The sequence below is a fragment of the Neoarius graeffei genome, chromosome 2, assembly GCF_027579695.1.
Source record: "Neoarius graeffei isolate fNeoGra1 chromosome 2, fNeoGra1.pri, whole genome shotgun sequence".
NCBI classification, from domain to species: domain Eukaryota; kingdom Metazoa; phylum Chordata; class Actinopteri; order Siluriformes; family Ariidae; genus Neoarius; species Neoarius graeffei.
The window spans coordinates 5,178,526-5,755,241 of NC_083570.1; the positions used below are offsets into that span (position 1 = coordinate 5,178,526).

Here is a 576,716-nt window from a genome sequence, read left to right on the forward strand (position 1 = left end):
ACTCAAATCCGTATAAAATACGGACATTCTGTATATTGTGCATTTTAATCTCAACGAAAGCTTCACTGAATCGATTCTTTAGAACAAACTCGTATGCGTGTGAATCAATTTACTTGATTCACTCTTGATTCTTGACTCAGAAACTACGGAAACCTTATTTGTATTCCTGTTTTCAAATTGTAAACATAACTTTCATGCTGCATGAAATTAAAGTATGAACTTTCCTCAAACCATTACGTGTGCGTGAACCAGTGGCGGAACAAGTCAGAGCCGGGCCGGGGGCGGGGCAAATGACCGGGCCCTTTATTAAAGCTTATCATAATATCATTTTAGGCTACAAAATGTCCGCAACTGCGGTGTTTACCAATTTCAACACTACCGGGTGCAACTATGTTATTTAGTACATCAAGTCCTTCAAACGAACATGTAACTCAGAAACAAAAAACATTAGGATACTGTACATGGCTCATAATAAAACATCAATAGCCTATACTGCGCACATTATTTGAAGGGCATACGAATGAGCGCTCAGAGGTTGCAACGGTGACAGGAAGAGTCAGAAATAAAAGGAGGGCGGTGCAAACCTCACTGAATGCACTGTGTTTACCAATTTCAACACTACGGGGTGCAACTATGTTATTTTGTACATTAAGTCCTTCAAACGAACATGTAACTCAGAAACAAAAAAACATTAGGTGACATAGTGACCATGAGGACGAACTAAATATGTGTCCAGTTTAAGTAATTTAGCCTTTCCCTGCTCCCTTTCTTCCCTTTCTTTTCGCTTCGCCGCTCCACTTTTATGTTTATATGAACTCATGTTAACTATCGTAGTAAAAATGCTTGTAGCATAGCCAACTCTGTTGACAAGTGACTGATGACGTTGTGGAGAGTGATGACGATTTTACCCAAAATACACTTGGAGACAATATCTTATTAAATTTGCACACTGTAAAGCAAAACGCGAGAGTGAAAAGCAGGACAGTTATACAAAACATTTTATTCTATATTTTACAGCTGTTAAATCTTGAGTGAATCTTGAGTGCAGTTTTTAGCAACTATGAGGCATAACTCAGCCTGACTGTGTCAAGCTATAAGCCCTAACACAACCCCTGAGCTACGGCAACATACATTATCTTACAACATTGTACACGCTCGCGCGCTCGACTATTTGCAACACATTGCAATGATTTTAAGGGGTGCATCAGATAACTCCCCGGGCCCTCACACGGGCCCGGGCATGAGCACGACGAATGTAATCTCGAAGGACTGAGTGTAAGTGATATATCGGGCTTATCTCCGGGCCCTCCCACGGGCCCGGGCCGGGGGCGGTTCGCCTTCTCAGCCCCCCCCCCTACGGTCCGCCCCTGGCTGTATGCTTTTGCAAACCAGGTTCAATCCAGTGCAGCTGGAATGAAGATCTTGAACTGCTGCTTTAGACACCGTCATTCCTACAAGTACCTCGGGCTGTAGCTGGACAGCAAGCTGGACTGGACTTGCAACACCAACCACCTGTACAGGAAGGTACAGAGCAGGCTGTACTTCCTGAGGAGGCTGCGGTCCTTTAACATCTGCAGGAAACTCCTGTGGATGTTCTCTCAGTCCACGGTCGCCAGTGTCCTGTTTTACATCGTGGTGTGCTGGGGGGCAGCACATCCAAGAAGGACACATCCAGGTTGGACAAACTGATCAGGCGGGTCGGCATGAAGCTGGACTCTCTGGTGACGGTGGCAGAGAAGAGGACTATGGACAAAATACTGAACATCATGGACAATGCCATTCACCCTCTGCACACCGTCATAAGCAACCAGAGGAGCCTGTTCAGTGACAGAATGCTCCTTCCCAAGTGCAGGACGAACAGACTCAAAAACTCCTTTGTCCCTCACGCCATTAGACTGTACAACTCCTCTCTGGGGGGGAGGAGGGGGAACAGGAGGACAGAGGACGGGAAGGAGCAGTAGCCTAGCCTGACAATAAGCAATACTGGACAATGTGCAATATAATGCGCAATACCTCTTCTGCTGGACTTTTCATATCTTTTTTTTGTATATGTAAATACTTAATTTATCTTGAAGTTTTCTCTATTTTCTATTCTCTGTTTATCCTGTAATGATGCTACTGGAATTTTAATTTATCTGAAGGAACCTCTCAAAGGGATCAATAAAGTTATATCTAATCTAATCTAATCTAATCTAATCTAATCTAATCTAATCTAATCTAATCTAATCTAATCTAATCTAATCTAATCTAATCATCACTTCCTCATTTCTCAGTAACTGCTGCTGTTCCACACAATCACCAGAAGAGGGAGGAAAAGATTTTACAACCCCAAATCAGAAAAAGAGCCCTGTGATAACCTGGCGACTTGTCCAGGGTGTACCCCACCTTTCGCCCGTAGTCAGCTGGGATAGGCTCCAGCTTGCCTGCGACCCTGTAGAACAGGATAAAGCGGCTAGAGATAATGAGATGAGATGGGATGAGAAATCAAAAAGTTGGGACAAGAAAAAAGAAAGCAGTGATTTCTAAAATGTACTTTGACTTGTATTTCATTGCAGACAGAATGAACCCAAGATATTTCATGTTTTGTTGGTCAACTTCATTTCATTTGTGAATACACATCCATTCCTGAGTTTCAGACCTGCAACACATTCCAAAAAAATTGGAATGGGGCAATTTAGGGCTAGTAAAGAGTTACAACAATTGATGATGAACTTTGACCTTGACAACACTTCAGCACTTTCTAACTCATGGACGCACAAACACACATTTCAGTGTTTTTACTGAATGTTTTCCATTAAAAACAAAACAAAACATAGCTACTGGTTTTATTTCCACATGAAATCAATTCATCTATTGTTAGCAAGCTACGTTTACTCGCGCTGAAGCAGAAGAGTTTACATTATATTTCGCTCGCCAATATTAGCAGGGAGCTGTGTTTAGTTCGTTAGTAGTAGTTTCAGTACCTTCACTTACTCCACTTACCCACTGTGAAGAACATGCTCTGTGTTTGCATCTGCGTCCAAACCAGAGGGTTAAGATCCCGTTTTCTGGTTCCTGGTTTAAAGTCATGGGAAAAAGAAAGTATACCCTTCTTTTCTAGGTAGAACCAATTCTATGGTTTAATTTATTATTTATCAGGGCCAAAATAACAATTGTGTGGTCCTTACCAAGTTCTGTCAAAAACCAAATAACCTCAAGTAACAACACCCCTCCCCCCCACCCAAATATCTCAAAATGTAGTTCATTTTTCCCCCAAAAAAGTAAACCAACGTTCAGAAACCGGGCAGGAATAATATGCACACTATTATTCAGTAACTTATACTAGAACCATTTTTAACAACAAAACCTTATTAAATAACTTAATAAACAGCAAATGATTTCTGTTTGAGTTTATCAGTTTGGAGAGGGGGGTTGGGGGTGGCGTACGTGGTGGAAGCTCCTTTCTTAGTGAGTCTCAATCAACATATATTTGAAAATGAGCCCGGTTTCACAAACTCGCACTCAAGGGCGGGGCCTGGGGGAAGTGGGCTGCTCACCTCTGGTTAGAGGGGGTTAACATTCTTTTTTTTTTAAATAAAAGTTTCATGATGTAGAGAAGTACCATATGGTCGACTCTACATCAGCATCAGCCTTGTGAGTTTTAGGATGATTTAAACCAGTAGGTGGCGTTTTAAACCATTTTCAACCCATAAAATGCTGGCGTTTATAAAGATGGTCAATTTGTCAATGTTAAAAGCATTGCATTTTGTGTTAAAAATGTTGGATTTAGTGGCATCTCATGGTGAGGTTCCAGAGTGCAACCAACAGAATACCACTCCTCATTCCTTGGTAAATTATGTTACATATAAACCCAAAGTGGTGAACATACCTGATCAAATGCTTAGAAACCCAACAGACATCTATTTTTATGCTCACGTTGTAATTAAGACATTGATTTTTTTTCAACTAAGTGTAAACTGCCTTGAGCTAACCACCACTCCATGGAGATTGAATGAGATTTCATGAACTAGTGATGGTTTTGGCTAACATGGTTAGCTAAAAGTTATCGCTAGCTATGTAGGGATAACGTTAACTTTATGTCAAGTTAAAAGTGATGAGCAGCTCGTGGTTTTTTTTATCGTCTGATCTAATTCACACACAGAGCACGACTACTTGTGGAACCTGAGGGCAAAACAGTACAAACTTTGGGATCTAAAAAAGAAAAAAAAACTTTCAGGAGCTCTGCCACGCCCTTTTCATCCTCAGCAGCATCTCCTGCTACCTGTCCTTTTGTCTTTTTTGCTGAGATGAGAATTAAACGATGATGTTTTTGTGATGTTTGTCTCAGTTATTAGTTACAGCATATGTGATTGAGGCTAGTAGCATTTTTAAAGAGATTTAATGTGTTTATTATTATTAACAGAATAATGCAGTTATTTTGACTTATAAATGTTCAAATAATGGTGAATTATCTTTTGCCCAGAGGATCTATTCAGTTTCGTTCCAGAAGTGAGACTTACTTGAGTGAAATAAATAAAAGCTGAAGCCAAGACAAAAGTGACACCTGCAAATGTTTCAGTGTCCATCTTTGCGGTGTCTGTCTCCCTGGCAACAGATTTGCTCTTATCTGATTGGTTGTTGCCAATTGTCTGTTGCTCTAATTAGTTGCCCTGGATCTCACCTGGCTGCCTGTTGCCTGGCAACATTGCCCAAAAAGTTGCCCCATGTATCATCACCTTAAAGCGAGCCTGCCTTTCAGATTTTTCAAGTGTAGGTCATAAAAAGAATTTCCCCAACACCCAGTTATTTTTGTTTAGTGACCAAAAGCTACTCAGTTCGAATCAGAGACTTACAATTTTATTAGTGTTTTTTTTTAAATAGAACAATTAATGAATTTATCTCCATGTGGCTCTAAATTCTCTGCTATTTTTTCCTGCTTCACCATGACCTAATACAAGATACTACGTCATGCATCACATCACGTGGTGGGCTTTCCCCATTCGTGCAAGGCATTGTGGGATACAAATTTGAACAAGGAAAGAAAAATGGAGGACGTGAGTGTGCGAATGAAACGTGAAAGACCGACTACAGTAACGGAAAGAAAGCGAGAAGAAGAAAAGACGTTATGTTATATACGAAGGAAAGGAAACGCAGGACCAAACTAATAAATATCGGCGCTCAGTGAGCACCTCGGTGTGATCAGCTGTTCGTTTAGCAACAGAATAATGGAACTGTCAGTGCACGCTCAAAGGGAAACCTGTAGATGCACACACACACACACACACACACACACACACACACACACACACACACACACACACACACACACACAAGGACTTCCTCTGTCTGCTTGACTGAGTGATTTCATGCACATTTTTTGCTTTAATCCATTCAAATTAAATAACTTCCCAGCCACAGAATGGCCTGATATTTTGTGAGATATTCCAGAAACAAACATATTAATTTTTTTCACAGTCTGGTTTCCATCAAATCCTGCGCTCTGATTGGCTGGCGAGTGGGTCCATATCCTACGATACGGACCCCAGTTACAGACCCCGGTTATGGACCTCTGGCGACTCGCTTGTTCACAACAACAACAAATTTTAGTAGCATTTTTTGTCAACATTTATCTTTTTTTTAATAAGATTTATTTATAAAATTATCAAAAATCTTATAAATTTTTGCCAGCATTTCTCAGGAGAATAGCATTAATTTTACAGCATGGATAGCGATAATGACAGTCTTCACAGCGAAAGCGAGTTTTACTACCCTGAAGAAGAAGAAATAAAAGAAAACATTTCAGGAGAAAGCTAAAAACCTGTAACTGTTGTTAACGCCGAGCAAAAACATGGCTGAATCCTGAATGACTCAATTTTGTATAAATAGTGGACTACATAGGTGGCAAAATGTAGTTTTTTTCCTGCCATGGAAGTGCACTTGTATACTGAGGAGGAAGCCATTTGCATTACAGCCATGAATGAGGATTCAAAATGGCAGCTCGGCTCAGTTTTCCCTTTCGGGCGCTCTTGTTTTCTGTTAGAATTTGGTAAAGAAAAAAAAAATATTATTTACTAGCTTAAGGTCGGTCCGTATGGTGAAATACCGTGACCTCAGCCTTGAATACTGACCTCGGTCACGGTATTTCATGATACGGACCTCCCAGCTGGTAAATAACATATATATCACAACGACCAAATTTCAGAGACAACTAAATTTCAGCGATTTTATGAAATCGAAATGCCGTCTAGCTTTAACCGCTTTATGACATTGACGTGTTTCCTTAGAGTACAGTCATAAATTTAGTTTCCAGCTCAAAAAGAAACACATTAAAGTGTGCAGGACGTGTTTAAAATTAGCCAGTGAGGTAGACAAAATAATATGATGTCACAGTACTCTGCTTGTACTCAGTGCAATATGTATACTGTTCCTACTTATTCAGGTGACATTGGGCATACCTAACAACCTGTGTTTTCTCTCTCTCTCTCTCTCTCTCTCTCTGTCCCCCCCCCAAAAAAAAAATCTGTCCCTCTGAGTTACATGTCGGTCCTGGGATTGAGATGCTGAACCTCTTCTGCTCCTCGGACCTGCCTGATGCATCCTGGTGCCCTGTGTCTGGTTGGAGTCTCATCGCATCGCTCCTGTGGAGGACGGCCCCATGTGGACAGTTGAAAGTCACACCTGGAGGACGCTCTGGACTCTTAGCCTACAGTAATGCTTTTATGGCTGAGGACTACAGTTGACTTGCTAACTTTCGGACTGCAGTCGGGTGTCATGAACAGTTTTGCACTCAAGTTTCCATCAATGAAGAGTTTATAACATCAAATGAAACTGACTTCATGTTGTCTGTTTAGAAGAAGAAACCTTTACTTCAAGCACAGTGAAATTCCTCCTCTGCATTTAGCCCAGGGGGCAGTCAGGGGTTGCTCAAGGGCACCTCAGCCCAAAGCCACCCCATGTCAACCTAACTGCATGTCTTTGGATTGTGGAGGAAACCAGAGCAAACCCACACAGAAATGGGGAGAACATGCAAACTCCACACAGAAAGGACCTCACCGGCCACTGGATTCGAACCCGGAATCTTCTTGCTGTGAGGCAACCATGCCAACCACTACACAACCGTGCCACCCAAATGAAGCCTGGTTCCTCTCGAGATTTCTTCCTCATGTCGTCTGAGGGAGTTTTTCCTTGCCACCATCGCCACAGGCTTCATCACTGGGGATAGATTAGGGATAAAATTAGCTCATGTTTTAAGTCGTTCAAATTCTGTAAAGCTGCTTTGCGACAATGTTTATTGTTAAAAGCGCTATACAAATAAACTTGACAGTATTATTCAATTAAAAGACGGACACTGTAAATGTTCAGTCATGGAGTTTAGTTATCCAGAAAGAGCATGCAGAAAAACTCAAGGCATCCATCTCAGAAAATCCTACGCGCTTTTGGTCCTCTATCAAGTCATCTACTTCTGATAGCCCCTCCCCTAACTTTCTTAGGGATGGACATAAACTTGTAACTGACAGTCGGGACAGAGCTAACAACCTGAATAAGTTTTTTAGTTCTGTGTTTAATCCAGCAAGTACGGCCTCGCTACCATCTAGTGCTCAGCTCCCTAGTGGTGTCGGAGAAGAACTGGACTCTATTGAACTTACAGTCTCTGAAGTGAGGGAGGTTCTTCTTAGTCTTGATCCTAATAAAGCATGTGGGCCTGATAATATCCCAGGATCCCTTCTGAAAAATATACCAGCTAAGATAGCACCTTCCCTGTGCAAAATTTTTAACTTATCTTTATCACATGGGGTGGTACCTGCGCTGTGGAAACCTCCAAATGTCTTTTCCGTTTTTAAAAAGGATGACCCGACTTTGGCAAAGAATTATCGACCGATTTCCCTGCTCTGTATAGTCTCAAAAGTGTTGGAAAGGTGTGTCTTCAATCACTGCTATCCACACCTTGCACCTCTACTGTACAATCTGCAACATGGATTTTTACGAGGGAAATCAACGGTTACGCAATTGTTGGAGGTATATCATGATATCCTGGACATGGTTGCTGGAGGTCAAGAGGTAGATGTTATACACCTCGATCTCTCTAAGGCATTTGACAAGGTGCCTCATGACCTCCTATTGACTAAACTTCACCGCCATGGTATTTCAGGTACTGTCCTCCAATGGTTTGTGAGCTATCTGTCAAATAGACAACAGCGGGTCATTTTTGAGGGTGCCTTTTCGGACTGGCACCCTGTAACATCTGGGGTACCTCAAGGCTCCATATTGGGGCCTCTGTTGTTCTTGGTTTTTGCAAACGAAATGCCATCCTACATACAGTATGGATCAAGTCTCGCCCTCTTTGCGGATGACAGCAAACTTTACCGGCCTATAGACTCTGTAAGTTCTCCGGCTTTGTTGCAGTCTGACCTTGATGGTTTGCATTTATGGAGCAGCGATCATAGGATGACATTTAACACCATTAAGTGTAAAGTTTTGCGTATGTCCAAGCGAAGATCTTGTAGAAGGCCCCTCAACATATATAATCTTGGCGAGGAAGTATTATTGCACTCTTCTGAAACCTCCGATTTGGGTATATTTGTCTCTGGCATCTGCACATGGAATAGTCATATCGAGCAGATGTGTGCGAAGGCGAATAGGGTACTTGGGCTAGTGAAAAGGCTGTGTGGCAGGGATATTTGTGACATCCAGACGAGAAAGTTGTTATATACGGCGCTTGTCAGGCCGTTACTAGAATATTCATCAAGTGTGTGGTCACCCTATTTAGTAAAGCATCGTAGACTGATAGAGAACATTCAGAGGCGTGCCACTAAATTCATATTGAACTATCCTCCAAGAGAAGTCAGTTATGTTAACAGACTAGTCCAGCTTAATTTACTACCTCTTGATTTTCGTAGAAAAATGCATGATTTAGTTCTCTTGTTTAAGTATAAAACTGGAACTGTTACTAGTAATTTTGGACGTTTCATTCAAACTGCCACTCTGCATTATAATACCCGTAATTTTCATCAAGCCAACTTTGACCTAATTTCTAGGCACAATCAGGAATATTATTGTAACAGCTATTTTCCTAGGATTGTTAAGTTGTGGAACAGCTTACCTAATATACTTAAGTATAGCCAGGATCTCTTGTGGTTTAGAATCCATCTAAACGACCACTTTAGAGGTTTACTACAAACCTATAGCCCGCCATGATTTGTCAATTATTATGTATACTTTTTTTCTTAATTTATTATGTAAATCAAATTCTAATTCTTGTATGAATCCCCCCTTTTTTTCTTTATATATATATATATATATATATATATATATATATATATATATATATATATATATTTTTTTTTTTTTTTTTTTTTTTTTTTTGAGCTTAGGGGATACGTTGCAATTGGGGCTCTGCCCTGTTCGTCTCTCCGGTCACGTTTTTTTTTTTGTTTTTTATTATATGTTATTTTGTGTATATATTTTTTGTGACAAACTAAACTAAACTAAACTAAACTAAACTAAACTAAACTAAACTAAACTAAACTAAGCAGCTGTGAATCGATTCACTGAAACGGGCTGTTCAGAGGAGTCGGCTCAGTGAAGTGAATCGGACCGCCCATGCTGACGGAGGGAGAGCAGACTTTGTTCCTCCTGCTCTGGGGGGCGGAGCTTCTCTGCTCGGTTGTTAGGGAAGAGTCTAGTTGTTAGGGAACAGTGTCTTCTCGCTCTTTGTTGCCTTTATTTTATTATTGTTATTATTATTATTATTGTCAGCGTGAATAATGCGGGGCGCAGCATGAACCGGAAGCAGGAGGCGGCGGGAGTGGTTCTGACCGGCTACAGCAGCAGCAGCAGCGAGGCGTTCTGTCCGGCTGCGTGTGGGAGCCCCGGGGACGAGCCTGAAGCTCCGGGACCGAGGTGAGCTCTGGAACCAGCCTTATTTCTGGGAGGACAGGAGTAAAGGACAAAGTCCGACTCACCTGCAGCTCTTTCTGGAAACGGCCCAGAGGTGTGGGAGTGGGCGGAGTCAGGGCCAGGCTCTACATGAATGCGCCTTTAAACACGCGCAGCCGCAGACTGTCATACTCCAGTGCTGTTAGGTTTATTATTATGTAGGTTTATAATTAATTGTAAGTGTTTTTGATCGTAAGGCTTAAAGGATTTATTTTTCAGTTAAAATGATGATTGAATGATTTATTCTGTTCAGTCTGTTCAGTCAAAATGACCTCAGCCACACTGTTGAAGAACATTTTGTTTATTTTTGATAAGAAATGTGTATTATTGAGATGTGTCTATACGGCGCCTGAAGGTCTACATATGATGTCAGACACACCAACACACACTCATAGCTGCATATACTATGTGTTAGATTTTAATGCCATGATTTAAGTTAGCTTATAGCTAGGATTGTAATTTAAGATGGTTAGAGTTAACCAGTCTCTTTAATGTTGAATCTGAAATGATTGAATGTTGGATTTAATTGTTAGATCTAGGATGCATTTAGTGATTTTATAGTTTTATAGTTTTAAGTTAGAAGTAGCATTTCTTTGTTTTGCCAGAAATATTCTTTGTATAAGTTGTTCTTATTTTTTGTTTACTTTCTTATAACATATCTGTGTTTAAAAATTCTATCACCATCTTAAGTATATCTGACCTGAAGGGGTGTACGTAAGCAATGACCTGCCCCAAGATCAAGATGCTCACTTGCACGCAAGTCAACACACACACACACACACACACACACACACACACACACACACACACACACACGACACAGATATCAAAACGATGTCACTCACTCACACCCCCCCATAGACACACACACACACACACCCTCTACAGTGATGTCATTTATAACAGATAACACTCACATATAATAACCCTCTGTATTCCTGTCCAATTGGGGAACTTGCGAATAAAGATGTGAACTACATTGGGGTTCCTGTCTTTCTTTGCGACTGACCTCCAGAGCTCTGGGTGGTACGAGGGCGGTGGTCTCGAGACATAAGTTGACCTTCTAACTGGGTTGAACCTAACAAGTGTCATACAGAGTGTGTCCCAGGAACACTGGGCATGAGGTGGGGACACACCCCGGGACCCCACTCCATCACAGCTCATGCCCAGGGGCCGGAGAGTGTTGCGTATCCAGCTGTGTTTGTAAGGTTTGAGGAAACCTGAAAACCTCCAGGGACCCTGATAATGTAATTACATAGCAATACATATTACAGGCAGCACGGTGGTGTATTGGTTAGCACTGTCGGCTCACAGAAAGAAGGTTCTGGGTTCGAGCCCAGTAGCTGACAGGGTCTTTCTGTACAGAGTTTGCATGTTCTCCTCCGGGTGCTTCGGTTTCCCCTACATAATGTAATTACATAGTAATACATATTACGTTATCCTAACCCGCATGTCTTTGGGCTGTGGAGGAAACGTGAAGGTTTTATGACTAAGAAAGGTTTTCCCTTCCCACTCTCTGACCCAGTCAACAGCGTTTTTCTCATTGCTATGTGTTTCTTGGATAAATATGACATCCACATGCTTTTATTTCATCAACTGAATTTTGTTCTCTTCCTAAAATCTCTCGCACCATTGATGTTTAGGGTCGCTATTTTAAAATCACCCATAAATGAAAGAGCATGAAATCAAGTAAACAAGCAAAAATAGTAAATGCAAAACAATAAATTTACCCTGTCTCATTACCACCATTTTCATCTGCTTGTTGATTGAGCTTTGTCAGTAATTTATTAAGTCTATAACCCTCTTGTTCAGTAAAGTTACCTTTCACATGCTTACAGTAAAATGCTGAACTGCCATGCTAAATTGTTTTGTGTCTGGAAAATGCTCTTCCACTTTGACCCCTCGGGTATTTTTAGTAGACCCCAGGAAACTTTTGATCATCTTTAGAGTATATACAATAGGAGAAGTGGAGCACAAAGGGGAATCGCCACCATCAGTATCAACAAGCAAGTTTTCATTCGCAAATCTCTTTGCATTTTTAGCGGATCTCCTAGTCGTTTTCCTCTTAGGTTTCTTAAACGTTGCTTGCTCAGTCTCCATTGCATTGCCAGCACACAAAAGTGGCTCGGTGTTCTCACTATTCCCATTCATTAAGTCATTAGTTATTCTATCCATCATCAGATTCATTGCATCTTCTGCGTTCTCTACGGCAACATCAAACATGATCTACAGTGTCAAATGCAGCAGTTAGGTCTAAAAGTACAAGAACAGCACATTCACCGGAATCACAATTTAAAAGAATATCGTTAAAAACTCTTAAAAGAGCCGATTCTGTGCTGTGCAGTGATTTAAAACCAGATTGGAAAACCTCAAGAATATTGTGCTCCTCCAGAAAGGACATTAATTGACTGTAGACTGTCTTTTCGAGGAGTTTTGAAGGGAAGGGCAGTTTAGAAATAGGCCTATAATTAGCCAAAACTGCAGAATCTAAACCTGTTTATTTAATTAAAGGTTGCACTACTGCATGTTTAAAGTTTTTAGGGACTACACCTGAGGACAAACTGCTATTAATAACTGCAAGCACGGATGGACCCACAGTAGGAAAAACCTCTTTAAATAATCGAGAGGGGACAGCATCATTAGGAGAGCCTGAGGGCTTTAAATGACCAACAGTGTCCTGTAAATCTGACAGAGTCACAGACTCAAACCTATCAAGGACAGCTGAGCAGGGGACAAAGACTGAAGGGTCATATGCAGAAGGTGAGATTAGAGCCCGAGTGCCAGCAACCTTGTCAATAAAAAAGTGAAGAAAGTCTTCACAAACAGCAGGCGAAGCCTCAATACCGACGGTCTGCGGAGCATTAAGAACAGAGTCGACAGTCTTAAACAGAACACGAGGCTTATGACAGTTTGACAAAATAATAGAGAAATGTTTAGTTTTAGCAGCTTTCACAGTTGTCTGATAGTTACGCCAGCGCTCTCTTAACATTTGAAAAGACACTTGCAGTTTGTCTCTCTTCCACTTGCGCTCAGCTCTACGGCACTGGCGTCTGACAGCACGAGTAGCGTCATTTAGCCAGGGTTCACATTTAGTTTTAGGCTGCCTAATTTTTAATGGAGCCACAGTGTCTAAAACAATTTGGCAGGAGGAGTGAAACCATGAACTAAGCTTGTCCGTGTCGTTGCATATGGTCCGAAAACACTGCGTCACAGATCTCCAAGTTAAAAACAGGCAAACCATATGATAAAACAAGATCGAGTGTGTGTCCACATTCTTGTGTGGGACCAGAAACAGACTGTACTAGATTAAAAGAGTCAATAAGGTTAAGAAAGTCCTTCACCATTGGCTTATTTGGGCAACACACATGAACATTAAAATCCCCAACAATAAGGACACAGTCATACTCGGGAATAATTTCAGCCAGGAAATCAGAAAAGTCACTTATAAAGTCCTTATTGTATTTGGGAGGTCTGTAGACCACTGCACACAACACTGTGTGAGGGCGAGCCAGTTCAAATAAACTCATCTCAAAGCTGGTAAAAGAGGATGACAGAGACAGTTGCTTACATTTATAATGACTTTTATAAATGGTCGCTATTCCTCCTCCTCGGCCCGAGGCCCGTGGGGAGTTAAAATAGCAGCAATCCCCAGATAAAAGTTCTGTGAGGGCGCTGGACTCACCAACAGCTAGCCACGTCTCAGTCACACAGAGAAAATCCAGTCCCCGGGAAGTAAGCAAATCCTTCAGGATGAAAGTTTTGTTCGCTATCGACCTAGCATTGACGAGCCCAAACTTGGCAGAAATCGGCGGATCCACGGTAGTAACCGTCCGGGGGGCCCGACGCAAAGGCCGTAGGTTGCACAAATTCACCCCACGCCAGCGAGCGGTGAATTTCTTTCAGTCCTTCTGTGCACTTCTCTTCATCTTTTTGTAACTGTCTTGCTTTTCTCCAATTTTCTTAAACCCTTTTCCTTGTATTCAATTTTGTTGTATTGTGGTGTTTTATAATACTTTTACTATTTTAATGTTTTTTTTCTCCATGTCGTCATGGATGATTTGTAAAAAAAGAAAAAGAAAACAAGTGCCTGGGAAATAAACTGAGTCATGGGTATACAGTTTGTTGATTTTTATTTAGTAAACTCTGTTAGTTATTATCCATTATTTTATTAGGTGGCAAAATGTCAGTAAATTCAATGTAACAGCAATTCTGAAGAGTTACTCTGGTTAGTTAGTTTTGACTCTTAACTGATCAGAAACCTCTCCAAGGGTGAGGAACATTTTGGCAGAGTAAATTTACTGTTTCTCACAATAGAGTTGATTATAACTCTGAACTGAGTAAAATGGCACAAGAGTTAATTTTAAGACACTCTGAGTCAAATAGCACCACAAAGAGTAAAATATTAACACTCAATTGAGCAGAATTGACTCTAGAAAAACAGCTCTACCAAAAGAGTAACTTTTACTCTTTTTAGAGAGGGACCAAATGTTATCTGACGCAGAGTAAAATTTTCTTCAATTTGAGTAAATTTTACTCAGGCAAATTTCCTGTGTTGTCTCACTGAAATGAAGTATAATTCAGTTAGATAATCTACCTAAGATGAATGAATTTATAAAGTTCTTTCTCTCTCTCCTTTTGAATTTTAATCTGATTTCTATGTTTTAGACCGGTCTGTAAACGATTATCTTTAACGTTAAGTGGTTATTGAACTGCACCTATTTAATCCTATTATTACAACAGGTTAACTCTTTTGTTCCCTCTAGGAGCAATTCACCAATATCACAGTTCTAAGCACAACCAAATGAACCTTATTTGTACCCAAAATCATAACAGAGGAATGAAGTAAACTTGTTAACGAATGAAAAACATCATATACTTCAGAAAAAGTGATAATGGGCGGAGACTTTAACATAGCCCCTGATTCATGGTTAGATCGAATACCTCACAGGAATCCACAACCTGTTTACAGCCACATTATACTGAATTTATGAACAACGAATGTAATTGATTTTTGGAGGTCATCAAACCCAACTTGTATTCAATATACATGGTTTAATGCTGCAGGAAACGGTCAGTGTTCGAGACCAGATTACTGGCTTATCTCTTGTGAGCTGTATAATGATATTTTAGATTGTGAAATTTCAGCCTCTCCGCTCACAGACCATTGTACGATTAGTCTAAACCTATTCATGTCTAAGCAACATAAGATCCTTCCTAATATCTGGAAATTTAATCACAACTTATTACAGAACGGTGCATTTTGTGATCAGGTGAAGTCTCTTATTTTGGAGGTTGAAGAGTTAGACATGTCTGATAGGAGTAAATGGGAATGATTTAAGTTTAAGCTCAAACAAATAGCAATTGGCATGGGTAAAAAACTTTCACATATAAGGAGACAAGAACAAAAGGATCTGATTGATAAAATTAATACATTAGTAAATAACACACAACTACCCTTCAAAAACATTTCAGAATTACAGTCACTGCAGTCTCAACTAGACGAAATGTACACAATAAAGACAAATGGAGCTTCCACTCGATCAAGAGCTGGATGGATCGAACAGGGTGAAAAAAGGTCATTGTATTTCTTCGGACTTGAAAAACAAAGACAAACTAAGAAAAAAATGAGTAAGCTTATGACCAATGATAATATAATAGAAGATCAGAAATGAGTACAGGATGGAATTTGGCTCGTTTATTGTAACTTAAATTTAATAAATCAGAATGTGACGTCTTATTTTATCCCATCAATGATGACATCAAAGAAATGGATGAAGACAAACATACACTTGATGAGGAATGAACTATAACAGAAATTGAAATTGCATTAAAACAAATGAAAAATGGTAAATCACCAGGAATCGATGGCTTAACATCTAAATTTTTAAAATACTTTTGGGTGGATATTAAAAAAAATTATTATATAGAGCATTTTTAGAATGCATTCACAAAGGATGTTTATCCCCGACGATGAAGACAGGCTTAATAACCTTGCTACCAAAACCCAAAAAAGACTTCTTGTTGCTAGACAATTGGAGACCTATAACCTTACTATGCAATGATTATAAATTACTTGCCTTAGTATCTGCTAATCGTCTAAAGCGTGTACTTGTAAAACTTGTAGACGAATATCAATCAGCCTTCATGAAGGGAAGATATATTCAAAACCACGTCCGACTGATTCTGGATATGATTGATTACCAATCAATTATTCAATTTAAGATTTTACGTGGAATCAGACAAGGCTGCTCAATTTCACAAATTTATTTAATGTACACAAATGCTACCGTACTTGACCTTGTGGAATAATAGAACATTACTATTAATAGGAAGACTTTATTTCAACAAGAATGGAATGATAAAGTTTTAGATATTACTGATCTAATGGATGAAAATGGACATTTAATGCAATTTAATTCATTTGTAGAAAAGTTTCATTTAAAATGTGTCTATAGAAAATTTAATTAAATTTGTAGAGCTATTCCACCTCCCTTAAGATTCACGATAAAAAATACCCTTGAATATTCAAAGGTGTCGGTCAAACTGCCTGAATTGAAAATCGGTGAAAGAAAATCTAATAACAAAGGAATTAGAAATGTTTTAAAATGGAAGCTATTCCCTGATTTAAAAAAAAAAAAATTAACCAAAGAATAACTGACGATGGAGGAACGCTAACAAATACACACTGTAGTTATCCAAGATGGCCAATTTCACCCACAGTGAAAGAAATTCAGTTTAAAATACTGAACAATATTTATCCAGCTGCTGAAACTCTCAGGAAAAGGTTGAATTTGCTTCTGTCTGAAAATGAGTTCAGCACAGAAACTCCATCACTGGGGGAAACTTTATTCTCCTGTGCTCTTATCTTTTATTCTGCAAAGCTTTGATTGGAATATTTGAATAAAAATCCCAAACTCACAGATAAACCTGGATTTATAAGGTTCTATCTGCGGGCCAATCATCATCCAGGCTGAATATGGGATGAACACGACATCGGCAGCCTGAACCGATCATGTACTGGATGTTCTAATGGAGTTTAAATATTGTTCAATGTTTTACAATCAAATCTCAGGGTTTAGAAACAACTTCAGATTTGAAAAAGTGAATGTGGATTTTACATCTTAGAACACAAGCAGAAAAATCAAATTCATTCCAAAAGTGATGTTTTATTTTTATATAGTGTGACCTGAACAGGTTTAAAATGTTGTTCTGTTCTGGCTTTATTACTGTTTATTAGTTATTTAATGAGACGCTGCTTAATATGAAACAAACACAACCTTATAATGCGAAGGTCATGAGATCATTTTCGTTTTAAATTTGACGAGTTTCTTGTCTGACAGTTAATTTTTAACATTTCCATTTTAATTTTTTAAATTATTCATCTGTTTAAATTTAAATATTAAAATGAGTGTTTTTGTGCAGCTGGATTGTGTTCTAGTGAAACAGACGACTGAGCAGCAATGTGGCAACGGGCAGGAATTTTACAGAAAACACTCCACACTTTTATTCTGGATCACACAATCTCACTGGAGAACCAGAATCCAAGAGCCAGAACCCAGCGTATAGAGTCTGAGTGAATGTGGTGTGGACTCTGTGGAGGAGCTTCATCGTGTCAGAGACGCTGTAGAAGGACAGAGTTCCTGCACTGTGATCCACATACACTCCTATTCTGAAGGGTGATGGAACTCTGAGATCATTCATAATGTTGTTGTGCCAGAAAGAGAGAGAAGAAGAAGAACACCGCAGACTCCAGGACTGATTGTTGAGTCCAAACAGACACTCAATACCCCATCCTTTCCTGCTGATGTCTTTATATGAGACTGATATGGCCACACCATACCCGCTCCACTCCACCTCCCAGTAACAGCGTCCACACACACTCTCCTTACACAACACCTGCCACCAGGAATCAAATCTCTCTGGATGATCAGAGTAACGCTGCTCTCTCTCACTGCCTCTCACCGCTCTGTTCTTCTCAGACAGAATGAGGCGACGATGTGCCGTGTTGGGATCCAGAGTCAGATAACAGAAATCTAAAATAAAAGAGAAAAACAAACTGAACAATGTGACCATGAATATCCGCGCTGGGGGCGTGGTCACGAAAACAGCAGTTCGGTTGCAGTGAAAACTTTTCTCTGTAGAACCCTGTCACTCCCCCCTCCCCCCACTCTGGGCTCAAGAACACAACAAAAGGGCAATAATATAACAACAACCAATCAGAATTCAGATACAACAACCAATCAGAATTCAGATACATTCTGTTGACAAGTAAAACAGTGTTGCCAGATCGGGCGGGTTTGACGTTAGTTCGGCGGGTTTTTATTAAATGTTTATAAACATTTCGCACGAACGTTCTGTGTGGGGCTTTGATGCAGCACATTCTATGTACTATCTCCGTCCACTAGTCTACATCCAATCCAATCCATATTAAACACTTCTTTGACCCAATCAGAGATCGCGGACATCACACGACACAAAGACCTAGTTTACCCAGCACCCCTTAGGTATTTTAAACAACCAAAATCGAGCATTGGCCTAAATTAATCATTAACAATAAACATTAATCTCATTCAGTATTATTTAAACAAAAAAATGTCGATGTAACTGTAAGACTAATATGAATGTGTGTAATGTAGTGCAGAAACTGAACTCATAAACTAGTAAATAAGAATGATGCAATCCATTCTCCATTTTCTCTTCTCATGTTACATTCAGCCATGCATCGCAGCCTCACTTTTTTTTAATGGAAGTATATAAAACAGGTACAATCTAACAAATCCACAAAAATCAGGATAACAGATGAAGAAAATACATGGATGTAGACAAAAATAAATTAAGCAGAATAACTAGGCCTATAAAATTAATAAAACAAACAGGATAAAAAGATAAATAAAAAATAAATAACCTCAGCAATGCAGATGTTAGATACAGTGGGGCAAAAAAAAGTATTTAGTCAGTCACCAATTGTGCAAGTTCTCCCACTTAAAAAGATGAGAGAGGCCTGTAATTTTCATCATAGGTACACTTCAACTATGAGAGACAGAATGAGAAAAAAAATCCAGAAAATCACAGTCTGATTTTTAAAGAATTTATTTGCAAATTATGGTGGAAAATAAGTATTTGGTCAATAACAAAAGTTCATCTCAATACTTTGTTATATACCCTTTGTTGGCAATGACAGAGGTCAAACGTTTTCTGTAAGTCTTCACAAGGTTTTCACACACTGTTGCTGGTATTTTGGCCCATTCCTCCATGCAGATCTCCTCTAGAGCAGTGATGTTTTGGGGCTGTCGCTGGGCAACACGGACTTTCAACTCCCTCCAAAGATTTTCTATGGGTTTGAGATCTGGAGACTGACTAGGCCACTCCAGGACTTTGAAATGCTTCTTATGAACCCACTCCTTCGTTGCCCGGGCAGTGTGTTTGGGATCATTGTCATGCTGAAAGACCCAGCCATGTTTCATCTTCAGTGCCTTTGCTGATGGAAGGAGGTTTTCACTCAAAATCTCATGATACATGGCCCCATTCATTTGTTCCTTTACACAGATCAATCGTCCTGGTCCCTTTGCAGAAAAACAGCCCCAAAGCATGATGTTTCCACCCCCATGCTTCACAGTAGGTATGGTGTTCTTTGGATGCAATTCAGCATTCTTTCTCCAAACATGACAAGTTGAGTTTTTACCAAAAAGTTCTATTTTGGTTTCATCTGACCATATGACATTCTCCCAATCCTCTTCTGGATCATCCAAATGCTCTCTAGCAAACTTCAGACGGGCTTGGACATGTACTGGCTTAAGCAGGGGGACACGTCTGGCACTGCAGGATTTGAGTCCCTGGCGGCGTAGCGTGTTACTGATGGTAGCCTTTGTTACTTTGGTCCCATCTCTCTGCAGATCATTCACTAGGTCCCCCCATGTGGTTCTGGGATTTTTGCTCACCGTTCTTGTGTTCATTTTGACCCCACGGGGTGAGATCTTGCGTGGAGCCCCAGATTGAGGGAGATTATCAGTGGTCTTGTATGTCTTCCATTTTCTAATAATTGCTCCCACAGTTGATTTCTTCACACCAAGCTGCTTACCTATTGCCGATTCAGTCTTCCCAGCCTGGTGCAGGTCTACAATTTTGTTTCTGGTGTCCTTTGACAGCTCTTTGGTCTTGGCCATAGTGGAGTTTGGAGTGTGACTGTTTGAGGTTGTGGACAGGTGTCTTTTATACTGATGAGTTCAAACAGGTGCCATTAATACAGGTAACGAGTGGAGGACAGAGGAGCCTCTTAAAGAAGAAGTTACAGGTCTGTGAGAGCCAGAAATCTTGCTTGTTTGTAGGTGACCAAATACTTATTTTACCGAGGAATTTACCAATTAATTCATTAAAAATCCTACAATGTGATTTCCTGGATTCTTTCCCCCCATTCTGTCTCTAATAGTTGAAGTGTACCTATGATGAAAATTACAGGCCTCTCTCATCTTTTTAAGTGGGAGAACTTACACAATTGGTGGCTGACTAAATACTTTTTTGCCCCACTGTATGCATCGTAGCCTAACATAGCTGACATAATATTATGCGTGTGTGCCACCTACTGGTGCATGCAGGATTCAGAACACAGCAGAGGATTGCAGATTTATAATCTGATTCAACCACACGGAGCCAAGTACCAGACAGCAGATTTTTCACCTCCAACACTGACGGGCTCATGTTGCTATTTGTTCGATTTACAAATAGTATACTGGACTGTAGCTGCATATTTTTACTTTACAAGATAGGCATCAAGTACATTTTACATTTTGGGCGGTTTTAAGTGCATGTTGGTGGGTTTTGAAGATATTTTGGGCTGGAAAACGTCAGCAGTATCTGGCAACACTGAAGTAAAATTGTAACCTGTCAAAGTTCTCGAGCCCTCGTGCTGTTTTACCGTTAGATCAATCACATATCAGCTTAAACTAGCATTCTAAAACTAGTTAAAGATCCCACAGAAGAGAGCCGACTCCCCCTGCCAGCCTCATGGAACGCAGTGTTTAAGGCTCCGGATGGGTTTTATTTCCATTTATGAGGGAAAGGAACATACACCCTCCCGACAGTCAGTGCGCTATTCGCTTGGAAAACACATTTGCAATTGGTAGAATGAGTTAATCACCACATGCAAGATTTGCAGTTAATCAAATGGATTTCATATTATTATTATTCATGAATTACTACAGTTCTGAACTTCAAATGTTAAAAGTCTGGCCTTTGGAGAGATGATGGAGACTATTTTGGTGGAACACAACGGAGCAAAATATTGTGACCCTCTAATGTTGACCTGAAGTTGGCACCACTGGGGGTTGGCATTGGGTTTTTGTCCCCACCAATGTTAATACCAAACCTACGCCCTTGCCTACATGTTATCTCGTTCTAATTGTTGTGACTTTTATCCAAATGACAGCTGGCAATACATTGTTACTTTGCACTTTTTGTTGATCTGGGTACTAATCTTTGAGAAACTGGATTGGCAGAATGTTGCCTGTGAAGAAAAGAATGTCTTTTTATTACCCTGTGCCAAGTTAATATTCACTTCAGTGCAATTTTTAAGAGCAATAAATTGTATTTTATTTATTATTTTTGATGAGTGGTTTTGTTTGATTGTTGTTTTATTTCTTTAGCTTATTTATTTATTTTTTACATTCCACTGTTGAATTGAATAAGTTGACTTAATTAAAAAAGTTTACTGTTCTTTGAAAGGGTGTATTTGCATGATCATTATTATTTTACTAGTGGCATAAAATTGTCTTGAAAAGACGTCAACAATAATATCGTTTATCGCAATAATTTCTGAGACAATATATCGTCCAACAAAATTTGTGATCATGACAGGCCTAGACGTGTGTGTGTGTGTGTGTGTGTGTGTTAGATGTACATTTCAGAAACTCTTCTCTGCTCTGTGGTTCTGGTCCTGAAATGATCTGAACTGCTGCAGCTGTGGAGAGAAAAATAGAAACATGAGTTTGTGTAAAAGATGGAAATAGTTTAAAGTGATCCAGTCAGTTTATTCATTTTAAATCAGTGTTTTAGTTCAAAGTGTCGGGTGAATAAAGTGTCTGCAGAAAAGAAAGCAGGAGCGTCGGTAAGAAATAACACATCACTGTGTTTCTCCAGCAGGAACAGCTCCTCTTACCATGTGGAGGGATTTTGTTGAATTCCAACTCACAGAATTCCTCGAGTCTCTTTTTCAGATCTGAGAGAGAATTCCTCACTCCATCAAATGAAAGATGTTGATGGACAGTGACGCTGGACGTGTGAAAATCTGGTCTGTGTAATTGAGGAGAGTGACGTCCAGAAGCTAAAACCTACAGAAAGCAAATGAAATGTAAAACCCACTTGTGATGTCAGACAGGGACATTTATTGTTCCCTTAATGAGAGGTGTTTTAGAGAGTGTGTGAGGAACAGCTGGCTCTGTAGATCAGACAGTGAGTGTTACCTGGAGGAAATGGATGTGATCGTGTGTGTGTGAAAGCTGCTCCAGCTCAGTGACTCTCCTCTGAAGATCAGCAATCTCCTGCTCCAGTTGCTCCAGGAGTCGTTCAGCTCGACTCAGTTCAGCCTTCTCCTGATCTCTGATCAGCTCCGTCACCTCCCAGCGCTTTTTCTCCATGGAGCTGATCAGCTCAGTAAAGATCCTCTCACTGTCCTCCACTGCCGTCTGTGCACTGAGCTGTTAGGACACACACACACACACACGATGTAAAGCTCATCTATCATTCCCTCTCTTACTGGGACTGTAAATGACTCGTTGTCCATGTTGTGTGTGTTTCTAGGAGCAGCTCTGTCTCTGCTCACTGCTCACCTTTATAGTGTTCACAGCCTGTTTCAGCTCCTGCACCTTCTTCTGCTTCTCCTGGATTCTCTGCTGGGATTTCATCTGCTCCTCCTTTAACTCACTCTGAGGACAAATAAAATACATTCAGCTTTTTATACAGTACGAGCGAACTGGTTCCATATTAATGTCAGTTCAAAGTACATTCATGTTTCGCTCTGAAGGTTATGTACTCTGTGTGTGTGTGTGTGTGTGTGTGTGTGTGTGTGTGTGTGTGAGAGACAGAGAAATGTTCACTAACTGATCTGGGCTGGGTTTCCCGAAAGCCTCTTAAGGCCAAGAGAGTTTTAAATGACCTCTTAAGATCCATCATCAAGCTAACGTGGTTTTCCCGAACAACATCGTAGCACAAGTCGTCCTTTAGTTTGCTCGGAATTTACGAGAGACCCGGAGCACTCGTTCAAAACAAAGAGCGACTCGCTCGCTGCCGAATCCACAGAATGCGCATGCGGCTCTGAGGGACTCTCACAGTCAGCGGGGGAAACTGGTGTTGAATCTGCTGGTGGTGTTCAATTAGTTTTCTTCTACATTGCAAGTACATCGAGTTAATTATCAGAGGTGGACAGTAACGAAGTACATTTCACTGTAAAAAGTTTCTGTAGATTTACACCAAGATTCCAACATTAACCACGGGTTATTTTGAATAAACTGGGATTTCGTGTTATCGGTGAGATGAATGGGTTAAATGACGGTCCAGCGCTGTTAACTACCACGCCCATAATGTTTTTTCGAAATACACGTTCTTCCTGTTAATCCACGCTTGGGCGAGTCGGGGAGAGGTGGAGTGGAACAGAGTTTACCGCCAAAGAGAGTAACCCTACCAAGATCTTTGTTCCCGCCTCCTGGAAATCTGCCTGCAGTTGGAGTGTGTCAATTGGAGTGAGAAGGTGAATTTTCTGTCTGTTTTTCAGTCTCTCAAAGTTTGAAGCTATCATTTCGTACTCACAATTAATTCACAGTTAAGCCTGGTTCCGGCGAAAGGTCGCATTGCCCAGAACTTGTAGCTGCTAGCTAACTTTTACTTGTTAGTGAAGTAGGCTACTTGCTAGCAAGCACGGGCTGCCCCGTACTGGCTAGCTAGTGAAGGTTTTGATTTATCTCATCTCATTATCTCTAGCCGCTCATTTCTAATATTTGTTATACGGTAATCTTTTAAAATCAGTTCTGTGAATGTTGATGTGTATGTATGAAATCGATTCAATTTGTGTTATTTGGTGGTGTAATTCAGAGCAGTGGTGTTATTTAGAGCAGTTCCCTTCGTAGGTCAGGACACTTCGATGCTTCCTTGAGCTCATACGAGCTTGCTGCATGGTACAGCATGTTTTCTTGTAAAATATGTGGGCATCAGTCCACCACAGCCATTCGTTATGTCAACCATACAAAAATCCATGCCAACATACTCAACATACAGCTTCCATGCTGTGCTCCAGACTGTCAACTCAATTTCAAAAGACACTCTGGTCTCTGGCATTTTTTAACCATACTGGACCTCACTTGCTGAAGCTTCAAAAGCCTGCTGTGAGCTTATTGCCTATAAATGTATAAAAGTCTGTATTAGGCGATGCAAATGCAAAGCAGCATCACTGCATTGCACTGCTTTATGTTTATGTGAGGGAGGTTGCCACAGACTGGAAGGTTTTTGTGCTTCTGGACTGAGATTGGTCGTTGGATTGGAATGGTGGTTGAATTCAATGTGATGTCTTGATGTACTGTACATAGGCTTATGTCATGTTGGGAGTTGAATCTAGTATGAATGTTCAAAGCTCAACTGCTGAAGGGTTGAGCCACTGGTTCTGTGTTCTGTCTGCAGTCCTACATCAACCTCTGAAAAACACCCATGGGACAGTTTGCAGCATTTTCAATGTTTACCTCCGCCAAGGAGGTAATGTTTTTGGGAGGGTCTGTCTGTCTGTCTGTCCGTTAGTTAGCAACATAACTCAAAGTTATCGACGAATTTTGATGAAATTCTCAGGGTTTGTTGGAAATGGGAAAAGGAAGAAATGATTAACTTTTGGGGGTGATCCAGAAGAAATCCTGGATTCTAGATCACTTTAAAATTTTCTTTAACATTGTGGTAAATGGGGCCCAAATTTTTGTTCCTCAATATCTCGCTTAATTATTGGCCAAAACTCATGACATTTCTCTCAGTGCCTGACAATGGGGTCCTCTGTCACATGCCAAAGGCTGATCCACAATATGGAAGGAAATGTTGTGCTTGGCGGAGGTCTGCGCTCTCCGAGTGCTTTTCTAGTTCTTATTGTGAAGTAGACATATGGCTGAGTCTTTAAAAAAAAAGGTTTTGGCAACACGGGGTGTTTGAGAACCCCCTCTGGTAACTAGACTATATGGCTGATCAAGGTTAAGTAATCTCTAGCTGAACTCCATTGTGCTTAACAGATTCATATCAGATGGTTATCTTCTCAGGTGTCTTGTGGGCATCAATCCCGAAAGGGGGACGAAGGCCAGTGGGAAGAGGAGCAGAAACTCCCCCTCTAAGGTTTCATCCTTGCTGAGGAAGGTGATGGATTACTGCTACGCCCTGGTGTGAAAATGGTAAGTGAAACGTCTTCAGAAGTACAGTTACTACAGTTACAAGTAATCAGTTTTGACTAACATAGCATTATCAGCGAATGTGCTTTTTAGCCTGTATTACTTAGGTGCATAGGTGCATGAACTTTCCATCCACGTTAAATGGAAAGAAGATTACTTCTGTGTGCTTTGTAAAATTTGTACCCTCTGGTGTGAATGTACAGTAAATCATTGGTAATTGATAATGTGTGGCACACAACACATGGATAATTTTGGCACCATTTTCCTGTTAATCAGGCTGTAATTCTCTCCCGATCCCTGCTTGTTTCTCTTTTCTACAGGCTGAATTGACCCATCAACTATCCAACAGGCTGAATTGTCCTGACCAATAGAAGAAAAAATTGTTAATTTCAGAGTGTAATTGTTAATTTCAGAGTGTAAGTGTAAAATTTTAAGTTGAAAATACACTGCAAAAGTTGATTTTACTGTAGGAGTGTAAACAAATAACAAATATGTAAGGGAAGAGTGTTGGTCTGATGTAATATTTATTTTGGTTTCCACTGCTTTATAGTTTCTGTAATCACAATTAGGCTTTCAATAATTCGTTTTGTATGTAAGGAATCAATATAACATGAGGTTTTTTATTATTATTATTATTATTATTGAATCGATGAAATATGAAAATTATAATTTTCTAATTATAATTTTATTTGAAATGTAAAGGAGGATGATCCTCCCTTTCCTCAATGGAAGAGCCTCCATGAATTGGAAGTTGTTGAAAATGACTTGAGTAATTGTGATTTTAATGACATATGTATGAATTTATATCTTAATATATGAAATAAAATTATTTTGTGTTTACATAATACTGTTTTGTACTATTATTGTCATGCTTCGTATTTAAACAAAGCACTGATAAAAAAACAGGAATCTCCTTGAAACTCTGCTGCAGGTCATTCCTGTTGTTTAACAGTATTATTGTTTTTACACCGTTTAATAACAGGAAGATACTGAAAATCATAACGGGTGATTCCTGTTAGTTTACAGTGAGTTCATGTTGTTATTTTACATGAACTTAGTGTTAAACTAGAGCACCGTTAAATAACAGGAATCTCCTGGAAACTCTGCTGCAGGTCATTCCTGTTTTTTAACAGGGTATTTTTTTTACAGTGTTACTTGAGTTCTGTACTTAAGGACACTTTTGGAGTATCTGTACTTTACTTGAGTGTTATTTTTTTTAAACTTATGACTTTTCACGGATGGCATGGTGGTGTAGCGGTTAGCACGGTCGCCTCACAGCAAGAAGGTTCCGGATTCGAACCCAGTGGCCTGCGAGGGCCTTTCTGTGTGGAGTTTGCATGTTCTCCCCGTGTCTGCGTGGGTTTCCTCCAGGTGCTCCGGTTTCCCCCACAGTCCAAAGACATGCAGTTTGGTTGACGTGGGGCGGCCTTAGGCTGATGTACCCGGGTGCTGTGTGGCTGCCCACTGCTCTGGGTGTGTGTGCGCATGTGTTTACTGCTTCAGATGGGTTAAATGCAGAGGATGAAGTGTGCATGTGACAAAGGTTTCTTTCTTTTAACTTCACTCCATTTGAAAGACAAATATCGTACTTTTTACTCCACTACATTTCTATCAAGGTCCTCGTTACTCGTTACTATGAAGCAGCTTTGAAAGTGGATGTTTTTTTCTTTTCTAAAACGTGATTGGTTTTTCCGCAGGTGACACTGAGACAGTCTATCAGTAATCACTAGGGTCACGTCACGTCCATAGACTGGATCAAAAATCAAGATCAATGATTTCTCCGCAGCATTATTTAACACGATCAGTTGATGGCAGAATGGAAGGAGGCGGTTCTTCTGGGGAATGCACACACCCACGGTTCTATAGCTAGAACCCATGGTTCAGTTTTCTGAAAGGAATAAAGAGTCGTTTCATTTTAAATGTTTGCTTTGTTTGCCTAAAACAGAGCACATCACAGCCTACAAAACCTCCCCATCCCACCTGCGGAAGCATATTGAGGGATATAAACGTTTTATTCCAAGAGAAAGCTTGCAGTGAAGTTGTCTGTGCTTTAGAGCTCGCGATAACGTTGCAATCGCTACACAGTCTGATTAGTCAAATGGCTTTCTATGGATTTGCCAAGTTGCCATCGCCTTGTCCACGTCTAATGTTTACACATAGCTAGTTAACTTGGACACTGTTAGTTAGCATGTAAAAACGGAGTTACACTAACATGAATAACGTTCAGTTTTCTGAAGTCCTTTCAGAAATGTTTTTTCATAATCTTGCCAATTAAACAAAAAAGTAGAAATCTTTATTTTCTCGTAATATTAGCTGCCCAATATGATTTTGAGTTTGAAAAGAGTTTGCTAGCATGTCAGGTGGAGCTTCACTGACATGATTCCACAGGCAGATTCATATGTGCATGAATACATACACTTAACAAATTGCTGGAATTTTTTGTTTTGATGTCAGATGACGGTCTTGCACCTTTTTTTTTTTTTTTGTCTTGCTTAAAGCAGAGTTGCTGTTGGGCCGTTATTAAGCTCGAGGTGCGGATCTGGGTTTTAATCAGGTTGGATTGTCCTTTTTATTTTCTGAGCAAGCTGCATTTACAGCTGTTCCACTGTCTTCCTGATTAACACACACATCCATGTGTGCACACACTGCCAGAGCCGGGTCAGAACACTACCATGCTGCTTTGTGGCGGTGGGGAGGAGGGTTACAATAAAAAAATGAAAATGACAATGGGTCTTTTTCAGTTCAGTTGTGTTTCATTTTGTAACATTCTACCAGGCGTTTATTCTACAGGTTCTACAAGTTAGTCAGTAAATCCAGTCAGGTGTTTCAGAGGCATTAGGTTTTGTAAGCGTTGTGGCTATAATACAACAATGCATTGACAGAAAATGTACTTTTAATACTTAAGGATTTTTAAAAGCAAATACTGCAGTACTTTAACTGAAGTAAAAATTTGACTGTCCAACTTTCACTTGTATCGGAGTAACATTTGCCCAGTGGGATCTGTACTTTGACTTAAGTAATGAAGTTGGGTTCTTTGTCCAGCTCTGTTAATTATTAAATAAATATACACAAAACACGATGAATATATTTCAGTATGTTATGGAATTACGTATGGATATCAGAATGTCACATTTATATCACTATATTTTAATCAAATTTAGCTCCATTAGGAGAGTGATTAACTAATTTAGTGTTATAAATGAGACGCATTTCTGCACCTCTAATGGTGTGTGTGTGTGTGTGAGAGAGAGAGAGAGGTTTTGATCTGTGTGTAGTGTGTACCTAAGAAGGTTGAATTGACCTCCTTCCATATAAGGTTGACTATATATATTAAACCTCCTTCGGTACACACTACACACAGATCAAAACCTCTCTCTCTCTCTCTCTCTCTCTCTGTGCACTTATAAGGGAGAACATGGCCCACTCTGCACTGTGGAGAACAGCTGAAATAATCCTGACTGAATGATCGGGGGGTAACAGTGAAATGAGCGAGCACGGGGAACACATTTACCTCATTATTTAGCTTATTATTTGCTCATTCTTTCATGTGAACGTTTGTTCATTTCATTAAAAACACGCTTGGAATAAAAAAAATTGCCAAAAACATAAAATAGTTTCGTTAATTAATTACCACATTATATATGTAATGCTTCCAGATGATACTATATATTATCTTATTTTAAAACACTTTATATTTCATTAGATTTTGGTTAAAAATGAACACCATGTGACCTTATCAACTGGATTTAGCAACTACTAATGCCTTCAGCAACGACAGTATGATTGCCTTTAGCAGCTACTAATGCCTATATCGGGGACGCGAACTGCAAAGACGTTCTTCGTCCTGTTGCTCTTTAGACTCCTTCTTATGAGTGAGTTCTGGAAAACCACACACAGAGACAACATTCGTTCCTGAAGAGAGTCTCTCACCTCTCTCTTTAGGTCTAAAGGGCACCGTTATCAGGAAACCCACCCCGAACCAGATTACGACCATCACTGAAGATAAATTTAACACTCTGTTCACCAGAACACAGACAATTTTAATCAGCTTTTACAGAATCCTTCTGATTGAGACACACATTGAAATTAAAGTTCAAATCATATCACTGACTAAAGCACCTGTTTCTAGATGGGAAACTATAATTAAGATGATTTAATTCTGGAAAGATTTCTAGTTCTCACCTGTTTCTCAGCTCTTTCTGCTGCGGCTGTGACGGTGTCGTGACCTTTGTGATGATCCATCGTACACAAGTAACAGATGCAGGTTTGATCAGTACGACAGTAGATCTCAATCAGCTTGTTATGTTCAGAGCAGATCTTCTCTTGGAGTTTTGCTGAGGCTTCAATTAATGTGTGTTTTTTCCATGAAGAAACTTCATAGTGAGTTTTCAGATGAGTTTCACAATAAGAAGCCAAACACATCAGACAGGACTTGACGGCTTTGTGTTTTCTCCCGGTGCAGAAATCACACTCCACATCTCCAGGTCCAGCGTAACAGTCAGCAGGAGAAGCGGCTTGGACTTCAGTCTTCTTCAGTTTCTCCACCACTTCATCCAGCATGTTGTTTCTGCGTAGAACAGGCCTTGTCGTGAAAGTGTCTCTGCACTGAGGACAGCTGTAGACGCCCTTCTGATCCTCCTGATCCCAGCAGCCATTAATACACTCCTTACAGAAACTGTGACCACAGGGGATAGTCACCGGATCCTTCAGGAGATCCAGACACACTGGACACATGAACTGGTCCTGAGCTACTGAAATACTGGCCTCGGTCATTTTCCTGAACTCACAGAGAGAGAGAGAGAGAGAGAGAGAGAGAGAGAGACCAGTTTGTTTTCTCTGAAATGAGGAGTTACTTCCTGGTTCTGTGTGTGAAAGAGCAATAGAGGACGAGGAGGAGCACAAACACAGAGAGATCATGAACACTCCTCTATTAACCATTTCATCTCCCTTCAGTGCAGAAATATAACCCATGTAGCTGCACTGATTAGGATTAATTTCATGAAATACTCACAGAATGGATCTTAATTTTCTGGACTTTTCCACCTACTGACACCTCAAGCACAACTTTCAGCCTTGTTGATAAATTACAATTGTTTCACTTGAGCAGCTTTTTCCTCGTGACATCTTTAAAGTGATCTTCATCCCTAAAGAATGTTGGAGCCATTTTAAAAGTGAGGAGGACGCAGCTGTCAGGAAGGAAAACCGTATTTTATTGATTTTGCATTGTTTATTGCGAATAGAAATCACAAAAGTGGATCTTTATTAAACATAACCTCCATTTCACTCAGTATGAGTGCTCCAGCCTTCACAAGTGCCTGAACCCTTCATGACATGCTGTTAATGGAAACTAATCCACTTTGTGTTGGGCCACATCCCACCACCTCATCGCAGACTAGTTTCCAGGAGCAGCATGCCTCATCCTGTTTTATTCCTGACATGTTTTATCAGGAACATTATTCTGGGTTGATGAAGAATTATTTCTCATGAACAGATTGTTGAGATGGAAATGAAGTCAGTAGATGAATATGTTTGAGATCAGAGATCCTGAGTCACCTCAATCAGTCATTAGATGTGTCTTTGAGAAGTAGGAGAACACTGGAGAACCAGGAGGAAACTGACACGGGTCATTTTACCTTTGGGTCATTTTAACATTGTTAACAGAATGAAATGAATCTCCTGAAAGGCAGAAGAAAGAAATCTGCTAGTAGTGTTAACACAAGACTTTATCTAATCCCAGTCAGTGCAGGGTTCAAACCCCATCCACCAGAAATATCATTAAAATCAAAGGGAAAGACAAAGCGAGATAATCAACAGGAGATCTATCCAGAATAAACATGGCTCACAACTGAGGAGATTTACTAACTTGAGCTTCTTTTAGGGACGCTCCCATTCGAAGTGATTTGGTGTCCTTTCAGGATTGGAACTACGAGTTCACATTTTGTGACCAAGCACACACACATTAAATACAAGTTTCTTTTTTTTTTTCAAAATTAATTTTATTTCTTTTTCAATAATAAACTTATGTCATCATAAAATTATTTATGTAAAAGTTTTTAATTTTAATATCTAATTGTTTATTTATCATTTTTTGAATAATTTTATCATGAAAGTTTGGATATTTGATACAATCTAGAAGCAGGTGTTTGACATTCTTTTACAACACAAGTTGGACACTGATTGGAGGTTATTTTTAAAAAAAGAAATTGTGTATCATTCAATAGATATTTTCCAAATCTCAGTCTTGTAATTCTCCTGTGTTTGTTTCTGTCAGAATATGTGGTATGTGTTGCAATATTTGGTTCAAGTTGGTTGAAGAATCTACCAGTTTAGCAATTTTTCCATCTGTCTTGCCATATTGTAAAAATAGCATCTTTGATATGTTTTGTGATATCAGAAATGGTAAAAGGGTAATGAATGTCATAATAGGTTTGATTTACTGATCTTTTGGCCAATTTATCAGCCATTTCATTTCCTTTAATACCCACAGGAGCTGGAATCCAACAAAAAACAACCTTACCACCCATAAGATAAAACTTGTACATAAGATATGAACAGATTGTTGAGATGGAAATGAAGTTGGTAGATGAATATGTTTGAGATCAGAGATCCTGAGGCGCCTCAATCAGTCATTAGATGTGTCTTTGAGAAGTAGGAGAACACTGGAGAACCAGGAGGAAACCCACACTGACACGGGTCATTTTACCTTTGGGTCATTTTAACATTGTTAACAGACTGAAATGAATCTCTTGAAAGGCAGAAGAAAGAAATCTACTCGTAGTGTTAACACAAGACTTTATCTAATCCCAGTCAGTGCAGGGTTCAAACCCCATCCACCAGAAATATCATTAAAATCAAAAGGAAAGGCAGAGACGAGGCAAGATCATAAACAGGAGATCTATAATAATATAATAATAATAATAATAATACATTTAATTTGTTTCACAGCGCCTTTCAAAGCACCCAAGGTCACCTTACAGATAAAAAGTCAACATTAAAAAAAAAAAAAACAATGATAAAAACATCAAAATCATAACAGCAAGTGGGTGGCTTCGAGCCCATCTGCTAATTTAAAAAGGTGAGTTTTAAGTGCACTTTTGAATTGTGAAACAGAGTCCAGGGTACGGATATGTGAGGGAAGGGAATTCCATAGTTTCAGAGCAGCATATGAGAAAGCCCTTTCACCCATTGTAGTGAGTCTGACGTTTGGTTCAGCCAATAATCCCGTATTAGATGATCGTAGTGAACGAGAGGGTGTGTAGGTCTGTAGGAGTTCTTTAATATATGGAGGGGCAAGATTATGGAAGGCTTTGAAAGTGATTAGCAGGATTTTAAAGTCAATATGTTGGGATATTGGAAGCCAGTGTAGTTGAATCAGCAGGGGTGAAACATGGTGGAAGGACTTTGAACAGGTACTAATGCGTGCCGCAGAGTTTTGGATGAGCTGTAGACAATGGGCGAGTTTGTTTGGGATGCCTGTCAAAATTGCGTTGCAGTAGTCTATGCGGGATGTTACCAGGGTATTAACAAGCACTTCAGCAGAGTGCTGGGTAAGTACAAGACACAGTCTGGAGATGTTCCTGAGATGGAAGAATGCAGTTCAACAGACATTATTGATGTGGTTGGAGAATGAGAGGATGCTGTCCAGGATAACTCCAAGGCTCTTTACCTGTTGAGAGACTGGTATAATGTTCTCACCTATAGAGAGTGATTTGATATTGCTTTTTTGAAGTGTTGTTGTGGTTCCAATGAGTAGAAGCTCAGTTTTACTACTATTGAGTTTTACATAATTTCTTGTCATCCATGTCTGTATGTCATGGAGACAGGCAGTGAGGGCACTGGGTGGGATGCTGGCAGTGGGCCTAGTGGACACATAAAGCTGGGTGTCATCAGCGTATGAGTGAAACTGTATTCCATCGTGCCTGAAAATGTTACCAAGGGGAAGGAGGTAGACAATGAACAGGAGTGGCCCCAGTACTGATCCCTGTGGAACTCCATGATGGAGGGTGGAGCTTTCAGTTCGCTGGTCGTGGATCTGGACAAAATAAGTTCTGTCAGATAAGTAGCTCTTAAACCACTTATAGGCAATGCCACAGACTCCTATGCTCATTAGCCGCTCTAACAAAAGTTGATGGGATATTGTGTCGAAAGCGGCACTGAGGTCCAGAAGGATGAGGATGGACAACAGACCAGCATCAGCTGTACAAAGAAGATCATTTGTGATCTTAACAAGCGCTGTTTCAGTACTGTGTTGAGGGCGAAAACCAGATTGGAATTGCTCAAAAGAGTTATGATATTGGAGGTATGTCAGAAGTTGAGATGCAACTGCTTTCTCAAGTATTTTGGAAATGAATGGCAGATTAGATATAGGATGATAGTTGTTGAGGTCATTACAGTCCAGTCCAGATTTTTTCAGTGTTGGTCTGATTATGGCAACTTTTAGTGACGATGGGACTGTGCTGGTTGTCAGAGAGGATTTTATAATGGAGGTTATCAAGGTTATTAAAGCTGGTAAGCATGCTTTAACTAGAGAGGTGGGGATGGGATCCAAAAGACAGGTTGAAGAGTTTGATTTAGTAATGAGCTCAGAGATGTAGTCCTCAGTTGGAAGACTGAAGTCACATAAGGCAATAGGTGAGGTTAGTTTTGTGGCACTTGCTGCCAGCAGTTCAGGCTGGATGACATTTGCAGTGGCCAGCTGTTCATGGATGTTGGTGATTTTAGAATCAAAGAATTTCAGGAAAGCAGAGCAGTGGTTATTAGGGAGGTTGTTGTTAAGGCTGGATACTGGTGGTTTCAGTAGATTTTTCACAGTGGAGAAAAGTTTCCTAGTATTCCCTTCACCAGAGCTGATGGCATTAGTAAGGTAGGAGTTTTTCGCTATTGATAGCATATTTTTGTAGTGAAGTATATGATCAGAGTACATTTGTTTATGAATAGTAAGTCCAGTTTTTGCACTAAGCCTCTCCAGGCGACGTCCTGCTGCCGTAGCTCCGGTGTATACCAAGGGGCAGAGTGGCTAAAGGAAACAGCCCGAGTTTTAACAGGGGTGAGGGCATCAAGTGCAGAGGATAGGCAGCTGTTATAATAGTCCACTAGGTTTGAATGTAGAAAAGCAGAAACAGGGCTTGGGCTTGAGGCAATTAAATTAATAAAATCCTCCTTCTCTACATGTCTGATGTTGCAAAAAGACATGATGTGATTTTAACTTACTGAGCGGTAGGTTAGCATTGAATAAGACAGGCTTATGGTCAGAGATGGGTAGGTCAGCTGAACTGATACTAAATGGGGCAATGCCAGTACAACAGATTAAATCAAGAGTGTGGCCCTTTGAATACGTAGGAAAGTCAATATATTGGGCCATATCAAAACAATCTAACATTGCCTTAAAAGCTTTAGTAAGCAAGTTATCCGAGTGGTCAAAGTGGATATTAAAATCCCCCAGTAAAATAGTGTTTGGAGACATAGCACTGAAGGAAGTTAAAATAGTTGAGAGTTCATTAATAAAAGTATTTGATGGTTTGGGTGGTCTATAGAGCGTAGCGATAATAATAGGTGTGTGTCCATGGAGTTTAACAGCTAACATCTCAAACGAGGATTGCTCAGAAGGCGTATGACATGATGTGGAAGGAGGGCCTTTTGATTAAGTTAAATCATATGGGAGTCAAGGGAAGAGTTTTCACATGGGTTATGGAATTCTTATCAGATAGAACAATAATGGTGAGGATTAATGGGGTGACAAGTGAGTGGTATCAGATAGAAAATGGTATCCCACAAGGGAGCATTATCAGTCCTTTATTGTTCTCCATTATGATAAATGACATTTTTAAGGAAGTGGAGAATTTTGTGGATGTAGCATTGTTTGCGGATGATGGTGCTTTATGGAAAAGAGGGAGAAATGTTGAATATGAGATGAGTAAGATACAGCAAGCAGTTGATGTAGTGGATAAATGGTCCATTAGATGGGGTTTTAGGATCTCTATTGACAAAACCAAAATAATGTTTTTCTCAGGAAAGAAAATGGCTAAGGATATAAAAGTGAATCTCTCTGCTAATGAATTGGAAAGGGTTGACTCCTTTAAATATCTGGGCATATGGTTTGACCAAAGATTAACATGGGCAGTGCATCTACAAAAAATGATTGATAAATGCAAGAAAGTAATAAATGTAATGAGATGTCTATGCGGAGTGGAGTGGGGAGCAAGCAGACATGCTCTAAGAACAATTTATACAGATTTGATAAGGTCTGTGCTTGACTATGGAAGCATAATACATCAGGGCTGCCAACTTTCCCAAAAATGTAGGAGTGAGATTTTTTTTTTTTTTTTGGGGGGGGGGATTGCGCGGCGCAGCCGCAAGTAGTCGGGGGGGGGGGGGGGGGGGGGGGGGGTCACAGGCGCAAGAAGACACATATTTAAGTAAACGGTTCTTTATTTCACTAAAGTTTAGACTTTTGAACATACATAAAACAAAATTATTTTGCATCATAATGTTGCCATGTTTACCACTATGTTTGAGGGTGACATGAAAAAAATAGAGAAAGCCACAAGGTGTGCAAGCATTATGTGAAATGCAGCATGTACACATCTGTCACATTCTCTTATTTTAACTTACAATGATTAACAATTTTCTTGGCGAAGGCAGCTTTATTTAGGGTTTTATTGTATGCTTTTCTTTGGAACAATATCAGTTTCCCCAAATGAGGTGGTAGCAAAGACTTTTTTTTGCAAATGTGGAGAATGCCAGTTGAGTCTGTCTCTTACAATAGTCCTTGCCCCAGCAATGCCTTTAGACAAACACTGTAAACCCCCTTTCAAGCCCATTAAGATTCAAGGCCTTCTTTGAAGTGCTCAAAAGATCAAAAATCTAATTGTGACATTCATATATTTGTTTTTTTTGTTTGTTTGTTTTTTCTTTTTTTTTTTTTTTGGGGGGGGGGGGGGGGTTCAGGTTCAGGTTTTATGTTCCTGATTATACTGGCCTGTGGCCTTCTTGGAGGCCTTGATGACACTGGGTGGGGGCTCCCATCTGAAGCAGGGCTCCAAATCAGCCATCTTTATGGCCATGATTGACGAGAGGGTGCCATCTAGAGCCAAGCTGTTTCTCATCTTTGTCTTGTTCAGGCCCACCGCAGAAAAGACCTTCTCAGCATCCATGTTGGAGTGTGGTAGAATGAGGACAAGCTTTGCAACAGCAGAAAGCCTAGGAAACTCTCTTACTCCTGTCACCTGTGCCAAATAAACCAAGAATGCATGGAAATATGCCCATACGATGTCTTTATCTCTTGACAAATAAGTACAGGTTGAATTGATTCACTGACAAAATTCAGATATACAAGCATCTACCATGATGCTTAACATGTACTGGTACGAAAAAGGTGCAAAAGGTTTTTTCTACTTTGTTCTTGAAAAATCTTTACCTTATTTTTCCGGGTAGCCATTTCAAACCAGAATCTTTCCATTTCAAGCTCTTCTGGGGGCTGCAGAGGTGGCAATGGCATGGTTTGGTACTCAAGGAATTCTTCAGCCAGTAGATCCTGCTCCCCCGGCCCATGGTATGGCAGCAGGTGGGGAAACCTGAAAGCAATGTTGTATTTGAGTTTGATATATGGTCATCAACTAACAGCAGTAAATACATTACTGCTGTTAGTTAAGAGATGCCACTTAGGGACAGCTAATGCTCCATGAAGCTAAATTCTAGGTTTAAAATGCTCTTCACTAGCCTGCCCATGTCACTGAATACTCATCTCCCTACAGTGCTAGTTGGAATAATTCAATTGAGCTTGTTGTCTCCAGTGGAAGGGAGGAGTTAAAAAGCTGAGCAAAGATGCAATCAGTCAAGGCAGCCTACCAGTCAAGGACACCTGAAATCTTTAAAAACATCAGTGGGTTGGTTTGTTACTAGACTACCTTTTCATAAAATTGAGGACATTTTATTAAAAATAAGAAGTCGCAATGGCTGAAAGGTCCTTACCTCTCAACAAAGTAATGGACATCTTGGATGTCACATTCGGACCTCTGACGAACATCCACAAATTTGGCGTGCTGCAGTAGGGGCTCCTTGAAGGGAAGTTTCTGCAAGGCATAGGCCACAGCAGTAGTCAGAAACGCCAATGCCGCCTCATGAAATTTCTCCACATGTTGTGGGGTAATGTTGCCTTCTTCCAATAGCTTGTTGACCTTTCCCCTGGTGGTGAGGCCAATGTTCAGCTTTCTTCCTGCCAAACACACAACAAATTAGTTATTAGTTAAGCTGAGTTATTCTCATGATCTACAAGACATATTGGGCAAAGACCATAGTGACTTTGGGCTAACCAAAAGCAAAGGAGCAAGACAAAGCATCATACACAGTTCCAATATAGTTTGGTTATAATGGTTCATAATCAAACACTGACCTGGTAAATGGGTTGCCTTTTCTTTGAAGGAAATTTCCAAAGCCTGCTCACAGTCCTGCAGTGCTGTTGGTACCATGAATTTTGAACACAGTTTGCGAATGAATTTCTGCATCTACAACACATACACGTACACGTAAAACAGTGGGAAAAACTTGCTCCACAAGCTCTCAACAACAGCAACATAAACCAGAATGAAAAAAGACAACAGAGTTACATTCTGCTCTCCTATTTTACCTCATCATGTAACAAATGAATTGAGGGCTGCTCCCGCTGAAGGAGGAGATTGAAGGTGGTGAATGTTGGTAAGCATGCCTGGAGGAACAGTAGGTAAACCTCAGTCATGGGGTCACTAAATGCTGCCCGAAGCCTCCTGAACCTCGGGTGACTTTCATCTTGAAAAAACAAACAAACAAGGTCGTCAGTAACAGAAGTGCACAGTTAACTGTCCAGTGCCATTTTTAGCATTTGCATATTAAAAATGATTTCAGGTGCCATACCAGCAGATTTGAAGTAGCTGGCCAGAGGGTCATACAGTCTCAGGATCCGAGTTACACAGACCTCAAGACTCAACCAACGAACCACAACATGCATGAAGACCTCCATGTACTGCAATTCATGGAGCTCACAAAAGTCTGTAACAGACATTCAATTACAGTTAGGTCCATATATATTTGGACACTGACACAAATTTTCTTTTTTTACCTGTTTACTGAAACATATTCAAGTTATAGTTATATAATGGACATGGACATAAAGTCCAGACTTTCAGCTTTCATTTGAGAGTATCCACATTAAAATTGGATGAAGGGTTTAGGAGTTTCAGCTCCTTAACATGTGCCACCCCACTGTTCGAACTACGGGGGAACTCGGGGGATCCGAGATCCCCTGAAACAGACATGAGATCCCTTGAAAACATGATTTGGGAAATGTTGGGGGGCCTCTAAAATATTGGCAAAATAATGTTTATTGACATAGCTATCATGTGTAACGGGAAGCATTTGCATATCCAAAGTGTTGTGTTTACATCAACGATAAAATAAACCGATATGACAACGACTGCTGCTGCCAGGTTGGGGACACAAACTAGTAGAAAGGAAGTGTGCCAACAGTGCCAACACACTTCCTTTCTACTAGTTTGTGTCCCCAGAATTTTCCCACGACTTCTATCCATGTTTCTGTAGTTGCCCCTCTTTCCCACGGTTGTTTTGCTACAATGTTTGTAGTGGGTGTGGCAGTAGGTTGAGAAAGTGTTTATCATTCGGTGCATCTTCAGATCATGCGAGTGCTAGTCTTCAGCGTTAGCCATGTTGAAAAGAAAACAAGGTACTCTTTCGAGTTTTGGATTTGTTAAGAAAAGTAAAAATTCCGAGGAGCAGCAAGACGGTTCTTCAGCAGATGACCTTTGGTGAAAGAAAGCCTTTGGTGCTGCTGTGGATCAGATGTGTTGAGTAGCCTGACTGTTTTTTTTCTTGCATGTGGTATCATTGTTGACGCGAGGTTGTTTTTTGAACATGCCAATGCGGACACGATTTCCCCTGATGAGTTATGACTTCAGACGCGATATGTGTGTGGAGGTGTGGAGTCTGCGTGATATGTGCGTAAGATAGGCTTCTCATGTGTTTGGAGATCTGCGCTCTGAGACAAGCGCAAGCACCCCCCCCAAGGGAAAAAAAAGGGACCCCCCGAAAATATCGGCATAGTTCGAACACTGTGCCACCCTGTTTTTAAAGGGACCAAAAGTAATTGGACAATTGACTCAAAGGCTATTTCATTGGCAGGTGTGGGCAATACCTTTGTTATGTCATTCTCAATTAAGCAGATAAAAGGTCTGGAGTTGATTTGAGGTGTGGTGGTTGCATTTGGAAGATATTGCTGTGAAGAAAACATGCGGTCAGAGGAGCTCTCCATGCAAGTGAAACAAGCCATCCTTAAGCTGCGAAAACAGAAAAAAAAAACATCCGAGAAATTGCTACAATATTAGGAGTGGCAAAATCTACAGTTTGGTACATCCTGAGAAAGAAAGAAAGCACTGGTGAACTCATCAAAGCAAAAAGACCTGGATGCCCACAAAAGACAACAGTGGTGGATGATCGCAGAATAACTTCCATGGTGAAGAGAAACCCCTTCACAACAGCCAACCAAGTGAACAACACTCTCCAGGAAGCAGGCGTATCAATATCCAAATCTACCACAAAGAGAAGACTGCATGAAAGTAAATACAGAGGGTTCACTGCACGGTGCAAGCCACTCATAAGCCTCAAGAATAAAAAGGCTAGATTGGACTTTGCTAAAAAACATCTAAAAAAGCCAGCACAGTTCTGCAAGAACATTCTTTGGACAGATGAAACCAAGCTCAACCTCTACCAGAATGATGGAAAGAAAAAAGTATGGCAAAGGCGTGGTACAGCTCATGATCCAAAGCATACCACATCATCTGTAAAACACAGTGGAGGCAGTGTGATGGCTTGGGCATGCATGGCTGCCAGTGGCAGTGGGTCACTAGTGTTTATTGATGATATGACACAGGACAGAAGCAGCCAGATGAATTCTGAGGTATTCAGAGACATACTGTGTGCTCAAATCCAGCCAAATGCGGCCAAACTGACTGGTTGGCGTTTCAGAATACAGATGGACAATGACCCAAAACATGAAGCCAAAGCAACCCAGGAGTTTATTAAAGCAAAGAAGTGGAATATTCTTGAATGGCCAAGTCAGTCACCTGATCTCAACCCAATTGAGCATGCATTTCACTTGTTAAAGACTAAACTTCAGACAGAAAGGCCCACAAACAAACAGCAACTGAAAACCGCTGCAGTAAAGGCCTGGCAAAGCATTAAAAAGGAGGAAACACAGTGTCTGGTGATGTCCATGAGTTCAAGACTTCAGGCAGTCATTGCCAACGAAGGGTTTTCAACCAAGTATTAGAAATGAACATTTTATTTACAATTATTTAATTTGTCCAATTACTTTTGAGCCCCTGAAATGAAGGGATTGTGTTTAAAAAATGCTTTAGTTCCTCACATTTTTATGCAATCATTTTGTTCAACCCACTGAATTAAAGCTGAAAGTCTGAACTTCAACTGCATCTGAATTGTATTGTTCAAAATTCATTGTGGTAATGTACAGAACCAAAATTAGAAAAATGTTGTCTCTGTCCAAATATTTATGGACCTAACTGTATAAAATCATATTCAGTGTTTACCGCAGAACATTTGTTAGTCAAGGTAGGTGCGGGAGTTGGCCGGTATCAGACACATCATCATTGGAAAGGCTATATTGTGCAGTTTTATATGAAATATGATATGGAACCCCCAAAATAAATATCTTATACAATTTTCTGTAAAGCAACTTCAGAAATTACATTCACAATATAAAATCTTTATCTTTTCAGGGGACCTAGTAAAGGTAGTAGGTGGTTGTTGTCAAATTGGCAGCCTTAACTGTAAAGTGCTGGGGGAAACTCTGATATATAATGATCTGTAGTTTGCCCTTGCAATTTTATACCATCAAATTACATACCTGTCAAGTACCCTTTTCGGTTTGTGCTGCCCTTCAACCATAGGCCAACATCAGTTGCGAAGTCCTCCCAATCAAAACTGGACACCTGCAAAACACAAACTAAACTGTAAAAACAATGCATGTAATCTGAAAAGTTCCATCAGGCCAATACTCACATCACAAAAAGCTGCCCTGGCAGATTTTGCAGTGTTGTGAACCACATGACATGGGCAGCCATGGACGTAGACATTTGGGTGCTTCTCCCGGACTCTAGAGGCAATGGAGTTGCGTGAACCAGTATTTACAGCAGCATTGTCCACTGACAGACCCACACAACAACTCCAAGGAATACCCTTTTCTTCCAGGGTGGCATTTATTTTTGCAAAGATGACCTCCGCTGTCCCGCATGTTGTGCCGCTGGTGGTGCACATCCCAAGAAACCAATGGACAACTTTGCTTCCCAGAAATATACGGACAGTTAGTGGGTTCATCTTCTCTGATCCTGTAATAACAACATGAAAGCATAAAAGGCTTGCATCTTCCTAGTGTATAGATATTTAAAAGGTAAAGCTTAAAAGATTAGAATGGAGGAGAATTATCAGATCCAACAGTTTGGGAAATACCTGTATCATTAGAGCCATCGGTAATTAGTGTGTAAGGTGCCATTTTCATTTTTTCCACCAGCTCGTCCATGAAATATGGGGCCAATGCGCCATTCACGATACATGACGATTTAGTCCGAGCACACTTGTAGTCTTGTGCTGTTTTGGAGTCTTTGAAGCACTCCCGCAGTGTCTGTGCCAGGTGATCAGCAAAAGCAAGGGGAATGTTGTGCTGAATTAATGTGGCAGTCAGTTTCACTTCAGCCCTCCTTGTCTGTAAGAGAAGAAATTTTGTTGAACCCATGACAATAACAATAAAATCATATTCTATTCTATTAGCACTCCTAGAATAACAGTTAAGTTTAAAGAGGCACCAGAAAAAAAGAAAAATCTTGAACCATGACACAGGACCATGACACATATCATACCTTGACCTCTTGTTCAGACATCCCCCCCAACAAGGGGAGCAGACACAGCATAATTTGTTATTGAGGCAGTGGACTATAGGGCTTTTTGCTTGTCCTGGTGGCTTTTAGTTTTAATGTAGCGCACCACATCAGCCACACCCTGGTGGCAACAGGTGTTCTCAACCCGGCATACTGAGCACCAGTAGTGTGTATTCAGGCTGCCTTTAGTTATGAATGGCCACATAGTGGTCCATTCATTTTTAAAACAGCAGCGGTAAGATGCTGCTCCACATAAAGCCCAATTCTTTGGGCCATGTCTGGGCTGCTGGTCTGGGAGGGATGACGCCTCTGCTGTTTCTTGCTCTGCTGTTTCTTGCTCTGCTGTCTGCTGCTCTGCGGTTTCCTGCTCTGCGGTTTCCTGCTCTGCTGTCTGCTGTTTCCTGCTCTGCTGTCTGCTGTTTCCTGCTCTGCTGCTCTGCTGCTTCTTGCTCTGCTGTCTCCAAATCTTCTTTCTGCTCTTCTCTTTGCTGTTGTACTCTCTGTCCTGTCTTCCCTACAGTATCTGTTTTTGCTGCTCTGTGTCCATTTGCCTTTTTTTGGCTGGGCTGGTCAGTAAGATAAAAAAGAATGCCCCTCTTTTGTACGGCAATTGGTTTCCCCTTTCGGGACATCTTACCTTTCTGAAATAATTCAAATAATCATGTATTTGTCATAAACCTACTCAGTCACAACAACACGCATTTTCCTGGGGGATATGTTTTTCTTATTCTGAATCTTGCTCTCTGGCAATGTATGTAAAATGTTTGTACTGTACATAATACAAATCCTGTTGTCAATGTTTTTTTTAAGGTTTTGCATTTAGCCTCTTACTTTATTTTTGTAGCATGGCTTCAAAGAAAGGCATAAATGAAGAGCTAGTTTATCAATCATCAGGCCTGCCGACAGGGGGGGGACAAACGGGTATGTTGTCCCGGGCCCAGGAATGGGGAGGGCCCAGAACTGGGCTCTCATGAAGTTGCGATTATTTTATTTCATTTCAAAATGTGTTGATTTGGGGGAGAAATGTGCTATATTTGTATTCAATAAATGATTTCTAGATCTTTTGCCTTTATTGTCTTTGAAAAAGGCGTCAAGAACCCCCTACCTCCCCTAATGCAAAAATGGTTTGGTCTGACTCTTTGATTAAGGGGAAAAAAACAACATCGTTCGATCATAGCGCTTCGACAATCAGCGTGCGTGCCATTTGCCAACATGCACAAGTCAGGAGCACAGAAAAGAAAAGAGAAAAAGAGAGGAAGAAACCAAGAGACTCAGGGGCTCACTGCATAAATATTTTAAAAAAGATTCGGATGATGCAGCAGGTACTAGCAAAGGCAGTGGGGCAGCTGAGCCAGGTAAGACACAGCCAACTTTTTCCAGCCCCGTAAAGTAACCCCAACCAAGGCACGCGCGGCACGCAATTCATGTTACAAATGAGGGGAGAGCAAGTCACACTGAACACCATATCAAACGCACAGGGCATTGAATCATTTCATAACCACAACGGCTTAATAACATTGTGTTTCATATATCTGACTGAAGCTAAGAATATTCACATTAGCCCGCAATCATATCCCGCCGTTTCTCGAGCACTGTGTTCTTCTCTGCTTTTCACACTGGACAGTATGCACGCACGCACAACAAAAGTCCGGCGCATTGCATTTCGCACCTGAATAGTTGCAGACTAAGGAAATGTTAAAATGTTAAAACTGTAAAAATGTTGAAATGCTAAAATGAAATGGTTGTTGACCGGTTGAATGGTTGTTGAATACCTGTCATTTAAGGGTTGGAGTGAGTAGAGACTGGGATAAGAGAGGTGGGTGTGGGTGTGGGTTGGCCCGGGGGGGGTGTTGGGGGGGCCCATTTTGTCCCGGGCCCAGCCAAAGCTGTCAGCGGCCCTGTCAATCATTATAAATAAAAGTAAATGTAACGTGGCCAAGGCCATTCTGTGATGTTAGCTGGAGAAATAGGCAGTAGCAACGGCAGTTTAGCTCTCTAGACATGGCACTAAAAATAAATAGACAAAGTAAGAACACTAAGCTAAAAACGACGACCTTATCTCAAGTTTGACAGCATAAACAACAAATACGCGTGCAGTGCATAACTTACAAACCTGATGGGGATACTTCTCGGACACCTTCAGAGAACGTTTCGTCTGCGACTGGAGTCAAAGAGGATGGAGTTCTGGAGTCTTCTTCCTCAAATGGGTGCATCGAATACTACCACTTCTGATCTCAGCTGCTAGGTGCGCCGCCGCCACCTACTCTACGGGAGTGGGAACGCACTGCCTGGTGTTTTGAAGACCAGATTAAAAAAAATAGATTTTCAGCGTGTGAAATCGGAAGTATGACGTGAGAGCGATGACCAAAAGCGTGTGTCTCACTCTCGGTGCGTGAGACTTGGCAGACTTGATTAATGTCTGTCTGTGTCCAAACGCAAGTGTTCCTAATGAAGTGGCCACTAAGCTGAAGTTAATTTGTCACCACTAAAATGATACCTGCGGGCATGCTAACATGCTAACGGTTCACATGCCATTTGCATGCTAAATGTATGTGCGTGTTTAATCAGACACACATGTTCCTAATAATGTGGCCATTAAGTTGAATAATACATGCTAACTGCTAGCCTGCTAACATGTTGAGTGTGTGTGTGCATGGGTTTCCACACGTGTTCCTAATAATGTGGCCATTAAGTTGAATAATATATGCTAACTGCTAGCCTGCTAACATGCTCAGTGTGTGTGTGTGTGTGTGTGTGTGTGTGCATGGTTTTCCACAAGTGTTCCTAATAATGTGGCCATTAAGTTGAACAATACATGCTAACTGCTAGCCTGCTAACATGCTCAGTGTGTGTGTGCATGGTTTTCCACAAGTGTTCCTAATAATGTGGCCATTAAGTTGAACAATACATGCTAACTGCTAGCTTGCAAACATGCTCAGTGTGTGTGTGCATGGTTTTCCATAAATGTTCCTAATAATGTGGCCATTAAGTTGAACAATACATGCTAACTGCTAGCCTGCTAACATGCTCAGTGTGTGTGTGCATGGGTTTCCACAAGTGTTCCTAATAATGTGGCCATTAAGTTGAATAATATATGGTAACTGCTAGCCTGCTAACATGCTCAGTGTGTGTGTGTGTGTGTGTGTGTGTGCATGGTTTTCCACAAGTGTTCCTAATAATGTGGCCATTAAGTTGAACAATACATGCTAACTGCTAGCCTGCTAACATGCTCAGTGTGTGTGTGTGTGCATGGTTTTCCACAAGTGTTCCTAATAATGTGGCCATTAAGTTGAACAATACATGCTAACTGCTAGCTTGCTAACATGCTCAGTGTGTGTGTGCATGGTTTTCCACAAATGTTCCTAACAATGTGGCCATTAAGTTGAATAATACATGCTAACTGCTAGCCTGCTAACATGCTCAGTGTGTGTGCATAGTTTTCCACAAGTGTTCCTAATAATGTGGCCATTAAGTTGAATAATATGTGCTAACTGCTAGCCTGCTAACATGCTCAGTGTGTGTGCATGGTTTTACACAAGTGTTCCTAATAATGTGGCCATTAAGTTGAATAATACGTGCTAACTGCTAGCCTGCTAACATGCTCAGTGTGTGTGTGTGCATGGTTTTACACAAGTGTTCCTAATAATGTGGCCATTAAGTTGAATAATACGTGCTAACTGCTAGCCTGCTAACATGCTCAGTGTGTGTGTGCATAGTTTTACACAAGTGTTCCTAATAATGTGGCCATTAAGTTGAATAATACATGCTAACTGCTAGCCTGCTAACATGCTCAGTGTGTGTGTGCATGGTTTTACACAAGTGTTCCTAATAATGTGGCCATTAAGTTGAATAATACATGCTAACTGCTAGCCTGCTAACATGCTCAGTGTGTGTGTGTGCATGGTTTTCCACAAGTGTTCCTAATAATGTGGCCATTAAGTTGAATAATACGTGCTAACTGCTAGCCTGCTAACATGCTCAGTGTGTGTGTGCATGGTTTTCCACAAGTGTTCCTAATAATGTGGCCATTAAGTTGAATAATACATGCTAACTGCTAGCCTTCTAACATGCTCAGTGTGTGTGCATGGTTTTCCACAAGTGTTCCTAATAATGTGGCCATTAAGTTGAATAATACATGCTAACTGCTAGCCTGCTAACATGCTCAGTGTGTGTGTGCATGGTTTTACACAAGTGTTCCTAATAATGTGGCCATTAAGTTGAATAATACATGCTAACTGCTAGCCTGCTAACATGCTCAGTGTGTGTGCATGGTTTTCCACAAGTGTTCCTAATAATGTGGCCATTAAGTTGAATAATACATGCTAACTGCTAGCCTGCTAACATGCTCAGTGTGTGTGTGCATGGTTTTACACAAGTGTTCCTAATAATGTGGCCATTAAGTTGAATAATACATGCTAACTGCTAGCCTGCTAACATGCTCAGTGTGTGTGTGTGCATGGTTTTCCACAAGTGTTCCTAATAATGTGGCCATTAAGTTGAATAATACGTGCTAACTGCTAGCCTGCTAACATGCTCAGTGTGTGTGTGCATGGTTTTCCACAAGTGTTCCTAATAATGTGGCCATTAAGTTGAATAATACATGCTAACTGCTAGCCTTCTAACATGCTCAGTGTGTGTGCATGGTTTTCCACAAGTGTTCCTAATAATGTGGCCATTAAGTTGAATAATACATGCTAACTGCTAGCCTGCTAACATGCTCAGTGTGTGTGTGCATGGTTTTACACAAGTGTTCCTAATAATGTGGCCATTAAGTTGAATAATACATGCTAACTGCTAGCCTGCTAACATGCTCAGTGTGTGTGTGTGCATGGTTTTCCACAAGTGTTCCTAATAATGTGGCCATTAAGTTGAATAATACGTGCTAACTGCTAGCCTGCTAACATGCTCAGTGTGTGTGTGCATGGTTTTCCACAAGTGTTCCTAATAATGTGGCCATTAAGTTGAATAATACATGCTAACTGCTAGCCTGCTAACATGCTCAGTGTGTGTGTGCATGGTTTTACACAAGTGTTCCTAATAATGTGGCCATTAAGTTGAATAATACATGCTAACTGCTAGCCTGCTAACATGCTCAGTGTGTGTGCATGGTTTTCCACAAGTGTTCCTAATAATGTGGCCATTAAGTTGAATAATACATGCTAACTGCTAGCCTGCTAACATGCTCAGTGTGTGTGTGCATGGTTTTACACAAGTGTTCCTAATAATGTGGCCATTAAGTTGAATAATACATGCTAACTGCTAGCCTGCTAACATGCTCAGTGTGTGTGTGTGCATGGTTTTCCACAAGTGTTCCTAATAATGTGGCCATTAAGTTGAATAATACGTGCTAACTGCTAGCCTGCTAACATGCTCAGTGTGTGTGTGCATGGTTTTCCACAAGTGTTCCTAATAATGTGGCCATTAAGTTGAATAATACATGCTAACTGCTAGCCTTCTAACATGCTCAGTGTGTGTGCATGGTTTTCCACAAGTGTTCCTAATAATGTGGCCATTAAGTTGAATAATACATGCTAACTGCTAGCCTGCTAACATGCTCAGTGTGTGTGTGCATGGTTTTACACAAGTGTTCCTAATAATGTGGCCATTAAGTTGAATAATACATGCTAACTGCTAGCCTGCTAACATGCTCAGTGTGTGTGTGTGCATGGTTTTCCACAAGTGTTCCTAATAATGTGGCCATTAAGTTGAATAATACGTGCTAACTGCTAGCCTGCTAACATGCTCAGTGTGTGTGTGCATGGTTTTACACAAGTGTTCCTAATAATGTGGCCATTAAGTTGAATAATACATGCTAACTGCTAGCCTGCTAACATGCTCAGTGTGTTATCTGTGGTTGGTAGAAGAGAGCAACTGGACTTGGTTGAAGATTCTTGAAGACGTTTCGCCTCTCATCTGAAAGGCTTCCTCAGTTCTGTCTGACTAATAGGGAGGATCAAGAACAGAGGTGGGTGTCTAAGACATCTTTTCATGATGCCCTTATCATTAAGTGTAAATGCACTGATTAATGTTTGAATAAAACATTCAACAGCAAGAAGCTAATTGTTGTTGCTACTTCCTGCCTGGACTATTGCAATCCTTTTTCCAGAATTACAGTTTGAATATTAAAGTATATAAGTTTACACCAGCACTTTTATACATACAAGTACTAGTGAACAGGATTGTGAATAAGATTTACTTTAAAATTACAGAGAAAAACATCAGTATGGAGGTGTTGCCACCTGTCCCGGTTTTTCCTGATTGTCCCGGATTTTCATGGTCTGTCCCGGAAAAAAAAAAAATCCGGGACACTGAATGTCCCGGTTTTTTGTACATAATGGGCAAAATGTGTATTTCAACTTGCGAGCCAGCTGAGAACCAGTTTGCTTTTCCGAGCTCGTCGTGCTAAGCGGAGCCACGTCATTACGTCGCTGAATACGTCATTACGTCGCTGTATACGTCAGTTACGGCGCTACGTTTGCATAAACCTTGGCGCGAATATCAAAGCAAAAACACAGAAGAAGCAGCAGCAACAACAACAACAATAATATTAATTAATAATGGATGACTTCGCGTTTGTACAGCTGTTGCTTCTCGTCACTTAAAAATGGCGATCTTTCGCAGTCTTTTTATTGTTGTTGGTCTTAACAACTCCGCCCCCCCACTGACGTAAGCGGTTCTTTCCTCTGGCCCAGCAGAGAGTTGGTGCTAGCCTGGAACCGGTTTTTCTGGCCCCAGAGCCAGTTCTTTGTCAGTGGAAACAGAAAACCCGGTTCCAAACTAAGCACTGGCCCCGAACCAGCCCTGGAACTGCTTTGGTGGAAAAGGGGCAATGGAGGATGCTTGGACTGATAAAAGAAACAGACTCTCTGTTGCAATGCTGAAGGCTAAACTTTCAGTTGTCCTGTACTGAGTTCAAGACATTCATTGAAAATCAGCCAGGACTCATAGCAGCAGCAAAGAAAAACACCAAATATAAATGGAAGATTAGGTAAGGTTTTGGTGAATTAAATGAAATCCAAATAGTCTTATCTGCCTACTCCTGTATGTACTGTATGTGCCCAGTTATATCAGTTCCATGTCCTCCTATGTATTTGTTTAGCCAAGAGCAGCAGAGGCACAGGCAAGCACAAGCAAAGCACACACCACACTCTAAGCAATCAGGTAAGCTGTTTGACACCTTACATTGTTACATTCAGGTATTCTTAGATACAATGAAAAATTAGATTGTTTATTTTTATTCCACATAAGCAAACAAACAACTTAATTATGTATTCCCCTTTTACTTGTGCCCACTACTGCCCCCAGGTGTCCACAACCAAAAACTGTTGGAAATAAACCAAAATAATGAAGACCGGCTATGGACCCTTTTCACGTGACGTCACGACAAACGCGGCCGCCATTTTGGACATGTACTACCAGTAGTTTACCACAGCCAGCATTGAGGAACGGCAACAAAGAAAGTGTTTATTTTCAGCAAGACTTCCATCATGCCACTATGTTGTTGTGCACCTGGATGTAGTAACCATCAACAAACAAGGCAAGGGTTATCATTTTATCGGATCCCGGTAGATGCTGACCGACGGAGAAGATGGATAGCGGCATACCAACGCTTGTGTAGTGACCACTTTGTTGGAGGTAAGACGAATAAAATTAGCCAGAAAAGGCATTACATTGCTGTTAACATTCCATTCTAGTTTACTGTAATTATGATCTGGCAGCTATTTACACTGGATCCAGTGTAAATAGCTGCCGGAGCCAACGTCCGAGGTTCCGGAGCACGCTCGCTCGCGGCCCGGCCAGAGCCGGCGGCCGTGGAGCCAGCGCGCTTGCTCGCGGCCCGGCCGGACGTTGGCTCCAGCAGCTATTCACACTGGATCCGGTGTAAATAGCTGCCAGATCATAATTACAGTAAACTAGTAAATACAGTTTTCTGCATCTCACTCCTTTTTCTTTTATGTTTGTCGCCTTCCTCGCATTCAAACCGATTTGAGCCGAAGTCCACTACATGTCCAAAATGGCGGTCGCGTTTACGAAGGTCACGTGACTGAAAAGGGTCCATATTATGTAAAGCAATTAACTAAACAAATAACTAGCAAAAGCGTCATTTTTACTAATTAGAGCAATACAATTTCAGCGTAGAAGGGCGATTTTTGTCTTGGGTTAGATGTGTGAAGGGCGCCGTTGCTTACAAGCAAAAAGGTCGATTGGATGGTCGAAATGTCCAGGATTTTTGTCAGACACAGGTGGCAACCCTAGTATGGACATGCATGCAAACCTTTATATAATGAGCTACATATTTAGAGTTTGAATGTAAAAAATATACAGATATAAAACTAATCTTTACCTTATTATAGAGAAAAACATTATATTGTTAGTATGGACATAAACCTTTATAAAAAGCCACATGTTTAATTACAAAGTTTGAATGTAAAAGTACTCATAAATCTAAAACTAATAAGATTTACTTAAATTACAGAGAAACATTAGATTGTTCGTATAGACTTGAACCTTTTATATAACAAGGAGGTTGAAGAGTTAGACATGTCTGATAGGAGTCAGTGGGAATGGTTTAAGGTCGAACAAATAGCAATTGTCATGGGTAAAACACTTTCACGGATAAGGAAACAAGAACAAAAGGATCTGATTGATAAAATTAATACATTAGTAAATAACACACAACCAGGCACGTGCACACACAGGGCTTTAGGGGTGCTTGAGCCCCTGCCCTTTTTGCCTCGAATTAAATGTTGCCCTTTTATAATAATAATAATAATAATAATAATAATAATAATAATCCAGTCCTGTTAGAAGTTTAAAACAACGGCGGTACAAAAACTCCACAGCAATCTCCCGGTGTTCCTGTAATCCGGGGTGGCTGCGCGCGCTGAGCTGCCGCTTCTCTGTCCATTGCTGCTCTGCTCGCGCGCGGCCAGTGAGAACAGAGGAGGCGGACAGTGAGGCAGCTTGAACAGTTGTTGAGGCGGTTATGGTCGAACAGTTCGCCCTTTCAAACTGTATGCACATCACATTTGGGCGTTTGAAGGGCTACTGACGTTTGTGCGAGTAATTTAAGTGTCTGTAGTTTAATAATCTGCTTGTTAACTTGTTTGGCTGGGTGACCATTCTCATAGCAGCAACACTGATAAGGCAGTGGATCTGTCACTGGTAGGAGTGGATCAGTGTGGCCCTCTGATGGACCCTTTCCACTGATGGATGCGGTAGAGAGGGGTCAGAAATTATACAACAACAAATGGGCTACAGTTACACCGAAAATGTGCACTTACTGTATTTATAAACTGTATTACGCATCATGCAAATGTAAAACAAACACTATGAAAAAAACTGAAGCATCATCTTTAATCAAAATATATTTATTTAATCATCTTTAATAAAAATATTTACTAAAAATAACATCATCTAAATATTTAAGAATAATAAAAATCTTAATATTTACAAATACAATTATCAAAATATTTACAAGTAATAAAATAATAAATCAAAATATTTACAAATGAAAAAATTAATTTACAGGCGTTAAAATAAGGAACTTAACCAAAATATATCCAATAAATTGGATATATACGTGCAGCGAGACCAGTCATTAAAATCATGTCAAACAGATGTGGGCCAGATGTGCTGAGAGATTAGCTGGAGACGGTCATCACAGAGTTGAGATGAGTCTCCAGCGGCAGTGGTGTGGACTCCTACAGCACACCTATGGACCCGTTCTCCCCGATCCGGTAGGACACTTCGTAGGGGTCGACCCACACTGTCAGCTCACACGGTAAGAGGGCGCGAACCTGCTCCATGCTGAGACCACTGGTGTAAGCAGCCTTCCCTACTAGCGGCTCCATCCTGCGATTGATTCTGAGGCATCGATATCCCGAACCTCTGAACGGTGCGTCAGGGAACCAGTGGTGCTCATAATGCTCTGGAATCAAAGAAAACAGACTTTTAAAAACTCTGTTCAACTCGCAGATTGTTTTAAGAATAGATTTGTTATTAGAATATCATGACTATCATTCACTTGGGATGAGGCTCTCGAGAAAGGCAGCATTTCTGGGCAGTGTTAATGCTCCCGAGATAAAAATCTGTCCGCCATTAAATCTAGGTCTTTATACATCACTGACTTTAACTGAATGCCACACTAATAAGCTTTCCCTTTTTCTCAGACCACAGCAAGGAGTCGGTATAATTGTAAAGGTATTTGTCCATTTCAGTGAAAATGAAAAATAAGAAGATCGAATAAAGACTAAATATGATGTGGATCCTTTTGTCAGAAGTCACAGGTGTGTAATGTGGTGTTTAATCTCACCTCCTAACGCCTCTTCCAGAGAACGGCTGAAGTGTTGGAGCTGTTTTTCGGACAGAGGTCCTCTTCCTCTCAGTAATCCGGTGATGAAGTTCACCGCTGTGGTCACCTCGACTTTCACGCTGAAATATTTTCGTAAACTGCAAAATATCATACGATACATTTTACTTCCCAAGGTACAGCTTTTATATGTTAAAATGAAGCATCTTTAAGTTCGCTTTTAGTCCTCTGGCCTGAGCAGTAGGTCGGCACTTTTCCTTTGTTCATAATACAAAAAGAAAACGACTATTAAAACACAACTCACCTTCTCCAAACTTGTCAAAACTAACTCAGGAGGACTTCAACACTCTTTTCTGATTGTAGTCAGAACAACACACCCAATACAAACGTAAAAGGAATCAACTTTCTTTTGATTAACCTTCACTCCAACAGCACAGAGGCTCAACAGTGTCTGCATTCTAAATAGATGCAGAATCGCTCTGTATATACACACAGCTAATTAAATACGGAATTTGAAGTTAATTGGCTGGGGGGAGTTTTGATTTGAAAAGTGTGTGGGGGGGGAGTTTTGATTTGAATGTTGGGGTAGAGTTTTGATTTGAAAAGTGTGTGTGTGTATGTGAGTGTGTGTGTGTGTGTGGGGGGGGGGGGGGGGGCGACAAAGTACAGGCACAAATCCTCCAAAAGGCTTTAGTTTTTCAGATTCTCCTCCCTGAGGTCTCTCTGCTGTACTCGGGTCTCTCTTACAAAATAAATCTTGATCTCAGTTAAATGACCTGATTAAATAAAGGTTGTATATAAATGAGGGAATAACGTGGAGGAAAGTTCATCCCTCCAATACACTTCCACAGACTTGGCAAGGAGCACTGAAGATATTCTGGAGACTCGTGGTGGCGTCACGACTAAGACACTTCATTTTGGTTTTAATTTGTCACCCATCTGTACCACCTTACTGCTCCATAACAAATCCCTTCCACACATGTTCGTTGATGAGTTTATAACACTCTGTGTGATGCCCTCCAAATGCCCCTGTATGCTGATACCAGTCTGTGAAAGAAAAAAACACAAATGTGACCTAATGTCAGCAGGCAACCTGAATAAGGAGTGAGGATTTCCACATAACAAACTTTAAATAAGGTGAATGAATTAGAAATAAAAGCTAGTACAAACATCTCCAGTGGAAGCATTACACATTACAAATCAAATCCTTTTTTTTTTACATGAAGCAAATCTCAGAGTACCCTGTTCAAAAAATAGCAGTGTGAACATTCTCTTCAATCTCTGTGTTTACAGTATAAACTGAAGAAAATGTCAGATTTAACTCACTGTAGATTAATTAACCAAAATTTGATCGCACAATCACTGTTTTTGATAATTACTGTGCACCTACATTACATGAACCCAACCCAAACTTGTGGCACAGGCAATTCAGCCCAGAATGAGCAATTTGGATTCCACAGTAGTTCAACTGAATTCTTTCACCAGGACTTGATCAAATTTCTTAATGGTTTGTTTTGGAACTGAATAGGTAATGCATCTACTGCTTTGGAAATGTGGAAATATTGGTTGTAATAGCTCTTATATCCACTATTCCACTGATTTTACACAATTGCATAATAAGTAGACAGGACAAGAATGAGCAATTTGAAGGACTTAAGCATCATTACACTTAAGAAGTGTTTAGTCTGTGCTATAGCTTCACCTTGATGAATTTCACTAGGCAATCACAGGCTTGTCGAGCCGAAATCTTCCCTGGTCTTTTGCGCCCTTGACTCGAAGGTGGTAGAAGGTGGACCAGCAAGAGAATGGAGGACATGTCACTGTCCCAGCCTGGAGAAATCTCATCTCATCATCTCTAGCCGCTTTATCCTGTTCGACAGGGTGGCAGACAAGCTGGAGCCTATCCCAGCTGACTACGGGCAAAAGGCGGGGTACACCCTGGACAAGTCGCCAGGTCACCTGGAGAAATAGAAAACAATGAACCAGTCCAAAACCCCAGTAACCTGTCATCTCATCTCATCTCATCTCATCTCATCTCATCTCATCTCATCTCATCTCATCTCATCTCATCTCATCTCATCTCATTATCTCTAGCCACTTTATCCTTCTACAGGGTCGCAGGCAAGCTGGAGCCTATCCCAGCTGACTACGGGCGAAAGGCGGGGTACACCCTGGACAAGTCGCCAGGTCATCACAGGGCTGACACATAGACACAGACAACCATTCACACTCACATTCACACCTACGGTCAATTTAGAGTCACCAGTTAACCTTACCTGCATGTCTTTGGACTGTGGGGGAAACCGGAGCACCCGGAGGAAACCCACGCGGAGACGGGGAGAACATGCAAACTCTGCACAGAAAGGCCCTCGCCGGCCACGGGGCTCAATCCCGGACCTTCTTGCTGTGAGGCGACAGCACTAACCACTACGCCACCGTGCCGCCTGCCAGCATCCTTATTATTGCATTGCTGCCACCTTCTGGATCAATTCCTTGCACCATAATAAAGTGTCTTGCAAAAGTATTCATCTCCCTTGGTGTTTGTCCTGTTTTCTCGCATTACAAGCTGGAATTAAAATTAATTTTGGGGGGGTTATAACCATTTGATTTACACAACATGCCAACCACTTTAAAGGTGAAAATTGTTGTTTTATTGTGCCACAAACAATAATTAAGGTGAAAAAACAGAAATCTGGAGTGTGCATAGGTATTCACCCCCCCAAAGTCAATAGTTTGTAGAGCCACCTTTTGCTGCAATTACAGCTGCAAGTCTCTTGGGGTATGTCCCTGTTAGCTTAGCACATCAAGCCACTGGGATTTTTGCCCATTCATCAAGGCAAAACTGCTCACACTCCTTCAAGTTAGATGGGTTGCGTTGGTGTACAGCAATCTTCAAGTTATGCCACAGATTCTCAATTGGTTTGAGGTCTGAGCTTTGTTCAAGCCATTCCAAGACATTTAAATGTTTCCCTTTAAACCACTCCAGTGTAGCTTTCGCAGAATGTTTAGGATTATTGTCCTGCTGGAATGTGAACCTTCATCTCAGTCTCAAACCTCTGGCTGACTCAAACAGGTTTTCGTCCAGAATTGCCCTGTATTTACTGCCATCCATCTTTCCTTCAGTTCTGACCAGCTTCCTGTCCCTGCAGATGAAAAATATCCCCACAGTATGATGCTGCCACCACCATGCTTCACTGTAGGAATGGTGTTCTCAGGGTGATGGGTTTGTGCCACACATGGCATTTCCCATGATGGCCATAAAGATCAATTTTAGTCTCATCTGACCAGAGAATGTTCTTCCATGTGTTTGGGGAGTCTGCCACATGCTGTTGGGCAAACTCCAAACATGTTTTTATGATGATTTTTTTCTGTAAGTAATGGCTTTTTTTTCTGGCCACTATTCCATAAAGCCCCGCCCACTCTGTGGAGTGTACGGCTTAAAGTGGTCTTATGGACAGATACTCCCATCTCCACTGTGGATCTTTGCAGATCCTTTGGTGTTATCTTTGGTGTTTTTGTTGCATCTCGGATTAAAGCCCTCCTTGCCTGGTCTGTGAGTTTTGGTGGGCGGGGCCTTCTCTTGTCAGGTTTGTAGTGGTGCCATATTCTTTCCATTTTGCAATAATGGATTTAATGGTGTGCCGTGAGATATTCAAAGTTTGGGATATTTTTTATGACCCAACCCTGATCTATACTTCTCCACAACTTTGTATCTGACCTGTTTGGAGGCTCCTTGGTTTTCATGTTGTTTGTTTAGTCGTGTTGCAGAGTCAGGGTCCTTCCAGAACAGGTTGATTTATTTACACAGACATCATGTGACAGATCATGTGAAACTTTGATTGCACACAGGTGGATCTTAATCAACTAATTATGTGACTTATGAAGTGAATTGGTTGGAGCAGCTCTTATTTAGGGGTTCATAGGAAAGGGGGTGAATACCTATGCACACTCCAGATGTCTGTTTTTTTAATCTTAATTATTGTTTGTGTCACAATAAAACAACAATTTTCACCTTTAACGTCGTCGGCATGTTGTGTAAATCAAATGGTGCTAACCCTCCAAAAATCCATTTTAATTCCAGCTTGTAACGCGACAAAACAGGAAAAACACCAAGGGGGATGAATACTTTTGCAAGACACTTTACAGCAGCTTGCTGACATCCAAAAAATGTCAGTTGTAGGTTTACAGTGATTTTCACCAACACATATTTAAGACACTGTAGTTATTTCCCACAGATTAAATAATCTAAAAATATCCATCCAAAGTGGAGAAAAACCCCGTTGCGTATCAATACAGCGGCTTGCTGACATCCCGACCTCAGTATTAAAAGCTTCTGTCTGAAAATGAGTTCAGCACGGAAACTTCATCACTGGGGGAAACTTTATTCTCCTGTGCTCTTAACTTTTATTCTGCAAAGCTTTGATTGTAATATTTGAATAAAAATCCCAAACTCACAGATAAACCTGGATTTATAAGGTTCTATCTGCGGGCCAATCATCATCCAGGCTGAATATGGGATGAACACGACATCGGCAGCCTGAACCGATCATGTACTGGATGTTCTAATGGAGTTTAAATATTGTTCAATGTTTTACAATCAAATCTCAGGGTTTAGAAACAACTTCAGATTTGAAAAAGTGAATGTGGATTTTACATCTTAGAACACAAGCAGAAAAATCAAATTCATTCCAAAAGTGATGTTTTATTTTTATATAGTGTGACCTGAACAGGTTTAAAATGTTGTTCTGTTCTGGCTTTATTACTGTTTATTAGTTATTTAATGAGACGCTGCTTAATATGAAACAAACACAACTTTATAATGCGAAGGTCATGAGATCATTTTCTTTTTAAATTTGACGAGTTTCTTGTCTGACAGTTAATTTTTAACATTTCCTTTTTAATTATTTTAAATTATTCATCTGTTTTAATTTAAATATTAAAATGAGTGTTTTTGTGCAGCTGGACTGTGTTCTAGTGAAACAGACGACTGAGCAACAACGTGGCAATGTGCAGGAATTTTACAGAAAACACTACACACTTTTATTCTGGATCACACAATCTCACAGAACCATAAAACAAGTAGACCCCAAACCCAGCGTATAGAGTCTGAGTGAACGTGGTGTGGACTCTGTGGAGGAGCTTCATCGTGTCAGAGACGCTGTAGAAGGACTGCACTGTGATCCACATACACTCCTATTCTGGAGGCTGATGGAACTCTGAGAACTGTCATAATGTTGTTGTGATAGAAAGAGAGAGAAGAAGAAGAAGAAGAACACCACAGACTCCAGGACTGATTGTTGAATCCAAACTCACATTCACCACCCTGTCCTTTCCTGCTGATGTCTTTATATGAGACTGATATGGACACACCATCACCGCTCCACTCCACCTCCCAGTAACAGCGTCCACACACACTCTCCTTACATAACACCTGAGGCCAGGAATCAAATCTCTCTGGATGATCAGAGTAATGCTGCTCTCTCCCACTGCCTCTCACCGCTCTGTTCTTCTCAGACAGAATGAGGTAACGATGTGCCGTGTTGGGATCCAGAGTCAGATAACAGAAATCTAAAATAAAAGAGAAAAACAAACTGAACAGTGTGAACATGTTGGGTTTAATTCACACAATATATTTACGTGAAGTGTGTGTGTGTGTGTGTGTGTTAGATGTACATTTCAGAAACTCTTCTCTGCTCTGTGGTTCTGGTACTGAAATGGTCTGAACTGCTGCAGCTGTGGAGAGAAAAATGGAAACATGAGTTTGTGTAAAAGATGGAAAGAGTTTAAAGTGATCCAGTCAGTTTATTCATTTTGAATCAGTGTTTTAGTTCAAAGTGTCGGGTGAATAAAGTGTCTGCAGAAAAGAAAGCAGGAGCATCGCTAAGAAATAACACATCACTGTGTTTCTCCAGCAGGAACAGCTCCTCTTACCATGTGGAGGGATTTTGTTGAATTCCTCCTCACAGAGTTTTTTGAGTCTCTTTTTCAGATCTGAGAGAGAATTCCTCACTCCATCAAATGAGAGATGTTGATGGACAGTGATGCTGGATGTGTGAAATGATGCTCTGTTCCACTGAGGAGACCGACGTCTGGAAGCTAAAACCTACAGAAAGCAAATGAAATGTAAAACCCACTTGTGATGTCAGACAGGGACATTTATTGTTCCCTTAATGAGAGGTGTTTTAGAGAGTGTGTGAGGAACAGCTGGCTCTGTAGATCAGACAGTGAGTGTTACCTGGAGGAAATGGATGTGATCGTGTGTGTGTGAAAGCTGCTCCAGCTCAGTGACTCTCCTCTGAAGATCAGCAATCTCCTGCTCCAGTTGCTCCAGGAGTCGTTCAGCTCGACTCAGTTCAGCCTTCTCCTGATCTCTGATCAGCTCCGTCACCTCCCAGCGCTTTTTCTCCATGGAGCTGATCAGCTCAGTAAAGATCCTCTCACTGTCCTCCACTGCTGTCTGTGCACTGAGCTGTTAGGACACACACACACACACACACACAAGATTTAAAGCTCATCTATCATTCCCTCTCTTACTGGGACTGTAAATGACTCGTTGTCCATGTTGTGTGTGTTTCTAGGAGCAGCTCTGTCTCTGCTCACTGCTCACCTTTATAGTGTTCACAGCCTGTTTCAGCTCCTGCACCTTCTTCTGCTTCTCCTGGATTCTCTGCTGGGATTTCATCTGCTCCTCCTTTAACTCACTCTGAGGACAAATAAAATACATTCAGCTTTTTATACAGTACGAGCGAACTGGTTCCATATTAATGTCAGTTCAAAGTACATTCATGTTTCTTAAAGCTGTGAATGTTATGTACTGTGTGAGTGAGAGAGAGAGAAACTTTCACTAACTGGTCGAACCAGATTACGACCATCACTGAAGACAAATTTAACACTCTGTTCACCAGAACACAGACAATTTTAATCAGCTTTTACAGAATCCTTCTGATTGATAGATACATTGAACTTAAAGTTCAAATCATATCACTGACTAAAGCACCTGTTTCTAGATGCAAAACTCTAATGAAGATGATTTAATTCTGGAAAGATTTCTAGTTCTCACCTGTTTCTCAGCTCTTTCTGCTGCGGCTGTGATGGTGTCGTGACCTTTGTGATGATCCATCGTACACAAATAACAGATGCAGGCTTGATCAGTACGACAGTAGATCTCAATCAGCTTGTGATGTTCAGAGCAGATCTTCTCTTGGAGTTTAGCTGAGGCTTCAATTAATGTGTGTTTTTTCAAAGCAGGAACTTCAAGATGAGGTTTCAGATGAGTTTCACAGTAAGAGGCCACACACTTCAGACAGGACTTGACGGCTTTGTGTTTTCTCCCGGTGCAGAAATCACACTCCACATCTCCAGGTCCAGCGTAACAGTGAGCAGGAGAAGCAGCTTGGACTTCAGTCTTCTTCAGTTTCTCCACCACTTCAGCCAGCATGTTGTTTCTGCGTAGAACAGGCCTTGTAGTGAAAGTGTCTCTGCACTGAGGACAGCTGTAGACGCCCTTCTGATCCTCCTGATCCCAGCAGCCATTAATACACACCTTACAGAAACTGTGACCACAGGAGATAGTCACCGGATCCTTCAGGAGATCCAGACACACTGGACACATGAACTGGTCCTGAGCTACTGAAATACTGGCCTCCGCCATCTTCCTGAACTCACACACTGAGTGAGAGAGAGAGAGAGAGAGAGAGAGAGGGGTTAGTTTTGTTTTCTCTGAAATGAGGCGTGACCTCCTGGTCCTGTGTCTGTGAAAGAGAGATAATGTGAGAGGAGGAGCACAAACACAGAGAGATCATGAACACTCTTCTATTAACCATTTCATCTCCCTTAAGTGCAGAAATATAACCCATGTAACCGCACTGATTAGGATTAATTTCATGACATTTTATGAACGTTGAAAATGGTTGATTCAGTGGACTCAACTAAAGTTAAATAAATAAATGTAGTGGGAAAAATCATTCAGAAAAATCTGGAAGTCCAACTCTCTTCATTTAAAGGGTTTGAACACAAACACAATCCATCTCTTTTGTTTTCTCCATCACAACACACACTTCTGACCTTCACTAATTCACACATTCCCTCCTCTTTCTTGACGAATTCAGGAAGAAACTTTCTATGCAGGAAATGCAGAAGAGAACGTCATAATATTAATGACTCAGCAGCCAGAAAGATAAAGGTTTAGATGATAAAAAGATGATGTTTTATTGATCATTTAAACAAGTTACAGGAAACTTTTCCTTTTTTATCTGTATATTTTGTGTATAATTGTGTGCAACTGTGTTCAGTACAGTTGGCAGAGACATGTTTATCGCTGTCAGTCATCTGCTTTGGTTCATTATCCTTCTGAAAAATCCACTTCTGTTGGTTGAATCATTTCTCTGCAGATTTCTGAAAGTTCATGACGCCGTTACTGAACACAAGCTCACCAACAGCGCTGTAGGAGAAACAGCCCCAGCCTCCTCCGTGCTTTATAGTACCTTAGTGCAGTTTGATTGGAATTCTTCTCCTGGCTTTCTCCACACAAACACTCGACCACCACATCCATCCAAGTTCAGTTTGGATTCATCTGAAAATAAGATGCTTCTCCAGAAGCTGCTGTGTTTCCGTGTGTTCTTTTGCAGATGTCACCTTTATTTTCTTCTTCTTGAGGCTGATGAATGGTTTCTGCTGCATTACTCTTCCTCTGTCCCCATGCTCCATGGTCCTGATTTGAATTGTATCTCATCTAGTTGTATCTGTTAATCCTCATCGAGATCAAGACTTGCTGCTGTTTCTCGGCTGTTTTTCTTCATTTTAATCACAATTTTGCTGCCCAAATCAGCTGGTGGTATTTCTAGGGCTGCCTGTATGTTGTCTGTTTTCATTCATGAATCCTTCTTCTTTTATCAAGTTTTGCTGATCAGGTGACTGGAGCGGCTTCTTTCTGCAGCCATGTTATGACTAAAGAGTGGCCTTCTTTATTCATTTAAAGCAGATGTGTATGTAGTCGATTCCCTTCAGGTTCATACAGGTGTCTCGAGCAGAGTACCCACGTGGTGGAGCATCACATTAACTATGGATTCACTGGAATGACCAGAATAATATTAAGAGTCCAAATACTTTTGAAAAATGTAATCATGACCAGTGTATCCACAACCGCAAATCAGAAAACATTGGGACAGTAAAGCATTTGCCACTTTATAATGTTGCCGTTTGAGGGCAGACTCAGCCTTTCCTGGATCCTGATTTTGTACCAGATCATGACTACAATCACTTGTTGACATCCCCTGTTTAAAATCTGTGGTATCCTAGAAGTAATAGCCGAGAGACAGTAACATTACAGTCTACGTGCTTCCCACTTTATTCTTCTTCTCCAATACAACATCATACACATGAACATCATGGTGCACTCTAGCACCCTCAGCAGATCAGAAATGTTAACAGGACACAACATTTCCTCCTTTCTTGAAGGAATTACTTCAGTAAGTCTGTGAAAGTGTTATTTAACTCAGTAAGATCAACTTACAACCTTTATCATTAGAATGGATAACTCATTAACCACAACTGGTTTTTATACTAGCAAAGACAATTTCAACATCTTATCTCATCTCATTATCTCTAGCCGCTTTATCCTGTTCTACAGGGTCGCTGGGAATTTCAACATGTTTGTGATTAAAACTAGCTTTGGTCACTTCAACCTTGTAATACCAATCTCTGTCGAGTAACCCTATCATTATGGGTGATATATTGAAACTTAAAATTATACATAGCATGAAATGAGCTCATTAGTTTATTAGTTATTATAACTCAGAACTTAGAACAGTATCAATGTATATATATTTTTTCACATAACATCAGTATTCGGTATATTGCTCCTGTTCATCTTCCCCTTACAAAGTCTGTTAACCACGGTGGTGGATTTCTGACTCAGAGGTTGTGCCTCGTGTCTGGTTCTTGCTCAGCCTGCACATTCTCAGGCACAGTGAGTCTATCAAGCATAGTATCATTGTCCTCACTGGTGCAAGCTGGAGCCTCCTTTGGGAAGTGCACCAGCTTTGTGGCATTCCATTTCCGACCATCGCTGAAAAGGTTAGCACTTGGTCCGACTGTCTTCATGAGAGTCAGAGGTTCTGTGTATCTGGATGATCCTTTGTAGACATGTTCAGCTCTCCGGGCTTGTACAGTATCATTCATTTAGAAGGTGGACACTTGCGCCTCTCTTTCTGTCTGTGTACTCCTTCACTGCAAAAAATGATATCTTAGCAAGTGAAAATATCTTGAAAATAGTTGAAACGATCTAGCATTTCTTATTAGAAGAAAACAAGACACCAATTTTGAGATTATTAAACCTAGTTCTAGATTACAACCAACTTATTCTAAGATGTCTTACCAAGTGTAATTATCTTACTGCACTGGCAGATTATTTCACTTGATTATAGTCTAAATGTTCTCAAATTTATTATGTTTTTCCTTATATTAGGATGGCTAGTTTTAGCAGTGTTTCTCTTTTGTTGATTTTGTCTCACAGTCTCTTTGACTTGTTCATGTGGTGTAATTTTGTGTGAGACAGGAAAGATGTTCAGTTTTGTGTGCATATTCCTATTTCTCAGCAACTTAAATGGAGTAGCTCCAGTAGTACCATGCAGTGTAGCACGATAAATCTGTAAGAACTCTGTCACTGCTTGTTTCCATGGCTTGTGCATTCTTTCTGCAGTCTGGAGACACTCTTTCGGCACCCTATTGAATCCTTCAATCTCTCCATTTGCTCTTGGGTAGTAGACACTGGAGTGCAGATGTTTAATCTCTCTCTCAGAAAGTTGACAAATTCATGGGAAGTAAACTAATGTCCATTGACAGAGATCAGGCAGGTAGGGTTTCCTTCATGACTGAACACTGTTGCTAAAAAGCAAATAATCACCTCTGTTATGACTGTAGAAGCAAATACTACTTGTGGCCCCTTACTGTAAGGGTCTGTGAAAGTGATAGCATAACGACAGTCCCATGTGGCATGCTCAAATGGACCAGTTATGTTAATGGCCACCGGGCGACACGGTGGTCTAGTGGTTAGCACTGTCGCCTCACATCAAGAAGGTTCTGAGTTTAAGCCCAGTGGCTGACAGGGTCCTTTCTGTGTGGAGTTTGCATGCTCTGCATGGGTTTCCTCCAGATGCTCCAGTTTCCCCCACAGTTCAAAGATATGCGGTTAGGTTAACATGGACTTGGGCTGAAGTGCCCTTGAGCAAGGCACCTAACCCCCAACTGCTCCCTGGGCGCTGTAGCATAGCAGCCCACTGCTCTGGGTATGCATCTGTGCTCATTGCTCACTTGTGTGTGTTCACTGCTTCAGATGGGTTAAATGCAGAGGACAAATTTCATTGTGCTTGAGTGTGCTGTCCATGTGACAAATAAAGGGTTCTTCTTCTTTTCCCGTGGCCCATCTGGCAATTCCACAGGTGTAAGTGGTGCAGGTTCAATCTTCACCGTTTTGTCATTCTATTGGCATGACACATATGAAGCTATCTTAGATGGTACATATTTGTCCATTTGTGGCCACCAATAAAGCTCTTGCAGTCTCTGCTTAGTGCGCACTACTCCCCGGTGCCCTTCATGTGCCAAGTCTATCACTTTGGAACACAGTGATGTAGGCACAATGAAGCGGTCAGTACCCCCCTCATGACAAGTGCATTATCTATGGCCAGTTCATCTTGCACATTAAAGTATGAAGCCAGTTCATTTGTCACATTCTTTCTGCATTTTAGCCAATCTTTTTGTGTCTGCTGTTGCAACTGAGTCAATTCAGGGCAAGGTTCACATGCAGTGGTAAACTCTGGCAAAAACATGGCATGCAAAGAATCCATAAAGACAGTAGCCACTATGTCCGGTTCCACTTCACCTTCTTTTGTTGTAGGCAGTGGAAGCCTAGACAGGCAGTCCGCTATCACATTCTGTTTTCCAGGGCGGTAAGCTACATCATATGCAAAGCAAAGTAGTTATGCTGACCACCTTGCAATTCGCAGTCCAGCACGGCCAGTACCTTTGGACATAAGCAAGGTAGTAAGCAGGGCTGCCAACTTTTCAAAATTCCTTGGAGTGAGATTTTTTTTTTGGGTGGGGGGTCGACGGCAAAATTTTTCCGCACACCACACAGTAAGTGGGAATTTTGTATTCAGTTTGATATTCATTTGTCCCCCTGCATTCTGGTGTTTTGTCTGTGGGTTGTCCAGCTGGAGATGGACAATGAAGGGGGGGTGTTGAGATTTTGGATTTAGTAGATGTTCCTGCATTCTGGTGGATTTTTGGAGTGGCCTGCTGTGCCATACCTACATTCTTACACACCCTGACTTGCCAGGCCTTCAGCTTGTGGCCAATAAAAGCACCAAGTTTTGGCTTAAAAGCCCCCACACTAGAAAACTACAGATGACCGCCAATGTTCCTGTAGCCCTATAGACCTGTGTTTCAGATTTAAAGGCAAGTTCATGTTTGAAAATATTTCATCAGCTCAGCCTAAACACCTTCTGAATTGAAACTAAATGTTTAGTTTTTAATAACTGTTGCAAAAATAAGATTAGTCAATGAGGGACATTCATTATGCATTTATGGGCTTTCCCCACCACTGGGTTCAGCAGAAGATTGGCATGGGGAAAAACATCAACAGCAAAAGAACAAATAAAATGCTTAAACAGTAAGCAAAATGTGCATGTGCAGGAGCAACAGCTTTCTAAATGTTCTGGGGATGAACCTCTGTCAGATCAGGACAGCGCATCACATTCAGAACTGGATCAAGTATCAGATGATCTTCAGAACGTGTCTGATGAGGATTACATACCAGACTCTGAGTCAGAAAATGAGGACAATGAAGATTCAGATGCAAGCATCCCCTTTCTGCCTCATCAGATGAAAGCTAAACTGATTCACATAAAACCAGTAATACCAGATGATGGGACATCTTATGGGTCAGATACAAGCATCTCAGTTGTGCACAGCACAACTCTTGAAGATCACATGGTTTCCAATGCTGCTGAAACATCAGAATCATCAAATTCTATCAAAAAGTTATCAAAGGAAAAGCCACAGGATCGAGCAGAGCGTAACAACCAAGAATCAGCATATCTGACAAGAAGTAATAAAAATTACTGCTCCATTTGTGGTAAGCCACAAAGTAAGATTTCCCGCCACTTGAAAACACACACTACACATGCTGAAATTGTACATGCTTTTACACTCCCTGAATGCTCAAAAGAGCGTAAAATATTATTAGAGAAAATGAGGAATAAGGGAAACTTTAAACATAACACTGCAGTTTTACAAGGTGGAACAGGATCACTGAAAGTGAAGAGAAGACCAAAGGCTAAAGCAGTGGGAGGAAGGTTTATTCACTGTATACACTGCCAAGGGATGTACCTTCGGAAAGAGCTCTGGAGACATGTCCGCAGATGCCCCTGCAAGCCAGAAAATGAAGATTTGACTAAAGAACCTGGGAGAACCAAAGTACTGGGTTTGGCTGCTGCTCTAGAGTCTGCATCCTGTCATCAGATCTCAAGTAGAGTGTGGAAGCTCCTCACTGCCATGAAACAGGATGAGGTTGCTTCAGTTGTGCGAAATGACTTTTCTATTATTCAGTTTGCCCAGTCACTGTACAACAAACATGGACAAGACCCTACAAAGTATGAATACATGCGACAGAAGCTCCGTGAATTTGGACGTTTGTTGCTATGTCTGCGCACAGAATTCTCAGTTCATAACATGGAAGAGGCTGTTAAACCTGCTAACTTCCAGAGAGTTGTGCAAGCAGTGAAGAAAGTTTCAGGTTTTGATGAGGAAAAACATTCCTACAGAACACCAAGCCTTGGACTGAAATTAGGACATACACTACACAAAATCTGTGACCTCATCCATTGTCGGGCCCTCATGGCAGAAGATGAAGAACTGATCAAGTCCACTGATGTATTCAAGAAATTGAACAGTTCCAAGTGGTCTGAGTTGGTGTCTCACAATGCCTTGAACACACTGAGCGATGCAAAGTACAACAAGCCATCAACATTACCCTTCACTGAAGATGTTCAGATTCTTCACCGGTACCTCGAGGAATCTGCAGAAAGTGCCTTTTGCAACTTGAAGGAGGAAGCCACTGCTCAGAACTACGCTCAACTTGCAAAAGTTACACTTGCTCAAATCATTGCATTCAATCGGAGACGTGCTGGGGAAGTTTCAAAAATGTGCCTCAGAAGTTTTTATGAAAGAGACAACACAAAGCTCCATGAAGATGTTGCCATGGGGTTGTCAAAGACTGAACAAAGACTCTGCAACTATTTCAGCCGTGTCGAAATCATGGGAAAAAGGGGAAGAAAGGTTGCAGTTCTGCTCACCCCAAGCATGGTGGATGCTCTCACTACTGACCAGTAAAAGGACTGAGTGCGGTGTTTGTGAGACAAATGTCTTCCTGTTTGCAAGACCCAAATCAGTGACCAATTACAGAGGACAAGACTGTTTGCGTGTTCATGCAAACCAGTGTGGGGCAAAGCACCCAGAGCACCTGAGGTCGACACAACTTCGGAAACATGTGGCCACACTCTCACAAGTCCTTAATTTAAAAAATAACGAACTTGACCAGGTTGCAGATTTCCTGGGTCACGACATCCGTGTTCACCGCGATTTCTACAGATTACCAGTTCCCACAACGCAGCTGGCCAAGATTTCCAAGCTGCTTTTGTCAATGGAGAAAGGACATCTTTCCAGCCTGCAGGGGAAATCACTGGATGAGATTGAAATTGAAGGTTTGCGCAGAAATTAGCACTTACAGATATTTTCTGAGAATATTTGTTTTTTCTGAATATTAATTTAGAGGCACATGGATGCTTTCGAACAGTGATCACCAAACTTTTCCAAGCAAACAAAAGGTCCAAATAAAAGCCAAGGTCTACAGCTCAGAAACACAAACATAAAAGCCTATAATAGGATTGGGCAAAAATTCAACATTATGGTTTAATGGTTCTCAGTTGTATTGTGTTAACAGCATCATACTGTGTAATAATTTTACTGATGTTGTTGTTATCCAAATTAATATTTCAATTGTAATGACCCAAATTATAGATCCATTGAAGTCCTGATATTTTTATGATGTTAATCTGTGTGCACAAATGATTAAATTCTATCTTGTCCACACAACATAATGACAGGTCAATCACAATCGTCAAGTGGACGATATTATGTATACTACATAGATTGGGCTAAAATACTATTGCCAATATTAAGTTATTAAGTTAAGTTTTTTGCCAAGCTGTTCATGTGAATTGTATTAATACCATTTCCTAGACGAAATTCCATTCAGTGACACTGATGCCAAGGACAGTGAGGGCGAATCCGATGACAGTGGCACAGCATTCATAGCATCAGAGTGTGGGACTAGTGAACCTGTGGATGCTCCCTCAGACTCTATCACAGAGCAAGTCCATGACATTAGTGATTTTGGTAAGTTACCTCACTTTATAGTTGTGTTTCTGTTGATGATTTTTTGCTCATTAAAAAAACTTTTGTCAAATTATGTGTTTGGCAGGAACAGTGTCATCTGTTACATCGACGGTAACTGAGACTGTCCCTCTGTCTGAAGGTAAGGCAAGTTTGATTGTAAAGCACCTTTACAGAAGACACAAAAAGATAATATTAAAAGCAAAATGCAGTTAGAAATTGCAAAATGGATAAAAGATAAAAATAATGTAAAGTGGAATAAACATAGGACTAGAAAACAATATTGCAGTTTCAGTACAGTGTATGATATGAATATATATGGGTGCCCCAATTGTCTTCTACTTAAAACACATATCACAATACAGCCTCCTAAACTAAAATTTTAATTTAATTTGAAAAAAAAAAGGCAGTAGCAAACTGCACCACATCTGTACAACAAGTGATCCCAATTCATAAAGTAGATGACTGTCAAAAAAGATTTTGGCACTTTAGATGTTTAGGTTCTTATCCATCATGCAGTACCACCAGTGAGGTGTCTTGTATGACAGCAGCCCCAAACATACAGCCAGATTCATAAAGCATCATCAATCTGGGATTACATGACGAGACACAATGCAGAGACACAACTGTACAACTTCTCCAGGTACCTGAAAACTGTGTGCAGGTGTACTAAGGAGAACTGATCCTTACTGCACCTTGTATAGAGTTAAGTGTTGAATTAAAAACTACATGCTATGCATTGTTTTTGAAAGCATCCTCACTGTACTTTAAGAGCTTTGTACAGTGCTTAATATACAGTACTTGTGTACCTTAAAGTCAGCTGCAGCTAATATGAAGACTTAAGGCCAATTTATGCTGACAACCCAGTCCTCGCAGATGGCGTCGCAGAAGGCGTCTGCGAAGCCCCCCCCCTTCGCAGACGCTCTGCGCGCAACTCCCAAAAATTGTGACCACTGCAGAAGCCTCGCAGACAGCGTCGCAGACAAGAGGGCTCTGATTGGTCCACTCTACATCTGCTGTACACGCACTTCCGCTTCCCTACTTTCCCGGTTTGTTTTGTTGTCACGACCGCCATTTTTAAAAACACGAGCGAAGATGGAGCAGCATGAAGAGCGGTTGATCGAGGATGTGAGGAAGTATGTACATCTATATACATCTCCAGTTCTAGTCATTATAAGTAACCGGAGGATAAACACTCCACTAACCACACCCACCAACTACTCCTAGCGATTTCACAACTTCGCGCCCCCTTGCGTTGTGGTGGTGAATAACATTGCGCACGCCTATTACTCCCCGCTCAACGATAAATTACAACTGTCTGCGAAAAGCTATCTGCGAAAGCCTTGTCACAAGAGCATGCAAAGCCCCTTAGCCAAATGTAGGTGTAAAATCAAATAAAGTGAGTAATCAACTGAAAATTTGAAAAAATCACAGAAACAAGTTAACAGAAATCTGTGGCATTAGTTCAACTAAGGTTGTGATTGCTCCAACTGGCCAACTCATTGTGTTTTGTGTGATATTTTTTTTCACTTTATGTACAACCCCGATTCCAAAAAAGTTGGGACAAAGTACAAATTGTAAATAAAAACGGAATGCAATAATTTGCAAATCTCAAAAACTGATATTGTATTCACAATAGAATATAGACAACATATCAAATGTTGAAAGTGAGACATTTTGAAATTTCATGCCAAATATTGGCTCATTTGAAATTTCATGACAGCAACACATCTCAAAAAAGTTGGGACAGGGGCAATAAGAGGCTGGAAAAGTTAAAGGTACAAAAAAGGAACAGCTGGAGGACCAAATTGCAACTCATTAGGTCAATTGGCAATAGGTCATTAACATGACTGGGTATAAAAAGAGCATCTTGGAGTGGCAGCGGCTCTCAGGAGTAAAGACGGGAAGAGGATCGCCAATCCCCCTAATTCTGCGCCGACAAATAGTGGAGCAATATCAGAAAGGAGTTCGACAGTGTAAAATTGCAAAGAGTTTGAACAGATCATCATCTACAGTGCATAATATCATCAAAAGATTCAGAGAATCTGGAAGAATCTCTGTGCATAAGGGTCAAGGCCGGAAAACCATACTGGGTGCCCGTGATCTTCGGGCCCTTAGACGGCACTGCATCACATACAGGCATGCTTCTGTATTGGAAATCACAAAATGGGCTCAGGAATATTTCCAGAGAACATTTTCTGTGAACACAATTCACCGTGCCATCCGCCGTCGCCAGCTAAAACTCTATAGTTCAAAGAAGAAGCCGTATCTAAACATGATCCAGAAGCGCAGACGTCTTCTCTGGGCCAAGGCTCATTTAAAATGGACTGTGGCAAAGTGGAAAACTGTTCTGTGGTCAGACGAATCAAAATTTGAAGTTATTTATGGAAATCAGGGACGCCGTGTCATTAGGACTAAAGAGGAGAAGGACGACCCAAGTTGTTATCAGCGCTCAGTTCAGAAGCCTGCATCTCTGATGGTATGGGGTTGCATTAGTGCGTGTGGCATGGGCAGCTTACACATCTGGAAAGACACCATCAGTGCTGAAAGGTATATCCAGGTTCTAGAGCAACATATGCTCCCATCCAGACGACGTCTCTTTCAGGGAAGACCTTGCATTTTCCAACATGACAATGCCAAACCACATACTGCATCAATTACAGCATCATGGCTGCGTAGAAGAAGGGTCTGGGTACTGAACTGGCCAGCCTGCAGTCCAGATCTTTCACCCATAGAAAACATTTGGCGCATCATAAAACGGAAGATACGACAAAAAAGACCTAAGACAGTTGAGCAACTAGAATCCTACATTAGACAAGAATGGGTTAACATTCCTATCCCTAAACTTGAGCAACTTGTCTCCTCAGTCCCCAGACGTTTACAGACTGTTGTAAAGAGAAAAGGGGATGTCTCACAGTGGTAAACATGGCCTTGTCCCAACTTTTTTGAGATGTGTTGTTGTCATGAAATTTAAAATCACCTAATTTTTCTCTTTAAATGATACATTTTCTCAGTTTAAACATTTGATATGTCATCTATGTTCTATTCTGAATAAAATATGGAATTTTGAAACTTCCACATCATTGCATTCCGTTTTTATTTACAATTTGTGCTTTGTCCCAACTTTTTTGGAATCGGGGTTGTATTTAGCAGGACAAGACACTGGTCAAGAACATGAGTCCAGAAGACTGCCGAAGAAACCGTGGTCTAAGGCTGAGGTTGCTGCGGTCATGCGGTATTTCAGGGATCACATAAGTAAAGGAAAACTGGCCACAAAAACTAATGTAGTCATTGTAAGCTGGTAGAACAACGAACAGTGCAAAATATAAGGGACTTGGTCAGAAACCGAGGAATAGCTGCAAAGAGGCAGTCACAGAAACAAAAGCTGTAACTCCACTGGGAATCCACTCTGGGTTTTTTGTATACATGTTGTGATTATGTTGATGGAGTCACTCGTTTTATAAATCCATCTGTTTCCAACATGGGTTTTCTAAATTAGTTAAGGATCTGATTTTCATTGGAAAGCTTGTGGGTTTTAAAAGGTTTTTGTTGTCTAGCTGTTAGTCACTCCCGAACAAAATGATGTTTCTGCATCAAACAAATACACCTTTAAAATGAAACTGCTTGACTTTGGCAATTGGCTGTATGAAAAAGTTCCATATGTAGCCAGATAACTTTTAAATGTTCATGCAAAAGGGCAGTCAAAAACTACTGCTGTAAACACATAGTTTGTTCTTTTTGTTGGGGTTGTGTTGATGCCTTAAGGTTTGATCAACCTTTGCATCCATTATTCTAAAATGGGTCTTTGCAAGTTGGATAATAATGGGGTATCGGCAGGAAAGTTAATGTGAGCATTCAAAGTTGTGACTGTGGTTGACTGTGTAACTACAGTTCAGTTTAACGTTCATTTTAACATAATTCAATTGGCGTTGCAAAAACAAATCATATGCAGCCAGATAATTAATAGAATTAAGAAGTGCAGTTATTTTTATACATATTTTTCAGGGTTTCCCATACATAGACCATTGTGTTGTGCAGCGCCACACAATGGATTCCTATCCCCACACAATCAGACTCGCGATTTTGAAAAAAAAAATTCCGTTGCGTATCGTTCCATTTATTCATAGTGCTCTTTCTTCTCATTCACGCGCGCGCGCACACCCACACACAGAGATAGAGAGGCGTGTACACAGGCCTGCCGTTTCGCATATACCCAGACTGCAAGTAGGCCTGTTAGGCTAATTAAAAATAATGCAGCCTTCCCGATTCACCTTCCGACCCCTTATTTTAAAAGGTAGCCTACGTCATGCTCATGATGAGCTTTATCATAGCCTTCTTGGCTTACATGAAACTGACATCCCTGAGTCAGACTATAAACCAATTTTGATGCATACAGTAGCAGCTTGACGCGAGGAACCGGCCTTATTGCATTATCCCGTTTATCCCACTTCAGCATTCATGCAAGCTATTAATAATGGCTTGACATTCACAATAAATAAGGATTTCCCACTAGCCTAAATAAAATGTTGTTATACTCGCAGGGATGCCTAGTTGATGCTATCTGAAGAATAAAATCTGAATATTTTAAGAAACATCTTTATTAGCTTTATTGGCGAAGTAGATAAACCATCACTGCACTGGGTTTCTCAGCTATGAATAGGATAAGCACATATACAAAGGAATACTGAATTTCTTTTTTTTTTGATGTAATGGAAATTTTTAGTACTTTGATGATGAAGAAAATGTACTTTTTTCCATAGATTAAAACAGACCTCAGGAATAGGCTCCAAGGGGAACACTTGGCAGCCTGCTTATGAATCTCCCTAAATGGTCCCGAACCCAATGACTTCCCTTACGATAGGGCACTTGAGGTTTTTTTTCAGGAAGCCACGCAGAATTAAATGTTCTGATGGGGCATGCAGGCTTTGCACCAATTAGGGTAATGCTTTTTCATTATTGTTAGTTGCCTTGGTGTTACCTTAAGTGGTTTCTTACATCTAATTATGATATTTTATTTTATTATTATGTTGTTGTTACATTATACTATTTATTTCATTTTAGTATTGGTTGAGGTAAGTGTTGAGTTCAGTATTTAAAATAAAAACCTCCAGCTTGTTTTTTGCAATTTATTCCTTGAATGTCAACTAAAGAATGATTGAAAGATTGCCACCAAAAAGGCAAAAAACTAAGGTAAAAACTAAACTTTAACTTCAATTTTGGTGAGTAATTTTCATCAATTTAAAAGACAGGTTTTCCACCAACATCAAGTCCAGCAAACTAATGTCCTGCCCTGTAATGTAAAGTTGGGTCGAGGAATGAAACCAGGCAGGGTTCTGGTAAAAATTTTTTAGCGGTCTTCTCTTAAAGAACGTAAAAGAATTTAGATTGAACTGAATAATCTCAAATGCATCTTGTAGCTTTAAAATAGTCCCAGCAGGTGACTCTGAAGAAAAATACTGTGTGTTTGAACACCGCCCGCTGTAAACACTTTGCATACACCCCAGTGACCGACTCCACCGACCGCCACGACACCACCGCGCATGATTCCCTCATCGGCACAGTGGAGCACCACAAATTGCTACCTGGTCTGTGGGAAACACTGAGTATACAGTTATAAGCAACAAGTATGACATCTTTCAGATATTTACCAAGGGTTTTGCTGGGTTTTTTTTGGTGTATACAGTTTGTGCGTAGCATGCACCTTAGACTGTTGTGCACTTTAATGGGGGGAAAAAGAATCATGATTTGGAAGACTAAAGTGCCCATTAGGGCTTTAAATTTTATACCAAGATGGTGAAAAAGATGAAAATCAAGGTTGTTAAAAATGACTGTTAATTTGTAGGCCTGGGAAGATATGCTTATTATGGATGCTGTGATGATACTTGGGTGTCGATTTGATTCATAAGAGATAGTTAATTGAAAGAATAGAAAAGTCTCAGTTGCCACTATATTTTGTGCCAAATTAATCACTGGTGTCCTTTTTCCATGAAAACACAATATGAAACTTAACTGGCAATTAAGATGAATGAGATAAATGGTCTGCAGCCTCTTAATTTTAAAACTGCATTAATTAATTAATGTTAAAGGATGCAATATTGTCCTGTATGAGAATAACAAAATAGAACAAAATAAGAGGCGGCAGAGTGCTCCACTATTATTAATGTTAACATAGGTTTTATCTCCAGCAATGCAGAGAAGAGAATTAATCATTAAATGAAAACATCCATCCAAACTTTACATTTTGTGAAGATAAATTTAATGCATCTGGACTTGGTTATATGTCTTTTGAAGATGTTTCACCTCTTCGTCAGTTCATGCTCGTCTGACTAGGCTGGACTAGACTAGTCATAGGTGAAACGTCTTCAAAGACATATAACCAAGTCCAGTTGCATTCAATTAAATTTCCTCGCGATAACTATGACCTGGCTGAATGAGAATATTCACAGGCTCTGAGACATGTGGTACGTATACATACTGCTCAAGTTAGGAGTCTCAGTGCATTTCTACTCTCAACCCCCTCTAATGATTGGAAATTGCATAGTGTAGCTTTGTGAAAACGTATTAACTTTGTATCTAAAGATGCTGTTTCACTGGCTTTAATGCCAACATTAGTTTTCTCTGGATGGTTTGTGTTAAATGTTCTTCCAACAGATGCATCTTCAGAATCAACCCAGATCAAGGGACCAAAGTGGAGCGAAAAGCAAAGGGACGTCAGAATGCTGTCAACCCAAGGGTGCTGAGCCTCATTTCCAAAATTGCCAATTTTGAATGGACAGAGTAAAAGGGTGAGATCACTACCTCACCAAACAAACACGTGTCCATGTGAATGCCAGGACCAAAGGTTTCCAAGTAGAACAGTGCATTGAAATAAGTTGATGAATGTTATTGAAGTGTTAATTCATTTGAGACAAACTCTTTGTAAGCACAGCCTTTTTCTATATATTGTTTCTTGTTTTTTTTTTTTTTTACTTGCAATAGATTGAAGATTTCTGTTCTTTGTCTCACTCTGCAGCTGGCGTGTTATTGTTAGATATAAGGTGCATCAGACTTGTTCATGTGTTAGGCCTATTTGGCACACACAAATTGAAGCTTCAATTTGGAGGCCCTTCATTCAAAAGAGCACTCTGGGGGTTCATGATGCCCTTATCATTAAGTGTAAATACATTGATGAATGTTTGAATAAAACATTCAACAGCAAGAAGCTAATTGTTGTTGTTACTTCCTGCCTGGACTATTGCAATCCTTTTTCCTGACTTTGCCTTTCCTCACTTTATTTTGTCAGATTCATTGGCATTATATCCAGAATTACAGTTTGAATATTAAAGTATATAAGTCTACACCAGCACTTTTATACATACCAGACAAGTACTAGTGAACAAGATTGTGAATAAGATTTACCTTAACATTACAGAGAAAAACATCAGGATGGACATGCATGTAAACATTTATATAAAAAGCTACATATTAGTTTTTGAATGTAAAAATATATATATAAAACTAATATTTACCTTATTACAGAGAAAAACATATTGTTAGTATGGACATAAACCTTTATAAAAAGCCACATATTTAACTACAAAGTTTGAATGTAAAAGTACTCATAAAACTAAGATTTACTATAAAATTACAGAGAAAAACGTTAGATTGTTAGTATAGACTTAAACCTTTATATAACAAGCTACATATTTAATTACAGGTTGAATGTATAATTACATGCAAATATAAAAAGATTTACCTTAAAATTACAGAGAAGTGTTAATATTGTTAGTATGGACATGAACTTTAATATACCAGGCTACATATTTAATTACAGATAATTACTGTCATTTTACATGAATTTGTATGTAATTTAAGAAAACTGAAAAGATCCTGTAAAATGAATATTGTATTTTTCTGTAAAAAAAAAGACATGTAGTTTATCATTACTGTCAGAATACTTAAAACAGATGGATTGTTGATTTATAGATAATGTCTGTAATTTTACAGTTTTGTACACCATTTTTAAAGAAAAGGAAAACTGCTGTAAAATTAATCATACTGTAAAAGTTTTTTTTTTTACGGTGTTCCTCATATCTGGAAATTTAATTACTTATTACAGAACGGTGAATCTTGTGATCAGGTGAAGTCTCTTATTTTGGAGGTTGAAGAGTTAGACATGTCTGATAGGAGTAAATGGGAATGGTTTAAGTTTAAGGTCAAACAAATAGCAATTGGCATGGGTAAAAAACTTTCACGTATAAGGAAACAAGAACAAAAGGATCTGATTGATAAAATTAATACATTAGTAAATAACACAACTATCCTTCGAAAACATTTCAGAATTAGTCATTGCAGTCTCGAGAAGAAATGTACACAAAGACAAATGGAGCTTCCACTCGACCAGGAGCTAGATGGATCGAACAGGGTGAAAAAAGTTCATCGTATTTCTTCAGACTTGAATCAAAGTCAAACTCAGAAAAAAATGAGTAAGCTTATGACCAATGATAATATAATAGAAGATCAGAAATGAGTACAGGATGAAATTTGGCTCGTTTATTGTAACTTAAATTTAACAAATCAGAATGTGACGTCTTATTTTATCCCATCAATGATGACATCAAAAAACTGGATGAAGAAGACAAACATACACTTGATGAGGAATGAACTATAACAGGAATTGAAATTGCATTAAAACAAATGAAAAATGGTAAATCACCAGGAATTGATGGCTTAACATCTCATCTCATCTCATTATCTCTAGCCGCTTTATCCTTCTACAGGGTCGCAGGCAAGCTGGAGCCTATCCCAGCTGACTACGGGCGAAAGGCGGGGTACACCCTGGACAAGTCGCCAGGTCATCACAGGGCTGACACATAGACACAGACAACCATTCACACTCACATTCACACCTACGCTCAATTTAGAGTCACCAGTTAACCTAACCTGCATGTCTTTGGACTGTGGGGGAAACCGGAGCACCCGGAGGAAACCCACGCGGACACGGGGAGAACATGCAAACTCCACACAGAAAGGCCCTCGCCGGCCCAGGGGCTCGAACCCGGACCTTCTTGCTGTGAGGCGACAGCGCTAACCACTACACCACCGTGCCGCCCCATTTCCTTTTTAATTATTTTTAAATTATTCATCTGTTTTAATTTAAATATTAAAATGAGTGTTTTTGTGCAGCTGGATTGTGTTCTAGTGAAACAGACGACTGAGCAACAACGTGGCAACGTGCAGGAATTTTACAGAAAACACTACACACTTTTATTCTGGATCACACAATCTCACTGTAGAAAACCAGAACCTGAACCCAGCGTATAGAGGCTGAGTGAATGTGGTGTGGACTCTGTGGAGGAGCTTCATCGTGTCAGAGACGCTGTAGAAGGACAGAGTTCCTGCACTGTGATCCACATACACTCCTATTCTGGAGGCTGATGGAACTCTGAGATCAGTCTTAATGCTGTTGTGACAGAAAGAGAGAGAAGAAGAAAAACAACACAGTCTCCAAGACTGATTGTTGCCTCCAAACCGACACTCATTACCCCGTCCTTTCCTGCTGATGTCTTTATATGAGACTGATATGTCCACACCAGCACCGCTCCACTCCACCTCCCAGTAACAGCGTCCACACACACTCTCCTTACACAACACCTGCTCCCAGGAATCAAATCTCTCTGGATGATCAGAGTAACGCTGCTCTCTCCCCCTGTCTCTCACCGCTCTGTTCTTCTCAGACAGAATGAGGCGATGATGTGCCGTGTTGGGATCCAGAGTCAGATAACAGAAATCTAAAATAAAAGAGAAAAACAAACTGAACAATGTGAACATGAATATCTGCGCTGGGGGCGTGGTCACGAAAACAGCAGTTTGGTCGCAGTGAAAACTTTTCTCTGTAGAACCCTGTCACTCCCCCCTCCCCCCACTCTGGGCTCAAGAACACAACAAAAAGGCAATAATATAACAACCAGTCAGAATTCAGATACAACCAATCAGAATTCAGATACAACAGCCAATCAGAATTCAGATACAGCCTGTTGCCAAGTAAAACAGTGTTGCCAGATTGGGCGGGTTTGACGTTATTTCAGCGGGTTTTTGTCAGATATTTATATACATTTCGCACGAATGTTCTGCGTGAGAATACACTTGTATCGCCTTAGAAGGACTTTGATGCAGCACATTCTATGTACTATCTCCGTCCACTAGTCTACATCCAATCCAATCCATATTAAACACTTCTGTGACCCAATCAGAGATCGCGGGCATCACACGACACAAAGACCTAGTTTACCCAGCACCCCTTAGGTATTTTAAACAACTAAAATCGAGCATTGGCTTAAATTAATCATTAGAATGAGATTAATGTTTATTGCTAAGTATTATTTAAACAAAACAATGTCGATGTAACTGTAAGACTAATATGAATGTGTGTAATGTAGTGCAGAAACTGAACTCATAAACTAGTAAATAAGAATGACGCAATCCATTCTCCATTTTCTCTTCTCATGTTACATTCAGCCATGCATCGCAGCCTCACTTTTTTTTTTAATTGAAGTCTATAAAACAGGTACAATCTAACAAATCCACAAAAATCAGGATAACAGATGAAGAAAATACATGGATGTAGACAAAAATAAATTAAGCAGAATAACTAGGCCTATAAAATTAATAAAACAAACAGGATAAAAAGATAAATAAATAAAAAATAAAAAACCTCAGCAATGCAGATGTTAGATATGCATCGTAGCCAGTGTTGGGCACGTTACTTTCAAAAAGTAATTAGTTATAGTTACTAGTTACGTTTACCAAAAAGTAACTGAGTTAGTAACAGAGTTACTTTGTCATAAAAGTAACTAATTACCAGGGAAAGTAATTATTCCGTTACATTTTGTTCCCCCTCAAAAAAAATCAAATTCAATTAGTGTAATCATAATAAAAGTGAATGTTAAATGTGTTTAATGACTAAAATGGACACTTAACAGAACCAATTAGTAACGTTATCTACACTATATTAATATTTTTGTGGGACAATGTGAGATAAGCCATCTATCAAATGTAATATATTTTTGCAGTTATTAAAATTATGTTACTAATTACTGGCCACTGACGAGGACAAATGCTTTGTTCCTCGACATAATGTGCATTGCACGTAAACACTCTTGCCTTTTATTTCAAGTAATGAAAAGTGCTGGCTGTATTTCCAATGTGAAAGCGCAGTGCTGGGCTGACCGCTCGCCATCGCTGGGTCTTCCGATTGAAAGAGCGTGCAGTAGGCGTGGCCTACCTACATATGTTGTCCAAATCTACTCTGATTGGCTTACTGTGCCGTTGTCTCGTGTCTCCCCGCCCCACACAAAAGCAGAGTAAAGAAAGGCTGAACGAGCAGCGTGCCAGATGAGAAAAGCTTTAATAAAGTAACGCATAGTATTTTATTGTAAGTAACGGGAACGGCGTTATAACGATGTAAAAAGTAATTAGTTAGATTACTCGTTACTAAAAAAAAAGTAACGCCGTTAGTAACGCCGTTTATTCTAACGCCGTTATTCCCATCACTGATCGTAGCCTAACATAGCCTACATAATATTCTGCGTGTGCGCCACCTACTGGTGCATGTAGGATTCAGAACACAGCAGATGATTGCAGAGTTATAATCTGATTGAACCACACGGAGCCGAGTGCCAGACAGCAGATTCTTCACCTCCAGCACTGACGGGCTCATGGTGCTATTTGTTCGATTTACAAATAGTATACTGGACTTAAGCTGCATATTTTTACTTTACAAGATAGGCATCAAGTACATTTTACATTTTGGGCAGTTTTAAGTGCATGTTGGCGGGTTTTTAACATATTTTGGGCTTGAAAACGTCAGCAGTATCTGGCAACCCTGAAGTAAAATTGTAACCTGTCAAAGTTCTCGAGCCCTCGTGCTGTTTTACCATTAGATCAATCACATATCAGCTTAAACTAGCATTCTAAAACTAGTTAAAGATCCCACAGAAGAGAGCCGACTCCCCCTGCCAGCCTCATGGAACGCAGTGTTTAAGGCTCCGGATGGGTTTTATTTCCATTTATGAGGGAAAGGAACATACACCCTCCCGACAGTCAGTGCGGTATTCGCTTGGAAAACACATTTGCAAATTGGTAGAATGAGTTCATCATCACATGCAAGATCTGCAGTTAATCAAATGGATTTCATATTATTATTATTATTATTATTATTATTATTATTATTATTATTATTATTATTATTATTCATGAATTACTACAGTTCTGAACTTCAAATGTTAAAAGTCTGGCCTTTGGAGAGATGATGGAGACTCTTTTGGTGGAACACAACAGAGCAAAATATTGTGACCCTCTAATGTTGACCTGAAGTTGGCACCACTGGGGGTTGGCATTGGGTTTTTGTCCCCACCAATGTTAATACCAAACCTACGCCCTTGCCTACATGTTATCTCATTCTAATTGTTGTGACTTTTATCCAAATGACAGCTGGCAATACGTTGTTACTTTGCACTTTTTGTTGATCTGGGTACTAATCTTTGAGAAACTGGATTGGCAGAATGTTGCCTGTGAAGAAAAGAATGTCTTTTTATTACCCTGTGCCAAGTTAATATTCACTTCAGTGCAATTTTTAAGAACCATAAATTGGATTTTATTTATTGTTTTTGTTGTGAGTGGTTTTGTTTGATTATTGTTTTATTTCTTTAGCTTATTTATTTATATTTATTTTTTACATTCCACTGTTGAATTGAATAAGTTGACTTAATTAAAAAGTTTGCTGTTCTATGAAAGGGTGTATTTGCATGATCATTATTATTTTACTAGTGGCATAAAATTGTCTTGAAAAGACGTCAGCAATAATATCGTTTATCGCAATAATTTCTGAGACGATATATCATCCAACAAAATTTGTGATCATGACAGGCTTAGACGTGTGTGTGTGTGTGTGTGGTGTTAGATATACATTTCAGAAACTCTTCTCTGCTCTGTGGTTCTGAAATGATCTGAACTGCTGCAGCTGTGGAGAGAAAAATGGAAACATGAGTTTGTGTAAAAGATGGAAAGAGTTTAAAGTGATCCAGTCAGTTTATTCATTTTAAATCAGTGTTTTAGTTCAAAGTGTCGGGTGAATAAAGTGTCTGCAGAAAAGAAAGCAGGAGCATCGCTAAGAAATAACACATCACTGTGTTTCTCCAGCAGGAACAGCTCCTCTTACCATGTGGAGGGATTTTGTTGAATTCCTCCTCACAGAATTCCTCGAGTCTCTCTTTCAGATCTGAGAGAGAATTCCTCACTCCATCAAATGAGAGATGTTGATGGACAGTGACGCTGGATGTCTGAAATGTTGGTCTATTGAATGGAAGAGACTGACATCCAGAAGCTAAAACCTACAGAAAGCAGATGAAATGTAAAACCCACTTGTGATGTCAGACAGGGACATTTATTGTTCCCTTAATGAGAGGTGTTTTAGAGAGTGTGTGAGGAACAGCTGGCTCTGTAGATCAGACAGTGAGTGTTACCTGGAGGAAATGGATGTGATCGTGTGTGTGTGAAAGCTGCTCCAGCTCAGTGACTCTCCTCTGAAGATCAGCAATCTCCTGCTCCAGTTGCTCCAGGAGTCGTTCAGCTCGACTCAGTTCAGCCTTCTCCTGATCTCTGATCAGCTCCGTCACCTCCCAGCGCTTTTTCTCCATGGAGCTGATCAGCTCAGTAAAGATCCTCTCACTGTCCTCCACTGCTGTCTGTGCACTGAGCTGTTAGGACACACACACACACAAGATTTAAAGCTCATCTATCATTCCCTCTCTTACTGGGACTGTAAATGACTCGTTGTCCATGTTGTGTGTGTTTCTAGGAGCAGCTCTGTCTCTGCTCACTGCTCACCTTTATAGAGTTCACAGTCTGTTTCAGCTCCTGCACCTTCTTCTGCTTCTCCTGGATTCTCTGCTGGGATTTCATCTGCTCCTCCTTTAACTCACTCTGAGGACAAATAAAATACATTCAGCTTTTTATACAGTACGAGCGAACTGGTTCCATATTAATGTCAGTTCAAAGTGCATTCATGTTTCACTCTGAAGGTTATGTACTCTCTGTGTGTGTGTGTGTGTGTGTGTGTGAGAGAGAGAGAGAGAGAGAGTGTGAGTGAGTGAGTGAGTGAGTGAGTGAGTGAGTGAGTGAGTGAGTGAGTGAGTGAGTGAGTGAGAGAGAGAGAAATGTTCACTAACTGATCTGGGCTGGGTTTCCCGAAAGCCTCTTAAGGCCAAGAGAGTTTTAAATGACCTCTTAAGATCCATCATCAAGCTAACGTGGTTTTCCCGAACAACATCGTAGCACAAGTCGTCCTTTAGTTTGCTCGGAATTTACGAGAGACCCGGAGCACTCGTTCAAAACAAAGAGCGACTCGCTCGCTGCCGAATCCACAGAATGCGCATGCGGCTCTGAGGGACTCTCACAGTCAGCGGGGGAAACTGGGGTTGAATCTGCTGGTGGTGTTCAATTAGTTTTCTTCTACATTGCAAATACATCGAGTTAATTATCAGAGGTGGACAGTAACGAAGTACATTTACTTGAGTTCTGTACTGAAGTACACTTTTTGAGTATCTGTACTTGAGTATTTTTTTGGAAACTTATGACTTTAACTTCACTCCATTTGAAAGGCAAATATCGTACTTTTTACTCCACTACATTTCTATCAAGGTCCTCGTTACTCATTACAATGAAGCAGCTTTGAAAGTGGATGTTTTTTTCTATTCTTTTCTAAAACGTGATTGGTTTTTCCGCAGGTGACACTGAGACAGTCTATCAGTAATCACTAGGGTCACGTCACGCCCATAGACTGGATAAAATCAAGATCAATGATTTCTCCGCAGCATTATTTAACACGATCAGTTGATGGCAGAATGGAAGGAGGCGGTTCTTCTGGGGAATGCACACACCCACGGTTCTACAGCTAGAACCCATGGTTCAGTTTTCTGAAAGGAATAAAGAGTCGTTTTATTTTAAATGTTTGCTTTGTTTGCCTAAAACGGAGCACATCACAGCCTACAAAAACTCCCCATCCGACCTGCGGAAGCATATTGAGGGATATAAACATTTTATTCCAAGAGAAAGCTTGCAGTGAAGTTGTCTGTGCTTTAGAGCTCGCGATAACGTTGCGATACACAGTCTGATGAGTCAAATGACTTTCTATGGATTTGCCAAGTTGCCATCGCCTTGTCCACGGCTAATGTTTACACATAGCTAGTTAACTTGGACACTGTTAGTTAGCATGTAAAAACGGAGTTACACTAACATGAATAACGTTCACTTTTCTGAAGTCCTTTCAGAAATGTTTTATCATAATCTTGCCAATTAAACAAAAAAGTAGAAATCTTTCTTTTCTCGTAATATTAGCTGCCCAATATGATTTTGAGTTTGAAAAGAGTTTGCTAGCATGTCAGGTGGAGCTTCACTGACATGATTCCACAGGCAGATTCAGATGTGCATGAATACATACACTTAACAAACTGCTGGAATTTTTTGTTTTGATGTCAGATGATGGTCTTGCACCTTTTTTTTTTGTTGTCTTGCTTAAAGCAGAGTTGCTGTTGGGCCGTTATTAAGCTCGAGGTGCGGATCTGGGTTTTAATCAGGTTGGATTGTCCTTTTTATTTTCTGAGCAAGCTGCATTTACAGCTGTTCCACTGTCTTCCTGATTAACACACACATCCATGTGTGCACACACTGCCAGAGCTGGGTCAGAACACTACCATGCTGCTTTGTGGCGGTGGGGAGGAGGGTCACAATAAAAAAAAAATGAAAATGACAATGGGTCTTTTTCAGTTCAGTTGTGTTTCATTTTGTAACATTCTACCAGGCGTTTATTCTACAGGTTCTACAAGTTAGTCAGTAAATCCAGTCAGGTGTTTCAGAGGCATTAGGTTTTGTAAGCGTTGTGGCTATAATACAACAATGCATTGACAGAAAATGCACTTTTAATACTTAAGGATTTTTAAAAGCAAATACTGCAGTACTTTAACTGAAGTAAAAATTTGACTGTCCAACTTTCACTTGTATCGGAGTAACATTTGCCCAGTGGGATCTGTACTTTGACTTAAGTAATGAAGTTGGGTTCTTTGTCCAGCTCTGTTAATTTTGAAATAAATATACACAAAACATGATGAATATATTTCAGTATGTTATGGAATTACGTATGGATATCAGAATGTCACATTTATATCACTATATTTTAATCAACTTTAGCTCCATTAGGTGAGTGATTAACTAATTTAGAGTTATAAATGAGACATTTCTGCACCTCTAATGGTGTGTGTGTGAGAGAGAGAGAGGTTTTGATGTGTGTGTAGTGTGTACCTAAGAAGGTTTAATTGACCTCCTTCTATATAAGGTTGAATATATATATTAAACCTCCTTCAGTACACACTACACACAGATCAAAACCTCTCTCTCTCTCTCTCTCTCTCTCTGTGCACTTATAAGGGAGAACATGGCCCACTCTGCACTGTGGAGAACAGCTGAAATAATCCTGACTGCATGATCGGGGGTAACAGTGAAATGAGCGAGCACGGGGAACACATTTACCTCATTATTTAACTTATTATTTGTTCATTCTTTCATGTGAATGTTTGTTCATTTCATTAAAAACACACTTGGAATAAAAAAAATTGCCAAAAACATAAAATAGTTTCATTAATTAATTACCACATTATATATGTAATGCTTCCAGATGATACTATATATTATCTTATTTTAAACACTTTATATTTCATTAGATTTTGGTTCAAAACGAGCACCATGTGACCTTATCGACTGGATTTTGCAACTACTAATGCCTTCAGCAATGACAGTATGATTGCCTTTAGCAGCTATTAATGCCTATATCGGGGACGTGAACTGCAAAGACGCACTTCGTCCTGTTGCTCTTTAGACTCCTTCTTATGAGTGAGTTCCAGAAAACCACACACAGAGACAACGTTCGTTCCTTAAGAGAGTCTCTCAACTCTCTCTTTAGGTCTAAAGGGCAACATTATCAGGAAACCCACCCCTAACCAGATTACGACCATCACTGAAGATAAATTTAACACTCTGTTCACCAGAACACAGACAATTTTAATCAGCTTTTACAGAATCCTTCTGATTGAGACACACATTGAAATTAAAGTTCAAATCATATCACTGACTAAAGCACCTGTTTCTAGATGGGAAACTATAATTAAGATGATTTAATTCTGGAAATATTTCTAGTTCTCACCTGTTTCTCAGCTCTTTCTGCTGCAACTGAAACAGCATCATGGTCTTTATGTTTATCCAACATGCACAAAGAGCAAATACATATTTGATCAGTACGACAGTAGATCTTCAGCACTTCATCATGTTCAGAGCAGATCTTCTCTTGGAGTTTTGCTGAGGCTTCAATTAATGTGTGTTTTTTCCATGAAGAAACTTCATAGTGAGGTTTCAGATGAATTTCACAATAAGAAGCCAAACACATCAGACAGGACTTGACAGCTTTGTGTTTTCTCCCGGTGCAGAAATCACACTCCACATCTCCAGGTCCAGCGTAACAGTGAGCAGGAGAAGCAGCTTGGACTTCAGTCTTCTTCAGTTTCTCCACCACTTCATCCAGCATGTTGTTTCTGCGTAGAACAGGCCTTGTCATGAAAGTGTCTCTGCACTGAGGACAGCTGTAGACGCCTTTCTGATCCTCCTGATTCCAGCAGCCATTAATACACACCTTACAGAAACTGTGACCACAGGGGATAGCCACCGGATCCTTCAGGAGATCCAGACACACTGGACACATGAACTGGTCCTGAGCTACTGAAATACTGGCCTCCGCCATTTTCCTGAACTCACAACGAGAGAGAAAGAGATCAGTTTGTTTTCTCTGAAATGAGGAGTTACTTCCTGGTTCTGTGTGTGAAAGCAGTAGAGTAAGAGGAGGAGCACAAACACCGAGAGATCATGAACACTCCTCTATTAACCATTTCATCTCCCTTCAGTGCAGAAATATAACCCATGTAGCCACACTGATTAGGATTAATTTCATGAAATACTCACAGAATGGATCTTAATTTTCTGGACTTTTCCACCTACTGGCACCTCAAGCACAACTTTCAGCCTTGTTGATAAATTACAATTGTTTCACTTGAACAGCTTTTTCCTCGTGACATCTTTAAACTGATCTTCATCCCTAAAGGATGTTGGAGCCATTTTAAAAGTGAGGAGGACGCAGCTGTCAGGAAGGAAAACCGTATTTTATTGATTTTGCATTGTTTATTGCTAATAGAAATCACAAAAGTGGATCTTTATTGAACATAATCTCTATTTCACTCAGTATGAGCGCTCCAGCCTTCACGAGTGCCTGAACCCTTCATAACGTGCTGTTAATGGAAACTAATCCACTTTGTGTTGGGTCACATCCCACCACCTCATCACAGATTAGTTTCCTGGAGCAGCATGCCTCATCCTGTTTTATTCCTGACATCATGATTTATCAAGAACATTATTCTGGGTCGATGAAGAATTCTTTCTCATGAACAGATTGTTGAGATGGAAATTAAGTTGGTAGATGAATATGTTTGAGATCAGAGATCCTGAGTCGCCTCAATCAGTCATTAGATGTGTCTTTGAGAAGTAGGAGAACACTGGAGAACCAGGAGGAAACCCACACTGACACGGGTCATTTTACCTTTGGGGCATTTTAACATGGTTAACAGACTGAAATGAATCTCCTGAAAGGCAGAAGAAAGAAATCTGCTCATAGTGTTAACACAAGACTTTATCTAATCCCAGTCAGTGCAGGGTTCAAACCCCATCCACTAGAAATATCATTAAAATCAAAGGGAAAGACAAAGTGAGATCATCAACAGGAGATCTATCCAGAATAAACACAGCTCACAGCTGAGGAGATTTATTAACTTGAGCTTATTTTAGGGACGCTCCCATTCCAAGTGATTTGGCGTCCTTTCAGGATTGGAACTACTAGTTCACATATTGTGACCAAGCACACACACATTAAAGGGCTGATGACACGAACATGACTCTATGCAATTTCTTAAATAAACTATACAACATGGCAAACATGTTAGATTTCTGTTATAATTACGTGAAAAGAAGCTGTTGTTACGCGAATATCCAACTTTTAATTGCACAGCGCAAGAAAACTGGGCCCGTGGCTCGCAGCCATGTTGTGATGTCAGCGGAAGAACACGCTGCGGTTCACTGGCTGTCTACTCAATGGAAATGGCGCATGAAAACGCCGGTGAACTCTCTTGCTCTTCTTCTTCTGGGAGTCTAGAATTGTGTTGTGAGTGGGATAGATCGGAAGAATCAAGTGATGATGAACACGGGTGCATCCAACCGTACAGGTTTGAACCTGTTACTGTGCAATCTGAGAGTGACTCCGACCCCGAGATGGACAGCGGACAGGCAGACAGCCCAGCATTGAACACCACAAGGTTGGATAACAAGGACTGGTAGGTCAACCTGTATTTGTTCAAAATGTTACAGAATCAGTATTTTAATATTGTGTATTGTTGTCTTGCATGTGTAAACACTGCTTATATCATGTAAGCCGTATGCTACACTGAGTACATAGTTCCTAATGGAGCATGCAAACGGCTAACATAATAAGCTTACGACTATGCCTGATCCGTGATACATTTAGGATAATATTGGCAGGCACGTCTTCTAGTTTATGGCTTCTTAGTTTTATCCTTGAATGAAGCAAAATATTTGATAACCTACATCAGCGTAAGCAAATGACAATCTGTAGCCTACTTGTCTGGCTAAGTTAGCTTTCCCTCAGTGTTTGCTTTGAGAAACAAGCTTTCACAAGCAAATACATGACTGATATCACGCCGACTTTATGATTACATTTATGATTATCATGAATGTGTACTCTATGATGTGTACTCTATGAGCGCTCTGGAGCGAGTCACTTCCAAGATGGCCGCGCAGACCGCATGGTTACTATTTTTAGCATCATGTCGGAGCACTCTATAGCTCTACGTACCTTTATCTTATGTCATTTCTCAACACATGTTCTGACAGGAGGACTGTCTTTGGAGGAGTCGCCTTGTCCCAGGCAACTGCTGGATCCAGCATAGCTACTAGTAGACCCCCTCCGGAATACTGTAGGCACTGCTGATGGTAGTAACACACGTTTGTGCTGAACTGAACACCCAAGAGATTCCTTTAAGCTGGGAAGGGTGTCAAAACAATCCAAATCAAAGTGTTCAGAGCACAGGACAGATGTTGGTTAGGGCTCCCACTTGTCATGAGTGCGCCTGACTTGCTTCACCCACTTCGCATGCAGCTCGGGATCTCTGGGAAACTTGAATAAACTTACCCCATCCTTGTGGGTTTTGGAGCAAAAGCCAGCAACACAACGCGAAGGCATAATAACTATATATATATATTATAATAATGTATAATAATGTATAATAATACTAATAATGATAAACTGAACACCTGTCGCATCAACAACAAACTGGTAAGTGAGGAGGAAAGTTCTTTCGCTGACGTCATATAGCCCCTCCTCCTCTTTTGTCTCCTGGGTGCTGCAGCCCCGTCAAATTTGCCCAAATAGCCGCGTTTTTTATCATAACTTGTAAAATAGGTGCCTTTGTGAATTAATATATGGATCATCGGGAATTACTTTTTATGTTATAAAACATCGCCAAAGATGTCAAAAACGTGTCATCAGCACTTTAAATAAGAAGGTGTAGGCATTTTTGAGGAAAAGTAATTCAAGTGTTGTTTCTATATGATTTTTGGGTGCTGAATCCATTTCTGCCATATAACATTCTCTAAAAGTTACGGTTTAGCCGTAAACGATAAAACAAACATGGCCGCCTTTGTATTTCGTGTTTGCGCAATAACTTTGGAATGGATGGATGGATTTGCACCAAATCTTGTGTGCTAATACTCTGTAATAGATACATGAACTGACAAAATTTTGGAGACCAACTCTTTCAAGATGGCCCACTTTTTGTTTGCGCAATAACTTTGGAACGGGTTGACAGATTTGCACCAAATCTTGTGTGTTAACACTCTATAATAGGTACATTAACTGATTAAATTTTGGAGGCCAATGCTATCAAGATGGCCAACTGTCAATATGGCTGATTTTTTGCTTGCACGATAACTTTTAAACGGGTGGACGGATTTGCACCAAATTGATAAGTGCATGAACTGAGACTCAAATGGTCAATATGGCAGTAGCTTTATGTATTACCCTGAGGGGTTTTTTTTTTGCGGGGGGAACAACAAAAAAAGCAAAAATAAAAAAATAAATAAAAATAAAATAAACATGGCTGGCAAAACTTTATAATGCATTTACTGTAGTTTAACCATTGCTCAATAAAACTAAACTATACATCCACAGGTTTTCAAAGATGTTGATAATGAAAACCTATATCCATGAAAACTATGTGCATGACAAGAACAGTAATATTATAAACGTGAACATTTGATCGTAAACATAGCCTATTGGCCTATTCAATCTATTCCAGCCCTTGGACAGTTTTCAACAATAAACAAAAAGACACTGTAGTGTCACCTACTGACATAACAAAAGCTATTGATTCATGCAAGTACTATTTGACATTCTGCATTTGCAAGATGCAGTACATGGGTTAGGCTTGCATCCACATCGGCCTGTCTTGCATCCCGTGGAGCAGGCACAGGAGATGAACTCCTCACAAACCTCTGGAACTGGTGGCAGTTACATGAGCTGAGGAACAAGCAAGTTTTCCTCCATTTTCCACCCCATGGTCTCAGGGGGTGGGAGAACTGGCTTCTGCAAGTTAGCTTGGCTCCAGACTAAAGCTTGAAAGTGAGAGCGCTGAATATGGAAGTACAGTGCATCCCTAGTTGGTGGCAGCCTTTCTATTGTCAGGCCCCTTACAAGCATGCTTGCTCTGACATCATTGATGTGGTTAGCATCCATTGCACCATACAGTTTGCAGACAAACTGTTCTACATTCTGAATGGTGTGTTCACTAAGCTCTGGACCTTCACCAAGTCCCTTTAAGAGATGATGGTGCTGCACAAACACATCCCAATATGACTTTTTTGTGTGCCCTGCAATGTATGAAGTTGAATCACTTCTAGTCAGTGCATGGAAAGCTGGAAGCAGCTTCAGAACCTGTGGTTCCATCTTCAATTGTTTCACAATAGCATGAATTGGGAAGTATTTTCTTTCCTTTGATGTACCTGCTTTCATCCAGAGCTTTTTGCATGGCATCATGTGGAAGTGGGCAATCAGTAGGATCAAGATGTCAGTGTCTCTTGCTGAAACAACAATGGTTGATGCCTTGCTCGTTATGCAATGGAGAACAATTCTGGTGTCTGCTTCCTCATGCTTAGCTTCCATGCAGTTGGTGTTCAGTGTTGCACTGGACACTTCGACACCCTCTTCATCACTAAAGCCACCTGCTGTCACTATGGTTTTGTTGACTGGTGCTCTCAGAATCAGCTGTTGCGACAGGAATTGAGCAAGGTCAGCCTTGTTGTCCTGATGAGCAATGAAGTTTTCCCACTTTACAGGAAGAGGCAAATCTGTGCTTTCAACAGGTCTTCGGATTGCCACCAAGGCACTTCCGGGTTCCAGTTTTGATTGAATGTGTTTGGTAGTGATCAAACAATACATCAATCCGTTGGAATTTTGCTCCGTTTGGAATGTCGAGATTTCTATTTGGCGAATGTCAATTAAGCTCACTGATTCAGATGTGGTCCAAACACATTAATGGCTTGAAATATGCACATAAATTGCATGTAAAGCTCACATTTTCAACAATGCATACTTTAGGGCATATTTACTTATTCAGGTTTTTGTTTGGTTATATTATGTTTGCATAAAACATCAATCTGAACATGTGCTTACAAAAAATCGACAGCCCATAAAATTTACTTCAAGGGCTCAAAAAACAATTTTCATGAATAATGTTTGGTTGGAATGACATTAAGACACAAGATGTCCTGGGGATGGTCAGTTTTGCAAGCATACTCAAAAAATGCCATTTAACAGAAGTCCATTGATCGCTAGGAAATTTATTTGTTTAATTCGTCCCACTTTAAATTGATCAGGCTCACCCCAATTTAATATTTCTTAATTTAATCATGAAAAAAACAATGTTCAAATTTAACAAAACAACATAGGACATGTTTATGGTTTATATCAACAAAATTATACACTAGTTTTTAAGTTTCACTTGATCTTCATCAGTTTTGGATTATGCACCTAATATTCCAGTATGTCAGGCCTCATTTGCATATGTAAACATAACATTTCAGACAACTTGTAATCCAAAAAGTGTTTGTACTAATGTAAGCAAGAAACTGGTAAAGTTTTATGGTGATATATAAAAGTTTAAAATTTTACCCTATCTGCCATTAATTTCCAGCCTGGGAAGACGACATCTATTTTTAACCAAGAATTACAAAAAACTGGGGACCTGATTTCAATGTTATATGGTGGATTTGTATGTAGAAGACATTGAATTTTCTAAAAATGCTGTATAACAACTTTTCCCCAAAAATGCCTACAGGGTTACAGACTTCTGAATATCCGGACCTGGCTATAACTGAATTACACTTCATTTCAGTGAAACAACTTTGTGTGAGAAGAGTGAGTTGGTACTCTCTATTGCCTGCAGGAATTTGAGACGGTATGTTTTCATTTCTGTATGTTCTGTGTTATATTCAGTAACGTGCCGGGATTTCCATTTGCAAGCTCTGGTTTCTGGTCGAACTCTCACTTGTCGACCCCACTCTAATAGAACCTAGAACTGGTCCAGTAGCTTCTCGAGTATCAGGGAATTGATAGCGGTGCTACACAGGCACTTACGGATGTATGTGCAGGGGAGAGTGGGAGAAGCAAACTGGGAACAAAGCCAAATCACAGGATGAGAATTGTAGTGGAAATACAGGCAAGGGTTGGTCGATCAGCAAACAGAGCAATGTAGGCAGGACGAGAGAATGAGGTAGAGAAAACGAGAACAGGGGTGGAAATAACTAGAAAGCAGGCAGAAGGTAACCGGCTCGGTATGACAGGAGTGAACACTGAACAATACTTTGCAACTCAGGAGAATGTGAGAGAGGCTTAAGTAACTGGGCTGATGACTCAAACGAGAGACAGGTGTAATTAATAAGCAGGTGATAGAGGGCGCTGTGGTTCTTGGGAGTTGTAGTTTTGAGAAGCCATGTTTGTAGTCTGTTTCAAGCTGTCGCTCCCAACGCCATTACTGACAGCAGGCACTTATGGATGGAAGCACAGGAGAGAACGGGGGTGTCGCAAACTGCAGGCTGAGGCAAATACGAAGAGCGAGAATCATAGTCAGGAACAGGCAGAGGTCAGTCGAATGGCAAACTGAGCAACATAGGGAAAACAGTAAGACAAAGTCGAGACTAAACGCAAACACTGGTCAATACAGGAAATCAGGCAGAAATCAAACGGCTCGGTAAAACTGGGCACAGAACACTAAACAATACTTCGCACTGGCAGTCTGTGAGAGCTGAGTGTATATAGGCGAGGTGATCACTGATGCATGGGAGACAGGTGATGTAATTATAAGTCAGGTGATAGAAGGCACTGTGACTCTTGGGGGCTGTAGTCCTGATTGGCCATGTTTGGAGGCTGCTCTGAAATCATGTTTTCAGCGCCGTTACTGACACTCCTCTGCGACCCATTCCCGACAGTTAGTTAATTTGCGTAATCTTTTCATCAAATCCTATTTTCATTATTATTTGCTTTATTTTGAAAGGACATTTGTGTTTTATAGTTGCTTACCCCTAGCTGTCTGTCTCTTTGTAAATATGTTCTCTGCCACGCCCGTTACAGTCAGGTGTTGGTTGAAATGTTCACGAACTCGTCTGACCAGATTACAATCCTGAATGATGACAAATAGTTTTCAGCGTGACACAAAACATGTAATAAATTCTAACAAAATCCTTTTGAGGAAGATAAATATTGAAATACGAGTTTAAATCCGATCACGAACTGAAGCAGTGAAGTTGACAATCCCAAATCAGAAATCGTTTGGACAGTATGTAGAAGTTGAAATCAAAACTGAAAACAGTGAGTTGTAAATAATCATTGACCTGTATCACACTCAGAACAAAACAAGAGCACACTATTTAATATTTTACTTCATGATTTTTTTTTTAAACAGGTATTTCACTTTTGATGCTTGCAACATGTTTCAGAAGAAGTTGGCACAGTAAAGAATTTACCATTTTATAAGGTTTCCGTTCCTTCTCACAACACTTAAAAGATGTTTCAGGATTGAAGACACCAAGTGATGAAGAATCAACTGATTTCAACTTTCATAAAGTCTCATGAAATTAATCCTAATCAGTGCGGCTACATGGGTTATATTTCTGCACTGAAGGGAGATGAAATGGTTAATAGAGGAGTGTTCATGATCTCTCTGTGTTTGTGTTCCTCCTCTCTCTCTCTCTCTCTCTCGCTCCTTCAAACACAGAACCAGTTCATGTGTCCAGTGTGTCTGGACTCATTTAAGTGACAATGATGTCGACATTTTCTTAAAACTGTGTGTTTTATTGTATGCTGATACTATAGTACAAGCAGAATCTGCAGTAGAACTGAAATTTGCGCAAAACGCAGTACATAGGTATTGTCAGGAATGGGCTTTAACTGAAATGTTACAAAAACAAAGATGGTCATTTTTTCATGAGGTAAAGTATGTAACTGTCCCTGTACTCCTGTAGAGTTCGTACAGCATTCTGCAATAATGCAGACGCTTTGAGGAGATCAATGGTCTTCTCCTGCAGTAACTTTGAGATGGCATTAGTGCACTCCAAAATCTTTGTCTGAAGGCTGATTAAAAATATGAACTGAAATTTAGTAATGGCCTGTTTAAGTGCATCTGCCTCATCTCGTTCATTCGTTTTCTCACTTGTAAGTGAGAGCTTTAATGACGTCTCCATATCTGTACTTTAACGCAACAAGCGCATCGTAGCGGGAGGACCAGCGGGTTGGGCAGAGGTGTTTCAAGGTTATGTCCCTGCTCTCTGGGCTCAATAAGTCGCCAAGTAATGCCCATCTCTTAACACTGTTGGCAACCACATCATGAAACTGTCTAATCTCTGGGATAGTTTTGACAGAATCATTCAGTACCAAATTCAGACAATGAGCCGCACAGTGCACGTACAAAGCAAGGGGCTCCTGCTCCACTATTCTCGCTTGAACACCAGAATAAATTCCGCTCATGTTCGCTGCGCCGTCATAACCCTGTCCACGGCATCTGGAGAGATCTAAGCCATTCCCTTCAATGCAGCTAATAATTTGGCCCTCCAGTTCAGAAGTGGATGCGTTCACAGTTATCTCGAATCCAAGAAAAGCCTCAACTATCCTGATTTCATAGGGTTTTTTTAATTTTATTTTTTTTAACCATGATAAGAATGTGTAGCAAAAATGAGAGATATATAGGTCAACTAGTCTGTAATCATGTGAAAACTTGTAGGTTTCAAGGAATTTCCAATGAAATCGCGTAAGGCACATTTCCCCCCAGGATTCCGCGGGCCTTTTTTGTGATTGTTGCGGGCTAAAATGTCTGATGTTGAGGGGTGTTTTCCAAAAAATTGCGATGAAAGTTGCGGTGTTTTTTAGGTTTTTGTTGCGATTACATTGCGGGAGGAAGTGAAAGTTGCGAGAAATTGTTGCAATTTTCTCTTTTTGTGATTAAAATTGAGTGATATGTTAAATATTAAGTTATTACTGAAAAACTATTGATTAAAAAAACAAAGACACTGAGAAATGGTCCTGTAAACAACTTTACCAGTATAAAAGATTACCAGGACTACAAAAATGCAGGAAAATAGGCTTTACTTATCCAAATGCACCTGTTGGTTCAAAAGTTAAAGTGCAGAGAACCTCACAGCACAACATGAAATTACCTTAAAATATAATATAAATGCCCCAGCTTTCATGTAAGAAAAAAAAAAAACTATTAATACTAGTACTGTGTGCAGGCAGCAGGGTTCCCACACCTTAGCCTAGTTAACATCAAATTCAAGGACCAATTTCCTCAAATTCAAGGACCACACGTGGCGGCATTTACTGCTACTGCTGGATATGTTATCAGTAAATGACCATAGCACTTGTAGCTCCAGCCTAGCATAGGTCATTGAATCAGATTGCACTACTTGATTTGGACACATGGAGGGACTATTTTCAGATGTGGCAGCACATTTCTGTGATTACTAAACCGGAATGAGAATATAGTTCCATGTCATATCAGCCTAGAAAATAGACACGTTTCCTTCTCTCCTCTTTCTATTGGTCTTAGTACACTTTGCAACTACAGAAGAGTTAAGTTTTAATTAGGAAAAATATCATAATTCTTAGTCACTTTTGAGCAAGATGCTGATAGGCGAGATGCTAATGGTCTAATCTGATTCCATGACCTATGCTAGGCTGGAGTTAAAACTTCTACAGTCAGACTCAGAGAACAGCTGGATGAACTGGAGAAAGCTCAATTGTCAATTGTTTAACTTGAGGGGAGGTGGAAAATTAGTATATTTCCCCAAATGGTGGCTGTATCCCTTTAAGCAGTTGAAATACCAGTTTGAAAAGCATTGCGTCCAAGCACATGTTTATTGTAGCCTACAGTAAAATTACAGCTGACTCTAGTTCAGAATGCAGATATCAGGGCTAACTGAAGTAGGTTTCATTCTTTAAGACACATTCAACACCATGCAATATCTGGATAAAGCCTAGTAATGTCAAGATGACTGTAGGACACTTAATACAATATTAAATGTAGGATAAACTATCAGTAATGACAAGCTAAACTTCTATTATAGATAAGCCATTTTCTTCGAAGCCAAACACTGCAGAGGGCCAAGGGAGATAATATAGCAATGCCATCCACTGTTATAAGAAATTAACCTGCAAGCCAGATAAGTTAAGTTTCAGTTTCAGTTTCTCGCGTATATTGATGGGATAGTGGTTAAATACTGCCCTCTAGTGGTGACAGGTGGAACTGCTTGGCTCTCACAGTTTTGGAGATTGAAGCAGCGGTAAATTGGATGTAAACAGTGCTTAGACGGAATTAATTATTCATGCTTCAGTGAACGTTCTAAATCAACACAGATTGATAGAGATTACATCTGCCTCCTTGTAAATGTTATCAGTGTATTTTGTGTTGCTGTTTATGTTGATTTGAGTGCATTTTTGTCTAAGTTTTGGAAAGACACGTGAGAATAACTAAAATTCCATCTCTCCCCACACTAGCATTACCTCAACCTATGCTGCCCTGCGGAGTCCCAACCTTTTGCTGTTTGTGCCAGGTACATATCATGCAATTTCCTGTGACATTCCTTTTGTATTTTATTTTATTCATAAATATGGCACAGTTTTGGAGACTGAGCCAGAGCATTACCGATATATTTCAACCTATGCTACCCTGCCATGTCGCAACCACCGCGTTCTTTGAGTGAAAACCACAACGCAGACACACATGAGGGGTTACACACATACCTGAGTAGGTTAAATGGAGGCTAATCATTTCTAAGACAACATAAACAGCTAACGAGTACCGATAGATATATCTATGTTGAGTACCAACAACTAGGCAGCTACAGGATACATCGGGAAAACTAAATTCCTTCACGTTAGTGCCTCGGTACAATATCCCTCGGTATGCAAATGTTAGATAGTGAAGTAAAGAAATGACCTACCTGCACTGCAAAAAATAAAAATCGTAGGAAGTTGATTTGTCTATTTTCAAGTCAAAACATCTAGCCACCCTTATTATAAGACATAATTGCCCAACTAGCAAAACCTCATTTAGCTAGAAAGGCTAGTTTTTAGACAGTCCATCTTGAAAATCTTGTATAGACAAAATGTCTTGAAAAAGTCTTATTTGGAGCACCTTTGAAAATAAAACAAGTTTTTTTTTTTAAAAAAACAAGTAAGTACATTTTGGACATTTGTCAAATGCGGTTCATCTTGTTTCAAGAAAAAAAAAGTATGCTTGTTTTGGGAATAAATGAACTTTAAATGATCTTTGAATCTTTCATTACAATTCATACATTTCAAAACATATGTGAACAACACTGACAACTTTGAAATGCATTGCAGGAATTCAGACATGTCAGACATAAAACAGTACTTTTTGAACAATAAAAATTTATTTTTGTATGCAGAGATAAAGTCTAGTTTCTAAACTATGTACTATCAGAAGGATCATACAATGGATGATTCGGTGTAAAATGGCACATTAAAAGGTCAAACTTCTCCACGTCTCGAGTTGAATGGCTTCAAGCTTGACTCGCCATGATTTAACATGCCAATTTTCATCTCATCTCATCTCATCTCATTATCTCTAGCTGCTTTATCCTGTTCTACAGGGTCGCAGGTGAGCTGAAGCCTATCCCAGCTGACTACGGGTGAAAGGCGGGGTACACCCTGGACAAGTCGCCAGGTCATCAAAGGGCTGACACATAGACACAGACAACCATTCACACTCACATTCACACCTACGGTCAATTTACAGTCACCAGTTAACCTAACCTGCATGTCTTTGGACTGTGGGGGAAACCGGAGCACCCGGAGGAAACCCACGCGGACACGGGGAGAACATGCAAACTCCACACAGAAAGGCCCTCGCCGGCCACGGGGCTCGAACCTGGACCTTCTTGCTGTGAGGCGACAGCGCTAACCACTACACCACCGTGCCGCCCTGCCAATTTTCATTGATACATCAAATCATCCCTTTAACGTGATGTACTTGTTATTTTTCAGTGTCAAATAAAAATGTGTACAATCAATAAGATTTTCAGAATCAACATTTTCCTAGCTCAAGCCAGAGATTAAAAATTCTAGTTTCTAAGTAAGTAATGCGCTAATGTATCAGAGAGATCATACTTCATTGTAATGTACTTGTTATTTTTAAATGTCAAATAATAATAAGGTGTATAATCAATAAGGTTTTCAGCATCAACAAAAACATTGGCCTGAGCTTGGTTGGGAACTTCTACCTCATAACACAAGTACTTGTCACTCCACTGAATTGTTACGAAAGGCCGGCATTCAAAGCAATGAACAGACAAATTTACAACAAATGTTTTTTACCAATGCAAATTCTGGAGAATTATTGATTATATCAGAGATAATCAAAGTCTTCCCACAAGAATACTTGTTTCCATGTAACAAAACCCAGTGAACTGACACCGCATATTGAACATGCTCCATCCCAAAGAAAGCTGAACATCTTTTCTTTAACATAATTTATGTTGTCTACTTCTGATGGTGGACCCATTTCTACCTCAACAATTGGATGTTTATCTCTCGTGTTTAGACTACATTCATATAGTTGGTAGTGCTTTACAAGAGACTTACAGATATTCTTAAAATTACTTTTTAATGACCACTGCTTGAAAAAACAGTGTTTTGATTCAAAGCGCATACACATGTGCTGCACTGCTGGACCTAGTTGTCTAATTTGAGAGGGAAGGTGCAGAAGGTAATGCTGTTTAGGAATGATGTTGATATCTGGAAACAACTGTTTAAAGTGTTTCAAGTGCTCTTCTATTAAAAGCTTCATTTTTTGAAGTGTGGAGAGAGCAATAATGGGTGAAAACAATATTTTTACTATCTCTAACAACTCAAATAGCAGTTTCATGTACTCACTTTCTGCAATACCGTCAATGAGAAATGGCATAATCTTCAACAAAACCAACATCTGCCCAGATGACTGCTTCAGTTTATTATCAGTTGATGACAAGGTATTGACAGATATGGGGCAAGACTTATCTCTCATATCTATACAGGAGTAAGGGAATCCACGAATTGCACTATTTAACATATCTAACTCCATTTGTCCCGAAAGTACAAGATGTTTCAAAATACATTTGATTTCAAATGGAGCAACACCTTCAAGAACAATATGCATAATGTCTTGTGGAGCCTGATTAATGACATCAAAGTCCGGAAATTCTGTTAGTTTGCTCTTTCTATTAATACCATATGTAGATTTTAAATTTGTTTTCAGAGACTCTGTGCTCGCCTTTTCAATGTCCCCACACTGTCTGAGATGTCTAGCCATGGTCCTTCTAACAAATAAATCTTCATCAAAATACCTTTGCATGTCTTCAAAATTGCATTCACAATGTCTGCATTTGCTGTATGCAAAACCTACCCCTTCCTTAAACCCAGCCAGCTCATGTTGACCTAAAGTGTCTCCTAGCACACACATAAGAGCTCCATAAATTGTCGTCTCACCATTAGCAGTGTTCATTTTCACACCTTTATGCAATTCATCTAAGTCACTGTGAATCCTCTCTAATATTGTGTCAACACCACAATGGGAGATGTCATTTGATTTTACAATAGCAAGGAGATGAATAGCAGCAAGTTTGGATCTGTACTTGGGGCTGATATTACCTAGAGTGTAATAAATCAATAACAACTTATTTTTGGTTGCCCGGGACCCAAGAGGATTGCATACTTCCACTTCATCTGAGTACAACATTAACTGCAATGCTGTAGGTACCTCCAAAAACAATGGATGTGACTTATATATTTCCCCATCAACTAATCATAAAAAAATCCCTCTTTGCATGGTTGCGGACCTTCTTCAATCATTTAAAAAATTCTTTGATGACTTAGTAACTGCGCCAAACTTTTGATCAGAGGTACGTAATGAACAGTTCTTTTTCATCTTTAAGGCTCTGGAGTCGCCACGTTTTACGAAACAAATAGTGGTCTTAATAGTAATTGTCTCTGGTTCAACTGGTTGAAATAGTTCCTTGATGGTCTTGTCTTGTAAATGCCCTGTTGATATCTGACTGAAAGGGTCAGTAAATTGGTCAAATACCCCAATTACATCCTGCTTCAGTTGATCCAAGTCCCCTGTATGTCTGTCCATCATGCTGCTCAGATGCTCCAAAAGTGATGCCTGATAATACTGGACGCCATTCACAACATCATTGATGGCTCTCTATAGACAAACAGAAATGAAATTAAGACTTGAATCATTTAGAGAAAAACTTATGACATGCAAATTAGTGAACAAGGAGTAGTTCATTCACTTAAAATATTATCTCAGACCCTTTTTAGTTGGTAGTTAATTGTATATGGCTTCAAACATGTTGACATATGGTTGTTGCAAATAACCAAATCTCATTAATGAGCAACAGCAGAATAAATATATCCTGGTTAGTGGTTACATTAAAACAAAACGAAACAAACTAACAAACAAACATGCAAACAAATCATGCATACTGCCTGTTGCTATTCAGAGGGTCAGACGCATCTTCCCTTCTTCTTCTTCTTCTTCTTCTTCTTCTTCTTCTACTTCTTCAATCTTATTCCTTTTCTTTTTTGTTCTTTTTTGTTTTTTTGCGCCGTGATCTTCTTGGAATCCACCCTGCAACAGCATTATTAATGGGTAAGTAATGCCTACTGACATTTTTAACACAGAGAATTGGATGGTATTGTCTCGCGGTGAATTGTGCATGCACGAAAGGAGCACGTGGTCCTTCCTGGAATAGTGTGCGATTGTGTAGTTTCTTCGTTTTTGCAGACATTCATGTCATCTTAAGAAGGCAGTGTGCTCTTAGCGACAGGCCTTTCAGGGGAAAAAACATGTCAGTTATGGGGTGCCATGTGTCACAGGGCCCATTTCATGGACGAAATGCATTTCGTCCATCACAGAATGCATTTTGTCATCACAAAATACATTTCGTCAGATGAAATGCATTTCGTCCATCACAGAATGCATTTCGTAATCACAAAATGCATTTCGTCAGACGAAATGCATTTCGTCCATCACGAAATGCATTTTGTCCATCACAGAATGCATTTCATCATCACAGAATGCATTTCGTCATCACAGAATGCATTTCGTCATCACAAAATGCATTTCGTCTGACGAAATGTATTTCGTCCATCACCAAATGCATTTCGTCCGATGAAATGCATTTCGTCCATCACGAAATGCATTTCGTCCATCACAGAATGCATTTCGTCATCACAGAATGCATTTCGTCATCACAGAATGCATTTCGTCATCACAAAATGCATTTCGTCCATCACGAAATGCATTTCATCCCATGAAATGTATTTCATCCATCACCAAATGCATTTCGTCATCACAAAATGCATTTCGTCCATCACAGAATGCATTTCGTCATCACAGAATGCATTTCGTCATCACAGAATGCATTTTGTCATCACAAAATGCATTTCGTATGACGAAATGCATTTCGTCCATCACGAAATGCATTTCATCCCACAAAATGTATTTCGTCCATCACCAAATGCATTTCGTCATCACAAAATGCATTTCGTCTGACAAAATGCATTTTGTGATGACGAAATGCATTCTGTGATGGACGAAATGCATTTTGTCCACGAAATGGGCCCGGTGACACATGGCACCCCATAGTCAGTCGAACTTACTCAGTTGCGCATTACTGAAAAGTTTTTTTTTTTTTTGCTGGGCACATAAACTATTAAATGCATGCACAATGATAAAAACGTATCATGCCACCAACATGCGTCTTCAGTGTCCAATGTCGGGTTAATCTAATGATTTGCTAAACGCAAAGAAACAACAAACACTGACAATCATTTATTGAGCAATCTGTGACTAAATTATGGATGCATGCTGGTTTTTGCAGATTGGCCTCTTTCAAAAAAACAAAAAAGAAAAGGAATAAGATTGAAGAAGTAGAAGAAGAAGAAGAAGAAGAAGAAGGGAAGATGCGTCTGACCCTCTGAATAGCAACAGGCAGTGTGCATGATTGTGATAATAGAGCCCATTCTCAGTGTAGCCAGGTGGCTAACCATAAACTGAGAATTTGCCTATTTTATGCTATTGTCGCTAGGTCTTACACGCGCGTTAATATGTGGATTGTGACTTTCAAGTCTACAAGCTTCAAACCACTAGGTGGTGTTCGCAAAAAGAATAACTTACATGTCGGATGACAGTGCTTGGTCCTTCCATTTCTGTGGTAGCAATAGTGTGCTCCATTGCTGGACAGGTTTGGCTTGTTCCATGAGCATCTTGCAATGCAGTCGTGTGGTCGTCGGTCTCTGGTCCCTCGATTTGAAGAAGGTGATTTGCATGCCTCCGTTTTATGTGGTAGTAATAGGAGTTGTATACCCTATACTCGTTTGAGCAGCCATCAATTCCACACACCACACGAAAGTCAGGGCTGCGACTGTGCATTGTGTTGATATGGCTCAGTAATTTTCTTAGGGATAATGCCACAAAAACATAGCAAATAAAGCAACGCCAAATCATTTTGAAGACTGTCTGCAAATGACACGTATGCCAGTGTGGTCGTGCCACTCACGACTCCTGCACTTCGGGATGGGCTATTACTTGTAACGTTCTTAAGTTAGCCTTCTCAATCAAGATTTACTGGATGTTCAAATAAGTGGTATATTATCTATGAAATATATGTGGTAAACGTACTAAAAGTATGTAGGATTTACAAATGTATTTAGAGAGAAGTTTTACTGCATGCATAACTACCGCATTACCCACCCCCCTCCCCCATTGAAATGGTATCAACCAGTAGGTAGCAGAGGCTGAACTTCATGTTAGTCTTTCTTTTCACTTGCCATGTTAACTATGGAAAAGCTGGATGAGATGGAAAAGCTGGATGAGATGACCGCGTCCGTTCTAAGGGGTAAATTAAACTATATGAGACACAAACATGATATCTAGGATGCTTAAACGACCATATAAGTTCATATCCAATCTTTTAAGGGGTTCAGCCATTGTATGGGGTAAATAAATCCTCGTCAGGTTCGTTTGAAGAGGTCAAGTGAAATCCATGTAAAATAGGAGATGCAATATTGCTTCTATCATAATCGACCCTGTACATATATTTTAACTGATAACTTATAACTGTAAACTGTATAACTGTAAACTGATAACTTATGACAATTAATTGCTAACTTATTTATTGGCAAGGGCATGTAAGCACGTGCCTGGCAACACTAGCATGTCTATTTCTGATTAGCATGTTCTGAAGGCACGTGGGAAGTTGTAGGAAATTATTTGCGATTCTTAGTTGTTGATTATTCATATCTTTACAGCTGCAAACGTCGATGTGGATACTTTAGCACGTGAGGATCTCCGGGATCTCTTTCCTGGCCCAGAACATTTCAACAAAAGAAAAATGATCTGGAACACACTCCACTCTGAGGTAAGTCAAGCATGCATTTCATAGTATCTGACTGCAGACTGTGTGTGCAGAGCAACTAGCTACATCATTTTGCAGTTCTAGCATTTAGCATTTAGCCTACACGTGCCCACTGAACTCGAATGGACAGAACCAATTTTGGCTTTGCTCGTCATCACGGCATCCGAATTGTCCCGTGCCCGGCTACAGCATTGAGAGGTACTTTCGTATTCGACAATTTAGCTTGTCACCACACACTGGCGGCGGACTTTATGCAGCAAACATAGCATAGCCTGTGAACTCAAAAATGGATTTGACAAAATAGACTTGAATCGTAATAAACGGGTGGCGGCAGGAGACGTAGGGGCCTGTGTGCAGGGTTGTATTGAAAACAATGGAATCAAATGTTGGCAGAGCAGTTAACCAATTTATGCAATTAAATTACATACAAAAATCCTAACTCTAACAAAGATTTGGTAAAGCAGACCCAATTTATAGCGGGATAGCTGCCATGTATGGTTACAGAAAACAACGCGGTTAACAACATGCCAAGGCAAATCGGTTGATGGTAGAACTGGCGCTGCCGTGCTTCTCCATTTACACGATACAGCTGCAGTTTCTGAAAATCCTGTAGATGGCGCCAATGTCAGCCGATTGATTTCTTCATTGGGAGTGAGCTAATATTGTATTCAGTGCAGTGTGTGTGTGTGTGGGGGGGGGGGGGGGGGTGTAGATTAATGGGCCTTATTTTGATAATTGTCTAAACTAAATGCTTTAGGTTGGTAATTCAAGATTAATAAAATTCTGACTAGATAGCCAGAAGGATGTAGAATGTTGAATATTTCAGGATTCGTACGGTCATGGAAAACCTGGAAAAGTTATGGAATGTGATTTATGTCGTTTTCCAGGACTGGAATACTCCTGGAAACACAAGCACCCTGGAAAAGTTATGGAATTTATCTGCCTTCTTTTGTGAACAGACAATATGATTTAAAATTGGTTATTGTATATTGTAAACAACTTATAATAAGAAAATCGTGCGTGTTGATTTGATTAACCGGCCAGTGCGGAGATCATTACTGATCTGCTTTTCCCCCCTCTCCGGCCACTGTTCATATCACGTGTGACGTGCGTTGCCTAGATGCAATGTAAACTTCCCTCAGTCTTTAGATCAGATCACGTGGCTTGTACTATGCCAAGAGACAAAGTACACAATGCCAGGGAAATGTACATTTAATAATGTCTGGCTTCATGCCAAAAAATACAAATCGTGGTTGGAGAGGGTAGAGGACCCTGGAAGAGCCAAATGTATCTTGTGCAGTAAAATATTCGACATAGCTAACATGGGAGAAGCAGCTCTTACTAGCCATGCTAAAGGTGCTAAGCACCAAGCTGTAGTCGCTGCCTGCCAAGCAAACTCAATCTCCAGTTTTTTTCAACCTCACACGTCAACACCCACATCCACGCCGACATCTACCTGCATTACTGCCACTTCGTCTTTGACACAAGGAATGCTTTCAAATGCTGTGACTAGAAATGACTCGCTTACTGTGGAGATATTCTGGGTGCTAAAGGTAATCAAAGCTCACTACTCCTTCAAGTCGTGTGAGGATACAGCCCAGTTGTTCCAGGCCATGTTTCCCGATAGTCAGATAGCCACAAGATTTGCGTGCAGTGAACGCAAATGTGCATATCTCTGCACATTTGGACTAGCTCCCTACTTTAAGGGTCTGACGTTAAGCCGCCTCTCGGAGCAAAGTTATGTTATGTTGTTTGACGAAAGTTTGAATCATTATTTGCAGTTGAAGTAAATGGATGTGCACGTCAGGTTTTGAAACGGGCCTGAGGTGAAAACGACGTACATTGGCTCAGAATTTTTGGGCCACTTGACAGCGAAAGATGTTGCTGAAAAATTAAATCTCATGCTCTCCAAGACCGGAATCCTCAACCTTGTCTAGATCTCGATGGACGGCCCTAACGTGAACTGGAGAGTCTTCCAAACCCTGCAGAAGCAAGTGGAGACGGATGCGGGCAAGTCTCTCATCAACATTGGCTCGTGTGGATTGCACATCCTGCATAAGGCGTTCAGGGATGGATGCAAATCCAGTGGATGGGACATTGAACACGCACTTTCAAGCCTGTACTGGCTTTTTCATGACAGTCCAGCCTGACACGAGGATTTTGTGACCGCAACTGGGTGTGATTCAAACATGCTGAAATTCTGCAAGCACCGGTGGGTCGAGAATATGAACGTTGCAGAGAGAGGATTGCGACTATGGCCGCACATCAGCACATATGTTGACATGGTGGGAAAAGGCGAGCTGCCCAATCTGAAAGTGAAATCATTTGATGAAGTGAAGAGCCATTGTGCAAACCCTCTGTTCACTGTCAAAGTGGCAATATTCATCAGCATTGCAAGAGAGCTCGACCCTTTCTTGGTCATGTATCAAACAGACAAGCCTATGCTGCCCTTCCTCTGTGAAGATATGACTAAACTGATTAAAGGTAAGATTTATTTATTTAAATAAATAAATAAATAAATAAATACAGTCTGTTAAAGCACGTTGAGCTGCATGTTTGTATGAATTGTGCTGTACAAATACAATTATGATATAAACACAATACTGCAATTGAACCAATCATTTTACACTCCTTATCTATTTTATGGTCAAGTGAAAGGCTACAGAATTATGTAGCCTATCCAATATGTTTCAGCTTACAACTTGGTAAAAATTGGTGTGATCAAGTATATATTTTGACAATGCACATAACACTGTTCCTCATTCATCACAAACACCAGTCTGCTATGATGATGCTTGTATACTGTTCTCTGGGCATAATCCAGGCTTCTAACTAAAATGAGTTAATTATTAAGGACTTCTGAATATGATTTGCTATGCAAAATAAAACTAAAATATACATTGTGTTGCTTTAAATCTTTTGCAGGGCTGATGGGACGATTTGTGGTGGGCACACACCTGCAGGAGGCATCATCCCCACTCAAGCTTCTGGAAGTGCCTTACCAGGACATCACTCTACACAAAGATGCTTCACAAGTTGACATTGGATTTGCTGCAGACAAATCCAAAATGAAACAACTCCAATCCTCGAAAAGGTTTCAGAGAGGCAGGCGCTTGAGGTGCGACTGGACAGCAAGAGACTCTTGATTAGCCTGCTGGACAAGTTGCTGAAAAAGGCTCCATTGCAGTACACATTAGTGAGAAACATGCAGTGTCTTGACCCCACACACATGGCTAGATCCAAAGAGCAATGTGTTAGACAAATGACAAGAATGCTACATACACTTGTTGAATGTAAACACATAGATGAGGCAGTGTGTGATGATACCCTCAGGGAGTTTATGGAGGTATGTGATATGGCTAGCTGTCAGGCCAATTTCCGTGATTTTGACCGCAAAGTGGATCGAGTGGACACCCTTCTCTTTGAGACAGTGGGGACAAAACCATCCTTTTCCACAGTCTGGAACGTGATGAAACTTGTACTGGTCCTCTCACATAGACAGGCCAGTGTAGAGAGGGGATTCTCTATTAACAAAGAAGTAATAGTGGAGAATCAGAAGGAATTGTCAGTGGTGGCCCAGAGGCTCATTGTTGACCATGTCCAATCTGTGAGGGGGGTGACGAAGGTAAAGATCACAAAAGAACTGCTGCAATCAGCAGCAGGAGCTAGGCAGAAGTATCATGCCTATCTGGATGAGCAGAAAAGAGTGGCTGAAAAGCAAGCAGTTGATCTCAAGAGGAAGGCCCTCAGTGATGAGCTCCATGATTTGAAAAAGAAGAGGGCTACAATCGAGGCTGATATCTGTGCCCTAGAAACATCAGCAGACAAATATGCTGAGAAAGCAGAGAAAACGGGCAACCTCACATTCATCTCAAAATCCAACAGCTTTAGATGTACGATAAAAGAAAAGAAAGCATCTCTGGTGACAGGTGAAAGACAAATAGATGAAAAGTTGGCAGAAATGAAAAAATGAATTATGAATTGTGTGTGTGGGTAGTATCACTCACAAATTGGTTGATGCACTTTGATGTAAAGTTTGCACATTGATGTCCTGTTACCTTGTACTTGTTTCTGTATGTTGAAATGGTCTTTCCGTCTTCAATCCAGACCAGTGTTACACAGTTTGAAACAGTGCATTTGAGGCTGCTGATTCATGCTTGTCAGTGGTGGTTTAAATAAATGTTTGTTTTGTATAATCCTACAATTTGTCATTATGCGTATTCTTATGCCATTTCACAGTGATAATTTTTACGTGTAGTTTAATGAATTTCATATATACTAGGCTGCCCTTGCACTGCGTTCCAATCTGCAAAACTAGACAGCTAGCTAACAGTTGAATGATGGTACATCTGCATGCATATTTATTCTTTATAATTATTTCGCTGTAAAAAGACAAATTATGTCCCAGGCTCCAGTGTTGAAAATTTCCAGTGCTTGAAATCGTGGCTTATGCAGACCTTGCAATTGCACATTTAGTCCACAATGTGGCAGTATTTACTGTACAAATAACTGAGTCACAATGAACATAATGCATGACTTCTATGGAAGGCAGAATCAATACATACATTGACATTTTAGAGGTTATGCGTAGTCATGGAAACTTGTGGCCAACTCATGGAAAAGTCATGGAAATTTGTTGGTTCAAATGTGTACGAACCCTGCTTACACTGGACACCAGAGGGAAAGTGAAGGAGGGGTCGTCCGAAGATCACATGGCGGCGGACGGTGGAGAAAGAAATGCAGCAGATGGGAAAGACCTGGAGCAGCATTTCAGTCATGGGGAAAGACCAGCAGAAGTGGAGGGATCACGTTACTGCCCTACATGCTACCCGGCGTAATGGGCATGCGTGAGTGATGAGTTGAGTTCCCTGACATCTCAAAGTACCTGGTGCTACAGACATCATTCAAGACAGACAAATAAATGAAAACCCGGAAGATCATGGAGGCATACAACTTTTAATATGTGGCTGGGTTAAAGATCTGGGTTCAGTTGTTCAAAATAAAGTTATTTCCATTAAAATTTGAACTTCCCGTTAGTTAAAAAATCGTTTCTTGAAGCTAATTGAACCAGACCATTAGCAAACCAATTGGTTTAGCCCTAACCAACATCACACCGTGTCAAAAATCAATCCCACAATGCCACGCCCACCAAGTCTCCTGACTTGGGAAAAAAACTGCTGCTTGCATAAAATCTAAGGGCAATGAGCACCTCAACAGACAATGCACGGCTTCTTCACGTTGGGCGTTCCAAATCTTTTTGAAACAATATATAACGGAGAGATTCTCTATCAAATCGGTACCGATGTCGAAGTTCTGCCTCATTGTATCAAAGTAGCTCGTTTGGTCCTCATCTGAATTGTTTTGGACGGCATGCATTAACAATCGGGAACATGCGTGTTTGCCTTTTGAGCTGTACGTAACCACTTGGGTAAAAGATAACGGAAGCTGGGAGGTGCGTTAACTTTAACGGAGTTTTGAACAACAGTTTAACAGCAGGTTATATTTAACATCATGTTAAATAGTGATTGAACCATTGGTTAAAAGATAACCATGTTTTGAACAACCGGACCCAGGGGATAGGGACACTACAAGATAAATCCTGTATCATTTTTTCCTGGGTAAGGAGGCAGTTTCAGGCTTTTTGTACGTGTCTTTGCAATGATCGCTAGGACGCTACACGGTTTAGTATCGGGCGAAAGCGAACCACAGCCACTCAATTCACAATCTTCCCTGCTCTTCTCTTCCAGATAAATCAATCACAAAGATCCACAGAAACCACTTTAAAGGAGAACTGAAGTCATTTTTAAACTTGCTTTATTTCTTAATTAACGTGTTATTCAATGACGTTTTCGGTTTTAGTAACTTTATATCGTGACTTGTATTGGCAGCTAATCGCAATTAAATATGATCCTTATCAGCCTATTCGGTTTTTAGCCATGTTGAATGTAGTTCGTTTTGTTCCCCGGCAGGCGTCGCTTATCCGCGCGATCTTCACGAGACTTGTGCGAGACTTCGAAACGTGACGTGTCAGCCAGGTGTCAGTGCCGCCATTTTGAAAACTTGGATCCTCCCTCAGACACCCTCTGAAAACTGTTTTCCAAACGAGTTGAAATGACGATTACTGCCTACTTTTTTTCAAACTTTCCTGATTGCTATCAAAACAAACAAAACTTCCGGCTTGATTATGTCAGCATTCGAAAGAGGGCGCGCGCGTCTTTTGACAACCCCTGTGTCTGAAATCACTCCCTACTCACTATACAGGGCACTATATAGTGAGGACGCCATTTTGTAGTGCTGTCCGAAACGTTAGTGAGGATTATTTACACCCTATACAGTGCACTCAAAGTATCCCACAATGCATCACAAATTGTTTTTTTTTACATTCACACAGTTGTATAATTATCATTCGAAGTCTTCAAATATTTTCAAATGATCAAATGCATTCAAGAGTGACATTGCTTTTTTTGCATTTCATCCACTTTAAGGCAGTGAGAATTTTCTACAAGATGTTTTTTGAACACAGTGAAAATAGGCTTTACTTTTTTCCATTTTGAGCAGTGAATGAAATATTTCGAGAGCAATAGTAAATTATTCATAACATAGTCCGCTTGTGAATCCTTCAGACTCGTCCCAAATGTTATGTTGTCCAGGGTAAGTGTGTCCTGTAGCTGGATTTTAGAAGAAAGCCAGTCCAAAAAGTCCTCCCAAAATGTTTTTGTGTAAATACATTGAAAGAAAAGATGGTCCGTAGTTTCAATATCTGACTCACAGAAAATACAGTTGTTATCAATACTGTCAATATTGAACCTCACTCTTAGCATTCCACTGGATGGATAAATCTCATTCAAAATCTTAACATGCGCTTCCTTCACCTTTGGACTTACAGGAAATTTTAGATATTGGGTCCTCCATTTTTTAACCTCTCCTTCAGAGAACTTCTGAAAGATGGAATTTCTATTTGAACGTATTGGGTACAGATTATTATTCAAATGATTATGTAGGATTTTGTTTGGTATCTCTTTGTTAAGAAAGTCTTGTTCCATGATGTAGAGTATTTGAAGGTTAGGAGGAGGCAAACTCTCAGGATCAATGTTTTGTACAAGTTGTTTGACTGGTTGAGGAATTGCTTTGCATATTTTATTAAACTCAGCTTTTTTGCAGGTAATATTATGAATGGAGCAGAAGTTTTCATATAACAGCCAGTTGCCCTGATTATCCATAAGGTGAGATATTAACCAAATACCTTTATCCATCCAGTGTTGCAAAAAGAGAGATTTTCCATGACACAGAACATATCTATTATTCCAAATCGGTGTTTGGTGTGGTGTAAAGTTGTGGTTGTACATCAGTTTCCAGCATAACAGAACCTGCTTGTGAAAGGACGCCAACTTGACTGGTAGTTTTTCTATTTTAAAATCACATTTAAGGACAAACTCGATACCTCCCATTTTTTCAAATAAACCTCTGGAAAGACAAAATGAAATATTATTTCGACCTAGCAGAAAAGATTTTAACCATTTTATTTTTAAGACAGCATTTAGACATTCAAAGTCAATTGCTTGTATGCCATCTTCTTTATATTATTTTATAATTTCCGATTTTTTGATATCGTGAGCTCGTCTTGTGTTAACACTACTAGCAGATTTCTTTCTTCTGCCTTTCAGCACATTCATTTCAGTCTGTTAACAATGTTAAAATAACCCGTGTCAGTGTGGGTTTCCTCCTGGTTCTCCAGTGTTCTCCAACTTCTCAAAGACACATCTAATGACTGATTGAGGCGACTCAGGATCTCTGATCTCAAACATATTCATCTACCGACTTTATTTCCATCTCAACAATCTGTTCATGAGAAAGAATTCTTCATCGACCCAGAATAATGTTCTTGATAAATCATGATGTAAGGAATAAAAGAGGATGAGGCATGCTGCTCCAGGAAACTAATCTGCGATGAGGTGGTGGGATGTGACCCAACACAAAGTGGATTAGTTTCCACAAACAGTAGGTCATGAAGAGTTCAGGCTCTTGTTAAGCCTGGAGCGCTCATACTGAGTGAAATGGAGATTATGTTTAATAAAGATCCACTTTTGTGATTTCTATTCGCAATAAACAATGCAAAATCAATAAAATACGGTTTTCCTTCCTGACAGCTGAGTCCTCCTCACTTTTAAAATGGCTCCAACATCCTTTAGGGATGAAGATCAGTTTAAAGATGTCACGAGGAAAAAGCTGTTCAAGTGAAACAATTGTAATTTATCAAGGCTGAAAGTTGTGCTTGAGGTGTCAGTAGGTGGAAAAGTCCCGAAAATTAAGATCCATTCTGTGAGTATTTCATGAAATTAATCCTAATCAGTGCAGCTACATGGGTTATATTTCTGCACTGAAGGGAGATGAAATGGTTAATAGAGGAGTGTTCATGATCTCTCTGTGTTTGTGCTCCTCTCTCTCTCTCTCTCTCTCTCTCTTTCACACAAAGAATGAGGAAGTAACTCATCATTTCAGAGAAAACAAACTGATCTCTCTCTTTCTCGGTGTGAGTTCAGGAAAATGGCCGAGGCCAGTATTTCAGTAGATCAGCTTTCTGTGGACCAGTTCATGTGTCCAGTGTGTCTGGATCTCCTGAAGGATGCGGTGACTATCCCCTGTGGTCACAGTTTCTGTAAGGTGTGTATTAATGGCTGCTGGGATCAGGAGGATCAGAAGGGCGTCTACAGCTGTCCTCAGTGCAGGGACACTTTCACGACAAGGCCTGTTCTACGCAGAAACAACATGCTGGATGAAGTGGTGGAGAAACTGAAGAAGACTGAAGTCCAAGCTACTTCTCCTGCTCACTGTTACGCTGGACCTGGAGATGTGGAGTGTGATTTCTGCACCGGGAGAAAACACAAAGCCGTCAAGTCCTGTCTGACGTGTTTGGCTTCTTATTGTGAAACTCATGTGAAACCTCATCTTGAAGTTCCTGCTTTGAAAAAACACACATTAATTGAAGCCTCAGCAAAACTCCAAGAGAAGATCTGCTCTGAACATAACAAGCTGATTGAGATCTACTGTCGTACTGATCAAACCTGCATCTGTTATTTGTGTACGATGGATCATCACAAAGGTCACGACACCGTCACAGTTGCAACAGAAAGAGGTGAGAAACAGGTGAGAACTAGAAATCTTTCCAGAATTAAATCATCTTAATTATAGTTTCCCATCTAGAAACAGGTGCTTTAGTCAGTGATATGATTTGAACTTTAATTTCAATGTGTGTCTCAATCAGAAGGATTCTGTAAAAGCTGATTAAAATTGTCTGTGTTCTGGTGAACAGAGTGTTAAATTTATCTTCAGTGATGGTCGTAATCTGGTTTGGGGTGGGTTTCCTGATAACGTTGCCCTTCAGACCTAAAGAGAGAGTTGAGAGACTCTCTTAAGGAATGAACGTTGTCTCTGTACGTGCTTTTCCCGAACTGACTCATAAGAAGGAGTCTAAAGAGCAACAGGACGAAGAGCGTCTTTGTAGTTCGCGTCCCTGAAGGCAATCATATTGGACATAACTAACAGTGTCCAAGTTAACTAGCGATGTGTAAAAATTAGCCGTGGACAAGACTATGGCAACTTGGTGGGAAAATCCATAGAAAGTCATTTGACTAATCAGACTGTGTAGCGATTGCAATGTTATCGCTAGCTCTAAAAGCACAGACAACTTCACTGCAAGCTTTCTCCTGGAATAAAACGTTTATATCCGTCAATATGCGTCAGCAGGTTGGATGGCAAGTTTTTGTAGGTTGTGATGTGCTCTGTTTTAGGCAAACAAAGCAAACATTTAAAATGAAATGACTCTTTATTCCTTTCAGAAAACTGAACCATGGGTTCTAGCTATAGAACCGTGGGTGTGTGCATTCCCCAGAAGAACCGCCTCCTTCCATTCTGCCATCAACTGATCGTGTTAAATAATGCTGCGGAGAAATCATTGATCTTGATTTTATCCAGTCTATGGGCGTGACGTGACCCTAGTGATTACTGATAGACTGTCTCAGTGTCAACTGCGGAAAAACCAATCACGTTTTAGAAAAGAAAAGAAAAAACATCCACTTTCAAAGCTGCTTCATAGTAACGAGTAACGAGGACCTTGATAGAAATGTAGTGGAGTAAAAAGTACGATATTTGTCTTTCAAATGTAGTGAAGTTAAAGTCATAAGTTTCCACAAAAAATACTCAAGTAAAGTACAGATACTCAAAAAGTGTACTTCAGTACAGAACTCAAGTAAATGTACTTCGTTACTGTCCACCTCTGATAATTAACTCGATGTATTTGCAATGTAGAAGAAAACTAATTGAACACCACCAGCAGATTCAACCCCAGTTTCCCCCGCTGACTGTGAGAGTCCCTCAGAGCCGCATGCGCATTCTGTGGATTCGGCAGCGAGCGAGTCGCTCTTTGTTTTGAACGAGTGCTCCGGGTCTCTCGTAAATTCCGAGCAAACTAAAGGACGACTTGTGCTACGATGTTGTTTGGGAAAACCACGTTAGCTTGATGATGGATCTTAAGAGGTCATTTAAAACTCTCTTGGCCTTAAGAGGCTTTCGGGAAACCCAGCCCAGATCAGTTACTGAACATTTCTCTCTCTCTCACACACACACACACACACACACACACACACACACACAGAGTACATAACCTTCAGAGTGAAACATGAATGTACTTTGAACTGACATTAATATGGAACCAGTTCGCTCGTACTGTATAAAAAGCTGAATGTATTTCATTTGTCCTCAGAGTGAGTTAAAGGAGGAGCAGATGAAATCCCAGCAGAGAATCCAGGAGAAGCAGAAGAAGGTGCAGGAGCTGAAACAGGCTGTGAACACTATAAAGGTGAGCAGTGAGCAGAGACAGAGCTGCTCCTAGAAACACACACAACATGGACAACGAGTCATTTACAGTCCCAGTAAGAGAGGGAATGATAGATGAGCTTTAAATCTTTGTGTGTGTGTGTGTGTGTGTGTGTGTGTGTGTGTGTGTGTGTGTGTGTGTGTGTGTGTGTGTGTGTGTGTCCTAACAGCTCAGTGCACAGACAGCAGTGGAGGACAGTGAGAGGATCTTTACTGAGCTGATCAGCTCCATGGAGAAAAAGCGCTGGGAGGTGACGGAGCTGATCAGAGATCAGGAGAAGGCTGAACTGAGTCGAGCTGAACGACTCCTGGAGCAACTGGAGCAGGAGATTGCTGATCTTCAGAGGAGAGTCACTGAGCTGGAGCAGCTTTCACACACACACGATCACATCCATTTCCTCCAGGTAACACTCACTGTCTGATCTACAGAGCCAGCTGTTCCTCACACACTCTCTAAAACACCTCTCATTAAGGGAACAATAAATGTCCCTGTCTGACATCACAAGTGGGTTTTACATTTCATTTGCTTTCTGTAGGTTTTAGCTTCTGGACGTCGCTCTCCTACATTACCCAGACCATCATTTCACACATCCAGCGTCACTGTCCATCAACATCTCTCATTTGATGGAGTGAGGAATTCTCTCTCAGATCTGAAAAAGAGACTCGAGGAATTCTGTGAGGAGGAATTCAACAAAATCCCTCCACATGGTAAGAGGAGCTGTTCCTGCTGGAGAAACACAGTGATGTGTTATTTCTTAGCGATGCTCCTGCTTTCTTTTCTGCAGACACTTTATTCACCCGACACTTTGAAATAAAACACTGGTTTAAAATGAATAAACTGACTGGATCACTTTAAACTCTTTCCATCTTTTACACAAACTCATGTTTCCATTTTTCTCTCCACAGCTGCAGCAGTTCAGATCATTTCAGAACCAGAACCACAGAGCAGAGAAGACTTTCTGAAATGTACATCTAACACACACACACACACACACACACACACACTTCTAGGCCTGTCACGATGACAAATTTTGTTGGATGATATATTGTCTCAGAAATTTTGCGATAAACGATATTATTGTTGACGTCTTTTCAAGACAATTTTATGCCACGAGTAAAATAATAATGATCATGCAAATACACCCTTTCATAGAACAGTAAACTTTTTAATTAAGTCAACTTATTCAATTCAACAGTGGAACGTAAAAAATAAATACATTAATTAATAAGCTAAAGAAATAAAACAACAATCAAACAAAACCACTCACAACAAAAACAAATAAATAAAATACAATTTATGGCTCTTAAAAATTGCACTGAAGTGAATATTAACTTGGCACAGGGTAATAAAAAGACATTCTTTTCTTCACAGGCAACATTCTGCCAATCCAGTTTCTCAAAGATTAGTACCCAGATCAACAAAAAGTGCAAAGTAACAACGTATTGCCAGCTGTCATTTGGATAAAAGTCACAACAATTAGAACGAGATAACATGTAGGCAAGGGCGTAGGTTTGGTATTAACATTGATGGGGACAAAAACCCAATGCCAACCCCCAGTGGTGCCAACTTCAGGTCAACATTAGAGGGTCACAATATTTTGCTCCGTTGTGTTCCACCAAAAGAGTCTCCATCATCTCTCCAAAGGCCAGACTTTTAACATTTGAAGTTCAGAACTGTAGTAATTCATGAATAATAATAATAATAATAATAATAATAATAATAATATGAAATCCATTTGATTAACTGCAAATCTTGCATGTGATGATGAACTCATTCTATCAATTTGCAAATGTGTTTTCCAAGCGAATAGCGCACTGACTGTCGGGAGGGTGTATGTTCCTTTCCCTCATAAATGGAAATAAAACCCATCCGGAGCCTTAAACACTGCGTTCCATGAGGCTGGCAGGGGGAGTCGGCTCTCTTCTGTGGGATCTTTAACTAGTTTTAGAATGCTAGTTTAAGCTGATATGTGATTGATCTAACGGTAAAACAGCACGAGGGCTCGAGAACTTTGACAGGTTACAATTTTACTTGGCAACAGAATGTATCTGAATTCTGATTGGTTGTTGTATCTGAATTCTGATTGGTTGTTATATTATTGCCCTTTTGTTGTGTTCTTGAGCCCATAGCGGGGGGGAGGGGGGGAGTGACAGGGTTCTCCAGAGAAAAGTTTTCATTGCAACCGACCTGCTGTTTTCGTGACCACGCCGCCAGCGCGGATATTCATGTTCACATTGTTCAGTTTGTTTTTCTCTTTTATTTTAGATTTCTGTTATCTGACTCTGGATCCCAACACAGTACATCGTCGCCTCATTCTGTCTGAGAAGAACAGAGCGGTGAGACACAGTGAGAAAGAGCAGCGTTACTCTGATCATCCAGAGAGATTTGATTACTGGCCTCGGGTGTTGTGTAAGGAGAGTGTGTGTGGACGCTGTTACTGGGAGGTGGAGCGGAGCGGTGCTGATGGTGTGTCCATATCAGTCTCATATAAAGACATCATCAGGAAAGGACAGGGTAATGAGTGTGAGTTTGGATTCAACAATCAGTCCTGGAGTCTGTTGTGTTGTTGCTCTTCTTCTTCTCTCTCTTTCTATCACAACAGCATTAAGACTGTTCTCAGAGTTCCATCAGCCTCCAGAATAGGAGTGTATGTGGATCACAGTGCAGGAACTCTGTCCTTCTACAGCGTCTCTGACACGATGAAGCTCCTCCACAGAGTCCACACCACATTCACTCAGCCTCTATACGCTGGGTTTGGGTTCTGGTCTTTTGGTTCTACAGTGAGATTGTGTGATCCAGAATAAAAGTGTGTAGTGTTTTCTGTAAAATTCCTGCACGTTGCCACGTTGTTGCTCAGTCGTCTGTTTCACTAGAACACAATCCAGCTGCACAAAAACACTCATTTTAATATTTAAATTAAAACAGATGAATAATTTAAAATAATCAAAAAGGAAATGTTAAAAATTAACTGTCAGACAAGAAACTCGTCAAATTTAAAAAGAAAATGATCTCATGACCTTCGCATTATAAAGTTGTGTTTGTTTCATATTAAGCAGCGTCTCATTAAATCACTAATAAACAGAAATAAAGCCAGAACAGAACAACATTTTAAACATGTTCGGGTCACACGATATAAAAATAAAACATCACTTTTGGAATGAATTTGATTTTTCTGCTTGTGTTCTAAGATGTAAAATCCACATTCACTTTTTCAAATCTGAAGTTGTTTCTAAACCCTGAGATTTGATTGTAAAACATTGAACAATATTTAAACTCCATTAGAACATCCAGTACATGATCGGTTCAGGCTGCCGATGTCGTGTTCATCCCATATTCAGCCTGGATGATGATTGGCCCGCAGATAGAACCTTATAAATCCACGTTTATCTGTGAGTTTGGGATTTTTATTCAAATATTACAATCAAAGCTTTGCAGAATAAAAGATAAGAGCACAGGAGAATAAAGTTTCCCCCAGTGATGGAGTTTCTGTGCTGAACTCATTTTCAGACAGAAGCAAATTCAACCTTTTCCTGAGAGTTTCAGCAGCTGGATAAATATTGTTCAGTATTTTAAACTGAATTTCTTTCACTGTGGGTGAAATTGGCCATCTAAGATGTGTATTTGTTAGCGTTCCTCCATCATCAGTTATTCTTACTTTTATTTTATTTTTTTTTAAATCAGGGAATAGCTTCCATTTTAAAACATCTCTAATTCCTTTGTTATTAGATTTTCTTTCACCAATTTCCACTTCACCGATTTTCAATTCAGGCAGTTTAACTGACACCTTTGAATATTCAAGGGTATTTTTTATCGTGACTCTTAAGGGAGGTGGAATACCTCTACAAATTTAATTAAATTCTCTATAGACACATTTTAAATGAAACTTTTCTACAAATGAATTAAATTGCATTAAATGTCCATTTTCATCCATTAGATCAGTAATATCTAAAACTTTATCATTCCATTCTTGTTGAAATAAAGTCTTCCTATTAATAGTAATGGTTCTATTATTCCACAAGGTTAAGTACGGTAGCATTTGTGTACATTAAATAAATAATTTTGGTCAAATTGGGCAGCCTTGTCTGATTCCGCGTAAAATCTTAAGTTGAATGATTTATTGGTAATCAATCATATCCAGAATCAGTCGGACATGGTTTTGAATATATCTTCCCTTCATGAAGGCTGATTGATATTCGTCTACAAGTTTTACAAGTCCACGCTTTAGACGATTAGCAGATACTAAGGCAAGTAATTTATAATCATTGCATATTAAGGTTATAGGTCTCCAAATGTCTAGCAACAAGAAGTCTTTTTTGGGTTTTGTTAGCAAGGTTATTAAGCCTGTCTTCATCGTCGGGTATAAACATCCTTTGTGAATGCATTCTAAAAATGCTCTATATAATATATATTTTTTTAATATCCATCCAAAAGTATTTTAAAAATTCAGATGTTAAGCCATCGATTCCTGGTGATTTACCATTTTTCATTTGTTTTAATGCAATTTCAATTTCTGTTATAGTTCATTCCTCATCAAGTGTATGTTTGGCTTCATCCATTTTTTTGATGTCATCATTGATGGGATAAAATAAGACGTCACATTCTGATTTATTAAATTTAAGTTACAATAAACGAGGCAAATTCCATCCTGTACTCATTTCTGATCTTCTATTATATTATCATTGGTCATAAGCTTACTCGTTTTTTTCTTAGTTTGTCTTTGTTTTTCAAGTCTGAAGAAATACGATGAACTTTTTTCACCCTGTTCGATCCATCCAGCTCTTGATCGAGTGGAAGCTCCATTTGCCTTTATTGTGTACATTTCGTCTAGTTGAGACTGCAGCGACTGTAATTCTGAAATGTTTTCTAAGGATAGTTGTGTGTTATTTACTAATGTATTAATTTTATCAATCAGATCCTTTTGTTCTTGTCTCCTTATACGTGAAAGTTTTTTTACCCATGCCAATTGCTATTTGTTTGACCTTAAACTTAAACCATTCCCATTTACTCCTATCAGACATGTCTAACTCTTCAACCTCCAAAATAAGAGACTTCACCTGATCACAAAATTCACCGTTCTGTAATAAGTCGTGATTAAATGTCCAGATATTAGGAAGGATCTTATGTTGCTTAGACGTGAATAGGTTTAGACTAATCGTACAATGGTCTGTGAGCGGCTGAAATTTCACAATCTAAAATATCATTATACAGCTCACAAGAGATAAGCCAGTAATCTAGTCTCGAACACTGACCGTTTCCTGCAGCATTAAACCATGTATATTTAATACAAGTTGGGTTTGATGACCTCCAAAAATCAATTACATTCGTTGTTGTTCATAAATTCAGTATAATGTGGCTGTAAACAGGTTGTGGATTCCTGTGAGGTATTCGATCTAACCATGAATCAGGGGCTATGTTAACGTCTCCGCCCATTATCACTTCTTCTGAAGTATGTGATGTTTTCCATTCGTTAACAAGTTTACTTCATTCCTCTGTTATGATTTTGGGTACAAATAAGGTTCATTTGTTTGTGCTTAGAACTGTGATATTGGTGAATTGCTCCTAGAGGGAACAAATGAGTTAACCTGTTGTAATAATAGGATTAAATAGGTGCAGTTCAATAACCATTTAACGTTAAACATAATCGTTTACAGACCGGTCTAAAACATAGAAATCAGATTAAAATTCAAAAGGAGAGAGAGAACTTTATAAATTCATCCATCTTAGGTAGATTATCTAACTGAATTATACTGCATTTCAGTGAAACAACTTTGCGTGAGAAGAGTGAGTTGGTACTCTCTATTGCCTGCAGGAATTTGAGACAGTATGTTTTCATTTCTGTATGTTCTGTTTTATATTCAGTAAAGTGCCGCCATTTCCATTTGCAATCCCTGGTTTCTGGTCGAACTCTCACTTGTCTACCCCACTCTAATAGAACCTAGAACTGGTCCAGTAGCTTCTCGAGTATCGGGGAATTGATAGCAGTGCTACACAGGCACTTACGGATGTATGTGCAGGGGAGAGTGGGAGAAGCAAACTGGGAACAAAGCCAAATCACAGGATGAGAATTGTAGTGAAAATACAGGCAAGGGTCGGTCGATTGGCAAACAGAGCAATGTCGGCAGGATGAGAGAACGAGGTAGAGAAAACGAGAACGGGGTGGAAATAACTAGAAAGCAGGCAGGAGGTAACCGGCTCGGTACGACAGGAGTGAACACTGAACGATACTTTGCAACTCGGGAGAATGTGAGAGAGGCTTAAGTAACTGGGCTGATGACTCAAACGAGAGACAGGTGTAATTAATAAGCAGGTGATAGAGAGCGCTGTGGTTCTTGGGAGTTGTAGTTTTGAGAAGCCATGTTTGTAGTCTGTTTTAAGCTGCCGCTCCCAACGGCGTTACTGACAGCAGGCACTTACGAATGCAAGCGCAGGAGAGAACGGGGGTGTCGCAAACTGCAGGCTGAGGCAAATACGAAGAGCGAGAATCATAGTCAGGAACAGGCAGAGGTCAGTCGAATGGCAAACTGAGCAACATAGGGAAAACAGTGAGACAAAGTCGAGACTAAATGCAAACACTGGTCAATACAGGAAATCAGGCAGAAATCAAACGGCTCGGTAAAGCTGGGCACAGAACACTAAACAATACTTCGCACTGGCAGTCTGTGAGAGCTGAGTGTATATAGGCGAGGTGATCACTGATGCATGGGAGACAGGTGATGTAATTATAAGCCAGGTGATAGAAGGCACTGTGACTCTTGGGGGCTGTAGTCCTGATTGGCCATGTTTGGAGGCTGCTCTGAAATCATGTTTTCAGCACCGTTACTGACACTCCTCTGCGACCCATTCCCGACAGTCAGTTAATTTGCGTAATCTTTACATCAAATACTATTTTCATTATTATTTGCTTTATTTTGAAAGGACATTTGTGTTTTATAGTTGCTTACCCCTAGCTGTCTGTCTCTTTGTAAATATGTTCTCTGCCACGCCCGTTACAGTCAGGTGTTGGTTGAAATGTTCACGAACTCGTCTGACCAGATTACAATCCTGAATGATGACAAATAGTCTTCAGCGTGACACAAAACATGTAATAAATTCTAACAAAATCCTTTTGAGGAAGACAAATATTGAAATACAAGTTTAAATCCGATCACGAACTGAAGCAGCGAAGTTGACAATCTCAAATCAGAAATCGTTTGGACGGTATGTAGAAGTTGAAATCAAAACTGAAAACAGTGAGTTGTAAATAATCATTGACCTCAGTGGTGGCTGCTGGTTTTTAAAACGGGGAAGCCCATTTTACCATAACATCTATCAAATGTTTCAGGAAGGCCCTGTTTTGAGTGACTATTTCATTATGCCTTGCACACTGTATACGAGCACTTTCATCGATGGTATGTTCCACCCTGACCCTCCCCAGACAGCTAAGTCTTGCACATGAAGTGACATGCTCATTGCTCGTTTCATGCCTTTTGCAAGCCCTTTTGAAATTCACCAGGTCCCCAAACCCATCTTTTGACCAAACTAAATTTCCCTGAGAGGGCTTCATCAAAAGACATGGCCAACAGTACATTTTATTAGTCACAGGAGACCCAGTCAACCAGTTCACATTTTCATACCAAGACACCTGAAAAGACCTGTTATGACCTGCTGATTTTTGAATCAGATTAAGCTTGGGCTTTGGTTTGCCTTGCTCTTTAATTCTCACTTTCTCCTCATATGGCAGAGTGTCAAAATGTTTTGACAAAAGCATGTCCACGATGTTTGCCATTATAGCAGATAGATACCAGCTGTTAGCAGCTCGCACTGCAGATCCCAATAAGGCTCAAGCTAGCCTACAACCACGTTGATTGAACTACAAATGAAATAAACAAGTGAATTCACGAATGATCAAACTGATAGAATGGATGAAAGTTAACGGAGCACAACGAGTAATATTTACATTTATTTACAGAGTAATGCACAGAGACATCAATGAGAAGAAACGTTTATATGAAAAGAAATTCGGACAGCACTTTGGCACACGACTACACTTTCTCAACATCCGCTAGGGACTGACTGATCATGCGCTTACTGTGTTCCTCGCCGAAGTACAGCGACTGCCCTCCTCATGTCTTTCAAACACCACCTCCAATAATTCTTTATCAGCCAGGCTTCTTGGCCTTCCCATGTCCCGTTTACCCCCAGAGATACCCGGCTTCCCTGGAAGTGATGATTTTGTCGATTTTAACCAATAACAACTAGCCGAAATTGGCTGTTCAGAGCCATCTCGTAGACTGCAACGGATACCCGGCTGCCAGTCCATAGAGCCCATTGAAATAAGAAAGGTTACAGCCTGGCAGCAAAGGTGATTCTCGTAGCGAACTGCAAGTTCGTCAGACATCACTCAAATAAGTTACAGGATGACATAGGGATAGTTATGAACGTAAATACAATCTTGGGCATATATTATGTTATGCAAGTTATTGTTTTAATGAGAATTCAATGTTGTAGACGCCGCAGTTTGGGGAGAGAATTTTAGGGGAAGTTCGGCTTCCCTTGTTGTCTCTGAGAAATCGCCCCTGATTGACCTGCATCACACTCAGAACAAAACAAGAGCACACTATTTAATATTTTACTTCATGAATTTTGTTTTTTTTTGTTGTTATAAACAGGTATTTCACTTTTGATGCTTACAACATGTTTCAGAAAAAGTTGGCACAGTAAAGAATTTACCATTTTATAAGGTTTCCGTTCCTTCTCACAACACTTAAAAGATGTTTCAGGATTGAAGACACCAAGTGATGAAGAATCAACTGATTTCAACTTTCATAAAATCTCATGAAATTAATCCTAATCAGTGCGGCTACATGGGTTATATTTCTGCACTGAAGGGAGATGAAATGGTTAATAGAGGAGTGTTCATGATCTCTCTGTGTTTGTGCTCCTCCTCTCTCTCTCTCTCTCTCTCTCTCTCTCGCTCCTTCAAACACAGAACCAGTTCATGTGTCCAGTGTGTCTGGACTCATTTAAGTGACAATGATGTAGACATTTTCTTAAAACTGTGTGTTTTATTGTATGCTGAATACTACGGTATAGTACGATCAGAATCTGCAGAAGAACTGCAATTTGTGCAAAACGCAGTACATAGGTATTGTCAGGAATAGGCTTTAACTGAAATGTTACAAAAACAAAGATGGTGATTTTTTCATGAGGTAAAGTACGTAACTGTCCCTGTACTCCTGTAGAGTTCGTACAGCATTCTGCAATAATGCAGACGCTTTGAGGAGATCAATGGTCTTCTCCTGCAGTAACTTTGAGATGGCATTAGTGCACTCCAAAATCTTTGTCTGAAGGCTGATTAAAAATATGAACTGAAATTTAGTAATGGCCTGTTTAAGTGCATCTGCCTCATCTCTTTCATTCATTTTCTCGCTTGTAAGTGAGAGCTTTAATGACGTCTCCATATCTGTACTTTAACGCAACAAGCGCATCGTAGCAGGAGGACCAGCGGGTTGGGCAGAGGTGTTTCAAGGTTCTGTCCCTGCTCTCTGGGCTCAATAAGTCGCCAAGTAATGCCCATCTCTTAACACTGTTGGCAACCACATCATGAAACTGTCTAATCTCTGGGATAGTTTTGACAGAATCATTCAGTACCAAATTCAGACAATGAGCCGCACAGTGCACGTACAAAGCAAGGGGCTCCCGCTCCGCTATTCTCGCTTGAACACCAGAATAAATTCCGTTCATGTTCGCTGCGCCGTCATAACCCTGTCCACGGCATCTGGAGAGATCTAAGCCATTCCCTTCAATGCAGCTAATAATTCGGCCGTCCAGTTCAGAAGTGGATGCGTTCACAGTTATCTCGAATCCAAGAAAAGCCTCAACTATCCTGATTTCAGAGGGTTTTTTTAATTTTATTTTTTTTAACCATGATAAGAATGTGTAGCAAAAATGAGAGATATATAGGTCAACTAGTCTGTAATCATGTGAAAACTTGTAGGTTTCAAGGAATTTCCATTGAAATTGTGTAAGGCACATTTATCCAGTCCCCTCAGGATTTCGCAGGCCTTTTCTGTGATTGTTGAGGGCTAAAATGTCTGATGTTGTGGGGGGGTTTCCAAAAAATTGCGATGAAAGTTGCAGTGTTTTTTAGGTTTTTGTTGCGATTACATCAACCAAGATGGCAGCATCAACCAAGATGGCAGCATGCAACGCTCTCGTGTCTCTGTCTTTTCGTGTTCTGTTTTAATCATGTCTCGCTAAGTTGTTTTTAAATCACGCATATACCAATTCTCTGGCGCTTATTTTTATGAATTCTGAAAACGCAGATTCAAACTGCTCCTCCGTCACCCTCTGGCTCGCGCACTTGTTTACCTGTCTGCTCCTGCTACTCCATTTCTGAATGCCCAACTGATGCACCTTCTTAGGCCTGCACCGACAGCAATTTCCTTCCCTTCCCCTTTCCTTTCCCCGTTTCCCAATACAAATTACCATATTTCGTCTTAGGCTTATGGACATATGCATCCAACACCAAAGTTAACACTCGTTGTTTACAAGCGTTTCAGTGGACTAAACTGAGGAGGTAAACAGTGGACTTAAACAAGCGGTTTGTCTGTCTGCTTCCTGTTCTCTTCATTCCAGTAGGTTACTGTTTTTTATTCATTATGCATGATTTACACATTGCCTGGATTTTATGGCTATTCTTGATGTTAAATATGGACTGATTGTCATCAACCCAGGAAGGAGTTTCCCGCAGGACTTTGGATTTTGTTTCTTACACTGCGTCAAAAAGTACACATATACACACATTTGTCTCCCAAAAGGAGTACACCGACCTTTCCACACATGGACTTGATTTAAAGCTCTCTTTCATTTACTTGCTAACAATCAGAGACTATTTCACTGTATCAAGCACAAGGCATGGTTTGTTGCACAGTGTATCTTCCTGAGATGTCATATTAAAATGTTTGGCAACGTCGTTTTATTATATTGTTGTTGCTTTTGGCCGGCAATGTTAAACCAAACCCCGGACCCGAATGTCTCGATATCCTACCATCGGATTTTGCCAGGAAACCTGGCCTGAAAGTTATGCATTTAAATGTCCATAGTTTAGTGCCTAAAATGGACTTCATTAGGCTATGGGCAGTGTCTGCAAATGTTGATGTTTTTGCCTTATCTGAAACGTGGCTGAAAAAGAGCATATTGGACAATGACATTGCAATCAATGGTTACAATGTATTTCGTGCAGATCGAAAGAGTAAAGGGGGTGGGGTAGTGTTGTATGTAAGATCTGCATATCATGTCACTTTGTTAAATTCCATGAGCGTTATGAAAAGTTTTGAGTTGTTGGCAATTAACTTAAAATTAGGGAATACCAGTCTAGTCATTGTCTGCTGCTATCGACCTCCATCAGCTAAAAGTGACACATTATTTTCCCTATCATCTGTGCTCTCTGAAATCATCGGCCAGAAAGAAGTTATTTTACTAGGTGATTTAAATTGGGATTGGATGAAAGATGACTCTAGAGACTTCAAGGCATACTGTCACTCTGTCAATTTAACCCAAGTAATAAATGCCCCAACACGCCCAAATATAAAAAATCCTAGCAAATCTACTCTGATATAATTTTAACAATTTAAACAAACCTGATAAATGTCTTTATGTTGGTATATTCCCAAATGATGTGAGCGACCATTGTGCAGTAGCAATGATCCGAAACTGTAAACTTTTAAAATCAGCTTCACGAATTATAGAGAAACGGTATTTTAAACATTTTGATCAACAGGCATTTTTGCACGACTTATATCATTGTGACTGGCATAGGGTGCCCTTAATTCCAGAGGTCGAGTTGGCATGGACTTTCTTTAAGGATCTCTTTTTGAGAGTTGTAAATAAACACGCCCCCTTGAGACGATTTAGGGTTAAAGGGAGAGACAATCCATGGTTTTCTGAAGAACTGTCCTGTCTGGTTAGGGACAGAGATCTCACCTGGGTAAAGGCAAGAAAATCTGGTTTAGATACGGATTGGACTATTTTCAGGTGTCTAAGAAATAAATGCATGGCACAGATACGTAAAGCTAAATCTCAGTTTTATCTAGACGAAATGACTAGGAATCTACAGAACCCGGCTAAATTTTGGAAAACAAGTCATTAAAGTCCAATTCTATAACATCTGCATTACCCAAACAAATATGCTTAGATTCTGCACAAATTACTGACAAAAAAAGAGATAGTGGGTTCCTTTAACCAACACTTCACCTTGGCAGGGCTTCTTTTTAATTCACTACCGAGGCAAACACAGTCTGATTTTCAGTCTCCTAGTATGAGACAGGTAAATAGGCCTACTTTTGCTCTTGAACCAATTCACAGGGAGTCAGTGTTATCAGCTTTAAAAAATATAAATAGTAGAAAGTCAGCTGGTCCTGATGGTCTTGACCCATCACTTTTAAAACTTTCTGCTGAAATTATCACTGACCCTTTAACATACATTTTTAATTTATCCCTGGAACAAAACTGTATTCCAGATTCCTGGAAATTAGCACATGTAGTACCTTTATTAAAGAGTGGCGATCCAACTTTGCTAGATAACTACCGTCCAATCTCAAAGCTTTCAGTGTTAGCCAAAATCTTTGAGTCTCTAATTAGTGATCAACTAAAAGAGTTTTTAACTAATAACAATATTCTTAGCCCAGTTCAATCAGGCTTTAGGAAGAGACATAGCACCATCACAGCAGCCGTAAAAGTAGTCAATGACATCATTAGTGTTATTGATAGTAAAAACTCTTGTGCAGTGTTGTTTATTGATCTTTCTAAAGCTTTTGATACAGTAAATCATAGTATTTTATTACATTCTCTGTATAACACTGGGATGTCTGAAAAAGCTTTACTTTGGTTTAAAGATTATTTTACAAACAGATATCAATGTGTTTCCTGTGACGGTATAACATCAGGAAGAGCTCAGATCAAAATTGGTGTTCCACAAGGTTCCATCTTAGGTCCATTATTATTCACCATCTACATAAATGACATCTGTGCATATGTAAACAATGCCAATGTACGCCTATATGCAGATGACACCATTCTATACTGCTCAGCCCCATCTCCTTCTGAGGCATTAGCAAAACTCCAAGAAGCTTTCACAAAAATACAAGAAAACTTACTTAAGTTACATCTGGTACTAAACTCAAACAACACCAAATATATATTATTTACTAATTCTCAAACTCAAACTTTGCCTCAAATAATTACTCTTCAGGGACAGGTTATAGAGAGGGTGTCAAGCTACAAATACAGTACTTAGGACTTTTATTGGATGAAGAGCTGTCTTTTAATTCTCATGTGACCAGCTTAGTGCAGAAACTAAAAGTAAAATTAGGGTTTTATTATAGAAATAAGGCATGTTTTAATCTTAAAGCCAGAAAGGAACTGGTAACATCTACATTTGTTTCTGTATTAGACTACGGTGACATTCTTTATATGCATGCATCAAAGTCTGTGCTATGGTCGCTAGATTCAATTTATCACTCTGCGCTACGTTTTATTACTGGGGCTAAATATTCAACACACCATTGTGACCTGTACAGCCTGTCTGGTTGTCACCTGCTGTCAGTACGCAGGCAGCTTCATTGGCTGACATTCATTTATAAGGCAGTTATTGGTTTGTTACCATCCTATTTATCATTGTTTTCTTGGTCCTCAAATAATCGATATAACCTCAGATCAAACAATATTATTCCCTTTAACAGACCAACTCCTAGAACCAATTTTGGAAAATTAGCCTTTCAATACAATGCCCCCTCAACCTGGAATGAACTCCAGAAACAGTTAAAGCTAGATTTGTTCATTCCATTGACTGATTTTAAGTTATGCATTGCTGACATACTAAAATATCAATGCAAGTGTTTTTAAGGTTAAGGCTATTCTATTGAACACATTCAGTGCATTATCTTTTATGTTCGGGCGGCATGGTGGTGTAGTGGTTAGTGCTGTCGCCTCACAGCAAGAAGGTCCGGATTCGAGCCCCGGGCCCGGCGAGGGCCTTTCTGTGTGGAGTTTGCATGTTCTCCCCGTGTCCGCGTGGGTTTGCTCCGGGTGCTCCGGTTTCCCCCACAGTCCAAAGACATGCAGGTTAGGTTAACTGGTGACTCTAAATTGAGCGTAGGTGTGAATGTGAGTGTGAATGGTTGTCTGTGTCTATGTGTCAGCCCTGTGATGACCTGGCGACTTGTCCAGGGTGTACCCCGCCTTTCGCCCGTAGTCAGCTGGGATAGGCTCCAGCTTGCCTGCGACCCTGTAGAAGGATAAAGTGGCTAGAGATAATGAGATGAGATGAGATCTTTTATGTTCATGTTGTAAGTATGCCAGCTTTGGTCTATGTTACCTGTAATGTGCTTTGTGTTCTTATTTCATTGTGTACCTATCTCTTACGGTAATTTCTACTCTCTTGCTGTCCAGCATGCTATGTTTATGTCCTGATTGTCTCAACCTGCATGTATTTTAAGCTATGTGTTTCTTGTCCAACATGTTATTTATGTGTCCTGCCTGTTTTTTAACCTATTGTGTGTTTTAAGCTGTGTCTATCTTGTTGCCCTGCATGGTATGTTTTTGTCCTGCTTGTCTTATCAAGTTGTGTGTGTTGTCCAGTATGATGTGCTTACGCCCTGCCATTCTTCTAAGCTATGCATGTTTTGATTATGTCCTGCATGTTTTGATTATGTCCTGCATGTTTTGATTATGTCCTGCATGTTTTCATGTTTTAATCTTTTATGTCTTTGCTCTTAATCTTTGTTATGCTTTGCTGCTGTGTTTGTCTGCATGTATGCTTTATGCTGTCTGTTTAAGCTTATTGCTGCTTTCTTGGCCAGGGCTCACTTGAAAAAGAGACAACAGCCTCAATTTGACTACCCTGGTTAAATAAAGGAGAAATAAAAAAATAAAAATTGCAGGAGGAAGTGAAAGTTGCGAGAAATTGTTGCGATTTTCTCTTTTTGTGATTAAAATTGAGTGATATGTTAAACATTAAGTTATTACTGAAAAACTATTGATTAAAAAAACAAAGACACTGAGAAATGGTCCTATAAACAACTTTACCAACATAAAAGATTACCAGAACTACAAAAATGCAGAAAAATAGGCTTTACTTATCCAAATGCACCTGTTGGTTCAAAAGTTAAAGTGCATAGAACCTCACAGCACAACATGAAGTTACCTTAAAATATAATATAATATAAATGCCCCAGCTTTCATCTCATCTCATCTCTAGCCGCTTTATCCTGTTCTACAGGGTCGCAGGCAAGCTGGAGCCTATCCCAGCTGACTACGGGCGAAAGGCGGGGTACACCCTGGACAAGTCGCCAGGTCATCACAGGGCTGACACATAGACACAGACAACCATTCACACTCACATTCACACCTACGCTCAATTTAGAGTCACCAGTTAACCTAACCTGCATGTCTTTGGACTGTGGGGGAAACCGGAGCACCTGGAGAAACCCACGCGGGCACGGGGAGAACATGCAAACTCCGCACAGAAAGGCCCTCGCCGGGCACGGGGCTCGAACCCGGACCTTCTTGCTGTGAGGCGACAGCACTAACCACTACACCACCATGCCGCCCGCCCCAGCTTTCATGTAAGAAAAAAAAAAAAAAACTATTAACACGAGTACTGTGTGCAGGCAGCAGGGTTCCCACACCTTAGTTAACATCAAATTCAAGGACCTTTCGAGGACTTTCCAGGACCAATTTCCTCAAATTCAAGGACCACACGCGGCGGCATTTACCTACTGCTACTGCTGGATATGTTATCAGTAAATGACCATAGCACTTGTAGCTCCAGCCTAGCATAGGTCATTGAATCAGATTGCACTACTTGATTTGGACACATGGAGGGACTATTTTCAGATGTGGCAGCACATTTCTGTGATTACTAAACCGGAATGAGAATACAGTTCCATGTCATGTCAGCCTAGAAAATAGCCAGTTTCCTTCTCTCCTCTTTCTATTGGTCTTAGTACACTTTGCAACTACAGAAGAGTTAAGTTTTAATTCGGAAAAATATCATAATTCTTAGTCACTTTTGAGCAAGATGCTGATAGGCGAGATGCTAATGGTCTAATCTGATTCCATGACCTATGCTAGGCTGGAGTTAAAACTTCTACAGTCAGACTCAGAGAACAGCTGGATGAACTGGAGAAAGCTCAATTGTCAATTGTTTAACTTGAGGGGAGGTGGAAAATTAGTATATTTCCCCAAATGGTGGCTGTATCCCTTTAAGCAGTTGAAATACCAGTTTGAAAAGCATTGCGTCCAAGCACGTTTATTGTAGCCTACAGTAAAATTACAGCTGACTCTAGTTCAGAATGCAGATATCAGGGCTAACTGAAGTAGGTTTCATTCTTTAAGACACATTCAACACCATGCAATATCTGGATAAAGCCTAGTGATGTCATGGTGACTGTAGGACACTTAATACAATATTAAATGTAGGATAAACTATCAGTAATGACAAGCTAAACTTCTATTATAGATAAGCCATTTTCTTCGAAGCCAAACACTGCAGAGGGCCAAGGGAGATAATATGGCAATGCCATCCACTGTTATAAGAAATTAACCTGCAAGCCAGATAAGTTTTTAAGTTTCAGTTTCTCGCATATATTGATGTGATAGTGGTTAAATACTGACCTCTAGTGGTGACAGGTGGAACTGCTTGGCTCTCACAGTTTTGGAGATTGAAGCAGCGGTAAATTGGATGTAAACAGTGCTTAGACGGAATTAATTATTCATGCTTCAGTGAACGTTCTAAATCAACACAGATTGATAGAGATTACATCTGCCTCCTTGTAAATGTTATCAGTGTATTTTGTGTTGCTGTTTGTGTTGATTTGAGTGCATTTTTGTCTAAGTTTTGGAAAGACACGTGAGAATAGCTAAAATTCCATCTCTCCCCACACTAGCATTACCTCAACCTATGCTGCCCTGCGGAGTCCCAACCTTTTGTTGTTTGTGCCAGGTACATATCATGCAATTTCCTGTGACATTCCTTTTGTATTTTATTTTATTCATAAATATGGCACAGTTTTGGAGACTGAGCCAGCGCATTACCGATATATTTCAACCTATGCTACCCTGCGATGTCGCAACCTCCGCGTTCTTTGAGTGAAAACCACAACGCAGACACACATGAGGGGTTACACACATACCTGAGTAGGTTAACTGGAGGCTAATCATTTCTAAGACAACATAAACAGCTAACGAGTACCAACAACTAGGCAGCTACAGGATACATCAGGAAAACTAAATTCCTTCACGTTAGTGCCTCGGTACAATATCCCTTGGTATGCAAATGTTAGATAGTCAGACTCTCCAGGATGTTGCGATTTGCAAATTCAACCAATCCCCGCGAATTCAGGGCAGTGCACAGTGTTGCCAGATTGGGCGGTTTTAAGTGCATTTTGGCTGGTTTTGAACATATTTTGGGATGGAAAACGTCAGCAGTATCTGGCAACACTGCACGATGTGCGAGTCAGTGTTTATGTAGGCTTAAATTCTGTTACTGAAAGTGTGTTATGTTTACAGTGAAGGACTGTGTGCACTTTACATTATTTTTTTACTTAATACAAGAAATTAATGGATGCCAACATTTTTGCCAAAATGGTATTTTCTTTTCCATTGTTTAGGCAGCTTCAGCATCATACTGTGAGATTCTGTTCAAATTGGTTTTTTTTTCTTCTATGAAGCCTGAGCCATTTATTTTATTAGTTTATAATTATTGTTTAATTTAGTCTTCAGGAGAGACTGCCTGCACACAGTACTAGTATTAATAGTGTTTTTTTTTTCTTACATGAAAGCTGGGGCATTTATATTATATTTTAAGGTAACTTCATGTTGTGCTGTGAGGTTCTATGCACTTTAACTTTTGAATCATCAGGTGCATTTGGATAAGTAAAGCCTATTTTTCTGCATTTTTGTAGTCCTGGTAATCTTTTATATTGGTAAAGTTGTTTATAGGACCATTTCTCAGTGTCTTTGTTTTTTTAATCAATAGTTTTTCAGTAATAACTTAATGTTTAACATATCACTCAATTTTAATCACAAAAAGAGAAAATCGCAACAATTTCTCGAAACTTTCACTTCCTCCTGCAATGTAATCGCAACAAAAACCTAAAAAACACTGCAACTTTCATCGCAATTTTTTGGAAAACCCCTAGCAACATCAGACATTTTAGCCCGCAACAATCACAGAAAAGGCCCGTGGAATCCTGGGGGGACTGGATAGTGGAGTAAAGAAATTACCTGTTTTCAGTTTCAGAAGTGCCTTTTTGTGATGAGCTCCTACGGCATGGCTGGACAAGGCAGCTTCGCCCATACCATCCACTTTGATCGATTTGAAGCAGGCTCTGCACCTCGCAGAATGTTGGTCTTTTGGGTCCTTTGACAACCACTCAGCATCGCTTTCTTTGGCAAGCCAAGCATCTTGAAATTTGCATTTTCCGGGCATGACATTACACGACAACTCGACGAAAACTTCACTCTGACTCATGCAATACAGTATTGCATTCAAACATGTTTTCAGTGCTGGGCAAGTTTCTTCAAAACTGCTTTGCATTATTTTTTACTTGTTACTGTCATTTTAAAGTAATTAGTTACATTACAATATTACTGTATTTAAAATGTAAGGCATTACACTACTATTGCATTACTTTTAAGTTACTCTCACCAAAATAACTGGAAGTATGGATTTGGCAATCTAAATGTAGCTCAAGACACTCAATTAGCTCATCACACATCCAGTGGAAGGTGATGTGGTATCTGACTGAGCTCGGCTTATGGTTAAAAACACTAGAATATAATAGCCACAGTGATGGCTCATGGCACAATACAAGGAACAATCATCGCAAGAACAGACAAAAGGTGAAAGTCTGGCAAATTGTGATAGAAATACTGTAACTTTAGGCCTATTCTTATTAACATTAATTTAACTGTATTGTATTGTAATGTCTAAAGATATGACAGGATACAAAATTAGCATTTCTATGCCTTTATTGTTTTCAAGTTTACAGCATTAAGCATAGTTTATGCTTCATAAAAAATGACTCCATTTCAGAAATTTAACAAAAATGAACATATTATGGCAAATCATAGTCTACAATAAAACTGGCCTGAAAAAAAAAACAAAAAAAACAAGCCTTTTAAATCACAGCTAGACAGTGACTATTAGCTATATGAGGCTACCCAGTCACATTTCGAAAAACAGAATTAGAAATAAAATCAAAGTGCTTTTAATGATATTGAAGTGCTTTGGCCTATTAGCCCTCGAAGGAAAGGCAGCTCAATCACTTTAGTCTGACTTCCGACCAGAAAAAAAAACTCAGTTATACAGGACAAAAATGTAAGTCAGCATATCTTCAACAACATACTCCGCCACAAGTCTCCTAACCTCCTGAGGCTGAAGGAGCATCTCAGAGCGGCAGAACGTTAATTTTGGCTGCTTTGTGATTTTATCGCCACTCTCATCCTCCGCTTGCTTCCTTGCTAACTTCATGTTACTGTGGCACCTCTGTAAATGTTTAGTTAAATTACTGGTGCTATTTCGGGAAGTGGACAGTTCTTTAGGTTTAGCACACAAAGTGCATTTGACAATGATGTTCTTCACATCCTTATTTTTCACAAACTTAAAGTAATGGGCGTGTGCCCATCTGGAGAATGTGCTATCCGACATTAGATCAGCTGCAGGTTCACTCATCTCTCTCTCCTGTCTGACTAGCCTAAAGGAAAAAGAAGTGAAACATTTTGCGCGGACGTTTCACCTCTGCTGATCTCACGGTGATTTTGGTGAATTTGTATGAAGGAAAAAACCCCACAACACTTCATTCCAGGTTAAAAATGCATTGTAACACGCGTTACTGACATTTGTACCGAGTAACATATTGCCAAATTTTTTTCTGTAATGCCTTACATTACTGCTTTACTGCAAAAAGCAATGCATTACAGTAATTCGTTACTTTTGTAACACATTACTCCCAACACTGCATGTTTTCAAGTGCACATTGTCACTACTAAAGTGCCATAACGGGGCAAATGCCAAAATCCATGCTGTTCAGCACTGTTAACTTTTTAAACATCAAAACAAAAACCTTCACTGAATCCTCAAAGGAGAGGCTCAGACACCGCCTGCATTGCACATGTGCACGCACTTTCAGTGTCAAAAATGTTAAAGTAAACCTAAAACTGTTCATAAAAACACAAGATGGGAAGGTCTGACATTTAAAAATAAAATCATATTCCAATAAAAAAATGCCTTCCAAGTTCTTTTCATCACATTTCTCTCTTCCACATCCTTTTTATAACATTTTGTAAAATGCCATGAAGGTCATTCATTAAGGTGACTGTTCAGCTTCAGAAGTAGTCGGCTTTCCAGATTCTTGCCCTTGAGTCGTGATCTTCTGGCACTGAAGAGAACACCCGCACGACTAAAGAGTCTTTCACATGTTGCAGAAGCTGGGAGACTTGTGTTGAGTCTCAGTGATGACTTCTTTATTTGAGCAAACGAGTTCAAGAGATCCATACCACCTGTGGACGGGCATGCAAGGTAGTTGTCAAGCTTTCCAACCTCCAAGTTTCCTGTCGTCATGGATGCGAAGAAGTCATCATCATCAGAGTAGGTTTCGTTGGCAGGAGGGTCATCGTTGCTGTTAGCAGTGAGGTGATTTTTGATGTCAAGTTCTGTGCAAAAAAAAAAAAATAATTATGCAATTTTAGAGCTGCCATTCTCCTGTAACACACTAGTGACCATACAAGCCACCAAATCTAACCAATACATAGATTAATAGTGTAAATGAGAGCCAAAGGATCCCATTTGGAATTAATGAAGTTTTATTATTTACTTTGAAGATGCTCTCTTTTGTTGTCCAGCCTGTCATCCTGAACTTTGGTAAGAGGATGCTGGCAGCAATCAGCTCTGGGTCCTTCATTACATCCCCAAAACGCTTCTGGATGCCACGTGTGCATATAGCACACTCTCCTTTTTCTCTTTGGATCTGAACCACTCTTTCAACAGCAACGTAGAGGGAGTTCCAACATGTATCATTGGGTCTCAGGAACTGGAGTCTGCATTCATGCTCTACTGTCTCGAATGCTGAGGTGGATCGGCTGCTTTTATTCCACAGTGCCTGGCATTTCTGAAAGCGGACTGAGATGATTTCTTTTATGTCTCACATTCTTGCTCTGCAGCAATGGCATCAGTGGTAGATATTAGATTCAGGAGATGGCATGCATGTTCATGATATCGTGGTCACTGAAACTTGAGGCCTGTGTCTTCACCCAAGATTGCAGCAACATCCTGATACTCCACCTCTTCACTGTCACTGTCATCTTCTGAAGGATTCTCCTTCTGTGCAGAGGCAGCATCTTCACTCTCGCCATAAACTCAAAATGCTTTAAGGAAAGTAGAGCCACTGTCTGTGGTCATCACTGGAACCTTGTCCCTGATCTGGTACTCAGAGTGGATCTCTTCCAACACTACAGCAAGAACGTCAAAGGTGTGAGGGCCTTTCAATCGCCGACAAGCCAAGACAGCTGAGCACCTCTCTAAAGACGTCTGGTCTATCCAGTGCCACGTGACTCCCAAATAACTACGCTGGCTGGCAGTCCAGCAGTCTGTTGTTTTTGCAACATGATTGACTGAACTCAGTTTCTTGATAATCAAGCTCTGTTTGACTTTGGCAGCCTCTTGTATTTTCGAGACGACTGTTTTCCTCGACATAATTAAGCAGTTAGGTTGTAACGTTTGAATCATGTTCTTAAATGAAGGCAATTCAACCACAGAAAATGGCTGGCTGCCTTCACAAATAAAGTCTATCAAAATCTTGTCAAAGGTTCCCTGCCTAACCCGTGGGACAGACATGGAAAAGGCACTTATTTTGGCATTCTTGAGGTGTGGTTCATCCATTGGGGCAGAGGAGGAATTTCATTTCCTGCTGCTTTCTATGTCGTCTGTGTAATGCTGGCGCTTGTTTGGGTGAATTCGTTGTTGGAAAACAGAGAAAAATACATTTGTGTCAAAAGAAAACATTTGGAAGCACTCCTTTTATTTTTTGCCAGATAAAGGCGCTGATGAAAACCGCCTTGAATAAAAATGTTTGGGGCGAGTCATCATTGTGAAATTAAAAAAAATAAATAATAATAATCTAAATAATAGGATAACTGTTGACTCTCATGTTAATGACTATAACTCAATTCTAACTCATTATTATGAATTTTCTCTCATGCTAATGACTCTGGCTCCAAAGTATGAATTCTATCAAATTTTTATAAACCTATCCCTGATCAAAAAGAAGTATACTTCAAGTTCATGTTATTAAGTATACTTTTGTGCACCAAGTATACTGATATCAATGTATTTACAGTATACTTGTAAGTAAACTAATCTAATACTTCTTGGGACTAAATTGGGCCACTTTTATTCTACAGTATACTTTAAGTCTAAGAGAAGTAAACTTTGAGTATACAACTAGTAAAAAACTAGTATACAACTAGTTTTTTTTTTTTATTTTGTCCTGCAAGAATACCACAAGTAAGCTTATATACTAATAATTTACTCTTTCTATACTTGTAGTCCACTCTTTAGTTTACAAAAGCATACTTCATAGTATACTGGAAATATATGATGAGTTTACTTGTTTGATACTTCTAGTCCACTTTTTAGTTTATGAAAATATACTTTATAACATACTGGAAATATACTGTTAGTTACTGGTTATATTACATCTAGTCCACTTTTTAGTTTTGAAGTTTACTGCAATTACCCTTCTAGGTATACTATTAGTTTTGGAGCCCGAACCCTTACCTCATGCACACTACCAGTAGACAACTTAAGTGTTTTGTACCTTAAGTTACAATGAAGTTATAAAGGTAAGAATTCACAAAATAACAGCAGATACTCAGGATTAAGAACATAATCATTTTCTTTAAAAATCTAATTTAAAACAACATTGTATTAAATGCCAAAGTATAAAAACACGGCAATGACAACTGAAATTGACATCCAAGCTCTATAGAAAAATAAATAATATTAAATTATCCCACTCAGGAGAAATAAAAAAAAAAAACTTATATGGATCCACAGACAAACCTCAGAGTCAACTATGCTGAATCACAACTACAGGGCAAGTCCACTTAAACATAAGACACAAATATTTTAATACTTTATTACACTTTTGTTCAATATATCTTGATCAAAAGTTTAATTTTAAGCTTAATATACTTAGATTTTTCTATATACTTTTCAGTATAAGCCATGTATACTTATGTATAACTTTATTAAGTATATCTCTGATAAGTAAATAAAAAGTAAACTGAAAGCATGCTCTCTTATTTTTAGTTTAAAAGACGTATACTAGAAGCACACTTAAATAAACTTCTTTTTTGTAGGGATGCCATACAAGGGCCCATAACGCACCATTACCACGGACATAACTGTGTCTCCGCAGTTTGTAAATTAGTTGTAACTTTAAACATATAAACTAAGCGCTTCAATCTGCTCCCTCGTCTAGATCTGCGTGCTAACTAAATTAGCTTAGCTAACTATCAGTACAGTCGTTAGCTTCCTCACCAGTTACTTACTATCACATGTTTCCTCACATACGAGGCACTGTTTTTGGTAGAAAAAGTAGGCAGCGCATAATATGACTGTTGTTCCTCGTCATTTGGAAGGCAAACAGAGTGTTAATGCTCAGCCAGGGATGGACATGAACCGCTGAGGGCCACACAGGTGCTTCTTCTTCAGCCATGATTTTCCAGTGCTGGTGTAGGAGAGAGCGGGGCCACGCCTCCATTCATTCGGTGCGGCTGCTAAGGCGGCTGTCCAACTGTCTCGGATGGAGATTCACTGTGGGATAGCTCGAACGGCCGAGTGGAAAAATTATCAAATTAAAATAAATTACACACAAGTAACAGTAGTGATGGCATAAAGCCGAATGCAACGAAGTAAAAGTGCCGTTTTTTCATCAAAATGTAACTGAGCAGGAGTAAAAACTATCCTGCAAAACAACTACTCTCAGCAGTACAATTAAAACAAAAATTACTCAAGTAAATGTAACAGAGTAAATGTAACACATCACTACCCACTTCTGTCTTTATCTCCTGCAGTGAGCATGAGACACCCGGGACACCCGTATACCAATCCACAGCGTGATGCCATTTTGAGGGATTACAAGCTGTTCTGTACTCTGCCTCATTTTAATGTGAGTGAAGATTGATTTGTTTTGTTTAATTGAACAAAAGGTTTTTGCACAGTTCACAAAGCAGTTAGAGTTGTTTAGATGAAGAGCTTGATTTGAAGCAGCTCAGAATATTATTGATAAATTACTACGACTAGCAGATTTCTTTCTTCTGCCTTTCAGCACATTCATTTCAGTCTGTTAACAATGTTAAAATGACCCGTGTCAGTGTGGGTTTCCTCCTGGTTCTCCAGTGTTCTTCTACTTCTCAAAGACACATCTAATGACTGACTGAGGCAACTCAGGATCTCTGATCTCAAACATATTCATCTACCAACTTCATTTCCATCTCAACAACCTGTTCATGAGAAAGAATTCTTCATCGACCCAGAATAATGTTCTTGATAAAACATGGTGTCAGGAATAAAACAGGATGAGGCATGCTGCTCCAGGAAACTAATCTGTTTTAATAAAGATCCACTTTTGTGACTTCTATTTGTAATAAACAATGCAAAATCAATAAAATACGGTTTTCCTTCCTGACAGCTGCGTCCTCCTCACTTTTAAAATGTCTCAAACATCCTTTAGGGATGAAGATCAGTTTAAAGACGTCACGAGGAAAAAGCTGTTCAAGTGAAACAATTGTAATTTATCAACAAGGCTGAAAGTTGTGCTTGAGGTGTCAGTAGGTGGAAAAGTCCAGAAAATTAAGATCCATTCTGTGAGTATTTCATGAAATTAATCCTAATCAGTGCAGCTACATGGGTTATATTCCTGCACTGAAGGGAGATGAAATGGTTAATAGAGGAGTGTTCATGACCTTTCTGTGTTTGTGCTCCTCCTCTGTCTCTCTGTCTCGATCACACACAGAACCAGGGAGTGGCTCACCATTTCAGGGGGAAAAATTGTTCTCTCTCTCTCTCTCTCTCTCTGTCTGTGATTTCAGGAAAATGGCTGAGGCCAGTATTTTAGTAGATCAGCTTTCTGTGGACCAGTTCATGTGTCCAGTGTGTCTGGATCTCCTGAAGGATGCGGTGACTATCCCCTGTGGTCACAGTTTCTGTAAGGTGTGTATTAATGGCTGCTGGGATCAGGAGGATCAGAAGGGTGTCTACAGCTGTCCTCAGTGCAGAGACACTTTCACGACAAGGCCTGTTCTACGCAGAAACAACATGCTGGATGAAGTGGTGGAGAAACGGAAGAAGATGTCTGAAGTCCAAGCTGCTTCTCCTGCTCACTGTTATGCTGGACCTGGAGATGTGGAGTGTGATTTCTGCACCGGGAGAAAACACAAAGCCGTCAAGTCCTGTCTGATGTGTTTGGCTTCATTTTGTGAAATTCATCTGAAACCTCACTATGAAGTTTCTTCATGGAAAAAACACACATTAATTGAAGCCTCAGCAAAACTCCAAGAGAAGATCTGCTCTGAACATAACAAGCTGATTGAGATCTACTGTCGTACTGATCAAACCTGCATCTGTTATTTGTGTACGATGGATCATCACAAAGGTCACGACACCGTCACAGTCGCAGCAGAAAGAGCTGAGAAACAGGTGAGAACTAGAAATCTTTCCAGAATTAAATCATCTTAATTATAGTTTCTCATCTAGAAACAGGTGCTTTAGTCAGTGATATGATTTGAACTTTAATTTCAATGTGTGTCTCAATCAGAAGGATTCTGTAAAAGCTGATTAAAATTGTCTGTGTTCTGGTGAACAGAGTGTTAAATTTATCTTCAGTGATGGTTGTAATCTGGTTCGGGGTGGGTTTCCTGATAACGTTGCCCTTTAGACCTAAAGAGAGTTGAGAGACTCTCTTAAGGAACGAACGTTGTCTCTACATGGTTTTCCCAAACTCACTCGTAAGAAGGAGTCTAAAGAGCAACAGGATGAAGTGCATCTTTGCAGTTGGTGTCCCCGATATAGGCATTAGTAGCTGCTAAAGGCAACATTTATCTTTTTTTATAAGATTATCAAAAATCTTATAAATTTTTGCCAGCATTTCTAAGGAAAATAGCATTAATTTTACAGCATGGATAATCATAACGACAGTCTTCACAGCGAAAGCGAGTTTTACTACCCTGAGGAAGAAGAAATAAAAGAAAACATTTCAGGAGAAAGCTAAAAACCTGTAATTTGCTAACACCGAGCAAAAACATGGCTGAATCCTTAATGACTTCGATTTGTATAAATAGGGGACTACATAGGTGGCAAAATGTAGTTTTTTTTTCCTGACATGGAAGTGCACTTGTAAACTGAGGAGGAAGCCATTTGCATTACAGGCATGAATGAGGATTCAAAATGGTGGCTCGCCTCGGCTCGGTTTTCCCTTTTGGGCGCTCTTATCTTCTGTTAGAATTTGGTAAATAAAAAAATAAATATATTTACCAGCTTAAGGTCAGTCCATATGGTGAAATACTGTGACCTCGGCCTTGAATACTGACCTCGGCCCAGAGGGCCTCGCTCAGTACTTTCAAGACCTCGGTCACGGTATTTCACGATACGGACCTCCCGGCTGGTAAATAACATATATATAAGATTAGATAAAACTTTATTGATCCCTTTAGGAGGGTTCCCTCAGGGAAATTAAGATTCCAGCAGCATCATTACAGAAAACAGAGAAAAGAAATAGAGAAAATCTTCTAGATAAATTAAAATAAATTAAGTTTTAACACATACAAATATAAAAAGAATAAGATATGGGGAAGAGAGGAACGGGGGAGGGAGAGGAGGGGAAAAATATGTAATGCTTCCAGATGATATAGATATGTGGAAATTCATTAATGAAACACTTTTACATTTTTGGCAATTTTTTATTATTCCAAGTGTGTTTTTAATTAAATGAACAAATGATCACACGAAAAAATAAGCAAATAATAAGCTAAATAATGAGGTAAATGTGTTCCCCGTGCTCGCTCATTTCACTGTTACCCCCCGATCATGCAGTCAGGATTATTTCAGCTGTTCTCCACAGTGCAGAGTGGGCCATGTTCTCCCTTATAAGTGCAGAGAGAGAGAGAGGTTTTGATCTGTGTGTAGTTTGTACATAAGGAGGTTTATATATATATATATATATATATATATATATATATATATATATATATATATATATGACAGTGGTGCTTGAAAGTTTGTGAACCCTTTAGAATTTTTGATATTTCTGCATAAATATGGCCTAAAACATCATCTGATTTTCACACAAGTCCTAAAAATAGATAAAAAGAACCCAGTTAAACAAATGAGGCAAAAATATTATACTTGGTCATTTATTTATTGAGGAAAATGATCCAATATTACAGATCTGTGAGTGGCAAAAGTATGTGAACCTTTGCTTTCAGTATCTGGTGTGACCCCCTTGTGCAGCAATAACTGCAACTAAATGTTTCCAGTAACTGTTGATCAGTCCTGCACACCGGCTTGGAGGAATTTTAGCCCGTTCCTCCATACAGAACAGCTTCAACTCTGGGGTGTTGGTGGGTTTCCTCACATGAACTGCTCACTTCAGGTCCTTCCACAACATTTCCATTGGATTAAGGTCAGGACTTTGACTTGGCCATTCCAAAACATTAACTTTATTCTTCTTTAACCATTCTTTGATAGAACCACTTGTGTGCTTAGGGTCGTTGTCTTGCTGCATGACCCACCTTCTCTTGAGATTCAGTTCATGGACAGATGTCCTGACATTTTCCTTTAGAATTCACTGCTATAATTCAGAATTATAGTCTGACTGTGGATTGGTGGAGTCCAAACTCTTTAGAGATGGTTTTGTAACCTTTTCCAGCCTGATGAGCATCAACAACTCTTTTTCTGAGGTCCTCGGAAATCTCCTTTGTTCATGCCATGATACACTTCCACAAATATGTGTTGTGAAGATCAGACTTTGATAGATCCCTGTTCTTTAAATAAAACAGGGTGCCCACTCACACCTGATTGTCATCCCATTGATTGAAAACACCTGACTCTAATTAACTGTTAATCCTAGAGGTTCACATACTTTTGCCACTCACAGATATGTTATATTGGATAATTTTCCTCAATAAATAAATGACCAAGGGTAATATTTTTGTCTCATTTGTTTAACTGGGTTCTCTTTATCTACTTTTAAGACTTGTGTCAAAATCTGATGATGTTTTCGGTCATATTTAGGCAGAAATATAGAAAATTCAAAGGGGTTCACAAACTTTCAAGCACCACTGTGTGTATATATAGATATATTTCAACCTTATATATAAGGAGGTCAATTCAACCTCCTTAGGTACACACTACACACTGATCAAAACCTCTCTCTCTCGCACGCGCACACACACACACACACACACACCCAGAGTACATAACCTTCAGAGCGAAACACGAATGTTCTTTGAACTGACATGAATACAGAACCAGTTTGCCCGTACTGTATAAAAAGCTGAATGTATTTTATTTGTCCTCAGAGTGAGTTAAAGGAGGAGCAGATGAAATCCCAGCAGAGAATCCAGGAGAAGCAGAAGAAGGTGCAGGAGCTGAAACAGGCTGTGAACACTATAAAGGTGAGCAGTGAGCAGAGACAGAGCTGCTCCTAGAAACACACACAACATGGACAACGAGTCATTTACAGTCCCAGTAAGAGAGGGAATGATAGATGAGCTTTAAATCGTGTGTGTGTGTGTGTGTGTGTGTGTGTGTGTGTGTGTGTGTGTGTGTGTGTGTGTGTGTGTGTGTGTGTGTCCTAACAGCTCAGTGCACAGACAGCAGTGGAGGACAGTGAGAGGATCTTTACTGAGCTGATCAGCTCCATGGAGAAAAAGCGCTGGGAGGTGACGGAGCTGATCAGAGATCAGGAGAAGGCTGAACTGAGTCGAGCTGAACGACTCCTGGAGCAACTGGAGCAGGAGATTGCTGATCTTCAGAGGAGAGTCACTGAGCTGGAGCAGCTTTCACACACACACGATCACATCCATTTCCTCCAGGTAACACTCACTGTCTGATCTACAGAGCCAGCTGTTCCTCACACACTCTCTAAAACACCTCTCATTAAGGGAACAATAAATGTCCCTGTCTGACATCACAAGTGGGTTTTACATTTCATTTGCTTTCTGTAGGTTTTAGCTTCTGGACGTCGCTCTCCTACATTGTACAGACCAAATTTTCAACATCTCTCATTTGATGGAGTGAGGAATTCTCTTTCAGATCTGAAAAAGAGAGTCGAGGAATTCTGTGAGGAGGAATTCAACAAAATCCCTCCACATGGTAAGAGGAGCTGTTCCTGCTGGAGAAACACAGTGATGTGTTATTTCTTAGCGATGCTCCTGCTTTCTTTTCTGCGGACACTTTATTCACCCGACACTTTGAACTAAAACACTGATTTAAAATGACTAAACTGACTGGATCACTTTAAACTCTTTCCATCTTTTACACAAACTCATGTTTCTATTTTTCTCTCCACAGCTGCAGCAGTTCAGATCATTTCAGAACCAGAACCACAGAGCAGAGAAGAGTTTCTGAAATGTACATCTAACACACACACACACACACACACACACACACATTGGGTTGCCACCATTCAGAAATGAAAATAAGGGACGCCTACCACGGCTCCTTGGGGCCATGACCACCACGGGCATGACTCCCATGGGGTGGGGTGCCCGCAGCAGTGGTATGTTTTATTTTGTAGGTGTTTTTAGTAAAGGGGTGATCAAGAAAGCAATTACTATCTACAGTATCTATCTATCTTACTCCTTGCTGCACTGAGTAACTCTTTGTCTTTCACGTGGTGGAGTCCCGGGTGCAGCAGACATTTTTAAAAGGCCCGGGTTTTTTGAGCAGCGCCGGTGTGTGTTGTCTGTCTCTAGGCAACCGTGACAGTGCCACACGCAGTGACGCAGGCAGCCAGGCACAGAGCGTGACACAGAGTGGAGGGGTTTGTGTCCTGGGTAGATCCTGCAACGGAGTATTTCCTGTTTTATTTTGTTCATTATTGTTAGATTTAGTGTTGATATGTGTGAGACAGACGTGTATTGGACATTTATAAAAATACAGAACAAATCGCGTCCCGTATCGGTTCAATACGAGACACAAGATTTAATTGCCAAATAAAGGACGATTCCGTATTTTAAGGGACGGGTGGCAACCCTACACACACCACATAAATATATTGTGTGAAGTAAACCCAACATGTTCACATTGTTGCTTGTTTTTCTCTTTTATTTTAGATTTCTGTTATCTGACTCTGGATCCCAACACGGTACATCATCTCTTCATTCTGTCTGAGAAGAATAGAGCGGTGAGATGGAGTGAGAGAGAGCAGCGTTACTCTGATCATCCAGAGAGATTTGATTACTGGCCTCAGGTGTTGTGTAAGGAGAGTGTGTGTGGACGCTGTTACTGGGAGGTGGAGTGGAGCGGTGCTGGTGGTGTGTCCATATCAGTCTCATATAAAGACATCAGCAGGAAAGGATGGGATTATGAGTGTGAGTTTGGACGCAAAAATCAGTCCTGGACTCTGTACTGTGATTCTTCTTCTTCTCTCTCTTTCTGGCACAACAACAGTATGACTGATCTCAGCGTTCCATCAGCCTCCAGAATAGGAGTGTATGTGGATCACAGTGCAGGAACTCTGTCCTTCTACAGCGTCTCTGACACGATGAAGCTCCTCCACAGAGTCCACACCACATTCACTCAGACTCTATACGCTGGGTTCTGGCTCTACTGGTCTCCTGGTTCTACAATGAGATTGTGTGATCCAGAATAAAAGTGTGTCGTGTTTTCTGTAAAATTCCTGCACGTTGCCACGTTGTTGCTCAGTCGTCTGTTTCACTAGAACACAATCCAGCTGCACAAAAACACTCATTTTAATATTTAAATTAAAACGGATGAATAATTTAAAATAATTAAAAAGGAAATGTAAAAAATTAACTGTCAGACAAGAAACTCGTCAAATTTAAAAAGAAAATGATCTCATTACCTTCGCATTATAAAGTTGTGTTTGTTTCATATTAAGCAGCGTCTCATTAAATAACTAATAAACAGTAATAAAGCCAGAACAGAACAACATTTTAAACCTGTTCAGGTCACACTATATGTTAGGGTTCTCCCAGTCAGAACGGTCAACTTACTTCTCGAGACCAATGCCCTCGTGCCACCCAGACGTCTGGGGGTTAGTCGCAAAGAAAGACAGGAACCCCAATGTAGTTCCCATCTTTATTCGCAAGTTCCCCATTAGACAAGAATACAGAGGGTTATTATATATGAGTGTTATCTGTGTGTAAATGACATCACTGTTTGATATCTATGTGTGTGCATGAAACCTTCACTCATAAGCAAAATAATATTTCAGCAATTTCATTTACGCCAAAGCGCGCGAGATGTTTTTACGACAATGTTTTAAACAAAGACTATGTTTGGTCTAACAAAGAAGTGTTCTTCTCCACTGGACGAAGGTCAGGCTACACAGGAACAGTTTAAAATCACTACCATAGTATACGCAATAGTCCAAAATAATAAAGGATCTTAAAAAGCTCTAAAATATTAAAATCATAAAGTCTTAACACTTTGTGCAGCAATAAGGCTAATATAGATCTATAAAATTATAAATCTATAAAACTAACATGAATCACTTAATGCAGCTTTAAATCTAACATTAAATCTAACATACACGTTGGATATGCAGCTGTGGGTGTGTGTGGGTGTGTCTGACATCATTGCAGACCTTGATGCCATCCAGACACATCTCTGATCAATAATACACATTTCATATCAAAATAAGCAGAATGTTCTGAAAGGGATTTTTAAACAATGTCTAGCTGAGACAGAAGGTCATTTTAACAATCCCCCCCTTTGATAATAGTATCACTATTATCACTAGGATCATGTATGATCATTATCACCCCATGATCATATATGTGATTACATCGAGAATTAGGATTAGATGTATGCTTGAGTTAATCTTTGCTCTTCTTGACGTGTATTGGTGCTCAGAGGGCGGGCATGCCCGATCAGCCCTTGTCCCACCTCACCGGAGCTTAGAGAAACTCGAAACCTCTTAATTTGTCCCAAATACACGCTACTTCCTTCAGGGTAATTTGTTCTAAAACAGTGAGGGAAAATTAAATTAGAAGGCATATCGACCTATAGTGAGAACAGAGTCCTGTAAGAATACAGAGCTTCAGAGCATAGAGACGTGTAATAATAGTAGAAAACTGCATCAGATGACAGACATAACAACTTTCATTCGTGTGGTGTGTGCTCGTGCAGTCCAGTTAGCAAATTGCCAGAAGATGTTGTCTCGAAGTCCAGCTCGAGCGGGTAACCCTGCTCCGAGTGATCACGAAACTCGTGATGAGGACTGTCATGGTTGTAGTGAGGATGATTGGTCCCAAACGGAGCGCGAGATCTCTTCCCCTCTTTGTTCACAACGCCCTGCAGGCAGCAACCCAAGGATTCTCAGTCGGCCAGAGGGCTGCACACAGATCACGTCAAATCTGTGTAGAGCTCAGAAAGAGAGAGAGAGAGAAAACAGAGACTGGATAGGGACACAGAGAAAACGTTAGTAGCAAATTTGTCATTGTAACACAACTTCGTTATGGAGCCTTCTTCGATCGCGTGGCATGGATCCACTGTGGAAAAAGATCAGTTAAAACAGCAGTAAAAGTAATGGCGACTATTTCTGCAGGCCCACTATATTTAGGTTCTCCCAATTGTCCAAATTGTTTTAAAAGTCACACCAGCACCTTGTCTCCCACGTGAAAGAGGTGGGTGTGTGGGTGCTGATGGTGGAAATGGTATTGTACTATTGACCTTAGTACAAATTTTATGCAACTTATCTATAAGGGCTGCAGAATACTCATCCATATGTGTTTTCAAATCAGAGGTACCCGGAGCCGGAGTTCCCTTCTTCCAGGGGAGAGGAAAAGGTCTTCCAAAATAATTTCTTGGTGTCATACGAATTTCAGCCAGAGTGGCTGGCAATAAGTCTACCCAATTTTTTGAACCTTTCATTCAGGTTTCATTCATTCAGAATTTTTTTTGTCTTTCAATGTTCGATTAGTACGTTCTCGATACCAGAAGATTGAGGGTGGTACGGAATGTGAAAACACCAGCTTAGTGAGAGATACTTACAAAGGTTTTGTGTGACTTTTGAGGTGAAAGGGGTACCTTTATCTGAGTCTATGGCGTCTAATAATTATTAATTATTGATTTCTTATTATTTTATTGTTGTTATTTTATTGTTCTGCTTTTATTGTTTGTTTTACTGTTCAGTGTACTTGGGTACCTTGAAAGGCACTTATAAATAAAATGTATTATTATTATTATTATTATTATTATAACTAAGTATTATTTCTTTTGCCAGAATACGAGTAACTACCTTCATGTTCTCTCGAGAACAGGGAAAAACTTCTACCCATTTAGAGAATTTGTCCACAATCAAGATGACAAAAATCAAATGAGAAAGGAAGAGCGTACGCCTCATGCACAATATCAGGCAGTGAACACACAGAGTAACCACAGAGGTATTATAAATATTATAAATTATAAATATTATACACCGTCTGAGGGTTTAGAACAAGAACCATCAACAAAGAGTACTTCCCCCATCCCTAGAGGGCTGGAGGAGAGATCAGACCTGATACGAGTACAATATCAATGTCATCCCAAGTGTCATCCCGAGAGTTAAGGAGGCGTGCGAGAGCGTGACTTACATTATCAAAAGAAGATGTGACACGAATTTCGAGATTGTTAGTAGAACAGATATATGTTAATTTAATAATAATAAACAGTCATATGTTAATTTAATTATCAATTAAATTACTGATAAATTAATTTAATGGGTCTGTACATTTTGCAACACCTGTTTAACTTGATGTGACAAGTGCAAGATCAATGGGTGAGACAAAACCAATTTTTCCGCATCTAAAACTATCAGAGCACATGCAGAGACAGCCCCTAGACACGCAGGTAAGCCTTGAGCTAGAGGTCTGCGCGGGTCGGATTTTTCAGTCCTGCTCCCGCCCGCATTGTGCAGTCCCACTCCCGCCCGCAAAGAATTATGATTTTCAGTCCCACTCCCGCCCGCGCCTGCCATATTTTGTCCCGCTCCCGCCCGCAAATCCTGCATGATGCAGACGTTCGCGTTATTTCTCAGGAAAGTTCTTGTCTTGACACAGCGTGATGGTGCCCCGCCCCCTACTTTGAGCGGATTTGAGCATAAATATCTACAGCTCACGTTCACGTTTGTTATTATTTACCTTGTTTCTGAATTCAGCATGTGGTGTCTCTAATAATAATAATAATAAGTGCTGTCAAGCAATTAAAATATTTAATCGCGAATCACACATTTTTATCACATGAGAAACCATTGTAATTCTCTGATCAGCATAAAAAAGTGAATGGGCTTGCTTTGTACCAATAGTGTTTTTTTTTTTATTGCAAAGCAGAGCTAGTAAGAGAAGTGAACTGATTTACTGCTTGCGTTAGTCTACAACTCTAATCAGAGAGACAGGTTACACAGCGACGGTAGGCTTGACTCAATGCTATCCCAGAAATCCTTCCTGTAATATGCAAATTTGGCTGTCCAATCAGAGGCGGCCAAATTTGCATATTACAGGAAGGATTTCTGGGATAGCATTGAGTCAAGCCTACCGTCACTGTGTAATCTGTCTCTCTGATTAGAGTTGTAGACTAACGCAAGCAGTAAATCACTTCACTCATGGTTCTCTTGCTAGCTGGGTGTGAACTGCGAGTCATTAGGGTGATCAATGGCAAATTTAAGATGCTATTCCACACTCAATCTGGCAATCTGACTCTCTCTGCAAATTTAGGCATCTTAAAATGTTTTTGTTAATGCCAAATAAAATATCTGGCCCAAATTATATATGATAGACATAAATTAATAATTTATAAATTTTATTTCAAACACGTTTTTAGTTCGCGGGACTGCAGCTTATCACCAATCCCGCCCGCGCCCATGCCACATATGTGCACTCCCGCTCCTGCCCGCGTGCGCATATGTGCACTCCCGCTCCCGCGTGCATATGTGCACTCCCGCTCCCACCCGCGCGCGCGCATATGTGCACTTCCAGTCCCGCCCACAATGACCTTTCAAAATTTGTCCCGCGCCGCACTGCTTTGCGGCGGGTCCCGCGAGTCCCGCGGGACTCCCGCGGGAGTGCAGGGTTCTACCTTGAGCAACAGTGTCTAATGTTTTGGATAAAAACACACAATGATGCATTCCCCCCCCCCATGCTCCCGGGCCAACAGCTGTGCCATGGTGTTCACAGGCATAGAGGTGGAAGGGCTTGAAGTGATCAGGTAACCCCAGGGGCGGAACAAAGAGTGCTTTTGAGGGAGTGATAAGCGACCACCATAGCGTCAGTCCAGGTCAAAGGATGTTGCAGTGGATCGTGATGAGAGATTGCAGAACGGAGAAGCTTGTCATATAAAGAGCAGTCAGGGATCCATTGTCTGCAGTAATTGATAAGACCCAGAAAAGACATCAGTGCATGTTTAGTTGCAGGGCGTTTTGGCATTTTGTGTCTAGAATGACAGCCTTGAGAAAGTTCAAAACTTCAAATACTTAAGTGTCCATGCAATATTGCAGCTTGGTTCTGGAAACCTTAAAGCCCTTGTGCGCCAGATGTTGGAGCAGGCGCAAGTGTCAGTGTCTTGGCAGATTTCTGGTGACTCAGCAGATACCAGAACACACAGACCACAGAGTCCTGAGGGAGGGAGAGGTCACAGAGTGCGTTATGAATTTGAATTACAGCTGAAAAAACAGCAGGAGAGTCAAATGAAACCTTGACGTGTCTATAAGTGTGCTCGTGTATTTGGGGGGTACGGGAGTAGGGGGCCAGATGAAGTCCACTTTTGGGGAAAAAAGATCCCCCCCCTCCACAATGCTGGCTATACGGGCCTGAGAGATTACTTATATTAAATCTATTATTATGTGAGAAAGTGCCAAAAATAATGAGTTTCTCTGCTCATTGCAGATATCTATGGCTGTCCTTGTCTGCTGTTCTTGCATGGACGGTTGTTTGTTTATATTATAGCTCTCTGTAACGAGTTCAGTCTGGGAGCCCTTATCTCCCAGAAAGAGACAGAGACTGTAGAGACGGAACAATTATCCAAAAGCGGCTAGAGATAATGAGATGAGATGAGATTATATTTATAATAGGACGACAATTATTCAAAAAAAATGTCAAAAATGAAGTAAAGAGCGGGTTAGCTCGCTGTTGAACTAATTGCATGTTTCCCAGACACGTCTCGCTAAAACGCGTCAGAAACAGGAGTATATAGGATATTTAAAGGTTAGAATTTTCAGCATGACCGTTACATATGATTAATAAAAATACCACTACACGATCAGTTTTAAAATGTTTTAGATAAACATTCGGTTAAACATTAAACTTTTCGGCATTTCCATTCACAAGTAGGGTAAATATATTTGATGCCTTTTATTACACTTTTTCCATATCTGTTCTATTCTAGGTGATGAACAGATGAGGCGTGTTGAATAAACTTGTGTTTTATTACACGTTACACTGGACAGCGGCGTGTCCAGCCATACAAAACACTTCCTGCTTCTCTCCCATCTAGTGCGCATGCCTAGCTCACAAGCATTATGGGAACTGGAGTTCTAATGCTATTAACACATATCACAATTTTGCCGTCACATACTTCTGTCTTAGTTTTAACTACTTCGTATTCATCATTTATAAGATCTAGACATGAAACTGCATTAATAGCTGCACTATTAATTATTAAAACACATTAATAATCTTGTAGACTGTTCAGAGATCACCTCGCGGACCACTCGTGACTTTCCAGTTACAAGTTTCGGACTATCGACACACAATGAATATAAAATAAAATACAGATGATCTACTCACCAAACGCTGAAACTAACTGATTAAGAAACAACCATTCTATGTTAAGGGAAGAGGATCTCTTCTCTCCTTCCTGAACAGTGATGAGATTCACAAACGATTCGGATCTTTTTCGAGACGAAACATAAAAATGACTCGATCGAGCGAATCGATACAGACGCATGGACTGCATTCGTTTGAGTTCATGCACACGTAATGGTTTGAGGAAAGTTCATACTTTAATTTCATGCAGCATGAAAGTGTGATTATTGTTTACAATTTGAAAACAGGAATACAAATAAGGTTTCCGTAGTTTCTGAGTCAAGAATCAAGTAAATTGATTCACACGCATGCGAGTTTGTTCTAAAGAATCGATTCAGTGAAGCTTTCGTTGAGATCATAATGAATATACAGAATGTCCGTATTTTATACGGATTCTTAAAAAAAAAAACTTCAATATTTATTTAGATTTATAATAAATTCCCACGATGATAAAAAAGCGCATAACATTTACACTTTGTGTTTTTTTTTTGTCAAACATTGAAGCTTTGTATTCATTCTTAAGGTTTATTGTTAAAAAGTAACTGGGATATATCATTGTTAATTATCATTCAAATTTTAGGTAAATTATTTTAATTTGCATCTTCTAAAGATTTTATAAGGGAAATAAGGATTTTGGAAGTTGGTTATTGTTTTATTATTTTGGGGCATATCCAGTAATGCCATATATAAATGCTGAGACAATTAAAAAATAAAATATACATTACACAGCTCCTAAAGATTGCAAATACCTGAACAAGGATAAATCAAAACTGAGCTGGCCAAATTGTCTAGAATTTGTGTAGAATGCTAAACAACAGCGATTCATCCAATCCCGTGGGTTTTTCTCGGGGTCTGGGTACCTTAATACAATTTTCCCCCATGGTGGTACGAAGGAATCAGTCCCGAGATTAATTATTATGGGTTTATGGGTCACAAAGCGTGCTCTTCCCGTGACAGCTTATTCACGAGGATAACCAATCTTCCTGTGGCTCTTCCACGAGGATAACCAATCTTCCCGTGGCTCTTCCACGAGGATAACCAATCTTCCCGTAAATCAATTATGAGGATAACAAAAAATCTTCCCGTAAACCAGTTACGAGGATAACAATCTTCCTGTGACAGCTCATTCCCGAGGATAACCAAACAATCTTCCCGTAAACCAGCTACGAGGATAACCAAACAAAATAAACAACTGTTTTTTTTTCTCTGATACTACAAACCAGGCGGAAGTCCCCCCAACTAATCAATTAAAAGAGACCCCTTCCCTGATTGGAAGTATCCCCGTATGGGCCACCAAATTGTTAGGGTTCTCCCAGTCAGAACGGTCAACTTCTCGATTCTCGAGACCAATGCCCTCGTGCCACCCAGACGTCTGGGGGTTAGTCACAAAGAAAGACAGGAACCCCACAAAGTAGTTCACATCTTTATTCGCAAGTTCCCCAATTAGACAAGAATACAGAGGGTTATTATATGTGGGTGTTATCTGATGAAATGACATCACTGTTTGATATCTGTCTGTGTGTGTGTGTGTCTGTGTGTGAATGAAACCTTCAATCATAAGCAAAATAATATTTCAGCAATTCAGCAATTTCAACATTTACGCACGTCAAAGCGCGCGAGATGTTTTTACAATGATGTTTTAAACAAAGACGATGTTTATGTCTAGTCTAGCAAAGAAGTGCTAGACTAGCACTTCACTGGAGGAAGGTCACACAGTAACTTAACAGGAATAGTCTAAAATAATAAAGGATCTTAAAAAGCTCTAAAATATTAAAATCATAAAGTCTTAACACTTTGCGCAGCAATAAGGCTAATACAAATCTATAAAACTATAAAACTAACATGAATCACTTAATGCAACTTTAAATCTAACATTAAATCTAACATTCAATCATTTCAATTTCAAATTCAACACTGAAGAGACTGGTTAAATCTAACAATCCTAAATCACAATCCTAGCTATAAAACTAACTTAAATCATGGCTTTAAATCTAACTTTTAATCCCAAATACACGTTGGATATGCAGCTGTGGGTGTGTGTGGGTGTGTCTGACATCATTGCAGACCTTGGCGCCGTCCAGACACATCTCTGATCAATAATACACGTTTCATATCAAAATAAGCAGAATGTTCTGAATGGAATTTTTAAACAATGTCATGAGACAGAAGGTCATTTTAACTGAACAGAATAAATCCTTACAATTTTGTCACAAAATAAATTACTGCCTTCTTGGTCAAGAATAAATCCTTACAATTATTTGTAAAAAAAGGAATAAAATCTTACAGAGTGTGTAGTTTTTGTTGAGTCATTATCAACTCTCTCGACTTGTGACACTAGCCTACCAACAGTGATGGTTTACAGTGTACTTACTACTAGATTAGATACTACAAGGTAAGGATTGACTCACTGGTCAGAACAGTAAATGAAAGCTATATATGAATGATATTGACTGACATGAATGTGTCCTTTTGTTAATTCAGTTTCACCCTCAGTTATGAGAGAGGATGATTCCTCCTCATTACTTACCAGTGAAATTGAAGAGGCGAGCACTGGTGAAGAATCATTTGTGTGTGTGACACTGATGATATCGACACCACGCCGAAGTCCACTGCCACAAGGAGCCCAGTCTCAGTCACAGCCATGAGAAGTCAAGCCTCACCTACTACTTCAGAGAGTGGCTCCTCACTTTTAGCTGGAGAAGATAGTAGCTGGCATTCCAGCTTTGAAATACCCTGGAATAAGATGCCCTCAAATACAAGAAGGGTGTTGGATACTGAGAAGAGACCGACTGCAGCAGAGAGAAGGGAGATTATTAGGATTGTCGCTGCTGAAATACTGACTGTATGCAAGAAACCTGGAAAGAGGCACATCACTGAAATTGCAAGGAAAATGGTAATTCACTACCCAAAATCCTTCCGAGATGAGATTGAGGGCCAGGTTGTCGGCACTGGGCATGACATGAACTGTTTCACAAGTCAATCTCAGATTGATAACTATAGACGACTCCAAGCTCCTGCCCAGAAAAGGCTTTCTGAAAGTGACACTCCTGACAATGCAAAAAAAGCATGCAGAGATGCATATGGCTGCATTAATCCTGACCCAGAGCTTCCTGCTGGTGAAACAAAAGATAAGCAAAAACAAGAACTAATGAAGATGTTCAAAGACAAAGATGCAAAGAAAATAGAAAGACTGATGGTTGAGACGTTTCCCTCACAGAGGAGAGACATACTGTCAGGACTGAAGGAGACAGAAGGGATCCTTAAGGAATGGCCTTTCCTCTGCCAGGAAATTGGAATGAGGCTTCATTTCAGAGAACTAACAGGTGTCCAGATTGATGACAGCTTTGAAGGGTCCACAGCCACCAAGTTCAGAAGAATCCTGTGGTATTTTCAGTTTATTCAAACTGAGCCGTCCAGCAGAGTAGGCACTATTCTGAACCAAGCCCTGGCAGGAGGTGATGAAACTTGTGCAGCTGTACTGATGCTTCTTGTCCATTTTAAAGGGCAGGAAGACAATATGTTAGTAAATGTCGATGACCCCGCCATTGTGACTGATGTGGACCCCACCAACCTACCATGGACACCCTGTGTTGTGGTCTGTGGTAGGTGTGTCAAAAAATAATGTTATGACTTAATATCTTTGTTTACACATATGGAGGAGTGTACCGTACACTGCAAAACATGTTTAGAGCTGGAGAAATCATTTTACGTAATTTTTTAAACACTTGGCACAGTTCTTGTTTTGCAGTGTGTGGAACACAGCTCCTGGCTTACTTAGCCATTAGGGATCCATATACATGTAGCAAACTATTTACTGGCTATGGTAATAATACTCTCGCACTGTTTTCAGGTAATAGCCCACTCACTGCCAAGATGTTCATGGTTGCTGTGGACCAGGTCATAGTCAACGAACAGCTTCACCAAAGCATTCCAGATGATGTTCTGCTCATATTACCTGCACAACATTGACTACCCAGTGGAACTCGTCACTACTCTGGAGTTCTTGCAGAGGTACACTTTCAGAATGCATGCACACGCTGCTTTACAGGTAGATAATGTAGAATTTGCCAGTTGCTGTTTGTAAACACACAGCATTCAAACCTGGCAACTCCTCCCCAGCTCATAACTCTGACCTGCGTATCTCAAGGAAATTTAATTGAATGCAACTGGACTTGGTTATAGGTCTTTGAAGACGTTTCACCTCTTCGTCAGTTCATGCTCGTCTGACTAGGACTAGTCCTAGGTGAAACGTCTTCAAAGACGTATAACCAAGTCCAGTTGGGTTCAATTAAATTTCCTCGTGATAACTATGACCTGGATGAATGAGAATATTCACAGGCTCTGAGACATGCGGTACGTATACATACTGCTCAAGTTAGGAGTCTCAGTGCATTTCTACTCCCAACCCCCTCTAATGATTGGAAATTGCATAGTGTAGCTTTGTGAAAACGTATTAAGGCCCGGTCCCACTGGCCGATGGACACAAAACGTATGCAAAAAGGACACAGCGGACGAGCACAATTTCGGGGGTGGCTCTATCCGTTTTTATCCGCTCCAGAAATGGACAAAATTGGCGAAAACAGAACGGAAAAGAACGGACGTGGGTAGTATATAGCGGGGATGTTAAACGCATGTTCATAGGAAGCCTAGCGGATGGAAGTGGATGACAGCTCCGAAGGGGTTACCGGTGATAACTGAGAAGCGGACGCATAGCAGAAAGAGCGGATGCATAGCGGGTGAAGGGGATGCATCACGTACGCCTAACGGAAACAAAGGGGATGCTGCGCGGATGTATATCGGATGCAGACCGTTCACTGCGCTAGGTGTCCTTCTACATACTCTAGACATACTCCAGACATCCTAAATATACGAGATACATCCCAGATATAAACGCTTTGTCCGTTTTGAATACTTTATATACGAGATGCATACGCTTACATCCTTTCTATTTCCGTGCTACTAACGATGAATAGACGTTTCATGTACCTTATCTTTCCTCCCTCTTTCCGTTTTCAGCTGCAGCGGATGTGAGTTGCGAGGATGCCCAGAGGATGCAGAGAGGATACAGCAGACGTTTAACGGATGATAACAGACATAGAACGTTTGTTGCTCGTATATGTCGCGGATTTACATCGTACACGGCGGAAAGTTCATCCGTTCTAAAAGTTTTGTGCAGCTCAAAACTTTTTGCGCGGATGAAATCACAGTGGACGGATGCTCGATGGATAGAGCGTATGAAGCACGTATGCAATGAGTACACAACGGATGCATAGCGTTTTCCAACGGATGGCAAAGATTTTTTTACGTTTTACATCCTCTTTGCATCCGTAAGTGCAGTGGGACCGGGCATTTAACTTTGTATCTAAAGATGCTGTTTCACTGGCTTTAATGCCAACATTAGTTTTCTCTGAATGGTTTGTGTTAAATGTTTTTCCAACAGATGCATCTTCAGAATCAACCCAGATCAAGGGACCAAAGTCGAGCGAAAAGCAAAGGGACGTCAGTATGCTGTCAACCCAAGGGTGCTGAGCCTCATTTCCAAAATTGCCAATTTTGGATGGACAGAGTAAAAGGGTGAGATCACTACCTCACCAAATAAACACGTGTCCATGTGAATGCCAGGACCAAAGGTTTCCAAGTAGAACAGTGCATTGAAATAAGTTGATGAATGTTATTGAAGTGTTAATTCATTTGAGACAAACTTTTTGTAAGCACAGCCTTTATATATATATATATATATATATATATATATATAATTTTTTTTTAATTTTTATTTTTTACTTGCAATAGATTGAAGATTTCTGTTCTCAGTGTCTCACTCTGCGGCTGGCATGTTATTGTTGGATATAAGGTGCATCAGACTTGTTCATGTGTTCGGCCTATTTGGCACACACAAATTGAAGCTTCAGTTTGGAGGCCCTTCATTCAAAAGAGCACTCTGGGGGTTCATGATGCCCTTATCATTAAGTGTAAATGCATTGATGAATGTTTGAATAAAACATTCAACAGCAAGAAGCTAATCGTTGTTGCTACTTCCTGCCTGGACTATTGCAATCCTTTTTCCTGACTTTGCCTTTCCTCATTTTATTTTTGTCAGATTCATTGGCATTATATCCGGAATTACAGTTTGAATATTAAAGTATATAAGTCTACACCAGCACTTTTATACATACAATACAAGTAATAGTCAACAAGATTGTGAATAAGATTTACTTTAAAATTACAGAGAAAAACGTTAGATTGTTAGTAGACTTACCAGTAAACCTTTTATATAACAAGCTACATAGTTAATTACAGGTTGAATGTATAATTACATGCAAATAAAAATAAGATTTACCTTAAAATTACAGAGAAGTGTTAATATTGTTAGTATGGACAAACTTTAATATACCAGGCTACATATTTAATTACAGATAATTACTGTCATTTTACATGAATTTGTATGTATTTTAAGAAAACTGAAAAGATCATGTAAAATGAATATGGTATTTTTCTGTAAAAAAAGAGAAATGTAGTTTATTACTGTCATAATACTTAGAATAACAGATGGATTGTTGATTTACAGATAATGTCTAATTTTAGTTTTGTACACTATTTTTATAGACCAAGAAAACTGCTGTAAAAAATTAGTCATACTGTAAAATTAGGTTTCTTACAGTGTTCCTCATATCTGGAAATTTAATAACTAATTACAGAACCGTGAATTTTGTGATCAGGTGGAGTCTCTTATTTTGGAGGTTGAGGAGTTCGACATGTCTGATAGGAGTAAATGGGAATGGTTTAAGTTTAAGGTCAAACAAATAGCAATTGGCATGAGTAAAAAACTTTCACGTATAAGGCAAGTTTATTTATATAGCACATTTCATACACAGTGGCAGTTCAATGTGCTTTACAGAAGTAAAAGCAAAACAGTAAGCAATAGAAAATAAAATTACATAAAATAAATGGGAAGAAAAATAATTAAACAACAGTAGAAATAAAATAAAATGAAATAAAAGTTCAATTAAAATAAGAAGACAAGAACAAAAGGATCTGATTGATAAAATTAATACATTAGTAAATAACACAACTATCCTTTGAAAACATTTCAGAATTAGTCACTGCAGTCTCAATGAGAAGAAATGTACACAATAAAGGCAAATGGAGCTTCCACTCGACCAGGAGCTAGATGGATCGAACAGGGTGAAAAAAATTCATTGTATTTCTTCAGACTTGAAAAACAAAGACAAACTAAGAAAAAAAATGAGTAAGCTTATGACCAATGATAATATAATAGAAGATTAGAAATGAGTACAGGATGGAATTTGGCTCGTTTATTGTAACTTAAATTTAATAAATCAGAATGTGATGTCTTATTTTATCCCATCAATGATGACCTCAAAAAAACTGGATGAAGACAAACATACACTTGATGAGGAATGAACTATAACAGGAATTGAAATTGCATTAAAACAAATGAAAAATGGTAAATCACCAGGAATCGATGGCTTAACATCTGAATTTTTAAAATACTTTTGGGTGGATATTAAAAAAATATATTATATAGAGCATTCTTAGAATGCGTTCACAAAGGATGTTTATCCCCGACGATGAAGACAGGCTTAATAACCTTGCTACCAAAACCCAAAAAAGACTTCTTGTTGCTAGACAATTGGAGACCTATAACCTTACTATGCAATGATTATAAATTACTTGCCTTAGTATCTGCTAATCGTCTAAAGCGTGTACTTGTAAAACTTGTAGACGAATATCAATCAGCCTTCATGAAGGGAAAATATATTCAAAACCACGTCCAACTGATTCTGGATATGATTGATTACCAATCGATTATTTAATCAGTCTCGTTTTATTTCTAGACTTTTTCAAAGCATTCGACACTGTGGAGCATGATTTTTTGTTTATAAAACTCAAAACTCTTGGATTTGGAAAAGGCTTCTGCAAGGTTATTAAAATATTTCACAATGATATTTATAGTTATATCTCCCTTAACCCTGCAATGACACCAAAATTTAAGATTTTATGTGGAATCAGACAAGACTGCCCAATTTCACCAAAATTATTTTATGTCCACAAATGCGAGCGTACTTAACCTTGTGGAATAATATGAAACAAACAGAACTTTATAATGCGAAGGTCATGAGATCATTTTCTTTTTAAATTTGACGAGTTTCTTGTCTGACAGTTAATTTTTAACATTTCCTTTTTAATTATTTTAAATTATTCATCTGTTTTAATTTAAATATTAAAATGAGTGTTTTTGTGCAGCTGGATTGTGTTCTAGTGAAACAGACGACTGAGCAACAACGTGGCAACGTGCAGGAATTTTACAGAAAACACTACACACTTTTATTCTGGATCACACAATCTCACTGTAGAACCATAAAACGCGGAGTACCTAAACCCAAACCCAGCGTATAGAGTCTGAGTGAATGTGGTGTGGACTCTGTGGAGGAGCTTCATCGTGTCAGAGACGCTGTAGAAGGACAGAGTTCCTGCACTGTGATCCACATACACTCCTATTCTGGAGGCTGATGGAACTCTGAGATCAGTCTTAATGTAGTTGTGATGGAAAGAGAGAGAAGAAGAAGAAAAACACCACAGACTCCAGGACTGATTGTTGAATCCAAACCCACACTCTTTACCCCATCCTTTCCTGCTGATGTCTTTATATGAGACTGATATGGACACAGCAGCACCGCTCCACTCCACCTCCCAGTAACAGCGTCCACACACACTCTCCTTACACAACACCTGCTCCCAGTAATCAAATCTCTCTGGATGATCAGAGTAACGCTGCTCTATCACACTCCATCTCACCGCTCTGTTCTTCTCAGACAGAATGAGGCGACGATGTGCCGTGTTGGGATCCAGAGTCAGATAACAGAAATCTAAAATAAAAGAGAAAAACAAACTGAACAATGTGAACATGAATATCCGCGCTGGGGGCGTGGTCACGAAAACACCAGTTCGGTTGCAGTGAAAACAACCAATCAGAATTCAGATACAAGAACCAATCAGAATTCAGATACATTCTGTTGCCAAGTAAAACAGTGTTGCCAGATTGGGCGGGTTTGACGTTAGTTCGGCGGGTTTTTATCAGATGTTAATAAACATTTCGCACGAATGTTCTGTGTGAGAATGCAGCCAGAGACACTTCTACAGCCTTAGAAGGACTTTGATGCAGCGCATTCTATGTACTATCTCCGTCCACTAGTCTACATCCAATCCAGTGGCGGCTGGTGGGCTTTGAAATAGGCGAAGCTCAGTTTTAGGTCTACGTAATACAATTTTTCAATTTATTTGTTATTTGTCATGAGTCAATTTGTTATGTGGGTCTGTCTCAGAAACTGGTCTCTCATTTGGGACATTATAGTCAAAAAATAAATTTTCTAATTTTACTTTTTTTTTTTTTGCATTTACCTAAAGGCCTCTGCATGCTCTTGCAACAAGGCTTTCGCAGATAGCTTTTCGCAGACAGTTGTAATTTATCGTTGAGCGGGGAGTAATAGGCGTGCACGATGTTATTCACCGGCACAACGCAAGGGGGCGCGAAGTCGCTAGGAGTAGTTGGTGGGTGTGGTTAGTGGAGTGTTTATCCTCCGGTTATTTATAATGACTAGAACTTTTTTTTTTTATAATGACTAGAACTGGAGTCGTATAGATGTACGTATTTCCTCAATCAACCGCTCTTCGTGCTGCTCCATCTTCACTCGTGTATTTAAAAATGGCGGTCATGAAAACAAAACAAACCGGGAAAGTAGGGAAGCAGAAGTGCGTGTACAGCGGATGTAGAGTGGACCAATCAGAGCCCTCTTGTCTGCGACGCTGTCTGCGAGGCTTCTGCGGTGGTCACAATTTTTGGGAGGTGCGCGCAGAGCATCTGCGAAGGTGGGGGGGCTATGCAGACACTGTCTGCGACGCTATCTGCGAGGACTGGGTTGTCAGCATAAATTGGCCTTTACACTCAATGTTTCTTTTATCATGTTTAATAAGAATAAAGATAGCGTCTTGCTTTATCTGGCCTCTGCTGTGGATTTTTTTTTTTTTATTAGAATTCAAATGTTTTTGTAAAATTTTTTGAAAATATTGAAAAATTTCCTCTTTGATTGATTGGGTTAAAAATGCCAAGTTATGATGACAATTGATTATTCACTTAAATATGAATAATACGATACCATTTTGGGTATTTGATATGGCAAAATAGGACACAATGGAAAAATCAAGAACGCACCGGAAAGATGAGAATAACGGAGGTGGTAAAAGAACAGCGACTGTACCGGCTGAAGGTCGCGCGGGTCTCTGCTGTGGCGCGCGAGCAGCGGGACATCACTACCGCACCGGACGGAGCGCGAGGCGGGGGCGGGGCAAAATGACTGGCCGTACTTTGCCATTATAGCAGATAGATACCAGCTGTTAGCAGCTAGCACTGCAGATCCCAATAAGGCTCAAGCTAGCCTACAACCATGTTGATTGAACTACAAATGAAACGAGTGAATTCACAAATGATCAAACTGATAGAATGGATGAAAGTTAACGGAGCACAATGAGTAATATTTACATTTATTTACAGAGTAATGTACAGAGACATCAATGAGAAGAAACATTTATATGAAAAGAAATTCGGACAGCACTTTGGCACACAACTACACTTTCTCGACATCCGCTAGGGACTGACTGATCATGCTTCCGTGTTCCTCGCCGAAGTACAGCGACTGCCCTCCTCATGTCTTTCAAACACCACCTCCAATAATCCTTTATCAGCCCGGCTTCTTGGCCCGCCCATGTCCCGTTTACCCCCAGAGATACCCGGCTTCCCCGGAAGTGACGATTTTGTCGATTTTAACCAATAACAACTAGCCGAAATTGGCTGTTCAGAGCCGTCTCGTAGACTGCAACGGATACCCGGCTGCCAGTCCATAGAGCCCATTGAAATAAGAAAGGTTACAGCCTGGCAGCAAAGGTGATTCTCGTAGCGAACTGCAAGTTCGTCAGACATCACTCAAATAAGTTACAGGATGACATAGGGATAGTTATGAACGTAAATACAATCTTGGGCATATATTATGTTATGCAAGTTATTGTTTTAATGAGAATTCAACGTCGTAGACGCCGCAGTTTGGGGAGAGAATTTTAGGGGAAGTTCGGCTTCCCTTGTTGTCTCTGAGAAATCACCCCGATCCAATCCAATCCATATTAAACACTTCTGTGACCCAATCAGAGATCGCGGGCATCACACGACACAAAGACCTAGTTTACCCAGCACCCCTTAGGTATTTTAAACAACCAAAATCGAGCATTGGCCTAAATTGATCATTAACAAACATTTATCTCATTAAGTATTATTTAAACAAAACAATGTCGATGTAACTGTAAGACTAATATGAATGTGTGTAATGTAGTGCAGAAACTGAACTCATAAACTAGTAAATAAGAATGACGCAATCCATTCTCCATTTTCTCTTCTCATGTTACATTCAGCCATGCATCGCAGCCTAACTTTTTTTTTTTAATTGAAGTATATAAAACAGGTACAATCTAACAAATCCACAAAAATCAGGATAACAGATGAAGAAAATACATGGATGTAGACAAAAATAAATTAAGCAGAATAACTAGGCCTATAAAATTAATAAAACAAACAGGATAAAAAGATAAATAAAAAATAAATAACCTCAGCAATGCAGATGTTAGATATGCATCGTAGCCTAACATAGCCTACATAATATTATGCGTGTGCGCCACCTACTGGTGCATGTAGGATTCAGAACACAGCAGATGATTGCAGAGTTATAATCTGATTGAACCACACGGAGCCGAGTACCAGACAGCAGATTCTTCACCTCCAGCACTGACGGGCTCATGGTGCTATTTGTTCGATTTACAAATAGTATACTGGACTTTAGCTGCATATTTTTACTTTACAAGATAGGCATCAAGTCCATTTTACATTTTGGGTGGTTTTAAGTGCATGTTGGCGGGTTTTGAACATATTTTGGGCTGGAAAAGGTCAGCAGTATCTGGCAACCCTGAAGTAAAATTGTAACCTGTCAAAGTTCTCGAGCCCTCGTGCTGTTTTACCGTTAGATCAATCACATATCAGCTTAAACTAGCATTCTAAAACTAGTTAAAGATCCCACAGAAGAGAGCCGACTCCCCCTGCCAGCCTCATGGAACGCAGTGTTTAAGGCTCCGGATGGGTTTTATTTCCATTTATGAGGGAAAGGAACATACACCCTCCCGACAGTCAGTGCGCTATTCGCTTGGAAAACACATTTGCAAATTGGTAGAATGAGTTCATCATCACATGCAAGATTTGCAGTTAATCAAATGGATTTCATATTATTATTATTATGATTCATGAATTACTACAGTTCTGAACTTCAAATGTCAAAAGTCTGGCCTTTGGAGAGATGATGGACACTCTTTTGGTGGAACACAATGGAGCAAAATATTGTGACCCTCTAATGTTGACCTGAAGTTGGCACCACTGGGGGTTGGCATTGGGTTTTTGTCCCCACCAATGTTAATACCAAACCTACGCCCTTGCCTACATGTTATCTCGTTCTAATTGTTGTTACTTTTATCCAAATGACAGCTGGCAATACGTTGTTACTTTGCACTTTTTGTTGATCTGGGTACTAATCTTTGAGAAACTGGATTGGCAGAATGTTGCCTGTGAAGAAAAGAATGTCTTTTTATTACCCTGTGCCAAGTTAATATTCACTTCAGTGCAATTTTTAAGAGCCATAAATTGTATTTTATTTATTGTTTTTGTTGTGAGTGGTTTTGTTTGATTGTTGTTTTATTTTTTTAGCTTATTTATTTATATTTATTTTTTACGTTCCACTGTTGAATTGAATAAGTTGACTGAATTAAAAGTTTACTGTTCTATGAAAGGGTGTATTTGCATGATCATTATTATTTTACTAGTGGCATAAAATTGTCTTGAAAAGACGTCAACAATAATATCGTTTATCGCAATAATTTGAGACAATATATCATCCAACAAAATTTGTTATCGTAACAGGCCTAGACGTGTGTGTGTGTGTGTGTGTGGTGTTAGATGTACCTTTCAGAAACTCTTCTCTGCTCTGTGGTTCTGGTTCTGAAATGATCTGAACTGCTGCAGCTGTGGAGAGAAAAATAGAAACATGAGTTTGTGTAAAAGATGGAAAGAGTTTAAAGTGATCCAGTCAGTTTATTCATTTTAAATCAGTGTTTTAGTTCAAAGTTTCGGGTGAATAAAGTGTCTGCAGAAAAGAAAGCAGGAGCATCGCTAAGAAATAACACATCACTGTGTTTCTCCAGCAGGAACAGCTCCTCTTACCATGTGGAGGGATTTTGTTGAATTCCTCCTCACAGAATTCCTCGAGTCTCTTTTTCAGATCTGAGAGAGAATTCCTCACGCCATCAAATGAGAGATGTTGATGGACAGTGATGCTGGAGGTGTGAAATGATGGTCTTTGAAATGGAGGAGAGCGACGTCCAGAAGCTAAAACCTACAGAAAGCAAATGAAATGTAAAACCCACTTGTGATGTCAGACAGGGACATTTATTGTTCCCTTAATGAGAGGTGTTTTAGAGAGTGTGTGAGGAACAGCTGGCTCTTTAGATCAGACAGTGAGTGTTACCTGGAGGAAATGGATGTGATCGTGTGTGTGTGAAAGCTGCTCCAGCTCAGTGACTCTCCTCTGAAGATCAGCAATCTCCTGCTCCAGTTGCTCCAGGAGTCGTTCAGCTCGACTCAGTTCAGCCTTCTCCTGATCTCTGATCAGCTCCGTCACCTCCCAGCGCTTTTTCTCCATGGAGCTGATCAGCTCAGTAAAGATCCTCTCACTGTCCTCCACTGCTGTCTGTGCACTGAGCTGTTAGGACACACACACACACACACACACACACACACACACACACACACACACAAGATTTAAAGCTCATCTATCATTCCCTCTCTTACTGGGACTGTAAATGACTCGTTGTCCATGTTGTGTGTGTTTCTAGGAGCAGCTCTGTCTCTGCTCACTGCTCACCTTTATAGTGTTCACAGCCTGTTTCAGCTCCTGCACCTTCTTCTGCTTCTCCTGGATTCTCTGCTGGGATTTCATCTGCTCCTCCTTTAACTCACTCTGAGGACAAATAAAATACATTCAGCTTTTTATACAGTACGAGCGAACTGGTTCCATATTAATGTCAGTTCAAAGTACATTCATGTTTCGCTCTGAAGGTTATGTACTCTGTGTGTGTGTGTGTGAGAGAGAGAGAGACAGAGAGAGAGAGAGAAATGTTCACTAACTGATCTGGGCTGGGTTTCCCAAAAGCCTCTTAAGGCCAAGAGAGTTTTAAATGACCTCTTAAGATCCATCATCAAGCTAACGTGGTTTTCCCGAACAACATCGTAGCACAAGTCGTCCTTTAGTTTGCTCGGAATTTACGAGAGACCCGGAGCACTCGTTCAAAACAAAGAGCGACTCGCTCGCTGCCGAATCCACAGAATGCGCATGCAGCTCTGAGGGACTCTCACAGTCAGCGGGGGAAACTGGGGTTGAATCTGCTGGTGGTGTTCAATTAGTTTTCTTCTACATTGCAAATACATCGAGTTAATTATCAGAGGTGGACAGTAACGAAGTACATTTACTTGAGTTCTGTACTGAGGTACACTTTTTGAGTATCTGTACTTTACTTGAGTATTTTTTTTGGGGAAACTTATGACTTTAACTTCACTACATTTGAAAGACAAATATCGTACTTTTTACTCCACTACATTTCTATCAGTAATCACTAGGGTCACGTCACGTCCATAGACTGGATAAAATCAAGATCAATGATTTCTCCGCAGCATTATTTAACACGATCAGTTGATGGCAGAATGGAAGGAGGCGGTTCTTCTGGGGAATGCACACACCCACGGTTCTATAGCTAGAACCCATGGTTCAGTTTTCTGAAAGGAATAAAGAGTCGTTTCATTTTAAATGTTTGCTTTGTTTGCCTAAAATGGAGCACATCACAGCCTACAAAAACTCCCCATCTGACCTGCGGAAGCATATTGAGGGATATAAACGTTTTATTCCAAGAGAAAGCTTGCAGTGAAGTTGTCTGTGCTTTAGAGCTCGCGATAACGTTGCAATCGCTACACAGTCTGATTAGTCAAATGACTTTCTGTGGATTTGCCCGCTAAGTTGCCATCGCCTTGTCCACGGCTAATGTTTACACATAGTTAGTTAACTTGGACACTGTTAGTTATGTCCAATATGATTGCCTTCAGGGACGCGAACTACAAAGAGGCTCTTTGTGCTGTTCCTCTTTAGACTCCTTCTTACGAGCGAGTTTGGGAAAAGCAGGTACAGAGACAACATTCATTCCTTAAGAGAGTCTCTCAACTCTCTCTTTAGATCTAAAAGGCAACGTTATCAGGAAACCCACCCCGAACCAGATTACGACCATCACTGAAGATAAATTTAACACTCTGTTCACCAGAACGCAGACAATTTTAATCAGCTTTTACAGAATCCTTCTGATTGATACACACCAGGGCTTTACATTAGCACCCGCCCACCCGCCAAATGCGGGTAAAATTCGGCTTTGGCGGGTAATAACTTTAGTCTCACTAGCCACTTTGGCGGGTGGTTTATTCTGTGGTATGACAATATATTTTAATTGTAGTTTTCTCTGAAGGCATCTGATATAATAAACACATTGCAATGTAATATTACACGCCTACAACTCCCATGAGCACCTGCATAAACATTCTGACACAACATGTTAGAATTGTTTAGAACGTCTCAGATAAAATCAATGATACGGTAACCTGCGGTTAATGAACGAAGCAACAAAGTTGCTGACGACTGACAAGCGCACTATGTGGCGGCATATAGCTGGAGTTTCAAACCCTGCTGCTCAGGGAAAAAGGGGCAGAGATGCGCAGGGCCGGAGCAGCTTTTTAAAATCACTGAGGTCTGTGATGCGCAAAGCGCACCCCGAAAAATGTTCACCATATTTAAATGAGAGGGGTGAATTACACGCCACACAAGAGATCGATTCCTGAAATTACTCTTAATGGTGTTTGAACTGAATATCATCAGTTTTGAAAAAAAAATCATGTATGTGGCAAGAGTAAGAATAATTTAAGCTTGTTTAATGGTTTGATCTGGCCCAAGCAATGAGGACAAAAGATGCCCTAACCATGTAGCCTATGGAACTGAGATACATTAACAACCTGGCATCCGTTACACCTACACACACACACACACACACAAAAAAAAAAAAAATTCTGGGAAAAAAAAAAATCAGTATACACCACCATGTTTTAGGCAAAGTTACCCAAGGCAAACATAAGTTGAAACTTTCCACTCTATTGCTTTGGCTTAACAAATTATTTATTTTTAAAATCACAAACAAGGCAGGCTACAACCAGAGGCGATTCTAGAGTCTGTTGTGGCCCCAAGAAAAAATTTCCAGGGGGCCCTTCTGACCAGTGTCCATCACCAATATGTTATAAATAATCTGACACCAAAGAAAAATGTATGAAACCAAATTTTTTTTTCAATTCCAAATGTGAAAATACAATGGTAAAGAACAATAAAAACAATAAAAATCAAAATAAATAAGCCCTCTGGCCCCGACTCTTGGGGGGCCCCTGGGCCAGGGTGCCCCAAACAGTTGCCTGCCTTGCCTGTTCACAAGCTGTGCATCTGGCTACAACTGCGCTGCTTCGAAAATGTAAATTGAACAGCTTGATGAAAGTGCACTGATGGTTCCTATGAAAACCCCGTGTCTCCTGCACTGCGTTCCTCCGCCGAGTCGCGCGCTCATTCGCGTTTGTGTTCTTGGTCTCAGAGCCGCGCACACCAAACAAACACAGAAGACAGAATCAACGTTTAACATAATTATCAACGCACTTTTTACAGAGATGTTTTAATGTTATTCTTTATTTTTTATCCAGTTGAATATTTAGCGTACAAATGTATTTTCAGCTCTTAAAAATGACCGAGGTCCAGACCGCGGGGGCCTCAAAGCTGGCTCCGGCCATGGAGATGAACAAGACGCTAATAGGAAGATAAGACAGTTCAATGACAAATGGAAGTTTGGGTGAGATTGGCTAGTTCATAGCAAAACCAAAAATACCCTGTACTGCGAAGACTGTAGAAAGTCTGGCAAAGACAGGCACCAGTAATTTTAAACTCGAAACTATAAAGGACCACGAAAAGTCAAATGCACACATCGGTACTATAAAATCAAAACAGGCGAAGACGGCTGGTTCACTACAGGACAGCATTGCTTTCAGTCCCTGGCTGTCATGAAGTCGGCTGAGCTGGAGAGGATGGAGCTGCTGTTTAGAAACGTTCAAGCGATTGGAAAGAAGTTGATCTCGCCCCAGCTATCAACTTATGGCCTGCTGGAAGCCTCAGGTCACGAAGACCATTTTTCATGGACCATTCAGACTCATCTGATGATGAATGTAACGAGGAAATTTAATGTCTCTCTCTACACATGTTCACACACACACTAATAGATAATACATAATATACATAATAATACTTGATAATACACATAATACTTGCATATCAAAACATCAAATGTTTTTCAGTGATAAATGTTTTGAATTGGACTTTTAATATTAGAATCAGTTCAGTTGTACTGAATGTTATTTTTCGTATTATATGATATTTCATATTGTAAGGGGCTTGAATTTGAGTTCAATAAACAGAATACTCTGTTTATATTTTTGTCTCAACTGGTTGCATGTTTTCATATAGGGAGTGACCTTAACAGCACTGAGTATTGAGTGCTACTGTAGAGATACATTATACGCTGCCATTCATAATTAAATCTAGAACTTCCGAACTTTAACGCATCATGGTGAAGAAAAAAACTGCAATTTCCTGGCAACGAAACTGTGGCTAGTGGAAAGGCTGAATGGCTAGTGACTCGGGAAAACCACTAGCCACAGTGGCCGGTGAGCAAAAAAGTTAATGTAAAGCCCTGATACACACATTGAAATTAAAGTTCAAATCATATCACTGACTAAAGCACCTGTTTCTAGATGGGAAACTATAATTAAGATGATTTCATTCTGGAAAGATTTCTAGTTCTCACCTGTTTCTCAGCTCTTTCTGCTGCAACTGTGACGGTGTTGTGACCTTTGTGATGATCCATCGTACACAAATAACAGATACAGGTTTGATCAGTACGACAGTAGACTTTCAGCACTTCATCATGTTCAGAGCAGATCTTCTCTTGGAGTTTTGCTGAGGCTTCAATTAATGTGTGTTTTTTCAAAGCAGGACGTTCGAGATGAGGTTTCAGATGAGTTTCACAATAAGAAGCCAAACAAACCAGACAGGACTTGACGGCTTTGTGTTTTCTCCCAGTGCAGAAATCACACTCCACATCTCCAGGTCCAGTGTAACAGTGAGCAGGAGAAGCAGCTTGGACTTCAGTCTTCTTCAGTTTCTCCACCACTTCATCCAGCATGTTGTTTCTGCGTAGAACAGGCCTTGTCGTGAAAGTGTCTCTGCACTGAGGACAGCTGTAGACGCCCTTCTGATCCTCCTGATCCCAGCAGCCATTAATACACACCTTACAGAAACTGTGACCACAGGAGATAGTCACCGGATCCTTCAGGAGATCCAGACACACTGGACACATGAACTGGTCCACAGAAAGCTGATCTACTGAAATACTGGCCTCGGCCATTTTCCTGAAATCACAACGAGAGAGAGAGAGATCAGTTTTGTTTTCTCTGAAATGAGGAGTTACTTCCTGGTTCTGTGTGTGAAAGAGCAATAGAGGAAGAGGAGGAGCACAAACACAGAGAGATCATGAACACTCATCTATTAACCATTTCATCTCCCTTCAGTACAGAAATATAACCCATGTAACTGCACTGATTAGGATTAATAATGAGATGAGATGAGACTCACAGAATGGATCTTAATTTTCTGGACTTTTCCACCTACTGACACCTCAAGCACAACTTTCAGCCTTGTTGATAAATTACAATTGTTTCACTTGAACAGCTTTTTCCTCGTGACATCTTTAAAGTGATCTTCATCCCTAAAGAATGTTGGAGCCATTTTAAAAGTGAGGAGGACGCAGCTGTCAGGAAGGAAAACCATATTTTATTGATTTCACATTGTTTATTGCAAATAGAAATCACAAAAGTGGATCTTTTTTTCTACATAATCTCCATTTCACTCAGTATGAGCGCTCCAGGCTTAACAAGAGCCTGAACTCTTCATGACGTGCTGTTTGTGGAAACTAATCCACTTTGTGTTGGGCCACATCCCACCACCTCATCGCAGATTAGTTTCCTGGAGCAGCATGCCTCATCCTCTTTTATTCCTTACATCATGATTTATCAAGAACATTATACTGGTCGATGAAGAATTCTTTTTCATGAACAGATTGTTGAGATGGAAATGAAGTCAGTAGATGAATATGTCTGAGATCAGAGATCCTGAGTTGCCTCAATCAGTCATTAGATGTGTCTTTGAGAAGTTGGAGAACACTGGAGAACCAGGAGGAAACCCACACTGACACGAGTCATTTTGACATTGTTAACAGACTGAACTGAATGTGCTGAAAGGCAGAAGAAAGAAATCTGCTAGTAGTGTTAACACAAGATGAGCTCAAGATATCAAAAAATCAGAAATTATAAAAGAATATAAAGAAGGTGGCGTACAAGCAATTGACTTTGAATGTCTAAATGCTGTCTTAAAAATAAAATGGTTAAAATCTTTTCTGCTAGGTAAAAATAATATTTCATTTTGTCTTTCCAGAGGTTTATTTGAAAAAAATGTGAGGTATTGAGTTTGTCCTTAAATGTGATTTTAATATAGAAAAACTACCAGTCAAGTTGGCGTCCTTTCACAAGCAGGTTCTGTTATGCTGTAAACTTATGTACAACCACAACTTTACACCACACCAAACACCGATTTGGAATAATAGATATGTTCTGTGTCATGGAAAATCTCTCTTTTTGCAACACTGGATGGATAAAGGTATTTGGTTAATATCTCCCCTTATGGATAATCAGGGCAACTGGCTGTTATATGAAAACTTCTGCTCCATTCATAATATTACCTGCAAAAAAGCTGAATTTAATAAAATATGCAGAGCAATTCCTCAACCAGTCAAACAACTTGTACAAAACATTGATCCTGAGAGTTTGCCTCCTCCTAACCTTCCAATACTCTACATCATGGAACAAGACTTTCTTAACAAAGAGATACCAAACAAAATCCTACATAATCATTTGAATAATAATCTGTACCCAATATGTTCAAATAGAAATTCCATCTTTCAGAAGTTCTCTGAAGTAGAGGTTTAAAAATGGAGGACCCAATATCTAAAATTTCCTGTAAGTCCAAAGGTGAAGGAAGCGCATGTTAAGATTTTGAATGAGATTTATCCATCCAGTGGAATGCTAAGAGTGAGGTTCAATATTGACAGTATTGATAACAACTGTATTTTCTGTGAATCAGATATTGAAACTACGGACCGTCTTTTCTTTCAATGTATTTACACAAAAACATTTTGGGAGGACTTTTTGGACTGGCTTTCTTCTAAAATCCAGCTACAGGACACACTTACCCTGGACAACATAACATTTGTTATAGAGGGTGCATGCGCACGCTGCGACCGGCAGAAAGTGATAGCTCAGCTCAGCTTGTTTGTTTGTTTGTCTGATTTATTGTCTAAACGTGAGTCCTGTTGTTTACCAACGTGAAACTGGATAGTACCGAAAGTGTTTTGTGCTGATGATTGAAGAGACATGGATCTACTCCGCACCGTTCTGCTGCTTCTGCTGGCATTTTTCGGTTACCTGGATACCAGCATACCGCCCAATCATGCTGCGATACAGCAGAAACGAACTTCTGCAACTCAATTGGAGGACTACTGGCGTGTCTGACGTCACGTTACAACTCCCAGCAGGGGCGCAGATAGGATTTTTGAACTGGGGGGGGGGGACTGAGCTGTCAGCAAATGATTCCATTTTGTGTAAATGCATATATATGTGTGTGTGTATACTGAAGCTTCAATATACATTCGAATTGTGAGTTTTCTAACTGAATGAACATTGGTAGACAAAGGCCTACCTGGTCAACATTGCTCGGTTTTTGAAAAAATGCTGTAATTGTTTTTTCATTGTTGACCCCACCAGGGATTGCCTGCAGGCCAGGAGGAATGTTAACATCTTGAATCTCATAATTTCAGTTAACAGTTGCTGCTTACTAAAATAACATTATACATAAAAATAACAACATTAAAAGATATTCACCTACAGCCTAGAATGCTGTTATTTTACATTTAGCCTACTTCAGGTAAGTCCAAATTCCTTCTTATTATTATCAGACTAGCTACTTAACATTACAAAACAAGTATTTGTCACATCTGGGAAAGGCAACAGGCAGAGGATATTTACATCTTTTGGTTCTTGAAACAAACGCTGTGATATTTTTCCCCCTCTTCTCTGGCTTAATGTGGCAGAAAGATCACCAGCTCGGTCATTAGACAGTTGTTTATGATCACTATGGTTACCGCAACAGGCAAAGTCCCCAGCTCCCCTTAGGACCCCGGGGTCGAGATGGTGCGTTACATTTACATTGGAAGTCGGAATTTGGAGCTCCGAGCAACATAACCTCAGAACTGAGCGCTTCCCAGTTTAAAAACTGGGACATCATGGAACATGGAATTCGAAAAAAATGGCCAGTTAATGAAATGAAACGAAAACCCCAATGTTTATGCTGGGAGATGCTGGATTTCAATGCTTTTCCGACTTCAAACTTCCAACTTACGAGTACAACTGAACGCACCATTAGTCGCAGCAGAAACACCGCCTTGCTTTCCCAACTCTGCAAGGATCTGCTCCAGCCTACACCGATTCATGAAGGGGAAAATGTGGATTGATCACTGACAAGGCTGCTGCTGCTGCCATTTCAACTTTGTGCTGCAGTGTAAGTTAGTCTAACTAACGGAACATTACTCCTCACTTTTTCTATGGTGTTATTTTTGCCTCATTAATATTTGTAAATGCACAGAAAGTGATCTACAAATGGTCAGTGGTTTGTACATGTGTTTTGATATCCACAAATGTAAATTTAATATTTGTAACTTGTATTTTGGTCTTTGCAAATAAATGTGTACTTGTAAATATACTGTTTTTCATTTGCAAATCAAAAATACATTTGTAAAACTGACAATTCTGTTTGTGAAATGTGAGTCGCATTTGTGGATCAGCAATGACACGCATTCACCGCTTTTCCTCTGTGGCGTATTTTTGAGACACTCTGCAAAATCCACAAATGCAGACAAGATCCACAAATAGCCTCACATGCACATTCACGTCCACTAGATGGCAGTGTGCTAAGACAAAGGAAAACGTTGAAATTGCTGAAATTGAAGTGTTGAAATGGAAACGTCTGATGGATGGGTATGTTACATTGATGAATTGTCAATAAGGTGTTGTTATGAAATTGTTAGCATACCTCATAGTCTCTTGCTAATGTAATGTAAGGTAGGCTAAAGTTTACCCTTAACAATAGTCTCGTCAGCTTAATGCTACATTGGCATAAAATATCCAACATTTGCTTTTTTTACTGTTTGTCTGTGTAGTTTAAAGCTAGTTTTAGGCTAGAATTATAGATTTAGGCTACAGTGGCTCACAAAATTTAGCAGACCAACACCCTTGACATATTTTAGACATTTCGCTATAACTTCATAGAACAACACTTTGTAGCCTGTCAGTTCAATTGAATTGTTCTTTTTTTTTTTTTGCTTGATGTTGAAGAGATCAACACTCATCAACCTCACTTTCAACTCTTTCTTAATGTTTTTCCTTTGTAGGAAACATTAAACCAGCACATCATGGGAAGACTGCATGACAGGGTCTCGCATGCTCTCCAGCAAGCCCCACTTGATCTAGACTACCTAGAATTTGTATGTGCGCAGGAAATTGTTTTCCTGGGCATTGTTTCTGAACATGTGCATGTATCCCAGGAAGTTACTGACATATTGTTGCAGCTGAGCCGTGCTCTACGCCAACATCAACAACAAAACCCTCCCCCACCCATTCAATTAGAAAGAACACATGGCAGAGGACGACCAACCATTTCAATTTGTATTGAATATCTGCAACACCTGGTGGAATTTGTTGCCTCCTGCGACAATTCCTATAACACTGCCATCTAGTGGACGTGAATGTGCATGTGAGGCTATTTGTGGATCTTGTCTGCATTTGTGGATTTTGCAGAGTGTCTCAAAAATACGCCACAGAGGAAAAGCGGTGAATGCGTGTCATTGCTGATCCACAAATGCGACTCACATTTCACAAACAGAATTGTCAGTTTTACAAATGTATTTTTGATTTGCAAATGAAAAACAGTATATTTACAAGTACACATTTATTTGCAAAGACCAAAATACAAGTTACACATATTAAATTTACATTTGTGGATATCAAAACACATGTACAAACCACTGACTATTTGTAGATCACTTTCTGTGCATTTACAAATATTAATGAGGCAAAAATAACACCATACATGAAAATGACCCGGACTCTGAGCTGCTGATCAGCGGCTTTGGAACGCCGCACCGCCTGGACCGGAACAGAGAGGTGACGCGGAAAATTCAGGGTGGAGGGGTGTGTCTGTATGTCAATCAAAGATCCTGTTCTGCAGTGACAGTAAGCGAGCGTATCTGTACACCTGATGTTGAGCTCTTCGCTGTGTCACTGCGCCCCTTCTGCTGTCACTGCGCCCCTTCTGCTGTCCCTGCCCCGCCACTTTCAGCAACTCTTCACTGCGGCTGCATAGATTCACCCGCAAGCCCCGCCCCCTCCGCCTGCTGTCTCCGATGTTGTGCATAAACTCCAGTGGATCGCTCCTGACGCTCCGGCTTTTGTGCTCGGTGATTTCAATCACGTTTCACTTAAAAAAAACATCGACCTAGGGATAAAATTAGCTCATGTTTTAAGTCGTTCAAATTCTGTAAAGCTGCTTTGCGGCAATGCTTATTGTTAAAAGTGCGATACAAATAAACTTGACAGTATTATTCAATTAAAAGACGGACACTGTAAATGTTCAGTCATGGAGTTTGGTTATCCAGTGTATGAGCAGCTGTGAATCGATTCACTGAAACGGGCTGTTCAGAGGAGTCGGCTCAGTGAAGTGAATCGGACCGCCCATGCTGACGGAGGGAGAGCAGGCTTTGTTCCTCCTGCTCTGGGGGGCGGAGCTTCTCTGCTCGGTTGTTAGGGAAGAGTCTAGTTGTTAGGGAACAGTGTCTTCTCGCTCTTTGTTGCCTTTATTATTATTATTGTTATTATTATTATTATTATTGTGAGCGTGAATAATGCGGGGCGCAGCATGAACCGGAAGCAGGAGGCGGCGGGAGTGGTTCTGACCGGCTACAGCAGCAGCAGCAGCGAGGCGTTCTGTCCGGCTGCGTGTGGGAGCCCCGGGGACGAGCCTGAAGCTCCGGGACCGAGGTGAGCTCTGGAACCAGCCTTATTTCTGGGAGGACAGGAGTAAAGGACAAAGTCCGACTCACCTGCAGCTCTTTCTGGAAACGGCACAGAGGTGTGGGAGTGGGCGGAGTCAGGGCCAGGCTCTACATCAGTGGTCTCCAATTAGTTTTCATGGAGGGCCAAATTATGAACAGTAAGTGAGGCCAAGGGCCGCAGCCACCCCCCCACCCCAAACCCACCCACCCCACATGGCCATGCAAGACACAGAAGGTGGTACTAAAAAAATAGTAATTTTTATTAGGCCTACTCGCAGTAGCAAACATTTTGCAATATGAAAAAAAAAACAAATATTAAGTGTCCAGAAGGGCTGTGTATTACAAAGTATGGACAACTAACAACCATCCTCCACACACACACACACACACACACACACACACACACACACAGGGAGGGAGGGAGACAGTGCACAGAATTATCACTTTCTTTAAAAATGTAAAATAAAACATCAGCTTTCTTTACAAATGTAAAATAAAACATCAGCTGCCACACAACTATATCTGCTGCCACACTAGTGCCAGGAAAAGCAGTATACATGGGCAATGGACAAACTATACACAACTAACCACCTTCCTAGCCGGGGAGAGAGAGAGAGAGAGGTGCAGGATTCTACAAGACCGCATCAGCCACATCAGTCACTGAAGAGAGATAGAGGATTCTGCAGGACCATATCAGCCACGTCAGTCACTGAAGAGAGAGATAGAGAGAGATAGAGAGAGAGCAAACAGACCAGATATTAAATGTCTGGGATAATAAAATGCTTACTGAGTAATAGGCCTACTACTGATAGACACAAATATTTTACTCACCAATCAGTGTGAGAGATGGCAGTGACTGGATGAGGAGGCAACCTTCATGAAGTCTGGTTTGTATTCTGTTGTGGCAATCTTCAAACAATCGCCAAGGTGTGCGTCAGACAATCTGTTTCTTGCGTCATTTTTGAGACAGTTCATTGCCGAAAATGAGGCTTCACATATGTATGTGGAGGGGAAACTTGTCAAAAGGAGCATTGCAACTGATCTGGTGTTTCTGAATCGATCACGGTCGACATTGATCCAGAATTCAGCCAACTCGCTCTCCTGGTGGTGCGCTTTAAGCGTGTCGGATGTTGCCATTTCCGAGACCTCCATCTGAAGCGATGCTTCATCTATAGAAGGCAGCAGTTTCTTGGCCTCCGATGTCCACTGGCCATCAGGCGGCACAGAGAACGGCTGTCTCAGAAAAAGGAGGATGTCACGGGAGAGCTTGCGGTTGCTTTCAAATCGCTCCTTGAAGTTCTCCGCCAGTTTGGTCACGAAGTGCACCATTGCTGGATCTTCGCGCATGCCGTTCTTTTCACAGTGCTGTTGCAAACGAGGAAAGTGCAACTTTCTCCCTCGAATGTCTCTCTCGAAAATGTTCAGCTTTCCCTGGAATGCTTCAATAGCTTCGTACATGTCTGCAACAGTGTGATTCTTGCCTTGTAGTTTAAGGTTAAGGTGATTCAGATGAGACATTATGTCGCTTAAAAAACACACGTATGCCATCTCCTTCCGATCGGTCAAAAAAGTCTGGAACTGTTGCGCTTTTTGACTCTGCAGGCTGGAGAGGAACGAAACAAGCTCGGCGTGCAGGTCACACACACGCTCCAACACACGGCCTTTGCTCAGCCAGCGCACGTCGTTCTGCAGCAAAAGGTCTCTGTGCTCAGCTGACATTTCTTCCAAGAAGGCTCGGAAAACCCGGTGTTGCAGACTTGAATTCGCTCGAATGAAATTCACTAGCCTGGTCACAAAATCCATGACATCTTTCATTTTGTTGTCGAGTTTCGCGCACAGCACTGACTGGTGAATGATGCAGTGAAATGTCAACATCTTTGGGTTAATTGCGGACAGCCTGCTCGCCAATCCCTGTCGAAGTCCCACCATGGACGGGGCTCCATCAGTGACAACTGACACAATTTTGTCCACGTCCAAGCCAGCCTTCTCAAAGAACCGTGTCAGCTCGTTAAAGATAATCTCCCCCGTTGAGCGCCCAGGTAGAGGAAGCAAACATAGCAGCTCTTCCCTGAATGCATTCCCATCAAAAAATCTGACAAAAACAGACAGTTGCTCCATATCCGTTCGGTCACACGACGAGTCTATTGCCAGGGACATGGCATCTGCTTTAACGAGATCCACCTTCAGTTTGGATGTACAATCCTCGGCTAAAACTTCGACTCGTCTTGCGGTAGTGTTGGCTGACAACGGTACCTGCTTTAATAGCTCCACGACAGTTTGCTGGGTTTTCATATCGTGGCATAAAACCTCTTCCACCATACCAATCGCACACTCTTTAACCATGGCTGCGTCTGTGAAAGGTTTCTTTGCTTTTCCGAGACTCCACGAAACACGTAAAGACGCTGCTCTTGCCCTTTGATGTGCCGTGTTACACGTTTCAATTCTAAAAACTGAGCGCTTTAAAGAAGACTGCATGGTGGTTATTTTTTGTCTGCGTTGATCAGAATGTTCTGGGAAGTTGGAATTAAAGCTAGCATGCATAGTTCTGAAGTGCCTCTTGATGTTGTCAACCTTGCAGACTGCGACAGTTTGCATGCATATCAGGCATGTTGGCTTAGCGTTCTGATATGCCGGTAAAATGAAACAAAACTCATCCGTCCATTCCGGTTTAAACTGGCGATTTTCGCGGTCAACTTTACGTTTCTTTGAAGTGGTAGCCATTGTCTGTTGTTAGTATTTCATCTGTCAATGATATATTGTTTTACTCACTCTGTGATTAGCGGAAGGCACCCAGGGATGTGGAGGGATCGCATTGCGCATGCCTGACCTTTGTTTAGACGTCACTTGGCGGGCCATAAAGTCGCTGCCCGCGGGCCGTAGTTGGCTCGCGGGCCGTGGTTTGGAGACCACAGCTCTACATGAATGCACCTTTAAACACGCGCAGCCGCAGACTGTCATACTCCAGTGCTGTTAGGTTTATTATTATGTAGGTTTATAATTAATTGTAAGTATTTTTGATCGTAAGACTTAAAGGATTCATTTTTCAGTTAAAATGATGATTGAATGATTTATTCTGTTCAGTCTGTTCAGTCAAAATGACCTCAGCCACATTGTTTAAGAACATTTTGTTTATTTTTGATAAGAAATGTGTATTATTGAGATGTGTCTAAACGGCGCCTGAAGGTCTACATATGATGTCAGACACACCAACACACACTCATAGCTGCATATACTATGTGTTCGATTTTAATGCCATGATTTAAGTTAGCTTATAGCTAGGATTGTAATTTAAGATGGTTAGAGTTAACCAGTCTCTTTAATGTTGAATCTGAAATGATTGAATGTTGGATTTAATTGTTAGATCTAGGATGCATTTAGTGATTTTATAGTTTTATAGTTTTAAGTTAGAAGTAGCATTTCTTTGTTTTGCCAGAAATATTCTTTGTATAAGTTGTTCTTATTTTTTGTTTACTTTCTTATAACATATCTGTGTTTAAAAATTCTATCACCATCTTAAGTATATCTGACATGAAGGGGTGTACGTAAGCAATGACCTGCCCCAAGATCAAGATGCTCACTTGCACGCAAGTCAACACACACACACACACACACACACACACACACACACAATAGACACAGATATCAAAATGATGTCACTCACTCACACACCCCCATAGACACACACACACCCTCTACAGTGATGTCATTTATAACAGATAACACTCACATATAATAACCCTCTGTATTCCTGTCCAATTGGGGAACTTGCGAATAAAGATGTGAACTACATTGGGGTTCCTGTCTTTCTTTGCGACTGACCTCCAGAGCTCTGGGTGGTACGAGGGCGGTGGTCTCGAGACATAAGTTGACCTTCTAACTGGGTTGAACCTAACAAGTGTCATACAGAGTGTGTCCCAGGAACACTGGGCATGAGGTGGGGACACACCCCGGGACCCCACTCCATCACAGTTCATGCCCAGGGGCCGGAGAGTGTTGCGTATCCAGCTGTGTTTGGAAGGTTTGAGGAAACCTGAAAACCTCCAGGGACCCTGATAATGTAATTACATAGTAATACATATTACAGGCAGCACGGTGGTGTAGCGGTTAGCACTGTCGGCTCACAGCAAGAAGGTTCTGGGTTCGAGCCCAGTAGCTGATGGGGTCTTTCTGTACAGAGTTTGCATGTTCTCCTCCGGGTGCTTTGGTTTCCCCCACATAATGTAATTACATAGTAATACATATTACAGGCAGCACGGTGGTGTAGTGGTTAGCACTGTCGGCTCACAGCAAGAAGGTTCTGGGTTCGAGCCCAGTAGCTGATGGGGTCTTTCTGTACAGAGTTTGCATGTTCTCCTCCGGGTGCTTCAGTTTCCCCTACATAATGTAATTACATAGTAATACATATTAAGTAATCCTAACCCGCATGTCTTTGGGCTGTGGAGGAAACGTGAAGGTTTTATGACTAAGAAAGGTTTTCCCTTCCCACTCTCTGACCCAGTCAACAGCGTTTTTATCATTGCTATGTGTTTCTTGGATAAATATGACATCCACATGCTTTTATTTCATCAACTCAATTTTGTTCTCTTCCTAAAATCTCTCGCGCCATTGATGTTGAGGGTTGCTATTTTAAAATCACCCATAAATGAAAGAGCATGAAATCGAGTAAACAAACAAAAATAGTAAACACAAAACAATAAATTTACCCTGTCTCCTTACCACCATTTTCATCTGCTTGTTGATTGAGCTTTGTCAGTAATTTATTAAGTCTATAACCCTCTTGTTCAGTAAAGTTACCTTTCACATGCTTACAGTAAAATGCTGAACTGCCATGCTAAATTGTTTTGTGTTTGGAAAATGCTCTTCCACTTTGACCCCTCGGGTATTTTTAGTAGACCCCAGGAAACTTTTGATCATCTTTAGAGTATATACAATAGGAGAAGTGGAGCACAAAGAGGAATCGTCACTATCAGTATCAACAAGCAAGTTTTCATTCGCAAATCTCTTTGCATTTTTAGCGGATCCCCTAGTCGTTTTCCTCTTAGGTTTCTTAAACGTTGCTTGCTCAGTCTCCATTGCATTGTCAGCACACAAAAGTGGCTCGGTGTTCTCACTATTCCCATTCATTAAGTCATTAGTTATTCTATCCATCATCAGATTCATTGCATCTTCTGCGTTCTCTACGGCAACATCAAACATGATCTACAGTGTCAAATGCAGCAGTTAGGTCTACAAGTACAAGAACAGCACATTCACCGGAATCACAAGTTAAAAGAATATCGTTAAAAACTCTTAAAAGAGTCGATTCTGTGCTGTGCAGTGATTTAAAACCAGATTGGAAAACCTCAAGAATATTGTGCTCCTCCAGAAAGGACATTAATTGACTGTAGACTGTCTTTTCGAGGAGTTTTGAAAGGAAGGGCAGTTTAGAAATAGGCCTATAATTAGCCAAAACTGCAGAATCTAAAGCTGTTTTTTTAATTAAAGGTTGCAGTACTGCATGTTTAAAGTTTTTAGGGACTACACCTGAGGACAAACTGCTGTTAATAACTGCAAGCACAGATGGACCCACAGTAGGAAAAACCTCTTTAAATAATCGAGAGGGGACAGCATCATTAGGAGAGCCTGAGGGCTTTAAATGACCAACAATGTCCTGTAAATCTGACAGAGTCACAGACTCAAACCTATCAAGGACAGCTGAGCAGGGGACAAAGACTGAAGGGTCATATGCAGAAGGTGAGATTAGAGCCCGAGTGCCAGCAACCTTGTCAGTAAAAAAGTGAAGAAAGTCTTCACAAACAGCAGGCGAAGCCTCAATACCGACGGTCTGCGGAGCATTAAGAACAGAGTCGACAGTCTTAAACAGAACACGAGGCTTATGACAGTTTGACAAAATAATATCAGAGAAATGTTCAGTTTTAGCAGCTTTCACAGTTGTCTGATAGTTATGCCAGTGCTCTCTTAACATTTGAAAAGACACTTGCAGTTTGTCTCTCTTCCACTTGCGCTCAGCTCTACGGCACTGGCATCTGACAGCACGAGTAGCGTCATTTAGCCAGGGTTCACATTTAGTTTTAGGCTGCCTAATTTTTAATGGAGCCACGGTGTCTAAAACAATTTGGCAGGAGGAGTGAAACCATGAACTAAGCTCGTCCATGTCGTTGCATATGGTCCGAAAACACTGCGTCACAGATCTCCAAGTTAAAAACAGGCAAACCATATGATAAAACAAGATCGAGTGTGTGTCCACATTCTTGTGTGGGACCAGAAACAGACTGTACTAGATTAAAAGAGTCAATAAGGCTAAGAAAGTCCTTCACCATTGGCTTATCAGTACAACACACATGAACATTAAAATCCCCAACAATAAGGACACGGTCATACTCAGGAATAATTTCAGCCAGGAAATCAGAAAAGTCACTTATAAAGTCCTTATTGTATTTGGGAGGTCTGTAGACCACTGCACACAACACTGTGTGAGGGCGAGCCAGTTCAAATAAACTCATCTCAAAGCTGGTCAAAGAGGATGACGGAGACAGTTGCTTACATTTATAATGACTTTTATAAATGGTCGCTATTCCTCCTCCTCGGCCCGAGGTCCGTGGGGAGTTAAAATAGCAGCAATCCCCAGATAAAAGTTCTGTGAGGGCGCTGGACTCACCAACAGCTAGCCACGTCTCAGTCACACAGAGAAAATCAAGTCCCCGGGAAGTAAGCAAATCCTTCAGGATGAAAGTTTTGTTCGCTAGCGACCTTTTACTCCTTTTACTAACTTTTACTCTTTTTAGAGAGGGACCAAATGTTATCTGACGCAGAGTAAAATTTTCTTCAATTTGAGTAAATTTTACTCAGACAAATTTCCTGTGTTGTCTCACTGAAATGAAGTATAATTCAGTTAGATAATCTAGCTAAGATGGATGAATTTATAAAGTTCTCTCTCTCCTTTTGAATTTTAATCTGATTTCTATGTTTTAGACCGGTCTGTAAACGATTATCTTTAACGTTAAGTGGTTATTGAACTGCACCTATTTAATCCTATTATTACAACAGGTTAACTCTTTTGTTCCCTCTAGGAGCAATTCACCAATATCACAGTTCTAAGCACAACCAAATGAACCTTATTTGTACCCAAAATCATAACAGAGGAATGAAGTAAACTTGTTAACGAATAAAAAACATCATATTCTTCAGTAAAAGTGATAATGGGCGGAGACTTTAACATAGCCCCTGATTCATGGTGAGATCGAATACCTCACAGGAATCCACAACCTGTTTACAGCCACATTATACTGAATTTATGAACAACGAATGTAATTGATTTTTGGAGGTCATCAAACCCAACTTGTATTCAGTATAGATGGTTTAATGCTGCAGGAAACGGTCAGTGTTCGAGACTAGATTACTGGCTTATCTCTTGTGAGCTGTATAATGATATTTTAGATTGTGAAATTTCAGCCTCTCCGCTCACAGACCATGGTACGATTAGTCTAAACCTGTTCACGTCTAAGCAACATAAGATCCTTCCTAATATCTGGAAATTTAATCACGACTTATTACAGAACGGTGAATTTTGTGATCAGGTGAAGTCTCTTATTTTGGAGGTTGAAGAGTTAGACATGTCTGATAGGAGTCAGTGGGAATGGTTTAAGTTTAAGCTCAAACAAATAGCAATTGGCATGGGTAAAAAACTTTCACAGATAAGGAGACAAGAACAAAAGGATCTGATTGATAAAATTAATACATTAGTAAATAACACACAACTATCCTTCGAAAACATTTCAGAATTACAGTCACTGCAGTCTCAACTAGACGAAATGTACACAATAAAGGCAAATGGAGCTTCCACTCGATCAAGAGCTGGATGGATCAAACAGGGTGAAAAAAGTTCATTGTATTTCTACGGACTTGAAAAACAAAGACAAACTAAGAAAAAAATTAGTAAGCTTAGGACCAATGATAATATAATACAAGATCAGAAATGAGTACAGGATGGAATTTGGCTCTTTTATTGTAACTTGAATTTAATAAATCAGAATGTGACGCCTTATTTTATCCCATCAATGATGACATCAAAAAAAAAAAGGATGAAGACAAACATACACTTGATGAGGAATGAACTATAACAGAAATTGAAATCGCATTAAAGCAAATGAAAAATGGTAAATCACCAGGAATCGATGGCTTAACATCTGAATTTATAAAATACTTTTGGGTGGATATTAAAAAAAATTATTACATCAAGCATTTTTAGAATGCATTCACAAAGGATGTTTATCCCCGACTATGAAGACAGGCTTAATAACCTTGCTACCAAAACCCAAAAAAGACTTCTTGTTGCTAGACAATTGGAGACCTATAACCTTACTATGCAATGATTATAAATTACTTGCCTTAGTATCTGTTAATCGTCTAAAGCGTGGACTTGTAAAACTTGTAGACGAATATCAATCAGCCTTCATGAAGGGAAGATATATTCAAAACCACGTCTGACTGATTCTGGATATGATTGGTAATCAATCAATTATTCAATTTATGATTTAACGTGGAATCAGACAAGGCTGCCCAATTTCACCAAAATTATTTATTTAATGTACACAAATGCTAGCGTACTTAACCTTGTGGAATAATAGAACCATTACTATTAATAGGAAGACTTTATTTCAACAAGAATGGAATGATAAAGTTTTAGATATTACTGATCTAATGGATGAAAATGGACATTTAATGCAATTTAATTCATTTGTAGAAAAGTTTCATTTAAAATGTGTCTATAGAGAATTTAATCAAATTTGTAGAGCTATTCCACCTGCCTTAAGATTCACGATAAAAAATACCCTTGAATATTCAAAGGTGTCGGTCAAACTGCCTGAATTGAAAATCGGTGAAAGAAAATATAATAACAAAGGAATTAGGAATATTTTAAAATGGAAGCTATTCCCTGATATAAAAAAAAATAAAAGTAAGAATAACTGACGATGGAAGAACGCTAACAAATACACACTGTAGTTATCTTAGACGGCCAATTTCACCCACAGTGAAATAAATTCAGTTTAAAATACCGAACAATATTTATCCAGCTGCTGAAACTCTCAAGAAAAGGTTGAATTTGCTTCTGTCTGAAAATGAGTTCAGCACAGAAACTCCATCACTGGGGGAAACTTTATTCTCCTGTGCTCTTATCTTTTATTCTGCAAAGCTTTGATTGTAATATTTGAATAAAAATCCCAAACTCACAGATAAACCTGGATTTATAAGGTTCTATCTGCGGGCCAATCATCATCCAGGCTGAATATGGGATGAACACGACATCGGCAGCCTGAACCGATCATGTACTGGATGTTCTAATGGAGTTTAAATATTGTTCAATGTTTTACAATCAAATCTCAGGGTTTAGAAACAACTTCAGATTTGAAAAAGTGAATGTGGATTTTACATCTTAGAACACAAGCAGAAAAATCAAATTCATTCCAAAAGTGATGTTTTATTTTTATATAGTGTGACCTGAACAGGTTTAAAATGTTGTTCTGTTCTGGCTTTATTACTGTTTATTAGTTATTTAATGAGATACTGCTTAATATGAAACAAACAACTTTATAATGCGAAGGTCATGAGATCATTTTCTTTTTAAATTTGACGAGTTTCTTGTCTGACAGTTAATTTTTAACACTTCCTTTTGAATTATTTTAAATTATTCATCTGTTTTAATTTAAATATTAAAATGAGTGTTTTGTGCAGCTGGATTGTGTTCTAGTGAAACAGACGACTGAGCAACAACGTGGCAACGTGCAGAAATTTTACAGAAAACACTACACACTTTTATTCTGGATCACACAATCTCACTGTAGAACCAGAAACCCTGAACCCAAACCCAGCGTATAGAGTCTGAGTGAATGTGGTGTGGACTCTGTGGAGGAGCTTCATCGTGTCAGAGACGCTGTAGAAGGACAGAGTTCCTGCACTGTGATCCACATACACTCCTATTCTGGAGGCTGATGGAACTCTGAGATCAGTCTTAATGCTGTTGTGCCAGAAAGAGAGAGAAGAAGAAGAACACCACAGACTCCAGGACTGATTGCTGAGTCCAAACACACACTCATTACCCTGTCCTTTCCTGCTGATGTCTTTATATGAGACTGATATGGACACAGCAGCACCGCTCCACTTCACCTCCCAGTAACAGCGTCCACACACACTCTCCTTACACAACACCTGCTTCCAGTAAGCAAATCTCTCTGGATGATCAGAGTAACGCTGCTCTCTCTCACTCCATCTCACCACTCTGTTCTTCTCAGACAGAATGAGGTGACGATGTGCCGTGTTGGGATCCAGAGTCAGATAACAGAAATCTAAAATAAAAGAGAAAAACAAACTGAACAATGTGAACATGAATATCCACGCTGGGGGCGTGGTCACGAAAACAGCAGTTCGGTTGCAGTGAAAACTTTTCTCTGTAGAACCCTGTCACTCCCCCCTCCCCCCACTCTGGGCTCAAGAACACAACAAAAGGGCAATAATATAACAACAACCAATCAGAATTCAGATACAACAACCAATCAGAATTCAGATACAACAGCCAATCAGAATTCAGATACATCCTGTTGCCAAGTAAAACAGTGTTGCCAGATTGGGCGGTTTTGATGTTATTTCGGTGGGTTTTAATCAGATGTTTATAAACATTTCGCATGAATGTTCTGTGTGAGAATGCAGCCAGAGACACTTCTACAGCCTTAGAAGGACTTTGATGCAGCACATTCTATGTACTATCTCCGTCCACTAGTCTACATCCAATCCAATCCATATTAAACACTTCTGTGACCCAATCAGAGATCGCGGGCATCACACGACACAAAGACCTAGTTTACCCAGCACCCCTTAGGTATTTTAAACAACCAAAATCGAGCATTGGCCTAAATTAATCATTAACAATAAAGATTAATCTCATTAAGTATTATTTAAACAAAAAAACGTCGATGTAACTGTAAGACTAATATGAATGTGTGTAATGTAGTGCAGAAACTGAACTCATAAACTAGTAAATAAGAATGACACAATCCATTCTCCATTTTCTCTTCTCATACATGTCAACCTATATGGAATGTCTGTATTTTATACGGATTTGATTCAATAAACATAGTATACGGGCGTACAAATAAAGTTATACGGATTCTTTAAAAAAACTTCAATATTTATTTAGAGCTATAATCAATTCCCACGATGATAAAAGAGTGCATAACATTTACAAACGTACTGTACACCACAGAAAGCACAGACAGCCAGTAAAGAGTCTTATGAAATCGCGCATTATCTCGTGGTAGCGAGACTTCGTTCCATTTTTGATCATGCACACACCGCATTGCGAGAATCCTGCCAACCGTGAAGTCACATTTTGTTTGAAAATCGTATTTCCACCTGAGCGACTTTCAATCGCGACTGAAAAGATTCTGAATGGGCACTCCAGCAAAGAAATTCAAAACACAATACAGCGATAGGTTTCTCCCTGAATGGAAGGACCTTTTCAATGGCATAATCCAACCGGCAGCCTCCAAAAATGAAGAATACGCACACTGCACACTGTGTGCGCGTGACATCAAAGTTGCAGCATCGGGAGTGTATGATGTGAAAGAACATTTCAAATCGAAACTACATCAGAGGAATGCAAGCCAAAGGCAAAATCAGCCACTGATGACAGTATTTGCGCGCTCAAAAACTGATATGCCAACAACTGGAAAAGACAGAAAACACAAGGTAGTGGGCGTTTTAGTTCAAGTTAGGCAGTGCTCTGTTTACCCCACAGTAATGCTGACTGTGAGAGAGTTTTCTCTCAAGTCAGGAAGATACACACAGAGAGCAGAAAGAACCTGAATGCAGACACACTGACCTGCCTACTGCAGTGTAAGATCAACACAGATACTTGCTGTGACATGCAGCCTAGTGAGGTGTTGGTGCAGAGTGCTAAAAAAGCTGTCATGGAGTACAATTCAGAACATTAGAGTGACACTTTGTGCTTTTGTCAAACATTGGAGCTTTGTATTCATTCTGAAGGTTTATTGCTATTAATATTGAATAAAAAGTAACTTGGATATATCATTGTTAATTGTCATTCAAATTTTAGGTAAATTATTTTAATTTGCATCTTATACGGATTTTATAAGGGAAATACGGATTTTGGAGGTTGGTTATACAGGTTTGATTGACCAAAGGTTGACATGTATGTCTTCTCATGTTACATTTAGCCATGCATCATAGCCTAACTTTCTTTTTTAATTGAAATATACAAAACAGGTACAATCTAACAAATCCACAAAAATCAGGATAACAGATGAAGAAAATACATGGATGTAGACAAAATTAAATTAAGCAGAATAACTAGGCCTATAAAATTAATAAAACAGGATAAAAAGATAAATAAATAAAAAAGAGATGTTAGATATGCATCGTAGCCTAACATAGCCTACATAATATTATGCGTGTGCGCCACCTACTGGTGCATGTAGGATTCAGAACACAGCAGATGATTGCAGAGTTATAATCTGATTGAACCACACGGAGCCGAGTACCAGACAGCAGATTCTTCACCTCCAGCACTGACGGGCTCATGGTGCTATTTGTTCGATTTACAAATAGTATACTGGACTTAAGCTGCATATTTTTACTTTACAAAATAGGCATCAAGTCCATTTTATATTTTGGGTGGTTTTAAGTGCATGTTGGCGGGTTTTGAACATATTTTGGGCTGGAGAACGTCAGCAGTATCTGGCAACCCTGAAGTAAAATTGTAACCTGTCAAAGTTCTCGAGCCCTTGTGCTGTTTTACTGTTAGATCAATCACATATCAGCTTAAACTAGCATTCTAAAACTAGTTAAAGATCCCACAGAAGAGAGCGACTCCCCCTGCCAGCCTCATGGAACGCAGTGTTTAAGGCTCTGGATGGGTTTTATTTCCATTTATGAGGGAAAGGAACATACACCCTCCCGACAGTCAGTGCGGTATTCGCTTGGAAAACACATTTGCAAATTGGTAGAATGAGTTCATCATCACATGCAAGATTTGCAGTTAATCAAATGGATTTCATATTATTATTATTATTATTATTATTCATGAATTACTACAGTTCTGAACTTCAAATGTTAAAAGTCTGGCCTTTGGAGAGATGATGGAGACTCTTTTGGTGGAACACAACGGAGCAAAATATTGTGACCCTCTAATGTTGACCTGAAGTTGGCACCACTGGGGGTTGGCATTGGGTTTTTGTCCCCACCAATGTTAATACCAAACCTATGCCCTTGCCTACATGTTATCCCGTTCTAATTGTTGTTACTTTTATCCAAATGACAACTGGCAATACGTTGTTACTTTGCACTTTTTGTTGATCTGGGTACTAATCTTTGAGAAACTGGATTGGCAGAATGTTGCCTGTGAAGAAAAGAATGTCTTTTTATTACCCTGTGCCAAGTTAATATTCACTTCAGTGCAATTTTTAAGAGCCATAAATTGTATTTTATTTATTGTTTTTGTTGTGAGTGGTTTTGTTTGATTGTTGTTTTATTTCTTTAGCTTATTTATTTATATTTATTTTTTACATTCCACTGTTGAATTGAATAATTTGACTTAATTAAAAAGTTTACTGTTCTATGAAAGGGTGTATTTGCATGATCATTATTATTTTACTCGTGGCATAAAATTGTCTTGAAAAGACGTCAAGAATAATATCGTTTATCGCAATAATTTCTGAGACAATATATCATCCAAAAAAATTTGTGATCATGGCAGGCCTAGATGTGTGTGTGTGTGTGTGTTAGATGTACATTTCAGAAACTCTTCTCTGCTCTGTGGTTCTGGTTCTGAAATGATCTGAACTGCTGCAGCTGTGGAGAGAAAAATGGAAACATGAGTTTGTGTAAAAGATGGAAAGAGTTTAAAGTGATCCAGTCAGTTTATTCATTTTAAATCAGTGTTTTAGTTCAAAGTGTCGGGTGAATAAAGTGTCTGCAGAAAAGAAAGCAGGAGCATCGCTAAGAAATAACACATCACTGTGTTTCTCCAGCAGGAACAGCTCCTCTTACCATGTGGAGGGATTTTGTTGAATTCCTCCTCACAGAATTCCTCGAGTCTCTTTTTCAGATCTGAGAGAGAATTCCTCACTCCATCAAATGAGAGATGTTGATGGACAGTGACGCTGGATGTGTGAAATGATGGTCTGTTCAATGTAGGAGAGCGACGTCCAGAAGCTAAAACCTACAGAAAGCAAATGAAATGTAAAACCCACTTGTGATGTCAGACAGGGACATTTATTGTTCCCTTAATGAGAGGTGTTTTAGAGAGTGTGTGAGGAACAGCTGGCTCTGTAGATCAGACAGTGAGTGTTACCTGGAGGAAATGGATGTGATCGTGTGTGTGTGAAAGCTGCTCCAGCTCAGTGACTCTCCGCTGAAGATCAGCAATCTCCTGCTCCAGTTGCTCCAGGAGTCGTTCAGCTCGACTCAGTTCAGCCTTCTCCTGATCTCTGATCAGCTCCGTCACCTCCCAGCGCTTTTTCTCCATGGAGCTGATCAGCTCAGTAAAGATCCTCTCACTGTCCTCCACTGCTGTCTGTGCACTGAGCTGTTAGGACACACACACACACACACACACACACACACACACACACACACACACACACACACACACACAGGATTTAAAGCTCATCTATCATTCCCTCTCTTACTGGGACTGTAAATGCCTCGTTGTCCATGTTGTGTGTGTTTCTAGGAGCAGCTCTGTCTCTGCTCACTGCTCACCTTTATAGTGTTCACAGCCTGTTTCAGCTCCTGCACCTTCTTCTGCTTCTCCTGGATTCTCTGCTGGGATTTCATCTGCTCCTCCTTTAACTCACTCTGAGGACAAATAAAATACATTCAGCTTTTTATACAGTACGAGCGAACTGGTTCCATATTAATGTCAGTTCAAAGTACATTCATGTTTCGCTCTGAAGGTTATGTACTCTGTGTGTGTGTGTGTGTGTGTGTGTGTGTGTGTGTGAGAGAGAGAGAGAGAGAGAAATGTGCACTAACTGATCTGGGCTGGGTTTCCCGAAAGCCTCTTAAGGCCAAGAGAGTTTTAAATGACCTCTTAAGATCCATCATCAAGCTAACGTGGTTTTCCCGAACAACATCGTAGCACAAGTCGTCCTTTAGTTTGCTCGGAATTTACGAGAGACCCGGAGCACTCGTTCAAAACAAAGAGCGACTCGCTCGCTGCCGAATCCACAGAATGCGCATGCGGCTCTGAGGGACTCTCACAGTCAGCGGGGGAAACTGGGGTTGAATCTGCTGGTGGTGTTCAATTAGTTTTCTTCTACATTGCAAATACATCGAGTTAATTATCAGAGGTGGACAGTAACGAAGTACATTTACTTGAGTTCTGTACTGAAGTACACTTTTTGAGTATCTGAACTTTACTTGAGTATTTTTTGTGGAAACTTATGACTTTAACTTCACTCCATTTGAAAGACAAATATCGTACTTTTTACTCCACTACATTTCTATCAAGGTCCTCGTTACTCGTTACTATGAAGCAGCTTTGAAAGTGACACTGAGACAGTCTATCAGTAATCACTAGGGTCACGTCACGTCCATAGACTGGATAAAATCAAGATCAATGATTTCTCCGCAGCATTATTTAACACGATCAGTTGATGGCAGAATGGAAGGAGGCGGTTCTTCTGGGGAATGCACACACCCACGGTTCTATAGCTAGAACCCATGATTCAGTTTTCTGAAAGGAATAAAGAGTCGTTTCATTTTAAATGTTTGCTTTGTTTGCCTAAAACGGAGCACATCACAGCCTACAAAAACTCCCCATCCGACCTGCGGAAGCATATTGAGGGATATAAACGTTTTATTCCAAGAGAAAGCTTGCAGTGAAGTTGTCTGTGCTTTAGAGCTCGCGATAACGTTGCAATCGCTACACAGTCTGATTCGTCAAATGGCTTTCTATGGATTTGCCAAGTTGCCATCGCCTTGTCCACGTCTAATTTTTACACATAGCTAGTTAACTTGGACACTGTTAGTTAGCATGTAAAAACTAACATGAATAGCGTTCACTTTTCTGAAGTCCTTTCAGAAATGTTTTATCATAATCTTGCCAATTAAATAAAAAAAAGTAGAAATCTTTCTTTTCTCGGAATATTAGCTGCCCAATATGATTTTGAGTTTGAAAAGAGTTTGCTAGCATGTCAGGTGGAGCTTCACTGACATGATTCCACAGGCAGATTCATATGTGCATGAATACATACACTTAACAAACTGCTGGAATTTTTTGTTTTGATGTCAGATGATGGTCTTGCACCTTTTTTTTTGCTGTCTTGCTTAAAGCAGAGTTGCTGTTGGGCCGTTATTAAGCTCGAGGTGCGGATCTGGGTTTTAATCAGGTTGGATTGTGCTTTTTATTTTCTGAGCAAGCTGCATTTACAGCTGTTCCACTGTCTTCCTGATTAACACACACATACATGTGTGCACACACTGCCAGAGCTGGGTCAGAACACTACCATGCTGCTTTGTGGCGGTGGGGAGGAGGGTTACAATAAAAAAAATGAAAATGACAATGGGTCTTTTTCAGTTCAGTTGTGTTTCATTTTGTAACATTCTACCAGGTGTTTATTCTACAGGTTCTACAAGTTAGTCAGTAAATCCAGTCAGGTGTTTCAGAGGCATTAGGTTTTGTAAGCGTTGTGGCTATAATACAACAATGCATTGACAGAAAATGTACTTTTAATACTTAAGGATTTTTAAAAGCAAATACTGCAGTGCTTTAACTGAAGTAAAAATTTGACTGTCCAACTTTCACTTGTATCGGAGTAACATTTGCCCAGTGGGATCTGTACTTTGACTTAAGTAATGAAGTTGGGTTCTTTGTCCAGCTCTGTTAATTATTAAATAAATATACACAAAACACGATGAATATATTTCAGTATGTTATGGAATTACGTATGGATATCAGAATGTCACATTTCTCTCATCTCATCTCATTATCTCTAGCTGCTTTATCCTTCTACAGGGTCGCAGGCAAGCTGGAGCCTATCCCAGCTGACTACGGGCGAAAGGCGGGGTACACCCTGGACAAGTCGCCAGGTCATCACAGGGCTGACACATAGACACAGACAACCATTCACACTCACATTCACACCTACGCTCAATTTAGAGTCACCGGTTAACCTAACCTGCATGTCTTTGGACTGTGGGGGAAACCGGAGCACCCGGAGGAAACCCATGCAGACACGGGGAGAACATGCAAACTCCGCACAGAAAGGCCCTCGCCGGCCACGGGGCTCGAACCTGGACCTTTTTGCTGTGAGGCGACAGCGCTAACCACTACACCACCGTGCTGCCCCAATGTCACATTTATATCACTATATTTTAATCAAATTTAGCTCCATTAGGCGAGTGATTAACTAATTTAGTGTTATAAATGAGACACATTTCTGCATCTCTAATGGTGTGTGTGTGTGAGAGAGAGAAAGAGAGAGAGAGGTTTTGATGTGTGTGTGTAGTGTGTACCTAAGAAGGTTGAATTGACCTCCTTCTATATAAGGTTGACTATATATATTAAGCCTCCTTCGGTACACACTACACACAGATCAAAACCTCTCTCTCTCTCTCTCTCTCTCTCTGTGTGGACTTATAAGGGAGAACATGGCCCACTCTGCACTGTGGAGAACAGCTGAAATAATCCTGACTGCATGATCGGGGGGTAACAGTGAAATGAGCGAGCACGGGGAACACATTTACCTCATTATTTAGCTTATTATTTGCTCATTCTTTCATGTGAACATTTGTTCATTTCATTAAAAACACGCTTGGAATCAAAAAAATTGCCAAAAACATAAAATAGTTGTATTAATTAATTACCACATTATATATGTAATGCTGCCAGATGATACTATATATTATCTTATTTTAAACACTTTATATTTCATTAGATTTTGGTTCAAAACGAGCACCATGTGACCTTATCGACTGGATTTAGCAGCTACTAATGCCTTCAGCAACGACAGTACGATTGCCTTTAGCAGCTACTAATGCCTATATTGGGGACACGAACTGCAAAGACGCTCTTCGTCCTGTTGCTCTTTAGACTCCTTCTTACGAGTGAGTTCGGGAAAACCACACACAGAGACAACGTTCGTTCCTTAATAGTCTCTCAACTCTCTCTTTAGGTCTAAAGGGCAACGTTATCAGGAAACCCACCCCGAACCAGATTACAACCATCACTGAAGATAAATTTAACACTCTGTTCACCAGAACACAGACAATTTTAATCAGCTTTTACAGAATCCTTCTGATTGAGACACACATTGAAATTAAAGTTCAAATCATATCACTGACTAAAGCACCTGTTTCTAGATGGGAAACTATAATTAAGATGATTTAATTCTGGAAAGATTTCTAGTTCTCACCTGTTTCTCAGCACTTTCTGTTGCAACTGAAACAGCGTCATGGTCTTTATGTTTCTCCAACATACACAAATAACAGATGCAGGTTTGATCAGTACGACAGTAGATCTCAATCAGCTTGTTATGTTCAGAGCAGATCTTCTCTTGGAGTTTTGCTGAGGCTTCAATTAATGTGTGTTTTTTCCATGAAGAAACTTCATAGTGAGGTTTCAGATGAGTTTCACAATAAGAAGCCAAACACATCAGACAGGACTTGACGGCTTTGTGTTTTCTCCCGGTGCAGAAATCACACTCCACATCTCCAGGTTCAGCATAACTGTAAGCAGGAGAAGCAGCTTGGACTTCAGTCTTCTTCAGTTTCTCCACCATTTCATCCAGCATGTTGTTTCTGTGTAGAACAGGCCTTGTCGTGAAAGTGTCTCTGCACTGAGGACAGCTGTAGACGCCCTTCCGATCCTCCTGATCCCAGCAGCCATTAATACACACCTTACAGAAACTGTGACCACAGGGGATAGCCACCGGATCCTTCAGGAGATCCAGACACACTGGACACATGAACTGGTCCACAGAAAGCTGATCTGCTGAAATACTGGCCTCAGCCATTTTCCTGAAATCACACCGAGAAAGAGAGAGAGAGAGAGAGAGAGATAGATCAGTTTGTTTTCTCTGAAATGACAAGTTACTTCCTCATTCTGTGTGTGTAAGAAAGAGAGAGGAGGAGCACAAACACAGAGAGATCATGAACACTCTATTAACCATTTCATCTCCCTTCAGTGCAGAAATATAACCCATGCAGCCACACTGATTAGGAATAATTTCATGAAATACTCACAGAATGGATCTTAATTTTCTGGACTTTTCCACCTACTGACACCTCAAGCACAACTTTCAGCCTTGTTGATAAATTACAATTGTTTCAGTTGAACAGCTTTTTCCTCGTGACATCTTTAAACTGATCTTCATCCCTAAAGAATGTTGGAGCCATTTTAAAAGTGAGGAGGACGCAGCTGTCAGGAAGGAAAACCGTATTTTATTGATTTTGCATTGTTTATTGCGAATAGAAATCACAAAAGTGGATCTTTATTAAACATAATCTCCATTTCACTCAGTATGAGTGCTCCAGCCTTCACGAGTGGCTGAACCCTTCATGACGTGCTGTTAATGGAAACTAATCCACTTTGTGTTGGGTCACATCCCACCACCTCATCGCAGATTAGTTTCCTGGAGCAGCATGCCTCATCCTCTTTTATTCCTGACATCATGATTTATCAAGAACATTATTCTGGGTCGATGGAGAATTTTTTCTCATGAACAGGTTGTTGAGATGGAAATGAAGTTGGTAGATGAATATGTTTGAGATCAGAGATCCTGAGTCGCCTCAATCAGTCATTAGATGTGTCTTTGAGAAGTAGAAGAACACTGGAGAACCAGGAGGAAACCCACACTGACATGGGTCATTTTACCTTTGGGTCATTTTAACATTGTTAACAGACTGAAATGAATCTCCTGAAAGGCAGAAGAAAGAAATCTGCTAGTAGTGTTAACACAAGACTTTATCTAATCCCAGTCAGTGCAGGGTTCAAATCCCATCCACCAGAAATATCTCATCTCATCTCATTATCTCTAGCCGCTTTATCCTGTTCTACAGGGTTGCAGGTGAGCTGGAGCCTATCCCAGCTGACTACGGGCGAAAGGCGGGGTACACCCTGGACAAGTCACCAGGTCATCACAGGGCTGACACACAGACACAGACAACCATTCACACTCACATTCACACCTACAGTCAATTTAGAGTCACCAGTTAACCTAACCTGCATGTCTTTGGACTGTGGGGGAAACCGGAGCACCCGGAGGAAACCCACGCAGACACAGGGAGAACATGCAAACTCCACACAGAAAGACCCTCGCCAGCCACGGGGCTCGAACCCAGACCTTCTTGCTGTGAGGCGACAGCGCTAACCACTACACCACCGTGCCGCCCCCAGAAATATCATTAAAATAAAAGAGAAAGGCAAAGACAAAGCGAGATCATCAACAGGAGATCTATCCAGAATAAACACGGCTCACAGCTGAGGAGATTTACTAACTTGAGCTTCTTTTAGGGACGCTCCCACTCCAAGTGATTTGGCGTCCTTTCAGGATTGGAACTACTAGTTCACATATTGTGACCAAGCACACACACATTAAATACAAGTTTCTTTTTTCTCAAAATTAATTTTATTTCTTTTTCAATAATAAACTTATGTCATCATAAAATTATTTATGTAAAAGTAAGTTTTTAATTTTAATATCTAATTGTTTATTTCTCATTTTTTGAATAATTTTATCATGAAAGTTTGGATATTTGATACAATCTAGAAGCAGGTGTTTGACATTCACGTTTCACCTCTTCGTCAGTTCATGCTCGTCTGACTAGGCTGGACTAGACTAGGACTAGTCCTAGGTGAAACGTCTTCAAAGACATATAACCAAGTCCAGTTGTGTTCAATTAAATTTCCTCGTGATAACTATGACCTGGCTGAATGAGAATATTCACAGGCTCTGAGACATGTGGTACGTATACATACTGCTCAAGTTAGGAGTCTCAGTGCATTTCTACTCTCAACCCCCTCTAATGATTGGAAATTGCATAGTGTAGCTTTGTGAAAACGTATTAACTTTGTATCTAAAGATGCTGTTTCACTGGCTTTAATGCCAACATTAGTTTTCTCTGAATGGTTTGTGTTAAATGTTTTTCCAACAGATGGATCTTCAGAATCAACCCAGATCAAGGGACCAAAGTCAAGCGAAAAGCAAAGGGACGTCAGTATGCTGTCAACCCAAGGGTGCTGAGCCTCATTTCCAAAATTGCCAATTTTGAATGGACAGAGTAAAAGGGTGAGATCACTACCTCACCGAACAAACACGTGTCCATGTGAATGCCAGGACCAAAGGTTTCCAAGTAGAACAGTGCATTGAAATAAGTTGATGAATGTTATTGAAGAGTGTTAATTCATTTGAGACAAACTTTTTGTAAGCACAGCTTTTTTCTATATATTGTTTCTTGATTTTTTTTATTTATTTATTTTTTTTTTTACTTGCAATAGATTGAAGATTTGTTATCAGTGTCTCACTCTGCGGCTGGCATGTTATTGTTAGGCCATTATTAAAAAATGTTCAGTTTCCGGTCCACCGGCCAGGTGAGTGCCGTTTGTGCAGTTGAATTTTTTTTTTTTTAACGCCGGTTTTTCAACATTTTTTTCGGGTTCGTAAATCTAAAATCGAACTTGACATTTATGCATTCCGTGCAGAATATAGAATTGAATCAGCTCTGCGCATGTGCTGTGCAGCGCAAAAAAAATGGTAGCCACCATGAATGAAGGAGATCCGGAGTTTTCAAACATTTGCTTCAGCGTGAAATCGGAAAATGGTATTCTTGCGAACAACAAAATGGTAAAGATTCAGAAAAACAAATCCTTCAGTGATCATTTTAAGAGTGTAATTTCATCCGAACTAGGCCTAACAGTTGATTTAGAACTACAAAAAGTCCGTGTGTCGGACATTTTAAGTACCTTTGTAAAAGTTTTGCAAATGTTGCAGTCAACATTTAAAATGCTAACTTAGTTTTTGTACAAGTTTCAGTTTATTAAACGGTCATATTTTATTAAATGTGTTTGCTTTTGTAATAAAAGTACTGAAAGAAAAAGCAAACACAGCATTGCGATTTCTTATCCATCCATAAAAAAAATCCTTCCCTACTGATTTTTTTTTTTTGCACATTTCAAGAGCTGAATAACTGATTCAGTTTAAACACATTTGGTCTTATGTAAAAGTATCTTTTTAAGAAATTAGTTCTTTCCGCATTAAAATAAGGACATACGAGTATATAATGGAATCCATCACCCTGTTCACACACAGTGCAAGGTTTTCTGTCTTGATTGGGTAAATATCTACCTTCAGCTATTGGCAAGTGATGGTTACCACACCTAAATTTGCATAAGTTTATTCTATTTACATCGTCTAGTTTGACTATATATTCCTCAAAAGCTATTCAATCTTTATCACATGGACAAGCCAGAAGGCTGTTGGAAAAATGTTTTGTGGATGGATGAGACCAAAATAGAACTTTATGGTTTAAATGAGAAGCGTTATGTTTGGAGAAAGGAAAACACTGCATTCCAGCATAAGAACTTTATCCCATCTGTGAAACATGGTGGTGGTAGTATCATGGTTTGGGCCTGTTTTGCTGCATCTGGGCCAGGACAGCTTGCCATCATTGATGGAACAATGAATTCTGAACTATACCAGCGAATTCTAAAGGAAAATGTCAGGACACCTGTCCATGAACTGAATCTCAAGAGAAGGTGGATCATGCAGCAAGACAACGACCCTAAGCATACAAATCGTTCTACCAAAGAATGGTTAAAGAAGAATAAAGTTAATGTTCTGGAATGGCCAAATCAAAGTCCTGACCTTAATCCAATGGAAATGTTGTGGAAGGACCTGAAGCGAGCAGTTCATGTGAGGAAACCCACCAACATCCCAGAGTTGAAGCTGTTCTGTATGGAGGAACGGGCTAAAATTCCTCCAAGCCGATGTGCAGGACTGATCAACAGTTACCGGAAATATTTAGTTGCAGTTATTGCTGCACAAGGGGGTCACACCAGATACTGAAAGCAAAGGTTCACATACTTTTGCCACTCACAGATATGTAATATTGGACTGTTTTCTTCAATAAATAAATGAGCAAGTATAATATTTTTGTCCCATTTGTTTAACTGGGTTTGCTTTATCTACTTTTAGGACTTGTGTGAAAATCTGATGACGTTTTAGGTCATATTTATGCAGAAATATAGAAAATTCTAAAGGGTTCACAAACTTTCAAGCACCACTGTAGCATTTTCTGTTGTGTTACTCTCTAATTGCCTGAGGTTTTTTTTTTATTTAATCATAAATCTGCTCCTCCTTTAACTCACTCTGAGGACAAATAAAATACCTTCAGCTTTTTATACAGTACGAGCAAACTACCGTAGTTCCATGTTAATGTCCGTTCAAAGTACATTCATCAGCATCAGCACTGGCTCCCCTCAGGGCTGTGTGCTGAGCCCCCTATTCTACACCCTCTACACCCACAACTGCATCCCTGCCCACTCCAGTAACAGCATCATCAAGTTTGCTGATGATATCAGTGGTGGGGCTCATCTCCGGGGGAGATGAGTCCGCATACCGAGATGAGGTGGAGCAGCTGTCGGATTGGTGTACAAATGACAACCTGGTCTTAAACACCACCAAGACTAAGGAGCTGATCGCAAACTGGAGAAGGAAGAAAATGAACATTCTACCCATTTATTAGTGGGAACTGTGTGGAGAAGGTCTCAGAATTTCGGTTTCTGGGGGTCCACATTCAGGACGACCTGACCTGGAGCGTCAACACTACAATTGTTATCAAAAAGGCACAGTAGAGACTGTATTTCTTGAGAGTGCTCAGGAACTACCATCTCTCACAAAAACTACTGGTGTCCTTCTACCGTTGCTCCATTGAGATCATATTGACTTACTGTTTCTGGGTGTGGTTTACGAGTTGCACAGTCGGAGAGAGGAAAGCACTCCAGAGGGTCGTCACTATGGCCCAGAAGATCATCGGCTGCCCTCTCCCCTCTCTGGAGGATCTGTGCAGTTCCCGTAGTATTAAAAAAAAAAAAACCACAAAACATTCTCAGGGACCCATCTCACCCCGGACACTCTGTGTTTGAACTGCTGCCTTCGGGCAGACGTTACAGGTCATTAACAACTTGGACAAACAGGATTAGGAACAGTTTCTATGCCAGTGCCATAAGGGCATTAAATAAAGCAAACGTGTACATTCAATAATACAAATATGATAAAATATGGGATCATGCAATGCCTTCCACACCATAGGAGGTGAACGTTTGCAAGTGATGACTGCTGTTTTAAATAACTTTTTAAAATTCTTTTATATTTATTAGTTTATCTTCTTGTATTATTTTCACAGGTTTTTAGATGCACTTTTTTCTTGCACCAAGGATTGCATTTAATTTTGTTGTATTTATTTACAATGACAATAAATATATTCTTGATTCTATTCTATTCGAGGTTTCAGATGAGTTTCACAATAAGAAGCCAAACACATCAGACAGGACTTGACGGCTTTGTGTTTTCTCCCGGTGCAGAAATCACACTCCACATCTCCAGGTCCAGCGTAACAGTGAGCAGGAGAAGCAGCTTGGACTTCAGTCTTCTTCACTTTCTCCATCACTTCATCCAGCATGTTGTTTCTGCGTAGAACAGGCCTTGTCGTGAAAGTGTCTCTGCACTGAGGACAGCTGTAGACGCCCTTCTGATCCTCCTGGTCCCAGCAGCCATTAATACACACCTTACAGAAACTGTGACCACAGAGGATAGTCACCGCATCCTTCAGGAGATCCAGACACACTGGACACATGAACTGATCCACAGAAAGCTGATCTACTGAAATACTGGCCTCAGCCATTTTCCTGAACTAAGAGAGAGAGAGGAGGAACACAAACACAGAGAGATCATGAACACTCCTCTATTAACCATTTCATCTCCCTTCAGTGCAGAAATATAACCCATGTAGCTGCACTGATTAGGATTAATTTCATGAGATTTTATGAAAGTTGAAATCAGTTGATTCTTCATCACTTGGTGTCTTCAATCCTGAAACATCTTTTAAGTGTTGTGAGAAGGAACGGAAACATTATAAAATGGTAAATTCTTTACTGTGCCAACTTCTTCTGAAACATGTTGCAAGCATCAAAAGTGAAAAACCTGTTTATAAAAAAAAAAAATCATGAAGTAAAATATTAAATAGTGTGCTCTTGTTTTGTTCTGAGTGTGATACAGGTCAATGATTATTTACAACTCACTGTTTTCAGTTTTGATTTCAACTTCTACATACTGTCCAAACGATTTCTGATTTGGGATTGTCAACTTCGCTGCTTCAGTTCGTGATCGGATTTAAACTTGTATTTCAATATTTGTCTTCCTCAAAAGGATTTTGTTAGAACTTATTACATGTTTTGTGTCACGCTGAAGACTATTTGTCATCATTCAGGATTGTAATCTGGTCAGACGAGTTCGTGAACATTTCAACCAACACCTGACTGTAACGGGCGTGGCAGAGAACATATTTACAAAGAGACAGACAGCTAGGGGTAAGCAACTATAAAACACAAATGTCCTTTCAAAATAAAGCAAATCATAATGAAAATAGTATTTGATAAAATGATTACGCAAATTAACTGACTGTCGGGAATGGGTCGCAGAGGAGTGTCAGTAACGGCGCTGAACACATGATTTCGGAGCAGCCTCCAAACATGGCCACTCCGGACTACAGTCCCCAAGAGTCACAGTGCCTTCTATCAGCTGACTTATAATTACATCACCTGACTCCCATTCATCAGTAATCACCTCGCCTATATACACTCAGCTCTCACAGACTGCGAGTGCGAAGTATTGTTTAGTGTTCTGTGCCCAGCTTTACCGAGTCGTTTGATTTCTGCCTGATTTCCTGTATTGACCAGTGTTTGCATTTAGGCTCGACTTTGCCTTACTGTTTTCTCTATGTTGCTCAGTTTGCCATTCGACTGACCTCTGCCTGTTCCTGACTATGATTCTCGCTCTTCGTATTTGCCTCAGCCTGCAGTTTGCGACACCCCCATTCTCTCCTGTGCTTGCATTCGTAAGTGCCTGCTGTCAGTAATGGCGTTGGGAGCGACAGCTTGAAACAGACTACAAACATGGCTTCTCAAAACTACAACTCCCAAGAACCACAGCACCCTCTATCACCTGCTTATTAATTACACCTTTCTCTCATTTGAGTCATAAGCCCAGTTACTTAAGCCTCTCTCACATTCTCCCAAGTTGCAAAGTATCGTTCAGTGTTCACTCCTGTCGTACCGAGCTGTTTACCTTCTGCCTGCTTTCTAGTTATTTCCACCCCTGTTCTCGTTTTCTCTACCTTGTTCTCTCGTCCTGCCTACATTGCTCTGTTTGCCGATCGACTGACCCTTGCCTGTATTTTCACTACAATTCTCATCCTGTGATTTGGCTTTGTTCCCAGTTTGCTTCTCCCACTCTCCCCTGCACATACATCCGTAAGTGCCTGTGTAGCACCGCTATCAATTCCCCGATACTCGAGAAGCTACTGGACCAGTTCTAGGTTCTATTAGAGTGGGGTAGACAAGTGAGAGTTAGACCAGAAACCAGGGATTGCAAATGGAAATGCCGGCACTTTACTGAATATAAAACAGAACATACAGAAATGAAAACATACCGTCTCAAATTCCTGCAGGCAATAGAGAGTACCAACTCACTCTTCTCACACAAAGTTGTTTCACTGAAATGAAGTATAATTCAGGTAGATAATCTACCTAAGATGGATGAATTCATAAAGTTCTCTCTCTCCTTTTGAATTTTAATCTGATTTCTATGTTTTAGACCGGTCTGTAAACGATTATCTTTAACGTTAAATGGTTATTGAACTGCACCTATTTAATCCTATTATTACAACAGGTTAACTCTTTTGTTCCCTCTAGGAGCAATTCACCAATATCACAGTTCTAAGCACAACCAAATGAACCTTATTTGTACCCAAAATCATAACAGAGGAATGAAGTAAACTTGTTAATGAATGGAAAACATCACATACTTCAGTAAAAGTGATAATGGGCGGAGACTTTAACATAGCCCCTGATTCATGGTGAGACTGAATACCTCACAGAAATCCACAACCTGTTTACAGCCACATTATACTGAATTTATGAACAACAACGAATGTAATTGATTTTTGGAGGTCGTCAAACACAACTTGTATTCAATATACATGGTTTAATGCTGCAGGAAATGGTCAGTGGTCGAGACTAGATTACTGGCTTATCTCTTGTGAGCTGTATAATGATATTTTAGATTGTGAAATTTCAGCCTCTCCGCTCACAGACCATTGTACGATTAGTCTAAACCTATTCACGTCTAAGCAACATAAGATCCTTCCTAATATCTGGAAATTTAATCACGACTTATTACAGAACGGTGAATTTTGTGATCAGGTGAAGTCTCTTATTTTGGAGGTTGAAGAGTTAGACATGTCTGATAGGAGTAAATGGGAATGGTTTAAGTTCAAGGTCAAACAAATAGCAATTGGCATGGGTAAAAAACTTTCACGTATAAGGAAACAAGAACAAAAGGATCTGATTGATAAAATTAATACATTAGTAAATAACACACAACTATCCTTCGAAAACATTTCAGAATTACAGTCACTGCAGTCTCAACTAGACGAAATGTACACAATAAAGGCAAATGGAGTTTCCACTCGATCAAGAGCTGGATGGATCGAACAGGGTGAAAAAAGTTCATCGTATTTCTTCAGACTTGAAAAACAAAGACAAACTAAGAAAAAAATGAGTAAGCTTATGACCAATGATAATATAATAGAAGATCAGAAATGAGTACAGGATGGAATTTGGCTCTTTTATTGTAAATTACATTTAATAAATCAGAATGTGACATCTTATTTTATCCCATCAATGATGACATCAAAAAAATGGATGAAGACAAATATACACTTGATGAGGAATGAACTATAACAGAAATTGAAATTGCATTCAAACAAATGAAAAATGGTAAATCACCAGGAATCGATGGCTTAACATCTGAATTTTTAAAATACTTTTGGGTGGATATTCAAAAAAATATATTATATAGAGCATTTTTAGAATGCATTCGCAAAGGATGTTTATCCCTGACGATGAAGACAGGCTTAATAACCTTGCTACCAAAACCCAAAAAAGACTTCTTGTTGCTAGACAATTGGAGACCTATAACCTTACTATGCAATGATTATAAATTACTTGCCTTAGTATCTGCTAATCGTCTAAAGCGTGGACTTGTAAAACTTGTAGACGAATATCAATCAGCCTTCATGAAGGGAAGATATATTCAAAACCACGTCCGACTGATTCTGGATATGATTGATTACCAATCAATTATTCAATTTAAGATTTTACGTGGAATCAGACAAGGCTGTCCAATTTCACCAATATTATTTATTTAATGTACACAAATGCTACCGTACTTAATGTTGTGGAATAATAGAACCATTACTATTAATAGGAAGACTTTATTTCAACAAGAATGGAATGATAAAGTTTTAGATGTTACTGATCTAATGGATGAAAATGGACATTTAATGCAATTTAATTCATTTGTAGAAAAGTTTCATTTAAAATGTGTCTATAGAGAATTTAATCAAATTTGTAGATCTATTCCACCTCTCTTAAGGTTCACGATAAAAAAATACCCTTGAATATTCAAAGGTGTCGGTCAAACTGCTGGAATTGAAAATTGGTGAAGTGGAAATTGGTGAAAGAAAATCTAATAACAAAGGAATTAGAAATATTTTAAACTGGAAGCTATTCCCTGATTTAAAAAAAATAAAATAAAAGTAAGAATAACTGACGATGGAGGGTCATTCCATGCCAATTCACACAATGCCCAAAACCTCCCCAGTGACACCTCTTCAATTTGCCTTATTTTTATTTTCTTAGTGCCTTATGATGTCAAATGAAAGAATCCAAAATTTTAGCTTCCTAGCTCGAACATTTTTTGAGTTATGGCCCTTCAAAGTTTGGGTGCCACGCCCACTTTTTGGGGTCCAGGAATTGGGCACTTAATTTGCAAGCATTTTTGGAGGCCCATATTTTTTTTTTCTAAGGGGGATATAGACCTGTAAATTGCTATATCTATGTATTCTGGCCCTGTCTATCAGATTCTGCACCTAAAAATAGCACAAGTTTACTAACTTTATAGATATTAACCCCTTAAGAGTGGATTTTTTAATGACACAATTTTTTTTTTACATTTTGGGGGTCCATAACTTGGAAAGTTTTTACGTTGATGGGGTTTCAACTGATTTATCATCATATTTGGGAACTCTACTGTGTACTTAGAGAGTTTCAGGGCACTCAGAGCATTGGTGGGGGTGCAGGAGGGCCCCAAATATGGCTTTGGGACAAAATTACCATTTGGTACACCCTACTTCAGGCCATAAGTTGGCCATGTGGGCACATGATGACTGGAAAGAACCTTTAACCCTATCAACAGACACTTTTTATCAAACTTTTAAGCCAATAAAAACTTTGATTATCCAACTCCTTCAATATAAACTAAGCATTTGTATATGGTACTATTTTTGCATATTTTCTGAAAAATCCTAAGTCCGGAAAGTAGGTCAATTGTTGTTTTGACTGCCTATTCATGTTTAAGGTAGTAAAAGCACACCCATATAGTGATTTTAATCTATGGGAAGATTATTTATACCCAATACCCCATTAGTTATATTGACAATTACAAGGGATAAACCCTTTCCCGGCTGTTTCATGATGCTGTTTTTTTTTTTTTTACATTTGACACCTTTCCCTGTATCCAACCAAACTCTGACCACTGTACACTTAATAGTTAAATCCATCTTTCAAACAGGAAAGGGAAAGATGCAAACAAGGGGATGATCCCAAGAAAAACATCCTGGTTGCTTTACTACATTTGTTCTGACATCCGATCTGGAAGTTAAACCCAGACTCATCAGGGTTTTTTTTCAAGAAAAGGGGAAGGGGCCCCTAGCCACTCATGTGGAGAAAATTAGCATATCAATTAATAAAAAGGGGAAATTATAATTATAATTACAATACCCCATTATAGTTGTTTATAGGACCATTTCTCAGTGTCTTTGTTTTGTTAATCAATAGTTTGTCAGTAATAACTTAATATTTAACATATCACTCAATTTTAATCACAAAAAGAGAAAATCGCAACAATTTCTCACAACTTTCATTTCCTCCCGCAATGTAATCGCAACAAAAACCTTAAAAACACCACAACTTTCATCACAATTTTTTGGAAAACCCCCCGCAACATCAGACATTTTAGCCCACAACAATCACAAAAAAGGCCCGCGGAATCCTGGGGGGACTGGATAAATGTGCCTTACGCGATTTCATTGGAAATTCCTTGAAACCTACAAGTTTTCACATGATTACAGACTAGTTGACCTATATATCTCTCATTTTTGCTACACATTCTTATCATGGTTCAAAAAAATAAAATTAAAAACCCTATGAAATCAGGATAGTTGAGGCTTTTCTTGGATTCGAGATAACTGTGAACGCATCCACTTCTGAACTGGAGGGCCAAATTATTAGCTGCATTGAAGGGAATGGCTTAGATCTCTCCAGATGCCGTGGACAGGGTTATGACGGCACAGCGAAAATGAGCGGAATTTATTCTGGTGTTCAAGTGAGAATAGCGGAGTGGGAGCCCCTTGCTTTGTACGTGCACTGTGCGGCTCATTGTCTGAATTTGGTACTGAATGATTCTGTCAAAACTATCCCAGAGATTAGACAGTTTCATGATGTGGTTGCCAACAGTGTTAAGAGATGGGCATTACTTGGCGACTTATTGAGCCCAGAGAGCAGGGACATAACCTTGAAACACCTCTGCCCAACCCGCTGGTCCTCCCACTACGATGCGCTTGTTGTGTTAAAGTACAGATATGGAGACGTCATTAAAGCTCTCACTTACAAGCGAGAAAAGGAATGAACGAGATGAGGCAGATGCACTTAAACAGGCCATTACTAAATTTCAGTTCATATTTTTAATCAGCCTTCAGACAAAGATTTTGGAGTGCACTAATGCCATCTCAAAGTTACTGCAGGAGAAGACCATTGATCTCCTCAAAGCGTCTGCATTATTGCAGAATGCTGTACGAACTCTACAGGAGTACAGGGACAGTTACGTACTTTACCTCGTGAAAAAATCACCATCTTTGTTTTTGTAACATTTCAGTTAAAGCCCATTCCTGACAATACCTATGTACTGCATTTTGCGCAAATTGCAGTTCTTCTGCAGATTCTGCTCGTACTATAGTATCAGCATACAATAAAACACACAGTTTTAAGAAAATGTCTACATCATTGTCACTTAAATGAGTCCAGACACACTGGACACATGAACTGGTTCTGTGTTTGAAGGAGAGAGAGAGAGAGAGAGAGAGAGAGGAGGAACACAAACACAGAGAGATCATGAACACTCCTCTATTAACCATTTCATCTCCCTTCAGTGCAGAAATATAACCCACGTAGCTGCACTGATTAGGATTAATTTCATGAGATTTTATGAAAGTTGAAATCAGTTGATTCTTCATCACTTGGTGTCTTCAATCCTGAAACATCTTTTAAGTGTTGTGAGAAGGAACGGAAACCTTATAAAATGGTAAATTCTTTACTGTGCCAACTTCTTCTGAAACATGTTGCAAGCATCAAAAGTGAAATACCTGTTTATAAAAAAAAAAATCATGAAGTAAAATATTAAATAGTGTGCTGTTGTTTTGTTCTCAGTGTGATACAGGTCAATGATTATTTACAACTCACTGTTTTCAGTTTTGATTTCAACTTCTACATACCGTCCAAACGATTTCTGATTTGGGATTGTCAACTTCGCTGCTTCAGTTCATGATCGGATTTAAACTTGTATTTCAATATTTGTCTTCCTCAAAAGGATTTTGTTAGAACTTATTACATGTTTTGTGTCACACTGAAGACTATTTGTCATCATTCAGGATTGTAATCTGGTCAGACGAGTTCATGAACATTTCAACCGCCACCTGACTGTAACGGGCGTGGCAGAGAACATATTTACAAAGAGACAGACAGCTAGGGGTAAGCAACTATAAAACACAAATGTCCTTTCAAAATAAAGCAAATAATAATGAAAATAGTATTTGATGAAAAGATTACGCAAATTAACTGACTGTCGGGAATGGGTTGCAGAGGAGTGTCAGTAACGGCGCTGAAAACATGATTTCAGAGCAGCCTCCAAACATGGCCAATCCGGACTACAGTCCCCAAGAGTCACAGTGCCTTCTATCACCCGACTTATAATTACATCACCTGTCTCCCATACATCAGTAATCACCTCGCCTATATACACTCAGCTCTCACAGACTGCCAGTGCGAAGTATTGTTTAGTGTTCTGTGCCCAGCTTTACCGAGTCGTTTGATTTCTGCCTGATTTCCTGTATTGACCAGTGTTTGTGTTTAGTCTCGACTTCATTTTACTGTTTTCCCTATGTTGCTCAGTTTGCCATTCGACTGACCTCTGCCTGTTCCTGACTATGATTCTCGCTCTTCGTATTTGCCTCAGCCTGCAGTTTGCGACACCCCCGTTCTCTCCTGCGCTTGCATCCGTAAGTGCCTGCTGTCAGTAATGGCGTTGGGAGTGACAGCTCGAAACAGACTACAAACATGGCTTCTCAAAACTACAACTCCCAAGAACCACAGCGCCCTCTATCACCTGCTTATTAATTACACCTGTCTCTCGTTTGAGTCATCAGCCCAGTTACTTAAGCCTCTCTCACATTCTCCCAAGTTGCAAAGTATTGTTCAGTGTTCACTCCTGTACTGTAAGCCTGGACTTTGTATTTAATTAAATGTTTTAATTACAATGTACGTAAAAATTTAAGTTTGATTGCATTACTAAAAAATATTAAGTATATTCTACTAATTTGTACACATAGTCAAAAGTGTTAAGTTTAAGTTGAATGGCCTTAAAATTCTAAGTTTTAGTCATGACCACACCTCTTTTTTAATCTGCACAGAGTTGTGAAGCCGCCATTTTAACTTTCACAGATCAGCAGCAGTTACGTGAGGTTTGGTAAAATTCAGAGTGAGTTTCAGCCAATGTTTGTTCTCTGAACTTAGTATTTTGGATCCTGACTGTCGGTGGGAATGTTTGTTTTAACTTTAAGAGCAGTGGAAATCGCGTGTTTTACAGTTTGACAGTTACAGGTGGTATTTTACCAATTTCATGTCATTTTCATCTGTTGGCTAAGTTGCTTTTGTCACTGTGGAGAGCTCTCTGGATTTGGAATGGGACACTTTTTTTTGAAAACTTTTCGGATAATTTAAGTATACAGCACAACCATATCATAGGTTTAATCATTATTTATTGTATGATTAAGTAGCCAACGTTAGAATTGACGTTCTTCCCCCATTAGCTAAGTGCTCACTAGCTGTTAGCTGCATTGAACACCCGACCGACAGCACAGAAAACGCGCTCTTCCCGCTGCGCAGCACAAGGGAGAAGGAGAGAAAGGAAGGCGATGGTCCGTTGGTGTATCACTGTTCACTCAATTTGGTAAGTGCTGTTGCATTTTGAGACGACCTTGAACTGAAATGGGCTAGGTTAGTTCATTATTCGGATCAAACAAAGCGAAATGGCTTAGTTAATTGGAAGTTTAATTAAATGTTTTAGCCCAAGTTTTTTGTTAAATCTTGGTTATTCCAAAAAGTGCACTCAAACCCCTTCAAGTTTCCTTAGTTGCCAAGGTACCAAACAGACAGTTTTGGAATTAGCACTTGCAACACTCGGATCCAAATATGACCAGTCTTTATTGTCCTTTCAATAATTACTCAGTTCACTTATTTTCTGAGGCTTTTCATTTTAAATATCTAACTGGTATGATTGTGTCCTGTACTGTCAATCTTTCTCTTGTCAGGATGCAACTTGCAAGGACTTGTACAGTCAGACTCCAGTGGGAATCCTCTGCATTGATGAAGAAAGTCCTCAGCTGAACCCGTCCAGAGTAGGAATCATCCTGGAAGGCAGTGTGGTGATTGACGAGCTGCCCAACCTTCCTCAGGCCTTCTGTGTCCTTTTTGGGCTGATATACAGTACGCCCTACACCTGGATTATCCAAAGTACATGAAAAACACTTTTTACTTTGTCCAGCAGGTGATGTTCAACCTGGGTAAAAGTGAGCTGGCACCCAAAATTCAGACTCTGAAAAATCAGCTTGAAGTTTAAGGGGTTTCAAGTAGTTATGCTACTGTTCCAGATGCTACTGTTCCAGATACAGTATTCTGCTGTTCCAGATATCAGGTGCTTAGTTTTTAATGTTGCTCTTTTAGAGAAGTGTGCTGCTGTTTGTGCGCTGTTTTCACTTTGTCTGATGATGTGGGCAGTGATATCATGGGTTAATGATCCAGTTACTGTCATTTGTTTGGATTTATTTGGACATGTTATTTGGTTAAGTAGGTTTTTGGTGTGTCCGTTCATCACTATTGCTTACCTTTTCCATCCTCTCTCTCTCTGCCCTCCTGTCTGTCTGTCTCTCTCTCTCTCTCTCTCTCTCTCTCTCTCTCTCTCTCTCTCAAAGTAAATATTTCAGTGAAAATCTTGTATGCATATTTTCTCAGTCCTGCCATTAAGATGAACACCATGCTGTCAGTCTTGTGAATCCAGGATTTGATTGTTTTTTCTGCTCCTTTTTTTGTAAATGTGCTATCTACAGTAAAATATAAGAGAAAGTACATTTGTTTTCTTTTTGTTCATTAAAGTTAATATTGCTATTTATATTGCATTAAGGGCGGCACGATGGTGTAGTGGTTAGCGCTGTCGCCTCACAGCAAGAAGGTCCTGGGTTCGAGCCCCGGGGCCGGCGAGGGCCTTTGTGTGGAGTTTGCATGTTCTCCCCGTGTCCGCGTGGGTTTCCTCCGGGTGCTCCGGTTTCCCCCACAGTCCAAAGACATGCAGGTTAGGTTAACTGGTGACTCTAAATTGACCGTAGGTGTGAATGTGAGTGTGAATGGTTGTCTGTGTCTATGTGTCAGCCCTGTGATGACCTGGCGACTTGTCCAGGGTGTACCCCGCCTTTCGCCCATAGTCAGCTGGGATAGGCTCCGGCTTGCCTGCGACCCTGTAGAAGGATAAAGCGGCTAGAGATAATGAGATGAGATATTGCATTAAACCAACTTGGCATTTAGTGTAATGAACTTTGTTACATTTAATGATTATACAAAGCAATTGGTTTAGCAAAAGATTAAGTTAAATCAACTTGGTATCTAGTGTGTTGTACTTAAAATAGCAATTCCATTCCCATCAAGCATTTAAGTTTAATTCACTCAAGTTATGATTATACATTAATTTTAAGGCAACCACTTTCCTCAAATTTTTAAGTAAACTCAACTTATCCGGGCTTAGTGTGTTGTACCGAGCTGTTTACCTCCTGCCTGCTTTCTAGTTATTTCCAGCCCTGTTCTCGTTTTCTCTACCTCGTTCTCTCGTCCTGCATTGCTCTGTTTGCTGATCGACCGACCCTTGCCTGTATTTCCACTACAATTCTCATCCTGTGATTTGGCTTTGTTCCCAGTTTGCTTCTCCCACTGTCCCCTGCACATACATCCGTAAGTGCCTGTGTAGCACCGCTATCAATTCCCCGATACTCAAGAAGCTACTGGACCAGTTCTAGGTTCTATTAGAGTGGGGTCGACAAGTGAGAGTTAGAGCAGAAACCAGGGATTGCAAATGGAAATGCCGGCACTTTACTGAACAGAACATACAGAAATGAAAACATACCGTCTCAAATTCCTGCAGGCAATAGAGAGTACCAACTCACTCTTCTCACGCAAAGTTGTTTCACTGAAATGAAGTATAATTCAGTTAGATAATCTACCTAAGATGGATGAATTTATAAAGTTCTCTCTCTCCTTTTGAATTTTAATCTGATTTCTATGTTTTAGACCAGTCTGTAAACAATTATCTTTAACGTTAAGTGGTTATTGAACTGCACCTATTTAATCCTATTATTACAACAGGTTAACTCTTTTGTTCCCTCTAGGAGCAATTCACCAATATCACAGTTCTAAACACAACCAAATGAACCTTATTTGTACCCAAAATCATAACAGAGGAATGAAGTAAACTTATTAATGAATGGAAAACATCACATACTTCAGTAAAAGTGATAATGGGCGGAGACTTTAACATAGCCCCGATTCATGGTTAGATCGAATACCTCACAGGAATCCACAACCTGTTTACAGCCACATTCGGGGGCGGGCCGACCGGTCAGCCGCGGGGGGCGGCGCGGGCGCGAAAAAAAAAAAAAACGGGCGGGTGTGTGTGAACATTTCGGATGGGGAAGCCCATTAGACCCTTTTCACTGACGTCACCGGAAACCGGAAGTAAACAAACCCTGCCCCATATTGGAAGACCAACAAACTCGTGATTGGGGGAAATAACGGCAGCGCGCGGTATGTGAACCCACGAGGCACTTGGTTCATCATAAACCTACAATGGTAAACTTTTGTGCTGTGTTAGGGTTCTAACAAAGCTGATGGGAAAGGTGAAAAGAAGTCTTTCTACAGAATACCAGCTGTGATTGAGACACAAGCAAACCAAGGAGCTTTCTGCCGGGAGACAGAGAGCATTACTGAGTATCTGTGAGCAAAGGAGAGCCTGAACGTTGCAACCTCCCTATTGGCTTTTTATTGGCTGTTTGTAAAAATGTATCAATTGTTGCCCCTCCCACGGGAATCATCGCGGGCTCGAGAGACGAGACCTGACGAGTTAGTTCGTTGGTAGCAGAACAAAATGTCTGGACACAAATCGGGTTTTCAGAAAAGGAAAGAAAATAAACGGAGGGTCGAAAATACAAAAAAGGAGGCAGAAAATGCAAAACGAGTTTTAAGGTAGGACAAATGGTTGCTTTTCTGAGGCAGCCCGCCGTGGCTGCCTGCAGGCTTATTTATTATAGCCCATTTAGTTAAAATAGTTGATATAAAATGTTTATAGTTATAGTTATGTGATGGTTGTCCTGATTTAGACTGTTTTTTTTTGGGGGGGGGTTGCGCGATGTTGCACAAGCGCGAAAAAAAAAAAACGGTCCCCCAAAAAAGGTCCCCCCCAAAAAAAAAAACCCGAAAAAAAAAAGACGGGCGGGGGCGCCAGCACGGGGTTTCGCCCGGGGAGTAAATCACTCGAGGATCGCCACTGATTGCCTGTAATGTAAGTTTGGCTCATAACACATTTACTTCAACAATTCTAAAATTGTGCCATCATAACTGTGGAGTTTTGTCTGACATACAAGTCAAAACTGAACTGAACTGAGTGTATTGCTGGGGTCCGTGTATCATCCGATCATTCAAGTATTCCATTCAATCTGGAAAACGAAAAAAAAAACCCTCAATATTTCGTTTTCCTGTTTTTCTGTATGACCAAAAAATGAGGGATTGGTGTTTGTTTTCCTTTTTTCAACTCAAAACAGAACAAATAATAAACAGGGAAACCCAAACGAAATAATAACTCTAATTTACGATTATTGATTTTCTCTATTCCCCACGCTACATTAGCCTTCCCATGAGCCTCAGCGACAGTCCATCATCATCTCTGCGTCTATGAAACAGAAAAATTGCATGTGCATGTATATATCAAGTAATTTATTCATACATCCTATTCATTTAATATATTAAGCTGTTATTGTTAAGCTGATGATCTCTTAATTATTATTATCTCAATATAATAGTAATAATAAATAATGATAACAATAACAACATGGCATTCATTTTGTCGCTTTCAACATATTGTGTCAGACCAACTTTGCTTTTTATTAGAGGACATGCTTAGCATTTTACGATGACTCATGTCAGGAGGAAAATATGAGGAGGAGTAACAAGTCACTGGCACTCCAACTTACGAGATTCTCCGCTTCTTTTGCTGGACAGCTTGAAAGTCAGACTCGGGAACAGCCATGATCTTCCTAGAGTTTTGCTTCCAGTAAAAGGAGCCTGAATGAGCGCAAAAAATTATAATGTATGAATAAGAACTAATTCTTGAGACTGACATGAATACAAATGAATTTAGTTTTATCTAAAATGAAAGTTAAGTTGCTCGTATAACTAATGGTAAATTAGTTATTTCGTTTTGGTTTCCCTGTTTATTATTAGTTCTGTTTTGAGTTGGAAAAAGGAAAACAAACACCAATCCCTCATTTTTTGGTCAAACAGGAAAACGAAATATTGTTTTTTGTTTTTTCATTTTCCAGATTGAATGGAATACTTGAATGATCGGATGATACACGGACCGCTCAGCTACCTGAAGTATTGGCATTTATTTACATTTCATTATCTTAAATTACATTAGAATGTAGGGCTATTAGTTCTGTGTGAAGACTATGCATTAGAGAGAGTGTGTGAGAGTGTATTATTTGTGTGTGTGTGTCTGTGTGAGTGAGTGAGAGAGAAAGAGAGAGTTATGAGAGAAAGAGAGAGAGTTACTCGAACAAGCCCGTTTACTCAGCCCTGCACAGGGCTGCCTGTGACAACGTAGTTTTGAATGTTTCTCGAAATGCTAACTAAAATGTAATAGGCAATGACAATGAAACGTTTCCCCTTGGAAAGTTGGCATGACACCGCTGAACGGTCTGCCACTGCACTGACAATATTTTCTCACCTTCCCTCCTTCTCTTTCCCTGCTCTTCTGTTGGCTGTCCAAACCTTAATTTAGTTTGTTGCAACGTTTTCATTTTGCACTCGGGTAAAGCTCTATAATGCGATGTGACTATTAGCCTACGTTAGGTTAGGTAGGCATGTGTGATAGTGTAGACTACACCCTGCCTGTTTTATCCAAAACCCAACTTCCCCGGCCTACACTAGTATAGACCCTTTTCAGTCACGTGACCTTCGTAAACGCGACCACCATTTTGGACATGTAGCAGACTTCGGCTCGAATTGGTTTGAATGCGAGGAAGGCGACAAACGGAGAACATACAAGAAAAAGGAGCGAGATGCAGAAAACACCTTCGCTATCCAGCGACGTAGGGCATTTACAGGGCGAGCAGAGGGAGAAATAACAACAGTAACGACACATTAGTACAGAAATAACGGTTTATGGCACAGACCCTTTCGGTTCTCGCTCATCTAGCTGCTACAATGACTGTTTAGACTGCAACAATAATACCTAACACACATTTAAGTATCCGTCGTAAAGACGTGAGACTCGTCGAGTGACGAGTGTGTTCATTGATAAGCTAACACAATCTAAAAGTAGACATACCATCACACTGCCCTGGCGCTGTGTACAGTTTACCTTCTATGGTTTGTGCACTCACTATTTGCCATTACTTTCTCCAACCGTTGTTAGAGTTTACAGGGAACAGCCTGGATTTAAGAGACAAATACATGTTCCTCTTGTTTTGAACACTTAGCCCATGTTTACATTAGACCGTATCAGCGGATCATCAGATTAACGTTTTTAAAAGCGATTAGTGTGCACACAGCAACACCAATACACGATTCGTCTGCACACAGCAACACCAATACACGGCTCCGCTTGGCTCCGCAGGCATCCTGCGCTCCAAATCACTCCGCCCTGAACAGCGAGTGCCCTCTGGAGGGTGCGCACTCCGGCCCTGCGCAGCTCACACAGCGCGCGAGTGAAGTGCACGAGCCACGATTCAGGACTGAGCCGCTGTGTGTGTGATCTCAGCGCAGATCACTTACCACTCACAAGTGGAAGGATGGCAAGCCTAAAGACAATCGTTTTTTTTTTTTTGTTACATAGTCAAGAGAGGTGTCAGATCACTGGATCCAGTGTAAATAGCTGCCGGAGCCAACGCCCGAGGTTCCGGAGCGCGCTCCGGCTTGCTCCCCCTCAAATTAAGCGCTGTTTGTAGGACACTGTCTCTGATCTGTCCTACAGTCTACCAACAGCAAAGGAACACAACGCTAGCTAATGTCGTTAGCTAATAGCTACTACAGAAGAACAAAGAGGTTACAATGGGTTATTTTAGCCTATTTGGTTACACACTCGCCGCCCCAGAATGTTAACAGCATTGTAATGCCTTTTCTGGCTAATTTTATTCGTCTTACCTCCAACAAAGTGGTCACTACACAAGCACTGGTATGCCGAGGGCTGCCAATCTTTCCTGTTTATGGCCGCTATCCATCTTCTCCGTCGGGATCTGATAAAATGATAACCCTTGCCTTGTTTGTTGATGGTTACTACATCCAGGTGCACAACAATATAGTGGCATGATGGAAGTCTTGCTGAAAATAAACACTTTCTTTGCTGCCATTCCTCAATGTTGGCTGTGGTAAACTACTGGTAGTACATGTCCAAAATGGCGGCCGCGTTTGTCGTGACGTCACGTGAAAAGGGTCCATAGGCTACGTCGCGTGGCGCTGCGTTAGACACGGCAACGATAGAGATAGAGGCTGAGAGATTTCAGATGACATTAGACAAATGTGAATTTTATTGGGGGGAAATACAGATGACATGTGGATGTGGACGCTGCATTTTACATTGATCACTGCTCGAATTCAGCGTAGACCAATTTCAAATTTCTGAAAAAAATACCGAGGACATGACCTCGGTGTCCTCAATGGTAGTTACGGCCATGCTCCTCTGCGACCCATTCCCGACAGTCAGTTAATTTGCGTAATCTTTTCATCAAATACTATTTTTATTATTATTTGCTTTATTTTGAAAGGACATTTGTGTTTTATAGTTGCTTACCCCTAGCTGTCTGTCTCTTTGTAAATATGTTCTCTGCCACGCCTGTTACAGTCAGGTATCGGTTGAAATGTTCACGAACTCGTCTGACCAGATTACAATCCTGAATGATGACAAACAGTCTTCAGCGTGACACAAAACATGTAATAAATTCTAACAAAATCCTTTTGAGGAAGACAAATATTGAAATACAAGTTTAAATCCGATCACGAACTGAAGCAGCGAAGTTGACAATCCCAAATCAGAAATCGTTTGGACAGTATGTAGAAGTTGAAATCAAAACTGAAAACAGTGATCTGTAAATAATCATTGACCTGTATCACACTCGGAACAAAACAACAGCACACTAATATTTTACTTCATGAATTTAGTTTTTTTTGTTTATAAACAGGTATTTCACTTTTGATGCTTGCAACATGTTTGAGAAGAAGTTGGCACAGCAAAGAATTTACCATTTTATAATGTTTCCGTTCCTTCTCACAACACTTAAAAGATGTTTCAGGATTGAAGACACCAAGTGATGAAGAATCAACTGATTTCAACTTTCATAAAATCTCATGAAATTAATCCTAATCAGTGCAGCTACATGGGTTATATTTCTGCACTGAAGGGAGATGAAATGGTTAATAGAGGAGTGTTCATGCTGGGCTCACACTAGCCGCTCACACGTGCGTAAATTGCGAAGTCTTATTCCAATTTGTGAAAAGAAAAATCATCTGTATTCGCATTTTATGCGAAAGTCATTTAAAGTTTAAGCAAAATCCATCAAACAATTGCGATTTCTCAAGATAAACAGTACCTTTTGTGTCCATCTTCGATGTTTTGATTTATAACCAACGACCCCGAGTTTCGAAGCTTCTTATTGGTTGATCGCAAATTACGTCTTCCAATAGCATCGGACCTTACATATAAAATGATCAATTTCTGAGTTGCGCTGATAATGTCGGCAATTCTCGCTCATTAGTGAACAAGATTATAGCGAGGTTTGTTTAAAATAAATTATCCGACTTTACGTATGACAAAAACTTATCTAAAAAGTGAGATAACATATTAGAATATTCTGTTAGCTTTCTCAGTTAGGGATAAAAAGACGATATAACCATTCTAAAGATGTATTTTCTACATAATATCAACCCTGGCAGAACTTTGGAAGAACTCACAGATGAACCAGGATATATCGACCAAGTGTACCTTGTTTTCAGAGCGTTTTGACGCACATGGCTCAAAGTTTTGACTGCAAGTGTTTCATTTGAGAAATTAATGGTGAATATAATTATATTTGGGTTATGAGATTAATTTATAAGAAACAACCATTGATTTTAACTCCCTGAGCTCCCTTCATCCTACCCATAAAGACACCCCCCTCCCTCTAAACACACACACACACACGGATCCCTATTATACACACACACACACATACCCACACAGGCCAGTCTGAGTCGTCCTTGCAAGATGCGAGCTGATGAATTCTCCACAGCCAATGAATGAAATTTTTGTGAAAACAATGCTGATGGAAAATCAGTTGAGTTATGATAGGGGTTCTTTGTTCTAACTGCATTTGATCAACCACCTGTTGAGTAATATTGTTGAGCAGCAGGGAATTTTTCTTTCAACTTGCCCGGCATGGCTAGTGACGTATGAAGCTTAGTGTAGAGCCCTGGTTTGCTGCTAAATTTCAGCATTACATACTCTAGTCTGTTTTGGGTTGCTGGTTGACCTTGTTATGTCACTGTGAGGAGAAAATGACTATTCTTGAATATTCATCTGAGTATTACATATTAAAAATCATCTCAATATCAGTTTTAAGAGTTTTTTCATTGGTTTGCGATCCTGCCTGGAATCCCCAGCTTGTGCCAGACTCACAAGTTCTGGTTAATTGCCCAGGCAGCAATGTATGAAATCAAAGATTTATCACACCCATAGGTGTGATACATCCCTGATAGAGTTGGAAGCCACTCACCATGCAGTTATGTTACACAGCCAGACAGCATACTACAGAGGGTGACTAAGGGCTAAAAGGTGCATAGATAGCAAGGAACGCAAAGCACATCACACCAGATGTTAGATATAATTATAATGAAAAATATGGACTCCGTAAACCAGATTAAGCGGGTTAAATTAAACACACAATTTCATTACATATATACAGTTGATGAAATGATGAAAATAAGAGGATTCAAGAATAAATAAGCATGCTATGAACATAAATCAAGAACATGGAAAGACAAAGGCAGGAAACAAGCTTGCAAACACTATTGAAACACCAACAAACTACAATAACAATTCATTTTTCAATATGATGTCAGTGCAAGAAACATTTATTAGTATAACATATCTTGCTAAAAAAAATTACTTTGCTAAAAAGAAAATTATTTCTTGATAAGCGAAATTGCAAATTGCTAAAGAAACATTTGAGTCTTTAGCACTTTTCGCTAAAACAATTTGGGTCCTAGAGTGAGCACAGCCATGATCTCACTGTTTGTGTTCCTCCTCTCTCTCTCTCTATCGCTCCTTCAAACACAGAACCAGTTCATGTGTGCAGTGTATCTGGACTCATTTAAGTAACGATGTAGACATTTTCTTAAAACTGTGTGTTTTATTGTATGCTGATACTATAGTACGAGCAGAATCTGCAGAAGAACTGCAATTTGCGCAAAACGCAGTACATAGGTGTAAGACTCCCTACGTGTGGGTGGAGCACTGAGGACGGCAGGACAGAGATCAGGTTTGCAAAATGGCTTTATTGCCACACTTTTCAGTGAACAACATTATATTGGCTAGACACAGACACACACACAGCCAGCGCCTAGTCCGGAGATCACCTCCTCTGCTCTCACTCTCCCTCCTTAAATAGGGCGCGGTCACTGGGAAGACACACACAAACACAGGTTAATTGTTCTCAGGTGTCGTGATTCTGCCACTTACCTTCCCTGACTCCGCCCTCCTGTCACAGACCGGTGCTTGACCACGCCCCCGCTGCCACATACCCCCACCGCCCGACTCAGGCCGGGCGGCCGTCCGGCCTGCAGCCGACTCCCCCCCCCGACGGGAGAGGAAGTCCGCCACGACCATCTGCGCCCCCGGCCTGTGGACCACCTTGAAATTAAAGGGTTGGAGCACCAGATACCAACGGGTGATCCGCGCGTTGGCATCTTTCATGCGGTGGAGCCACTGGAGGGGCGCGTGGTCTGAACAGAGGGTGAAAGGGCGCCCCAGTAGGTAGTACCGGAGGGCGAGAACCGCCCATTTGATGGCCAGACACTCTTTCTCGATGGTGCTGTAGCGCCCCTCACGCACCGACAGCTTCCTGCTGATATACAGGACAGGGCGGTCCTCCCCCTCCACCTCCTGGGACAAAACCGCCCCCAGCCCTCTGTCCAACGCATCGGTCTGCAACACAAAGGGGAGAGAAAAGTCAGGGGAGTGTAGAAGTGGCCTCCCACACAGTGCAGCCTTTACCTCTGAGAAAGCCCGCTGGCACTGCTCCGTCCACTGGACCGGATCTGGTGCCCCCTTTTTAGTGAGATCAGTCAGCGGGCTGGTGACGTCCGAATAATTAGGTATAAACCTACGATAATAGCCAGCCAGCCCCAGGAACTGTCTCACCCCCTTTTTGGTCTTGGGCCTCGGGCAGGCCGCAATTGCTGCCGTCTTATTAATTTGGGGACGCACCTGCCCGTTGCCCAAGTGGAAGCCCAGGTACCGTACTTCCACCCGCCCAATCGCACACTTCTTTGGGTTGGCTGTGAGCCCCGCTCGCCTCAGCGACCTAAGGACGGCCCTCAGATGTTCGAGGTGCTGCTGCCAGTCATTGCTATAGATGATGATGTCATCTAAATATGCTGCCGCATACGTGGCGTGAGGGCGGAGGACTCTGTCCATCAGCCGCTGAAACGTCGCGGGCGCCCCAAACAGCCCAAACGGAAGGGTGACGAATTGGTGTAAACCAAACGGTGTGGAAAAGGCCGTTTTTTCTCGGGATAGTGGAGTCAAGGGGATCTGCCAGTATCCCTTCGTCAAATCCAGTGTCGAATAAAATCGAGCAGTGCCGAGTCGATCGAGCAGCTCATCAATCCAAGGCATTGGGTACGCGTCGAATTTAGACACCGCGTTGACTTTTCTATAGTCCACACAGAACCGGACCGACCCGTCGGCCTTGGGTACCAAGACCACCGGGCTGCTCCAGTCACTGTGGGACTCCTCGATGATGCCCATTTCGAGCATGGTCTGAAGTTCTTCCCGAACCACCTTTTTTTGTGTTCGGGTAGCCTGTAAGGGCGGCTACGCACTACCACCCCCGGGGGTGTCTCTATGTGGTGCTCTATGAGGTTAGTGCGACCGGGCAGGGGCGAGAACACATCCGAAAACTCGGTCTGCAACTGGGCGACCTCCGTGAGTTGGCTCGGGGAGAGGTGGTCTCCACAGGGGACCGGAGAGGTACGTGATGCCAATGTTCCTTTTTGAACCTCCGGCCCCAGCTCCGCCTTCTCCGGAACTACCGACACCAACGCCACGGGGACCTCCTCGTCCCAGAGTTTAAGCAGATTGAGGTGGTAAATCTGTAGCGCCCCACCCCTGTCCGTTCGCCTCACCTCATAGTCGACATCCCCGACTCGCCGTGTGACCTCAAAGGGTCCTTGCCACTTGGCGATCAATTTGGAGCTCGACGTGGGCAACAGTACGAGTACCTTATCTCCCGGAGTGAACTCTCTAAGGCGCGTACCCTTGTTGTACAGGCGGGCTTGCCGTTCCTGGGCCTGCTGCAAATTCTCCTGAGTTAGGTGGGTGAGCGTGTGGAGTTTTGCGCGCAGGTCCATAACGTACTGAATTTCATTCTTACTTTGTGAAGGTCCCTCCTCCCAATTTTCCCGCAGCACATCCAGGATGCCGCGCGGCTTACGCCCATATAATAATTAGAACGGGGAGAACCCCGTGGAGGCTTGGGGGACCTCTCGCACTGAGAACAGCAAGGGTTCGAGCCACTTATCCCAATTACGTGCGTCCTCACTTACGAATTTTTTAATAATATTTTTGAGGGTGCGGTTGAATCGTTCTACCAAACCGTCCATTTGTGGGTGATACACGCTGGTGCGGATCGGCTTAATCCCCAATAACCCATACAGTTCGCGCAGTGTTCGTGACATAAACGTAGTGCCTTGATCAGTCAGAATCTCTTTCGGGATTCCAACTCGGGAGATGACGCGGAAGAGTGCCTCTGCAATACTGCGTGCTGAGATATCGCGCAGAGACACGGCTTCCGGGTATCGCGTTGCATAGTCCACCAGAACTAATATAAAGCGGTACCCTCGTGCTGACCGATCTAATGGCCCGACGAGATCCATCCCAATTCTCTCAAACGGGGTCTCGATTAACGGTAGAGGGCGCAAAGGCGCTTTTGGAATGGCCGCTGGGTTTACTAACTGGCATTCGCGGCATGCCGTACACCACCTACGGACATCGCCGCGAATCCCCGGCCAATAGAATCGGGCCATTATTCGGGCTAGTGTTTTATCCTGCCCCAAGTGTCCAGCCATGGGATTAAAGTGAGCCGCCTGGAATACCAATTCCCGGCGGCTTTTCGGAATTAAAAGCTGCGTGACTCGCTCTTTAGTTTGAGTGTCCTGCGTCACTCGGTATAATCTATCCTTCATAATCGCGAAGTAGGGGAAGGACAGGGTGGCGTTCGGCGGGAGCGTTTGACCATCGATTACTCTCACTTGGTCAAATGCATGCCGCAGAGTCTCGTCTCGCGACTGCTCTAATGGGAAATCCGCGAGGGATTCCCCAATAGAGAGAGGAGGAGCCGGCGGCTCCTCACTCTGACGCGGAGATGACGTAGATGGCTCTGTGACAGCTGCTCCCGCCAAAGCGACACCGGGACCTCCCCCTATCAAATGGCAGGACCCACTCTCTACTAGGTGTGTCATTAAACCCCGAAATCCTGGCCAATCAGTCCCCAAAATTAACAAGTGGGTAAGGCGAGGATTAACCGCCGCCTTCACTATAAATTTTTCCCCTCTGAAAATAATGTGGACCGACACCAAAGGGTAGCTGTGAACATCCCCGTGCACACATAACACCTTCACCCCTTGTGCTCCCCCCAATGCGTCGTTTTGAACCAGGCTTTGGCGAATTGAGGTCTGATTACAACCAGAATCCACCAACGCCTGATATGTAGCCCCTTGGATACTCACCGGTATGCGATACGCTCCAGCCCGATCGAGGGCGGCCTCTGGCGCGTCGGGGATCCGAACCACCGTGCCCACTTCCATTGCTGTGCACTGCTGATGAAGGTGGCCCGGCTCCCCACAGCGCCAGCAAACTGGCCCGGGCTTTCCCTCTGCACCGGTGATCTGGGGCTCACTCACCTGAGGTGGGGGAGAGACAGACACAGAAGGGAGAAACGGGAGGGCACCGTGGGTGCGGCGGGCCGGCTGGGGTGGAGCCGGCCCCCGCCTCCGCGGTGGGGGAATGGGGCGAGGACGGGACACAGGAGGAGAGGGAGAGAGAGAGAGAGAGAGAAGAGACGATGCCATCTGCTGTCCTGCCGCCGGGACAGCTGCCAGATGATCCTCCGCCAGCTCGACTGCCTGATCCAGCGACGCCGGGCGGTGGCACTAGACCCACTCCGCGGTTCCGTCTGATAAGCGGGCGACGAACTGTTTCAGTACCACCTGGTCGACGATTCCCTCGGCGCCACGATTGTTGGCCCTCAGCCACCGCCAGCAGGCGTCCCGGAGCTGCTGGCCGAACGCGAACGGCCGGCCAACTTCCTCCAGTCGCAGCGCGCGGAAGCGCTGGCGCTGTTGCTCTGGGGTGTGCCCCACGCGCTGGAGGACGGCCCGGCGGAGGTCCGCGTAGGCCAGCCGGCGGTCGGCGGGGAGCTGTAGCGCGGCCAGCTGTGCCTCTCCCGTGAGCAGGGGGAGGAGGCGCGCCGCGCGCTGCTCCATCGGCCACCCCGAGGCTTCGGCGACCTGTTCGAACAACGTGATGAACGCCTCGGGGTCGTCCTGCGGGCCCATCTTGGTGACGATGAGGGGAGACGGGCCCGCGGCCGGAGCGCTGGTGGACCCCGCCCATGCGAGGAGATGCCGGAACGCCTCGCGGTCTTCCTGCTGGGCCAGCACCAGGGCTTCGAAGTGCTGCTCCTGCTCCTTTCGGAGCGTGATGAGTGCCTGGTGCTGGCTTTGCTGAGCCGTGGCGAGGGCGTGGACCAGATCGGCGAACGGGGAGGATTCCATGGGGCTGCTGATTTGGTGCTCCACGTCCCGGGTTTCGGCACCACTGTAAGACTCCCTACGTGTGGGTGGAGCACTGAGGACGGCAGGACAGAGATCAGGTTTGCAAAATGGCTTTATTGCCACACTTTTCAGTGAACAACGTTATATTGGCTAGACACAGACACACACACACACAGCCAGCGCCTAGTCCGGAGATCACCTCCTCTGCTCTCACTCTCCCTCCTTAAATAGGGCGCGGTCACTGGGAAGACACACACAAACACAGGTTAATTGTTCTCAGGTGTCATGATTCTGCCACTTACCTTCCCTGACTCCGCCCTCCTGTCACAGACCGGTGCTTGACCACGCCCCCGCTGCCACAATAGGTATTGTCAGGCTTTAACTGAAATGTTACAAAAACAAAGATGGTCATTTTTTCATGAGGTAAAGTACGTAACTGTCCCTGTACTCCTGTAGAGTTCATACAGCATTCTGCAATAATGCAGACGCTTTGAGGAGATCAATGGTCTTCTCCTGCAGTAACTTTGAGATGGCATTAGTGCACTCCAAAATCTTTGTCTGAAGGCTGATTAAAAATATGAACTGAAATTTAGTAATGGCCTGTTTAAGTGCATCTGCCTCATCTCGTTCATTCGTTTTCTCGCTTGTAAGTGAGAGCTGTAATGACGTCTCCATATCTGTACTTTAACGCAACAAGCACATCGTAGCGGGAGGACCAGCGGGTTGGGCAGAGGTGTTTCAAGGTTATGTCCCTGCTCTCTGGGCTCAATAAGTCACCAAGTAATGCCCATCTCTTAACACTGTTGGCAACCACATCATGAAACTGTCTAATCTCTGGGATAGTTTTGACAGAATCATTGTTTCATAGTTTTGACAGAGGTCAGTCGAATGGCAAACTGAGCAACATAGGGAAAACAGTAAGACAAAGTCGAGACTAAATGCAAACACTGGTCAATACAGGAAATCAGGCAGAAATCAAACGACTCGGTAAAGCTGGGCACAGAACACTAAACAATACTTCGCACTGGCAGTCTGTGAGAGCTGAGTGTATATAGGTGAGGTGATTACTGATGCATGGGAGACAGGTGATGTAATTATAAGTCAGGTGATAGAAGGCACTGTGACTCTTGGGGACTGTAGTCCGGATTGGCCATGTTTGGAGGCTGCTCTGAAATCATGTTTTCAGCGCCGTTACTGACACTCCTCTGCGACCCATTCCCCACAGTCAGTTAATTTGCGTAATCTTTTCATCAAATACTATTTTCATTATTATTTGCTTTATTTTGAAAGGACATTTGTGTTTTATAGTTGCTTACCCCTAGCTGTCTGTCTCTTTGTAAATATGTTCTTTGCCACGCCCGTTACAGTCAGGTGTTGGTTGAAATGTTCACGAACTCGTCTGACCAGATTACAATCCTGAATGATGACAAATAGTCTTCAGCGTGACACAAAACATGTAATAAGTTCTAACAAAATCCTTTTGAGGAAGACAAATATTGAAATACAAGTTTAAATCCGATCACGAACTGAAGCAGCGAAGTTGACAATCCCAAATCAGAAATCGTTTGGACAGTATGTAGAAGTTGAAATCAAAACTGAAAACAGTGAGTTGTAAATAATCATTGACCTGTATCACACTCAGAACAAAACAAGAGCACACTATTTAATATTTTACTTCATGATTTTTTTTTTTTATAAACAGGTTTTTCACTTTTGATGCTTGCAACATGTTTCAGAAGAAGTTGGCACAGTAAAGAATTTACCATTTTATAATGTTTCCGTTCCTTCTCACAACACTTAAAAGATGTTTCAGGATTGAAGACACCAAGTGATGAAGAATCAACTGATTTCAACTTTCATAAAATCTCATGAAATTAATCCTAATCAGTGCAGCTACATGGGTTATATTTCTGCACTGAAGGGAGATGAAATGGTTAATAGAGGAGTGTTCATGATCTCTCTGTGTTTGTGTTCCTCTCTCTCTCTCTCTCTCCTTCAAACACAGAACCAGTTCATGTGTCCAGTGTATGGAATGAATTTGCTGACTTTACTATCTGTGCCTGTAGAAATATTTTGTGCTTGTAAAAAAAAATGTGTACACGTGGAAATATTTTGTGCTTGTGTGGAAATATTTTGTGCTTGTAAAAAAAATTCGTCATTGCGTGAAAAACTATTTTGTCTCTGTAACAAAGTTTTATTCTTGTAATAAAAAAATGTGTACACGTGGAAATATTTTGCGCTTGTAAAAAAAATTTCGTCCTTGCGTGAAAAACTATTTTGTCTCTGTGTGTCAGAAAATGCACGGGTGGGGGGTTCCTTTTTCTACAGGCACAAATCTTATTTACAAGCACGGATTCTTTTTATGAACACAAAACTTTTGTATGGGTTTAGCCAATCACCATGTTATCCCAAAGTAGCCAATCATCACACTGCTTATTGACCTTCCAGTCAGCCAATCAAATAGCTTCCCTCCTGGTAAGCATCAGACTTCGTGCGACTGCTGGCCTTACACGGTATTACAGAAGGCTTAGTCAATGCATGCTGGCTGCTCATCTGAACACAAGTCGTACCATGGCATTTATATGCATTTGTCTATTTAGCTATGCCCCCCCCCAAAAAAAAAAAAAAAACAGCAACTCCATCTGAGCTAGCAGACTTGACCCAGTTCTGGGTTGGATGGGAGATCCCAACAGGACGGATGATCATGAAGTTAGCTACTGGCTCGTTGTACCTGAAGGCCTCAACATGCTTCTCAACTTTGTACATCCCTGGCCATTTTCAAAATTACGAGGATTTTGCAATGAATGTTAGATATTCAATCAGCTCAGCACAGACCGGATTTGGAATGGTATAATTTCATCAGTAAACATGAGTGAGGCCTACACCCCAATTCATGTACGTACTGTATGTTCCAAGTCAATTCATTGCCCACCTACACTGAAATTGGTGTATGTATGTTCCAAGTCAGTTAATGTTCCACTGCCTTTCACATTGAGTATTCACTTTTTTATTATTGTTTTTTTGATGTTGCATGTACACTTGTACAAATTCTGTGCCACATATGTAGGCAATATTTGAGGATTGCCTGCTGCCCTTTTACAAACCTACATTGAAGTGTTTTCCCCTAAACTTGTGCCAATTATAGAAAACGTTTTAACATTTGAAGACAATGTTAGTTTTGAAATGTTTTCAATTCGTGTACACTTGCGTGTTTTCTACAGATATAAGATTGTCCACTACCTTTACATAACTTGATAACTGCGTTAATTTTCTGAAGATTGCAGTGTTATACCTTCTAAACTTGTTAAAATAAACTCAATTGTTGAATTACAGTGTGCCTTATTGTACAGATTACCCCCACATCATTGGCCAAGCAGGTAAAATGGTAAATAAAGATGTCTGTAAACTAGCTTAGCTAGAGTGCTCCTGCAAGGTGTCAGCTATTTGAGGTAGGCATTCAAAACATCACAATAAGCATCCATCTTCATTGATTTGTAGAGTATATAGAATATAGAAATTCTAAAACAGGATGGTGCATGACATTAAAAAGATTACACAAGATTGTGTCAAGCCAAAACAGGGTTTATTATAACACCAAACAGAACATTTTGTATTTTGTCAGAGAAATGAAAATCTGTCAGACAAAACAAACAAAAAAAAAATTACCGGTACTGTCTACAATTTGTTGCTCACCCTGGACGTAACCCTGTTCTTCTTTCGCCCCCACAAAAAAAAAAAAAAACGCTGGACAAAAATGACATTGAGGAAACATAATCCAGAAAACTTTAACTGAGAATAGACTGACAAAAATGAACAACCATCAGATAGAGATCACACCCATAACTCTCTGAGGCTGCTGTCGGGTCCACTGTTTGCTGAAGGGCTGCCATTCCATTGTCATCCAGGGGACAATCAATTGATGGCAGGACAACACCAGTGTGGGCGTCTGGAATGACACCCATGCTCTCCCAGTCTTCAGGCATAACACCAAGCCCCTTCAATGTAAACGCAGAGCTATGTTTGTAAATGTACTCACTCTTCATCAATACACAATACAAATGGAAGTGTTAATCTGGATTAATACTCAAGGTACCTTTGAATTCTTAAGCACATTAACAATATTAGTGTCATTGCAATGACCTATCAAATGCGACAGAGCATTTAGTACCTCAATGTAGTCTGGGGCCTCGACAGGTATTTGGATCATGCCCATGGTCCACAGCTGGTTGGGAGTACGGTTGCTCTCTGTGCGCATCGAATGACTGTTCCACCCTTCAATGAATGCATCCAGATCCCCTTCCCACCCTTACCTTAAAGGTCCAATGGCATGGTGGTTTGTTGATGCTTTAAATGGGCTCGTGGAGGCTTCCGGATGTTATATCCGCAGCCTTTCTCGAAATGAACCCTCGGCACGTAAATATAGCCTCCTGGGAGAAAGCCCCATTTCAGCGCTTTTCCCAGTGCATCGTTTTGCTAATGAGAAGCAGGAGGCAGGGAAGGGTAGAGGGTGGGCCATGGGGGGAGGGGGAGGGGCTTGACCAAGCTGCGCACACACATACTCGCTGCTATCAGCGCCTGTAGCCACGCTGCTAAGACAAAACCCCGTTCTCCCTCGGACTCCTTTCGTAAACTCAACGTGACACAGAGAACAGAGAGTGAGAGTGTTCGGAGTGGTAGTTTACGAACGTATAATACGCTAGGCTTGAACATGCACTCCATAACCAAAGAGGATAGAAGCAGCAACTACAGCAACATATCACTTATCCAACAGAAGACATGCATTGCGGAGCAATAGTCAAACATAAGCTCATAAGTTACAGTCAATTTCCAGACTAAACTCAGTTTAACAGAGCATGCTGCATGCTCTTTAGTTTTGTAGCGCAGAGTACCTGGCTAACTGTAGGAAGTGGTTAGCTGCACAGCTAATGTAGCCATTGCTAGGCTAACGCACTGATTTTAAAACACGGCAAAACGACCAGTTATACACTTACTTGTTCGGTGTTTGTTGCTGATGTGGCAGGGATGCTTGGTACGGACCCAGGCTTCAGTGACAGTTGATGTGCAAAACCTGCCCTGTACTGTCCCAAGTTGTGGAAACATTCATCAGGAAAATGCTTCCGACAAACATACGCCGTCTTAGGTAGACTCGACGGCGTATTATTGGAGTAAATAAAATTAAGCCACTGCGTCTTCAGGGGCTCTCCCGTCGGCAGTAAAAACAGACTCTTTTCTGTGTTGTCACATCCATGTACAGCGCAATTTCCATGTTTCGCTCGCTTAGGTGATGCCATGTTGTTGTGTCCTCTATGGTCTCCTCACTACAACTGGGCGGGCAATCCATACAGTGGGTGGGAATCCAGAGGGGGGGTGTGGGGATCATCTCCCTTGCTGATGTAGTAAAGAGAAGAGCTTAACGCGCCGTTTTGACGCGCCATTCTCAAATGTTGGGCATAGTTTGGTTTACACATTATGAAATTTCTAGCCACTGGGGTGACTTAAGAAGGTCAGAGGAACTCATTTTAACGTTAAAAAACCTCAGAAAGTGAAAATTTCATGCCATGGGACCTTTAACAAAGAAAAGACAGACAAGAAATGCAAAAAGCAAGCACGTAATAATTCCAGTTGTAGTTCTGAAGTGAGACAAGACAATATTTTAGCTTTTAAACACTTACAACAATGGATGCACTAACGATTGTAATTCATGTTTGCTTGAGCAGACAAAACCGCATCTCTGCTCCTCGGGCGCAAGCAGGCAGCCCACTACTCCTGAATAGCCCATCTTCACTAACTCAGTGGGCCACTATGTGTTTGTTTTTCATTAATACAAGGTTCATACAAATTCGGAGACGGAATTTGCCAGCATTTATAGCGTTACGTATAGGAGCAGAATATTATTCAATGACTCGGATGTTTTTTTTTTTCATCCGGGGTAAGGCAGGAATACAGTGTTGAACGAGATGCCTTCGACTTGTGTTATAAACTGTAAAAGTCGTCCACACTATATAAATAGATTAAAACAGCGTTACGTAGGAGCACAATGATGTTTATCTTCATCCTATGGGTGTGGATAAAAGAGTTTGATGTTTCTTTAATTGGGACTGAAAAAGTTTGAGAACAAGCGGTAAAAAAAAAAAAAAGTAATTTACCGTCTTAAGCGATAAAACACCCAGCAAGTTAGCAGGAGTAAATACTTTGTTGTACAGGGCTACAGAGTTCACTTACCACTGTTGCCGTGTCGTCTCTCATGGAATGCAGTTCTAGACATGATCAGGTCAGGTCACAATCTACGGGTCAGGTAGAAGTGGTGTGTCCGAGGAAAGTATTTTCAGAACCTTCTTTGGTATCCTCGCTGTTTAAATCAAGGCGGCAAACTGATTGGCCGGTGAGTAAGACGTTTGGTGATTGGCTACTTTGGGATAACATGGTGATTGGCTAATCCATACAAAAGTTTCGTGTTCGTAAAAAGAATCCGTGCTCATAAAAAAAAAAAAATTGTGCCTGTAAGAGAAGGAACCCCCACCCCGCATTTTCTGACACAAAATATTTTTACAAGCACAAAATATTTCTACAGGCACAGATAGTAAAGTCAGCAAATTCATTCCATAAAATTGGTCCTGGAAAGTCCTCGAGGTGTGGGAACCCTGCTGCCTGCACACAGTACTAGTATTAATATTTTATTTATTTTTTCTTACATGAAAGCTGGGGCATTTATATTATATTTTAAGGTAACTTCATGTTGTGCTGTGAGGTTCTATGCACTTTAACTTTTGAACCAACAGGTGCATTTGGATAAGTAAAGCCTATTTTTCTGCATTTTTGTAGTCCTGGTAATCTTTTATATTGGTAAAGTTGTTTATAGGACCATTTCTCAGTGTCTTTGTTTTTTTAATCAATAGTTTTTCAGTAATGACTTAATATTTAACATATCACTCAATTTTAATCACAAAAAGAGAAAATCGCAACAATTTCTCGCAACTTTCACTTCCTCCCGCAATGTAATCGCAACAAAAACCTAAAAAACACTGCAACTTTCATCGCAATTTTTTGGAAAACCCCCCGCAACATCAGACATTTTAGCCGCAACAATCACAGAAAAGGCCCGCGAAATCCTGGGGGGACTGGATAAATGTGCCTTACGCGATTTCATTGGAAATTCCTTGAAACCTACAAGTTTTCACATGATTACAGACTACTTGACCTATACATCTCATTTTTGCTACACATTCTTATCATGGTTAAAAAATAAAATAAACTCCTATGAAATCAGGATAGTTGAGGCTTTTCTTGGATTCGAGATAACTGTGAACGCATCCGCTTCTGAACTGGAGGGCCGAATTATCAGCTGCATTAAAGGGAATGGCTTAGATCTCTCCAGATGCCGTGGACAGGGTTATGACGGCGCAGCGAACATGAGCGGAATTTATTCAGGTGTTCAAGCGAGAATAGCGGAGCAGGAGCCCCTTGCTTTGTACGTGCACTGTGCGGCTCATTGTCTGAATTTGGTACTGAATGATTCTGTCAAAACTATCTATAGTTCTGTGAAAACTAATTTAAACTTGTATTTCAATATTTGTCTTCCTCAAAAGGATTTTGTTAGAACTTATTACATGTTTTGTGTCATGCTGAAGACTATTTGTCATCATTCAGGATTGTAATCTGGTCAGACGAGTTCGTGAACATTTCAACCCTCACCTGACTGTAATGGGCGTGGCAGAGAACATATTTACAAAGAGACAGACAGCTAGGGGCAAGCAACTATAAAACACAAATGTCCTTTCAAAATAAAGGAAATAATAATGAAAATAGTATTTGATGAAAAGATTACACAAATTAACTGACTGTCGGGAATGGGTCACAGAGGAGTGTCAGTAACGGCACTGAAAACATGATTTCAGAGCAGCCTCCAAACATGGCCACTCCGGACTACAGTCCCCAAGAGTCACAGTGCCTTCTATCACCTGACTTATAATTACATCACCTGTCTCCCATGCATCAGTAATCACCTCGCCTATATACACTCAGCTCTCACAGACTGCCAGTGCGAAGTATTGTTTAGTGTTCTGTGCCCAGCTTTACCGACTCGTTTGATTTCTGCCTGATTTCCTGTATTGACCAGTGTTTGCATTTAGTCTCGACTTTGTCTTACTGTTTTCCCTATGTTGCTCAGTTTGCCACTCGACTGACCTCTGTCAAAACTATGAAACAATGATTCTGTCAAAACTATCCCAGAGATTAGACAGTTTCATGATGTGGTTGCCAACAGTGTTAAGAGATGGGCATTACTTGGCGACTTATTGAGCCCAGAGAGCAGGGACATAACCTTGAAACACCTCTGCCCAACCCGCTGGTCCTCCCGCTACGATGCGCTTGTTGCGTTAAAGTACAGATATGGAGACGGCATTAAAGCTCTCACTTACAAGCGAGAAAACGAATGAACGAGATGAGGCAGATGCACTTAAACAGACCATTACTAAATTTCAGTTCATATTTTTAATCAGCCTTCAGACAAAGATTTTGGAGTGCACTAATGCCATCTCAAAGTTACTGCAGGAGAAGACCATTGATCTCCTCAAAGCGTCTGCATTATTGCAGAATGCTGTATGAACTCTACAGGAGTACAGGGACAGTTACGTACTTTACCTCATGAAAAAATGACCATCTTTGTTTTTGTAACATTTCAGTTAAAGCCCATTCCTGACAATACCTATGTACTGAGTTTTGCGCAAACTGCAGTTCTTCTGCAGATTCTGCTCGTACTATAGTATCAGCATACAATAAAACACACAGTTTTAAGAAAATGTCTACATCATTGTCACTTAAACAAGTCCAGACACACTGGTATGGAATGAAGCACAAAATATTTCCACGTGTACACATTTTTTTTACAAGCACAAAATATTTCTACAGGCATAGATAGTAAAGTCAGCAAATTCATTCTATACAATTTCCTCAAATTCAAGGACCACACGCGGCAGCATTTACCTACTGCTACTGCTGGATATGTTATCAGTAAATGACCATAGCACTTGTAGCTCCAGCCTAGCATAGGTCATTGAATCAGATTGCACTCCTTGATTTGGACACATGAAGGGACTATTTTCAGATGTGGCAGCACATTTCTGTGATTACTAAACCAGAATGAGAATATAGTTCCATGTCATATCAGCCTAGAAAATAGCCACGTTTCCTTCTCTCCTCTTTCTACTGGTCTTAGTACACTTTGCAACTACAGAAGAGTTAAGTTTTAATTAGGAAAAAATATCATAATTCTTAGTCACTTTTGAGCAAGATGCTGATAGGCGAGATGCTAATGGTCTAATCTGATTCCATGACCTATGCTAGGCTGGAGTTAAAACTTCTACAGTCAGACTCAGAGAACAGCTGGATGAACTGGAGAAAGCTCAATTGTCAATTGTTTAACTTGAGGGGAGGTGAAAAATTAGTATATTTCCCCAAATGGTGGCTGTATCCCTTTAAGCAGTTGAAATACCAGTTTGAAAAGCATTGCGTCCAAGCACATGTTTATTGTAGCCTACAGTAAAATTACAGCTGACTCTAGTTCAGAATGCAGATATCAGGGCTAACTGAAGTAGGTTTCATTCTTTAAGACATATTCAACACCATGCAATATCTGGATAAAGCCTGGTGATGTCATGGTGACTGTAGGACACTTAATACAATATTAAATGTGGGATAAACTATCAGTAATGACAAGCTAAACTTCTATTATAGATAAGCCATTTTCTTTGAAGCCAAACACAGCCCAACCCTAACCCTACCACAAAACCAGCCAAAAGGGATAATGTACAAAGAAAAAAAAAGGAAAAAAAAAATGTTAATCACAAGCCCTTGGATCCTGCTGACTACGCCAGATGTAATATGGTGAACACGTTTGGTTCACTAAAAGTTCCCCAAAAGATTTCAAAAGGATCCACAGAGGCAAGTGATGTAAAGAAAATAAAATTTATGTTTATTTTTACAATAAATAGAAAAGAAAACAAATCAGAGGCTGACTGGGCAGCAATACAGTGCCGATGGTTCAATAACACACAGTAGGCCTCACGATCACACAAAACCAGGCAACACCCCCCCCAACCTTGTTCAGTCTATAGTGAAGACACAGCACCCACATATGGCAACCTCACAGCAAGCACAGTACGTTTGAGGTGACTTGTAATACACATAATAAACCACAGTAAATCAAACATGCATTTTACGCACACAGAAATACACCGTGATAACTCAAGTGGACCCTTGATGTAGGCTAAATTGAGCGGATGGTAGTGGGCACAGTATAATAATCCCAGAGCCTAGGCCTTATACAAAAAAAAAAAATCAAAATAAACTTGGCCACAAAACCAAGACAATGTTTAAAACCTATGGCTTGGAGATATTAAACAGGAGGGGGGAAAGCGGCACAAACACCCCTAAGCACTGGCACCTCTGGAACAGACCAAAGACGCACATAAGCACAGAACCCCATTCACATTTTTACCGTAACCATTTCACATTTTTAAACAAGCACTGTTTCCCATTCTTACTACTCCAATAGCCTTTTAACAGCATATAAACACTTTTAATAAGTATCCATAAACATGAGTTTTTTGTAGTTAATCACCGCAGCATTTAACAAAGCGTGAGGAGGCTGGGGACAGTAAAAGAATGGTAGCTACCTGGCACGCTGGAGTCCTATGTGCTACTCCTTTGATGGCGTAGTGAGTATACCTGGCCAAACACGCGAACACCTCCCCTGTTTTTAAATGTAGACGTCCCAGTTTTATCAATTAGTATTTGTAATACCATATAGTCGCTTCACGTTTTTTTAACACTGCATCTCTTATTATAAACTACTTATAAATTATTACCATGACATTCAACAAAAGAGCGACAAATCAACACACCATAAATATGTTAAACGATCACTACCTGGTCCGCCGACTCGTTGTTTATTACTTCCTCGGTAGCATGATGAGTTACTGTTCAACACGGAACTGTGAGCACGGGTGATGTGCCGTGTGTGTGTACGCTCTAGCTTAATGGTAGCCTCGTTGCGGTAAATGCCAGTCGAGCTACCAACTGTGACGCAGCGACCCAGAATAAGTGACACAGATAGTCGCACAGCAGTGCGGATGGTTAAGCTTCGTTTTTTTTTTTTTTGTTAGCCTTAAGCTACAAACGCAGCAACTCCCCTTACACTCTGCGCAAAAAACGTCTTGAACTGTTTCTCCCCATAGACATATAAACATAGACGCCGCATTGAGCCTGGTGGCCCCGTTGCTGGGATACGTCAGAGTGTCCGCCATATTGGATGTGGCAAATCTTCCCCGTAAACCAATGCAAGTAAATGGACTGAACTTCATAAAGCCCCTTTCTACAATAATATTTAACTCGATGCCTTTTATTCACCCATTAAGACACACACGTATATATTTGGGAAACAAACAGGCATCAAAACAACACATATAACTTTTAATGTAATGGTTATAAATAGTGTGCGAAATACCCTGTACACTGCAAACTAGCGACAGATACGCGATAGATAGCTCAGGTAAGCTAATCAGTCAGCATACCGTAGCAAGCTACCAAAACCTGAGGCCACAATAACCAACCTACAAGACTGAATATGATAAATGATGGAAATAGTGGAAAAACTGGAAATAGTGAATGAAAATAAAAATGTACTGTTTTATTTATTGAGTCACCACACAGACCTACTCTCGCTGAATAAAGTGAGCTGAATGACGGCCAAACTGAGTTCGGCCAGGTTCTGATGTCATACCAAAACAAAATACATCACTGATTCCTTCACATTCAGAAAGGTTAAAAACATTCATCATACGTTCAAAAACGTTCATCATAGTGTGGCACTGTATTATCTAATTCTCACTGCTTATAACTATACACCTCCCCGGTGGAGACGAGCTGGGAAACTGCAGACTGAAGGAACAGCTCCCTCTCTGATCCTGACTGTCTGACCTGTTCTGTCAAAATCCTTCATATTAGCCACAAAGTCTGAAAAATCTGTTCGTAAAATTACGTTATAATGACCAAATACAATGAAAATTATTTTTCCAGTCTCACCTGTGAAAGGTAATCCCATGTGATTTCGTTTGGACGGTAAACCTGTTGGTACAGTTAAACGCAGCACATGAATGAGGCATCTTTATTCTCTATTCTGTTAAGAAAGTCTTGTTCCATGATGTAGAGTATTGGAAGGTTCGGAGGAGGCAAACTCTCAGGATCAATGTTTTGTACAAGTTGTTTGACTGGTTGAGGAATTGCTTTGCATATTTTATTAAATTCAGCTTTTTTGCAGGTAATATTATGAATGGAGCAGAAGTTTTCATATAACAGTCAGTTGCCCTGATTATCCATAAGGTGCGATATTAACCAAATACCTTTATCCATCCAGTGTTGCAAAAAGAGAGATTTTCCATGACACAGAACATATCTATTATTCCAAATCGGTGTTTGGTGTGGTGTAAAGTTGTGGTTGTACATAAGTTTCCAGCATAACAGAACCTGCTTGTGAAAGGATGCCAACTTGACTGGTAGTTTTTCTATTTTAAAAAATCACATTTAAGGACAAACTCAATACCTCCCATTTTTTCAAATAAACCTCTGGAAAGACAAAATGAAATATTATTTCTACCTAGCAGAAAACATTTTAACCATTTTATTTTTAAGACAGCATTTAAGCATTCAAAGTCAATTGCTTGTACGCCACCTTCTTTATATTCTTTTATAATTTCCGATTTTTTGATATCGTGAGCTCGTCTTGTGTTAACACTACTATCAGATTTCTTTCTTCTGCCTTTCAGCACATTCATTTCAGTCTGTTAACAATGTTAAAATGACCTGTGTCAGTGTAGGTTTCCTCCTGGTTCTCCAGTGTTCTCCTACTTCTCAAAGACACATCTAATGACTGATTGAGGCGACTCAGGATCTCTGATCTCAAACATATTCATCTACCAACTTCATTTCCATCTCAACAATCTGTTCATGAGAAAGAATTCTTCATCGACCCAGTATAATGTTCTTGATAAATCATGATGTAAGGAATAAAAGAGGATGAGGCATACTGGTCCAGGAAACTAATCTGCAATGAGGTGGTGGGATGTGACCCAACACAATGTAGATTAGTTTCCATTAACAGCACGTCATGAAGGGTTCAAGCTCTTGTTAAGCCTGGAGTGCTCATACTGAGTGAAATGGAGATTATGTAGAAAAAAAGATCCACTTTTGTGATTTCTATTCGCAATAAACAATGCAAAATCAATAAAATATGGTTTTCCTTCCTGACAGCTGCGTCCTCCTCACTTTTAAAATGGCTCCAACATTCTTGAGGGATGAAGATCAGTTTAAAGATGTCACGAGGAAAAAGCTGTTCAAGTGAAACAATTGTAATTTATCAACAAGGCTGAAAGTTGTGTTTGAGGTGTCAGTAGGTGGAAAAGTCCAGAAAATTAAGAGCCATTCTGTGAGTATTTCATGAAATTAATCCTAATCAGTGCGGCTACATGGGTTATATTTCTGCACTGAAGGGAGATGAAATGGTTAATAGAGGAGTGTTCATGATCTCTCTGTGTTTGTGCTCCTCCTCTCTCTCTCTCTCTTTCACACACAGAACCAGGAAGTAACTTGTCATTTCAGAGAAAACAAAACTGATCTCGCGCTCTCTGTCTCTCTCTCGTTGTGATTTCAGGAAAATGGCCGAGGCCAGTATTTCAGTAGATCAGCTTTCTGTGGACCAGTTCATGTGTCCAGTGTGTCTGGATCTCCTGAAGGATCCGGTGACTATCTCCTGTGGTCACAGTTTCTGTAAGGTGTGTATTAATGGCTGCTGGGATCAGAAGGGCGTCTACAGCTGTCCTCAGTGCAGAGACACTTTCACGACAAGGCCTGTTCTACGCAGAAACAACATGCTGGATGAAGTGGTGGAGAAACTGAAGAAGACTGAAGTTCAAGCTGCTTCTCCTGCTCACTGTTACGCTGGACCTGGAGATGTGGAGTGTGATTTCTGCACCGGGAGAAAACACAAAGCCGTCAAGTCCTGTCTGATGTGTTTGGCTTCTTATTGTGAAATTCATCTGAAACCTCATCTTGAAGTTCCTGCTTTGAAAAAACACACATTAATTGAAGCCTCAGCAAAACTCCAAGAGAAGATTTGCTCTGAACATGATGAAGTGCTGAAAATCTACTGTCGTACTGATCAAACCTGCATCTGTTATTTGTGTACGATGGATCATCACAAAGGTCACGACACCGTCACAGTTGCAGCAGAAAGAGCTGAGAAACAGGTGAGAACTAGAAATCTTTCCAGAATTAAATCATCTTAATTATAGTTTCCCATCTAGAAACAGGTGCTTTAGTCAGTGATATGATTTGAACTTTAATTTCAATGTGTGTATCAGGGCTTTACATTAACTTTTTTGCTCACCGGCCACTGTGGCTAGTGGTTTTCCCGAGTCACTAGCCATTCAGCCTTTTCACTAGCCACAATTTTGTTGCCAGGAAATTGCAGTTTTTTCTTCACCATGATGCGTTAAAGTTCGGAAGATCTAGATTTAATTATGAATGGCAGCGTATAATGTATCTCTACAGAAGCACTCAATACTCAGTGCTGTTAAGGTCGCTCCCTATATGAAAACATGCAACCAGTTGAGACAAAAATATAAACAGAGTATTCTGTTTATTGAACTCAAATTCAAGCCCCTTACAATATGAAATATCGTATAATATGAAAAATAACGGGCGGCACGGTGGTGTAGTGGTTAGCGCTGTCGCCTCACAGCAAGAAGGTCCTGGGTTCGAGCCCCGGGGCCGGCGAGGGCCTTTCTGTGTGGAGTTTGCATGTTCTCCCCGTGTCCGCGTGGGTTTCCTCCGGGTGCTCCGGTTTCCCCCACAGTCCAAAGACATGCAGGTTAGGTTAACTGGTGACTCTAAATTGACCGTAGGTGTGAATGTGAGTGTGAATGGTTGTCTGTGTCTATGTGTCAGCCCTGTAATGACCTGGCGACTTGTCCAGGGTGTACCCCGCCTTTCGCCCGTAGTCAGCTGGGATAGGCTCCAGCTTGCCTGCGACCCTGTAGAAGGATAAAGCGGCTAGAGATAATGAGATGAGATGAGATGAAAAATAACATTCAGTACAACTGAACTGATTCTAATATTAAAAGCCCAATTCAAAACATTTATCACTGAAAAACATTTGATGTTTTGATATGCAAGTATTATGTGTATTATCAAGTATTATTATGTATATTATGTACAACCCCGATTCCAAAAAAGTTGGGACAAAGTACAAATTGTAAATAAAAACGGAATGCAATAATTTACAAATCTCAAAAACTGATATTGTATTCACAATATAACATAGACAACATATCAAATGTCGAAAGTGAGACATGTTGAAATTTCATGCCAAATATTGGCTCATTTGAAATTTCATGACAGCAACACATCTCAAAAAAGTTGGGACAGGGGCAATAAGAGGCTGGAAAAGTTAAAGGTACAAAAAAGGAACAGCTGAAGGACCAAATTGCAACTCATTAGGTCAATTGGCAATAGGTCATTAACATGACTGGGTATAAAAAGAGCATCTTGGAGTGGCAGCGGCTCTCAGAAGTAAAGATGGGAAGAGGATCACCAATCCCCCTAATTCTGCGCCGACAAATAGTGGAGCAATATCAGAAAGGAGTTCGACAGTGTAAAATTGCAAAGAGTTTAAACATATCATCATCTACAGTGCATAATATCATCAAAAGATTCAGAGAATCAGGAAGAATCTCTGTGCGTAAGGGTCAAGCCCGGAGAACCATACTGGGTGCCCGTAATCTTCGGGCCCTTAGATGGCACTGCATCACATACAGGCATGCTTCTGTATTGGAAATCACAAAATGGGCTCAGGAATATTTCCAGAGAAGATTATCTGTGAACACAATTCACCGTGCCATCCGCCGTTGCCAGCTAAAACTCTATAGTTCAAAGAAGAAGCCGTATCTAAACATGATCCAGAAGCGCAGACGTCTTCTCTGGGCCAAGGCTCATTTAAAATGGACTGTGGCAAAGTGGAAAACTGTTCTGTGGACAGACAAACCAAAATTTGAAGTTCTTTATGGAAATCAGGGACGCCGTATCATTCGGACTAAAGAGGAGAAGGACGACCCAAGTTGTTATCAGCGCTCAGTTCAGAAGCCTGCATCTCTGATGGTATGGGGTTGCATTAGTGCGTGTGGCATGGGCAGCTTACACATCTGGAAAGACACCATCAATGCTGAAAGGTATATCCAGGTTCTAGAGCAACATATGCTCTCATCCAGACGATGTCTCTTTCAGGGAAGACCTTGCATTTTCCAACATGACAATGCCAAACCACATACTGCATCAATTACAGCATCATGGCTGCGTAGAAGAAGGGTCCGGGTACTGAACTGGCCAGCCTGCAGTCCAGATCTTTCACCCATAGAAAACAAACATTTGGCGCATCATAAAACAGAAGATACGACAAAAAAGACCTAAGACAGTTGAGCAACTAGAATCCTACATTAGACAAGAATGGGTTAACATTCCTATCCCTAAACTTGAGCAACTTGTCTCCTCAGTCCCCAGACGTTTACAGACTGTTGTAAAGAGAAAAGGGGATGTCTCACAGTGGTAAACATGGCCTTGTCCCAACTTTTTTGAGATGTGTTGTTGTCATGAAATTTAAAATCACCTAATTTTTCTCTTTAAATGATACATTTTCTCAGTTTAAACATTTGATATGTCATCTATGTTCTATTTTGAATAAAATATGGAATTTTGAAACTTCCACATCATTGCATTCTGTTTTTATTTACAATTTGTACTTTGTCCCAACTTTTTTGGAATCGGGGTTGTATTATCTATTAGTGTGTGTGAACATGTGTAGAGAAAGACATTAAATGTCCTCATTACATTCATCATCAGATGAGTCTGAATGGTCCATGAAAAATGGTCTTTGTGACCTGAGGCTTCCAGCAGGCCGTAAGTTGATAGCTGGGGCAGATCAACTTCTTTCCAATCGCGTGAACGTTTCTAAACAGCAGCTCCATCCTCTCCAGCTCAGCCGACTTCATGACAGCCAGGGACTGAAAGCAATGCTGTCCTGTAGTGAACCAGCCGCCTTCGCCGGTTTTGATATTACAGTACTGATGTGTGCATTTGACTTTTCGTGGTCCTTTATAGTTTCGAGTTTAAAATTACTGGTGCCTGTCTTTGCCAGACTTTCTACAGTCTTCGCAGTACAGGGTATTTTCAGTTTTGCTATGAACTAGCCAATCTCACCCGAACTTCCATTTGTCATTGAACTGTCTTATCTTCCTATTAGCGTCTTGTTCATCTCCATGGCCGGAGCCAGCTATGAGGCCCCCGCGGTCTGGACCTCGGTCATTTTTAAGAGCTGAAAATACATTTCTACTGTATGCTAAATATTCAGCTGGATAAAAAATAAAGAATAACATTAAAACGTCTCCGTAAAAAGTGCATTGATAATTATGTTAAACGTTGATTCTGTCTTCTGTGTGTGTGTGGTGTGCGCGGCTCTGAGAACAAGAACACAAACGCGAATGAGCGCGCGACTCGGCGGAGGAACACAGTGCAGGAGACACGGGGTTTTCATGGGAACCATCAGCGCACTTTCATCAAGCTGTTTAATTTACATTTTCGAAGCAGCGCAGTTGTAGCCAGACGCACAGCTTGTGAACAGGCAAGGCAGGCAACTGTTTGGGGCACCCTGGCCCAGGGGCCCCCCGAGAGTCGGGGCCAGAGGGCTGATTTATTTTGTTTTTTTATTGTTTTTATTGTTCTTTACCATTGTATTTTCACATTTGGAATTTAACAAACTTTGGTTTCATACATTTTTCATTGGTGTCAGATTATTTGTAACATATTGGTGATGAACACTGGTCAGAAGAGCCCCCTGGAAATTTTTGCTTGGGGCCACAACAGACTCTAGAATCGCCTCTGGTTGTAGCCTGCCTTGTTTGTGATTTTAAAAATAAATCATTCGATAAGCCAAAGCAATAGAGTGGAAAGTTTCAACTTATGTTTGCCTTGGGTAACTTTGCCTAAAACATGGTGGTGTATACTGATTTTTTTTTTCCCAGAATTTTTTTTTTTTTGTGTGTGTGTGTGTGTGTGTGTAGGTGTAACGGATGCCAGATTGTTAATGTATCTCAGTTCCATAAGCTACATGGTTAGGGCATCTTTTGTCCTCATTGCTTGGGCCAGATCAAACCATTAAACAAGCTTAAATTATTCTTACTCTTGCCACATACATGATTTTTTTTTTCAAAACTGATGATATTCAGTTCAAACACCATTAAGAGTAATTTCAGGAATAGATCTCTTGTGTGGCGTGTAATTCACCCCTCTCATTTAAATATGATGAACATTTTTCAGCGTGCGCTTTGTGCATCACGGACCTCGGTGATTTTAAAAAGCTGCTCCGGCCCTGCGCATCTCTGCCCCTTTTTCCCTGAGCAGCAGGGTTTGAAACTCCAGCTATATGCCGCCACATAGTGCGCTTGTCAGTCATCAGCAACTTTGTTGCTTTGTTCATTAACCGCAGGTTACCGTATCATTGATTTTATCTGAGACATTCTAAACAATTCTAACATGTTGTGTCAGAATGTTTATGCAGGTGCTCATGGGAGTTGTAGGCGCGTAATATTACATTGCAATGCGTTTATTATATCAGATGCCTTCAGAGAAAACTACAATTAAAATATATTGTCAAACCACAGAATAAACCACCCGCCAAAGTGGCTAGTGAGACTAAAGTTATTACCCGCCAAAGCCGAATTTTACCCGCATTTGGCAGGTGGGCGGGTGCTAATGTAAAGCCCTGGTGTGTCTCAATCAGAAGGATTCTGTAAAAGCTGATTAAAATTGTCTGTGTTCTGGTGAACAGAGTGTTAAATTTATCTTCAGTGATGGTCGTAATCTGGTTCGGGGTGGGTTTCCTGATAACGTTGCCCTTCAGACCAAAAGAGAGAGTTGAGAGACTCTCTTAAGGAATGAATGTTGTCTCTGTATGTGGTTTTCCCGAACTCACTCGTAAGAAGGAGTCTAAAGAGCAACAGGACGAAGAGCGTCTTTGTAGTTCACGTCCCTGAAGGCAATCATATTGGACATAACTAACAGTGTCCAAGTTAACTAGCTATGTGTAAACATTAGCCGTGGACAAGGCGATGGCAACTTGGCAAATCCACAGAAAGTCATTTGACTAATCAGACTGTGTAGCGATTGCAACCTTATCGCGAGCTCTAAAGCACAGACAACTTCACTGCAAGCTTTCTCTTGGAATAAAACGTTTATATCCCTCAATATGCTTCCGCAGGTCAGATGGGGAGTTTTTGTAGGCTGTGATGTGCTGCGTTTTAGGCAAACAAAGCAAACATTTAAAATGAAACAACTCTTTATTCCTTTCAGAAAACTGAATCATGGGTTCTAGCTATAGAACCGTGGGTGTGTGCATTCCCCAGAAGAACCGCCTCCTTCCATTCTGCCATCAACTGATCGTGTTAAATAATGCTGCGGAGAAATCATTGATCTTGATTTTATCCAGTCTATGGACGTGACGTGACCCTAGTGATTACTGATAGACTGTCTCAGTGTCACCTGCGGAAAAACCAATCACGTTTTAGAAAAGAAAAGAAAAAACATCCACTTTCAAAGCTGCTTCATAGTAACGAGTAACGAGGACCTTGATAGAAATGTAGTGGAGTAAAAAGTACGATATTTGTCTTTCAAATGGAGTGAAGTTAAAGTCATAAGTTTACAAAAAAAAAATACTCAAGTAAAGTACAGATACTCAAAAAGTGTACTTCAGTACAGAACTCAAGTAAATGTACTTCGTTACTGTCCACCTCTGATAATTAACTCGATGTATTTGCAATGTAGAAGAAAACTAATTGAACACCAGCAGCAGATTCAACCCCAGTTTCCCCCGCTGACTGTGAGAGTCCCTCAGAGCCGCATGCGCATTCTGTGGATTCGGCAGCGAGCGAGTCGCTCTTTGTTTTGAACGAGTGCTCCGGGTCTCTCGTAAATTCCGAGCAAACTAAAGGACGACTTGTGCTACGATGTTGTTCGGGAAAACCACGTTAGCTTGATGATGGATCTTAAGAGGTCATTTAAAACTCTCTTGGCCTTAAGAGGCTTTCGGGAAACCCAGCCCAGATCAGTTAGTGAACATTTCTCTCTCTCTCTCTCTCTCTCTCTCTCACACACACACACACACACACACACACACACAACCCAGCCCAGACCAGTTAGTGAACATTTCTCTCTCTCTCACACACACACACACACACACACACACACACACACACACAGTACATAACCTTCAGAGCGAAACATGAATGTACTTTGAACTGACTTTAATATGGAACCAGTTCGCTCGTACTGTATAAAAAGCTGAATGTATTTTATTTGTCCTCAGAGTGAGTTAAAGGAGGAGCAGATGAAATCCCAGCAGAGAATCCAGGAGAAGCAGAAGAAGGTGCAGGAGCTGAAACAGGCTGTGAACACTATAAAGGTGAGCAGTGAGCAGAGACAGAGCTGCTCCTAGAAACACACACAACATGGACAACGAGTCATTTACAGTCCCAGTAAGAGAGGGAATGATAGATGAGCTTTACATCTTGTGTGTGTGTGTGTGTGTGTGTGTGTGTGTGTGTGTGTGTGTGTGTGTGTCCTAACAGCTCAGTGCACAGACAGCAGTGGAGGACAGTGAGAGGATCTTTACTGAGCTGATCAGCTCCATGGAGAAAAAGCGCTGGGAGGTGACGGAGCTGATCAGAGATCAGGAGAAGGCTGAACTGAGTCGAGCTGAACGACTCCTGGAGCAACTGGAGCAGGAGATTGCTGATCTTCAGAGGAGAGTCACTGAGCTGGAGCAGCTTTCACACACACACGATCACATCCATTTCCTCCAGGTAACACTCACTGTCTGATCTACAGAGCCAGCTGTTCCTCACACACTCTCTAAAACACCTCTCATTAAGGGAACAATAAATGTCCCTGTCTGACATCACAAGTGGGTTTTACATTTCATTTGCTTTCTGTAGGTTTTAGCTTCTGGACGTCGCTCTCCTCCATTGGAAAGACCAGAATTTCACACATCCAGCGTCACTGTCCATCAACATCTCTCATTTGACGGAGTGAGGAATTCTCTCTCAGATCTGAAAAAGAGACTCGAGGAATTCTGTGAGGAGGAATTCAACAAAATCCCTCCACATGGTAAGAGGAGCTGTTCCTGCTGGAGAAACACAGTGATGTGTTATTTCTTAGCGATGCTCCTGCGTTCTTTTCTGCAGACACTTTATTCACCCGACACTTTGAACTAAAACACTGATTTAAAATGAATAAACTGACTGGATCACTTTAAACTCTTTCCATCTTTTACACAAACTCATGTTTCTATTTTTCTCTCCACAGCTGCAGCAGTTCAGATCATTTCAGGACCACAGAGCAGAGAAGACTTTCTGAAATGTACATCTAACACACACACACACACACACACACACACACACACTCTTCTGGGCCTGTCACGATAACAAATTTTGTTGGATGATATATTGTCTCAAATTATTGCGATAAACGATATTATTGTTGACGTCTTTTCAAGACAATTTTCTGCCACTAGTAAAATAATAATGATCATGCAAATACACCCTTTCATAGAACAGTAAACTTTTTAATTAAGTCAACTTATTCAATTCAACAGTGAAACATAAAAAATAAATATAAATAAATAAGCTAAAGAAATAAAACAACAATTAAACAAAACCACTCACAACAAAAACAATAAATAAAATACAATTTATGGCTCTTAAAAATTGCACTGAAGTGAATATTCACTTGGCACAGGGAAATAAAAAGACATTCTTTTCTTCACAGGCAACATTCTGCCAATCCAGTTTCTCAAAGATTAGTACCCAGATCAACAAAAAGTGCAAAGTAACAACATATTGCCAGCTGTCATTTGGATAAAAGTAACAACAATTAGAACGAGATAACATGTAGGCAAGGGCGTAGGTTTGGTATTAACATTGGTGGGGACAAAAACCCAATGCCAACCCCCAGTGGTGCCAACTTCAGGTCAACATTAGAGGGTCACAATATTTTGCTCCGTTGTGTTCCACCAAAAGAGTCTCCATCATCTCTCCAAAGGCCAGACTTTTAACATTTGAAGTTCAGAACTGTAGTAATTCATGAATAATAATAATAATAATAATAATATGAAATCCATTTGATTAACTGCAAATCTTGCATGTGATGATGAACTCATTCTACCAATTTGCAAATGTGTTTTCCAAGCGAATAGCGCACTGACTGTCGGGAGGGTGTATGTTCTTTTCCCTCATAAATGGAAATAAAACCCATCCGGAGCCTTAAACACTGCGTTCCATGAGGCTGGCAGGGGGAGTCGCTCTCTTCTGTGGGATCTTTAACTAGTTTTAGAATGCTAGTTTAAGCTGATATGTGATTGATCTAACGGTAAAACAGCACGAGGGCTCGAGAACTTGGACAGGTTACAAATTTACTTCAGGGTTGCCAGATACTGCTGACCTTTTCCAGCCCAAAATATGTTCAAAACCCGCCAACATGCACTTAAAACCGCCCAAAATGTAAAATGGACTTGATGCCTATCTTGTAAAGTAAAAAATATGCAGCTAAAGTCCAGTATACTATTTGTGAATCGAACAAATAGCAACATGAGCCCGTCAGTGCTGGAGGTGAAGAATCTGCTGTCTGGTACTCGGCTCCGTGTGGTTCAATCAGATTATAACTCTGCAATCATCTGCTGTGTTCTGAATCCTACATGCACCAGTAGGTGGCGCACACGCATAATATTATGTAGGCTATGTTAGGCTACGATGCATATCTAACATCTGCATTGCTGAGTTTATTTATTTTTTATTTATTTTATCTTTTTATCCTGTTTGTTTTATTAATTTTATAGGCCTAGTTATTCTGCTTAATTTACTCTTGTCTACATCCATATATTTTCTTCATCTGTTATCCTGATTTTTGTGGATTTGTTAGATTGTACCTGTTTTATATACTTCAATTAAAAAAAAAAGTGAGGCTGCGATGCATGGCTGAATGTAACATGAGAAGAGAAAATGGAGAATGGATTGCGTCATTCTTATTTATAGTTTATGAGTTCAGTTTCTGCACTACATTACACACATTCATATTAGTCTTACAGTTACATCGACATTGTTTTGTTTAAATAATACTTAATGAGATAAATGTTTGTTAATGGTCAATTTAAGCCAATGCTCGATTTTGGTTGTTTAAAATACCTAAGGGGTGCTGGGTAAACTAGGTCTTTGTGTCGTGTGATGCCCGCGATCTCTGATTGGGTCACAGAAGTGTTTAATATGGATTGGATTGGATCGCGGCGATTTCTAAGAGACAACCAGGGAAGCCGAACTTCCCCTAAAATTCTCTCCCCAAACTGCGGCGTCTACGACGTTGAATTCTCATTAAAACAATAACTTGCATAACATAATATATGCCCAAGATTGTATTTACGTTCATAACTATCCCTATGTCATCCTGTAACTTATTTGAGTGATGTCTGACGAACTTGCAGTTCGCTACGAGAATCACCTTTGCTGCCAGGCTGTAACCTTTCTTATTTCAATGGGGTCTATGGACTGGCAGCTGGGTATCCGTTGCAGTCTACAAGACGGCTCTGAACAGCCAATTTCGGCTAGTTGTTATTGGGTAAAATCGACAAAATCATCACTTCCAGGGAAGCCGGGTATCTCTGGGGGTAAACGGGACATGGGCGGGCCAAGAAGCCGGGCTGATAAAGGATTATTGGAGGTGGTGTTTGAAAGACATGAGGAGGGCAGTCGCTGTTCTTCGGCGAGGAACACGGAAGCATGATCAGTCAGTCCCTAGTGGATGTCGAGAAAGTGTAGTTGTGTGCCAAAGTGCTGTCTGAATTTCTTTTCATATAAACGTTTCTTCTCATTGATGTCTCTGTACATTACTCTGTAAATAAATGTAAATATTACTTATTGTGCTCCGTTAACTTTCATCCATTCTATCAGTTTGATCATTTGTGAATTCACTCGTTTATTTCATTTGTAGTTCAATCAACGTGGTTGTAGGCTAGCTTGAGCCTTATTGGGATCTGCAGTGCTAGCTGCTAACAGCTGGTATCTATCTGCTATCATGGCAAAGTACGGCCAATCATTTTGCCCCGCCCCCGCCTCGCGCTCCGTCCGGTGCGGTAGTGATGTCCCGTTGCTCGCGCGCCACAGCAGAGACCCGCGCGACCTTCAGCCGGTACAGTCGCTGTTCTTTTACCACCTCCGTTATTCTCATCTTTCCGGTGCATTCTTGATTTTTCCATTGTGTCCTATTTTGCCATATCAAATACCCAAAATGGTATCGTATTATTCATATTTAAGTGAATAATCAATTGTCATCATAACTTGGCATTTTTAACCCAATCAATCAAAAAGAGGAAATTTTTTCAATATTTTCAAAAAATTTTACAAAAACATTTGAATTATAATAAAAAAAATTCCACAGCAGAGGCCAGATAAAGCAAGACGCTATCTTTATTCTTATTAAACATGATAAAAGAAACATTGAGTGTAAAGGCCAATTTATGCTGACAACCCAGTCCTCGCAGATAGCGTCGCAGACAGTGTCTGCATAGCCCCCCCACCTTCGCAGATGCTCTGCGTGCACCTCCCAAAAATTGTGACCACCACAGAAGCCTCACAGACAGCGTCGCAGACAAGAGGGCTCTGATTGGTCCACTCTACATCCGCTGTACATGCACTTCCGCTTCCCTACTTTTCCGGTTTGTTTTGTTTTCACGACCGCCATTTTTAAAAACACGAGTGAAGATGGAGCAGCACAAAGAGCGGTCGATTGAGGAAGTACGTACATCTATACGACTCCAGTTCTAGTCATTATAATTAACCGGAGGATAAACACTCCACTAACCACACCCACCAACTACTCCTAGCGACTTCGTGCCCCCTTGCGTTGTGCCGGTGAATAACATCGCGCACGCCTATTACTCCCCGCTCAACAATAAATTACAACTGTCTGCGAAAGCCTTGTCGCAAGAGCATGCAGAGGCCTTCAGATAAATGCAAAAAAAAGTAAAATTAGAAAATTTATTTTTTGACTATAATGTCCCAAATGAGAAACCAGTTTCTGAGACAGACCCACATAAATTGACTCATGACAAATAAATAATTGAAAAATTGTATTACGTAGACCTAAAACTGAGCTTCGCCTATTTCAAAGCCCACCAGCCGCCACTGGATTGGATGTAGACTAGTGGACGGAGAGAGTACATAGAATGTGCTGCATCAAAGTCCTTCTAAGGCTGTAGAAGTGTCTCTGGCTGCATTCTCACACAGAACATTCGTGCGAAATGTTTATAAACATCTGATAAAAACCCGCCGAAATAACGTCAAACCGCCCAATCTGGTAACACTGTTTTACTTGGCAACGGAATGTATCTGAATTCTGATTGGTTGTTGTACAGAGAAAAGTTTTCACGACCACGCCCCCAGCGCGGATATTCATGTTCACATTGTTCAGTTTGTTTTTCTCTTTTATTTTAGATTTCTGTTATCTGACTCTGGATCCCAACACGGCACATCGTCACCTCATTCTGTCTGAGAAGAACAGAGCGGTGAGATGGAGTGAGAGAGAGCAGCGTTACTCTGATCATCCAGAGAGATTTGATCACTGGTGGCAGGTGTTGTGTAAGGAGAGTGTGTGTGGACGCTGTTACTGGGAGGTGGAGTGGAGCGGTGGTGTGCTCATATCAGTCTCATATAAAGACATCAGCAGGAAAGGACGGGGTAATGAGTGTCGGTTTGGACGCAACAATCAGTCCTGGAGTCTGCAGTCTTCTCTCTCTTTCTATCACAACAGCATTAAGACTGATCTCAGAGTTCCATCAGCCTCCAGAATAGGAGTGTATGTGGATCACAGTGCAGGAACTCTGTCCTTCTACAGCGTCTCTGACACGATGAAGCTCCTCCACAGAGTCCACACCACATTCACTCAGCCTCTATACGCTGGGCTCTGGTCTTCTGGTTCTCCAGTGAGATTGTGTGATCCAGAATAAAAGTGTGTAGTGTTTTCTGTAAAATTCCTGCACGTTGCCACGTTGTTGCTCAGTCGTCTGTTTCACTAGAACACAATCCAGCTGCACAAAACACTCATTTTAATATTTAAATTAAAACAGATGAATAATTTAAAATAATTAAAAAGGAAATGTTAAATTAACTGTCAGACAAGAAACTCGTCAAATTTAAAAAGAAAATGATCTCATGACCTTTGCATTATAAAGTTCTGTTTGTTTCATATTATTCCACAAGGTTAAGTACGCTCGCATTTGTGGACATAAAATAATTTTGGTGAAATTGGGCAGCCTTGTCTGATTCCACGTAACATCTTAAATTTTGGTGTCATTAAAGGGTTAAGGGAGATATAACTATAAATCTCATTGTGAAATATTTTAATAACCTTGCAGAGCCCTTTTCCAAATCCAAGAGTTTTGAGTTTTATAAACAAAATCGTGCTCCACAGTGTCGAATGCTTTGAAAAAGTCTAGAAATAAAACGAGACTGATTGAATAATTGATCGGTAATCAATCATATCCAGAATCAGTCGGACATGGTTTTGAATATATCTTCCCTTCATGAAGGCTGATTGATATTCGTCTACAAGTTTTACAAGTACACGCTTTAGACGATTAGCAGATACTAAGGCAAGTAATTTATAATCATTGCATAGTAAGGTTATAGGTCTCCAATTGTCTAGCAACAAGAAGTCTTTTTTGGGTTTTGGTAGCAAGGTTATTAAGCCTGTCTTCATCGTCGGGGATAAACATCCTTTGTGAATGCATTCTAAAAATGCTCTATATAATATATTTTTTAATATCCACCCAAAAGTATTTTAAAAATTCAGATGTTAAGCCATCGATTCCTGGTGATTTGCCATTTTTCTTTTGTTTTAATGCAATTTCAATTTCTGTTATAGTTCATTCCTCATCAAGTGTATGTTTGTCTTCATCCAGTTTTTTGAGGTCATCATTGATGGGATAAAATAAGACGTCACATTCTGATTTATTAAATTTAAGTTACAATAAATGAGCCAAATTTCATCCTGTACTCATTTCTGATCTATTATGATTGGTCATAAGCTTACTCATTTTTTTTCTTAGTTTGTCTTTGGTTTTCAAGTCTGAAGAAATACGCTGAACTTTTTTCACCCTGTTCGATCCATCCAGCTCTTGATCGAGTGGAAGCTCCATTTGCCTTTATTGTGTACATTTCGTCTAGTTGAGACTGCAGTGACTGTAATTCTGAAATGTTTTCTAAGGATAGTTGTGTGTTATTTACTAATGTATTAATTTTACATGATCTTCAGTTTTCTTAAATTACATACAAATTCATGTAAAATGACAGTAATTATATATGTAGCCTGGTATATTAAAGTTTGTCCATACTAACAATATTAACACTTCTCTAATTTTAAGGTAAATTTTTATATTCACATGTAATTATACATTCAACCTGTAATTAAATGTGGCTTTTTATATAAAGGTTTGTCCATACTAACAACCTAACGTTTTTCTCTATAATAAGGTAAAGATTAGTTTTATCTGTATATTTTTACATTCAAACTAATTAAATATGTAGCTCATTATATAAAGGTTTACATGTACGGTATGTCCTACTGATGTTTTTCTCTGTAATGTTAAGGTAAATCTTATTCACAATCTTGTTCACTAGTACTTGTATGGTATGTATAAAAGTGCTGGTGTAGACTTATATACTTTAATATTCAAACTGTAATTCTGGATATAATGCCAATGAATCTGACAAAAATAAAATGAGGAAAGGCAAAGTCAGGAAAAAGGATTGCAATAGTCCAGGCAGGAAGTAGCAACAACGATTAGCTTCTTGCTGTTGAATGTTTTATTCAAACATTCATCAATGCATTTACACTTAATGATAAGGGCATCATGAACCCCCAGAGTGCTCTTTTGAATGAAGGGCCTCCAAATTGAAGCTTCAATTTGTGTGTGCCAAATAGGCCTAACACATGAACAAGTCTGATGCACCTTATATCCAACAATAACATGCCAGCCGCAGAGTGAGACACTGAGAACAGAAATCTTCAATCTATTGCAAGTAAAAAAATAAAAATCAAGAAATATATAGAAAAAGGCTGTGCTTACAAAAAGTTTCTCAAATGAATTAACACTTCAATAACATTCATCAACTTATTTCAATGCACTGTTCTACTTGGAAACCTTTGGTCCTGGCATTCACATGGACACGTGTTTGTTTGGTGAGGTAGTGATCTCACCCTTTTACTCTGTCCATTCAAAATTGGCAATTTTGGAAATGAGGCTCAGCACCCTTGGGTTGACAGCATACTGACGTCCCTTGGCTTTTCGCTCGACTTTGGTCCCTTGATCTGGGTTGATTCTGAAGAGGCATCTGTTGGATAAACATTTAACACAAACCATTCAGAGAAAACTAATGTTGGCATTAAAGCCAGTGAAACAGCATCTTTAGATGCAAAGTTAATACGTTTTCACAAAGCTACACTATGCAATTTCCAATCATTAGAGGGGTTTGAGAGTAGAAATGCACCAAGACTCCTAACTTGAGCAGTATGTATACGTACTGCATGTCTCAGAGCCTGTGAATATTCTCATTCAGCCAGGTCATAGTTATCGCGAGGAAATTTAATTGAACACAACTGGACTTGGTTATATATGTCTTTGAAGACGTTTCATTTAGGACTAGTCCTAGTCTAGTCCAGCCTAGTCAGACGAGCATGAACTGACGAAGAGGTGAAACATCTTCAAAGACATATTACCAAGTCCAGTTGCGTTCAATTAAATTTCCTTGAGATACGCATGTCAGAGTTATGAGCTGGGGAGGAGTTGCCAGGTTTGAATGCTGGGTATTTACAAACAGCAACTGGCAAATTCTACATTATTTACCTGTAAAGCAGCGTGTGCATGCATTCTGAAAGTGTACCTCTGCAAGAACTCCAGAGTAGCAGCGAGTTCCACTGGGTAGTCAATGTTGTGCAGGTAATATGAGCAGAACATCTGGAATGCTTTGGTGAAGCTGTTCGTTGACTATGACCTGGTCCACAGCAACCATGAACATCTTGGCAGTGAGTGGGCTATTACCTGAAAACAGTGCGAGAGTATTATTACCATAGCCAGTAAATAGTTTGCTACATGTATATGGATCCCTAATGGTTAAGTAAGCCAGGAGCTGTGTTCCACACACTGCAAAACAAAAACTGTGCCAAGTGTTTAAAAAAAAAAGTAAAATGATTTCTCCAGATCTAAACATGTTTGGCAGTGTACGGTACACTCCTCCATGTCTGTAAACAAAAGATATTAAAATAAGTCAACATTTTTTGGCACACCTACCACAGACCACAACGCAGGGTGTCCATGGTAGCTTGGTGGTGTCCACATCAGTCGCAATGGCGGGGTCATCGACATTTACTAACATCTTGTCTTCCTGCTCTTTAAAATGGACAAGAAGCATCAGTACAGCTGCACAAGTTTCATCACCTCCTGCCAGGGCTTGGTTCAGAATAGTGCCTGCTCTGCTGGACGGCTCAGTTTGAGTAAACTGAAAATACCACAGGATTCTTCTGAACTTGGTGGCTGTGGACTCTTCAAAGCTGTCATCAATCTGGACACCTGTTAGTTCTCTGAAATGAAGCCTCATTCCAATTTCCTGGCAGAAGAAAGGCCATTCCTTAAGGATCTCTTCTGTCTCCTTCAGTCCTGACAGTATGTCTCTCCTCTGTGAGGGAAACGTCTCAACCATCAGTCTTTCTATTTTCTTTGCATCTTTGTCTTTGAACATCATTAGTTTTTCTTGTTTTTGCTTATCTTTTGTTTCACCAGCAGGAAGCTCTGGGTCAGGATTAATGCAGCCATATGCATCTCTGCATGCTGGTTTTTTTTTTGCATTGTCAGGAGTGTCACTTTCAGAAAGCCTTTTCTGGGCAGGAGCTTGGAGTCGTCTATAGTTATCAATCCAAGATATGAACTGTTTCACAAGTGAGTCATGCCCAGTGCCGACAACCTGGCCCTCAATCTCATCTCGGAAGGATTTTGGGTAGTGAATTACCATTTTCCTTGCAATTTCAGTGATGTACCTCTTTCCAGGTTTCTTGCATACAGTCAGTATTTCAGCAGCGACAATCCTAATAATCTCCCTTCTCTCTGCTGCAGTCAGTCTCTTCTCAGTATCCAACACCCTTCTTGTATTTGAGGGCATCTTATTCCAGGGTATTTCAAAGCTGTAATGCCAGCTACTATCTCCTCCAGCTAAAAGTGAGGAGCCACTCTCTGAAGTAGTCGGTGAGGCTTGACTTCTCATGGCTGTGACTGAGACTGGGCTCCTTGTAGCAGTGGACTTCGACATGGTGTCAATATCATCAGTGTCACACAAATGATTCTTCACCAGTGCTCGCCTCTTCAATTTCACTTGTAAGTAATGAGGAGGAATCATCCTCTCTCATAACTGAGGGTGAACCTGAATTAACAAAAGGACACATTCATGTCAGTCAATATCATTCATATATAGTTTTCACTTATTGTTCTGACCAGTGAGTCAATCCTTACCTTGTAGGATCTAATCTAGTAGTAAGTACACTGTAAACCATCACTGTTGGTAGATTAGTGTCACAAGTCAAGGAAGTTGACAATGACTCAACAAAGACTACACAGAAAACAGGACCCAAACACAAACGAAGGGGATGAGGAACAGGTTGAGAGAGGGAGGAGAAGGTCAGGTGATGGGAGCCAGGAGAACACCGATAGATGGAGAAACACTAGGAGGTAGAGAAGGACAAACCTGACAACAGGACACAGGTGAAGCAGATGCAGGCAATCACACAGGTGGGGAAAAAAGGACAAAGACAGGCAGTAAATATGAAGCAGAACACAAGGGGGCAACTACTACAAAATAAAACATGAAACAGAACACACAAAAACCACAACCATAACACTAGTATGCACACACCCTTGTAAATTCATCTTCACAAAATGTAAAGTTTGGATGGATGTTTTCATTTAATGATTAATTGTCTTCTCTGCATTGCTGGAGATAAAACCTATGTTAACATTAATAATAGTGGAGCACTCTGCCGCCTCTTATTTTGTTCTATTTTGTTATTCTCATACAGGACAATATTGCATCCTTTAACATTAATAATTAATGCAGTTTTAAAATAAAGAGGCTGCAGACCATTTATCTCATTCATCTTAATTGCCAGTTAAGTTTCATATTGTGTTTTCATGGAAAAAGGTCACCAGTGATTAGTTTGGCACAAAATATAGTGGCAACTGAGACTTTTCTATTCTTTCAATTAACTATCTCTTATGAATCAAATCGACACCCAAGTATCATCACAGCATCCATAATAAGCATATCTTCCCAGGCCTACAAATTAACAGTCATTTTTAACAACCTTGAGTTTCATCTTTTTCACTATCTTGGTATAAAATTTAAAGCCCTAATGGGCACTTTAGTCTTCCAAATCGTGATTCTTTTTCCCCCCATTAAAGTGCACAACAATCTAAGGTGCATGCTACGCACAAACTGTATACACAAAAAAAAAAAAAAACAGCAAAACCCTTGGTAAATATCTGAAAGATGTCATATTTGTTGCTTATAACTGTATACTATATATGAAAATGTGAATATTTATCAGCTGCTCACAGCTATTGTTTTACTTACGTTTAATGCAGGCCATAACCTTTCTGATTTCTATTGGCTTCAGAGAGGGATTTCTACTGGTTGCAAGGTCATCTGCCTCCACATACTTCAGGTCCTCAGCTGAACAGACTCCAATAGTTTTGATAACCTCCACTACTCGCTGTATAGAATCCTCTTGGCTGAAGACAGAACTGAGGGACGAGGTTAGGTCGCTCACCCATTCATCCATGACTACAAGCGGGGATAAAGACAGAAAACGGTCCAACTATTTTCGTTAGCTTCCGGGATACATGAAGAATAATTTTCGTTCAGTTTAGTTCACCCCTACTGATCAACAACACTGTGTTTAAGAGATATTACTTGATGTCCATTCAGACTGTACAGAGGCAATGGATAGAAATCCAGGCAGTGTTCTGCACTTATGCACTGCATATCCTCAGCTGCTTGTTTGACTTCATAGAGTCCATACGCCGACAAATACAATGAAGTGTATGGTGTCACCAGAAAGCAAACCGTTTTGTCATCTTTAATCAAAATGAGCTCAATCTGACCAAACTTGATCGACTCATCAGACTCACGTTTCAGGCAGAGAAAAGTTCCTTTTTTTTTGTAAAAGGTACCTTTAAAGTCAACCTCGGTGGACAGAGAATCCGGTTCTGGAAACGTGTGCTTCGACTGCATTGCGCACTGCATCACTGGACAGGTGAGCATGATATGGAGTTGAGTTTTTGATTTCAACACTGGTGCAAAAAAGGAGTTTGAGCAGAGGGTTGTTTGGAGGAGTTGGTGCTGGTTTGCGAGTGACTGGCATATATTCTTAAAGTTTTGAGTCCTCCTTACACACCTCTTGAAGTACGAGTGTTTACTCTCAAATCTCATTGTCCATAGCTGTATAACGGGGCCCAGTTTGAGGATCAATGATGCATAATGGAGAAGATAGTGGTGCTTGGGTTTTAGATGGTCAGAAGGAAACGCTGCTTTTCTCGTTTCCAGATATTCAACCACAACAATGTTGAGGTAAGCTACCTGGGCAGTGGTGATCTTGGGTGCACACACTAGTTCCACAAGTTCTTTCAAAGTGATCACGAGTTGCCACATTGGGTCACGAGGATCAACTTTGTCACCAATAATGACAGGCAGGAGTCTAAGGAGACACCAGTTCTCAGCTGCTTGGCCACCTACTGTTTTGGCCTTTTCATTCACCTGACAAGGAGATGAGCTGGAATCTGAGTCCTTGTTGGCAAATTGTGTGATTCTCCTGTTCAACTGAGAGTATGTGAGCCAATGTTTGACTTTTCTGAAGTAGCGCAGGTAAATGGCTAAGTCATAGGCTACAACTCCCTCAAACAAGTCATGCCCTATGCATGGAGGAAGGCCTGGCTGACATACATGGAAATATTTCAGAGTGTTGAAGATGGAGTCACAATATATGCCTTTGACATGATTCACATCACTCTCCTGCAATAACTGCACTGCTTCTTTGTAGTTATCAACTGTTCGTACAGGAAAGCTCTGACTCGCACTCTCAAGTTCGTCTCTTTGTACCTCACAATACCTGCAGAAGTACTTGGAGGTCCTGAAATTCTGAGTGTAGCCACCAATGTAGTGTGACCCCAAATTGTCACCTGCAGTAGATATTATGGTTGCTCGAACCACACGACCAGAGGGTGTCACGAGTCCATGTTCTTCAAGTTGTCTCAGGTCTGACAACAATCTCGAAAACACTGTGTCCTGACCAAAGGATTTAAAGTCTGTCTCTTTGCACAACAGTACTAACTGCATATTGTCAATACTGGAACGATGGAATGGCTTAAAGTCAGCGAGTGTGAAGTATACTCCGACAAGTTTATGTTTTCTCCTGGATGACCCCAGTGGGTTCACAACTTCAAACGCATCCTGATACAAAATCAGTTTCAGGACTATGCCACCTGCTTGTAGAGACAAGTCTTTGGATTTCAAGACAGAGCTATCACAAATATCACTTAAGCTGATATCAGAAACAGGACGATTTTGAGACTCCACACACTCTTCCCACACAACAGGATCTTTTAGAATGGCTCTTAAAGTGTCATGCAAGGGTATGTATTGTGCATAACAGTCTCTTCTATGTTCATTGGTGCCCAGGTAAACATTTTCTGGGTGCACATAGGCAAAGTTCCTCTCAAAATACTGCCTCCTGGTATGTTCAGTGGAGAGATGAGAGCTACATGCAGCATGCAAATCAGTTTCCTGGAGACTCTGAAAAACTGAATCAAGCTCAGCATCTGACATGTTACTATTAGCTCTAAGTGTCTCTTTAATCTTGTCTTTTGTGTACTGATGACAAATGGCATTCAGGCCATTAATTTCTTCAACAATCATTTGAATAGTTGACGATGGAACCAGGTACTTTGCCTGGAGTTGCATGTAAAACAGGCACAGATTCCTCATGTACAATGAACTAATATCAATATCTTCTCTAACCTGAGACTGATTTTTACTGAGGTCCATTCCAGTTTCAGTTTCGTTGGACTCAATCTGAGAGGACACAGATGACTTTAAATGCCTTGATACAATTGCGGAATGGGCAATGTATTAACTAGGGATGAGCGAGTACAGCATTATCTGTATCTGTTAACCATATGAATTATCTGTATCTGTATCCATACCATGAAGTGGGCGGGATTTAACCCAGAAGCGGGATGGATTTAACCCGGAAGTGGGGCTGGTTGTCTTGAAATGGGCGGGGCTTTAACCAGTATGTTATTTTAAGCATGCAGTTTACAGTATATGGGTTGATCAGAAATTGTTATATTTATTGCTGATTAGAAAACTATTTACAGGACAGCATCAGCATTGAGCTTCAGATTAATGGTTTTGATCACGATAGCAAACGAACTATTTACAGAACAAGTTTTGCAACAATGAATACAACACATGCGGTTGCAATTATGAAATGAAATGTAATGAACAAGAGTTTTCATACGCAACATAACTTTCTTTTTTTACTTTTAATTTTTTTATGATCAGTGTGATTTTTTTTTTGTTCTTTTTAATTTTTTTCATTTCCTCACCAGGTGTGTGAGTGTGTGTGTGTAGCTTAATTTGTAATACTTATACCACTACCCAAGTAGCAATGAGAATCGGGCCGCTTCCGTAAAACCTCCAGCGCCATCGGCTGAATAGTGGCAACCGCAATTGGGCCAGGTCTTTAATTGGCTCCGTCTGACTGAGCATCAGCTGAGCCATGGCAACCGGGAGCGTGCCATTTCCATAAAACTGCAGCTCATGCCGACTGTGATTTGGTGGCATTGGCTGAATCATGGCACCCAGGTTAAAATCTGAGCGCTCGGCTACCAGTCTGAAACCGATTGAAAATGCCAACGGTACTGCAGCAAGCATCATTTGCACACAGTTCAATCACTGACTGCATTGACTGATTATATTTCGTAAGATAAATTAAAATAGCAGACATACTATTATATATTCAGTTTGCATTTCACTAGATAGTAAACAACGAAAACCATTTTAATCTCATATGTTTATGAAATACTTCTTGTCTATGCACACCGTTCACAGTCTTGACTATGCGGTGTGTATGACTGGTAATTACTAACTCTGACCACTAGGCGGTGTGTGACTGGTAATTACTAACACTGGCCATTAGGCGGTGTGTGACTGTAATTACTAACACTGGCCACTAGGCGGTGTGTGACTGGTAATTATTAACACTGGCCACTAGGCGGTATGTAACTAGTAATTACTAACACTGGTCACTAGGTGGTGTGAGACTGGTAATTACTAACACTGGCCACTAGGCGGTGTGTGACTGGTAATTACTAACACTGGCCACTAGGCGGTGTGTATGACTGGTAATTACTAACAAACAATTACTGCATAAACAATGCGAAATCAACAAATTGTCAAATCAACATGTAACCCTGTTAAAAAAATCACTATCCATAAAGAGATAATAAATAATAAATAGTTTAATATGTTCATTGGTTGGTTAAAAATGTGATTAAAAGTGTGGAAAGGATATTTCATAAAGGTTAAAATAGTTGATAAAAGAGTAGAGTGTAATAAATACGCTAAAAAGATTTAAAAAGACACAAATGTGCAAATTTTAAGTATTTCCTTTTATTTTGAAGAATCTCCTGGGTAAAGTTTTGTGGGAGGGAGCTTGAAAGAAGCACCACGAGCAGTGTTGCCAGATTGGGCGGGTGCCCGCCCAATTGGGCGTCTTTTGACTGCCTCAGACGGGCAGAAAAAGCCTTGGGCGGGCAAATAAAATTTGGGCTGCTTTCAACAAGTTTGGGCGGGGGGTTTTGTTCTCACGCCAGCCATACATTTTATTCAATAAATAAACAAATCAAATAAATTGTGTTCCTATCCATATACACACAATCACACACAGCAGGCGACCGATATGGCCACCATATGGAGGCAGCCTACGTGAGATAAAAATGATACATTTTAGAACGTTTCTATAGTTACAGCTAAGCGCAGCTATGCAACTATTTTTAAACTAGCCAGCATGTCGTCCGAGTGGGGAAAATATAAAAAACATTATCGAAAGGAGTGAGAATCTGACGAGGCTTTGAAAGCATGGATTGCACCTGTCCTGCAAGATCTGTCCAAGGCACGGTGCAAGTACTGCAAAAGTGAGATCCGAGCTCAACTAAGCGACCTTAAAGACCACGCAGATACCTCTCACCTCAAGACGCTGACCTTGGCACCACATTTCAGGAAGAGCTCAGCGCGAGCGCACTGCCTCCTGAAATGAAAGAAACCATCTCCGCGCGGTGCTTTGCGTTCATCAAAGAACTTTTGGTGCAATACCAAATGCGCTTAACTGACTCACTGGATATGCTGCGGCAAATGGAGCTGCTCTCCCCTAAGTCAGTTATGTCCACCATGGACAGACCAAGGGTGAGGGAGTTACCGATGGAGTTTTTCACGTGTGCCGTTGACACCTTGGAGTGCCAGTGGAGAAATGTCACATCAGCTGGTTTTTCAGGCGACCAGGCCATTGACACGTTTTGGATGGAGATCGAAGCGTTCAAAGACGCAGGGGGGAATGCATGTTTTCAAGATCTTGCATTGGGTGCCATCCGACTGCTGTCTTTGCCCATATCCAATGCGCACGTCGAGAGAGCGTTTTCCCAAGTTGCGCTCTTGAAAGACAATACAAGAAATCGTATGGGACTCTCTCTCCTGTCCAGTCTCATGGAGGTCCGCTCCGGCCTGTCCAGGAATGGATGGACGTCCGATACCTTCAGACCTCCCCAGCAGCTGTTGGAGAGGTTTAATTCTTCGATGTACGAGTAACAGCTGATGATGATGGTAATGTGCTGTTCTGAATATGTAGCCTGTGTTTATGCGTAAAGAAGATGGTAGGCCTAATGCGCTGTTTTTGTTCTGAATTATAGCCTGTGTTTATGCGTAAAGAAAACTTATGGCCAGTTACAATATCTGATTCATTCATTAATGCCATAATGCCTTTTAATTAATTAATGTAAAAAGCCATATACTATAGGCTATATACTATAGCTACATGTGCTTATATGGCTAGGTTTTTATTCTATCCTGATTGTTGTGAGATTGTGGTTTCAACACTCAAACCTGGGAATGAGTGGGCCTATGTCATGAGTGTATGTTTTTCACATGTTCTCATACATGTCAACCTATACGGAATGTCCGTATTTTATACGGATTTAATTCAATAAACGTAGTATACGGGCGTATAAATAAAGTTATACGGATTGTTTTAAAAAAAATTCAATATTTATTTAGAGCTATAATCAATTCCCACGATGATAAAAGAACGCATAACATTTACAAACGTACTGCACACCACAGACAGCCAGCAAAGAGTCTTATTAAATCGCGTGTTATCTTGTGGTAGTGAGACTTCGTTCCACTTTTGATCATGCGCACACCGCATTGTGAGAATCCCGCCAACCGGGAAGTCATAGACATATAAACATAGACGCCGCCTTTTGCATAGAATCATACATCATCCTCGCCGCCAAAATGGATGGGGCAAAGTGGAGATTCTTCAGCCGTCTCTGGTATAGCTACAGTAGCCGAGAATAAAGATGCCTCATTCATGTGCTGCGTTTAACTGTACCAACAGGTTTACCGTCCAAACGAGATCACATGAGATTACCTTTCACAGGTGAGACTGGAAAAATACTTTTCATTGTGTTTGGCCATTATAACGTAATTTTACGAGCAGATTTTTCTGACTTTGTGGCTAATATGAAGTCTCGCGCATAATAGCCGCTTGGTGAAACCTGTCTCCAAACAACGAAGTATTTCCTTCGTAACTACGCTGATAACACTTTGTGTTTTTGTCAAACATTGGAGCTTTGTATTCATTCTGAAGGTTTATTGTTATTAATATTGAATAAAAATTAACTGAGATATATCATTGTTAATTATCATTCAAATTTTAGGTAAATTATTTTAATTTGCATCTTATACGGATTTTATAAGGGAAATACGGATTTTGGAGGTTGGTTATCCAGGTTTGATTGACCAAAGGTTGACATGTATGTGTTCTGTGTCACTGTCATCTATCTGTGATAAAATACCATTTTACATTTGGGCTAATACATTTAATACTGTAAATGCTTTTAAACGCACGTTTATTCAAATATTAAATGTTTTCATGTGAAAAAACGTTGTTGGGCGGTTTTTTGCTTAAAGGTGGGGTATGAGATTTTTTTCAGGAGTATTTTTTACCATATTGCTTGAAAAGCTCCTCACACCCATGTTGCAAGCAGTACAATAGAAGGTTTGATCCCAAAACGAAATATTTTAATCCAGTCTACAGTGTAAAATAAAGGAAAAACGTCATCCAATCATATCGAGGTACCACCTCAAAATGATTGGATACTGACACGTCAATCAGACTGAAGCCCGCGAGCAGCCCGGCCTTTCTGTGTGTGTGAGAGAATGAGCAGAGTGTCACACAGAGCGCAGGATTTTCTCAGTGCGCTCCCTCCAAACAATGGGGATTTACATGAAAACGGAAGGAGATATTCACAAAATTCTTTCACAGTGAGTGCCACAAGGATCTCCTGAACACACTGATGTAATTTTTTTGTCTGTATTGTAAAAAACGAGGCCACTAGAGCGAGTTAAAAATGAGTGACTTTTCTGCCAAGTTTATAATGGCAGTCTATGGGGCAGCGCGCCTGTCCTCTCCTCACTTTCAGGCTTCTCATTCAAAAACTGCAAGTCCTATCATGTAGGTCAGACCTGGGCATTTTACGGCCCGCGGGCCGCATCCGGCCCTTTGGTTCATTCTGACCGGCCCGCGTAAAGTTAATGAGAAATTACAAAATAAACGTATTTTCTAATTTTACCTCATGCATGGACTGAATGTACATTGCTTTTATTTTGAAGTTGTGTTCAACAAAAACGCAATGCACGCGACATGAAAATGACATGAAATCCCACGAAACCTAATCGCGCGATAACTACTTCCGTAATTTGTCCAGACCAACCACAAACTTGTACGTCATCCTTCAAACGGTCCAGCCAATCACATCGTGTGACGTCACCAGCAAGCGCCGGAGCCGATCTCCGGCGAAAAGCACCAAATGAGGTGATTAGACAACAAATGTGGGCATCATTATTATAATATGATGTATCTTGCTTGATATTTGGAGTAGAAAGACAATATTGTGATATCTTTTATTGTGTTTTGGGGTGAATGTGACTGAAAAAAAATGGTACAAACGTTCACATTTTGTTAACCATTGTTTTGGGAAATTTGATGGAATAAATGACATTTTTTTGTAAGGCAACCTCGTTTTTTCCATACTCTTACCAGTCTTAGCAGTTTGTAAGAACAATGTTATTTATTGCTTTATATAAAGAAATACAATTAATATTATGCAGAATTTAGTTCAGCCTTTTGGTCCGGCCCTCCACAAAATTTTCTGTTTCTCATGTGGCCCCATGGAAAAAATAATTGCCCACCCCTAGTGTAGGTAGACACATTGTGTGAATCAGGACAAGTGTGGCTACTACTTTTGAGAAAAGTATGTGTGTGGAGTGAAAATTGGGGCTGAAAACCAGTGTTGTGCCAGTTCACACCTTTTCTGAACTAGTTCAAGTTCAGTTCATACATGCTCAAAGTGAACAGTTCACGTTCAAAGTTCACAATTTTAATTCTGAACTAGTTCAAAGTTCAGTTCATTTTACTTTTTGGTGAGACATGAAAATAAAAACATTTTTCAGACCACGAGCTAGAAAATCACTATACGTTCTCTGAAACTGTTCACTGTAGACATTTGCTCATGACACTGCAATTGTGGGTTTTTTACCAGGTGATGAAACTTGCAACAGTACAGACAAGGTAGACCAGTTCTATACTTAGTGCAATGAAATATACCAGCATTTAATTAAAGAAGTAAATAATATATAGTTTAATATATAGATATATTAATTATTTGATATATATTATATAATGTGTGTGTGTGTGTGTGTGTGTGTGTGTGTGTGTGTGTGTGTGTGTGTGAAATGAGCAAAACTCTTGAATGAAGGCAATGAAGGCAAAACTGTTACAAGATGCTCAAAGGCACAAAAAACTATTTTTAAGGAAACTGCATATCTTTATGGTTGATAGAGTGATTTTAAGATGTAACTGTAAGATAACTTAATGCAACTTAATGCAACTAGGTTAACTTTAGGTAACTTTCAAACAGTATTTGGTGACCATTTCTATTCAGTGTTGGGGACGTGGTCTATCTGTTCAAAACAGGAACATGGTTACACTGGTACAAACTGACCCACACACACACACACACACACACACACACACACACAATGAACTGTAATGAACTGTAATGAACTGTAATGCCCATGAATCCCTTGTTGACAGCTGACCAGCAATCAGCTGTTGTGCAAACAAAATCAAGCTCGGCAAGTTCACTTTTTAATTTATTAATAACCTCCATAAATTCTCTGTTCAGCAGTCCCTGCACTTGCTTTCTTGAAGGCACATGTCTGGTTGGTTGCAAACCTGTCACTAGTCTGATGAACGAGGGTTTCTCAACTTTGCTTAGTGGTTGTAAATCTTCCACAATGTAGTCGATAATCAGTTTATCTACCTGCTCCTGGGAGATCACGGACCTCTTGAAGGCAGCTGGCAGTGTAATTTGCGTTTGGGGGGGTTGGCAGGGGGAGGGTGTCTTCTTTGCCTTTCCTCCCTTTTGACCCTCGAGGACGTGCATATATGCATTAACGCTGGATGGGTGCTTCAACTCGATGTGTCGTTTCAAATTCGAGAACGAAGTTGTTGAAGTCCTTATTTGTTTTTTCTGAGCAGGTGGACATATCTTACACAGAAAGGTAAGGTTTTTGCCGTCGGGGTCTTGGTGTGACAGTGTGTAAAATTGTCTTAAATGTTCATAATCAGTGTCTGTGCTCTCCGTGCCATCACTTCCACTAGCCATTTTTTTAAAATTGCAGCGCTTTCTCTCACTCTCGTCATTGGTCTCTCACACACTCCTTCTCTCGCTCCAGCCCATTTTCCTCCTCGCTCTCATCGTTGCCTGCTACGCCTACCCCGCCCTGCTGCAATTCATCATGGGTAACGTAGTGCGGAAGCCAGTATGTTATTCAACTATTCTCGGCCGGACACTACATTCCCCGCAATGCATTGCGCACACAATGTCAAAGCCATTTCTGTCTGGTGTGATACATGATTTGAGCAGCACCGGCTGCGAGAATACAGGAGGGGGAGACTTTCTCTCGTTGCGTTTCAAAAGAGAAAACAAATGCCACTCGAGTTATCAAGGGAAAACAAATTCCAACGTTCATTTACAGTGATGTCTGCCGTTCATGACACATAATGTGAACAAATTCACGTTCAAGTTCTTTATTAAAACATGTGTTGCGTTCAGTTCAAAGTTCATGAAAAAATGAGCGTGTTCAGTGAATGCGTTCTTTTGAACTCGTTCACGCACATCACTGCTGAAAACACAGTTTAAATGAGAAAGTTTGAGCTATTTTTCCAAGCTCTCTACACTCTGCTCCACTGGTGTGTAATGCAATAGACACCCGTTTAGTGGTGTGTCGTTCACGAACGAACCGTTCTTTTTGAACGAGTCTTCGAAGTGAACGACTAGAACTAGTTCGCGCTGCCTCTCGTTCTCGGTCGTTCGCGAATCAGCAGTCTCTGCTCGCTGGCAGCAGGGCGGTCGCTGAATCTCGGTCGTTGGCGAATCAGCAGGATCTGTTCAGTAGCAGAAGGGCGTCCAACTTGCATTTTGATCTGTGCAGACTGTTAAATAAGCAATTTTTTTTTTTGCTTAATGGGTTTGAGAGAACAACTGCATAGCCGGCAGACCATGGCTCTACTAAAATAAATATAATAAATATAAAAACAGCTTTATTCTCATCTACATTTAATTAACTTTCAGAGCTTTGTTTATGTAGTCTTTTTCAGATAATGCTAGGATAATGTTTTTCTTCCATCTTTTTCTCAAGCACATTGTAATGTATGAAAATCTATTGTGGATGGCACCTCTGCCGCCTCTCGTTCACTCAAGATGAACTAAACTTCGGACGATAGCCATTGTTGTGCCGCTTTGGTGTGACGTCATCAAAATGAACGAGTGAACGAATGAATTTCTTTGCTGAACTGACCGACATGAACGAACTGGGGGAAATGAATCGCCATGTCCCACCAATACACCTGTTATTAAGACCCCGTCCACACGTAGCCGGGTATCTGCTAAATCGAAGATATTTTTCTACGTTTTGGCCTGTCATCCACATGAAAACACATCAAAAACGAATATTTAAAAAAACTTCGGGCAAAGTGAAGATTTTTGAAAACTCCGTGTATGCCTTTTCGTGTAGACAGAGATAACCGGAGGTTTGCGTTTTAGAACGTCACAGTCTGCGCCAAAAAAATGACAACAAATCTGCCCTGACGTCAAACGTGCGACCTTTGTTTACTGCAGAAGCCAGATTAAGCATGGACTTAAGCTAGCCGCACACTACGGCGATCCACGCGGTACCGAACCGACCCATTTCAGAGCCGACTCCCGACAGGGCACGCACATATCCCCCGACTGTTGACGAGTGCAGTCGCGATTGAAGCGACACGTGACAACTTAATAGCTTTGTGATTGGCTATTGGATATAGTTACTGTTAAATCCAATACTTGAAGATGCTACAGGCTGAATTACAAATGACAACATGGAATATGTAGCGCACTATCTAGGCTGCATGAGCTATTATTTCCAACCTTAAATAGTGCACTTATATAGGGGAGTTAAAGCGATTTGGAATTCAGCCACACAACTTGAGCAGAGTGGCTTTCCAGCCCACTGTGTCTATGGATAAAGCTTCAGTCTATGGAATTACAGTATATACCTGCATTAGGTGCTACCAACACGTATTTCTCGCGCTAGAAATTGTGTTTAATGATGTCACGTGTTATATGCGAAAGATATGATTGGCTATTGCTAGCGACTCTCGCCGATCAGTCTGGCTCCCGATTAGTTTTTCGAATCGGCTGTGAGATGAGTCGGTACCATCGAAAACTAGTCTTTACGCCTGACTCGCGACTTCAGTTGGCTCGGTACGCTGAAAATCGGCGTAGTGTGCGGCTAGCTAAAGAGTAATGGATCGGAGTAGTGCCTTGAAAGCGTTAATTATTGTGCAGGTGCTATTTACATGTTTAATTTTAGAAGCCCAACCACTGCTCCAAGAGCACAGGCGATGTGATTAGGGGGTAGGATTTGGGGAAATAGCCATCTACAGGTTTGGAATGCTTATGAATGTGATTGAAAACGCAGATGTTCAGTTATGTGTGGAAGGGATTTTTTTCGAAGACGAGGTGGTGTGGATAAAACATTTTTATAAACGGAGGGGGGGGGGGGAATGTTCAGTTTTAAACATCTGCATTGCTGAGGTTATTTATTTTTTATTTATTTATCTTTTTATCCTGTTTGTTTTATTAATTTTATAGGCCTAGTTATTCTGCTTAATTTATTTTTGTCTACATCCATGTATTTTCATCTGTTATCCTGATTTTTGTGGATTTGTTAGATTGTACCTGTTTTATATACTTCAATTAAAAAAAAAAGTTAGGCTGCGATGCATGGCTGAATGTAACATGAGAAGAGAAAATGGAGAATGGATTGTGTCATTCTTATTTACTAGTTTATGAGTTCAGTTTGGTGGCACAGTGGTGTAGTGGTTAGCGCTGTCGCTTCACAGCAAGAAGGTCCTGGGTTCGAGCCCCGGGGCCAGCGAGGGCCTTTCTGTGCGGAGTTTGCATGTTGTCCGCGTGGGTTTCCTCCAGGTGCTCTGGTTTCCCCCACAGTCCAAAGACATGCAGGTTAGGTTAACTGGTGACTCTAAATTGACCGTAGGTGTGAATGGTTGTCTGTGTCTATGTGTCAGCCCTGTGATGACCTGGCGACTTGTCCAGGGTGTACCCCGCCTTTCACCCGTAGTCAGCTGGGATAGGCTCCAGCTTGCCTGCGACCCTGTAGAACAGGATAAAGTGGCTTGAGATAATGAGTTCAGTTTCTGTACTACATTACACACATTCATATTAGTCTTACAGTTACATCGACATTGTTTTGTTTAAATAATAGTTAATGAGATAAATGCTTGTTAATGATCAATTTAAGCCAATGCTCGATTTTGGTTGTTTAAAATACCTAAGGGGTGCTGGGTAAACTAGGTCTTTGTGTCGTGTGATGCCCGCGATCTCTGATTGGGTCACAGAAGTGTTTAATATGGATTGGATTGGATCGGGGCGATTTCTCAGAGACAACAAGGGAAGCCGAACTTCCCCTAAAATTCTCTCCCCAAACTGCGGCATCTACGACGTTGAATTCTCATTAAAACAATAACTTGCATAACATAATATATGCCCAAGATTGTATTTACGTTCATAACTATCTCTATGTCATCCGGTAACTTATTTGAGTGATGTCTGATGAACTTGCAGTTCGCTACGAGAATCACCTTTGCTGCCAGGCTGTAACCTTTCTTATTTCAATGGGCTCTATGGACTGGCAGCTGGGTATCCGTTGCAGTCTACGAGACGGCTCTGAACAGCCAATTTCGGCTAGTTGTTATTGGTTAAACTCGACAAAATCGTCACTTCCGGAGAAGCCGGGTATCCCTGGGGGTAAACGGGACATGGGCGGGCCAAGAAGCCGGGCTGATAAAGGATTATTGGAGGTGGTGTTTGAAAGACATGAGGAGGGCACTCGCTGTACTTCGGCAAGGAACACGGAAGCATGATCAGTCAGTCCCTAGTGGACGTCGAAAAAGTGTAGTTGTGTGCCAAAGTGCTGTCCGAATTTCTTTTCATATAAACGTTTCTTCTCATTGATGTCTCTGTACATTACTCTGTAAATAAATGTAAATATTACTCATTGTGCTCCGTTAACTTTCATCCATTCTATCAGTTTGATCATTTGTGAATTCACTCGTTTATTTCATTTGTAGTTCAATCAACGTGGTTGTAGGCTAGCTTGAGCCTTATTGGGATCTGCAGTGCTAGCTGCTAACAGCTGGTATCTATCTGCTATCATGGCAAAGTACGGCCAGTCATTTTGCCCTGCCCCCGCCTCGCGCTCCGTCCGATGCGGTAGTGATGTGCCGTTGCTCGCGCGCCACAGCAGAGACCCGCACGACCTTCAGCCGGTACAGTCGCTGTTCTTTTACCTCCTCCGTTATTCTCATCTTTCTGGTGCATTCTTGATTTTTCCATTGTGTCCTATTTTGCCATATCAAATACCCAAAATGGTATCGTATTATTCATATTTAAGTGAATAATCAATTGTCATCATAACTTGGCATTTTTAACCCAATCAATCAAAAAGAGGAAATTTTTCAATATTTTCAAAAAATTTTACAAAAACAGTTGAATTGTAATAAAAAATTCCACAGCAGAGGCCAGATAAAGCAAGACGCTATCTTTATTCTTATTAAACATGATAAAAGAAACATTGAGTGTAAAGGCCAATTTATGCTGACAACCCAGTCCTTGCAGATAGCGTCGCAGACAGTGTCTGCATAGTCCCCCCACCTTCGCAGCTGCTCTGCGCGCACCTCCCAAAAATTGTGACCACCGCAGAAGCCTCGCAGACAGCGTCGCAGACAAGAGGGCTCTGATTGGTCCACTCTACATCCGCTGTACACGCACTTCCACTTCCCTACTTTCCCGGTTTTTGTTTTCACGACCGCCATTTTTAAAAACACGAGCGAAGATGGAGCAGCACGAAGAGCGGTTGATTGAGGAAGTACGTACATCTATACGACTCCAGTTCTAGTCATTATAAAAAAAAGGTCCAGTCATTATAAGTAACCGGAGGATAAACACTCCAATAACCACACCCACCAACTACTCCTAGTGACTTCGCGCCCCCTTGCGTTGTGCCGGTGAATAACATCGCGCACGCCTATTACTCCCCGCTCAACAATAAATTACAACTGTCTGCGAAAAGCTATCTGCGAAAGCCTTGTCGCAAGAGCATGCAGAGGCCTTTAGGTAAATGCAAAAAAAAAAAAAGTAAAATTAGAAAATGTATTTTTTGACTATAATGTCCCAAATGAGAGACCAGTTTCTGAGACAGACCCACATAACAAATTGACTCATGACAAATAAATAATTGAAAAATTGTATTACGTAGACCTAAAACTGAGCTTCGCCCATTTCAAAGCCCACCAGCCGCCACTGGATTGGATGTAGACTAGTGGACGGAGATAGTACATAGAATGCGCTGCATCAAAGTCCTTCTAAGGCTGTAGAAGTGTCTCTGGCTGCATTCTCACACAGAACATTCGTGCGAAATGTTTATAAACATCTGATAAAAACCCGTCGAAATAACGTCAAAACCGCCCAATCTGGCAACACTGTTTTACTTGGCAACGGAATGCATCTGAATTCTGATTGGCTGTTGTATCTGAATTCTGATTGGTTGTTGTACAGAGAAACGTTTTCACTGCAACCGAACTGCTGTTTTCGTGACCACGCCCCCAGCGCGGATATTCATGTTCACATTGTTCAGTTTGTTTTTCTCTTTTATTTTAGATTTCTGTTATCTGACTCTGGATCCCAACACGGCACATCGTCGCCTCATTCTGTCTGAGAAGAACAGAGCGGTGAGATGGAGTGAGAGAGAGCAGCGTTACTCTGATCATCCAGAGAGATTTGATTCCTGGCAGCAGGTGTTGTGTAAGGAGAGTGTGTGTGGATGCTGTTACTGGGAGGTGGAGTGGAGCGGTGATGCTGGTGTGGAAATATCAGTCTCATATAAAGACATCAGCAGGAAAGGACGGGGTAATGAGTGTGGGTTTGGATTCAACAATCAGTCCTGGAGTCTGCGGTGTTCTTCTTCTTCTCTCTCTTTCTATCACAACAGCATTAAGACTGATCTCAGAGTTCCATCAGCCTCCAGAATAGGAGTGTATGTGGATCACAGTGCAGGAACTCTGTCCTTCTACAGCGTCTCTGACACGATGAAGCTCCTCCACAGAGTCCACACCACATTCACTCAGACTCTATACGCTGGGTTTGGGCTCTGGTTCTGGCTCCCCTGGGTTTCTGGTTCTACAGTGAGATTGTGTGATCCAGAATAAAAGTGTGTAGTGTTTTCTGTAAAATTCCTGCACGTTGCCACGTTGTTGCTCAGTCGTCTGTTTCACTAGAACACAATCCAGCTGCACAAAAACACTCATTTTAATATTTAAATTAAAACAGATTAATAATTTAAAATAATTAAAAAGGAAATGTTAAAAATTAACTGTCAGACAAGAAACTCGTCAAATTTAAAAAGAAAATGATCTCATGACCTTCGCATTATAAAGTTGTGTTTGTTTCATATTAAGCAGCGTCTCATTAAATAACTAATAAACAGTAATAAAGCCAGAACAGAACAACATTTTAAACCTGTTCAGGTCACACTATATAAAAATAAAACATCACTTTTGGAATGAATTTGATTTTTCTGCTTGTGTTCTAAGATGTAAAATCCACATTCACTTTTTCAAATCTGAAGTTGTTTCTAAACCCTGAGATTTGATTGTAAAACATTGAACAATATTTAAACTCCATTAGAACATCCAGTACATGATCGGTTCAGGCTGCCGATGTCGTGTTCATCCCATATTCAGCCTGGATGATGATTGGGCCGCAGATAGAACCTTATAAATCCAGGTTTATCTGTGAGTTTGGGATTTTTATTCAAATATTAGAATCAAAGCTTTGCAGAATAAAAGATAAGAGCACAGGAGAATAAAGTTTCCCCCAGTGATGGAGTTTCTGTGCTGAACTCATTTTCAGACAGAAGCAAATTCAACCTTTTCCTGAGAGTTTCAGCAGCTGGATAAATATTGTTCAGTATTTTAAACTGAATTTCTTTCACTGTGGGTGAAATTGGCCGTCTAAGATAACTACAGTGTGTATTTGTTAGCGTTCCTCCATCGTCAGTTATTCTTACTTTTATTTTTTTAAATCAGGGAATAGCTTCCATTTTAAAACATTTCTAATTCCTTTGTTATTAGATTTTATTTCACCAATTTCCACTTCACCGATTTTCAGTTCAGGCACACTCTAAGAAATATCCTGTAAAAACTACAGTAAAGTACAGGCAGCACGGTTGCCAGAACTTTACTTTATGTCAGGACATACAGCACAGTACTGTAATACAGTATATTGCAGTTTACTGTAATCTAGGGTAACTGTGGGAACAATGTACTGTACCTTACTGTATTCCCTGAATTACTGTAAATATGGATTGCTGTTGCTTACTGTACTGTGCATGTTACTGTAGCTACAGGTTACTGTGCTTTACTGGTGACTTTGTCTTACTGTAATATACTGTAATTCAATTAAATAGCTTTTTTTTTAAAACAATTGTTTTTGTTGTTTTTATTAGCTTTTTATTACCTTTTAATACAAAAAACACAATGTGGCAAATGCAGAGATCATAGAGTTTGTTGGTTTACCTACTAATAAAGACATAATCAGTCTGTAATTTTAATGGTAGGTGTATTTTAACATGGAGAGACAGAACTTCCGATGCAACTTCAACTTCATCCTGTAACATAGTTAAAACAAACAAATTAATTAAGTAGTATGTCACGATATACTTTGAAATAAAATTCTAAATGTCTTGGTAATCTAATCTAGCCACTCTACTGCTAGAAAAACTACGTATTCAATATGCATACAACTGATTAAAGGCCATTAAGGCCATTTCTCACAAGATTGCGGTCAAATTTGGAAGCATGCTCGGGGCAAATATGGCGAATTTTCACGGGAGGCTTTTCCTTATGAAAATGTACACATGTGCACGATCACATTTAACCATAAATGGCAACTATCAAAAGCTAAAATGAGTTGAAAACTGCTAACATGCACTAAAAGCATTCAATGCGAAGATTTCAACCAGAGACGGCGAAAAGGCAGAACTAAGAATATTTAGTTATCTAGCTAGCGCATTGACTGTATATTATAACTAATATACTCTCAATGAGCTAGCGTGCTGACACGGACAAGTCAGACTTCAGTGGGATGACTTGCAACTTCACCCTATAGTTAAAACAAAGGAATTAAAAAAGTGTGTCCCAATATTCTTTCAAATTAATGTCCAAATATGTATGTTGTTACTATGGAAAGTGACGAGGGGTCGAAAACGGCTTACATGCGCTAAAAAGATTCAGTTTTAAGATTTGAACCAGAAACGGCGAATAGGCAAAACTAGTCTTTGGTTAGATGCTAGTTAATTATCTAGCTAGCGTGCTGAGTAAAAGCTAGACACGGCCAGTTAAAACAAATGAATTAAAAAGTATGTCCCCGTGTATTTTTTAAAATGAATGTGTAAATGGCCACTAAGTTGCCACTATCAAAAGTGACAATAAGTTGAATGTTAGTATTTCAACCACAGACGGCCAATAGGCAAAACCAAGAATCTTTCACCTAAGGTCAGCTAAGCTAAGTAAAGACTGAAAAAAAAAAAGATTACTTTAGTGGACAATATCTGACGGGAAAAAATGACAGGGGACAGAAATACTAACAGAAATACTCACCGAATTCCAAGGGTTTTAGGGACTCAGGAAGCACTCAGTCAGGTAACGTTGCTTGCAACTTCACTTCACTCGTTAGTGTGCGCTGTATGCACGTGATGTCCAGACAACATATCAGTCAGAGCTGAATGGGCTAACACCTCTAGTGACGAAATTACAGTACAATACAGCAGAGTTGCTGAATAAGCTACAGTAAGCAACAAAAGTCAAGTACATTACTGTATAACATTCCCGCCTTGCAACATTTCTACATTAACTCCAGTACAGTGCTGTACTATATCAATACTGTATAATCCTGCAGGGTTTAGCTGTACTGCACTGTAAAAATTACAGCCATTTCGAAGAGTGCAGTTTGACCGACACCTTTGAATATTCAAGGGTATTTTTTATCATGAATCTTAAGGGAGGTGGAATAGCTTTACAAATTTAATTAAATTCTCTATAGACACATTTTGAATGAAACTTTTCTACAAATGAATTAAATTGCATTAAATGTCCATTTTCATCCATTAGATCAGTAATCTCTAAAATTTTATCATTCCATTCTTGTTGAAATAAAGTCTTCCTATTAATAGTAATGGTTCTATTATTCCACAAGGTTAAGTACGCTCGCATTTGTGGACATAAATAATTTTGGTGAAATTGGGCAGCCTTGTCTGATTCCACGTAAAATCTTAAATTGAATAATTGATTGGTAATCAATCATATCCAGAATCAGTCGGACGTGGTTTTGAATATATCTTCCCTTCATGAAGGCTGATTGATATTCGTCTACAAGTTTTACAAGTACACGCTTTAAACGATTAGCAGATACTAAGGCAAGTAATTTATAATCATTGCATAGTAAGGTTATAGGTCTCCAATTGTCTAGCAACAAGTCTTTTTTGGGTTTTGGTAGCAAGGTTATTAAGCCTGTCTTCATAGTTGGAGATAAACATCCTTTGTGAATGCATTCTAAAAATGCTCTATATAATAATTTTTTTTTAATATCCACCCAAAAGTATTTTAAAAATTCAGATGTTAAGCCATCGATTCCTGGTGATTTACCATTTTCCATTTGTTTTAATGCAATTTCAATAATAGTTAATTCCTCATCAAGTGTATGTTTGTCTTCATCCATCATTGATGGGATAAAATAAGACGTCACATTCTGATTTATTAAATTTAAGTTACAATAAAAGAGCCAAATTCCATCCTGTACTCATTTCTGATCTTCTATATTATCATTGGTCATAAGCTTACTCATTTTTTTCTGAGTTTGTCTTTGATTTTCAAGTCTGAAGAAATACGATGAACTTTTTTCACCCTGTTCGATCCATCCAGCTCTTGATCGAGTGGAAACTCCATTTGACTTTATTGTGTACATTTCGTCTAGTTGAGACTGCAGTGACTGTAATTCTGAAATGTTTTCTAAGGATAGTTGTGTGTTATTTACTAATGTATTAATTTTATCAATCAGATCCTTTTGTTCTTGTTTCCTTATCCGTGAAAGTTTTTTACCCATGCCAATTGCTATTTGTTTGAGCTTAAACTTAAACCGTTCCCATTGACTCCTATCAGACATGTCTAACTCTTCAACCTCCATAATAAGAGACTTCACTTGATCACAAAATTCACCGTTCTGTAATCAGTCATTATTAAATTTCCAGATATGAGGAACACTGTAAAAAAACCTTACAGTATAACTAATTTTTTACAGTGGTTTTCCTGTTCTTTAAAAATAGTGTACAAAACTGTAAAATTAGACATTATCTGTAAATCAACAATCCATCTGTTATTCTAAGTATTATGACAGTAATAAACTACATTTCTCATTTTTTTTTACAGAAATACAATATTCATTTTAGATGATCTTTTCAGTTTTCTTAAATTACATACAAATTCATGTAAAATGACAGTAATTATCTGTAATTAAATATGCAGCCTGGTATATTAAAGTTTGTCCATACTAACAATATTAACACTTCTCTAATTTTAAGGTAAATCTTATTTTTATATTTGCATGTAATCATACATTCAACCTGTAATTAAATATGCAGCTTGTTATATAAAAGGTTTAAGTCTATACTAACAATCTAATGCTTTTCTCTGTAATTTTGAAGTAAATCTTATTAGTTTTAGATTTATGAGTACTTTTACATTCAAACTTTGTAATTAAATATGTGCCTTTTTATAAAGGTATATGTCCATATTAACAATATGTTTTTCTCTGTAATAAGGTAAAGATTAGTTTTATATCTATATTTTTACATTCAAACTCTGTAATTAAATATGTAGCTTTTTATATAAAGGTTTACATGCATGTCCATACTGATGTTTTTCTCTGTAATGTTAAGATAAATCTTATTCACAATCTTGTTCACTAGTACTTGTATGTACTGTATAAAAGTGCTGGTGTAGACTTATATACTTTAATATTCAAACTGTAATTCTGGATATAATGCCAATGAATCTGACAAAAATAAAATGAGTAAAGGCAAAGTCAGGAAAAAGGATTGCAATAGTCCAAGCAGGAAGTAGCAACAACGATTAGCTTCTTGCTGTTGAATGTTTTATTCAAACATTCATCAATGCATTTACACTTAATGATAAGGGCATCATGAACCCCCAGAGTGCTCTTTTGAATGAAGGGCCTCCAAATTGAAGCTTCAATTTGTGTGCCAAATAGGCCTAACACATGAACAAGTCTGATGCACCTTATATCCAACAATAACATGCCAGCTGCAGAGTGAGACACTGAGAACAGAAATCTTCAATCTATTGCAAGTAAAAAAAAAATAAATAAATAAAATCAAGAAACAATATATAGAAAAAGGCTGTGCTTACAAAAAAAAAGTTTGTCTCAAATGAATTAACACTTTTCAATAACATTCATCAACTTATTTCAATGCACTGTTCTACTTGGAAACCTTTGGTCCTGGCATTCACATGGACACGTGTTTGTTTGGTGAGGTAGTGATCTCACCCTTTTACTCTGTCCATTCAAAATTGGCAATTTTGGAAATGAGGCTCAGCACCCTTGGGTTGACAGCATACTGACGTCCCTTTGCTTTTCGCTCGACTTTGGTCCCTTGATCTGGGTTGATTCTGAAGATGCATCTGTTGGAAGAACATTTAACACAAACCATCCAGAGAAAACTAATGTTGGCATTAAAGCCAGTGAAACAGCATCTTTAGATACAAAGTTAATACGTTTTCAAAAAGCTACACTATGCAATTTCCAATCATTAGAGGGGGTTGAGAGTAGAAATGCACTCAGACTCCTAACTTGAGCAGTATGTATACGTACCGCATGTCTCAGAGCCTGTGAATATTCTCATTCATCCAGGTCATAGTTATCACGAGGAAATTTAATTGAACGCAACTGGACTTGGTTATATGTCTTTGAAGACGTTTCGCCTACTAGTCCTAGTCTAGTCCAGCCTAGTCAGACGACCATGAACTGACAAAGAAGTCTTCAAAGACCTATAACCAAGTCCAGTTGCCTTCAATTAAATTTCCTTGAGATACGCATGTCAGAGTTATGAGCTGGGAAGGAGTTGCCAGGTTTGAATGCTGTGTGTTTACAAACAGCAACTGGCAAATTCTACATTATCTACCCACTGGCGGCTCGTTAATAGGGGCGATTTGGGCGACGCACTCCCAAACAGGGAGGGAGATTTTGTTTTTATCTACTCCTACTACCACGGCAACAGTAATGTCATTGTCCAATCAGGCTAAGGTCACGCCTGGTGTAGCCACGCCCTTTTGGGGCGATTTCTGTCAGGTTCAGATTTGCCCCAAAATCTCCCATTGACACTAATGGTATGTACGTTTTGTTTTTTTTCGAAAATCCTGCTCCCAATGCATTTCTATTAGGTTTTATGTGCTCGCACAAGCAGCGTGCTTACGTCATACGCCTGTTGCACTGCGCAAGTGTTGCCAGATTGTGCATTTTGGCGGGTTTTGAACATAATTTTGGGCTGGAAAACGCAACTTGCGCGGGAAATGTGTGAACATTCTATGAAGAAGATGGCGGCGAGTGTTGAGTGCAACAATACGATAGCGTCTCTGAAAGAAGTTCCCTTTAGTCGTCGTACCAATGAGGAGAAAACGGCAATCAAACAGCTAGGACCTCCTAGACCGAATTTAAACATCAAGCAAGTGTCTACGAAGGGGGAGAAGACCTGCTCAAGAGGTTTTAACAAGAACTGGTACCACCGCAAAACTTGGCTAGCTGGCTGTGATGTAGTCAATGCTCGTTTTTGCTACCCTTGCGTTCTCTTCCACCCTGGAAGTAGCACAGCAGACGGTACAGTGATATCTGATATTTGAATTTACTAGGCAAAAGTTGTTTTTGTGTGTGTATGTTACCAATGGCAGTTTAACATTGCCATGCTTGGAATATTTCAGTAGCCTCAAGTTCTCTCTGACTTGGTGTAAATTAAGCATATTTTCAGTTTTTATATATTGTACAGTATATGTGTTCATTGGAGGCAGCAGCACCTTACCTTTTTTCCAACTTGTTAAGCCAAGTTGCACTGACTACAAAACCTTGTGTAACCTTGTGTGTATATAGCTAAATAACTAAAGCCTTTTGTGTTCATTGACATGCTTGTAATACTTTAAATTTCCTTTTAAGGCATGGCTTTCTGGAGGAATTCTTGGGGGAAAAAAACTGCAGAATTTATTTAGAATTATTATTTGTTGTTAAAATAGTGCAATTCCATATAAAAAAACAAACAAACAAACACATAATTAAGCTGCACATGTTTGTTTGATGATTCTGCTTTTCTTCATCTTTTTCAAAACTTAAACACTTGTTTTGGATTTATATCCTGCCACTTTAATTGCATTCTTTAGAATTGAAGAAATTAGAATATGTTTATAATTAAGAATTTGTGTCTACTTCTTATAGAATACTGGAATAATATGAGAAAATAAATGAGTAATGTAATATTAATTGATTGTGATGCCAAATGTTTTGCTTTGAAGGCTTCACAATGAATCTTCCTTAGTTTTAGCCTGGCAAGCCAGACTAAATGTGAATATTTGCCACTCGTAGGCAAAAATATTTTTGGCCGCTAGGTGGGTGGGTCTAGTTTACTAGGCTACCTTATGGCCCTTTTCCACTACCCTTTTTCAGCTCGCTTCAGCTCACTTCAGCCCGACACGGCTCGCGTTTCGACTACCAAAAAACAGCACGACTCAGCTCGCTTCAGCCCTGCTTAGCCCCTAAAACTCGCACCGTTTTGGAGTAGGGCTGAAGCGAGCCAAAGCGAGCCGAGTGGGGCTAGGGGCGTGAGGAGACACTCCCCTGTGCACTGATTGGTGAGGAGGAGTGTCCTCACACGCCCCGCGAGCACGCTGGGATCTGTAAACACCGTAAACCCGGAAGAAGAAGAATTACGAGAATTTCTGAAGCCTTATGCGCCTCGCCTCATCTATATGCTCTTGCCAGTATCTGTTGGTGTTGTCGGCGACAACAAGCCACAGAACCACGACCAGCAACACTAACGACTCCATGTCCTCCAGCTTTATTGTTTACTATTCGGGTCGTGAGACTACCGCTTAAAAGCTCACTGATGTCACTGTTTGCGCTGCTTAACAACATCACGTAGCGTCCACCCACTTTCGCTAACTCCACCCAATGTGTCCACCCACTTCCAGCCAGCACGGTTCAGTGCGGTTGTAGTCGAAATGCAACTCCAACAGCCCCGCTCGGCTCGACTCAGCCCGACTCGGCACGGCACGGCTCAGCCCCGTTTGTAGTGGAAAAGCGGCATTAGTTTGCCACCTTTAACTTGTTTAGTGTTGCCACCTAGTGGAGAGAAGATATATTGTCTATATTGATATCTGAATTTACCAGGCAAAAACAAGTTTGGCCAATTGATTTGCTACCTAGGTCAATTTACTTCAGTCCTGTGGACATTACGGTCCGTGTAGACATAACGGGGGAAAATTGCCCCCCCTGAAAAAAAATTCAGGAGCCGCCACTGTATCTACCTGTAAAGCAGCGTGTGCATGCATTCGTGTGCTTCACTCGCATGCTCTGTGAGCTGTGCAGGGCTGGAGTGCGCACCCTCCAGAGGGCACTCGCTGTTCAGGGCAGAGTGATTTGGAGCGCAGGATGCCTGCGGAACTGAGCGTATTCGTGTATTGGCGTGGCTGTGTGCACGCTAATCGTGTATTGGCGTTGCTGTGTGCAGGATAATCGTTTTAAAAACGTTAATCTGATGATCCGCTGATACGGTCTAATGTAAACCCCACCTTAGTGTCGGTCAGGCTCTCTCTGGAGGGCGGAGCCAGATCTGGCGCGTCTTCCGGTTGGCTGTCAGCGCTGTTGGCAGCGTCACGTGCGGGGGAAGGGGCAGTCCAAAACAGGGCAGTGGCACGCTCACGTGCAATCGGTAAACTTGTGGATGGGTAAAGCTTGAATTCAGATGATGAAATAAAAAGTTATGAGTGGGTTAGCATTTATAAATTCCAATGTAGATTAAAATAATGTCTATCTATTGTGTTGCATTGAACTGGAATAGCCCTTTATGTGCTGTTCAGCACAGTGAAAATGACAGCGCCATGAAAACCTAAATGATGTCCAGATTCTGGAATGCGAGTAAAATATTGATGCGTTTGATATTTTGCTTAAATTAAGTGAAGTCAACTCACCTTTGTTTATATAGTGCTTTACACATAATGCAGTATATAGTGTGTGACAGAGAGAGAGATGCTTATGGAACTGATCAGCCTACAAATAAAAATTTCTTTTCTTTATCATCTTTTCTCAATAAAGAAAAAGATACCACGTTGCTTTGAATGTGATTGGTTGAAGTGGCTCTCATCAAGAAAACTGGCCAATGACAACTGTGCGCGCGCCTTCTTTTTTGAAAATCCGTCAGTTGGATCCGGCAGAGCGATCGGTAGATCTCTATGGCTCTGGATACGGCGCGAGCATCAGTCGGCAGTGTTGCCAGATTGGGCGGTTTTGAATTCTACTTTGCGGGTGAAAAATGGCTTGGGCTGGTTGACAAAAATTGGGCGGGTTTGACGTTAGTTCGGCGGGTTTTTATCAGATGTTTATATAGTTTCACTCCCACTAGAAAGCAGAGATGGGAGAGAATGTAAATGTGGCCCTGGGCAGAAAAGCAAGTGTTGACTAAATTTGACCTTAAGCAGAAGAGCAATTACTGACTATGCCACCAGGGGACTAAGGAGGGATCCAAGGAGGCACACCATGCAAGCACACGTGTCACACTCACTGCAAACAAATCGAAATAAATCAAAAGCATGACAAAAGGAGAATTCCACACAGGCACACGTGAACACAAGGAAAATAGGGGAACACCACCACCTAGGGGATCAGCTACCACCCCACCTTGGGCACTCAGCACCTGAAAAGTAAATAAACAGAAAGGAGCTATGAGGAGAGAAAATCAAACAAAGAAACAAAGAAATAACACAGCTTGATCACAACAAACTAACCATTTAAAACGCACAACCACACACGATGTAAACTAAGGGAGGGGAACTACGTGGACCACTGATGATCCACAGCTTACAATGGCCTCCCACCAGTACTGGCATACAGCTGGCAACAAAAGGCTGCTTGCCATGGCAGGAAAAGGTTGGCAAACATGGTTGCTAACCACACACAAATTCACATAAAGTAAGCTCTCGCGAGAATTAAACCAAATAAACAGATAAGAAATAAAGAAAAGACATTAACATAAATCAGGCCCAATAAGATAGCCCACTGGCTATCCGCAGCTATAGAAAAAGGGCCTCCTGCCAGCAGGTAGAACCTGAGCAGGGCTAAAGCAAATAAACAAAAATACCCAATTTAACAGAAAAGAAAATATCCCTCACGCCACACTCCAAGCACACATACACACACACTGATTATAGATCAATGATGATCAAACACACAAGCAGTCACACACACACACACCAAAGATTAAAACTAGTGTTAAAGTGCTGTGGTGGTTGGTGATTTTGCAGCCCTCCTCATGCAGGCAGCTGCACCAATCAGAGAAAACAGCACTCAGTAGAAACGCGTTTGTAGCTGCATGGGTTAAGAGAATGGCCACGCGTCATACAGGTGTTTACTTGACTGTTTATTTTCTCAAACTTAAGAACCATCATAAACATCGTGACAACGTTAGCGCCTTAACCTTGTGCAGAGTCCATCTCACTTTCCAAAGTAGTGCACAGCAGTGCTAATAAGTCCTCAGTATCTGCCCCTCCCATTCCCCATAATCCTCTGGTCATTCCATCAGCCCCACGTCACTTGCATATAACCAATCAATTTCTTGCACAGAGATCATAAGTTTTTAACAACATGAAATAATTTCTTTTTATAACATACATGAAATCATATCTTTTTCAAAACAAATCACAAAAATAATGAATTCAAAACAACACATTATAAATGCAAGACTTAAATGACAACACTGTCTAGCAGACAGCTACAGACGTTGTAGTAGAATTGTATGGGTTTTCCAGAAGAAAAGGTAGAAGCAGAAGTAGAACCAGAAGTAGAAGAAGAAGGTGGAAATATGGCGTTCACGCCATATTTCCGCCTTCTACTTCTACGTCTGGTTCCACTTCTACTTCTGGTTCTACTTCTACTTCTGTGCAAGCCACCAATCTATCACCAGCCAATCAGGAGACTTAATCAAACACATCCCCCGCCCACCAATCTATCACCAGCTAATCAGGAGACTTAATCAAACGCATCCCCTGCCCACTTGTGTCCGCGTCTGAGACGTTGAATTTTCACAGAAGGAGGGAAGAAGTTGACTGAGGTAAGACTGTGTGGTAAATTAACGAACGAATAAGAGAGGAATTTCAACATATAGGGCTTAAGTTTGTTACCGTTAAATAAGCATTGCTTGTACAGTAGCGTTATGTCGTTACAACATTGACCCACTTTTAACGTGCAGAGTACCGACTGTAGCCGCTAACATGCTAATTAGCTTACTGTCAAAAGTGCAAAGACCTTAAATTGATCTGTGTAAATTAGAAAATGGCGCAACTTCCTCTGTAGCCGTCAACTCAACTTGTCTTGAGTTTTGAGCCAATCACAGCAGGGCAGCACTGTGGCCTGAGGTAAAACATGATAGTTCATACATGGCAACCTATACACTGCAAAAAATGCCCTCTAAAAATAAGAAAAATATATAGTGTTTTAGGGGGAAAATCACTTATTTTAAGCTAAATAATCTGCCAGTGCAGCAAGACAATGGGACTTGGTAAGATTTCTTAAAACAAGAAAAAAATATGCAAGTAGTAAGCATACCAAAAATCTTAAATTAAGCATAAAAAGCTAGTTTTTATTTTACTTGTTAAGATTTTCTCTCTTATTCTAAGCCATTTCTTCTGATTTTCAGTAATTATTGCTTAGAAATCAATTTCATCTCAGCAAATATTGCTCAAAATAAGCATTTAATAGGCTTAAAAACAAGGCAAATGTGCTTGATTCCAGCTTATTTAAAGGCTCAAAACAAGTTTGTTTTTCTTAGCTAGAATACTTATTTTCTTATCTAGAATAAATTTCTTGTTTAGGTGTGATGAATGTATGGGAAAAATAGACTTGACAAGAACTTCAGATCTGCATTTTTATTTTTATTATATCAACAAAATGCTGCAAAACACAAGTTGGCATGAGAGGTATAGCAGGCTATGCGGCAGCAAGGAATTAGAAGAGGGCCTTCAATGAACACAAAAATAAAACTTTGTTCTGTTTCACACGATAAATCTCTCGGGCACGCACACTTCACTCACATGAATATCTTAATGAGTGGGGTAAATTCCTAAAACAGGTTAATATGGCTTGTCGTATTCTCTTGAAACAAGTAAAAATGTACTTACAGTCTAAACGTTAAAGCAACTCCGTCACCAGTGTGGCCAATTTTAAGAAAAAAGCTGCTCAGAATTAGTTGTATTATCTAGGTAGGATGCTACAAGATGAATTTTCTTGAAACAAGTCAAATAATCTTTACAATATTCAGTCTTACTAAGAAAATACATTCAAAAACAGGTTTAATGAGATTAAAATGCTGAATTCAAGTAAATTAGACTTGTACAGCTTTTCATTTTTTGCAGTGTACGGAATGTCCGTATTTTATACGGATTTGATTCAATAAACGTAGTATACGGGCGTATAGATAAAGTTATACGGATTCTTTAAAAAAACTTCAATATTTATTTAGAGCTATAATCAATTCCCACGATGATAAAAGAGCGCATAACATTTACAAACGTACTGTACAGCACAGACAGCCAGTAAATAGTCTTATGAAATCGCGTGTTATCTTGTGGTAGCGAGACTTCGTTCCACTTTTGATCATGCGCACACTGCATTGCGAGAATCCCGCCAACTGGGAAGTAACATTTTGTTTGAAAAGCGTATTTCCACCTGAGCGACTTTCAATAGCGACTGAAAAGATTCTGAATGGGCACTCCGGCAAGATCAACACAGACACTTGCTGTGACATGCAGCCTCGTGAGGGATTGGTGCAGAGTGCTAAAAAAGCTGTCATGGAGTACAATTCAGAACATTAGAGTGACACTTTGTGTTTTTGTCGAACATTGGAGCTTTGTATTCATTCTGAAGGTTTATTGTTATTAATATTGAATAAAAAGTAACTGGGATATATCATTGTTAATTATCATTCAAATTTTAGGTAAATTATTTTAATTTGCATCTTATACGGATTTTTTAAGGGAAATACGGATTTTGGAGGTTGGTTATACAGGTTTGATTGACCAAAGGTTGACATGTATGATAGTTTAAGTTTGTTTAAATTACAAAAATGAGTACACCCAATGACTGTCTCACATATACTCATACTGTTAAGTAATACAATAAAACTAATCTTTAAAAGTGGAATTTACTCAAACTGTTTGCACAGAATGAACTTTCGGGTTAAGAGTCATTGGGTGTACTCATTTTTGTAATTTAAACAAACTTAAACTATCATGTTTTACCTCAGGCCACAGTGCTGCCCTGCTGTGAATATCTCAGATCTTGAGACATGAAAGTGCTATTTTAAAAAAATAAAAGGTCAGAAATGTTTTCTTTGTCATCTATTTAGTTCATTTTATTTCCTTAATAATTTTCCTTGATTGAGACATCGGTCTGGGCTCTTATGGGTTAATAGGTAGCCTGCATGCTAGTATATGTTCCATTTACAGTCAATCATTTTGATGTACTCCAGGCTCAATTTTGATTAATCAAAAATCTGCGTAGTAGTACAGTTATGAGTAGCACGCTGTGTGAGCACAATCGCTATCAGGCACGTTAAAATGTAAATAACTTTTCTAGAATTTCACCAAAACCCATTGAATTTTCAGCATTGTAAGAGAACTCCTTAAAGTATTGTTCAGCAAAACCCCAGAATGATAGCACAAATCTAGAATTTTTAACAGAATTTTAGTTCTTAAAATTTAACGTAATTACGGACGTCACGCGTAACATTTACACCCATGAAAAATCACTTTGAATGCTGTTTTGAAAGTTTCGATCAAATATTCTCTACAATAAAAAAAATCGCTTAAATATTATAAACACAGTCTTTTAATGTATCAAAAATAATTTTGATAAAGCAAGGAAATTCGGAAGAAAATTTGTTTTTTCTTTTGCTTGTTGTGCGCGTCATGCTACCAAAATCTAACTAACCCCTTCACGAACAATTCCAACTTTCATGGACTTGTAGCGCGAATAAACCTTTAAAAAAAAAAAATATATATATATATATATATATATATATATATATATATATATATATATAAAATACTTCTCACCCAGTAAATTAGAGTCCTGGTGATTTATACCCTCGTAGCTTCAGTAGATCTAGATATTTAGTCGATTTAGTAAATCCCAAACGCTGTGAAACACGCCAGCCATCTATGGTGAGAAGTGCTGCTGTTGTTGAGAAACTCTCATTTCTCCCACTTCCAACTAACTCCGTGACCCATACCAAAATAACAATGTCACGCTCATCACTTAAGGATGATTTATGCCAAGTTTCACGGAAAAATACAGCGAAATAAACTTGCTAGAAGCATTTTTCAAAATCTCAAACATTATGAAACATTTCTTGTAGGGTTTCAGGTTACAAATTTCGAGAATAGAGAAATTGCGGCGCAAAAGTTTGCCACTAAACTCGCGAAAATACTCCATCCTAGCGAGTTTCAAAACCGAACTAGGCTACGTGACAGTCCATGACCACCCAGGAATGTTCTAGAAGGTACGCTTCTAGGCACGTGCGATCGAGAAAGACGCCACGTGAAGGTAGTAAAGGTAGTATTTCCACTGTCTTATGACGTTTTTGCTTGTTTTAGCATGATAAACAATGCATTATGGGTAATCATTAAAATGCTGATTTCAAGGTTAAAATGGGTAAAAACAACTAATTTATATAGATATTGTAAAAATTGTGCCTAATAGTTATTTCAGTACATAAAATCAAAACCTGAATTTTTTATTTTTTTTCCCTATGTTACACCATTGTGCATCTATAGCATGCTACTCATCAGTCTGAAGATGCTTTTGCACATTTGGTGTCAATTGAACAAAAATTATGGGAGGATATAGGTTTAATAAGTTTTACAGTTTTTGAAGTGAGTGATGGATTGATAAGTTTAGATGTGTTCAATATTTTCTTATCTTCAGACATAATAGTGTAGATGTTTCTTTACCTGCTTGAGAGTTTCGACTGGGACTCCAATCTTCCTCAGAAGAGTCATTAGTCCTTAAATTAAATTCATTATAGACGTGAACTCATAATCATTGTTTTGTTTTTATGGCCTTGGTGCCCTGGCTTTTGGCCTTCGTGCCCTCAAAAAATTGACAGCACAAAAGGCCAAGTGGCCTTGCCCCTACAATGACGAAATTCCAGGCCTGGTTGTGACTTTGTATCTGTACGTCAACTCAGATTGATTTTACAGTAAAATGTGTCTTGAAGTCTGACCTTGTGGTGGTTATTATTATATTATCTTTATAAAAGATGTGATGTTAATTCATCTTTCCATCCAAGATGGCGCCGCAGATGGCTGCCACGGGACTTTGCTCTCTCGTACTTTCTATGTTTTTGTATGTTTTTGTGTAATTGTTGTTAATTCTTCTCCGTGCTTCACGGAATGCTGCGCTGAGGGTTTTTTTTAATGCCTACACATTCCGGTCCTGATAGGAGCGAAATGTGTGGGTGTTTTTTCCTCTCATCTCTCGTCTCCTCTCCCTTCCTGACAAGCCTCTCTCCTGCTTTGCTTCTGCGGACTCGTCTTGTCTGAGAGACCCTTCCTGCACTGTTCTCCGAATTTGAACAAGTGGAACATAAAGCTTTTTTTTTTTACCCTGAGCTTATAAAGCATCAACTTGCCACATCACATTCTGATTCAAATGGCGATGCATTTCCGGAAGTGACCACGCCCATCAATATGACGAGAGAACAACTATGGCCAAAAATAAAACATGCTAGATCTCAGGGTAAGGTGGCTTTTTACAAAGGCCACATAGCAGTTATTGATGGGCGTGGTCACTGCCCATCCTGAGTCCTGAGTTGCCTTCCAGACCGCATCCCGGTGAAGTCTCCTCACCAACTGCAGGAGGACCTGCGGGCTCCGGCCCTTTTCTTTCTTGCCTACGCGGTGCACCGAGTCAACCACGTCGCCAATGTTGTCAGCCCACTGTGGGAAAATATTCAGCAGGAGCTCTTCGGTCTTCTCTCTGAGGTTTTCTCCTTCTTGGTCTTTGAGCCCCGAAAGTCGCAGGTTCCAGCGGCGTTTATAACCTTCAACCTCCAGCACCTTTTCTTCAGTGTGGCATTTTGTTTCTTCAGCTCTGACTGTTCTTTCTCCAAAATGTCCATGTTGGACTGCATTCCTGCAGTTTCCACTGAGTTCTGGTCCCCGCGCTGTATGACGCTGCTAAACAAGTCAGAGTTCTCTTTAAGTTGTTTTCCGAAGCATCTACTTCGCCCTCCGAGCTACAAATGGCTGCCAGGACGCCAGCTAAGGAGAGCACGGCTCCGGCTGCCATTTTCTTAGCAGGTGGCAGTTTTGTTGGCGGAGTGTTTAGCGCTCTTCTGGTGCCTGAAGCGCTAGCGTTAGCTTTGCTTGGTTTTGGTGTGTCCACCAGAATAGCAGCTTCTGTGCTTGCTGTGTGGCTAACATTAGCTTTGCCTGAGGTGTCCATCGGAGGATCAGCCTCTGCGTTTGCAGGCTCGTTATGGAAGGCGAGCGGGTTTCCCGTCTTACCATTAGCTGTCTTGAGCGGGAAAATCTTTATCTTTGAGGACAGACATCATCTTATTTTGATTCCTTTGTTCCAGCAAGTTGAAAAGGTTAAAGTGTTTCTGTCTGAAGAGGACAGTTTAAATCCAAAAGTGTGGGACCAAGCAAACGGAGCTGGAAAAGCCACTCGTGCCCTGATCGCCATCTTGCCCCTCCTCCGCATCACGAAAAGCAGCGAACAACGATGGGGATGAACCAAGGCAATATATCCCATCATGCATTGTGGTCACGCTGACAGAAATCAAATTAAAAGTCTCAAATGTGGTTTAATAAAAGGCAGCGGCGAAGAAGAAACAAAGGATTCAGCCTTGATTTAAAAGAACTGAAAGCTGCAGGGACTTTGTATTGATTAATGTGTGAAATGCGCTCAGTATAATATGGATTTATCACAAAAACACAAGCGTGTGTTTATTATTTTGAAACCCAGCAGCCGACTGATCTGGCACGTTTTAATTGTGTGACCGTAATGACGTAAAAACCTCTTAATCAGGGCTTGAATTGCGTTGAAGATGGTTTTGTTAGTGATCTCACCTGACTGTTCACATTTGTGCTTTCACTGTTTTGGGATTTGGGCTGGGCATGGGTGTGGGATCATGAAGGCTTTTCGCATTTTCTCCTCCATCGCCTCAATCTCTTCTTGATCACATGCCTCCTGCAGGCCGTCAGGCTGTAATCATGGTCTGTTAGTCCTGTAGCATTAGCCGCTCTATTAGCATTAGCATCTCACTCTCGGTAAGGCAGAGAGCAGTTTAGTGGTCTGACTCAAGAAGCTAAACTATCGTGGGGTTTCTGAGTCATTGATAGTTTTTTTTCCTCCTTTTGTTTTCCAAAGATAGCTGTTCTAGGATGGTTTGAACTATCTTTTATCAGAGCCTGCAAACATGCTCGTGCTCAGTCCGCCATCTTCCCCCCTCCTCCATCCATCTCAACAATCTGTTCATGAGAAAGTGGGACTTCTATTAGCAATAAACAATGCAAAATAAATCAAATCAGGTTTTGACTCCCCTTGTGGTAATAAAGAGGAATTTATTTCGATTCATTTTCACTCCTCACTAAATTCCAAACTGACAGAATGAGGAAAATATTTCAGCAGAACAAATGACACTGAAGTGCAGATGACAGTGAAATATTTCTGCTTTATTTCCATCCTTAATGAACACAATGTGGTAGTTTTTAGTGCTTGTAGTAAGACACGGTCCTGCTGTAAATCCTCTTGTGTGTCTTTTAGTGAAGATACAGAATTGATGTTTCAAGGCTGTGTGTGTGTTTCAGTGATGTGGTGCTACTCTGTAAAACTGAGCCTCCAAATAACTCGATTGTATTTGCATATTATAGAATTCTATCTGGAGTTCTGATTTTAAAATGTGATTTAACCGCATACACTTCATGGACAGAAAGAAAGGACAAAATGGGAAAAGAAAATAAATGACCTGAAACCCTTCGAATTTCACTTTGGGACAGGGCCAGTTTCAGGCTAATAATGAGGTAAAACAATTCAATAATGATGTGATTTGAAACAGGGGATGTCAACAGGTGATTGTAGTCATGATTTGGTAAAAATCAGGATCCAGGAAAGGCCCAGTCTGTTCTCGAACGGCAACATTATAAAGTGGTAAATGCTTTACTGTCCCAACGGTTTCTGATTTGGGGTTGTGGATACACTGGTCATGATTAAATCTTTTTTAAAAGTATTTGGTCTGTTAATATTATTCTGGTCGTTCCAATGAATCCATAGTTAATGTGATGCTCCACCATGTGGGTACTCTGCTCGAGACACCTGTATGAACCTGAAGGGAATCGACTACATACACATCCACTTTAAATGAATAAAGAAGGCCACTCTTTAGTCATAACATGGCTGCAGAAAGAAGCCGCTCCAGTCACCTGATCAGCAAAACTTGATAAAAGAAGAAGGATTTGTGAATGAAAACAGACAATGTACAGGAAGCCCCAGAAATACCACCAGCTGATTTGGGCAGCAAAATTGATTAAAATCAAGAAAAGCAGCCAAGAAACAGCAGCAAGTCTTGATCTCAATGAGAATTAGCAGATACGGTACAACTAGATGAGATACGATTCAAATCAGGACCATGGAGCATGGGGACAGAGGAAGAGTAATGCAGCAGAAACCATTCATCAGCCTCAAGAAGAAGAAAATAAAGGTGACATCTGCAAAAGAAACAGCAGCTTCTGGAGAAACATCTTATTTTCAGATGAATCCAAACTGAACTTGGATGTTAGGACTGGGACTGTTTTGGCCTCTAGAGGCCGCTGTTATTTCCTTTTCTGGTCATGTTTGTTTTGGCCTCTAGAGGTCACCACTGTGTTCTGTGTTTTGTTTTTGTCTTATTGCCTGTTTCCTGCCCCGCCCTGTCCTTAATTAGTGTGTGTATAAATACCCCTCTGTTTGTTCCCTTGTCACGGAGTCTTTTTCCTTTGCTATGCTGTTAGTGCTAGTTCCCTCTGTCCCATGTACCTTGCCTGTGTCTTTGTATTCTTGGTTTTTTGCTTCTTTCTTTTGGACTTTGTGGATTTTGTTTTGATCTTCTGAGCGTTTGAGTTTTTGCCTCTTCTTTTCTTTTTTAGATTTTGGACTTTGAACCTTGGGATATTTTATTTTTGTTTATCTTCTGAGCTTTGGATTATTCTTTTTGTTTTTTTCCCTTGGATTGTACATATTGTAATAAACTGTTTTTGATACTCTACTTTTGCCTCACGCCTCTGCACTTGAACCATCCCCCTGGTGGCCTAGTGGCGGTTTGCTGGATTATCACAACAGCGACCCGGGTTCGAATCCCAGCAAAACCCTAACAGAAAGACTCCGTCATGACCGACTCAGCAGAGGCTTCTTCAACTGTCTACCCAGCTAACCTTCAGGGAATTATGGCCACTTTAACACGCTTTGGAGCTACCATGGACACTCATGGAGGTACACTTGCAAGCCAACGTGAGACCCTTACTTGCCACGAGGTACTGCTCCAGCAGATTGGAAAAACCCTGGCACAGCTGACTTCTCTACCCCATCTCCTCCGCCGGATTCTGCTCCTGCTCCGCCATCTGCTCCGGTGCCTCTGGCCACGCTGCCTCCTTCACCTCGCGAACCCAGCCTTCCTGCACCACAGAGGTATGATGGCAAGCACAGTGAGTGTCGGGAGTTCCTTACCTAGTGCCAACTCACCTTTGAGCTTCAGCCTACCAGCTATACTATGGATCGCCGCAAGATTGCCTTTGTGGTAACCTTGTTAGCTGGTAAGGTGCGGGCCTGGGCCACTGCTATCTGGCAGAGACAGGGACCCGAGTGCTCTGATTTCCAGCTGTTTACTGAGGAGATGCTTTGTGTCTTCGATCAAGCAGACATCAGTAAAAATGCAGCCAGAAAGCTCATGTCCATCCGGCAAGGGGGAAGCATCGCAGACTACACCATCTCGTTCCGGACGCTCACAGCAGTAAGTGGATGGAACGAGACTGCCCTGGTGTCAGCCTTCCACCATGGTCTCTCTGACCCCATCAAAGACGGTCTGGCTTCTATCGGATGCCCAAGTGACCTTGAAACTCTGATCTCACATTCCACTCATCTTGACAACAGGATGAGAGAACACTGACAAGTCCTGAGCCTCCCCGGCCTCCCTGCCTCTACCTGGAGCCCGTCTACCTCCTCCAGTGACTGTCCAGAGCCCATGCAAGTTGGCTGTACTCATCTCTCCACAGCCGAGAGGGAGCGCAGAAGGAGTCAGTGCTGCATCTACTGTGGCAAGCCTGACCACTTCCGAGCATCATGTCCCGAGCTCTTGGGAAAAGGACTGCCCCATCCAGCCAAGGGAGGGTTGTGATGGGGCTTACCCTCTCTCCTGAACTCCCTGGCCAAGGAGTCTACATCCGAGTCTCCATCTCCTGGGGTGAGTCTGTCCACTCTTGTCAGGCCTTGTTAGACTCCGGGGCGGCTGGAAACTTTATGGATATTCACTTCGCCCAAAGTAACAATGTCCCGACTGCACCTCTTGAAGTCCCACTGTCTGTGTCTGCCCTGGATGGCCAAGCCTTAGGTGACGGAAGAGTCACCCAAGTAACTTCTCCAGTCTTCCTCCAGTCTCAAGGTCACAAGGAAGAAATATCCCTGCACCTGATTCCTTCACCTGAGTTCCCAGTTATTCTAGGTCTCCCTTGGCTTACCCGCCACAACCCTCGTATAGACTGGGTCACTAGCCAGGTTGTGGAGTGGGGTCCTGCTTGCTATGCCTCCTTGTCTGCTCTCTAGCTCTCCTGTGTTTCCTGCCGAGCCTCCTGATCTCACCGAGTTATCTCAAGTTCCCACAGAGTACTGGGATCTTAAGGAAGTTTTCAGCAAGAGCAGGGCCGCCGTTCTTCCTCCACATCATGCCTACGACTGTGCCATCGACTTGCTCCCTGGGACTACCCCTCCTAGTGGCAGACTGTTTTCCCTCTCTCAGCCAGAATGCAAGGCCATGGAGGAATACCTCAAAGACTCCCTGGTCTCTGGGTTCATTCGACCCTCCACCTCACCTGCTGGTGCCGGCTTCGTCTTTGTCGGCAAGAAGGATGGGGGGCTCTGACCATGTATTGACTACAGGGGCCTGAACAAGATCACTGTGTGCAACTGATATCCCCTTCCACTGATGTCCACAGCGTTCGACCTGCTCCAAGGGGCCACCGTCTTCACCAAGTTGGACCTACGGAACGCATACCACCTCATCTGTATCCGACAGGGAGACGAGTGGAAGACTGCCTTTAACACCCCTTCTGGGCACTACGAATACCGGGTGATGCCCTTCGGACTCACCAACACACCAGCTGTTTTTCAGGCCCTAATCAATGACGTCTTGAGGGACATGATTAACCTGTATGTTTTTGTCTACCTTGACGACATCCTTATCTTTTCCAAGACCATGCAGGAGCACCGCCACCATGTCCGCCAGGTTCTCCAGAGGCTGCTACAGAACAATCTGTTCGCCAAGGCCAAGAAATGCGAATTTCATGTTCCCGAGGTCTCCTTTCTGGGTTTTATTGTACGGACAGGCCAACTCCAAATGGACCCAGCCAAGACCCTGGCCGTCTGGGACTGGCCCACTCCCAAGTCTGTCAAAGAGGTTCAGTGGTTCTTAGGATTTGCTAACTTCTACCGCAAGTTTATCAGGAACTTTAGTTCTGTAGCAGCACCCATGTCGGACCTCACCAAAGGGACAGGTGGATCTTATGTCTGGTCTCCTCTGGCGGAAAAGGTGTTCAAAGACCTCAAGCACCGCTTCTGCACGGCACCCATTCTGGTCCTCCCGGACACCTCCCAACCATTCATCGTGGAGGTGGACGCCTCGGACAGTGGTGTCGGCGCGGTGCTCTCTCAACGTTCGGAAGGAAAGCTGCACCCCTGCGCATACTTCTCCCACCGCCTGAGTCCTGCAGAGTCCCGGTACGATGTGGGGGATCAAGAACTGCTAGCAGTCAAACTGGCCCTTGAGGAGTGGAGGCACTGGCTGGAGGGAGCGCAACATCCATTCCTGGTTTGGACGGACCACAAGAACTTGGAGTACCTCCATCAAGCCAAGAGACTGAACCCACGACAGGCTAGGTGGGCCCTGTTTTTCAGTCAGTTTGACTTCACCCTATCGTACCGCCCCGGCTCCAAGAACACCAAACCTGATGCACTGTCCAGGCTGTTCTCTGCCACTAACAGGGAGAGTGAAGTCGGGCCTATTATCCCTGTGTCCCGGATTGTGGCCCCTGTCCGCTGGGGTATTGAGGAGGCTGTCCAACAAGCCCAACACCAGGACCCCGGTCCTGGGATGGGGCCACCGGGCCTCTTGTACGTCCCACATCAAGCCCGGGCCAAGGTTCTCCACTGGGGTCACTCTTCCCCTCTCACCACCCACCCGGGAGCTCGGAGGACCCTGGACTTCCTGAGAAGACGCTTCTGGTGGCCTAACATGGAGAAGGAAGTAAGGTCATTCGTCCTGTCCTGTGAGGTCTGCACCAGAACCAAGAACTCGCGACAGCATCCCCAGGGTCTCCTGCATCCTCTGACCATTCCCCGGCGTCCCTGGTCCCATGTGGCAGTCGACTTCATCACGGGTCTCCCTGAGTCACAAGGTAACACTGTCATATTGGTCATCGTTGACAGATTCTCCAAGGCCTGCCGCTTTTTACCACTGTGCAAGCTCCCTTCTGCTCTTGAAACTGCTAAACTATTATTCACTCATGTCTTCCAAGTCTTTGGTCTCCCGCAGGACATCGTCTCAGACCGAGGGCCCCAGTTCTCCTCCCGAGTGTGGCACGGGTTCTGCAAGGTCATCGGAGCCACTGCCAGCCTCTCCTCTGGGTTTCACACACAGTCCAATGGCCAGACGGAGAGGCTCAACCATGACCTGGAAACCACCCTGCGAGGCCTGGCTATGGATAACCCGACATCGTGGAGCACCTGGCTGCCATGGGCAGAGTACGCCCACAACACCCTGCAGTCATCGGCCACCAAGCTGTCGCCATTCCAGTGCCAATTCGGGTTCCAGCCACCTCTGTTCCCGGACCAGGAGGAGGACGCAGGGGTGCCCTCGGTCAACCAATATGTGAGACGGTATCGCAAGACCTGGAGCAAGGTCAGGAAGACCCTCATCCAGACCTCCAGAACCAACCAGACTCAGGCCAACCGCCATAGAAGACCTGCCCATGCTTTCCGCCCTGGGCAGCGGGTTTGGCTGTCCACTAAGGACCTTCCGCTGTGGGTGGAGAACTGCAAGCTTGCTCCTCACTACATTGGCCCCTTCAAGGTGGTGCACAGGGTGAACCCTGTCGCCTACCAGCTCCAGTTGCCCCGGACTCTGAGGATCAACCCCACATTCCATGTTTCCCTGTTGTGGCCCGTACTGACGTCCACGTATGCCCCTGCCCCTAGGAACCCCCCACCCCCCGCATCTTCCAGGGTCAGACTGTGTTCACCGTGCATCGCCTGCTTGACTCCCGCCGGGTCTGCGGCGGGCTTCAATATCTAGTAGATTGGGAGGGCTATGGCCCTGAGGAATGCTCTTGGGTCCCCACCCGGGACATTCTAGATAAAGGACTATGCCGGGACTTCCATGCGGCCCATCCTGATCGTCCTGGGAATGTCAGGAGACGCTCCTAGAGGGGGGGGGGGGGGTCCTGTTAGGACTTGGACTGTTTTGGCCTCTAGAGACCGCTGTTATTTCCTTTTCTGGTCATGTTTGTTTTGGCCTCTAGAGGTCACCACTGTGTTCTGTGTTTTGTTTTTGTCTTATTGCCTGTTTCCTGCCCTGTCCTGTCCTTAATTAGTGTGTGTCTAAATACCCCTCTGTTTGTTCCCTTGTCACGGAGTCTTTTTCCTTTGCTATGCTGTTAGTGCTAGTTCCCTCTGTCCCATGTACCTTGCCTGTGTCTTTGTATTCTTGGTTTTTTGCTTCTTTCTTTTGGACTTTGTGGATTTTGTTTTGACCTTTTGATCTTCTGAGCGTTTGAGTTTTTGTCTCTTCTTTTCTTATTTGGATTTTGGACTTTGAACCTTGGGATATTTTATTTTTGTTTATCTTCTGAGCTTTGGATGATTCTTTTTGTTTTTTTCCCTTGGATTGTACATATTGTAATAAACTGTTTTTGATACTCTACTTTCGCCTCACGCCTCTGCACTTGAGTCATCCCCCTGGTGGCCTAGTGGGGGTTTGCTGGATTATCACACCAGCGAGCTGCGTTCGAATCCCAGCAAAACCCTAACATTGGATGGGTGTGGTGTTTGTGTGGCGAAAGCCAGGAGAAGAATTCCAACCAAACTGCACGAAGGTTTGATAAAGCAGAGAGGAGGCTGGGGCTGTTTCTCCTATGGTGCTGTTGGTGAGCTTGTGTTCAATAACGGTGTCATGAACTTTCAGAAATCTGTGAAGAAATGATTCAACCAACAGAAGTGGATTTTTCAGAAGGATAATGAACAAAGCAGATGATTGACAGCGATAAACATGTCTCTGCCAACTGTACTGAACACAGTTGTACACAAAATATACAGATAAAGGAAGAGTTTCCTGTAACTTGTTTAAATGATCAATAAAACATCATATTTTTATAATGTAAACCTTTATCTTTCTGGCTGTTGAGTCATTAATATCGTGACATTCTCTTCTGCATTTCCTGGACAGAAAGTTTCTTCCTGAATTCGAAAAGAAAGAGGAGGGAATGTGTGAATTAGTGAAGGTCAGAAGTGTGTGTTGTGATGGAGAAAACAAAAGAGATGGATTGTGTTTGTGTTCAAACCCTTTAGAGGAAGAGAGTTGGACTTCCAGATTTTTCTGAATGATGTTTTTTTTCCTGTTTTTTTTTTAAATGTTAGTCGAATCCACTGAATCAACTTTCATAAAATGTCATGAAATTAATCCTAATCAGTGCAGCTACATGGGTTATATTTCTGCACTGAAAGGAGATGAAATGGTTAATAGAGGAGTGTTCATGACCTCTCTGTGTTTGTGCTCCCCCTCTTCCGAGCTCTCTCTCTTTCACACACAGGACAAGGAAGTGACTCATCATTTCAGAGAAAACAAAACTGATCTCTCTCCCTCTCTTTCGGTGTGAGTTCAGGAAAATGGCCGAGGCCAGTATTTCAGTAGATCAGCTTTCTGTGGACCAGTTCATGTGTCCAGTGTGTCTGGATCTCCTGAAGGATCCGGTGGCTATCCCCTGTGGTCACAGTTTCTGTAAGGCATGTATTAATGGCTGCTGGGATCAGGAGGATCAGAAGGGCGTCTACAGCTGTCCGCAGTGCAGAGACACTTTCACTACAAGGCCTGTTCTACGCAGAAACAACATGCTGGCGGAAGTGGTGGAGAAACTGAAGAAGACTGAAGTCCAAGCTGCTTCTCCTGCTCACTGTTACGCTGGACCTGGAGATGTGGAGTGTGATTTCTGCACCGGGAGAAAACACAAAGCCATCAAGTCCTGTCTGATGTGTTTAACTTCATTTTGTGAAACTCATCTGAAACCTCATCTTGAAGTTCCTGCTTTGAAAAAACACACATTAATTGAAGCCTCAGCAAAACTCGAAGAGAAGATCTGCTCTGAACATAACAAGCTGATTGAGATCTACTGTCGTACTGATCAAACCGGCATCTGTTATTTGTGTATGTTGGAGAAACATAAAGACCATGACGGTGTTTTAGTTGCGACAGAAAGAGCTGAGAAACAGGTGAGAACTAGAAATCTTTCTGTGTTCTGGTGAACAGAGTGTTAAATTTATCTTCAGTGATGGTTGGAATCTGGTTCGGGGTGGGTTTCCTGATAACGGTGCCCTTAAGACCTAAAGAGAGAGTTGAGAGACTCTCTGAAGGAACAAACGTTGTCTCTGTACGTGGTTTTCCCGAACTCACTCGAAAGAAGGAGTCTAAAGAGCAACAGGACAAAGAGCGTCTTTGCAGTTAGCGTCCCCAATATAGGCATTAGTAGCTGCTAAAAGCAATCATATTAGACATAACTAACAGTGTCCAAGTTAACTAACTATGTGTAAACATTAGACGTGGATAAGACTATTGCAACTTGGTGGGCAAATCCACAGAAAGTCACTTGACTAATCAGACTGCATAGAATAAAACATTTATATTCCTCAATATGCTTCCGCAGGTTGGTTGGCGAGTTTTAGGCAAACAAAGCAAACATTTAAAATGAAACAACTCTTTATTCCTTTCAGAAAACTGAACCATGGGTTCTAGCTATAGAACCGTGGGTGTGTGCATTCCCCAGAAGAACCGCCTCCTTCCATTCTGCCATCAACTGATCGTGTTCAATAATGCTGCAGAGAAATCATTGATCTTGATTTTATCCAGTCTATGGACGTGACGTGACCCTAGTGATTACTGATAGACTGTCTCAGTGTCACCTGCGGAAAAACCAATCACGTTTTAGAAAAGAAAAAACATCCACTTTCAAAGCTGCTTCATAGTAACGAGTAACGAGGACCTTGATAGAAATGTAGTGGAGTAAAAAGCCATAAGTTTCCAAAAAATACTCAAGTAAAGTACAGATACTCAAAAAGTGTACTTCAGTACAGAACTCAAGTAAATGTACTTCGTTACTGTCCACCTCTAATTAACTCGATGTACTTGCAATGTACAAGAAAACTAATTGAACACCACCAGCAGATTCAACCCCAGTTTCCCCCGCTGACTGTGAGAGTCCCTCAGAGCCGCATGCGCATTCTGTGGATTCGGCAGTGAGCGAGTCGCTCTTTGTTTTGAACGAGTGCTCCGGGTCTCTCATAAATTCCGAGCAAACTAAAGGATGACTTGTGCTACGATGTTGTTCGGGAAAACCACGTTAGCTTGATGATGGATCTTAAGAGGTCATTTAAAACTCTCTTGGCCTTAAGAGGCTTTCGGGAAACCCAGCCCAGATCAGTTAGTGAACATTCTCTCTCTCTCTCTCTCTCTCACACACACACACACACACAGAGTACATAACCTTCAGAGCGAAACATGAATGTACTTTGAACTGACATTAATATGGAACCAGTTCGCTCGTACTGTATAAAAAGCTGAATGTATTTTATTTGTCCTCAGAGTGAGTTAAAGGAGGAGCAGATGAAATCCCAGCAGAGAATCCAGGAGAAGCAGAAGAAGGTGCAGGAGCTGAAACAGGCTGTGAGCACTATAAACGTGAGCAGAGACAGAGCTGCTCCAAGAAACACACACAACATGGACAACGAGTCATTTACAGTCCCAGTAAGAGAGGGAATGATGGATGAGCTTTAAACTTGTGTGTGTGTGTGTGTGTGTGTGTCCATGTCCTAACAGCTCAGTGCACAGACAGCAGTGGAGGACAGTGAGAGGATCTTTACTGAGCTGATCAGCTCCATGGAGAAAAAGCGCTGGGAGGTGACGGAGCTGATCAGAGATCAGGAGAAGGCTGAACTGAGTCGAGCTGAACGACTCCTGGAGCAACTGGAGCAGGAGATTGCTGATCTTCAGAGGAGAGTCACTGAGCTGGAGCAGCTTTCACACACACACGATCACATCCATTTCCTCCAGGTAACACTCACTGTCTGATCTACAGAGCCAGCTGTTCCTCACACTCTCTCTAAAACACCTCTCATTAAGGGAACAATAAATGTCCCTGTCTGACATCACAAGTGGGTTTTACATTTCATTTGCTTTCTGTAGGTTTTAGCTTCTGGACGTCGCTCTCCTCCATGGGTCAGACCAGACTTTCGCACATCCAGCGTCACTGTCCATCAACATCTCTCATTTGACGGAGTGAGGAATTCTCTCTCAGATCTGAAAAAGAGACTCGAGGAATTCTGTGAGGAGGAATTCAACAAAATCCCTCCACATGGTAAGAGGAGCTGTTCCTGCTGGAGAAACACAGTGATGTGTTATTTCTTAGCGATGCTCCTGCTTTCTTTTCTGCAGACACTTTATTCACCCGACACTTTGAACTAAAACACTGATTTAAAATGAATAAACTGACTGGATCACTTTCAACACTTTCCTTCTTTTACACAAACTCATGTTTCTATTTTTCTCTCCACAGCTGCAGCAGTTCAGATCATTTCAGAACCACAGAGCAGAGAAGAGTTTCTGAAATGTACATCTAACACACACACACACACACACACACACACACACACACACACACACACACTTCTAGGCCTGTCACAATAACAAATTTTGTTGCATGATATATTGTCTCAGAAATTATTGCGATAAACGATATTATTGTTGACGTCTTTTCAAGACAATTTTATGCCACTAGTAAAATAATAATGATCATGGAAATACACCCTTTCATAGAACAGTAAACTTTTTAATGAAGTCAACTTATTCAATTCAACAGTGGAACGTAAAAAATAAATATAAATAAATAAATAAATAAGCTAAAGAAATAAAACAACAATCAAACAAAACCACTCACAACAAAAACAATAAATAAAATACAATTTATGGCTCTTAAAAATTGCACTGAAGTGAATATTAACTTGGCACAGGGTAATAAAAAGACATTCTTTTCTTCACAGGCAACATTCTGCCAATCCAGTTTCTCAAAGATTAGTACCCAGATCAACAAAAAGTGCAAAGTAACAACGTATTGCCAGCTGTCATTTGGATAAAAGTCACAACAATTAGAACGAGATAACATGTAGGCAAGGGCGTAGGTTTGGTATTAACACTGTTGGGGACAAAAACCCAATGCCAACCCCCAGTGATGCCAACTTCAGGTCAACATTAGAGGGTCACAATATTTTGCTCCGTTGGGTTCCACCAAAAGAGTCTCCATCATCTCTCCAAAGGCCAGACTTTTAACATTTGAAGTTCAGAACTGTAGTAATTCATGAATAATAATAATAATAATAATAATAATAATAATAATAAATACATTTGATTAACTGCAAATCTTGCATGTGATGATGAACTCATTCTACCAATTTGCAAATGTGTTTTCCAAGCGAATACCGCACTGACTGTCGGGAGGGTGTATGTTCCTTTCCCTCATAAATGGAAATAAAACCCATCCGGAGCCTTAAACACTGCGTTCCATGAGGCTGGCAGGGGGAGTCGGCTCTCTTCTGTGGGATCTTTAACTAGTTTTAGAATGCTAGTTTAAGCTGATATGTGATTGATCTAACGGTAAGACAGCATGAGGGCTCGAGAACTTTGACAGGGTACAATTTTACTTGGCAACAGAATGTATCTGAATTCTGATTGGTTGTTGTATCCTTTATTTTAGATTTCTGTTATCTGACTCTGGATCCCAACACGGCACATCGTCGCCTCATTCTGTCTGAGAAGAACAGAGCGGTGAGACGCAGTGAGATAAAACAGCGTTACTCTGATCATCCAGAGAGATTTGATTACTGGAAGCAGGTGTTGTGTAAGGAGAGTGTGTGTGGACGCTGTTACTGGGAGCTGTAGTGGAGCGGTGATGGTGGTGTGTCCATATCAGTCTCATATAAAGACATCAGCAGGAAAGGACGGGGTAATGAGTGTCGTTTTGGATTCAACAATCAGTCCTGGAGTCTGCGGTGTTCTTCTTCTTCTCTCTCTTTCTGTCACAACAGCATTGAGACTGATCTCAGAGTTCCATCAGCCTCCAGAATAGGAGTGTATGTGGATCACAGTGCAGGAACTCTGTCCTTCTACAGCGTCTCTGACACGATGAAGCTCCTCCACAGAGTCCACACCACATTCACTCAGCCTCTATACGCTGGGTTTGGGGTTTGGTTTTCTGGTTCTACAGTGAGATTGTGTGATCCAGAATAGAAGCGTGTCGTGTTTTCTGTAAAATTCCTGCACGTTGCCACGTTGTTGCTCAGTCGTCTGTTTCACTAGAACACAATCCAGCTGCACAAAAACACTCATTTTAATATTTAAATTAAAACAGAGGAAAAATTTAAAATAATTAAAAAGGAAATGTTAAAAATTAACTGTCAGACAAGAAACTCGTCAAGTTTAAAAAGAAAATGATCTCATGACCTTCGCATTATAAAGTTGTGTTTGTTTCATATTAAGCAGCGTCTCATTAAATAACTAATAAACAGTAATAAAGCCAGAACAGAACAACATTTTAAACCTGTTCAGGTCACACTATATAAAAACTAGACAGGGACACTCTAACGAGTGCAAACCCCACCTTTTCCCTATTAAAATACATTGGGCGAAAATTTCGAAGTTCTGCCATGACCTTGACCTTTGACCTCCAAAATTTAATGGTTTCCTTCCTGGGTGATTGGCAACACATGTACAAAATTTGGTCCAAATCGATCCATTGGTTCTTGAGATATCTTGCAGACACACAGACAGACAGATACACACACAGACTGACACAGGTGAAAATAATAACCCCTCCGACTACTGTCGGCGGGGTTAATAAAACATCACTTTTGGAATGAATTTGATTTTTCTGCTTGTGTTCTAAGATGTAAAATCCACATTCACTTTTTCAAATCTGAAGTTGTTTCTAAACCCTGAGATTTGATTGTAAAACATTGAACAATATTTAAACTCCATTAGAACATCCAGTACATGATCGGTTCAGGCTGCCGATGTCGTGTTCATCCCATATTCAGCCTGGATGATGATTGGCCCGCAGATAGAACCTTATAAATCCAGGTTTATCTGTGAGTTTGGGATTTTTATTCAAATATTACAATCAAAGCTTTGCAGAATAAAAGATAAGAGCACAGGAGAATAAAGTTTCCCCCAGTGATGGAGTTTCTGTGCTGAACTCATTTTCAGACAGAAGCAAATTCAACCTTTTCCTGAGAGTTTCAGCAGCTGGATAAATATTGTTCAGTATTTTAAACTGAATTTCTTTCACTGTGGGTGAAATTGGCCGTCTAAGGTAACTACAGTGTGTATTTGTTAGCATTCCTCCATCGTCAGTTATTCTTACTTTTATTTTATCTTTTTAAATCAGGGAATAGCTTCCATTTTAAAACATTTCTAATTCCTTTGTTATTAGATTTTCTTTCACCAATTTTCAGTTCAGGCAGTTTGACCGACGCCTTTGAATATTCAAGGGTATTTTTTATCGTGAACCTTAAGGCAGGTGGAATAGCTCTACAAATTTCATTAAATTCCCTATAGACACATTTTAAATGAAACTTTTTTACAAATAAATTAAATTGCATTAAATGTCCATTTTCATCCATTAGATCAGTAATATCTACAACTTTATCATTCCATTCTTGTTGAAACAAAGTCTTCCTATTAATAGTAATGGTTCTATTATTCCACAAGGTTAAGTACGCTCGCATTTGTGGACATTAAATAAATAATTTTGGTGAAATTGGACAGCCTTGTCTCATTCCACGTAAAATCTTAAATTGAATAATTGATTACCAATCAATCATATCCAGAATCAGTCGGACGTGGTTTTGAATATATCTTCCCTTCATGAAGGCTGATTGATATTCGTCTACAAGTTTTACAAGTCCACGCTTTAGACGATTAGCAGATACTAAGGCAAGTAATTTATAATCATTGCATAGTAAGGTTATAGGTCTCCAATTGTCTAGCAACAAGAAGTCTTTTTTGGGTTTTGGTAGCAAGGTTATTAAGCCTGTCTTCATAGTCGGGGATAAACATCCTTTGTGAATGCATTCTAAAAATGCTCTATATAATAATTTTTTTTTTTATATCCACCGAAAAGTATTTTAAAATTTCAGATGTTAAGCCATCGATTCCTGGTGATTTACCATTTTTCATTTGTTTTAATGCAATTTCAATTTCTGTTGTAGTTCATTCCTCATCAAGTGTATGTTTGTCTTCATCCATGTTGGGGTTCACCCAGAAAGAGACCCCGATTCCTTCGTGAGTCCCCTCGGATCCGGGACGAATGATAGAACGAGAGAAACAGACAAGGGAACACCTGAGTTGTTCACATGCCAGTTTATTTGCACAGTCACTTCGTCAAAGATAAAAGATTACAAACACCTTTTATAACAAATCATAATCTCTCCAAATGGCTATTGTGTCTGTCAGATGTGTGTGTGTTTGTATGTGACTCAGAGAGGGGTGTGTGTGTGTGTGTGTGTGTGTGTGTGTGTGTGTGTGTGTGTGTGTGTGTGTGTGTGTCTATGGGAGGGTGTGAGTGAGTGACATCATTTTGATATCTGTGTCTATGTGCTAGGTCAGCAAATCACATCTTAATTCCATATGTATGTGTGTGAATGAAACCTTCAATCATAAGCAAAATAATATTTCAGCAATTCAGCAATTTCATTTACGTACGTCAAAGCGCGCGAGATGTTTTTACGACAATGTTTTAAACAAAGACTACGTTTGGTCTAACAAAGAAGTGTTCTTCTCCACTGGACGAAGGTCGGGCTACACAGGAACAGTATAAAATCACTGCCATAGTATATGCAATAGTCCAAAATAATAAAGGATCTTAAAAAGCTCTAAAATATACTATAATATATACTATAATAATATAAGAGTCTTAACTCTTTGTTCAGCAATAAGGCTACCATTACATCCAACATTAAAGTGTGTGGGTCGATCTGACATCAAAACAGACCTTGGTGGGTCCTTCAGACACTTCTCTGTTCAAAATACACATTTCATAAACAAAATGTTCCCAAACAATGTCCAGCCGAGACAGAAGGTCATTTTTAACTGAACCTTAAGTTAACTCTTAATTTTGTCACCATTTTAATAATAATACTTATAAGAATAATACTTATATAAACCTAACAATCCCCCCCTTTGATAATAGTATCACTATTATCAAATCCTATTATCACCTCATGATCACATATGTGATTACATCGAGAATTAATCCTGAGTTAATCTTTGCCCTTCTTGACGTATATTGGTGCTCAGAGGGCGGGCATGCCCGATCAGCCCTCGTCCCACCTCACCGGAGCTTAGAGAAACTCAAAACCTCTTAATTCCCAGATACACGCTACTTCCTTCAGAGTAATTTGTTCTAAAACAGTGAGGGAAAAATGAAATTAGAAGGCATATCGACCTATAGTGAGAACAGAGTCCTGTAAGAATACAGAGTTTCAGAGCATAGAGATGTGTAATAATAGTAGAAAACGGCATCAGATGAAAGACATAACACATTCGTGTGGTGTGTGCTTGTGCAGTCCAGTTAGTGAAGTTAGTCCAGAAGATGTTGTCTCGAAGTCCAGCTCGAGCGGGTAACCCTGCTCCGAGCAATGAAGTGGTCCAGAAGGCTCGGGCGGGTAACCCTGCCCCGAGCAATGAAGTGGTCCAGAAGGCTCGGGCGGGTAACCCTGCTCCGAGCAATGAAGTGGTCCAGAAGGCTCGGGCGGGTAACCCTGCCCCAAGCAATGAAGTGGTCCAGAAGGCTCGGGCAGGTAACCCTGCCCCGAGCAAAGATGAAGCAGTCACGAAACCCGTGATGAGGACTGTCATGGTTGTAGTGAGGATGATTGGTTCCAAATGGGGCGCAAGATCTCTTCCCCTCTTTGTTCACAACGTCTTGAGGATTCTCAGTCGAATCTGTGTAGAACTCAGAAATAGAGAGACAGAGACAGAGAGAGAAAACTGGCCAGAGGGAGACTAGATAGGGACACAAAAAGTGTTAATAGCAGCAAACTTGTTATTGTAACACAACTTTGTTATGGAGCCTTCTTCAATCGCGTGGCATGGATCCACTGTGGAAAAAGATCAGTTAAAACAGCAGCAAAAGTAATGGCGACTATGTCTGCAGGCCCATTATATTGTTTTCCCAATTGTCCAAATCATTACTTTAAAAAGTCACACCAGCACTTGTCTCCCACGTGAAAGGGGTGTGTGGTGGAGATAATATTGTATTATTGACCTTGGTACAAATTTTATGCAACTTATCTATAAGGGCTGCAGAATACTCATCCATATGCATTTTCAAATCAGAGTTACCCGGAGCCGGAGTTCCCTTCTTCCAGGGGAAGTCTTTATTTCCAAAAATAATTTCTTGGTGTCACACGAATTTCAGCCAGAATGAATTATGGATTACAGAAGCAAACCTGTGTCCTGCATGACCTTAATTAATTTGTCTTTCAATGTTCGATTAGTACGTTCTACGATACCAGAGGATTGAGGAATGTGAAAGCACCAGTTTAGTTTAGAGATACTTACAAAGGTTTTGTGTGACTTTTGACTTTTGTCTGAGTCTATGGCATTTGAAACCCCATAACTATAACAATAATTATTATTGATTTCTTATTATTTTATTGTTATTTTATTGTTTGTTTTTCTTTTTTACTGTCCAGTGTTCTTAGGTACCTTGAAAGGCACTTATAAATAAAATGTATCATTATTATTATTATAACTACCGTAGGTATCAAAACGAGTAACTACCTTCGCGTTCTCTCGAGAACAGGGAAAAACTTCTACCCATTTAGAGAATTTGTCCACAATCAAGATGACAAAAATCAAATGAAAAAGGAAGAGCGTATGTCTCATGCAGAATATCAGGCTGATATTGATTGAACACACAGAATAACCACAGAGGTGTGATAATATTATAAATTATAAAACAAGAACCATCTGAGGGTTTAGAACAAAAACCACCAATAAAGATCCCTAGAGGGCTGGAGGGAAGAGATCAGACCTGATACTAGTAGTATGTACGATTTTTTAGAGAGACAATATCAATGTCATCCCAAGTGTCATCCCGAGAATTAAGGAGGCGTGCGAGAGCGCGACCTACATTATCAAAAGAGGATGTGACACGAACTTCGAGATTCTTAGTAGAACAGAGAATAAATAGTCATATGTTAATCTAATTATCTATTAAATTACTGATTAATTAATTTAATGGGTCTGTCAATTTTACAACCATCAAACCATCAAAGCACATGCGGAGACAGCCCCCAGACACGCAGGTAAGCCTTGAGCAACAATGTCTAATGTTTTGGATAAAAACACACAATGATGCATTTCCCCCCCCTCACGTTCCCCAGAGGCCGTGCCCCGGTGTCCACAGGCATAGAGGTGGAAGGGCTTGAAGTGAGCAGGTGACCCAGGGGCGGAACAAAGGGTGCTTCTGAGGGAGTGATAAGCGACCACCATAGCGTCAGTCCAGGTCAAAGGATGTTGCAGTGGAGGAAGTTTTGTGTCTAGAATGACAGCCTTGAGAAAGTTCAAAACTTCAAAAGTTCAAATACTTAAGTGTCCATACAATATTGCAGCTTGGTTCTGGAAACCTTAAAGCCCTTATGCACCAGATGTTGGAGCAGGCGCAAGTGTCAGTGTCTTGACAGATTTCTGGTGACTCAGCAGATACCAGAACACACAGACCACCGAGTCCTGAGGGAGGGAGAAGGTCACAGAGCACGTTATGAATTACAGCTGAAAAAAACAGCAGGAGAGTCAAATGAAACCTTGAGTCCAAACGCTATCTCCTCATGTGCATGGGAAAAAAGGCAGAACAGAGATCATTAATGGCAGGAACCTGTGATAGTACAGAAGAAACAATCAATTCATTAATCTTACGTAAATCTTGTGTAAAGTGTCTCACCACGCCTTGCTCGAGAAGAGACTGTAGGATGACATGGATCCAGAGAGAGAGGTATTGCTTATTATAAACAGGATGCACATGAATAGTTTCATGTCAATTTAAGTTCCAGGTTGCAGTGCAACAAAATGCGGAAAGGTTCAAGGACAATGAGTACTTATACAAGCCAATGTATCATAATCATGATAATTTATGAAGTTTTTTCTTAATGGTTAAACAAAGATAAACCCAAGTCTCTGATTTATAAACAAAAAGTTATTCAAGTAAACGTTTAACTGTTTCTTGCTGAAAAAAATTATGGTTAACTAAATACATTAAAAGCCTATCCATTCCATATCCTCTGTGGTTTTTAAAGGCAAAAGTATGGAGGTTTAAAACTCAGCAAACAGTTAATCAGAGCATTTCATATCAATGGTTTGAAATTAGGAGGAACATGTTTAAGCTTAGCCTCATAAGGAGCAATAAGTTTAAAGAAAGATAAGGAGATAAAAAACAGGGCAAATTGAAATGACAAACAATTTCACTGAATGTAATAAAATTGAATAGCTGATAAGCACTCTTTGTTGGATTCGATATGTGACAGAGACTGAAAATACATTTTTTAATTCAATTAACAGTATTAATGGGAATGAGAATTGGTTGTCTTGGACATTTTGACTTTATGTATATGGAATTTACCTAATAATATAAAGAGATTACTTATTAAATTTATTATTGTGAGAGAGTGCCAAAAATAATGATTTTCTCTGCCCATTGCAGATTTCTGTGGCTGTCCTTGCCTGCTATTCTTGCATGAGTTGTTTATATTATAGCTATCTGTAACAGTCTGGGAGTCTTATCTCAATGTTCACTGAGAAAAGAGACAGAGCATATTGCTATGGAACAATTATTCAAAATATTATTTATAATAATAGGACAACAATTATTCAAAAAATGTCAAAAATTAAGTAAAAAGCGGGTTAGCTCGCTGTTGAACTAATTTCATGCTTCCCAGACAAGACAAGTCCACATTTCGCTAAAACGCGTCAGAAACAGGAGTATATAGGATATTTAAAGGTTAGAATTACATATGATTAATAAAAATACCACTACATCAGCGGCGGTGAGAGCGTCGAATCCTAACCACTAGACCACCACACGATCAGTTTAAAATGTTTTAGATCAACATTAAACATTAGGTTAAACATTAAACTTTTCGGCATTTCCATTCACACGTAGGGTAAATATATTTGATGCCTTTTATTATGCCTTTAAACAGGAAGTGATATAATACTCAATATTTTAAAAATGATTCCTGATAAATATCTTCAAATCTGAAAGTGATATTTGATTTGGCCTTAAATATATTTCTTCTGTTTTTACCATGTCTGTTTAATTTAAGTGAATGTTTTAAAATGTTTTTTGTGTTGTATTTGCTTGTACAGTTATTTCATTATTTAAGGTCTGAACGCATAGAATTACGGCCCAAATCTGATGAGACGAGAGTTTTGCCCTAAAGAGCTGCTTTTTCTTTCATCCAGTGCGCATGCCCAGTTCACAAGCGTCATGGGAACTGGAGTTCTAATGTTATTTTGCCGTCACATACTTCGTATTCATCATTTATAAGATCTAGACATGAAACTGCATTAATAGCTGCACTATTAATTATTAAAACACATTAATAGTCTTGTAGAGTGCTCGCGGACCACTCGTGACTTTCCTGATAACCTTCCAGTTTCAAGTTTCGGACTATCAACACACAATGAATATAAAATAAAATGCAGATGATCTACTCACCAAACGCTGAAACTAATTGATTAAGAAGCAGATGCTTCCTCTGATGATGTTAAGGGAAGAGGATCTCTTCTCTTGGGTTTCTAACAGTGATGAGATTCACAAACGATTCGGATCTTCTTCGGGACGAAACATAAATGACTCGATCGAGCGAATCGATACAGACGCATCAACGGCATTTGTTGAGTTCATGCACACGTAATGGTTTGAGGAAAGTTCATACTTTAATTTCATGCAGCATGAGAGTGTGATTATTGTTTACAATTTGAAAACAGGAATACAAATAAGGTTTCCGTAGTTTCTGAGTCAAGAATCAAGAGTGAATCAAGTAAATTAATTCACACGCATACGAGTTTGTTCTAAAGAATCGATTCAGTGAAGCTTTCGTTGAGATTAAAATGCACAATATACAGAATGTCCGTATTTTATACGGATTTGATTCAATAAACATAGTATATGGGCATACAAATAAAGTTATACGGATTCAAAAAAACCTTCAATATTTATTTAGAGCTATAATCAATTCCCACGATGATAAAAGAGCACATAACCTTTACACTTTGTAGTTTTTTGTCAAACACTGAAGCTTTGTATTCATTCTTAAAGTTTATTGAATAAAAAGTACCTGGGATATATCATTGTTAATTATCATTCAAATTTTAGGTAAATCATTTTAATTTGCATCTTATAAGGACTTTATAAGGGAAATAAGGATTTTGGAAGTTGGTTATACAGGTTTGATTGACCAAAGGTTTGACATTTATGCACACCAGGAACACAGTTCTGACTGTTCATGTCCAGAGTACTGATTTGTTGTTTCATTATTTTGTGCATATCCAGTAATGCCTTATATAAATGCTAAAACAATTAAAGATACAGCTCCTAGAGATTGCAAATACCTGGATGAGGATAAATCAAAACTGAGCCGGCCAAATTGTCTAGAATCTGTGTAGAATGATAACCACATCCAATCCCGTGGGTTTTTTCTCGGGGTCCGGGTATCTTAATACAATAATACAATTAATATAATACAATTAATATAATACAATTTTCCCCCCCATGGTGGCTGCACGAAGGAATCAAAGATTAAAAGCACGCTCTTCTCGTGACAGCTCTCCCGTGGAGTGTCTTCACGAGGGTCACCATCCCGTAAACAAATTACGAGGTTTACCAGTCCAATCCCGTGGCTCTACCAGCCCCGTCTCGTCCCGTAAACAAGAGTCTAAAAAGTCTAAAATCTAAAAAGTCTACGAGGTTCCCCAAAATGTCCCGTGCCTCTACACGAGGTTTACCAACCTGAATTATAATGGGTCTCTCTTTTTTTTTTTTTAATTACTACCAACCAGGCGGCAACCAATCAATAACCAATCAAATTATAAATTAAAATTACAATAATTTACTCACCTGGTTGGCAGTATCGCACTTCTGACACCAAATTGTTGGGGTTCACCCAGAAAGAGACCCCGATTCCTTCATGAGCCTCCTCGGATCCGAGGACGATAATGATCAGGTTGAGAAGAACAGACAAAGAATCAGAGATTCACATGCCAGTTTATTCGCACAGTCACTTCGTCAAAGATGAAAGATTACAAACACCTTTTATAAGAAATCATAATCTCTCCAAACGGCTATTGTGTCTGTCAAATGTGTGTGTGTTTGTATGTGACCTCAGAGAGGGGTGTGTGTGTGTTTATGGGAGGGTGTGAGTGAGTGACATCATTTTGATATGTGTCTATGTGCTAGGTCGGCAAATCACATCTTAATTCCATATGTATGTGTGTGTGAATGAAACCTTCAATCATAAGCAAAATAATATTTCAGCAATTCAGCAATTTCATTTACGTATGTCAAAGCACGTGAGATGTTTTTACGACAATGTTTTAAACAAAGACTATGTTTGGTCTAACAAAGAAGTGTTCTTCTCCACTGGACGAAGGTCAGGCTACACAGGAACAGTTTAAAATCACTGCCATAGTATATGCAATAGTCCAAAATAATAAAGGATCTTAAAAAGCTCTAAAATATACTATAAGTAATATATACTATAATATATACTATAAAAATATAATATAAGAGTCTTAACTCTTTGTTCAGCAATAAGGCTACCATTACATCCAACATTAAAGTGTGTGTGGGTCGATCTGACACTAAAACAGACCTTGGTGGGTCCTTCAGACACTTCTCTGTTCAAAATACACATTTCATAAACAAAATGTTCCCAAACAATGTCCAGCCGAGACAGAAGGTCATTTTTAACTGAACCTTAAGTTAACTCTTAATTTTGTCACCATTTTAATAATAATACTTATAAGAATAATAAGAATAATACTTATATAAACCTAACAGTTACTTTGTAAAGATTTAATTAATATCTAATTTATTATTGTTTTCACCTGTTCACAGCTAAAAGGTCACAGCTTCACAGTGCAAAATTGAGAGCCAGCTGCTGTTAAAGCTGAACAGTCACTTCATGGAGTGAACACACACACACACACACACACAGTGTTATGGTTTATGTGCAGACTGCCTTGAGCTTCTTGTTGTTATTGTTAATACACAGAACTACACACACACAGTTTATGTGTGAAATATATATGAAATCTCTGCCTGTTATGACATCCTGATCAATAAACAAAGTTACTCAGCAGTTACTCAGTACTTGAGTAGTTTTTTCACTTAGTACTTTTTACTCTTACTCAAGTAATTAATTGGACGACTACTTTTTACTTTTACTTGAGTAATATTATACTAAAGTAACAATACTCTTACTTGAGTACAATTTTTGGCTACTCTACCCACCTCTCCACAAGTGGACTATCTGACCGCTAATGGATTACCTGGATTATTACCTGGATTATTTTACATTTGCTTGCCATTTTATTTTGACCGAATCCAAGTTGTGGGATTTGGATGGAGAACAGAAACAGTGTGGCCGCAGTTGAAGGGTCAGACGGATGTTTGGTCAGTAAGTGAACTTCACGGTTAGAACTGTTCTCCTGCTATATGAGGTAAGAAAGCATTTCCCTGTTATTTGCTGTAAATTCATAACCAAACATTGTGTTCTTTCCCTAATTTACAGTGATGATGTTTTCAAACAGTTAGATTAGCTAACTAAATTAACTAGCTAACATTGTAAGTAAAGTCACAGGTGACAGTGTTAGTGAGCTTGTTGGCCTGATTCGTGGTGTTAATATTAAATGTGGTTTAAACGAGAGGTTTTGTATGCTCTGTTTGCAGTCTTTGTCATAGTTATATTAGGAACCTTACAGCTCTCTCTCTCTCTCTCTCTCTCTCTCTCTCAATATGCTGACTGTAAATGTATATTAAATTAAATATAAATTAATTAAATGTACATTTTACTGGGGCGGCACGGTGGTGTAGTGGTTAGCGCTGTCGCCTCACAGCAAGAAGGTCCTGGGTTCGAGCCCCGGGGCCGGCGAGGGCCTTTCTGTGCGGAGTTTGCATGTTCTCCCCGTGTCCGCGTGGGTTTCCTCCGGGTGCTCCGGTTTCCCCCACAGTCCAAAGACATGCAGGTTAGGTTAACTGGTGACTCTAAATTGACCGTAGGTGTGAGTGTGAATGGTTGTCTATGTGTCAGCCCTGTGATGACCTGGCGACTTGTCCAGGGTGTACCCCGCCTTTCGCCCGTAGTCAGCTGGGATAGGCTCCAGCTTGCCTGCGACCCTGTAGAACAGGATAAAGCGGCTAGAGATAATGAGATGAGATGAGACATTTTACTGGACATTAAAACAACACTGGAAGCTTTTGTGTGTATGTCCCCTGCCTATCCCACCCTTATGAGCTTTAGAGGACCTATTTCACACCTTGTTTTACCAGCCAAAATGTAACTGCTTGATTAATGGATATTTATTCACTTAATGAATACCTAGCAATACATCCAAGTTGGAATGAATCAACATTTACGTTAAGTTCCATGTACTTATATACATACTATATAAATTCACTGATACTTCTCATTCTAATTCCAGAGACGCTCATCAAGGCAAGGTGATGATGCTTATTTTCATGCAGTTATCTCATCTCATCTCATTATCTCTAGCCGCTTTATCCTGTTCTACAGGGTCGCAGGCAAGCTGGAGCCTATCCCAGCTGACTACGGGAGAAAGGCGGGGTACACCCTGGACATGTCGCCAGGTCATCACAGGCCTGACACATAGACACAGACAACCATTCACACTCACATTCACACCTACAGTAGGGTGAGCAGATTTCCCTAGTCTGAAACCGGGACAATTTTGCGCGCGACCATGCTCGTGCACGCACACCTTTTTTTTACATAAGCGTGACACTCAGAGAGGTGCTCTTATCATTTTGTTGAAGCTCACATTTATCAACATCTCAGATGAATAAAACAAACAGGCATTTTGTTATCTAGTAGCATAGTGGTATACAGATCAGTTAAATTATGGTCAGACAACAGATTTTGTAATGGTTGAGAATAGGCCAGGCTATGTCCATAGGCCACATTTACACTGATTTATTTCACCTGTTTGTGAGAATACCAAGAAGAATGCATATGCACATGTAGGCTATATCTCTAAAATTGTATGCACTATAGATATGTGACCTCAACATAGCCTAGGTCAGAATCAACCTTACTAACCATTCCCCACAACTGAATGAATATGTGTACAAAAGTGAACACTTTAATGGAAGGTGCAACAAGCTGTTCAACACAGCAATATGGCCAAACTGTCAGAATGGTATGTTAAACAGAAACAAAAAAGAGACAAGTGATTTGAGAATATATACTACGGAAGCCAAGAGAGGCCCTTCATATAATCCTTTTTTTTATTCACCTTGTTATCCCGAGATAACGACATAATTAATTCAGGATCTCGAGAAAACAACACAACTAATTCGAGATCTCGAGAAAACAAAACCGTTATTTCATGATCTCGAGGAAACAGCTGAGAAATGGTTCATTCAGGTGCGCCAAGAGACTTGTGATATGCTGACTTTGGGGCTATTTCTCATTCTGTATAGACGCAACTTTGGTCATTAGAATGTCTGGAATAATCGATCACCTAATAAGGCAATATCTTGATCAGGGGTTGACACAGGGAGAGATTGCATTAAGTCTTTTAATAAGGGATAATTTCAAAATTAGTCTGCGGCACCTCCGCAGAAGACTGGCCCGGCTTCGTCTCTACCGACGGAGATACAGTGATCCAGCTGAGATCATGAAATAACGATTTTGTTTTCTCGAGATCTCAAATTAGTTGTGTTGTTTTCTCGAGATCCTGAATTAATTATGTCGTTATCTCGGGATAACAAGGTGAATAAAAAAAGATTATATGAAGGGCCTCTCGTGGCTTCCATATATATACACTCAAACAAAACAGCAATAAAGGAGGAGAGGGGCGACAGCCCAAGGAAAGCTCCCACAGGAGCGCACAGCATTTGCAACATAGGCTACCCAACTCATTACAAGACAAAAAACACTTACAGTGTGTGCAGTCGGCTTCGTGCGCATTGTTCTGCACCTCTCGGAGGAAGGGGTAGGTGCCCTGTAAACCTTTGGAAAAGGTACATTTTCTTTTCGGCATAATTGCTGCGGCATTACTGCTGCTGGCTGCTACACAAAAAACATTTGCGCCAGTTAATGTTTATTTTATTGTTGCATGGCAACACATTCTGTTGTCTGGAATAATGTGGCTAAATAAACCCCCATGCCACAGGGCCAGGGGGCAGTAACCAGGAAAGTTTACGATTCCTGTCAATTCATCAAAATAGTAAATGCAGACATTTCTCCGCTAATGATTCCCACGCTGCTCAGTCGCAAACGTCGCGAGTGGCGAAAACTGGGACATATCCGTGTCCCGACAGACTTTTGTCGGGACTTGGGACACACAACCCCAAATCGGGACTGTCCCGGTAAAACCGGGATGTCTGGTCACCCTAATAATGAACCAAAGCAGATGACTGACAGCAATAAACATGTCTCTGCCAACTGTACTGAACACAGTTGTACACAATTATACACAAAATATACTGTACATATAAAAAGGAAAAGTTTCCTGTAACTTGTTTAAATGATCAATAAAACATCATCTTTTTATCATCTAAGCCTTTATCTTTCTGGCTGCTGAGTCATTAATATCGCAACGTTCTCTTCTGCATTTCCTGGACAGAAAGTTTCTTCCTGAATTCGTCAAGGAAGAGGAGGGAATGTATGAATTAGTGAAGGTCAGAAGTGTGTGTTGTGATGGAGAAAACAAAAGAGATGGATTGTGTTTGTATTCAAACCCTTTAGATGAAGAGAGTTGGACTTCCAGATTTTTCTGAATGATTTTTTTTCACTGGTTTTTTTTTTTTTTTGGACATTTTAGTGGAGTCCACTGAATCAACAGTCATAAAATGTCATGAAATTAATCCTAATCAGTGCAGCAACATGGGTTACATTTCTGCACTGAAAGGAGATGAAATGGTTAATAGAGGAGTGTTCATGACCTCTCTGTGTTTGTGCTCCCCCTCTTCCTAGCTCTCTCTCTCTCACACACAGGACCACGAAGGGACTCGTCATTTCAGAGAAAACGAAACTGATCTCTCTCTCTCTCTTTCAGTGTGAGTTCAGGAAAATGGCCGAGGCCAGTATTTCAGTAGATCAGCTTTCTGTGGACCAGTTCATGTGTCCAGTGTGTCTGGATCTCCTGAAGGATCCGGTGACTATCCTCTGTGGTCACAGTTTCTGTAAGGTGTGTATTAATGGCTGCTGGGATCAGGAGGATCAGAAGGGCGTCTACAGCTGTCCTCAGTGCAGAGACACTTTCACGACAAGGCCTGTTCTACGCAGAAACAACATGCTGGATGAAGTGGTGGAGAAACTGAAGAAGATTGAAGTCCAAACTGCTTCTCCTGCTCACGGTTACGCTGGACCTGGAGATGTGGAGTGTGATTTCTGCACCGGGAGAAAACACAAAGCCGTCAAGTCCTGTCTGATTTGTTTGACTTCATTTTGTGAAATTCATCTGAAACCTCATCTTGACGTTCCTGCTTTGAAAAAACACACATTAATTGAAGCCTCAGCAAAACTCAAAGAGAAGATCTGCTCTGAACATGATGAAGTGCTGAGAATCTACTGTCGTACTGATCAAATATGTCTTTGCTCTTTGTGCATGTTGGAGAAACATAAAGATCATGACGCTGTTTCAGTTGCAGCAGAAAGAGCTGAGAAACAGGTGAGAACTAGAAATCTTTCAAGAATTAAATCATCTTAATTATAGTTTCCCATCTTGAAACAGGTGCTTTAGTCAGTGATATGATTTGAACTTTAATTTCAATGTGTGTCTCAATCAGAAGGATTCTGTAAAAGCTGAATAAAATTGTCTGTGTTCTGGTGAACAGAGTGTTAAATTTATCTTCAGTGATGGTCGTAATCTGGTTAGGGGTGGGTTTCCTGATAAGGTTGCCCTTTAGACCTAAAGAGAGAGTTGAGAGACTCTCTTAAGGAACGAACGTTGTCTATGTGTGTGGTTTTCCTGAACTCACTCTTAAGAAGGAGTCTAAAGAGCAACAGGATGAAGAGCGTCTTTGCAGTTCGCGTCCCCGATATAGGCATTAGTAGCTGCTAAAGGCAATCGTACTGTCATTGCTGAAGGCATTAGTAGTTGCTAAATCCAGTCGATAAGGTCACATGGTGCTCATTTTTAAACAAAATCTAATGAAATATAAAGTGTTTAAAATAAGATAATATATAGTATCATCTGGAAGCATTACATATATAATGTAGTAATTAATTAATGAAACTATTTTATGTTTTTGGCAATTTTTTTATTCCAAGCGTGTTTTTAATGAAATGAACAAACGTTCACATGAAAGAATGAAAAAATAATCAGCTAAATAATGAGGTAAATGTGTTCCCCGTGCTCGCTCATTTCACTGTTACCCCCCGATCATGCAGTCAGGATTATTTCAGCTGTTCTACACAGTGCAGAGTGGGCCATGTTCTCCCTTATAAGTGCACAGAGAGAGAGAGAGGTTTTGATCTGTGTGTAGTGTGTACCGAAGGAGGTTATATATATATATATATATATATATATATATATATATATATATATATATATATATATATAGTCAGCCTTATATAGAAGGAGGTCAATTAAACCTTCTTAGGTACACACTACACACACATCAAAACCTCTCTCTCTCTCTCTCTCTCTCTCTCACACACACACACACACACACACCATTAGAGGTGCAGAAATGTCTCATTTATAACACTAAATTAGTTAATCACTCGCCTAATGGAGCTAAATTTGATTAAAATATAGTGATATAAATGTGACATTCTGATATCCATACGTAATTCCATAACATACTGAAATATATTCATCGTGTTTTGTGTATATTTATTTAATAATTAACAGAGCTGGACAAAGAACCCAACTTCATTACTTAAGTCAAAGTACAGATCCCACTGGGCAAATGTTACTCCGATACAAGTGAAAGTTGGACAGTCAAATTTTTACTTCAGTTAAAGTACTGCAGTATTTGCTTTTAAAAATCCTTAAGTATTAAAAGTACATTTTCTGTCAATGCATTGTTGTATTATAGCCACAACGCTTACAAAACCTAATGCCTCTGAAACACCTGACTGGATTTACTGACTAACTTGTAGAACCTGTAGAATAAACGCCTGGTAGAATGTTACAAAATGAAACACAACTGAACTGAAAAAGACCCATTGTCATTTTCATTTTTTTTATTGTAACCCTCCTCCCCACCGCCACAAAGCAGCATGGTAGTGTTCTGACCCGGCTCTGGCAGTGTGTGCACACATGTATGTGTGTGTTAATCAGGAAGACAGTGGAACAGCTGTAAATGCAGCTTGCTCAGAAAATAAAAAGGACAATCCAACCTGATTAAAACCCAGATCCGCACCTCGAGCTTAATAACGGCCCAACAGCAACTCTGCTTTAAGCAAGACAACAAAAAAAAGGTGCAAGACCATCATCTGACATCAAAACAAAAAATTCCAGCAGTTTGTTAAGTGTATGTATTCATGCACATATGAATCTGCCTGTGGAATCATGTCAGTGAAGCTCCACCTGACATGCTAGCAAACTCTTTTCAAACTCGAAATCATATTGGGCAGCTAATATTACAAGAAAAGAAAGATTTCTACTTTTTTGTTTAATTGGCAAGATTAACACACACACACACACACACACACACACACACCACGGGCGATTGCTCTAAGACAACGAGGGCGGCTCAGCCTCCTCTAAAAATGACGAACATCATGTAGGATGAATTGTGCTAGGCTTATGTTATAGCCGACCTTATAACATTGCAATTTCAGATCCAGAATCATAGAAATATATGTGCTCAACCCAACTACAGTGCGAAATCATTCCGTTATAACTTTCCGCAGTTCGCCTAATGTGTGCATGAGTTTCTCCCCCTCATGACAGCGCGATGCAGCCCAGCCTCAGTGGACTTCTATGGCATTTGGGAGCTATGCGCTTTTCAATCTCAAAATGCAAGACTGTTATTGGCCAAATACTGCGAAAACGCCCGCCCACCGGACAGGGGCGCAGATAGGATTTTTGAACTGGGGGGGACTGAGCTTTCAGCAAATGATTCCATTTTGTGTGTGTGTATATATTTTATATATATATATATATATATATATATATATATATATATATATATATATATATATATATATATGTATATATATATGTATATATATACACACACACAGTACCATTCAAAAGTTTGGGGTCACTTTGAAATGTCCTTATTTTTGAAAGAAAAGCACTGTTCTTTTCAATGAAGATCACTTCAAACTAATCAGAAATCCACTCTATACATTGCTAATGTGGTAAATGACTATTCTAGCTGCAAATGTCTGGTTTTTGGTGCACTATCTCCATAGGTGTATAGAGGCCCATTTCCAGCAACTCTCACTCCAGTGTTCTAATGGTACAATGTGTTTGCTCATTGCCTCAGAAGGCTAATGGATGATTAGAAAACCCTTGTACAATCATGTTAGCACAGCTGAAAACAGTTTAGCTCTTTAGAGAAGCTATAAAACTGACCTTCCTTTGAGCAGATTGAGTTTCTGGAGCATCACATTTGTGGGGTTGATTAAATGCTCAAAATGGCCAGAAAAATGTCTTGACTATATTTTCTATTCATTTTACAACTTATGGTGGTAAATAAAAGTGTGACTTTTCATGGAAAACACAAAATTGTCTGGGTGACCCCAAACTTTTGAATGGTAGTGTGTATACATGTTATTTCACCTCCCTCACTGCCATCACCAGGAACTACCTGCAGGCCAGGACAATGATAACATTTTAACATAGCCTATGGAAATCCAAAGTTTACACATTATCATCACGCACAGAAACTGCAAAACTAGTTTTAAAACCGCTAAGTTCCAACTGTTAAACATAGCGAGAGGCTGGGCTACGTGTGTGTGTGTAAAGTGTAAACCAGTGCATCCTGACTTTCTAACTATGCCTGTGTGTTGCATGAGCAGCAGTCAGTCAACAACTCTTCACAAAGTTTCCTTATGAAACAATATGATCGCTGAAATTATGGCAGGGAACGCCAGATTAAACATTAAAACTGCCTTCTGAGCACTGTATCTACAGGCTACCACCGAAAGAAGGAGGCTACCAGAAAGGCATCTCTACTCCGTACGATTTTACTTTCACTACGACATTACTTTGAACAGACTATCAAAAAATTGCAAGGTGATATGATAAAGTAAGGCACAGTTTACTTGCAGTCGTTTTTTTTTTTGAAAAAACGATGCAATCGTTTTCTGCCTTTTGGCACCCTTCATCATGCCGTGTTGGGGTCCTGAACTAGGAGGAGCTGTCCCCGATATGCCTGTCAAACTTGTTGTAGGTAACCATAGCAACCAAGCTCAAGCTCGCAACCTGTGCAGTCTGCGCAGTTGCAACTATGTATGTACTGCTGTGCACCTCAATAAACCGAATGGTAATTAGTCTTTTGATTTTTCCGTGATGTTTGCCTTATGCAAAGAAAGACAGCATAGATGTTTTTTCCTCCCTATAAGTGGGGGGGACCGAACGAGGTGAATTTAAATCTGGGTGGGACGAATCCCCCTGTCCCCCCCTCTATCTGCGCCCATGCCACCGGACTCCCAGCCTCACAGTGGGAGGGACCTGGCAAAGCTTTCCGCGAGGAGACTGATGATTGGTGAAAGCGGCCAGATATTTTCTTTGATTGACAGCTCGTTTCAACTATAGACAGGCAGCGGTGAATCTCAGTTCAGTCCCATGTGGATTCGCAAGTGCTGTGGTGTATTGTAAGAGATCAGCTTACATTTCAATTTCATTCATTACATACGGTTTCTACCAGCTTTTTTAGTTTGTATATATTTTCATTGTAAATAAAGTGTAAATATAGTGTTGTCAAGTTTGCTATCTTAGTTCCAGAAATGTTGTTTCTTTGAGTGACTGAACATGAACTTGAGGGGGCTAGTCAGCTAGCAAGAAAGCTGCACACGGATGCCAAGCATTGCTGATTTAATTTTGGCGAAGCCATTTGCCAGTCTTCCTTTTGAGGAAAAAATTAAAATTAAAGAGCAGGGTAGACCAACGCCTCAAATTGACTTGGTGGAAAAGGTAGGGAATAATACTCGTTCCTTTCAGCTCTCTTGGTACGAGAAAGTGAATTGGCTAACAGCAAGTGACCCACATCAACAACAGTAAATAGGCTACTTTAGTAATATGTCATGGATGGACCAAAAATATAGAATCTATTTAAAATGTTTATGCTGAGTATATTATATTGGAATATATATTTCTCTGGATATGAATTAAACACAGCTACAATTTGGAAAACATTTTTCAACAAAAACACAGCCGAGAACATTTCACACTACAGACCGGGATTAAAAGTGAAGGGTTATCAAAATTGTCAATAAAACATTTCTCAGTCAAAATAAGTAAAATATAGGGAAAGTGTCATGGAATGAAATGTGTGGCACCCAGCTCTATGTTTGGCTCCCCAAGGTCAGTGCTTGTGCCTATTCCAGAACACACTGCTGTTACTGCTGAGGTTCCTGACAAAGAGCTGCTTTCAATAATGATCAATTTTTAAACAACATGCCACAATTTTAAAATATAAAATGTTAAAATATACCCCCCCCCCCAACACCACCATCATGTATATTGGACAGTAGGCTAATGGGCCAAAAGAACCTGTTATTTCACAGTTTGTGACCCTGCCAACAATCAGCCAGATCAGAGGCAAGAGGATGGGCAAAATTGATGTGTTTTTTCTTTTAAAATCTGGAAATATCGTAACCGACCAGCCTCCCCTGTTTGAAAGACTACCAGCCGCCACTGGTGTGTGCATTCCCCAGAAAAAACGCCTCCTTCCATTATGCCATCAACTGATCGTGTTAAATAATGCTGCGGAGAAATCAGTGATCTTGATTTTATCCAGTCTATGGACGTGACGTGACCCTAGTGATTACTGATAGACTGTCTCAGTGTCACCTGCGGAAAAACCAATCACGTTTTAGAAAAGAAAAGAAAAAAACATCCACTTTCAAAGCTGCTTCATAGTAACGAGTAACTACGACCTTGATAGAAATGTAGTGGAGTAAAAAGTCCAATATTTGTCTTTCAAATGTAGTGAAGTTAAAAGAAAGAAAGCTTTATTTGTCACATGCACACTTCAAGCACAGTGAAATTCATCCTCTGCATTTAACCCATGTGAAGCAGTAAACACATGCGCGCACACACCCAGAGCAGTGGGCAGCCACACAGCACACGGGTACCTCAGCCCAAGGCCGCCCCACGTCAACCTAACTGCATGTCTTTGGACTGTGGGGGAAACCGGAGCACCTGGAGGAAACCCACGCAGACACGGGGAGAACATGCAAACTCCACACAGAAAGGCCCTTGCAGGCCACGGGGCTCGAACCCGGAACCTTCTTGCTGTGTGGCGACCGTGCTAACCACTACACCACCGTGCCACCAGTGAAAAGTCATAAGTTTAAAAAAAATAACACTCAAGTAAAGTACAGATACTCAAAAAGTGTACTTCAGTAGAGAACTCAAGTAAATGTACTTTGTTACTGTCCACCTCTGATAATTAACTCGATGTACTTGCAATGTAGAAGAAAACTAATTGAACACCACCAGCAGATTCAACCCCAGTTTCCCCCGCTGACTGTGAGAGTCCCTCAGAGCCGCATGCGCATTCTGTGGATTCGGCAGCGAGCGAGTCGCTCTTTGTTTTGAACGAGTGCTCCGGGTCTCTCGTAAATTCCGAGCAAACTAAAGGACGACTTGTGCTACGATGTTGTTCGGGAAAACCACGTTAGCTTGATGATGGATCTTAAGAGGTCATTTAAAACTCTCTTGGCCTTAAGAGGCTTTCGGGAAACCCAGCCCAGACCAGTTAGTGAACATTTCTCTCTCTCTCTCTCTCTCTCACACACACACACACACACACACACACACACACACACACATAAACACACACACACAGAGTACATAACCTTCAGAGCGAAACATGAATGTACTTTGAACTGACATTAATATGGAACCAGTTCGCTCGTACTGTATAAAAAACTGAATGTATTTTATTTGTCCTCAGAGTGAGTTAAAGGAGGAGCAGATGAAATCCCAGCAGAGAATCCAGGAGAAGCAGAAGAAGGTGCAGGAGCTGAAACAGGCTGTGAACACTATAAAGGTGAGCAGTGAGCAGAGACAGAGCTGCTCCTAGAAACACACACAACATGGACAACGAGTCATTTACAGTCCCAGTAAGAGAGGGAATGATAGATGAGCTTTAAATCTTGTGTGTGTGTGTGTGTGTGTGTGTGTGTGTGTGTGTGTGTGTGTGTGTGTGTGTGTGTCCTAACAGCTCAGTGCACAGACAGCAGTGGAGGACAGTGAGAGGATCTTTACTGAGCTGATCAGCTCCATGGAGAAAAAGCGCTGGGAGGTGACGGAGCTGATCAGAGATCAGGAGAAGGCTGAACTGAGTCGAGCTGAACGACTCCTGGAGCAACTGGAGCAGGAGATTGCTGATCTTCAGAGGAGAGTCACTGAGCTGGAGCAGCTTTCACACACACACGATCACATCCATTTCCTCCAGGTAACACTCACTGTCTGATCTACAGAGCCAGCTGTTCCTCACACACTCTCTAAAACACCTCTCATTAAGGGAACAATAAATGTCCCTGTCTGACATCACAAGTGGGTTTTGCATTTCATTTGCTTTCTGTAGGTTTTAGCTTCTGGACGTCGCTCTCCTGAATTACCCAGACCATTCTTTCACACATCCAGCATCACTGTCCATCAACATCTCTCATTTGATGGAGTGAGGAATTCTCTCTCAGATCTGAAAAAGAGACTCGAGGAATTCTGTGAGGAGGAATTCAACAAAATCCCTCCACATGGTCAGAGGAGCTGTTCCTGCTGGAGAAACACAGTGATGTGTTATTTCTTAGCGATGCTCCTGCTTTCTTTTCTGCAGACACTTTATTCACCCGACACTTTGAACTAAAACACTGATTTAAAATGAATAAAGTGACTGGATCACTTTAAACTCTTTCCATCTTTTACACAAACTCATGTTTCTGTTTTTCTCTCCACAGCTGCAGCAGTTCAGATCATTTCAGGACCAGAACCACAGAGCAGAGAAGAGTTTCTGAAATGTACATCTAACACACACACACACACACACACACTTCTAGGCCTGTCACGATAACAAATTTTGTTGGACGATAGATTGTCTCAGAAATTATTGTGATAAATGATATTATTGTTGACGTCTTTTCAAGACAATTTCATGCCACTAGTAAAATAATAATGATCATGCAAATACACCCTTTCATAGAACAGTAAACTTTTTAATTAAATCAACTTATTCAATTCAACAGTGGAACGTAAAAAATAAATATAAATAAATAAGCTAAAGAAATAAAACAACAATCAAACAAAACCACTCACAACAAAAACGATAAATAAAATACAATTTATGGCTCTTAAAAATTGCACTGAAGTGAATATTAACTTGGCACAGGGTAATAAAAAGACATTCTTTTCTTCACAGGCAACATTCTGCCAATCCAGTTTCTCAAAGATTAGTACCCCGATCAACAAAAAGTCCAAAGTAACAACGTTTTGCCAGCTATCATTTGGATAAAAGTCACAACAATTAGAACGAGATAACATGTAGGTGTGGGTGCAATCAGTTAATTATTGATATTAAGTGATCAATCTCGTTAAATCAGTCTCATTAAATTTTGAAGGTTAATAATTAAAATGAATCAATCCCATTGAATCGTTTACTTTGACTCCTTTGAATTGAATCATACCATAGAATCACTCTCATTTGAAGTGAATCGTTCAGTGAATCGTTCAATGAATCATTTAGTGAATCATTTAGGGAATTGTTCAATGAATCATTTAGGGAATCGTTCAATGAATCATACCATGAATCCTGGATAAATTACCAAACAGCTAGATTATGGTATATTTCCAAATTATTACAATCACTTACCATATTACATAACTTTTATATGCACCCTTTTTGAATTCTTTGAGAAGATTGGGGACTTCAGATGTTGTTCACACAAATAAACACAGTTTGTTTAATAAATGAATTTATTATACGAAGATAAAATAAATCAATATATACAAGCAGTGAGGTGTGTGTGTGTGTGTGTGTGTGTGTGAAGGACTTGACCATGTGTTTAGCCTCGTGTAGCTAACTACACGTGGTGGAGGCCTAGCTTGTTGGTAGCTAAACAAAAGAATGTTATCTAAACAGAACAAAGGATTAGCTCTGTGTTTAGCCTTGTGTTGCTAGTGTGAGTTTGCTAAAGGCCCTATGGCCTAGCTAAAGTGTGTTTGTTAGGCCTTATGAGGCCTACTGAGCACGTGTTGCTAAAGACAAGGGTATTAGCCGTAGCTAACTAAAAGCTAGCTTGTGGATTTCTAGCTGAGGTGTGGTTTATCAGGCCTGATGGCCTGCTGAGCACATGGTAGGCCTTGATTAGCTTTGTGTTGCTAAGCAGACAAAAGGGAAGCTGTAGCTAACCCACTAGCTCATAACCATACTGAATCCACTGAAATCTTAATGACATCAAGATGTATAATAATGAAATTATAATGTTAGTAAGAATAAAAGAGAGAAGCATGCGCAGCCTATCTATTAAACAATTGAGAGAACACAGAACCAAAATAAATCAACACGCTGCGTGTCTAACAGTGTAACAGATAAACCTGGGTTTAAATTCACACTATTTCAAATAAAGGCAAATTCCTAAGACTATCCTAATTATGCCCAAATGCCAAAATCTTACTTAATCCTGCCTTTAGCAAGATATGAAAAACTATTCGCCGGTGTAGTTTCGGGCCTCGCCGTGGGAGCACGTGAGCCGCTCATGATGGAGGCGCAGAAAACTTTCGGGTCCAGCGGAGCACTTGGGTGGTTCCCGTGGAAAGCAGAGGATTCTTGGTCCGAACCTCAGCGTTCGTGAGGAAAAGTCTCTGATCAGAATCAGATGCACAGCGCTTTTGAGTTAAAAAGGATTCAATCGCTTCTTAACTTTTAACTGCCTGGGCTGCAGTCGTGACGTCACTTCTAATGCAAGTAAACCGGTTGTAACTCAGGTTGAGTTTAAAGATCGCGCGACTCGAGTTTACCTTTGCCAAGGGTAAGAAGCAAAATCGCGCTGAGTGATGGATCTTGCAAGAAAGAAGACGTCTTTTTGGGTGGAGAGCGCCTCTTTATACGTCCAGATTCATCGGAAGCCAGACGTGAGAGACAAGGATGGAGGAGCTTCCGCTTGGATTTATGCGTGCATGGCAGACTAACGTAGGTGATCCCGCCCACGCGTGACGTAGGTCACACGGAAGTTGCCTGGGAATTGTAGTTCTGACACAAGATGGCGGCATGATACCTACATAGGCAAGGGCGTAGGTTTGGTATTAACATTGGTGGGGACAAAAACCCAATGCCAACCCCCAGTGGTGCCAACTTCAGGTCAACATTAGAGGGTCACAATATTTTGCTCCGTTGTGTTCCACCAAAGGAGTCTCCATCATCTCTCCAAAGGCCAGACTTTTAACATTTGAAGTTCAGAACTGTCGTAATTCATGAATAATAATAATAATAATAATAATAATAATAATATGAAATCAATTTGATTAACTGCAAATCTTGCATGTGATGATGAACTCATTCTACCAATTTGCAAATGTGTTTTCCAAGCGAATACCGCACTGACTGTCGGGAGGGTGTATGTTCCTTTCCCTCATAAATGGAAATAAAACCCATCCGGAGCCTTAAACACTGCGTTCCATGAGGCTGGCAGGGGGAGTCGGCTCTCTTCTGTGGGATCTTTAACTAGTTTTAGAATGCTAGTTTAAGCTGATATGTGATTGATCTAACGGTAAAACAGCACGAGGGCTCGAGAACTTTGACAGGTTACAATTTTACTTGGCAACAGGATGTATCTGAATTCTTATTGGTTGTTGTATCTGAATTCTGATTGGTTGTTGTTATATTATTGCCCTTTTGTTGTGTTCTTGAGCCCAGAGTGGGGGGAGGGGGGAGTGACAGGGTTCTACAGAGAAAAGTTTTCACTGCAACCGAAATGCTGTTTTCGTGACCACGCCCCCAGCGCGGATATTCATGTTCACATTGTTCAGTTTGTTTTTCTCTTTTATTTTAGATTTCTGTTATCTGACTCTGGATCCCGACACGGTACATCGTCTCCTCATTCTGTCTGAGAAGAACAGAGCGGTGAGTTACAGGGGGAGAGCGCAGTGTTACTCTGATCATCCAGAGAGATTTGATCACTACAGGCAGGTGTTGTGTAAGGAGAGTGTGTGTGGACGCTGTTACTGGGAGGTGGAGTGGAGCGGTGATGGTGCTGTGCTCATATCAGTCTCATATAAAGACATCAGCAGGAAAGGACTGGGTGATGAGTGTGGGTTTGGACTCAACAATCAGTCCTGGAGTCTGCGGTGTTCTTCTTCTTCTCTCTCTTTCTATCACAACAGCATTAAGACTGATCTCAGAGTTCCATCAGCCTCCAGAATAGGAGTGTATGTGGATCACAGTGCAGGAACTCTGTCCTTCTACAGCGTCTCTGACACGATGAAGCTCCTCCACAGAGTCCACACCACATTCACTCAGACTCTATACGCTGGGTTTAGGCCCTTGTTTTCTGGTTCTACAGTGAGATTGTGTGATCCAGAATAATAGTGTGTAGTGTTTTCTGTAAAATTCCTGCATGTTGCCACGTTGTTGCTCAGTCGTCTGTTTCACTAGAACACAATCCAGCTGCACAAAAACACTCATTTTAATATTTAAATTAAAACAGATGAATAATTTAAAATAATTAAAAAGGAAATGTTAAAAATTAACTGTCAGACAAGAAACTCGTCAAATTTAAAAAGAAAATAATCTCATGACCTTCGCATTATAAAGTTGTGTTTGTTTCATATTAAGCAGCGTCTCATTAAATAACTAATAAACAGTAATAAAGCCAGAACAGAACAACATTTTAAACCTGTTCAGGTCACACTATATAAAAATAAAACATCACTTTTGGAATGAATTTGATTTTTCTGCTTGTGTTCTAAGATGGAAAATCCACATTCACTTTTTCAAATCTGAAGTTGTTTCTAAACCCTGAGATTTGATTGTAAAACATTGAACAATATTTAAACTCCATTAGAACATCCAGTACATGATCGGTTCAGGCTGCCGATGTCGTGTTCATCCCATATTCAGCCTGGATGATGATTGGCCCGCAGATAGAACCTTATAAATCCAGGTTTATCTGTGAGTTTGGGATTTTTATTCAAATATTACAATCAAAGCTTTGCAGAATAAAAGATAAGAGCACAGGAGAATAAAGTTTCCCCCAGTGATGGAGTTTCTGTGCTGAACTCATTTTCAGACAGAAGCAAATTCAACCTTTTCCTGAGAGTTTCAGCAGCTGGATAAATATTGTTAAGTATTTTAAACTGAATTTCTTTCACTGTGGGTGAAATTGGCCGTCTAAGATAACTACAGCGTGTATTTGTTAGCGTTCCTCCATCATCAGTTATTCTTACTTTTATTTTATTTTTTTAAATCAGGGAATAGCTTCCATTTTAAAATATTTCTAATTCCTTTGTTATTAGATTTTCTTTCATCAATTTCTACTTCACCGATTTTCAATTCAGGCAGTTTGACCGACACCTTTGAATATTCAAGGGTATTTTTTATCGTGAACCTTAAGGGAGGTGGAATAGCTCTACAAATTTGATTAAATTCTCTATCGACACATTTTAAATGAAACTTTTCTACAAATGAATTAAATTGCATTAAATGTCCATTTTCATCCATTAGATCAGTAATATCTAAAACATTCCATAAAATGATAAAATATCATACCATTCTTGTTGAAATAAAGTCTTCCTATTAATACTAATGGTTCTATTATTCCACAAGGTTAAGTACACTCACATTTGTGGACATTAAGTAAATAATTTTGGTGAAATTGGGCAGCCTTGTCTGATTCCACATAAAATCTTAAATTGAATAATTGATTGATAATCAATCATATCCAGAATCAGTTGGATGTGGTTTTGAATATATCTTCCCTTCATGAAGGCTGATTGATATTCGTCTACAAGTTTTACAAGTCCACGCTTTAGACGATTAGCAGATACTAAGGCAAGTAATTTATAATCATTGCATATAAGGTTATAGGTCTCCAATTGTCTAGCAACAAGAAGTCTTTTTTGGGTTTTGGTAGCAAGGTTATTAAGCCTGTCTTCATAGTCGGGGATAAACATCCTTTGTGAATGCATTCTAAAAATGCTCTATATAGTATATTTTTTTAACATCCACCCAAAAGTATTTTAAAAATTCAGATGTTAAGCCATCGATTCCTGGTGATTTGCCATTTTTCATTTGTTTTAATGCAATTTCAATTTCTGTTATAGTTCATTCCTCATCAAGTGTATGTTTGTCTTCATCCATTTTTTTGATGTCATCATTAATGGGATAAAATAAGACGTCACATTCTGATTTATTAAATTCAAGTTACAATAAAAGAGACAAATTCCATCCTGTACTCATTTCTGATCTATTATATTATCATTGGTCGTAAGCTTACTCATTTTTTTCTTAGTTTGTCTTTGTTTTTCAAGTCCGAAGAAATACGATGAACTTTTTTCACCCTGTTCGATCCATCCAGCTCTTGGTCGAGTGGAAGCTCCATTTGCCTTTATTGTGTACATTTCGTCTAGTTGAGACTGCAGCGACTGTAATTCTGAAATGTTTTCGAAGGATAGTTGTGTGTTATTTACTAATGTATTAATTTTATCAATCAGATCCTTTTGTTCTTGTCTCCTTATACGGGAAAGTTTTTTACCCATGCCAATTGCTATTTGTTTGACCTTAAACTTAAACCATTCCCATTTACTCCTATCAGACATGTCTAACTCTTCAACCTCCAAAATAAGAGACTTCACCTGATCACAAAATTCACCGTTCTGTAATAAGTCGTGATTAAATGTCCAGATATTCGGAAGGATCTTATGTTGCTTAGACGTGAATAGGTTTAGACTAATCGTACAATGATCTGTGATCGGAGAGGCTGAAATTTCACAATCTAAAATATCATTATACAGCTCACAAGAGATAAGCCAGTAATCTAGTCTCGAACACTGACCGTTTCCTGCAGCATTAAACCATGTATATTGAATACAAGTTGCAGGGATGAGAATTTCCCGCCGATTGGCGGATTTCCGACTTTTTCAGACCAAAATGATCGTTTTTGAGATCGATGTAAATCCGTTGAGAATTTTTTTTTTTTTTTTGGGGGGGGGTATGATTAACGATCTGTGGTCACCTTATAATGCAGACATCCCAAATCTCCCGGAAGTTCCGGGAGTCTCCTGCATATTGATAGAAGCGAGCAAGAGCGTGCGCGCGCAACATTAAGGTCTGCATCACGCATCTTAGAATGTGCGCGCGCGAGGGGGTGCGCGAGGGAGCCTGTGTGCAGTGTTGCCAGATACTGCTGACGTTTTCCAGCCCAAAATATGTTCAAAACCCGCCAAAATGCACTTAAAACCACCCAATCTGGCAACACTGCCTGTGTGCCTGTTCATGTAGAGCATGCCAGACAAAGAGCATCGTGATTGGGTTACTCAGCAAAATAAGCCAATCAGCTTTCAGTGTGGGCGGGCTTTTATCTCTTTTCTCGAGGACCGGAGTTCAGTGCAGCCTACAGGATCGGCATGGCAGAGAGAGCGCGCGTGCTCCAAAAAATATATCAATTACATGCAGGGGCGCCGCTAGGGGGGGAAGTTAGGACGATTCTCAGGGCCTGGCACTGACAGGGGGGCCTGTGAGGGATATTAATATTATTTTAATAGTATTGCCTTGTGTAAGTTTTTGAAATAAAATATTTCATTTCATCTGTTAAAATATGCAAATTATACATGGTTATGATTTGCTATAACATTTTTCTTGAATTATTTATGATATTGTCATTTCACCCCTCCACCCTTTTTACTAATGGTACAGTGTGATTCTGGGCGCGGGACAGTGAAATGTGTAGCTCCGTGTGTGCACAGCGCCGCTATTAGTGCAGCTTAGACCAGCTGGCAGTTTTTCTATGTGCGCAACAGAGGTGAACATTCTAGAAGTTGCTAAGCAGGAGCAGTGTGATGAATTATGAAGTCCGGATATCACACTGTGTGTGAAAAAAAATCACCTTTTTTCATAGGTATCTTTATTGTATAATTAAGTCTAGATGTTTTGCCATTGTTCATGTGTGGATTTGTTGATATTGTTAAGTATTTAACTTTAATATTTTGCACATTAGCTGTGGTCAGAGATATCATTGCTATTGTTCATGTGTGGATTTATTGATACTGTTGCTAGGTATTTAACTTGAATATTTGAACATTTGCTGTGTTTTCTAATAAATGTGTGATGCCTAAAAGAAACCAAAAACACTTAGTGGATTTCTTGCAGTGCACTCTGTGATTGTATCAAAAAACTAGTGTAGTTATTCATCAAGGCATACATTTGATCACATACAATAAGTCAATAAATGGTGGAAACAAAGGAATACATTTTGTAATCCTGATTATTGATGATGTTTGCTGGAGGGCTCTGGAGTCTCCATAATGTGCATACAGAATATTATAAATCCATACTGATACAGTGATGCATGCAATTTCTCTCAACACAAACATTTGGATTGAATGAACTCCATAGGCTACTGAGTGGCCTAATAATAGTTGCTAATAAAAGAAAAAAATATATATCTTCCATATATATAATGGAATTTTCATTTTAAGGCAACAGTCTATTCAGTCTAATTCTGACAGTTCTGCATTTAAAATGTTCAGATACCAAATAATTGTATCACCTAAACTTGCTAGGTAGCTGATCACACGCGTAGTAAAGTTAAAGTGCCAGCCAAAAACAGACTTCAAATTCAGTTGCTTGAGCTTGAAAATTTTACCGGGGGGGCCCTAAATTGCAATCTTTCATAGGGCCTAAGATTTCTAGCGGCGCCCCTGATTAGATGTCATATATAAGTGTGTATCTTTTATAAATGGGGTTAGCTTATCTAATGTAGCATGTTGGGGAGAATCATAGTATCATATCTATATTTCTGATGAAATTTTAAGTATGATAGCATGTATAACTCTCCTACTTATTGCTCATTTCATAGGGGGACGGAATTGTTGGCATGTACCGCGTGGGAGCGTCTGCCCAAATTTTTTAGGCCGAGCTGAACTTATAGTTCATCTTATCTCATTAGCTCTAGCCGCTTTATCCTGTTCTACAGGGTCGCAGGCAAGCTGGAGCCTATCCCAGCTGACTACGGGCGAAAGGCGGGGTACACCCTGGACAAGTCGCCAGGTCATCACAGGCCTGACACATAGACACAGACAACCATTCACACTCACATTCACACCTACGGTCAATTTAGAGTCACCAGTTAACCTAACCTGCATGTCTTTGGACTGTGGGGGAAACCGGAGCACCCGGAGGAAACCCACGCGGACATGGGGAGAACATGCAAACTCCACACAGAAAGGCCCTCGCCGGCCCCGGGGCTCGAACCCAGAACCTTCTTGCTGTGAGGCGACAGCGCTAACCACTACACCACCGTGCCGCCCTGAACTTATAGTTTTTGACTTAAAAAAAAATTCCAATATGTAATGCCCATTGTACATGCCTGTTCTTTAATTCAAAATCACCATCTGGATCTTCAAATTGACCGTATGGTATCTGTATTACATTACGCAACATCCTGTCCAGAGAAAACCTCGTTAGTACACACAACAGTTGAAAGGGAAGTGATAAGCGATGTTGAATGTTGCCTGCTTAATATGCAAGACCTCCTGCTACCATGATAACATCAGAAGAAAGCTTAAGAGAATTATATGATAGAACTTTTTCTGGTTTGCACTTCATTGTAAAGGATTAGAGTATTCAAAGACATGAATAGCTAAAATGCAGAAATATAATACCGTAGAGCTCGTTTATATTAAAAGTGCATTGAATTTTTGAAATCATCAAATGTGAATTGATTAAAAACAAGTCTCTTGTACCATATTAATCATTTTCACCTGGGAGTCCACCAAGAAGGGGAATTTATTTCCAAATACATTACAAATTTTTGCTGATAAAATTAATGGTTTTGGGGTAAAAAAAAAAAGCCAAAAATCATTAGCCCCGCCCCCCGGGCCCCGCACCGGTTTTTTCAGACTTTTAAAATATTTTTCATTCTCATCCCTGAAGTTGGGTTTGATGACCTCCAAAAATCAATTACATTCGTTGTTGTTCATAAATTCAGTATAATGTGGCTGTAAACAGGTTGTGGATTCCTGTGAGGTATTCGATCTCACCATGAATCAGGGGCTATGTTAAAGTCTCCGCCCATTATCACTTTTACTGAAGTATATGATGTTTTCCATTCGTTAACAAGTTTACTTCATTCCTCTGTTATGATTTTGGGTACAAATAAGGTTCATTTGGTTGTGCTACTGTGATATTGGTGAATTGCTCCTAGAGGGAACAAAAGAGTTAACCTGTTGTAATAATAGGATTAAATAGGTGCAGTTCAATAACCATTTAACGTTAAAGATAATCGTTTACAGACCGGTCTAAAACATAGAAATCAGATTAAAATTCAAAAGGAGAGAGAGAACTTTATAAATTCATCCATCTTAGGTAGTTTATTTAACTGAATTATACTGCATTTCAGTGAGACAACACAGGAAATTTGCCTGAGTGAAATTTACTCAAATTGAAGAAAATTTTACTCTGCGTCAGATAACATTTGGTCCCTCTCTAAAAAGAGTAAAAGTTACTCTTTTGGTAGAGCTGTTTTTCTAGAGTCAATTCTGCTCAATTTAGTGTTAATATTTTACTCTTTGTGGTGCTATTTGACTCAGAGTGTCTTAAAATTAACTCTTGTGCCATTTTACTCAGTTCAGAGTTATAATCAACTCTATTGTGAGAAACAGTAAATTTACTCTGCCAAAATGTTCCTCACCCTTGGAGAGGTTTCTGATCAGTTAAGAGTCAAAACTAACTAACCAGAGTAACTCTTCAGAATTGCTGTTACATTGAATTTACTGACATTTTGCCACCTAATAATAGTGGATAATAACTAACAGACTTTACTAAATAAAAATCAACAAACTGTATACCCATGACTCAGTTTATTTCCCAGGCACTTGCTTTCTTTTTTACAAATCATCCATGACGACATGGAGAAAAAAAAACCCATTAAAATAGTAAACGTATTATAAAACACCACAATACAACAAAATTGAATACAAGGAAAAGAGTTTAAGAAAATTGGAGAAAAGCAAGAGAGTTACAAAAAGATGAAGAGAAGTGCACAGAAGGACTGAAAGAAATTCACTGCTCGCTGGCGTGGGGTGAATTTGTGCAACCTACGGCCTTTGTGCCGGGCCCCCCGGACGGTTACTACTGTGGATCCGCCGATTTCTGCCAAGTTTGGACTCGTCAATGCTAGGTCGCTAGCGAACAAAACTTTCATCCTGAAGGATTTGCTTACTTCCCGGGGACTGGATTTTCTCTGTGTGACTGAGACGTGGCTAGCTGTTGGTGAGTCCAGCGCCCTCACAGAACTTTTATCTGGGGATTGCTGCTATTTTAACTCCCCACGGACCTCGGGCCAAGGAGGAGGAATAGCGACCATTTATAAAAGTCATCATAAATGTAAGCAACTGTCTCTGTCATCCTCTTTTACCAGCTTTGAGATGAGTTTATTTGAATTGGCTCGCCCTCACACAGTGTTGTGTGCAGTGGTCTACAGACCTCCCAAATACAATAAGGACTTTATAAGTGACTTTTCTGATTTCCTGGCTGAAATTATTCCCGAGTATGACCGTGTCCTTATTGTTGGGGATTTTAATGTTCATGTGTGTTGTCCTGATAAGCCAAAGGTGAAGGACTTTCTTAACCTTATTGACTCTTTTAATCTAGTACAGTCTGTTTCTGGTCCCACACAAGAATGTGGACACACACTCGATCTTGTTTTATCATATGGTTTGCCTGTTTTTAACTTGGAGATCTGTGACGCAGTGTTTTCGGACCATATGCAACGACCCGGACGAGCTTAGTTCATGGTTTCACTCCTCCTGCCAAATTATTTTAGACACTGTGGCTCCATTAAAAATTAGGCAGCCTAAAACTAAATGTGAACCCTGGCTAAATGACACTACTCGTGCTGTCAGACGCCAGTGCCGTAGAGCTGAGCGCAAGTGGAAGAGAGACAAACTGCAAGTGTCTTTTCAAATGTTAAGAGAGCGCTGGCGTAACTATCAGACAACTGTGAAAGCTGCTAAAACTAAACATTTCTCTGATATTATTTTGTCAAACTGTCATAAGCCTCGTGTTCTGTTTAAGACTGTCGACTCTGTTCTTAATGCTCCGCAGACCGTCGGTATTGAGGCTTCGCCTGCTGTTTGTGAAGACTTTCTTCACTTTTTTATTGACAAGGTTGCTGGTACTCGGGTTCTAATCTCACCTTCTGCATATGACCCTTCAGTCTTTGTCCCCTGCTCAGCTGTCCTTGATAGGTTTGAGTCTGTGACTCTGTCAGATTTACAGGACATTGTTGGTCATTTAAAGCCCTCAGGCTCTCCTAATGATGCTGTCCCCTCTCGATTATTTAAAGAGGATTTTCCTACTGTGGGTCCATCCGTGCTTGCAGTTATTAACAGCAGTTTGTCCTCAGGTGTAGTCCCTAAAAACTTTAAACATGCTGTAGTGCAACCTTTAATTAAAAAAACAGCTTTAGATTCTGCAGTTTTGGCTAATTATAGGCCTATTTCTAAACTGCCCTTCCTTTCAAAACTCCTCGAAAAGACAGTCTACAGTCAATTAATGTCCTTTCTGGAGGAGCACAATATTCTTGAGGTTTTCCAATCTGGTTTTAAATCACTGCACAGCACAGAATCGGCTCTTTTAATAGTTTTTAACGATATTCTTTTAACTTGTGATTCCGGTGAATGTGCTGTTCTTGTACTTTTAGACCTAACTGCTGCATCTGACACTGTAGATCATGTTTGATGTTGCCGTAGAGAACGCAGAAGATGCAATGAATCTGATGATGGATAGAATAACTAATGACTTAATGAATGGGAATAGTGAGAATACTGAGCCAATTTTGTGTGCTGACAATGCAATGGAGACTGAGCAAGCTACGTTTAAGAAACCTAAGAGGAAAACGACTAGGGGATCCGCTAAAAATGCAAAGAGATTTGCGAATGAAAACTTGCTTGTTGATACTGATAGTGACGATTCCCCTTTGTGCTCCACTTCTCCTATTGTATATCCTCTAAAGATGATCAAAAGTTTCCTGGGGTCTACAAAAAATACCCGAGGAGTCAAAGTGGAAGAGCGTTTTCCAGACACAAAACAATTTAGCATGGCAATTCAGCATTTTACTGTAAGCATGTGAAAGGTAACTTTACTGAACAAGAGGGTTATAGACTTAATAAATTACTGACAAAGCTCAATCAACAAGCAGATGAAAATGGTGGTAATGAGACAGGGTAAATTTATTGTTTTGTGTTTACTATTTTTGCTTGTTTACTTGATTTCATGCTCTTTCATTTATGGGTGATTTTAAAATAGCGACCCTAAACATCAATGGTGCAAGAGATTTTAGGAAGAGAACAAAATTCAGTTGATGAAATAAAAGCATGTGGATGTCATATTTATCCAAGAAACACATAGCAATGATAAAAACGCTGTTGACTGGGTCAGAGAGTGGGAAGGGAAAACCTTTCTTAGTCATAAAACCTTCACGTTTCCTCCACAGCCCAAAGACATGCGGGTTAGGATAACGTAATATGTATTACTATGTAATTACATTATGTAGAGGAAACTGAAGCACCCGGAGGAGAACATGCAAACTCTACACAGAAAGACCCTGTCAGCTACTGGGCTCGAACCCAGAACCTTCTTGCTGTGAGCCGACAGTGCTAACCACTACACCACTGTGCTGCCTGTAATATGTATTGCTATGTAATTACATTATCAGGGTCCCTGGAGGGTTTCAGGTTTCCTCAAACCTTACAAACACAGCTGGATACGCAACATTCTCGGGCCCCTGGGCATGAACTGTGATGGAGTGGGGTCCCGGGGTGTGTCCCCACCTCATGCCCAGTGTTCCTGGGACACACTCTGTATGACACTTGTTAGGTTCAACCCAGTTAGAAGGTCAACTTATGTCTCGAGACCACTGCCCTCGTACCACCCAGAGCTCTGGAGATCAGTCGCAAAGAAAGACAGGAACCCCAATGTAGTTCACATCTTTATTCGCAAGTTCCCCAATTGGACAGGAATACAGAGGGTTATTATATGTGAGTGTTATCTGTTATAAATGACATCACTGTAGAGGGTGTGTGTGTGTGTGTGTGTCTATGGGGTGTGTGAGTGAGTGACATCATTTTGATATCTGTGTCTATTGTGTGTGTGTGTTGACTTGCGTGCAAGTGAGCATCTTGATCTTGGGGCAGGTCATTGCTTACGTACACCCCTTCAGGTCAGATATACTTAAGATGGTGATAGAATTTTTAAACACAGATATGTTATAAGAAAGTAAACAAAAAATAAGAACAACGTATACAAAGAATATTTCTGGCAAAACAAAGAAATGCTACTTCTAACTTAAAACTATAAAACTATAAAATCACTAAATGCATCCTAGATCTAACAATTAAATCCAACATTCAATCATTTCAGATTCAACATTAAAGAGACTGGTTAACTCTAACCATCTTAAATTACAATCCTAGCTATAAGCTAACTTAAATCATGGCATTAAAATCTAACACATAGTATATGCAGCTCTGAGTGTGTGTTGGTGTGTCTGACATCATATGTAGACCTTCAGGCGCCGTTTAGACACATCTCAATAATACACATTTCTTATCAAAAATAAACTAAATGTTCTTCAACAATGTGGCTGAGGTCATTTTGACTGAACAGACTGAACAGAATAAATCATTCAATCATCATTTTAACTGAAAAATAAATCCTTTAAGTCTTACGATCAAAAATACTTACAATTAATTATAAACCTACATAATAATAAACCTAACAGCACTGGAGTATGACAGTCTGCGGCTGCGCGTGTTTAAAGGTGCATTCATGTAGAGCCTGGCCCTGACTCCGCCCACTCCCACACCTCTGTGCCGTTTCCAGAAAGAGCTGCAGGTGAGTCGGACTTTGTCCTTTACTCCTGTCCTCCCAGAAATAAGGCTGGTTCCAGAGCTCACCTCGGTCCCGGAGCTTCAGGCTCGTCCCCGGGGCTCCCACACGCAGCCGGACAGAACGCCTCGCTGCTGCTGCTGTAGCCGGTCAGAACCACTCCCGCCGCCTCCTGCTTCCGGTTCATGCTGCGCCCCGCATTATTCACGCTCACAATAATAATAATAATAATAATAATAATAATAATAATAAAGGCAACAAAGAGCGAGAAGACACTGTTCCCTAACAACTAGACTCTTCCCTAACAACCGAGCAGAGAAGCTCCGCCCCCCCAGAGCAGGAGGAACAAAGTCCGCTCTCCCTCCGTCAGCATGGGCGGTCCGATTCACTTCACTGAGCCGACTCCTCTGAACAGCCCGTTTCAGTGAATCAATTCACAGCTACTTAGTTTAGTTTAGTTTAGTTTAGTTTAGTTTAGTTTAGTTTAGTTTAGTTTAGTTTGTCACAAAAAATATATACACAAAATAACATATAATAAAAAACAAAAAAACGTGACCGGAGAGACGAACAGGGCAGAGCCCCAATTGCAACGTATCCCCTAAGCTCAAAAAAAAAAAAAAATAAATAAATAAATAAATATATATATATATATATATATATATATATATATATATATATATATATATATATATATATATATATATAAAGAAAAAAAAGGGGGGAATTCATACAAGAATTAGAATTTGATTTACATAATAAATTAAGAAAAAAAGTATACATAATAATTGACAAATCATGGCGGGCTATAGGTTTGTAATAAACCTCTAAAGTGGTCGTTTAGATGGATTCTAAACCACAAGAGATCCTGGCTAGACTTAAGTATATTAGGTAAGCTGTTCCACAACTTAACAATCCTAGGAAAATAGCTGTTACAATAATATTCCTGATTGTGCCTAGAAATTAGGTCAAAGTTGGCTTGATGAAAATTACGGGTATTATAATGCAGAGTGGCAGTTTGAATGAAATGTCCAAAATTACTAGTAACAGTTCCAGTTTTATACTTAAACAAGAGAACTAAATCATGCATTTTTCTCCGAAAATCAAGAGGTAGTAAATTAAGCTGGACTAGTCTGTTAACGTAACTGACTTCTCTTGGAGGATAGTTCAATATGAATTTAGTGGCACGCCTCTGAATGTTCTCTATCAGTTTGCGATGCTTTACTAAATAGGGTGACCACACACTTGATGAATATTCTAGTAACGGCCTGACAAGCGCCGTATATAACAACTTTCTCGTCTGGATGTCACAAATATCCCTGCCACACAGCCTCTTCACTAGCCCAAGTACCCTATTCGCCTTCGCACACATCTGCTCGATATGACTATTCCATGTGCAGTTGCCAGAGACAAATATACCCAAATCGGAGGTTTCAGAAGAGTGCAATAATACTTCCTCGCCAAGATTATATATGTTGAGGGGCCTTCTACAAGATCTTCGCTTGGACATACGCAAAACTTTACACTTCATGGTGTTAAATGTCATCCTATGATCACTGCTCCATAAATGCAAACCATCAAGGTCAGACTGCAACAAAGCCGGAGAACTTACAGAGTCTATAGGCCGGTAAAGTTTGCTGTCATCCGCAAAGAGGGCGAGACTTGATCCATACTGTATGTAGGATGGCATTTCGTTTGCAAAAACCAAGAACAACAGAGGCCCCAATATGGAGCCTTGAGGTACCCCAGATGTTACAGGGTGCCAGTCCGAAAAGGCAACCTCAAGAATGACCCGCTGTTGTCTATTTGACAGATAGCTCGCAAACCATTGGAGGACAGTACCTGAAATACCATGGCGGTGAAGTTTAGTCAATAGGAGGTCATGAGGCACCTTGTCAAATGCCTTAGAGAGATCGAGGTGTATAACATCTACCTCTTGACCTCCAGCAACCATGTCCAGGATATCATGATATACCTCCAACAATTGCGTAACTGTTGATTTCCCTCGTAAAAATCCATGTTGCAGATTGTGCAGTAGAGGTGCAAGGTGTGGATAGCAGTGATTGAAGACACACCTTTCCAACACTTTTGAGACTATACAGAGCAGGGAAATCGGTCGATAATTCTCTGCCAAAGTCGGGTCATCCTTTTTAAAAACGGAAAAGACATTTGGACGTTTCCACAGCGGAGGTACCACCCCATGTGATAAAGATAAGTTAAAAATTTTGCACAGGGAAGGTGCTATCTTAGCTGCTATATTTTTCAGAAGGGATCCTGGGATATTATCAGGCCCACATGCTTTATTAGGATCAAGACTAAGAAGAACCTCCCTCACTTCAGAGACTGTAAGTTCAATAGAGTCCAGTTCTTCTCCGACACCACTAGGGAGCTGAGCACTAGATGGTAGCGAGGCCGTACTTGCCGGATTAAACACAGAACTAAAAAACTTATTCAGGATGTTAGCTCTGTCCCGACTGTCAGTTACAAGTTTATGTCCATCCTTAAGAAAGTTAGGGGAGGGTCTATCAGAAGTAGATGACTTGATATAGGACCAAAAGCACTTAGGATTTTCTGAGATGGATGCCTTGAGTCTTTCTGCATGCTCTTTCTGGATAACTAAACTCCATGACTGAACATTTACAGTGTCCGTCTTTTAATTGAATAATACTGTCAAGTTTATTTGTATAGCGCTTTTAACAATAAACATTGTCGCAAAGCAGCTTTACAGAATTTGAACGACTTAAAACATGAACTAATTTTATCCCTAATCTATCCCCAGTGATGAAGCCTGTGGCGATGGTGGCAAGGAAAAACTCCCTCAGACGACATGAGGAAGAAATCTCGAGAGGAACCAGGCTTCATTTGGGTGGCACGGTTGTGTAGTGGTTGGCATGGTTGTCTCACAGCAAGAAGATTCCGGGTTCGAATCCAGCGGCCGGTGAGGTCCTTTCTGTGTGGAGTTTGCTCTGGTTTCCTCCACAATCCAAAGACATGCAGTTAGGTTGACATGGGGTGGCCTTGGGCTGAGGTGCCCTTGAGCAACCCCTGACTGCCCCCCGGGCTAAATGCAGAGGATGAATTTCACTGTGCTTGAAGTAAAGGTTTCTTCTTCTAAACAGACAACATGAAGTCAGTTTCATTTGATGTTATAAAATCTTCATTGATGGAAACTTGAGTGCAAAACTGTTCATGACAACCAACTGCAGTCAGAAAGTTAGCAAGTCAACTGTAGTCCTCAGCCATAAAAGCATTACTGTAGGCTAAGAGTTCAGAGCGTCCTCCAGGTGTGACTTTCAACTGTCCACATGGGGCCGTCCTCCACAGGAGCGATGCGATGAGACTCCAACCAGACACAGGGCACCAGGATGGATCAGGCAGGTCCGAGGAGCAGAAGAGGTTCAGCATCTCGATCCCAGGACCGACATGTAACTCAGAGGGACAGATTTTTTTTTTTTGGGGGGGGGGACAGAGAGAGAGAGAGAGAGAGAGAGGGAGAAAACACAGGTTGTTAGGTATGCCCAATGTCACCTGAATAAGTAGGAACAGTATACATATTGCACTGAGTACAAGCAGAGTACTGTGACATCATATTATTTTGTCTACCTCACGGGCTAATTTTAAACACATCCTGCACACTTTAATGTGTTTCTTTTTGAGCTGGAAACTAAATTTATGACTGTACTCTAAGGAAACACGTCAATGTCATAAAGCGGTTAAAGCTAGACGGCATTTCGATTTCATAAAATCGCTGAAATTTAGTTGTCTCTGAAATTTGGTCGTTGTGATATATATGTTATTTACCAGCTGGGAGGTCCGTATCATGAAATACCGTGACCGAGGTCAGTATTCAAGGCCGAGGTCACGGTATTTCACCATACGGACCGACCTTAAGCTAGTAAATAATATATTTATTTTTTTCTTTACCAAATTCTAACAGAAAACGAGAGCGCCCGAAAGGGAAAACTGAGCCAAGCTGCCATTTTGAATCCTCATTCACGGCTGTAATGCAAATAGCTTCCTCCTCAGTATACAAGTGCACTTCCATGGCAGGAAAAAAACTACATTTTGCCGCCTATGTAGTCCACTATTTGTACAAAATTGAGTCATTCAGGATTCAGCCATGTTTTTGCTCGGCGTTAACAACAGTTACAGGTTTTTAGCTTTCTCCTGAAATGTTTTCTTTTATTTCTTCTTCCTCAGGGTAGTAAAACTCGCTTTCGCTGTGAAGACTGTCATTATCGCTATCCATGCTGTAAAATTAATGCTATTCTCCTGAGAAATGCTGGCAAAAATTTATAAGATTTTTGATAATTTTATAAATAAATCTTATTAAAAAAAAGATAAATGTTGACAAAAAATGCTACTAAAATTTGTTGTTGTTGTGAACAAGCGAGTCGCCAGTGGTCCATAACCGGGGTCTGTAACTGGGGTCCGTATCGTAGAATATGGACCCACTCGCCAGCCAATCAGAGCGCAGGATTGGATGGAAACCAGACTGTGAAAAAAATTAATATGTTTGTTTCTGGAATATCTCACAAAATATCAGGCCATTCTGTGGCTGGGAAGTTATTTAATTTGAATGGATTAAAGCAAAAAATGTGCATGAAATCACTCAGTCAAGCAGACAGAGGAAGTCCTTGTGTGTGTGTGTGTGTGTGTGTGTGTGTGTGTGTGTGTGTGTGTGTGTGTGTGTGTGTGTGCGCATCTACAGGTTTCCCTTTGAGCGTGCACTGACAGTTCCATTATTCTGTTGCTAAACGAACAGCTGATCACACCGAGGTGCTCGCTGAGTGCCGATATTTATTAGTTTGGTCCTGCGTTTCCTTTCCTTCGTATATAACATAACGTCTTTTCTTCTTCTCACTTTCTTTCCGTTACTGTAGTCGGTCTTTCACATTTCATTCGCACACTCACGTCCTCCATTTTTCTTTCCTTGTTCAAATTTGTATCCCACAATGCCTTGCACGAATGGGGAAAGCCCACCACGTGATGTGATGCATGACGTAGTATCTTGTATTGGGTCATGGTGAAGCAGGAAAAAATAGCAGAGAATTTAGAGCCACATGGAGATAAATTCATTAATTGTTCTATTTAAAAAAAAAACAATAATAAAATTGGAAGTCTCTGATTCGAACTGAGTAGCTTTTGGTCACTAAACAAAAATAACTGGGTGTCGGGGAAATTCTTTTTATGACCTACACTTGAAAAATCTGAAAGGCAGGCTTGCTTTAAGGTGATGATACATGGGGCAACTTTTTGGGCAATGTTGCCAGGCAACGGGCAGCCAGGTGAGATCCAGGGCAACTAATTAGAGCAACAGACAATTGGCAACAACCAATCAGATAAGAGCAAATCTGTTGCCAGGGAGACAGACACCACAAAGATGGACACTGAAACATTTGCAGGTGTCACTTCTGTCTTAGCTTCAGGCTTTATTTATTTCGTTCAAGTAAGTATCACTTCTGGAATGAAACTGAATAGATCCTCTAGGCAAAAGATAATTCACCATTATTTGAACATTTATAAGTCAAAATAACTGCATTATTCTGTTAATAATAATAAACACATTAAATCTCTTTAAAAATGCTACTAGCCTCAATCACATATGCTGTAACTAATAACTGAGACAAACATCACAAAAACATCATCGTTTAATTCTCATCTCAGCAAAAAAGACAAAAGGACATGGAGCAGGAGATGCTGCTGAGGATGAAAAGGGCGTGGCAGAGCTCCTGAAAGTTTTTTTTTCTTTTTTAGATCCCGAAGTTTGTACTGTTTTGCCCTCAGGTTCCACAAGTAGTCATGCTCTGTGTGTGAATTAGATCAGACGATAAAAAAATCATGAGCTGCTCATCACTTTTAACTTGACGCAAGAAAGTTAACGTTATCCCTACATAGCTAGCGATAACTTTTAGCTAACCATGTTAGCCAAAACCAGCACTAGTTCATGAAATCTCATTCAATCTCCATGGAGTGGTGGTTAGCTCAAGGCAGTTTACACTTAGTTGAAAAAAAAAATCAATGTCTTAATTACAACGTGAGCATAAAAATAGACGTCTGTTGGGTTTCTAAGCATTTGATCAGGTATGTTCACCACTTTGGGTTTATATGTAACATAATTTACCAAGGAATGAGGAGTGGTATTCTGTTGGTTGCACTCTGGAACCTCACCACGAGATGCCACTAAATCCAACATTTTTAACACAAAATGCACCGCTTTTAACATTGACAAAATGACCATCTTTATAAACGCCAGCATTTTATGGGTTGAAAATGGTTTAGAACGCCACCTACTGGTTTAAATCATCCTAAAACTCACAAGGCTGATACTGATGTAGAGTCGACCATCTCTACATCATGAAACTTTTATTTAAAAAAAAAGAATGTTAACCCCCTCTTACCAGAGGCGAGCAGCCCACCTCCCCCAGGCCCCACCCTTGATTGCAAGTTTGTGAAACCGTGCTCATTTTCAAATATATGTTGATTGAGACTCACTGAGAAAGGAGATTCCACCACGTACGCCACCCCAAACCCCCTTCTCCAAACTGATAAACTCAAACAGAAATCATTTGCTGTTTATTAAGTTATTTAATAAGGTTTTGTTGTTAAAAATGGTTCTAGTATAAGTTACTGAATAATAGTGTGCATATTATTCCTGCCCGGTTTCTGAACGTTGGTTTACTTTTTTGGGGGAAGAATGAACTACATATTGAGATATTTGGGTGGTGGTGGTGTGGGGGGGAGGGGTGTTGTTACTTGAGGTTATTTGGTTGTTGACAGAACTTGGTAAGGACCACACAATTGTTATTTTGGCCCTGATAAATAATAAATTAAACCATAGAATTGGTTCTACCTAGAAAAGAAGGGTATACTTTCTTTTTCCCATGACTTTAAACCAGGAACCAGAAAATGGGATCTTACCTCTCTGGTTTGGACACAGATGCAAACACAGAGCATGTTCTTCACAGTGGGTAAGTGGAGTAAGTGAAGGTACTGAAACTACTACTAACGAACTAAACACAGCTCCCTGCTAATATAGGCAAGCGAAATATAATGAACACTCTTCTGCTTCAGCGCTAGTAAATGTAGCTTGCTAAAAATAGATGAATTGATTTCATGTGGAAATAAAACCAGTAGCTATGTTTTATTTTGTATTTAAAGGAAAACATTCAGTAAAGACACTGAAATGTGTGTTTGTGCATCCATGAGTTAGAAAGTGCTGAAATGTTGTCAAGGTCAAAGTTCATCATCAATTGTTGTAACTCTTTACTAGCCCTAAATTGCCCCATTCCAATTTTTTTTGGAATGTGTTGCAGGTCTGAAACTCAGGAATGGATGTGTATTCACAAATGAAATGACCAACAAAACATGAAATATCTTGGGTTCATTCTGTCTGCAATGAAATACAAGTAAAAGTACATTTTAGAAATCACTGCTTTCTTTTTTCTTGTCCCAACTTTTTCTGATTTCTCATCCCATCTCATTATCTGTAGCCACTTTATCCTGTTCTACAGGGTCGCAGGCAAGCTGGAGCCTATCCCAGCTGACTACGGGCGAAAGGCGGGGTACACCCTGGACAAGTCGCCAGGTCATCACAGGGCTCTTTTTCTGATTTGGGGTTGTAAAATCTTTTGCTCCCTCTTCTGGTGATTGTGTGGAACAGCAGCAGTTACTGAGATAAACCATGAGGAAGTCTCATCTCATCTCATTATCTCTAGCCGCTTTATCCTTCTACAGGGTCGCAGGCAAGCTGGAGCCTATCCCAGCTGACTACAGGCGAAAGGCGGGGTACACCCTGGACAAGTCGCCACGTCATCACAGGGCTGACACATAGACACAGACAACCATTCACAATCACATTCACACCTACGGTCAATTTAGAGTCACCAGTTAACCTAACCTGCATGTCTTTGGACTATGGGGGAAACCGGAGCACCTGGAGGAAACCCACGCGGACACGGGGAGAACATGCAAACTCCACACAGAAAGGCCCTCGCCGGCCATGGGGCTCGAACCCGGACCTTCTTGCTGTGAGGCGACAGCGCTAACCACTACACCACCGTGCCGCCCCATGAGGAAGTGATGATTAGATTAGATTAGATTAGATTAGATTAGATTAGATTAGATTAGATTAGATTAGATATAACTTTATTGATCCCTTTTGGAGGTTCCCTCAGGGAAATTAAAATTCTAGTAGCATCATTACAGGATAAACAGAGAACAGAAAATAGAGAAAACTTCTAGATAAATTAAGTATTTACATATACAAAAAAAGATATGAAAAGTCCAGCATAAGAGGTATTGCGCATTATATTGCACATTGTCCAGTATTGCTTTTTGTCAGGCTAGGCTACTGCTCCTTCCCGTCCTCTGTCCTCCTGTTCCCCCTCCTCCCCCCCAGAGAGGAGTTGTACAGTCTGATGGCGTGAGGGACAAAGCAGTTTTTGAGTCTGTTCATCCTGCACTTGGGAAGAAGCATTCTGTCACTGAACAGGCTCCTCTGGTTGCTTATGATGGTGTACAGAGGGTGACTGGCATCGTCCATGATGTTCAGTATTTTGTCCATAGTCCTCTTCTCTGCCACCGTCACCAAAGAGTCCAGCTTCATGCCGACCCGCCTGATCAGTTTGTCCAGCCTGGATGTGTCCTTCTTGGATGTGCTGCCCCCCAGCACACCACAATGTAAAACAGGACACTGGCGACTGTGGACTGAGAGAACATCCACAGGAGTTTCCTGCAGATGTTAAAGGACCGCAGCCTTCTCAGGAAGTACAGCCTGCTCTGTACCTTCCTGTACAGGTGGTTGGTGTTGTAAGTCCAGTCCAGCTTGCTGTCCAGCCACAGCCCGAGGTACTTGTAGGAATGACGGTGTCTAAAGCAGCTTGGAGGTGTTCAAGATCTTCATTCCAGCTGCACTGGATTGAACCTGGTTTGCAAAAGCATACAGCAGTTGAAGTCTCAACAAAATTAAAGATTCTCTTTGGGCTTTACTCTTCCATGAGAATTTGCTCGTGTATTTCTCCTTGTGCATGTTGGATAAATGTATTTCAGTTGCAACAGAATGAGCTGAGAAACAGGTGGAAACTCGTCCTCATTATTTTTCTCATCGAAATTTAACAAGTTTGGTCAGTCAGAAGATTTAAATTGTGATTCAAGACTGGAAGAGTGAAAGTGAACTTTATATTATGAGTCACATGTTGAGTAAACGTATTGTTAGGCTACTCAGTGTTCCTTGTAGTCAGATCAGATGAGTGAACATTGACTCAACCAACGCCCATTTTACAACTTAGAATCCACACAACAGAGAGAACCTGAGTGAACTTTAACACTTTACCTGCCATAAATATTATCAACTCAAAATTTATAATCTCACTGTCAGTAAAGGCATTGAGAATGACAGCGCGAGCCAAACTACAAACATGGCCACTCAGAACTACAACTCCCAAAGAACACAGCACCCTCTGTCACCAGCTTATTGAAATCAGCTGTTGTTCATTCACAACTCATCAGCCACACTACTTAAGCCTCTATCTCACACACCTTCAATGTGAAGTATCATGTGTTTTCCAGTCCATACCAAGCCTTTCTATATCTGCCTGACTCTAGTATTTCTGACCCTCACTATCTCTATTTATGTTCCTTGTTTCTTCTACATTGCCCTTGTTTGCCTATCGACTGACCCTTGCCTGCCTTTTGACCACACTTCCTGTTTTGCGATTTGGCTTTGTTACAAGTTTGCTCCTCACTCTTCCCTGCACATACATCTGTAAGTGCCTGCACTCTGACAGGATACTTCACCTAGTATGGATGCAGCAGAGGAGGCGAAGCAAACTGCATTGAATGCTTAGGGACGTCTTTTAGGAGAACATCAACAGAGGCTTCCAGACGTTAACACCCGGATGGTGCAGCTTGCAGTTGTGATGTTGCAGGCCCTCCTAACATGTCCTGAAGCTTCTCCTAGTCCAACATTACAATTGCTCATTCTGGAGAAATATGCCAGGAATGCTCTCACTAGTAAGGGATTCTTACTTCATTGCTCCATGTACTTCTCTAACATGCCTAACCTCTCTGATGAACACAAGATCGCTAAATTTCTGTTATTTCTCACTGGCAAAGAGCTACAATGGGCAAGCGCTGTCTGGAAAAATGGCGGTGAGCACAATACTTCTAATGAACGTTTCCTCAAGTTGTTCAAAGGAGTGTCTGCCCATGAACCAGAGGGAATTGATGTTGGCAAAAGTCTGCTCACTATCTCACAGGGTTCCAGAGGAGTCACTGAATATGCCCTAGAGTTCAGAATGCTAGCAGCAGCCAGCGCATGGAATGATCTGGCTCTGAAAGCGATGTTTTGACAAGGTCTTCCTCCAGAAATTCTCAGTGAGCTGGCGTGTAGAGATGAGCAGTTCATGCTGGACTCCCTCATTGACCTAGCAATATGATTGGATCATTTGCTGGCCAACTGGCCCTCGCTCAAGGAGAACTCCAAACCAGTCCAACCCTCTGAGGAAACCACATCTATGGAGGTTTCTCACACCTGTCTGAAACATTCTGAACATGAAAGAAGGAGGAAAGAGGGTCTTTGCTTCTACTGTGGGAGTTCCAAGCACCATATCTACCAGTGTCCCATCCGTCCATCTCGCACCAGCCCAGTTGAGAGCCCAGCTCATGCGATGAGTCTGGTGAGAAGATTTAATGCCCAGTCATTTAAAGTACCTGTGTTGTTAAAATTGGTATCCTCCACACACGTTCTCTCTGCTTTTGTCGACTCAGGGGAGAGGGGAACTTCATCACCAGCAAGATCATCCCTAAGTTTGATCTGCCCACAACCCCTCTGCAAAGTCCACTCAGCATCAGGACCATTGATGCAGGACTAATAGTTGATGGTCTCGTCACCACTCATCGCTCCCGTTCACATTCAGGTGGGAGCACTCCACTCTAAACTCATCTCCCTCTACTAATCCACTAATCCAAATGGAAGAAGATTCTCTGGTCAGATGAGACTAAAATTGGTCTTTTTGGCCATCATAGGAAATGCCAAGTGTGGTGCAAACCCAACATCCTGAGAAGACCATTCCTACAATGAAGCATGGTGGTGGCAGGATCATGCTGTGGGGATATTTTTCACCTGCATGGACAGGAAAGCTGGTCAGGACTGAAGGAAAGATGGATTGTACTAAATACAGGGCAATTCTGGAGGAAAACCTGTTTGAGTCAGCCAGAGGTTTGAGACTGAGATGAAGGTTCACGTTCCAGCAGGACAATGATCCTAAACATTCTGCGAAAGCTACACTGGAGTGGTTTAAAGGGAAACTGTAGCGGTTCAGTATTGGTGGGTGGAGCACAGAGGACAGCAGGACAGAGATCAGGTTCAAAATAGCGTTTATTGCCACACTTTTCAGTCTAACAATCTTTCACATAAATAGACACACACACACAGCTGGCGTCTTGTTCAGGGGTGAGCTCCTCTGCTCTCGCTCTCCCTCCTTAAGTAGGGCGCGGTCACTGGGAAGACACACAAACAGGTTAATTGCTCTCAGGTGTAGTGACTCCGCCCTCTTGTCACAGACCGGCGCTTGATCATGCCCCCACTGCCACAGAAACATTTAAATGTCTTGGAATGGCTTGAACAAAGCCCAGACCTCAAACCAATTGAGAATCTGTGGCATAACTTGAAGATTGCTGTACACCAACACAACCCATTTAATTTGAAGGAGTTGGAGCAGTTTTGCCTTGATGAATGGGCAAAAATCCCAGTGGCTAGATGTGCTAAGCTAGCAGGGACATACCCCAAGAGACTTGCAGCTGTAATTGCAGCAAAAGGTGGCTCTACAAGTATTGAATTTGGGGGGGGGTGAATACCTATTCACACTCCAGATTTCTGTTTTTTCACCTTAATTATTGTTTGTGGCACAATAAAACAATAATTTTCACCTTTAAAGTGGTTGTCATGTTGTGTAAATCAAATGGTTCTAACCCCCCAAATCCATTTTAATTCCAGCTTGTAATGCGACAAAACAGGACAAACACCGAGGGGGATGAATACTTTTGCAAGACACTTTATAATGGTGCAAGGAATTGATCCAGAAGGTGGCAGCAATGCAATAATAAGGATGCTGGCTGCCTTTCAACACAAGAAAGAAGAAGAAGCAGACAGGAAGTGTGAAACCTTCAGGAGTGTTAGTAAATCTCAAGTGGGGTATTGACAAAGAAACAATGATCATTCTCTATAAATCTTTAATTTTATCATGTCTTGATTATGGTTGGGAAGTTTATGATAATGCATGTATTTCTAGGAAAAGAGAATTAGATGTTATTCAAAATCAATGCCTTAGAATCTGCACTGGTGCTCTTCAATGTACTCCTATCTCTGTTTTGGAGATAGACTGCTCGATTATACCTTTGGACCTAAGAAGAGAATTCAAACAAACTCAAAGTGCAATTAAATATAGATCTTTTGAAGATCATCCAACAAAAAAAAAAGTTTTTTTGGCAGAACAAAATTGTGACCCTTTGTCCTATATTTTCTAAAGTTGTTCATTTGGTTAATAGTCTTCCGGTTCCAGCTTGTAATCCTTTGGTTGATCCTTTTCCATTCTGGGAATCCCAATCTCCAAAAGTTGACTTGGATTTAGTTGCTAAAATCTCTAAACAAGAGGATAGTAGTTGCTGCATGTTACAATCGGCATTAGAACACATTCAACTCAAATACAATCAACAATTAGATATATTTACTGATTGTTCAAAAAAAGATTTTGATTCTGCATCTGGCATTGTAATTCCAAGTCAAAATATTCAAAAAGATTATAAAATCTCAAATGGTACTATTTTTAGAGCTGAGTTCAATTACAAATGCTTTGGAACTTCTTATTGATAAACCTCGCTTTCAAAGTGTGATATTTTCTGATATTCCTTGTCTGCCTTACAAAAAATTCAAAAGGAAGATAATGACAGAATTATTAGCTTTCCGATATCTTATGTACAAGTTTTATCTTATGGGTGGTAAGGTTGTTGGCCAAAATATCAGTAAATAAAACCTATTATGACATTCATTACCCTTTTACCACTTCTGATATTACAAAACATATCAAAGATGCTATTTTTCCAATATGGCAAGATGGATGGGAAAATTGCCAAACTGGTAGATTCTTCGACCAACTTGAACCAAATATTGCAACACATACCACATATTCTGACAGAAACAAACACAGGAGAATTACAAGACTGAGATTTGGAAAATATCTACTGAATGATACACAATTTCTTTTTTTTTAAATAACCTCCAATCAGTGTCCAACTTGTGGTGTAAAAGAATGTCAAACACCTGCTTCTAGATTGTATCAAATATCCAAACTTTCATGATAAAATGATTCAAAAAATGAGAAATAAACAATTAGATATTAAAATTAAAAACTTTTACATAAAGAATTTTATAATGACATAAGTTTATTATTGAAAAGAAATATAATTAATTTTGAAAAAAAACAAACTTGTATTTAATGTGTGTGTGCTTGGTCACAATATGTGAACTAGTAGTTCCAATCCTTATAGGACGCCAAATCACTTGGAGTGGGAGCGTCCCTAAAAGAAGCTCAAGTTAGTAAATTTCCTCAGTTGTGAGCCGTGTTTATTCTGGATAGATCTCCTGTTGATGATCTCGCTTTGTCTTTGCCTTTCCCTTTGATTTTAATGATATTTCTGGTGGATGGGGTTTGAACCCTGCACTGACTGGGATTAGATAAAGTCTTGTGTTAACACTACTAGCAGATTTCTTTCTTCTGCCTTTCAGGAGATTCATTTCAGTCTGTTAACAATGTTAAAATGACCCAAAGGTAAAATGACCCGTGTCAGTGTGGGTTTCCTCCTGGTTCTCCAGTGTTCTCCTACTTCTCAAAGACACATCTAATGACTGATTGAGGCGACTCAGGATCTCTGATCTCAAACATATTCATCTACCAACTTCATTTCCATCTCAACAATCTGTTCATGAGAAAGAATTCTTCATCGACCCAGAATAATGTTCTTGATAAAACGATGTGAGGAATAAAACAGGATGAGGCATGCTGCTCCAGGAAACTAATCTGCGATGAGGTGGTGGGATGTGACCCAACACAAAGTGGATTAGTTTCCATTAACAGCACGTCATGAAGGGTTCAGGCACTCGTGAAGGCTGGAGCGCTCATACTGAGTGAAATGGAGATTATGTTTTATAAAGATCCACTTTTGTGATTTCTATTAGCAATAAACAATGCAAAATCAATAAAATACGGTTTTCCTTCCTGACAGCTGCGTCCTCCTCACTTTTAAAATGGCTCCAACATCCTTTAGGGATGAAGATCAGTTTAAAGATGTCACGAGGAAAAAGCTGTTCAAGTGAAACAATTGTAATTTATCAACAAGGCTGAAAGTTGTGCTTGAGGTGTCAGTAGGTGGAAAAGTCCAGAAAATTAAGATCCATTCTGTGAGTATTTCATGAAATTAATCCTAATCAGTGCGGCTACATGGGTTATATTTCTGCACTGAAGGGAGATGAAATGGTTAATAGAGGAGTGTTCATGATCTCTCTGTGTTTGTGCTCCTCCTCTTCCTCTATTGCTCTTTCACACACAGAACCAGGAAGTAACTCCTCATTTCAGAGAAAACAAACTGTTCTCTCTCTCTCTCGTTGTGAGTTCAGGAAAATGGCCGAGGCCAGTATTTCAGTAGCTCAGGACCAGTTCATGTGTCCAGTGTGTCTGGATCTCCTGAAGGATCCGGTGACTATCTCCTGTGGTCACAGTTTCTGTAAGGTGTGTATTAATGGCTGCTGGGATCAGGAGGATCAGAAGGGCGTCTACAGCTGTCCTCAGTGCAGAGACACTTTCACGACAAGGCCTGTTCTACGCAGAAACAACATGCTGGATGAAGTGGTGGAGAAACTGAAGAAGACTGAAGTCCAAGCTGCTTCTCCTGCTCACTGTTACGCTGGACCTGGAGATGTGGAGTGTGATTTCTGCACCGGGAGAAAACACAAAGCCGTCAAGTCCTGTCTGATGTGTTTGGCTTCTTATTGTGAAACTCATCTGAAACCTCATCTTGAAGTTCCTGCTTTGAAAAAACACACATTAATTGAAGCCTCAGCAAAACTCCAAGAGAAGATCTGCTCTGAACATAACAAGCTGATTGAGATCTACTGTCGTACTGATCAAACCTGCATCTGTTATTTGTGTATGTTGGAGAAACATAAAGACCATGACGCTGTTTCAGTTGCAGCAGAAAGAGCTGAGAAACAGGTGAGAACTAGAAATCTTTCCAGAATTAAATAATCTTAATTATAGTTTCCCATCTAGAAACAGGCGCTTTAGTCAGTGATATGATTTGAACTTTAATTTCAATGTGTGTCTCAATCAGAAGGATTCTGTAAAAGCTGATTAAAATTGTCTGTGTTCTGGTGAACAGAGTGTTAAATTTATCTTCAGTGATGGTTGTAATCTGGTTCGGGGTGGGTTTCCTGATAACGTTGCCCTTTAGACCTAAAGAGAGAGTTGAGAGACTCTTAAGGAACGAACGTTGTCTCTGTGTGTGGTTTTCCGGAACTCACTCATAAGAAGGAGTCTAAAGAGCAACAGGATGAAGAGCGTCTTTGCAGTTCGCGTCCCTGATATAGGCATTAGTAGCTGCTAAAGGCAATCGTACTGTCGTTGTTGAAGGCATTAGTAGCTGCTAAATCCAGTCGATAAGGTCACATGGTGCTCATTTTTAACCAAAATCTAATGAAATATAAAGTGTTTAAAATAAGATAATATATAGTTGTCAGCCCTGTGATGACCTGGCGACTTGTCCAGGGTGTACCCCGCCTTTCGCCCATAGTCAGCTGGGATAGGCTCCAGCTTGCCTGCGACCCTGTAGAAGGATAAAGCGGCTAGAGATAATGAGATGAGATGAACTATTTTATGTTTTTGGCAATTTTTTTTATTCCAAGCGTGTTTTTAATGAAATGAACAAACGTTCACATGAAAGAATGAACAAATAATAAGCTAAATAATGAGGTAAATGTGTTCCCCATGCTCGCTCATTTCACTGTTACCCCCCGATCATGCAGTCAGGATTATTTCAGCTGTTCTCCACAGTGCAGAGTGGGCCATGTTCTCCCTTATAAGTGCACAGAGAGAGAGAGAGGGGTTTTGATCTGTGTGTAGTGTGTACCGAAGGAGGTTTAATATATAGAGTCAACCTGATATGGAAGGAGGTCAATTCAACCTTCTTAGGTACACACTACACACACATCAAAACCTCTCTCTCTCTCTCTCTCTCTCTCTCTCTCACACACACACACACCCCATTAGAGGTGCAGAAATGTGTCTCATTTATAACACTAAATTAGTTAATCACTCGCCTAATGGAGCTAAATTTGATTAAAATATAGTGATATAAATGTGACATTCTGATATCCATACGTAATTCCATAACATACTGAAATATATTCATCGTGTTTTGTGTATATTTATTTCATAATTAACAGAGCTGGACAAAGAACCCAACTTCATTGCTTAAGTCAAAGTACAGATCCCACTGGGCAAATGTTACTCCGATACAAGTGAAAGATGGACAGTCAAATTTTTACTTCAGTTAAAGTACTGCAGTATTTGCTTTTAAAAATCCTTAAGTATTAAAAATACATTTTCTGTCAATGCATTGTTGTATTATAACCACAACGCTTACAAAACCTAATGCCTCTGAAACACCTGACTGGATTTACTGACTAACTTGTAGAACCTGTAGAATAAACGCCTGGTAGAATGTTACAAAATGAAACACAACTGAACTGAAAAAGACCCATTGTCATTTTCATTTTTTTATTGTAACCCTCCTCCCCACCGCCACAAAGCAGCATGGTAGTGTTCTGACCCAGCTCTGGCAGTGTGTGCACACATGTATGTGTGTGTTAATCAGGAAGACAGTGGAACAGCTGTAAATGCAGCTTGCTCAGAAAATAAAAAGGCCAATCCAACCTGATTAAAACCCAGATCCGCACCTCGAGCTTAATAACGGCCCAACAGCAACTCTGCTTTAAGCAAGACAACAAAAAAAAGGTGCAACACCATCATCTGACATCAAAACAAAAAATTCCAGCAGTTTGTTAAGTGTATGTATTCATGCACATATGAATCTGCCTGTGGAATCATGTCAGTGAAGCTCCACCTGACATGCTAGCAAACTCTTTTCAAACTCGAAATCATATTGGGCAGCTAATATTACGAGAAAATAAAGATTTCTACTTTTTTGTTTAATTGGCAAGATTATGATAAAACATTTCTGAAAGGGGCGGCACGGTGGTGTAGTGGTTAGCGCTGTCGCCTCACAGCAAGAAGGTCCGGGTTCGAGCCCCGTGGCCGGCGAGGGCCTTTCTGTGCGGAGTTTGCATGTTCTCCCCATGTCCGCGTGGGTTTCCTCCGGGTGCTCCGGTTTCCCCCACAGTCCAAAGACATGCAGGTTAGGTTAACTGGTGACTCTAAATTGACCATAGGTGTGAATGTGAATGGTTGTCTGTGTCTATGTGTCAGCCCTGTGATGACCTGGCGACTTGTCCAGGGTGTACCCCGCCTTTCGCCCGTAGTCAGCAGGGATAGGCTCCAGCTTGCCTGCGACCCTGTAGAAGGATAAAGCGGCTAGAGATAATGAGATGAGATGAGATTTCTGAAAGGACTTCAGAAAAGTGAACGCTATTCATGTTCGTGTAATTCCGTTTTTACATGCTAACTAACAGTGTCCAAGTTAACTAGCTATGTGTAAATATTAGCCGTGGACAAGGCGATGGCAACTTGGCAAATCCATAGAAAGTCATTTGACTAATCAGACTGTGTAGCGATTGCAACGTTATCGCGAGCTCTAAAGCACAGACAACTTCACTGCAAGCTTTCTCTTGGAATAAAACGTTTATATCCCTCAATATGCTTCCACAGGTCGGATGGTGAGTTTTTGTAGGCTGTGATGTGCTCCATTTTAGGCAAACAAAGCAAACATTTAAAATGAAACGACTCTTTATTCCTTTCAGAAAACTGAACCATGGGTTCTAGCTATAGAACCGTGGGTGTGTGCATTCCCCAGAAGAACCGCCTCCTTCCATTCTGCCATCAACTGATCGTGTTAAATAATGCTGCGGAGAAATCATTGATCTTGATTTTATCCAGTCTATGGACGTGACGTGACCCTAGTGATTACTGATAGACTGTCTCAGTGTCACCTGCGGAAAAACCAATCACGTTTTAGAAAAGAAAAGAAAAAAACATCCACTTTCAAAGCTGCTTCATAGTAACGAGTAACGAGGACGTTGATAGAAATGTAGTGGAGTAAAAAGTACGATATTTGTCTTTCAAATGGAGTGAAGTTAAAGTCATAAGTTTCCAAAAAAAAAAATACTCAAGTAAAGTACAGATACTCAAAAAGTGTACTTCAGTACAGAACTCAAGTAAATGTACTTCGTTACTGTCCACCTCTGATAATTAACTCGATGTATTTGCAATGTAGAAGAAAACTAATTGAACACCACCAGCAGATTCAACCCCAGTTTCCCCCGCTGACTGTGAGAGTCCCTCAGAGCCGCATGCGCATTCTGTGGATTCGGCAGCGAGCGAGTCGCTCTTTGTTTTGAACGAGTGCTCCGGGTCTCTCGTAAATTCCGAGCAAACTAAAGGACGACTTGTGCTACGATGTTGTTTGGGAAAACCACGTTAGCTTGATGATGGATCTTAAGAGGTCATTTAAAACTCTCTTGGCCTTAAGAGGCTTTCGGGAAACCCAGCCCAGATCAGTTAGTGAACATTTCTCTCTCTCTCTCTCTCTCTCTCTCTCTCTCTGTCTCTCTCTCTCTCACACACACACACACACACACACACACACACACACACACACAGTACATAACCTTCAGAGCGAAACATGAATGTACTTTGAACTGACATTAATATGGAACCAGTTCGCTCGTACTGTATAAAAAGCTGAATGTATTTTATTTGTCCTCAGAGTGAGTTAAAGGAGGAGCAGATGAAATCCCAGCAGAGAATCCAGGAGAAGCAGAAGAAGGTGCAGGAGCTGAAACAGGCTGTGAACACTATAAAGGTGAGCAGTGAGCAGAGACAGAGCTGCTCCTAGAAACACACACAACATGGACAACGAGTCATTTACAGTCCCAGTAAGAGAGGGAATGATAGATGAGCTTTAAATCGTGTGTGTGTGTGTGTGTGTGTGTGTGTGTGTGTGTGTGTGTGTGTGTGTGTGTGTGTGTGTGTGTCCTAACAGCTCAGTGCACAGACAGCAGTGGAGGACAGTGAGAGGATCTTTACTGAGCTGATCAGCTCCATGGAGAAAAAGCGCTGGGAGGTGACGGAGCTGATCAGAGATCAGGAGAAGGCTGAACTGAGTCGAGCTGAACGACTCCTGGAGCAACTGGAGCAGGAGATTGCTGATCTTCAGAGGAGAGTCACTGAGCTGGAGCAGCTTTCACACACACACGATCACATCCATTTCCTCCAGGTAACACTCACTGTCTGATCTACAGAGCCAGCTGTTCCTCACACACTCTCTAAAACACCTCTCATTAAGGGAACAATAAATGTCCCTGTCTGACATCACAAGTGGGTTTTACATTTCATTTGCTTTCTGTAGGTTTTAGCTTCTGGACGTCGCTCTCCTCCATGGCACAGACCAAAATTTCACACATCCAGCGTCACTGTCCATCAACATCTCTCATTTGATGGAGTGAGGAATTCTCTCTCAGATCTGAAAAAGAGAGTCGAGGAATTCTGTGAGGAGGAATTCAACAAAATCCCTCCACATGGTAAGAGGAGCTGTTCCTGCTGGAGAAACACAGTGATGTGTTATTTCTTAGCGATGCTCCTGCTTTCTTTTCTGCAGACACTTTATTCACCCGACACTTTGAACTAAAACACTGATTTAAAATGAATAAACTGACTGGATCACTTTCAACTCTTTCCATCTTTTACACAAGCTTCATGTTTCTATTTTTCTCTCCACAGCTGCAGCAGTTCAGATCATTTCAGAACCAGAACCACAGAGCAGAGAAGAGTTTCTGAAATGTACATCTAACTTACACACACACACACACACTTCTAGGCCTGTCACAATAACAAATTTTGTTGGACGATATATTGTCTCAGAAATTATTGCGATAAACGATATTATTGTTGACGTCTTTTCAAGACAATTTTATGCCACTAGTAAAATAATAATGATCATGCAAATACACCCTTTCATAGAACAGTAAACTTTTTAATTAAGTCAACTTATTCAATTCAACATTGGAATGTAAAAAATAAATATAAATAAATAAGCTAATGAAATAAAACAACAATCAAACAAAACCACTCACAACAAAAACAATAAATAAAATACAATTTATGGCTCTTAAAAATTGCACTGAAGTGAATATTAACTTGGCACAGGGTAATAAAAAGACATTCTTTTCTTCACAGGCAACATTCTGCCAATCCAGTTTCTCAAAGATTAGTACCCAGATCAACAAAAAGTGCAAAGTAACAACGTATTGCCAGCTGTCATTTGGATAAAAGTCACAACAATTAGAACGAGATAACATGTAGGCAAGGGCGTAGGTTTGGTATTAACATTGGTGGGGACAAAAACCCAATGCCAACCCCCAGTGGTGCCAACTTCAGGTCAACATTAGAGGGTCACAATATTTTGCTCCATTGTGTTCCACCAAAAGAGTCTCCATCATCTCTCCAAAGGCCAGACTTTTAACATTTGAAGTTCAGAACTGTAGTAATTCATGAATAATAATAATAATAATAATAATAATAATAATATGAAATCCATTTGATTAACTGCAAATCTTGCATGTGATGATGAACTCATTCTACCAATTTGCAAATGTGTTTTCCAAGCGAATAGCGCACTGACTGTCGGGAGGGTGTATGTTCCTTTCCCTCATAAATGGAAATAAAACCCATCCGGAGCCTTAAACACTGCGTTCCATGAGGCTGGCAGGGGGAGTCGCTCTCTTCTGTGGGATCTTTAACTAGTTTTAGAATGCTAGTTTAAGCTGATATGTGATTGATCTAACGGTAAAACAGCACGAGGGCTCGAGAACTTGGACAGATTCCAATTTTACTTCAGGGTTGCCAGATACTGCTGACGTTTTCCAACCCAAAATATGTTCAAAACCCACCAAAATGTAAAATAGACTTGATGCCTATCTTGTAAAGTAAAAATATGCAGCTAAAGTCCAGTATACTATTTGTAAATCGAACAAATAGCACCATGAGCCCGTCAGTGCTGGAGGTGAAGAATCTGCTGTCTGGTACTCGGCTCCGTGTGGTTCAATCAGATTATAACTCTGCAATCATCTGCTGTGTTCTGAATCCTACATGCACCAGTAGGTGGCGCACACGCATAATATTATGTAGGCTGTGTTAGGCTATGATGCATATCTAACATCTGCATTGCTGAGGTTATTTATTTTTTATTTATTTATCTTTTTATCCTGTTTGTTTTATTAATTTTATAGGCCTAGTTATTCTGCTTAATTTATTTTTGTCTACATCCATGTATTTTCTTCATCTGTTATCCTGATTTTTGTGGATTTGTTAGATTGTACCTGTTTTATAGACTTCAGTTAAAAAAAAAAGTGAGGCTGCGATGCATGGCTGAATGTAACATGAGAAGAGAAAATGGAGAATGGATTGCGTCATTCTTATTTACTAGTTTATGAGTTCAGTTTCTGCACTACATTACACACATTCATATTAGTCTTACAGTTACATCGACATTTTGTTTAAATAATACTTAATGAGATAAATGTTTGTTAATGATCAATTTAAGCCAATGCTCGATTTTGGTTGTTTAAAATACCTAAGGGGTGCTGGGTAAACTAGGTCTTTGTGTCGTGTGATGCCCGCATTCTCTGATTGGGTCACAGAAGTGTTTAATATGGATTGGATTGGATCGGGGCGATTTCTCAGAGACAACAAGGGAAGCCGAACTTCCCCTAAAATTCTCTCCCCAAACTGCGGCGTCTACGATGTTGAATTCTCATTAAAACAATAACTTGCATAACATAATATATGCCCAAGATTGTATTTACGTTCATAACTATCCCTATGTCATCCTGTAACTTATTTGAGTGATGTCTGACGAACTTGCAGTTCGCTACGAGAATCACCTTTGTTGCCAGGCTGTAACCTTTCTTATTTCAATGGGCTCTATGGACTGGCAGCCGGGTATCCGTTGCAGTCTATGAGACGGCTCTGAACAGCCAATTTCGGCTAGTTGTTATTGGTTAAAATCGACAAAATCGTCACTTCCGGGGAAGCCGGGTATCTCTGGGGGTAAACGGGACATGGGCGGGCCAAGAAGCCGGGCTGATAAAGGATTATTGGAGGTGGTGTTTGAAAGACATGAGGAGGGCAGTCGCTGTACTTCGGCGAGGAACACGGAAGCATGATCAGTCAGTCCCTAGCGGATGTCGAGAAAGTGTAGTTGTGTGCCAAAGTGCTGTCCGAATTTCTTTTCATATAAACATTTCTTCTCATTGATGTCTCTGTACATTACTCTGTAAATAAATGTAAATATTACTCATTGTGCTCCGTTAACTTTCATCCATTCTATCAGTTTGATCATTTGTGAATTCACTCGTTTATTTCATTTGTAGTTCAATCAACGTGGTTGTAGGCTAGCTTGAGCCTTATTGGGATCTGCAGTGCTAGCTGCTAACAGCTGGTATCTATCTGCTATAATGGCAAAGTACGGCCAGTCATTTTGCCCCGCCCCCGCCTCGCGCTCCGTCCGGTGCGGTAGTGATGTCCCGTTGCTCGCGCGCCACAGCAGAGACCCGCGCGACCTTCAGCCGGTACAGTCGCTGTTCTTTTACCACCTCCGTTATTCTCATCTTTCCGGTGCGTTCTTGATTTTTCCATTGTGTCCTATTTTGCCATATCAAATACCCAAAATGGTATCGTATTATTCATATTTAAGTGAATAATCAATTGTCATCATAACTTGGCATTTTTAACCCAATCAATCAAAAAGAGGAAATTTTTCAATATTTTCAAAAAATTTTACAAAAACATTTGAATTGTAATAAAAAAAAAATTCCACAGCAGAGGCCAGATAAAGCGAGACGCTATCTTTATTCTTATTAAACATGATAAAAGAAACATTGAGTGTAAAGGCCAATTTATGCTGACAACCCAGTCCTCGCAGATAGCGTCGCAGACAGTGTCTGCATAGCCCCCCCACCTTCGCAGATGCTCTGCGCGCACCTCCCAAAAATTGTGACCACCGCAGAAGCCTCGCAGACAAGAGGGCTCTGATTGGTCCACTCTACATCCGCTGTACACGCACTTCCGCTTCCCTATTTTCCCGGTTTTTGTTTTCACGACCGCCATTTTTAAAAACAAGAGCGAAGATGGAGCAGCACGAAGACCGGTTGATTGAGGAAGTACGTACATCTATACGACTCCAGTTCTAGTCATTATAAAAAAAAAAGTTCTAGTCATTATAAGTAACCGGAGGATAAACACTCCATAACCACACCCACCAACTACTCCTAGCGACTTCGCGCCCCCTTGCATTGTGCCGGTGAATAACATCACGCACGCCTATTACTCCCCGCTCAATGATAAATTACAACTGTCTGCGAAAAGCTATCTGCGAAAGCCTTGTCGCAAGAGCATGCAGAGGCCTTTAGGTAAATGCAAAAAAAAAAAGTAAAATTAGAAAATTTATTTTTTGACTATAATGTCCCAAATGAGAGACCAGTTTCTGAGACAGACCCACATAAATTGACTCATGACAAATAACAAATAATTGAAAAATTGTATTACGTAGACCTAAAACTGAGCTTCGCCTATTTCAAAGCCCACCAGCCGCCACTGGATTGGATGTAGACTAGTGGACGGAGATAGTACATAGAATGTGCTGCATCAAAAAGTCCTTCTAAGGCTGTAGAAGTGTCTCTGGCTGCATTCTCACACAAAACATTCGTGCGAAATGTTTATAAACATCTGATAAAAACCCGCCGAACTAACGTCAAACCCACCCAATCTGGCAACACTGTTTTACTTGGCAACGGAATGTATCTGAATTCTGATTGGTTGTTGTACAGAGAAAAGTTTTCCTTGCAACCGAACTGCTGTGTTTTCATGACCACGCCCCCAGCGCAGATATTCATGTTCACATTGTTCAGTTTGTTTTTCTCTTTTATTTTAGATTTCTGTTATCTGACTCTGGATCCCAACACGGCACATCGTCGCCTCATTCTGTCTGAGAAGAACAGAGCGGTGAGATGGAGTGAGAGAGAGCAGCGTTACTCTGATCATCCAGAGAGATTTGATTCCTGCAGGCAGGTGTTGTGTAAGGAGAGTGTGTGTGGACGCTGTTACTGGGAGGTGGAGTGGAGCGGTGCTGCTGGTGTGGAAATATCAGTCTCATATAAAGACATCAGCAGGAAAGGACTGGGTAATGAGTGTGTGTTTGGATACAACAATCAGTCCTGGAGACTGCGGTGTTCTTCTTCTTCTTCTCTCTCTTTCTATCACAACAGCATTAAGACTGATCTCAGAGTTCCATCAGCCTCCAGAATAGGAGTGTATGTGGATCACAGTGCAGGAACTCTGTCCTTCTACAGCGTCTCTGACACGATGAAGCTCCTCCACAGAGTCCACACCACATTCACTCAGACTCTATACGCTGGGTTTGGGGTCTACTGGAGTTCTACAGTGAGATTGTGTGATCCAGAATAAAAGTGTGTAGTGTTTTCTGTAAAATTCCTGCACGTTGCCACGTTGTTGCTCAGTCGTCTGTTTCACTAGAACACAATCCAGCTGCACAAAAACACTCATTTTAATATTTAAATTAAAACAGATGAATAATTTTAAATAATTAAAAAGGAAATGTTAAAAATTAACTGTCAGACAAGAAACTCGTCAAATTTAAAAAGAAAATGATCTCATGACCTTCGCATTATAAAGTTGTGTTTGTTTCATATTAAGCAGCGTCTCATTAAATAACTAATAAACAGTAATAAAGCCAGAACAGAACAACATTTTAAACCTGTTCAGGTCACACTATATAAAAATAAAACATCACTTTTGGAATGAATTTGATTTTTCTACTTGTGTTCTAAGATGTAAAATCCACATTCACTTTTTCAAATCTGAAGTTGTTTCTAAACCCTGAGATTTGATTGTAAAACATTGAACAATATTTAAACTCCATTAGAACATCCAGTACATGATCAGTTCAGGCTGCCGATGTCGTGTTCATCCCATATTCAGCCTGGATGATGATTGGCCCACAGATAGAACCTTATAAATCCAGGTTTATCTGTGAGTTTGGGATTTTTATTCAAATATTACAATCAAAGCTTTGCAGAATAAAAGATAAGAGCACAGGAGAATAAAGTTTCCCCCAGTGATGGAGTTTCTGTGCTGAACTCATTTTCAGACAGAAGCAAATTCAACCTTTTCCTGAGAGTTTCAGCAGCTGGATAAATATTGTTCAGTATTTTAAACTGAATTTCTTTCACTGTGGGTGAAATTGGCCGTCTAAGATAACTACAGTGTGTATTTGTTAGCGTTCCTCCATCGTCAGTTATTCTTACTTTTGCTATTTTTTTTTTTAAATCAGGGAATAGCTTCCATTTTAAAACATTTCTAATTCCTTTATTAGATTTTCTTTCACCAATTTCCACTTCACCAATCTTCAATTCAGGCAGTTTGACCGACACCTTTGAATATTCAAGGGTATTTTTTATCGTGAACCTTAAGGGAGGTGGAATAGCTCTACAAATTTGATTAAATTCTCGATAGACACATTTTAAATGAAACTTTTCTACAAACGAATTAAATTGCATTAAATGTCCATTTTCATCCATTAGATCAGTAACATCTAAAACTTTACCATTCCATTCTTGTTGAAATAAAGTCTTCCTATTAATAGTAATAGTTTTATTATTCCACAAGGTTAAGTACGCTCGCATTTGTGGACATAAATAATTTTGGTGAAATTGGGCAGCCTTGTCTGATTCCACGTAAAATCTTAAATTTTGGTGTCATTCCAGGGTTAAGGGAGATATAACTATGAATATCATTGTGAAATATTTTAATAACCTTGCAGAACCCTTTTCCAAATCCAAGATTGAGTTTTATAAACATAAAATCATGCTCCACAGTGTTGAATGCTTTGAAAAAGTCTAGAAATAAAACGAGACTGATTGAATAATTGATTGGTAATCAATCATATCCAGAATCAGTCAGACGTGGTTTTGAATATATCTTCCCTTCATGAAGGCTGATTGATATTCGTCTACAAGTTTTACAAGTCCACGCTTTAGACGATTAGCAGATACTAAGGCAAGTAATTTATAATCATTGCATAGTAAGGTTATAGGTCTCCAATTGTCTAGCAACACCTCTATTTTGGGTTTTTGTAGCAAGGTTATTAAGCCTGTCTTCCTAGTCAGGGATAAACATCCTTTGTGAATGCATTCTAAAAATGCTCTATAATATTTTTTAATATTCACCCAAAAGTATTTTAAAAATTCAGATGTTAAGCCATCGATTCCTGGTGATTTACCATTTTTCATTTGTTTTAATGCAATTTCAATTTCTGTTATAGTTCCTTCCTCATCAAGTGTATGTTTGTCTTCATTTTTTTTTATGTCATCATTGATGGGATAAAATAAGACATCACGTTCTGATTTATTAAATTTGTTACAATAAACAAGCCAAATTCCATCCTGTACTCATTTCTGATCTGTTATATTATCATTGGTCATAAGCTTACTAATTTTTTTCTTAGTTTGTCTTTGATTTTCCAGTCTGAAGAAATACGATGAACTTTTTTCAGCCTGTTTGATCCATCCAGCTCTTGATCGAGTGGAAGCTCCATTTGCCTTTATTGTGTACATTTCGTCTAGTTGAGACTGCAGTGACTAATTCTGAAATGTTTTCAAAGGATAGTTGTGTGTTATTTACTAATGTATTAGTTTTATCAATCAGATCCTTTTGTTCTTGTTTCCTTATACGTGAAAGTTTTTTACCCATGCCAATTGCTATTTGTTTGACCTTAAACTTAAACCATTCCCCTTTACTCCTATCAGACATGTCTAACTCTTCAACCTCCAAAATAAGAGACTCCACCTGATCACAAAATTCACCATTCTGTAATACGTCGTTATTAAATTCAGATATGAGCAACACAAAAAAAAAAAACTAATTACAGTATGACTAATTTTACAGCAGTTTTCCTTGTTCTTTAAAACTAGTGTACAAAACTGTAAAATTACAGACATTATCTGTAAATCAACAATCCGTTATTCTAAGTATTATGGCTAATGATAAAGTACATTTCTTTTTTACAGAAATATAATATTAATTTTACATGATCTTTACAGTTTTCTTAAATTACATACAAATTTATGTAAAATGACAGTAATTATCTGTAATTAAATATGCAGCCTGGTATATTAAAGTTTGTCCATACTAACAATATTAACACTTCTCTGTAATTTTAAGGTAAAACATTTTTATTTGCACGTAATTATACATTTAATTACAGCTTGAATGTATCTTGATATTTAAAGGTTTATTTCCATCCTAACGTTTTTCTCTGTAATTATAAGGTAAAGATTAGTTTTATATCCGTATATTTTTACATTCAAACTAAATATGTATCTCATTATATAAAGGTTTACATGCATGTCCATACTGATGGTTTTCTCTGTAATGTTAAGGTAAATCTTATTCACAATCTTGTTCACTAGTACTTGTATGGTATGTATAAAAGTGCTGGTGTAGACTTATATACTTTAATATTCAAACTGTAATTCTGGATATAATGCCAATGAATCTGACAAAAATAAAATGAGGAAAGGTGCAAAGTCAGGAAAAAGGATTGCAATAGTCCAGGCAGGAAGTAGCAACAACGATTAGCTTCTTGCTGCTGAATGTTTTATTCAAACATTCATCAATGCATTTACACTTAATGATAAGGGCATCATGACCCCCCAGAGTGCTCTTTTGAATGAAGGGCCTCCAAATTGAAGCTTCAATTTGTGTGTGCCAAATAGGCCTAACACATGAACAAGTCTGATGCACCTTATATCTAACAATAACATGCCAGCCACAGAGTGAGACACTGAGAACAGAAATCTTCAATCTATTGCAAGTTTAAAAAAAATAGAAAAAAATCTGTGCTTACAAAAAGTTTGTCTCAAATGAATTAACACTCCAATAACATTCATCAACTTATTTCAATGCACTGTTCTACTTGGAAGCCTTTGGTCCTGGCATTCACATGGACACGTGTTTGTTCGGTGAGGTAGTGATCTCACCCTTTTACTCTGTCCATTCAAAACTTGCAATTTTGGAAATGAGGCTCAGCACCCTTGGGTTGACAGCATACTGACGTCCCTTTGCTTTTCGCTCGACTTTGGTCCCTTGATCTGGGTTGATTCTGAAGATGCATCTGTTGGAAAAACATTTAACACAAACCATTCAGAGAAAACTAATGTTGGCATTAAAGCCAGTGAAACAGCATCTTTAGATACAAAGTTAATACGTTTTCACAAAGCTACACTATGCAATTTACAATCATTAGAGGGGGTTGAGAGTAGAAATGCACTGAGACTCCTAACTTGAGCAGTATGTATACGTACTGCATGTCTCAGAGCCTGTGAATATTCTCATTCAGCCAGGTCATAGTTATCACGAGGAAATTTAATTGAACACAACTGGACTTGGTTATGCGTCTTTGAATATGTTTCACCTAGGACTAGCCCTAGTCTAGTCCAGCCCTAGTCAGACGAGCATGAACTGACGAAGAGGTGAAACGTCTTCAGAGACATAACCAAGTCCAGTTGCATTCAATTAAATTTCCTTGAGATACGCATGTCAGAGTTATGAGCTGGGGAGGAGTTGCCAGGTTTGAATGCTGTGTGTTTACAAACAGCAACTGGCAAATTCTACATTATCTACCTGTAAAGCAGCGTGTGCATGCATTCTGAAAGTGTACCTCTGCAAGAACTCCAGAGTAGCAGCAAGTTCCACTGGGTAGTCAATGTTGTGCAGGTAATATGAGCAGAACATCTGGAATGCTTTGGTGAAGCTGTTCGTTGACTATGACCTGATCCACAGCAACCATGAACATCTTGGCAGTGAGTGGGCTATTACCTGAAAACAGTGCGAGAGTATTATTACCATAGCCAGTAAATAGTTTGCTAGATCTATATGGATCCCTAATGGTTAAGTAAGCCAGGAGCTGTGTTCCACACACTGCAAAACAAACTGTGCCAAGTGTTTAAAAAAAAAAAAAAAAAAAAAAGTAAAAATGATTCCTCCAGCTCTAAACATGTTTTGCAGTGTACGGTACACTCCTCCATATTTTATTATTATTTGTTTACACATAAGTCAAAACAATTTTTTGGCACATCTACCACAATGCAGGGTGCCCATGGTAGCTTGGTGGCATCCACATCAGTCACAGTTGCGGGGTCATCGACATTTACTCACATCTTGTCTTCCTGCCCTTTAAAATGGACAAGCAGCATCAGTACAGCTGCACAAGTTTCATCACCTCCTGCCAGGGCTTGGTTCAGAATAGTGCCTGCTCTGCTGGATGGCTCAGTTTGAATAAATCGAAAATACCACAGGATTCTTCTGAACTTGGTGGCTGTGGACTCTTCAAAGCTGTCATCAATCTGGACACCTGTTAGTTCTCTGAAATGAAGCCTCATTCCAATTTCCTGGCAGAGGAAAGGCCATTCCTTAAGGATCTCTTCTGTCTCCGTCAGTCTTGACAGTATGTCTCTCCTCTGTGAGGGAAACGTCTCAACCATCAGTCTTTCTATTTTCTTTGCATCTTTGTCTTTGAACATCTTCATTAGTTCTTGTTTTTGCTCATCTTTTGTTTCACCAGCAGGAAGCTCTGGGTCAGGATTAATGCAGCCATATGCATCTCTGCATGCTTTTGCATTGTCAGGAGTGTCACTTTCAGAAAGCCTTTTCTGGGCAGGAGCTTGGAGTCGTCTATAGTTATCAATCCGAGATATGAACTGCTTCACAAGTGAGTCATGCCCAGTGCCGACAACCTGGCCCTCAATCTCATCTCAGAAGGATTTTGGGTAGTGAATTACCATTTTCCTTGCAATTTCAGTGATGTGCCTCTTTCCAGGTTTCTTGCAGTATTTCAGCAGTAACAATCCTAATAATCTCCCTTCTCTCTGCTGCAGTCGGTCTCTTCTCAGTATCCAACACCCTTCTTGTATTTGAGGGCATCTTATTCCAGGGTATTTCAAAGCTGTAATGCCAGCTACTATCTTCTCTGGCTAAAAGTGAGGGGCCACTCTCTGAAGTAGTAGGAGAGGCTTGACTTCTCATGGCTGAGACTGGGCTCCTTGTGGTAGTGGACTTCGGCATGGTGTTGATATCAGTGTCACACACAAATGATTCTTCACCAGTGCTCACCTCTTCAATTTCACTGGTAAGTAATGAGGAGGAATCATCCTCTCTCATAACTGAGGGTGAACCTGAATTAACAAAAGGACACATTCATGTCAGTCAATATCATTCATATATAGTTTTCACTTATTGTTCTGACCAGTGAATCAAGCCTTACCTTGTAGCATCTAATGTAGTAGTAAGTACACTGTAAACCATCACTGTTGGTAGACTAGTATCACAAGTCAAGAGAGTTGACAATGACTCAACAAAGACTACACAGAAAACAGGACTCAAATACAAACGAAGGGGATGAGGAACAGGTGGAGAGAGGGCGGAGAAGGTCAGGTGATGGGAGCCAGGAGAACACTGATAGATGGAGAAACACTAGGAGGTAGAGAAGGACAAACCTGACAACAGGACACAGGTGAAGCAGATGCAGGCAATCACACAGGTGGGAAAAAAGGACAAAGACAGGAAGTAAATATGAAACAGAACACAAGGGGGCAACTACTACAAAATAAAACATGAAACAGAACACACAAACACCACAACCATAACACTAGTATGCACACACCCTTGTAAATTCATCTTCACAAAATGTAAAGTTTGGATGGATGTTTTCATTTAATGATTAATTTTCTTCTCTGCATTGCTGGAGATAAAACCTATGTTAACATTAATAATAGTGGAGCACTCTGCCGCCTCTTATTTTGTTCTATTTTGTTATTCTCATACAGGACAATATTACATCCTTTAACATTAATTAATTAATGCAGTTTTAAAATAAAGAGGCTGCAGACCATTTATCTCATTCATCTTAATTGCCAGTTAAGTTTCATATTGTGTTTTTATGGAAAAAGGACACCAGTGATTAGTTTGGCACTAAATATAGTGGCAACTGAGACTTTTCTATTCTTTCAATTAACTATCTCTTATGAATCAAATCGACACCCAAGTATCATCACAGCATCCATAATAACCATATCTTTCCAGGCCTACTAATTAACAGTCATTTTTAACAACCTTGATTTTCATCTTTTTCACCATCTTGGTATAAAATTTAAAGCCCTAATGGGCACTTTAGTCTTCCAAATCGTGATTCTTTTCCCCCCATTAAAGTGCACAACAATCTAAGGTGCATGCTACGCACAAACTGTATACACCAAAAAAAAAAAAAAACAGCAAAACCCTTGGTAAATTTCTAAAAGATGTCATACTTGTTGCTTATAACTATACTATATATGAAAATGTGAATATTTATCAGCTGCTCACAGCTATTGTTTTACTTACGTTTAATGCAGGCCATAACCTTTCTGATTTCTATTGGCTTCAGAGAGGGATTTCTACTGGTTGCAAGGTCATCTGCCTCCACATACTTCAGGTCCTCAGCTGAACAGACTCCAATAGTTTTGATAACCTCCACTACTCACTGTATAGAATCCTCTTGGCTGAAGACAGAACTGAGGGATGAGGTTAGGTCGCTCACCCATTCATCCATGACTACAAGAGGGGATAAAGACAGAAAACGGTCCAACTATTTTCGTTAGCTTCCGGGATACCTGAAGAATAATTTTCGCTCAGTTTAGTTCACCCCTACTGATCAACAACACTGTGTTTAAGAGATATTACTTTATGTCCATTCAGACTGTACAGAGGCAATGGTTAGAAATCCAGGCAGTGTTCCACACTTACACACTGCATATCCTCAGCTGCTTGTTTGACTTCATAGAGTCCATACGCTGACAAATACAATGAAGTGTATGGTGTCACCAGAAAGCAAACCTTTTTGTCATCTTTAATCAAAATGAGCTCAATCTGACCAAACTTGATCGACTCATTAGACTCACATTTTAGGCAGAGAAAAGATCCTTTTTTGTAAAGGGTGCCTTTAAAGTCAACCTCGGTGGACAGAGAATCCGGTTCTGGAAACGTGTGCTTTGACTGCATTGCGCACTGCATCACTGTACAGGTGAGCATGATATGGAGTTGAGTTTTTTGATTTCAACACTGGTGCAAAAAAGGAGTTTGAGCAGAGGGTTGTTTGGAGGAGTTGGTGCTGGTTTGCGAGTGACTGGCATATATTCTTAAAGTTTTGAGTCCTCCTTACGCACCTCTTGAAGTATGAGTGTTTACTCTCAAATCTCATTGTGCATAGCCGTATAAGGGGGCCCAGTTTGAGGATCAATGATGCATAATGGAGAAGATAGTGGTGCTTGGGTTTTAGATGGTCAGAAGGAAACGCTGCGTTTCTCGTTTCCAGATATTCAACCACAACAATGTTGAGGTAAGCTACCTGGGCAGTGGTGATCTTGGGTGCACACACTAGTTCCACAAGTTCTTTCAAAGTGATCATGAGTTGCTACACTGGGTCATGAGGATCAACTTTGTCACCAATAATGACAGGCAGGAGTCTAAGGAGACACCAGTTCCCAGCTGCTTGGCCACCTACTGTTTTGGCCTTTTCATTCACCTGACAAGGAGATGAGCTGGAATCTGAGTCCTTGTAGGCAAATTGTGTGATTCTCCTGTTCAACTGAGAGTATGTGAGCCAATGTTTGACTTTTATGAAGTAGCGCAGGTAAATGGCTATGTCATAGGCTACAACTCCCTCAAACAAGTCATGCCCTATGCATGGAGGAAGGCCTGGCTGACATACATGGAAATATTTCAGAGTGTTGAAGATGGAGTCACAATATATGCCTTTGACATGATTCACATCACTCTCCTGCAATAACTGCACTGCTTCTTTGTAGTTATCAACTGTTCGTACAGGAAAGCTCTGACTCACACTCTCAAGTTGGTCTCTTTGTATCTCACAATACCTGCAGAAGTAGTCAAGTCAAGTCAACTTTATTGTCAAATATGCTATACATGCTCGACATACAGCACAGATTAAATATAAGTCCTCTTTGACCCACGGTGCAAACTGGCAATGCAATAAATAAAAATAGAATAATTGAAAAAAATATATATAAACAGTATAAACACTCTAGATAGGAACTAGACATAGACTAAACACTCAAACAATATAAACAGTATAAATAAACAGTATAAACACTAGATAAGAACAAGACATAGACTAAACACTCAGACAATATAAACAGTGTAAACACTAGATAAGAACTACACACAGACTAAACACTCAGACAGACAATATAAACAGCATAAACACTCTAGATATGAACTAGACGTAGAATAAACACTCATATATATATATATATATATATATATATATATATATATATATATATATATACACACACACACACACACAAATTGGTTCAAATAACCAAACAGTCAAGGGCACTTGAGGTATAGCAGGTAAACATGAAACATGAAATAAGCAGTGTAAAGAAACTAGCAGCTGTTAAAGGAACAGTCCACCGTACTTCCATAATGAAATATGCTCTTATCTGAATTGAGACGAGCTGCTCCATACCTGTCCGAGCTTTGTGCGACCTCCCAGTCAGTCAGACGCAATCAGACGTGCTGTCACTCCTGTTAGCAATGTAGCTAGGCTCAGTATAGCCAATGGTATTTTTTGGGGCTGTAGTTAGATGCGACCAAACTCTTCCGCGTTTTTCCTGTTTACATAGGTTTATATGAGCAGTGATATGAAACAAGTTCAGTTACACAAATTGAAACGTAGCGATTTTCTATGCTATGGAAAGTCCACACTATAATGACAGGCGTACTAACACCTTCTGCGCGCTTCGGCAGCGCATTGATACGGAGCTCAGATATCAATGCGCTGCCGAAGCGCGCAGAAGGTGTTAGTACGCCTGTCATTATAGTGCGGACTTTCCATCGCATAGAAAATCGCTACGTTTCAATTTGTGTAACTGAACTTGTTTCATATCACTGGTCATATAAACCTATGTAAACAGGAAAAACGCGGAAGAGTTTGGTCGCATCTAACTACAGCCCCAAAAAATACCAGTGGCCATACTGAGCCTAGCTACATTGCTAACAGGAGTGACAGCGTGTCTGACTGCATCATATAATGGTCATATAAACCTATGTAAACAGGAAAAACGCGGAAGAGTTTGGTCGCATCTAAATACAGCCCCAAAAAATACCATTGGCCATACTGAGCCTAGCTACATTGCTAACAGGAGTGACAGTGCATCTGACTGCGTCTGACTGACTGGGAGGTCGCGCAAAGCTCGGAGAGGTACGGAGCAGCTCGTCTCAATTCAGATAAGAGCATATTTCATTATGGAAGTACGGTGGACTGTTCCTTTAAGATGAGGTAGTGCGGAATAGTGCAAATGAGCGAGGTAAAGTGAAATGTGCGGTCCCTGAGTTCAGTGTGTTAATAAACAATGAGATGTATGTATGTATGTGTCTGTGTGTGTGTGTGTTTGGGGGGGAACTGTGAGGATGACATGTCAGATGCTGAAGGGGGGGCAGGGGTGTGTGTGAGCAGAATCTGTGGCAGGGGGCAGAGGGGGGAGGAGGGGCAGAACAGGGAGGGAGTTGAGCCTCCTGACCGCCTGGTGAAAGAAACTGTTCTTGAGCCTGCTGGTTTTGGCCCGGAGACTCCGCAGTCTCCTCCCCGACGGCAGCAGGCTGAAGAGGCTGTGAGATGGGTTGGTGGGGTCACCTGCAATCCTGATGGCTTTGCAGGTGAGCCGGGAGTTATAAATATCCATTAGAGAAGGGAGAGAGACACCAATGATCCTCTCAACTGCTCTCACGATGCGCTGCAGAGACTTGCAGCAGGACACGGTGCAGGCGCCGTACCACACGGTGATGCAGCTGCTCAGGATGTTCTCGATGGTGCCTCTGTAGAAAGTGTGCATGATGGGGGCCGGGGCTCTTGCTCTCCTCAGTTTGCGGAGGAAGTACAGACGCTGTTGAGCTTTTTTGGCCAGTGATGCGGTGTTGTTGCTCCAGGACAGGTCTTCAGAGATGTGCACACCCAGAAACTTGGTGCTGCTCACCCTCTCCACTGCAGCACCATCGATAGATAATGGAGCATGCTGGGTGTGCTCTCTCCTGAAGTCCACAACAATCTCTTTTGTCTTCTCCACGTTCAGACGGAGATTGTTGTCCTTGCAGGTCAACAATCTGTAGTGCCCTTGTAGTGCCCAGGTAAACATTTTCTGGGTGCACATACTGTAGGCAAAGTTCCTCACAAAATACTGCCTCCTGGTATGTTCAGTGGAGAGATGAGAGCTACATGCAGCATGCAAATCAGTTTCCTGGAGACTCTGAAAAACTGAATCAAGCTCAGCATCTGACAGGTTACTATTAGCTCTAAGTGTCTCTTTAATCTTGTCTTTTGTGTACTGATGACAAATGGCATTCAGGCCATTAATTTCTTCAACAATCATTTGAATAGTTGATGATGGAACCAGGCACTTTGCCTGGAGTTGCATGTAAAACAGGCACAGATTCCTCATGTACAATGAACTAATATCAATATCTTCTGTAACCTGAGACTGATTTTTACTGAGGTCCATTCCAGTTTCAGTTTCGTTGGACTCAATCTGAGAGGACACAGATGGCTCAGAGTATGTGACTCTAGTACTTACATCAGTTTCATGTCTATGCGTTCTTGCAACATGTGATGTAAACGATGACTTTACTTTAAATACCTTGATATAATTGTGGAATGGGCAATGTATTAACTCATGCTTACTCAAATGTTCCTTGAGGTGCGCAACAAGATCTCTCAGATTTATGCACTGCTTCCTACAATTAACATCATCACATACAAATGCCCTTTGTGTGTCATCCAACTGAGAAACAGGACTATTGTGGGAATGATAGACATGAGCTTTTAAGGCAGTGTACTTTGTGAATTTTTGTTTGCAGTCTGAAAAGCAACATGGATAGTGCCTATTCGTCTCATATCTATGCAGAATCTGATGATCAACATAGCTTTTGATACTTTTTAGAGAGACACCACATGAGTGGTATATATACTTTGGCATAGAATATGCCATTGTAGTCCAAAATCTCTACAATACTCCTGTAATGGAAATTTCTAATAAACACTTCAGAACGCTTAACAGTTGTCTTTTCAGTCATTTATTATAGTAGATCATATAAAGATATATAAAATAGGAAAGGAAAGAGAAAAATAGAAGAAGACATCACTTCTGATGATGCCGAGAGTACGCGCACTCTGAGTTGTGTTTTAGGAATGTTATCTATTATACTCTGAAAGCATTCGCTCACTGCTTGTGTCTTCATGTGATTGGCTCAAGATTTTCTATGAAGCTTTGTTAAAGCATGCACCTGGCATGCTCTGGTATGTGCAGGCGGATGCGAGTTAGGGAGAGCTCAAGCTCCCTGCTTATTACCACCAAGGTCACAGAAAAGCGATTACAACATGTGGAAAAACATCTCTTCTTAGTAACTAAGCCACTTTAGTTCAACATACAGAAACACAGGGAATAATAATGTTCATCCATTAAAATTCCCTCACATTCCCCCCTTTTTATCCTATAGGATACATTACTAAAAGGAAAGAAAAGAACTGTACACAGTTTCAGTGATAGGAGTTCTCAGAGAGATTCGACTTAACACGTCATTGAGTGTACAGGGATAACGCTAAGGCTGTTTTTATAAAACATAGACATCTTAAATGAATGCTAGCAAGCCATATACATAGATCAGGAATAATAGAACAGGAAACAATCATAATGAAAGTGTTTTATGTTAGGGCTAGTTTCATGTCAACTGTGCTGATGTCATCGAATGGTGGGTTATAGTCTTCGTGTGGGTTTGGAGGCCAGTCAGGTAAGTCGTCTGAGTCTGTTTTTACCATCTGGTAACCAATATTTGTCAGCTGCCTCTGAAACACAGACATACAACATTGACAGAAAACAGGGAGCAAACATAGCATCACAATCACTAAGCTCAGGACCAGTATGGTGGATAGAATCAGAGTCTTCCATCCACTGAACCAATGCCACCAGCCGTCTTTGTCTCCTCCATGTTCGTCTGCTCGTAATTGTTCAGCAACCTTGCGCATCTTGTTCAGTGCCTCAATGATGTTACCGAGTTAACCCTTGCCCTTCTTGACGTGTATTGGTGCTCAGAGGGCGGGCACGCCCTATCAGCCCTCGTCCCACCTCACCGGGACTTGGAGGAAACTCAAAACCCTAAGACTTATCTGTCAGCTAGACACTGAAATACTCTTCCCTATTGAGGGTGCGTGCGTGATTGATGTGATACTCGCACTGTTCCATGCAGTGATGCCTTTCTTCCTCACGAGCTTTAGTCAGCGTCTGGTCACTTAGGTCTTCCTTTTCCTCCTGCTCAGCCGGTTCAGGAACCCTCCTGTAGTGGCTAGCATGGATCCACTTCAGTCTGCCTGTGACTTTCACTGCCGTTGGGGTCGTGAGCAGGACCTGGAATGGGCCATTCCACCGTGGCTTGTTCCACTTGGTTTGTTGGAAGTCCTTTACCATGATCTAATCCCCTGGTTGTAGATCATGCAGAGGTCCCTCAGCGGGTTTGGGAAGTGCTTCTTTACCTGTTTGTGGATAGATTTCAAAGCAGAGGACAACGTTGCACAGTAATTCAACATTGCATCATCACACAGTGTGGTGTCCAGCAGTGTTCCTTGAGCTGGCCCTATCCCCGTGTTGGGTACTCGTCCAAACAGAATTTCGAATGGGCTTAACCTATGTTTAGGCCTAGTTTGCATCCTCATTTGTGTGAGTACTACAGGGAGGACCTTTGTCCATCCTAGCCCTGTTTCTGCACAAGCTTTGCTTAGTTTATTTTTAAGTGACCCATTTTCCCTCTCTAAGTGTCAGTTCAATGAAGTCCATTTGGAGATGATCAAATGGTTTGTCTGGTATTGGGTGTGCTGCTTGAGTTAGTTTGATACCTTGATCTGCATTATATTGTGCACATTGCTTGCAAAATTTCGCAGCATAATTTGAAAACCCCTTTGTGAACCATCTCTTTGTTACTTCTGCTACCATCCCCCCTTTTTGACACATGGGTGAGCCCATGTGCCAATTTTGCATAGAAAGAGAACATGTATTTTGGTAGACAGGGACGGCCCGAGGGACAAACCCAGACCGAGTTTGCAAGGATACAGCCCGCCTGTTTCCAGACTCGTCTCTCGTCCTGGGTGGTAGTGCTCTGAAGGTCCGCTAGCTGTAAACAAGGGGTAGAAACCTGAGGAAAGGCAAGGTTAGAGGGTGAACTGGAAGCTGAGGCTGCACACTTAGCTGCCGCGTCGGCCCTGGCATTCCCTTGAGACACAAGATCAGTATTGTCAGTATGGGCAGCACACTTACACACAGCAATGGCTCTAGGGAGTAGAACAGCATCCAACAACTCAGAGACCAGTTTATGATGTGCAATGGGAGATCCTGTGCTAGTGAGAAAATTTCTGTGTTTCCAAATAGTGCCAAAATCGTGCACAACGCCAAACGTGTACCTACTGTCCGTAAAAATATTGACAGATCACCCTGCAGCCAATTTGCATGTCTCAATAAGGGCACAGAGCTCTGCGGCCTGTGCCGACAGGTTTCAGGGCAGACACGACGCCTTGAGGACCTCGTGATCTGAGACTATGGCAAAACCTACTTTGTTCTTTCCCGTCTCTGGAGGCTGAACCATCCACATAGAGGCTCATGTCTGGATTTTCCAAAGGGTCGCTCTTTAAGTCTGCCCTGGGGGAACAAAAATCATTAGTGAGAGCAACACAGTCATGTGGCTCTCCATCGTCCTCTGTAGGAAGAAGAGAGGCAGAATTCAGAACAGAACAATGTTTCACAATGATGCTAGGCATATCAAGTATGACAGTGTTATACTTCAACCATCTCTGTGCTGACAAATATGACGTCTTTTTCTCCAACAGAAGCAGGGAGACAGCATGTGGGACCAAAAGGGTGAGGTTAGAGTACCCCACAATATTTCTGGAAGCAGTTACCACCTTTTCAGCTGCAGCAACTGCACGCAGGCAAACAGGAAGTCCAGCCGCCACTGGATCCAGCCTGCTGGAGAAGTAGGCTACAGGTCTCAATCTATCCCCGTGTTTCTGCAAAAGAACAGAGGTCATAAAACCCTTCTTTTCATCTACAGTTTGAACAAATGGTTTATTGGGGTCAGGCAGTCCCAGAGTGGGTGTGGTCTGCAGAGCGTTCTTTAGGGACGTCAGGCGCGCACGGGACAGCTGCAGCATTGACTGCTTGCAGATCTTGGACAAACCTCCACTCATCGGGCTGGGACGGTTTTCTTGCCTTCTTAACTGGAAAAATAGGAGTGCGCACTGGAGAGTCCTGGCAAGGGACAATTACACTTGCCTTCAGCAATGAATCAAAGACCGGTTTTATACCTGCGATTGCTTCTGGTTTGAGTGGGTACTGGGTCTGTCTAGGCCAGAAATCTGATTTGGGGGTGATCACCGCTGGTTCAGCATTCTTTATTAGGCCCACATCATGTTTACCCTTCGCCCAAATGGAATTTGGAACTCCCGCCAATTTGGGGTACACCTCTGCTGGAGTTATGCCTGTGGAAACAGAGACAAACAGGCCAGTATGGCCGAGGTCCCCAGGACCCTGGTCATCAGTGGCTAATATTACGCTGCGCTTAACATACACACACATAGCATGACTTTGTTTGTAGACTCCAAGCTTTTGGCAAAACAACACACTAGGGTCCTCTGTTTGGGACCATTCATTGCCATTGACTGTGCACTTCTTGACCCATTTCCCCACGTCTTTCCAATAGGTGGCTCATGGCCTTGCTAATGAGACATGGGGAATAGAATTAATGATGTCTAAGAAATCATGTTGGCAGCAGTCAACCTCAAAGTCCTCTGACACGAGGCTGCATATAACATGTTTGAGAACACTGCGATGAACATTGATGCAGCTGTTTGGACAACGAGTAAAATGGACCTGCACAGCGCAATAATGTTTAGACCAATACATAGTTTGAGGGTCAATCTTTCACGTGCGTGGAGGTCTGCAAACCAAGTTTTTTCAAACTCTACATCTTGCCCTTGGTGAACACGTGCTGTACAATGCAAATCTTCCTCTTTCATATAATCTGTGTCAACTGATGAGGTGTTCAAGTGTGCGAGCTGTACAAGGTGTTTTGGAGTTTGTGTGAGCTGATCTGAGCAGAGCTGCCAGACATACACATACAGGGGGCTTCCAAACCCATACTGCACACTGCACATTTCACTTACTTCAATAGTTAGTCCATCTGGAGTGGATGTGAGATTTACTTCTAATTTGCACATTAAATCATGTGCTAACAGGGGCGGCACGGTGGTGTAGTGGTTAGCGCTGTCACCTCACAGCAAGAAGGTCCTGGGTTTGATCCCCGTGGCCGGCGAGGGCCTTTCTGTGTGGAGTTTGCATGTTCTCCCCGTGTCCGCATGGGTTTCCTCCGGGTGCTCCGGTTTCCCCCACAGTCCAAAGACATGCAGGTTAGGTTAACTGGTGACTCTAAATTGACCGTAGGTGTGAATGTGAGTGTGAATGGTTGTCTGTGTCTATGTGTCAGCCCTGTGATGACCTGGCGACTTGTCCAGGGTGTACCCCGCCTTTTGCCCGTAGTCAGCTGGGACAGGCTCCAGCTTGCCTGCGACCCTGTAGAACAGGATAAAGCGGCTAGAGATAATGAGATGAGATCATTTGCTAACAAATTTACTGGACATGTATGTGAGATGAGGAATGAGTGGGACATAACTATTCCTCCCTCACTTTTACACGGGAGGTTGACTGAGAAAGTTTCTGTTACAGGTCGTCCTGAGATGCCCATCGTCTGAATAGAATTTGAGCAGAGCGGTGGGTCTACTGGAAGTACCCCATGTTGTATCACTGAGTGTGCTGCTCCAGAATCTACTAAAAAGGTTAACACATGCCCACATACAGTGAGGGGCATACAAGGGAGTTTAGAGAAGGGAGTAGTTGTGTATTTTAACAAACTTAATGCAACTTCAGGTGTATCTATCTGGACTGGTGTATCGGGCGTTTCTGTGTAGTCTTGCTGTTGCATGCAGGTGCTGCTACTAATGTGTTTAACGTTATGTGAATGCTCCTGTCTATGTGTATGTGTATCATCAGGTGCGTGTGTGTTACCTCCCCTGTTCTCTGTGTGGGGGCCCGTTCCCGGAGTCCGCCCATCAGTCTGCTTTGCTGTACTCCTCACGGGGCTTCTGCCTGGTACTGTGGAGACAATTTCAAGCAATGTGTCCCTTCTGATTGCAGTTGTAGCAGGTTGCATCTTTTATCCAGGACGAGTCACTCCAGGTTGTCCTGTCTCGGCCCCTACCTCGACCTCATCCTCTAGGTCCAGGCTGAGCAGTCTGGAGAAGAGTGAGAGTGGTGGCATGTAGGTCTTGGTCACTTTGTGCCGACTTTGTCTTCTCCTTCTGTTTCAGCAGCTTTTCTGCATGCACAGCGTACTGCTCGATCTTGGTGAGACTCAGGAGTGCTCTCCACTGCAGCCAGGTTCACGGGTCTGGTCAGGCCACTGTGTTTTTTTTTTTCTCTCATGCACGGCGGTGAGACGGGCGAAAAACGCTGACACCACTTCACATCTTCTTGCTTACACATACTGATCTTAGTAATGTCTATGTTCAAGGGAAAAGTACTGTCCAGACGAGCACAGAGAGCAGTGATGGTATCTCTATACTCACCATTGCCAGCCACGCTCCAGTCTGGTGTAGTCATTTGCTGGTCAGCTTCCAGCCACTCTTTGGAAACTTTGTTCCAATCTATACCCATCTTGGTCATGATTAGGCAGCGAAGTTCATGGGTGGTCAGTCGGAATTCTCTGCAAAATATCAACAGTTCGTTACCAAATCTCTTTCCTCCTACCTCTCTCACATTGGGAAGAGAAGCCATGCTTTCCTTGATATCAGCTGTCATCCAGTGTCTGTGGACTAAAAGCATGCTGTCAGCTCCAGCCACTTCCATCATTGGAAGATGAAGGACTTCAGACTTTAGATTATGGCCTTGTGGACCCACGGGTGAGCACATGGTCAGGTCCAGGAGAGTGTCTTTTCCATCGCCATATGTAAGACCGGATCTCGTGTGTGACGGAGAAGCGCTGAGAGGCGCTGATGCTGGAGGCGGCTGGTAGGCTGGGAGAGATTCCAGAGGCTCAGGTTTTTTTTTCTTTTTTTTTTCTTTGTCTTGACTTCTCCCCCTTTCTGTGGGTGAAGCGCTTGTGGGAATGATGCTCCGCCTTGCTGAGGAGGCAGTGTGTGTCAGGGTGTTGGGGCAGACTCCAGGTCAGGGTCCATCTGAAATTTCAAACACTGAGAAGAGGGTGAGAGCCCTGCCTGTTGTTTCTCTCTTTTATACTCTCTCTTAAGTGTTTCTTCTTTCCATGCAGTAAAATGCCCTCCAGTCCCCTAAGAACTTAACATTATCTGCAGACTCTTCTTTTTCCTTCTGTTTCAACTTTTCTTCTAACTGTCCTATCTGCCTGGGACTAAAACTGCCCTTTCCAGGGAATCCTAAGTCCTTTACCCATATATCAAACTGTGCCAAATAATCCTCGCCATACGAGGTTTTCATAAACTGGATGTTTGGGCTGTCATAGGAACAGCCAATTCTTATTATAGCACATGTAGCTTCACACTTACTTGCTTTTTCTTTTCTTTCTCTAACTTACTGTTTCTGTTCCTCATTGTACACTGTTATATCAATAGGTTATGACAACAATGGCTGAGTTTTTATTAGGATCACAAGAAGAGCAGGTTGGACTATGTCCAAAAATGCGACACAATAATCTTTTAGGTGTGTTCTTATTAGTAAACAATTTATCTGACATTTGCCTTAAACCAAAGTAGGTATCATTTAACACAACAACCTCAAAGACAACTCGTGCATGTGTACAAAAGCTGTTTCTCTGTTTCAGAATTTGGAGGAGGACAGTACTCTGTTAATTCATCAATATTTTGCGTGCACACCGGTGTGTCTTTGTGTTTTTGCGATCGAACCTCTCTATCCCGTTCCCCAGATGGGCCAGTTGTTCACACAGAACAAAGGGAGCAAGATTCAATTCCCACGAATCGCTGAACGTGAATCCGTCGAAACACGCACCCATACTTCCCCTCCTCAAGTAGGCGAGCGATTACCCAGTCGTCACTTAGGCGGATAATTCTCTTACACAACCCAATAAACTACTCGCGGTTTATTGTCTCAAAATTGTGTTTTATCCATTGTCTGCAAACATATTGGTGGTATCACAGCTTAGCAGTCCTCCTGGGCTCGGACAAACTTCTGTCCGTCTCTTATATCAGTCTTCCTTGACTGGGACAATCTCTGTCCATCTCTTATATCATTTTTTAAATACTAGGACAAATCTCTGTCCATTTCTTGTATCATTCTTTAAATACTGTTTCCACTAATTTCTCTACACAAGAATGCAAAGTTATCACTTACTGGTTCGGTGAGCCCTGATGGCCTGGTCTCTCGTCCAAGTTCTCAGCTCCGCACCATAGCCTTGGGAGTGTTCCGTCGTCCGAGGATGAGACGCATAGGGCCCACCCAGGGGACGCCAAATTGTAATGGAAATTTCTAATAAACACTTCAGAACGCTTAACAGTTGTCTTTTCAGTCATTTATTATAGTAGATCATATAAAGATATATAAAATAGGAAAGGAAAGAGAAGAATAGAAGAAGACATCACTTCTGATGATGCCGAGAGTACGCGCACTCTGAGTTGTGTTTTAGGAATGTTATCTATTATACTCTGAAAGCATTCGCTCACTGCTTGTGTCTTCACATGATTGGCTCAAGATTTTCTATGAAGCTTTGTTAAAGCGTGCACCTGGCGTGCTCTGGTATGTGCAGGCGGATGCGAGTTAGGGAGAGCTCAAGCTCCCTGCTTATTACCACCAAGGTCACAGAAAAGCGATTACAACATGTGGAAAAACATCTCTTCTTAGTAACTAAGCCACTTTAGTTCAACATACAGAAACACAGAGAATAATAATGTTCATCCATTAAAATTCCCTCACAGTGAATAATCAGCTGTATGTACGAATCATATTTTAATAAGCTAAGGGTCGAAGAATACTTCCATGCATACAGATGTGTGTATGGGTGTCTCCAAGGTGTACTTGATTTTGCAGATGTGTTAGCGCACACACACTGAATACATCTGCACTACCACTACTGGATTGATGTATTACTGCATGCTCAGTTTTGCACGTGCGCAGTCAACATGTACAAGTACATGCAGACACACACACACAAAAAATATTGATATGTGGTATGGACAGTCCACGTGGACATCATGTGCAGATCATGTCCACTATACTTGAGCCTTTAGAATGAGCTCTTCATATCATATCTACAGAATGAGCTGGTTCTCTTTCACAGAGCTCCACCATGTTGCACCAGGAGCCCAGAACAGACAAACCAAACACTGGTCCAAGACTTTCACCTTTCGCTTTTCATGTTTCTACAAATGCATGCTTGAATCCAGCACCAGGAGGAGGATGAAGAAGAAGAAAGGAAGATGACGAAGAAGAAACAAGGTGTTTTATTTTATTTTTATGTCACAAATTTATTGGAAAAGGTTCTAATACATACTTGGAAAGGGAGGAATAAGGAGCGGTATTCTGTTGGTTGCAATCTGCAACCTCACCGCGAGATGCTACTAAATTCAACATCTGGTGCAGATTTAAGGGGGGCTCACGTCTGTTTTTTTCTAGACATGGAACTGACCTGTGTGTGTTATTGTTTTCTTGGGTAGAACTTTAGGCAGGTTCTTGAATCTTCTGACATTTTCTGGGAAATTAGATTCAGTTTGTCATGTAATTAGCAACTAATGTCGAGTGTAATTTGGCCTTTAAAGATCATAAAAATATGCCTGGAAATAGCTGAAAAGCATCTCCAGACATCTAAAGCCCTTCAGCTTCAGGGCCCCTAAGGCAGGCCCCAGACCCCCGGCCACATTGTTCCAGGTCTTTGGCCCATCAATAGGACAGGCTGAAATTTGGATGGACAGACAACATTTCAGACTTTTCTGTCCTGTGACAGTCTGCTTAAAATTCCCCAGTGAGCTCAGATTGCAGTTGTTAAAACAGTAATAATTTATTGATGGAAGGTGTTTTGTGGTCAGTGTACTACACTGTAGTGTGTCATGTGGTGATGAATTATATGACAATGCAACTTTCATAAATATGACCATATATCAGTTGTAATGCATATAGTTCCACGCATATACCTGCAACTCTGACAGTATCATTTTCAGTGATGAATGAAATGGTTTTGAAAGTTCCTAATTTTAAACCATTTTTGATTTGGTAATTTTCTTTAAGAGATTTCACTTACAACATGTGTCTAACAGCTGAAAATGCATCTCCGGGCATTTAAAAGCTGCAGAGCTTCCAGGGGACTCTGGCGGCCCCCAGATCCCCAGCCTTACTGGGTTGACGCCCCCCTCCCATTTTCCTGGATCCGCCCCTGAACATAGTGCACTTTTAACATTGACAAAATGACCATCTTTATAAACGCCAGCATTTTATTGGTTGAAAATGGTTTAAAATGCCACCTACTGGTTCAAATCATCCTAAAACTCACAAGGCCGAGGCTGATGTCGAGTCACCAATTTGGTACTTCTCTACATCATGAAACTTTTATTTAAAAAAAAAAGAATGTTAACCCCCTCTAACCAGAGGTGAGCAGCCCACCTCCCCCAAGTGCGAGTTTGTGAAACTGTGCTCATTTTCAAATATATGTTGTTTGAGACTCACTGAGAAAGGGGATTCCACCACGCCACCCCCAAACCCCTTCTCCAAACTGATAAACTCCGACAGAAACCATTTGCTGTTTGTGAAGTTATTTAAGAAGGTTTTGTTGTTAAAAATGGTTCTAGTATAAGTTACTGAATTATAGTGTACATATTTTTCAGACCTGGTTTCTGAATGTTGGTTTACTTTTTTGGGAAAAAAAAAGTTTACATATTGAAATATTTTGTGTTTTTTTTTCTTTTTTTTGTCACCTGAGGTTATTTGGTTGTTGACAGAACTTGGTAAGAACCACACAATTGTTATTTTGGCCCTGGTAAATAAATAAATAAATAAATAAATAACCATAGAATTGGTTCTACTTATAAAAGAACGGTATATACTTTCTTTTTCCCATGACTTTAAACCAGGAACCAGAAAACGGGATCTTAACCCTCTGGTTTGGACACAGATGCAAACACAGAGCATGTTCTTCACAGTGGGTAAGTGGAGTAAGTGAAGGTACTGAAACTACTCCTAACGAACTAAACACAGCTCCCTGCTAATATTGGCAAGCGAAATATAATGTAAATGCTTCCACTTCAGCACTAGCAAACGTAGCTTGCTAACAAGAGATGAATTGATATCATGTGGAAATATAACCAGTAGCTATGTTTTGTTTTTAATGGAAAACGTTCAACAGAAACACTGAAATATGTGTTTGTGTGTCCATGAGTGAGAAAGTGCTTATAAATGTTGTCAAGGACAAAGGTCATCATCAATTGTTGGTCATCATCAATTGTTGCAACTCATTACTTGCCCTAAATTGCCCCATTCCAATTTTTTTTTTTTTGGAATGTGTTGCAGGTCTGAAACTCAGTTATGGATGTGTATTCACAAATGAAATGAAGTTGACCAACAAAACATGAAATATCTTGGGTTCATTCTGTCTGCAATGAAATACAAGTCAAAGTACATTTTAGAAATCAGATCAGAAGAGTGAACATTGACTCAGCCGACGCCCATTTTACAACTTAGAATCCACACAAGAGAGAGAACCTGAGTGAACTTTAACACTTTAACTGCCATAAATATTATCAACTCATAATTTATAATCTCCTAGATAAAATTGTTGTGTCCTCAGATTGTCTGACATCACAAGTGTGCAATGAATTTCATTTGCTTTCTGTAGGTTTTAGCTTCTGGACTTCAGTCTCCTGCATTATACAGACCAGATTTTCATTTGATGGAGTGAGCAATTCTCGTTCAGATCTGAAAAAGAGCCTCAAGGAATTCTGTGACAGGAATATTTACAGCATTATAACATGCTATAAGATTTCCTAAGCTACATAGAGATATATCTTTTTGAACTGTAGACAGATAGACTGAGACAAAGAGTGCAGTGATGACTGGGGATAACTTTTTTTGGGAGGAAGGGGGAGCAGTTCAGATTTAACTGGTACGTTTATGTGCCACCTTTATTACATGGCCCATTCATCTTGTGGGTGGCAAAATAGTGGGTTTTTTACTTGATGCAAACAACCCACTTTACCTTTTCCATGTGTTTGTGCAGATGGTGTTTAATTCCTGTCATCTCACATCCACTTAATTTAATTGGAGCACCCACTTGCTGGAGAGAAAATCACAAACTAGGGAGGAGAGAATTATAGTAACAGTCAAGAAGCAAGTTTTGAGGAATATAAGCCTCTATCCATCCATCCATTATCCATAACCGCTTATCCTATGCAGGGTCATGGGTGAGCTGGAGCCTATCCCACCTGACTATGGGCAAGAGGCAGGATGCACCCTGGACAAGTTGCCAGATCATTGCAGGGCTGACATACAGAGACAAACAACCATTCACACTCACATTCACACCTACGGTCAATTTAGAGCCACCAATTAGCCTAACCTGCATGTCTTTGGACTGTGGGGAAAACCGGAGCACCGGGAGGAAACCCACACAGACACAGGGAGAACATGCAAACTCCATACAGAAAGGTCCCCATTGGCCACTGGGCTCAAACCCAGAACCTTCTTGCTGTGAGGCGAGAGTGCTAACCACTACACCACCCGATATACACCTTCTTTTTTTTCATTTTTGGAGGATTTTATGTCCACTTTCTGAAGTTAAAACTTTACTGTCCAAAAAGGAAGTGTAACAACTTTTAAGCTTGGGCAATGAGGAACTGGGAAACAGGCATGACAGTTCAAAGAAAGTTCATTTTATTTTTCCCACAATGCACTTTCAGTGCTTTTACAACTCACACACAAGCACAACATGTTTGGGAATATAGCTAGCTCGCTCGCACACTCGCTCTTTCTTTCTTTCTTTCTTTCTTTCTCTCTCTCTCGACTATCTGAAAGACACACAGAGACACAGTAATAGACAGTCACTAATTAGACACAGGTGTAACTCATCACCTGTTTCCTGCTGGGTCAATTTGACTCCTTGCTGTTCATAGCCGATGCTCAACCACGCCCTCACTGCCACATACACCCACCACCCGACTCAGCCCAGGGAGTCGTCCAGCCTGCAGCTGACTCCCCCCTGGTGGGAGAGGTAATCCGCCACCACTGTCTGTGCCCCCGGCCTGTGGACCATCTCAAACTTGAAGGGCTGAAGAGCTAGATCCCCTCATGTGGTGGAGCCACTGAAGCAGGGAATTGTCAGAAAAGATGATGAAGGGGCATCCAAGCAGGTAATACCGGAGAGTGAGAACCACCCACCTGATGGCCAGACATTCCTTCTCAATGGTGTTGTACTTACTCTCTCACATCGAGAGCTTGCAGCTGATGTACAGCACAGGGTGCTCCTCCTTTTCCACCACCTGAGACAAAACTGCCCTCTGTCCGATGTGTTGATCTGCAAAAAAAAAAGGTCAGAAAAGTCAGGAGAATGCAACAGTGAGCCTCCCTACAAAACTGCTTTAACCTGAGCAAAAGACTTTCGCATGGCTCCATCCAGTGTATCAGATCTGGTGCCCCCTTTTAGTGAGATCAGCCAGGGGGCTGGTGATGTCCAAAAAATTAGACTTGAACCACCTTTAATAGCCAGCCAGGTCCATAAACTGCCTCACCCCCTTTTTGGTCTTAGGTCTTGGGTAGGCCGCAATTGCTGCAGTCTTATCAATTTGGGGACGCACCTGCCCATAACCTAAGTAGAAGCCCAGAAACCATACTTCCACCTGCCCGATTGCACACTTCTTTGGGTTTGTCATGAGTCCCATGCACCTCTGTGACCTCAGGACGGCCCTTAGATGTTGTAACTGCCGCTGCCAGTCATTACTATAAATAATGATGACATCTAAATAGGCAGTGGCATATGCCCTGTGGGGATGGAGGATTCTGTCCATGAGATGCTGAAATGTTGCTGGGGCCCCAAACATCCCAAATGAAAGGGTGACAATTTAGTGTAATCCAAATGGAGTGGAAAAGTCTGTTTTTTCCCAGGATAAAGGAGTGAAGGGGGTCTGCCAATATCCCTTTGTTAGATCCAGTGTCGAATAAAAGCGGGCTGCGTCTAACCAATTGAGCAGTTCATTAATGTGAGGCATTGGATATGCATCAAATTTAGAAACTGCACTGACTTTTCTATATAGTCTACCCAGAACCGGACTGGCCTGTCAGTCTCGGGAACTAAAACCGCTGGGCTGCTCCAGTCACTGTGCCACTCCTTAATTACCCCCATGTCGAGCACTGACTTGAGTTCATCCTGAACTAAATTTTTCTTGTGTTCAGGTGGCTGCGCACCACCATTCCAGGGGGAGTCTCAATGTGGTGTTCTATGAGGTCAGTCCGACTGGGAAGGGGCAAAAACACATTGCAGAATTCCTCCTGCAACCTGATAATCTGTGCTCTTTGTGATGGTGAGAGGTGGTCTCCACAGGGGACTGGGGTGAATTGGGCCACACTTTTTGGATTTACTTCCCGTCCCAGCTCTGCCCTCTTAGGAACGCCTGTCACCAGAGCCACAGGAACCTCCTCTCTCCATGGTTTCAGGAGATTCAGGTGGTCAATTAGGCATGCATCTCCCCTATCCATGTGCCTAACCTCATAGTCAACTTCCCCAATTTGCCATGTGACCTCAAAGGACCCTTGCTACTTCGTGAATAATTTCGAGCTTGACGGGGCAATAAAATGAGGACTTTATCTCCCGGTGCAGATTCCCTTAGTTGTGTCCCTCTGTTGGACAGGTGGGATTGATGTTCTTGCACCTGTAGCAAACTCTCCTGTATTAGGTGTCTCAGTGCGTGGAGTTTTGCTTTAAGGTCAAGAGCTTGCTAAATTTAATTTTTGCTTTGAGAAGATCCTTCCTCCCAATTTTCTCTCATGATGTCTCAGATGCCATGAGGCTTGCGCCCATATAGTAATTAAAATGAGGAAAACCCAGTGGAGGATTAGTCATGCACTGCAAACAACAGAGGGTGTAGCCACTTATCCCAGTTTCTAGCATCCCCGTGAATTAACTTACAAATCATTTTTTGAGCATTTGATTAAATTGTGGGGCGGCACGGTGGTGTAGTGGTTAGCGCTGTCACCTCACAGCAAGAAGGTCCTGGGTTTGAGCCCCGGGGCCGGCGAGGGCCTTTCTGTGCGGAGTTTGCATGTTTTCCCCGTGTCCGCGTGGGTTTCCTCCGGGTGCTCCGGTTTCCCCCACAGTCCAAAGAAATGCAGGTTAGGTTAACTGGTGACTCTAAATTGACCATAGGTGTGAATGTGAGTGTGAATGGTTGTCTGTGTCTATGTGTCAGCCCTGTGATGACCTGGCGACTTGTCCAGGGTGTACCCCGCCTTTCGCCCGTAGTCAGCTGGGATAGGCTCCAGCTTGCCTGCGATCCTGTAGAACAGGATAAAGCGGCTAGAGATGATGAGATGAGATGATTAAATTGTTTGACCAGCCTGTCCATTTGTGGATGGTAAACCCTGGTATGAATCGATTGAATCCCCAACAATTTGTCCAGTTTGCATAGTGTATGTGGCATGAAAGTAGTGACTCTGCAACACTATATGCAGAGATATTGCGGAGAGGAATTGCTTCCAGGTATTGCATTGCATAATCCACTATGACTAACACAAATCGATACCCTCACTCAGATCAATCTAATGGCCCAAAAAGATCCATAGCAATTCTCTTGAAGGGGATCTCAATCAAATTTAGGGGCTCAATGGCACTTTTAGTGTGGCCGCTGGATTTACCAGCTGACATTCACGACAAGCCGCACACCACCTGCGCAAATCCCTGGCCAATAGAAGTGGGCCATGAGACAATTTAGTGTCTTATCCTAACCTACTGTAAATGTCCAGCCATAGGATTATGATCAGCTACATGGAATAAAAGTTCCATGCTTGACCACACCCTCACTGCCCCAAGAAGCCTTATGTCAACTGTGTCCAAAAGCACTATCAACTTCTGTGGGCTCAGAGGCATCTGGGATGGACCACCACACAGTGGAAACATGTATTGCGGTCAGATGACTCCGTATTCCAGGTCTTTTTTGGAAGAAATGGATGCCATGTGCTGTGGACCAAAGGCAAAAAGGACCATCCAGACTGATACCAACAATCTTTTCCAGGGAGATTTCAACAAAACAATGCAAAACCACATTCTGCACACATTACAAAGGCATGTCTGTGGAAGAAGAGGCTGTGTCCCCTCTGTCCCCATACTGTTGCACACCTTAAGACCTGTTTGCAGGAAGAATGGGACAAATTAACACCTGGAACTGACTTCATGACTCAGTGTCTTCAGTCCATAAACATCTTTTAAGTGTTATGAGAATGAATGGGAACATTATAAAGTGGGAAATGCTTTACTGTCCCAACTATTTTTGAAAAGTGTTTATTTTGGGAAAAAAAAAACATTCATGAAGTAAAACACTGAATAATGTGCTGTTGTGTTGTTGTGAGTGCAATACAGGTAAAATAGAGGCACCTGTATGAAACTGAAGGGAATTGACTACATACACATCCGCTTTAAATGAATAAAGAAGGCCACTCTTTAGACATAAAATAGCTGCAGAAAGAAGCCGCTCCAGTCACCTGATCAGCAAAACTTGATAAAAATACAACCCCGATTCCAAAAAAGTTGGTACAAAGTACAAATTGTAAATAAAAACCGAATGCAATAATTTACAAATCTCAAAAACTGATATTGTATTCACAATAGAACATAGACAACATATCAAATGTTGAAAGTGAGATATTTTGAAATTTCATGCCAAATATTGGCTCATTTGAAATTTCATGACAGCAACACATCTCAAAAAAGTTGGGACGGGGCAATAAGAGGCTGGAAAAGTTAAAGGTACAAAAAAGGAACAGCTGGAGGACCAAATTGCAACTCATTAGGTCAACTGTGGTCAAATGAAAGTTATGTAGATATTTGACCACAAATTAGTGACATTATTTTATGATAAACTTGTCATTCTCTCTATCATATGAACTTTGAGAAAACATTGAAGGAATCAGATTATATTGAAGTGTAACTGTTCAAGTACAATTCTGTTTACTTCCTCATTTTTACGTGTTTCCTGTAAAAATGGTCAGATAGGGAGGGAGGTGTCATGGATATTGATTGGCGTTTACAGTATTCAATAGTGAGTGTGTGTTAGACATTATTTACACATACTGGATCTTTTCACTCTATATTGTTAACTGTGCACCGTCCCTGCACACATGAGCCACTGAACCTGCTGACCTGCCACGGCAACTACTGCTTTTTATTTTTTATTTTATAAAACAGTCGTCATTGTTGTATTAGACTCGATGGAAGTAAAATTTCCATCATGTAATTTCTGCATTAATTTGCATTTTTTTAATTAATCTCTCAACATCTGTCTCAACAGCTGCTGTGTGGGGTAGCTGCGGTTGAGACATAGTGTGGGGACCGGAGAAACACAATTCTGCCAACCATTCAAATATTTATTCTTTTTATTCTAATTAACAATGTGTTTTACACTTTTTGTTGCCTACCTCACCGACACACACATTATGTACATATGCACAGCGGCATGTCAGTGGCAGCTGCCCCACACAGCGGCTGAGAGATTAATTAAGAAAATACAACACTGACGACTGTTTTATAAAATAAAAACTTAAAACAAATGCCCATAACAGCAGCAGTTGGCGTGGCAGGGCAGTGGTAACTGCCTCAGACACTGGCAACTGCCGTGGAAGTGCCACTATTAGCTGCCGCTGCCACGAATTGAGGTTAAGGATAACTTTAGCGCACATGAGCCACTGGCCTGATCAGACCAACAGAGTGTTTTAATGTACAGCCCTGGTCCTAGTTGAGTTATAGGTTTATAATCGTGAATATAAAAGTATAATTACCTGTATTTATTGCACAATTGACGGCCGCTCAAAAACTGGACATCATCCCATCAGGCTGGAACTTGAATCATCTCGTGGCCACACGTTATTAATTCGTGGCCACCCAACAATCATCTCGTTCCCATGCATTAAGCAAGTCGTGGCAACGGAATAGGATCTCGTTCCCACGAGTTATTAACTCGTGGCCACGGATTTTTTTTGTTTCACCCATGTCACCAGAGGGGCTCCATATTCATTCTCCTTTCTTGAAACCAATAAATAATTCAGTAACGTTACACTGAGAAATTACAATTACATTTGTGAATTGTTTATTCTATTTGTGAGATATTTCTTTCAGTTCTTTAAAGCGAGTCTGAACTTGGCATTCGGTCCGCAGTGTTAGCTGACAGATCTGTTCTGAACAGAGTTCTGGGACTAAGTCATGGTTTGAAATGTTTGCGTTCATGGGGAAATTTATGACATTTATTTTAATGTAGCTCAGTACTGTGTGGTCACCGTTACTACATCATTACTGCCGTAGCTCCCGTCAGGCGAATGAAGAATTTACCTCAAGTTAGTCACTTCGCTCACAAGCTAACTCCCCAACACTAGCATTAAATAGCAAGTGTTTGTTAGTGTATCATAGTGTGTTTTCAGATGGTTTGTCTTCAGCAGTTGTAAATTGAAATACTTTAAGAATTATTTTTGTATGAGCTTGATGAAAATAAAAAACCCTTTACCTTTCATGTTTAAATATCATATTTACACTTGCAGGTCTAGTTTTCGCTTTGACAGTTGGCAATTAAAGGATCTGCTGGTATTTCATTTTGTTTCAGCCTTGCATGTAAGTCAGGATCCATTTCAGTCAGTGTTTTTATTCTTGATCCAAAATGCAGCCAGTTTCCTGCCTCTGTTTTATATTGTAGATGTTGCAGACAAAGTTAAAGTATGAGGCTAATCCCACTCGTTCAGTGTCTGTCAGCACATCGCTCGTCAGTATCCAAACACCTTTTGTTGATATGACATCAAGTGGAAATGTCATCGCTGGAGGGTTTAATTCCCTCCTGTCTCAAATTAAAACATGGTATAGATGACTATCCAACAAAGTTTCTCATCGCCGAGAGGCTTTATATGGGAAACTAACCTGCCTAATGTGCTGGCTGTTCAAAAGCAAATCCAGGAGCTGTCTCAATTGAGGTATTTCACCTGACGTCACAGGGTCACGTGACGCCCCGGTGTCCGCCATTTTGAAGGTCAAGCTAGCTAATGTCAACAACATAGTAGCTAGTATGTTACTGTAGCAATGTTTACGTTCAGTCATTTGGATGACTGTTAAAACCTTTCAGTCTCAAGTTTTTCCTTTACTGTATTTACTAGTTTACTGTAATTATGATCCGGCAGCTATTTACACCGGATCCAGTGTAAATAGCTGCCGGAGCGTGCTCCGGCTTGCTCCCCCTCAAATTAAGCAGCGCGCTCCGGCTTGCTCCCGGAGTGCTCCGGCCAAGGTTCCGGAGCGCGCTCTGGCTTGCTCCCCCTCAAATTAAGCAGCACGCTCCGGCTTGCTCCCGGAGTGCTCCGGCCGAGGTTCCGGAGCGCGCTCCGGCAGCTATTTACACTGGATCCGGTGTAAATAGCTGCCAGATCATAATTACCGTAAACTAGTAAATACAGTAAAGGAAAAACTTGAGACTGAAAGGTTTTAACAGTCATCCAAAGGGACTGAACGTAAACATTTCTACAGTAACATACTAGCTATGTTGTTGACATTAGCTAGTGCTAACAGCTAGCTGCTAGTACACTGCTACAACACAGACACCGACCCTAATAATACAGTTCTTGGTCATTGCCTGGTAACAGCAAATTTATAACGGGCCATGTCTCAACAGACTAAGAAGTTATTTCAATGACATTTAATAACATTTTGTTTATCCTGAGGACCGAAAGTAAATGAAAATGTGAACAAACCTTAGCTGTAATAATATGGCGACCACCGGCTCCAGGGACAACCCGCTGATGTAGGCATGTTACCCAGCCTGACACAAAATATTTGTAGGCATCCAAACTCTTATACGCTTTCAGATCAATACCTGTGTATGGCGATGGGTTTTTAACGACATAGGTATACAGATCATGTGGGCCGAAGTCAGGTAAAGACGAGGGCTTCGTGTACTTCCGTACGTCAGTGCACAATCCTGGTGGAAGCAGGTAAATGTCGTTCTCTAAGCCTGCTAACCTCAATTTTTGCAAATACCTCTCCCTCTGCTCGCCCTGTAAATGCCCTACGTCGCTGGATAGTGAAGGTGTTTTCTGCATCTCGCTCCTTTTTCTTTTATGTTTTTCGTTTGTCGCCTTCCTCGCATTCAAACTGATTCGAGCCGTGACGTCCAAAATGGCAGCCTAACGATGCATCACATGACTTGGTCACGTGGGTGAAAAACCTCAATAAGTTTAAGCTCCTTCATTTTCCATATAAAAACAGCAGTCTTGATTTTATTTTTGCCATAGCAAGATCTATATATGTACATACATTATGGCTGGGAAACCACTACAGTTTGCACCAATTATAGTGGCCCCATTGTACTGGATCTGCATGTCTTTGAACTGTGGGGGAAACCGGAGCACCCAGAGGAAACCCACACAGACACAGGGAGAACATGCAAACTCTGCACAGAAAGGCCCCTGTCGGCCATAAGGTTTGAACCCAGAACCTTCTTGCTGTGAGGCGACAGTGAGAACCACTACACCACCGTGCCGCCCATGGACTTCAACCAAAAGCATTCAAAGTCTCTCAGGTCAGTTCATAAACATCCATAAAATCCAGAGGTTTCACAGCAATAGTCCACAATAGCAATAATTCACAGGTTAAAACAGCAATAATTCAATGCGGTCAGCAAAAAGTAAGGCTTCCTCCATCACCCACTCTCTACTCATTCACAAACACTAGCACGTGCACAGGTGATATAATTACCGCTGCTACGAACACCATGTGTTCTTACTGTGTAAGTGAGGAATGGAGGAGGAGCAGTTCTCAGTTAAGTGTTTCAGAATCTTCATGCATATGTTGTAGTCATGGATAGAGCCCTGCACTCCCGCGGGAGTCACGCGGGACTCGCCGCAAAGCAGTGCGGCGCGGGACAAATTTTGAAAGCTCATTGCGCGCATGGGCGGGAGCGGGAGTGCACATATGCATGCGCGGGCAGGAGTGCACATATGCGGCGTGGGCGGGAGCGGTGATAAGCTGCAGTCCCGCTAACTAAAAACGTGTTTGAAATAAAATTCATAAATTATTAATTTATGTCTATCATATATAATTTGTGCTGGATATTTTATTTGGCATTAATAAAAACATTTTAAGATGCCTAAATTTGCAGAGAGAGTCAGATTGCCAGATTGAGTGAGGAATGGCATCTTAAATTTGCCATTGATCACCCTAACGGGAAATCCTTTGATCACTCTAATGACTCACAGCTCACACTCAGCTAGCAAGAGAACCATGAGTGAAGTGATTTACTGCTTGAGTTAGTCTACAACTCTAATCAGAGAGACAGGTTACACAGTGACGGTAGGCTTGACTCAATGCTATCCCAGAAATCCTTCCTGTAATATGCAAATTTGGCTGTCCAATCAGAGGCGGCCAAATTTGCATATTACAGGAAGGATTTCTGGGATACCATTGAGTCAAGCCTACCGGCACTGTGTAACCTGTCTCTCTGATTAGAGTTGTAGACTAACTCAAGCAGTAAATCAATTCACTTCTCTTACTAGCTCTGCTTTGCAATAAAAAAAAAAAAACACAACACACCATTGGTACAAAGCAAGCCCATTCCCTTTTTTATGCTGATCAGAGAATTACAATGGTTTCTCATGTGATAAAAATGTGCGATTCGTGATTAAATATTTTAATTGCTTGACAGCACTAATTATTATTATTAGAGACACTACATGTTGAATTCAGAAACAAGGTAAATAATAACAAACGTGAACGTGAGCTGTAGATATTTATGCTCAAATCCACTCAAAGTAGGGGGCGGGGCACCATCACGCTGTGTCAAGACAAGAACTTTCCTGAGAAATAACGCGAACGTCTGCATCATGCGGGATTTGCGGGTGGGAGCGGGACAAAATATGGCAGGCGCGGGCGGGGGTGGGAGCGGGACTGAAAATCATATTTTTTTTGGGTGCGGGCGGGAGCGGGACTGAAAATCATAATTCTTTGCGGGCGCGGGCAGGAGCGGGACTGCACAATGCGGGCGCGGGCGGGAGCGGGACTGAAAAATCCGACCCGCGCAGACCTCTAGTCATGGATTCTGATGGATCACTTCATAGAACCTTCATTTGAATGCGATTTGTGATTGAATCACATTATACATCTTTAACCTACAATACCAAAACGAGACGGCTCAGACACTGGAGTTCATTAAGAAGTAAGACCTCTGGAATATATATTCATGAGACGTGATTCCGCACGGGGCGGCATGGTGATGTAGTGGTTAGCACTGTGGCCTCACAGCAAGAAGGTCCTGGGTTCGAGCCCAGCAGCCGACGAGGGCCTTTCTGTGTGGAGTTTGCATGTTCTCCCCCTGTCTGCATGGGTTTCCTCTGTGTGCTCCGGTTTCCCCCACAGTCCAAAGGCATGCAAGTTAGGCTAACTGGTGGCTATGAAATTGACCGTGAGTGTGAATGGTTGTCTGGGTCTATGTATCAGCCCTGCAATGCCCTGGTGATTTGTCCAAGGTGTACCCTGCCTCTCGCCCATAGTCAGCTGGGATAGGCTCCAGCTTGCCTGTGACCCTGTAGGACAGGATAAGCATTATCCGTAAGGACAGAGAATGGATGGATGGATTCCACATGAACCTGAAGAGTCGTTTTAAAAATAATTCTCAAGAGATAACAAATCTGTTAATGATTTATATATAATCTCACAAAAAAAGTCACAGATTAAGATTTCATCTGTTTTTTGAAGGCATCAGAAATGGCTGATATAATAAAAAGTGTTTAATATACAGTAATTAGCAAGAAATCCCAAATAAAACATTTACAAGAATCCTTAATTTCTCAGAACAATACATTTTCATGGCGTTTTGTTTTGCACAGTGTTTATCATGTCACTGATTCCTGAAACTTTGGCAAAAATGTGTCCCACTAAGAAAAGTGCTAAGTCTGTTGGGAATTAATAACATTTTCATAAATAAAAAAAAATTAAAGTTATAATCAGGGGGTCCTTTGCACATATGTATGGTTCTTTTATAGGATTGTTTTTATTTTTTATTAATGATTATATGCTGGCCACTGCCTACAAAATCAGTTGTCCTCGGATTGGAGCTAATCATTTCAACTTGATTAAAAAAACAAAAAGTAATAATTTAATTGAATAATACCTTTACTACATGAAAGAATACATTGTTATATGTATTTAAAACTGCAAACAGTGAGTTTTGAACAATGTTTACTATTATTTTGTGGTTGCTCAAAATGTGTCCCACATATTCGTCACCACCGTCAGATATTTTCAAAAAGCAATAAAATCAGGCAACTACAAGGTCAACTATATCCCTGAGGACCCTCTTTTCAAACCTTCAGCTGTACTGTATGCTTCCAGATTACTCAAGCTCCTGTAAGTTTGGTATTTTCTCTTAAACTTGTTCATATTTTTGGACACTGCTACAGTCACAACCATAGCATGTCAACACCGTCACTTTTATATAAAAATATTAGATTAGATTATGACATAAATGTATACTTTTTAAGAAGAGATCTGAAGTAGCTATCAACAGAGGGAGAACAAGATGGCTAATGTGAACAACTCCTGCATATCATGTGAAAGAGTAGGTTTTTGTCACTACCATCAGACGTCACCACCTTCAGGTTTTCTGTCTGACGGTGGTGATGCACAGTCTGACGGTGGTGACAAAAACCTCCAAATGGCCCTCAACGGAGGCTAGAACATAATTGTTGATCACAATAAATACCATGACATGATGTTTCATTAACCTTTTTTATATTCATATTATGTAATTCCTCCTATATTTCTTCCCTATTGTCCAACCCTTAGGGGATGTAGTGTGCCTTTCCTCTCTCTCTCTCAATTCACTATTATGCCATGTTCATTTGGCTAATGTCATTTGGGATGCACATAGGGCACCTACTACTTACCTATATAGCACATAGTATACAGTGTCCCTTCTCCAATGACTAAAGCCAAATGGAAATGGAATGACCTTTAACCAAATCCAACATTCATAACATCTCTCTCAATTTCAGAGTCATTACACTCAACTTTGACTTTATGTATTTTAGGAAGTTATGGCTAGGCAGCAGCTATCAGTGGAGGAGAGAAAGAGAAGAAACAGGGAATATCAAAAAAAGCACAGAGAGAAAATGCACAGTGATGCAGAGCTAAAGGAGGAATACCTCAGTATGGAAAGGCAAAGATGGAAGAAGAGAGTGGAGGAAGGGAAGATTAAAAATATCAATGACTTGAATGAAAGGGAAAAGAGAAGTCAGAGATTTGATATTTGATGATATGGGGATGGAGTGCTTTTAAAAATGATATTGTTTAATTGTACCTTAGGCCTATATTCCTTGAAAAAATGTTATTACATTGCTCAGGATTGTTATTTTTTTAGACCAAATAGCAGGGGCATGTTTAGCCTATTTTTGGGGGTGCTCAAGCACCCCCAAAAACGAGCTCAGCACCCCCTAGCTCAGCACCCTCAAAAACACTGCTTTTGGATGCAATTTTCAGAAATAAGTGCCCTTGCGCACTGCGCAATGAATGTGTGCGCGGGCGTGTGTGTGTTCTTGAATTCACCTGTTACGTGATAGTTCTATGTAGCCTAGTAAACTAGACCCACCCACCTAGCGGCCAAAAATATTTTTGCCTAGCGAGTGGGTCTAGCCTTGCACCATATAAACAAAACACCCCGGGCATCAAATCATGCCCGCCAATCACAACGCAAGGTTTTTGTTTGGATTCTTTGGGCGGGCTTTTGCAGGAGTGACGACAAAGCTGCATGACGCTGGAGAAAGCACAACAGGAAAGATGGCTACGGGCTAGTGAACAGCGCGCGTTTGACTCCGCTTTGGAATCAGTTTTAGAAGAATTAAACTTGGAGTTTTCGTTGAAACATGAGCAGGAAGAGGCTCTCCGCTCATTCCTTTTCAAGAAGGACGTTTTCGCTGTTTTGCCGACCGGCTATGGCAAAAGTCTGATCTACCAGCTGGCTCCGCTCATAGCCAAAAAGATGGGGCTAGTTTGTGCAGTACGAAGAATTAATAAACAGCTTTGAAACATTACTTTTTGATTGTTTCTTATTTTCCCGTTATTTTAAATTTAAGGGAAATTATTTCACCAAACACCACTAAATAAAAACTCTCAAAAACAGTTTAAGCAAACCCTTGAAAAACACTTGAAAAAAAAAATGAGTGTATGTGGTACAGACTCCAAACTTGTGGTCATTATCTCCAAACTTCTTAATATCTAGAACCTGTTTATTAATTAATACGCATTTTGAAAAATTATTTATTTCAAGGTCTCCCCCACTGCTTTCTGTCGCTCTGACTATGTCACAGTCACTGTTGCGCTGATTGGTCAGAGCGTTGGCCTATACGCACAGAGACAGTTTGAAAGACAGCGGGTTGTTCCTCCCACCCCCTTTGGAAATGTCTACGAGCGAGGCCAGACTAAATATTCACATTTAGTCTGGCTTGCCAGGTTAAGTTCTATGACCAGTAAAATACCTCTCCTCCTTGCGTCCCCTCTGATTGGGTTGCCTGTCCACGCGAGTGCTTGCTACGACATGGTGTTTTTTTTAACTGGATTCCACGTCGATGAGGAACTCGAAGTAGCACCTGAGTATTACTGGCATAGCGAGATGTGAAAGTACGGACTGGAGTTACAATTGTTAAACACAGTAATATGCATAATGCAATATTGATGTTCCCTGGTCTATGAACAGAATGATAAAAAGGACATTTATCATCCATATTGAGATACTTTTGTGCAGAGCTGTACAAGTGCGGAATAAATGCGGAATAAATGTGGAAACACTGTCATTCAAGCCAGGTGTCTCTGTCAGCTCTGGGGGCTAAGCACCCCCAAAGATCAGATGCTAGAATTGCCCCTGCCAAATAGTTAAATAAAGTTGTTAAGCAAAAAGCCATTGACTTTGGAATTGAAATTTGGAATTGTATGTTGTAATGAGGCCACTGTCATCACCTTCAGTTCTAAAGTCACCACCGTCAGAGGAAGTTGTATTTGTTTTAAATGAATATGCTTACAATATGTTTCTTCAGTGCTGTTGAGTTATGGAAGTAATAGTCTCTTTTAATGCAAAAATAAGTTTGTTAAATAAAAAAAAACATTACTTTGTCTCCTTAGGCTGAAAGTAAGTATTGTATAATATTAGATCTTGAAAGGAGTACACGTGAAACTGTATAAAAATTGAATAAAAGTGAATATTCAACTTTTAACAGTGTATATGTGTGCTAAGAATGCCAGATAATGATTTAAAAACTCTAAATACATATTAGACCAAATATATACAAAATAATTTGCTTTTTGTTGTGTCTGACGGTGTTGACAAAAACAAAGTAATAGCTGAAAAAATGCCTAATTTATGAAAAAAATACAAAATGAGGAGCTTGCACCGGTACATTGCTGAACAGCCAAGGCCTTGTCCTATAATGATATACCTTAAGATTTTGTAATTTAAGTAACTTTTTATTTTCAAAATTAAAACCTGTTTTATCCAAAATCCCAAGAATCAGTGGTGTACTTTTTCACTGTGAATGCTGTGAGGTGCATGTGCTCTTCAGTGTTCATGACACTGTGCACAGGTTTGATTGAGAAATGCAGAAATTCAAAACAGAGGTCTGACTTTTTTCGTGTTTATCAGATCATCCATTCCAAGTAAAAATACTGGGAAACAGCTTCCATTTCTGAGGCCCAAAAGAATGAAATCTTGGTTATTTTTCCACCCAGGAACTTACATTGCTGCTGACGTCACAGCAAACTGTATGTGGACTGATGAGAGAATGGAGCCATTAAAAATTGATCAGTGAAGGGAAATCGCCAGATGCAGCTTTGCTTCTCACTTTGTTGCTGGACCCATACAGAAATCTCATTTACGACTTTAATTTATAATTTATTTCTTAATTCAGTGTCAGTCATTCAGGTTTTCTGACTTTAAAAAAGCTACACAATACGAAAATGTAATTTGTGTTCAAAGTATTGATTCTTTTGAATAAAATGACATTCAAGTGATACTTCCTTTACAATCAGATGTAATTTCATGGTCCATTCTGTGAGTTCTTGATTTCCCTGATCTTGGGCTTGTTTGTTTTCGGCGCTTCATTGGGATGAACCCCCGAGAGGGAAACAAAGGCCAGTCGTGAAAAGAAGGTGTCGAAAAAACAGGTAAGATGGTCCAAAAGAAGATGCAGACAGTAAATCCACACATCGCCACTTGATTAAAAAACCTGATGGATTTTGAGTGGCACTTCATAAAGGTGAGTTCAGTGTCTCTTCATGTTTGAAATGTTTCTCTGCCCTTAAACTTTCTGTCCTCTCTCTCTCTCTCTCTCTCTCTCTCTGCTTGATTTTCTCTCTTGTCTATATCTCCTGCAGTGAGCAAGAGACACCCATATACCAATCCACACCGTGGCGCCATTTTGAGGGATTACAAGCTGTTCTGTACTCTGCCTCATTTTGAGGTTACTGTAGAATTTTTTTGTTTTGTTTCATTGAACAAAAGGTTTTTGCACAGTTCACAAAGCAGTTAGAGTTGTTTAGATGAAGAACCTGATTTGAAGCAGCTCAGAATATTATTGATAAATTACTATGACTAGCAGATTTCTTTCTTCTGCCTTTCAGGAGATTCATTTCAGTCTGTTAACAATGTTAAAATGACCCAAAGGTAAAATGACCCGTGTCAGTGTGGGTTTCCTCCTGGTTCTCCAGTGTTCTCCTACTTCTCAAAGACACATCTAATGACTGATTGAGGCGACTCAGGATCTCTGATCTCAAACATATTCATCTATCAACTTCATTTCCATCTCAACAATCTGTTCATGAGAAAGAATTCTTCATCAACCCAGAATAATGTTCTTGATAAAACATGATGTCAGGAATAAAACAGGATGAGGCATGCTGCTCCAGGAAACTAATCTGTTTTAATAAAGATCCACTTTTGTGACTTCTATTAGCAATAAACAATGCAAAATCAATAAAATACGGTTTTCCTTCCTGACAGCTGCGTCCTCCTCACTTTTAAAATGGCTCCAACATTCTTGAGGGATGAAGATCAGTTTAAAGACGTCACGAGGAAAAAGCTGTTCAAGTGAAACAATTGTAATTTATCAACAAGGCTGAAAGTTGTGCTTGAGGTGTCAGTAGGTGGAAAAGTCCAGAAAATTAAGATCCATTCTGTGAGTATTTCATGAAATTAATCCTAATCAGTGCAGCTACATGGGTTATATTTCTGCATTGAAGGGAGATGAAATGGTTAAGAGAGGAGTGTTCATGATCTCTCTGTGTTTGTGCTCCTCCTCTCTCTATCACTCTTTCACACACAGAACCAGGAAGTAACTCGCCATTTCGGAGAAAACAAACTGTTCTCTATCTCTCTGTGTGTGATTTCAGGAAAATGGCTGAGGCCAGTATTTCAGTAGCTCAGGACCAGTTCAGGTGCCCAGTGTGTCTGGATCTCCTGAAGGATCCGGTGGCTATCTCCTGTGGTCACAGTTTCTGTAAGGCGTGTATTAATGGCTGCTGGGATCAGGAGGATCAGAAGGGCGTCTACAGCTGTCCTCAATGCAGAGACACTTTCACGACAAGGCCTGTTCTACGCAGAAACAACATGCTGGATGAAGTGGTGGAGAAACTGAAGAAGACTGAAGTCCAAGCTGCTTCTCCTGCTCACTGTTACGCTGGACCTGGAGATGTGGAGTGTGATTTCTGCACCGGGAGAAAACACAAAGCCGTCAAGTCCTGTCTGATGTGTTTGGCTTCTTATTGTGAAACTCATCTGAAACCTCATCTCGAACGTCCTGCTTTGAAAAAACACACATTAATTGAAGCCTCAGCAAAACTCCAAGAGAAGATCTGCTCTGAACATGATGAAGTGCTGAAAATCTACTGTCGTACTGATCAAACCTGCATCTGTGATTTGTGTAAGATGGATCATCACAAAGGTCACGACACCATCACAGCCGCAGCAGAAAGAGCTGAGAAACAGGTGAGAACTAGAAATCTTTCCAGAATTAAATCATCTTAATTATAGTTTCCCATCGAGAAACAGGTGCTTTAGTCAGTGATATGATTTGAACTTTAATTTCAATGTGTGTCTCAATCAGAAGGATTCTGTAAAAGCTGATTAAAATTGTCTGTGTTCTGGTGAACAGAGTGTTAAATTTATCTTCAGTGATGGTCGTAATCTGGTTCGGGGTGGGTTTCCTGATAACGTTGCCCTTTAGACCTAAAGAGAGAGTTGAGAGACTCTCTTAAGGAACGAACGTTGTCTCTGTGTGTGGTTTTCCTGAACTGACTCGTAAGAAGGAGTCTAAAGAGCAACAGGACGAAGAGCGTCTTTGCAGTTGGCGTCTCCGATATAGGCATTAGTAGCTGCTAAAGGCAATCGTACTGTCGTTGCTGAAGGCATTAGTAGTTGCTAAATCCAGTCGATAAGGTCACATGGTGCTTGTTTTTAACCAAAATCTAATGAAATATAAAGTGTTTAAAATATCTTCCCTTTCACTTTTGCTGGGACTTTCCTATCACAAATGACTCCTGAAATCCTTCTCCAACTGCTCCATCCTGCCTGCACTCTCTTTCTCATCTCACTATCGCCAGTGTTGGGGAAGTTACTAAAAAAAAGTAACTGGTTACTTTACTTTAGTTCCTGCTTTGAACTGTAATTGGATTACTTTATCTCATCTCATCTCATTATCTCTAGCCGCTTTATCCTGTTCTACAGGGTCGCAGGCAAGCTGGAGCCTATCCCAGCTGACTACGGGCGAAAGGCGGGGTACACCCTGGACAAGTCGCCAGGTCATCACAGGGCTTGGATTACTTTATTCATTACTAATTTTAAAAAGTAACTTCACTACTAGTTACTTTACTTTTTGTTTTTTCCACTCATCCAAACTCCCTATGCAGAAATACATGCACAAACAAGATAGCCTAGCCTTTCATTTAACTTTATTTTTAAAACAATTACCTTGTGCAAAGATGAACATGGTTCAAGGCATAACCTGGCTTCATTAGAATTAGATAGTTTGTAAAATGATACAAAAATAAAAATGACAACAAATGTAGTCTTTACCACTGCTCAAAGTGAAAGGTTATATAAAAGAAGGCATTTGAAACTATGCCAGTCATTTGAAAACATGACTGCATGAATTGTGCCCTGTACTTACAAATAATTGCTTCAAAATAAAATCCACAAAATAAAACTAAATGGAGGCTATACAAGGGCAATCAGGTGAGTCAACAGCAACACATTAATTTCACCGCATTGACTGTAAATGAAGAAACAGGAAATGTACTCTGTATGTTAACATATTCAATGAACAGGCCATGCAGAACATAAATTTACCACACAATTCATTTCTCGTTCTCTCTGGTGAAACAGTGGTTGTATCTCATTAGTAAAATGCTCTCAAATTTCCTGTCAGAGAGTTTGTTCCTCCTTGGGGTCAGAACAATGCCACCCTGACTGAAAAGCCTCTCAACCGGTGCGCTTGATGGTGTTGGAGTGTTGAATTGCCGTGAGATATCTTTGATCCTGGGGAACTGTCTAAGAACCTCCATGTCAGTTTTAGGTGATTTCAGGTATTCCATGACTTCTGTATCTGCAGTGTAAGAGGTCTGCTCTTCCTCCTCAAATGCAAAAAAGTCATTCTGACTGGAGGGGCCAGGAGGGGCCTCTGCTGGTCTCACCTGCTCCTCCTCAGGAATCCGAGCCCGATGCTCTGAAATGAGCAGTCTCCTAGCAGCATCCCTCCTTGTCTCATCTTTGAGCCAGCAGACCTTGAATCTGGGCAATGTGACAGCAGCAATGAGGGCATCCTTGCTGTCTAAGATGGCTGAAAACCTGTCTTTGATTGCCTGCAATATGAGACACAACATTAGACATACATGCAATAGCATGCTTTACAAGTGGCCGATATGAAAAATGCATTAGGCCCATAAATATAGGTTAATAATTGATATGCATAGATACAGCATATATTTTATGTAGGCATTTTATTGTTCATTGTATTTACCTGTACAATGGCATCAGGCATGCCAGCTGTCATGCAGGACAGGCCATCCTTAAGGGCAAGCAACTTGGACATAAGTATCTCCAGTGTTGGCAGGAGAGTGCCATAATAGCAGTCAGGGCCGGCCCAAGCCTTTAAGGGGCCCTAAGCAGAATTTGATTTGGGGGCCCCCCACACCACCAAAACTACACTGGTAGCTGCCTTATTATTTCTTAGGCTACAGAGTTAGTCTAGTTAGTCTAGCCACCCACCATAATCTGCGTTTTTAGTTGGTTTACATTATACTGCAACTTGTGGCTATTGCAATATAAAATATTCAGAGTGATGTGTGGCATATTTGTAAGTAAAACAACAAATCAGTAGACAAGACACTGTATATGTAAACAAGTTAACTAGTTTATTTTGCACTAATGTGCAAAACAAAACCTAACATACACAGTTCTTACAAACAGTACTTAGTACTTGTAACCGTTATTAAATAACAAACAAAGGGAGATCACGTGACCTACAGATGGCGACGCATGACTAAAACCTGAGCTCCGCTTGCAATTTGCCTAATTTCATATTTTTATGATAGCAAACAATAATTAATGATACCAGTCTGTCTGTAATGTCGAGGCAGACGAAATTATTTCATTCGCGGGAGGAAGATCGCTCACCAACTAAAAAGAAATTCAAACAATCCTTGATGATGTCGAAGGCAGAACTCGACGAGGCTGTGTTGGCTGCAGCTAAGCTAGCCCTTCGTGAGCAGAGGCTAGAACTACATGAGCTAGTCAAGACTTTGGTTGGAAAAGCTATTGAAAGCATCTTAACGCCGCAAATAACTGAACTGCAAACTCAACTCCAGACGACCAGTGACAAAATCTCATCCATTGGCCGTCAGATTGGTCAGCAAGAACAATCCATAAAACAACTGGAGTCTAGATGTGACAACATTCAAGCCTCAGCTCGCTCTGACAAAGCAACTGTGCAGGCTCTAAAGGCAACCGTAGCCGAACTTTCCTCCAAGCTAGCTGACATGGAGGACCGAAGTCGCCGATCGAATCTCCGCCTCATTGGTTTGGCAGAGGGCGCAGAAGGAGGAGATGCCATCTCTTTTCTAGAGACTAACATTCCAAAGTGGCTCCCATCTCTAAGTCAGTCGTCAATTAGGATAGAGAGGGCACATCGGGTGTACTCACGCAATGGCAAAAGCGATAAGCCTCGCACACTGATCTTCAAACTCCTGGACTACCGGGACAGGCAGCTAATCCTACAAGGTGCGCGAGAAGCTGAATCCATCAAACACGGTGAAAGCAAGATCAGCTTTTACCCTGACTACAGTCTGGAAACTTCAAAGAAAAGAAAGGTATTCTCCGACATTAAGAAGAAAATAACTAATAAGGGAATACAGTGTTTCCTACGCTTTCCAGCCATACTCAAAGTGACCCACTGCCGCCGAGAGCTGGAATTCCACTCCCCAGAGGAGGCTGAACGGTTCCTTCAATCGATTGGACCATCAGACGCCACCAGCAACACCTTGCATGACTTACCTGACCAGGATGACGGCCCTACACTGGTAGACACTATGGATGTTTCATCCTCGCGACCAACCTCACCAGATCTTTCCTCCTAAACGTACTCTTTCCCTCCTGCCTTGACGTAAACGGACATTCAGGTATGCCAAAGCCGCAGCAATGCTTATCAACGCAGACAACGTTTGAGAAAATTAAACAGCGTAGGCCTATATGGTTGTGTTCCTAGCCTACCTCTTTAACATTTTAAGTTATGGACTTTTCATCCACCAGTTCTCATTTTAGGCAACCACTCTATTTTAATACGTTTGCTGTTTGTTATCTTAAATACGAAGCACAGGTGGACAGCGCATCGCTATGTGAGAGTCACGTCTCTTGCTATCCCCTATCACCAAACCAAAGGGATCTGTATTCCCTTGTGTTTTTTTCATTTTGTGTATATAGTTTCTTTGTTGGTTGTATGGCAGATCGTATGTATTGTTTTTTTAGTTTTGTGTGCAGGACATCATGGGTTGTTAAATCATTTTGGGTTTTTCTGGCATGGAAGTACCTGGTTTTGTGGCATTGCATAATCCGATCTTTTTACATGGGTCTTCGCTATGGTTGATCTGAATGTCTTTAGTTGGAACGTGCGCGGCCTAAACAGCCCCATTAAGCGAACGCGGTGTCTTCAGTTTATGCACCATAATAACGTCGATATTGCTCTAATTCAAGAATCTCATTTAAAACAAGAGGACGTTCATCGCTTTCAAAATAGGCGATTTAAAATAATAGTATCTTCCTGCGCAAAATATAGATCCAAGGGCGTTGTAATACTGGTTAAAAGATCTGTCCAGCTAACAGTACATCTAACTGGGAAGGACACAATTGGACGCTTTGCCTATGCTATCGTCAGCGTCAGTAGTAAGAAAATTCTTTTAGCCTCAATTTACTCCCCAAATTACTTTGATGCTAATTTTCTCAATGGTATATCAAACACGCTGCTCTCTTTTGGTGATTGTAGTTTGTTTATAGGGGGGGATTTTAACGCTACGGTTAACCCTTTACTAGATAGATCACCAGCTTCTGACTGTTTCCCTCCCTCCACTGTCGCCCTAAATCAATTTATCACAGAGTTAAATTTGACAGATGTCTGGCGAATAAAAAACACCACCACCAAAGCCTATAGTTTTTATTCGGCTCGCCATAAATCACTGTCTCGTATTGACTACATACTAGTTAGCTCTAGTTTGTTAGATCAGATATGTGAAGCAGACATATTACCAAGATTAATATCTGATCATTCCCCACTCCAATGTCATATCAAGCCATCAACGTGACCTCCCAAATTCCGCCGTTGGCGTTTTAACCACTCTTTATTATTCAATAGTGAATTTATTGAGAACCTTCAAACACAATTACAAGAATTTGTCAGTATAAATCAGACTGAGTGCTGCAATGCACAAGTACTGTGGGAAACCACGAAATGTTTCTTAAGAGGTTTTTGCATTGCATACTCTTCTAGATTAAAATCACAGAATGCTGAAAGGATGTCACAATTAGAATCAGAAATTAAAACACTAGAAACACAGCAATCTGAATCTTTTAGTGAGAATGTAGATATTTCTCTGTCTGCTTTACGTGGTGAAAATAATAGACATTCCTCATCCAAAGCATCTTTTATTGTACATAGGACCAGACAAAAATATTATTATCAGGGGGACAGGCCTAGCCACTTTCTTGCACTGAGACTAAAAGAAATCGAATCCAAATCCTGCATTGACATAATCCGAACAGCAGATGGCAATATAACTACAGATCCCATAGCAATCAGCAACACATTCAAGTCTTTCTATGCCAAACTGTACTCATCAGAGTCTACACTAGATAAAACCTTGTGCAAGACTTTTTTGAATGGTCTTCATCTACCTGTATTAAATGACTCAGATAGAGCATGCTTGGACAAATCGATTACTTTACATGAGCTGCATGAAGCAGCAAGATCACTTCAGAGGGGTAAGTCACCAGGCATGGATGGCATTCCGCCTGAGTTATATCTAGCTGTCTGGGATATTGTTGGTCCATTAATACTTGACTCCATTAACTTTGCTATTGAAAAAGGATCTTTTCACAGAGACCAGAAATCAGCTATTATCATATTATTATTAAAAAACAACAAAGATCCCCTGGATTGCTCCAGCTTCAGGCCCATCTCACTAATTTGCGCTGATGTTAAAATTTTTGCAAAGGTATTGGTCACGAGAATCGAACCCTTAGTAAACAAACTTGTTCATCATGACCAAACGGGCTTTATTAAAGGGAGAATGGCATCAGATAACTTAAGAAGGTTACTGCATGTAATTGATCTAGCTGATTCTTCCCAGGAGCCCACTGCGGTGTTTTCACTAGATGCGTTCAAGGCATTTGATCGACTCGGCTGGGACTACTTATGGCTACTTTTGGAGCACTATGGCTTTGGAGCATCATTCATTGGGATGGTTAAAGCTCTCTATTGCTCGCCGACTGCCTCTGTGTTGACAGGTTTTTGCAAATCCCAGCCTTTTGAGCTTCAGCGAGGTACGAGGCAGGGGTGCCCACTCTCTCCCTTACTGTTTGCGCTCTCTTTAGAACCCCTCACACAGGCTGTCAGGCAAAGTCAGTCCATCTCCCCAATCTCATTGTTAGGCACATCTCACCACATCTCATTATTTGCTGATGACATCCTTCTTTATCTCTCAGATGTGAATAAAACAGTCCCTCATGTATTACAATTATTTGATAAATTTCATGATTTGTCTGGCTATAAGATAAACTGGGCAAAATCTGCATTAATGCCAATTGGTCCTTCAAAAGACAAGCTTTCTTTACCTTCATTTATTTCAAATGTGACTTCCTTTGTGTACCTAGGCGTTAAAATAAGTGGTTCCTTGTCAACCATCCTGCGAGAGAACTACTCTGAACTCACACAAAAAATAACTGCAGATCTCCTATGACGGAGCTCTTTAAAAATCTCAATGCAAGCAAGAGTCACTATCCTCAAAATGAACATTTTACCACGTTTTAATTTCCTATTTTTTATGTTGCCTATGCAACCACCTCCAACTTTTTTTAAAAATACGCACTCACAATTTTCTACGTTTATTTGGGCGGGCAAACGGGCCAGGATTCGTCTCTCAACATTACAACGGCCTAAAGAAGAGGGTGGACTAGCTGTCCCTGATTTAAAACTTTACTTTCTGGCCTTTCAGATCCGATCTATACATGTTTGGATGGATCCAGAATCAAAGATTCCATGGCGACCAATAGAAGCTAGGTTGACCTGTCCCAACCATCTCACAGATATACCTTTCATACAGACAGGACGGAAAAGTACATTAAGATATGGTATTATTATCTCCTCTACTCTGAAAGCCTGGCGTGATGCTGAAAAGACACTGGGTGGGCCATTTAAACTGACTTTGTCCTCTCCTTTATGGAACAACCCTTGTTTAACATCAGGCAAACAACCTTTTACATCCCCTATATGGTCATCCAAAGGCATCCACATAGTTGATGACATTTACAATAATGGCACCCTGCGCACATTCCAAGACCTCCAACACCATTATGATCTCCCAGGCTCATCTTATTTCCTTTATCTCCAACTCAGATCTGCGATGAAGGTGTATGGAGTGCCCTGGCACCCAATACGTTCACATCCATTGTCTATTCATATCTGTCTCAGTAGCTCTTCACAAGGCCTGGTAACAAAACTGTATAACCTTCTGATAAGGAACTCCATGAAACCTCTTTCTGTTATGTCAATATGGGAAAGGGAGCTCAGGGCAGTGGGTGTTAAACCTGAATGGGAGGAGATATGGGATAATCTACCTCTAACGTCTAAATGCTTGGCTCACCAATTAATTCATTATAAGATTATCCACAAAGCATACACAACCCCATATATACGTTTCAAGATGAATATCTCTCAAAGTCCACAATGCATGCTTTGCCAGAATGCCACAGGTACATTTCTTCATATGTTTTTGGAATGTCCCACTATAAGTATATTTTGGAAATATGTTATTGAGATGTTATCCAAGTTTCTTGACACTACTCTTGTTAGACCCCTGCTTCTGTTTACTGAATGATGATTCCTCACTTGAGATCTCTCTGCGTGACAAACGTCTGGCGTTTGCTGGCTTCACAGCTGCCAAAAAGACAATTCTCCAGCTGTGCTTTAAACCTGATATCAGTGCTAAATGCTACAGGATCAGATCCTTACTGGACATTGCATCATTAGAGGAGACCACAGCCCAACTCAACAATGCCAGTTTATCTACAGTAAATGCATGGAAAGAACTTTACTCAAGAATTAAGGACATTCTAACCAGTTGAGGCCTACTGATATGATGTCCCTGCTATGCATTTGTGATTTGTGCTTTTTTATATTATTATTTGATCTGCCGTTTTTGTTTACTCTTGGGTGCCCTATTAAGACATCTTGCTTGTGCATATTCTTCTGACAGTGCAAATAAAAAGTATAATCAAAAAAATAAACATAAATTTTAAAATCTGGAATAAACCTTACATCTTAAAATAAATCTTAAATAAATTCACAAAATGAACAGATAAATTTGCAGCATAATAACATCAACAATAACACAACCTATTATGTTGCACTTAAAACTATTTATAGGAGAAAATATGAAAACTCGCCTAAAATAACTCATTGTTCGGAAAGACAACACTTGTCCTTTTTCCTGTCATCATCAGTGCTTGATCATTTCCCTTCAAAATCTATGTTTCCTGGCTTTTCGGGAGGCAAAGTCATCAGTGATGTCATTATAGGAGATCTCCCGACCAACTTTGCTATTGATACTTAAGTGCAAGCCCACTGAGTCTTTGGAGTTTGTAAGTAAAGCGACGGCTCTCAGCTTAGAACTAAAGATGATATCCAAGGCTACATTTTGTTGTGTTGGGTAGCATAACGTTAGCTACTATGACAGACATTCTGTTAGCTAATCCAGCCAACCTAGCCAGAACATAGACAACCCTAATGACACAAAAATAGTAACATTGGACATTCAAATTTACCTTTTTCTTGCTGCTTTTTTCTTCCTCTTGTCTCTTCCTCTTCTCTGCCCCAGATGGATAATTTCTTTTTTGAGACATGGCTTAGCCATCTAGTCCACCTATCTTCCGAAGTGAATAACTCCTGTCACGTCACGTGCGTCTGGTTGTGCAGGAGCGCAGTGGCAGCAACCAGCAGCAAGGATTAGTTAACCTAATGTACCAACTATGAAAATGATACAAAAAACATTATTTTGTCTTATTTTTGTGTCTTTTGTTTCTGCTATATCATGTCATTGATATTACGTTTTTTTAATTAAAAATATTTTCACAGGTGGGCATTCCAACTGCTCTTGGGGGCCCCCTGGTGGTGTGTGGGGCCCTAAGCGGGCGCTTAATTCACTTATGCCTTGGGCCGGCCGTGATAGCAGTTATCTTCTCCTTGTAATATGTCCAATGCCACAGCAAGTGGCTTGAGCACTGTGCAGTACTCCTTCAGGAACTGATACTCTCGCTCAGTGATGGCTCTGATTTCCAGTCTAGAACAAAGGGTGTTCAGCTCTGCGATTGGAATGTCTGTGATGCAAGACAAAGCATTGTAAAGGGAGTTCCATCTTGTTGTAGAAGAGACAATGAGCTTTCTTGCGGTCACATCCTCAACCTCATCTGATGCCACAGTGGAGCGGCTAGTCTTGCTCCAGAGAGTTGAACACTTCCCAAGAGCACTTCTGTAAACTGCTCTGCATTCACTGTTAGTAGTGACCCATTTCTCTAAATTACACTGTAAGCCCGGACTTTGTATTTAATTAAATGTTTTAATTACAATGTACGTAAAAATTTAAGTTTGATCGCATTACTAAAAAATATTAAGTATATTCTACTAATTTGTACACATAGTCAAAAGTGTTAATAAGTTTAAGTTGAATGGCCTTAAAATTCTAAGTTTTAGTCATGACCACACCTCTTTTTTAATCTGCGCAGAGTTGTGAAGCCGCCATTTTAACTTTCACAGATCAGCAGCAGTTACGTGAGGTTTGGTAAAATTCAGAGTGAGCTTCAGCCAACGTTTCTTCTCTGAACTTAGTATTTTGGATCCTGACTGTCGGTGGGAATGTTTGTTTTAACTTTAAGAGCAGTGGAAATCGCGTGTTTTACAGTTACAGGTGGTATTTTACCAATTTCACGTCATTTTCATCTGTTGGCTAAGTTGCTTTTGTCACTGTGGAGAGCTCTCTGGATTTGGAATGGGACACTTTTGAAAACTTTTCGGATAATGTAAGTATACAGCACAACCATATCATAGGTTTAATCATTATTTATTGTACGATTAAGTAGCTAACGTTAGAATTGACGTTCTTCCTCTATTAGCTAAGTGCTCACTTGCTGTTAGCTGCATTGAACACCCGACCGACAGCACAGAAAACGCGCTCTTCCCGCTGCGCAGCACAAGGCAGAAGGAGAGAGAAAGGAAGGCGACGGTCCGTTGGTGTATCACTGTTTGGATTTATTTGGACATGTTATTTGGTTAAGTAGGTTTTTGGTATGTCAGTTCATCACTATTGCTTACCTTTTCCATCCTCTCTCTCTCTGCCCTCCTGTCTCTCTCTCCCTCTCTCTCTCTGAAAGTAAATATTTCTGTCAGTGAAAATCTTATACAGTATATGCATATTTTCTCAGTCCTGCCATTAAGAAAGATGAACACCATGCTGACAGTCTTGTGAATCCAGGATTTGATTGGTTTTTTTTTCTGCTCCTTTTTTTTTTGTAAATGTGCTATCTACAATAAAAGAGAAAAAGAATGTACATTTGTTTTCTTTTTTTGTTCATTAAAGTTAATATTGCTATTTATATTGCATTAAACCAACTTGGCATTTAGTGTAATGAACTTAATATGTTACATTTAATGATTATACAAAGCAATTGGTTTAGCAAAAGATTTTAAGTTAAATCAACTTGGTATTTAGTGTGTTGTACTTAAAATAGCAATTCCATTCCCATCAAGCATTTAAGTTTAATTCACTCAAGTTTTGATTATACATTACTTAATTTTTTTTTAAGGCAACTGATTTCCTCAAATTTAAGTAAACTCAACTTATCCGGGCTTACAGTGAAGAGGATATTAAGATTTTAAATATTAAAGCAGTTAAGTGAATTAGACTTATCATATTAAGTTCTGAGCATTCTAGTCTTAAGTAGACTGCACAGTTTTTGTTTAGTTCATTAATTAAGTCGTTCAAGTTGATTGTACTTGACAAATTCATTTTCTCTACTCTTCATAACTTAAACCACTTAAGGCAATCGCTTTACTAAAGTCGTTTAAGTGTACTCAACTTATCCGGGTTTACAGTGTAGTAGTAGATATCAAATTCAATGTATGGGATGCACAGCGCAGATGAGGGGGCAGAGAAAACTGCCCATCAGAATTTGTGGAAAGCACTTGATCAATGTCTGTGAAAGTCACCCCTTCTTCATCAGTGATTTCCTCATCACTTAAGGACCCTTCAGGTTGCATCTCAAACATTCAAAAGGCCTTAAGAAAATTACTCCCGTTATCTCTGACACACTTTACAACTTTTTGAGTTAGTCCATAACTTGAATGCACTTGCTCGATTTCGCTGGCTATTATGTCATAGATACCGTATGTCACCCTCTGACCCTTTTGCAAGCAATGGCAGCCTTCTCATGCTTAAAGTTCTCATCAATCCAGTGAGCAGTCATTCTGAGATAACTTTTATTGTTACAGGTAGCAGTCCACATCTGCCATTGTGGAAATATATTCCATGGTCTCAAATGTCTTTTTAAGATCCGATTCCATTACAGCATAACATCTGCTCAAGTAACTCGACAATGTTTTTCTGTCTGATATGGGTGCTTGCGTTGTTGGTATTTTGTTTAATATTTTCCTGAAACGGGGCGATTATACTGTAGACAAGGGAACCATGTCCTCCACGACATAGGCTGCTACTAGCTTATTTATTTCTGCCTGCGGTGTTACCTGCCGTACTCCTCCTCCTGTAAGTTTTGCCTGTTTTGGTGCTGGGGCAGTCTCCTCATCACTGCAGCTGAGGCCATGGGGATCTTTCGCCACGAGCTTTGTATGACTGTGCTGTCTAGCCAAGTGCTTCGACAAGTTGCTCATTGAAAGCACTGCAGTGGAAAGCTGTTTATCTCCAGGACATAGCTTGCACTTTACCGAAATGTTTTTGCCTTTACATGCAACTAACTGAAAATAATGCGAATATTTCCAGTTGATGAATGCTCCGGTGTTCTCACCCATGTCCATGACTTTGCTCTCTTCCATTTCACTGTAATCGATTTCGACAGCAACTAGTTTAGGCACGCATGCGCCATTAACTAAAACAGCGCGGTTTTAACGTGAATTCATGTAGCTCACTGGTTTACATAAATTAATTTGTTAACCTACATTTCACTGCACAAAATCATGGGTAATGCTGTAATGAACATTACTACAGTCTAGCAAATGTAATGACGTTACTGAAATTTGAACTGTAATGCATTACGTTATTAAGTTCCTGACAACAGTAACGAAATTACAGTAATGCGTTACTTTGTAATGCGTTACCCCCAACACTGACTATCGCAGCCCCCATTTTCCTGCACAGTTGACCCCAGGTACAACCCTGATTCCAAAAAAGTTGGGACAAAGTACAAATTGTAAATAAAAACGGAATGCAATGATGTGGACGTTTCAAGATTCCATATTTTATTCAGAATAGAACATAGATGACATATCAAATGTTTAAACTGAGAAAATGTGTCATTTAAAGAGAAAAATTAGGTGATTTTAAATCTCATGACAACAACACATCTCAAAAAAGTTGGGACAAGGCCATGTTTCCCACTGTGAGACATCCCCTTTTCTCTTTACAACAGTCTGTAAACGTCTGGGGACTGAGGAGACAAGTTGCTCAAGTTTAGGGATAGGAATGTTAACCCATTCTTGTCTAATGTAGGATTCTAGTTGCTCAACTGTCTTAGGTCTTTTTTGTCGTATCTTCCGTTTTATGATGCGCCAAATGTTTTCTATGGGTGAAAGATCTGGACTGCAGGCTGGCCAGTTCAGTACCTGGACCCTTCTTCTATGCAGCCATGATGCTGTAATTGATGCAGTATGTGGTTCGGCATTGTCATGTTAGAAAATGCAAGGTCTTCCCTGAAAAAGACGTTGTCTGGATGGGCGCATATGTTGCTCCAGAACCTGGATATACCTTTCAGCATTGATGGTGTCTTTCCAGATGTGTAAGCTGCCCATGCCACACGCACTAATGCAACCCCATACCATCAGAGATGCAGGCTTCTGAACTGAGCGCTGATAACAACTTGGGTTGTCCTTCTCCTCTTTAGTCCGAATGACACGGCATCCCTGATTTCCATAAAGAACTTCAAATTTTGATTCGTCTGACCACAGAACAGTTTTCCACTTTGCCACAGTCCATTTTAAATGAGCCTTGGCCCAGAGAAGACATCTGTGCTTCTGGATCATGTTTAGATACGGCTTCTTCTTTGAACTATAGAGTTTTAGCTGGCAACGGTGGATGGCACGGTGAATTGTGTTCAAAGATAATGTTCTCTGGAAATATTCCTGAGCCCATTTTGTGATTTCCAATATAGAAGCATGCCTGTATGTGATGCAGTGCCGTTTAAGGGCCCGAAGATCACGGGCACCCAGTATGGTTTTCCGGCCTTGACCCTTACACATAGAGATTCTTCCAGATTCTCCGAATCTTTTGATTATATTATGCACTGTAGATGATGATATGTTCAAACTCTTTGCAATTTTACACTGTCAAACTCCTTTCTGATATTGCTCCACTATTTGTCAGCGCAGAATTAGGGGGATTGGTGATCCTCTTCCCATCTTTACTTCTGAGAGCCTCTGCCACTCCAAGATGCTCTTATTATACAGTCATGTTAATGACCTATTGCCAATTGACCTAATGAGTTGTAATTTGGTCCTCCAGCTGTTCCTTTTTTGTACCTTCAACTTTTCCAGCCTCTTATTGCCCCTGTCCCAACTTTTTTGAGATGTGTTGCTGTCATGAAATTTCAAATGAGCAAATATTTGGCATGAAATTTCAAAATGTCTCACTTTTGACATTTGATATGTTGTCTACGGTATGTTCTATTGTGAATATAATATCAGTTTTTGAGATTTGTAAATTATTGCATTCCGTTTTTATTTACAATTTGTACTTTGTCCCAACTTTTTTGGAATTGGGGTTGTACTTGAATTCACCAACTTTCTTTATGTCTACACCTTTCATCTTCACTATACTCTCATCCCCATTCTCATTGATGCACATGTATTCTGCTTTGCTACTGCTCAACTTCATTCCTCTTCATTCCAATACATACCTCCCTCGCTCCAAACCCAACTCAACCTCCTTTCTACTTTCACCACATCACAATATCATCCGCAAACATCATGTTCCATGGTGACTCTTGCCTCACTTCGTCCGTCAAGCTATCCATCACTTTTGACGCAACAGTAGCATACTTTCCACCGGCACCCTGTTGACCAACAGTGTTGGTGGCGGCCGTTGTTAACCCGGGCCCCAACCGATCCGGTATGGTATTTCTCTTTTCCCTCCGCATGTTAGATTTGGCACAGTTTTATGCCAGATGCCCTTCCTGATGCAACCCTCTCCAATTTATCTGGGCTTGGGACCGGTACCAAGAGTACGCTTATGCACCCCCAGTGGCTGGATTATCTGGAAGCATTACATATATAATGTGGTAATTAATTAATGAAACTATTTGGCATTTTTTTTCCAAGTGTGTTTTTAATGAAATGAGCAAATGTTCACATGAAAGAATGAGCAAATAATAAGCTAAATAATGAGGTAAATGTGTTCCCCGTGCTCGCTCATTTCACTGTTACCCCCCGATCATGCAGTCAGGATTATTTCAGCTGTTCTCCACAGTGCAGAGTGGGCCATGTTCTCCCTTATAAGTGCACAGAGAGAGAGAGAGAGAGGTTTTGATTTGTGTGTAGTGTGTACTTAAGGAGGTTATAAAGCAAAAAGATCAAAACCTGTCTCTCTCTCTGCGCACTTACTGTATAAGGGAAAGAATTCCTGATCCCTTCCAGCCTTCTAAAATTTTGTTGCTGATTATATTTCACAGTTACTTTTCTTTAAGTATTTTGAAACACTATCAGACTGTGTATATGTGTGAAATATCAAGTAATTATCATATACCATTTTTGTTCTACATGAAATTTTAATTAAAAGATATTTTATATTGGGGCGAACTTGTGATTTTCTTGTTTTTGTGGCCTTGTATCTCAGTGAATACTATAGACAGAACAGAGAAACTAAAGAAACCCACTCACTAGCACCCAGAGACCTCCCAAAAATTAAATCAACCCTCTAGCTTACACTAGCAGCCTGTATGAGGCATTCAAAAATTTTTTTAAAAATCATAATTTTACAAACTACCAAATTTTCGCCTAGGATTTTGACAACTTCAGAGTGCTCTAAAATAGTCATTAGTGCAACTAGAGCTTTGAAAATGCAGTTAATTATTGTTTGGGTACCAAAGATCATGTGAATATTCTTCACAGTTACATGTACAAATTCATTGGGCAAGTATTTGATCTTAAAAATGCCAATTTTAACTAAATTTTCACTCGTGAGTGCTATTTTTGATGCATTTATATGAAAAGTATGAGGTCTGACACCTCCAATAATAATTTTATTCAATTCAGCATAAAATTCTGTGTTAATACAAGTCATATGACACTTGTAGTGCCTGAAACTGGATAAATATTGAGACCTCAAGTTGGACGTTCATTAAAAACTGCACAAATTCGCGGCACGAGAACCCCAAGAGGGTTAGGTACTAGGGGGCTGCAAAAATTTTTTGAAGCAGATCTATCTTATATCTTTCAGAATATAAAAAAATTCATGAGGGTTTTTTTGTCTCATTTTTTTCCTGGTGCAAGGTCAAAATTATCACGTTTACATGGGCTGCAGATAATGTCAACATGAAATTCTTCTTTGCGTCTAATGAAGTAGCAGCACAGGTAAAGCTTCAGTTAGAACAACGCTTTGAAGATGCTCAGCTTATTCCAGGGACCAGAGACAACCACTGCTCTGTTCCTGTCTCTGATACAGATATCAAAGTCAGCAGAGTGTCTAATGATGACACTTTCTTCATCAGTTCTGCAGGCAAACCAAAGCACAATATACAAGCAGGCCAATATGTTGCCTGTATCTATGATGCAAAATGGTGGATTGGCAACATAGTTCAAACATCTGAAGAATTTCAGGATGTTGAAGTCAAGTTCATGCACCCACCAGGCCCTGCAGCATCCTTCAACTGGCCAAGAAGAGATGACATCTGCTGGGTGCCATATAGTCATATTTTGTGTCAAATACCACCACCAGCTACCACAAGAAGAGTACGACAGTACAAACTGACCCCCAAATCAAGAAATGAAATTCAGCAGAATTTTGAGCAGTTTAACAAGAGACAATGCCACCCAAATATACCAGCTACAACTATCCAAATTAATGTGTAGATTTTTCTAATTACCCAAAGAATGCTAAGCTACCTATATTAAATTTTAAAGACTTTCTACCCATGGATGACTAGTTCTTAAAAGGCTTGATGGTAAGAATGTTTTTCTAGCAGTTGTTCACTTTGAACTTTCACAGGGATAAAATGGGGGGAAAAACCCTCATGATTTTTTATAATCTGAAAGATCTAACATAGAGCTGTTTCAAAAAAAAAAAAATTGCAGCCCCCTAGTACCTAACCCTCTTGGGGTTTTCGCACCGCAAACTTGTGCAATTTTTAATGAATGTCCAACTTGAGGTCTCAATATCTATCCAGTCTCAGGCACTATAAGTGTCATATAACTTGTACTAACACGGAATTTTATGCTGAATTGAATAAAATTATTACTAGAGGTGTCAGACCTCATACTTTTCATATAAATGCATCAAAAATAGCACTCGCGTGTGAAAATTTAGTTAAAATTGGCATTTTTAAGATCAAATATTTGCCCAATGAATTTGTACATGTAACTGTGAAGAATATCCATGTGATCTTTGGTACCCAAACAATAAATAACTGTATTTTCAAAGCTCTAGTTGCACTAATGACTATTTTAGAACACTCTAAAGTTGTCAAAATCCTAGGCGAAAATTTGGTACAATATGTAAAATTATGATTTTTTTTTTTGAATTTTTGAATGCTTCATACAAGCTGCTAGTGTAAGCTAGAGGGTTGATTAAATTTTTGGGAGGTTTCTGAGTGCTAGTGAGTGGGTTTCTTTAGTTTCTCTGTTCTGTCTATAGTCTTTACCGAGATACAAGGCCACAAAAACAAGAAAATCATAAGTTCACCAATAAACTTGAATATTGTGAATTTTAAATTCCCTGTAGCTGGAAAACTAGAAGAGATACAGATCTAATATTTGGCAGACATATTGAGGGTTAGACACCCTTTCAGAATTTTGAAAGAGAAATGTAGATAAAACATGAGCAACAGCCTCTGGATGAGATCAGGAATTCTAACCCATAAGGGAGGACATCCATTATCTGTAACTGCTTATCCTGTACAGGGTCGCAGGCAAGCTGGAGCCTATGCCAGCTGGCTATGGGCGAGAGGCGGGGTACACCCTGGACAAGTCGTCAGGTCAATATTTATATATTTCAATATTTTTTTCAACCTTATATATAAGGAGGTCAATTCATCCTCCTTAGGTACACACTACACACAGATCAAAACCTCTCTTTCTCACTCACACACACACACACACACACACACTACATAACCTTCAGAGCAAAACATGAATGTACTTTGAACTGACATTAATATGGAACCAGTTCGCTCGTACTGTATAAAAAGCTGAATGTATTTTATTTGTCCTCAGCGTGAGTTAAAGGTGGAGCAGATGAAATCCCAGCAGAGAATCCAGGAGAAGCAGAAGAAGGTGCAGGAGCTGAAACAGGCTGTGAACACTATAAAGGTGAGCAGTGAGCAGAGACAGAGCTGCTCCTAGAAACACACACAACATGGACAACGAGTCATTTACAGTCCCAGTAAGAGAGGGAATGATAGATGAGCTTTAAATCTTGTGTGTGTGTCCTAACAGCTCAGTGCACAGACAGCAGTGGAGGACAGTGAGAGGATCTTTACTGAGCTGATCAGCTCCATGGAGAAAAAGCGCTGGGAGGTGACGGAGCTGATCAGAGATCAGGAGAAGGCTGAACTGAGTCGAGCTGAACGACTCCTGGAGCAACTGGAGCAGGAGATTGCTGATCTTCAGAGGAGAGTCACTGAGCTGGAGCAGCTTTCACACACACACGATCACATCCATTTCCTCCAGGTAACACTCACTGTCTGATCTACAGAGCCAGCTGTTCCTCACACACTCTCTAAAACACCTCTCATTAAGGGAACAATAAATGTCCCTGTCTGACATCACAAGTGGGTTTTACATTTCATTTGCTTTCTGTAGGTTTTAGCTTCTGGACGTCAGTCTCCTCCATGGGTCAGGCCAGAGTTTCACACATCCAGCGTCACTGTCCATCAACATCTCTCATTTGATGGAGTAAGGAATTCTCTCTCAGATCTGAAAAAGAGACTCGAGGAATTCTGTGAGGAGGAATTCAACAAAATCCCTCCACATGGTAAGAGGAGCTGTTCCTGCTGGAGAAACACAGTGATGTGTTATTTCTTAGCGATGCTCCTGCTTTCTTTTCTGCAGACACTTTATTCACCCGACACTTTGAACTAAAACACTGATTTAAAATGAATAAACTGACTGGATCACTTTAAACTCTTTCCATCTTTTACACAAACTCATGTTTCCATTTTTTCCTCCACAGTTGCAGCAGTTGAGATCATTTCAGTACCAGAACCACAGAGCAGAGAAGAGTTTCTGAGATGTACATCTAACACACACACTTCACATAAATATATTGTGTGAATTAAACCCAACATGTTCACACTGTTCAGTTTGTTTTTCTCTTTTATTTTAGATTTCTGTTATCTGACTCTGGATCCCAACACGGTACAATGTCACCTCATTCTGTCTGAGAAGAACAGAGCGGTGAGACACAGTGGGGGACAGCAGGTTTACTCTGATCATCCAGAGAGATTTGATTACTACTGGCAGGTGTTGTGTAAGGAGAGTGTGTGTGGACGCTGTTACTGGGAGGTGGAGCGGAGCGGTGCTGGTGGTGTGTCCATATCAGTCTCATATAAAGAGATCAGCAGGAAAGGAGACGGTAATGAGTGTGCGTTTGGACGCAACAATCAGTCCTGGAGACTGTACTGTTGTTCTTCTTCTTCTCTCTTTTTCTGGCACAACAGCATTAAGACTGATCTCAGAGTTCCATTACCCTCCAGAATAGGAGTGTATGTGGATCACAATGCAGGAACTCTGTCCTTCTACAGCATCTCTGACACGATGAAGCTCCTCCACAGAGTCCACACCACATTCACTCAGACTCTATACGCTGGGTTTGGGGTGTCCTTGCATTCTACTGTGAGATTGTTTGATCCAGAATAAAAGTGTGGAGTGTTTTCTGTAAAATTCCTGCACGTTGCCACGTTGTTCCTCAGTTGTCTGTTTCACTAGAACACAATCCAGCTGCACAAAAACACTCATTTTAATATTTAAATTAAACATATGAATAATTAAAAAATAATTAAAAAGGAAAGGTTAAAAATTAACTGTCAGACAAGAAACTTGTCAAATTTAAAAGGAAAATGATCTCATGACCTTCGCATTATAAAGTTGTGTTTGTTTCACATTAAGCAGCGTCTCATTAAATAACTAATAAACAGTAATAAAGCCAGAACAGAACAACATTTTAAACCTCTTCAGGTCACACTATATAAAAATAAAACATCACTTTTGGAATGAATTTGATTTTTCTGCTTGTGTTCTAAGATGTAAAATCCACATTCACTTTTTCAAATCTGAAGTTGTTTCTAAACCCTGAGATTTGATTGTAAAACATTGAACAATATTTAAACTCCATTAGAACATCCAGTACATGATCGGTTCAGGCTGCCGATGTCGTGTTCATCCCATATTCAGCCTGGATGATGATTGGCCCGCAGATAGAACCTTATAAATCCAGGTTTATCTGTGAGTTTGGGATTTTTATTCAAATATTACAATCAAAGCTTTGCAGAATAAAAGATAAGAGCACAGGAGAATAAAGTTTCCCCCAGTGATGGAGTTTCTGTGCTGAACTCATTTTCAGACAGAAGCTTTTAATACTGAGGTCAGGATGTCAGCAAGCCGCTGTTTTGATATGCAACGGGGGGGGGGGGGGGGGGGGGTTTCTCCACTTTGGATGGATATTTTTAGATTATTTAATCTGTGGGAAATAACTACAGTGTCTTAAATATGTGTTTGTGAAAATCACTGTAAACCTACAACCAGAGCCGGCCCGTGGCATAGACAATATAAGCAAATGCTAAGGGCGCTGCGTCCATCCAGGGGCGCAGAAACGGGGGAAGAAAAATTATGACTTCCACTATTCTGAAAACGAGTCAGCATTATAATGTCTTAGCCTAATTTAATGGTACAGCAAAGCATGTAGGCAGGGTGCAATTTGTCAAAAAAAGTGGGGTGGTGGTTGTTAATCATGAAACAATAAGCGCTCAACAGTGGTTCGCCCTGTCTATAGTGTGTCTTCGGGCGCGCAAGTGCGCATCCGTGGCTATTCTCTGTTTTGGCCATGTAATAGCCTAAGTGTTGTTGGCTAAAGAGTGTTTTTGCATAACGTAGATAACTGACATAGATCTGTTGCTTGTTTTGAATATGGCCAGGCTGCACTTGGAGCAGTCTGTCAGTGTTGTTGAGCAGTCTGGGCTGAAGCAGCGCCGGCGATTGCTATAGGCGACCTAGGCAATTGCCTAGAGCGCAAAGTGTGCCCAGGGGTGCCAAGGGCGACCAAAACCCCACCAAAAAGGAGGGATGAAATTATTGAATGGAGACGTTACCAAGTGCATCAGTGGTGTACAGTGTTTTCAACCACTGTGCTGCCGAACTCTAGTACCACGGAACACTAGTGTACTGTGGAAAATTATAGAATGACTGTATATTGTAAATATTGGCAACAGCGTTTTAGTTTCAGTCAACATTTTCTATTGGTGATGTGCCTTGAGATTTTTTCATTGAAAAACGTGCGCCCTGGCTCATGAAAGGTTGAAAACCTTTTTTACAACACCTTTGATGCGGCTGGGGATGTAGAAATACGCGCTCCTTACCTCTGCTGTTACACTACCTGTGACAGTAGCTTCTGCTGAAAGAAGCTTTTCAAAATTAAAACTGCTGAAGACATACTTAAGGTCAACAATGAGTCAAGAACGTCTGAATGGGCTTGCTCTGATGAGCATCAACCAAGAGATCTCAAGAAAAAATATCATTTGATGATATTATCAAGGAATTTGCCATTAGGAAGACCAGATGAGTCCCATTGTAATGTTACTTCAATAACAAAGTACCCATAATAGCACTTTTGTTTGAAAATACAGCCCATTGATGTCCTAACAGGGTGCTTAAGTTTGCACAATTTAGAATTGTAGAATTTTTTATTCATTTAATTTGTTAGTTTTTCAGAGATGACAACTTTTAATAGCAAAAAAGAAACTAAAAACAATTTCTTGTTTATTGTCCATGCACTACACTTTGAACAGGGTGCGGAAGAGTTTTTGCCCATTATATGGAGATATGTATTGAATTTGTGTGGTCATTTTACTTTGTGACACTTTATGTGAATAATGATAACAATAATAACAATAATGAAAAAGATAAAAATGACTTCTTGTTTATTGTCCATGCACCGTACATTGTTTAATAGTAATAGAATAGAGTGATTAGATTAAAGTGTTATTTAGATGTTATTAGATGTTTTTTTTCCTTGGGGGGGCGCCAAAACTCAATCTCGCCAAGGGCAAGCAAAGACCTAGAGCCGGCCCTGCCTACAACTGACTTTTTCCTCCAAAAAACATCTCTTTTAATGTTGTCATATATTGTCTGTGTGAATAATGATGATAAATATGTCTCTGTGAACTGGATCTGTCTGTGGTCTGACTCCTGATTTAGATTCTCAACACGATTGTTGAAAAAACTTCTTTTATAAAAATCCTTTTCATTTTCAATAAAATAAAGCAGTTCTTCAGAAGGTGTTGATTAATTTTCTAGAACAGCAGCTCTGACAGTAGTGCAGGTTTATATTAATGGGCTTGCTCTAATACGTTCTTGTTTCTATAGTAACAGATAATTGAAGTGAAATTATTTTAGACCTGTGTGTTCACAAATAAAAATGAAAGAAACATGTCGATGAACACTGTAATATTTAACCTGGACATTTCTCCTCCAGCGAGGTGGCATGGTGGTGTAGTGGTTAGCGCTGTTGCCTCACAGCAAGAAGGTCCGTGTTCAAGCCCCGTGGCCGGCGAGGGCCTTTCTGTGTGGAGTTTCCATGGTGTCCGCGTGGGTTTCCTCCAGGTGCTCCGGTTTCCCCCACAGTCCAAAGACATGCAGGTTAGGTTAACTGGTGACTCTAAATTGACCGTACAGTGGTGCTTGAAAGTTTGTGAACCCTTTAGAATTTTCTATATTTCTGCAGAAATATGACCTAAAACATCATCAGATTTTCACACAAGTCCTCAGAGTAGATAAAGAGAACCCAGTTAAACAAATGAGACAAAAATATTATACTTGCTCATTTATTTATTGAGAAAAATGATTCAATAGTACATATCTGTGAGTGGCAAAAGTATGTGAACCTTTGCTTTCAGTATCTGGTGTGACCCCCTTGTGGAGCAATAACTGCAACTAAATGTTTCCGGTAACTGTTGATCAGTCCTGCACACCGGCTTGGAGGAATTTTAGCCCATTCCTCCGTACAGAACAGCTACAACTCTGGGATGTTGGTGGGTTTCCTCACATGAACTGCTCGCTTCAGGTCCTTCCACAACATTTTGATTGGATTAAGGTCAGGACTTTGACTTGGCCATTCCAAAACATTAACTTTATTCTTCTTTAACCATTCTTTGGTAGAACGACTTGTGTGCTTATGGTCGTTGTCTAGCTGCATGACCCACCTTCTCTTGAGATTCTGTTCATGGACAGATGTCCTGACATTTTCCTTTAGAATTTACTGGTATAATTCAGAATTCATTGTTCCATCAATGATGACAAGCCGTCCTGGCCCAGATGCATCAAAACAGGCCCAAACCATGATACTACCACCACCATGTTTCACAGATGGGATAAGGTTCTTATGCTGGAATGCAGTGTTTTCCTTTCTCCAAACATAACGCTTCTCATTTAAAGCAAAACGTTCTATTTTGGTCTCATCCATCCACAAAACATTTTTCCAATAGCCTTCTGGCTTGTCCACGTGATCTTTAGCAAACTGCAGACGAGCAGCAATGTTCTTTTTGGAGAGCAGTGGCTTTCTCCTTGCAACCCTGCCATGCACACCATTGTTGTTCAGTGTTCTCCTGATGGTGGACTCATGAACATTAACATTAGTCAATGTGAGAGAGGCCTTCAGTTGCTTAGAAGTTACCCTGGGGTCCTTTGTGACCTTGCCGACTATTACACGCCTTGCTCTTGGAGTGATCTTTGTTGGTCGACCACTCCTGGGGAGGGTAACAATGGTCTTGAATTTCCTCCATTTGTACACAATCTGTCTGACTGTGGATTGGTGGAGTCCAAACTCTTTAGAGATGGTTTTGTAACCTTTTCCAGCTTGATGAGCATCAGCAATGCTTTTTCTGAGGTCCTCAGAAATCTCCTTTGTTCGTGCCATGATACACTTCCACAAGCATATGTTGTGAAGCTCAGACTTTGATAGATCCCTGTTCCTTAGATAAAACAGGGTGCCCACTCACACTTGATTGTCATCCCATTGATTGAAAACACCTGACTCTAATTTCACCTTCAAAGTAACTGCTAATCCTAGAGTTTCACATACTTTTGCCACTCACAGATATGTAATATTGGATCATTTTCCTCAATAAATAAATGAGCAAGTATAATATTTTTGTCTCATTTGTTTAACTGGGTTCTCTTTATCTACTCTGAGGACTTGTGTGAAAATCTGATGTTGTTTTAGGTCATATTTCTGCAGAAATATAGAAAATTCTAAAGGGTTCACAAACTTTCAAGCACCACTGTAGGTGTGAATGTGAGTGTGAATGGTTGTCTGTGTCTATGTGTCGGCCCTGTGATGACCTGGCGACTTGTCCAGGGTGTACCCCGCCGTTCGCCGTAGTCATCTGGGATAGGCTCCAGCTTGCCTGCAACGCTGTAGAACAGGATAAAGTGGCTCGAGATAATGAGATGAGATTTCTCCTCCAGACCACCAGAGGATGCCTTTACACATATTTTGAATCACTTCTTCCACTCATTTCCTGTCTGTTGTTATAAAATGCACATGGACCGTTCAGTTACTGTGATCCCTTCCAGTGTGTTAGTAACTCTCTTGAGTTGTGAGCTGTGTTTATTCTGGATAGATCTCCTGTTGATGATCTCGCCTCGTCTCTGCCTTTCCCTTTGATTTTAATGATATTTCTGGTGGGTGGGGTTTGAACCAGAGCATTTTTTAACATAGTTACTGGGAGACCAAATGGTCTCCCAGTGGCCAGATTTGGTCTCCGAGTCAATGCCAAACCAGCTTCACTGGGAGACCAAATTTTAAACCAAGTTATGTCTTATCATTTGGTTCAATCAGTTACAATTAATTAACCAAGTACCATGTAAGTATACATTTAACAAGGAAAACTTGGCACTGCATTAACTATGTTGATATTACGCTGGCTGAAACGAGGATTCGTAATGCGGCAATTTGCATCACAGAATATGCCGCAGCAGTGCAGCCGCATGGACTCTGGGTCCTGTGATTGTATTGCCCAGACCAGTTGGTCTCCTAGTGGAAAATCCTTAAAAAATGCTCAGGTTTGAACACTGCACTGACTGGGATTAGATAAAGTCTTGTGTTAACACTACTAGCAGATTTCTTTCTTCTGCCTTTCAGGAGATTCATTTCAGTCTGTTAACAATGTTAAAATGACCCAAAGGTAAAATGACCCGTGTCAATGTGGGTTTCCTCCTGGTTCTCCAGGTTCTCCTACTTCTCAAAGACAGATCTAATGACTGATTGAGGTGACTCAGGATCTCTGCCCTCAAACATATTCATCTCCCAACTTCATTTCCATCTCAACAATCTGTTCTTGAGAAAGTGGGACTTCAATGAGCAATAAACAATGCAAAATAAATCAAATCAGGTTTCGACTCCCCTTGTGGGAATAAAGAGTCATTTATTTCGATTCATTTTCACTCCTCACTAAATTCCAAACTGACAGAATGAGGAAAATATTTCAGCAGAACAAATGACACTGAAGTGCAGATGACAGTGAAATATTTCTGCTTTATTTCCATCCTTAATGAACACAATGTGGTAGTTTTTAGTGCTTGTAGTAAGACACGGTCCTGCTGTAAATCCTCTTGTGTGTCTTTGAGTGAAAATACAGAACTGATGTTTATAGGCTGCTTGGGTTTTATGTGTGTGTGTGTGTTTCAGTGATATGGCGCTACACTATAAAACTGAGCCTCCAAGTAACTTGATTTTATTTGCATATTATGCAATTCTATCTGAAGTACTGATTTTAAAATGTGATTTAACTTTATACACTTCATGGACAGAAAAAATGGGAAAAGAAAAGAAAATACATGAAACCCTTTGAATCTCACTTTGGCACAGGGCCAGTTTAGGGCAAGTAATAAGGTAAAACAATTCTATAATGATGTGATTTTGTTGTGTCCTGTTACAATTACTGGTCTGCTGAGGGTGCTAGCACGCACCATAAGGTACGTGTGTATTGTGGTGTATTGTCAGGGGTGCACATAACTTTTTTTATGAGTTACTCAGATGAGTACCAGGGGAGAGTGTTTGGTACTTACCCCTGCGGCGCGTGGTCCTAATAAGTGCAGTCTTCCTCACTGTCGTCCTCAGTCCCCCCCCACACACTGTCCTCTGCTTCAGCTTCCTGTGTGGTGGATGATGAAGATTCACCTTCCTGTCTCTGATTGAGCCTCCAAGCAGCTGTCTCCATCCAGAGGTCAACAGCTGGCTTTGGGTCAAATGTCTCTGTGGTCTTTTTTGACAGGTGAATGTGCATCAAGGCTGAGAGATGAGCAGGTGACAGACAAGATCTGTACTTGGTTTTTATTATGTTGAGATGTGAGAATCCCCTCTCGCAAGCTGCACTGCTTAAAGGCAGTGTAAGGGACAGTTTAACCAACTTGTTGATGTTGGAGTAATCATCTGGGCCACTCGTATTTACTATTTGAATCAAGTCATACACAGAGAAGGCTCCCAAGCATTGTCCTGCCTGCTTTAAGCGCATCCATTCTCTCACAGTGGTGTCTCTGTCAAGTTTCAAGGTGGCCTCATATTTCTGAAAAATGCTGCAAACTGTTGTGTTGCCAAAACGGTGGAGTTCTTGCATTTCCTGAGGCCATGTTGAAGGATCAAATACTAAGAAATGATCACATGACTTGAGGGAATCAAATCTGATTTCAAACTGTTCAATTAATCCCTTGAGTAAGTTTGACTTGTCTCTGTCAGCATCAGCATTAGAAACAGTTTGTGTGCTGCTGTGGTGGCCTTCACTATCAAACAGAAGTGTGAACTGTCCAAAAGCCACCATGAGTTCATCCTTATATTCTCCAGTGGTCAGCTTTTCCTTCTGAAACCTAATGGATGTGGTCTTCAAAATGTTGCCAATATCAAGCATGTTGGCCAGAAAACACTGAAAACGCTCTGTGCAGACATGCTGCAATTCACTGTTATCACTTGTGGCCAGTTGCATTTTAATGGCTGTCAATAGTCTTGATATTTTTAACAGTGTTTCATGTCTCCATGCAGACCATCTGATATTATGAAACTTGCCCAGTTTCACAAAGGAGATGCCATTTTCTTCACACAATTTCTTCAGTGCTGCAGTGTTTTTTGCTCCACCTTTTTGTAAATAAAACTGCAGCAGCTTGACCACAGAGCGATTAAATGTCTCACAGTAAGGAACGTTGCGATCAGCTGATTTTGCACAGTTCTCCAATGTGTGTGCAGTGCACAGAATATGCACAAGAGAGTTTCCTACCGCCACAAGTTGTCGTAGTTTTGGCACAACACTGTTGTACAGTACGTACCGACGTTAACAGCAGCCCCGTCTGTGCACACAGCGACCAACTTCGTTATCCAATCATCCAAGCCTGCATCGTGGAAAAGCCTCACAAGTCCATCTGTTATAGCCTGCGCGGTTCGGTCAGCACCCAGTTCAATCAATCCAAGAAAGTCTGACGTAAATGCTCCGTTGCTGGACACAGACATGATGTAAACAATTTCCTGCTCGGTTTTTGTGATGTCCTCAGATCCATCAAAAAGCAGCCCCCAAAATTCAGCAGACTGCAACTTTTCTCTTAACTCCCCGCTGATAGTATGTGCGATGCTCTGCATTATCTGTGTGCCTCCTTCACGTGAGTGATAAACACCTCTGACATTCACACCGAGCCGCTTCAGTAAAGTAATATCCTCAGAATAGGAAGACATGGGACTTGTGTGTGTTTAGCCTTATGAAAGGCAAAAAGAAAAATATTACACAGGGCTTGCCGTTGTTCTTCATTTAGCTTGTCTTGCCATTTGGCAAGTGGACGAGTGGATATTTCTTCTTGACTAGCTTGTTTATTAGCAATGGCTTTTGCCACATTCATGTGCTCCTTGCTCTTTTCGTGTTTATCAAATAAAGGATGATTGAAATTCTTTGAGCCCTTATAAAACGCACCTGTTTTGTCTGCTAGCTGTAGATGCAAGCGGCAAATCTTGCACCACATTTCAGTGCGCTCCTCATTAACATCAAGCCACTGCACATCTTGGAGCCACTTTTCAGAAAAAAACCTTTTCTTCAGCTCTGGCTCGGTTTGTCGTTTCTTTGGTGTTGGTGAAACGCCAAAAAAGCTGCTTAATGTCTTTTGTTTTTTAGACATAGCTTTGTGTAGACAAGATCTCTGATGTCGGTAACTGTCAGGTATGCAAATGCGCTGTAGCGACACACGTGACGTTACGCATTTCTCATTTTCGCCGCGCATGTGTACCTGCGTACCAGTTATGTGCACCCCTGTGTATTGTGTTATATTGGAGAAGGAGAAGAAGAATCCTTCTTGTGGGAAGTAAAGTGGGAAGCACATAAACTTATGTTACTGTCTCTTGGCTATTACTTCTAGGATACCACATTTTGGCAACAAGGATGGCCATTACTGTGCCTTTACCTGCACCGTTCGTGCCTTGCCCAGGTGAACCTGCTATTTCTTTCCCTACTCATTTGAAATTGCTCGAGAATTACGTTAGTCATCGATGCTACCAGGGAGAAGTGGCCCGAGGAGAGAAAGCGTGCTGTTCTTCTCCATGCACTTGGCACCAAGGGACAAAGACCGTTTTCCTCATTACCAAATACAGGTACTCCATATACTTCTACCATGGATGGACTTAAAAAGCACTTTGTACCTAAAGTATATGTGTCTGCGGAACATCACATATTTCACCAGAGGGCACAGTGACAAGATGAGTCGATAAATCCATTTCTAGCCTCATTGTGTGAGCTGGCTGCATTGTGTGAGTTTGGTGATATGGGGGAGAAAATGCTTCATGACCAACTGATAGAGCGTGTTGCCAATACACGCGTACAAGACAAGACTTTTGCTAGAATCGGTTCTGACTCTGGCCAAAGCTACTTTGCTGGCCCTGCAGATTGAGTCTGGGCTACGGAATGCTGACATTCCCTCCGACAGTACTACAAACAAGGGGCGGCACGGTGGTGTAGTGGTTAGCGCTGTCGCCTCACAGCAAGAAGGTCCTGGGTTCGGGCCCCGGGGCCGGCGAGGGCCCTTCTGTGTGGAGTTTGCATGTTCTCCCCGTGTCCGCGTGGGTTTCCTCCAGGTGCTCCGGTTTCCCCCACAGTCCAAAGACATGCAGGTTAGGTTAACTGGTGACTCTAAATTTATGGTAGGTGTGAGTGTGAATGGTTGTCTGTGTCTATGTGTCAGCCCTGTGATGACCTGGCGACTTGTCCAGGGTGTACCCCGCCTTTTGCCCGTAGTCAGCTGGGATAGGCTCCAGCTTGCCTGCGACCCTGTAGAAGGATAAAGCGGCTAGAGATAATGAGATGAGATGATTACTACAAACACTACTGCTGCTACTACTGCTGCCTTAGTGAGAGCTATTAGTAAACAGCTTAGGAAAAAATGGCAATAAGAAACCTGCTTCACCAACTGCACCTGCTATGACCCAAACTACTGCAAGGTGTCGCTCCTGCTACTGATGTGGATACACCAACCACCTTGCAAATAAACCTTCATACTCTGCTGCCAAATCAACAGACAGTTCATGCAGAAAAGTGGGACATTTTTCCAAAGCGTACCGGTCTGCTCAAAAGGAGGTACATGAGATAGTGATAAATGAACTGACTGTGCTTTAAATGACTGATACTGTGCAAGCTAAAATTCTCTGCACTGTACAAGTGAATGCAAATGGGCTTCCTCATGATGTTGAGCTAATAGTAGATACAGGTTCATCTGTTTCTATTAATCCAGAGAGCACTTACCAGACCCTCTTTCCTACATGTGACCTTTCTGAGCCTACAGTAAACCTTTTCACATATTCAAGAGAGAAAATACCCATTAAAGAGTGTATTGCATGCCACAGTAACTCATGATGGACATTCAACCACAGGCTCATTCGTAGTGGTAAAGTCAGGCACTGCTCTGTTAGGGCTAGAATTATTTGCAGCACTGCACATGTGTGTTGAGGACACCAAAGTTGTTATAGCTGCCAGCTCCAATGATCCTCCTACTGTACAGAGGGCATCTACAGTACCACAGACTGCACTCAAGATTCAGGTACAGGAGATTGGCTGTGCAAAGGGATTTGTGCACAAAATTAAACTCAAACCAGATGCTGTGCCAGTACAATAAAAACTCAGAAGGCTTCCAAATTTTGTGTGGCAGGCTGTGAGTGATGAGCTTGAAGATCTACAGGAAAAGGGCGTTATAGAACGCATTGATGCATCTCAATGGGACTCTTCTATAGTTGTGACCCAGAGAAAGGATGGAGGAAAACTGCGCATGTGTGTTGACCTCCGGGAACCTAACAAAGCCATTGTCAGTGACTGTAACCCATTACCACACTTCAATGAACTGAGAGGAGCCACAGTTTTCTCTACCATCGACTTGGCCTCTGCTTACCATCAAATGTTACTGCATTCAGACAGCCGTGATGTAACTGCATTTATCACACATGATGGACTTTTCTGTTTCTGCCGTGTCCCATTTGGCCTTGCTTTGGCTCCATGAGTCTTTCAGAAAATGATGACAACCATACTCACAGGCCTACCAGAAGTACAGGCCTTCCTGGATGATGTGATTTGCTATGGAACCACTCAACAGCATCATGATGCCAATCTACAGAGGGTGCTGCATGCCTTGAATGAAGCTGGACTTAAGCTGAACATTCAGAAATGCAAGTTCAACCAGACTTCTCTACGCTTCCTCGGCCACACCATATCCAAAGATGGACTTCACCCAGACCAAGCTCACGTCAAAGCTGTGGCCAATGCACCAGCCTTGCATGACACATTCTCTCTGCGATCTGTCTTGGGTCTTGCATCATGGTGCAGTAAATTTTTTTCCCAATTTTTCTACCATTCTTGAACCATTATGCGCAATACTCAGGGAATCTACAGAACAGCAGTTCAACTGGACTGCTGAGGCTGAGTACAGTTTTACTGAAATTAAGAGAGTGATAGTTGAGAACCCTGCTCAAGCACTACTATATGACCCTGCACTGCCTACATATATGAGTACTGATGCATCTCATTATGGACTGGGGGGTGTACTTAGCCAACTTCATCCAGATAACACAAACAGAATTGTTGCATTTGCATCCAGGACACACTCTCCTGCTGAAAGAAAGTATTCCCCTGTTGAAAGTGAAACACTTGCATGCGTTTGGGCAGTAGAAAGATGGAGACACTATCTATGGGGACATCACATTGTGCTGCGCGTAGTTCACCAAGCACTTACTACCTTGCTTATGTCCAAAGGTACTGGCCGTGCTGGACTACGAATTGCAAGGTGGTCAGCATAATTACTTTGCTTTACATATGATGTAGCTTACCGCCCTGGAAAACAGAATGTGATAGCGGACTGCCTGTCTAGGCTTTCACTGCCTACAACAGAAGAAGGTGAAGTGGAACCGGGCATAGGGGCTACTGTCTTTATGGATTCTTTGCATGCCATGTTTTTGCCAGAGTTTACCACTGCATGTGAACCTTGCCCTGAATTGACTCAGTTGCAACAGCAGATACAAAAAGATTGGCCAAAATGCAGAAAGAATGTGACAAATTAACTGGCTTCATACTTTAATGTGCAAGATGAACTGGCCATAGATAATGCACTTGTCATGAGGGGTACTGACCGCTTCATTGTGCCTACATCACTGTGTTCCAAAGTGATAGACTTGGCACATGAAGGGCACCAGGGAGTGGTGCGCACTAAGCAGAGACTGCGAGAGCTTTATTGGTGGCCACAAATGGACAAATATGTACCATCTAAGATAGCTTCATATGTGTCATGCCAATAGAATGACAAAACAGTGAAGATTGCACCTGCACCACTTACACCTGTGGAATTGCCAGATGGGCCATGGGAAAAGAAGAAGAACCCTTTATTTGTCACATGGACAGCACACTCAAGCACAATGAAATTTGTCCTCTGCATTTAACCCATCTGAAGCAGTGAACACACACAAGTGAGCAATGAGCACAGACACATACCTAGAGCAGTGGGCTGCTATGCTACAGTGCCCAGGGAGCAGTTGGGGGTTAGGTGCCTTGCTCAAAGGCACTTCAGCCCAAGTCCATGTTAACCTAACCGCATATCTTTGAACTTTGGGGGAAACTGGAGCATCTGGAGGAAACCCGTGCAGACACAGGGAGAGCATGCAAACTCCACACAGAAAGGACCCTGTCAGCCACTGGGCTTAAACCCAGAACCTTCTTGATGTGAGGCGACAGTCCTAACCACTAGACCACCGTGTCGCCTGGTGTCCATTTACATACCTGGTCCATTTGAGCATGCCACATGGGACTGTCGTTACGCCATCACTTTCACAGACTCTTACAGTAAGGGGCCATAAGTAGTATTTGCTTCTACAGTCATAACAGAGGTGGTTATTTGCTTTTTAGCAACAGTGTTCAGTCATGAAGGAAACCCTACCTGCCTGGTCTCTGTCAATGGACATTAGTTTACTTCCCATGAATTTGTCAACTTTCTGAGAGAGAGATTAAACATCTGCACTCCAGTGTCTACTACCCAAGAGCAAATGGAGAGATTGAAGGATTCAATAAGGTGCTGAAAGAGTGTCTCCAGACTGCAGAAAGAATGCACAAGCCATGGAAACAAGCAGTGACAGAGTTCTTACAGATTTATCGTGCTACACTGCACAGTACTACTGGAGCTACTCCATTTAAGTTGCTGAGAAATAGGAAGATGCACACAAAACTGAACATCCTTCCTGTCTCACACAAAATTACACCACATGAACAAGTCAAAGAGACTGTGAGACAAAATCAACAAAAGAGAAACACTGCAAAAACTAGCCATCCTAATATAAGGAAAAACATAATAAATTTGAGAACATTTAGACTATAATCAAGTGAAATAATCTGCCAGTGCAGTAAGATAATTACACTTGGTAAGACATCCTAGAATAAGTTGGTTGCAATCTAGAACTAGGTTTAATAATCTCAAAATTGGTGTCTTGTTTTCTTCTAATAAGAAATGCTAGATCGTTTTAACTATTTTCAAGATATTTTCACTTGCTAAGATATCATTTTTTGCAGTGAAGGAGTACACAGACAGAAAGAGAGGCGCAAGTGTCCACCTTCTAAATGAATGATACTGTACAAGCCCGGAGAGCTGAACATGTCTACAAAGGATCATCCAGATACACAGAACCTCTGACTCTCATGAAGACAGTCGGACCAAGTACTAACCTTTTCAGCGATGGTCGGAAATGGAATGCCACAAAGCTGGCGCACTTCCCAAAGGAGGCTCCAGCTTGCACCAGTGAGGACAATGATACTATGCTTGATAGACTCACTGTGCCTGAGAATGTGCAGGCTGAGCAAGAACCAGACCCAAGGCACAACCTCTGAGTCAGAAATCCACCACCGTGGTTAACAGACTTTGTAAGGGGAAGATGAACAGGAGCAATATACCGAATACTGATGTTATGTGAAAAAATATATATACATTGATACTGTTCTAAGTTCTGAGTTATAATAACGAATAAACTAATGAGCTCATTTCATGCTATGTATAATTTTAAGTTTCAATATATCACCCATAATGATAGGGTTACTCGACAGAGATGTTGAAATTGTCTTTGCTAGTATAAAATCCAGTTGTGGTTAATGAGTTATCCATTCTAATGATAAAGGTTGTAAGTTGATCTTACTGAGTTAAATGACACTTTCACAGACTTACAGTACTGAAGTAATTCCTTCAAGAAAGGAGGAAATGTTGTGTCCTATTAGCATTTCTGATCTGCTGAGGGTGCTAGAGTGCACCATGATGTTCATGTGTATGGTGTTGCATTGGAGAAGAAGAATAAAGTGGGAAGCACGTAGACTGTAATGTTACTGTCTCTCGGCTATTACTTCTAGGATACCACAGATTTTAAACAGGGGATGTCAACAAGTGATTGTAGTCATGATCTGGTACAAAATCAGTATTCAGGAAAGGCCGAGTCTGCCCTTGAACAGCAACATTATAAAGTGGCAAATGCTTTACTGTCCCAATGTTTTCTGATTTGCGGTTGTGGATACACTGGTCATGATTACATTTTTCAAAAGTATTTGGACTCTTAATATTATTCTGGTCATTCCAGTGAATCCATAGTTAATGTGATGCTCCACCATGTGGGTACTCTGCTCGAGACACCTGTATGAACCTGAAGGGAATCGACTACATACACATCTGCTTTAAATGAATAAAGAAGGCCACTCTTTAGTCATAACATGGCTGCAGAAAGAAGCCGCTCCAGTCACCTGATCAGCAAAACTTGATAAAAGAAGAAGGATTCATGAATGAAAACAGACAACATACAGGCAGCCCCAGAAATACCACCAGCTGATTTGGGCAGCAAAATTGTGATTAAAATCAAGAAAAGCAGCCGAGAAACAGCAGCAAGTCTTGATCTCAATGAGGATTAACAGATACAACTAGATGAGATACAATTCAAATCAGAACCATGGAGCATGGGGACAGAGGAAGAGTAACGCAGCAGAAACTATTCATCAGCCTCAAGAAGAAGAAAATAAAGGTGACATCTGCAAAAGAACACACAGAAACACAGCAGCTTCTGGAGAAACATCTTATTTTCAGATGAATCCAAACTGAACTTGGATGGATGTGGTGGTCGAGTGTTTGTGTGGAGAAAGCCAGGAGAAGAATTCCAATCAAACTGCACTAAGGTACTATAAAGCACGGAGGAGGCTGGGGCTGTTTCTCCTACAGCGCTGTTGGTGAGCTTGTGTTCAATAATGGCGTCATGAACTTTCAGAAATCTGCAGAGAAATGATTCAACCAACAGAAGTGGATTTTTCAGAAGAATAATGAACCAAAGCAGATGATTGACAGCGATAAACATGTCTCTGCCAACTGTACTGAACACGGTTGTACACAATTATACACAAAATATACAGATAAAAAAGGAAAAGTTTCCTGTAACTTGTTTAAATGATCAATAAAACATCTTTTTATCATCTAAAGCTTTATCTTTCTGGCTGCTGAGTCATTAATATCGTGACGTTCTCTTCTGCATTTCCTGGACAGAAAGTTTCTTCCTGAATTCAACAAGAAAGAGGAGGGAATGTGTGAATTAGTGAAGGTCAGAAGTGTGTGTTGTGATGGAGAAAACAAAAGAGATGGATTGTGTTTGTGTTCAAACCCTTTAAATGAAGAGAGTTGGACTTCCAGATTTTTCTGAATGATTTTTCCCACTACATTTATTTATTTAACTTTAGTTGAGTCCACTGAATCAACCATTTTCAACATTCATAAAATGTCATGAAATTAATCCTAATCAGTGCGGCTACATGGGTTATATTTCTGCACTTAAGGGAGATGAAATGGTTAATAGAAGAGTGTTCATGACCTCTCTGTGTTTGTGCTCCTCCTCTCACATTATCTCTCTTTCACAGACACAGGACCAGGAGGTCACGCCTCATTTCAGAGAAAAAAAAACTAACCCCTCTCTCTCTCTCTCTCTCTCTCTCTCTCTCTCTCTCACTCAGTGTGTGAGTTCAGGAAAATGGCGGAGGCCAGTATTTCAGTAGCTCAGGACCAGTTCATGTGTCCAGTGTGTCTGGATCTCCTGAAGGATCCGGTGGCTATCTCCTGTGGTCACAGTTTCTGTAAGGTGTGTATTAATGGCTGCTGGGATCAGGAGGATCAGAAGGGCGTCTACAGCTGTCCTCAGTGCAGAGACACTTTCACGACAAGGCCTGTTCTACGCAGAAACAACATGCTGGATGAAGTGGTGGAGAAACTGAAGAAGACTGAAGTCCAAGCTGCTTCTCCTGCTCACTGTTACGCTGGACCTGGAGATGTGGAGTGTGATTTCTGCACCGGGAGAAAACACAAAGCCGTCAAGTCCTGTCTGAAGTGTGTGGCCTCTTACTGTGAAACTCATCTGAAACCTCATCTTGAAGTTCCTGCTTTGAAAAAACACACATTAATTGAAGCCTCAGCAAAACTCCAAGAGAAGATCTGCTCTGAACATCACAAGCTGATTGAGATCTACTGTCGTACTGATCAAGCCTGCATCTGTTATTTGTGTACGATGGATCATCACAAAGGTCACGACACTGTCACAGTCGCAGCAGAAAGAGCTGAGAAACAGGTGAGAACTAGAAATCTTTCCAGAATTAAATCATCTTAATTATAGTTTTGCATCTAGAAACAGGTGCTTTAGTCAGTGATATGATTTGAACTTTAAGTTCAATGTATCCATCAATCAGAAGGATTCTGTAAAAGCTGATTAAAATTGTCTGTGTTCTGGTGAACAGAGTGTTAAATTTATCTTCAGTGATGGTTGTAATCTGGTTCGACCAGTTAGTGAAAGTTTCTCTCTCTCTCTCTCTCACACAGTACATAACATTCACAGCTTTAAGAAACATGAATGTACTTTGAACTGACATTAGTATGGAACCAGTTCGCTCGTACTGTATAAAAAGCTGAATGTATTTTATTTGTCCTCAGAGTGAGTTAAAGGAGGAGCAGATGAAATCCCAGCAGAGAATCCAGGAGAAGCAGAAGAAGGTGCAGGAGCTGAAACAGGCTGTGAACACTATAAAGGTGAGCAGTGAGCAGAGACAGAGCTGCTCCTAGAAACACACACAACATGGACAACGAGTCATTTACAGTCCCAGTAAGAGAGGGAATGATAGAGGAGCTTTACATCTTGTGTGTGTGTGTGTGTGTGTGTGTGTGTGTGTGTGTGTGTGTGTGTGTGTCCTAACAGCTCAGTGCACAGACAGCAGTGGAGGACAGTGAGAGGATCTTTACTGAGCTGATCAGCTCCATGGAGAAAAAGCGCTGGGAGGTGACGGAGCTGATCAGAGATCAGGAGAAGGCTGAACTGAGTCGAGCTGAACGACTCCTGGAGCAACTGGAGCAGGAGATTGCTGATCTTCAGAGGAGAGTCACTGAGCTGGAGCAGCTTTCACACACACACGATCACATCCATTTCCTCCAGGTAACACTCACTGTCTGATCTACAGAGCCAGCTGTTCCTCACACACTCTCTAAAACACCTCTCATTAAGGGAACAATAAATGTCCCTGTCTGACATCACAAGTGGGTTTTACATTTCATTTGCTTTCTGTAGGTTTTAGCTTCCAGACGTCGGTCTCCTCAGTGGAACAGAGCATCATTTCACACATCCAGCATCACTGTCCATCAACATCTCTCATTTGATGGAGTGAGGAATTCTCTCTCAGATCTGAAAAAGAGACTCGAAAAACTCTGTGAGAAGGAATTCAACAAAATCCCTCCACATGGTAAGAGGAGCTGTTCCTGCTGGAGAAACACAATGATGTGTTATTTCTTAGCGATGCTCCTGCTTTCTTTTCTGCAGACACTTTATTCACCCGACACTTTGAACTAAAACACTGATTTAAAATGAATAAACTGAATGGATCACTTTAAACTCTTTCCATCTTTTACACAAACTCATGTTTCTATTTTTCTCTCCACAGCTGCAGCAGTTCAGACCATTTCAGGACCAGAACCACAGAGCAGAGAAGAGTTTCTGAAATGTACATCTAACACACACACACACACTCCACGTAAATATATTGTGTGAATTAAACCCAACATGTTCACACTGTTCAGTTTGTTTTTCTCTTTTATTTTTGATTTCTGTTATCTGACTCTGGATCCCAACACGGCACATCGTTACCTCATTCTGTCTGAGAAGAACAGAGCGGTGAGAGGCAGTGGGAGAGAGCAGCGTTACTCTGATCATCCAGAGAGATTTGATTCCTGGCCTCAGATGTTGTGTAAGGAGAGTGTGTGTGGATGCTGTTACTGGGAGGTGGAGTGGAGCGGTGATGGTGTGTCCATATCAGTCTCATATAAATACATCAGCAGGAAAGGACAGGGTGGTGAATGTGAGTTTGGATTCAACAATCAGTCCTGGAGTCTGTGGTGTTCTTCTTCTTCTTCTTCTTCTTCTCTCTCTTTCTATCACAACAACATTATGACAGTTCTCAGAGTTCCATCACCCTCCAGAATAGGAGTGTATGTGGATCACAGTGCAGGAACTCTGTCCTTCTACAGCGTCTCTGACACGATGAAGCTCCTCCACAGAGTCCACACCACATTCACTCAGACTCTATACGCTGGGTTTGGGTTCTACTTGTTTTATGGTTCTGTGAGATTGTGTGATCCAGAATAAAAGTGTGTAGTGTTTTCTGTAAAATTCCTGCACGTTGCCACGTTGTTGCTCAGTCGTCTGTTTCACTAGAACACAATCCAGCTGCACAAAACACTCATTTTAATATTTAAATTAAAACAGATGAATAATTTAAAATAATTCAAAAGGAAATGTTAAAAATTAACTGTCAGACAAGAAACTCGTCAAATTTAAAAAGAAAATGATCTCATGACCGCATTATAAAGTTGTGTTTGTTTCATATTAAGCAGCGTCTCATTAAATAACTAATAAACAGTAATAAAGCCAGAACAGAACAACATTTTAAACCTGTTCAGGTCACACTATATAAAAATAAAACATCACTTTTGGAATGAATTTGATTTTTCTGCTTGTGTTCTAAGATGTAAAATCCACATTCACTTTTTCAAATCTGAAGTTGTTTCTAAACCCTGAGATTTGATTGTAAAACATTGAACAATATTTAAACTCCATTAGAACATCCAGTACATGATCGGTTCAGGCTGCCGATGTCGTGTTCATCCCATATTCAGCCTGGATGATGATTGGCCCGCAGATAGAACCTTATAAATCCAGGTTTATCTGTGAGTTTGGGATTTTTATTCAAATATTACAGTCAAAGCTTTGCAGAATAAAAGATAAGAGCACAGGAGAATAAAGTTTCCCCCAGTGATGGAGTTTCTGTGCTGAACTCATTTTCAGACAGAAGCTTTTAATACTGAGGTCAGGATGTCAGCAAGCCGCTGTATTGATACGCAACGGGGTTTTTCTCCACTTTGGATGGATATTTTTAGATTATTTAATCTGTGGGAAATAACTACAGTGTCTTAAATATGTGTTGGTGAAAATCACTGTAAACCTACAACTGACATTTTTTGGATGTCAGCAAGCTGCTGTAAAGTGTCTTGCAAAAGTATTCATCCCCCTTGGTGTTTTTCCTCTTTTGTCGCGTTACAAGCTGGAATTAAAATGGATTTTTGGAGGGTTGGCACCATTTGATTTACACAACATGCCGACTACTTTAAAGGTGAAAATTGTTGTTTTATTGTGACACAAACAATAATTAAGATGAAAAAAACAGAAATCTGGAGTGTGCATAGGTATTCATTCCCTTTCCTATGAACCCCTAAATAAGAGCTGCTCCAACCAATTCACTTCATAAGTCACATAATTAGTTGATTAAGATCCACCTGTGTGCAATCAAAGTGCAATCATGATCTGTCACATGATGTCTGTGTAAATAAATCAACCTGTTCTGGAAGGACCCTGACTCTGCAACACGACTAAACAAACAACATGAAAACCAAGAAGCCTCCAAACAGGTCAGATACAAAGTTAGGGAGAAGTATAGATCAGGGTTGCGTCATAAAAAAATCCCAAACTTTGAATATCCCACGGCGCACCATTAAATCCATTAGTGCAAAATGGAAAGAATATGGCACCACAACAAACCTGACAAGAGAAGGCCCCAACCACAAAAACTCACAGACTGGGCAAAGAGGGCTTTAATCCAAGATGCAACAAAAACACCAAAGATAACACCAAAGGAGCTGCAAAGATCCACAGTGGAGATGGGAGTATCTGTCCATAAGACCACTTTAAGCCGTACACTCCACAGAGTGGGCAAGGCTTTATGGAATAGTGGCCAGAAAAAAAAACCATTACTTACAGAAAAAAATCATCATAAAAACATGTTTGGAGTTTGCCCAACAGCATGTGGCAGACTCCCCAAACACATGGAAGAACATTCTCTGGTCAGATGAGGCTAAAATTGATCTTTATAGCCATCATGGGAAATACCATGTGTGGCACAAACCCATCACCCTGAGAACACCATTCCTACAGTGAAGCATGGTGGTGGCAGCATCATACTGTGGGGATATTTTTCATCTGCAGGGACAGGAAAGCTGGTCAGGACTGAAGGAAAGATGGATGGCACTAAATACAGGGCAATTCTGGAGGAAAACCTGTTTGAGTCAGCCAGAGGTTTGAGACTGAGATGAAGGTTCATGTTCCAGCAGGACAATGATCCTAAACATTCTGTGAAAGCTACACTGGAGTGGTTTAAAGGGAAACATTTAAATGTCTTGGAATGGCCAAATCAAAGCCCAGACCTCAAACCAATTGAGAATCTGTAGCATTACTTGAAGATTGCTGTACACCAACGCAACCCATCTAACTTGAAGGAGTTAGAGCAGTTTTGCCTTGATGAATGGGCAAAAATCCCAGTGGCTAGATGTGCTAAGCTAACAGGGACATACCCCAAGAGACTTGCAGCTGTAATTGCAGCAAAAGGTGGCTCTACAAAGTATTGACTTTGGGGGGTGAATACCTATTCACACTCCAGATTTCTGTTTTTTCACCTTAATTATTGTTTGTGGCACAATAAAACAATTTTCACCTTTAAAGTGGTTGGCATGTTGTGTAAATCAAATGGTTCTAACCCCCCCCAAAAAAGTAATTTTAATTCCAGCTTGTAATGCGACAAAACAGGACAAACACCAAGGGGGATGAATACTTTTGCAAGACACTTCATAATGGTGCAAGGAATTGATCCAGAAGGTGGCAGCAATGCAATAATAAGGATGCTGGCTGCCTTTCAACACAAGAAAGAAGAAGAAGCAGCAGACAGGAAGTGTGAACCCTTCAGGAGTGTTAGTAAATCTCAAGTGGGGTATTGACAAAGAAACAATGATCATTCTCTATTAATCTTGAATTTTATCATGTCTTGATTATGGTTGGGAAGTTTATGATACTGCATGTATTTCTAGGAAAAGACAATTAGATGTTATTCAAAATCAATGCCTTAGAATCTGCACTGGTGCTCTTCAATGTACTCCTATCTCTGTTTTGGAGATAGACTGCTCTATTTAGGGTTGCCAACCGTCCCGATGTGCCCGGGACGTCCCGAATTTTAGGTGAATTTAATTTGTCCTGCGAGGAACAGCTCCCGCCCCGTATTCCAATCGCAGTCACAGTTTTTGATGAAATATGGATGAGATATTTTGTCCAATAGTAGCAGACTGGTGATTGATGACACATTCTGAACAGGGATCTTTGATAGGCTACTGTGATAAGGCGCCAAAACTCATGCAAACGTTGCTATGGGAGACGGTTGTTGAGTTCAGTTCAGTCAGTGGTTCTCTGCTCGTGAACAAGTCAGTGAAAATGGATGAACCTGCTCAGAAAAAGAGGCTTTGCAGCTACAACAAGGAATGGGAAGCAAAAAGCGATGCCTCGAACAAGGGAAATAGGAAAATGTTTCCAGTATGTGTGAGGTATTTCTCCGCGTTGGATGGTGTACAATCCAAGCTGTTGGATTTCTACGAAGACAGCGACGAAACTGCAAATGGAATACACCAGGCTCTTATTGCCTGCCTTGACACCTATGGGCTTAATGTTAAAAACATCACCGCGTATGCCGCCGACAATGCAAATGTGAACTTCGGAAAGCACCATTCTGTCTACAAATTGCTCGGCAGCGCAAACGATGGCATTCTAAAAGCTAACTGCCCTGCCCATGTCGCACACAACGCATGCAAGTATGCGAGCGATAAGGAACTGATGCAGCACAGAACTTATAAAGAACAAACTCCTTGTCACTGTGAACTGTCACTTGTCCTGCAAGGAATTCTACCTGGCAGTGCAGAAGGACAAGAAGATGCTGGAATCGGTCAGGAGCAGCAGGAAATATCCCTGGAAGGTGTAGGCCTTACTGGTGAGTCTTCATTTGAATTTGTCTATATATCTTATTTATGCAACCCACACACTTGCGGTGGCAGTATTTCTCAATCTAAATATAATTTTAATTTGTCTATGTATCTTGTTTATGCAACACACACACACACACACACAAGTTCATGGGGTGGCAGTATTTCTCAAGCTAAACATCATTTGGGTTTTTGTTTTTTCTTATTTACTGCAGGATAAGAGGATGTCCATGCCACTGTTCTGTAAATAGTTTGGGCTGTGCAGAAGGATGAGGAGATGCTGGAATCTGGAATAGCCATGGAAGAAGTAACTGGTGAGCCTTCATTTGAATGTCCATATAAACATCTTATTACACATAAGTTCATGGGATGGCAGTAGGCTATTTCTCAATCTAAATATCCTTTCTTTCTCTTATTTATTGCAGGATAAGAGGAGGCCCATGCCATACTGAAAAAATGCAGACCAACAACATATTCTCTTAAGTTTTAATAAATAGTTTAAAAAACTTGCATACATTTCTGTCTTTGCTTTTCCTTCAAGATATGCCCCTCAAATAGAATAACTATGACAATGGTTGGTTTAGGCCTAAAGCTTTTCAGAGTTTGAGGAATTTGAGAGACACTTGTAGGCCTAATGATTATTTTGACTATTACTTAAACACAATACAGTTTTGCTCGTGCAGTATTAATTTACCAAAATTATACTGAAATTAGTAGGATTGTGGTCTGGATAAGGAAACGTAATGATTTCCGTCATGGGGCAGTGTGGATAAGCCTGGGGAAAAAAGTCCTGCATTTGGGTTGAAAGTGTCCCTCTTTTGGGGATCAGGGAGTTGGCAACCCTAGCTCTATTATACCTTTGGACCGTAGTTCGTTTTGTTCCCCGGTAGGCGTCGCTTATCCGCGCGATCTTCACGAGACTTGTGCGAGACTTCGAAACGTGAAGCGTCAGCCAGGTGTCAGTGCCGCCACTTTGAAAACTTGGATCCTCCCTCAGACACCCTCTGAAAACTGTTTTCCAAACGAGTTGAAATGACGATTACTGCCTACTTTTTTCAAACTTTCCTGATTGCTATCAAAACAAACAAAACTTCTGGCTTGATTACGTCAGCATTTGAATGAGTGTGCGCGTGTCTTTTGAAAAACCCCGTGTCTGAAATCGCTCCCTACTCACTATACAGGGCACTATAAAACCTTAGTGAGGATTATTTACACCCTATACAGTGCACTCAAAGTATCCCACAATGGATCACAAAGGTTTTTTTTTTACATTCACACAGTTGTATAATTATCATTAAAAGTCTTCAAATATTTTCACATGCATTCAAGAGTGACATTGCTTTTTTGCATTTCATCCACTTTAAGGCAGTGAGAATTTTCTACAAGATGTTTTTTGAACACAGTGAAAATAGGCTTTACTTTTTTCCATTTTGAGCAGTGAATGAAATATTTCGAGAGCAATAGTAAATTATTCATAACATAGTCCACTTGTGAATCCTTCAGACTTGTCCCAAATGTTATGTTGTCCAGGGTAAGTGTGTCCTGTAGCTGGATTTTAGAAGAAAGCCAGTCCAAAAAGTCCTCCCAAAATGTTTTTGTGTAAATACATTGAAAGAAAAGATGGACCGTAGTTTCAATATCTGATTCACAGAAAATACAGTTGTTATCAATACTGTCAATATTGAACCTCACTCTTAGCATTTTACTGGATGGATAAATCTCATTCAACCTGTACTTCAGAGAACTTCTGAAAGATGGAATTTCTATTTGAACGTATTGGGTACGGATTATTATTCAAATGATTACGTAGGATTTTGTTTGGTATCTCTTTGTTAAGAAAGTCTTGTTCCATGATGTAGAGTATTGGAAGGTTAGGAGGAGGCAAACTCTCAGGATCAATGTTTTGTACAAGTTGTTTGGTTGAGGAATTGCTTTGCATATTTTATTAAATTCAGCTTTTTTGCAGGTAATATTATGAATGGAGCAGAAGTTTTCATATAACAGCCAGTTGCCCTGATTATACATAAGGTGAGATATTAACCAAATACCTTTATCCATCCAGTGTTGCAAAAAGAGAGATTTTCCATTACACAGAACATATCTATTATTCCCAGAGGTGTGTATTGTATTCTTGTTAGACCAATTTAGAGGAAAATTAATCCAGATGACACAAGTCAAAATTCTATCAAGTCATATTGCGATGTATTGTTTTATGAATCGTAAATGGACTGCATTTATATGGCACTTTTCTACTCCTACGAGCACTCAAAGCGCTATAGTGTATGCCTCAAGGACAGCTTGATGGGATCAGGTGGAGCAGGGCTCGAACCTGCAACCCTCTGGTTGCCAAACGACACCTCTACCACCTGCCCCACCAATGATGTTTTTTGATTCTATAATGCTATATATAGAGCAAAGCAAGGTTTAATATGACTGCATACACATAATTTCCATGTGTTATCCAACCCACTTGTAGTTTTACATTGTACATCGTTGGAGAGATCAGTACCAAAGCATTGTTGCTTCATGTTTGTAATTTCAGGCGGGCCAACCGTGGACAGAGATCCTTACAAAGAAGATAACTGGTTAAGTAATGAACGCCAGTGTCAGGAAGCAATAGCTCTGATGAAGCACACAGCAGATGAATCAGTGGTAAAGGAGAAGATGAAGTTAACCCTGGTCTATCGTCAGAAGATCTTGCATGACCCTGACAAGTCATCTGACATTCTAACCATTTTCCCACGATTCATGGACATACCTGGTCTGGTGAGTCTTACAGTAGACATACACATTTGAAATCTAGTGCTGTATTTTTGCAGTAATCCATAACTTGTTTCTATTCTGTCTTTTTGGTAGAGTGAGCAGGATTTTACACTTCTTTTTGGTGACTCAACCTCTGCAAAGCTGTTGGAGAAATGGTCCACCTACATAAAACCAAAGGTCATTGCACAGAGCCATGGCCTGACACAGACGAGGGAGCTCCAAGAGCTCGTCCAGAATGCTGTCGCTACTGAAGTTGAAGAAGGTAATTATAATGGCTATACCAAAAAATAATTTGCATAAGTCATTACTGTAACTGTAGACAAATGAGGAATCAATGTGTTGGTGGTGAGAGGTTTTTTTTTTTTTTTTCTGAAACTGCTATTCCATAACTGTAATTGTAGGCAACACAGGTTACTGGGGTTTTGGACTAGTTCATTTTGTTTTCTATTTCTGCAGGTGACCTGGCGACTTGTCCAGGGTGTAAGTAAGTAAGTAAGTAAGTTTAATTTGTATAGCACATTTAAACACAGCATACACTGACCAAAGTGCTGTACATAGTCAATATTTAAAAGACAAATGATCAAAAGAAAAATAAAACAAAATAAATAAAATAAAACTATAATAATAACAACAATAACAATAAGCTGATGGTTAAGGAAAGGCCAAGGAGTGGAGATGGGTTTTTAGCTTAGATTTAAAGGCAGAGATGGAGGGAGCAAATCTGATGTCCGGTGGGAGCTGATTCCAGAGGCGTGGAGCAGCAACAGAAAAAGCTCTGTCACCTCTCTGCTTCAGCCGCGAGCGAGGTACATGAAGAAGCCCTGTGTTAGAGGATCTTAGAGACCTTTGGACTGAGTGGGGCTGTAAAAGGTCATTGATGTAGGCTGGGGCCAGCCCACTGAGTCCCAAGGAGGCCAGAATGGGAGTGATGTGCTCACGTCTCCTGGTGCCAGTTAAAAGACGTGCAGCTGCGTTTTGGACCAGCTGTAAATGTCTAAGTGAGGTTTGAGGGAGGCCAAGATAAAGGGAATTGCAATAATCCAGTCGTGATGTGATAAAAGCATGGATGACTATTTCAAGATCGTTATGAGATAGGAAGGATTTGAGGCGGGAAATCACTCTGAGTTGGTAAAAACTATTTTTGACCACAGTGCTAATCTGTTTGTCAAGACAGAGATTGGAGTCAAGGAAGACACCCAGGTTTCTGGCAGAGGGTGTGACATGAGGAGTGAGGTGACCTAAATCATTCACTGTAGTGCATCTTGCCTTGGAGGGACCAAAAATAATGACTTCAGTCTTGTCACCATTTAGCTGGAGGAAGTTGTTAGCCATCCAATTTCTGATGTCTTCAAGACAGACAAGGAGAGATTGGATGGAGTCCCTAGATTTTAAGGGCAAATACAATTGTGAGTCATCAGCATAAAGGTGAAAGGAAATGTTGTGCTTTCTAATGATGTCACCAAGTGGGAGCATGTAGAGACTGAAAAGCATGGGACCCAAGATGGACCCCTGGTGGACCCCATAGGAGACAGAGGCAGTTGATGAGGAGAAATGGCCAATAGAAACAGAGAAGGTCCTTTGTTTAAGGTAGGACCTGAACCAGAGAAGAGCAGTGTCGCTGATGCCCACCTGCTGGTCTAGATGGCTGAGGAGAATGTTGTGGTCAACAGTATCAAATGCAGCGCTAAGGTCGAGTAAAACCAAAATGGCATTATCACCAGAATCTAAAGTGAGGAGCAGATCATTAGTTACTTTAAGCAGGGCTGTTTCAGTGCTGTGAAGGGATCTGAATCCTGACTGAAAAGGTTCAAGTATGTTATGGGTGGTCAGAAAAGGAATCAGCTGTGACAGTATAGCTTTTTCTATAACTTTTGAAAAAAAAGGGAGCTTGGAGATGGGGCGATAATTTTGCAAACATTGGGCATCGAGGTTGGGTTTTTTAAGCAGGGGTTGGATGACTGCATGCTTAAAAAAAGGTAGGGACAGTACCAGATGTGAGACATGAATTTAGAATTATTTGAATCGATGGCCCAACAGCATCAAAAACATCCTTTATGATACAGGAGGGAATGGCATCATAGGGGGATCCAGTGGGTTTCATATGTAAAACTAGTTCCCGCAATTCACTGAGAGAGATGGGCTGAAATTGGTTAAGAGTAGAAATAGCTAGTGCACAAGAGTGAACAGGTAGAGCAGTTGATAAGGAGGGCGTAAACACTGATCTGATGTTCTCTATTTTATCAGTGAAAAACTTGAGGAATTTTTCACAGGTCTCAGTGGATACATCAGCAACTGGAGAGTTAGGAGGGTTAAGAAAAGAGTTAATAGTGCTAAACAGAATATTGGGTCTGTTGGAGTGTGTACTAATTAAGTCAGAGAGGTGCTTAGTTCTGGCTTTTTTAGCTGCAGTCTGGAAGGAAGCTAAAGTCGACTGGAAAATTTCAAAGGAAACAGTGAGATGGTCTTTTTTCCATTTCCTTTCAGCTTTATGGCAGGCTTGCCTGAGTGAGCGGGTGGCCTCATCCAACCAATATTGAGACTTTAGCTTGGGGCGGGTGAATGTGAGAGGAGCTACAGAGTTAAGTATGGAAGAGCAAGAAGATTGAAAAAGACTGACTAATTCGTCTGGCCAAGAAGAGGATGATGCCGCTGTTGCAATGGTACAGTAGCTGCAACAGAGTTACTAATGAAACTATCTGAGAACTGGGATGCAGTTTGAGTGTTAATGTGACGAGAGTGACGACCTTGAATTTTGGCAGATTGCAGAGCATTTGATAAACTAACATTAAACATAATAGGTTTATGATCAGAAAAAATGGCATCCTCAATCACAATGTTATCCACAGAAAAACCATAGGATAGAACAAGGTCGAGTGTATGTCCCAAGATATGAGTAGCTTTGTTTATATGTTGAGTAAGACCAAAGGCATCTGTTACACCACAGAATTCGTTAACCATGGGTCTGTCAGGACAACAGACATGGATATTAAAGTCGCCAAGTATAAGAAGGCGATCATACAATGACAGGAGGTGAGAGAGAAGGTCAGAGAATTCTGTTACAAAGTCTTTGTTGTGCTTAGGAGGCCTGTAGACGAGTACACATACCAGCGGTGACATAGCACATTCTACAATTACGCATTGCAGTTCAAATGTAACAAAACTCCCCACAGAGAGTGTCCGTAAATTAAGACTGTTTTTAAAAACGAGCGCTACCCCGCCTCCTCTTCCAGCGCACCTGGGTGTGCTAATGAACGAGCACTGAGGCGGGCAGAGTTCAATAAAGACAGAAGACTGGCCAATTCCAGCGCTAATCCAGGTCTCGGTTAAAAAGAGGAAATCCAGGTTGTAACGGGAGAAAAAGTCATTTAGAACAAAAGTTTTGTTAGACACAGACCTGCTGTTGACCAGGGCGACTTTTGCAGTGAAGTGGCCCGTAGCCTGAGGGCAAGGGGAATATTCCAGAGAGCGGATGTTCAAGGAATTCACCCCACCGCGACGTATCCACAGTCTCGGGCGAGCAGAGCAGACAGGTGTTTGAGGTTGGTCCTCCAGAGTGATGGGAACATGGCAGGAGTACCAGCGGTCCCACGAACGACGGGCCAGGAAGAGATCTGTCCGGCCTAGATGGACTGCAGAGAGCCGACGAGGCCCAGGCTGGGCGAGAGAAACACTCGCGATTTTCCTCATTGCCACGCGGATGCCTCCACGCTTGCCTCGGCGCCTGCGGCGCTTCTTCCGTAGAGAGGTACAACAAGGTAGGTGAAGGACACAATCCAGGGTGGGGTAGACAAACAGAGGATGACATTCGATGAATTGAATAAGAGACCCATCGGTGGTCACCAGTGTGCTTCTAAGATGAAGCAGAGTCTGACAATCATAAATCCAGGGAGGGCCAGCAGAGCAGTGGCAGCATAGCATGAGTAGCAGCATAAACAGACATAGCGCAAATCGGACAGGTAGCAGCTCACGGAGCTGATGGCAAGCCGAAAGACACACTGGCGCCATCTTGCTTCCTCGTGAGTAGGAAGTGAAATGACCAACAGTGTCCTGTAAATCTGACAGAGTCACAGACTCAAACCTATCAAGGACAGCTGAGCAGGGGACAAAGACTGAAGGGTCATATGCAGAAGGTGAGATTAGAGCCCGAGTGCCAGCAACCTTGTCAATAAAAAAGTGAAGAAAGTCTTCACAAACAGCAGGTGAAGCCTCAATACCGACGGTCTGCGGAGCATTAAGAACAGAGTCGGCAGTCTTAAACAGAACATGAGGCTTATGACAGTTTGACAAAATAATATCAGAGAAATGTTTAGTTTTAGCAGCTTTCACAGTTGTCTGATAGTTACGCCAGCGCTCTCTTAACATTTGAAAAGACACTTGCAGTTTGTCTCTCTTCCACTTGCGCTCAGCTCTACGGCACTGGCGTCTGAGAGCACGAGTAGTGTCATTTAGCCAGGGTTCACATTTAGTTTTAGGCTGCCTAATTTTTAATGGAGCTACAGTGTCTAAAACAATTTGGCAGGAGGAGTGAAACCATGAACTAAGCTCGTCCGTGTCGTTGCATATGGTCCGAAAACACTGCGTCACAGATCTCCAAGTTAAAAACAGGCAAACTGTATGATAAAACACGATCGAGTGTCTGTCCACATTCTTGTGTGGGACCAGAAACAGACTGTACTAGATTAAAAGAGTCAATAAGGTTAAGAAAGTCCTTCACCATTGGCTTATCAGGACAACACACATGAACATTAAAATCCCCAACAATAAGGACACGGTCATACTCGGGAATAATTTCATTCATTCATCTCATTATCTCTAGCCGCTTTATCCTTCTACAGGGTCGCAGGCAAGCTGGAGCCTATCCCAGCTGACTACGGGCGAAAGGCGGGGTACACCCTGGACAAGTCGCCAGGTCATCACAGGGCTGACACATAGACACAGACAACCATTCACACTCACATTCACACCTACGGTCAATTTAGAGTCACCAGTTAACCTAACCTGCATGTCTTTGGACTGTGGGGGAAACTGGAGCACCCGGAGGAAACCCACGCGGACACAGGGAGAACATGCAAACTCCACACAGAAAGGCCCTTGCCAGCCCCGGGGCTCGAACCCAGGACCTTCTTGCTGTGAGGCGACAGTGCTAACTACTACACCACCGTGCCGCCCGGGAATAATTTCAGCCAGGAAATCAGAAAAGTCACTTATAAAGTCCTTATTGTATTTGGGAGGTCTGTAGACCACTGCACACAACACTGTGTGAGGGCGAGCCAGTTCAAATAAACTCATCTCAAAGCTGGTAAAAGAGGATGACAGAGACAGTTGCTTACATTTATAATGACTTTTATAAATGGTCGCTATTCCTCCTCCTTGGCCCAAGGTCCGTGGGGAGTTAAAATAGCAGCAATCCCCAGATAAAAGTTCTGTGAGGGCGCTGGACTCACCAACAGCGAGCCACGTCTCAGTCACACAGAGAAAATCCTGTCCCCGGGAAGTAAGCAAATCCTTCAGGATGAAAGTTTTGTTCACTAGCGACCTAGCATTGACGAGCCCAAACTTGGCAGAAATCAGCAGATCCACGGTAGTAACCATCCGGGGGGCCCGACACAAAGGCCGTAGGTTGCACAAATTCACCCCACGCCAGCGAGCGGTGAATTTCTTTCAGTCCTTCTGTGCACTTCTCTTCATCTTTTTGTAACTCTCTTGCTTTTCTCCAATTTTCTTAAACTCTTTTCCTTGTATTCAATTTTGTTGTATTGTGGTGTTTTATAATACTTTTACTATTTTAATGTTTTTTTTTTCTCCATGTCATCATGGAGGATTTGTAAAAAAAAGAAAAAGAAAACAAGTGCCTGGGAAATAAACTGAGTCATGGGTATACAGTTTGTTGATTTTTATTTAGTAAAGTCTGTTAGTTATTATCCATTATTTAATTAGTTGGCAAAATGTCAGTAAATTCAATGTAACAGCAATTCTGAAGAGTTCCTCTGGTTAGTTAGTTTTGACTCTTAACTGATAAGAAACCTCTCCAAGGGTGAGGAAAATTTTGGCAGAGTAAATTTACTGTTTCTCACAATAGAGTTGATTATAACTCTGAACTGAGTAAAATGGCACAAAAGTTAATTTTAAGACACTCTGAGTCAAATAGCACCACAAAGAGTAAAATATTAACACGAAATTGAGCAGAATTGACTCTAGAAAAACAGCTCTACCAAAAGAGTAACTTTTACTCTTTTTAGAGAGGGACCAAATGTTATCTGACGCAGAGTAAAATTTTCTTCAATGTGAGTAAATTTTACTCAGGCAAATTTCCTGTGTTGTCTCACTGAAATGAAGTATAATTCAGTTAGATAATCTACCTAAGATGGATGAATTTATAAAGTTCTTTCTCTCTCTCCTTTTGAATTTTAATCTGATTTCTATGTTTTAGACCGGTCTGTAAACGATTATATTTAACGTTAAATGGTTATTGAACTGCACCTATTTAATCCTATTATTACAACAGGTTAACTCTTTTGTTCCCTCTAGGAGCAATTCACCAATATCACAGTTCTAAGCACAACCAAATGAACCTTATTTGTACCCAAAATCATAACAGAGGAATGAAGTAAACTTGTTAACGAATGAAAAACATCATATACTTCAGTAAAAGTGATAATGGGCGGAGACTTTAACATAGCCCCTGATTCATGGTTAGATCGAATACCTCACAGGAATCCACAACCTGTTTACAGCCGCATTATACTGAATTTATGAACAACGAATGTAATTGATTTTTGGAGGTCATCAAACCCAACTTGTATTCAATATACATGGTTTAATGCTGCAGGAAACGGTCAGTGTTCGAGACTAGATTACTGGCTTATCTCTTGTGAGCTGTATAATGATATTTTAGATTGTGAAATTTCAGCCTCTCCGCTCACAGACCATTGTACGATTAGTCTAAACCTATTCATGTCTAAGCAACATAAGATCCTTCCTAATATCTGGACATTTAATCACGACTTATTACAGAACGGTGAATTTTGTGATCGGGTGAAGTCTCTTATTTTGGAGGTTGAAGAGTTAGACATGTCTGATAGGAGTAAATGGGAATGGTTTAAGTTTAAGGTCAAACAAATAGCAATTGGCATGGGTAAAAAACTTTCACGTATAAGGAGACAAGAACAAAAGGATCTGATTGATAAAATTAATACATTAGTAAATAACACACAACTATCCTTAGAAAACATTTCAGAATTACAGTCACTGCAGTCTCAACTAGACGAAATGTACACAATAAAGGCAAATGGAGCTTCCACTCGATCAAGAGCTGGATGGATCGAACAGGGTGAAAAAAGTTCATCGTATTTCTTCGGACTTGAAAAACAAAGACAAACTAAGAAAAAAATGAGTAAGCTTATGACCAATGATAATATAATAGAAGATCAGAAATGAGTACAGGATGGAATTTGGCTCGTTTATTGGAACTTAAATTTAATAAATCAGAATGTGATGTCTTATTTTATCCCATCAATGATGACATCAAAAAAAAATGAAGACAAACATACACTTGATGAGGAATAAACTATAACAGAAATTGAAATTGCATTAAAACAAATGAAAAATGGCAAATCACCAGGAATCGATGGCTTAACATCTGAATTTTTAAAATACTTTTGGGTGGATATTAAAAAAAATATATATTATATAGAGCATTTTTAGAATGCATTCACAAAGGATGTTTATCCCTGACGATGAAGACAGGCTTAATAACCTTGCTACCAAAACCCAAAAAAGACTTCTTGTTACTAGACAATTGGAGACCTATAACCTTACTATGCAATGATTATAAATTACTTGCCTTAGTATCTGCTAATCGTCTAAAGCGTGGACTTGTAAAACTTGTAGACGAATATCAATCAGCCTTCATGAAGGGAAGATGTATTCAAAACCACGTCCGACTGATTCTGGATATGACTGGTAATCAATCAATTATTCAAGATTTTACGTGGAATCAGACAAGGCTGCCCAATTTCACCAAAATTATTTATTTAATGTACAAAAATGCGAGCGTACTTAACCTTGTGGAATAATAGAACATTACAATTAATAGGAAGACTTTATTTCAACAAGAATGGAATGATAAAGTTTTAGATGTTACTGATCTAATGGATGAAAATGGACATTTAATGCAATTTAATTCATTTGTAGAAAAGTTTCATTTAAAATGTGTCTATAGAGAATTTAATTAAATTTGTAGAGCTATTCCACCTCCCTTAAGGTTCACGATAAAAAATACCCTTGAATATTCAAAGATGTTGGTCAAACTGCCTGAATTGAAAATCAGTGAAAGAAAATCTAATAACAAAGGAATTAGGAATATTTTAAAATGGAAGCTATTCCGCGATATAAAAAAAAAAGTAAGAATAACTGACGATGGAGGAACGCTAACAAATACACACTGTAGTTATCTTAGACGGCCAATTTCACCCACAGCAAAAGAAATTCAGTTTAAAATACTGAACAATATTTATCCAGCTGCTGAAACTCTCAGGAAAAGGTTGAATTTGCTTCTGTCTGAAAATGAGTTCAGCACAGAAACTCCATCACTGGGGGAAACTTTATTCTCCTGTGCTCTTATCTTTTATTCTGCAAAGCTTTGATTGGAATATTTGGATAAAAATCCCAAACTCACAGATAAACCTGGATTTATAAGGTTCTATCTGCGGGCCAATCATCATCCAGGCTGAATATGGGATGAACACGACATCGGCAGCCTGAACCGATCATGTACTGGATGTTCTAATGGAGTTTAAATATTGTTCAGTGTTTTACAATCAAATCTCAGGGTTTAGAAACAAGTTCAGATTTGAAAAAGTGAATGTGGATTTTACATTTTAGAACACAAGCAGAAAAATCAAATTCATTCCAAAAGTGATGTTTTATTTTTATATAGTGTGACCTGAACAGGTTTAAAAATGTTGTTCTGTTCTGGCTTTATTACTGTTTATTAGTTATTTAATGAGACGCTGCTTAATATGAAACAAACACAACTTTATAATGCGAAGGTCATGAGATCATTTTCTTTTTAAATTTGACGAGTTTCTTGTCTGACAGTTAATTTTTAACATTTCCTTTTTCATTATTTTAAATTATTCATCTGTTTTAATTTAAATATTAAAATGAATGTTTTTGTGCAGCTGGATTGTGTTCTAGTGAAACAGACGACTGAGCAACAACGTGGCAACGTGCAGGAATTTTACAGAAAACACTACACACTTTTATTCTGGATCACACAATCTCACTGTAGAACCAGAAACCCAGTAGGGTCTAAACCCAGCGTATAGAGGCTGAGTGAATGTGGTGTGGACTCTGTGGAGGAGCTTCATCGTGTCAGAGACGCTGTAGAAGGACAGAGTTCCTGCACTGTGATCCACATACACTCATATTCTGGAGGGTGATGGAACTCTGAGATCAGTCTCAATGTTGTTGTGCCAGAAAGAGAGAGAAGAAGAAGAAGAACACCGCAGACTCCAGGACTGATTGTTGAGTCCAAACCGACACTCAATACCCCGTCCTTTCCTGCTGATGTCTTTATATGAGACTGATATGGACACACCAGCACCGCTCCACTCCACCTCCCAGTAACAGCGTCCACACACACTCTCCTTACACAACACCTGACACCAGGAATCAAATCTCTCTGGATGATCAGAGTAACGCTGCTCTCTCTCACTCCATCTCACCGCTCTGTTCTTCTCAGACAGAATGAGGTGACGATGTGCCGTGTTGGGATCCAGAGTCAGATAACAGAAATCTAAAATAAAAGAGAAAAACAAACTGAACAATGTGAACATGAATATCCGCGCTGGGGGCGTGGTCACGAAAACAGCAGTTCGGTTGCAGTGAAAACTTTTCTCTGTAGAACCCTGTCACTCCCCCCTCCCCCCACTCTGGGCTCAAGAACACAACAAAAGGGCAATAATATAACAACAACCAATCAGAATTCAGATACATTCTGTTGCCAAGTAAAATTGTAACCTGTCAAAGTTCTCGAGCCCTCGTGCTGTTTTACCGTTAGATCAATCACATATCAGCTTAAACTAGCATTCTAAAACTAGTTAAAGATCCCACAGAAGAGAGCGACTCCCCCTGCCAGCCTCATGGAACACAGTGTTTAAGGCTCCGGATGGGTTTTACTTCCATTTATGAGGGAAAGGAACATACACCCTCCCGACAGTCAGTGCGCTATTCGCTTGGAAAACACATTTGCAAACTGGTAGAATGAGTTCATCATCACATGCAAGATTTGCAGTTAATCAAATGGATTTCATATTATTATTATTCATGAATTACTACAGTTCTGAACTTCAAATGTTAAAAGTCTGGCCTTTGGAGAGATGATGGAGACTCTTTTGGTTGAAGACAATGGAGCAAAATATTGTGACCCTCTAATGTTGACCTGAAGTTGGCACCACTGGGGGTTGGCATTGGGTTTTTGTCTCCACCAATGTTAATACCAAACCTACGCCCTTGCCTACATGTTCTCTCGTTCTAATTGTTGTGACTTTTATCCAAATGACAGCTGGCAATACGTTGTTACTTTGCACTTTTTGTTGATCTGGGTACTAATCTTTGAGAAACTGGATTGGCAGAATGTTGCCTGTGAAGAAAAGAATGTCTTTTTATTACCCTGTGCCAAGTTAATATTCACTTCAGTGCAATTTTTAAGAGCCATAAATTGTATTTTATTTATTGTTTTTGTTGTGAGTGGTTTTGTTTGATTGTTGTTTCATTTCTTTAACTTATTTATTTATATTTATTTTTTATGTTCCACTGTTGAATTGAATAAGTTGACTTAATTAAAAAGTTTACTGTTCTCTGAAAGGGTGTATTTGCATGATCATTATTATTTTACTAGTGGCATAAAATTGTCTTGAAAAAACATTAACAATAATATCATTTATCGCAATAATTTCTGAGACAATATATCGTCCAACAAAATTTGTGATCATGACAGGCCTAGACGTGTGTGTGTGTGTGTGTGTGTGTGGTGTGTGTTAGATGTACATTTCAGAAACTCTTCTCTGCTCTGTGGTTCTGGTGCTGAAATGATCTGAACTGCTGCAGCTGTGGAGAGAAAAAATAGAAACATGAGTTTGTGTAAAAGATGGAAAGAGTTTAAAGTGATCCAGTCAGTTTATTCATTTTAAATCAGTGTTTTAGTTCAAAGTGTCGGGTGAATAAAGTGTCTGCAGAAAAGAAAGCAGGAGCATCGCTAAGAAATAACACATCACTGTGTTTCTCCAGCAGGAACAGCTCCTCTTACCATGTGGAGGGATTTTGTTGAATTCCTCCTCACAGAATTCCTCGAGTCTCTTTTTCAGATCTGAGAGAGAATTCCTCACTCCATCAAATGAGAGATGTTGATGGACAGTGACGCTGGATGTGTGAAATGATGGTCTGGGTAATTGAGGAGAGCGACGTCCAGAAGCTAAAACCTACAGAAAGCAAATGAAATGTCAAACCCACTTGTGATGTCAGACAGGGACATTTATTGTTCCCTTAATGAGAGGTGTTTTAGAGAGTGTGTGAGGAACAGCTGGCTCTGTAGATCAGACAGTGAGTGTTACCTGGAGGAAATGGATGTGATCGTGTGTGTGTGAAAGCTGCTCCAGCTCAGTGACTCTCCTCTGAAGATCAGCAATCTCCTGCTCCAGTTGCTCCAGGAGTCGTTCAGCTCGACTCAGTTCAGCCTTCTCCTGATCTCTGATCAGCTCAGTCACCTCCCAGCGCTTTTTCTCCATGGAGCTGATCAGCTCAGTAAAGATCCTCTCACTGTCCTCCACTGCTGTCTGTGCACTGAGCTGTTAGGACACACACACACACACACACACACACACACACACACACACAAGATTTAAAGCTCATCTATCATTCCCTCTCTTACTGGGACTGTAAATGACTCGTTGTCCATGTTGTGTGTGTTTCTAGGAGCAGCTCTGTCTCTGCTCACTGCTCACCTTTATAGTGTTCACAGCCTGTTTCAGCTCCTGCACCTTCTTCTGCTTCTCCTGGATTCTCTGCTGGGATTTCATCTGCTCCTCCTTTAACTCACTCTGAGGACAAATAAAATACATTCAGCTTTTTATACAGTACGAGCGAACTGGTTCCATATTAATGTCAGTTCAAAGTACATTCATGTTTCGCTCTGAAGGTTATGTACTCTGTGTGTGTGTGTGTGTGTGTGAGAGAGAGAGAGAGAGAGAGAGAGAGAGAGAGAGAAATGGTCACTAACTGATCTGGGCTGGGTTTCCCGAAAGCCTCTTAAGGCCAAGAGAGTTTTAAATGACCTCTTAAGATCCATCATCAAGCTAACGTGGTTTTCCCGAACAACATCGTAGCACAAGTCGTCCTTTAGTTTGCTCGGAATTTACGAGAGACCCGGAGCACTCGTTCAAAACAAAGAGCGACTCGCTCGCTGCCGAATCCACAGAATGCGCATGCGGCTCTGAGGGACTCTCACAGTCAGCGGGGGAAACTGGGGTTGAATCTGCTGGTGGTGTTCAATTAGTTTTCTTCTACATTGCAAATACATCGAGTTAATTATCAGAGGTGGACAGTAACGAAGTACATTTACTTGAGTTCTGTACTGAAGTACACTTTTTGAGTATCTGTACTTTACTTGAGTATTTTTTGTGGAAACTTATGACTTTAACTTCACTCCATTTGAAAGACAAATATCGTACTTTTTACTCCACTACATTTCTATCAAGGTCCTCGTTACTCGTTACTATGAAGCAGCTTTGAAAGTGGATGTTTTTTTCTTTTCTAAAACGTGATTGGTTTTTCCGCAGGTGACACTGAGACAGTCTATCAGTAATCACTAGGGTCACGTCACGTCCATAGACTGGATAAAATCAAGATCAATGATTTCTCCGCAGCATTATTTAACACGATCAGTTGATGGCAGAATGGAAGGAGGCGGTTCTTCTGGGGAATGCACACACCCACGGTTCTATAGCTAGAACCCATGGTTCAGTTTTCTGAAAGGAATAAAGAGTCGTTTCATTTTAAATGTTTGCTTTGTTTGCCTAAAACGGAGCACATCACAGCCTATAAAAACTCCCCATCCGACCTGCGGAAGCATATTGAGGGATATAAACGTTTTATTCCAAGAGAAAGCTTGCAGTGAAGTTGTCTGTGCTTTAGAGCTCGCGATAACGTTGCAATCGCTACACAGTCTGATTAGTCAAATGACTTTCTGTGGATTTGCCCGCCAAGTTGCCATAGTCTTGTCCACGGCTAATGTTTACACATAGCTAGTTAACTTGGACACTGTTAGTTATGTCCAATATGATTGCCTTCAGGGACGCAAACTACAAAGACGTTCTTCCTCCTGTTGCTCTTTAGACTCCTTCTTACGAGCGAGTTTGGGAAAAACACGTACAGAGACAACATTCATTCCTTAAGAGAGTCTCTCAACTCTCTGTTTTGGTCTGAAGGGCAACGTTATCAGGAAACCCACCCCGAACCAGATTACGACCATCACTGAAGATAAGTTTAACACTCTGTTCACCAGAACACAGACAATTTTAATCAGCTTTTACAGAATCCTTCTGATTGATACACACCAGGGCTTTACATTAGCACCCACCCACCCGCCAAATGCGGGTAAAATTGGGCTTTGGCGGGTAATAACTTTCATCTAGCCACTTTGGCGGGTGGTTTATTCTGTGGTATGACAATATATTTTAATTGTAGTTTTCTCTGAAGGCATCTGATATAATAAACGCATTGCAATGTAATATTACGCGCCTACAACTCCCATGAGCACCTGCATAAACATTCTGACACAACATGTTAGAATTGTTTAGAACGTCTCAGATAAAATCAATGATACGGTAACCTGCGGTTAATGAATGAAGCAACAAAGTTGCTGACGACTGAGAAGCGCACTATGTGGCGGCATATAGCTGGAGTTTCAAACCCTGCTGCTCAGGGAAAAGGGGCAGAGATGCGCAGGGCCGGAGCAGCTTTTTAAAATCACCGAGGTCCGTGACGCGCAAAGCGCACCCCGAAAAATGTTCACCATATTTAAATGAGAGGGGTGAATTACATGGCACACAAGAGATCTATTCCTGAAATTACTCTTTATAGTGTTTGAACTGAATATCATCAGTTTTGAAAAAAAAAAATCATGTATGTGGCAAGAGTAAGAATCATTTAAGCTTGTTTAATGGTTTGATCTGGCCCAAGCAATGAGGACAAAAGATACCCTAACCATGTAGCCTATGGAACTAAGATACATTAACAATCTGGCATCCGTTACACCAACACACACACACAAAAAAAAAATCTGGGGAAAAAAAAATCAGTATACACCACCATGTTTTAGGCAAAGTTACCCAAGGCAAACATAAGTTGAAACTTTCCACTCTATTGCTTTGGCTTATCGAATGATTTATTTTTAAAATCACAAACAAGGCAGGCTACAACCAGAGGCGATTCTAGAGTCTGTTGTGGCTCCAAGCAAAAATTTCCAGGGGGCCCTTCTGACCAGTGTTCATCACCAATATGTTATAAATAATCTGACGCCAACGAAAAATGTATGAAACCAAATATTTTTAAATTCCAAATGTGAAAATACAATGGTAAAGAACAATAAAAAACAAAATAACTAAGCCCTCTGGCCCCGACTCTCGGGGGGCCCCTGGGCCAGGGGGCCCCAAACAGTTGCCTGCCTTGCCTGTTCACAAGCTGTGCGTCTGGCTACAACTGCGCTGCTTCGAAAATGTAAATTGAACAGCCTGATGAAAGTGCGCTGATGGTTCCCATGAAAACCCTGTCTCCTGCACTGCGTTCCTCCGCCGAGTCGCGCGCTCATTTGCATTTATGTTCATGGTCTCAGAGCCGCGCACACCAAACAAACACAAAATACAAAATCAACGTTTAACATAATTATCAATGCACTTTTAACGATGTTTTAATGTTATTCTTTATTTTTTATCCAGTTGAATATTTAGCGTACAAATGTATTTTCAGCTCTTAAAAATGACCGAGGTCCAGACGGCGGGGGCCTCATAGCTGGCTCCGGCCATGGAGATGAACAAGACGCTAATAGGAAGATAAGACAGTTCAATGACAAATGGAAGTTTGGGTGAGATTGGCTAGTTCATAGCAAAACCGAAAATACCCTGTACTGCAAAGACTGTAGAAAGTCTGGCAAAGACAGGCACCAGTAATTTTAAACTCAAAACTATAAAGGACCACGAAAAGTCAAAAGCACACATCGGTACTATAACATCAAAACAGGCGAAGACGGCTGGTTCACTACAGGACAGCATTGCTTTCAGTCCCTGGCTGTCATGAAGTCGGCTGAGCTGGAGAGGATGGAGCTGCTGTTTAAAAACGTTCACGCGATTGGAAAGAAGTTGATCTCGCCCCAGCTATCAACTTATGGCCTGCTGGAAGCCTCAGGTCACGAAGACCATTTTTCATGGACGATTCAGACTCATCTGATGATGAATGTAATGAGGACATTTAATGTCTCTCTCTACACATGTTCACACACACACTAATAGATAATACATAATATACATAATAATATTTGATAATACACATAATACTTGCATATCAAAACATCAAATGTTTTTCACTGATAAATGTTTTGAATTGGACTTTTAATATTAGAATCAGTTCAGTTGTACTGAATGTTATTTTTCATATTATACGATATTTCATATTGTAAGGGGCCTGAATTTGAGTTCAATAAACAGAATACTCTGTTTATATTTTTGTCTCAACTGGTTGCATGTTTTCATATAGGGAGCGACCTTAACAGCACTGAGTATTGAGTGCTACTGTAGAGATACATTATACGCTGCCATTCATAATTAAATCTAGATCTTCCGAACTTTAACGCATCATGGTGAAGAAAAAACTGCAATTTCCTGGCAACAAAATTGTGGCTAGTGAAAAGGCTGAATGGCTAGTGACTCGGGAAAACCACTAGCCACAGTGGCCGGTGAGCAAAAAAGTTAATGTAAAGCCCTGAGACACACATTGAAATTAAAGTTCAAATCATAGCACTGACTAAAGCACCTGTTTCTAGATGGGAAACTATAATTAAGATTATTTAATTCTGGAAAAATTTCTAGTTCTCACCTGTTTCTCAGCTCTTTCTGCTGCAACTGAAACAGCGTCATGGTTTTTATGTTTATCCAACATGCACAAAGAGCAAATACATATTTGATCAGTACGACAGTAGATCTCAATCAGCTTGTTATGTTCAGAGCAGATCTTCTCTTGGAGTTTTGCTGAGGCTTCAATTAATGTGTGTTTTTTCAAAACAGGAACTTCAAGATGAGGTTTCAGATGAGTTTCACAATAAGAAGCCAAACAAATCAGACAGGACTTGACGGCTTTGTGTTTTCTCCCGGTGCAGAAATCACACTCCACATCTCCAGGTCTAGCGTAACAGTGAGCAGGAGAAGCAGCTTGGACTTCAGTCTTCTTCAGTTTCTCCACCACTTCATCCAGCATGTTGTTTCTGCGAAGAACAGGCCTTGTCGTGAAAGTGTCTCTGCACTGAGGACAGCTGTAGACGCCCTTCTGATCCTCCTGATCCCAGCAGCCATTAATACACACCTTACAGAAACTGTGACCACAGAGGATAGTCACCGGATCCTTCAGGAGATCCAGACATACTGGACACATGAACTGGTCCTGAGCTACTGAAATACTGGCCTCGGCCATTTTCCTGAAATCACAACGAGAGAGAGAGAAAGAGATCAGTTTTTTTCTCTGAAATGACAAGTTACTTCCTGGTTCTCTGTGTGAAAGAGCAATAGAGGAAGAGGAGGAGCACAGAGAGATCATGAACACTCCTCTATTAACCATTTCATCTCCCTTCAGTGCAGAAATATAACCCATGTAGCTGCACTGATTAGAATTAATTTCATGAAATTCTCACAGAATGGATCTTAATTTTCTGGACTTTTCCACCTACTGACACCTCAAGCACAACTTTCAGCCTTGTTGATAAATTACAACTGTTTCACTTGAGCAGCTTTTTCCTCGTGACATCTTTAAACTGATCTTCATCCCTCAAGAATGTTGGAGCCATTTTAAAAGTGAGGAGGACGCAGCTGTCAGGAAGGAAAACCATATTTTATTGATTTTGCATTGTTTATTGCGGATAGAAATCACAAAAGTGGATCTTTTTTTCTACATAATCTCCATTTCACTCAGTATGAGCGCTCCAGGCTTAACAAGAGCCTGAACTCTTCATGACGTGCTGTTAATGGAAACTAATCCACTTTGTGTTGGGTCACATCCCACCACCTCATCGCAGATTAGTTTCCTGGAGCAGCATCCCTCATCCTGTTTTATTACTGACATCATGTTTTATCAAGAACATTATTCTGGGTCGATGAAGAATTGATTCTCATGAACAGGTTGTTGAGATGGAAATGAAGTTGGTAGGTGAATATGTTTGAGATCAGAGATCCTGAGTCGCCTCACTCAGTCATTAGATGTGTCTTTGAGAAGTAGGAGAACACTGGAGAACCAGGAGGAAACCCACACTGACACAGGTCATTTTAACATTGTTAACAGACTGAAATGAATCTCCTGAAAGGCACAAGGAAGAAATCTGCTTGTAGTGTTAACACAAGACTTTATCTAATCCCAGTCAGTGCAGGGTTCAAACCCCATCCACCAGAAATATCATTAAAATCAAAGGGAAAGGCAGCGATGAGGTGAGATCATCAACAGGAGATCTATAATAATATAATAATAATAATACATTTAATTTGTTTCACGGCGCCTTTCAAAGCACCCAAGGTCACCTTACAGATAAAAAGTCAACATTAAAAAGAAAAAAAACCCAATGATAAAAACATCAAAATCATAACAGCAAGTGTGTGGCTTAGAGCCCATCTGCTATTTTAAAAAGGTGAGTTTTAAGTGCACTTTTGAATTGTGAAACAGAGTCCAGGGTACGGATATGTGAGGGAAAGGAATTCCATAGTTTCGGAGCAGCATATGAGAAAGCCCTTTCTCCCATTGTAGTGAGTCTGACGTTTGGTTCAGCCAATAATCCCATATTAGATGATCGTAGTGAACGAGAGGGTGTGTAGGTCTGTAGGAGTTCTTTAATATATGGCGGGGCAAGATTATGGAAGGCTTTGAAAGTGATTAGCAGGATTTTAAAGTCAATACGTTGGGATATTGGAAGCCAGTGTAGTTGAATCAGCCGGGGTGAAACATGATGGAAGGACTTTGAACAGGTAATAATGCGTGCCGCAGAGTTTTGGATGAGCTGTAGACGATGGGCGAGTTTGTTTGGGATGCCTGTCAAAATTGCGTTGCAGTAGTCTATGCGGGATGTTACCAGGGTATTAACAAGCACTTCAGCAGAGTGCTGGGTAAGTACAAGACGCAGTCTGAAGATGTTCCTGAGATGGAAGAATGCAGTTCGACAGACATTATTGATGTGGTTGGAGAATGAGAGGATGCTGTCCAGGATAACTCCAAGGCTCTTTACCTGTTGAGAGACTGGTATAATGTTCTCACCTATAGAGAGTGATTTGATATTGCTTTTTTGAAGTGTTGTTGTGGTTCCAATGAGTAGAAGCTCAGTTTTACTACTATTGAGTTTTACATAATTTCTTGTCATCCATGTCTGTATGTCATGGAGACAGGCAGTGAGGGCACTGGGTGGGATGCTGGCAGTGGGCCTAGTGGACACATAAAGCTGGGTGTCATCAGCATATGAGTGAAACTGTATTCTATTGTGCCTGAAAATGTTACCAAGGGGAAGGAGGTAGACAATGAACAGGAGTGGCCCCAGTACTGATCCCTGTGGAACTCCATGATGGAGGGTGGAGCTTTCAGTTCGCTGGTCCTGGATCTGGACAAAATAAGTTCTGTCAGATAAGTAGCTCTTAAACCACTTATAGGCAATGCCACAGACTCCTATGCTCATTAGCCGCTCTAACAAAAGTTCATGGGATATTGTGTCGAAAGTGGCACTGAGGTCCAGAAGGATGAGGATGGACAACAGACCAGCATCAGCTGTATGAAGAAGATCATTTGTGATCTTAACAAGTGCTGTTTCAGTACTGTGTTGAGGGTGAAAACCAGATTGGAATTGCTCAAAAGAGTTATGATATTGGAGGTATGTCAGAAGTTGAGATGCAACTGCTTTCTCAAGTATTTTGAAATGAATGGCAGATTAGATATAGGACGATAGTTGTTGAGGTCATTACAGTCCAGATTTTTTCAGTGTTGGTCTGATTATGGCAACTTTTAGTGACGATGGGACTGTGCTGGTTGTCAGAGAGGATTTTATAATGGAGGTTATCAAGGTTATTAAACCTGGTAAGCATGCTTTAACTAGAGAGGTGGGGATGGGATCCAAAAGACAGGTTGAAGAGTTTGATTTAGTAATGAGCTCAGAGATGTAGTTCTCAGTTGGAAGACTGAAGTCACATAAGGCACTAGGTGAGGTTAGTTTTGTGGCACTTGCTGCCAGCAGTTCAGGCTGGATGACATTTGCAGTGGTGAGCTGTTCATGGATGTTGGTGATTTTAGAATCAAAGAATTTCAGAAAAGCAGAGCAGTGGTTATTAGGGAGGTTGTTGTTAAGGCTGGATACTGGTGGTTTCAGTAGATTTTTCACAGTGGAGAAAAGTTTCCTAGTATTCCCTTCACCAGAGCTGATGGCATTAGTAAGGTAGGAGTTTTTCGCTATTGATAGCCTATTTTTGTAGTGAAGTATATGATCAGAGTACATTTGTTTATGAATAGTAAGTCCAGTTTTTGCACTAAGCCTCTCCAGGCGACGTCCTGCTGCCTTGAGCTGCCGTAGCTCCGGTGTATACCAAGGGGCAGAGTGGGTAAAGGAAACAGCCCGAGTTTTAACAGGGGCGAGGGCATCAAGTGCAGAGGATAGGCAGCTGTTATAATCGTCCACTAGGTTTGAAGGTAGAAAAGCAGAGACAGGGCTTGGGCTTGAGGCAATTAAATTAATAAAATCCTCCTTCTCTACATGTCTGATGTTGCGAAAAGACATGATGTGATTTTAACTTACTGAGCGGTAGGTTAGCATTGAATAAGACAGGCTTATTCAATGCTAACCTACATGTCTGATGTTGCGAAAAGACATGATGTGATTTTAACTTACTGAGCGGTAGGTTAGCATTGAATAAGACAGGCTTATGGTCAGAGATGGGTAGGTCAGCTGAACTGATACTAAATGGGGCAATGCCAGTACAACAGATTAAATCAAGAGTGTGGCCCTTTGAATACGTAGGAAAGTCAATATGGGCCATATCAAAACAATCTAACATTGCCTTAAAATCTTTAGTAAGCAAGTTATCTGAGTGGTCAAAGTGGATATTAAAATCCCCCAGTAAAATAATGTTTGGAGACATAGCACTGAAGGAAGTTAAAATAGTTGAGAGTTCATTAATAAAAGTATTTGATGGTTTGGGTGGTCTATACAGCGTAGCGATAATAATAGGTGTGTGTCCATGGAGTTTAACAGCCAACTTCTCAAATGAGGATTGCTCAGAAGGCGTATGACATGATGTGGTAGGAGGGCCTTTTGATTAAGTTAAATCATATGGGAGTCAAGGGAAGAGTTTTCACATGGGTTAAGGAATTCTTATCAGATAGAACAATAATGGTGAGGATTAATGGGGTGACAAGTGAGCGGTATCAGGTAGAAAATGGTATCCCACAAGGGAGCATTATCAGTCCTTTATTGTTCTCCATTATGATAAATGACATTTTTAAGGAAGTGGAGAATTTTGTGGATGTAGCATTGTTTGCAGATGATGGTGCTTTATGGAAAAGAGGGAGAAATGTTGAATATGTGGTGAGTAAGATACAGCAAGCAGTTGATGTAGTGGATAAATGGTCCATTAGATGGGGTTTTAGGATCTCTATTGACAAAACCAAAATAATGTTTTTCTCAGGAAAGAAAATGGCTAAGGATATAAAAGTGAATCTCTCTGCTAATGAATTGGAAAGGGTTGACTCCTTTAAATATCTGGTTTGACCAAAGATTAACATGGGCAGTGCATATACAAAAAATGATTGATAAATGCAAGAAAGTAATAAATGTAATGAGATGTCTATGCGGAGTGGAGTGCGGAGCAAGCAGACACGCTCTAAGAACAATTTATACAGGTTTGATTAGGTCTGTGCTTGACTATGGAAGCATAATATATCAGGGCTGCCAACTTTCCCAAAAATGTAGGAGTGAGATTTTTTTTTTTTTTTGCGGGGGTGCGCGGCACAGGCGCAAGAAGACACATATTTAAGTAAACGGTTCTTTATTTCACTAAAGTTTAGACTTTTAAACAAACATAAAACAAAATTATTTTGCATCATAATGTTGCCATGTTTACCACTATGTTTGAAGGTGACATGAAAAAAATAGAGAAAGCCACAAGGTGTGCAAGCATTATGTGAAATGCAGCATGTACACATCTGTCACATTCTCTTATTTTAACTTACAATGATTAACAATTTTCTTGGCGAAGGCAGCTTTATTTAGGGTTTTATTGTATGCTTTTCTTTGGAACAATATCAGTTTTCCCAAATGAGGTGGTAACAAAGACTTTTTTTTTGCAAATGTGGAGAATGCCAGTTGAGTCTGTCTCTTACAATAGTCCTTGCCCCAGCAATGCCTTTAGACAAACACTGTAAACCCCCTTTCAAGCCCATTAAGATTCAAGGCCTTCTTTGAAGTGCTCAAAAGATCAAAAATCTAATTGTGACATTCATATATTTGTTTTTTTTTGTTTGTTTTTTCTTTTTTTTTGGGGGGGGGGTGTTCAGGTTTTATGTTCCTGATTATACTGGCCTGTGGCCTTCTTGGAGGCCTTGATGACACTGGGTGGGGGCTCCCATCTGAAGCAGGGCTCCAAATCAGCCATCTTTATGGCCATGATTGACGAGAGGGTGCCATCTAGAGCCAAGCTGTTTCTCGTCTTTGTCTTGTTCAGGCCCACCGCAGAAAAGACCCTCTCAGCATCCGTGTTGGAGTGTGGCAGAATGAGGACAAGCTTTGCAACAGCAGAAAGCCTAGGAAACTCTCTTACTTCTGTCACCTGTGCCAAATAAACCAAGAATGCATGGACATATGCCCATATGATGTCTTTTTATCTCTTGACAAATAAGTACAGGTTGAATTGATTCACTGACAAAATTCAGATATACAAGCATCTACCATGATGCTTAACATGTACTGGTACGAAAAAGGTGCAAAAGGTTTTTTCTACTTTGTTCTTGTAAAAATCTTTACCTTATTTTTCCGGGTAGCCATTTCAAACCAGAATCTTTCCATTTCAAGCTCCTCTGGGGGCTGCAGAGGTGGCAATGGCATGGTTTGGTACTCAAGGAATTCTTCAGCCAGTAGATCCTGCTCCCCCAGCCCATGGTATGGCAGCAGGTGGGGAAACCTGAAAGCAATGTTGTATTTGAGTTTGATATATGGTCATCAACTAACAGCAGTAAATACATTCATTTTAAGAGATGCCACTTAGGGACAGCTAATGCTCCATGAAGCTAAATTCTAGGTTTAAAATGCTCTTCACTAGCCTGCCCATGTCACTGAGTACTCATCTCCCTACAGTGCTAGTTGGAATAATTCAATTGAGCTTGTTGTCTCCAGTGGAAGGGAGGAGTTAAAAAGCTGAGCAAAGATACAATCAGTCAAGGCAGCCTACCAGTCAAGGACACCTGAAATCTTTAAAAACATCAGTGGGTCGGTTTGTTACTAGACCACCTTTTCATAAAATTGAGGACATTTTATTAAAAATAAGAAGTCGCAATGGCTGAAAGGTCCTTACCTCTCAACAAAGTAATGGACATCTTGGATGTCATATTCGGACCTCTGACGAACATCCACAAATTTGGCGTGCTGCAGTAGGGGCTCCTTGAAGGGAAGTTTCTGCAAGGCATAGGCCACAGCAGTAGTCAGAAACGCCAATGCCGCCTCATGAAATTTCTCCACATGTTGTGGGGTGATGTTGCCTTCTTCCAATAGCTTGTTGACCTTTCCCCTGGTGGTGAGGCCAATGTTCAGCTTTCTTCCTGCCAAACACACAACAAATTAGTTATTAGTTAAGCCGAGTTATTCTGATGATCTACAAGACATATTGGGCAAAGACCATAGTGACTTTGGGCTAACCAAAAGCAAAGGAGCAAGACAAAGCATCATACTCAGGTCCAATATAGTTTGGTTATAATGGTTCATAATCAAACACTGACCTGGTAAATGGGTTGCCTTTTCTTTGAAGGAAATTTCCAAAGCCTGCTCACAGTCCTGCAGTGCTGTTGGTACCATGAATTTTGAACACAGCTTGCGAATGAATTTCTGCATCTACAACACATACATTTACATGTAAAACAGTGGGAAAACTTGCTCCACAAGCTCTCAACAACAGCAACATAAACCAGAATGAAAAAAGACAACAGAATTACATTCTGCTCTCCTATTGTACCTCATCATGTAACAAATGAATTGAGGGCTGCTCCCGCTGAAGGAGGAGATTGAAGGTGGTGAATGTTGGTAAGCACGCCTGGAGGAACAGTAGGTAAACCTCAGTCATGGGGTCACTAAATGCTGCCCGAAGCCTCCTGAACCTCGGGTGACTTTCATCTTGAAAAAACAAACAAGGTCGTCAGTAACAGAAGTGCACAGTTAACTGTCCAGTGCCATTTTTAGCATTTGCATATTAAAAATGATTTCAGGTGCCATACCAGCAGATTTGAAGTAGCTGGCCAGATGGTCGTACAGTCTCAGGATCCGAGTTACACAGACCTCAAGACTCAACCAACGAACCGCAACATGCATGAGGACCTCCATGTACTGCAATTCATGGAGCTCACAAAACTCTGTAACAGACATTCAATTATAAAATCATATTCAGTGTTTCCCGCAGAACATTTGTTAGTCAAGGTAGGTGTGGGAGTTGGCCGGTATCAGACACATCATCACTGGAAAGGCTATATTGTGCAGTTTTATATGAAATATGATATGGAACCCCCAAAATAAATATCTTATACAATTTTCTGTAAAGCAACTTCAGAAATTACATTCACAATATAAAATCTTTATCTTTTCAGGGGACCTAGTAAAGGTAGTAGGTGGTTGTTGTCAAGTTGGCCGCCTTAACTGTAAAGTGCTGGGGGAAACTCTGATATATAATGATCTGTAGTTTGCCCTTACAATTTTATACCATCAAATTACATACCTGTCAAGTACCCTTTTCGGTTTGTGCTGCCCTTGAACCATAGGCCAACATCAGTTGCGAAGTCCTCCCAATCAAAACTGGACACCTGCAAAACACAAACTAAACTGTAAAAACAATGCATGCACACTGAAAAGTTCCATTAGGCCAATACTCACATCACAAAAATCTGCCCCGGCAGATTTTGCAGTGTTGTGAACCACATGACATGGGCAGCCATGGACGTAGACATTTGGGTGCTTCTCCCGGACTCTAGAGGCAACGGAGTTGCGTGAACCAGTATTTACAGCAGCATTGTCCACTGACAGACCCACACAACAACTCCAAGGAATACCCTTTTCTTCCAGGGTGGCATTTATTTTTGCAAAGACGATCTCCGCTGTCCCACATGTTGTGCCACTGGTGGTGAACATCCCAAGAAACTGATGGACAACTTTGCTTCCCAGAAATATACGGACAGTTAGTGGGTTCATCTTTCTCTGATCCTGTAATAACAACATGAAAGCATAAAAGGCTTGCATCTTCCTAGTGTATAGATATTTAAAAGGTAAAGCTTAAAAGATTAGAATGGAGGAGAATTATCAGATCCAACAGTTTGGGAAATACCTGTATCATTAGAGCCATCGGTAATTAGTGTGTAAGGTGCCATTTTCATTTTTTCCACCAGCTCATCCATGAAATATGGGGCCAATGCGCCATTCACGATACATGACGATTTAGTCCGAGCACACTTGTAGTCTTGTACTGTTTTGGAGTCTTTGAAGCACTCCCGCAGTGTCTGTGCCAGGTGAGCAGCAAAAGCAAGGGGAATGTTGTGCTGAATTAATGTGGCAGTCAGTTTCACTTCAGCCCTCCTTGTCTGTAAGAGAAGAAATTTTGTTGAACCCATGACAATAACAATAAAATCATATTCTATTCTATTAGCACTCCTAGAATAACAGTTAGGTTTTAAGACGCACCAGAAAAAAAGAAAAATCTTGAACCATGACACAGGACCATGACACATATCATACCTTGACCTCTTGTTCAGACATCCCCCCAACAAGGGGAGCAGACACAGCATAATTTGTTATTGAGGCAGTGGACTATAGGGCTCTTTGCTTGTCCTGGTGGCTTTTAGTTTTAATGTGGCGCACCACATCAGCCACACCCTGGTGGCAACAGGTGTTCTCAACCCGGCATACTGAGCACCAGTAGTGTGTATTCAGGCTGCCTTTAGTTATGAATGGCCACATAGTGGTCCATTCATTTTTAAAACTGCAACGGTAAGATGCTGCTCCACATAAAGCCTAATTCTTTGGGCCACGTCTGGGCTGCTGGTCTGGGAGGGATGATGCCTCTGCTGTTTCTTGCTCTGCTGTCTGCTGCTCTGTGGTTTCCTGTTCTGCTGTTTCTTGCTCTGCTGTTTCTTGCTCTGTGGTTTCCTGCTCTGCTGTTTCTTGCTCTGCTGTTTCTTGCTCTGCGGTTTCCTGCTCTGCTGTTTCCTGCTCTGCTGTCTCCAAATATTCTTTCTGCTTTTCTCTTTGCTGTTGTACTCTCTGTCCTGTCTTCCCTATCTGTTGTTGCTGCTCTGTGTCCATTTGCCTTTTTTGGCTGGGTTGGTCAGTAAGATAAAAAAGAATGCCCCTCTTTTGTCCGGCAATTGGTTTCCTCTTTCGGGACATCTTACCTTTCTGAAAGAATTCAAATAGTCATGTTTTTGTCAGGGTGGCACGGTGGTGTAGTGGTTAGCGCTGTCGCCTCACAGCAAGAAGGTCCGGGTTCGAGCCCCGTGGCCGGCGAGGGCCTTTCTGTGCGGAGTTTGCATGTTCTCCCCGTGTCCACGTGGGTTTCCTCCGGGTGCTCCGGTTTCCCCCACAGTCCAAAGACATGCAGGTTAGGTTAAGTGGTGACTCTAAATTGACCGTAGGTGTGAGTGTGAATGGTTGTCTGTGTCTATGTGTCAGCCCTGTGATGACCTGGCGACTTGTCCAGGGTGTACCCTGCCTTTCGCCCGTAGTCAGCTGGGATAGGCTCCAGCTTGCCTGCGACCCTGTAGAACAGGATAAAGCAGCTACAGATAATGAGATGAGATGAGATGTTTTTGTCATAAACCTACTCAGTCAGAACAACACGCATTTTCCTGGGGGATTCGTTTTTCTTATTCTGAATCTTGCTCTCTGGCAATGTATGTAAAATGAATGTACTGTACATAATACAAATCCTGCTGTCAATGTTTTTTTTTAAGGTTTTGCATTTAGCCTCTTACTTTATTTTTGTAGCATGGCTTCAAACAAAGGCATAAATGAAGAGCTAGTTTATCAATCATCAGGCCCGCAGACGGGGGGGACAAACGGGTATGTTGTCCCGGGCCCAGGAATGGGGAGGGCCCAGAACTGGGCTCTCATGAAGTTGTGATTATTTTATTTCATTTCAAAATATGTTGATTTGAGGGAGAAATGTGCTATATTTGCATTCAGTAAATGATTTCTAGATCTTTTGCCTTTATTGTCTTTGAAAAAGGCGTCAAGAACCCCCTACCACCCCTAATGCAAAAATGGTTTGGTCTGACTCTTTCATTAAGGGGAAAAAAACGATATCGTTCGATCATAGCGCTTCGACAATCAGCGTGCATGCCATTTGCCAACATGCACAAGTCAGGAGCACAGAAAATAAAAGAAAAGAGAAAAAGAGAGGAAGAAACCAAGAGACTCAGGGGCTCACTGCATAAATATTTTAAAAAAGATTCGGATGATGCAGCAGGTACTAGCAAAGGCAGTGGGGCAGCTGAGCCAGGTAAGACACAGCCAACTTTTTCCAGCCCCGTAAAGTAACCCCAACCAAGGCACGCGCGGCACGCAATTCATGTTACAAACGAGGGGAGAGCAAGTCACACTGAACACCATATCAAACGCACAGGGCATTGAATCATTTCATAACCACAACGGCTAAATAACATTGTTTCATATATCTGATTGAAGCTAAGAATATTCACATTAGCCCGCAATCATATCCCGCCATTTCTCGAGCACTGTGTTCTTCTCTGCTTTTCACACTGGACAGTACGCACGCACGCACAACAAAAGTCTGGCGCATTGCATTTCGCACCTGAATAGTTGCAGACTAAGGAAATGTTAAAATGTTAAAACTGTAAAAATGTTGAAATCCTAAAATGAAATGGTTGTTGACCGGTTGAATGGTTGTTGAATACCTGTCATTTAAGGGTTGGAGTGAGTAGAGACTGGGATAAGAGAGGTGGGTGTGGGTTGGCCCGGGGGGGTGTTAGGGGGGGCCCATTTTGTCCCGGGCCCAGCCAAAGCTGTCAGCGGCCCTGTCAATCATTATAAATAAAAGTAAATGTAACGTGGCCAAGGCCATTCTGTGATGTTAGCTGGAGAAATAGGCAGTAGCAACGGCAGTTTAGCTCTCTAGACATGGCACTAAAAATAAATAGACAAAGTAAGAACACTAAGCTAAAAACGACGACCTTATCTCAAGTTTGACAGCATAAACAACAAATACGCGTGCAGTGCATAACTTACAAACCTGATGGGGATACTTCTCGGACACCTTCAGAGAACGTTTCGTCTGCGACTGGAGTCAAAGAGGATGGAGTTCTGGAGTCTTCTTCCTCAAATGGGTGCATCGAATACTACCACTTCTGATCTCAGCTGAAAGGTGCGCCGCCGCCACCTACTCTATGGGAGTGGGAACGCACTGCCTGGTGTTTTGAAGACCAGATTAAAAAAAATAGATTTTCAGCGTGTGAAATCGGAAGTATGACGTGAAAGCGTGTGAAGATGACCAAAAGCGTGTGTCTCACTCTCGGTGCGTGAGACTTGGCAGCCTTGATTAATGTCTGTCTGTGTCCGAACGCAAGTGTTCCTAATGAAGTGGCCACTAAGCTGAAGTTAATTTGTCACCACTAAAATGATACCTGGGGGCATGCTAACATGCTAACGGTTCACATGCCATTTGCATGCTAAATGTATGTGCGTGTTTAATCAGACACACGTGTTCCTAATAATGTGGCCATTAAGTTGAATAATATATGCTAACTGCTAGCCTGCTAACATGCTCAGTGTGTGTGTGTGCATGGTTTTCCACAAGTGTTCCTAATAATGTGGCCATTAAGTTGAAAAATACATGCTAACTGCTAGCCTGCTAACATGCTCAGTGTGTGTGTGCATGGTTTTCCACAAGTGTTCCTAATAATGTGGCCATTAAGTTGAATAATACATGCTAACTGCTAGCCTGCTAACATGCTCAGTGTGTATGTGCATGGTTTTCCACAAGTGTTCCTAATAATGTGGCCATTAAGTTGGATGGTTTGCTTTCGCCCGATACTAAACCGTGTAGAGTCCTAGCGATCATTGCAAAGACGCGTACAAAAAGCCTGAAACTGCCTCCTTACCCAGGAAAAAATGATACAGGATTTATCTTGTAGTGTCCTGATCCCCTGGGTCCGGTTGTTCAAAACATGGTTATCTTTTAACCAATGGTTCAATCACTATTTAACATGATGTTAAATATAACCTGCTGTTAAACTGTTGTTCAAAACTCCGTTAAAGTTAACGCACCTCCCAGCCTCCGTTATCTTTTACCCAAATACGTACAGCTCAAAAGGCAAACACGCATGTTCCCGATTGTTAATGCACGCCGTCCAAAACAATTCAGACGAGAACCAAACGAGCTACTTTGATACAATGAGGCAGAACTTCGACATTGGTACCGATTTGATAGAGAATCTCTCCGTTATATATTTGATTTGTTTAAAAAAAGATTTGGAACGCCCTACGTGAAGAAGCCGTGCATTGTCCGTTGAGGTGCTCATTGCCCTTAGATTTTATGCAAGCAGCAGTTTTTTTCCCCAAGTCAGGAGACTTGGTGGGCGTGGCATTGTGGGATTGATTTTGACATGGTGTGATGTTGGTTAGGGCTAAACCAATTGGTTTGCTAATGGTCTGGTTCAATTAGCTTCAAGAAACGATTTTTTAACTAACGGGAAGTTCAAATTTTAACGGAAATAACTGTATTTTGAACAACTGAACCCAGATCTTTAACCCAGCCACATATAAAAAGTTGTATGTCTCCATGATCTTCCTGGTTTTCATTCATTTGTCTGTCTTGAATGATGTCTGAAGCACCAGGTACTTTGAGATGTCAGGGAACTCAACTCATCACTCACTCATGCCCATTATGCCGGGTAGCATGTAGGGCAGTAACGTGATCCCTCCACTTCTGCCGGTCTTTCGCCATGACTGAAATGCTGCTCCAGGACTTTCCCATCTGCTGCATTTCTTTCTCCACTGTCCGCCGCCATGTGATCTTCCGATGACCCCTCCTTCGCTTTCCCTCTGGTGTCCAGTGTAAGGCAGTCTTGACGATGGAGGCTTCTTGGCGGATGACGTGGCCAATCCACCTCCAGCGTCTCCTCATTAGGATGGTAGCCAAGGATTCGGCTCCATACCTTTCAAGCAGGTCCTTGTTTGAAATGGTTTTGGGCCAGAAGATGTGTAGAATTCAGCGGAGGCTCTTGGTGTGAAACGTGGAAAGCTTTGTTAAATCATTCTCAGTCAGCCTCCAGCATTCTGAACCATATAGGAGAGTTGTGAGGACACAGCTGTGGTAGAGTCTCAGCTTGGAGTAAGTGCTGTAGGTGGAGGAGCACCATACTTTGCTCATCATGCTAACAGGGAACTCAACAGATGGATAATTTTCCAACTCGTACAAAAAATCCTTTTTTACTAGCATTAAAGGATCTAATCCCATCGCAAAGATCAACTTTCTGAAGGTGTCTTGACCATGCGTCGGCCTCTAAACTGTGAAAATAGTCAGAGATGGTTTTACTATCTTTTTTGCATAACGGCAGCCAAATTGGTTTTTCTGACCACCATTTCACCGTAGCACAAGACCTTCCTCTTCTTATGGTACGTCTGTGTGTGTGTTCTAGCCGCACTGCAGAGTGTGTTCCCTCCATCAGAGCTAGCCGCCTTCATGTCTCTGCTCAGGCGTGATAAAGAACAGCAGCTGAACGAGCTCACCATGATCGTCACTGGGATTCGCCTCTTCAACAAGGACAGCGGGAAAGGAGGAGAGAGCATCGAGGACCTGAGTGCATCTCACCTCGTGTTTTGATAAACGCTCACCATCGTGATTCATTTTATAACAGCAGCTCTGACAGTCATGCAGATTTACGTTAACATGCTCGTTTTGGTACATTAACATTCTGTTAAATAATGAGACGCTCCACGTAAACCGAATGGAAAATCATTGAACGGTTCTCGAAGGTAAGGAGATGTTTATTTAACCTTCACTCATCTTCAGGACAGAAGAGTTTACGATGATGTTTTTTGACGTTCATTAACCGCAAAGGCAGGAATGTGAGTGAGAACAGGAACTCACTTGTTTCCCCACAAGTTCAAAAATGTAAATAGAAATGGATGGAAAGTATGGCGAATTCTTCTGTAAGACATTTATTGATGTAATCGTCAATAAATTGCTGTAGTGTAAGACAGAAGGGAACCATCAGGGCCTTCTCGGCGTTCAGAGAAGCCTAAACGTATCAGCATTTCAAATATTATGTTTAATTTCTTTCATAATTTCATTATAATTATTCCCTCTTAATTCTAATTCGGCCTCATTTTCTATCAAATTTGCTTCAGAAGTGAAAGGGTTACTGTCCTGAAAACATTAAAATCAAGTTCTCCAATGAGATTTTGCTTGTTGTGTCTAGGCTGAGAAGAGTTCAGACCTGCTCACTCATTGGTTAGGACTTCATTGCCGGGACAGAAGGCCATGGCAGTGTATGTTTATGTAGGAAGTGACAGATGAATTAATTAACCAATCAAATTTTGATTTATAGTTGGAGGGACTAAAAATTTATCACCCTCAGCCTTCTCGAAGGCCAACGCGAGCTTAACTGTGAGTCGGCGCAGCAGTGAAGTCACCTTCCAGCCAGTGTAACATTCATCAGTAGTGTTAGCGAATGCTAATAAAGCAGTCAAGCCGGTGCTATCTATCGAGAGCTACAGGCTAACAACCGAGAAACTAAGATTTCTGTCTCCAGACTCTTCTTCCATGCTGCACGCTCGCTACAGTATTTTTCACTCAGACTTAAGTGTAATTTACTTTGTTACTTTTAAAATCAACATCAACAGCTACACACAATGGAGCGACCTGGCAGCCTGCCGCTAATCCCTTACAAATCCTTTGCCCTGTTGCTTTTTTGGTGTGTTTGGTTAAGTTTTGGCTGAGCTCAAGTCCTATGTCTAATAGTAATAGCTCGCCGCTTGTCTAAGAGGAACTCGGTCAGGTTTATGCATTTTTGTTCCACACTGTACATTTATAATTAGGATTTAACTTAATTATTGTAACAAATGTTCAGAAATCCACACATATTGACAGAATACAGGCTTGTAAGAAACTATACATGTTTATAGAGCAAGGTTTTTTTTTAAGTAATCGTGGTAATGTCTTCTGTGTTACATTGTTGATGTGCAATCCTGGTCGTCGTGGCTCTCTCGTGAAGTGCTGGCCATCCTGAACGAAGCTCTTCCTGCTGCCAGCACAGATATAGAGCGTGAACTGGAAGGGATGCAACGTTTGGCTTGGCGCTACACCACTCTGCTGGAGAGACGCTCTGAATCCGACACTGACGCCGAGCTAAACACGGACCTGCTCACACAGGCCCTGTCCAATGTACGCCAACATGAAGCCTTCCTCAAAATCATACTGGTGAGTTACAGAGACATCTAAATGTTCAAGCCAATGATTAGAATAAATGTTATTGGAAAACATTTAAATTTCTGTTATTATTTTGTTCTTATGGCTAACTGTTGCTAATAATCGTTAAGAGTAAAAGTCACGTAACGTAATAAAACGTAGTTCGTTTGTCTCCACCAGGTGGATGTGATCACATGTGCAAAGCAAATGGAGGCTCTTCACATGGACCTCATGTTGAGAATGAAGGTGCTGAAGGCCACAGTTCATGCCAAAACTGCCGTACCAACCTCTGTCAAACTCTTTGCTAGCATCATTTTCAGTCTGATCATTTTAAATCCCTCCCATTAGCCTCATTTCACAGCGTTGGCCAGGCTGTGGGCGGGGCTTCAGGATGAGATGGTCTTGTTGAACATGCTCCGGAGCATGGCGCTCAGCCTGAGGCCGTTCCTCTCGGCTCAGTCGCAACTTCTCGAGAACGTTCAGTTGGATCAGATGCTCCGCGGTGAAACCGTCAAATCTGACGCAGAGAGAGCTGCTGAGAGCTCAGTTACATTCTGACATCACGAGCTTTTTATTCATTACAGAACAGCATCTTGTCAGTGGGCAGCTTGTTATGTCCAAGAAGTGTAGCGTAAACTCCTCTGGCCTGAAGACGTCGGAAAAAACTTGAGCATTACAGCTTTAAGTCTTTGAGTGAGTGCATTTCATTTCTACATTATCACTCATCATGTGTAGTGTGTAGCGTGGCGCTCATTTTCTCTTTTTCAGAGGAGCGGCTTGATCCAGAGGAGATGAAATCGTCCGAGTGGATTCTGCCCGAGACCACGGCGAACTTTGAGCAGCTCTTCCTGCAGTATAGGGTGTGTGTGAATACAGTCTTATCGAGAAGAACAGCCTCTTGCTCCCAGGTTCATAGTGAAGCTTTTCTTTCTCCAGTTTTACACTCTGCTTTTTTTAGAGTCCGAATATTAAAGAGCGTTCGTACAACTAGACAGTGTTTAGACCACGACGTATTCAGCTCCCCAAAAGAAACAAATTTGTGATGTAAAGTGACACTACAGCATTAAAACACTGAAAGTGAAACATCTCTGGCTGAAGCTCCTCGTTCTTCAGTCATTAATTCGACCTACTTTGTTTCCATATTTGCTTTTGGTGTTCGACGAAATCTTTTTCAGGGAAGGCCTTCCTTATTTCAGCAAGACCGCTTTCTGCACATATTAAAACTGCATGGCTCTGTAGGAAAAGAGTCCAGGTGCTAAACTGGCCTGCTGCAGTCCAGATCTGTCTCCCATGTAAAACAGTTGGCGCATTATGAAGCGCAAAATACGACAATGGAGACTCCGAACTCTTGAGCAACTGAAATTGTACGTCAGGCAAGAATGGGACAACGTTTCTCTTTCAAAACTACAGCAGTTGGTCTCCTCAGTTCCCAAACATTTATAGAGTTTTGTTAAAAGTAGAGGTGATACACAGTGGTAAACACACCCTTGTCCCAACTTTTTTGAAATGTGTTGCTGACATCAAATTCAAAATGAGCATAGATTTTTCAAAAAACTATAAAATTTCTCAGTTTCAGCATTTGATATGTTGTCTTTGTACTATTTTCAATGAAATACACGTTTCCATGATTTCCAAATCGTCATATTCTGTTTTTATTTATGTTTTACAGTGTCCCAACTTTTTTGGAATTAGGGTTGTAATTAAACTGACTTTTAAATATAATTAATAAAGGACACACTTTAAGGCAGATGTCCATATTTCTGAAGCTCAGTCTGCTGTTGTTCCTTTCCAAAGGCAATCCGAACATCGGCATCCTGAAGCACAGGGAGAAATATTACAGCTTCAGCTCCAAGCAGGCCGCGTATCAGTTCGCCTCAAATGCAGACGAGTACATCGAACTGATCGCGGAAAGAGCGAAGAGATCCCCGGAGCTGATCCAGCTGCTCGAGCTTCATCAGCAGTTTGCCAGCGTCACTCCGTACTCTCAGGTATCATGGACGTGTGACTTACTTGCGTCTTCTCCTTCACATCCTTGACCTACTCGCTGATCTCCACCACAAACTCCATTCCCCATGAACGCTCTTAGCCTACAAATATGGCTGATCCAGCACCAACATACTGATCCAACACAATCAGTCGCGGCGTATGAAGACTCCACACACACTCTGCACATTAAAACCGCTCAACTGCAATCGCATCCTTGTCCATCTCATCTGTGAGCCTGAGAGTGACAGGAAAATAATCAACAACAATGCGGTGAGCCAGTGCAAAGCAGCGTTTCTTAGAAAGTTTGTCTTCACAGATGCAGTCAGGTGAGAAATTGTTGGTGAAACCCATCAGCAAAAGTGAGAGCAGCACACAGACGGACACACACCTGCTGAAGAGCAACATCGTCAGATCTTACGAGTGGAACGAGTGGGAGCTGAGACGGAAAGCCATTAAACTTGTAAGCAGCTCCACCTGAAATACACTGGCATGATTAGATTATGCTCAAGCTGTCCTAAAAGCCCCGAAATAAGTTTAACACGTTATTTTGTTGAATGCACTCCAAGGCGAACCTGCACCATAAGGCCATTATTAAAAAATGTTCTGTTTCCGGTCCACCGGCCGGGTGAGTGCCATTTGTGCGGTTGATTTTTTTTTTTTTAACGCTGGTTTTTCGACATTTTTTTCGGGTTCATAAATCTAAAATCGAACTTGACATTTACCCATTCCCAGGGCTTTCCACTAAGGCTCATACTAGCCAGCCATGACAAATAAGGAGATGACAATTCCCAGGCTGTGTGAAATGGTGAGAGTGCTGCAGGGCACGTATTGCAGGCTATGAGGCTCCGATGCTCTGAGCCTGTGTGTGTGAGAGAGAGAGCAGCCCCGCCCCCTCTGCTCCCTGAGTGGAGCTCGTCGCCTTGGTAAAGGTGCTCAGGTGCAGGGCAGAGACACAATATAACAAGCAAAGAGCGCTTTTTCTCAGAGTTCCCTCTCCTCGAACAACAGGGATTTACATGGAAACGAAAGGAGCTATTCACAAAATTCTTTCACATTGAGCGCTAAGGCTCTCATGAACACATTGATGTAATTTTTTTGTCTCTAGTGTAAAAAATGTGGACAATAGAGAGAGTTGAAAACAAGTGATTTTGTAGTAAAAGCGCTGTCAGGATTATAATGGGAGTCAATGGGGCAGTGCACCTGTCCTCTCCTTACTTTCAGGCTTCTCATTCAAAAACTGTAAATCCTATCGCTCAGGTAGACACATTGTGTGAATCAGGACAAGTGTGACTCCCACTTTTGAGAAAATGATGTCTGTAGAGTGAAATTTGTGGCTGAAAACACAGTTTAAATGAGAAAGTTTGAGCTACTTTTTCAAGCTCTCTACACTAACGAGCTCCACTGAAGTGTAACGCCATAGACACCCATTATAAAGCCGGAATTTCTCCAGAATTGATCGGAAGGAAACACAAAATAAACTCCTGTGCACGCAGTTCCCAGGATTAAACGTATTTTCCACAGACCATTTATTTATTCACTTTACTCAAATACAAAGTAAAATGGCAGCAAATCTTCTTTCTTTTCTTGCGTATTGCATCATGAGGCGTTCCTGGCTTGTAAATCTCTTATTTTCGGTGCATGACACATTCACGCAGCTGAGCATGCTATGAATTAACAACGACAACGGTCTGCAGTGGCGGCTACACAATTAAACACTCAGCGAACATTTCTCCATTTGTGTATGAAAATACACTCCAACCACTCAGTTTGGTTTCATTTACAACCAACGGTGTCTTTTGATGCCAGCACGTAATTAAACGAGAGAAGACTGGTTTACCGGAGACAAAATAAGCGTTATCTCTGCTTCTGTTCCCTCCGACGGCCCCGACACACTACTGCCTCCGCCGAGTGTGCGCACACACACCGCATGTTGGGGCCACGGATGAGCTACTCTCCCTTGATCAAAGAAGTCGGCGGGGAATTTGTGGTTATTATCAGTACAAATCACAACTTAAATGAGTGCGGTTCAGTTTGACATTATTGTCAGTCCATTAGATAAACATTTAATTTTATTAAAATCGAAAATTAATATTTAGAGCCTGTGGGCTACAAAAATAATAGTCATTAAAGTAGCCGGCTGGACTTAATTGTGTAGTCGGCTGTATGGCGGCAGCCAGCACTTGTGGAAAGCCCTGCATTTCGCGCAGAATATAGAATTGAATCAGCTCTGCGCATGCGCCGTGTGGCACAAAAAAATGCCAGCCACCATGAAGGAAGTAGATCCAGAGTTTTCAAACATTTGCTTAAGTGTGAAATCGCAAAATGGTATTCTAGCGAACAACAAAATAGTAAAGATTCAGAAAAACAAATCATTCAGTGATCATTTTAATAGTGTAATTTCATCCGAACGAGGCCTAACGGCCGATTTAGAACTACAAAAAGTACGTGTGTCGGACATTTTAAGTACCTTTGTAAAAGTTTTGCAAATGTTGCAGTCAGCATTTAAAATGCTAACTTAAAGTTTTTGTACAAGTTTCAGTTGATTAAACTGTCATATTTTATTAAATGTGTCTGCTTTTATAATACAAAAGTACTAAAAGAAAAAGCAAACACAGCATTGCGATTTCTTATCCATCCATATAAAAAAAAAATCCCTCCCTCCCGACTGAAAATTTTTTTGCTCACCCGGTAGACAGGAAACTGATTTTTTTTTAAAGGATGGCCTCATGATCTACAGTGTCAAATGCAGCAGTTAGGTCTAAAAGTACAAGAACAGCACATTCACCGGAATCACAAGTTAAAAGAATATCGTTAAAAACTCTTAAAAGAGCCGATTCTGTGCTGTGCAGTGATTTAAAACCAGATTGGAAAACCTCAAGAATATTGTGCTCCTCCAGAAAGGACATTAATTGACTGTAGACTGTCTTTTCGAGAAGTTTTGAAAGGAAGGGCAGTTTAGAAATAGGCCTATAATTAGCCAAAACTGCAGAATCTAAACCTGCTTTTTTAATTAAAGGTTGCACTACTGCATGTTTAAAGTTTTTAGGGACTACAGCTGAGGACAAACTGCTGTTAATAACTGCAAGCACAGATGGACCCACAGTAGGAAAAACCTCTTTAAATAATCGAGAGGGGACAGCATCATTAGGAGAGCCTGAGGGCTTTAAATGACCAACAATGTCCTGTAAATCTGACAGAGTCACAGACTCAAACCTATCAAGGACAGCTGAGCAGGGGACAAAGACTGAAGGGTCATATGCAGAAGGTGAGATTAGAGCCTGAGTGCCAGCAACCTTGTCAATAAAAAAGTGAAGAAAGTCTTCACAAACAGCAGGCGAAGCCTCAATACCGACGGTCTGCGGAGCATTAAGAACAGAGTCGACAGTCTTAAACAGAACACGAGGCTTATGACAGTTTGACAGAATAATATCAGAGAAATGTTTAGTTTTAGCAGCTTTCACAGTTGTCTGATAGTTACGCCAGCGCTCTCTTAACATTTAAAAAGACACTTGCAGTTTGTCTCTCTTCCACTTGCGCTCAGCTCTACGGCACTGGCGTCTGACAGCACGAGTAGTGTCATTTAGCCAGGGTTCACATTTAGTTTTAGGCTGCCTAATTTTTAATGGAGCCACAGTGTCCAAAACAATTTGGCAGGAGGAGTGAAACCATGAACTAAGCTCGTCCGTGTCGTTGCATATGGTCCGAAAACACTGCGTCACAGATCTCCAAGTTAAAAACAGGCAAACCATATGATAAAACAAGATCGAGTGTGTGTCCACATTCTCGTGTGGGACCAGAAACAGACTGTACTAGATTAAAAGAGTCAATAAGGTTAAGAAAGTCCTTCACCATTGGCTTATCCGAACAACACACATGAACATTAAAATCCCCAACAATAAGGACACGGTCATACTCGGGAATAATTTCAGCCAGGAAATCAGAAAAGTCACTTATAAAGTCCTGATTGTATTTGGGAGGTCTGTAGCCCACTGCACACAACACTGTGTGAGGGCGAGCCAGTTCAAATAAACTCATCTCAAAGCTGGTAAAAGAGGATGACAGAGACAGTTGCTTACATTTATAATGACTTTTATAAATGGTCGCTATTCCTCCTCCTCAGCCCGAGGTCCGTGGGGAGTTAAAATAGCAGCAATCCCCAGATAAAAGTTCTGTGAGGGCGCTGGACTCACCAACAGCTAGCCACGTCTCAGTCACACAGAGAAAATCCAGTCCCCGGGAAGTAAGCAAACCCTTCAGGATGAAAGTTTTGTTGGCTAGCGACCTAGCATTGACGAGCCCAAACTTGGCAGAAATCGGCAGATCCACGGTAGTAACCGTCCGGGGGGCCCGACGCAAAGGCCGTAGGTTGCACAAATTCACTCCACGCCAGCGAGCGGTGAATTTCTTTCAGTCCTTCTGTGCACTTCTCTTCATCTTTTTGTAACTGTCGTCATGTCGTCATGGAGGATTTGTAAAAAAAAGAAAAAGAAGACAAGTGCCTGGGAAATAAACTGAGTCATGGGTATACAGTTTGTTGATTTTTATTTAGTAAAGTCTGTTAGTTATTATCCATTATTTTATTAGGTGGCAAAATGTCAGTAAATTCAATGTAACAGCAATTCTGAAGAGTTACTCTGGTTAGTCAGTTTTGACTCTTAACTGATCAGAAACCTCTCCAAGGGTGAGGAACATTTTGGCAGAGTAAATTTACTGTTTCTCACAATAGAGTTGATTATAACTCTGAACTGAGTAAAATGGCACAAGAGTTAATGTTAAGACACTCTGAGTCAAATAGCACCACAAAGAGTAAAATATTAACACTAAATTGAGCAGAATTGACTCTAGAAAAACAGCTCTACCAAAAGAGTAACTTTTACTCTTTTTAGAGAGGGACCAAATGTTATCTGACGCAGAGTAAAATTTTCTTCAATTTGAGTAAATTTTACTCAGGCAAATTTCCTGTGTTGTCTCACTGAAATGAAGTACAAGTCAGTTAGATAATCTACCTAAGATGGATGAATTTATAAAGTTCTTTCTCTCACTCCTTTTGAATTTTAATCTGATTTCTATGTTTTAGACCAGTCTGTAAACGATTATCTTTAAGGTTAAATGGTTATTGAACTGCACCTATTTAATCCTATTATTACAACAGGTTAACTCTTTTGTTCCCTCTAGGAGCAATTCACCAATATCACAGTTCTAAGCACAACCAAATGAACCTTATTTGTACCCAAAATCATAACAGAGGAATGAAGTAAACTTGTTAACGAATGGAAAACATCATATACTTCAGAAAAAGTGATAATGGGCGGAGACTTTAACATAGCCCCTGGTTCATGGTTAGATCGAATACCTCACAGGAATCCACAACCTGTTTACAGCCACATTATACTGAATTTATGAACAACGAATGTAATTGATTTTTGGAGGTCGTCAAACCCAACTTGTATTCAATATACATGGTTTAATGCTGCAGGAAACGGTCAGTGTTCGAGACTAGATTACTGGCTTATCTCTTGTGAGCTGTATAATGATATTTTAGATTGTGAAATTTCAGCCTCTCCGCTCACAGACCATTGTACGATTAGTCTAAACCTATTCACGTCTAAGCAACATAAGATCCTTCCTAATATCTGGAAATTTAATCACGACTTATTACAGAACGGTGAATTTTATGATCAGGTGAAGTCTCTTATTTTGGAGGTTGAAGAGTTAGACATGTCTGATAGGAGTAAATGGGAATGGTTTAAGTTCAAGGTCAAACAAATAGCAATTGGCATGGGTAAAAAAACTTTCATGGATAAGGAGACAAGAACAAAAGGATCTGATTGATAAAATTAATACATTAGTAAATAACACACAACTATCCTTAGAAAACATTTCAGAATTACAGTCACTGCAGTCTCAACTAGACGAAATGTACACAATAAAGGCAAATGGAGCTTCCACTCGATCAAGAGCTGGATGGATCGAACAGGGTGAAAAAAGTTCATCGTATTTCTTCGGACTTGAAAAACAAAGACAAGCTAAGAAAAAAATGAGTAAGCTTATGACCAATGATAATATAATAGAAGATCAGAAATGAGTACAGGATGGAATTTGGCTCTTTTATTGGAACTTAAATTTAATAAATCAGAATGTGACGTCTTATTTTATCCCATCAATGATGACATCAAAAAACTGGATGAAACAAACATACACTTGATGAGGAATGAACTATAACAGAAATTGAAATTGCATTAAAACAAATGAAAAATGGTAAATCACCAGGAATCGATGGGTTAACATCTGAATTTTTAAAATACTTTTGGGCAGATATTAAAAAAATATATATATTATATAGAGCATTTTTAGAATGCATTCACAAAGGATGTTTATCCCCGACAATGAAGACAGGCTTAATAACCTTGCTACCAAAACCCAAAAAAGACTTCTTGTTGCCAGACAATTGGAGACCTATAACCTTACTATGCAATGATTATAAATTACTTGCCTTAGTATCTGCTAACCGTCTAAAGCGTGGACTTGTAAAACTTGTAGACGAATATCAATCAGCCTTCATGAAGGGAAGATATATTCAAAACCACGTCCGACTGATTCTGGATATGATTGATTACCAATCAATTATTCAATTTAAGATTTTACGTGGAATCAGACAAGGCTGCCCAATTTCACCAAAATTATTTATTTAATGTACACAAATGTGAGCGTACTTAACCTTGTGAAATAATAGAACCATTACTATTAATAGGAAGACTTTATTTCAACAAGAATGGAATGATAAAGTTTTAGATATTACTGATCTAAAGGATGAAAATGGACATTTAATGCAATTTAATTCATTTGTAGAAAAGTTTCATTTAAAATGTGTCTATAGAGAATTTAATCAAATTTGTAGAGCTATTCCACCTCCCTTAAGGTTCACGATAAAAAATACCCTTGAATATTCCAAGGTGTCGGTCAAACTGCCTGAATTGAAAATTGGTGAAATAAAATCTAATAACAAAGGAATTAGAAATGTTTTAAAATGGAAGCTATTCCCTGATTTAAAAAAAATAAAAGTAAGAATAACTGACGATGGAGGAACGCTAACAAATACACACTGTAGTTATCTTAGACGGCCAATTTCACCCACAGTGAAAGAAATTCAGTTTAAAATACTGAACAATATTTATCCAGCTGCTGAAACTCTCAGGAAAAGGTTGAATTTGCTTCTGTCTGAAAATGAGTTCAGCACAGAAACTCCATCACTGGGGGAAACTTTATTCTCCTGTGCTCTTATCTTTTATTCTGCAAAGCTTTGATTGTAATATTTGAATAAAAATCCCAAACTCACAGATAAACCTGGATTTATATGGTTCTATCTGCGGGCCAATCATCATCCAGGCTGAATATGGGATGAACACGACATCGGCAGCCTGAACCGATCATGTACTGGATGTTCTAATGGAGTTTAAATATTGTTCAATGTTTTACAATCAAATCTCAGGGTTTAGAAACAACTTCAGATTTGAAAAAGTGAATGTGGATTTTACATCTTAGAACACAAGCAGAAAAATCAAATTCATTCCAAAAGTGATGTTTTATTTTTATATAGTGTGACCTGAACAGGTTTAAAATGTTGTTCTGTTCTGGCTTTATTACTGTTTATTAGTTATTTAATGAGACGCTGCTTAATATGAAACAAACACAACTTTATAATGCGAAGGTCATGAGATCATTTTCTTTTTAAATTTGATGAGTTTCTTGTCTGACAGTTAATTTTTAACATTTCCTTTTTAATTATTTTAAATTATTCATCTGTTTTAATTTAAATATTAAAATGAGTGTTCTTGTGCAGCTGGATTGTGTTCTAGTGAAACAGACGACTGAGCAACAACGTGGCAACGTGCAGGAATTTTACAGAAAACACTACACACTTTTATTCTGGATCACACAATCTCACTGTAGAACCAGAAACCCAGAACCCAGCGTATAGAGGCTGAGTGAATGTGGTGTGGACTCTGTGGAGGAGCTTCATCGTGTCAGAGACGCTGTAGAAGGACAGAGTTCCTGCACTGTGATCCACATACACTCCTATTCTGGAGGGTGATGGAACTCTGAGATCAGTCTTAATGCTGTTGTGATAGAAAGAGAGAGAAGAAGAAGAAAAACACCACAGACTCCAGGACTGATTGTTGAGTCCAAACAGATACTCATCACCCTGTCCTTTCCTGCTGATGTCTTTATATGAGACTGATATGAACACATCATCACCGCTCCGCTCCACCTCCCAGTAACAGCGTCCACACACACTCTCCTTACACAACACCTGAGGCCAGGAATCAAATCTCTCTGGATGATCAGAGTAACGCTGCTCTCTCCCACTGCCTCTCACCGCTCTGTTCTTCTCAGACAGAATGAGGTCACGATGTACTGTGTTGGGATCCAGAGTCAGATAACAGAAATCTAAAATAAAAGAGAAAAAACAAACTGAACAATGTGAACATGAATATCCGCGCTGGGGGCGTGGTCACGAAAACAGCAGTTCGGTTGCAGTGAAAACTTCTCTCTGTAGAACCCTGTCACTCCCCCCTCCCCCCACTCTGGGCTCAAGAACACAACAAAAGGACAATAATATCGTTTTTCGCAATAATTTCTGACACAATATATCATCCAACAAAATTTGTCATCGTGACAGGCCTAGAAGTGTGTGTGTGTGTGTGTGTGTGTGTGTGTGTGTGTGTGTGTGTTAGATGTACATTTCAGAAACTCTTCTCTGCTCTGTGGTTCTGGTTCTGAAATGATCTGAACTGCTGCAGCTGTGGAGAGAAAAATAGAAACATGAGTTTGTGTAAAAGATGGAAAGAGTTTAAAGTGATCCAGTCAGTTTATTCATTTTAAATCAGTGTTTTAGTTCAAAGTGTCGGGTGAATAAAGTGTCTGCAGAAAAGAAAGCAGGAGCATCGCTAAGAAATAACATCACTGTGTTTCTCCAGCAGGAACAGCTCCTCTTACCATGTGGAGGGATTTTGTTGAATTCCTCCTCACAGAATTCCTCGAGTCTCTTTTTCAGATCTGAGAGAGAATTCCTCACTCCATCAAATGAGAGATGTTGATGGACAGTGACGCTGGATGTGTGAAATGATGGTCTGTTCAATGGAGGAGAGTGACGTCCAGAAGCTAAAACCTACAGAAAGCAAATGAAATGTAAAACCCACTTGTGATGTCAGACAGGGACATTTATTGTTCCCTTAATGAGAGGTGTTTTAGAGAGTGTGTGAGGAACAGCTGGCTCTGTAGATCAGACAGTGAGTGTTACCTGGAGGAAATGGATGTGATCGTGTGTGTGTGAAAGCTGCTCCAGCTCAGTGACTCTCCTCTGAAGATCAGCAATCTCCTGCTCCAGTTGCTCCAGGAGTCGTTCAGCTCGACTCAGTTCAGCCTTCTCCTGATCTCTGATCAGCTCCGTCACCTCCCAGCGCTTTTTCTCCATGGAGCTGATCAGCTCAGTAAAGATCCTCTCACTGTCCTCCACTGCTGTCTGTGCACTGAGCTGTTAGGAGACACACACACACACACACACACACACACACACACACACACACACAAGATTTAAAGCTCATCTATCATTCCCTCTCTTACTGGGACTGTAAATGACTCGTTGTCCATGTTGTGTGTGTTTCTAGGAGCAGCTCTGTCTCTGCTCACTGCTCACCTTTATAGAGTTCACAGTCTGTTTCAGCTCCTGCACCTTCTTCTGCTTCTCCTGGATTCTCTGCTGGGATTTCATCTGCTCCTCCTTTAACTCACTCTGAGGACAAATAAAATACATTCAGCTTTTTATACAGTACGAGCGAACTGGTTCCATATTAATGTCAGTTCAAAGTACATTCATGTTTCACTCTGAAGGTTATGTACTGTGTGTGTGTGTGTGTGTGTGTGTGTGTGTGTGTGTGTGTGTGTGTGTGTGCATAGGCGCCAACTTCATGTCAACATTGGGGGGTCAGAATTATGTTCTTGCACCGTGACGTCATGACGTCGGCAGTGTATGTAGTTGAATATCAAAGACTCAGTTCTAAGTCATTTTCATTCATTACTATTCACCGTTGCAAGTGGGAAGCGCCCATTTTAACGATAACTTATTATGATGCATTAAAAAAATCTCACGACTTTAAACATTGTATGAAACACAATTTATTCAATAAACAAATTTAGTTTAATGCAATTTTCTTTGAGATGAATTCGGCAGACAACTGACAAGAATAGTGCAAAAAAAACCCGTGCACCATACTCCATAAAAAGGCTTAAGCGCGTTAAACTTATATATCCGCATCGGCTTTAACACAGACTTCAGTGTCCAAATTCTGCGCAACATGATCACCTTCATTGCTGGTGGCTGCCGGCCTATTGGTTTGGATAATCCACTTGTCCATTTTGCTTCATTTCTATGTTCACTGTTCAGTGAAAATGGCTGCGGGAGGCCACACAGAACTTTTCGCCTCAGTAGTGCTGCCTTGGTTGCTACGCAAAGAAATATTTTATTTATGTTTTTTTTTTTTGCCTGGGCCGCGTAGGCCTAGTGCTACGAAGTGTAAATTTTGCGGAGTGCAACCTGTCAATCACTCACTGCCAACCATTGGAATATTGCAAGCGGAAAAGGGGGCGGGTCATGTCCGATCATAACATTTTAGGTGACGTTTCTATAGATTACTTATTTTGCATTCAAAGCTAGGCTATTATTTGTTTAGTTGGTTTCAATCGTCAGTTAACATGAATTCATCTGTACTGTTTACTACTTTTTCACGTTTCATTATTGGGGTGTTTTTGCCCCCCCAACTTTATCTTTGGGGGGTCAAAAAGGTCCGTGCCCCCCGCAGATGGCGCCAGTGTGTGTGTGTGTGAGAGAGAGAGAGAGAGAGAGAGAGAGAGAGAGAGAGAGAAATGTTCACTAACTGATCTGGGCTGGGTTTCCTGAAAGCCTCTTAAGGCCAAGAGAGTTTTAAATGACCTCTTAAGATCCATCATCAAGCTAACGTGGTTTTCCCGAACAACATCGTAGCACAAGCCGTCCTTTAGTTTGCTCGGAATTTACGAGAGACCCGGAGCACTCGTTCAAAACAAAGAGCGACTCGCTCGCTGCCGAATCCACAGAATGCGCATGCGGCTCTGAGGGACTCTCACAGTCAGCGGGGGAAACTGGGGTTGAATCTGCTGGTGGTGTTCAATTAGTTTTCTTCTACATTGCAAATACATCGAGTTAATTATCAGAGGTGGACAGTAACGAAGTACATTTACTTGAGTTCTGTACTGAAGTACACTTTTTGAGTATCTGTACTTTACTTGAGTATTTTTGTGGAAACTTATGACTTTAACTTCACTCCATTTGAAAGACAAATATCGTACTTTTTACTCCACTACATTTCTATCAAGGTCCTCGTTACTCGTTACTATGAAGCAGCTTTGAAAGTGGATGTTTTTTTCTTTTCTTTTCTTTTCTAAAACATGATTGGTTTTTCCGCAGGTGACACTGAGACAGTCTATCAGTAATCACTCGGGTCACGTCACGTCCATAGACTGGATAAAATCAAGATCAGTGATTTCTCCGCAGCATTATTTAACATGATCAGTTGATGGCAGAATGGAAGGAGGCGGTTCTTCTGGGGAATGCACACACCCACGGTTCTATAGCTAGAACCCATGGTTCAGTTTTCTGAAAGGAATAAAGAGTCATTTTGCTTTAAATATTTGCTTTGTTTGCCTAAAACGGAGCACATCACAGCCTACAAAAACTCACCATCCGACCTACGGAAGCATATTGAGGGATATAAATGTTTTATTCCAAGAGAAAGCTTGCAGTGAAGTTGTCTGTGCTTTAGAGCTCGCGATAACGTTGAAATAGCTACACAGTCTGATTAGTCAAATGGCTTTCTGTGGATTTGCCCGCCAAGTTGCCATCGCCTTGTCCACGGCTAATGTTTACACATAGCTAGTTAACTTGGACACTGTTAGTTATGTCCAATATGATTGCCTTCAGGGACGCGAACTACAAAGACGCTCTTCGTCCTGTTGCTCTTTAGACTCCTTCTTACGAGTGAGTTCGGGAAAAGCGTGTACAGAGACAACGTTCATTCCTTAAGACAGTCTCTCAACTCTCTCTTTTGGTCTGAAGGGCAACGTTATCAGCAACGCCACCCCGAACCAGATTACGACCATCACTGAAGATAAATTTAACACTCTGTTCACCAGAACACAGACAATTTTAATCAGCTTTTACAGAATCCTTCTGATTGATACACACCAGGGCTTTACATTAGCACCCACCCACCCGCCAAATGCGGGTAAAATTCGGCTTTGGCGGGTAATAACTTTAGTCTCACTAGCCACTTTGGTCGGTGGTTTATTCTGTGGTATGACAATATATTTTAATTGTAGTTTTCTCTGAAGGCATCTGATATAATAAACACATTGCAATGTAATATTACGCGCCTACAACTCCCATGAGCACCTGCATAAACATTCTGACACAACATGTTAGAATTGTTTAGAATGTCTCAGATAAAATCAAATCAATGATATGGTAACCTGCGGTTAATGAACGAAGCAATAAAGTTGCTGATGACTGACAAGCGCAGTATGTGGCAGCATATAGCTGGAGTTTCAAACCCTGCTGCTCAGGGAAAAAGGGGCAGAGATGCGCAGGGCCGGAGCCGCTTTTTAAAATCACTGAGGTCTGTGATGCGCAAAGCGCACGCCGAAAAATGTTCGCCATATTTAAATGAGGGGGTGAATTACACGCCACACAAGAGATCTATTCCTGAAATTACTCTTAATGGTGTTTGAACTGAATATCATCAGTTTTGAAAAAAAAAAATCATGTATGTGGCAAGAGTAAGAATAATTTAAGCTTGTTTAATGGTTTGATCTGGCCCAAGCAATGAGGACAAAAGATACCCTAACCATGTAGCCTATGGAACTAAGATACATTAACAATCTGGCATCCGTTACACACACAAAAAAAAAATTCTGGGAAAAAAAAAATCAGTATACACCACCATGTTTTAGGCAAAGTTACCCAAGGCAAACATAAGTTGAAACTTTCCACTCTATTGCTTTGGCTTATCGAATGATTTATTTTTAAAATCACAAACAAGGCAGGCTACAACCAGAGGCGATTCTAGAGTCTGTTGTGGCCCCAAGCAAAAATTTCCAGGGGGCCCTTCTGACCAGTGTCCATCACCAATATGTTATAAATAATCTGACACCAACGAAAAATGTATGAAACCAAAGTTTTTTAAATTCCAAATGTGAAAATACAATGGTAAAGAACAATAAAAACAATAAAAAAACAAAATAAATAAGCCCTCTGGCCCCGACTCTCGGGGGCCCCCTGGGCCATGGTGCCCCAAACAGTTGCCTGCCTTGCCTGTTCACAAGCTGCGCGTCTGGCTACAACTGCGCTGCTTCGAAAATGTAAATTGAACAGCTTGATGAAAGTGCGCTGATGGTTCCCATGAAAACCCCGTGTCTCCTGCACTGTGTTCCTCTGCCGAGTCACGCACTCATTCGCGTTTGTGTTCTTGGTCTCAGAGCCGTGCACACCAAACACACACAGAAGACAGAATCAACATTTAACATAATTATCAATGCACTTTTTACGGAGACATTTTTATGTTATTCTTTATTTTTTATCCAGTTGAATATTTAACGTACAAATGTATTTTCAGCTCTTAAAAATGACCGAGATCCAGACCACGGGGGCCTCATAGCTGGCTCCGGCCATGAAGATGAACAAGATGCTAATAGGAAGATAAGACAGTTCAATGACAAATGGAAGTTTGGGTGAGATTGGCTAGTTCATAGCAAAACCAAAAATACCCTGTACTGCGAAGACTGTAGAAAGTCTGGCAAAGACAGGCACCAGTAATTTTAAACTTGAAACTGTAAAGGACCACGAAAAGTCAAATGCACACATCGGTACTATAACATCAAAACAGGTGAAGACGGCTGGTTCACTACAGGACAGCATTGCTTTCAGTCCCTGGCTGTCATGAAGTCGGCTGAGCTGGAGAGGATGGAGCTGCTGTTTAGAAACGTTCACGCGATTGGAAAGAAGTTGATCTCGCCCCAGCTATCAACTTATGGCCTGCTGGAAGCCTCAGGTCACGAAGACCATTTTTCATGGACCATTCAGACTCATCTGATGATGAATGTAATGAGGACATTTAATGTCTCTCTCTACACATATTCACACACACACTAATAGATAATACATAATATACATAATAATACTTGATAATACACATAATACTTGCATATCAAAACATCAAATGTTTTTCAGTGATAAATGTTTTGAATTGGACTTTTAATATTAGTATCAGTTCAGTTGTACTGAATGTTATTTTTCATATTATACGATATTTCATATTGTAAGGGGCTTGAATTTGAGTTCAATAAACAGAATACTCTGTTTATATTTTTGTCTCAACTGGTTGCATGTTTTCATATAGGGAGCGACCTTAACAGCACTGAGTATTGAGTGCTACTGTAGAGATACATTATACGCTGCCATTCATAATTAAATCTAGATCTTCCGAACTTTAATGCATCATGGTGAAGAAAAAACTGCAATTTCCTGGCAACCAAACTGTGGCTAGTGAAAAGGCTGAATGGCTAGTGACTCGGGAAAACCACTAGCCACAGTGGCCGGTGAGCAAAAAAGTTAATGTAAAGCCCTGATACACAGATTGAAATTAAAGTTCAAATCATATCACTGACTAAAGCACCTGTTTCTAGATGGGAAACTATAATTAAGATGATTTAATTCTGGAAAAATTTCTAGTTCTCACCTGTTTCTCAGCTCTTTCTGCTGCAACTGAAACAGCGTCATGGTCTTTATGTTTCTCCAACATGCACAAAGAGCAAATACATATTTGATCAGTACGACAGTAGATCTCAATCAGCTTGTTATGTTCAGAGCAGATCTTCTCTTGGAGTTTTGCTGAGGCTTCAATTAATGTGTGTTTTCTCAAAGCAGGAACTTCAAGATGAGGTTTCAGATGAATTTCACAAAATGAAGTCAAACACATCAGACAGGACTTGACGGCTTTGTGTTTTCTCCCGGTGCAGAAATCACACTCCACATCTCCAGGTCCAGCGTAACAGTGAGCAGGAGAAGCAGCTTGGACTTTAGTCTTCTTCAGTTTCTCCACCACTTCATCCAGCATGTTGTTTCTGCGTAGAACAGGCCTTGTCGTGAAAGTGTCTCTGCACTGAGGACAGCTGTAGACGCCCTTCTGATCCTCCTGATCCCAGCGGCCATTAATACACACCTTACAGAAACTGTGACCACAGGAGATAGCCACCGGATCCTTCAGGAGATCCAGACACACTGGACACATGAACTGGTCCTGAGCTACTGAAATACTGGCCTCGGCCATTTTCCTGAACTCACACTGAGAGAGAGAGAGAGAGAGAGAGAGAGAGATCAGTTTTGTTTTCTCTGAAATGAGGAGTTACTTCCTGGTTCTGTGTGTGAAAGAGCAATAGAGGAAGAGGAGGAGCACAAACACAGAGAGATCATGAACACTCCTCTATTAACCATTTCATCTCCCTTCAGTGCAGAAATATAACCCATGTAGCTGCACTGATTAGGATTAATTTCATGAAATACTCACAGAATGGATCTTAATTTTCTGGACTTTTCCACCTACTGACACCTCAAGCACAACTTTCAGCCTTGTTGATAAATTACAATTGTTTCACTTGAACAGCTTTTTCCTCGTGACATCTTTAAACTGATCTTCATCCCTAAAGAATGTTGGAGCCATTTTAAAAGTGAGGAGGACGCAGCTGTCAGGAAGGAAAACCGTATTTTATTGATTTTGCATTGTTTATTGCGAATAGAAATCACAAAAGTGGATCTTTTTTTCTACAAAATCTCCATTTCACTCAGTATGAGCGCTCCAGGCTTAACAAGAGCCTGAACTCTTGATGACCTGCTGTTTGTGGAAACTAATCCACTTTGTGTTGGGTCACATCCCACCACCTCATCGCAGATTAGTTTCCTGGAGCAGCATGCCTCATCCTGTTTTATTCCGGACATCATAATTTATCAAGAACATTATTCTGGGTCGATGAAGAATTGTTTCTCATGAACAGGTTGTTGAGATGGAAATGAAGTTGGTTGATGAATATGTTTGAGATCAGAGATCCTGAGTCGCCTAAATCAGTCATTAGATGTGTCTTTGAGAAGTAGGAGAACACTGGAGAACCAGGAGGAAACCCACACTGACACAGGTCATTTTAACATTGTTAACAGACTGAAATGAATGTGCTGAAAGGCAGAAGAAAGAAATCTGCTAGTAGTGTTAACACAAGACGAGCTCACGATATCAAAAAATCGGAAATTATAAAAGAATATAAAGAAGGTGGCGTACAAGCAATTGACTTTGAATGTTTAAATGCTGTCTTAAAAATAAAATGGTTAAAATCTTTTCTGCTAGGTAGAAATAATATTTCGTTTTGTCTTTCCAGAGGTTTATTTGAAAAAAAGGGAGGTATTGAGTTTGTCCTTAAATGTGATTTTAAAATAGAAAAACTACCAGTCAAGTTGGCATCCTTTCACAAGCAGGTTCTGTTATGCTGGAAACTTATGTACAACCACAACTTTACACCACACCAAACACCGATTTGGAATAATAGATATGTTCTGTGTAATGGAAAATCTCTCTTTTTGCAACACTGGATGGATAAAGGTATTTGGTTAATATCTCACCTTATGGATAATCAGGGCAACTGGCTGTTATATGAAAACTTCTGCTCCATTCATAATATTACCTGCAAAAAAGCTGAATTTAATAAAATATGCAAAGCAATTCCTCAACCAGTCAAACAACTTGTACAAAACATTGATCCTGAGAGTTTGCCTCCTCCTAACCTTCCAATACTCTACATCATGGAACAAGACTTTCTTAACAAAGAGATTCCAAACAAAATCCTACATAATCATTTGAATAATAATCTGTACCCAATACGTTCAAATAGAAATTCCATCTTTCAGAAGTTCTCTGAAGTAGAGGTTAAAAAATGGAGGACCCATTATCTCTAGCCGCTTTATCCTTCTACAGGGTCGCAGGAAAGCTGGAGCCTATCCCAGCTGACTACGGGCGAAAGGCGGGGTACACCCTGGACAAGTCGCCAGGTCATCACAGGGCTGACACATAGACACAGACAACCATTCACACTCACATTCACACCTACGGTCCATTTAGAGTTACCAGTTAACCTAACCTGCATGTCTTTGGACTGTGGGGGAAACCGGAGCACCCGGAGGAAACCCACGCGGACACGGGGAGAACATGCAAACTCCGCACAGAAAGGCCCTCGCCGGCCCCAGGGCTCGAACCCAGGACCTTCTTGCTGTGAGGCGACAGCGCTAACCACTACACCAGCGTGCCGCCCAATGGAGGACCCAATATCTAAAATTTCCTGTAAGTCCAAAGGTGAAGGAAGCGCATGTTAAGATTTTGAATGAGATTTATCCATCCAGTGGAATGCTAAGAGTGAGGTTCAATATTGACAGTATTGATAACAACTGTATTTTCTGTGAATCAGATATTGAAACTACGGACCGTCTTTTCTTTCAATGTATTTACACAAAAACATTTTGGGAGGACTTTTTGGACTGGCTTTCTTCTAAAATCCAGCTACAGGACACACTTACCCTGGACAACATAACATTTGTTATAGAGGGCGCATGCGCACGCTGCGACCGGCAGAAAGTGATAGCTCGGCTCAGCTTGTTTGTTTGTTTGTCTGATTTATTGTCTAAACGTGAGTCCTGTTGTTTACCAACGTGAAACTGGATAGTACCGAAAGTGTTTTGTGCTGACGATTGAAGAGACATGGATCTACTCCGCACCGTTCTGCTGCTTCTGCTGGCATTTTTCGGTTACCTGGATACCAGCTCTACCGCCCAATCAGGCTGCGATACAGCAGAAACGAACTTCTGCAACTCAATTGGAGGACTACTGGCGTGTCTGACGTCACGTTACAACTATCATCAAAAGACAATCGAACAACGGTAACAGAGGAGCAAAGGAGAAGAGGAGGAAGAGGGGGAAGCGAGGAGGAGTTCGACGTCGGATGAGGAAGTCGCAGCTTAACCGCCTTCGATGATCCTTGGAAATGTTCGATCTCTTAGAAATAAAGCGGACGAACTGCAGGGGAATGTCCGCTTCCTCAAGGATTTTAAAGAGCGCTGTCTGTTGGCGTTTACAGAGACGTGGCTTCATGAAAATGACCCGGACTCTGAGCTGCTGATCAGCGGCTTTGGAACGCCGCACCGCCTGGACCGGAACAGAGAGGTGACGGGGAGAATTCAGGGTGGAGGGAGGGGTGTGTCTGTATGTCAATCAAACATCCTGTTCTGCAGTGACAGTAAGCGAGCGTATCTGTACACCTGATGTTGAGCTCTTAGCTGTGTCACTGCGCCCCTTCTGCTGTCCCTGCCCCGCCACTTTCAGCAACTCTTCACTGCGGCTGCATAGATTCACCCGCAAGCCCCGCCCCCTCCGCCTGCTGTCTCCGATGTTGTGCATAAACTCCAGTGGATCGCTCCTGACGCTCCGGCTTTTGTGCTCGGTGATTTCAATCACGTTTCACTTAAAAAAAAAAACATCGACCTAGGGATAAAATTAGCTCATGTTTTAAGTCGTTCAAATTCTGTAAAGCTGCTTTGCGACAATGCTTATTGTTAAAAGCGCGATACAAATAAACTTGACAGTATTATTCAATTAAAAGACGGACACTGTAAATGTTCAGTCATGGAGTTTGGTTATCCAGTGTATGAGCAGCTGTGAATCGATTCACTGAAACGGGCTGTTCAGAGGAGTCGGCTGAGTGAAGTGAATCGGACCGCCCATGTTGACGGAGGGAGAGCAGACTTTGTTCCTCCTGCTCTGGGGGGCGGAGCTTCTCTGCTCGGTTAGGGAACAGTGGCTTCTCGCTCTTTGTTGCCTTTATTTTATAATATTGTTATTATTATTATTGTGAGCGTGAATAATGCGGGGCGCAGCATGAACCGGAAGCAGGAGGCGGCGGGAGTGGTTCTGACCGGCTACAGCAGCAGCAGCAGCGAGGCGTTCTGTCCGGCTGCGTGTGGGAGCCCCGGGGACGAGCCTGAAGCTCCGGGACCGAGGTGAGCTCTGGAACCAGCCTTATTTCTGGGAGGACAGGAGTAAAGGACAAAGTCCGACTCACCTGCAGCTCTTTCTGGAAACGGCACAGAGGTGTGGGAGTGGGCGGAGTCAGGGCCAGGCTCTACATGAATGCACCTTTACACACGCGCAGCCGCAGACTGTCATACTCCAGTGCTGTTAGGTTTATTATTATGTAGGTTTATAATTAATTGTAAGTATTTTTGATCGTAAGACTTAAAGGATTTATTTTTCAGTTAAAATGATGATTGAATGATTTATTCTGTTCAGTCTGTTCAGTCAAAATGACCTCAGCCACACTGTTGAAGAACATTTTGTTTATTTTTGATAAGAAATGTGTATTATTGAGATGTGTCTAAACGGCGCCTGAAGGTCTACATATGATGTCAGACACACCAACACACACTCAGAGCTGCATATACTATGTGTTAGATTTTAATGCCATGATTTAAGTTAGCTTATAGCTGGGATTGTAATTTAAGATGGTTAGAGTTAACCAGTCTCTTTAATGTTGAATCTGAAATGATTGAATGTTGGATTTAATTGTTAGATCTAGGATGCATTTAGTGATTTTATAGTTTTATAGTTTTAAGTTAGAAGTAGCATTTCTTTGTTTTGCCAGAAATATTCTTTGTATAAGTTGTTCTTATTTTTTGTTTACTTTCTTATAACATATGTGTTTAAAAATTCTATCACCATCTTAAGTATATCTGACCTGAAGGGGTGTACGTAAGCAATGACCTGCCCCAAGATCAAGATGCTCACTTGCACGCAAGTCAACACACACACACACTAGACACAGATATCAAAATGATGTCACTCACTCACACACCCCCATAGACACACACACACACACCCTCTACAGTGATGTCATTTATAACAGATAACACTCACATATAATAACCCTCTGTATTCCTGTCCAATTGGGGAACTTGCGAATAAAGATGTGAACTACATTGGGGTTCCTGTCTTTCTTTGCGACTGACCTCCAGAGCTCTGGGTGGTACGAGGGCGGTGGTCTCGAGACATAAGTTGACCTTCTAACTGGGTTGAACCTAACAAGTGTCATACAGAGTGTGTCCCAGGAACACTGGGCATGAGGTGGGGACACACCCCGGGACCCCACTCCATCACAGTTCATGCCCAGGGGCTGGAGAGTGTTGCGTATCCAGCTGTGTTTGTAAGGTTCGAGGAAACCTGAAAACCTCCAGGGACCCTGATAATGTAATTACATAGTAATACATATTACAGGCAGCACGGTGGTGTAGTGGTTAGCACTGTCGGCTCACAGCAAGAAGGTTCTGGGTTCGAGCCCAGTAGCTGACGGGGTCTTTCTGTACAGAGTTTGCATGTTCTCCTCCAGGTGCTTCGGTTTCCCCTACATAATGTAATTACATAGTAATACATATTACAGGCAGCACAGTGGTGTATTGGTTAGCACTGTCGCCTCACAGCAAAAAGGTTCTGGGTTTGAGCCCAGTAGCTGACGGGGTCTTTCTGTACAGAGTTTGCATGTTCTCCTCCAGGTGCTTCGGTTTCCCCTACATAATGTAATTACATAGTAATACATATTACAGGCAGCACGGTGGTTTAGTGGTTAGTACTGTCGGCTCACAGCAAAAAGGTTCTGGGTTTGAGCCCAGTAGCTGACGGGGTCTTTCTGTACAGAGTTTGCATGTTCTCCTCCGGGTGCTTCGGTTTCCCCCACATAATGTAATTATATAGTAATACATATTACAGGCAGCACAGTGGTGTAGAGGTTAGTACTGTCGCCTCACAGCAAAAAGATTCTGGGTTCGAGCCTAGTAGCTGACGGGGCCTTTCTGTGTAGAGTTTGCATGTTCTCCCTGTGTTTTGGGTGCTCCGGTTTCCCCCACAGCCCAAAGACATGCAGGTTAGGATAATTGGTGGCGTTAAATTAACCGTAGGTGTGAATGTGACTGTGAATCTCTGTGTCAGCCCTGCGATGACCTGGCGACTTGTCCAGGGTGTACCCTGCCTCTCGCCCATAGTCAGCTGGGATAGACTCCAGCTTGCGTGTGACCCTGCACAGGATAAGCGCTTACGGATAATGGATGGATGGATGGACATATTGCAGGTACTTGACACGGAAAAATACACTTTAGAGACACACTTTGTGCTGTGTATCAGTCCTGCGGTGAAATGGGATCAATGCATGAGCTCGTGTGTGTGAGATGATATGTGTGTCTGAGACACAGCTGTGTTCTTGTTGTGGTTTAAACCACATCTCAGTGTCACTCCTGAGGTGGGTTGAGAAAGCTGAAACTGATAAAGGGTTGATTAAGAGATGATTGACACTTTACACATGGAACAAAATAGCTTTCAAACGCCTGCAAAGTGTGTTCAAGTGCAGTAGGTGTTTCAACTTGGCCTGATTCCACCATCACAGAGCAACAGATGGGTGACAGTCAGTAACGTACACCTACAGTACACTCTGGGAAACACAGGCACAAACCCGGACTTTTCCTCGTTACTAGGGTTGTACCATTTTTTTTATAGCTTTATTATGTATCAGTTACTGGGAAATGTGAATCCAGTGTACCTTTAAATAGAGTCTAGATATACGTAATTAGATCAAAAGATGTACTTTGGTTCCTCGATTTGTGAGCGTCCTCTATATCAGGGGTTCCCAAACTTTTCCATGCCAAGGCCCCCCAAACAGCATTAGCGTGGATTAAAGTTTTCCGTCGCTACGATGGATTTCCGTCAACTGGGAGCGCTAAAGGTCAATAATGAGATTGATGCAGATCCGAGGAAGAAAAAAAAGGGGGGTAGGCCCATAGGTCTGACACTGATGTGATTTAGAACTTCACCAAGCTGCTGTGATTGCCTGTTGTTGAACCCTTTCTTGTGCTGTGTTTGAGTATATGTAAAGGAATAAGTTGTTGTGCTAGATAGGCCTAAATAAATAAATAAATACAGCCTCCGCTACTGTCTAGTCCCGGGGAGGCTGGGCGTAGGCAGCGAGCCGCGGTGCTCGGCTTGAGTTTCGTTTCTATCGGCGGCTCCAGACCGACTTTGCACGCTCGTAACTCGGCCAGGGGAGGTCCCAGCCTCCCCAAACTTGGCAGCCAGCGACCTCTGCCCTCTCCCCAACGAACCAGTGCTAGGGCGGGCCAGCCCCGCGCCTCGGAGTGAGCCGTGGCGCTCCGCACAAAAGGTCAGAAAACAGTGGAAGCCAATACTCCGAAGCTCAAACTTCAGGAGAGTGGCTCGGTCCGGTGTCGCAAGTGCACAAGAACAGTTATTTGAAAGTTAACCTAATGAATTTGTGCGTGCGCGTGCGATTTCATGAAGAACCGGGACAATTGGCATTCGGTGAAAGATTCACACCTATGACTCATTATATTCGCGCACGCCCTCTCGCCCACTGCTGCTTCGGTTTCCCGATTTACACGCGTGTCTGAAGATGGAGTTTTCAGAAATCTCCACTCTGCCCAGAGTTTGCGAAAGTTGCTGTTTTCAGTGACTGAAACCTCCGTATATAGTACCAGTCAAAAGTTTGGAAACACCTTCAAATTTGATGTTTTTATTTTTAAATTTTTTTCCTACATTGTAAATGAATACTGAAGTCATCCAGACTATGCAGCAACACATAAGGAATCATTTAGTAAACTTTAAAATGTTAATCAAACCAAAATATGTTTTAGATTTTAGATTCTTAAAGTAGGCACCTTTTGCTTAGATTACAGCTTTGCACACTCTTGACATTCTCTCAATCAGCTTCATGAGGTCATCACTCGAAATGGTTTTCCAACAGTCTCGAAGGAGTTCCCAGAGGTGCTGAGCACTCGTTGGCTGCTTTGCCTTCACTCTGCGGTCCAACTCATCCCAAACTTTTTCAGACTGACTGACCTTCATTTCTTAAAGTAATGATGGACTGTCGTTTTTCTTTACTTAGTTGCACTGCAAAAAATGGCCTTTCAAAAATAAGAAATAAAAGATTAAAACAAAGCATATTTGCTTGAATCAGATGAAAAAAATCTGCCAATGGAACTAGTCAAATTTGACTTGGTAAGATTTCTTAAAGTAAGATGAAAAATCTAACCTGCTTTTAGATGAAATAATTCCAAAATAAGATTGGGGAACTTATTATGCGAGATCTGATTAACTCAAAATAATCAAAATAGTTCTTATAACAAGATTGTACTTCTTACATTTAGCCATTCAAGTCATTTTTATTGATTTCATTTTAAGGGTATTTCACTTAAATTCATGACAGTCTTAGCAGTAAAAACTGAATTTAAGATAAATATACTAATATTAGGATTGTTAAATTCTACAACTAAGCATTGCTAGCTTAAAAGATTCTCCTTTTGTGACCTGTAATTAGTAAAATACTCTAGATATGAGACCAGAGACTATCTTGAATCAAGTTGATGACACGTGTAGCATTGCAACAAGTTTATTTTTTTTTCCCATTTCAACATTCAAACATTAAAACATCTCTTAAGATTCCACTTCCCCAGGACCTCAGGCACCAAAAAAAAAAAAGTCTACGCATTTTGACTTACAGTGCTTACACAACGCCAAAGCAACAGTGCATTTTGGGGGCACTGACTATTCATGTGTACAAGGGGTTTACAAGATCAGGCACAAAAAACCCCCAAACAAACAAACAAAAAAACACAAAAAAACCACTGAACTTAACTCACAGCATTCCAAAAAGACCTCACTAAGGCCCTGTCCACATGGCAACGGATTCAGGTGACTCCAATACAATTGCTTATCGTTTACGCCTGGCGTCCACACGGCACCGGCGTTTTGGGTGCCCAAAACGCAATCTTTTTGAGAACGGGTTCCAGAGTGGAAAGATCTGGCAACGTTGCCGTTGTGAAGTCGTCTGGATGAGTAAAACGGATTTGTTTACGATGACGTCACAACCACATGACTGTGAGTGCTTCACGCCGGGTAGAAGTGTAACGAACTCGATGCGAGTTGTCAACAAATCCTATAACTTGGTTCATGAAACGCGCTTACAAAATATTTTCACTGTGAATATTTATTGTGTAATGGTGCAAAGTGAGAGAGAGAGAGAGAGAGAGACTCTGCCCTTAGGGCAGAGTCAATCCCGCCAGCAAAAATAGGGAAAAAAAGGAGCGATCTCACCTCTTCAGATGTTGGTTTAAGTCCGACAATACATTCCTCAAAAAGGGCGTAGAAGAGCAAATTAATCCATCAATGTGTAGCATTCAATTTATTCCGGACCATTAAAGACGCCGCCTTCCGCGTAGAATCATACGTCATCCTTGCCGCCATATTGGATAGGTCAAAGCGGAGAATAAAGATTCATGTGCTGCGTTTAACTGTACCAACAGGTTTACCGTCCAAACGAGATCACATGGGATTACCTTTCACAGGTGAGAAACAACAAATTAATCCATCAACGTGTAGCATTCAATTTATTCCGGACCATTAAAGACGCCGCCTTCCGTGTAGAATCATACGTCATCCTCACCACCATATTGGATAGGTCAAAGCGGAGAATAAAGATTAGCTGCGTTTAACTGTACCAACAGGTTTGCCGTCCAAACGAGATCACATGGGATTACCTTTCACAGGTGAGACTGGAAAAATACTTTTCATTGTATTTGGTCATTATAATGTAATTTTACGAACAGATTTTCCTGACTTTGTGGCTAATATGAAGTCTCGCGCATAATAGTTTATGCGCATGCGTCCTTACTTCTTCTATTGTTCTGGTGTCTCCGAAGGGACCGTCTTACAGCGCCCCTAGAGGTGTGGCATGTGTATTGCATCGTTTTCAGCAAGCGTTGCATTGTCATATGGACCTGATATTTTACTGATTGTTGCCCATTTGGACGCGATATATTTTTAAATAACATCTCGTTGCCGTTGTCATGTGGATGTAGCCTAAAATGCCCTCCACTCACTCGTAGGCACTTGTCTGGTCTAGAGTATGTACTGTACAGCATCTAGAAGGAGCTCACTCTGAATGACTGAGAAAACAGTCACAGTAAACTTAGGATCTGTAAGGTGGAGTTGAATTGTAATGAAAGATTCAAAGATTTCAGTAAAGTTCATTAATTCCCAAAACAAGTATGCTTTGTTTTTTTTTTCTTGAAACAAGATGAACCGCATTTGACAAATGTCCAAAATGTACTTACTTGTTTAAAAAAAAAACTTGTTTTATTTTCAAAGGTGCTCCAAATAAGACTTTTTCAAGACATTTTGTCTATACAAGATTTTCAAGATGGACTGTCTAAAAACTAGCCTTTCTAGCTAAATGAGGTTTTGCTTGTTGGGCAATTATGTCTTATAATAAGGGTGGCTAGATGTTTTGACTTGAAAATAGACAAATAAACTTCCTAAGATTTTTATTTTTTGCAGTGTGAGTAGTTCTTGGCATAATATGGATTAGAGCAGTACTCAAATAGGGCCGTTCACTGTATACCAACTCTACCTCTTCACAACACAACTGATGGTCTCAAACACATTAAGTGGTCAAGAAATTCATGAAATTAACTCTTGACAAGGCACAGCTGTAAACTGAAAGCCAGTCCAGGTGACTACCTCGTTAAGCTGAATGAGAAAATGCCAAGATGTGCAAAGCTGTCATCTAAGCAAAAGGTGCCTACTTTGAAGAATCTAAAATATAAAACATATTCTGGTTTGATTAACACTTTTTTTGTTTACCAAATAATTCCATAGATATTTCTTCGTAAAGTTGATGACTTTAGTATTAATCTACAATTCAGAAAATTTTAAAATAATGAAAAACCACTGAATTAGAGGTGTTTCCAAACTTTTGACTGGTACTGTAGGTGTGAATGAGAGGTGCAACCGAATAAATAAATATGCGTCTTTTTTATCCGGCTACATGTAGGCTATCACTGCGCAAAGCCTCTAATGTTGAAATGGTAGTAATATTTGTTAAAATAATAGTAGGCTAATTTCCACATTAATTGGTAAAATGACCCAAGGGATGTGATGGGGGGGGGGGGATGGCCGTTTTTTAAGGGGGACGATTTGAGATTTTTATTTCAGAAGGGGGATGCCTCCCCCCACATCCCCCCCTCAACTCGAGTACTGCGTATAAGGCCATATTTCACCTGACATAGGCCCTTCGATTTACATCACTAGAGCGTGTCAAATTACTTTCGGTTTTGCCAGCCTGGACATGCTTCTTTTAAATGAAGGCAGAGATGTGTCAGACATCGACAAAACGGTAAAGAATAAGTGGAGATGGGCTTGGCGAAATGAAATGGACGATAATGGCAAGCTCCTGCTGCTGTGCCAAGGAAAAAGAAACAAAAACAGGCATCAGGTGTTGCCAAACTAGATGCCTTTGGCTTCACTGCGAAGAAGCAAAAAAAGTGAACTTTCACTTTAATTTTCTTGTTTCCTGGCTTTATTTCAACAGATTTTCTTATTTTTCTTTCTGTTCCACTCTTTTGAAAGCATGGTTCAAGTTTGACTGCACTTGCACTTTTCTCTGAACCAATGTTGTGCATTACTAAAGTATTGTTGAAATAAATTTGCACTTTGCGCTGAAAACTTGATGTTTCATCATGAATTGCCAGTAATGACAATGGTAAAGTCTTGCCTTAGCTTTAGTCATTGTTAAAATTATGTAAATGTACTATAAGTAGGGGCCGAGGGGATAATGGACAACACGGCATTTAAAATTTGACGCATCGCTGACGTGGTAGGGGCCAACGACATGGAGCTTTTTTTTTTCAATCAGATGATTTTTTTTGCTTTAATCCATGATTTTATTTTTTTAAGTCAGGGAATAGCTTCCATTTTAAAACATTTCTAATTACTTTGGTGAAAGAAAATCTAATAACAATTTCCACTTCACCAATTTTCAGTTCAGGCAGTTTGACCGACGCCTTTGAATATTTAAGGGTATTTTTTTATCGTGAATTTTAAGGGAGGTGGAATAGCTCTACAAATTTAATTAAATTCTCTATAGACACATCTCATCTCATTATCTCTAGCCGCTTTATCCTTCTACAGGGTCGCAGGCAAGCTGGAGCCTATCCCAGCTGACTACGGGCGAAAGGCGGGGTACACCCTGGACAAGTCGCCAGGTCATCACAGGGCTGACACATAGACACAGACAACCATTCACACTCACATTCACACCTACGGTCAATTTAGAGTCACCAGTTAACCTAACCTGCATGTCTTTGGACTGTGGGGGAAACCGGAGCACCCGGAGGAAACCCACACGGACACGGGGAGAACATGCAAACTCCACACAGAAAGGCCCTCGCCGGCCCCGGGGCTCGAACCCAGGACCTTCTTGCTGTGAGGCGACAGCGCTAACCACTACACCACCGTGCCGCCCCTATAGACACATTTTAAATGAAACTTTTGTACAAATGAATTAAATTGCATTAAATGTCCATTTTCATCCATTAGATCGGTAATATCGAAAACATTCCATAAAATGATAAAATATCATTCCATTCTTGTTGAAATAAAGTCTTCCTATTAATAGTAATGGTTCTATTATTCCACAAGGTTAAGTACGCTCGCATTTGTGTACATTAAATAATTTTGGTGAAATTGGGCAGCTTTGTCTGATTCCACATAAAATCTTAAATTGAATAACTGATTGGTAATCAATCATATCCAGAATCAGTCGGACGTGGTTTTGAATATATCTTCCCTTCGTGAAGGCTGATTGATATTCGTCTACAAGTTTTACAAGTCCACGCTTTAGACGATTAGCAGTTACTAAGGCAAGTCATTTATAATCATTGCATAGTAAGGTTATAGGTCTCCAATTGTCTAGCAACAAGAAGTCTTTTTTGGTTTTTGGTAGCAAGGTTATTAAGCCTGTCTTCATAGTCGGGGATAAACATCCTTTGTGAATGCATTCTAAAAATGCTCTATATAATATATATTTTTTAATATCCACCCAAAAGTATTTTAAAAATTCAGATGTTAAGCCATCGATTCCTGGTGATTTACCATTTTTCATTTGTTTTAATGCAATTTCAATTTCTGTTATAGTTCATTCCTCATCAAGTGTATGTTTGTCTTCATCCATTTTTTTGATGTCATCATTGATGGGATAAAATAAGATGTCATGTTCTGATTTATTAAATTTAAGTTACAATAAACGAGCCAAATTCCATCCTGTACTCATTTCTGATCTTCTATTATATTATCATTGGTCATAAGCTTACTCATTTTTTTTCTTAGTTTGTCTTTGTTTTTCAAGTCCGAAGAAATACAATGAACTTTTTTCACCCTGTTTGATCCATCCAGCTCTTGGTCGAGTGGAAGCTCCATTTGCCTTTATTGTGTACATTTCGTCTAGTTGAGACTGCAGTGACTGTAATTCTGAAATGTTTTCTAAGGATAGTTGTGTGTTATTTACTAATGTATTAATTTTATCAATCAGATTCTTTTGTTCTTGTTTCCTTATACGTGAAAGTTTTTTACCCATGCCAATTGCCATTTGTTTGAGCTTAAACTTAAACCATTCCTATTTACTCCTATCAGACATGTCTAACTCTTCAACCTCCAAAATAAGAGACTTCACCTGATCACAAAATTCACCGTTCTGTAATAAGTCATGATTAAATTTCCAGATATGAGGAACACTGTAAAAAAAACCCTAATTTTACAGCATGGGCGATTGCTCTAAGACAACGAGGGAGGCTCAGCCTCCTCTAAAAATGACGAACATCGTGTAGGATGAATTGCGCTAGGCTTATGTTATAGCTGACCTTATAACATTGCTATTTCAGATCCAGAATCATAGAAATATACGTGCTCAACCCAACTGCAGTGCGAAACCATTCCGTTATAACTTTCCCCAGTTCGCCTAATGTGTGCATGAGTTTTTCCCCCTCATGACAGCGCGATGCAGCCCAGCCTCAGTGGACTTCAATGGCATTTGGGAGCTCTGCGCTTGTCAATCTCAAAATGCAAGATGATTATTGGACAAATACTACAAAAATGCCCGCCCACGGACTCCGAGCCTCACAGTGGGAGGGACATGGCAGTTTCCGCGAGGAGACTGGTGATTGGTGAAAGCGGCCGGATATTTTCTTTGATTGACAGCTCGTTTCAACTATAGACAGGCAGCGGTGAATTTCAGTTCAGTCCCATGCAGATTCGCAAGTGCTGTGGTGTATTGTAAGAGATCAGCTTACATTTCGATTTCATTCATTACATACGGTTTCTACCAGCTTTTTTAGTTTGTATATATTTTCATTGTAAATAAAGTGTAAATATAGTGTTTATATATAAGTTATATAAAGGGGTGTTCACACGGCAACTTTTACTCCGGTGTAGCACCGCGGCTGCCCCGGTAGAGCGTTCACACGGTACAAAGTTATACCGGTGTAGCCCCTGAAAGCTGCTTAACCCTTTAGTGACTGACCCCTTGAAAATGGTTCCTCCAGGAACTATGACTTTTCAGTTGTCAAGACAACAGAAGAACTAAAATACAAAAACAGAAAGATACGTCACAATGCTCTTGTGCACAAAACAAAATGCTCTTGTATTTTAGTTTTTCCGTTGTCTTGACGACTGAAATGTCATCGTTCCTGGAGGAACCATGTTCAAGGGGTCAGTCACCAAAGGGTTAAACCGGTGCAAATCTAACCCTGCTCGGGAGGTGGTTTAAGAAATTTACTCCGGAGTAAATGCTAGTTTGCGGGGCAGCACCGATATAAAATGGGACGTCTGAACGCTACAGGGGTAGACTCGCTACGCGTGAGGAGGGTTCATTACATACGGACATTGCATAATTTGCATCCTGGTATTTTGCGCTTCCAAAATGGCGAATATCAACAACAACAGAACTGCGTGTCTTCCAGTGTTGCCAGATTGTCAGTTTTAAGTGCATTTTGGTGGATTTGAACATATTTTGGGCTGGAAAAAGTCAGCAATATCTGGCAACACTGGTGTCTTCATCCACGTTGTTTTCCCGGCGCTTGATGATGCCATGACAACCGGGAAAAGGAAGTACATTTTCACGCATGCGCATATTTCATTTCCGCATTATTACTATCGGAAATGATAGTAATAACGATAGGAAATGATAATAATAAAAGGAAATGATATCAAAACTTTATTACTATCAAAGGAAATGATAGTAATAAAGTTTTTGCTACTATTGCACGGTCGCAGAAACTGCCGTGTGACCGCAAGTGGGGCTGCACCGGTGCTGACACGCTTCTCTCTAGTAAGCAGGGTTGTGACGTGTGAACGCTCCACAAAATTTACACCGGTGTAAGATATATCGCAACAAAATACATCGGTGCAGCATCGATGCAAATATGTGCCGTGTGAACAGGGCTTTAGTTTATATATAAGTGTAAATATAAGTTTGATGTCTTAGTTCCAGAAATTTCGTTTATTTGAGTGACTGAACTTGAACTTGAGGGGGCTAGTCAGCTAGCAAGAAAGCTGCGCACGGATGCCAAGCATTGCTGATTTAATTTTGGCGAAGCCATTTGCCAGTCTTCCTTTCGAGAAAAAAATTAAAATTAAAGAGCAGGGTAGACCAACGCCTCAAATTGACTTGGTGAAGAAGGTAGGGAATAATACTCGTTCCTTTCAGCTCTCCTGGTACGAGAAAGTGAATTGGCTAACAGCAAGTGACCCACATCAACAACAGTAAATAGGCTACTTTAGTAATATGTCATGGATGGACCAAAAATATAGAATCTATTTAAAATGTTTATGCTGAGTATATTATATTGGAATATATATTTCTCTGGATATGAATTAAACACAGCTACAATTTGAAAAACATTTTTAAACAAAAACACAGCCAAGAACATTTCACACTACAGACCTGGATCAAAAGTGAAGGGTTATCAAAATTGTCAATAAAACATTTCTCAGTCAAAATAAGTAAAATATAGGGAAAGTGTCATTGAATGAAATGTGTGGCACCCAGCTCTATGTTTGGCTCCCCAAGGTCAGTGCTTGTGCCTATTCCAGAACACTCTGCTGTTACTGCTGAGGTTCCTGACAAAGAGCTGCTTTCAATAATGATCAATTTTTAAACAACATGCCACAATTTTAAAATATAAAATGTTAAAATATACACCCCCAACACCACTATCATGTATATTGGACAGTAGGCTAATGGGCCAAAAGAACCTGTTATTTCACAGTTTGTGACCTTGCCAACAATCAGCCAGATCAGAGGCAAGAGTATGGGCAAAATTGATGTTTTTTCTTTTAAAATCTGGAAATCTCATAACCGACCAGCCTCCCCTGTTTGAAAGACTACCAGCCGCCACTGGTTTTTAGCCATGTTGAATGTAGTTCATTTTGTTCCCCGGCAGGCGTCACTTATCCGCGCAATCTTCACGAGACTTGTGCGAGACTTAGAAACGTGATGTGTCAGCCAGGTGTCAGAACCTGCTTGTGAAAGGACGCCAACTTGACTGGTAGTTTTTCTATTTTAAAATCACATTTAAGGACAAACTCAATACCTCCCATTTTTTCAAATAAACCTCTGGAAAGACAAAAAGAAATATTATTTCTACCTAGCAGAAAAGATTTTAACCATTTTATTTTTAAGACAGAATTTAGACATTCAAAGTCAATTGCTTGTTCGCCACCTTCTTTATATTCTTTTATAATTTCCGATTTTTTTATATCGTGAGCTCGTCTTGTGTTAACACTACTAGCAGATTTCTTTCTTCTGCCTTTCAGCACATTCATTTCAGTCTGTTAACAATGTTAAAATGACCCGTGTCAGTGTGGGTTTCCTCCTGGTTCTCCAGTGTTCTCCTACTTCTCAAAGACACATCTAATGACTGATTGAGGCGACTCAGGATCTCTGATCTCAAACATATTCATCTACCGACTTCATTTCCATCTCAACAATCTGTTCATGAGAAAGAATTCTTCATCGACCCAGTATAATGTTCTTGATAAATCATGATGTAAGGAATAAAAGAGGATGAGGCATGCTGCTCCAGGAAACTAATCTGCGATGAGGTGGTGGGATGTGACCCAACACAAAGTGGATTAGTTTCCACAAACAGCAGGTCATGAAGAGTTCAGGCTCTTGTTAAGGCTGGAGCACTCATACTGAGTGAAATGGAGATTATGTAGAAAAAAAGATCCACTTTTGTGATTTCTATTAGCAATAAACAATGCAAAATCAATAAAATACGGTTTTCCTTCCTGACAGCTGCATCCTCCTCACTTTTAAAATGGCTCCAACATTCTTTAGGGATGAAGATCAGTTTAAAGATGTCACGAGGAAAAAGCTGTTCAAGTGAAACAATTGTAATTTATCAACAAGGCTGAAAGTTGTGCTTGAGGCGTCAGTAGGTGGAAAAGTCCAGAAAATTAAGATCCATTCTGTGAGTATTTCATGAAATTAATCCTCATCAGTGCAGCTATATGTGCTATATTGCTGCACTGAAGGGAGATGAAATGGTTAATAGAGGAGTGTTCATGATCTCTCTGTGTTTGTGCTCCTCCTCTCTCTCTCTCTCTTTCACACACAGAACCAGGAAGTAACTCCTCATTTCAGAGAAAACAAACTGTTCTCTTTCTCTCTCTCTCTCTCTCTCTCTCGTTGTGATTTCAGGAAAATGGCTGAGGCCAGTATTTCAGTAGATCAGCTTTCTGTGGACCAGTTCATGTGTCCAGTGTGTCTGGATCTCCTGAAGGATCCGGTGGCTATCCTCTGTGGTCACAGTTTCTGTAAGGTGTGTATTAATGGCTGCTGGGATCAGGAGGATCAGAAGGGCGTCTACAGCTGTCCTCAGTGCAGAGACACTTTCACGACAAGGCCTGTTCTACGCAGAAACAACATGCTGGATGAAGTGGTGGAGAAACTGAAGAAGACTGAAGTCCAAGCTGCTTCTCCTGCTCACTGTTACGCTGGACCTGGAGATGTGGAGTGTGATTTCTGCACCGGGAGAAAACACAAAGCCGTCAAGTCCTGTCTGGTTTGTTTGGCTTCTTATTGTGAAACTCATCTGAAACCTCATCTTGAACGTCCTGCTTTGAAAAAACACACATTAATTGAAGCCTCGGCAAAACTCCAAGAGAAGATCTGCTCTGAACATGATGAAGTGCTGAAAGTCTACTGTCGTACTGATCAAACCTGCATCTGTTATTTGTGTACGATGGATCATCACAAAGGTCACGACACCGTCACAGTTGCAGCAGAAAGAGCTGAGAAACAGGTGAGAACTAGAAATCTTTCTAGAATTAAATCATCTTAATTATATTTTCCCATCTAGAAACAGGTGCTTTAGTCAGTGATATGATTTGAACTTTAATTTCAATGTGTGTATCAGGGCTTTACATTAACTTTTTTGCTCACCGGCCACTGTGGCTAGTGGTTTTCCCGAGTCACTAGCCATTCAGCCTTTCCACTAGCCACAATTTTGTTGCCAGGAAATTGCAGTTTTTTCTTCACCATGATGCGTTAAAGTTCGGAAGATCTAGATTTAATTATGAATGGCAGCGTTTAATGTATCTCTACAGTAGCACTCAATACTCAGTGCTGTTAAGGTCGCTCCCTATATGAAAACATGCAACCAGTTGAGACAAAAATATAAACAGAGTATTCTGTTTATTGAACTCAAATTCAAGCCCCTTACAATATGAAATATCGTATAATATGAAAAATAACATTCAGTACAACTGAACTGATTCTAATATTAAAAGTCCAATTCAAAACATTTATCACTGAAAAACATTTGATGTTTTGATATGCAAGTATTATGTGCATTATCAAGTATTATTATGTATATTATGTATTATCTATTAGTGTGTGTGTGAACATGTGTAGAGAGAGACATTAAATGTCCTCATTACATTCATCATCAGATGAGTCTGAATGGTCCATGAAAAATGGTCTTCGTGACCTGAGGCTTCCAGCAGGCCATAAGTTGATAGCTGGGGCGGATCAACTTCTTTCCAATCGCGTGAACGTTTCTAAACAGCAGCTCCATCCTCTCCAGCTCAGCCGACTTCATGACAGCCAGGGACTGAAAGCAATGCTGTCCTGTAGTGAACCAGCCGTCTTCGCCTGTTTTGATGTTATGTGTGCATTTGACTTTTCGTGGTCCTTTATAGTTTCGAGTTTAAAATTACTGGTGCCTGTCTTTGCCAGACTTTCTACAGTCTTCGCAGTACAGGGTATTTTCGGTTTTGCTATGAACTAGCCAATCTCACCCGAACTTCCATTTGTCATTGAACTGTCGTATCTTCCTATTAGCGTCTTGTTCATCTCCATGGCCGGAGCCAGCTATGAGGCCCCCGCGGTCTGGACCTCGGTCATTTTTAAGAGCTGAAAATACATTTGTACGCTAAATATTCAACTGGATAAAAAATAAAGAATAACATTAAAATGTCTCCGTAAAAACTGCATTGATAATTATGTTAAACGTTGATTCTGTCTTCTGTGTGTGTTTGGTGTGAGCGGCTCTGAGACCAAGAACACCAAACGCGAATGAGCGCATGACTCGGCGGAGGAACGCAGTGCAGGAGACACGGGGTTTTCCATCAGCGCACTTTCATCAAGCTGTTCAATTTACATTTTCGAAGCAGCGCAGTTGTAGCCAGACGTGCAGCTTGTGAACAGGCAAGGCATGCAACTGTTTGGGGCCCCCTGGCCCAGGGGCCCCCAGAGAGTCGGGGCCAGAGGGCTTATTTATTTATTTTTTTGTTTTTATTGTTCTTTACCATTGTATTTTCACATTTGGAATTTGAAAAACTTTGGTTTCATACATTTTTCGTTGGTGTCAGATTATTTATAACATATGGGTTATGAACACTGGTCAGAAGGGCCCCCTGGAAATTTTTGCTTGGGGCCACAACAGACTCTAGAATCGCCTCTGGTTGTAGCCTGCCTTGTTTGTGATTTTAAAAATAAATCATTCGATAAGCCAAAGCAATAGAGTGCAAAGTTTCAACTTATGTTTGCCTTGGGAAACTTTGCCTAAAACTTGGTGGTGTATACTGATTTTTTTTTTTCCCAGAATTTTTTTTTTTTTTTGTGTGTGTGTGTGTGTGTGTGTGTGTCGGTGTAACGGATGCCAGATTGTTAATGTATCTCAGTTCCATAGGCTACATGGTTTGGGTATCTTTTGTCCTCATTGCTTGGGCCAGATCAAACCATTAAACAAGCTTAAATTATTCTTACTCTTGCCACATACATGATTTTTTTTTTCAAAACTGATGATATTCAGTTCAAACACCATTAAGAGTAATTTCAGGAATAGATCTCTTGTGTGGCGTGTAATTCACCCCTCTCATTTAAATATGGTGAACATTTTTCGGCGTGCGCTTTGCGCATCACGGACCTCGGTGATTTTAAAAAGCTGCTCCGGCCCTGCGCATCTCTGCCCCTTTTTCCCTGAGCAGCAGGGTTTGAAACTCCAGCTATATGCCGCCACATAGTGCGCTTGTCAGTCGTCAGCAACTTTGTTGCTTCGTTCGTTAACCGCAGGTTACCGTATCATTGATTTTATCTGAGACGTTCTAAACAATTCTAACATGTTGTGTCAGAATGTTTATGCAGGGGCTCATGGGAGTTGTAGGCGCGTAATATTACATTGCAATGAGTTTATTATATCAGATGCCTTCAGAGAAAACTACAATTAAAATATATTGTCATACCACAGAATAAACCACCCGCCAAAGTGGATAGTGAGACTAAAGTTATTACCCGCCAAAGCCGAATTTTACCCGCATTTGGCGGGTGGGCGGGTGCTAATGTAAAGCCCTGGTGTGTATCAATCAAAAGGATTCTGTAAAAGCTGATTAAAATTGTCTGTGTTCTGGTGAACAGAGTGTTAAATTTATCTTCAGTGATGGTCGTAATCTGGTTAGGGGTGGGTTTCCTGATAACGTTGCCCTTCAGACCAAAAGAGAGAGTTGAGAGACTCTCTAAAGGAACGCATGTTGTCTCTGTATGTGCTTTTCCCAAACTCACTCGTAAGAAGGAGTCTAAAGAGCAACAGCACGAAGAGCCTCTTTGTAGTTCGCGTCCCTGAAGGCAATCATATTGGACATAACTAACAGTGTCTAAGTTAACTAGCTATGTGCAAACATTAGCTGTGGACAAGACTATGGCAACTTGGCGGGTAAATCCACAGAAAGTCATTTGACTAATCAGACTGTGTAGCGATTGCAACATTATTGCGAGCTCTAAAGCACAGACAACTTCACTGCAAGCTTTCTCTTGGAATAAAACATTTATATCCCTCAATATGCTTCCGCAGGTCGGATGGGGAGTTTTTGTAGGCTGTGATGTGCTCCGTTTTAGGCAAACAAAGCAAACATTTAAAATGAAACGACTCTTTATTCCTTTCAGAAAACTGAACCATGGGTTCTAGCTATAGAACCGTGGGTGTGTGCATTCCCCAGAAGAACCGCCTCCTTCCATTCTGCCATCAACTGATCGTGTTAAATAATGCTGCGGAGAAATCATTGATCTTGATTTTATCCAGTCTATGGACGTGACGTGACCCTAGTGCACAGGTGGCCAACCCGCGGCTCGCGAGCCGCATGCGGCTCTTTGCCTGGTGTCATGCGGCTCTCACCTTCACGTCCAAGTTGGTGTTCGTTTGTGGTTTTATGTGCGTTTTCGCTTCACTGCAGTTAATTACGGTTATTTTATTAAAGGTGCTTCGCTTGGTTTCATTACGGTATTTTCACATCATGACAAATGCGCAGGTGCGTTTGGGCGCGCAAGCCTGAGTAGTGGGTGAGTGCTCATTCAGTTTTGATGCCTTGAGTGAGAGTAGAGTATACTGTAAGTGTAAATAGTCATGAGAACACAGAACACATTGAATGAGAAGGTGTGTCCAAACTTTTGTCATGTAGTGTATATACATTATGTATTTGTTCATTTGTTTTCCAGTTATCAATTTGTGTGTGCGCGTGTGTGTTCTTCTTTCAAAAATTTGAGCATTGTATTATATTTTATCTATATTTGCACTTGCACTGATCACTGTTCCCAGTGCCTATGGAGCTTGTACTGTTTGAGGAAATTAAATTAGCACTTTGTAATTTCCATTTTCGGACTGACTGTATTTATTTGAATACTTATTTATTTGAATGCAGGTCTTGTGCAGGTCATGCAATTGAGAATTCAAGCTGAACCAAAATGCAAAAGCCATTTTGAATGTTAAACAGGTAACTCCAAAATGCACTAGAATACAGGAAATTGCATCTAAGAAATCCAAAATTTTTCGGGGGAGGCCCCCCAGAACCCCCCCAATGGGGGGAATCCCCACATGTAAACAATGTCTGCCTTTGTGCCCCACCTACAATTTTCTTCACTAGTCGCCACTGTTGAAAATGACTGGCCTGTGGTCTTGGTACTGCAGTAAATGTATCATTATCATGTTGGTGTGGGGCATTGGTTAAGTTGGAGTGTGACATCAATGTGGCTGTGTGTGTGTGTGTGTGTGTGTCTGTGTGTGTCCGCACGCGCAGAAGGAAGGGTAATATTTGTGTGCCCATGTTCATGTGCCGATGTGGCTCTTTGCCGTAACACAGTAAGAATTGTGGCTCTTGGGCTCCGACTTGTTGGCCACCCCTGCCCTAGTGATTACTGATAGAAATGTAGTGGAGTAAAAAGTACGATATTTGTCTTTCAAATGTAGTGAAGTTAAAGTCATAAGTTTCCCCCAAAAAAATACTCAAGTAAAGTACAGATACTCAAAAAGTGTACCTCAGTACAGAACTCAAGTAAATGTACTTCGTTACTGTCCACCTCTGATAATTAACTCGATGTATTTGCAATGTAGAAGAAAACTAATTGAACACCACCAGCAGATTCAACCCCAGTTTCCCCCGCTGACTGTGAGAGTCCCTCAGAGCCGCATGCGCATTCTGTGGATTCGGCAGCGAGCGAGTCGCTCTTTGTTTTGAACGAGTGCTCCGGGTCTCTCGTAAATTCCGAGCAAACTAAAGGACGACTTGTGCTACGATGTTGTTCGGGAAAACCACGTTAGCTTGATGATGGATCGTAAGCGGTCATTTAAAACTCTCTTGGCCTTAAGAGGCTTTCGGGAAACCCAGCCCAGACCAGTTAGTGAACATTTCTCTCTCTCTCTCTCTCTCTCTCTCTCACACACACACACACACACACACAGAGTACATAACCTTCAGAGCGAAACATGAATGTACTTTGAACTGACATTAATATGGAACCAGTTCGCTCGTACTGTATAAAAAGCTGAATGTATTTTATTTGTCCTCAGAGTGAGTTAAAGGAGGAGCAGATGAAATCCCAGCAGAGAATCCAGGAGAAGCAGAAGAAAGTGCAGGAGCTGAAACAGGCTGTGAACACTATAAAGGTGAGCAGAGACAGAGCTGCTCCTAGAAACACACACAACATGGACAACGAGTCATTTACAGTCCCAGTAAGAGAGGGAATGATAGATGAGCTTTACATCTTGTGTGTGTGTGTGTGTGTGTGTGTGTGTGTGTGTGTGTGTGTGTGTGTGTGTGTGTGTGTCCTAACAGCTCAGTGCACAGACAGCAGTGGAGGACAGTGAGAGGATCTTTACTGAGCTGATCAGCTCCATGGAGAAAAAGCGCTGGGAGGTGACGGAGCTGATCAGAGATCAGGAGAAGGCTGAACTGAGTCGAGCTGAACGACTCCTGGAGCAACTGGAGCAGGAGATTGCTGATCTTCAGAGGAGAGTCACTGAGCTGGAGCAGCTTTCACACACACACGATCACATCCATTTCCTCCAGGTAACACTCACTGTCTGATCTACAGAGCCAGCTGTTCCTCACACACTCTCTAAAACACCTCTCATTAAGGGAACAATAAATGTCCCTGTCTGACATCACAAGTGGGTTTTACATTTCATTTGCTTTCTGTAGGTTTTAGCTTCTGGACGTCGCTCTCCTCCATTTCAAAGACCATTATTTCACACCTCCAGCATCACTGTCCATCAACATCTCTCATTTGATGGCGTGAGGAATTCTCTCTCAGATCTGAAAAAGAGACTCGAGGAATTCTGTGAGGAGGAATTCAACAAAATCCCTCCACATGGTAAGAGGAGCTGTTCCTGCTGGAGAAACACAGTGATGTGTTATTTCTTAGCGATGCTCCTGCTTTCTTTTCTGCAGACACTTTATTCACGCGACACTTTGAACTAAAACACTGATTTAAAATGAATAAACTGACTGGATCACTTTAAACTCTTTCCATCTTTTACACAAACTCATGTTTCTATTTTTCTCTCCACAGCTGCAGCAGTTCAGATCATTTCAGGACCAGAACCACAGAGCAGAGAAGAGTTTCTGAAATGTACATCTAACACCACACACACAAACACACACACACACACACGTCTAGGCCTGTTACGATAACAAATTTTGTTGGATGATATATTGTCTCAAATTATTGCGATAAACGATATTATTGTTGACGTCTTTTCAAGACAATTTTATGCCAATAGTAAAATACACCCTTTCATAGAACAGTAAACTTTTAATTCAGTCAACTTATTCAATTCAACAGTGGAACGTAAAAAATAAATCTAAATAAATAAGCTAAAAAAATAAAACAACAATCAAACAAAACCACTCACAACAAAAACAATAAATAAAATACAATTTATGGCTCTTAAAAATTGCACTGAAGTGAATATTAACTTGGCACAGGGTAATAAAAAGACATTATTTTCTTCACAGGCAACATTCTGCCAATCCAGTTTCTCAAAGATTAGTACCCAGATCAACAAAAAGTGCAAAGTAACAACGTATTGCCAGCTGCCATTTGGATAAAAGTAACAACAATTAGAACGATATAACATGTAGGCAAGGGCGTAGGTTTGGTATTAACATCGGTGGGGACAAAAACCCAATGCCAACCCCCAGTGGTGCCAACTTCAGGTCAACATTAGAGGGTCACAATATTTTGCTCCGTTGTGTTCCACCAAAAGAGTCTCCATCATCTCTCCAAAGGCCAGACTTTTAACATTTGAAGTTCAGAACTGTAGTAATTAATGAATAATAATAATAATAATATGAAATCCATTTGATTAACTGCAAATCTTGCATGTGATGATGAACTCATTCTACCAATTTGCAAATGTGTTTTCCAAGCGAATACCGCACTGACTGTCGGGAGGGTGTATGTTCCTTTCCCTCATAAATGGAAATAAAACCCATCCGGAGCCTTAAACATTGCGTTCCATGAGGCTGGCAGGGGGAGTCGCTCTCTTCTGTGGGATCTTTAACTAGTTTTAGAATGCTAGTTTAAGCTGATATGTGATTGATCTAACGGTAAAACAGCACGAGGGCTCGAGAACTTTGACAGGTTACAATTTTACTTCAGGGTTGCCAGATACTGCTGACGTTTTCCAGCGCAAAATATGTTCAAAACCCGCCAACATGCACTTAAAACCGCCCAAAATGTAAAATGGACTTGATGCCTATCTTGTAAAGTAAAAATATGCAGCTAAAGTCCATTATACTATTTGTAAATCAAACAAATAGCACCATGAGCCCGTCAGTGCTGGAGGTGAAGAATCTGCTGTCTGGTACTCGGCTCCGTGTGGTTCAATCAGATTATAACTCTGCAATCATCTGCTGTGTTCTGAATCCTACATGCACCAGTAGGTGGCGCACACGCAGAATATTATGTAGGCTATGTTAGGCTACGATGCATATCTAACATCTGCATTGCTGAGGTTATTTATTTTTTATTTATTTATCTTTTTATCCTGTTTGTTTTATTAATTTTATAGGCCTAGTTATTCTGCTTAATTTATTTTTGTCTACATCCATGTGTTTTCTTCATCTGTTATCCTGATTTTTGTGGACTTGTTAGATTGTACCTGTTTTATATACTTCAATTAAAAAAAAAGTTAGGCTGCGATGCATGGCTGAATGTAACATGAGAAGAGAAAATGGAGAATGGATTGCGTCATTCTTATTTACTAGTTTATGAGTTCAGTTTCTGCACTACATTACACACATTCATATTAGTCTTACAGTTACATCGACATTTTTTGTTTAAATAATACTTAATGAGATAAATGTATGTTAATGATCTATTTAAGCCAATGCTCAATTTTGGTTGTTTAAAATACCTAAGGGGTGCTGGGTAAACTAGGTCTTTGTGTCGTGTGATGCCCGCGATCTCTGATTGGGTCACAGAAGTGTTTAATATGGATTGGATTGGATCGGGGCGATTTCTCAGAGACAACAAGGGAAGCCGAGCTTCCCCTAAAATTCTCTCCCCAAACTGCGGCGTCTACGACGTTGAATTCTCATTAAAACAATAACTTTCATAACATAATATATGCCCAAGATTGTATTTACGTTCATAACTATCCCTATGTCATCCTGTAACTTATTTGAGTGATGTCTGACGAACTTGCAGTTCGCTACGAGAATCACCTTTGCTGCCAGGCTGTAACCTTTCTTATTTCAATGGGCTCTATGGACTGGCAGCCGGGTATCCGTTGCAGTCTACAAGACGGCTCTGAACAGCCAATTTCGGCTAGTTGTTATTGGTTAAAATCGACAAAATCGTCACTTCCGGGGAAGCCTGGTATCTCTGGGGGTAAACGGGACATGGGCGGGCCATGAAGCCGGGCTGATAAAGGATTATTGGAGGTGGGACATGAGACATGACATGAGAAGGGCACTCGCTGTACTTCGGCGAGGAACACGGAAGCATGATCAGTCAGTCCCTAGCAGATGTTGAGAAAGTGTAGTTGTGTGCCAAAGTGCTGTCCGAATTTCTTTTCATATAAACGTTTCTTCTCATTGATGTCTCTGTGCATTACCCTGTAAATAAATGTAAATATTACTCATTGTGCTCCGTTAACTTTCATCCATTCTATCAGTTTGATCATTTGTGAATTCACTCGTTTATTTCATTTGTAGTTCAATCAACGTGGTTGTAGGCTAGCTTGAGCCATATTGGGATCTGCAGTGCTCGCTGCTAACAGCTGGTATCTGCTATAATGGCAAAGTACAGCCAGTCATTTTGCCCCGCCCCTGCCTCGCGCTCCGTCCGGTGCGGTAGTGATGTCCCGTTGCTCGCGCGCCACAGCAGAGACCCGCGCGACCTTCAGCCGGTACAGTCGCTGTTCTTTTACCACCTCCGTTATTCTCATCTTTCAGGTGCATTCTTGATTTTTCCATTGTGTCCTATTTTGCCAAATCAAATGCCCAAAATGGTATCGTATTATTCATATTTAAGTGAATAATCAATTGTCATCATAACTTGGCATTTTTAACCCAATCAATCAAAAAGAGGAAATTTTTCAATATTTTCAAAAAATTTTACAAAAACATTTGAATTGTAATAAAAAAAAAATTCCACAGCAGAGGCCAGATAAAGCAAGACGCTATCTTTATTCTTATTAAACATGATAAAAGAAACATTGAGTGTAAAGGCCAATTTATGCTGACAACCCAGTCCTCGCAGATAGCATCGCAGACAGTGTCTGCATAGCCCCCCCACCTTCGCAGATGCTCTGCGCGCACCTCCCAAAAATTGTGACCACCGCAGAAGCCTCGCAGACAAGAGGGCTCTGATTGGTCCACTCTACATCCACTGTACACGCACTTCCGCTTCCCTACTTTCCTGGTTTGTTTTGTTTTCACGACCGCCATTTTTAAAAACACGAGCGAAGATGGAGCAGCACGAAGAGCGGTTGATTGAGGAAGTACGTACATCTATACGACTCCAGTTCTAGTCATTATAAAAAAAAAAAAGTTCTAGTCATTATAAGTAACCGGAGGATAAACACTCCATAACCACACCCACCAACTACTCCTAGTGACTTCGCGCCCCCTTGCGTTGTGCCGGTGAATAACATCGCGCACGCCTATTACTCCCCGCTCAACGATAAATTACAACTGTCTGCGAAAAGCTATCTGCGAAAGCCTTGTCGCAAGAGCATGCAGAGGCCTTTAGGTAAATGCAAAAAAAAAAAAAAAAAAGTAAAATTAGAAAATTTATTTTTTGACTATAATGTCCCAAATGAGAGACCAGTTTCTGAGACAGACCCACATAAATTGACTCATGACAAATAACAAATAATTGAAAAATTGTATTACGTAGACCTAAAACTGAGCTTCGCCTATTTCAAAGCCCACCAGCCGCCACTGGATTGGATGTAGACTAGTGGACGGAGATAGTACATAGAATGCGCTGCATCAAAGTCCTTCTAAGGCTGTAGAAGTGTCTCTGGCTGCATTCTCACACAGAACATTCGTGCGAAATGTTTATAAACATCTGATAAAAACCCGCCGAACTAACGTCAAAACCGCTCAATCTGGCAACACTGTTTTACTTGGCAACGGAATGCATCTGAATTCTGATTGGCTGTTGTATCTGAATTCTGATTGGTTGTTGTACAGAGAAAAGTTTTCACTGCAACCGAACTGCTGTTTTCGTGACCACGCCCCCAGCGCGGATATTCATGTTCACATTGTTCAGTTTGTTTTTCTCTTTTATTTTAGATTTCTGTTATCTGACTCTGGATCCCAACACGGTACATCGTCGCCTCATTCTGTCTGAGAAGAACAGAGCGGTGAGATGGAGTGAGAGAGAGCAGCGTTACTCTGATCATCCAGAGAGATTTGATTACTGGAATCAGGTGTTGTGTAAGGAGAGTGTGTGTGGACGCTGTTACTGGGAGGTGGAGTGGAGCGGTGATGATGCTGGTGTGTACATATCAGTCTCATATAAAGACATCAGCAGGAAAGGATGGGGTAAAGAGTGTGGGTTTGGATTCAACAATCAGTCCTGGAGTCTGTGGTGTTCTTCTTCTTCTCTCTCTTTCCATCACAACTACATTAAGACTGATCTCAGAGTTCCATCAGCCTCCAGAATAGGAGTGTATGTGGATCACAGTGCAGGAACTCTGTCCTTCTACAGCGTCTCTGACACGATGAAGCTCCTCCACAGAGTCCACACCACATTCACTCAGACTCTATACGCTGGGTTTGGGGTTTCTTATTCTACAGTGAGATTGTGTGATCCAGAATAAAAGTGTGTAGTGTTTTCTGTAAAATTCCTGCACGTTGCCACGTTGTTGCTCAGTCGTCTGTTTCACTAGAACACAATCCAGCTGCACAAAAACACTCATTTTAATATTTAAATTAAAACAGATGAATAATTTAAAATAATTAAAAAGGAAATGTTAAAAATTAACTGTCAGACAAGAAACTCGTCAAATTTAAAAAGAAAATGATCTCATGACCTCACATTATAAAGTTCTGTTTGTTTCATATTATTCCACAAGGTTAAGTACGCTCGCATTTGTGGACATAAAATAATTTTGGTGAAATTGGGCAGCCTGTCTGAGTCCACGTAACATCTTAAATTTTGGTGTCATTAAAGGGTTAAGGGAGATATAACTATAAATATCATTGTGAAATATTTTAATAACTTTGCAGAACCCTTTTCCAAATCCAAGATTTGAGTTTTATAAACATAAAATCGTGCTCCACAGTGTCGAATGCTTTGAAAAAGTCTAGAAATAAAACAAGACTATCTGATTAAATAATTGATTGGTAATCAATCATATCCAGAATCAGTCAGACGTGGTTTTGAATATATCTTCCCTTCCTGAAGGCTGATTGATATTCGTCTACAAGTTTTACAAGTCCACGCTTTAGACGATTAGCAGATACTAAGGCAAGTAATTTATAATCATTGCATAGTAAGGTTATAGGTCTCCAATTGTCTAGCAACAACAAGTCTTTTTTGGGTTTTGGTAGCAAGGTTATTAAGCCTGTCTTCATCGTCGGGGATAAACATCCTTTGTGAATGCATTCTAAGAATGCTCTATATAATATATATTTTTTTAATATCCACCCAAAAGTATTTTAAAAATTCAGATGTTAAGCCATCGATTCCTGGTGATTTGCCATTTTTCATTTGTTTTAATGCAATTTCAATTCCTGTTATAGTTCATTCCTCATCAAGTGTATGTTTGTCTTCATCCAGTTTTTTTGAGGTCATCATTGATGGGATAAAATAAGACATCACAGTCTGATTTATTAAATTTAAGTTACAATAAACAACCCAAATTCCATCCCGTACTTATTTCTGATCTTCTATTATATTATCATTGGTCATAAGCTTACTCATTTTTTTTCTTAGTTTGTCTTTGTTTTTCAAGTCTGAAGAAATACGATGAACTTTTTTCACCCTGTTCGATCCATCTAGCTCCTGGTCGAGTGGAAGCTCCATTTGCCTTTATTGTGTACATTTCTTCTCGTTGAGACTGCAGTGACTAATTCTGAAATGTTTTCAAAGGATAGTTGTGTGTTATTTACTAATGTATTAATTTTATCAATCAGATCCTTTTGTTCTTGTCTTCTTATTTTAATAAAACTTTTATTTCATTTTATTTTATTTCTACTGTTGTTTAATTCTTATTTTTCTTCCCCATTTATTTTATGTAATTTTATTTTCTATTGCTTACTGTTTTGCTTTTACTTCTGTAAAGCACATTGAACTGCCACTGTGTATGAAATGTGCTATATAAATAAACTTGCCTTATACGTGAAAGTTTTTTACCCATGCCAATTGCTATTTGTTTGACCTTAAACTTAAACCATTCCCATTTACTCCTATCAGACATGTCGAACTCTTCAACCTCCAAAATAAGAGACTCCACCTGATCACAAAATTCACGGTTCTGTAATTAGTTATTAAATTTCCAAATATGAGGAACACTGTAAGAAACCTAATTTTACAGTATGACTAATTTTTTACAGCAGTTTTCTTGGTCTCTAAAAATAGTGTACAAAACTAAAATTAGACATTATCTGTAAATCAACAATCTATCTGTTATTCTAGGTATTATGACAGTAATAAACTACATTTCTCTTTTTTTTACAGAAAAATACCATATTCATTTTACAGGATCTTTTCAGTTTTCTTAAAATACATACAAATTCATGTAAAATGACTATCTGTAATTAAATATGTAGCCTGGTATATTAAAGTTTGTCCATACTAACAATATTAACATTTCTCTGTAATTTTAAGGTAAATCTTATTTTTATTTGCATGTAATTATACATTCAACCTGTAATTAACTATGTAGCTTGTTATATAAAAGGTTTACTGGTAAGTCTACTAACAATCTAATGTTTTTCTCTGTAATTTTAAAGTAAATCTTATTCACAATCTTGTTCACTAGTACTTGTATGGTATGTATAAAAGTGCTGGTGTAGACTTATATACTTTAATATTCAAACTGTAATTCTGGATATAATGCCAATGAATCTGACAAAAATAAAATGAGGAAAGGCAAAGTCAGGAAAAAGGATTGCAATAGTCCAGGCAGGAAGTAGCAACAACGATTAGCTTCTTGCTGTTGAATGTTTTATTCAAACATTCATCAATGCATTTACACTTAATGATAAGGGCATCATGAACCCCCAGAGTGCTCTTTTGAATGAAGGGCCTCCAAATTGAAGCTTCAATTTGTGTGTGCCAAACAGGCCTAACACATGAACAAGTCTGATGCACCTTATATCGAACAATAACATGCCAGCCGCAGAGTGAGACACTGAGAACAGAAATCTTCAATCTATTGCAAGTAAATAAAAATAAAAAAAAAATTATATATATATATATATATATATATATATATATATATATATATATAAAGGCTGTGCTTACAAAAAGTTTGTCTCAAATGAATTAACACTTCAATAACATTCATCAACTTATTTCAATGCACTGTTCTACTTGGAAACCTTTGGTCCTGGCATTCACATGGACACGTGTTTGTTGGGTGAGGTAGTGATCTCACCCTTTTACTCTGTCCATTCAAAATTGGCAATTTTGGAAATGAGGCTCAGCACCCTTGGGTTGACAGCATACTGACGTCCCTTTGCTTTTCGCTCGACTTTGGTCCCTTGATCTGGGTTGATTCTGAAGATGCATCTGTTGGAAAAACATTTAACACAAACCATTCAGAGAAAACTAATGTTGGCATTAAAGCCAGTGAAACAGCATCTTTAGATACAAAGTTAAAGGCCCGGTCCCACTGCACTTACGGATGCAAAGAGGATGTAAAACGTAAAAAAATCTTTGCCATCCGTTGGAAAACGCTATGCATCCGTTGTGTACTCATTGCATACATGCTTCATATGCTCTATCCATCGAGCATCCGTCCACTGTGATTTCATCCGCGCAAGAAGTTTTGAGCTGCACAAAACTTTTAGAACGGATGAACTTTCCGCCGTGTACGATGTAAATCCGCGACATATACGAGCAACAAACATTCTATGTCCATTATCATCCGTTAAACGTCTGCTGTATCCTCTCTGCATCCTCTGGGCATCCTCGCAACTCACATCCGCTGCAGCTGAAAATGGAAAGAGGGAGGAAAGATAAGGTACATGAAACGTCTATTCATCGTTAGTAGCACGGAAATAGAAAGGATGTAAGCGTATGCATCTCATATATAAAGTATTCAAAACGGACAAAGCGTTTATATCTGGGATGTATCTCGTATATTTAGGATGTCTGGAGTATGTCTAGAGTATGTAGAAGGACACCTAGCGCAGTGAACGGTCTGCATCCGATATACATCCGCGCAACATCCCCTTTGTTTCCGTTAGGCGTACGTGATGCATCCCCTTCACCCGCTATGCATCCGCTCTTTCTGCTATGTGTCCGCTTCTCAGTTATCACCGGTAACCCCTTCGGAGCTGTCATCCACTTCCATCCGCTAGGCTTCCTATGAACATGTGTTTAACATCCCCGCTATATACTACCCACGTCCGGTCTTTTCCGTTCTGTTTTCGCCAATTTTGTCCATTTCTGGAGCGGATGAAAACGAATATAGCCACCCCCGAAATTTTGCTCGTCCGCTGTGTCCTTTTTGCATACGTTTTGTGTCCATCGGCCAGTGGGACCGGGCCTTAATACGTTTTCACAAAGCTACACTATGCAATTTCCAATCATTAGAGGGGGTTGGGAGTAGAAATGCACTGAGACTCCTAACTTGAGCAGTATGTATACGTACCGCATGTCTCAGAGCCTGTGAATATTCTCATTCAGCCAGGTCATAGTTATCACGAGGAAATTTAATTGAACGCAACTGGACTTGGTTATATGTCTTTGAAGACGTTTCACCTAGGACTAGTCCTAGTCTAGTCCAGCCTAGTCAGATGAGCATGAACTGACGAAGAGGTGAAACGTCTTCAAACACATAACCAAGTCCAGTTGCATTCAATTAAATTTCCTTGAGATACGCAGGTCAGAGTTATGAGCTGGGGAGGAGTTGCCAGGTTTGAATGCTGTGTGTTTACAAACAGCAACTGGCAAATTCTACATTATCTACCTGTAAAGCAGCATGTGCATGCATTCTGAAAGTGTACCTCTGCAAGAACTCCAGAGTAGCGGCAAGTTCCACTGGGTAGTCAATGTTGTGCAGGTAATATGAGCAGAACATCTGGAATGCTTTGGGGAAGCTGTTCGTTGACTATGACCTGGTCCATAGCGACCATGAACATCTCGGCAGTGAGTGGGCTATTACCTGAAAACAGTGCGAGAGTATTATTACCATAGCCAGTAAATAGTTTGCTACATGTATATGGATCCCTAATGGCTAAGTAAGCCAGGAGCTGTGTTCCACACACTGCAAAACAAGAACTGTGCCAAGTGTTTAAAAAATTACGTAAAATGATTTCTCCAGCTCTAAACATGTTTTGCAGTGTACGGTACACTCCTCCATATGTGTAAACAAAGATATTAAGTCATAACATTATTTTTTGGCACACCTACCACAGACCACAACGCAGGGTGTCCATGGTAGGTTGGTGGGGTCCACATCAGTCGCAATGGCGGGGTCATCGACATTTACTAACATTGTCTTCCTGCCCTTTAAAATGGACAAGAAGCATCAGTACAGCTGCACAAGTTTCATCACCTCCTGCCAGGGCTTGGCTCAGAATAGTGCCTGCTCTGCTGGACGGCTCAGTTTGAATAAACTGAAAATACCGCAGGATTCTTCTGAACTTGGTGGCTGTGGACTCTTCAAAGCTGTCATCAATCTGGACACCTGTTAGTTCTCTGAAATGAAGCCTCATTCCAATTTCCTGGCAGAGGAAAGGCCATTCCTTAAGGATCTCTTCTGTCTCCTTCAGTCCTGACAGTATGTCTCTCCTCTGTGAGGGAAACGTCTCAACCATCAGTCTTTCTATTTTCTTTGCATCTTTGTCTTTGAACATCTTCATTAGTTCTTGTTTTTGCTTATCTTTTGTTTCACCAGCAGGAAGCTCTGGGTCAGGATTAATGCAGCCATATGCATCTCTGCATGCTTTTTTTGCATTGTCAGGAGTGTCACTTTCAGAAAGCCTTTTCTGGGCAGGAGCTTGGAATCGTCTATAGTTATCAATCCAAGATATGAACTGTTTCACAAGCGAGTCATGCCCAGTACCGACAACCTGGCCCTCAATCTCATCTCGGAAGGATTTTGGGTAGTGAATTACCATTTTCCTTGCAAATTCAGTGATGTGCCTCTTTCCAGGTTTCTTGCATACAGTCAGTATTTCAGCAGTGACAATCCTAATAATCTCCCTTCTCTCTGTTGCAGTCGGTCTCTTCTCAGTATCCAACACCCTTCTTGTATTTGAGGGCATCTTATTCCAGGGTATTTCAAAGCTGGAATGCCAGCTACTATCTTCTCTGGCTAAAAGTGAGGAGCCACTCTCTGAAGTAGTAGGGGAGGCTTGACTTCTCATGGCTGTGACTGAGACTGGGCTCCTTGTGGCAGTGGACTTCGGCGTGGTGTCGATATCATCAGTGTCACACACACAAATGATTCTTCACCAGTGCTCGCCTCTTCAATTTCACTGGTAAGTAATGAGGAGGAATCATCCTCTCTCATAACTGAGGGTGAACCTGAATTAACAAAAGGACACATTCATGTCAGTCAATATCATTCATATATAGTTTTCATTTACTGTTCTGACCAGTGAGTCAATCCTTACCTTGCAGTAGCTAATCTAGTAGTAAGTACACTGTAAACCATCACTGTTGGTAGGCTAGTGTCACAAGTCGAGAGAGTTGATAATGACTCAACAAAAACTACACACTAAGATTTTATTCCTTTTTTTACAAATAATTGTAAGTATTTATTCTTGACCAAGAAGGCAGTAATTTATTTTGTGACAAAATTGTAAGGATTTATTCTGTTCAGTTAAAATGACCTTCTGTCTCATGACATTGTTTAAAAATTCCATTCAGAACATTCTGCTTATTTTGATATGAAACGTGTATTATTGATCAGAGATGTGTCTGGACGGCGCCAAGGTCTGCAATGATGTCAGACACACCCACACACACCCACAGCTGCATATCCAACGTGTATTTGGGATTAAAAGTTAGATTTAAAGCCATGATTTAAGTTAGTTTTATAGCTAGGATTGTGATTTAGGATTGTTAGATTTAACCAGTCTCTTCAGTGTTGAATTTGAAATTGAAATGATTGAATGTCAGATTTAATGTTAGATTTAAAGTGCATTAAGTGATTCATGTTAGTTTTATAGATTTGTATTAGCCTTATTGCTGCGCAAAGTGTTAAGACTTTATGATTTTAATATTTTAGAGCTTTTTAAGATCCTTTATTATTTTAGACTATTCCTGTTAAGTTACTGTGTGACCTTCCTCCAGTGAAGTGCTAGTCACTTCTTTGCTAGACTAGACATAAACATCGTCTTTGTTTAAAACATCATCGTAAAAACATCTCGCGCGCTTTGACGTGCGTAAATGTTGAAATTGCTGAATTGCTGAAATATTATTTTGCTTATGATTGAAGGTTTCATTCACACACAGACACACACACATAGACATATATCAAACAGTGATGTCATTTCATCAGATAACACCCACATATAATAACCCTCTGTATTCTTGTCTAATTGGGGAACTTGCGAATAAAGATGTGAACTACTTTGTGGGGTTCCTGTCTTTCTTTGTGACTAACCCCCAGACGTCTGGGTGGCACGAGGGCATTGGTCTCGAGAATCGAGAAGTTGACCGTTCTGACTGGGAGAACCCTAACAATTTGGTGGCCCGTATGGGGATACTTCCAATCAGGGAAGGGGTCTCTTTTAATTGATTAGTTGGGGGGGACTTCCGCCTGGTTTGTAGTATCAGAGAAAAAAAAAAAACAGTTGTTTATTTTGTTTGGTTATCCTCGTAGCTGGTTTACGGGAAGATTGTTTGGTTATCCTCGTGAATGAGCTGTCACAGGAAGATTGTTATCCTCATAGCTGGTTTACAGGAAGATTTTTTGTTATCCTCGTAATTGATTTACGGGAAGATTGGTTATCCTCGTGGAAGAGCCACGGGAAGATTGGTTATCCTCGTGGAAGAGCCACAGGAAGATTGGTTATCCTTGTGAATAAGCTGTCACGGGAAGAGCACGCTTTGTGACCCATAAACCCATAATAATTAATCTCGGGACTGATTCCTTCGTACCACCATGGGGGAAAATTGTATTAAGGTACCCAGACCCCGAGAAAAACCCACGGGACTGGATGAATCGCTGTTGTTTAGCATTCTACACAAATTCTAGACAATTTGGCCAGCTCAGTTTTGATTTATCCTTGTTCAGGTATTTGCAATCTTTAGGAGCTGTGTAATGTATATTTTATTTTTTAATTGTCTCAGCATTTATATATGGCATTACTGGATATGCCCAAAAATAATAAAACAATAACCAACTTCCAAAATCCTTATTTCCCTTATAAAATCTTTAGACGATGCAAATTAAAATAATTTACCTAAAATTTGAATGATAATTAACAATGATATATCCCAGTTACTTTTTAACAATAAACCTTAAGAATGAATACAAAGCTTCAATGTTTGACAAAAAACACAAAGTGTAAATGTTATGCGCATTTTTATCATCGTGGGAATTGATTATAGCTCTAAATAAATATTGAAGTTTTTTTTTTTTTCAAGAATCCGTGTAAAATACGGACATTCTGTATATTCATTATAATCTCAACGAAAGCTTCACTGAATCGATTCTTTAGAACAAACTCGCATGCGTGTGAATCAATTTACTTGATTCTTGACTCAGAAACTACGGAAACCTTATTTGTATTCCTGTTTTCAAATTGTAAACAATAATCACACTTTCATGCTGAATGAAATTAAAGTATGAACTTTCCTCAAACCATTACGTGTGCATGAACTCAAACGAATGCAGTCCATGCGTCTGTATCGATTCGCTTGATCGAGTCATTTTTATGTTTCGTCTCGAAAAAGATCCGATTCGTTTGTGAATCTCATCACTGTTAAGGAAGGAGAGAAGAGATCCTCTTCCCTCAACATAGAATGGTTGTTTCTTAATCAATTAGTTTCAGCGTTTGGTGAGTAGATCATCTGTATTTTATTTTATATTCATTGTGTGTCGATAGTCCGAAACTTGTAACTGGAAAGTCACGAGTGGTCCGCGAGGTGATCTCTGAACAGTCTACAAGACTATTAATGTGTTTTAATAATTAATAATGCAGCTATTAATGCAGTTTCATGTCTAAATCCTATAAATGATGAATACGAAGTAGTTAAAACTAAGACAGAAGTATGTGACGGCAAAATTGTGATATGTGTTAATAGCATTAGAACTCCAGTTCCCATAATGCTTGTGAGCTAGGCATGCGCACTAGATGGGAGAGAAGCAGGAAGTGTTTTGTATGGCTGGACACGCCGCTGTCCAGTGTAACGTGTAATAAAACACAAGTTTATTCAACACGCCTCATCTGTTCATCACCTAGAATAGAACAGATATGGAAAAAGTGTAATAAAAGGCATCAAATATATTTACCCTACTTGTGAATGGAAATGCCGAAAAGTTTAATGTTTAACCGAATGTTTATCTAAAACATTTTAAAACTGATCGTGTAGTGGTATTTTTATTAATCATATGTAACGGTCATGCTGAAAATTCTAACCTTTAAATATCCTATATACTCCTGTTTCTGACGCGTTTTAGCGAGACGTGTCTGGGAAACATGCAATTAGTTCAACAGCGAGCTAACCCGCTCTTTACTTCATTTTTGACATTTTTTGAATAATTGTCGTCCTGTTATAAATATAATATTTTGAATAATTGTTCCGTCTCTGCAGTCTCTGTCTCTTTCTGGGAGATAAGGGCTCCCAGACTGAACTCGTTACAGAGAGCTATAATATAAACAAACAACCATCCATGCAAGAACAGCAGACAAGGACACACAGAAATCTGCAATGAGCAGAGAAACACATTATTTTTGGCACTTTCTCACATAATAATAGATTTAATATAAGTAATCTCTCAGGCCCGTAGCCAGCATTGTGGAGGGGGGTCTTTTTTCCCCAAAAGTGGACTTCATGTGGCCCCCTACTCCCGTACCCCCCAAATACACGAGCACACTTCAAATCTTCTAATTTAGACTTTTTTTTATTCGTTATAAGTTCTCTGTTGTCTAACTTATTATTGTTATCTTCCTACAACTGTGCTGTGACTTCATTGCCTGTCTCTGTTCCTCACCTCAGTTGTCTGTTGTTTCTCTCTTCCATTGCCTGTCTCTGTTGCTCTCCTTTATTGTCTGTCTGTTGTTTCTCTCTTCCATTGCCTGTCTCTGTTGCTCTCCTTCATTGTCTGTCTGTTGTTGCCTGTCTCTGTTGCTCACTTCAGTTGTTGAGACTGAAATAATATCGCACAGCCCTATAAGGACAATTGATTTAAAATTGCCCAAATGCAGCAACAGCGGGTGTTTTCACACACACTGGTCTGAACATTTTCATTTTTCAGCTAGTGCACACGTTTCTTTTCACTCTGATCCAAATGCCAAACCACTGACAGGGCGTCATGTTACCATGACGACTGAAAAACACGTGCTCTTAAAGTCTCGCATTTTACTGTCTTCACACCACACCACAGCTCCGATTTCCCAAGCTGAAAAAAAAATAAAAGCAGCCCCAGGTCCGACGCTACTAGTACCTAGCCATCGAGCCACCTAACTCATCTCTGTGTGTGTGTGTCACTGACACACATAAGGCCTCTGCATGCTCTTGCGACAAGGCTTTCACAGATAGCTTTTCGCAGACAGTTGTAATTTATCGTTGAGCGGGGAGTAATAGGCGTGCGCGATGTTATTCACCGGCACAACGCAAGCGGGCGCGAAGTCGCTAGGAGTAGTTGGTGGGTGTGGTTAGTGGAGTGTTTATCCTCCGGTTACTTATAATGACTAGAACTTTTTTTTTTTTTATAATGACTAGAACTGGAGTCGTATAGATGTACGTACTTCCTCAATCAACCGCTCTTCGTGCTGCTCCATCTTCGCTCGTGTTTTTAAAAATGCCGGTCGTGAAAACAAACCAAACCGGGAAAGTAGTGAAGCGGAAGGGCGTGTACAGCGGATGTAGAGTGGACCAATCAGAGCCCTCTTGTCTGCGACGCTGTCTGCGAGGCTTCTGCGGTGGTCACAATTTTTGGGAGGTGCGCGCAGAGCGTCTGCGAAGGTGGGGGGGCTACGCAGACACTATCTGCGACACCGTCTGCGAGGACTGGGCTGTCAGCATAAATTGGCCTATAGACTGACGGACGGGCTGACGCTACCCCCCACCCCCACTGATCACTCTGACAGATCGATCTACCACTACTGTTGTAAACAAAAGAAAAACAAAGTCCTGCACTCAGCACCTTACCCATTTTGGCCCTTTTTTGGAACATGGCGCCAATATTTTGGGACAAAATAGCAGCAGATTTCTTGCATTTTCTCTCTTAATCTTCTTTTTTCCCTATTTTCTCTTCTATCCCTCTTCGGATTCTTCTTCCTCTTCTTCTTCGCTTCAGTGTATTTGCCGGTTAGCTACCAACGGAAATGGGGGCATTACCGCCACCCACTGGATTGGGGTGTAAAGCAGTCTGAACAAAACGTGTAAACATAAACATAGGAGAAATGAACCCATTTTTCTAACTCTCGTCCTCACTTAGTCTACTTTTCTTTTTTGATTAGTCTGGATTTGATATTGTAAATTTAAATGTGAATCAATGTATATTCATCAGACATGAACAAATGAATAAATCTTGAGTAATCTTGAGGGGCGTGTGTGTCCGGGGCGGGGGGGGATCGAATGAACCCTCCGATCCCCCCTGGCAACGGGCCAGTCTCTTTATATTACTCGGTAAATTCCATATACATAAAGTCAAGATGCCCAAGACAACCAATTGTCATTCCCATTATTTTTAATTGAATTAAAAATGTATTTTGAGTCTCTGTCACATATCGAATCCAACAAAAAGTGCTTATCAGCTATTCAATTTTATTCAAATTACATTCAGTGAAATTGTTTGTCATTTCAATTTGCCCTGTTTTATATCTCCTTTTCTTTCTTTAAACTTATTGCTCCTTATGAGGCTAAGCTTAAACATGTTCCTCCTTTTGAACTATTGATATGAAATGTTCTGATTAACTGCTTGCTGAGTTTTAAACCTTCATACTTTTGCCTTTAAAAACCACAGAGGATATGGAATGGATAGGCTTTTAATGTATTTAGTTAACCATAATTTTTTCAGCAAGAAACAGAGTTAACAAACGTTTACTTGAAGAATGTTGAAAAAAAATTTTTTTCCTTCCAGTGGTGTTTATAAATCGGAGACTTGGGTTTATCTTTGTTTAACCATTAAGAAAAAACGTCATAAATTATCATGATTATGATACATTGGCTTGTATAAGTATTCATTGTCCTTGAACCTTTCCGCATTTTGTTGCACTGCAACCTGGAACTTAAATGGAATTGACATGAAACTACACAAAATATGATTCAATATTCATGTGCATCCTGTTTATGTTAAGCAGTATCTCTCTCTCTCTACAATCCTACAGTCTCTCCTCGAGCAAGGCGTGGTGAGACCATGTACCAGCTCGTATAATACACCTGTCAATCCAGTACCTAAATCTGATGGTACCTGGCGTTTTACGCCGGATTTACGCAAGATTAATGAATTGATTGTTTCTTCTGTAATGTCACAGGTTCCTGCTCATCATTGCTGTTTTTCTGTTATTGATCTCTGTTCTGCCTTTTTCACATGGGGAGGTAGTATACTTGGACACGTCAAGGTTTCATTTGACTCTCCTGCTGTTTTTTCAGCTGTAATTCAAATTCATAACGCACTCTGTGACCTCTCCCTCCCTCAGGACTGTGTGGTCTGTGTGTTCTGGTATCTGCTGAGTCACCAGAAATCTGCCAAGACACTGACACTTGCGCCTGCTCCAACATCTGGCGCACAAGGGCTTTAAGGTTTCCAGAACCAAGCTGCAATATTGCATGGACACTTAAGTATTTGAACTTTGGAAGTTTTGAACTTTCTCAAGGTTGTCATTCTAGACACAAAACGCCCTGCAACTAAACATGCACTGATGTCTTTTCTGGGTCTTATCAATTACTGCAGACAATGGATCCCTGACTGCTCTTTTTATGACAAGCTTCTCCGTTCTGCAATCTCTCATCACGATCCACTGCAACATCCTTTGACCTGGACTGACGCTATGGTGGTCGCTTATCACTCCCTCAAAAGCACCCTTTGTTCCGCCCCTGGGGTTACCTGATCACTTCAAGCCCTTCCACCTCTATGCCTGTGAACACCAAGGCACAGCTGTTGGCCCGGGAGCATGGGGGGGAATGCATCATTGTGTGTTTTTATCCAAAACATTCGACACTGTTGCTCAAGGTAGAGTCCTGCACTCATCCTGTTTTATTCCTGACACCATTTTTTATCAAGAACATTATTCTGGGTCGATGAAGAATTCTTTCTCATGAACAGATTGTTGAGATGGAAATGAAGTCGGTAGATGAATATGTTTGAGATCAGAGATCCTGAGTCGCCTCAATCAGTCATTAGATGTGTCTTTGAGAAGTAGGAGAACCAGGAGGAAACCCACACTGACACGGGTCATTTTAACATTGTTAACAGACTGAAATGAATCTCCTGAAAGGCAGAAGAAAGAAATCTGCTAGTCGTAGTAATTTATCAATAATATTCTGAGCTGCTTCAAATCAAGCTTTTCATCTAAACAACTCTAACTGCTTTGTGAACTGTGCAAAAACCTTTCGTTTACTGAAACAAAACAAATCAATCTTCACTAACATTAAAATGAGGCAGAGTACAGAACAGCTTGTAATCCCTCAAAATGGCATCACGCTGTGGATTGGTATACGGGTGTCCCGGGTGTCTCATGCTCACTGCAGGAGATAAAGACAGAAGTGGGTAGTGATGTGTTACATTTACTCTGTTATATTTACTTGAATAATTTTTTTTTAATTGTACTGCTGAGAGTAGTTGTTTTGCAGGATAGTTTTTACTCCTGCTCAGTTACATTTTGATGAAAAAACAGTACTTTTACTTCATTGCATTCGGCTTTATGCCATCACTACTGTTACTTGTGTGTAATTTATTTTAATTTGATAATTTTTCCACTCGGCCGTTCGAGCTATCCCACAGTGAATCTCCATCCGAGACAGTTGGACAGCCGCCTTAGCAGCCGCACTGAATGAATGGAGGCGTGGCCCCGCTCTCTCCTACACCAGCACTGGAAAATCATGGCTGAAGAAGAAGCACCTGTGTGGCCGTCAGGGGTTCATGTCCATCCCTGGCCGAGCATTAACACTCTGTTTGCCTTCCAAATGATGAGGAACAACAGTCATTTTATGCGCTGCCTACTTTTTCTACCAAAAACAGCGCCTCATATGTGAGGAAACATGTGATAGTAAGTAACTGGTGAGGAAGCTAACGACTGTACTGATAGTTAGCTAAGCTAATTTAGTTAGCACACAGATCTAGACGAGGGAGCAGATTGAAGCGCTTGGTTTATATGTTTAAAGTTACAACTAATTTACAAACTGCGGAGACACAGTTATGTCCGTGGTAATGGTGCGTTATGGGCCCTCGTATGGCATCCCTTACAAAAAAGAAGTTTATTTAAGTGTGCTTCTAGTATACGTCTTTTAAACTAAAAATAAGAGAGCATGCTTTCAGTTTACTTTTTATTTACTTATCAGAGATATGGACCCTTTTCACGTGACGTCACGACAAACGCGGCCGCCATTTTGGACGTGTACTACCAGTAGTTTACCACAGCCAGCATTGAGGAACGGCAGCAAAGAAAGTGTTTATTTTCAGCAAGACTTCCATCATGCCACTATATTGTTGTGCACCTGGATGTAGTAACCATCAACAAACAAGGCAAGGGTTATCATTTTATCAGATCCCGGTAGTTGCTGACCGATGGAGAAGATGGATAGCGGCATACCAGCGCTTGTGCAGTGACCACTTTGTTGGAGGTAAGACGAATAAAATTAGCCAGAAAAGGCATTACATTGCTGTTAACATTCTGTGGCGGCGAGTGTGTAACCAAATAGGCTAAAATAACCCATTGTAACCTCTGTTCTGCTGTAGTAGCTATTAGCTAGCGTTGTGTTCCTTTGCTGTTGGTAGACTGTAGGACAGATCAGAGGCAGTGTCCTACAAACAGCGCTTAATTTGAGGGGGAGCAAGCCGGAGCGCGCTCCGGAACCTCGGGCGTTGGCTCTGGCAGCTATTTACACTGGATCCGGTGATCCGACACCTCTTTTGACTATGTAACAAATAAATAAATAAATAAATAAATAAAAATTAAATAAAAAAATGCAAGTTTATTTAGTGTTAATGTCTGATTTTGATATCTGTCTTGTTGGTGATTTCTCTCATGAAACGACATCCACAAAATATCTGCAGATGAACTTAATTTGCAGTGTTATTACAAAACATGCCCAGAAGCGCAGTGCAGAGCCCCCCTCCCCTCTCCTCTCCTCCCTCCCCTCTCCTCTTTTTTTCCGCACCGGAGCCGCTCATCCTCTGCGCTCCGGGACCTCCCACTTTACAAATTAAGCACTGCCTACAAATAAGTGTTCAAAACAATAGGAGCATGTATTTGTCTCTTAAATCCAGGCCGTTCCCTGTAATCTGTAACACTGGGTTGGAGAAAGTAATGGCAACTAGTGAGTGCACAAACCATAGAAGGTAAACTGTACACAGCGCCAGGGCAGTGTGATGGTATGTCTACTTTTAGATTGTGTTAGCTTATCAATGAACACACTCGTCACTTGATGAGTTTCACGTCTTTACAACGGATACTTAAATGTGTGTTAGGTATTATTGTTGCAGTCTAAGCAGTCATTGTAGCAGCTAGATGAGTGAGAACCGAAAGGGTCTGTGCCATAAACCGTTATTTCTGTACGGCGTTGCTAATGTGTCGTTACTGTTGTTATTTCTCCCTCTGCTCGCCCTGTAAATGCCCTACGTCGCTGGATAGCGAAGGTGTTTTCTGCATCTCACTCCTTTATCTTGTATGTTCTCCGTTTGTCGCCTTCCTCGCATTCAAACCAATTCGAGCCGAAGTCCGCTACATGTCCAAAATGGTGGTCGCGTTTACGAAGGTCACGTGACTGAAGGCAAGGCAAGGCAAGTTTATTTATATAGCACATTTCATACACAATGGCAGTTCAATGTGCTTTACAGAAGCAAAAACAAAAACAGTAAACAATAGAGAAATAAAATTACATAAAATAATTTTATTTTTAATCTAAAACAATTAATTAAAAGAATTAAAAGAAAATAATAAGAATTAAACAACAGTAGAAATAAAATAATAAAATGCCAAAAAGAAAAAAGAAGAAAAAGAAACCAGCGGAATAAAATAGAATAAAATTAAAGTAAATTTAAAACATGCAGAGAAAGTAAAGATTATAAAAAATGTAAAAATATTAATTATTTAACAGAAAGCATCTGAAAACAGCTTGGTCTTTAACCTAGATTTGAAGCTGCCAACAGCAGGAGCATTTTTAATGTCCTCTGGCAGTTGGTTCCATAGATGTACTGCATAGTAGCTAAAAGCTGCTTCACCACACTTTGTTTTAACAACTGGTTTTAATAGTAAATTTTTCTGTTGCGATCTGGTAGATCTGATTGGGTTAGGCTGCTGCAACATATCAGAGAGGTAATTGGGCCCTGTACCATTTAGAGATTTATACACCAGCAGCAATACTTTAAAGTCAATTCTGTAGCTTACTGGAAGCCAGTGAAGGGACCTTAGAATTGGGGTAATGTGCTCTGTTCTTTTTGTTTGTGTGAGAACCCTCGCCGCTGCATTTTGAACCAGCTGAAGTCGTTTGATGGTCTTTTTGGCAGGCCTGTGAAAAGGCCATTGCAGTAATCAACCCTACTAGAGATGAAGGCATGTATTAGTTTTTCCAGATCATTTTTTGACATAAGTCCTCTTATGCCGCTTTTCCACTACAAACGCGGCTGAGTCGGGCTGAGCGGGGCTGTTGGAGTTGCATTTCGACTACAACCGCGCTGAACCGTGCTGGCTGGAAGTGGGTGGACACATTGGGTGGAGTTAGCGAAAGTGGGTGGACGTCACGTGATGTCGTTAAGCAGCGCAAACAGTGACATCAGTGAGCTTTTAAGCGGTAGTCTCGCGACCTGAATAGTAAACAATAAACATGGAGGACATGGAGTCGTTAGTGTTGCTGGTCTTGGTGCTGTGGCTTGTTGTCACCGACAATGCCAACAGATACTGGCAAGAGCGTATAGATGAGGCGAGGCGCATAAGGCTTCATAATTCTCGTAATTCTCCTTCTTCCGGGTTTGCGGTGTTTACAGATCCCAGCGTGCTCGCGGGGCGTGTGTGGGCATGTGAGGACACTCCTCCTCACCAATCAGTGCACAGGGGAGTGTCTGCTCATGCCCCCAGCCTCACTCAGCACGGTTTGGCTCGCTTCAGCCCCACTCCAAAACGGTGCGAGTTTTAGGGGCTAAGCAGGGCTGAAGCGAGCTGAGTCGTGCTGTTTTTTGGTAGTCGAAACGCGAGCCGTGTCGGGCTGAAGTGAGCTGAAAAAGGGTAGTGGAAAAGGGCCATTAGTTTGGAAATGTTTTTTAGGTGATAAAATGCCGTTTTAGTGATTGCTTTCATGTGACTGTCAAAGTTTAGCTCGCTGTCAATGAAAACACCAAGATTTTTAACCATTTCTTTAGTTTTAATCCCTTTTGTGTCAAGAATAGTGGTAATCCTGAGTCTTTCATCTTTTTTTCCAAATAGAATTACTTCTGTTTTATCTGTGTTCAACTGAAGAAAATTTTGTGACATCCAGCTATTGATTTGATCGATGCACTGGTAGAGACATTCAAGGGGGGCATAGTCATTTGGTGATAGAGCAAAATAAATTTGGGTATCATCTGCATAGCAGTGATACAAAATTGAATTTTTATTGATAATTTGCCCAAGTGGGAGCATATAAAGGTTGAAAAGTAATGGTCCAAGAATCGACCCCTGGGGGACACCACAGGTCAAGGGCATTGACGTTGAGGAACAATTTCCCAGGGTAACAAAGAAGCTTCTATCTTTTAAGTATGATTTTAACCAATTGATAACTTTACCAGTCAATCCAACCCAGTGTTCAAGTCGATATAGCAGTATGTTGTGATCAACAGTATCAAAAGCTGCACTGAGGTCCAGTAATACCAGGACCGATGTTTTGCCTGCATCAGTATTAAGACGTATGTCATTGTGGCAGTTCGTGTAAATGGGTGGAGCACAGAAGGACGGCAGGACAGAACTGAGAATACAAAAAACTCTTTTATTCAGCTTTTCAGCTGTCAATACACACACGCACACTCGTCAGCTATCTGCTGTGGAGAGACTCCCTCTGCTCTCACTCTCTCTCCTTAAGAAGGGCGCGGTCACTGGGAAGACACACAAACATCAATTAACAACAGGTGTAATGATTCTGCCACTTAACTTCCCCGACTCCGCCCTCCTGTCACAGACCGATGCTAGGCCACGCCCCCGCTGCCACATACCCCCACCGCCCGACTCAGGCCGGGCAGCCGTCCGGCCCGCAGCCGACTCCCCCCCCCCCCTTGACGGGAGAGGAAGTCCGCCACGACCATCTGTGCCCCCGGCCTGTGGATCACCTTGAAGTTAAAGGGTTGGAGTGCCAGATACCAACGGGTGATCCGCGCATTGGCATCCTTCATGTGGTGGAGCCACTGGAGGGGCGCGTGGTCCGAACAGAGGGTGAAAGGGCGTCCCAGCAGGTTGTACCGGAGGGCGAGGACTGCCCACTTGATTGCCAGGCACTCCTTTTCGATGGTACTGTAGCGCCCCTCACGCACCGACAGCTTGCGGCTAATGTACAAGACAGGGCGATCCTCCCCCTCCACCTGCTGGGTCAAAACGGCCCCCAGCCCTCTGTCCGACGCATCCGTCTGCAACATAAAAGGGAGAGAAAAGTCAGGGGAGTGTAAAAGTGGCCCCCCACACAGTACAGCCTTAACCTTAGAAAAAGCCCGCTGGCATTGCTCCGTCCACTGGACCGGATCTGGTGCCCCCTTTTTAGTCAGATCAGTCAGCGGGCTGGTGACGTCCGAATAATTAGGTATAAACCTACGATAATAGCCAGCCAGCCCCAGGAACTGTCTCACCCCCTTTTTGGTCTTGGGCCTCGGGCAGGCCGCAATCGCTGCAGTCTTGTTAATTTGGGGACGCACCTGCCCGTTGCCCAAGTGGAAGCCCAGATACCGTACTTCCACCCGCCCAATCACACACTTCTTCGGGTTGGCCGTGAGACCCGCCCGCCTCAGCGACCTAAGGACGGCCCTCAGGTGTTGTAGGTGCCGCGGCCAGTCATTACTATAAATAATAATATCATCCAAGTACGCGGCTGCATAGGTGGCGTGGGGGCGAAGGACCCTATCCATCAGCCGCTGAAACGTAGCAGGCGCCCCAAACAGCCCAAAAGGAAGTGTGACGAATTGGTGTAAGCCGAACGGTGTGGAAAAGGCCGTTTTTTCACGGGATAATGGAGTCAAGGGGATCTGCCAATAACCCTTTGTTAAATCCAGTGTCGAGTAAAAACGAGCCGTGCCTAGCCGATCGAGCAACTCATCAATACGAGGCATTGGGTACGCATCGAATTTAGACACCGTGTTGACTTTTCTATAGTCCACACAGAACCGGACCGACCCGTCGGCCTTGGGTACCAAGACCACCGGGCTGCTCCAGTCACTGTGGGACTCCTCGACGATGCCCATTTCGAGCATGGCCTCGAGTTCTTCCCGAACCACCTTTTTCTTGTGTTCGGGTAACCTGTAAGGGCGGCTACGCACTACCACCCCCGGGGGCGTCTCAATGTGGTGCTCTATGAGGTTAGTGCGGCCGGGCAGGGGTGAGAACACATCCGAAAACTCGGTCTGCAACTGGGCAACCTCCGCGAGTTGGGTCGGGGAGAGGTGGTCTCCACAGGGGACCGGAGAGGGACATGATGCCAATGTTCCTTTTTGAACCTCCGGCCCCAGCTCCGCCTTCTCTGGAACCACTGACACCAACGCCACGGGGACCTCCTCGTTCCAGAGTTTGAGTAGGTTGAGGTGGTAAATCTGTAGCGCCCCACCCCTGTCCGTTCGTTTCACCTCATAGTCGACGTCCCCGACTCGCCGTGTGACCTCAAAGGGTCCTTGCCACTTGGCGACTAATTTAGAGCTCGATGTGGGCAAGAGTACGAGTACTTTCTCTCCCGGTGCAAACTCTCTAAGGCGCGTACCCTTGTCGTACAGGCGGGTTTGCCGTTCTTGGGCCTGCCGCAAATTCTCCTGGGTTAGTTGTGTGGGTGTGTGGAGTTTTGCGTGCAGGTCAATAACATATTGAATTTCATTTTTGCTTGGTGAAAGTCCCTCCTCCCAATTTTCTTGCAGCACATCTAAAATGCCGCGCGGCTTACGCCCATATAGTAATTCAAACGGGGAGAACCCCGTGGAGGCTTGGGGGACTTCTCGCACTGCAAAGAGCAAGGGTTCGAGCCATTTATCCCAGTTACGCGCGTCCTCACTTACAAATTTCTTAATTATGTTTTTAAGGGTGCGATTAAACCGTTCCACTAAGCCGTCCGTTTGTGGGTGATAAACGCTGGTGCGGATCGGCTTAATACCTAATAACCCATACAGTTCCTTCAGTGGTCGTGACATAAACGAGGTGCCTTGGTCAGTCAGAATCTCTTTCGGGATTCCAACTCGGGAGATGACGCGGAAGAGTGCCTCCGCAATACTGCGTGCTGAGATATTGCGAAGAGGCACCGCTTCCGGGTATCGTGTTGCATAGTCCACCAGAACTAATATAAAGCGGTACCCTCGTGTTGACCGATCTAATGGCCCGACGAGATCCATGCCAATTCTTTCGAACGGGGTCTCGATTAACGGTAGAGGGCGCAAAGGCGCTTTTGGAATGGCCGCTGGGTTTACTAACTGGCATTCGCGGCATGCCGTACACCACCTACGGACATCGCCGCGAATCCCCGGCCAATAGAATCGGGCCATTATTCGGGCTAGTGTTTTATCCTGCCCTAAGTGTCCAGCCATGGGATTAAAGTGAGCCGCCTGGAATACCAATTCCCGGCGGCTCTTCGGAATTAAAAGCTGCGTGACTCGCTCTTTCGTTTGAGTGTCCTGCGTCACTCGGTATAATCTATCCTTCATAATCGCGAAGTAGGGGAAGGACGGGGTGGCGTTCGGCTGGAGCGTTTGACCATCGATTACTCTCACTTGGTCAAAAGCATGCCGCAGAGTCTCGTCTCGCGATTGCTCTAACGGGAAATCCGCGAGGGATTCCCCAATAGAGAGAGGAGGAGCCGGCGGCTCCTCACTCTGGCGCGGAGATGACGTAGATGGCTCTGTGACAGCTGCTCCCGCCAAAGCGACACTGGGACCTCCCCCTGTCAAATGGCAGGACCCACTCTTGACTAAGTGTGTCATTAAACCCCGAAATCCCGGCCAATCAGTCCCCAAAATTAAAGAGTGGGTAAGGCGAGGATTAACCGCCGCCTTTACTATAAATTTTTCCCCTCTGAAAATAATGTGGACCGATACTAAAGGGTAGTTGTGAACATCCCCGTGCACACATAACACCTTCACCAATTGTGCTCCCCCCAATGCCTCGTCTTGCACCAGGTTTTGGTGGATTGAGGTCTGATTACAGCCCGAATCCACCAACGCCTGATAGGTATCCCCTTGGATACTCACCGGTATGCGATACGCTCCAGCCCGATCGAGGGCGGCTCCTGGCGCGTTGGGGATCCGAACCACCGCGCCCACCTCCATTATCGAGCACTGCTGTTGGAGGTGGCCCGGTTCCCCGCAGCGCCAGCAAACCGGCCCGGGCTTCCTCTCTGCACTAGTGCTCTGGGGCTCACTCACCTGAGGGGGGGGAGAGACAGACACAGAAGGGAGACATGGAAGGGCACCGCGGGTCCGGCGGGCCGGCTGAGGTGGCGCCGGCCCCCGTCTCCACGGTGGGGGAATGGGGCGAGGAGAAGACACAGGAGGAGGGGAGAGAGAGAGAGAGGAGAGAAGAGGTCGTCTGCTGTCCTGCCGTCGGGACAGCCGCCAGATGATCCTCCGCCAGCTCGATTGCCTGATCCAGCGACGCTGGGTGGTGGCACTGGACCCACTCTGCGGTTTCTGCTGGTAGACGCGCGACAAACTGTTCCAGTACCACCTGGTCGATGAGTCCCTCGGCGTCGCAGCTGTCGGCCCTCAACCACTGCCAGCAGGCGTCCCGGAGTTGCTGGCCAAACGCGAACGGCCGGCCGACTTCCTCCAAGCGCAGAGCGCGGAAACACTGATGATGTTGCTCCGGGGTGCGTCCCACCCGCTGGAGGACGGCCCGGCGAAGGTCCGCGTAGGCCAGCCGGCGGTCGGCGGGGAGCTGTAGCGCGGCCAGCTGCGCCTCTCCCGTTAGCAGGGGGAGGAGGCGCGCCGCGCGCTGTTCCACCGGCCACCCCGAGGTCTCTGCTACCTGCTCAAAGAGCGTGAAGAATGCCTCGGGGTCGTCCTGCGGGCCCATCTTCGTGAGGGTGAGGGGGGAAGGGCCCGCGGCGGTGGAGTTGGTGGACCCCGCCGACGCGAGGAGGTGCCGGAACGCCCGACGATCTTCCTGTTGCGCCAGCACCAGGGCCTCGAACCGTTGTACTTGCTCCTTTCGGAGGGCGAGCAGCCCCTGGTGCTGGCTCTGTTGGGCCGTGGCGAGGGCGTGGATCAGGTCGGCGAAGGTGGAGGACTCCATGGGGCTGTTGTCTTCTGTGCTCATGTCCCGGGTTTCAGCACCACTGTGGCAGTTCGTGTAAATGGGTGGAGCACAGAAGGACGGCAGGACAGAACTGAGAATACAAAAAACTCTTTTATTCAGCTTTTCAGCTGTCAATACACACACGCACACTCGTCAGCTATCTGCTGTGGAGAGACTCCCTCTGCTCTCACTCTCTCTCCTTAAGAAGGGCGCGGTCACTGGGAAGACACACAAACACATCAATTAACAACAGGTGTAATGATTCTGCCACTTCCCCGACTCCGCCCTCCTGTCACAGACCGATGCTAGGCCACGCCCCCTCTGCCACAGTCATTTATAACTTTAATCAACACTGTTTCAGTGCTATGATTGGCACGAAATCCTGACTGAAAATTATCAAAACGGCTGTTTGATATCAAGAAGGCAGTTAATTGATTGAAGACAATTTTTTCCAGGATTTTCCCGATGAATGGTAGATTTGATATTGGCCTGTAGTTATTTAACACTGAAGGATCCAGATTATTTTTTTTAAGAAGGGGCTTTACAACAGCTTTTTTTAGGGACACAGGAACAACGCCAGTCTCCAAGGATGTATTTATAATTTGAAGCACATCTGTAATTATAAGATGAAGAACAGACTTAAAAAAGTTGGTGGGCAGAATGTCCAATTCAGATGTTGAAGAACTGAGATTTTGTACAGTTTTTTCAAGAGTCTCATAATCAATTAAACAAAATTCTGACATTGTGTTAAAGTTATCTATCTGTGTTATCTTTTCATGGTGATTGCAGTTTTTCAATTTTTTGCAACTGAGATATATTATGAGAAATATTCTGCCTTATTTTATCAATTTTACCTTTGAAAAAAGATGCAAACTCATTGCATTTATTAACTGATAGAAGTTCAGGTGCTAATTGTGGTGGGGGATTAGTTAGCTTCTCTGCTGTTGAAAATAGCACACGGGCATTGTTAGGGCCCGAGCCCTATGGGCGAAGGCCCTATTGTTCTTGTAAGAGTTCACTATTATTAGGGCCCGAGCCCTATAGGGCGAAGGCCCTATTGTTCTTGTAAGAGTTCACTATTATTAGGGCCCGAGCCCTATGGGCGAAGGCCCTATTGTTCTTGTAAGAGTTCACTATTATTAGGGCCCGAGCCCTATAGGGCGAAGGCCCTATTGTTCTTGTAAGAGTTCACTATTATTATTCTTCCGTCTTCTTCTTCTTCTTCTTTATTTTTCTCCGCTGTTGGGCCATTTTCGGGGCGCTTGCCATGGGCGAAAACGCACCAAATTTGGCACCAGTTCCGAGAATTGCCACCGCTACTCAGAACCAAAAGCCCAAACTTGGCCGGGGCTCAGGGCCTCTATAGCGCCCCCTAAGTCGTTGTGATTTTGGTCTCCCGCATTAAGGTGCCTGGTTGCCATGTAGTTTGTAGTAGTGGCATGCCTTTTGGTACGCATATGTATCTCACTAAGCCGGACAAAAATGTAATGCCAATGCATTAGCCACGCCCAACAGGAAGTGAGGTAATTTCACTTTTGTGCGAAATGCATGGCCTCGAAGACGGCGCAACTCCTCCTAGACCGTTCATAGTAATGTCACCAAAATTGATACACATCATCTACAGACACGGCTGACAAAAGTTACTAAATACGTTTCACGTAGCATTAACCGTTCAGAAGTTATACGTCAATCAATTTTCGATGCAAAATTTATCATGCTTGAAAATTCATAACAAATCTTCTGATTGCTCAAAACTGCTCATACTTCACACGCAAATCACTCATTGGGCTTCTGACATGTTACCCAATTTCTGTGATATTTCGCCACTGGGGGCGCTATTTTTGGGCAAAAAATCCAATCTTTCCTCAAATTTGGTCAAACTTCACGGCCACCCTCTTACTACCTCCCATGTCATGTATACCACATTTTGGGAATTTTCGTCCTTGGGGGGCGCTGTTTTTGGCCGACGCAATTGCTCCAAAACGGGTTTTTGGTAAATGATTCCATAATGCTTTTCCTTCACACCACTACCTTGTGATAGTACGTTGCTGTTGTAGCCACTTATTTTTCCAAATCATAATCGCTCACGTACAGCGTAGCGCCACCTACTGACATGGGAAAAACCAAAAAATTTATTCCTCAAAAATCTATATCTCATCTTCTACTTACTCAATTGTCATCAAACTTCATACGCAAACTCTTCATAGCTCATCTCACATATACGCCAAATTTTGTGCACTTTCGCCACTGGGGGCGCTATTTTGGGGCAAAAAATCCAATCTTTCCTCAAATTTGGTCAAACTTCACGGCCGCCCTCTTCCTACCTCCCATGTCATGTATACCACATTTTGGGAATTTTCGTCCATGGGGGGCGCTGTTTTTGGCCGACGCAATTGCTCCAAAACGGGTTTTTGGTAAATCATTCCATAATGCTTTTCCTTCACACCTCTACCTTGTGATAGTACGTTGCTGTTGTAGACACTTATTTTTCCAACTCATAATCGCTCATGTACAGCATAGCGCCACCTACTGACATGGGAAAAACCAAAAAATTTATTCTTCAAAAATCTATATCTCATCTTCTATTTACTCAATTGTCATCAAACTTCATACGCAAACTCTTCATAGCGCACCTGACATATACGCCAAATTTTGTGCACTTTCGCCCCTGGAGGTGCTGGTTATGGCAAAAATGTTATTGCAGCTTCTGATTTGTCAAACTTGGCAAGCAAACTCTTTTCAAGACCCTTATTGGGGCGCTTGCCATGGTCGACAACGCACGAAATTTGGCTCCTTTTTCTTAGACTGCCACCGCTACTGAGAACCAGAAGCCAAGATCCAGGCGGGCCTCAGGGCCTCTATAGCGCCCCCCGAGCACCGTACAGTGCGAGACCCTATCGTTGCCATGTGTCCATTTCTGTGGTTTGTCGCCATTGTGGGAGTAATGTCTCTTGCCGAAGAAGCTGTGGAAGGTATTTCGCGGGGACGCATGCCCCCGCCCCCCTTGGCCGCTGGCGCGAGGGCCGGTCGAGGCCGCTTGCGGCTTTAATTATTCTTCCGTCTTCTTCTTCTTCTTCTTTATTTTTCTCCGCTGTTGGGCCATTTTCGGGGCACTTGCCATGTGCGAAAACGCACGAAATTTGGCACCACTTCCGAGAATTGCCACCGCTACTCAGAACCAAAAGCCCAAACTTGGCCGGGGCTCAGGGCCTCTATAGCGCCCCCTAAGTCGTTGTGATTTTGGCCTCCCGCATTAAGGTGCCTGGTTGCCATATAGTTTGTAGTACTGGCATGCCCTTTGGTACGCATATGTATCTCACTAAGCCGGACAAAAATGTATTGCCAATGCATTAGCCACGCCCAACAGGAAGTGAGGTAATTTCACTTTTGTGCGAAATGCATGGCCACGAAGACGGCGCAACTCCTCCTAGACCGTTCATAGGAATGTCACCAAAATTGATACACATCATCTACAGACATGGCTGACAAAAGTTACTAAATACGTTTCACGTAGGATACACCGTTCAGAAGTTATACGTCAATCAATTTTCACTTCAAAATTTTGCATGCTAAAAAATTCATAACAAATCTTCTAATTGCTCAAAACTGCTCATACTTCACACGCTAATCACTCATTGGGCTTCTGACATGTTACCCAATTTCTGTGATATTTCGCCACTGGGGGCGCTATTTTTGGGCAGAAAATCCAATCTTTCCTCAAATTTGGTCAAACTTCACGGCCACCCTCTTACTACCTCCCATGTCATGTATACCACATTTTGGGAATTTTCGTCCATGGGGGGCGCTGTTTTTGGCCGACGCAATTTCTCCAAAATGGGTTTTTGGTTAATAATTCCATAATGCTTTTCCTTCACACCACTACCTTGTGATAGTACGTTGCTGTTGTAGACACTTATTTTTCAAACTCATGATCGCTCATGTACAGCATAGCGCCACCTACTGACATGGGAAAAACCAAAAAATTTATTCTTCAAAAATCTATATCTCATCTTCTATTTACTCAATTTTCATCACACTTCATACGCAAACTCTTCATAGCTCTCCTGACATATACGCCAAATTTTGTGCACTTTCGCCCCTGGGGGTGCTGGTTATGGCAGAAATGATATTGCAGCTTCTGATTTGTCAACCTTGGCAAGCAAACTCTTTACAAGACCCTTATTGGGGCGCTTGCCATGGTCGACAACGCTCGAACTTTGGCTCCTTTTTCTTAGACTGCCACCGCTACTGAGAACCAGAAGCCCAGATCCAGGCAGGCCTCAGGGCCTCTATAGCGCCCCCTAACGTGTTGTGATTTTTGCCTCTCGCTTTAAGGTGCCTGGTTGCCATGTAGTTTGTAGTAGTGGCATGCCCTTTGGTACGCATATGTATCTCACCAAGCCGGACAAAAATGTAATGCCAATGCATTAGCCACGCCCTACAGGAAGTGAGGTAATTTCACTTTTGTGCGAAATGCATGGCCACGAAGACGGCGCAACTCCTCCTAGACCGTTCAAAGGAACGTCACCAAAATTGATACACATCATCTACAGACATGGCTGACAAAAGTTGCTAAATACGTTTCACATAGGGTACACCGTTCAGAAGTTATACGTCAATCAATTTTCAATGCAGAATTTTACATGCTTAAAAGTTCATAACAAATCTTCTACTTGCTCAACACTGCTCATACTTCACACGCAAATCACTCATTGGGCTTCTGACATGTGACCCAATTTCTGTGCTGTTTCGCCACTGGGGGCGCTATTTTTGGGCAGAAAATCCAATCTTTCCTCAAATTTGGTCAAACTTCACGGCCACCCTCTTACTACCTCCCATGTCATGTATACCACATTTTGGGAATTTTCTTCCATGGGGGGGCGCTGTTTTTGGCCCACGCAATTGCTCCAAAACGGGTTTTTGGTTAATAATTCCATAATGCTTTTCCTTCACACCACTACCTTGTGATTGTACGTTGCTGTTGTAGACACTTATTTTTCCAACTCATAATCGCTCATGTACAGCATAGCGCCACCTACTGACATGGGAAAAACCAAAAAATTTATTCTTCAAAATTCTATATCTCATCTTCTATTTACTCAATTGTCATCAGACTTCACACACAAACTCTTCATAGCTCACCTGACATTTACGCCAAATTTTGTGCACTTTCGCCCCTGGGGTGCTGATTATGGCAAAAATGATATTGCAGCGTCTGATTTGTCAAACTTGGCAGGCAAACTCTTTTCAAGACCCTTATTGAGGCGCTTGCCATGGTCGACAACGCACGAAGTGCGAGACCCTATTGTTGCCATGTGTCCAATTCTGTGCTTTGTCGCCATTGTGGGAGTAATGTCTCTTGCCGCAGAAGCTGTGGAAGGTTTTTCGCAGGGACGCATGCCCCCGCCCCCCTTGGCCGCTGGCGCGAGGGCCCGTCGAGGCCGCTTGCGGCTTTAATTATTCTTCCGTCTTCTTCTTCTTCTTCTTCTTCTTCTTCTTTATTTTTCTCCGCTGTTGGGCCATTTTCGGGGCGCTTGCCATGGGCGAAAACGCACGAAATTTGGCACCACTTCCGAGAATTGCCACCGCTACTCAGAACCAAAAGCCCAAATTTGGCCGGGGCTCAGGGCCTCTATAGCGCCCCCTAAGTCGTTGTGATTTTGGCCTCCCGCATTAAGGTGCCTGGTTGCCATATAGTTTGTAGTACTGGCATGCCATTTGGTACGCTTATGTATCTCACTAAGCCGGACAAAAATGTAATGCCAATGCATTAGCCACGCCCAACAGGAAGTGAGGTAATTTCACTTTTGTGCGAAATGCATGGCCTCGAAGACGGCGCAACTCCTCCTAGACCGTTCATAGGAATGTCACCACAATTGATACACATCATCTACAGACATGGCTGACAAAAGTTACTAAATACGTTTCACGTAGGATTAACCGTTCAGAAGTTATGCATCAATCAATTTTCGATGCAAAATTTTACATGCTTAAAAATTCATAACAAATCTTCTGATTGCTCAAAACTGCTCATTCTTCACACGCAAATCACTCATTGGGCTTCTGACATGTTACCCAATTTCTGTGATGTTTCGCCACTGGGGGCGCTATTTTTGGGCAAAAATTCCAATCTTTCCTCAATTTTGGTCAAACTTCACGGCCACCCTCTTACTACCTCCCATGTCATGTATACCACGTTTTGGAAATTTTTGTCCATGGGGGGTGCTGTTTTTGTCCGACGCAATTGCTCCAAAACGGGTTTTTGGTAAATAATTCCATAATGCTTTTCCTTCACACCACTTCCTCGTGATAGTACGATGCTGTTGTAGACACTTATTTTTCCAACTCATAATCGCTCATGTACAGCATAGCGCCACCTACTGACATGGGAAAAACCAAAAAATTTATTCTTCAAAAATCTATATCTCATCTTCTATTTACTCAATTGTCATCAAACTTCATACGCAAACTCTTCATAGCTCACCTGACATATACGCCAAATTTTGTGCACTTTCGCCCCTGGGGGTGCTGGTTATGGCAGAAATGATATTGCAGCTTCTGATTTGTCAAACTTGCCAAGCAAACTCTTTACAAGACCCTTATTGGGGCGCTTGCCATGGTCGACAACGCACGAAATTTGGCTCCTTTTTCTTAGACTGCCACCGCTACTGAGAACCAGAAGCCCAGATCCAGGCGGGCCTCAGGGCCTCTATAGCGCCCCCTTACTCGTTGTGATTTTGGCCACCCGCATTAAGGTGCCTGGTTGCCATGTAGTTTGTAGTAGTGGCATTCCATTTGGTACGCATATGTATCTCACTAAGCCGGACAAAAATGTAATGCCAATGCATTAGCCACGCCCAGCAGGAAGTGAGGTAATTTCACTTTTGTGCGAAATGCATGGCCACGAATACGGCACAACTCCTCCTAGACCGTTCATAGGAATGTCACCAAAATTGATCCACATCATCTAGAGACATGGCTGACAAAAGTTACTAAATAGGTTTCACGTAGCATAAACCGTTCAGAAGTTATACGTCAATCAATTTTCAGTGCAACATTTTACATGCTTAAAAATTCATAACAAATCTTCTACTTGCTCAAAACTGCTCATACTTCACACGCAGATCACTCATTGGGCATCTGACATGTTACCCACTTTCTGTGATATTTTGCCACTGGGGGCGCTATTTTGGGGCAAAAATTCCAGTCTTTCCTCAAATTTGGTCAAACTTCACGGCCACCCTCTTCCTACCTCCCATGTCATGTATACCACATTTTGGGAATTTTCGTCCATGGGGGGTGCTGTTTTTGGCCGACGCAATTGCTCCAAAACGGGTTTTTGGTAAATTATTCCATAATGCTTTTCCTTCACACCACTACCTTGTGATAGTGCGTTGCTGTTGTAGACACTTATTTTTCCAACTCATAATCGCTCATGTACAGCATAGCGCCACCTACTGACATGGGAAAAACCAAAAATTTTATTCTTCAAAAATCTATATCTCATCTTCTATTTACTCAATTGTCATCAAACTTCATACGCAAACTCTTCATAGCTCACCTGACATGTACGCCTAATTTTGTGCACTTTCGCCCCTGGGGGTGCTGGTTATGGCAAAAATGATATTGCAGCTTCTGATTTGTCAAACTTGGCAAGCAAACTCTTTGCAAGACCCTTATTAGGGCGCTATTATTATTAGGGCCCGAGCACCGTACAGTGCGAGACCCTATCGTTGCCATGTGTCCAATTCTGTTCTTTGTCGCCATTGCGGGAGTAATGTCTCTTGCCGAAGAAGCTGTGGAAGGTTTTTCGCGGGGACGCATGCCCCCGCCCCCCTTGGCCGCTGGCGCGAGGGCCCGTCGAGGCCGCTTGCGGCTTTAATTAGGGCCCGAGCCCTATAGGGCGAAGGCCCTATTGTTCTTGTAAGAGTTCACTATTATTAGGGCCCGAGCCCTATGGGCGAAGGCCCTATTGTTCTTGTAAGAGTTCACTATTATTAGGGCCCGAGCCCTATAGGGCGAAGGCCCTATTGTTCTTGTAAGAGTTCACTATTATTAGGGCCGTAGCCCTATAGGGCGAAGGCCCTATTGTTCTTGTAAGAGTTCACTATTATTAGGGCCCGAGCCCTATAGGGCGAAGGCCCTATTGTTCTTGTAAGAGTTCACTATTATTATTCTTCTTCCGTCTTCTTCTTTATTTTTCTCCGCTGTTGGGCCATTTTCGGGGCACTTACCATGGGCGAAAACACACGAAATTTGGCACCAGTTCCGAGAATTGCCACCGCTACTCAGACCCAAAAGCCCAAACTTGGCCGGGGCTCAGGGCCTCTATAGCGCCCCCTAAGTCGTTGTGATTTTGGTCTCCCGCATTAAGGTGCCTGGTTGCCATGTAGTTTGTAGTAGTGGCATGCCATTTGGTACGCATATGTATCTCAATAGGCCGGACAAAAATGTGATGCCAATGCATTAGCCACGCCCAACAGGAAGTGAGGTAATTTCACTTTTGTGCGAAATGCATGGCCACGAAGACGGCGCAACTCCTCCTAGACCGTTCATAGGAATGTCACCAAAATTGATACACATCATCTACAGACATGGCTGACAAAAGTTACTAAATACGTTTCACGTAGCATACACCGTTCAGAAGTTATACGTCAATCAATTTTCGATGCAAAATTTTACATGCTTAAAAATTCATAACAAATCTTCTAGTTGCTCAAAACTGCTCATAATTCACACGCAAATCACTCATTGGGCTTCTGACATGTTACCCAATTTCTGTGATATTTCGCCACTGGGGGCGCTATTTTTGGGCAAAAAATCCAATCTTTCCTCAAATTTGGTCAAACTTCACGGCCACCCTCTTACTACCTCCCATGTCATGTATACCACATTTTGGGAATTTTCGTCCATGGGGGGCGCTGTTTTTGGCCGACGCAATTGCTCAAAAACGGGTTTTTGGTAAATTATTCCATAATGCTTTCCCTTCACACCACTACCTTGTGATAGTACGTTGCTGTTGTAGACACTTATTTTTCCAACTCATAATCGCTCATGTACAGCATAGCGCCACCTACTGACATGGGAAAAACCAAAAAATTTATTCTTCACAAATCTATATCTCATCTTCTATTTACTCAATTGTCATCAAACTTCATACACAAACTCTTCATAGCTCACCTGACATATACGCCAAATTTTGTGCACTTTCGCCCCTGGGGGTGCTGGTTATGGCAAAAATGATATTGCAGCTTCTGATTTGTCAAACTTGGCTAGCAAACTCTTTACAAGACCCTTTTTGGGGCGCTTGCCATGGTCGACAACGCACGAAATTTGGCTCCTTTTTCTTAGACTGCCACCGCTACTGAGAACCAGAAGCCCAGATCCAGGCGGGCCTCAGGGCCTCTTTAGCGCCCCCTAAGTCGTTGTGAATTTGGCCTCCCGCATAAAGGTGCCTGGTTGCCATGTAGTTTGTAGTAGTGGCATGCCATTTGGTACGCATATGTATCTCACTAAGCCGGACAAAAATGTGATGCCAATGCATTAGCCACGCCCAACAGGAAGTGAGGTAATTTCACTTTTGTGCGAAATGCATGGCCACGAAGTCGGCGCACCTCCTCCAAGGCCGTTCATAGGAATGTCACCAAAATTGATAGACATCATCTACAGACATGGCTGACAAAAGTTCCTAAATACGTTTCACGTAGGATAAGCCGTTCAGAAGTTATACGTCAATCAATTTTCAATGCAAAATTTTACATTCTTAAAAATTCATAACAAATCTTCTAATTGCTCAAAACTGCTCATACTTCACACGCAAATCACTAATTGGGCTTCTGACATGTTACCCAATTTCTGTGATATTTCGCCACTGGGGGCGCTATTTTTGGGCAAAAAATCCAATCTTTCCTCAAATTTGGTCAAACTTCACGGCCACCCTCTTACTACCTCCCATGTCATGTATACCCCATTTTGGGAATTTTCGTCCATGGGGGGCGCTGTTTTTGGCCGACGCAATTGCTCCAAAACGGGTTTTTGGTAAATTATTCCTTAATGCTTTTCCTTCACACCACTACCTTGTGATAGTACGTTGCTGTTGTAGACACTTATTTTTCCAACTCATAATCGCTCATGTACAGCATAGCGCCACCTTCTGACATGGGAAAAACCAAAACATTTTTTCTTCAAAAATCAATATCTCATCTTCTATTTACTCAATCTTGATCATACTTGATACGCACACTCGTAACAGGTCACCTGACATATCTCCCAAATTTTGTGAACTTTTGCCTCTGGGGGCGCTGTTTTCAGGCAACATTTTATATCTCGGCTTCTGATTGGTCAAACTTGATCAAACTTGACACAACAACTCTTCATAGGTCCCTTGACATGTATACCAAATTTGGTGAACTTTCACCACTGGGGCCACTCATTGCGCTGTATCAGTTGCGGGAGAGGTGTTTCCAATCATGAGGCACCAGGAGTATGTTGTTTTTGTTGCCTTAAACACACATGACTTGTGGGGAATGGGTAGGCAGTCGGGAGCAAGTGTTGTAGCGTTACATACAGACTAATAGATGTCTAACAGAAGACAATCCTATGTAGCTATAGCTTGGTGACTGAGGAGGTAAATACATTAATTTGGTTGGGAAGCCATGGCATAAAATTTTCTGTCCATGACAACATCTCAGCGCACCGTGTACTCTGTGTCCGATTCTGTGCTTTGTCGCCATTGCGGGAGTAATGTCTCTTGCCGAAGAAGCTGTGGAAGGTATTTCGCGGGGACGTATGCCCCCGCCCCCCTTGGCCGCTGGCGCGAGGGCCCGTCGAGGCCGCTTGCGGCTTTAATTATTCTTCTTCTTCCGTCTTCTTCTTCTTCTTTATTTTTCTCCGCTGTTGGGCCATTTTCGGGGCGCTTGCCATGGGCGAAAACGCGCGAAATTTGGCACCAGTTCCGAGAATTGCCACCGCTACTCAGAACCAGAAGCCCAAACTTGGCCGGGGCTCAGGGCCTCTATAGCGCCCCCTAAGTCGTTGTGATTTTGGCCTCCCGCATTAAGGTGCCTGGGTGCCATGTAGTTTGTAGTAGTGGCATGCCATTTGGTGCGCATATGTATCTCACTAAGCCGGACAAAAATGTAATGCCAATGCATTAGCCACGCCCAACAGGAAGTGAGGTAATTTCACTTTTGTGCGAAATGCATGGCCACGAAGACGGCGCAACTCCTCCTAGACCGTTCATAGGAATGTCACCAAAATTGATACACATCATCTACAGACATGGCTGACAAAAGTTACTAAATACATTTCACGTAGGTTAAACCGTTCAGAAGTTATATGTCAATCAATTTTCGATTCAAAATTTTACATGCTTAAAAATTCATAACAAATCTTCTGATTGCTCAAAACTGCTCATACTTCACACGCAAATCACTCATTGGGCTTCTGACATGTTACCCAATTTCTGTGATATTTCGCCACTGGGTGCGCTATTTTTGGGCAAAAATTCCAATCTTTCCTCAAATTTGGTCAAACTTCACGGCCACCCTCTTACTACCTCCCATGTCATGTACACCTCATTTTGGGAATTTTCGTCCATGGGGGGCGCTGTTTTTGGCCAACGCAATTGCTCCAAAACAGGTTTTTGGTAAATAATTCCATAATGCTTCTCCTTCACACCACTACCTTGTGATAGTACGTTGCTGTTGTAGACACTTATTTTTCCAACTCATAATCGCTCATGTGCAGCATAGCGCCACCTACTGAAATGGGAGAAACCAAAAAATTTATTCTTCAAAAATCAATATCTCATCTTCTATTTTCTCAATCTTGATCAAACTTGATACGCACACTCATAACAGGTCACCTGACATATGTGCCAAATTTTGTGAACTTTTGCCACTGGGGGCGCTGTTTTCAGGCAACAATTTATATCTCGGCTTCTGATTGGTCAAACTTGATCAAACTTTACAGAACAACTCTTCATAGGTCCCTTGACATGTATACCAAATTTGGTGAACTTTCACCACTGGGGGCGCTCATTGCGCTGTAGCAGTTGCAGGAGAGGTGTTTACAATCATGAGGCACCAGGAGTATGTTGTTTTGGTTGCCTTAAACACACATGACTTGTGGGGAATGGGTAGGCAGTCGGGAGCAAGTGTTGTAGCATAGCGCCACCTACTGACATGGGAGAAACCAAAAAATTTATTCTTCAAAAATCAATATCTCATCTTCTATTTTCTCAATCTTGATCAAACTTGATACGCACACTCTTAACAGGTCACCTGACATATGTGCCAAATTTTGTGAACTTTTGCCACTGGGGGCGCTGTTTTCAGGCAACAATTTATATCTCGGCTTCTGATTGGTCAAACTTGATCAAACTTTACAAAACAACTCTTCATAGGTCCCTTGACATGTATACCAAATTTGGTGAACTTTCACCACTGGGGGCGCTCATTGCGCTGTAGCAGTTGCAGGAGAGGTGTTTACAATCATGAGGCACCAGGAGTATGTTGTTTTGGTTGCCTTAAACACACATGACTTGTGGACCACTGGGGGCGCTCATTGCACTGTAGCAGTTGCAGGAGAGGTGTTTACAATCATGAGGCACCAGGAGTATGTTGTTTTGGTTGCCTTAAACACACATGACTTGTGGGGAATGGGTAGGCAGTCGGGAGCAAGTGTTGTAGCGTTACATACAGACTAATAGATGTCTAACAGAAGACACTCCTAGGTAGCTATAGCTTGGTGACTGATGAGGTAAATACATTAATTTGGTTGGGAAGCCATGGCATAAAATGTTCTGTCCATGACAACATCTCAGCGCACCGTGTACTCTGTGTCCAATTCTGTGCTTTGTCACCATTGTGGGAGTAATGTCTCTTGCCAAAGATGCTGTGGAAGGTATTTCGCGGGGACGCATGCCCCCGCCCCCCCTTGGCCGCTGGCGCGAGGGCCCGTCGAGGCCGCTTGCGGCTTTAATTAGGGCCCGAGCCCTATAGGGCGAAGGCCCTATTGTTCTTGTAAGAGTTCACTATTATTATTCTTCCGTCTTCTTCTTCTTCTTCTTCTTCTTTATTTTTCTCCGCTGTTGGGCCATTTTCGGGGCGCTTGCCATGGGCGAAAACGCACGAAATTTGGCGCCAGTTCCGAGAATTGCCACCGCTACTCAGAACCACAAGCCCAAACTTGGCCGGGGCTCAGGGCCTCTATAGCGCCCCCTAAGTCGTTGTGATTTTGGCCTCCCGCATTAAGGTGCCTGGTTGCCATATAGTTTGTAGTAGTGGCATGCCATTTGGTATGCATGTGTATCTCACTAAGCCGGACAACAATGTAATGCCAATGCATTAGCCACGCCCAACAGGAAGTGAGGTAATTTCACTTTTGTGCAAAATGCATGGCCACGAAGATGGCGCAACTCCTCCTAGACCGTTCATGGGAATGTCACCAAAATTGATACACATCATCTACAGACATGGCTGACAAAAGTTACTAAATACGTTTCACGTAGGATACACCGTTCAGAAGTTATACGTCAATCAATTTTCACTTCAAAATTTTACATGCTAAAAAATTCATAACAAATCTTCTAATTGCTCAACACTGCTCATACTTCACACACTAATCACTCATTGGGCTTCTGACACGTTACCCAATTTCTGTGATATTTCGCCACTGGGGGCGCTATTTTTGGGCAAAAAATCCAATCTTTCCTCAAATTTGGTCAAACTTCACGGCCACCCTCTTACTACCTCCCATGTCATGTATACCACATTTTGGGAGTTTTCGTCCATGGGGGGCGCTGTTTTTTGCCGACGCAATTTCTCCAAAACGGGTTTTTGGTAAATAATTCCAAAATGCTTTTCCTTCACACCACTACCTTGTGATAGTACGTTGCTGTTGTGAACACTTATTTTTCCATCTCATAATCGCTCATGTACAGCATAGCGCCACCTACTGACATGGGAAAAACCAAAAAATTTATTCTTCAAAAATCTATATCTCATCTTATATTGGCTCAATTGTCATCAAACTTCATACACAAACTCTTCATAGCTCACCTGACATATACGCCAAATTTTGTGCACTTTCGCCTCTGGGGGTGCTGGTTATGGCAAAAATGATATTGCAGCTTCTGATTTGTCAAACTTGGCAGGCAAACTCTTTACAAGACCCTTATTGGGGCGCTTGCCATGGTCGACAACGCTCGAAATTTTGCCCCTTTTTCTTGGACTGCCACCGCTACTGAGAACCAGAAGCCCAGATCCAGGCGGGCCTCGGGGCCTCTATAGCGCCCCCTAACGTGTTGTGATTTTTGCCTCTCGCTTTAAGGTGCCTGGTTGCCATGTAGTTTGTAGTAGTGGCATGCCCTTTGGTACGCATATGTATCTCACTAAGCCGGACACAAATGTAATGCCAATGCATTAGCCACGCCCAACAGGACGTGAGGTAATTTCACTTTTGTGCGAAATGCATGGCCACGAAGACGGCGCAACTCCTCCTAGACCGTTCATAGGAACATCACCAAAATTGATACACATCATCTACAGACATGGCTGACAAATGTTGCTAAATACCTTTCACGTAGGGTAAACCGTTCATAAGTTATACGTCAATCAATTTTCACTTCAAAATTTTACATGCTAAAAAATTCATAACAAATCTTCTGATTGCTCAAAACTGCTCATACTTCACAGGCAAATCATTCATTGGGCTTCTGACATGTTACCCAATTTCTGTGATATTTTGCCACTGGGGGCGCTATTTTTGGGCAAAAATTCCAATCTTTCCTCAAATTTGGTCAAACTTCACGGCCACCCTCTTACTACCTCCCATGTCATGTATACCACATTTTGGGAATTTTCGTCCGTGGGGGGCGCTGTTTTTGTCCGACGCAATTGCTCCAAAACGGGTTTTTGGTAAATAATTCCATAATGCTTTTCCTTCACACCACTACCTTGTGATAGTACGTTGCTGTTGTAGACACTTATTTTTCCAACTCATAATCGCTCATGTACAGCATAGCGCCACCTACTGACATGGGAAAATCCAAAACATTTATTCTTCAAAAATCAATATCTCATCTTCTATTTACTCAATCTTGATCAAACTTGATCCGCACACTCTTAACAGGTCACCTGACATATGTGCCAAATTTTGTGAACTTTTGCCACTGGGGGCGCTGTTTTCAGGCAACAATTTATATCTCGGCTTCTGATTGGTCAAACTTGATCAAACTTGACAAAACAACTCTTCATTGGTCCCTTGACATGTATACCAAATTTGGTGAACTTTCACCACTGGGGGCGCTCATTGCGCTGTAGCAGTTGCAGGAGAGGTGTTTACAACCATGAGGCACCAGGAGTATGTTGTTTTGGTTGCCTTAAACACACATGACTTGTGGGGAATGGGTGGGCAGTCGGGAGCAAGTGTTGTAGCGTTACATACAGACTAATAGATGTCTAACAGAAGACAATCCTATGTAGCTATAGCTTGGTGACTGATGAGGTAAATACATTAATTTGGTTGGGAAGCCGTGGCATAAAATGTTCTGTCCATGACAACATCTCAGCGCATCGTGTACTCTGTGTCCAATTCCGTGCTTTGTCGCCATTGTGGGAGTAATGTCTCTTGCCGAAGAAGCTGTGGAAGGTATTTCGCGGGGACGCATGCCCCCGCCCCCCTTGGCCGCTGGCGCGAGGGCCCGTCGAGGCCGCTTGCGGCTTTAATTATTCTTCTTCTTTATTTTTCTCCGCTGTTGGGCCATTTTCGGGGCGCTTGCCATGGGCGAAAACGCGCGAAATTTGGCGCCACTTCCGAGAATTGCCACCGCTACTCAGAACCAAAAGCCCACACTTGGCCGGGGCTCAGGGCCTCTATAGCGCCCCCTAAGTCGTTGTGATTTTGGCCTCCCGCATTAAGGTGCCTGGTTGCCATATAGTTTGTAGTAGTGGCATGCCATTTGGTATGCATATGTATCTCACTAAGCCGGACAAAAATGTAATGCCAATGCATTAGCCACGCCCAACAGGAAGTGAGGTAATTTCACTTTTGTGTGAAATGCATGGCCACGAAGACGGCGCAACTCCTCCTAGACCGTTCATAGGAATGTCACCAAAATTGATACACGTCATCTACAGACATGGCTGACAAAAGTTACTAAATAGGTTTCACATTGCATTAACCGTTCAGAAGTTATACGTCAATCAATTTTCACTTCAAAATTTTACATGCTAAAAAATTCATAACAAATCTTCTAATTGCTCAACACTGCTCATACTTCACACGCTAATCACGCATTGGGCTTCTGACATGCTACCCAAATTCTGTGATATTTCGCCACTGGGGGCGCTATTTTTGGGCAAAAAATCCAGTCTTTCCTCAAATTTGGTCAAACTTCACGGCCACCCTCTTACTACCTCCCATGTCATGTATACCACATTTTGGGAATTTTCGTCCATGGGGGGCGCTGTTTTTGGCCGACGCAATTTCTCCAAAACGGGTTTTTGGTAAATTATTCCATAATGCTTTTCCTTTACACCACTACCTTGTGATAGTGCGTTGCTGTTGTGGACACTTATTTTTCCATCTCATTATCACTCATGTACAGCATAGCGCCACCTACTGACATGGGAAAAACCAAAAAATTTATTCTTCAAAAATCTATATCTCATCTTCTGTTTACTCAATTGTCATCAAACTTCATACGCAAACTCTTCATAGCTCACCTGACATGTACCCCAAATTTTGTGCACTTTCGCCCCCGGGGGTGCGGGTTATGGCAGAAATGATATTGCAGCTTCTGATTTGTCAAACTTGGCAAGCAAACTCTTTACAAGACCCTTTTTGGGGCCCTTGCCATGGTCGACATCGCACGAAATTTGGCTCCTTTTTCTTAGACTCCCACCGCTACTGAGACCCAGAAGCCCAGATCCAGGCGGGCCTCAGGGCCTCTATAGCGCCCCCTAACTCATTGTGATTTTGGCCTCCCGCATTAAGGTGCCTGGTTGCCATGTAGTTTGTAGTAGTGGCATGCCATTTGGTACGCATATGTATCTCACTAAGCCGGACAAAAATGTAATGCCAATGCATTAGCCACGCCCAACAGGAAGTAAGGTAATTTCACTTTTGTGCGAAATGCATGGCCACGAAAACGGCGCAACTCCTCCTAGACCGTTCATAGGAATGTCACCAAAATTGATACACATCATCTACAGACATGGCTGACAAAAGTTCCTAAATACGTTTCACGTAGAATAAACCGTTCAGAAGTTATACGTCAATCAATTTTCAATGCAAAATTTTACATGCTTAAAAATTCATAACATATCTTCAAATTGCTCAAAACTGCTCATACTTCACACGCAAATCACCCGTTGGGCATCTGACATGTTACCCAATTTCTGTGATATTTCGCCACTGGGGGCGCTATTTTTGGGCAAAAAATCCAATCTTTCCTCAAATTTGGTCAAACTTCACGGCCACCCTCCTACTACCTCCCATGTCATGTACACCTCATTTTGGGAATTTTCGTCCATGGGGGGCGCTGTTTTTGGCCAACGCAATTGCTCCAAAACAGGTTTTTGGTAAATAATTCCATAATGCTTCTCCTTCACACCACTACCTTGTGAGAGTACGTTGCTGTTGTAGACACTTATTTTTCCAACTCATTATCGCTCATGTGCAGCATAGCGCCACCTACTGACATGGGAGAAACCAAAAAATTTATTCTTCAAAAATCAATATCTCATCTTCTATTTGCTCAATCTTGATCAAACTTGATACGCACACTCTTAACAGGTCACCTGACATATGTGCCAAATTTTGTGAACTTTTGCCACTGGGGGCGCTGTTTTCAGGCAACAATTTATATCTCGGCTTCTGATTGGTCAAACTTGATCAAACTTTAAAAAACAACTCTTCATAGGTCCCTTGACATGTGTACCAAATTTGGTGAACTTTCACCACTGGGGGCGCTCATTGCGCTGTAGCAGTTGCAGGAGAGGTGTTTACAATCATGAGGCACCAGGAGTATGTTGTTTTGGTTGCCTTAAACACCCATGACTTGTGGGGAATGGGTAGGCAGTCGGGAGCAAGTGTTGTAGCATAGCACCACCTACTGACATGGGAGAAACCAAAAAATTTATTCTTCAAAAATCAATATCTCATCTTCTATTTTCTCAATCTTGATCAAACTTGATACGCACACTCTTAACAGGTCACCTGACATATGTGCCAAATTTTGTGAACTTTTGCCACTGGGGGCGCTGTTTTCAGGCAACAATTTATATCTCGGCTTCTGATTGGTCAAACTTGATCAAACTTTAAAAAACAACTCTTCATAGGTCCCTTGACATGTGTACCAAATTTGGTGAACTTTCACCACTGGGGGCGCTCATTGCGCTGTAGCAGTTGCAGGAGAGGTGTTTACAATCATGAGGCACCAGGAGTATGTTGTTTTGGTTGCCTTAAACACACATGACTTGTGGGGAATGGGTAGGCAGTCGGGAGCAAGTGTTGTAGCATAGCACCACCTACTGACATGGGAGAAACCAAAAAATTTATTCTTCAAAAATCAATATCTCATCTTCTATTTTCTCAATCTTGATCAAACTTGATACGCACACTCTTAACAGGTCACCTGACATATGTGCCAAATTTTGTGAACTTTTGCCACTGGGGGCGCTGTTTTCAGGCAACAATTTATATCTCGGCTTCTGATTGGTCAAACTTGATCAAACTTTACAAAACAGCTCTTCATAGGTCCCTTGACATGTACACCAAATTTGGTGAACTTTCACCACTGGGGGCGCTCATTGCGCTGTAGCAGTTGCAGGAGAGGTGTTTACAATCATGAGGCACCAGGAGTATGTTGTTTTGGTTGCCTTAAACACACATGACTTGTGGACCACTGGGGGCGCTCATTGCACTGTCGCAGTTGCAGGAGAGGTGTTTACAATCATGAGGCACCAGGAGTATGTTGTTTTGGTTGCCTTAAACACACATGACTTGTGGGGAATGGGTAGGCAGTCGGGAGCAAGTGTTGTAGCGTTACATACAGACTAATAGATGTCTAACAGAAGACAATCCTATGTAGCTATAGCTTGGTGACTGATGAGGTAAATACATTAATTTGGTTGGGAAGCCATGGCATAAAATGTTCTGTCCATGACAATATCTCAGCGCACCGTGTACTCTGTGTCCAATTCTGTGCTTTGTCACCATTGTGGGAGTAATGTCTCTTGCCAAAGAAGCTGTGGAAGGTATTTCCCGGGGACGCATGCCCCCGCCCCCCTTGGCCGCTGGCGCGAGGGCCCGTCGAGGCCGCTTGCGGCTTTAATTATTCTTCCGTCTTCTTCTTCTTCTTCTTCTTTATTTTTCTCCGCTGTTGGGCCATTTTCGGGGCGCTTGCCATGGGCGAAAACGCACGAAATTTGGCACCAGTTCCGAGAATTGCCACCGCTACTCAGAACCAGAAGCCCAAACTTGGCCGGGGCTCAGGGCGTCTATAGCGCCCCCTAAGTCGTTGTGATTTTGGCCTCCCGCATTAAGGTGCCTGGTTGCCATATAGTTTGTAGTACTGGCATGCCATTTGGTACGCATATGTATCTCAATAAGCCGGACAAAAATGTAATGCCAATGCATTAGCCACGCCCGACAGGAAGTGAGGTAATTTCACTTCTGTGCGATATGCATGGCCACGAAGACGGCGCAACTCCTCCTAGACCGTTCATAGGAATGTCACCAAAATTGATACACATCATCTACAGACATGGCTGACAAAAGTTACTAAATACGTTTCACGTAGGATAAACCGTTCAGAAGTTATACGTCAATCAATTTCCACTTCAAAATTTTACATGCTAAAAAATTCATAACAAATCTTCTAATTGGTCAAAACTGCTCATACTTCACACGCTAATCACTCCTTGGGCTTCTGACATGTGACCCAATTTCTGTGATATTTCGCCACTGGGGGCGCTATTTTTGGACAAAAAATCCAATCTTTCCTCAAATTTGGTCAAACTTCACGGCCACCCTCTTACTACCTCCCATGTCACGTATACCACATTTTGGGAATTTTCGTCCACGGGGGGCGCTGTTTTTGGCCAACGCATTTTCTCCAAAATGGGTTTTTGGTTAATAATTCCATAATGCTTTTCCTTCACACCACTACCTTGTGAGAGTACGTTGCTGTTGTAGACACTTATTTTTCCATCTCATAATCGCTCATGTACAGCATAGCGCCACCTACTGACATGGGAAAAACCAAAAAATTTATTCTTCAAAAATCTATATCTCATCTTCTATTTACTCGATTGTCATCAAACTACATACGCAAACTCTTCGTAGCTCACCTGACATTTACGCCAAATTTTGTGCACTTTCGCCCCTGGGTGTGCTGGTTATGGCAGAAATGATATTGCAGCTTCTGATTTGTCAAGCTTGGCAAGCAAACTCTTTACAAGACCCTTATTGGGGCGCTTGCCATGGTCGACAACGCTCGAAATTTTGCCCCTTTTTCTTGGACTGCCACCGGTACTGAGAACCAGAAGCCCAGATCCAGGCGGGCCTCAGGGCCTCTATAGCGCCCCCTAACGTGTTGTGATTTTTGCTTCTCGCATTAAGGTGCCTGGTTGCCATGTAGTTTGTAGTAGTGGCATGCCCTTTGGTACGCATATGTATCTCACTACGCCGGACAAAAATGTAATGCCAATGCATTAGCCACGCCCAACAGGAAGTGAGGTAATTTCACTTTTGTGCGAAATGCATGGCCACGAAGACGGCGCAACTCCTCCTAGACCGTTCATAGGAACGTCGCCAAAATAGATACACATCATCTACAGACATGGCTGACAAAAGTTGCTAAATACGTTTCACGTAGGGTAAACCGTTCAGAAGTTATACGTCAATCAATATTCAATGCAGAATTTTACATGCTTAAAAATTCATAACAAATCTTCTAATTGCTCAAAACTGCTCATACGTCACACGCAAATCACTCATTGGGCTTCTGACATGGTACCCAATTTCTGTGATGTTTCGCCACTGGGGGCGCTATTTTTGGGCAAAAAATCCAATCTTTCCTCAAATTTGGTCAAACTTCACGGCCACCCTCTTACTACCTCCCATGTCATGTATACCACATTTTGGGAATTTTCGTCCATGGGGGGCGCTGTTTTTGGCCGACGCAATTGCTCCAAAATGGGTTTTTGGTAAATAATTCCATAATGCTTTTCCTTCACACCACTACCTTGTGATAGTGCGTTGCTGTTGTAGACACTTATTTCTCCACCTCATAATCGCTCATGTACAGCATAGCGCCACCTACTGACATGGGAAAAACCAAAAAATTTATTCTTCAAAAATCTACATCTCATCTTCTATTTACTCAATTGTCATCAAACTTCATACGCAAACTCGTCATAGCTCACCTGACATATACGCCAAATTTTGTGCACTTTCGCCCCTGGGGGTGCTGGTTTTGGCAAAAATGATATTGCAGCTTCTGATTTGTCAATCTTGGCAAGCAAACTCTTTACAAGACCCTTATTGGGGCGCTTGCCATGGTCGACATCGCACGAAATTTGGCTCCTTTTTCTTAGACTGCCACCGCTACTGAGAACCGGAAGCCCAGATCCAGGCGGGCCTCAGGGCCTCTATAGCGCCCCCTAACGTTTTGCGATTTTTGCCTCTCGCATTAAGGTGCCTGCTTGGCATTCTGTCGCCATTGTGGGAGTAATGTCTCTTGCCGCAGAAGCTGTGGAAGGTATTTCGCGGGGACGCATGCCCCCGCCCCCCTTGGCCGCTGGCGCGAGGGCCCGTCGAGGCCGCTTGCGGCTTTAATTATTCTTCCGTCTTCATCTTCTTCTTCTTCTTCTTTATTTTTCTCCGCTGTTGGGCCATTTTCGGGGCACTTGCCATGGGCGAAAACGCACGAAATTTGGCACCAGTTCCGAGAATTGCCACCGCTACTCAGAACCAAAAGCCCAAACTTGGCCGGGGCTCAGGGCCTCTATAGCGCCCCCTAAGTCGTTGTGATTTTGGTCTCCCGCATTAAGGTGCCTGGTTGCCATGTAGTTTGTAGTAGTGGCATGCCATTTGGTACGCATATGTATCTCACTAAGCCGGACAAAAATGTAATGCCAATGCATTAGCCACGCCCAACAGGAAGTGAGGTAATTTCACTTTTGTGCGAAATGCATGGCCACGAAGACGGCGCAACTCCTCCTAGACCGTTCATAGGAATGTCACCAAAATTGATACACATCATCTACAGACATGGCTGACAAAAGTTACTAAATACGTTTCACGTAGCATAAACCGTTCAGAATTTATACTTCAACCAATTTTCGATACAAAATTTTACATGCTTAAAAATTCATAACAAATCTTCTAGTTGCTCAAAACTGCTCATACTTCACACGCACATCAATCATTGGGCTTCTGACATGTTACCCAATTTCTGTGATATTTCGCCACTGGGGGCGCTTTTTTTGGGCAAAAAATCCAATCTTTCCTCAAATTTGGTCAAACTTCACGGCCACCCTCTTACTACTTCCCATGTTATGTATACCACATTTTGGGTATTTTCGTCCATGGGGGGCGCTGTTTTTGGCCGACGCAATTGGTCCAAAACGGGTTTTTGGTCAATTATTCCATAATGCTTTCCCTTCACACCACTACCTTGTGATAGTACGTTGCTGTTGTAGACCCTTATTTTTCCAACTCATAATCGCTCATGTACAGCATAGCGCCACCTACTGACATGGGAAAAACCAAAACAATTTATTCTTCAAAAATCTATATCTCATCTTCTATTTACTCAATCTTGATCAAACTTGATACGCACACTCGTAACAGGTCACCTGACATATCTCCCAAATTTTGTAAACTTTTGCCACTGGGGGCGCTGTTTTCAGGCAACATTTTATATCTCGGCTTCTGCTTGGTCAAACTTGATCAAACTTGACACAACAACTCTTCATAGGTCCCTTGACATGTCTACCAAATTTGGTGAACTTTCACCACTGGGGGCGCTCATTGCGCTGTAGCAGTTTCAGGAGAGCTGTTTACAATCATGAGGCACCAGGAGTATGTTGTTTTGGTTGCCTTAAACACACATGACTTGTGGGGAATGGGTTGGCAGTCGGGAGCAAGTGTTGTAGCGTTACATACAGACTAATAGATGTCTAACAGAAGACAATCCTATGTAGCTATAGCTTGGTGACTGAGGAGGTAAATACATTAATTTGGTTGGGAAGCCATGGCATAAAATTTTCTGTCCATGACAACATCTCAGCGCACCGTGTACTCTGTGTCCGATTCTGTGCTTTGTCACCATTGTGGGAGTAATGTCTCTTGCCGAAGAAGCTGTGGAAGGTATTTCGCGGGGACGCGTGCCCCCGCCCCCCTTGGCCGCAGGCGCGAGGGCCCGTCGAGGCCGCTTGCGGCTTTAATTAGGGCCCGAGCCCTATGGGCGAAGGCCCTATTGTTCTTGTAAGAGTTCACTATTATTATTCTTCCGTCTTCTTTATTTTTCTCCGCTGTTGGGCCATTTTCGGGGCACTTGCCATGGGCGAAAACGCACGAAATTTGGCACCAGTTCCGAGAATTGCCACCGCTACTCAGAACCAAAAGCCCAAACTTGGCCGGGGCTCAGGGCCTCTATAGCGCCCCCTAAGTCATTGTGATTTTGGTCTCCCCCATTAAGGTGCCTGGTTGCCATGTAGTTTGTAGTAGTGGCATGCCATTTGGTACGCATATGTATCTCACTAAGCCGGACAAAAATGTAATGCCAATGCATTAGCCACGCCCAACAGGAAGTGAGGTAATTTCACTTTTGTGCGAAATGCATGGCCACGAAGACGGCGCAACTCCTCCTAGACCGTTCATAGGAATGTCACCAAAATTGATGGACATCATCTACGGACATGGCTGACAAAAGTTACTAAATACTTTTCACGTAGCATAAACCGTTCAGAAGTTATACGTCAATCAATTTTCGATGCAAAATTTTACATGCTTAAAAATTCATAACAAATCTTCTAGTTGCTCAAAACTGCTCATACTTCACACGCACATCACTCATTGGGCTTCTGACATGTTACCCAATTTCTGTGATATTTCGCCACTGGGGGCGCTTTTTTTGGGCAAAAAATCCAATCTTTCCTCAAATTTGGTCAAACTTCACGGCCACCCTCTTACTACTTCCCATGTTATGTATACCACATTTTGGGTATTTTCGTCCATGGGGGGCGCTGTTTTTGGCCGACGCAATTGCTCCAAAACGGGTTTTTGGTCAATTATTCCATAATGCTTTCCCTTCACACCACTACCTTGTGATAGTACGTTGCTGTTGTAGACCCTTATTTTTCCAACTCATAATCGCTCATGTACAGCATAGCGCCACCTACTGACATGGGAAAAACCAAAACAATTTATTCTTCAAAAATCTATATCTCATCTTCTATTTACTCAATCTTGATCAAACTTGATACGCACACTCGTAACAGGTCACCTGACATATCTCCCAAATTTTGTAAACTTTTGCCACTGGGGGCGCTGTTTTCAGGCAACATTTTATATCTCGGCTTCTGCTTGGTCAAACTTGATCAAACTTGACACAACAACTCTTCATAGGTCCCTTGACATGTCTACCAAATTTGGTGAACTTTCACCACTGGGGGCGCTCATTGCGCTGTAGCAGTTTCAGGAGAGCTGTTTACAATCATGAGGCACCAGGAGTATGTTGTTTTGGTTGCCTTAAACACACATGACTTGTGGGGAATGGGTTGGCAGTCGGGAGCAAGTGTTGTAGCGTTACATACAGACTAATAGATGTCTAACAGAAGACAATCCTATGTAGCTATAGCTTGGTGACTGAGGAGGTAAATACATTAATTTGGTTGGGAAGCCATGGCATAAAATTTTCTGTCCATGACAACATCTCAGCGCACCGTGTACTCTGTGTCCGATTCTGTGCTTTGTCGCCATTGTGGGAGTAATGTCTCTTGCCGAAGAAGCTGTGGAAGGTATTTCGCGGGGACGCGTGCCCCCGCCCCCCTTGGCCGCAGGCGCGAGGGCCCGTCGAGGCCGCTTGCGGCTTTAATTAGGGCCCGAGCCCTATGGGCGAAGGCCCTATTGTTCTTGTAAGAGTTCACTATTATTATTCTTCCGTCTTCTTTATTTTTCTCCGCTGTTGGGCCATTTTCGGGGCACTTGCCATGGGCGAAAACGCACGAAATTTGGCACCAGTTCCGAGAATTGCCACCGCTACTCAGAACCAAAAGCCCAAACTTGGCCGGGGCTCAGGGCCTCTATAGCGCCCCCTAAGTCATTGTGATTTTGGTCTCCCCCATTAAGGTGCCTGGTTGCCATGTAGTTTGTAGTAGTGGCATGCCATTTGGTACGCATATGTATCTCACTAAGCCGGACAAAAATGTAATGCCAATGCATTAGCCACGCCCAACAGGAAGTGAGGTAATTTCACTTTTGTGCGAAATGCATGGCCACGAAGACGGCGCAACTCCTCCTAGACCGTTCATAGGAATGTCACCAAAATTGATGGACATCATCTACGGACATGGCTGACAAAAGTTACTAAATACTTTTCACGTAGCATAAACCGTTCAGAAGTTATACGTCAATCAATTTTCGATGCAAAATTTTACATGCTTAAAAATTCATAACAAATCTTCTAGTTGCTCAAAACTGCTCATACTTCACACGCACATCACTCATTGGGCTTCTGACATGTTACCCAATTTCTGTGATATTTCGCCACTGGGGGCGCTATTTTTTGGCAAAAAATCCAATCTTTCCTCAAATTTGGTCAAACTTCACGGCCACCCTCTTACTACCTCCCATGTCATGTATACCACATTTTGGGTATTTTCGTCCATGGGGGGCGCTGTTTTTGGCCGACGCAATTGCTCCAAAACGGGTTTTTGGTCAATTATTCCATAATGCTTTCCCTTCACACCACTACCTTGTGATAGTACGTTGCTGTTGTAGACACTTATTTTTCCAACTCATAATCGCTCATATACAGCATAGCGCCACCTACTGACATGGGAAAAACCAAAAAATTAATTCTTCAAAAATCTATATCTCATCTTCTATTTACTCAATTGTCATCAAACTTCATACGCAAACTCTTCATAGCTCACCTGACATATACGCCAAATTTTGTGCACTTTCGCCCCTGGGGGTGCTGGTTATGGCAAAAATGATATTGCAGCTTCTGATTTGTCAAACTTGGCAAGCAAACTCTTTACAAGACCCTTTTTGGGGCGCTTGCCATGGTCGACAACGCACGAAATTTGGCTCCTTTTTCTTAGACTGCCACCGCTACTGAGAGCCAGACGCCCAGATCCAGGCTTGCCTCAGGGCCTCTTTAGCGCCCCCTAAGTCGTTGTGATTTTGGCCTCCCGCATAAAGGTGCCTGGTTGCCATGTAGTTTGTAGTAGTGGCATGCCATTTGGTACGCATATGTATCTCACTAAGCCGGACAAAAATGTATTGCCAATGCATTAGCCACGCCCAACAGGAAGTGAGGTAATTTCACTTGTGTGCGAAATGCATGGCCACGAAGACGGCGCAACTCCTCCTAGGCCGTTCATAGGAATGTCACCAAAATTGATACACATCATCTACAGACATGGCTGACAAAAGTTCCTAAATATGTTTCACGTAGGATAAGCCGTTCAGAAGTTATACGTCAATCAATTTTCAATGCAAAATTTTACATGCTTAAAAATTCATAACAAATCTTCTAATTGCTCAAAACTGCTCATACTTCACAGGCAAATCACTCATTGGGCTTCTGACATGCTACCCAAATTCTGTGATATTTCGCCACTGGGGGCGCTATTTCTGGGCTAAAAATCCAATCTTTCCTCAAATTTGGTCAAACTTCACGGCCACCCTCTTTCTACCTCCCATGTCATGTATACCCCATTTTGGGCATTTTCGTCCATGGGGGGCGCTGTTTTTGGCCGACGCAATTGCTCCAAAACGGGTTTTTGGTAAATAATTCCATAATGCTTTTCCATCACACCACTACCTTGTGATAGTACGTTGCTGTTGTAGACACTTATTTTTCCAACTCATAATCGCTCATGTACAGCATAGCGCCACCTACTGACATGGGAAAAACCAAAACATTTTTTCTTCAAAAATCAATATCTCATCTTCTATTTACTCAATCTTGATCAAACTTGATACCCACACTCTTAACAGGTCACCTGACATATCTCCCAAATTTTGTAAACTTTTGCCACTGGGGGCGCTGTTTTCAGGCAACATTTTATATCTCGGCTTCTGATTGGTCAAACTTGATCAAACTTGACACAACAACTCTTCATAGGTCCCTTGACATGTATACCAAATTTGGTGAACTTTCACCACTGGGGGCGCTCATTGCGCTCTATCAGTTGCAGGAGAGGTGTTTACAATCATGAGGCACCAGGAGTATGTTGTTTTGGTTGCCTTAAACACACATGGCTTGTGGGGAATGGGTAGGCAGTCGGGAGCAGGTGTTGTAGCGTTACATACAGACTTATAGATGTCTAACAGAAGACAATCCTATGTAGCTATAGCTTGGTGACAGATGAGGTAAATACATTAATTTGGTTGGGAAGCCATGGCATAAAATTTTCTGTCCATGACAACATCTCAGCGCACCGTGTACTCTGTGTCCGATTCTGTGCTTTGTCGCCATTGTGGGAGTAATGTCTCTTGCCGAAGAAGCTGTGGAAGGTATTTCGCGGGGACGCATGCCCCCGCCCCCCTTGGCCGCTGGCGCGAGGGCCCGTCGAGGCCGCTTGCGGCTTTAATTAGGGCCCGAGCCCTATAGGGCGAAGGCCCTATTGTTCTTGTAAGAGTTCACTATTATTAGGGCCCGAGCCCTATGGGCGAAGGCCCTATTGTTCTTGTAAGAGTTCACTATTATTATTCTTCCGTCTTCTTCTTCTTCTTCCGTCTTCTTCTTCTTCTTTATTTTTCTCCGCTGTTGGGCCATTTTCGGGGCGCTTGCCATGGGCGAAAACGCACGAAATTTGGCACCAGTTCCGAGAATTGCCACCGCTACTCAGAACCAGAAGCCCAAACTTGGCCGGGGCTCAGGGCCTCCATAGCGCCCCCTAAGTCGTTGTGATTTTGGCCTACCGCATTAAGGTGCCTGGTTGCCATATAGTTTGTAGTAGTGGCATGCAATTTGGTATGCATATGTATCTCACCAAGCCGGACAAAAATGTAATGCCAATGCATTAGCCACGCCCAACAGGAAGTGAGGTAATTTCACTTTTGTGCAAAATGCATGGCCACGAAGACGGCGCAACTCCTCCTAGATCATTCATAGGAATGTCACCAAAATTGATACACATCATCTACAGACATGGCTGACAAAAGTTACTAAATACGTTTCACGTAGGATTAACCGTTCAGAAGTTATACGTCAATCAATTTTCGATGCAAAATTTTACATGCTTAAAAATTCATAACAAATCTTCTGATTGCTCCAAACTGCTCATACTTCACACACAAATCACTCATTGGGCTTCTGACATGTTACCCAATTTCTGTGATATTTCGCCACTGGGGGCGCTATTTTTGGGCAAAAAATCCAATCTTTCCTCAATTTTGGTCAAACTTCACGGCCACCGTCTTACTACCTCCCATGTGATGTATACCACGTTTTGGAAATTTTCGTCCATGGGGGGCGCTGTTTTTGGCCGACGCAATTGCTCCAAAACGGGTTTTTGGTAAATAATTCCATAATGCTTTTCCTTCACACCACTTCCTTGTGATAGTACGTTGCTGTTGTAGACACTTATTTTTACAACTCATAATCGCTCATGTACAGCATAGCGCCACCTACTGACATGGGAAAAACCAAAAAATTTATTCTTCAAAAATCTATATCTCATCTTCTATTTACTCAATTGTCATCAAACTTCATACGCAAACTCTTCATAGCTCACCTGACGTCTACGCCAAATTTTGTGCACTTTCGCCCCTGGAGGTGCTGGTTATGGCAAAAATGATATTGCAGCTTCTGATTTGTCAAACTTGCCAAGCAAACTCTTTACAAGACCCTTATTGGGGCGCTTGCCATGGTCGACAACGCACGAAATTTGGCTCCTTTTCCTTAGACTGCCACCGCTACTGAGAACCAGAAGCCCAGATCCAGGCGGGCCTCAGGGCCTCTATAGCGCCCCCTAACTCGTTGTGATTTTGGCCTCCCGCATTAAGGTGCCTGGGTGCCATGTAGTTTGTAGTAGTGGCATGCCATTTGGTACGCATATGTATCTCACTAAGCCGGACAAAAATGTAATGCCAATGCATTAGCCACGCCCAACAGGAAGTGAGGTAATTTCACTTTTGTGCAAAATGCATGGCCACGAAGACGGCGCAACTCCTCCTAGACCGTTCATAGGAATGTCACCAAAATTGATACACATCATCTACAGACATGGCTGACAAAAGTTACTAAATAGGTTTCACGTAGCGTAAACCGTTCAGAAGTTACACGTCAATCAATTTTCAATGCAACATTTTACATGCTTAAAAATTCATAACAAATCTTCTACTTGCTCAAAACTGCTCATACTTCACAAGCAGATCACTCATTGGGCTTCTGACATGTTACCCACTTTCTGTGATATTTCGCCACTGGGGGCGCTATTTTTGGGCAAAAATTCCAGTCTTTCCTCAAATTTGGTCAAACTTCACGGCCACCCTATTCCTACCTCCCATGTCATGTATACCACATTTTGGGAATTTTCGTCCATGGGGGGCGCTGTTTTTGGCCGACGCAATTGCTCCAAAACGGGTTTATGGTAAATAATTCCATAATGCTTTTCCTTCACACCACTACCTTGTGATAGTGCGTTGCTGTTGTAGACACTTATTTTTCCAACTCATAATCGCTCATGTACAGCATAGCGCCACCTACTGACATGGGAAAAACCAAAAATTTTATTTTCAAAAATCTATATCTCATCTTCCATTTACTCAATTGTCATCAAACTTCATACGCAAACTCTTCATAGCTCACCTGACATGTTCGCCTAATTTTGTGCACTTTCGCCCCTGGGGGTGCTGGTTATGGCAAAAATGATATTGCAGCTTCTGATTTGTCAAACATGGCAAGCAAACTCTTTACAAGACCCTTATTAGGGCGCTATTATTATTAGGGCCTGAGCACCGTACAGTGCGAGACCCTATCGTTGCCATGTGTCCAATTCTGTTCTTTGTCGCCATTGCGGGAGTAATGTCTCTTGCCGACGAAGCTGTGGAAGGTTTTTCGTGGGGACGCATGCCCC

The 576,716-nt window shown here is 41.1% G+C and overlaps 18 protein-coding genes, 4 long non-coding RNA genes and 2 pseudogenes across 25 annotated transcripts; 13 read left to right on the forward strand and 11 right to left on the reverse strand.

Moving 5' to 3' along the window:
• Positions 1 to 15,149: 15,149 nt before the first annotated feature.
• LOC132879196 (tripartite motif-containing protein 16-like) lies at positions 15,150 to 60,216 on the reverse strand. Its single transcript, XM_060913711.1, has 6 exons — positions 59,626 to 60,216; positions 59,173 to 59,268; positions 58,801 to 59,034; positions 58,497 to 58,668; positions 21,809 to 21,868; positions 15,150 to 17,948 (listed from the first exon to the last, which is right to left on the reverse strand). Exons 1-6 carry the CDS (start codon positions 60,214 to 60,216, stop codon positions 17,419 to 17,421), a joined length of 1,683 nt encoding a protein of 560 aa, XP_060769694.1. The 3' UTR covers positions 15,150 to 17,418.
• Positions 22,353 to 30,194, reverse strand: LOC132879486 (E3 ubiquitin/ISG15 ligase TRIM25-like). Its single transcript, XM_060913726.1, has 3 exons — positions 29,499 to 30,194; positions 22,737 to 22,832; positions 22,353 to 22,604 (listed from the first exon to the last, which is right to left on the reverse strand). Exons 1-3 carry the CDS (start codon positions 30,087 to 30,089, stop codon positions 22,353 to 22,355), a joined length of 939 nt encoding a protein of 312 aa, XP_060769709.1. The 5' UTR covers positions 30,090 to 30,194.
• On the forward strand, positions 23,516 to 25,987 carry LOC132879637 (uncharacterized). The gene is made up of 3 exons (XR_009653856.1): positions 23,516 to 23,653; positions 25,191 to 25,319; positions 25,637 to 25,987. It is a non-coding gene; the product is annotated as an uncharacterized LOC132879637 (long non-coding RNA).
• Positions 36,235 to 42,577, reverse strand: LOC132877604 (uncharacterized). Of its 3 annotated transcripts, none has more exons than XM_060913601.1 (10): positions 42,236 to 42,577; positions 41,829 to 42,081; positions 41,382 to 41,707; positions 41,227 to 41,311; positions 38,205 to 38,339; positions 37,942 to 38,099; positions 37,708 to 37,819; positions 37,287 to 37,530; positions 36,733 to 36,889; positions 36,235 to 36,541 (listed from the first exon to the last, which is right to left on the reverse strand). In XM_060913601.1, the coding sequence occupies exons 1-10, from the start codon at positions 42,284 to 42,286 to the stop codon at positions 36,266 to 36,268; spliced, it is 1,797 nt and encodes a 598-aa protein (XP_060769584.1). In that variant the 5' UTR covers positions 42,287 to 42,577; the 3' UTR covers positions 36,235 to 36,265. The 3 variants fall into 3 exon arrangements, 2 of the variants coding, with proteins under 2 accessions (XP_060769584.1, XP_060769585.1); XR_009653303.1 differs by lacking the exon at positions 36,235 to 36,541 and adding an exon at positions 37,068 to 37,183 and having other exon boundaries at positions 36,801 to 36,889; XM_060913602.1 differs by lacking the exons at positions 36,235 to 36,541; positions 36,733 to 36,889 and adding an exon at positions 36,916 to 37,183.
• LOC132878731 (protein BTG1-like) lies at positions 51,788 to 53,222 on the reverse strand. Its single transcript, XM_060913684.1, has 2 exons — positions 52,569 to 53,222; positions 51,788 to 52,184 (listed from the first exon to the last, which is right to left on the reverse strand). The coding sequence occupies exons 1-2, from the start codon at positions 52,726 to 52,728 to the stop codon at positions 51,958 to 51,960; spliced, it is 387 nt and encodes a 128-aa protein (XP_060769667.1). The 5' UTR covers positions 52,729 to 53,222; the 3' UTR covers positions 51,788 to 51,957.
• Positions 60,217 to 66,488: 6,272 nt separating the features above from the next.
• On the forward strand, positions 66,489 to 71,598 carry LOC132878104 (uncharacterized). The gene is made up of 4 exons (XM_060913641.1): positions 66,489 to 67,324; positions 67,863 to 68,018; positions 68,104 to 68,157; positions 71,169 to 71,598. Exons 1-4 carry the CDS (start codon positions 66,784 to 66,786, stop codon positions 71,318 to 71,320), a joined length of 903 nt encoding a protein of 300 aa, XP_060769624.1. The 5' UTR covers positions 66,489 to 66,783; the 3' UTR covers positions 71,321 to 71,598.
• A 5,348-nt stretch (positions 71,599 to 76,946) lies between these two features.
• LOC132879083 (tripartite motif-containing protein 16-like) lies at positions 76,947 to 85,911 on the reverse strand. The gene is made up of 6 exons (XM_060913704.1): positions 85,249 to 85,911; positions 81,882 to 81,977; positions 81,518 to 81,751; positions 81,214 to 81,385; positions 80,962 to 81,015; positions 76,947 to 77,785 (listed from the first exon to the last, which is right to left on the reverse strand). The coding sequence occupies exons 1-6, from the start codon at positions 85,837 to 85,839 to the stop codon at positions 77,262 to 77,264; spliced, it is 1,671 nt and encodes a 556-aa protein (XP_060769687.1). The 5' UTR covers positions 85,840 to 85,911; the 3' UTR covers positions 76,947 to 77,261.
• A 25,753-nt stretch (positions 85,912 to 111,664) lies between these two features.
• LOC132879046 (tripartite motif-containing protein 16-like) lies at positions 111,665 to 117,124 on the forward strand. The gene is made up of 6 exons (XM_060913702.1): positions 111,665 to 112,334; positions 113,950 to 114,045; positions 114,233 to 114,478; positions 114,599 to 114,770; positions 114,969 to 115,028; positions 116,329 to 117,124. Exons 1-6 carry the CDS (start codon positions 111,735 to 111,737, stop codon positions 116,865 to 116,867), a joined length of 1,713 nt encoding a protein of 570 aa, XP_060769685.1. The 5' UTR covers positions 111,665 to 111,734; the 3' UTR covers positions 116,868 to 117,124.
• Positions 117,125 to 139,195: 22,071 nt separating this feature from the next.
• On the forward strand, positions 139,196 to 145,308 carry LOC132879164 (tripartite motif-containing protein 16-like; annotated as a pseudogene).
• Positions 145,309 to 157,959: 12,651 nt separating this feature from the next.
• LOC132868602 (tripartite motif-containing protein 16-like) lies at positions 157,960 to 171,982 on the reverse strand. The gene is made up of 4 exons (XM_060901615.1): positions 171,922 to 171,982; positions 164,462 to 164,623; positions 164,204 to 164,263; positions 157,960 to 160,022 (listed from the first exon to the last, which is right to left on the reverse strand). The coding sequence occupies exons 1-4, from the start codon at positions 171,980 to 171,982 to the stop codon at positions 159,481 to 159,483; spliced, it is 825 nt and encodes a 274-aa protein (XP_060757598.1). The 3' UTR covers positions 157,960 to 159,480.
• Positions 171,983 to 183,354: 11,372 nt separating this feature from the next.
• LOC132879309 (tripartite motif-containing protein 16-like) lies at positions 183,355 to 462,399 on the reverse strand. Its single transcript, XM_060913718.1, has 8 exons — positions 462,270 to 462,399; positions 199,601 to 199,711; positions 194,067 to 194,670; positions 190,411 to 190,506; positions 189,989 to 190,234; positions 189,697 to 189,868; positions 189,439 to 189,498; positions 183,355 to 185,978 (listed from the first exon to the last, which is right to left on the reverse strand). The coding sequence occupies exons 1-8, from the start codon at positions 462,308 to 462,310 to the stop codon at positions 185,449 to 185,451; spliced, it is 1,860 nt and encodes a 619-aa protein (XP_060769701.1). The 5' UTR covers positions 462,311 to 462,399; the 3' UTR covers positions 183,355 to 185,448.
• On the reverse strand, positions 213,155 to 216,437 carry LOC132871646 (uncharacterized). Its single transcript, XR_009651318.1, has 3 exons — positions 215,786 to 216,437; positions 213,613 to 213,703; positions 213,155 to 213,311 (listed from the first exon to the last, which is right to left on the reverse strand). It is a non-coding gene; the product is annotated as an uncharacterized LOC132871646 (long non-coding RNA).
• Positions 237,313 to 238,398, forward strand: LOC132878320 (E3 ubiquitin/ISG15 ligase TRIM25-like). Its single transcript, XM_060913657.1, has one exon. It carries the CDS (start codon positions 237,379 to 237,381, stop codon positions 238,006 to 238,008), a length of 630 nt encoding a protein of 209 aa, XP_060769640.1. The 5' UTR covers positions 237,313 to 237,378; the 3' UTR covers positions 238,009 to 238,398.
• On the forward strand, positions 325,725 to 326,813 carry LOC132878537 (stonustoxin subunit beta-like). The gene has a single exon (XM_060913674.1). It carries the CDS (start codon positions 326,213 to 326,215, stop codon positions 326,783 to 326,785), a length of 573 nt encoding a protein of 190 aa, XP_060769657.1. The 5' UTR covers positions 325,725 to 326,212; the 3' UTR covers positions 326,786 to 326,813.
• LOC132871649 (uncharacterized) lies at positions 333,615 to 340,426 on the forward strand. The gene is made up of 2 exons (XR_009651320.1): positions 333,615 to 333,802; positions 340,083 to 340,426. It is a non-coding gene; the product is annotated as an uncharacterized LOC132871649 (long non-coding RNA).
• LOC132879099 (E3 ubiquitin/ISG15 ligase TRIM25-like) lies at positions 351,881 to 362,079 on the forward strand. Its single transcript, XM_060913705.1, has 6 exons — positions 351,881 to 352,572; positions 356,300 to 356,395; positions 356,576 to 356,809; positions 356,942 to 357,113; positions 357,313 to 357,372; positions 361,523 to 362,079. The coding sequence occupies exons 1-6, from the start codon at positions 351,982 to 351,984 to the stop codon at positions 362,053 to 362,055; spliced, it is 1,686 nt and encodes a 561-aa protein (XP_060769688.1). The 5' UTR covers positions 351,881 to 351,981; the 3' UTR covers positions 362,056 to 362,079.
• LOC132878949 (tripartite motif-containing protein 16-like) lies at positions 401,329 to 421,136 on the forward strand. Its single transcript, XM_060913695.1, has 6 exons — positions 401,329 to 401,989; positions 419,469 to 419,564; positions 419,691 to 419,924; positions 420,057 to 420,228; positions 420,427 to 420,486; positions 420,580 to 421,136. Exons 1-6 carry the CDS (start codon positions 401,399 to 401,401, stop codon positions 421,110 to 421,112), a joined length of 1,686 nt encoding a protein of 561 aa, XP_060769678.1. The 5' UTR covers positions 401,329 to 401,398; the 3' UTR covers positions 421,113 to 421,136.
• LOC132871654 (uncharacterized) lies at positions 442,183 to 444,618 on the forward strand. The gene is made up of 3 exons (XM_060906006.1): positions 442,183 to 443,365; positions 443,573 to 443,671; positions 443,783 to 444,618. The coding sequence occupies exons 1-2, from the start codon at positions 442,681 to 442,683 to the stop codon at positions 443,575 to 443,577; spliced, it is 690 nt and encodes a 229-aa protein (XP_060761989.1). The 5' UTR covers positions 442,183 to 442,680; the 3' UTR covers positions 443,578 to 443,671; positions 443,783 to 444,618.
• Positions 462,400 to 467,953: 5,554 nt separating the features above from the next.
• On the reverse strand, positions 467,954 to 471,827 carry LOC132878008 (uncharacterized). Its single transcript, XM_060913634.1, has 10 exons — positions 471,388 to 471,827; positions 470,981 to 471,233; positions 470,533 to 470,859; positions 470,378 to 470,462; positions 469,884 to 470,018; positions 469,625 to 469,782; positions 469,392 to 469,503; positions 468,971 to 469,214; positions 468,424 to 468,580; positions 467,954 to 468,229 (listed from the first exon to the last, which is right to left on the reverse strand). The coding sequence occupies exons 2-10, from the start codon at positions 470,996 to 470,998 to the stop codon at positions 467,954 to 467,956; spliced, it is 1,512 nt and encodes a 503-aa protein (XP_060769617.1). The 5' UTR covers positions 470,999 to 471,233; positions 471,388 to 471,827.
• Positions 471,828 to 476,158: 4,331 nt separating this feature from the next.
• Positions 476,159 to 482,977, forward strand: LOC132868609 (cilia- and flagella-associated protein 206-like; annotated as a pseudogene).
• A 3,881-nt stretch (positions 482,978 to 486,858) lies between these two features.
• LOC132878869 (tripartite motif-containing protein 16-like) lies at positions 486,859 to 488,926 on the reverse strand (the record flags this gene model as incomplete). The annotated part of the gene is made up of 2 exons (XM_060913691.1): positions 486,859 to 488,512; positions 488,806 to 488,926. Coding segments are annotated over 2 exons (648 nt in total), but the record flags the coding sequence as incomplete, so codon positions are not given.
• Positions 488,927 to 489,226: 300 nt separating this feature from the next.
• Positions 489,227 to 495,757, reverse strand: LOC132868616 (E3 ubiquitin/ISG15 ligase TRIM25-like). Its single transcript, XM_060901641.1, has 4 exons — positions 494,893 to 495,757; positions 489,762 to 489,857; positions 489,370 to 489,599; positions 489,227 to 489,233 (listed from the first exon to the last, which is right to left on the reverse strand). Exons 1-4 carry the CDS (start codon positions 495,481 to 495,483, stop codon positions 489,227 to 489,229), a joined length of 924 nt encoding a protein of 307 aa, XP_060757624.1. The 5' UTR covers positions 495,484 to 495,757.
• Positions 495,758 to 512,732: 16,975 nt separating this feature from the next.
• LOC132877930 (tripartite motif-containing protein 16-like) lies at positions 512,733 to 525,775 on the forward strand. Of its 2 annotated transcripts, none has more exons than XM_060913628.1 (6): positions 512,733 to 513,440; positions 518,478 to 518,573; positions 518,743 to 518,976; positions 519,109 to 519,280; positions 519,479 to 519,538; positions 523,717 to 525,775. In XM_060913628.1, exons 1-6 carry the CDS (start codon positions 512,841 to 512,843, stop codon positions 524,244 to 524,246), a joined length of 1,692 nt encoding a protein of 563 aa, XP_060769611.1. In that variant the 5' UTR covers positions 512,733 to 512,840; the 3' UTR covers positions 524,247 to 525,775. The 2 variants fall into 2 exon arrangements, with proteins under 2 accessions (XP_060769611.1, XP_060769612.1); XM_060913629.1 differs by having other exon boundaries at positions 519,485 to 519,538.
• A 6,752-nt stretch (positions 525,776 to 532,527) lies between these two features.
• On the forward strand, positions 532,528 to 536,952 carry LOC132879659 (uncharacterized). Its single transcript, XR_009653860.1, has 3 exons — positions 532,528 to 532,614; positions 536,425 to 536,566; positions 536,679 to 536,952. It is a non-coding gene; the product is annotated as an uncharacterized LOC132879659 (long non-coding RNA).
• The last annotated feature ends 39,764 nt before the right edge of the window (positions 536,953 to 576,716 follow it).

What these genes read in the sequence shown, in the direction of transcription:
- LOC132879486 (XM_060913726.1), bottom strand. Translation starts at nt 30,089, where the DNA reads ATGACCGAGGCCAGTATTTCAGTAGCTCAGGACCAGTTCATGTGTCCA. An exon ending in CAGAAAGAGCTGAGAAACAG is followed by an intron (nt 22,833 to 29,498) that starts GTGAGAACTAGA and finishes ATTTGTCCTCAG; the next exon opens with AGTGAGTTAAAGGAGGAGCA. An exon ending in AGGCTGTGAACACTATAAAG is followed by an intron (nt 22,605 to 22,736) that starts GTGAGCAGTGAG and finishes GTGTCCTAACAG; the next exon opens with CTCAGTGCACAGACGGCAGT.
- LOC132877604 (XM_060913601.1), bottom strand. Translation starts at nt 42,286, where the DNA reads ATGCTGTGTCTGCTCCCCTTGTTGGGGGGGATGTCTGAACAAGAGGTC. An exon ending in CAGCTACTTCAAATCTGCTG is followed by an intron (nt 38,100 to 38,204) that starts GTATGGCACCTG and finishes TGTTTTTTCAAG; the next exon opens with ATGAAAGTCACCCGAGGTTC. An exon ending in TTCATTTGTTACATGATGAG is followed by an intron (nt 37,820 to 37,941) that starts GTAAAATAGGAG and finishes TATGTGTTGTAG; the next exon opens with ATGCAGAAATTCATTCGCAA.
- LOC132878731 (XM_060913684.1), bottom strand. Translation starts at nt 52,728, where the DNA reads ATGTATCGTATGATATTTTGCAGTTTACGAAAATATTTCAGCGTGAAA. An exon ending in TCTGGAAGAGGCGTTAGGAG is followed by an intron (nt 52,185 to 52,568) that starts GTGAGATTAAAC and finishes CTTTGATTCCAG; the next exon opens with AGCATTATGAGCACCACTGG.
- LOC132879196 (XM_060913711.1), bottom strand. Translation starts at nt 60,216, where the DNA reads ATGGCGGAGGCCAGTATTTCAGTAGCTCAGGACCAGTTCATGTGTCCA. An exon ending in AGGCTGTGAACACTATAAAG is followed by an intron (nt 59,035 to 59,172) that starts GTGAGCAGTGAG and finishes GTGTCCTAACAG; the next exon opens with CTCAGTGCACAGACAGCAGT. An exon ending in CAACAAAATCCCTCCACATG is followed by an intron (nt 21,869 to 58,496) that starts GTAAGAGGAGCT and finishes TTCTCTCCACAG; the next exon opens with CTGCAGCAGTTCAGATCATT.
- LOC132878104 (XM_060913641.1), top strand. Translation starts at nt 66,784, where the DNA reads ATGAAAGAGACAACACAAAGCTCCATGAAGATGTTGCCATGGGGTTGT. An exon ending in CCATGACATTAGTGATTTTG is followed by an intron (nt 68,019 to 68,103) that starts GTAAGTTACCTC and finishes TGTGTTTGGCAG; the next exon opens with GAACAGTGTCATCTGTTACA. An exon ending in GACTGTCCCTCTGTCTGAAG is followed by an intron (nt 68,158 to 71,168) that starts GTAAGGCAAGTT and finishes TGTATTTAGCAG; the next exon opens with GACAAGACACTGGTCAAGAA.
- LOC132879083 (XM_060913704.1), bottom strand. Translation starts at nt 85,839, where the DNA reads ATGGCGGAGGCCAGTATTTCAGTAGCTCAGGACCAGTTCATGTGTCCA. An exon ending in CAGAAAGAGCTGAGAAACAG is followed by an intron (nt 81,978 to 85,248) that starts GTGAGAACTAGA and finishes ATTTGTCCTCAG; the next exon opens with AGTGAGTTAAAGGAGGAGCA. An exon ending in CAGAGAAGAGTTTCTGAAAT is followed by an intron (nt 77,786 to 80,961) that starts GTATATCTAACA and finishes CTTTTATTTTAG; the next exon opens with ATTTCTGTTATCTGACTCTG.
- LOC132879046 (XM_060913702.1), top strand. Translation starts at nt 111,735, where the DNA reads ATGGCCGAGGCCAGTATTTCAGTAGATCAGCTTTCTGTGGACCAGTTC. An exon ending in CAACAAAATCCCTCCACATG is followed by an intron (nt 114,771 to 114,968) that starts GTAAGAGGAGCT and finishes TTCTCTCCACAG; the next exon opens with CTGCAGCAGTTCAGATCATT. An exon ending in CAGAGAAGACTTTCTGAAAT is followed by an intron (nt 115,029 to 116,328) that starts GTACATCTAACA and finishes CTTTTATTTTAG; the next exon opens with ATTTCTGTTATCTGACTCTG.
- LOC132868602 (XM_060901615.1), bottom strand. Translation starts at nt 171,982, where the DNA reads ATGATTGGGCGGTATGCTGGTATCCAGGTAACCGAAAAATGCCAGCAG. An exon ending in CCAGCAGAAGCAGCAGAACG is followed by an intron (nt 164,624 to 171,921) that starts GTGCGGAGTAGA and finishes AGGTTTTAGCTT; the next exon opens with CTGGACGTCGCTCTCCTCCA. An exon ending in CAGAGAAGAGTTTCTGAAAG is followed by an intron (nt 160,023 to 164,203) that starts GTACATCTAACA and finishes CTTTTATTTTAG; the next exon opens with ATTTCTGTTATCTGACTCTG.
- LOC132878320 (XM_060913657.1), top strand. Translation starts at nt 237,379, where the DNA reads ATGGCCGAGGCCAGTATTTCAGTAGATCAGCTTTCTGTGGACCAGTTC.
- LOC132878537 (XM_060913674.1), top strand. Translation starts at nt 326,213, where the DNA reads ATGTTCACATTGTTCAGTTTGTTTTTCTCTTTTATTTTAGATTTCTGT.
- LOC132879099 (XM_060913705.1), top strand. Translation starts at nt 351,982, where the DNA reads ATGGCCGAGGCCAGTATTTCAGTAGCTCAGGACCAGTTCATGTGTCCA. An exon ending in ATCACATCCATTTCCTCCAG is followed by an intron (nt 356,810 to 356,941) that starts GTAACACTCACT and finishes TGCTTTCTGTAG; the next exon opens with GTTTTAGCTTCTGGACGTCG. An exon ending in CAACAAAATCCCTCCACATG is followed by an intron (nt 357,114 to 357,312) that starts GTAAGAGGAGCT and finishes TTCTCTCCACAG; the next exon opens with CTGCAGCAGTTCAGATCATT.
- LOC132878949 (XM_060913695.1), top strand. Translation starts at nt 401,399, where the DNA reads ATGGCTGAGGCCAGTATTTCAGTAGCTCAGGACCAGTTCAGGTGCCCA. An exon ending in ATCACATCCATTTCCTCCAG is followed by an intron (nt 419,925 to 420,056) that starts GTAACACTCACT and finishes TGCTTTCTGTAG; the next exon opens with GTTTTAGCTTCTGGACGTCA. An exon ending in CAGAGAAGAGTTTCTGAGAT is followed by an intron (nt 420,487 to 420,579) that starts GTACATCTAACA and finishes CTTTTATTTTAG; the next exon opens with ATTTCTGTTATCTGACTCTG.
- LOC132871654 (XM_060906006.1), top strand. Translation starts at nt 442,681, where the DNA reads ATGACACATTCTGAACAGGGATCTTTGATAGGCTACTGTGATAAGGCG.
- LOC132879309 (XM_060913718.1), bottom strand. Translation starts at nt 462,310, where the DNA reads ATGACGCTGTTTCAGTTGCAGCAGAAAGAGCTGAGAAACAG. An exon ending in AGGCTGTGAACACTATAAAG is followed by an intron (nt 190,235 to 190,410) that starts GTGAGCAGTGAG and finishes GTGTCCTAACAG; the next exon opens with CTCAGTGCACAGACAGCAGT. An exon ending in TCCTCCAGGTAACACTCACT is followed by an intron (nt 189,869 to 189,988) that starts GTCTGATCTACA and finishes TGCTTTCTGTAG; the next exon opens with GTTTTAGCTTCTGGACGTCG.
- LOC132878008 (XM_060913634.1), bottom strand. An exon ending in GTCCATTACTTTGTTGAGAG is followed by an intron (nt 468,581 to 468,970) that starts GTAAGGACCTTT and finishes CATTGCTTTCAG; the next exon opens with GTTTCCCCACCTGCTGCCAT. An exon ending in TGGCTACCCGGAAAAATAAG is followed by an intron (nt 468,230 to 468,423) that starts GTAAAGATTTTT and finishes TATTTGGCACAG; the next exon opens with GTGACAGAAGTAAGAGAGTT.
- LOC132868616 (XM_060901641.1), bottom strand. Translation starts at nt 495,483, where the DNA reads ATGGCCGAGGCCAGTATTTCAGTAGCTCAGGACCAGTTCATGTGTCCA. An exon ending in CAGAAAGAGCTGAGAAACAG is followed by an intron (nt 489,858 to 494,892) that starts GTGAGAACTAGA and finishes ATTTGTCCTCAG; the next exon opens with AGTGAGTTAAAGGAGGAGCA. An exon ending in AGACTGTGAACTCTATAAAG is followed by an intron (nt 489,600 to 489,761) that starts GTGAGCAGTGAG and finishes GTCTCCTAACAG; the next exon opens with CTCAGTGCACAGACAGCAGT.
- LOC132877930 (XM_060913628.1), top strand. Translation starts at nt 512,841, where the DNA reads ATGGCTGAGGCCAGTATTTCAGTAGATCAGCTTTCTGTGGACCAGTTC. An exon ending in CAGAAAGAGCTGAGAAACAG is followed by an intron (nt 513,441 to 518,477) that starts GTGAGAACTAGA and finishes ATTTGTCCTCAG; the next exon opens with AGTGAGTTAAAGGAGGAGCA. An exon ending in CAGAGAAGAGTTTCTGAAAT is followed by an intron (nt 519,539 to 523,716) that starts GTACATCTAACA and finishes CTTTTATTTTAG; the next exon opens with ATTTCTGTTATCTGACTCTG.